The following is a 548,179-nucleotide window of genomic DNA, read 5'->3' on the forward strand; positions in this document are numbered from 1 at the left end:
ACGCTGTGTCACAGGCGCTCCGCTCTCGTAATGCCAGTCACTATCTCTGGAGGTCCAGAACTGGGGTTCTTGTGTGGGGTTTTTTGGCTTTTAAATGACCGACAATTGGCACTTTTTGCTCCCTCTCCCCCCTCCCCATTATTACTGTCGCTGGATACAACTTTGCGAGGGCTCGGACAAGAGGCGGCTCCGCGGCACGGCTGGCGTGTGTCTCACTGCTCTGCAGCTGCAGGTTCTTCCTCAGTCTCCTGCTTCTCTGGCTGAGATTCCGGAGGGATGAGGTACTGAACCTCCTCAGTGTTGATTGCCACTTTATCAGGTTGCAGCCATCGCTTTAGATGCTCTAGCGTGCTGAGGAAAAGCAAAGGCACAAAGTGAAACAAGCGAGCAACAAAGCCTCACAGCAATGTATGAGAGAGCGTCAGGAAAATCCTCCATGTGTGTTTCTTTGGCCTCCGAGGGTATTCCTGCTGCCACAGTCAAGGTCTATCACAAGAGTGATCTGTGTGCCAGAGGAGCAAGCAGAATCTTTCATTCTGCTGCAGTTGGGCTTGTTTGACTATGGTTAGAAAAGTTTTTACGCTCAGATTTTTCTCGATGAAAAGAATCCTGAGCAGGTACATAGACCTTTACGTTCTTGAAGTACTAGTCTGTCTCTGTAGCCCAAGACAACAATTCCATTTACGGCTTTCAGGGCTGGAAGTAAGGAAACTAGTGTTAAACCAACCAACCCCACAACTGCCTAATTGTGGTGATTAGGAAATATGGGGGGGAAGGGAGGGGAACTAAACCAAACCAGGAAGCACATATAAAAACGTGTCACCGTTAATAACTCCAAAAGATTAAAGAAGAAAAAGGCAGTATATGTACATTCTAGAATACTAACCACCCTAAGGATTCCATAGCGGTTTACAAATATAGAGCAGCATCATTCCTGTCTTACAGCCTATCATCTCACAATAACTGGTGTGACCAGAACAGACCTAGCCCTGTCTCTGAATGCTGGCTATAAACCTTAAAGTTTAATATTATAATTCTTAAATGTATGTGCATGCGTGTGTGCTCATCTTCTAGAAGTGTGATTCAAGTCATTCAATACCGCCACAGCAAAATTAACTTGCTCTTTCACGAGAGCAGAATTTCACTTGGTAATGTCCTTGAAATTATCCGTGCGCTCAGAAGTTAAGGCTTGTTTCATTACGCTGGTGGGTGAGAATCAAATACTTTGGCACCGTTCAGGAGTGACCTCTAGCTTCATAGTCAAATTCTAGGGAGGAAAATTCTTTCCTGGATAACATCTCCAGCCTTTAAAAACAGAGTAGAAAGAGCACGTACGTCTGCAAAAGCTTGTTTTTAAATATAAATCACATATTGAAGTTAACTGGTGAAAGAAAGACTCTAAAAACTCCTTATAAACATGGATTATTTTTCATACCTAAACGCCCAAACTAGCTAAAGTAGATTTTCTTCAAGGGAGAAAAATAATCTTTTCAGCTAGAAGCAATCATGAAAAATGTCAGCTCAGAAAGCACAAATATGGAGAGCATTGTAAGTGATTGGGAATGAGAGACTGAATTAAGATGAGAGTCCTTTTCTTTAGCATACATCATCTGTAAAAGGGTAATGGCTGAGAAAGCAGCAGCGCTGAGAGGCGCACGGAAGGGAGAGCCACTCGGGAAATCTAATCTCAGGACTGGTACCAACCCCATAAAGAACTTCAAATCCCACTTGTGTCTCAAGCCGTGCTTAACTGGGCCCTTACACAGGGGCAGGGAATGGCCTGGGCTTCCCTTTTAAAGTTAAGCCTTAAAAAAAAAAAAGAAAAAAAAAAGGCAATCTGAGACACATTACACATCCTTTCCTCTACTCCATTCCTTCCCTACCCCACAGGTGACAAGGGAAGTTACCAAGTAGGTTCTGGTTGTTTCCACGCTGCATCGCCCCAGTCTGAGGGACGCAAAAATCAGTGAATAGCACTGACAGTTGAAACCCTACGTGCTCTGCATGTTCCCCTCTAGTACGATGCCAAGGGACATTAAACCGTTTCAGAAAGCCTGTGACAGCCTTACCAAGTTCCAGTGAGGTGTTCTTTTTGTCATAATGCCCTATCACAAGTCCTGACAAAACCTTCTTTCCGTTTTTAACAAATAAAGTCAGTTTGCTAACATGGTAAGCGGTAATCCCTTCTCACTGACTTGCTTGTTACCTCTCATCAGAGTCGTGCCCCTCGATGTAAAATTCAGACTCAAACTTCTCCTGCAGGAACCTGTCCCAGCACTCCTTCTTGGCCTGGGACAGAGTGCGCAGCATATCCTTGGAGGTCACCTCTTGAGACAAGCCTTTAATTCTCATCAGTCTTCTCTCTGTGAAGAGGCAAAGGAGGGGTCTTTAATAATGGTTTTCTGAAAGGGAAGAAAAGAAATCTGGACTTCTGTATCAAAAAAGTTAAATTGACTTTTCAACACTAAGTCATATTGGAAAAAGTAATGTTGCCCCTGTATTTCAAGTCTGCATGACTGTATTTCTTGTACGTATACAGGATCTTTTTTTAGGTGATGCTTCTGAAGGAAATAAGGTTTATGTAATCAGTCAACTCTGCCTGTTTTTGAGTTTTCATAACTTTTGCACTTACCATCCAGCTTCCGTGAAATCACACAGGAGGGTACAGATTGCACTGGCATTAAGTTCCCACAGTTTCCATGCAAATGGAAATCTAACTGCATGAAATCTAACTACAATACGCAAAGCTGCAAGAAAGCAAATTTCATTAATTCCTCTGGTCACACAATCCCATTACAATTAAATTGGGTCAGGTATTGACTTGTGATCACACTTTTTATTGAAAAGCGTACGATCATTTGTTGAATCGGGCTAGTTCACAACACCGGCCCACCTATTGGGCTTTCTGGGGGTTGTCTTGTATCACAGAATTGAGCTGTCACTGAAAGTCTCTGGCCCTTTCAATTCAGAAGATCTGAATTATCGTAACCAGCTTTGTATTTCCAGTGACTTAGCCAGAATATACAAGAGAAACTTTGTGCTGGCGTTATGCTTTCATCCTGGCTGTGAGAAAACAGACACAGATCTGGTCTGAAGCCTGTTTGTACAAATCTATTGGCATTTTCTAAGCAAGTCGGAACTGCAGCAGTAATTAATACCAGAAGAGCCATTTCTGTCTTGTTGCTGTGGCACTCTTGATCTGATACTAAGAGCTCTACTTAGTGTACTGTGAAATAACAGTCTAAACCAGCAACTAAGACAAGATGGAAGCTCTAGCAGAAATAAAAGCTTAAAAAAAAGCCACTTCTGCCCCCATTCCTCCTGGACTGTTTCTGCATGCAGCCTCCTACGCAGGCCAAGGCAACTATGCATGTGGCTGCACTGCAAACCAGGTTACAAACTGACCCAAGATAAAAAAAACGCCACAGGAAGGAAAGGGGGGGAAAAAAGAGCCATAAAGATGGAATGTTTTGCCCCGACTGGAGGGACCAGCAGTCCAGCTGCTGGAGAGCAGGGGAACCCCAAAGCTTCCTCCTAACAGGCAATTGCAGCATCCATCCCGGGGTTCAACGCTGTTGTAGAAAGTCCTCTGAAGGGAGCAGGAAACACTTAAAACAGGGTGACTGATTCCATGGCTGCAGAGCTACAGACTGCAGCACTGAGCTGTGCTAGGGTGTTAGCCCTAGTACTGGTAACCTTATCGTCCCTCCTATCAGGTGTTTCTATCAGCTCTTACACTGTTCACAATCAATTTATGGCGTTATCGGTTATGCAGGAATTAAGAGAAGCGATTGTGCAAAGATGATCTGTGTGATCTACCACCTTAAAACACAGATTGTAGCAGGTGTGATTTGGGAAAGGATCAGAGCTTTCTTTCCCATACCTGGTCCCCTCCTCTCCAACCAGAAAACAGGTCACAGAAAGAAATTTCACTTTTCTCTTTCCACTCGGAAGCATCTCCCGAGTCTCCATAAAAAGAACGCGACAAATTCTGGTAACAAAAAACCCGCACAGGCTCTATAATGAATTCAGAATGCATTTCCCTTCCCCGAGTCAACTACAGTGGAACTAGATGCTCTTCAGAAAAAAACAGCGGTGTCCTTTCCCCACTTATTTTTGGGGAAAAAAGCCAAATTATTCGGTTTGTACTTGATTGTCCTTTCCGTGGCACAGCTGAAGAAGCTATGACCGTGCTTCTCATTTCCACTACCGCGCGTGCAGTAAATGAGTCAGAAGCTCTATTAAACAGTTGCAAGACATCTTTCCAACCAGAGCCGTGAGCACCGTCACCTCAGCCGCATCAACAGAGCCACAGCTGTCATCAGGCGCCTAAGCAAGTGGAGAAGTCGAAGCCTTACCAGCCACTCACCTAGGGATGCTAAATACACCTCTGAATCATTCAAGGGCGCCCAGGGCTTCAGATCGGTTTGGGAAGAGCCGTCTGATCCACCGCTCTGGCCTCCTCCCTCGGCGTAGGAATCCATGAAGGAGTCCGTAAAGGCATCGCTAGCGTCCTTCTGGTCGGGATGGGGCAGGCAGGAACAGATTTCAGCCCAGAGGTCTTCGCTGGACCTGGTGACCACGGAGTCAACGCTCTCAATCATTCTCATCGTGAGGTCCTGAGGTGGGGGGAATTAAGCGCTGAATACGAGCAGGGCACCCTCTCTCCCAGGCCTCCCTCTGCCCAAGTCCCATCACCAGACGTTTCGGGGACCTCTCGCCCCCCCACCCGGGGAAGAGTGGGCTCCCTCCAGAGAGCGATGACACGCTCTAGTGCGTCACATTTCTGCCCGGGGACCCAGCGAGCCCCTCCGGGCCCGAGGGACCCCGCGGGGAGGCAGGCCGCAATGCCCCTGCCGGCACGGCGCCCTCGCCGGCCCTTCCCACGGAGGCCCCTGTCACCACCGGTCCCCGGGACCGCCCGAGCCCCGGCCCGGCTGCCCTCTTCCCCGGGGACACGGAGGGGCCGCCCCGGTCCCCACACCCGCCTCGGCCACCGCAGCTGCCGCCAGCACCGTAAACACGGGAAGCCCTGACAGCTCCTCACCGCCCGTTGATTGGCACCGCGATCTGGCCAATCGCGGCGCTACCCCGGCGGCGAGAGGGCGTCTAATTAGCCCGCCGCCCAGCGGAGGGCGGGGAATCGGTGGGATGCGTGGGAGAGGCTGAATCCGCTGCGGCGCCATCTTGGTAAGGAGCGGAAGTTTTCCCGCGGAGGAGGCGAGCGAGTCGTTACGCCTGGTAACGGGCTGGGGGGGGCCTAGTGCGGCTGCGCGGTGAGGGCCGGGGCCGGGGCCGGAGGGGCTGGTGTGGCTCCGGGCCTGTTCCGGGGAGGGGGTGGCCTGGGGCCTGTTCCGGGCCGGCGGCCGTACCCTGTCGGCCCCGCTTTCCCCAGGAAGGCGGCGGCAGCCCGGTGCCGGCCGGGCCGGGGGGGGAAGCCGCTCACCGGCGGGGGGACGGACGGACGGACGGACACGGGGTTCTTGCAGCTCCGGTGCCCGGGGTGCGCTCCCGCCGCCGGCTTGGCTCCCTCCAGCTCTGCCGCGGCCTTTCCGAGGAGATGCCGCTCTCCTCCCCGCCGGGGCCCGGGGCGCGGCCGGTGTGACCGTGCCCCGCACGGCAGGTGCCATCGGCAGCCCGCCATAGAGCGCTCCTTCCCCGCCCGGCCCCGCCGGCTTCGGGGTTTTTCGAGGCCTCAGCGTGAAGCAGCGGCTTGAGGTGCGATTTGCTTTTGAAACGTGGAGCGCTGCAGCCGGCCGGTAGTTCGTTCTCGCAGCCCGTGCCTGTAGTGAGCGTAGCGGCTCTGACGGCCTGTCCTGCGTAGCGTGCAAACTCTGTCGTACGTCGCGTACTAAGCGCAAGGTAGCGTTACAGCGAGGCGGGATTCGGTTCCGGCGTGCCCACCGAAGAGTTGGGTTTAAATCCCTCCCTCCAGACAGGCCACTACCCGTCTGTGTGGGATGAACTGGCTGCTGCCCTGCACCGTGCTCACAGTCATGGGACTGCTCTTCGCCAGGACCATGGCCTGGACTTCCAGCGGGAAGACGCACCCGGAGCTAGTCAACAACCTCTACAGTGAGTACCGGCGTGGTTCCTCCTAAAGCCGCCGACAGAACCCGTTGGCGCTTCAGCGTGAGGATGTCTAGTGTTTTACAGTGACAGGGTGGGACGCTGTTCGTTCTGAAACGTTGCTGCCTGAATGTCAGCATTTCTCCCAGTGCGAACCTGTGCTATTTATAGTTGGAAACAAGGTGTTATGCCAGAAGTGGCAGGAAAGACTATCCACGTCCTTTCTTCCGCTCCTGGAGCCGTAAATACACAACGCCTTTTAAAATGTTGCACAAGGTGACATCGCTCTGAGGACCGGAGTAGTGCTCGGTGCCGCCGCTCCACTCTGGACAGTGGGCTGGAACGCCCTTAAAAAGAGCTTTGAGTTTCCCCTGCTGCTAAAGCAGATTTTTCCCCTCTAAGAGTTCCCTCGGAGATGAGGTGTTGAATGTTTCTGCAGTCGTCGCTCTTAGCTTTAGTTTAGTCACCGTGCCAGTGCTCCTGAAACCCGAACTGGAGTCTTCGCTTTCAGGAGTGAAAGTGTGGCTCTATTTATGTCTCGTCACGTTGGACAGCCCCAGAAACATCGTGGGTGTAAGTCACCATCCTCTGAGCGAGTCTGGGCTGATGGTTGGAACCGTAATGTGATTTCATTCAGCGTAGCAGAAACCTAGAAGGATGTATTTCCATCTGTGGTTTTGTTTTCTGTCCCTTCTCAGATGGCTTGTTAAGGTTGAACTCTCCCAGTTCCATCGCTAACTCCCTGAGCTATAATCCCCCCCTCCAAATCTCCTCTTGCTGCTGAGGATTTATGTCTTTTCTGTCTCTCTTTTCTTCTTCCTCCCAGAAAAAGGGATAATTAAATCCCAGCGAGTCTTTGATGTGCTCTTGGCTACTGACAGAGGTCACTACACCAAGTATTTCCCGTACATGGATTCTCCCCAATCTATCGGTGAGTAACTTAAGGCAGAGTATCGCCACTTCTACGGCGTGCGCATCGACTGCGCTCGCCATGCTGGCAGAGAGGCACGAGGTGGCTTGGCAGGTCCAAATTCTCCGCACCAGGTGCTCTCTCCCTAGAATGGTGGCTGAGTTTTATGATAGGTCAAGTAGAGCAAACCCCATCAGCATTTCAACCGCGGGATCCAGAGGGAAGAGCGAGACAGCTTTTCCACATTCAAAATGTTCCTTGGTCGCTCTGCGTCTCGCGTGGGGAGTGGAAGCGCAGCGCAGGCTGCGAGAGCTGCGGGGCGTTCTGATGGGCGAGCGGGGGGCTGCAGCGCTGTGCAGGCATCCTGCTCGTTGGTAACCCGCGGGAGGAGGTGGTAAGGCAACGAACCGCTTCCGTGCAGCAAGAGAGAAGAGCGTTTTCGTATTTTTAGGGGAAAGCGGGGGAGAATAAAGAACTGTCCGTGTTGGTAACTTTAGTTGTAATTTCTTTATCACATAAGTGTTGTCGCTCGTTTCCTTTTAGGATACAAGGCTACAATCAGCGCACCGCACATGGTAAAACGGAACTCTTCACTTGTAACAGAAATGGAGGAAACTGTTTGTTTGACATTTTTTTATTTTATTTTTTTCTTAAATACTAAAGTAGAAAGGTGAAACAGATCCAGCAGACATGATAATCATGCTTGTTTCTTGAGGCACTGTATATGCAAAGCTTTTTCTTTTTAAGAAGTTTGTCCCATACTCTTTTAAGTTGCTTTAAAAGCATGCTTAGATAGCCTCGCTTGCACAGAATTCCTAACTGTTAATGTTGTCCAGTTTTTGCATGAGACCTTTCTTCCTACTGCTTCACATCTTATTACTGAACCTCTTTCTAAATGCTGCTCTGCAAAGGGATGTCCCAGATCAAACCCTTGAATTTCACTCTGTCTCAGACAAAATGCCAGGTGTGCTTTGCTTAGAGCAGGTAATGCTTAGAACAAGAAAAAAGTTTTAGGAGAGGAAACTAAAATGGGATGTTTCACACCTTCTTGTACTCATTGTCCACATAGCATGCCCATGCACTGGAATTGCTGAAGGATCGGCTCGTGGAAGGTGGGAAAGCGCTGGATGTTGGATCGGGAAGTGGATATCTGACAGCTTGCTTTGCCAGGATGGTGAGCTCACAGGACTCTGTTTCTAGAACGTGTTTCTTGCGGGGAGAGAAGGGAGTGGGGCACAGAGCTAAATTCTTCCCAGTCCACCTTGTAGTAAACCCAAATACAGTCATTTTTGGAATCTGAGTGGATGCTGTATCTGCCATGAGATGTTTTGTATGTTCACCCGGTTCAGATCGAGAGGAGCGTGTTAATCTACCGTGTGAGTCCATTGTGGATTCTTTTTAGTTTGCTTCTAAGTAGTCACAGTCTGTTTCTTTGTTTTCTAAACTCCTAAAAGTATTTTCTGTGAAGTGCTAGAAGCTGCTCAGGTTACTCTTCTCAGGCGGTTAGTTAATCAATCAAGAATTGGCCCTGCCGTGGGAGCTGCTAATTTTACCAAGTAATTATTTCTTTGGAAATGAAGGGTCACTGGGAATCCCCATAGGCAGTGGCTGTGTATCCCTCAAGCAGCTAATATAACTGAGACTACTCAGCCTTCAAATCAAGGGGGCAGAGTATTTCCACCTCCTATTCAGAAACTCTGCTCTGAAGTTTCTTCTGGAAGTTCTCCAATCCCACAGTAACTTGCGCTGTAAAATACATCTCTCTGCCATTTGGGAGGAATTAGGCGTTTGTCTGCTGTTCTTCTTTTTAGATGGGCCCAACAGGGAAGGCCGTGGGCGTAGAGCACATTAAAGAGCTGGTACATGAATCCATCAGAAACGTCCAAGAAGATGATCCAACTTTGCTGAGCTCTGGCCGTGTAAAGCTTGTGGGTGAGCTCTCTGCGACCCTGCTGCTTGTTCCTCCCTGTGCGCACGCGTGAGCTCCGGCTGACTGCAGAGCTCTGCAGCTCAAAGCAGTTGTTCCAGGTTGTGTTGAAGCTTGCCGTGGTGTTGCCAGAAGCCACTGGCCAAGCAGGCCCCATGCCACGCTGACCTGAACCCTACGGTGTAAACAAGTAGTATTTAATGTTACAGGCAGTCTTGTCATATGCCTTACTTCCAAGTGTGTAGTGACTATCTTAATTCAGGAAGAGACGCTCCTCAGAGGAGAGTGGTGGTGCCACATCTGGGTTCTAGTTCGCTTGTGTGGGTCCGCACACACCGTGGTGTGGTTTTGGGAGGGTACCGAGTCAGTTCTTCCTGCGTCTGGAATCTCAGGCCCACACAAAGCCACTGTGTCATTGCAAGGCCCTCCTGGCTTTGGCTGTTCCCTTTTCTAGCGTGGCTCCGTACCAGAAATCTCTGCCCTTTCTTAAAAAGTAAACCAACGCTACATTTTGAGCAGACAGGTTAGTGCTCTGGTCTGGAAATTCAAATTTTGCCATCACAATCTTGTTACAAATTCCTTGTCATCCTGATTTCAGTTCAAAGCGTATAGGAAGAGTTATTTTTGTGTGGAGTTGTTATGGGAACAAAAGGCTTTTCTGCATGCTTTTTCCTCCTACAGTTGGAGATGGCAGGCAGGGGTACCCCGAAGAGGCTCCTTATGATGCCATTCATGTCGGAGCAGCAGCAGCAACTCTACCAAAGGAGGTGAGAGCGGTCACACTGGGTGTCTGCTGCTGCAGGCTGCCTGTGGTCGGTAGTTGTGAAAAAAACCTAATAATTATGGAACCTCTGGTAGCTTTTTCTGTTGATTTTATGTGGAGCTCTGAAGCTTGTGGTTTTTGAGGTGTCATGACCTTCACAGTGTGGCTTATTTCTGCTTAACTTTTTTTTTTTTTTTTTGGCACTCTGATTCTGGTTTCTCTGCTTGCCAGTTGCTGAACCAACTGAAGCCCGGAGGTCGGTTAATACTGCCTGTCGGTCCCGAAGGCGCAAACCAAGTTCTGATGCAGTACGACAAAACCAGCGACGGGCAGATCATCGAAACGCAACTGATGGGCGTGATCTACGTTCCTCTGACAGATAAGGAAAAGCAGTGGCCTCAGTAAAAACTTGTTCTCCCTTGAGGAGCGTTTCTTCCTCACTGCTGTCCCTGTGAGCTTGCTCTCCTTGACTTTACTGGCAGAGTCCTGGATTCCTAGCAGCTGCCATTTGTGAAACAGAGAAGAGGCTTGGCTGTGGTAAGGCACAGCGGGAGAGCAGGAGGTATTTGGTATTAGATAGGGCCTGCAGACTGAGGACTCGAGCTTTTTTTTTTTTTCCTTTTTTTTGGAGCCTGTGCACTTTCATAAACACCATAGCTGTGTTGATTCTGTCACTGAACCGAAGGCCACGAATGGTAACTGTTGGTTTTTCTTTGCCTCAGGGATGAATTCTGACATGGATGGATATCTTTAAAGTGACCTCAGAAAGCTCAGGAGTGGGACTTGTGACTGTAGATGGTCTGTATGGTTTCGCTTTACGAGCTCTAATTCTTGCGAAGGCAAGTTCTGCTTTAGCAGGGCCGGTTACGGAGGGAAGGAGAAACCAAAGGGGTGTTTCTCCAGGAGCAGGGGGAGGCTCTCGGAGGCCATGCCTGCTTCCAGAGGGAGGATCCAGGTAACGCCGGCCGTCTGATAAGCTGTAGGTAACACCTGTGCACAGAGAGTTCCAAAAGCAGACAGGAATACTTAAACCTTCACTAAAAATACTCTTTAATATGGACTACTCTGCCTAACGCTTGAAGAAAATAGGACGCGATTACTCTTTCAGAGCAGCGATCTACCCTGATTTGTCAAAGTTTACCTATGAGAGCATGTTGTCTGCCTGTCTTGCGTCAACTAATGTAATCTCTGGTTGCAACAGAGAACTTTGAGGTTTAAGAAAAATCCCGGTGTCTGTGCTTCTCCCTGACGCGCCCTTCCTTCTCCTGCCGGCGCTTGGCCGCACACGGGCGGCTTGAGAGCGGCGGGCGGGCCGCGGTGAGGCGGCGGGGTGTCCCGCGGGGCGGGCTCAGGGCTGCGCTCCCGTCCCGGGGAGGACGGGCCGGGCGGGCGTTCGGCTCCGCGCCGAGCCCTCACCTGAGGGGACGAGCTGCGGGGCGGGCGGCGGGGCGGGGCTGAGCGGCGATTGGCCGCGTCGCGGTGCGTCACGCCGTGCGTCGCGGTGCGTCACGCCAGGCGCCGGCGCGGTGTGGGCGCTCAGGCTGTGCTGGGTGGCGCGGAGCGGGGCCCGGCCGCCGCGGCCGCTCCTTCCCCGCGGCGGTGGCATGGCGGAGCCGGGCGGCGGGGAGGAGGAGGAGGAGGAGGCGGCGGCGGCGCCGGCCCCCAAGAAGCGTCGGTTGGCGGCCGGGGAGCGCTACGTGCCGCCGCCGCGGAAGCTGAGCACCGGGGTGAGCTTCGGAGCGGAGCACTTCGCCGAGACCTCCTACTACTTCGAGGGAGGGCTGCGCAAGGTTCGGCCCTACTACTTCGATTTCCGCACCTACTGCAAGGGCCGCTGGGTGGGCCGCAGCCTCCTGCACGTCTTCAGCACCGAGTTCCGCGCACAGCCCCTCGCCTACTACCGGGCCGCCGCCCGCGCAGGCCGCCTCCGCCTCAACGAGGAGCCCGTGGGCGACCTGGACATCGTGCTCAAGGTGGGCACCCTCCCCCCGGGGGGCCTGGGCCGGGTGGAGTAACCCCGTGGTGGTGCTAAGGTTTGAGGGGAACCGGGGGGTCCCAGGGAATCCTTACCTCAGCGGGGTCAGGAGCCCTGCGCAGAGCCGGCGTGCCCCGCGGCTTCCTGCTCGGCCCCCTGGGAACCGCTGGGAGATACCGCTCCGCTTCAAATTATTGGACTTGAACGTCGACGAGCAGAGTTGTTGCGCTAAGTCCCGGGTCCCAGGACAAAGGGCCTTTCATTCCCCCCCCCCCAGCCCCGATACCAAGCCAGACGGGGTTGTGCAGGCTGGATTCACGCTAGTTGTCTGTCTGTCTTGCAGAATAATGATTTTCTCAGGAACACAGTGCATCGCCACGAGCCGCCGGTCACTGCCCAGCCTATCCAGATCTTGGTGGAGAACGATGAGGTGGTGGTTGTGGACAAACCCTCCTCTTTGCCAGTACATCCCTGCGGCAGGTTTCGTCACAACACGGTCATCTTCATCCTAGGCAAAGAGCACGATCTGAAGGAGTTGCATACCATTCACCGACTCGATCGCATGACCTCAGGAGTACTTATGTTTGCCAAGACCGCAGAGGTATCCAAGAGGATCGATGAGCAGGTTCGGGAGAGACAGGTGAGAGCTAAGGGCTGCAGTAGGTTTTGGAGTCTCTGGCACGCCGTTTTCTTGAAACGGGTTAGGGCCGAACTCAGCCAAATTTTTGGTGTAAATGAGCACAAGTTCCCCAAATGGCTTGTGGTCACCTTACTATTCTGATTGTATTATGCATGAGAGGCGTCAAGAGAAGAAGAATTGAGTGAAAATGTCATTGATTTTGGTAATGTTAGATTGAAAGGGATCTCCTTCCCTAAGGGACTGTGCAGACTGGCTGGGATTGTGCAAACAAGTTAGCAGTTTTATTTATCAGTAGAAGTGTTAGTCATCTAGGACTTTTTCAGTTTTAGAAGTTTTTCTCACTTTTTCCAGTGGCTGTCGACCTGAACAGAACTGTAGCGGTAGGGCACTAGCTTCCAGGATTTGCATCAAGGTGGTGGAACGAAGGTTGCAACACAAAGCACTGAGAGCTGGCTCTTGAATTTAATATGAGGAAGACGGGCCAGACCCTTACTGTCCTGATTGCCCAACTAGTTGGAGAAAGCGTGAGAGAAACTTGGCTTCAAGTAGCTGATTTTCTAAATTTCTTTTCCCGTTCCTGTTGAGTTGTAATAATGTTTTGGGAGTATATTGCCTACAAATGCATTTCCTTGAAGATAAAGAGAGGAGTAGCTGGGATGAGACTCAGGTGTAATCAGGACAGAGACAGTTTTCTGAAAGTTACTCTTGTCTCCCTGCAGCTGGAAAAGGAGTACGTCTGTCGTGTGGTGGGGGAGTTCCCAGAGCACGAAGTCGTCTGTGAAGAGCCCATACTGGTGGTTTCTTACAAAGTGGGAGTGTGCCGCGTGGACCCCAAAGGGAAATTCTGCAAAACCATCTTCCAGAGACTCAGCTACAACGGCCAGACCAGCGTAGTCAAGTGTCTTCCATGCACCGGCCGCACGCACCAGATCCGGGTCCACTTGCAGTATTTGGGGCATCCTATTGTCAATGACCCCATCTATAACATGGAAGCCTGGGGCCCCGACAGGGGCAGAGGAGGCAAGATCGGTAAAACGGATGAAGAACTCCTTAAGGCGCTGGTAGAGGAGCATCGCTCCAAACAGAGCCTGGATATCTTGGGTATTTCGGAGGAGGACTTGAACTCCAATGCTGAAAATAAAGACTGCGGTAATCCAAGTGACTGCACAAAGTCTGCGCGGGCTGATTCTATAAACGAGAACTCCAGCCCTGCTGAGGACGGTAAGGATCATGAGAGAAATGATGTAACAGCTTGTCCGCTGAACTCTAATACTAACCTGGAAACGCTTGAAAAAAATAACGAACTTGGTTCGTGTGAGAATCAGGACGGGCAAACAGGAGAAGGGAGTTCAGAAGAGAAGGACCCTTTGTGCGTCGAGTGTAGAATGAGAAGGCGGGACCCGTCTCCCAAGGAGCTGGTGATGTACCTGCATGCCTTGCGCTATAAGGGAGCGGAGTTTGAGTATTGCTCCAAGATGCCCGAGTGGGCGATGGAAGACTGGGAGGAATGACAGAGGGCGTCTGATGCCTGTGGCCAGGGCAGCGTCCTGCAAAGACCGAAGGCTGACTCTTTCACTGTGGTTGAGGTGAACAAAGTGCCCGGGACTCGAGGTGGGGTGGGAAGGATTTGCCTTTTGCCACAACCTCTTCTGGGTCGGCTGTCGATTATCCATGCCGATAATTAAGTGCGTGCACTTAAAAGTCGGCAACTGGTTGTTCTTCCGGCCTGCTATGTTCCTGTACCTTACAATAAGAGCTGCTGGAATGTCTTTCAGTGTGCTGGATGTCATGTCATACGTAAAACTATTTTTACTGTATTTTATTGTCAGACTGATTTTAAAACTCACACATTATCACTGAGAGCGCTGTAAGGTGAAACCAGCACACTGTGAAGCTGATCCACTTTGTGCTTACTGTTTGCCAGCAAGGTAGACTTTGCTTTGAAATTGCTCTTTCAGTATTTGTTCAAATAATTACTTCAAGTTAGTAACTCTAGGGACCAATCTCTTTATATTGGGCCCATTTTTGGAGGTACTAGTTCCCAGATTTTGTCCTTATGAGATTTATAAGGAGACTGATTTACAAGGTGATTTTTTTTTTTTTTTGCCTTTCTGTTCTGCTGCCTCCCCAGTGACGTATCTCCTGCCTTCCCAAAAACATCTGGCTTCTCTTGTGAGAACCCATTGACCTCCATCCCTTATGACTCATTAGGAACTTTATACTTGAGGAAAAATCCAAAGTAGAGGTCAGGCTGCCAACTTCTATTTTTTTTTTTTTTTTAAAAAAAACATACTATAGGCAGGTTGTTTCTGATCAGTGTGGAATATTTTTAATATTGCTTCAGTGTGACAATCAGCTTTAAAGAAAAACAAAAGCTGTTTTATGAACCAGAAGGCTTGTTTTATTAATACATTTTCTATTAACATGTTTCCAGGATGACTAAGACCACTGTAGCCGCTTCTTGGCCTCTGGGAGGGTTATTATAATAATTCTGCTGTCTCAGGTTCTTTTTCCTCTTTTTTTTCTCTTTTCTGTATGTGCCCCCAGTGGTAATGAGCAGCTCCAGTGACTGCTGCAGACAATCAAAACAGTTACTCGGGAAGAGCCACGTTGTTCCAGGACTGTTGCAGACAGCAGCTTCTAGCCCTGTCGCTCCACAGCCGTTCCTACGCAGGGCGCGTGCGTAGCGTTCTATGCTTCTAAAATATTAAATAAGCCATTTTTAACGGTGAAGAAAGGAATCCAGGGAGCTGATACTATTCAGCAGTGTGGCAGCAGCCGTGCTGGAGTGCAGTCTGCTCTCAGGTGATGTCTCTGTGCCGTGCTCTAGGGAGCTCTAGCTGTTTCTCAGCCCTCCCCAGACTGGTTTTCCTGCAGATCTTTTATTACTGGTTTGCCCGTTTCACCCAGGTTTCTGGAGAACTCCCTGCTTCACCCATGCCCATGAGTGGGATGCTGGGGACGGAAGGTTGGCTGGGCCCGCAGGGACGGCAAGGCTTTGCTCTCCCCCATCCTGCCAAAGGTCTCTCAGGATTCTAATTTAACCACAGATACTATTATTTTTCCTGCCATCACGTATTAAGGTCAGGTCTAGTACTTAGCGACAGGCAGCTTGTTAAACAAAGGAGATAAAAGGTCTCCTGTGTTTGAGAGGTGACGCTAAAAACTAGGGTCATCCAGAGTTTTTATGCACTGAAATACATATTTCATGTAACTGTAAATGGAACTTGGCCACGTTCAGTGTATAAATAAGGATGTCTGCAGCTCTTCTAGCTTTAGATGCAAGGGAAAAGGAGTAGATTTGGGGGCAACAGCTTTAAATTAGACTTTGAGATGTCCCAAGTTGTATTGTCTGGGGTTTTTTTGGTTGGTTGGGGTTGGGTGTTTTTTTTTTCTTTCCCCTCTGTAAGAAATGAGCATGTGAAAGGGATTTTACTGACTTGTGCCGGTAGGTGCAGACGATGGCTGAAGGGCCTGATGCAGAACTGGAGCTCTGTGCTGGGTTCTCCCTGTTTTGCAGGTAGCATCCTTTAATTATCACACCTTGCTGGTCAGGAAACTCTGCGGCAGTGACAATTCGATGTTCCTTGTGAAGTCAGCCTTAAATTTAATTTTATTTCAGTTCAGAGCTGGTGTCCAGCCAATACGAATAGGCGTAAGAAGTCGCCGTTTGCCGTTTCGCTAACGGGGAAAGTTACTATTGGAGATGTGCTGTGATAAATTCCCATCTCAGAGTAGGTCTGAGGCAAATTCTGCGTCCTGGTTGTGGGCATCGTTAGCTGTGCCAGGTGCTGGGCCCGGAGGCAGCCCTTGCTCTGGGACAGGTTTATTTTGATGTATCTTTTCATGCTCCAGGAAAGGACGGGGAGAACGTGCATCTCGGCAGCAGCTAAAGCACTTACCTGAACAAATCAGCCCTGGTGGGACCTTCGCCGTGCCTCACCCCCCCGATGTGTAGGACTGACTCGGAATTCACCCTGCGACATGGCCAAGCTGCCCACCTTCCACACCACCGCGCTTTGTAACTGGTCCGTTACGGGAATGCAGAGTCCCGATCTGGCCGCTTTCTGCACAGGATTTAGTACGATCCAATTTCCACGAGGCTTTAAGCGTAGTTAAAACGGCCGCAGCGCGTGCCTGGAGGGCTGGCAGAGCTGTCCCAGCAAGTGATGTGCGCGGTGATGCGTTAACCCACGGAGCAGGGCACTCTCGTGGGAGCTCTGGGTTTCGTTAACTTCTACTTCCAGGCTTTTTAAACGTTAACTATCGATGGATTAGGCAGGGGGGGAAAGCTTTCCTGCATCTCTTCAATAATTTATGCTTTTTAAATCCTCATAGCTGCAAGAATTGTTTTTCTAAGGTGAACTTTGATGTAACTTCCAGCGAGGCGCCGGGATCGCTTTGGCTGCGGCTCCCTCAGCCCTTCATCTTGCAAATATTGGTTCAAAAATCTCCTCCCGAGGACGGAGGAAACGTCCAGCTGGAACGTGGCACTCTGTTGGGATTGCGGGAGAGATTCCAAGTAGATTCCGGGCTCGCCAGTGCGGCTGGGTTATTTTTTCCCTCCTGTGGGCAGCATCAGCCCGGGGGTCTGGAGCCGGAGGGGTGTCCCCGCGGGACGCGGGCCCGGCGTGGGGCTCACCCCCGAGGAGCTGCCCCCGCCTCCCCACGGAACGGGGCCCCCGGGCTGCCGCCGGAGGGCGGGCAGGAGCTCGCCGAGGCCGACGGGCCGGCCGTGAGCCAGAGGCAGCGAGCGCCTCGGTGTCCCGGGAGCTGAGGGGGGGTTAAAAAAAAAAAATGGAGGGGGAAAAGAAAAGAACTTTCTCGACGAGGATGGGATTCGAACCCACGCGTGCAGAGCACAATGGATTAGCAGTCCATCGCCTTAACCACTCGGCCACCTCGTCACGACAGCCTGCTTGCTCGCCCAGCCTATAAGAAAGTCCGCCGGCCGCTCCTGGTACCTCCCGCCCGCCGTTTCCTCTGTGAGATGGCGCCGGCCGCTCGGCCCGTCCTTGGCGCAACGCGGAGACAGAGCAGCGCTGCGCGGAGACAGAGCAGCCCTGCGCGGGACAGTCGCTGCCGCGCCGGCCTCATCGCTGCGGCTACGGGCGGTGCTGGCGAGGGGGAATACTGATACGGCAGGCACCTGGCTGATTCCGCTGGGAACGCCACGTTGTACGGGGCGCTGGGAGGCGCCATGCTGTACGGCGGCCGCCAGAGAACGCCAGTCCGCTGTCGTCACGACGGCGATTTGGCGCGGGGCGCAGGCGCGCCAGGCGGCGGTTGGATTTGAATAGCGAAGCGGCGGCGGCCCAGCCCTATGGGAGCCGGGGGGCCGGGGAGCAGCGGCGGAGCGGAGCGGGAACTGCCCGGAGGAGTGCCCCGGCGGCAGCGGTACGCGTGACGGCCCCGTCCGGAGCAGGAGGTGAGAGCGGCCGAGGACGGGCTCCGGCGGGGAGAAGGTGAAAAGAGGCCGGGCCGGGGGAGCGCGGGAGCGACTGAGGCGACGGCCGTTGCCTGTCGCTGGGGCGGATCCTGCGGGGTAACGACCGGGGAGGGGAGGGCTAACAAAGGGCGGGAGGAGAAGGTCGGTCCCGCCGGGAGGCCTCCCCCGCAGACCTGGGGGAGCGAGGTGGAAAGAGGGATGAGCGGCGTGGAGCCCCGGCCTGAGGAGATTTCGCCTGGGGTGGCTGGAGTCGGGGACGGCCTCGAAGCGTGAGAGGAATCGCCTGGTAAACTGACCGAGAAATGCAGTCCTGACCAGTGCGAAGTAATTCCCGTTTGGGAAAACATCGATATAAGCGATACTGAGGTGTAATTTAGCTTTTGGCGGTCGTTCTGGGCAGCGCTCCCAAGCTGTCAGCCCTGTCAGGGCGGTAAAGCAAACGCCATGGGGGAGCGTGAGGGAAACGGCTTGAGAACAAAAAGGAATCGCAAAGAGAGAACAAATAGATTCTTACTCTTAAAGAGGGGGAGGACTGAGGAGGGCTTGGGTTCATGAATGAACTGAAACAAATTCATGGAATGATTCTTGACGTTCACAGTGTGGAACTGGGAGATACTTCGTTACCAAGTATAAGAATAGAAAGAGATGCTTTTTCATAAATAGCATAACAAAGCGTTATGCCATATGCTTGTAGGTCAAAGATACGTAAATAAGTTCAAAGAAGGATTCCAGAATGACTACTGAGCGCGTTGATTGGGATGTGAATTCCAGACTAACAGACCTCCCAATACAGACTCCTAGCAGACTAAACGGGGCCGTCTACAGCCAATGTCTGTTCTTCCGCTCTTCTCTAGACACCTGCATGTGCCGTCTTCTTCTGTGTCACGTCTTGTTGTGTTTAGTCTGATGCAGTGCAGCAGTTCCTATGGTCCGAGTCTTCCAGCTGCCGGCCTGAAAGCAGTGTCTCGGTTTTGTTGCCTCAGAGCTGCAGGCCCTGAAAGCCAAGGCCTCTCCAGCTGCCTTTCTGACTGGTACTAATGTAAAACCGCTATGTTTTTGGTGAGAGGAATTACTCTGCAAAAATAAACCAAGAAATTAATAAAGTTCATTTCAGCAAATCAGCTTTTGTGTACAAGTACGATGTCATTCTGGAAAACTCCTCTGGCTCTTATTTGTTATACTTTCACATGTAGTGGTGTCTTTAAAATAGTGCTTTTTTTCTGTTTAAGCAAACAGGAATTTACTGGGGGAAAAAAGGTGACTGAAGTTATGAGGAATATTAACCTGGTGTTCAAAGCCCTGAATTTTTTGTGGTTTAGAAGAAATGTTAGGCAATATTAAGTCTGTGTTAGCACTGGCATGCTGACAGTGCGGGTTAATTCATTTTATCCCCTTTTGTAACTTTTGATAAGTGGTGTAGTTCTCTGTGCTAGTGGGAGCTATTTGCATTGCCATCAGATATTCTTGGAGTGGGGGGAGAATTGGTGATTGAAAAATTGTCTTGTGTATCAGAGCAAACTAGCAAACTTTGTATTGTATAGGGTTTGATCACATTTATCTCTAACACTTACCAGAATCTTAACTTCAAATAAAAGGACACCTACCCAGTAAGAGTCTTAGCACAGTTTTTTATAATATGATATGTAATAGAAGATGTGGACTTGAGAGGCCTTTTACACTTCAGCGTGTTCCTGGGAATAGAGAAAGATGGAGAGAAAAATTATAGTATCTAAGGCTAGTATCTAGTTGTGGTTGTATGCAATTTTCTTACTGAGGCTCATTACTATTTTTGGATTTCAGTACTGTATCCTTCAAAAATGGACAAGATTTACACAGACCCTAACTTGGAAAAGTAAGTGAAAACCTTCTAAGAATTTTATTGTGGTATAAATATTATCATTCAGAGGCAATTTAATCCCTGCATGCACTTCAGCATCTCTTGAATGAAATGTGTTTTCCATTGTGAAGAAGAACAGGAAATTTCTTTGGCTGTGTGTAGGAAAGCTCTGAGGAAATCTCACAGCAGTAGATTGTCTGGAGACTAACTGACCGTGGGGTTTGGAGGGCAACCTGCTGAATTTTCAAAATGTTTTTTTGGGAACTGGTGCTGGAATGATCTATTCCAAGCAAGCTTGTTTATTTTTTTAATTTCACACTCGTAAAAATAATGGAGAAATCAATTTATTAACCTTAAAAAGGTAGTAGTACTGTTCAAGAAATACATCTGGGTTCAAGTTTATGCCCTAATACCCATTTCCCTTTTTCCCCCTCCAGTGATAATACAGAGCACATCAGAGGGAAGCGACTGTCCTCTGTGAGTAACTTAAGGCATTTCTCAAAAGAAAACTGCGCGAATGAGGGAAGGAAAGAAAGGGGAGCTGTAAAGAGGAACTTGTTTTCTCATTGCAGTTGAAGAAAAGCATTCCAAAAGCACAGAAAGAGCCTATTGGATTGATATGACTGGCTGGGGCACTGGTGGCTCTTGCAAACTCACTCCAGCCAAGTCATCACTTCTTGTAGTTATCTTCTCAACTATTATATTTTCTTTTAGATTTTAAAGGCTCCGCGAAATCCTCTTGATGATCTGGGAAATGGGAATGAATTGACACAGGTAGGTCTACTAAGTCTTTTCTTGCCGATGCTCTTAACATCTTCAGTTTGCTCCTCAACTTGTTGCTGATTAAACTGTGTCACTAGAATAACACAGGTGCAAAAACTTGTAACAACTGCTCAGGAGGATAGTGTTTGGAGGACTACTTAATAAGAAATCCACGAGTTTTTCTTATACTTCTATTACATCAGAATATTTCTTCTATCAAGAAAAGAGGAATAAACAGAGATTAAGAGGCATAACTTGGTCCTGCTGTAGTCCCTTTGACTTGAAGTTTGATCCACCAGTCTACAAACTGGTATAGTCAGTAAGATGGTTTTACATCTGGAAAAAACCACCAGCCTGCCCATTAAAGAGGGTTGGTAAATATCTGTTGTACTTGTTGGACTCATAGATTATTATTTGGGGGGGGGGTGTGGGGTGTGTTTTGGGGGGGTTTTTTGTGTTGTGTGAAAAGCTATGCTTATTGTGGCTTATGGGATAAGAACAGTTCCCTGTATATCAAAGTGTTGTGTTCTTTATTGTCAGGATATCAATATAGAAAAACGTAGGAAAAACTCCCGCCGTGTCAGCTTTGCGAACACCATAAAGTAAGTTGGATCTGAAGGATGCAGATCTACATCTTTTATGTAAGCGTAAAATGCAGGCTATAGGTAATAATCTGGTATCCCCTAAAATTGCTGTTTGCATGTGTTTGTGAGTATCCCGTGACAGCAAAGTGGTGACTGTTGTTACATTGAGCTGATTTTGAGCCCCAAGAGAGCCATTTTTTCATTTTCTTTTCCTAGCCAGGAAAAAAAACCCAAACCCCAACCGTTTCAGTGAATTTAATATCATTAAATTTTTTAGTGTTTTCCATCTTAAGTATGATAATGGCATCTTCCTGCTGGAAAATATGGTTGGGTTCAGTAAGCTTCTGGCTTTTGGTATGTCATTTCAGAACATGCCATGTGGAAAAGATTGAAATTAGGGCTGATTTTTTTTTTTTTAACTTTGGTTTTTTTTTTTCTTTGCTTCAAAACAATGGTCTTGTGTTTTTCAAAAACTGGGTTGTTTACTGTTTGTTGTTTGGGTTTTTTTCCTTAGCTGCAGAGTCTTCCAGCGGGATCTTAAGAATAACACGGCAGAGACAGAAAGTACAGGTAAAACTCCATTCTCTTCTCCTGATAGGATTCGCAGACTATTAGCAACAAGATTTTAGCCTGAATTTAAGAAGTCAGGCCTGTCAGTCACGGGTAAGGAACAATATAGTCGGCTGTTTATCATGGACTGGCCGAAAACCCATTAGCTACTGGTATTGTGGACCTTGTAGCTCAGAAAAGGAGTTATTTTCTTAGAGAAAATGCACGTAGAACAACATCTGCCTTGGGGATTTAAATGAAAAGAAGGCTGGGCAGAATGTCATATTCACTCTGTCAAAGATTACCTAGGAAGAATGCTAATGCATTTCCAAGTACTTTGCTTCTCTGGGGTTTTGCCACGATAAGACGGCACATCAAGAGTCAGGACTTCAGAACATTCTTTTCTGTGCAGTTCACTTCTGTCTCTGAATGGTTTGATTATGCTTCTCACATTGTAATGTCTAATTTCCTTACAATTTTAGAGTGTGCAGCAGATACGAGGGATGATGTCCTGCTTAATCAGTAAGTTTGAAAAAAATTCCCATGATTATAGAGTTTTGTCCTGCAAATACATTTCTTCACATGACATACAACCATCAAAATACTACTCCTTGAAGAAATCTGGCATACGTATTTATCTAGATGTAAAATTGCTCAGTGCTTTTGATTGGTGAAAGAAGGGATACAAGCAAAGAAAGCATATAACCGTGGTGGTCGCTCACAAAAAATATAGCAGTTTCTGAAAAACTGAGCAATTATGGCTTGAAACTGCTCCCTTCCAAAGCTGATTGTTTGGGAATGCTTTCCAGGTGTCCTGGTTTTTAGCTGGGATAGTTAATTTTCACCAGAAGCTGGGAGGGTTTGCAGCCAGGAGTCTACCCTTGCGTTTTACCTTTTCCTTCTGATTTTCCTTCCCATCCCACGAGGGGTGGAGGGGCGAGCGAGGCCGTGTGGTGCTCAGCTGCCGGCTAGGGCTAAACCACGGCACCAGGAAAAACCTACCAGTTTCCATATCTGATAGACATAGCCTTTGATATTTATCACCAGGACTTTTTCCCTCAGAGGTAGGTAAAGTGTTAGTCTGGCCTCAAAGTTCTTTTATCTAGATAAAACACAATGATGGGATTTTAAAATTAAAGTAACCTGGTAAGGCAAATAACAGATTTAGACAATTTCTCTGTGTGAAGAGGAATTTCTTACCTTTAAAATACATAGCAAGGAAACAGCTTATGTACAATTGTAGTTAACTCATGCTTTTAAAGGTATCAACCCAACATAGTAACATATATACATGTGTGTGCGCGCGTGCACATATATATAAATAAAAATCAGTACTCTAGCTAAGGTTTCTTGGTCTTGAAAGAGCAATTGTCAAAACAGTGGAAAGCAGAAGGCATTAAAAATTAGACAGAAAACCACACAAGTTGGACGTTGTATCTGGCTTTTTGTTTTACAAAGAAATGATTTCATGCTTTAGGAACACAGCTTCAGTTTCCCAGAGAGAAAGGAATGACTAGAAGTGGAAGGTCTGAGTTAAAAATAAAGAATTAATCTTTTCTCTTCTTTTACTTGTCACTGAGGAATTACAATGCCATCTGTATGCTGAACAGTGGCTTTGTGGCATGCTAAGGTGAGAGAATCTCAAGGGAAACTAAGATTGCAACTCAGATTAGAATATATTGAAGACACATATGTAGTGTGTGGTATCTGCTGCCCAGTCCCGTATGAGCTATGCAACAGAATTCCCTGCCTTTTCGTTATATTGCTGAAGCCTTCTGTCTTGAAATCTTTTAACAAACTGCTTACCTCACCCACCTTTTGTAGAAATGAAGAACCTGAAGCTGTTACATGTGAGATCACTGGTGAGTTTGGAAACAGATTTAATAGCAAAATGACTATATTCAAAACTACTGATTCTGCTTGAGTAATTTTAACCTGCCTAGAACAATCTCCCTGACCGAGATGACTATTGCATGAAGGGGCTTTGTCCCATAAAGGTGTTTAAGGCATTGTATTGCAGAAGCATGGGTAGCTCTTCCACGTGCTGAAAGGAACATGGAAAATATTTTTCAGGACATGTTTGGTTTTAATTGTACTTACTTACTCAGTGGTATTTTTAAAATGAGTGTATAGATCTTCAGCTCAGTGGATAAAATAATAAGAAAATAGCACAACAAATGGATTATTTCCTTTTCTTTTGACAGGGATGAACACTTTGCTTCATGCCCCCATCCAGGCATTGGTGCAGCAGACTGAGGTATATGGCTTTTATTTTTTTGGTGCTGAAAATATCAGTGTCCAAAATATACTCCAATAATTTGTGTAGTAAAGATGAAAAATGTAACTCAAGTGCCTAAAAAATAAATTCTTGCATTCACATAAAGTTCTTCTGAAAGCTAATCTTCTACGTTTTGAAGTATTTTCCTAACCTTGTAGGCATTATACTGCAGTATTGATACCTCTTGCTTCTAAAATTGCTTGCTAATTTTTCAGTACCTGAGCTAGTTCCTCCATTCTTTTCAATTCTTATCTGAGAATATGCAAAGGAGCTTATGTTTCAGAGAGGTCTGGTTATGTATTTTTCCTCTGCTTGTGTATTTTTTCTTCTATGGGTTGAATGGATATGCAGATATGTACTCTTTGTTCCTGCTGTTAAAAAGCTTTAGACAAATTGCAATGATTAGCATAAAAAGGTAACTGAAATTCTTCAGCTGAATCAAGTGATAAAGCACAAAATTCTTAGCTAAGACCTTCACAGGCACAATTGCACAGAAATCCCGATCTGTGGCACATTTCAGTGATGAAGTTATGGCACTGTGGTGTTAAACAAATCCACTGTCAAAATGGTCTCCCTTACTGCAATGGCTTCCGACTCTTATGTCGAGTGTAAAGATAGGGCTTAAAAACATACATTAGCTCTTGTTAACAAATGTTTAAAAAAAAACCTAACAGCAAAAAAAGCAGTTAAAATCTAGTGTGGATGAGAAGATATATACCATGAGGCTATAAAGGTCAGGTCAAAACTCTGTCTCTCCTTGTTTTGGGTAACGTATATGGTTGTGCTTTTCCTAGTATATTTTGTTTCTTGCATTTATAAAATAGCATATGTAATTTGAAGTAAACATGAAGCTGTTCTTAATCAGTATATTCATTATATTGGATAAAATAGTGTTATATCTTGTTACTGGCCAATTTTTTCCCACAGCTTTAAAACTGTAAATCCTCTCTATTAAAGAGACTAAAATCTACCTAGTCAGTGCTGGAAAAATCTCTTAAAACTTCCAACTTATCCATAAGACTCTGTAATTGTTCCATGCTTACTAAGATATTCCTAGATGGGAAGTCTTTGCCCAACAGTAAAACTGAGACACATTCTTTCAAAAAAAGCCATTTAAATATGATACGCTCTAATATTTAAGTCATTGTGCTTTTCTTGAATGTGTTATTGCTTGTCAAGGAAGATTGAAAGCAATATTTAAAAAAAAAAAATAGTATGTAAAGATAGAGCTATAACCCTAGGACTGCTTTAGTTGACTTTTGTTTTAAATAGCAAAATCCATTGTATCATTTAAGTGTCAGTAACTGTAATTTCTTGCCCTTTTTTTTTTTTTAGTGGCATGATGCAGACAACGCTATTCAAAGAACACATAGGCATGACACCACCCTCATCTTTTCAGATGAAAATGAAATGGAGATGACAGCTAGTCACACTGCAGTGATTACACGTAACCTGAAAAACAATCAAGCTGACAGAACTGAGAAAATAGATATCACATCATTTCTGGCTGGGTTAAACTCTAACAATGAAAAGGCAGAAATGAGCAAAGAATTTCATTTTTTCTCTGACCCTACAAACATTTCGTGCCCATCTTTTGAACAGAAGGAAGATGCTACTACTGTAAAAAAAATAAATTTCAATGAATTTTTGATGAGCTTGAAGTCAAATGAAAAGGCACGCAATCCTACTGAGGGACCTGAAAAAGAGAATGTTTTTTTTGTCCCTTCGCAAGTCCCAGAAGACATGGCACAGTCCTCGGTGGAATTGGTATATTCCCATGAACCACTGGACACCTGCAATGTAACAAAAGTCTTTAGAGGGCAAGATGATGGAATGGAAATGACAAAATGCCAGGCATCTAATGTTAAAGCTATGTTTTCTGGTATTTGTGAAGCTCCACCGGAGCAATTACTGCGTGCGGATGTTACTGAGGCATTCATAGATGATGGAATGGATATGACAACTAGTCACACTGCAAAAATGTCTTTTCCCTTCGTTGGTGTCGAGAATCAAAGTCTAAACTTCAAAAAGGATTTTCCATCCACAGAGTTCGATAATTCTATATTAAAGAGAGCATCTAATCAGCACTTAATTGTTCAGCAGGACCCTCAACTTTGTACAGACAAAAAAATACTAAATGTTGAAGACAGACGAGATCCTACCATGGTGCGAACTGTTAAGCAAGAGGCCAGAACAATGTCTGCCATCCCAGGATCTGTTTCTTCTGAGACTGTCTTCCGAGGTGAAAAAACTGTTGTGTTTTCTAAATGTGATGACATGGAAATTACTGGGAATTATACAGACGTAATCTATAATGACAGTGCCAAAGAAATGAACAGTTCACACCATAAAACTTTTGGAAAGCCAGTTAATACAAACCCTTCACTAGCAGAAAAGAGACGTCCAGCACATGGTGAGAGGGACACTACGAAGAGTCTGATGTCTTTAGATAATCGAGCTTCATTGTCATATAAAAATAGCGCACTTGAACTATCTTTAGGCTCAGGTGAACGAACTGAAAAAGTGACTCAGGATCACGGGACTGCTTCAGTGAATGTTGGCTTTGAGTCCTGTACGAATTCAGTGTCCAGTGGTGTTTCTAAGGGTAGACTTCAGCACAGACAGGCAAACTCTCAACTTCTTGCTCTGCCAGGTGAGAAGACAGTAATATTCTCAGGAGAAGATATGGACTTGACTAAAGCCTGTGTTGTCAGGGATGATGGAAAGAATGTTGAAAATGAATCTCTTGGTGGAGTGTTCATCTCCGTCACCTGCAGACCTCATTCTCTTGATAACACATCTACATCTCCCAATTTAAATGAACAGGAAGAAATGGAAATAACCAAATGCCATGCTGCTGTTATTGATGATCAAAGCAATGGGATAATTGCAGAAGCAAAACAAATGCATTGTAAAATAATTCCAAGAAAGAACCAGAACAAAAATGTCAGTGAAGCTGCAAATTCTTTAGATACGGACAAGGAAAATCTTGAGGTGATCAGTATCAATGGGAATATTAAAAGAAGCCAGGCCATAGAAATTAATACTAAAGATCTTGAGATATTAATGGTTGATAAGCAGCTTGGAAACCCAAACTTTCAGGCACGTGGTCCAAGTTCCTGTGCAAAGAGCATGTGTTCATTACAAGAGCAAAAGAGAGAAGTCCCTGAGAATATTGTCACTGACACATGTGCGTTCATGTCTTTGCAAAGTCAAAAAGTTGTTGTATCTCAACCTTTGGGAAAAAACTTTCAAAATGCTTCAGTTTCCTGCACAAATGACAAACCAGGCATGTTTTCAGATGATCAAAGCATGGACATAACCAAAACACATCCTGCTGCCTTTGATGTTGCTCCTATTAATACAGTACAAGAATACGAGAATAATCGTAATCAAAATAATGTAATATCCAAGCAGCTGCAAACCCAGACCTTCCAGTCTTCTGGTAGTTCTGGTGTAGACATCACAAGTCAGACTGCAGTGATGGAACGTGGGGATTTGAAAATGAACACAAATAAGCAAGCTGTTACTCCTTTGGCTCCAAATGGCTCATTGATTTCCAGTAATGAGCCCGCTCCCTCTGGAATGAAAGGAAACAAACAACTTGGAACAATATTAGGAATAAATGCAGATTGCCCAAACGCTGACAGGCAAGAGAAACCCCGTACTATGAAGTTAGTAAACAAAATATTGCCAACTCAAGTAGATTCTGAGAGACACTTTTCAATTGGTAAAACAGTTTCTTCAGAAGTGGATTTTAAAAATCTTCTCTCAGCTGACAGCCTGCACTTGAGGGGTGCTGAAGAGCCGTCACTAGCCAATACGTCTGAACCACATCAGGGAGGTTCCCAATTGCCTGCGTTTTCAGAAAAGTCAGTTGTGTTTCCCTCTGGTGAAAACATGGACTTGACTGGAAACTGTGCGGTAATGGTTCCTAATCACAACGTCAATGCTGTCTTATCAGAGAGAAAAGCAGTACCTGGGTACCTTGTTCAAGATGAAAATAAAATAATATTCTTTAAAAAAGGGGTCATGATGACAAATAGTCAGGAGCAGCCTGCGTGTGATGCGTACTCCTTGGAATCTGGCAACAAAACATTAACCACGACTGGCTTAAAACATTTGCCTTTTGCAGGTGAGAAAACTACCATATTTTCAGAAGAGGCTGATATGGACATCACCAGAAGTCATACAGTTTCAGCAGACAAAATAATTTTGCAGTGTAAAAGTTCAAATGATGACATACCCTTGATTTCTGGAGATAAAACTTGTATTTTTACCTACAATGATGACATGGAAATAAGTAGACTCGATACTATTGCAGTTGACAAATCTGTGGAAAAGGCTGCATCTCAAGGGATGCTTAACATGGCTAAAAGGACTGGAAGGAAAAGCTTGAAGGGAACAACAGGGGAAAAGACTGTTTTATTTTCACTGAACGATGAGAATAACGACATGGAGATCACACAGAGCCATACGGCTGCAATAGGCCATGAAATTGCCTCGCAGAATGAGGGAGGGCTTCATTCTGTCTCTTCAGCTCATCCTGTTAAAACTGCTCTGCTCACAGGTAGCCAGGCTGACATGGACATTATGAAGTCTTGCTCTGCTGATAAAATGACCGTAAAAGTTGTATGTGATGATAAACTGAACTTGGGTAGGGAAGCTGGACAGCAAGCACTTTCAAATAGCAAAGCTACTGTGTTTGCTGTGGATGATATGGAGATCACTGAAACCCACAATGTAGCTTTGGAAGAAAATTCTCTGCAAGGTAGGCAACCCAATCAGCCTGTTCCTTTAACCTCCACGATAATGTTTACGAGTTACCAGGCTGACATGGAAATGACCGAGTCTCACTCTGTTGAGGGAAGTATCGAAGGAGGCTTTTGTGAGGACAGATTACACCTGGCTAGGCAGGTCCAACAGGAAGCTATTTCAGATAGCAAAACCGTCATTTTTACTACGGCTGAGGATATGGAGATCACAAAAACTCCTACAGCTGGTTTCAGTACTGAAATCAACGTACAGGACAGAGTGCCCATTCCAGCCACTTCTGCAGTTCCTGCTGACAAAACCATTGTGTTTACCCACAACCAAGATGATATGGAAATAACTGCATCTCATACTATTGCTGTTAATAACAATATTAATGGATTTGAGAACCAAGAAGTGTCACATGAAAGCACTCAGGGACCAGACTTGCGTAGTGAGTTGTTGTCATCTTGCAGAGATGAAATAGATTCCTCCCATACAAAAGACCTGCATGCTGAGTATCATACAAAACGTAAGGATAAGCCCAGCATTCCCCCTTCTGCTTCATCAGCCTCAGCATTTCCTCATGAGAAAGGAGCTGTCAAAGTCCACAGTGGCACAATGCCGCGTTCCGTTTATTCCGTCTCACTTCCAGAAGAGACTATGGATGTGCGGGCACCACAGGATCTTGACCTTCCCACGGATACTTCTGTCCCGGTAAACAGTGAGCAGGATCTCATACCCCCAGAAAACCCAAAATCAAAGAGAGTGTCTTTCAAGCTTCCAAGTAACAGGCCCACGGATTGCAGCGAAGAAAGTGGCGATTTGGTATCCCGTGTTTCCCTTCCCATCCAGCAACCAGATTCTTTGACGGGGTCTCCAGACACACACAGTACTCGGAGAAACCACACATTGCAAGCTGATTCATCTAGAAATGAAGATTCAGCTACAGATTTAAGCTTGGCCGGAGCAAACCTTGTTACAACTTCTAACGAGGAATCAAAGGAAAATAAGGGGCTGTCGGCTAAAGGGGAGACACCTCCAAAAGACTTTCAAATAAACTCTGAACAAACCAAGCAACTTCTGGTCAGTGACAGTCCAAGAGATCAAATAGATCCCACTCTTGCACCTGAATTATCAGGTATCTTAAATGTTTGTTCAAAACTGAATAATATTAGAAGGAAATCTGTAGCGCTCTCCATTTCTGAAACTGCTTTTTCTGACCAGCTGCCCAAATCATCAACTCAGCCAGAGAATACCTTGAAGTTAGGAAAAAATACTGTAAATGAACCAAATAATTCATTTAACACCAAAGAGCAGGAGAACACGTGTCTTGAACCTGGAGCTGCTCCCATGGATGCAAATTTGGGCATGACACTTAAGGGTAGATATCAAGGAATAAATATCCCTCTAGGTATCTTCCAGCCTAAATTACCAAACAGAAGGACTCCTTCTGTTTCTAGTGTACAAGACATAAATGCAAAATCTTCAGACAAAGGAGAAGCACCAGTTTCAGAAGTAAGTGTAAACGCTGGTGAAACCCCAGGTAACCAGAAGTCTAGTAGGCAGAATTTCAGCCCTTCTCAGTTTATAGCAGAAGAATTTCTTCCTGTCTGCCTAGAAGAAATGGATTCAAATGAATCTGTAAGCTCTGAATTCGTGGAAAATGCTTGCAACGAGATAAGCAAAAAACAAATCTCCCACAATGAACAGAATCAATATGAAGAGACAAAAACTTGCAACAACACAAAAAGAGCTTTGGGACTAGATGAGGAGGATCTTCAAAGTCCAAAGAAGCTCAAGAGGGATGAAAACTTGGATGGTGAGGCCTGCCAAGGCTTGCAGGTGAGCCTAATCGCTCATTATAAGGATACAGATGAACACTAACAGGGCTTCTGTTTAAATTTTGGGGTGTAAGCAGAGCCATTGGTAGGCTTTCTTGTTTCTCTTAACCACCAGTTTGCTGTCATTTTGCTATGTTGTCATCTGTATTTTTCATTGTTCTGCCAAAATAGAAGAATCAGGTTGATGCGCGTGACTTTCCTGAACCATGCAAACCAGACAGAATAAGGGATATGTCAATTTAAGTAATTGTCTCCATAGTATCCTTTTAATCCTTTCTCGACTAACTACTCTTAGTCCTCTGAACAAAACTATTGGCTTCTTGTTGCTTAGGTACAATGATAGAGTAATGCCTAAAGCAATTATTTAAAATCCAAACAGGGATGTTTAGTTTATATTAGGGTTTTTATAGACAGCACAAATTGCAGCTGAATCACAAAAATCTGTGCAGATATGGAACATTAATCTGACCTTAAAAATAGGTTTGTACATCATCAGTAGAAACTTTCTAGTTCCAAAAGCTGGAAGGGCGTGCTGTGGTGGCTACTGCTTTCTTTGAGAAATGAATGAAGGATTTTGCAGCTTTACTTCCTTTACGTCATTGTAGGAAATAGCTTAACTAGCCATACGCTGGTTTGTCATGCTGATTAGATATAAAATGTGCTGATACTAAAACCAAAACAATTCTGAATGCCAAGAAACAGCTACAATAAACTACTGATTGACTTACTCTTGGTTTGTTTCATAAAACTCTTTTAATTTTTTTTTTAAACTTGCTAATATTAGGTTACACTTGGCGCTGTGTCTCGCAGCCAAGTAGAAGTTCACGAAGGAGAAGATCCTCCAAATCTATCGGCTAAAAGCCCTGATTGTACTCACGCCAGCACCAGCTGCTCTCTGGATTCTGTTAAGGCTGACACAGAATTAACCAGTAAGACTTCCTTTGTGGTAATGCTCTCAAACACTGTTGTTCTTTATGCTTAATCAAGGAAGATCCCCAACCGTACCATGTATTTCATCTGGGAAGGGCCGTGAATGCCTGTTGGCACACCTTCCTACTCGGTGTGCTTTTACGTTCTGGCTAAGGGTCCACGCTGTTCAAGGAAACCTGAGATGGGAAGAAAAAGGAGCGGAATTTCAGTATAGCTTTGTTTTCAGGGGCAAGTTGGGCTGATGAGGCAGTTTAGTTACATTAGAGTGGAGCAAAGCCCCAACTCAAACTCTGCTGGCCCAAAGATGATTTTAAGCTGGTTCCGTGCAGAATGAGCCAGCGTGTCTTAGCACTGCGCTCTGGGAAAAAGACTCCTCAGGGACAGGCTCTAAGCAGGTTCAGCCCCCAGGTTTAATTAGCTCTTGCTAATTAGCTGTTACTTAACAATGAGGCAGAAATTTGCCAACCATCTGACAGGTGGTATTTTGCCTCAATTTACAAAACCAATTCCAATTTTGGCCTCCTGCAACTGGGAAAGCATATGCCTTATCCAGTAGAAGCTGGGCTCCTTCCTTTGAGTGAGAAACCAGCCCTTGTTGGCTCAGAACGCAAATGCCGTGTCTTTACCTTGGATGCTTGGTCTACATAGGATGCCCTCTATGAACTAGTTGGAGTCTCTTGGTTTTATTACTTCTTAGTATGTTACATATGGCTTCCCTCCCATAGAAAAGTGAGTTCTGTCATTTCATTACCACTCTGACACATATTTTGTTTTACATTAGATTTTTAATCTAGTCCTCATTATTTGTCCCAATTAGTTGTTTCCTCAGTTCCTTCATTCAGCACTGGAAACATACATAAAGGTCAAGCTCTATATTAAAATTGCTTTTTTTTTTTTCTAGAGCTTAGGTTCATATTTCCATAAGAATATTATTAACCCCAGCAATATCCTTTTTTTTTTTTTTTTTTTGGCTAGTTCAGCGAAGCAGTCAGATGGAGTCTCAGCTTCTCACAGACAGCATTTGTGAAGATAACTTACGGGAGGTATGTAAAGAGCTGAAAGATGCTAGCTTCTTGTCCTAACAGGAAAAATACTTGTGTCCTTATATACAAGTAAGCATTCTTGCTTGAAAAACGTACTGATCTGTATGTTTTTTCCTAATCTCTACAGAAATTTCAGAGTGGCGTTATCACGGTTGGGGAGTTTTTTACACTTCTTCAAGTCCATGTTCCAATTCAGAAGCCCCGGCATAGCCATCTTCCAGCCAATGTGAGTATCTGTCCTTTGATGTGCATAATATAATTGACCTTAAATTATAATCCTTTGTCTTTTTTTAATCAACTAACTGGTCTGTATTAAAGGCCTTTAAATGAGTTAAGACAGAAGTCAGTTCCACCTTGAAAAGTGTGTTAGACACCACGTGCTTCTTCTTGTCTCTTTGTCTGTTCACCTCTAAGTCTGATGCTTTTTTTACCTCAGTACTGAAAAACAGAATAGATTTCAATCTCTTCATGAAATACCATATATTCAGGATTATCTGTTCTTGGATAACTATGGTAATTCTTGCCTTTTTAACTTGTTTTAAGGATGATAAGTTTGAAAGTAAGAATTAGAAGCTCAGTCTAACCTTTTTCACTTTGTCTTTCTACTGTGTCCACCAGCCACTGAAATCAGAATCCTGAAATGCTGCTCTGCCTCCTCCTACCTGTTCTACTCTCTTCTTCATAAGTGCTTCACCATTACTATTCTTTATTTCTTCCCCTTAAGTCTGTTCTGCCTGAACTCAGTTTCAGTATCCTCACCCTGAAAGGTTTCTGTTGAGCTCTTGCAGATATGGGAACAACTTCTTTTTTGCCTGTAGACAGGTACCGCTCACCGGTAGGAACTTGATGCTGAACAAGGCAATAAGCTTACTTCACAATCGTCCTGAAAACAGGGTCTTGGCATTTGCTTTCAGTAAAAGCACCTTATTTTCATATACAAGCTTTCTTAAGACTAGTGTTTCAGACTTGCTTATTCATACACATTTGTGTAGCCAACTGAATTTCTAACTGTAGGCTGGGGCTGGTCTCTGTTACCTGTCTGGGTTTCACAAATCATCTTTATAAGGAATGGTACATAATGAAGTTGTGTGAATGAGCTGCTTAGTTTTCTGTCTGTAGGTATTATACCGACATGGAAAAGTTTTAAGTTTCATAAACAGAGATAGCTTGTTTGTAAGATTGCAATGTTTAGCATTTATTTAATGGAAGTATATGGGGATTTAGTTCAAATACTTTCATTTCTTGCTGCTTACTGCAGTTTCTACTGGCACAGTGAACAATGCAGTGAAGCAATGGAAGAGCCATCCTGGAAAGTGGAAAATCTTAGCAGTGTCTGCATAATTTTGACACTGGTTGGGGAGTTTCTTCTATGCCAGAGCTTATTCTCGAGTGCTGGAGAACTTTTCAGTAGTATGTTCAATGCTAAGTAAGTTCTAATGAGATGCAATCTTTCCCCTTTCAAATGGGTAGCAGGACACCTGTTTTGTTTTGGTAGGAATTGTTAGTATGTCTTTATGATAATAAGCGTAAGAGTGAAGTAGGTGCTCTGTATGAAAAGGTGCGGTCAAGACCGTATTCGTCACATGGAAAGTGGTATATTTGTGAAAGTTCTTTACTTGTGAAATTCATTCTAGTACCTCAGATCAGTTGAAAACTGGCTCCTGTACAACGAGGTCTTACTGCTGTAAGAAGTCTCATTGTCAGGGCAAATATGCCAGTAGAATATTCACATTAGAAATATAGATATGTTCCTGGAAATAAGGACTGCAACTGTGGGCCCTGCTTTGTTAGTTTGCAGAAAGCCAGTGCCCGCGGCTGGTTTGATATGCTTGTGGGGCACACATAGTGGTGTGGTCTTCTGCCTACCTTCATTGCATCACTGCTGACTGAACAAAATGTCTGTGTGTCGACTTCGCAAGAGCGAATGAAAAGTCTGTCCGTTTAAAGTTCTTTAAAGCAGTTATGATAAAAGAATGAAAACTTATTACAAAGAATCACAGCTAAATTAATATAATTTCTATTGATGAAATTGCATCCTTTATGACTTTTAAAATATCTTCCATTTTTATTAAAATGCTGTACTATCTTAGTTACAGTTTAGTTTACACTTCCAGTTTGCAAATTTATTCATCCTGAGCTGTCCCAAAATACTCATCAGGGTTACAAAGCTCTGATACCATTCATTAGTAACTGATCTCTGAGAAAAGACAAACATCATCCCCCAAAAGCCCCTCAAAGCTTTCTCCAAAGGGATGGAATTAATGTCAGTTATTTATGTGCTTCAATATATAGGTAGCTTGCTGAAATACCCCTGTCATATTTATTTGATGTGCTTAAGACTGTTGAAAATTGGGAACTTGGATTCTGAATCAAGCACAGCTATCTTGTTTTGTTCTAGAGCACTCTTGTTACCTAGATAATGTACATCCATTTTTCCAGTCTTCATCTAAAAGGAAGTTAACCTCTTCCCATCTTATTTATTTTTTTCTGGAGCTGTAGTGCTGGGGCATGTCTCCCAAAAGGAAGTCTGTGCTCAAAAGTGAGGAAACATGGGGCATGGAAGCAGCATGAGCTATCTAAGATTGTATCACTAACTTGTCTCAGAACAAAACAGGACAAGTCCAGAATGAAAACAATCATTTAAGTATGTCAGGCTGCCTCCATTAGGTGTTTTTTTTTTTTCTTTTCGTTCTGCAAAAATATTCTGGGCCTTTTGCTGGTTTCTGTACATTAATTGATTGGAAGTTACTGTTTCTGGAAAAATATGCGTCTTTCTTTTTCTTCACAATTCTCTCTGTTTTTCCCCAGTGTGCCGTCAGCGTACCGCCTACTCCAGAAGACCTCATTTACAGCCAATATGTTTATCGCCCGAAGCTGCGGATTTATGAAGAAGATTGCCAGGCCCTTTCTCAGATGATAGATGAGTAAGTGTTTTTTTCAGTCACTGAGTATATTAGTAATTTTATTTTTCAGCTCTGGTTGCATGCAAAGTGGCCTGAAGAAAGTTAATACATTGCATATGGGAAAAATAAAAAATGATAATCTTTTTTTATGCCGGTAGCCAGTTTATTACAGATTTAGACAGTATAGGGCTAACTGTTGGGGAGGACTTGTGGTTATGAAGATAATTAAAGTCTGATTTTCCTCAAGTAATCTATCTTTTACTAATACAGTGCTTCAGTTGCACATCAGAACAGTTAGAGTAAAACTTTTTAAATTGCATCAAAAATGATCAAACATAGAAAGCAGAATCATAAAAGGTTACGATCTGCTTGTTCCAATTTTCCAGTGTTTATTAGATTGGAATACAGTTATATGATTTATTTTCTTATCTGAAGGACACTTCTAGTCCGATTCATTATGCCTTTTACAATTTATGTGCAAAATCAGGTTTTATGATAAAATTAAAAATCAGTAGTTAGGCTTTCCCAGCCTCATTAGCACCACTTCCTACTTTGGCTCTCTAGCTCTCCACCTCCTGTCCAGACCTGCCCTCAATAAAAAGACTATGGGAAATGAATTTTGCATTACGTGCTAGAGTTTAACAAAGATGGCCCCCATTTAATCACGGCTTTAGAGGGTCCTGCCAAGGTGTAAGACCTGGCTTAATGAAAATACGTACATTTCCATGTTTTCATTGGAAAAGGGGAATGAATTGTATAAATACCAATGTGCAGCTTTATGTGCTTGGTGCAGTTGCAACAAGACTTTCTTTCAACCTTTTTTTCCACATTTCAGGTTAAAACAGTACGCAAATGTCCAAGATCAACTCCTGGTGAATGTGAATAAGAGTTTGTGGGAAGTAATGAGAACCTGCTCTGATGAAGAGGTAATACTACATGAAGAAATAATGTTGTTTCTTACATAATGAAGTGAGGTTAATTTATGTATTCAAATAAAACAAGAACCAGAACGGTCACAGAATAACAGTAGGCAGGTAGGTGATACAAGGCAAAATATTTTCTGAATATAAGAACTTCAGTATGTCAGAAGAATGCAAGAATATGTGCCCTGTAAAATATATTAAGGATAGGTCAAGAGATTCTGTTTTCCGTGGTTCTATTTGATAAAAGACAGTATTTTTCATAGTTCATAATTAGAATGATACAAGATATCACTAAGGCTAGGTTATTAACTAGATTCAGGAAGAATTATACTTACGACCAATGAAAGCACCTAAAACACTTAGTGAAGAATAACAAATTTGAAAGCTTATTAAGCAAATCTCTACACACTGCAATTAGAACGATACTAGTGGAAATAGGCGGATAGCAAACAGTGTAGGAAAAAAGCTTTTTGTACATTCCTCTGGGGCTTCTGGATTGACAGCTGTCAGAGAAAACATCAAACTGCATGATCTGTAGCTATGTTCTGTTAAAACTAGTTTTGGTTTACTTCTTGTGGTTTGGGTTCTGCCTGGGCTTCCGCGAGCATTTCAGTTAGCCTCCTTAGCACTACTGGGGCAAGTGTTCAAACACATCTCAAACAGCTGGGTGAGTCACATCTGATCTACTGACTGAAGGTGCTCTGGGCTTTGGGGAAAGCATCTCTTTAGCTACTTGGACAGCTCCTATTTGAGTAAAGCTCTCATTGGATCTTTGCGAAGAAAAACAGTTACTTGAGTAGGCAACTGTACTTGAATTAACAGGGATTGTCCAGTCTTAAATTTGATTGAATTTGTAAGTGTCATGTAATACTGCTAGTACAGAAATGGGATATTGGGAGGAGCAGAGAAGGCAGAAAGAGTCTAAAGGATCGATTGAACAATCTTTTATTGCACATTCCCACTCACTTTCTCTTCTGTATTTTCCATTCATGGCAGCTGAGGAGCTTTGGAGCAGAACTGAACAAAATGAAATCCTATTTCACCAAGGAGAGTAAAATCTTGGCTCACAACGAGAAGGTGACATTGTACAGCAAATTGCTGCAGAGTGCACAGGTAATGTGCCACAAGGCTGCAAAGATTTAGCTTTAAAAAAAGGAACTGCTACCATAGACATCTGTCAAGTTTAGGAGCCTAAGTATTGTATGTAAGCACACGTTCTCTTGAAAGTTTCCTTCTTATTAAACGTGCTTCCCTTTTATTTATATGCAAATGTAAAACATCCTGGGACAGTGACTTTCTTGCACTTACACTACAGGAATCTTCTGCCTGAGGGTTTTGGCAATTAAAGAGTGAAAAGCGGGAGTATTAAAGGAAATGTCATCAGAAATTAGCGCATTATACTGCAGTAACATCAGTATTAGTAACTAACAAGGAAATGCAGAACTAATGCATTGTGATAGGTATCAGAAATTTGTATGTATTAGAAGCTCTAGAAATGTATTTATTTCCATGTCCTATCTCATCCCTTCATAAGAAAAGTCATTAGGAAGAGACATTGTTAAGTACCTAGTACTTTCTTACGCATGGTCAGTCTGCTCCTTTGTTCTAATGACAGGTTATATCAGCTTCTTTAGTTTCTTAGCAAGCAAAGATCCACGTGGTGGTCCCAGAAGACGATTCCGCTTTTTAAAAAATGTCACTGACTCAAGTACAATTTTCCCATCTTAGGAACAACATGGAAAGCTACAGTCAAGAATAGAAAAGGTGGATGAACTGCTGAAGGAGGCAGAGAGCTGTCTTGTTGCTCTGGAGGAAGGTAGGTGTTTCCAAAGCTGTGACCAATATGCTGATTTCTGTGGTTATCTGCAGAGCTGCTGTTTAAATGGTCAGTTCACAATTCTGTGTTTGGTACTTGCTTGGAATTTTACAAACCTTTGTTACAAGTTAGCTAACTGCCTTCATTTGTGTCTGCAAACGTGTTAGTGGAAATCACTTACACATCATATCAAAACTTGGAGTGTATCTGCACTGAAACACAGAATTATAACCGCAGCCTATGAACGTGTAAGCAAGCTGGCTGAATCTGCTAGCGAGATCGGTCCAGGTGCTGGCCACACGCAGTTGAAAATGGCTGCAAAGCCTGCCAGCAGTCCTGCAGGTAGGCACGACTCAGCTTTGCACTCCAGGCCATACTGTTTTCAGCATCATAGCTGGGTGGTCTAAAACTTGTTGGGCTGCCTTCACACGAGCTGCAGTCAGTACTCGGCATTGCTGCATAACGATGCTCTGTGTGTTTTCACTTTTCTTCCAACGCCTTAAGTAGAAATCAAATTGCACAGTAGCAGCTTTGAAACAATGCAATAAGAGTAGTCTTCCTTGTTATCTGTTACTTTTTTGCGGGTTTTGGTAGATGCCTTCCCAGCTTTTTGTACATTTTTCTTAGTTAGCTTTGAAATACTAAGATTTATAGAACCCGTCGACAAATAAAATAGAATCTAAGTATTGAATCTGGGAGTTCTGCAGAGACCTGATACTTCTTTGCCGTAGATTCTGACTGGGCAGAACGGGAAGCAGACTGCAGTGATGAAATGGCAGCAGGGAAGAACCTAGAGGAAGGTAATGCTACCAGCTGGATGGCACTTTTGTTTTGTTTGTTACATTCTGGAGAGTGATATTCAACTCCCACCCTGAAATATTAATTCTGATATGGATGCAAACACTACTGCTTTCTTTTCTGCGTTGGATATAGCTAATTACACAGATGTTAAAGTATGAGAAGGACAGTTTTTCCCCAGACATCCAGTTGAGATCTTTCATATGTTTAAGAACGCTGACTGCAGAGCAAGTTAGGGCTTGCTGTGCTGCTGCTGCTCTCTTCTCTCATAGCTTCTTTCCCTTTCTCGTAGAGTTGGAAAGCCTCAAAGCCCAAGAAGAGGAACTTCAAAGGTAAGATCTCAAAGAGGATCTATAGACCTTCAACAACATGTGCACATTTAGGTTTGAGAGGGTCGGTGGTTTTTTAACCAGTGGGCTACATCTCATGTGCTTGGCTTACCTCTGCAGAGAACTGTCAGATCTGGAGACTCAGAATGAGCTAATGCTTGCTCAGATGAACGAGCTAAAGGAAAAAGAAAAAAGCTGCCAGGAACTCCTGGAGACATACAAGTAAGGAAAAGACTTTCAGGTTTTATTTTTATCAACTAGTTCTGGGGCCTTTGTTTTTTGTTTTTCTTGTTATTTGATTTGGGAAATCTTTGATGCCCATCTCCTCGCAGCCTAGGATAAGCAATAAAGCCTCAGTGAACTTGTGTGTGTGATGCATTGTTTTTTCTATCAACAACTTTGCAGTGATACTCTACATTCAGTCTTTCTAGATCCAACTCTCCTCCAATTCCACAATGAACATTTATGTAAAATGAATACTATTATGCTTGCATTCCCAACAGATTATTACATTCTGTTGGAAACCGAAAATTTCACTGGTATATTATGTGGTAAAAGCTGCAAGTGCACTTAATACTCTGATCTTCATCCTTCACACAATTGTATTGGTTGGTCGGTTGAAACTTAGGGTGATGGTGGTTTTCTTCCCCTCTTTTTAGCTTCACTGAGTGGGAGATTACTGAATGGAGTGAACAGCAAGCAGTCTTTAGTTTTCTTTATGATTCTATTGAACTCACAGTTGTGTTTGGACCCCCAATAGGTAAGTCACAAAATTGGTAGGTTTCTGTTTTATGAATTTGAAAGGTTAAATAGATAATAGAATCCTGAAGTTTCTATATTTGTGAAGATCTGCTAAAAGGAAATAGAAAACTTACCACAGTGGGAGCATGTAAGCTGAGAGAGGTGGCTTTGAATATGTTTACAAGTGCTTTCTATAAAAATTCAGAAAAGTACGTAACGAATGGCTGTTTCAGAAGAGGAAGAGCTGTAACTCCAGAACTAAGTATGGAAATAACTACTGTTTGGGTTTTTTTCCTTTGCTTCTCAGATGGTGATGTTTTTGGTGAAAATCCTTCCAGAAAGATAGCTAGCCTGGACTTTGAATCTCTCTTAGATGGTAAGATTTTTCAAGTAGCTTGAAAGTAGCTGCCCTGGTTATCTGTTCTTGGGAAGACATCTGTAAAATTGTGGTTTATCTGCTAATGCATTACTACGCGACTTTTAAAACATTTCTGGTAACATGTTTTTCTTTCATATTACAGAGGAGAAAGCTCCACCCTCCTCGTGTTTAGTCCAAAGACTCATCTTCCAGTTTATTGAAAGTCAGGGATGCTGGCAGGAAAAGTGTCCCACGCTGTGCTACTTGCCCCAGGTAATGTCCCAGGAAAGCCCCTGAGACTCCAGAAAAACACTAAATCTTTTCTGTCATAGAGAATAGGGCTGATACTGAGAACAAAAACATCTTAATGAAAGCTTCATCAATGCAAATCAAAATCTGCTTCACAAATATTCTGAATATCGGGTTTTTTCTGCTGGTAGAAATTACAGAATCAAGCTGAATGCCATTCTGCTTCCTAAAGGATGAATGGTTTAAATTGCCAAGCCAAACGTCGAGTTCCTGCATGTCTCTGTATTCCTGTTTACAAAGCTTAGGGCAAAGAACGTATTATTTGTTGTTATGCTTGTACAATTTCATTTTCACATCCAAACTGAGAGAGCAGTTACTACTTTTTTTTGGTATACTTTCTAGCATAAACTGCATTTTCAAGTGTCACATAGTTTACCAGCCTGAGCGCCAATGGGACTGCTTTTCTGATTGCCCACTTAGGTTCTTCGTGACGTCTCTTTGGTGGTGAGTCGTTGCAAGATCTTAGGAGAGGAGATTGAATTTCTGGAGAGATGGGGTGGAAAATTTAATCTTCTGAAGACAGATATCAGTGACACAAAGTGAGTAACTTCAGATGGAGTTCACACTGGTCTTTCAGAGAGCGTTTCTAGATAATCAGAAACACTGAAATATTTTCAATCTGGTTTTCTTGAAATTGAGATTTTATGCAACTATTTTTAACACCAATCTAATTTATTTTAATATGTTGCTCTGTAATACCCAAATGCATGGAAATTAAGCTGTTCTTGGATTCAGCCACCTCCTTACTATCATGTAATCTCTCCTTCCTTGCTGCTTTCCTGTTTGACTTGACTCTCTCACGTAAAACTTTAGGCCAGAGTGTAGCAATGCAAAGGAAACAGAGCCAAGAGTTTACCTGTAGCTTAGTGTTTGTTTCTTTTAATCTTCTGTTTGCTTCAGCCAAGCAGAATCAGTCGTTGAAGGACGAATGCACTTTAAGTTTATTTTCTTTAGTTTTCATTTTCTCATACTACTTCCCGATTTTTGTGGCATGTCCCAATGGAAGCAGATAAATACTACTTCACCTTATCCTTTTATTATTGATGTAGATCCTTAACTAAGAAGTGTTCTGCATGCCTTGATGCTGTTCCCATAGGTTATTCTAATTTTGTAGTACCCTTTGCAAGAGTGGTGGTCTACTACATGCCAAAAATCCCATAAAACCTATCTTTAGTTACGTCAACAAAACAGGTGCGGGGGCAGCCTGTGCTCAGGAAGTTGCAAACGGTGGGAGATTTACCTGGAAAATACTGGTATTGTGCTTGTTCTAGTTTATACTATCCCAAAGCATCTACTTCCTGGTCCTTGGTGATGGTCCTACCCGTATTTACAATAAAATTCCACCCACATTTTCACAGACAAGCGTACAGTGCTAGACAGAAGTCTGGCCTGCTTTACTTAGGGCTGGATTCATGAAACTCTTAGAATTACGGAATTGGAGGTAAATCAGCCCTACTTAAAACTTCAGCTACCTTGGAATATTTTGTTAATTAGAAAACATGTTTTTATTATTACTCTATATTCTCCCATAATTTTTGAAAGGTTCTGTGAATTGTGTGTATTAACTTTTTCTGTGAGGGAAGTTGGGGTTTTGTATTCTGTTAGAGTGCTGATAGGATTAGAGTGGAAAGGTTCTTTCAACCTCTTTTATGAAGTTACTGTTAGTATATGCTGGAACTCCTTAGAACTTACTGAGCTCCTTGCATCGATTACAACATTTGTTTTTACTAATTCAAAGGCGGTAGCTGGACATTTGTATTGATCTTTTTGTTTGTGTTTATTTCGCATACAGAGTGAAGCTTTTGTTCTCCGCTTCCACAGCTTTTGCCAAGTTTGAGTTGGCCCTGTCTCTATCTGCCGACTACCCGTCTGCCTCACTGCCTTTTACTGTCCAAAACCAAATTGGGAATATTGGGTGAGTTGATCAGAAAGAACCACCCTGTATGACCCAAGTGTCAAAGCTAGGGATGGGGAATTAAATGTTCTGTATCCTCTCAAACATATGTGATGATTTTGTCTTTCCCAGGGAGGAGGAAATTTCTGCTGTTCTCTCCAATGTACCAGTTGGTTACCACTATCTGCGGAGAATTGTCAGCTTGATTCATCAAAATTTGCTCCAGGACCCCAGATGATTCACTAGATCCATATGCAGGACTGAAGGAGTCAGACTTGGATATTCTTTGATTTTAGTCTTGTAAGAATTCAAGCTATCTCTCACCAGAATGAGAATGCTGTCAGCTGCTCAGCTCTTTAGTCATCTTGTCTAATAACTGGTTGATATCCAGGAGGATTGGTGTAGACCACAAGTTTTTATAAAAGCAGAGGTCTCTTAGGAGGAGAGGGAGGAACTTCTTACGTCCTTTACAAATTCAATTTCCCTTTTATCTTCTTTCAGTCACTGGTGGTGTTGGCCTCCTTGTATAGTCTTTCCTAGTATGGATATTCTTCTGACGTAGCATGTTAATTTTGTTCTGGGTTGATTTTCGGAGCTCTTGTATACAACAATGATGAGTACGTTCTAAATTAACTGGAATTTACTTTCACTATCATTACTTCACTCCTGCATGGCTTTTTACCATATCACATCACGTTTGATTGTTACCAGTTTCCTGCAACCCCTCCCAAAACATAGAAAATATAGTCCTGTTTCTGATTAAGCAAATACCTTTAATAATTAACCAGGTGGCCAAAGTCAGAAGTACTTTTGTCATGAAGACTAAAGATCCCCGTGCTTGACCATAGACTTTGCAGTGTAACAGACTCAAAGCCATCAGGTTCCATCTGTGAGATTCTCTCCAACTGCAAGTTCGATCTGATATTCAGTGTCTCTGTCCAGTACAACCCGTCTCTTGGTTCTGGTGCGTTGTCTGAGTTTGTAATGCGTTAGAATTTTAGTGAGGAGCCTGAGCTACTCAAATGTAGGAGGTATCTGTAGTATCGTTGGTGCGGTCCAGATTGCTTTTGTATATATTCTGTATATTATGTAGGTTGAGCTGTTGTAACCAGCTGTTAGCTGATCTAACCGAAATTGAGTTCATCGTGTAGAAGTGCCTACCGTATCTCAACTGTCCGGTCTGTAGGCAGCTGCAAATTTCTGTATCTCTGTAAAATATGTTGAACTTAACAATGTTTTCATATGTTTAAGTGTTTATATAATTTTGTCTTTTTACAATTTTTCCTTCTATTTGGAAGGTGGAAGTTCATTAAACATTTGAATTACTGCTCTTCCTTCTTCAAGTTGTGATTATTGGCTGTTCTGTTTAAACTTGTGACTGTAAATTTGCCTACTACTAGTGAAATAACTTTGTCAGCTATTTGGGAGGACTTTTCGTAGTATGAACTTGGGGTTTGGGTTTTATTTTCCCCTTGCATTTCCTACCATTAGCTTTCTATGGCCTGGCTTTTGCAGAAGGTTTTTCTTTTTTCTTTTTTTTTTAATTAGGGAAATAGCGCCTAAGTTGCAAATGACTTGGGTTTTGTACCTGGAATTACTTTTAAATTTCCTAAGGTCGTTGTATCAGCATCGTTAACCAGAAGAGGGTGCTGCAGCAGTACGTCATGAGCATTATCAGCTTGAGCTTTTTCCTTCGTCTGGTTTAGTTTTCTTTCAGCATATTTACAAGCTAAAGAATCTGATAGCTATGGAGACTGAAGTGAGTTTTTGGTAGAGTTTGTTATATTGCTCTGGATATTGAATCAATGCAGGAGATGAAACAAAGCAAAACAAAGCCATGCGTTTGCAGTAGAAAAAGGGGATTAGGCAGAAATTAAGCAGTTGCAGTTTTGTATTGAACTTGTATTTGTACTTGACACTTATTTAAACTCCTCTCAGGGCATTAGGACTTAAAGATCATAACATCTGTCATTTATGGGACTTGATGTGTTACTGTTAAAATCTTCATCAAGATAATGTATTTACAAAAACTTTATTATTTTGCAAGCCAAATTTTGATGAGAATGCCATTACTAAAGCTTCTCACACACAGTGCTTATTGTAACCATTGCTCAGTCATGAAGCTGGATGTATAATATTAGAGAACTCTTCTTTCCTTCAACAATCCACTGCGCTTCATGGACTAAAGCTCAGATTAGCTCTCGTTATGGCTGTACCACTTTTAAGGATGGGGGAAGAGGTAAGGGAGAAGAAATTAATTTCATTTCAAGAATTAATTTAAATTTCTAGGAAAAAAGCCTACAGATGATGATTCTTGTTTCATATTTGATAATACTAGCTGTGAAAGAATGAGCACTATCATGTTTTCACACTAATACAGCTGGAATGTTGTTTTGACTATGGCTTGCTTTATTATTGGTATCCATGAGTCAATCATTTTTTTTTTTTAGTGCCCATTGGTTTACTGCATTTAATTTAAAGCACCTGCCCTTGCTAATTTGGAGATCATCCATGAGCACTTAGGCCCTAGCGTTAAGTATGAATCCCAGGAGAATGTCAACCACATCCAAGTTTTAGTGTGTTACGGGGAAAGAACCTTCGATGGTCCTTCAACATTGCTAACCTAAGACTGGTATCTTTCTGCATATAGAAATGCAAACGCCTCTTGTGATCTCTGTTTTGTCTTCTTAAAGGCCTATGAAATTCTTCAGCTCACTGGCAAAAGGTTAAATAACGAGGATGCAAATTGTTGTGCATCGTTAGTAATACTCTGCTTTCATGTTCCCACCCTTAGTTTTCATGGGAAACATTCCAAAGTCTGGACAGAAGACAGGAGTGCTAGTGGAGAACGTATCCATTTGAACATATGGCAAGGCTTTGAGGAACGTCCACACGTAAAACGAGTGAGCGATCGGTTTTGCAATTTGGAGTAAGGTCAAAGGACAGTCTAGCGCTAAAGCACGGCTTTGGCTAACGCCGGAGCTGAGGTACAATTCGGGTATTGAACCAGCTTATTTACTGCACCCCTCTGTCTCCGAGTCTGCGGCATCTACCGCTTGTAAGCCAGGTTCCTCAAAGGGCATCATTGCTTTGCATTGTCAAATAGCTTCATGTTTCTAAACCTGAACTCTGCAGGATACCTCATAATTTCTCTCCTTGCAGCTCTAGTCCTGCTTCAGTTGCAGCAACGGAAGCTACTAACACGAGAGATGGAACTGCAGAATTGCTTGCTCAGAGGCTGTGATGATCTCCTTTGATTTGGAAACACTCAGCTATCACAGGCTGATACCACCTTCCTTAACCTGAAAAGCTCTGGATTTATCAGCTGCTCCACTACACCACCAAAGGAGTGAGTAAAAACAGCCTTTACTGGGAGAAGCCAACACGTTTTCCTACCTACTCGGTTTCCACACAGCTTCACCTCTTCTTACAGGTAGGCAGGATGTTGGTCCTGCGTGCAGGAATCGGTAATATTCAATGATAGAATAAGTGAGTCCTGAGCCAGAGTAGGCTTTTCGAATCATTTTCTTCAGTAATGGGGCAGCACTGTATCAGAGCCTGCTGTGTGTTCCTGGAGCAGTTACTCACCGTAACAGAGAAGCTACTGCTAACTCAGTTGACTTGCTCTCCGAAATCCTGTGCTCATTTAATCCTTGAGTTCTAAGGATCAATGGAAAACTCAAACAACTCACACCCTTGGACCGTGCGGGGTAGTGAGCTCCAGTAACGAGGCATTGTGTGCAATTAAGAGGTCACGCACTCGGACGGGCAGGAAATGGGCTCTTCTTGCCTGGGAACAATTAACGTTCAGACCTGATCTCTCTCCACTTGCTTGCCCACGTGGTGGAGGACAATTAATACAGTAATTCTGTGCACCGTGCTGTGCAGTGCCGTACACCCTCGGCGTGCAAAGGGACGAGAGGTCTTTTCTCTTAATTTTCTTTTCTGAGTTGTCAGGGCAGAGTGCACATAAGGTACGACGGTATGTTCAAAGTGACCCTGTCTTCCTACTTCTGTGCTGTTAGATTCCCAGCTCAGCTACTACGAGGCCCTTTTAAAACTACCTGTGTAAATATGCTCATCTGTTTAATGCTGGGCTGTACCTCTTTAAAATCTCATGTGCTTTATCTTTGCTTGCCAGCACTAAAATGGGTTTAATAAACATTTTAATGAAAAGCATAAAAACTCTGCAGCTATTTCTAACACGCCTGGCCCGGAGCTATTTTGATGATGATGCTTTGTCTAGTGTCAGAATAGTTTCCTGTCAGCGTCCGTGATAACGTGGTTCTGCTACGTTTCATCCCAATGCCTGGTACTAATAACCAACGCTGGGGGCAGGGGGAATTCCTCCTCAGTCGCGGTCCGCTGAAGAAACAAGAAGCGCTGGCGAAAAGCGGATTTTCCCGTTTGGCATGACCCTTGCTTGCCACACAGAAGTCCGTCCCGTCGGGTATTTTGCGGGTGATGGTGGGGGGGAAAGCTGCACGAAACGCTCCCTGGTGCGGAGGGGTGGGTGTCCCTGGGCTCCCCCAGCCTCCCCTCCCCTGCTACCTCCGCAGTGACGCCGCTACCTACAAAACGCTTTCGGTGTTGTAACGGATGCTTTTACCTACGGGAAGAGCCCAGCTGCTCAACCCGGATTTTTCTGTAGCTACTTTATTTTTAGGGAGGTGCATTTATACCCAGAGATGATGCAGACGTTGCTTCTCACCCAGGGCAGAAGCTCCTTCCTCTTCCTCCGCACTCCGCCACGTCTCCAGCTGTTCCCCCCGCGCCCCAATTTCATTCTCTTTCCTTTGTAAAAGCGAACGGAAGACGTCACGTGCAGGTACTGAGAAGGGGAGGCTCCGTCCTGGCCCAGCAAGGCTTCGAGGCAAATGGCCTTCCTCACCTTAATTAAGTCGAGGCTTAATTAGGGCCCCGCAGGAAGGTGCTTCCACCCCGGGACCCCATCACCTCCGGCCTTTGCTTCTGGGGGACCGCCCTAAGGTACGGCACAGCGGGAGAGGGGCTTAATGCGCTGTCACCCTTCCAACGGCGTCAGCGTGGTGAGCGGCGTCACCGCCTTACGCCGATTGTCAATAACAAAAAACCCCCAAACCCCCCCGAAAGGAGAGGAAGGCGCCAAGGCCCGGCCCCGCGGGCCCCTCTGCGTGCTGTGGAGGAGCCGCTGCTCACCCCGCCCCGAGGGCGCGCTCTGTCACGGCGGGGGGGGGTGCCCAGGCACACGCGCCTTCCCGAGCGGGCAGCGGCCCCTTTAAGGCACCGCCCAGTTCCGCTAGCGAGGTGCGCGCGCGCCGCCACGTGACGCTGTGGCGGGCTTCTCCGAACCGCCGGCGGCCGGTGGTGGTGGGAGCGTAACGGCCGGGAGCTGCGCCGGGCCCGGCCCCGCCGCGGGGTGAGTCGGCCGGGGCCAGCCGCCCCCCCTCCCTGCCTCCCCCCACCTTCCTCCGCTCCTCTCCGGTGCGGGGAGCGGGGCGGCTCGACACCACCGGCCCGCGGGCCGGGGACCGGCTGGGCCTGGCGAACTCCGAGGGAGGCCTGAGGGACGGGGAGGGGCGTCACCTGGGGCGGACTTGTGAGGGAAAGTAAAAAAAATAATAACAAAATTAGACGAGCTGAGAGCACCCGGTGTAGGAGAAACAAGGGAATTACAGAGCGGGGCGCGTCAGGGGGTCGATAAAGGCCGGGGAGAGCTGTGGGCGGTTTGGGGCCCGTGTGCTTGGGCCGGTCCCTGCCGCCTGCTCCGGGCCTTGGGCTGCGGGGGAGGTACCGGGCTGCTCTCACAGCGTGAGTGTCCCCTCTGCGGCTCTGCTTCACAGCAAACGGGCGCTTTGTGTCTGGGAGGGGCTGTCAGCCATGGCGGCGTCTGGGCCCTGGTAAAGTCCCCTGGGGAGCGTCGCTTCCAGAGAGCCTGTGAGGGTCCTTATTGCCTTCGGTTCCCTTCACCGGTGGTGCCTCCCACCGTGCTCAGCGTTCGGGAAGGTGGTGCAGGTGCTCTGCCGTGTTCGCAAGGGCCAGGCGGGCACTCTGAAGCCCCTCTCAGACCCCTACAAGGGACCAGTGGTTGTGGCTGTCGTGGGAGCGGTCTCTTAGGGACAACCAAGCCAGAACGTCAGGCGCTGATTTCTAGAAATGCATCTTCTAATGTGACCATGTAACTTATTGCTAAAACAAGATACTGCTAATAGCAAATTAATTTTGTTATATTATACTTGTAAATACCATGGAGCTCTCTATTAAGCCTCTCATTATTCCTTACCAGGTAGCACGAGACTTGTTTGGGTCTTTTTGTGTTTTAATGTTTAACACTACATAGGAAAGCACGCAAAAGGTATTTCTTACAGCACTCGCGTACCAGGAGCCAAGAGATACGGGAGGAGAGCAAACCATCACGTACTCCTTTGGACGGTCCGTTAAGATATTTTGAAACGCTTTGCACGTATGTCTGGTTTGAGTTGTGTACGTCGCATCACAGAGTTGTTTGGTTTTCTTCCAGTGGGGCCGTGCTGGATACTCGGTGCAATGGCTATGCAGGTGCAGTTCGAGGCAAACGCAGACACATCAGCAGAGGACGAGAGCTTTGGACCACAGCTCATATCTAGGTTAGAGGTAGGTGAGGAGTTAGCTCTAGAGTAACTTTTCAAGAAATCTGCTAGTCTTTTTCCTGAAACACAAGTTGTTTCTGAAAACTGTGTTGCTAAATTCTTACTTGCGTTTTGTCACAAAACCTCAAAACAAAACCCAAGACAAATAAACAGAACCCCAACACGTTAACAGTCATGTTCTATATTATGTTGCCTTGCTGCGTATCCTTTCCTAACGCGTACCGGTCCAGCATCTGTTAAACCAAACAGAGAATGGTATCTTCCGCCTGTTCTGTGCCATCTGTATAGCTGATAGCTTATGCAAACACTGCAGTGGCGAAAGGATTTTGTCGTTCATGGTTCTCTCTGTATAAGTGAGGAGGGAGGTAACATTCAGTATACTGCCTTGTACTAACAGGGCTTGATCTAAATCTGCTGAAGCCAATTGAAGGTATACAGTGGAGGTTAAAGTATTTGTGTCTTAGTGTGTCTTTTTTTTCTTCCCTCCCTTTCAGCAATGTGGTATAAATGCAAATGATGTGAAGAAATTAGAAGAAGCTGGATTTCACACAGTTGAGGCTGTTGCTTATGCACCAAAGAAGGAGCTACTAAATATTAAAGGCATCAGTGAAGCTAAAGCTGACAAAATCTTGGTAAGGGTGCTATGGAAAAGCTTTAACCCAAGGTATTCAAGAAGCTTTGTTTCTTCTGGCTTAAAGCGTTCTGGTGGTTTTGGAAGGTCTCCAGTAGCGATATACTGAGAAGGGGAGTAAAGGTGATTAGAGGTACGACACGGCTTTTTATGAGAGGAGACAAAACTCACTAGGACCAGCTTCAAGAAGAAGCGAAGAGAGAGGGACTGTTAGAAAGGTCTGTAAAAATTGTGGAAGGTACGGAGACGGCGTCCGAGGTGACTGTTATTGCTAGCTCAGTATTTCTTGTGATAGAAGGCTTATGATGAGCCTAATGCAAAGAAAGTACTTTTCTGTACAGATTGGAATTAAGTTATGGAACTCTTGTCCCAAGATGCAGTGGCCACCTGTGGCATAAATTGGTTTAAAAAGGGGCTAAGTGCAACATTTGTGGGGTATCATTCAGATCAAGCAGCTCGCTAACTGAACCCAGGAGGAACTACTAGATGGAGGGTTGGTCCCTTGTTCTCCGATTTGTTGCGCTCTTTCCCTAAGCATCCGCTCTGGGCAGTTGGCAAAGCAGAGAATGCTGCGTTACGACGACTGAACTGACCTTGTACAGCTGTTCCTCTGTAATATTTTTCTTAGGCGTGTTAATCGTGTACCATAGGTATTCACCGTGAGACCTGGGGTTTCCTCTTGGGGACTGAGAGCGAAGCCCGAGTTGTAATCTCACAGCATGTTCTAGTTCAGAACGTGGAGTTTCTGCCAAACTAGTTCTCGTTTATGGAAATCTGACCTAGCGCTATGTCTAACTCCGATACTTTTCTTACTTTGCTTATTTATTCGCTATTAGGAAGAGAGCATTCCTAGCAGGCTGTATGCCTGTCCTACGTATTTCACGTTTCACAGGGACAGATCTGAACTGAAAGAATGGGGGGAAGATTTCCATAAAATACCCAAAATGGATGTCGAAGCTTTTTCTTTGATCAGAATTTCAGTTCTTTTCAGAGATACCAACTAAGATATGGTCTATGGAATCAAATGTATGCATCAAATTATATAGGTGCTTCTCTATTTCACAAAACAGAAAATTACAGTATTAATTCCTAGAGGGGGTAAATGAATGGGATGAGCACTCCTTGCACTGCTTAGTTTGGTTTTCTTTAGGCTGAAGCAGCTAAACTGGTTCCGATGGGTTTCACCACAGCGACAGAATTCCACCAGCGAAGGTCAGAGATCATCCAGATCACCACTGGGTCCAAAGAACTTGATAAACTTCTTCAAGGTAATAATTTTATTTCTCTTTATTGAGAGAAGCCTTCATTGTCTGCTTTTTTTTTTTTTTCTATGAACGTGATCCTTGGACAAAACAACACAAGTTCTGGTTGAACGAAAAAGTTTTGCTCTCTTGTATCACAACTGATTTTCTTTTAAAAGCTGTAGGAGTAGTTTGAAAACCTTTCGGTCATGATGCAAAACCCAGAGCTGTTCATTTTGGTTGTTTCTAGTTTATTCTAGTCTATGACCTATTTCAAGAAAACAAAACTAGGTATCATCTTCTCCCCATTCCTACTTGTGATCAAAAAATCAAAACAAGCTGGTTCAGCTTTTCAGCATCTTCAAAACTACACTTACCTAAACTTCTTATCTGCAATGCGAACAAACCTCAGTATGAAAACCAGTTTTTCCTATTAGAGTTTAGGAACTTTTAAACAAAGTAAGTGTTTAACTGAGTCTCTGTAAATGTAATGCTTTATACGTGGTCTTTGTTTGATGTATGTGACCTTTTCAAAATTGTATTATTTTCCTTTCAGGAGGAATAGAAACAGGGTCCATAACAGAGTTATTTGGGGAGTTTCGTACTGGAAAAACACAGTTGTGTCATACCCTGGCAGTAACCTGTCAAGTGAGTAGTCCGCTTCATTAAAATCAAGTCTTCAGACAACACAGCTTTGGGATATTTGCTAATGTATGCACTTTTCTCAACCAATATAAATGCAATGCACACGAACAGCTGCAAAGAACGTGAGTATGTGCAGCACCCTTGGCTGTACTTGCAGCTTTCTAGGATCCTTTGTTTCATGCTTAATCTGCTTACTAGGATTTCTTTAGCAGCAATTAAGTTTGTGATGTTTTTTGCCTGCTTGATGTTTTCTGTAGCTCTTTTTTTTTTTTTTCTCTCTCTCCTCAGTATTCTGACAACAAAATTTAACACGTTAGCCTTGTAGCATCATTCTAGGTCTTCAGTGCAGAGAAGCACTTGATCTCTCTTCAGGTGCTCTAGACTGCAGAGAACCTTTCTTATTGCCAAGAGTGTTGAAAAGAAAGAAGAAACTGTGTTGGGTTCGAGTTTCTCTGACTAGCTGCTTTTTTCCCTAACATATCCTAAGCTTACTCGAGTTTACTTTTGTAAGAGCCTTCAGCTGGCTCCTGCTATCAAACAGTAGATCAGTTTGGAGTAATCTTTTCTCTAATCTTAGTTACAATAAACAACTAGTGTTTATTACTTTCCAGAGGTTGCTATTTCATAAGCTATTAGAGGCTTTGGGCTTAATTTGATCATTTAGTTAACACCCGTACGCGCCCAAGCTTACCAGCTCAAAGTTAAGCGCCTGTCCTCTTATGTAGGTATTGGAGGTTGAAAACAGGAACCTGTCTTCTCCCTTTTCCCAGATAGATGTGATTTTAATCGCGATAGCTTGGTATGCTATTGATTGTACGATACCAGTTGAGGGCATAAGGCAATAACGGGATTGTTTGTTGATGTTTGATTTCATGTTCGTTCATTTGCTCTTCCTTTAGCTTCCCATTGACCGAGGCGGCGGTGAAGGAAAAGCTATGTACATTGACACTGAAGGGACCTTCCGTCCAGAACGCCTTCTTGCTGTGGCTGAAAGGTCTGTACTCAAGGGCTAGAAGGAAACTGGCGTTTGTTGAAGAAAGGAATGCATTTACTCATGGGACAACTTAGTTAACAAGGATCACTGTGTAAATCAGCCTGTCTCCTTAAATTCACGGGACCGTTGCAGTAAGAACTGTCCCTGTGGCTCGATGCTGTGCCCCTGCAGGTGGTCCTGCCATTCCTTTTGCCCCACGGTGTTTGCACTGGTGGCTGTTGGGCTGAAGCAGAGCAGTTGCTGATGCGGTTCGCTGCAGGGCAGCGTAAATTGCTGGTGCTGGAGCAAAGGAGGGGACAGGAATGAGCAGCTGGAAGCAGAGGGTGAGGGGTAGGATTGCTGCTTTTTAGTAGCACCGCAGATGTATGAGGTAAGGCCGGCATTTATGGGCCTTTCCTGACTGTAGGTAGAAAAGTCAAATCAGATGTAATACCAAACCAATATGATGTGCTAGCCCACAGGAGACACTTCCTTTTCTTTATAGAGGGAGATGATGATCTAATGGCCATACCATCCTAAATGAATGAAGTAAGGTCAAGTTACTGAAAAGTAGTAAGCTGAAGATTTGGGTCAGTACTGGATTTGGATGGTTTGTTACTGAAAGGCATTGGAAGACATTTTGCACGGGCCCCGGAGGTTAATTTGACAGATGTTCACTTTGGAAACATCTGGTATTACTATCCCTCTCCTCTCTGCTGCTACTCTCTCCCCACAGCTATTGTGTAATTGTCCCTCTGCAGGAAGCCATTCCCTTCGTTTTCTTGCTACTGGGAGGGAATGTGTGCTTCCTAACCAGCCGGGGACAGTGCCAACTAAGTCCTGATAACTCCCTTTGGAGATGAGTTGGTCTAAGCCTGCCGGCTTTTCCTGCAGCAAGCAGAGGGGTACCCCCATGTTCCCATATCTGCTGCCAACAGATAGGTGGCAACAAACACCTCTTGGGCAGTGATGAGAGTGAAATAGTGTTTGCAGCGGTCATAGGCACGTCTGTGAGTGGGTATCTGCGTGGCCAAATAGAGTTCTTCTTCCAGTCAGTTCCAGCCCTCCATCCCTCAGTCTTTTTCTTCAGCTCAGCTAGGATGGAGGCTAACCGTCTTTCACCTCCTGTCTTTCTGCAGCCTGCCAATCTGCCAAGTGTTTGACCAGCGCCCTTGACTTTAATCTCGAATATGTAATATTTCAGTGTGGTCTTGCTTCAAAATGCTAGTCAGGATTGGCTGTCATTCACCTTCAAACGTAAGGTGCCACATTTCATTTCAGATCCAAGGAGATAATCAGTCAGTTCTCCACATTCTAAGGGATTTCTCAAAGTGCTATATAAATAATTTAAATGCAAGATGTTGAACGTAACTGTCTTTATTTGTTTTGGTAGTAAAACACTGTCAGAGGTATTGCAGGTGGAAGGCTGTTTATCACTGTATGTTATTAGCAATATACTGCTTTCAGAATATTCTGTTCCAGAACGGTAGCTTTCCTTGCCTGTGGCTTTATTTTGAGGAAAATGTCTGGTGTTCTACTTTACTATTGCTCCTAGGCAGGAAAACAGTCTTTAAAAATGGTTTCCAATCCCTCTGTTCTCTTCTCATCACCAAGTTGTGTTGCATTTTTTGCTGTCTGCATTTTTTTATCTCTTAAGACTCTCCCAGGAATGTGACTTTTTATTCTAGTATTTAGGTAAACCTATTGATGAAGTTGTCACTGACAGGTGTTTTATTTCTTATTTTCACCCGTTTCTCCAGGTATGGCTTGTCAGGCAGTGACGTCCTAGATAACGTGGCGTATGCTCGAGGGTTTAACACAGATCATCAGACCCAGCTCCTGTATCAGGCATCTGCTATGATGGCTGAGTCACGGTAATAAGGCTAATTGAGATGGAGTGATTTTTGTGCCAGTACGTATTCATAGTACAAAGCTACCTGTAGGTGATGAGCAAATGCAAGCGAAGTATGGATTACGGAATTGTGAAATGTCAAAGTCAATGTTTACTTCAGAAGTTCACTTTTTTGCAATATCCTTGCTTTCTTCAGTGCTTGGCTCCGTTAGATCAGGTTTTGTTATTCTCAAGCTGGATTATGCTTTGGCCTATCTGGATAGTAAGCGTGGTGTATGGACAGTGAGTTGTCAGCTAATACCGCTTGCTGTTGAAGTGTTGGATCACAGCAACTGACTTGAACTGTGACAACCGACGTTACTTTACAAAGAACAACTGCCAGCTTGAAAAATAGTTTGAAAGATCAGTTTATAATTGCTTTTAGTGACAGCGTGTTGATTTAGAGCATGCGAAGCACCAAAGAAACCTGTGCAGGCAACCGGAGTTTGAAACTAAGACTTACGGGCCTCCTTAGGGGGAAGGAGGTGGTGGTATGAGGTGTACAGGAGCCTGTCCGCGGAATGCCTGTGGTGTCCAAACGTTAACTTCTGGGCTAGTTTATCAGAGGACAATAAATCTAAGTTTTTAATCGTGCAGCAACTTCCTTTGGGTTTACTGGGGTTTATTGTATAGTTAGTAATCTGAATGCTGGAGGTTGTTAAAAATGGTAATCCTGCGAACTGTCAGGTTGTGCTTACCCCCCCATCTGTATGCAGCCTTACAATTTGCTGGGCGCTGTCACCCTCCGATGGTGCCGTCGTTCATCCTGGAAATGTTTAAACCTTGTACTTCTCCAGGTATGCGCTGCTGATAGTGGACAGTGCCACAGCCCTTTATCGGACAGATTACTCGGGAAGAGGGGAGCTGTCAGCTAGACAGATGCATCTGGCCCGATTTCTGCGTATGCTTCTCCGACTTGCCGATGAGGTAAACCATGAACGTTGCTTTATTCTCTGAAGGACTGGTGATCGCTTTTCTTTCTCTTGTAAAGCTTAGCAGTTTTGTACAAACGGCTTTCTGTCCGCTCAGTGTCTGCTTCCATTTTGTTTTGAGAGACGTGATAGAGTGGTTGTGGAGAGCAGAGAGGACAGCAGAAGCGCATATGTCTGTCTCGGGTTTTGGGGGTTTTCTTTCTTTTTTTCCTTTGTTCAGATTGTGGAAAACAAATGCATTTTGATTTGTTGCTTTTCTCCTCACAGTTTGGTGTGGCAGTTGTGATCACTAACCAAGTGGTAGCACAAGTAGATGGAGCAGCCATGTTTGCTGCAGATCCCAAAAAACCTATTGGAGGAAATATCATAGCTCATGCTTCCACCACGAGGTGAGAGAACAGATTATCACCTTCCTTTAGCCTTATTTTGGAAGATTTTATGAAACTAGCTAAGTACCTTTAAATTCTGGGTTTCTAGGTGGTCTGTCAATGGCAAGTCCAGCCTGCTTTTCAGCAAACGTGCCACTCTGAACACTCAGTAATCTGTGGTAAAACCAACACAACGTTTTCAGAGGTTCTTGCAGCTCCGCAGTGTGCTGTATTCACGTGCTAACACAATGTTTTCATGATTATGATTTATTGAATGTAGGCTATATCCCCTTACCTGTGTGGGTTTTTTTTCCTTCTCCCTATTAGACTGTATCTGCGAAAAGGCCGAGGTGAAACCAGAATATGTAAAATTTATGACTCTCCTTGCCTTCCTGAGGCTGAAGCGATGTTTGCTATTAACGCTGATGGAGTGGGAGATGCTAAAGACTGAAGGCTCCGTTTCATTTCCCGTGTAACCCGAGACTCGGTGTCGGTAAAAGACTCCTTTCTTTGTGGCACCTTACAGATGTTTCCCAACACAGCTGCTGTTCGCATGCTGGCAGAAGAATCTGCTGTGTTTTGGCACAGAAGTCCATCAGGTGAATACATTTTGAGACACGTCTAGAAGTGCTGCTTGGAAGAGATCTACCCTTTTGGGCTTTAGTCACAACTTACATTGACGTGGTTTCTTGAGAGCGTTCTCAGAGGACCATAACCTTTGTATTTTCCTCACAGCTGTGGCTCCAGCTGGATTCTACTGGTGGATGTAGTGCAGTAATCTAAGAGTACGTGGCCATAGTTCATAACTTGGTGAATTTGAAGTAGCATTGATGGGTTTGTCAAATAAGAAAAAGTGGTGACTTTAAATATTTAATAGATTGCTTTAATTACAAAGTAAAGCAGAATGGTATTCCGCAATAAGAATTGGAGAATATTGCTGGGATTGGTGATGATCACAATCGATCCTCTTTATGTTAATTTTGTTTTGGATGCTGCAACGTGCTGGTTTTTTGGGAACTGTTAATTTACATTTCAATTACCTTTTTTTTTTTTTGTATTTCATTAATACTCTGTGGAAATCTGCTTTGAATAAAAAGGACCATGAAAATATTGACGACATTACAGGTTTCTGGGCTTCAGCCAGGCATTAATTTAGACAGAGGCATTTTGTATCTGCAGGTAGGAAGAAGATGCGTAAATCTTCACTGAATCTCAGTCTGGAGTTTTCTTTTTCTGCTAATGCTAACAAAATGCATCACCTCCTTCTTGATTTGAGATGTGCAGTGCAACTGTGCTCTAAGTGCCCTGTAGATGTCTTTTAAGAGTTTTTGAGGTTAAAAACGTTCTTGTATATTATGCAATATTTTTATATAAGCTATGCTATTGTGAACTACTCTGAACTTGATTAAAGAGAATAATATCCTAGTGGTGGTTGGCAGCAAAAAATATTTTCCTCATTCTTTTTCTCTGGGACAATTTTTCTGGGACAGATCGTGAAGAATACGTACAGTGGGGTCCAACTGTCTCTTTACAGGCTAGCGGGTGTAAGCTACACTTACTCAGGGACATAAAGACTTGCGCTGTATGGACTACTATATCTCATGAGATGGCAAGTTGTCTGCTGGGTCCTGAGCACCTTTGTTGTTAAATTCAACGTAGCCACCGAACGTCTGCTCTTTCTATCGGAGGATGTTGCTGTCCCCATTGCCTGCAGCCGAGTTTCAAGTTCCAAAACTGACGCTAAACTGTTATCTAGGGATTAAAGTGGGGTTGAACTATCAGTAGGGAACTGAGACGTTCAGTCTTTTTTGCACCAGAGGTTCAGCACTTGTTACTCACGCTCGCCCTACGCAGGGGTGAAGGTGGCACAACGTGCTGTCTGTGATTGCTGTTGTCTGAGGTGACCACTGGTAAGATCTGGTATTGCGTAAGCTGTGCTAATATTAATCACGCTGGCTGAAACCTGGCGTGGCTGGGGAAAGCGGCTGTCCTCAGGAGCCGGGCAGAAGTCCAGAGGTCTGAGAGGTCCTAGCCTTTCTGGTTCGGAGAGTCCAGCCCCAAAGTTCGGCAGAAGCCGGTCTCCGGAATGAAATGTCTCGTGCTGTCCCTGTGGAAGGTTGCGTGCAGGTGACCTTATAGTCTGTTCTCATCCGCCCTGCGGCTTGGGAGACCTTGGCAGTTCTTCCTTTTTATATATACTGAAAAGGAATCGGACTGTAACGGCAGTGCCGGTTCTGTACAGGTGACGCAGGGGCTGTGGTGTTCCTGGAGGGCACTTGGTTCAGGCACATAAGGGGAAAACTGCTGGGAGGTTCCTTCTGGAATTCTTGGCCAAGAGAAACCTAGGACAGGCTGGGAAAACCGGCTGAGTCGTAGGAGCAAGTGAAGAGATGGAAAACAGATCAAAAACGTGGGGAGGGGGATGTGCTGGGCGAAGGGGCTGTAGAAGGGAGCGCGGCAGGGTGAGCTGAGGGCTGGGAAGGGAGCGGGCTGAGCGGCGGCTCCGCAGCTCCTACCCGGGGAGATCCCAACGCCCGCGTCTCCCCTGTGCCAGGTTTCCTTTACCCTAACGGCCTGCAACACGTTTTGGGTTGCCCCCCGTATAAAGTAGAACATTCAAATCCTATTTCACATTGCAGATGGAGTTTAAATGATCTGAATACCAACTTTTAACGTGCTTAAAAATTCCACGAGGATCCAAAGAATAAAAGGAGTGCTGCCTCCGTACCGTCCCTCAGCACGACGGCCCATGGGGTGAGCACCCCGGGAACGCGGGACGCTGCCGGGCGGCACAGCCGGCCGCTTCTCCCGAGTTTCACAAACATCATCCGTTATTTAATAGGAAGGCTTGAAAGTAGGCAGCCTGCCGCTTCGGGTGATTCCCAGCAATCAGCCGTGCTGGGCAGGGGGTGGTTGTGGTGTTCAAGTCTCACTTTGTGAAGATGGACGTACCGTGTGGTATCGTTTAGGTGTAAATGACGCTTTAGGGGACGAGGGAACAGTTTGTTTTATTGCTTTTGGCTACACTAAAATTCAAAACATCGTGTTTATTTTCTGCTCTGGTGCCTCCCTTCAGCGTTCTTTTCAGAGAGGGAGTTTTGCCATGCCTGTGTCACAGTTCTCTGCTGTTTGTATCTCCTTGAATTCTACAGCATTAACATACCATCTAATAGAACCTTTGATTATTTTTTTTTTTTTCCTCCTTTTCAAAGTCTGCTTAGGACTTTGAACAACTAAAACTGCATCTGAAGCCCCCTCCGTTCACGTAAAGCTCAGCACGGAACCCGATTTTCCTAACAGCCTGCAGTACTCAGCTAGCTGAAAGGTTTGTAACTGACTGGGAGAGCCAAGGGGAAGGAACCGGGAAATATTTGTGCCTCTTCTCGAAGCTCTTAGCAGCTTAGGCTCTGAACTCGGGGGGATTTTGGGGGTTTTGGTTTGTTTCTTTTAAACACAAGAACCTTTTTCGAAAGATCTTTCCCAAGTTATCTCATGACGTCCCCGTAGCAGCTGCACAGGCCAGTATTTCCAGAGAGGGTTTAAGTTGCTTATGACACCATGCTATGAAACGCTAATTAAATAAGCTTATTGTCAACATTGCTTTAACCTTGAGGAGGCATAATTAAGATTCCTTTAGTAAACATTTTCCCTGCTGTTGAAATACTTCTCTCAATGTTTCCCCAAAAGTTCCTCTCCAGGCAGTGGGATATGATTAGGAATCATATTCACTTTTCAATTCTGAAGTGTTTGTGTGTTTGCGCAACGGCCTGGCTCGCGTTCATCCAGCCCCTTCGCTGGGTTTCGACCCGCGTCTAGAGGGGAAGAGCAAATTATCGCGGAATTGAGATGGCCGCAGAACTGCGTGCGTTACTCTGAGCTACTAACGCTCTCGTTAGAGCGCGACGGCGAGCGGTGTGATTAATTAAAATGACATCGATAGAGTCTGCAATGTTTTGTTGCCATGAGAGTTGCGTTAGTCTCCTTACAGCTGTCGGCTTCGCTGCCGGCATCGGCCGCCGCTCCGGTGAGTTGCCGGTCCCGCCGGCTCTGCCCGTCCCCGCTGCATCCAGGAGAGCTGGTGCTGCCATCAGCCACGCAACTTGCATTTTGTGCACAAATTAAAACCCCCTCGTCACGGGAAAAGGCCAAGCGCGGAGACCGCAGGGAGCGAAGCGAGGCTCGCAGTTGGAAGGACGCGAGCGTAGCGTCGTGTTGAGAAATATCCCCGTGTTTTCTTTCGAACAGCCACGTCTCGTAACTGCGTGCGCCTCGCTCTGCGGGCAGATAGCTGGCTGGCTCTACAGCAGCGTGTGTGGTCACTGAAGTTCTCCCAACTACCCAGCTTTAGAAACAAATGCTAAATTTTTCCAGATGCAGCCGTGGTGGTGCAAGTGCGAAGTGCTGCTCCGTGTCTCCGGCGCTGCCCCTGATTTGTTCGCTTTGCCGATACACAAACTCGCTGCGCGACAGCAGCGCTGCCCCGGGGCGCGGTCTGGATTATGGGGAGGAACCTTTGTTAAAGGTCACAACCCGCACCCGAAACAGTGGGATCTTTGCATAGATTTGATGTTATCTCAGTTCAATACGCCCGGTGCCTCAGTTTCCCCACGTGATCCGAGGTTGCGGCACCAGCCTTACGCCGTGACCTCGTACAACGCGTGTTACTCTGGCCAGGGAGGAGAAAAATAACCGAAGGTGGATGTGCCCAAAGCCGAAGGTAACCGTTAGTTATTTTTCACTGCGTTACTTGAGATAATTAAACTACACCGACTTGTACGTGAGTTTATGGTTGCGCTGCTGCCCCTGGCCGGCAGCGCGTGTCAGCCTTGGCGGCGGCTGGCCTCTGTTCGTCCCGTCGTTAAATACGGGGCACAGCGGAGGTTTTAATTACTGTAACCTTGAGGCTTCAAACGAAAGAAGAAGAAAAGTAAGACAGAGGGAACGCCGCAGCTTGGAGTTACACCCAGCACACTCGGAGCATCTTACCAGAAACTGCAACAGCGCAGCCAACGATTTCATCACCACCCGGCACAAAGGGAGAGGTTTTATTCTTCCTGCGCAGCAACGGGCAGCACTGGCTGGTGTTTCAGTGTGGAACGGGCTTTGGGGAGGTGGGGGACAGAAAATAAACCTCGAGACTTCAGCTTTGCCTTCAAATCGTTCATTTTTATTAAACTAGCTGTATTCTACGGCTTCTTAAATTTATCCTGAGGAGTTTTAGTTTTCTTTGGCAGAAGCTTGCTTGTAAGATAACTTGCCTGTACTTGTTTCTACGTCCATACTTTATATAAAATATCATCCTTTAATTACTGATGGTCCATCGCCTGTTTTAAAAACATCTCACTCTGCTGGAAAAAGAGAAAAGTGCAGTTGTGTGCAAAGGTCCCCCAGGGAAAGGCTTCGCTGGAGTCAGAGCCCCCGCGGGCAGGGGAAGCGGCTCCAGCGCCCATCGAACCCCGGCTGTGGCGGCGGGGTCACATCCTGCGTTATGCCTTGGACGGAAAAGTGACATTAATGTCCTCGCTATTCGGTTAAACCGATCGGGGGACAGAAAGCACAAAGTCATCTTTGCGTGCTTTGCTCCGAGACCTGCTTCGGTAATGGGCGTACGGAAGAGAGGGAACGGCGGGGCAGCAAAGAGCGCCTGGGTGGCACGTGAGGGGGTTCGGGAGGTGGCCACAGTGAGCAGGGGATGGCCATGGTGAGCCGGGGATGGCCACGGTGAGCCGGGGGTGGCCCTGGTGAGCCGGGGATGGCCACGGTGAGCCGGGGGTGGCCCTGGTGAGCTGGGGATGGCCACGGTGAGCAGGGGATGGCCACGGTGAGCCAAGGATGGCCATGGTGAGCAGGAGATGGCCATGGTGAGCTGGGGATGGCCACGGTGAGCCAAAGATGGCCACGGTGAGCAGATGACCTGCCTCAGGGTCCGGGGAAGCCCAGCGCTGCCCGTGCGAGCAGACTCCTGCGAGAAAAGCCACCGCGGGGATGTTCAGGGTGAAGCCCGGGGGGGGGTGCCGGGACTTCCGAGGGGATGCACGAAGCAGGACGAGGAGCAGAGCAGTTTGTGTTTGCAGCTGCAATAAAAACCCGAGCGCGGAGCCGCTGCCAGAACCTCGTGCGTGTGAATTTATCAGAGAGCGGGCTGAAGGCGTGCGGGTGCTGCAGGAGTTGAGGGACTCCGTAGCTCCGGGGAGGTTGGGCGGCCGGCAAGGCCAACGAGCAAACGAAGCTGCCCGCAGAACAGAGCAGGTTCGGAGCATTTCTGTTCCACTCCTGGTCCTGGGTTTCCCCTCCCGCCCCACGTCTCCTCCAGCCTCGTGCGCGCTCCCCATCCCTCGGCGGGCAGGAACGGGTTAAAGGCGCCTTCCCCAAGGTGGGAGCTGGCTGGAGCAGCGCGGGGAAATCAATTCCGTGCTGGCTCCGGCTTCTCACGCATTGCCGTGTAACCCCGTCATCTATCTTGTCGCAGGCCAGCCCTCCCGTCGGCGTTAATCCGCGGCGTCGGTGGATTAATCTCTTCTCCCTCCCAGGGACGAGACCGCGGTGGGGGGAGCTGGTCCCTGGCCAGCAGCCCTGCCTGGCTCCCCCCGACGCAGCAGCCGGAGCGTGGGGATTATTTCCCATCGCACGCGTCGGAGGGGACTTGCTCATGGCGGCCCACCCCCCCCCATCGCTGGCAGGACACCCTCCCTCTCGCTGCCAGCACGCAAACACCCCTCCAACAGCTTCTGATTACGGGAAAAGAAAGGCTGTCAGCCCCTGCGCGGCATCGCTGGGCGCGCTGGTATCGGCTTCTCGAGCGGGACTTTCAGGACCGGTTCATTAAGTGAGAGAGAAGCAAATTATTTTCCCCGGAAGGCTGCGGGTGCTGTTGCACCCAGCCTTGCAGGAGACGTGCAGACCCTTGCGGGAGCATTTCAACACCCTCTGCAGAGTCCGAACCCAGCCGGGCCGTAAACGGCGGGATCCAAGGGACGAGCCCTCGCCAGCCTTCGCACGGTTACTCGGTTATCACAGCCCCCTCGGGGCCAGAGCTAAGCTTCCAGCTCTGCCTAAGATCTGTTTTTCCTCCCAGACAGAGCCCTCGGTTCACCACAACACCCCCTCAAAAAAATTGAATTCCTGCTTAGCAATGAGGGCAAGAGTCAAGCGAGACGGAGCCTTGCCCTTCCTGCCTATAAATCCAGCCGTGGCTCCATCTCCTGTTACCTCCGCCAGCCTGGAAGACCTGAAAGGTTCTGCCTTCTCCCGTGGGGCACGAGCGGCTGCAGAGCCACGCGCACCCCGATATCGCATCGCTCTTGCATCGTGCCGAAGCTCCAGCTGCATAAACCGGGGCGTTCCGGCTCTCCCTGCGTCCAGCACGGGCAGGTTTGTGGATTTACGTGCCAGCATTCAGCATTCGTGCCGCTAATGCGGCAAAAACATCCTCAGGGTGACCGGGACGGAGGGTAACGGTGCAGCCCGGACCTGCAGCGCCTGGGCCGTGAGACGTCTGCGGGGTCGTGCCCCCCCCAGCCCTCCCCTGGGGTTGGTTTTGAGGCTGAACGCGGGGCAGCAGAAACCCACGGTAACAACCCCCGCGCTCGGAAACACGGCTCCCTTTGCTCTGGTTCTTGGGCAGATCCCAAGTGAGCTCCCCCCATGTGTGTGTCCCCCCCCAGCAGCTTTTCCAGCCCCCAGGGCAATCCAGAGCTCCCCGGCTTCCTGCTGCTGGCGCGTTGCTCTTCCAAAACGCAACATTCTCCACCCCGACGTCGCATCAAACCACGTACGACGGGCCGACCCCGCAAACGTAAAGCCCTGGGCAGCGCCGAACGCAGCGCGGGCAATGTCGTGGCACCTAGCCGGGCTAGAAGCTTACCGACAGCTCGTTAATGAGCTCCACAGAGTAATTACCTGCAACTCCCCTTTGCCCAGCCCGCGCCCGATGCCTTCCCGAGCTTCTGCCAGCGTGTGCCCATCACCAGCTCGTCCCTCGCTTGCTCTCACCGGCTCCGAGACGCCGCTCTCAGCAGCCGCAGCTGCCGAAGCCTCCCGAGGAATGAATTCACCGCGCCTTCGAGATGACCTCACTGCTCCCCGAAGCCACCCGCGGGAAGCTCTAAGCAGGCCCTGCGGGTCCCCGGCACAACCCTCTGCCGAGGACTTTGGCACCAGCCGCCGGCACCGCGCGAGAGCGGCAGGAACAAACGCCCCCCCAAAGCAGCCGACCGGCCCCAAACCCACCCGCGAGGTGGGCACAGGCGGCACAGGCGTCTCGGCGAGGGGGGTAAGGTGAGGCCGCTGCCCTGGGGTCCTGCGTGACGCTCGTCCGCCGCGGCCGCAACTCCTGCGTTGTGCGCGTCCGCTTTGGGTGAAATTCTGGCTGCCTCGGGGTTAGCGAAAGGGCCTCCCGTTGCCTTTGGCGGGGAAGGAACGTCCCGCGTTGCTTTTTTAATGGATGTGTCAGGCCAAAGCGGCCTGAGTCCAGCGAGAGGGGAACGGACGGCTTTCGTTCCTTGCTGCTCCGGCTCTGCCCGAACCCGAGCCGCCTGGAAACAGCGCGGCGGCGTCTTGGCATCCAAATGCTCCTTCTGGTAAAGCTGGGCCGGCGGCAGGCTCCCGGAGGGATGCGGCGCTTTGACATCAGCGCTCCTCCCTCCGCTGCCTTTCCCAGGAGAGCGGGGAGGTTGTGGCATGGGCGGGCTGCGGTCAGCGCGGCGTTGGTTTAGGGCAGCTGTCAGGACCTCATCTTGAAGCAGGATCATTAATCTGTGGATTCACAAGTTGCAAAAAGCTCCTTTTTTTTTAAAGGGCTTTCCTTCAACCCGACCTGAGCCATCGGAGCTCCCAATTCCTCGGATGTCGGCTGCGCTTCGTGCTGCTGCTGGAGCAGAAAATCCGCACGAGACGGGGCCGGAGGACTCGGGGAATGTTATCGACCCAAGATGTGGGTCAGGTGGGACCCTGGCTGCTGGATGCGGGGAGGAGGGGAAAAAGATAAACCACCCCAAAAGTCGACACCGGAGACGCCAGGCACCACGGGAACAGGGCTCGGTGCCCCGTCTGCTCCCGCAGCTCCTCCGGGGCCGTTGGCAAAGCCGTGGCAGCCCCGTGACGGGGGGCAGGAGTCCAGCGTGAGCTCCCGGGGGGGTCAAACCGCCCGCCTGCCCCCCAGGAGCTTGCCCTGGGCAGAGCCACCCGCCCGCGTCCCTCCGGGCAAACCTCACCCCGTTTGCAGCCGAATCACCCGGAGGGAAGCGACGGCGAGAGCCGCGTCTCTGCCGGCATCCCCAGCTCGGCGGGGGGGGGGTCTCTTCCCGACCGGTGTCGCCCACAAAAGCACGCGGGGGGGACGTGCTGCCCGTTCACACCCAGATATCGCAGATGTGGTTACGCAAAGCAAATCATCTCCCGACAGCTCCGGGGGGGTTTGAGCATCCCTTTGCTCCTCCGGGCTTCGCGCCCAGCGGCACCGGCTGCTCTCCCAGCTCCCTTGTGCGTACGTTTAACGAGGGCTTCAGTGATTCCTGTCATTAGGATTTACAATAAGGAGAACTGGCATTTCTGCCCTCAATGGGTTTAGTAAATCTAAGTCCAATTCATTGCAGAGATTTACGCCGGGGAAGCAGAAAGGGGAACCGAGGGTCTGCAGTTTTGGGGAGTAAATGATGGAGAGGGGAAAGAAAGAAACCCGAAAAAAGCCTCTCCGCACTGTTTTACAGCCGGGCTGAGCCCCCCAGCCTTAGCAAGGTGACGTCGGTCGCGCGATGCGCCATTTATTTTGAAGTAAAGTTGAAACCCGTGAAAGCCAGCATGGACGGTGGGGGGGGGGGTGGATTGCAGGGATGCTCCGCACTCGCAGACCCCGCCGGGATGCTCGGAGAGGCCCCTCCTCCCGGAGCAGGTGGATTTTCCCGGTTATTCCACGTCGGGCTCAGGCACCGACAGGCTCTTCGTGACCACGCCGCGTGCAAAATCCCCTCGAATCAGCCCAGATACCGTGTAAGCCCATCAAGGAGAGACAATGAGATGTTACAACAGATTTACTTCTCCGAATGTGTTTTTAATTCAAAGCAGCAGCCCTCTGGTCCCATCTGCCGCGGGGTTTTTTTGAGGCGTTTAATTCATACGCGTTGACTTTGCTGGTCAGGGTTGGTAGGTGGCCATCAGCCCGTGGGCTCGGGTCGCTTCCGTGTTTGGGTCGGGGCTTGGGGGTTTTGGGGTTGTTTTTGTTTGTTTTTTTTCCCTTTGACTGATCTCCCAACTATCTCCTATATTCGTGTTTCTGTTCGTCTTGTCCTCGCTCCACAGCTCGCTGCTGGCAGCGGGAATCCGCAAAGCCCGACCTCGGTGTCGGCTCCGGCTTTTCGTGCCTGAGTTCTGGGTTTGTGAGAAATACGCTGAGGAAAATGCCGGTGCGTTGGTTTGCAGGCAGGGCGCTGCAGGAAGGACGCCCGGGAAGCACCAGGTCCCCTTAAAAAGAATTCTCTGACTGTGCTGGAAAGCAAATTTCAAATATATTTAGAGTGATACGGGACTATTGGTTAATTGGGATGAGTTTGTCAGTTGGATCCCTAGGGAAAAAAACATACATCAGCTCTTGTGTCCATTGACAATTCTAACCTAAAAAAAAAAAAAAAGTAAAATAAAAATTAAAATTAAACATTTGAAAAATCAAGATTGTTGGAGGTCATTATTATTATTATCCCTATTCACATATTAAGAAGTAATGAAATCGTTATCCTTACTCTCTTGCTTGTCGCCCCCGGGCCGTTCCAAGTGAGGAACATTTTCATTCCATGCCCAGCTTTTCCGGCCGGTTCCTGCTCTTGTTCAGCGTTGCTGGAGCCGAGCATCCCCCCCATCCTCCCTACAGATTTCCTGCACCCGCTCCGGCTCCGCATTTGCTGAAGGTGGGGGCGAAAAAAAAAACCAAAAACAAAAAAAAAAGACAAACCAACCCAAAAGCCACATCGGCGCTATTTTAATTTGCTGTCAGAGCCAGAAGATTTAAGGACTAACCGCAGGGTGTGCCGCCGCCGCGTCCCCCCGTGCCCCCACCCTTGACTCATCTCTTCACGTGTCTGTGCCCACAGTTCCGTACATATTTATGTATTTATGTAGTCACGCGTTTCTACATTTCTGTATAAATAATTGCGCAGGTGAGCAGAGACGCTGTGGTTAGAGCATCAAACCAACCTGCGGGGCTGGGCCAGGGACGGGAAAACCAGATATCTGTAGTTATACAGAGTTGTACCATAACCCTTGTCAGACTGGTCCCCATCCGCACAATGCTTTATCTCTCTCGAAAAAAAAATATATTAAAAATACATATATACAAGGACACATTTTAAAATACCTAAATACATAATAAAATAGAAGTTTTTCAAATAAAATGGGAGGCAGTAAGTTGGAGGAGCCCTAAAGGAGCCCCCAAACCCCTTTTTCATCCCTTTTTTCCCCAGGACAGCACTTTATTTTAACGCTGAGCAGCCCGACGTGTGCCCCAGGGGAGCGACCCGGAGCTGCTCCCCATCCCCGAAACTCCAAACGGGGAAAAGAACCCCCCCTCTGCGGGAGACTTTTTTTTTTTTCCCCCTTTTCATTACTAATAGCTTAATTATTAATGATCGATAGCTTAACGTCAATAGCTTAATTATTTCCGATGTTGTAAAGACTAGGCACTTACCGAAACCCAGAGTTTTCACCTTCGGCTGACTTAGACCGGGAATCCTGCTGGGAGAAGCCTTCCTGCTGCTGCCTTGAGCCTCCGGAGCTGGAAATTCCCATCTCCTCCTTCGCCTTCCTCTGCCCACCCAAAAAAAAAGAGGAATAACCCAAAAAAAAGGGGACGAAGGTGCCAAAACCACACAGCTGCATTAAGGAGCAATTCCCCATTTTCCCTCGGTGTGGGATTTTTTTTTTTTTTTTTCTTCTTAATTTTCTTTTCTACATGCCCATGATGCTACATCCCTCCCCCCGGGTCCGGGACGCACGTCAAGACCCCCGAGGTGAGGATGGGACTCCACGGGCAGATCCCGTGTCAGCCCCTCGCGTCGGCTTGACCCCCCCCCAGAGACGTGAACCCCCCCGATGCCGTCACCACCGGCACCCCGCTGCCTGCCGCTCCCCCCCCCCCGTGCCCCCCAGCACCAACACCTCCGCCACCGCTCACCCCTGGCCAAGCACCAGCCTTTGCGCCGTGCGGCCCATGGGGTTTTCCCTCTTGGGATGCTTGGAGGAAAATAAAGCAAAAAAAAAAAAACAACCAAAAAAACCCCAAAAGCACCCCCAAACTGCTGAATTGCCCTGGAAAAAGGCTGTTGGGGAGGGGTGCCATGGGCCCAACCCATCCCTGGGGTAGCCTGACGTGCTCGTGGCTCTGTAGAACCCGCGGTGGTGGTATCGCTGTGGCTGGTGCTGCCCGCGGGGGCCCGGACCCCTCCCGTGCCGCCCTGCTCCGCGCACCCTGCGCCGGCACCCCGCTGCCTGGAGCCGACGCCGAAGAGCCCGGTGGGAGCAACGCACGGCCCCGAGACGCTGGATTTTTGGGGGTGAGCAGCGTGGGAAACGGCCAAGAAAATTTCCCATCTCACGCTGTTCCTGCAGAATGACTTTCCCTTCACCCGAGCAAATCAGGATTCGCTGCTCCGCCGTGAGCGCCGTGCCCGCGTGGCGCCGGGACCTTCCCCGGAGCATCCAGGCGGAGCTGCCAGGAAACGTCCCCAGCCCCACCGCACGTGGGGCAGATCGCAAAACTCCCTAACTTCGGTGGTTTAATGAAAAGGGAACACCAACGGGAATTACAGCCTAGCCTCGCGCAACGCTGTACGCCGGAAAACAAAGGTTTGTGCTACAGGAGCCCAAAAATTGCAGCTTAATCTAATCAAGCTTTATTGGTTTGCACGCCTATAACTATGAGGAAGTAAATGATGGGTTTTTTTTCCCCCCGCTGGTCTTCCTCAGTCCAGCGGAAACCTTACGTGCTGTGAAGTTTAATTCCTGAAAAATGAGACTTGATAACAGGCGTGACGCCGGCTGTAACGTTACAACGTGTAAAACCGCACGTGAGCTCCACGGCTGAGCCGTGAATCTGGAGGCTGCGGGAAAGATGCCGGAGGGAAGGGGGGAGCACGCGCCTCTCCTCGCTCCGTGCCCAGCGCCGGCTCGGGATGCTCCGTCGTACACCTCGCCCCTACGCCGACACGCTTCAGCTGGCGTGGGCCTGAGATTTGATGTTTGCGTTGCTGTTCCCATGGGATCGCCAGGGAAATGCCTCTTCCCCAGCACGGAGCTCTCACACGCCCTACAGAAATCCCAATTTTTCACAGGAAAAACATGGCAATTACAAAAAAAAAAAATCCCTCTTGGAACGACGCACTCACGGCCGCATAATCCTGACGCCGCACTGAATGTCTCCAGGCTCCTGCCATGAGAAGCCCCGGGCATCACCCGCTGGCTTCGCTCCGCACGCGCAGGCACACTTCTTTTTATTCTCCGTCCGCCTCCGACAGCTCGGGGCCGTGGTTTTGGCGTCACGGGTCCCTCGGGGACACGAGCGCGTCACATCGAGTGACACCTCCGTGGCTAAACCCCGTGCGCCCCGCGGTGTTCACCCACCGCAGGACCCGCTGCACCAGGACTGTGACGGCGACGCCACCAACCCTGGGAACGCTGCTCCTCAGCCCCGCTCACCCTAATTTAGGTGGGGAGCAGCGGGTCTAACCCGCCCGGCGACCACGTAAATGCTACGGCCGTTTTACCAGACCACACACACACTCCGCTCTTTTTTTATTATTTATTTTTTATTATTCCCACCAACACCACATCCCTTTTATTAGAAGAAATCTGGTTTTTTCTTCTGGGGGCGTTGGCAGCACCCAGCTTCGCTCCATCCTACCTGCCCCGAGCGGCTGCGCCAGGGATGCTGCTCCCGACGCAGCGCATCTTCTGGAGGGGGGACGGGCAGGGGACAGCCGCTGGGCAGGATGGTGACACGTCCCTGACGCCACAGCAAGCGCAGAGATCCCTGCAGCACCGTGTTTATTCCCCTCCGGCTCGGCAGGACCTTCTTCTTCAGCATCCCGGGGGACACGGCTGAGCAGCATACGTGAAGGGGGACGCGCGAGAAAAACGCCACCTCTCCCGATCAAACCGGCGCTCTTTATCACGTCCCAGGCACTCTGTCAAGCTGCGGGGCAGCAGCGGGCGGGTGTGAGCGCTTCGCGGCCGGGTGCCAGGAGAAAAGACGACCGAGAGCTTTCAGCCTGCCCGGTAACGCAGCGAACCCGACACGTGGCCGCGCATCCCCGCATCCCACCCCGGCCGGTACCCGCAGCCTCACCTCCGGTACCCGGCTCCAGGCGATGCTCGGGACGAGGCGACGTTCAGGACCGAAGGCCGGTCAGGATCAGTCGACATCCAGCGCCGGATTCGCAAAAACCCGCCCAGAGCCCAAATTCCACCAAAAAGCCGCAGCGTGGGGCCAGGCTCTCCAAGCCCCGAGTGCCGAGGGGCCCTCCGCAGCCCCGGCCCGGGAAATGAAGAAGAGGGAAAGCGCTCGCTGGGGCCGCGGGACATGGCGCAGCGCCCGCTCCGTGCCCCGGGTGGGTTTGGGCAGGGTGGCGGGTCTGTGTTCCGCAGGAGAAGAGGTCAGCAGACAAATTCCTGCCCCCCGCCCCCCCGCGATTAATTCTGGCTGCCGCTTACCTCTCCACATTTCCACAGCGGCTCTCGCAGCTGGGCAGAAAGCCCAGCACCCCCCTCCTTTTCCACACACCGCCCCCCCCTTCTCGCCCGCCCCCCCCGCGGCTCTGCCCGGCTCCGTGCGCCCCGTCGGGGCCGCCCCCCCCCCCCGCAGCCCCGGGCGGGTCCTGCCCGTCCCCCTCCGGAGCTGGCGGCGGCCGGGGCCGCTCCGGGGGAGGGGAGAGGCTCGTCCCCCTCAGAGGCGGCTATAAAGCGGCTCCGAGCCGCGGCCCCAGGCAGAGCGGCCCCGGCCATGAGCGCTGCGGGGAGCCCCGACGGGGCGGCCGGGGGGCCGGTGCTGCTGCTCCTGCTCCTGCTCCTCCTGCTGCTCCTCCTGCTCGCCGCCCTCCTGCTGCTGGCCGGGGCCCGCCGCCGCACCGGCACCAAGCGCGGGGGTCCGGCCAGCCGGAGCCCCCCGGGCCCCTTCGCTTGGCCCTTGGTGGGCAACGTGCTGCAGCTGGGCCGCCTGCCCCACTTGGCTTTCGGCCGGATGGCGCGCCGCTACGGCGCCGTCTTCCAGCTGCGGCTGGGCCGCCGGCGGGTGGTGGTGCTCAACGGCGAGGCGGTCATCCGGCGGGCGTTGGTGGGCTTGGGCGCCCGTTTCGCCGGCCGCCCCGATTTCCCGTCCTTCGAGCTGGTGTCCGGAGGGCGCAGCGTGGCTTTCGGCTCCTGCTCGCCCCGTTGGAGGGCTCGCCGGCGCCTGGCCCACGCCGCCCTGCGCGCGCGCTCGACGGCGGCCGAGGTGGAGCGGCACGTGGTGGCCGAGGCCGGGGACCTCGTCCGGCTCTTTCTGCGGCGCAGCCAAGGCGGCGCCTACTTCGAGCCCTCCCCGCTCTTGGTGGTGGCCAACGCCAACGTCCTCTGCGCCCTCTGCTTCGGCCGCCGCTACGGCCACGCCGACGGCGAGTTCACGGCACTGCTGGACCGTAACGACCGCTTCGGGCAGACGGTGGGGGCGGGCAGCGTGGTGGACGTGCTGCCCTGGCTCCTGCACTTCCCCAACCCCGTGCGCCGCGTCTTCCGTGACTTCCAAGCCCTCAACCGGGAGCTGCACAGCTTCGTGCGCGCCAAGGTGGTGCAGCACCGCCAGACCTTTGACCCGCACGCCCTCCGCGATGTCAGCGACGTCATGATCGCTGCCGTGGAGCGCGGTGACAGGCCCCCCGAGGGACTGGGACCCGAGGACGTGGAGGGTGCCATGACCGACATCTTTGGTGCGGGGCAGGACACCACGTCCACGGCGCTCTCGTGGGTCCTGCTGCTGCTGCTGAAGCACCCGCGGCTCCAGCGGGACCTCCAGGCCGAGCTGGACCAGGTGGTGGGATGCTCCCGGTTGCCCACGGCCGAGGACCGGCCCCACCTGCCCCTCCTGGAGGCCTTCATCTACGAGACACTGCGCTACAGCAGCTTCGTGCCCATCACCATCCCACACGCTACCACAGACGACGTGGAGCTCGAGGGCTTCCACATCCCCAAGGGCACCGTGGTCTTCATCAACCAGTGGTCGGTCAACCACGACTGCGGCAAGTGGCCCGACCCGCAACGCTTCGACCCCACGCGCTTCTTGGACGCGCAGCAGCGCCTGGACCGCGACCGCGCCGGCAGCGTCATGATCTTCTCGGCCGGACAACGGCGTTGCATCGGCGACCAGCTCTCCAAGCTTCAGCTCTTCCTCTTCACCGCCATCCTCCTCCACCAGTGCTCCTTCCACGCCAACCCGGCGGAGCACCTCACCATGGACTGCATCCACGGGCTGGCGCTGAAGCCGCGGCCCTTCACCGTCACCGTGCGGCAGAGGCACCCGGCGCTCGCCCAGCCCTGAGCGTCTGCCGGGGGGCGGGGGGGTGTCCCGTCTGCGCTGCACCCCCTGGGTTTGGAGCTGGCAGTGCCGGGGCGCGGGGGACGGATCCTGCTTTGCCCTACCCGTTTGTAGGGTGACGGGCAGCCAGTCCCCGCAGCAATAAACGCCTTTGACATGGGACCTGGCTCCGCTCGTTTTCTCCTGGGGAGGGTGGTGGCTGGAAGCATCCTTCACGCCCGAGCCCCCGTCCTGCGCCCCCTGAGCTCTCCCACCCCAGGACAGGTCAAACCCCACCTCCCCACAGCGAGCTCCCTGCCAGGAGCAGAACCCCCCCCCCCGCTTTGCCCCCGGGGGTAGCAAAGAGAAATTTGCTTCGTCCCCCACAGCACAAGGCTGGGCAAGGCTATTTGGGGGGGGATGCCCTTCCCAGTGTCAAGGAAAGCCACGTGGGAGCCGGGGGGGTGGGGGGTGGGGGGTATCTTATTGATGGAGCTCAAGAAGCGTTTCAGGACCAGTTGCCAGGGTGGGAGGATGGCCCCATCACTTTGAAGCCATGAGCATCCCTGCTCTGGTTTGGGTGTGGAAGGAGTTTGGGGAAGGTTTTGGGGGGCCTTCTTCTCCTTCCCCCCGCCCCCCCAATCCCACTGGAGGGGCTTCTGGCATGCAGGGACATCTCCCTGGGCACAGAGTGACCCAGGGGAAGGTATTTCTCATTTACGTGCCTTTGCTTGAAGCAGAAGGAGGCTGTGGGCACCCAAAATTAGGCTCTGGCAGTGTGCACTGAGCTGCTTTGCTGAGATGGGACCTGGCCCACCTCCGAAATCAACCTTCCCCCCTCCACATTCAGCTCCTGAATGCCATCTGGCAGCATGACCTGCAGCTCTAAGGAAACGCTCTTTTCTCGAGCACAAGCCCCCCCACGCACGAAGTAACTCCATCCCTGCCGGGCAGCCGTAGTGCCTTGCACGCCGCCGGCACGCGGCCGTACCGCATCACCAAGTTGCTAAAGCAGACAAACCTTAGCAAGCTTTTTTTCTTTTTTTTTAAGGTCCAGCCAAAGCTGATAGAGTTGGCTTTATATCAGGGTGTCTTCAGCTCTGTGTGCTCCCCAGAAGGGAGGGCAGAAGCAGCCGCACAAGCTAAACCCGTGCTTATCTCAGTGGCCACCCCGAGGCGCTGCAGACGATGGCACAAAGCTCATCCTAACGACAATGATTTACCAGCAGCCAATTCCTCTCCTTCAGAGGCTTTACCAATCGGTAAGGCTGGATTTATGTATTTTTGGGGGGGAGAAGGTGGTCTGTGCTGGTGTTTGATCTCATCAGGAGAACGCTGGTCCTAAAAAAGTTAAAAAAAAAAAAATCCCGTTGGGCTTTCCCCTGATGCCCACGAGTCAGTTGTCCCGGTCGCAGCTTCCTTTCACCTCTTGACTCCATTTCCACTGGAGCCCTCGAAATGGTGCCCCAGCGACGTTCTGTGCTGCGGTGTATTTTAATACCCCCCCGCCAGCTCTTCGTGTGTTACCAACAGCGCAAACACACGACACAAATCCTCACACCCGCCACATGAACAGCACGAGCAGGATTTGCACCTCCTCCGAAGCACAGCGTGGAAATGAAGCCCTGGTCGTGCCCTGCTGAGCATCGTCCCACCGCGGCGTCCCCCGGGTGCCTCCGTGGGCTACGGAAATCACTGAGCACGAACGAGACAGCAACGGCTCCGTGGTTCCGAGGTGTGAAAGCAAGCGCAAGTTTTCTCCTCCTCTTTAGAGTCCCGTCTGCGAAAGCATCCCTTGAGATGTCGTAAACCAGAAACCAGCAGTTATCTCAGCATCGCACTCTGCCCACTCGGAGTTTTGCCACCGACGCTCACCTCCAGCTTTTGCGGTGCAGCCGGAGACCCTCTGCCCGCCAGCAGCACCCTCGGGAGATGCCGACACCGCGGGCGCCTGGGCCGGGGGCCACCCTTCCCGCCTGGGACCGCAGGGTGGTCACCTGCACTGTACGGGTACCCCAAAGCGGAGGGGTGGCTGCGGGAACAGCCCCAGCCCTCCTCTGTAACCCGTCCCGGCACATGAGGACGCTTTCCAGGCTGCCTCACCCCGCAGCGCTACCGGCGGCACCGGTACGACCGTGACGCCCGTGGTCAACAGAGGCAGCGCGCCCGCCATAACCCCCAGGGACCCGGCGCCAAGCGAAGGCGGCAGCGGCCGTTTGAGTCGAACCCTGCAGACCGGGGGCTGCGTGCGATCCCCCCCCCGCTGACAAACACCCCTTGCTTTGGCCTTGTCCCGCCGCGATTCCCTACTCGCCAGCAGCCGACACGGAGCCCAGCGCAGAAATGCGGCGTGCCGACCATCCTCTGCCGTTACAGCTAGGCATCCCCGTGTGCTCTGCACGAGGAGGAGGAGGAGGCAAAGGCGCTGGGCTGAACGAAGAGCACCGTGACTCGCACCCACGCTGCGGCAGAGCCCGCGGTGCTGCCAGGTCGGCACCCACCGCGGTCTACCGGCCGCACGAGCATCCCTCCCCGCGTCCCCGGCCAGTTTGCCTCTGCAGCTCCAGCTCCTCCCCTACCCGTACGGCGTTTAAACCCGGGGCTCTTTGCGCCCAGATCGTGAAGATTGAGGCGTACGCCTTTGCCACGGCACCGAAATGCTGCCGCGCAGGAGGTCACGGCCGTGGCGTGCAAAGCGCGTGGTTGCAGCTCTTCTTTCCACGGCGGGGGGAGGAATCTGCTTCCAGCACTTACTTGAACGATTTTGCAATACTTTGACCACCTCATTTCTCATGTTTAAGGAGAGACGCTGCCAGGAAATATGATTTTTTTTTTGTTTTGTTTAATATGGAAGCGGGATGCTGGGAAACGCCTTGTGTATTTACAGTCCCTCGCGTCCAAACTCATTCCCGCTCCTCGCCCGCGGTGAGAGCCGTCTTTGCACGCAGGCAGGTACCGCGCCGCTCCCACCACGGCTTTTCGGCCACCGAAACGCTGGAACACGCTCGCTATTATTAAGCAAAAGACACTCGAGAGACCTGGCTGCAGAACTAAGCCTGTTACTAAGAAGAAAAGCAATCGGCCCATCGTTAATCTCGCCTTCAAAACAATTCACTGCAGGTATGTAAGCAACCCAGCGCAGGGAGCCTGGACACATCTCCGAGCCTCTTTGCTTTTCATAAACAACTCAATTATTAAAACCTGATCCAAAAGGCCGTTAACTTCCATGTCGCGCTCAAGCTGACAACAGGCCAGTAAACGAGAAGCTGCCTTTATAACATTTGTAACAGGATGCATTTATAACGATGGGACTCTCCAGAGGACCATCCTGCCTTATCTTGTCGTCTTCAGGGTCTTCAGCCCTTCGCAGATTTTCTTTGGAGAAAGCACAAATGAAATACATCCTATGAGGAGAAGTAAAGCTCTGGCTACTGAAGTTGCCGAGATCACGTTCGCATGCCCGACACTGCCGCGGCCGCCGGCACGTGCAAAGCCCGGAGCGCGGCAGGTCTCCAGCAAGCTGGGATTGTGTTCAACCTTACCTCGCCTTCCCCCCCCGTCTTCGCCTCAATTGCCCTTCGCAGTGAAAACATTTCCCTAAGGACAGCTTCTCTGATTTTACTACGTGCTTTGCACACAATACTCAAATATGTACATTTTAATTCTATCGGTGTCTTCTGCTGAAAAAAACCCCAACAGTTTATTTATTATAATATTCAGAGACTTTGAGGCGGGCTCATGCTAAATAACGCAGAATAAACCGGCCACCGCTCCTTCGCGCCAGCCTGGAGGCTGCTCACGCAGCAGCAAGAATTGCTGTGGGAAGGCTGCTGCTGGCGCTCCTCCCGCTGCAGGTTCTCTCTCAAACCAAGCAGGGGCTGCGCAGGTCGGGTTTTGCCAGGGAATTTCCAAAGAATCACAAGTGTCATTGAACCAAAGAAATCTGGGTTTAGCAGAAAGAAGCCGGGGTGGGAGTTAGGATGACTGTCCCGTTCCTAGGAGGAAGCGATGTTGATGTTTCTATTCCAATACTGAGTCAGAAGTTTCCCAGCACATGGGAGAGGTGGTCACGGCTCTGGTATGCTTTTTATTGGAAACCAGCTATATAACCGAGTTTGTCTGCTTTTAAATCCCTTTTTCTGCACAGGCTACCCTGCCCCAAGCCATAGGGTCAACGCTGAGCTCCTCGCCCAGACGTTGAAGTTGCTTAAAACCATTTCCCAACCGCACTCAAGCCACCGCTCCCTGGATCGCTGGGTTAACACGAGAGCATGGCAAACCGTCCCTTTCAAAAGCCACTCCGAAACTTCCGATGGTCCGAGAGCCAGAGGTTTACGCCGGACCCAGGGCACCCTGCACGTCCATCCCCGACTCGGTGTCCTCAGTGCGTCCCACCTTGGCTAAGCCAAAGACGTGCCGGTGCCACAGGTCTCATCCTGCACAGCTCCGTTTCCTGCTTCTGGGGTGCTCCTCCCTCCAAAGCAGCGGACCTCGGCAGGACGCCCCTCGTATCGGCGCTGGCTCCTCTTAGGGAAATCAAAATTCTCTCTGAGGTGACCCAGTGCACTGCCGTGCAAGTGGCCATGCAGGTCCTCCAGCCCAACCAAAGCGACTCCCGCCCATCCCTTTCGGCAGCCTAAACCCCGTTTCCCGCTGTACGACCACTGCTGTATTCGAACTCCCGCCCTAAGAGGGTTCTGAGGAACGCTGAAGCGCAGTCGGTGTTCTCATTCACTCTCTCTGCAAAGTAACTTGAAATAAAACGAGCTAGAAATCAGGCACAGCGCCAGCCTGCAAGCCCCTTGGTCACAGCTTCTGGCCTGGGGAGGCTGACGTTGGCCTTTAGGATCAGGACGGTCGCAGAATACTCACACCGAGTCCCAACTCATTATCCACCTTTATTTAAAAACAACTTCACCTGGAGTACAGCGTCTGCCACCGAGCGTGGCTGTATTACTTTGGTGCATTTTAAAAACATCAGCAGTAGTTGTATCGACATACAAAACCTGCTACCGGTGTAACCCGCGTTATGACGTACACAAACAGCGCGACCTAAACAGTGAGCTCATCCCTTCCTCTCCCGCGATTTCCTATTGCCTTTGGCACGGCCGCCCTGCGTACAGGTACAATGACCTCAGGTAGATGCTCTCAAACTGGCTGTCGCGTTTCTTCACCTACACATCTATTGGCATAAAAAGCAAGAGAGCAACACAGGTAACTCAAGCAGGATCCCCTTCTCCCTATAAATAAAAGTACTTTATTTCAAACAGAACAGTGCAGCGAGGAGAAATCAGTTAAATAGCTTCAGTTCTTCTTTAACATCACAATTTAACCACAGGTAGGTACGTTTTAAAGTTAAGACAAGAATAGCTCCAGGGAATGATTCTCTCTCAGCCTGGGCTAAGTCCAGAAGAACTCACCTGGATGGGAACAGGACAGTCTCTCTACCAAAACTGTACCAGGGAAATTAGTTTCTTGTGGCCCTGGAACGCATACAGTGCGGGCAGCTGAGAAATTCACATTGTACGCTGGGATCAGTATACGAAATATGTGCAAAGTTTAAAAATCGGTCTCAATCTCCGTGTCGTCCGAAAGCTATTGAAGTGCATCTCGCCTTGCGAAGAGGAGGAACGGCTTCCCCTTCCCCGCGTGCGGCACAGCCGGAGCCTAACAGGAGGCTGCACGTTTTATTGCTAAAAAAATACCTCAATCCCAAGCACGGCTCGCTGGGAAGTGCTTTAGCTACACAGCCTTGCCTTATCTCCACATCGACCTGCAAGCTATGCTATTAGAGTTACATTACATTAATTAGTCTCATTCTTCTCATTCACAAGAAGCCAGGAAAAGGGAAAACCAAAGCAAAAAAAGTTCTTTTGATCATTATGTCATAACTCGCTGGAGATCAGACTGAAAACGGCAAAATACGGCTTTTATCTACACTTGAAAGGGTTTGTGAGCTCTGGCATCGCCTTTCATCGTCGTCTTAAGAGACGCATTAATTAGGTTCCAGCAGATACAGCAGACGAGAAAACCCAACGCGCTCAACGGAAGCCTCCACCCAGCTCTCCAGGCAGGAGCTGTGCCTCCGCAGGAAATCTTTCCTGTATCAAAACCAGAACAACAGACCTCTCCGCTCCGGATCCCCCGGGAAGGGCCAGACCACACACACAAAGGATACACGGGAGCGAAGCGCCAGACCCCGCTCTCTCAAGCCAAAACCAAAGTCTATTTAAAAAACCCAACACACCAGCACAAAAGTGAAGCAGGCAAACGCACGGAGAGCTTAAAGCGTTCACCGAAGGTCTGAAATAGAATAAATGAGAGTTGAAAGGCTGCACCCGTGTGAAGTCATCAGAGAATGACCACCAAGTGGGAAGAATTACCATCATTTAACTGCCACCTCCTCCTCCGGGGAAGCAGGTTTTTTACTCAAAGACAGCAGAGGTTCTGGCACAGCCCAACGCCCCGCACGACTGCACCAAACGCCTGCTCCCCCCCGAAGAAAATGACTTCAGGTTCTATCGGTAAGAAAACCAAGATCTTGGGTGCCAGTTCCCGACCACGCTGCTCAGCCCACAACCCAAAGCCGTGTTCTTGCAAGCCGGCATTTCTCCCCTCGAGCCTACAAGCCCTGGTTGGCTGGAGACAGAGACACACACACCCCCCAAAAAATTAAAAAACTTAATGGAGAATTTTGATCTGTGGAAACACAGCATGAAAATTATCTCCAGAAACCCCAAAACCTAAAGTCTCCTCTACACAGTTTACGCTTTGACACGTCAAACAACAGGTGAAGGCTTGAAGGAGTTTGCAAGTAAGCAAAGCTGTGGACTCTTGGTAGCGTAAATGTTTCCTTTTCACACTCTTCCCGTTCCATACGCTGAAACCTTTTAGTCTAGCGATGTTTAAACAACACACAGAACAGCAACCATCCCTGATTAATATCACTCCGGGACTTGCTGGCAGGGAAAGGCAATGCAAGTGCGGCTAACTATACGGCCGTTTGGAGAGCTATTATCATTCTTCTCCGGGAAAAAAACCCTGCAAATCTTCCCTGAAAGAATCAAGTTGCTGACCATCATCTTTTGGATATCACTGTTGTGGATTTCCCAGCCTGGCTTAAGCAATCTGAAAGAAAATAGCTGAAAAACCTTGTGCAAATATTTAAAGATTGGATGTTTAGAAGAAAAAATAAAAATGGTCCTCCACTGGGAATATTCAAAACAAGACAGACTCAGAGAAAGGAAAAAAGGCAGCGTCATCCTTCCCGCGAAGAGCCCAAGGAAGAGCACACACTAAATGTAACGCAAGGTCCCGCAGTTACAGATCAAGTGCCCGCTCATGGCAAGGGGAGCTCCCACAAAACACGGGATCGGCTGGAGCCTGCCAGGATTCAGTTCTCCGTTGTCGTTTCAAACAAAGCTAATCGCACACTTGCCTGGATCTCACGGGAGGAGCTCAGCATCAAAATGTTAGAGTTTAATTCAGACAAGCAAACAAAAAAAGCTAAGAAGTGCCCAGTCTATAAAATGGGAAGGTTTTAAGGTCGAGTTTGCTACACATTCCCCCTCCAGCGTTATTTTCGCAACGTAAAAAACCCCGTCAGTTTAACGTACGTGCGCAAGGGACTAAAAAAGGTGATTAAGAAGTTTTTTTGCTCTTGCGCTTTTTTACTCTACACTTCACAAACACTACACAACATGGCAAGATGCAACAAAATATTAAAAAAAAAAAAGCGTCCAGTTAGCTGCCAGCTGAAACTTGAGGGGGTATCAGGAAAGCCTTGCTAAATATTTGGGGAATTTCTGAAGGCAGTTTTTGCGGCAGCGTGCAGCGGTTTACCTCTCCTGCCTGCTACCCAGAAGCCGTCAGAGCAAACGTCAGTCAGGAGCTCCACCATTGCGGTGTCGCCCAAGGAGTCGAGAAGAACACCAAGCGCCAGCTTTGCCCCAGAATATCCTGTTCCCGTGACCAGTCTTGCGTTGATAAATAACGACTTTTCAAACTCAGTTATTACAGCTAAGCCCCAGCAGCGTAGTTTGGAGGGACACAAGTAGTTTTCAGTGCGAGCGAAGGGGGTAACGTCACCGGGAGGAAGTCCTAAAGTTAAAAACTTATCGCTCACTCCTCCGACGAAAGCAACGCAGCTCTTAAAAATGAAGCGTGTGTTGGGAAGGCAATCTCGTTGGTCCCCTGGCAATAACTCACTACAAGGAGCAGCGCTGGTTTCCCCCAGCAGAAAACCAGTAAGGTAGCTTAGGCACAGCCAGGGAGGACCAACAAGAGCGTGTTTCGGGCACCACCCCCAACGTGTTCACAGCAAGGAAGAAAGGGCCGACAAACTCGCTCTTTCTAAGTCGCTGCGGTCAGGTTTTGGGGTGAGTGGTCAGGTTTTTTTTACGGCAGCGAGAACGTCCCGCTGCCTCCAGTGCGTCACGCTGGTGACAATCAGCGGCACTCTGAGCTCGACGCTTTGTCTCACCTGAACGTCTGGGAAAGGCATGCCATCAGTTCTCGCAACTGATTCAACGACTACGTCTTAGTGAGGAAAGAGAAAACACCGAATCGGAAGAAAACGTTGGCTGACGACTTCCTCAGGAATCAGCTGAGAGAGCTCCCCAGCAGGCAGGCCTGGAGTTCAGGTTGTCACTGGGGAGTTTGTGATATAAAATATACATGTGTATCTATAAATACCTATATACTCGTGTATCTATATCACAAAGTATCTCTCTCACATATATCTATGATATATATAAAATCACAAATATTTTTATATCACAAATTCTACCTATCGCCCACCCACACCTGTTCTTTTAGGAGTTTAACATTTTTTAGGAATTTTAAAATCAAACATATGCAGTGCTGTAAGAAGGACAATGTTACAAAATTTTATCCATTTAAACCCCAACAAGATCTTTTCTGGATGTGCTGATGAGACTGCGGCGTGTTTTTTCCTGTAAACTCTTGTGGCTTATCCACGAAGTGCAATCGAAGTTGTCAGGATCACGAAACCCCCCGAACTGGAGTTTTACTGTCTGTGCAGTATCAAGTGGAATGAGCCTTTACATAGTTATTCTTGCCAGACCGACCGCATCTCTTCAAGTTCTCTCTCGCTTTCTGCATCCTGGAAATGCAATACAAGAAGAGATAAATATACAGCCCAATGGAAACCATTACAAAAGAGAATTTCCCTTTTCTTCTCCAGCCCCAGGCCAGGTTTGAAGTACCCCCCCAGCCTTACGGTTTCCCTCCTAACGCTGTTTTTCCCCTCCCCTGTACTTCCCTCTCGACGCTACTGTCTTTGAAGCCTATCTAAGTCTTCCAAGTATCAAAGAGTTTCTCTCACGTTTCCTTTTGCGAGACGAGAACTGACAACCAGAGCAGCAGAACTCAAACCCCTGCTCCCTCACCGACTTTCCTCGTCTGCACAAACGCTTTTGTTTTTCCTTCTCAACACGATGGAAGTCATTTGATTGACGACAAGAACTAACATTTGCCAAGACTCAACAAAGCCACTTAAGCACTGGCTTCCTTACTCGACTCCCACTTTTAATTTCAGAGCAGGAGAGAGAATTAACTGTTCATGACTTTTCTGCCCGCAGCGCTCTCCTGGTCTTTCCTAAAAATCTCCACGCTTTTCTGATTAAACTCCTATGCCTCCAACACATGTATTTCTCGTTCTTTTGGAAAAAATCCTTTCTATTTATCAGACATACCATTCTAACCCTGTCTAGAGAGATTTCCAACCAGCATACGGGGAGGAAGCTCCCCGTCAGGCAGAGCCGGGCTATTTCCTTCTGCAAGAAGGGAATTCATTCTGCTCCGCGCCCTGGTCTCCCCAGATTTGGCAGCGGCCAAGGGGTTCGTGCAATTCTGGACGGTGCCCTGCAGGTGGTAGCACAGGCAAGCCAGCTCCTTGCCAAATGGTTTGCCAACTCTCTCCCAAGCTCGTGGTTGGAATCTCAGCACAATACTTTCGCTACAGCAACCTAAAGGCTACTTACGGCCTTCAAAATGAGCGGCACGAAAATGCTGCGTATTTCTGTAATTCTGCCTGCCACCCAGAACGTTTATTCCGTCAGGCTGAGGCTGCGGCTGTAAGAGCCGGAGGACCTTGCTCACATTACTTGCGTTTTTCATGATGATGCAGGGAACATCAGAACAATATTAAAAGCTGATGTGTTTTTACTCAGTTTTTAACTGGCAGTAATTTGAGGGCACCTTCTATACGGTTTCTGCATAACAGGAAAAGCACAAAGGAAAAGGAAAGTGCAAGAGAGCTCCCAGCTGGGGAACACTGCCAGATGGCAGTTTCTAAAACGCAGGACAGTCTGCTCTCCAAACCCTGGAGAAGTAATAAAAGAGCTGAAATATCCGAGATATTAAAATTAAAAAATAAATAAATGCTGGGCAGCACACACAAACTTCTGAATGGCTCAGCACAATCCGCTCCAGCCTGGGGGGGGCTCAGGACTAACCTGGCACCCAGAGACTTAAACCTTGGCTGCTCCTCCAAAGCTACAGGGTGCTCAGAGGAGGCACCGCAGGGCTCCATCCAGCCCTAGGACGCGCAGAGGAGGCACCGCAGGGCTCCATCCAGCCCTAGGACGCGCAGAGGGGGCACCGCAGGGCTCCATCCAGCCCTAGGACGCGCAGAGGAGGCACCGCAGGGCTCCATCCAGCCCTAGGACGCGCAGAGGGGGCACCGCAGGGCTCCATCCAGCCCTAGGACGCGCAGAGGGGGCACCGCAGGGCTCCATCCAGCCCTAGGACGCGCAGAGGGGGCACCGCAGGGCTCCATCCAGCCCTAGGACGCGCAGAGGGGGCACCGCAGGGCTCCATCCAGCCCTAGGACGCGCAGAGGAGGCACCGCAGGGCTCCATCCAGCCCTAAGATGACTGCTCAGCCTGAGGGGCCCCATCTGCCCAGAGCTGGCCAGGCACGATAGCGCCCTGAGGAATAAACCTTCCCCAAAATGGGGTGCTGGGAAGTGCCGCAGTGGCTCGGCGGTTCTGCAGATGTTCCAGGTAACGGAGCTGCAGTGCTGGGCACGTGCAGGGCATCCAGATGTGCCTACAGCCTAACCCTGCAAGCAGCACAGCATCTGCATGGCGGCGTGCCCGACTTCTAAGCCCGCTGTCAGACATACTCTCAACTTCTTAATATTTTTCATTATTTTGCTGAGTTGCTTTAGGCATTTGGATAACAGGTCTCAAGAGAAGAAAAGAGTCCATGCTAAGGAACAAAATACTTTAAAACCTGGGCTTACAAGCTGGAACATCTTTTAGAAAACAATTTTATCTCTGTAACCATTTTATCTCTGCTCATCATCAATGAGCGCTTACTGAGACAGCTACCTCTTTTGTATTAACTGGCAGCTCCGAAGCGAGATTCATCCAGAGGTCAGCCGCAGAGTTGTTCCCCAGGTCCCTGTAACACTGTGAAGAAAAAATGACATTGTGAGAAGAGTTAAATGGGAACAAATAGGCAGCAAATGTAACTGAGCAATTATGGACCATGGCAACTGATAAAAAGAGCTATTTCCGCCTCTTAACCATTTGCACTGTAGAGTTTCAGGCTTCTGACATTTCCTGCAGTATTCTTCATTCACAAAGCATTATAATCACCATCAAATTATGGAATACTAGATTCCCCGGGGGAGTTTTTTGTTTGTTTTGGGCAAGGAGATTGGGTTTTGGTTGGAGATTTTAAGTTTTCCCTGTGATTTTCACCACTTTCCAAGCTTGTATTTTTATTTCCACTTACACGGCCACTATTCCTCACACCACTTTCATCATAAAACCCCTGAGAGCACATCATCTTATGAAGCTTTCGTTCCCTAGGCCGTTAAAAATGAGGTTCAACTGCAAGCACTGTAACAGCTAGTATTTACAGGTCCCTCAGGTCTCACAATAGGTGTGAGAGATTCTTCAGCGGGAACTCTTCTCCAACAGCAGAGAAACAGTCGTCCCTCTGTGTAACAGGAAGGGTTTTGGTGCCGAGTCACGGAGGCATTTGGGGACGACAAAATAAGCATGGTAAAAGGAAGCGGTTGCTAAAAAACCCCCAACCCTCAGCAACGCAGTCAGTCATTGTAATCGCCACAAAAAGCCAACATTCGGTTAGGATAAGGACAACAGTTAAACTCCTGCGGGGCTATTACTTCAGCCTCTGAAATGTCACTGCCTGGTATGCGCATGTGTGTATTTTGGTGATTTTCCTGTTCTGAAAGAGAACTGTCTGTTCTGCTGGGAGCGCTGTCAAATTTCTGCATCTGGTGAATTCAGAATAGACGGAGTGATGGACATCCGCGAAGCCTGCGTCCCTGCAGATCAGTCAAAAATGTCAGGAGATGACTAATAAAACACAACTCCTTTTTTTTCTTTGAAGCTTGACCCATCAGAGCACTAGCTCCTTCAAAATAATTAGATACCAATTGCACTTTTTAAATTTTGTGATTAAGGATGTGATCCAAAGTGACAGAGCCTGGGATTAGGAAAAAACCCCAAACAAACCAAAATCGAACAGATACAAGTAGTCCTATTGACGTCTATGCTAATTGGTGTTTGCGGCATCTGCCAGGCACGTGGTGAACTAGTAGCCCAATAAAAATGTATTAGCCTGTGTAGATTACACATAACGAAACCCAAATTTTAAAAATCAATTCTGAAAATCTATTCAGGTTAAGACTTGCAAGGATTCGCTGCTGCAACTTCACCGGAAATAAGCTCCAAGTCTTCCGTTCTTTACTCTGTACAAGACATCTAGGGGCAATTCTGAATTTCCATGAATGCTGGCTATTTACAAGAAAGCAAGTAAGACCACATTCATCATGGTACATAAGCAGCCAGAAACAAAATGCTAGCTGATTTACAAATACGTAGCTGCTTTTACCTAATAGACTCATGACTAAATACACACAGTGAGCCACAATATAACAAAAAGACAAATCCAGCTGGTGTGAAGGGTACTGCACCTCTTGCTGGGTTTTCCTCCTCTGCTGTCACCTTCATTTTCCTTTAACGAGATGCTTATTGTGAAATAAATTCTGCACCTAGGTTCCAGTAATAATGTACTCCAGACCAAGCAGATCCTGCGACTCGCACGCTACCCTGATAAAATTCACATTCTTTGGGACATTGGGAATTCAGGAATTTCACAGAGGATGACTAGAGCTACTCTTTGCTACGCCCACTCTGGCTAATATTCCTCAAGCTATTTGGGCTTCAAGTATTTCTAGACTCCAACTGGAGGTTGTAGGAATTGAGCAGCGATTTTAACATTTAAGAGTTCAATTTTGCCCTCAATGCAAACAAAAAGATCTCTGGAGCTCCGGGCACTCGTGGTGCATTTAATCATCACTCAAGACTCCCATCCGTATTGGTAAAATAGAGACAGACTTTCTCCTTTACTCTTCCCCACAATTCTCTTTCCGTATACACCACAGCAATCCACGGTGGTGGTGGGATTAAACCTCCAGCCTGTGGCTTATTAAGTTACCAGTGCCGCTTTATATAGAATTTGATCTGTTAAAAACCAAGAAGGATACTCCACTGGATGACTCAAAAGCAAAATCCTCCCTGAATTTGAATGCCACTGCACTGATGATTTAGCCTTTTTTAGAAATGTTACCACCTTATAAAATCTTGCTTCTGCATGGAGTAATTTACACGTGCTTAGCACTTTACAGCCAAAGATAATTTTTTAAATACAAATATTTCTTATCCTAGAAGCATATGACTGGACTAAAGAAAACAAGAAGTGACGGTTACCTTGGCAATGTATATTCTTCCTGCTTTGGAATATCCTGGGCTCAGTTCCTCAACCTACAAAGAACAGAGGGTGGGAGAGGCAGAGAAGAGCAGACATTAGGATATGCAGAGGACACAGTTAATGCCTGTATCAGGCTTACTGCATCTCTTTAAAAAAAAAAAAAATTAAAAAACCAAAGATGACTAAACTCTACTTTTGTAAATACATGGATCAGCGTAAGAATTTTTCACAGGCTTGCCTGGTTGGGTTAGTAAAGTCCTCAGGTTCTCAAAGTGCCTGGGACTCAAAGAACAACGTTCATACTCCCACCTAATCTAAGCGTCACGGAAGAACGGCGAGGCGGTGACATCAAGCACTCAGACGCTAAGGGGAACTCAGAACCAGCCTGACGATCTCCTCCTGCGCACGCACGATCTCTAACCTCCCTGCCCATTCAGCGTCCTCCCCAAGGTGCTGGTGGTGCCAAACTTCAGCAATCTTCCTCCAGTTCTGATGATCTCCTTCCCGGCTACTAATTCCCAGTTTCCTCGTTCCCCACGTCCCTCTGCCTTCCTCCGCCCACCGCCGTTACAGTCATCACTCTCCACGCAACTCTGTCCCAGGATGCTCCTATCACGAACCCTTGGCTCGACCCATATCCCAGCCGCATTCAAGCTCTGAGCCCAGACCTCAGCGGAAGCACGGAGAGCACAGCACGGACACCGTTCCTCCCCTTACCCGTTGTCTGGCCCCAGAGCTAGTTCCGCTTGTGCCTAACCCGGAGCTGCAACCTGCCGAAGATTTCCATGCTCTGAAGCATGCCAGCTGTGGCTGCACGTGCCCTCTGTGCCGAGCAGAGGGGACGGGCGCTCGTCCAGGGGATACCTAGCTTCCAGAGGGATGCTTCTGGGTCCTTTAAATCTCTCCCCGCATTTCACCAAAGAAAAATGCAAGTTCCCGTTTCAGACCACGGCGTCGCTCTAACTTACCAAAGTGACAAGCTGTGTTTCTCTCTAATGAAAAGAAACAAACACTTTGCCTCAAGCTTATCTCTGAAATGATTTAACCACTTTGGCTGAAGAGTATATTGCCCGGGGCAGATACCTATCACAAACTTCCCTCTCAAACAATGACATTCTGGCAAAATTATAAGAAATTGAAATAAGTATGATATTCCCTGACACTCTGCAGAAGTGCTGGCCCGGTCTGTGAGTTATAAAATGGTAGGGCAATTTGTTTCTGTAACACTTCATCAGAGGCACTTAAGAGCAGTTCTCACAGGCACGGCCAAAGACAGCCTGTTTAACTCATTCATCTTGTGCAGGGCCCTGCAACAAGAGCTATATGCTCAAAACCACAACTCAGGCCATGTCTTAAATCCATTTTCATCAACAGGAGGACAAAAAAAGCCATTCAGAGGGTAGGATTCTTATACCGTAGGGACTATTCCTAAGAATTTCTTTCTAGAAATACATAAGCAATGTGCCCCCAAAACCTTAAATTAGTTGTCTTCAAAAATTTGAAATGGAGAAGTCTGACCTAATCAGACAGCCTTTTAATAAAATACTCGGAGAGAAATTGAAATGACAGAATGCATCTACACAAGCATTCCCAGGGATGAGCTCAAACAGATCTCTCAGACCCTGAAAGAGTACAGGCCATACGCATTTCGTGTCAAGCAACGAATCCCTCCACTACGCGGCTTTTAAAAGGAAAACCAAACCCCTTAAAAACAATTCTGACCACTTTGGGTCTAGTTCTGACATCTTCAAAATCACATTCTTCTGTCTGGCTATTCTAGAACAGAGGCTCCACAAGTTTTTGCTTTCACCAGGTTTTCCTCCGCAGGTTCTAGTCCTTGGAGGTGTACCACGGAGCCCTGGGGGAGCGAGTACAAGTACTCCAATCCCACACTTGTGATTGCATTTCTCAGGCTGGCGATTCCCTCGCTTATCAGATTTCCTTACCCGTAAGAAGTTTTGCAGTGCGTCCTGCACGGTGGCTGTTGGAGGGGCTTCAAACAAAGCAGAAGCAGTCTTTTTTTCAAGCCATCCCAGGTGGGAAACCTGCCGAGACAGTAAGAGGAAACCCTCAATCCCACCAGAGACACAACATGTGCAAAGGTTTACAGACAAGGAACTGTCCACTTTCTTGTAGCTGGCTCGGACGCCTGAGAGAGAGCCGGAGATCTTGGTCGTGTCGGCAGACTCTGCATGAGTATCCAAGTCCGGCCACAGAATTAAACCCGATTTGCTTTTCCTTGTCCTGAGTCAGCTTTTGCAGCTCCATACATCAGCTGCCACATGCACGGTGCTCAAAGCAAAGGTTTATCTCTACACCCGACCATTACAGCCGTGCAACTGTGTGGGTGGTCCGAAATCCCAACCCGCCGTACGGCAAGCGCACCAGTTCTGCGGCTCCCACCTCTGCATCAGAGCAAACACACGGACGGAGCCCTCCCGTCTCCCATCCTGTACAAGACCGTGTTCTCGCCATACAAAGATCCCTCAAGAGAGGCAGGCTAAAGCCTTCCCACCAACAGATACTCACATTTTGAGAAATAGGTAGCTATTACAATTATTTAATGAAATCTTATTCTCCTGCCCCCAGCTCCTCTCTCTCTGATAAGAAACACTCTGAAATTTCAGTGGGTAAAAGGATGCATAGGACTGTAACTTCTGATAGTATCTTCTCAGTTTAATACTGTATGATTCTTATAATGCAGAATAGCAGAAGCACTAACATATTTCCACATACATCTGGTTTTGTTTCATAGCTTCAGCAGCTCCAAGAGCTTTGAGGCTGAGTAGAAAGTCCACAACAGCACAAAAAGCGAGGAGCTTCTGCTAGTTTAGCTCACTGCTCCTCTGTAATTACCGGTGTCAATTATCTCAGCTACAATCTCCGCAGTGTGACTTCATTTCTGACAGCAGCAAAGCACTTTCAAATTGTATAAACTGAAAAGTAGATAGTTACTGCAAACTCTTACTTCTTTTTATAGGCACTAAATCTAATTTATGGTATTTGACTCCAAGCTTTTTCCTGTCAAGAAATATAAAGCAGCCGGCACGCTTCTTCTAATACCTCCAATACTCTGTGTAGCAAGGGCAGAGGAAACACATGCAAAGGATTATACAGATATACTGGGTGCAGAAGCTCTTGCCAGCCCTGAAATGTCCTTGATCGCATCCATATGTGCTTAGCGGATTGAAGGCAGTTTGTTTTTACAGAGTAAAGCACGGGGAACAGTAAGCTGGTTCGCAGCTAGTGCTCCTCCTAATCCATCCTTTGCCATTTCACCTCCCGTGCCGCCTGCCGCAACTAGAAAACCAAGTCCAGAGCCCTGAACCCTTCGGAGTTCCAATTCAGAGCAGTTCAGAAATGACACTTTTAGCAAACAGCTTCCCTCTGGGAAAGAGGCAAAAAACAGGGGAAAAACGAAGAGGAGAATAGTGGCAATAAATAAACGAAACAGCAAAAGCCCAGCAGCTTTTACCCTGGCGCACAGAGGTGCACCAAGCACTTTTAAAGCCTTTTGTTGATTTGGGGACAAAAGTACGACAAAAGCAAGAGCAAATGACATTGCCAGTAGGAAACAGCGCTGTCCGTGCTTTTAAAAACTTCACTCTGTCTTCAGTACCACTAACCTTTCTCCACGTTCTGGCCTTCGATGGTTAGCACGGCGCTGGGAACAGGCTCAGCCAGCGCTTGTCCCGGTCACCAGCTCAATGCTTCTGTAGTCCCTCTCACTATGGGGGACCAGAACTTACACAAACTCTTATTAGAAACCTCTACCACTTATAATCTAGTGCTTCAGGAGGTAACATCAGTATGAAGGTACACATTCTAGGTTTAATAGGAGGCAGACGAAAGGGAGATGCACTGCCTGAGGTGTCTCGATTACACTTAAGAAAATGACTTAGATGGAAAGCGGAAGGACTCTGAACGACGCTGTGTCCTGGCAGACAATAGTGCTTTTCGAAAAGCACTCAGGTGCTACACGTACAAGAATATGAGCTTTTACATCAGAAGAGGTTTCAGAATTCAATGCATTTAGAGCATTCATCAGCGGAGTGTTCTTCTCAGCACTGTTTCAGAACTGAAACAAAGAGTTCCTACATCCCACACTGTGCAACTTTTAAACTCCTTCTTCCAGCAACTAGGATATTTTCACACCTCTGCTTTCCGACAGAATATCCAAGTTCAGCAACTAAAGAGAGCATCCTCAGTCCTTATGGCCGGTGGCTTGAATCCACCTGTCTTTCATTCGAACAGGGAATTAAATCCCAAGGAGGAAGAGAACAGCAATGAGTAGCAATAAAGTATTTTACCTGGTAACACCACCTGCCCAAAAGATAGTAGGACTTTGGATCCTCTGGTTTCAGTTCAATCGCTTTATCGATGTGTTCCTATGGAAAATCACCACCAATACACATTATATTTTTGTTATAAGCAAATACAATATCCACAAGAGCAGGTGAACAATGGGGAAAAAGGAAAGGAAGAAGAAGTCCGCAATTTAAGTGTCGGTGATGAGTAAAATTACAGCTACAAAGAGATTCCAAATTTTCTTAAAATGGTTTCAGTGGCACAGAAAACCAGCATTTTATCAGCCTCAGAGACAACAATTACTACACACAAAAAACTGCAGCTGCCCTTCATTTTATTCTACCACCTTTCCAGAGCTTTGACATAACTAAATCACTGGTCATGGTACTAATTACACACAGCCCGTTCTGTTCCAAGTGCATCCTCTTACCCAGTAACATCCCCACTGTGGATGAAAGGCAAGTAAAGGAATCTGAGGCAGATTAAATCCTCTCTGAAAAAGAACTGCCCTGCATTTACGGGAGGGTGCGAGCATGCTCACAGGCAGTTACTGCAGAGTTGGTGCTGTATCTTATTACCACCTGGTAATTTCACGTTTCAAGTTCTCAGTCTCATCACATACATACATTTCATTTGCAGGACTTTTCTTCTGCTTTTTTTCTGAGATTATAGTGTGCAAAGGTGCAGAGCCAGACCAGTCACCCTCAACATCATCACTGGAACTGCCTTCCTCACCTCAAACCACCCACTCATAGCATCTCTTCGAGACCTATCGCTTCCCTAATAAGAGCTGGAGCCAATTTTCCTAACTTACTACTAAAGAAATAAGTATTGTTCAATACTTACACAAAAACCAGCACGTCCTTTCCACTCACCTTAAAAACATAGCCAGTTTGGATGCGCTTCTGAATACTCTCATGTTCCGATAACTGCCCACAAAGAATCGCATACCTACACAGAGGAGACATGAAATCAAACCGTTACAAATATCCACTTACATCCTGCTGGTATCTTCAGAAGGAAGACGTCTACCCACGTTAAAGCTTCACAACTTACTGGGGAAGACAAGGAACACTGTATGCCTTTTACAGGGAAGAGATGTACGCAGTAAAAAATTAGCGCGGAGGAAGGTATTAGCTGGAAGGATGCTGGCACGTCAACAGGAGCGGCTCGAGGGGACGCAGACCTTCATTGCTCTGGCGGCTGGAAAGCCTTCCTTCCACATAAACACTTCTACACCCTACATTTCTTCACTCAGCAACAAAACTGTGTCAAAACACAGAGCAATGAGGAATAAACACTACTACAGCAAGAGCCAGAACTACGACAAGCTCTAACGAACTAAGGTGTTGCAGCGATCCTCCCTACGCACCACCCAAGCTATAGCACAGCGGCCGTCTACTCTGCAGGAACACATTGTGAAAACCTACCTCTATCCTGCAGCACCACTTGGCCCCCAGACTTGGAAAACAAAATAACGCCTTTTTAGTGTTGCAAGTACAAAGCCATTTCCTTTTGCCTAGTAAGAGACGGTAAATTCTGACCCTGAGAAGCACAGTATCTAGCAAAATTAGTTCTTTCATGAGCTGCAGAAGCAAAGCAAAGTTAATTACATGTGGATTTGCACCCTCCCATCTCACCTCCCTGCACCACAGCGGTTCAGACCCCCTCCCTCCCTGCAATGCCTCCCAAGAAACAACAGATCGTAGAGGCGTCGAGGGCACCGCTGCTAAACAGAATGCGCAAACTGAAGTTTCTGCCGCGCCGATTCGGTCTCCGACCTCTGCCATCCCGCCCAGGCGAGAGCTGGAGGAATTTAAGAGGCTTCCCCCTCTTCCCCGAGCGTGGCTCAAAAAACATGAGGTGGAACGGATGGACAAACGAGGAACGCAAGTCTCGTTCTTTCAAAAAAAAAATAAAGCTGAAAAGAAGAAAGATGCAAGTAAACCTCCCCTGAGATTTCTTTTACTACACCCAGATCCCGGTGTTGCTGGATACTCTGTCTCATCTTGCCACACAACTCCCCAAGGCATCCCTGGCGATGGTTAACCACAACAGATGTTCGTGCAGGAATTTGTTAGAAGACTTTTGAATCTCCAAGTACACTTTCTTCAGCGTCAGGAAAAAACCCACAAAACATTTCACACCTCATTGCTCTTGCCTGAATGAAATTTTCAACATGTGAGTTATAATACAAAGAAGTTGCGCCTCCTGAACATTTACAATTTTGTCATTAAATCTCATTCCTTTAAAATGTTCATTTTCTTGTGAAAAAAACCTCTAGTTCAGTTCTGAAATTTTTATTTTTCATGATAATGGAAAATATTACCAGACCACTGTCTCGATTGGTAAAGTTCTTTTCCCCAGCTGAACAAAGCTGACAGCTGCCCTGCCACAATCTGTCCCTTGCAGAGGATGAAGTGGGTTTATGATCTTCCCCAGCTTGTTTCACAACAAACATCAGCCTGCGCTAAATACCCCCAACCACAACATGGCCAGGCTTTAGAAATACAAGCCAATAAAAAGCTTCTTTTCTAGGATCACAAGATAAAGCATTGCTATACAATAAATCACGCAGTCTGTAGCCCTCACTAGCGCGTAGGAACGTGCCAGCATAAGCTCCTACAACCACGTTGTTTGGGCTCCCAAACACATGGGCAGGCATTAAATACAGTTACGTCAGGTTGAAGGATTTGCACCAAACTGGGGAAATACTGCGCCTTTTTTGGACGGAAAGGCTGCACGACCTCCCTTCACAGCACCCCGTCCTTCCCCGGGAGAGCCTAAGGAGCCCCGGCAATAAACCCGGTGGGACACTAAGCCGAGCCTGAGCCCCCCGCCAACAATCACCTGAACGTCAAGTGGTGCGATACGCAGCTGCCAAGGAACAGAAATGCCAGATGTATATAACAGCCCGGTGAAGTGTTACATAAAATAAGCAGTCAACAGCAGTCCTATCTTTGTGTCATGCAATAAACTAAACAAAACCAAAACTGGTAAGAAATGCCCGAACGTGTTTTTCAGTGCAGCCCCAGTAAAGATGACTCTACCGGACGCGGCTTTGCTGTCTCTGCCCTTTGCATGAACCATCCTTTCAGGCTGTGCTGGAGGTCCAGCCCCACCAGCCGGTTGGTGACCTTCACACGCGAGACACTGCGGTTCTGAGATTTCAGGCTCTGGAGGTCTTCAGATCCCGACTTCCCTTCCTCGCTCGGCAGCGCCAACCGGCTTTCTGCTTTTATCTCTTCCGCTTGTTTAGCTTGGCTTGTTGGAGCTATTTATTCTGGTTCATTTTGCAAAATGCCTCGGGATGAATGTCACGCGAGGCACTGCTGGGCTGCGGGAGGACCGACGAGCAGTAACAGGGTAGATTAGAAATAATGAGTTAGGGACGGGGATTTTCGTCTTCTGTAAACACTGTGTAACCTCTGAAGCACTGTTCAGATCGATGTCTCAGCAGTTACCGAAACCTTATATTATGATATCGCTCCAGTAATTATTAACCAGAACTACTCATTAAGCTGCTGACACTGGTCAAACTGCAAGTTCCCATCGGAATCTCGGCCCAGTAAGGATTTCCCCATTTATTAGAAAATAAACTCTGTGGAAGCAGATACTAGCAGACAAGAGACCGTCTGTTCTTCCGGCTTAAATCCCCGAGCTCAGAGCACGCAGCTTTGAAGACCCTTCACTTTTGATGCTGCACTCTGGCTGACTCCTATGGAAATGGGACTTCTGGCCCCCGAACACAAAACACGCAGCTCCGCGCAGCCCGGCACCTCCAGCTCCGCGGCCGGGGGGGGTTTGCCAACCCAAACACATCTCTTATCTCTCTGAACTGTTTCGGAGACTGGCTAGTTGAGCGTGCCGGCGCTCCCTTCTGCAGAAGACAATCGGTAAATTAAAAACAAAGAGTGAGGCAAAGGGGAATAAAAAGGAGAAGGGGAAAGAAGTGGGGAGAAGCAGCTATTTCGCAGCCAGCTCATAGAAACGAAAGGGAGTGTGTTTTATATCGCCGGAGATGAGTCAAACAGGAAAGTCTGACCACTGACAACAGCATGAAGAGATGAAAGTCCTGTTCCATTCATTAATTTCCTTTTATTTGCTTCAAATGTATTTAACTTATTTTTCATCGCGATGCCCAACAAACTGATGAGCTGGAATATATCCCTATTCAATCAGCATTAGCTCTGCACTGAATCTATCGAGGCTAGCCTGTTCAGCGCCATTCAAGCAGCATCGCTAGTAAATCAGGAGGGAGGTTTTATCGCATACAGACAAGGAGATAAAAAAAATCATCCTCGCAGCTCAACTTTCACTTACCAGAGTCAGATAAAAGCTAGAAAAAAAAAAACCCCTTTCTAATCAAGTGAATACTTTGGAGAAACAGAGCTCCAGAATATACAACTTGAGAAAGAATTTAGAAGTTTTCCCAATATTTTATGAGTATTACCAGTTATTCGCCTTCCTGAGCACTGAGTAGATATATGTTAGCCTCTTCGCTTGAGTAAGGGAAGGAGACAGATAATTAGCATGCAGGTATTCAGACAGCAATGAAACACATTGAAAATGAAAAGAATCATTCCTTTAGAAATTAGTACCTTGGGAGACACAGCAGAATTCCCAGTGACTTAACCTGAAATTAATGAACAGCTGGTCATAAAGAGCTCAGAAAAAAAGCTTTGGGTTTTCTAAGGGGAGACAAGATTGAAGGAAGGACCGAGGAAGGCAGAAGCACTCCTCTGCTGGGCATACATCTTCCTAGATACCGGTGAGAATTCATCAAGAGCCTTGCTAGCTTGACATGGGAGATAAAAGCCCAGTTTGAGGTCAAAAAAAGCCAAGATTTAGGCAAAGATAGCAAATCTGTATGTACAGACTAATTGAAAGGGGTCCTTGACAATGATGGCATGTATGCTAGAAATTTAAGCACAATAAATCATGTTCTGGATTAAAAAAATGCTAATTTTCCACTGTCACTGTCTCAATTTTCTATGGGAATTAAAGTTTCAGACATGTATTTTCACACTAAGGGATCACATCAAAAACTGAAGTGATGAACACTGCCTTCATCCCTGTTCTGACTCACAGAAGTACTTAGAGCTGCTCTTAAACTGTAAAAATAATAATCAAGTATGTATACAGGAACACTTTCCAGGGTGCTTTCCACCACCCCTTTCATAAAATTTCATTTAATAAATCCTGAAAATTGGCCACTGCCCAAAGAGTTTTGAGACATGAGATGTTTTACCTTTGAATGATCCACACGGGTTACCACATGCACGTTCTTCACAACTTTTTGAACAGCTCACAGGTAAAGATGAGGCCCTATATGTAACTATATAGCTTTGCTGTACAGGTTTGCTGTTTGTGCTAAGCAATGCTTCATCCACCAGGTTTTGCTTTGGCTCTCTGTTCCAGAAACCTGACATTTCCTCACAGAAGGAAATTCCTCTTTGCACATCTCTGTCCCAAACCTGTAAATACGGTGAGTTCTGCAGCATGGCAAGCTCCTTTTACACAAACACCTAAGCTCCCAACCTGGAGCAGGCGGCTAGCAACAGCATCCTCCGTGTCCCGTGCGCTGCTGGCGTTGCCAGCCTTGTGCTTGATAAGCCACGCTAGATTTTCTTGATAAACGTACCTGGAAGGTTGCTAGACCCAAGCCTGAACCCCTGTCCTAAAAGCAGAGGTCTTCTTGGGTAAGGCATTTTAAGGCTCTATCCTTAAAATTAAAAACCAAGTCCACGAATAAAAATAGCGTGTGACTTTGCAGGAGCTCCTCCTCTGAAGTCCTGCTGAGGACTGTGTCCTTTCAGGAAAAGAGGCTTCTGCTTCCTACCAAGCGGGACCAGACTTGGCCTTACTTTATAATTCAAGCTTTGACACACATCTGAGCTACGGGATTACATAGAAGAGGTGCCAACAGCAATATTCTAGAGGGCAGCCCTTAGTCTTGGCGGGCATCGCTCCAACCGAGGTCACTGAACGCCAAATCCAGACAGCTTGTTTGAACCGTCCGTGAGAAAGACGGTGAGTTATTCTAAAGAAAAGAAACCTGCCGGTCTTCCTAAAATAATATTTTTCCTGGCACACCATTTGATGAAGCCTGAAAATACGTTGCCGAGCGAGGGCAGCTATGCTGGATGAAACCAGAGCTCACCCTGGCCCGCTGTCCTGTTCCTGTACGCACTGCTGGAAGCAGCTTGAAACCAGGGGAGGAACGGAGCCATCGCCTGCTGGAAGCTGGGAGAGCAACCAGCTTTTATCAAGGTCTTAATGAGGAACCTGAAGGTCAGCTCACTTTCTTCCAAGCTGAAAAGTCCCAGTCTGTGTAATTGCTCCTCCGAGTTTCCTTTTACACCGTTAATCATTCTTATCACCTTCTCGATACTTTCTCTACCTCCTTCTCTAGTCCAAGAGGAAACTGCCACGTAGATACACTGGAGATGTGTGCAGCGAATCAAGATGCTTTCTTGGTTCTCCTCTTTCAACCCTTACTTTGCCTTTTGACTCCTGGGAGTGAACACTCTCAAATAACTGCTTAATTAAGATGCAATCTCTCTTGTTTTAAAAGACCATCATTGTACATGTGTAATTAGGAATGCTTTCCCCCCGTGACTGTTCCTTTGCCTCTACTGACAACATCTCCCATTTTTGCGTACTTATGTGATGCAATGACACCCTTCTGCAACTTTAGAAAGTCGGGTTTAGCTCAGGTTTTAGCTCTATTTGGGAATATGCTCAACAGTACACGTCCTGGTGCAGACTCGGACCTCCCCAGCTCTGAAAGCTGAGCACATCTTCCCTTGTTTCCCATTTGTAGCCCGTCATTAAGCCAACGCTGTTTACTCACGACAGCTTAGTCTCGCTCACAGACCTGCACGAGGGAATTTGCCCAGGACTTCCGAAGCCCCAAGAACACAGTATCAGCGGGCGAGCACCCTCACCCACACTGCGAGGCGCTTCCGTACAAGAGCTGCATGTTCTTGCGGAGGTAGCATATCCTATTAGTCTCCGGCTTATATTTAAAGTAGGTTTCAGTGACAGGGCAGGCAGGGAAGTTGGATAAGTTGCTAGTTTCCTCTCATTGCCCCCTGAAAATCAGCATTACATTCGCCACCTTTCACTGCTCTCACAGTGATGCAAATTTAAGCCATTAATTATGTATCACAGCTAATATTTCTCAGTTTCTGGTTTTAATGCCTCTGAAACATTCTAGCAGTGCTTTTAATTCAACTTGCTAAGAGTTTCCTCCTCCCTGTTCTACATTCCTCTGCTGTACAGGACATTGAAAGATGTCATCTTGTAGTTCTAACAGTCTCCTCTCCTGTTTAAAGGAAATTTTAGAAGAACCATGATTAAAGGCTTCTTTTATTATTATTCACCCTGAACCTCTCAAACCCTGCCTTTAAACAAGCTTTGAGTTATCTGCAAGCACTTTATTCCCATGGCAATTCCTGCACTCAAGCTTCCTCATAGCCATTCCATTTCTTTTGAAGTTATCATTACTCGCTGAAATCTTTCCCATGTTCAATCTTAGTATTCATGGTAATGACGATAAAGTGGGTTTGTTGTTACAACACCTTGAACCAGACCCTACTCATTGCTCAATGCCAAATCAAGACTTGTTTCTCTGCTTTTAACACTCCGAGACATTGGCATCGTCTTATCATCTAATTTATGGTGCTTGTAAAAAAACCAACAAAAATAATTGCTACAGTATGTTCCAACACGACACTTAGCGAGTCTTGGGGGAAAGCAAAAAAAAAAGAAACAGCCTTCTCGCATTATTGTGGATTCTGCCCTAAAAGATATTCTGAGCGCCGTGATTCTCTTTAGCCTGCCTGTCACTATCCAAGCCAACCAGTGTTATACATTTTCTATGTCAACATGGAATTTAAATTCATGGGGATTCTCTGGTATAGCTGTTGACATGTTTAACTTAGTTATGTTTTTTTAATGCGCAACACTCATCCCCCAGCACAACAATCCTGTAATAGAATTTGCATTCTGGCATTAAACCCAAACAAAGTAGGTATCTGGGTTTTACCCAGATTATTTCTTAGTCCTGTTCCTCACTATTTCCTATCTGAGTTTTTCTAGTTCTATCTTTCCAGTTTAAAAAAAAAAAAGTTATCCCTTCAGGTACATCAAATAATCCAAAATCCCACAGATTTTTAGAGATACGTTCATCATATTCCCACTTCACACAAGTGGTGAAACTCCCCTGTTTTCAAATGAAAAATTGCTCATCGCAGTCCAGCCTGAGCTGTAGGTGCAAAGATTTGTAAGACCAAATGGATTTGTATCCATAGATACTTATGTAAACAAGTTTTTAATCACTGGAGCATGACGCTGAGAGTACTTAAGCACTTACTGGTTTAGTTGCAGACCGCCAGCTCTGGTGAAACAACTAACCTGACCACTTCCTGCATGTTAATTCCCCTTACCAAGTGTTAAACCTGCACAACACTAAGTCACTTGATTGATAATGTGGCTTAAAAGAGAGACATACACATATACACTTTGTGAAGCCACAGATTTGTCTGTGCCCGTTGTTGGGTGGGTTTTTTTCACGAATATACTTGTTTTACTTGCATGTGTGAACCTTCTTCCGCAACACACCATAATTAAACTGTATATCTCCTAATCTAGAGGCTGGTATATTGATTTTAACCGCATGGCCACATCCAAATATATCCATGTATAACCTAAGCGAATCTACTACATAACTAAACATTTATTTTAATTACATAAACTACGTAATGGAACTTACCATTTATTTTAACATAAATGCCCTCAGCAGAAAGCAAAACAAGCTATTCTACGGCATACAAATAAGCAGAAGGATTTAAAGGATTTACTAAGTCCTACAGTAGTATTTTGTTCATAGAGAAAGCATGTATGTAGGTATGTACACATGTATGTACAGTGGGAAAGTGGGAAAACCCCTAATTTCTAAAATTCCCATGGAGCCGCTCCAAACCCTTTATCTTTCAGTAGCTGTCCTCCCATCCCATCCCATGCTTGCACAACTCAGTGGAAGAAGCAACGGAATACACAGTTCTAGCTGAAGCGATACGGCAACTGGGAGTAAAACTATGCACAAAGCTCTCCGTGGGCTCCCCGTGCCTGCTCGGGACGGCAGCCTGGGAAGGGCTGCAGCGGCACTTACACAACTGCAGGAGACCGCGCTGGAGTTTGACTCATTAGCAGAATCCACAAGAGCCACGGTTACAGCAGTACAAATGTTATCCCACTGCCAAGCCGTAAAATTCCCAAATGCCCAGATATTTGTATGAAGGTCTTCACTATTTTATACGACAACAACTTTAATTTTTTTAAAATTGAGACAATACTGTGTTTTTATTTTTGTCACGCACAGCCAAGACAGACCGGGGCTCATGTCTGCCAAGTAACAAACTTCACCGCTTTGCTGTAGCGGAACCAACAAGAACACAGCAATGGAACCAACTCACGACGACTCTCGTCCCGTGCAGAAGCCACAGCCTCTGCACAAGCAAAGCCTCACCCATTCCAGAGCCATCGGCTGCACCGAGGCTGTTTTATTTGACCAAGATGCATTAAGATGAAAGCAAGAGCCCAACACACACAAGTGAGTAATTCCTATACCACCTGAAGGGCTTGAGGCAGAATATCGCCTAAACCAGCATCACACTCAACTTGGAAGACAGACAAACACACACAAGCCCAGGAACCCCAGGATGAATTCAGACTCAAAAACCACTTCCAGGTACAGGTAGAAAGTCTGCTCAGGAGCATGGGGGTGTCTTTATTTCTGTGCTTTGCACAGCCACTATCAATGCATCGTTCTCAGTTAACGCAGACCCAATGGCTTGGCAACAGGCGCTCAAAAAAACCCCAAACCAGCAAAACCCCAGCCTTACTACGTACGGGATGCCGACGTTTCTAGCAACTTGAATTCCCAGTCTTGCCACTAAGAGAGACAAGACCAAAATATCAGTGATTTGAATCTCCTCCCCTGAGAGAAACGAACGAGGACGAGAGAGACGGACTGACGTCCAGGAAGTTTCAGGATCGCTAGCATCCTTTTTGTGAATTCCTGTAAGCAAGCAAAGGAAACCTGGCGTGGCCGGAGCCGGTGTAAAGCTGACCTGCAGTTCACCGCAGGGTGAATGTGGGAGGTTCATCGCTGGAGGTCTGTCTGATCTGTTTTGAAACGTACCCCTCGGAAAGAACATGACTTTGCTTTGGAGCGAATGAATTACCTGAGTCTCCTTCACCCTAATTTTTCCACGGTTCACTGTTCTTTCAAAGTTACTGTGAATGAATAGACACTGGAGTGGCAAAAACATCCCCTGAAAACAACACTGATGCTACTAAATAACTCCATGAATTTGGGTAATATAGCAGAGATTAAATTTAAATAGGCTGCAGACTAGCACACGCTAGAAAATTCATCAATTAATGGGGGGCGGCTGCAGAGAATCAAATTTAAAGATTACGGTAGATCATAAGCAGCCCAAGGCAATAATCTGATGCTGTACTAGCAAGCCTCAGCTAAAGCACTATATACAATTTTTGAGTAATAAATTAAAAAGAAAAAAGGACAAGCTGGAGAGAGTCGTAAGACACAATGAGGAGAAGAGGTTTACAGAACACCACCACACTAAGGGGTTGTGACCGGGAGGTCTGCTTTCTTTCAACGCACTGGATGAATACAACAACTATTGTGTTCTCTTACAAATAGTTCCTCATGTTAAACTTTTTTTCCATGTCTAGAGAGGACAGAAGTAAAACCAAAGCTTAGGCTGATATCAGGAAAAATCCATATAGTTATATATAAAAATTATATTAAATATATATAATATCCATATAATTAAGTTCACTACTTGCTAAAACAGGAGAAAGGGGAGAGAAGGGGAGAGGACAAGCTCCATCATGAGACATTTTTAGGGATCAGGGACAGTTTCCGTCTACCTGGCATGCACCATTGCAAGACTATGAGTGAGATGACTTTCTGGAGGTCCCTCTCAACTCCATGTTCTTCATTCCTTAAATACTAGACCCCAAACACTATTCTGGATCAATGCTCCGTTTCCTACTTAATTCACATTCCTATAACCAGGACAAGTATCTTCCCTTCCTTGGCTCCTGTCTGATGTTCCCACTCCCAGAGCCTCCGTGGCTGGGGACATGGAGGTGTTTCAGGTACCAACACCCCGATGAAGGGAGGGATGCTATCAGGCAGCTCTAGCTGCATATCATTTTCCCTCCTCTAAGTGCTGACATACCTTGTGATGCCTATTCCCACCTGCTATAGTTCCTTCTGCCCCGATCTATATTGTCAGTAACTTCCCTCTTTAATCCACCTGGGGAACAGGAAACGCTCAGCTCACAAATCCAGACGTAGCTCTACATTGGCCAGTAATCCACAAAGAGTTAAATCCTGAAATACTGCCAGTTGTTAAAATTAAAGCTGTCTTCAAGTCATATCCGGAATGCTGTCACTTTTCAAGAAAAATGATATCCACCCAGGGGACAGCCAGATGTACCAAGAGAATCCAAAAGGGCCGGTACACAATCCGGTGCCTGTCAAGTGTGCAAGATGCTCCACCAAAGTGCAAGACTCTTTAGAAGAGAGAGGGCACTTTGGAGGCTCATCCGACTCAAGAACGCATCCCCCTCCTGCTTCTCTATAACATACATAGTATCTCAAAGAGGGCCAAAGCTTATTACCTCTTCTGCAATGACAGCTTTCAGCAGTCAGCAAATAGCGTTTCATTTCCAATGTGAAATACTCAACTCAAACAAAAGCTGGTAATACAGCACCTGCAAAACGTTTCCAGATGGACCTCTGAAATCCCTCGCTGCTCTGGTTGTACTTCCAATATTTCTTTTAACAACAGGAGCAGAGGCCAAGGCAAACACACAGCTCATTATCCTTTCCTGATCCCTAAAGCTGCCGTTACGTGCCTGCAGTTGCGCTGGGAACAGCCACACCGAAACGGCCAGGGGATTCTAACGCAATTTTTCCTCTCACTTCGTTTGTGAGGATGTCACATTTGTGTCTAAGCAGCAAACCACATAGGTTTGTGCGACGATCAACGCCTCTTCCATCCATCCCTAAAGGCAAACAAGAACAGACTTACGGACTCGTTCTGTCGTCCTGTTCATGAAGTGCAATCAGCTAAGGGAGTAATCAGTTTAGTTGGACGTGGTATCTATCTGTTCGGAGATCTTTTACAATTAAAGCACAGACTGACTTTGATCTCTGTGTCAAAACTAAGAATCAGGTAATTATAAGACAGAGGCACTAAGAACACTTGGTATTATAAGCCGACAACGCACAGATCTATTGTGCAGGTACTAAATAAATACATCAGATGCCCAACACAACACTCAGACGTTTCTACATCCCTAAGCCAGAGACCAGGCTCGCTGCGTGCAAAGCCTGACTGGTCTGTGCAGCCCTGATCCAATCTCAGCTCTGTTCCGACCAGCTCTGCGGAGATGGCTCTCTAGGGACCAGCTGACTTCCAAAAGCGAGCGACTACAATAACAGCTTTGTACCAAATCTAATGTCAAGACAACCCAAGAGATCCATGAAAGGACTCTCCTTCATATTTGGGCAGATCCCAAGGCTAGTCCAGACAGTCCCAGACACTTACTGCTTTCTCTGTCATTCCTGAGAAACCACTTACCACCGCGCTACCAAAGCCCTCCAACCATCCAGCCACAAAACGCTGCGAGGCTGCAGGCAGTCACGCTCCACGCAGCGCTGCCTTCGCCAGCGCTCAGAAACCCCTTCTCCTTCACCAAGTTATTCTCTTTGTTTGTTGCTTTAAAATGTCAGTCATTACTGCAACGACTAGGAGGCTCGGAGAGGGGAAAAAAGTTTTACTTGCAATGATGACTGAATGCAAATTGTCTTCTGTCTTGCTTGACAAGCATCGCACCTTTAAAATCAATAAACCATGGAATGATTTGTGCAACAGAAGCAAATAATACAGCATAGAGAACAGTGAATAAGCACCGACAATCAGCACAACCGCATCTTAAGCGATCCATAAGCATTCAGTGGCAATTGATAAAATAGAAAAGGATGGTCAATGTGAAATAACACGCACAGGAAAAATGCAGCCGTGCACAATCACAGGCTTCACACTGCCTGTGCCACACACGAGAAACACTACAATCACTGGGAATATTTCTATTAAAATGTCCATTTAGTATGCTGTGAAAAGAGAAAAGACAATGCTGACCGCTGTCGGTGAGGTAAGAATGAGAAGGACCATCACATTAGCAGTACACAAATCCATGCTGCTCCCACCACTTGTGTTCTGCAGTGAATTCCGTTCTTTTCTCTAAAAAAAGATAGGGTAGAAAGAGAATAATACGGGAAAGACAACATGGGTGATGAGAGGTAATAAAATGATTCCCTATGAAAAGATAATAAAAGATTAGGATTCTTCAGCAAGGGAAACAGATACTAAAGAGAGAAGTACAACAGAATAAAACCATACTTTGCAAAGGAAGTGTGAATAGTCATTCTCTGTTCACTTCTCCGTAAAACAAGAGCTAGGGCATCAAACCAAAACCAAAACAGCTTTAAAACCTCTGCTGGCAATTTTAAACAAAGCAAGCAGGTGTTTTTCTACGCAGAGCACGTTCAATTATGGGGTCTGTCCCAGAGGATGGCATGGAAACGGAAGGAACCAGGTGGGTAAACCGAGATGACACGAGCTGATGGAAGATAGCTCCATCATGGGCTGGGAACTCAGCTCTGCTCCTCTCCCTGCCGCAGGGAGGGAAGGACAGCACACTGAAGGAAAGCCATCATTGTATTCTTCTTTTTTTTTTTTTTTTTTAAATATTTTCCTAAACATTGCCACCACAGACAGGATGGTGAACTAAACGTAATTCTGAGCAATGCACCCGTTACTTGAGGAAAGGGAAGACACTCTATAACGTCTTTTGGAATTGTGTTCTATGTTTTTTTTGTATATATGTCTCTTTTCCTGTATTAAGCATCATTTCACTAGGAATCATTTTTTTCTCAGGGTAATATTAATTAGAATAAAAAGAGACTGCAATTAAAACAGCTTGCAACCATCCCGTGATCCGCACAGAGCTGGAAAGGGAGTAATTTCCTGTTCTGTTCACGGCAGAAAATAATTATTCCTGCAACTGATAAAGGTAGTTACATATTCATTTCCAATAAATCCCATGCCTCCCACATGCTGCTATTTCCTTTCTCCAGCTGCCCTTTCTGCAGCTGCTCTCTAGAATGAAAAGCAAGACGTAGACGTGCGGAAGCCTTACCCTGTTTGGAAAAGCAACAGGCCCAACAGGACAAGAATTGCACGCCCCTTCACCAAACCGTTGTGGGAAGGGGTGGGCGCAGGCGCAAACAGAGCCACTGAGAAAGTCTCAGCTCAAAAAGCTTCAGATTTTCTCCTGGAGACCCACGACTAAACATCACATTACAGCCAGTGCTTTGGCTCACTATAAACTCGGAATGACAAAGCTAAGCTTTCAATATTACACCCTGAAGTAGAACCTTGCTTTGTAAAACAGCGAACGATCTAGTATCAAAGATGTTAAACCAGCAGACAAAGCCGAACACCATCATCTGCTAGAGATTACTCACATTGTCTTTCCCAGTATTTCTCCTTCATATCAAAGCTTTAATCAAGAACCACCATTCATTACTCAGAGCTAAAATACACGGTCTTTTCATGATGATAAAGGCATTTATTTAGATGCCAGTAGTCCAAACGGATCCTCCACATAGATGTACTCATCTCAGAAGAGCGCAGATCTCGTTTGGTAAAGATATCCAGCATCCTGCTTTCCCAATGATTTCCATTTAAAAAATCATTTCTCTTTTATTCCATTTTACATGTTGTCAGCCCTTCACAATAACTGCAGATAAACACTGTTCATCAAGGACCTCACCAGAATACCAGAAAAGCATATTCCCTTACCTCTACAATTATCTGTACCACTCTACAAACTCTCTTTCACTGTATTTTTACAAAAGGCGAGCATTCCTTTCGATCCCATGAGCTGCGACCAACGCCTGTTCATTCAGGCTGCTGAAGAGAGCCAGGTACCGTCCCCCTTGCCGACCTCCCCACTGAAATCCTAACCAGCTGCAGCACTTATGCAAACACAGAACACCTTGCTTGGCTAAACTGTGGATCGTCTAATCTTTTATTGTGGGGAAAAAAAAAAAAAGTAAAATATCTTTGTAAAAAAAAAAGCGCCATATGCTGCCGTCTCCATTCATTTCAAAGCCAGAGTGCTCTGCAGAGCGACAAGCAGCATCCGTGAGCCAGGATGCAACTGCACCCAGTGCCAGGCCTAAGACACTCTCCAGAAGACTATAAAAGGCTGTCTGAGAAGAATGATGTTTCTACTTACTCCAGAATTAAGATGAATGTAAGAACATTGGCACAGCACTAAGCCCACGCTCACAGGCCCAGCTGACTGAGGCAAACGCATCACCTCTTGACATAAAGCAAGCATCTCTGCGCAGCAGAGCATTTTCGAAATGTCAGTAACAGGGTAAAAACCAACAGTTAACCCAAGAATGTTGGGGGAACACAAAGGAAAAACCTCATTCATGTTTAATATGTAATTCTTAAGAGTTTGCCCCTGCAGCTGCGCAGCCGGCTGTGAGCTTGGCTTTGAAGGATATACATATTACTCTGTAGGGGGCTGACAAGGGGCCAAAGGAAACAGAGGACTCATGAAAGAAAATAAAGAGAGCCTCACCATATTGAGCTCTCAAACTCAGGAACCGGCCTTCTGCAAGTTATCTGTGTGAAACACGCTCTTTGGCAGCCCATCTGCACCCAGCACAGAACAGGGCGCTCCCGTACGCATTTTCCCAGGGTCTGCACGACCCCGAGCGCTGCCGACGGAGCTCAGCTCCTTCCTGTGCCGAGACCCTGCGGCATCCCGCCCAGGCACACGCACCCGCCCCAAAGCCAGCTGCTCCGCGAGCCGCCGCCTTCCCCTCCCTGGAAGGGAAACTGCACAATTCCCAGCAAAGCTCCTAAACGAGCTTTCCTTGACTTCACCTTTTCAAAATATACGCACTTAAGCTACGCCTAGCCCAAAGAACATGCAGTTTAGTCTGCTAAATTTAGCCTGGTGAACACCAAATGGAGCTCGTTGTACTCCTTCATCTCAAACTCATTTCTCCGAGCCTCATCTGGACGTTCATCCTTCACTACCACCACCAAAGCTCATCGACTTGTTAGGTGCAGACTCACAAAAGCTTTGATGCAATCTGTTCTTAGTATCCAGAGAAGTTCATAATTCTATTTGGGAGCTTTTGCTCAAGAACTCTTCTGGCCATCTCATCTCAGAGAGAAATTCATAATTAAATTGGCGTAAGAAAAGCAAAGTTTATTACTGTAATCACAACCCAACCTACCGTCTGTCAATGCCAATTTACCAGAGCTGTTACAAATGGCTTCTTACGGAAAATAACGTCAATGTAGTATACTCCAAGTAAGAGCAAATAAGATTATTATTATTTTTTTTAGTTTTTAAATGCAGCTCAGCTCACAACAATCTCCGAGTCCTCTTCCTGTGCTTCTTAAAAACAAGAAGTAAGAAGTTACATACCATTGATGGCACTCAGCACTTTGATCCCATTTCTGTAAGGCAACTTCTAACTCTTCTTTCCCTGCAAATAAGTGGGCAGAGGTAAGAAATTCAGCCGCTTTCTCTCTTCACTTCTTTCTCTGAGGCTGTTAGAGTACAACAATAGAACGACACAAAATTCATATATTTGTTATTTTTATAATACATTTGTCTTGAAAACGTCCCGTAAATAATTTCATGCTCTTGCAGTGACATGGAACATCCAAGACCACTCAAAGAGATCATGCAAATCTGCAGCAGAGGAGCAAATTGTGTTGACCTGTTTCATGGTTTCGCCTCATTTGGAAGTACGGTTACCTATAGTGAAACATCTTCCACACCATGTTAAGAAAAGTTCATTAGAGCTTACAGTGGTTCTGTTCCGATGCATTTCACAGCCTCAGATCTAGGACCTGCCCTACTTTCCCCTCTCCTCTGAGACCCTGCAGCTTCAAAAAGCTGAACACTAAGCACCTGCTGAAGCCTAAAAGGACTATCAAAATTAAACTTAAAATTTCATGTTTAAAACGGCTATGCTGATTTCCAGAAAAAAATAATTATAGATAGTTATACTATTAACTAACTCTAGTTATGTGCATAATGAACAGGACAGAAACTATTTAGAATAGTATCTGCTGTTGCATATCTTAACTGTAACAAAGATGATTGTTTCATTCTGACCCACCAACAATCTTGCAAACAAACCGCATTCAAGATAGTGAAGAATGAGGGAATGAAACCAAACTGATTCCTCTAAATAAACGCACATTTCAAAAAAAAAGATTACAAGGAAAAAACCATCCACCACAGTGTTTGCTGGCGTAGGGTTTATAACTCTGAAGTGCAACGTCAGCGTTGAACAGCCCCCTTGCTTTGCCTCAGACACACAGTTCCTTACCATCGGATGCGTACAATCTCTTCTCATCTGTGTCTTCTGTGGTTTCGCACATATCGCTATGTGCTCGGGCCAGGCGCCAAAGAAAGTCTTTCTGGTCCGCATACTGTGGGGAAAACAAAAATGTTGTACATCAAGACCCATTCTGCCACTGACAAAGAGCATCAGAAAGAAAAATCAAGTGGGGGCATGTAGTATAAGTTGCACAGATTTCTTCTGAAACCTTAAAAGGTCCCAACTCTACAAGAACTGAAGCAGAACCATAAAAGAGCAACCTGGATGAGCAAATTTATAATTAAGCTTACAATGCTACGCTACTGGTACGGGTCTAATCGTTGGTGCCTTCTAACAAGGAACCCCTCCATTCAAAGGCCATACTGGGGGCAGCTCTCCAGCAGTCTCTGCTGACCTCAAAACACTGGGGAAAAAAAGTCACCCTAAACCTCAGCGCTTCATTAAAATTCACAAATTGAATTTTACTTTTTTCGTGCTTCAGTCGGCATTAAACAGTTTCACATCCTGCCTCGTTCTTAAACCCGGGACAGTACTGTAGGTGTACTGCTACATTTGAAGCAGTGATGTTCTGACAAACTCAGACTTACTTTAAAAAAAAAAAAGAAGTAGAAAATTAAAACGTGACCACCTAACAGTCTGGTTTCTCTTGCGATAGTACTGTAAATAAAAGAAAGTGGGAGAATCACCAGAAAGAAGCATGCAAGAGAATTTCAGAAGCCAACAGGTCTGCCATTTCTTCCTGGTGGGAAGGAAACAAAACCCAATCCACTTGAAATTAGAACTGATCAAATTATCAGTTATTTCTTTCCTTCTATTCCTCTTGGAAATACAGGAGCCAAAAAGGTTTTGCTTTTTTAAAAGGCTGGTAACTCAAAACGTTTTCTTTGCTGGCTCTGCAGCACAACACAGCCGCAGCAGGCCACATTTCAACGCTGGGTGCATCCGCTGCGTGTGGCCAGACGTATAAGCTAGCTATCTGCAACAGCTCGAGTAAAACTGCCACAGTCCCTTGCTTGTTCCCACACCTCAACGGCAGCACCAACGTTCACTGAAGCAAGGGATCAATTCACAGAGAGACGCGTTCCTTAAGGTGGCAAGACGCCTGCACCATCCAGGGTTTAATCCCATTAACTAACGTATGCGTAAGTGTTGCCTAACCCTTCTGTTTGAATATGCAACTTATTTATTTCACGAACCACCGCACACGTCCACTGGGCAGTGCTCAGAAAGACCAAGTTTCCTGAACGTAGAGCTATTGCATATGCAACGAGGTAAATGTTCTCAAAACGTTTGCTGAGTTTACTGTATACCCGGAGTACTGTTACTTTACACATGTACAGTGTGCTCGCTCAGGGAAAGCGATGACATGATGAGGCACGGAGTTCCAAGACAGCAAGCGACTGGGAACCGGCTGCTGCTGCAGCCCGAAGAGCTTTGGCCTCCAGCCCGCTCCCAAGCTGCTCCTGGGGAAGGGGGCCACTGGAACCTGGCCCAGCTGTTGTGTAGGACCTGGATCCTGCAAAGATCTGCAATTTCCTCCTTCCCAGCTATTTAGCTGAAAACACAAATCATTGCTGGATAACAGAAAAAGGCAACCTTTACCGCCAGTTTATTATTCAGCAGCAGCTGGAATCCCTCTCTCTTCTCCTGCTCATCTCCGTTATGCAAGCGGTCAGCCTGCTGCAGTAGCTGACCCAGTCCTTCCTCCAGCGAGGAATCTAAGATTAAATGCGTTTCATCCTCGTTGACGAGATCCAGGGAATCCCGTCGCGCAGTTCGCACTGTTTCACAGCTCACTTCATCCTCCCCTTCTTCACTCTCTCTCTCAGACTCCCGGTCATAATCAGACTCAGCGTTGGCTGTAGTGTACCTGTAAAAAAAAACCCACAATGAAAAGTTGGTTTGAGGAGATGCTGTGCAGCCTATGACAGCTCTATATGTATGGTACAGAAAAAATAGAGGAAGAGGAGTATCTTAGTTTATCCTGGAGAACACTGTACAACCCAAGTGTCTCAAATACCACACCAATCGTTATTTCTCATGTCACATACACAACCTCAAAGAGCCGAAGAAGGAAGGCCCCCCAAAAGTTAAGTAGAACTCAGTCACAAGCAGCCACATCTCACCTGCACACCGTAACAGCTTCTCTCAGGCCTTCCAACTTCAATGCAGGAGAATTAAACAACAAAGAACAGAGCCAGGACAATTCAGTTAAACGCATGGATTATGAAAAAGAACGTCAACAAAAAATCTGACACGCTCACCCATGTGGAAAACATAACCTGAGGTTTTTAGCCTGTTCCAGGAAATTTCAGACACAATAGCTGTTTTGGCAATATCTAGTACCTCCATCATCCTGTCTGAGCGTGAAATGCAAAACAGCTTGTTCACAATGACAAGTGAAAAGGTGCAAAACAGTCGGAGAGTGATCAAAACTACGTCACACGAGCAAGAAGTCCAGCAAGGAGCCAGCAGATGAGGCACAAAAAGACACCACATGTACAAAAACCCAGGCCACGATTAGCTCCTAAATCAGTCAAACGAACCAGGATAAAGCTCAGATCCAAGTTTCTGAAAACAGCTAAAATTAACACACACCCCCCCATCATATACAGGCATCTAAGCTGGAAATTTAAAATAGCATTATATACGGACCGATACCATTGCAGTGGGGTGCCTACTTAAAGAGCTAATTTCTTTTTAAAGAAGACTCTCTATTTGCCCCCCTCACATTTAGCTGCAGGCTCTGAACTGAAGAATAAGCACAAGTCAGCCAGTAATTCAAGAATGTGCTCTTTTATATTTGGATTTTGATGATTTAGCTGAATAGAAAGCCCTCTTCCTGAAGCGAGCTACTTCAAATCCCATAAATGCTTAATTCTAGGGGATGTTTGTAATTGTTACCCAAGTGAATGGCGCCCAAGCCAACTTTACAAGTTCTGCTAGAATTAAGTCGTTGCAGGCCAGGGGCACAGGGTAACTACAGCCCTACTCCCTTTTCTCCCCTCCGAGGGAGGGCCTCGTGCTCTGTGTGCGAAGCTGCTTTGTCTGGAGACAAAGATACGTGAGCAAAGTCCGTATCTGAAGAAAGCAGTTACGGCACTTTGGCCACACACAGATAACAAGACACGTTTGGCTATCGAGGCTTCAACTTCCTGAGAACCATCAATTACAACCCCGCATTTCCCTCTCTGGCAGAGGGTAAACAAATGCCCTCACTCACCACGGCCTCCAACTCTCATCCGTGAGTTCAGAAACGCACCACTTTGTACTGAAACATTTTGAGACAAGCGACAGAGAGTCAGCCTTACCGCCGCAAAGCCGGGAGAGCAAGCACTACAAGACGACAAGCTGGAGATTGCGGAGGCAGCACTAAATTAACGGATAATGAAGTAGCACGGTGGTAGGTGACACTGGCACGGCTCTGTTTCAGATTAAGTTAAAAGCTTCATTTCTAGATATTTTCTTAAGATTAATGATATTACTAGTTCTCTAGACTACCTCATTTTTGGTAATTAAAACTCAAAACTCCTCAAATTCTCTTATTATTTCCCATCCTGACCCGCTGCGCAGCTGCGATACTGGCTCACTACAGCATTTTGCTGGCAGCTCCCAAGATTTCAGTACTTCAGCTGAAAAACACTTTCCACACTGAAGGCTCCTGAAACACGACACGGTCTTTAAAAGCAGGCAGCAAGGGATGACTCCTATCCACTTTTTTCCTCCACCGCAAAAATGTGTTTTCTCCAAGACAGCTCATACAAGATGCTGCCAGTTTAAAAAGACAAGCAGTATCGCATATAACTTCATAAACTCAGAGTTTTCAGAAAGATTAAGGAATTTAGATGTTATCAGCCTGTTTTCTCGAGTTTACGATGATGGAAAGTTCCTAAATGCTTTAGTATGTTGAGGCCTCTGGCTAGCACACATCCTGCAGGAAAATGAAAACATACTATCTGGAACGAAACAGCACACGGAAAGAGGAGGCGAAGAAGCCCACAAGACCAACGCAGTGCCAAGGCAATACAGAGAAATTAAGCAGCCCAAGACCCCTGGGCTCCTGAAAGCTCGTGATGATTTTTGTCAGTTGTATACGAAATCGGAGAAGATGCTTGTGTCCATGTGGTTTGCAAAATGAAGCTGAAACGTGGTTTTTCTTTCTGAATTTCATTAAAAGAATGCAATTGCTAGAAACAAATACACGGCTGAAATCTATCCATTGAGAATAGTCTCATTCTTCCTCCCAGCGGCTGCTAAAAAGATTAAATAGTCTTTTCCAAAAATTTACATTTCCTACCCTGATTTTCTACTAGGAAATGTTAGTATTTACACCTCCAAAAGTCAACATTGCATACTAAAGGCAGCTGGTCCTGAACAGACAAATATTGTACCTATTGATGTAGGACAAATACCAGAGTGAGAAACTATATACTATTGACTTTTTTTTTTTAAAATCAGATGAAAGCTGCTTACCCACTGATTCTCCACAGTGGTCATTAAGCGTAATTACAGATTTTTAAATAAAACGTGAGAACTCCCCCGACCAGCACTAGGTTCCCAATAAAGCGATGAGGCTTCGCAGTAAAATACATCCCTGCTCCACAGTTCTCTTGAGATCCCCTGAGGAGGGGGTCTTCTCTGAACCTCAGAATCGTCAGCCTCTATCGTGACTTAACATTTTCTAATGATCAGACGACACCTAGGGCTGGTACCTCCCGCCAAACACCATCCTTTTCGGCACCCTGCGCTACCAAGGGTCAGTTTGCTGCCTGGTCTTTCAGGTGCCATCAACCAGCCTGTCGTCTCCGAATTCCGCCTGCCTCGTTCTCCGTGCTATAATTAACTCCAAATCAGAGAATCATTTAGGTTGGGAAAGACCTTTAAGATCATTGAGTCCAAACCTCTCTCTTTAAATAAATTACATTTCGACTTCCCTTGGAAAACGTATACGGCCAGCGCTGCGTGTTTCAGAACACGCTTACATACCTCGAAAGCTATAGAATCTGTCCGATTAAGGCAGAGAAGTGTTTCATCAGAAAGGCGGCAGTCTCATCCACCGATGCAGCAGACCTCGCTTTCTATCTAGTACCACAATACTTGCGTCTATATTGTATTTTTTACTGTTGTTCTTAAACTACCCTGTGGTTTTCACCTGGTTTTAAGAATTCATGCAACATAAGTGATCAGTGTGACACACTGAGAAAAATCTGTAAGAAATACCCTAGCCAAAGACATGTTAGTTAACTGGAATATATTTTTAGTTTTCTCAAGTTTCCCAGACATTCCAAAATACCTTATTGTACAGAAATTTTATTTATAAACTCACTCAAGTCCCAGGCTGGACTTCCACTTCACTTCTTCCTGCAAAGTTCCCTAATCAAATCATTGCTTAAAAAAACTTCCAAAATGATTTTTTTTTTTTCTCCTTTCCCTCCTTTCTCTAAAAAGTCAGAATCATTGCACTTCTCTTGATCTGGCCCTGGCAGTAGTAGACTTACTGTAATAAAAGCAAATAAAAACAGGATGACAGACACATAGTGGGGGAAAAAACAAATCCATCCTTTATGTTACAAACTGCTCAGACGTAAGTAATTGGGCACCAACACCTGTAAAAGCCGCTTTAACCTGGTGCTCTGCTTACCCTCCTTCACTTTCTCCGTCGTCTGTATTGGCCGCTCCTGAGCTGGCTGTGAAATAAATTGAACTGGATCCCGTGGAATCGCTTCTTTCTCTAGGAAACGGGAACCGCCTCCGGCGAGTTACTTTCTGGGTTTCTTCCAGATGGGACCTTCGAGGAAGGCAAAGAGAGAAACAAATAAACATTTGATGGTGAAACATCTGCGATTCCACTTCCCTTCTCCTCTCCAGCAGATTCTATCCAGTTTGCTTTATATCCAAGGAATTCACAAGGTGACTTGCTCTTGCTTATACAAAGCTGCAATCCACGTACAAAGGGGTAATCGCGTCACACGCACTCCTCTGATTTCCTCGGTGAACAAGACAAGGGAATCTTGAAGCACCTTGCGGAATATAGGGCCTTTTATTCTTTTGTATCAAACGTTACCTAAGGTTGGCAGCAGAGAGAGAACAGCAGGAGCAAGAGACAAACATTTACACCACAAATAACCTTCCCAGTCTAGAATACGAAGCAAGTGTCACTACTTCGCACCCCATTAAAAAAACCAACCAAACCCACCCCTGGCTAAACATACAATTTTTTTTACATTAATCTCACTGGAGATCAAGACGTAATGCCAGGGGAAACGAGAGAGAGACTTTCTCCACTTTCGGATTTTAAATTTAACACACTTAATCATGGCTACGGAGTGAGTAAGTATGTGCAACAGGAGACAAAACCAGAAAGGGGAAGGGTCGATACCTGACTTCGCCAACGATTTCTGCAGCCAAATGCTGCAGGCTGTTTCGCAGCTCCTCCACTTCCTTTCTTAGCTCCGAAATGTTTCTCAAGACGAAGTCAAGGCGCTCCAGCACATCCACCTGCTCGTCCTGCGTGAGGAGAGGCGTGCACATAGCACCATCTCCCGCCTCTACAGGGACCGGCACTCCGGGCACCACTTAAAGAAAACAGGAGGAGCAAAAGTTGATGAGATGCAAATGGGAAAGGATTTCACATGGGAAATCTTAGTACAACGTTGTTTTCGGAAGATGAGGCTCGGTCTCGAGTATTGCTGCCGATCTGGCCCGAGGTTTGGGGTTCTTCAACTGGTTTACCGCTCCCTTCCCTGACACCAGCACATAGCCACAATTAACCATTTTGCAATGGCAGCTGGGGGTAAATAAAGCTCTTTTAACCACACCTCTGTACAAATCCCCTTGTAAGTTTTCTTTTAAAAGAGCAAAATCTGTACTGAGTCTTACAAAGACCACTGTAGATGAGGAAACTGCTGCTGTTTGGTTTTGGTAGTTTGTTGGGGTTTTTTTAAATCCTTACTTCAAATTAATTTAATTCTTATTCTATTAAGATCACACTGAAGATCTACGCTCTGCTCTTCTCCTGAACTGTGATCAACCCTGGAGACCATCGGCCAGGAAAGCAACCAGCTTACAAGATAACATGCGACAATGAAAGCAAATTTGGGGTAAAAGAGACCTATTCTTTCAACTAAACCAAAACCCAACCTCTATACATATTCAAGGAAAAAAGCCCCACAGAAACCCAAAGCTTTCAGACTTTAAGTAGCAGCTTAGCCATTAAAATGCGTCATTGCCTTCTACTGAGTATCCAGAACCTTCACCTGTCTGTCCAACCCTTAGATCTCCTTGCCGATACCGCCTGATCAAACAGCACGTAAGAACAGATTTACATCTGTGGAGTTTAAATGTTTTCTGGAAAGCTCATAAATATTACATATAAATATACTACCAGTTAAGTCAATTATTTAAGAAAGAACACTCTTTTTATATTAACAACAACAAAGAGAATCACTCTCCAAAAATCAGACTTGCAGAAACGAAGGGCTTATCTTCCAGGGTACCCTGCGTCAACACACCTAAACTCAGAGATAATAATCTACATTCTCTTAAACAAAGCAGCACTGCGATCTTCTCCCCACTCTCCTTTTGCTTCTCAGGAACGACGCTGCTTGCTGTGCTGCTTTCTCAAGGAGGGGCTGTACAGAACCTGTCTTGTTTTCAAGCGCCTGCCCTCCTCCAGCGGCATTTCTCGCTGCTCCCATTATCCCATCAGCAGAGGCCGGTACTTCCAGGCTCCCCAGTTCTGCTGTTTCAGGGCAAAGTCCCGTGAAACTGGATGAACCGATTCCTTCTAAGGGACAGGGTCGGCAACCTTTACCGCACCAACGGTTACCAGCCTATCGTACAGGCGTATTTGCTCTCCCGTTACTGCGTAGCACTCGTACAGTATATGCACACGCAGGAAAATCTTACGGTACGAGGGTCTGCAGCCTGGTTCTGCAACGTCACAGATTAACAGACTGTTCCCAAGCTACCCCCGCCCCGGCACAGTACCAACGACAGCCCCCCGTGAAGACATCCAAGTTAAAGTTTCCTCCTGTAAGTAGGTTTATTTCTACGTCCAGTCTGCTGAGCCACACGCATCACTGCGGGGAAACAGCCGGCACCGCGCTGCCGGCTTCGCTTCAAAACCTCAGCGACCGCTACCAAGAGGCGCGGTTCGGCCTTCTGCTCCCGCAGCTCTCCGCAGGCGCGGACGGACAAAAGCAAGCTCAGGTTCCTCAAGCTGCCTTTTTAAAAGGCAAAAACATCAACCCCCAGCGGCGCTCGGGGTTTACCAGAGCTCTTAAAAACACACCCCGACGGCGAGGCCGGAACAGGGCCTGCCAGCCGAGGCGGCCTTTCCACCGGCACTGCCCGGAGCAGCGCCCAGGGAGGCGGGCAGAGCCTGACGGCCCGGCCCGGCCCCGCAGGACGCGCTCACGGCCCTGGGTGCTCCCGCCTGGGGCTGAGCGGGGACCGACCGGCTGGCACCGGGGGGAGGGAGGGGGAAGGGAAGGGGAAGGAAGGGCGCAGCGCCCACCGCCCCGGCCCCGCGGTGCTCTCCTACCCCGGCTCCGGCGCCCCGCGGCCTCCGCCTCCCGGCCGCCGCCCCGCCGCCAGGGCCGCCCGCCGCGCCGCCGCAGCGCCCAGAGCAGGCCCAGGCCGGCGCCCGCCGCGGCGCCCAGCGCCAGCGCCAGCCCCAGCCCCAGCCGGCCGGGCCCGGGCCGCGCCATCACCGCCCCGAGCGGGGCCCCGCGCCGCCTCCGTCCTGCGCGGCGCACGGCAGTGACGCAAGCGGAGACGCGCCCTATGGCGGCGAGGGGCGTCATCACCGCGCGGCGGAGGGGGTGGGCGCGCCCCGTGTGACGTCAGGAGGACGCCAACGCGACGCCCGCAGGGCGCTTACACCTCATGGTCCCTACGGCTGCCCCCGCGCCGCCCCTCGCACCCAGCCCGGTCCCTACAGCTCCGCCCCAGCACCTCACACACCGCCCCACGTCACCCCCGCCCCACGTCACCCCTGCCCCACGTCACCCCCGGTACGGCTGCCGTGCCCGGTGCGGGAGCTGCGGGGTGTGGGACGGCCCCCCCCGGCGGGCCCTGTGCCTGCGGTGTTGGGCTCGATTCGGGCAGTGGGAGCCGTTGCTCCACAGATGGACCCGAACGGGGGGAATCCGTGACAGATATGGCCGTTAGGTCAGCAGCTCTGGAACGACCTCACGTGAAACAGCTCGGCCGGGGAGGAACAGGTGCGCAACGATGAGAAAGCTACGAGGCGATGCCAAGAGCAGCCTGGAGGGATGAGGCGTACGTGATGTCAGGGCTGAGCGTGAAGACCCCGCCGACCGCCCGGAGGTGCCAACAAACACGCGAAGGACGTTAGCGTGTGCTGATGAGTCCCCGGGAGATCCACGCCTGTGATAAGCACTACTCGGGAATGCAACGAACATGGCTGTTAACGTAGGAGAAACACTCGCTGGTTTTGTCTCTTGGGCGCGCACGTCCGGTGGGGTCATCCCCCGCACCCAGCGGGGCAGTCAGGAATGCTGCTTTCGAAAACTCCAAAATGAGCCTCGGAGAGTGAATTGTTTTGCCGCTTTCCGGTAGCATCCCCGTCCCGCCGAGCAGCAGGCATGGCGACACGGCTGCGGTGCCGAGCCCCGGGCGGGATGGCGCCCGGCAGCGCCAAGGCCTGCTGCGCCGATGTCAACGCTGGTATCGGAGCGACCCCGCGGCCCAGCCTGGCGGCTCTTCCCTGCCGCGCTTGGGCGAACGTCGTAACCCGGGGCGCGAAGGAAGTCACGGCCGCAGGGAGCAGGCGCTTGGCTCCTTCCCCCCGAGCCCTGCCCCACGCTGGGGCTGGTGGGGCTGAACCCCCGCCGGGGGTAAGGGAAACGGGCCCGGGCCGGTTCGACAGCTTCTCTGCTCTCTAACCGCTCGGCTTTTCCTACAGCGACCTTGTGGTTCGGTTTTACAGGGACACGCCGGGCCCGCTCGCCGCTGCAGGACTCCAGCGGACAGTGAGACGCTGGGAGCAGCGACGCGGGGGCTCGCACGATGCACGACGACGCAAGGAGCGAAAGGGGGTTGTGGAGTTGTTTTATCCTCAGCTCTCTGGGGGAAAGTCTTTATTTCCCCCCGTGCGGCAGCAAAGCGTGGCATGGAAACCACCGCTCCCTCATACAAACAAGCCCACGACCTCATCCCCCAAGGCAGGGGATGGAAAGAACGGCCGGTTCTTGGGTCGAGATCGCAGTATTTTAGGTGGAAATAGACTCTGTGTAAGGCGAAGAAGATGGGAATGGCCAAAGAACCAGCCCGAGCCTTTTGGGTCTGAATTTCTCCGTTGTACAGTAAGTGCAGTGAGCGGGGGGGGCAGTTACATCTCTGGTGCGATCCCCCAGACCCCCGGGCCGTGAGAACTTCCTTACACCGGGATTAGTGGAACTAGAAATGGCTTTTTCTGGAGCAGCCGACGGAAAACTCGCGATTCCTTTAACACCTTGCACAGCGTATTCATTACGAGCTAAAAAGATGGATTAAAGATACTCCGTTATTGCTGTGTCCCAAGCACAGCGCTGCTCAGCAGCAGCCTGCGATAACGAACACAACCATTTAATCAGCTTTATAACGCAGCCTCTTGGGGCTTTGTCCTCGCAACCAGACAGCGATCAGCAGTTTGCTCGTCTTCCACGGTGCCGTTCGCCTTCAAGAAGCAAACCCGCACCTCGGGGTCAGGGGGTGCTTGTCCCAAGGTGCTGCCCGCTGCCCAATTAGTAATATTCTGGGCAGGAAATTTAATTGGGTGCTGCAGAAGCAAGAGGGTGTTAATTAGAAAAAGTCGCTGCTGGCAGAAGAGGGAAAATAATAAAGCTCTTCATACGCCCCTTGCCTCTCGTAAGCGTGGGTAACGGGGCGATGATTTCTGGCAGAGCCAAATAACCTTTTGCTTTTCTTTTATCTGAATTATTGGGAGAGATCCAAGGCCGGCAGCTCCCTCTGGCCCCTGCTTCTCTCCACGTCCGACGAGGGCTGCGAGCAGACGGGTCGGAGCCAGCGCCAAAGGGTAATAAGTTGCTTTTGGATGATGAATGGTACCGCAGAGATACATCGCACCGTATTTTATAGCCGGTTCTCACGCCACCACAGGGCTGAGCGCTCGGGCTGTCTCTCAGATTTCGGTATCTCATCAGGAAATTCAATACTGAAATACTGTGTGCAGGCTCTGTTTTCATTTCCCTCTCTTATTCCCCCCGCCAAGGAGGAGCGGGGTACGAGCCAGACGGACCAGCGAGAGCGAGAGCTGGGCAGGCTGCCATGCGGTGACAACCCTGGCTATTTTCTTCCTTCATATTGGATAGACCGAAGGGTCTGGATTTCATATCTGTATTATTTTCTGCGGCCGGCGGGACGGCAACCGTGGGACCCCGCTCGCAGTGAGACCGCCCGGTTGAGGTCCGAAGGGGTGATGGGTTTGGGGACGCCTGACGGCATCAAACACAGCCCCGGTGAAACGGGCAGGAGGCAGCGTTTCCTTGTCGTTAATTGGGCAACAGAGGCGATAACGTGCTCGTTGGTCGCACTAGAAGCCGAGCGCAGGTTTACACTGGAAAATAGGAGTAAACATTCGGACTGTTCTGGCAGCGGGGATTCGGGGAAGACTCTCCTTAGGATGGAAATGATCTAAATGAGCTGATGTTTAACCCATGGAGCGAGGTATCCCACGTACAGCTCAAACTGAATACATTGGGATATCTGGGGCACATTTTGGGAAGACGATACCATCAACCTCCGTCGGTTATTTCCTTGTATCATGCTGATCCCAACAGACACATTAATAATAATGTTAACAGTAGCGGTTAGCAAGGGTTTGGCTTTGTCGGAGCGTTTCCCTTAGCCTGGCAAGCAGAAATGTTAATTTTCTCCCTGGCTCCCTGTTGGAGTTAATCACTAACCTGGGGCAGCGCAGAGAAACCATCCCCAGGTCACGCAGGAAGGACGCGGCGTAGCGCAGCCCAGGCTCTTTGGCACGGGGACATCCTCCTGCTTTCTTCTGCCGTCGTTTATTTCTGAAGATTATTAGGAAAATTAGGTATTGATTACAGCTTGTTAATGGTTTCTGGCGAGCTGCATGGAGAGGTTTCTGTTCAAGTTTTGAGGGTAGGGAACTATCATTTGCTATTTATGGAAATATTATTTACTTTAAATGCAGTTTTCAAACCGCTGGGGTGGGTGTTGAGGGGGGAATTACTCCACCAGCACCTACAGAGGAAGCACCTCTGTCCGTCCCGGTCTCAGGAAATGAGCTTCTCCTCAAATTTTGAAGGGATTTAAACCCCCGTGTTTCCAGGTGAAAGCTGAACAGCCCATAGGAAAAAGGACCTTTTTCCCAGCAGGCTGGTTATGCCAACCCCCCTGCTGCAGGGGAAGGTTTGGGAAGGGCCCCAGCCTGGTGCCTGGGATGCTCTGCGGGGCTCAGGGCTCCCCACCTGCCTGGCTCCTGCTCCATCACCTCCCAGTCCTCATTTCCCCGTCCATCAGTTCCCAGCCCTTTATTTCCCTGTTGTTCATTGCCCAGTCCTTCGTCTCCCTGTCCATCACCCCCTTCTCCATCACCCCCTTCTCCCTCACCCCCTTCTCCCTCACCCCCTTCTCCCTCACCCCCTTCTCCCTCACCTCCCTCTCCATCACCCCCTTCTCCCTCACCCCCTTCTCCCTCACCCCCTTCTCCATCACCCCCTTCTCCCTCACCTCCCTCTCCATCACCCCCTTCTCCCTCACCCCCCTGTCCATCACCCCCCTGTCCATCACCCCCCTCTCCATCACCCCCTTCTCCCTCACCCCCTTCTCCCTCACCCCCTTCTCCCTCACCTCCCCGCCCATCGCCTCCTGCCCACCGCCGCCTCCCGCCCGCTCTCCCTTGCCGGGGGGCCGAGCCCAGATCCCCGCGGCAGCTCCGCGGCCGGGGGTGCCTGACGGGGCCGCCCCCCACCCGCCCGGTCCCCGGCGCTGCGTTACCCCGCGCCGCACGGGGGGGTTAAACCCCCACCCACCCGCCAGGTCCCCGGGACCCTCCGGGGGTTCGCTCAGCCCCGGACCCCCCCGCGGACGGGGCGGGCGGGACCCGGGGGCGCGGCGGGGCGGGACGGAGCGGGACACTCGGGGCCGCCCCCGGGCACGGCCCCCCGCAGCGGCGGCGGCAGCGGCAGCGGGAGCGGGACCGGGACCATGCCGTACCTCCTCATCAGCACGCAGATCCGCATGGTGAGGCCCGGGGGGGACGGGCAGGGAGCAGCGGGACCCGTTCGGCCCCCGGGAGCAACGGGCGCGGGGGGGCTGCCGGGGGGTGCGGGGGTGCCCCGCAGATCTGGGGGACCCCCGGGCACGGCCACGCCGTTCCCCAAGCTGCGGGCGCCCGGTGCGACGTGTCCGGCGTGGGCTCGCTGCGCACCGCCGCCCCGCCCGGTCCTGCCCGGTCCCTGTTCGGTCCCTGCCCCGTCCTTGTCCCGGTCCTGCCCGGTGCCTGCCCGGTCCCTGCCCCGGTCCTGTCCGGTCCCTGCCCCGTCCTTGTCCTGCTCCTGCCCGGTCCTTGTCCCGGTCCTGTCCCATCCCTGCCCGGTCTCTACCCGGTCCCCGCACCGTCCCTTGTCCCGGTCCTGCCCGTCCCTGTCCCGTCCCTTGTCCCGATCCCTGCCCGTCCCCGCCCGGGGCAGCGGGGGGTCAGGCAGGAGCAGGGTACCGGGGTGCCGTACCCCCGCTCCTCTCCCCCGGAGAGGAGCTGTTCCTCCCCTCCGGAACAGCAAGGAACGTCACTCGGGACCCTCGTGGTAGGACCCCACGAACGTCAAAGAAACCAATGTCTGGCCGCCTGTCCTCGCTGTAGGTTTTCCCTCGTCCCCGAGCAGCCGTTTCAGGGTGGAAAACGCAGCCGCAGCCCAAGGGAAGGGCACGGCTGGCAGCGGCCCGAGCGGCGGCAGGGACGTCTGGCCGAGACCCGGGCTGAGCGCGCAGCCCGTTATTCCCACATAAAGACGTAAAGGAAACGTTATTTCCTAATGATTGCAGCATCTGCAGCCCAGAGCAGTTGCCGCGGGTGGGACTGCAGGAGCAGATAGACTTGTACGTGTCTGGGCTCGGTTTCTTTTCCCAACACAAAGGGGAACGATACCTCTGGAAGCCCAAATAGGACGGTGTGGTTTTGCAGGGGGAAGGGGGTGATGGTGAAAAAGGCCAGGAGCCTGGGGAAGACGCTGCTGCTGCCGTTGAAGATGTCCCGTTACGCAGGCATCTCAAACCAAGGGAGCGGTGAACCGAGGGTGAGGACGTGGGGATGCCGCGGCACCGAAGCATCTGTTGGCAGCGGTACTCGGCATCGTACGAGTTGATTAAGTGATTGTGGCCCGAGACACAGAAAGCGCCACACGGTTGGGGTTTATCACCCTTAGGGAAAGGCACGCAACAGCACGGACTGGATTATCAGAGCTTAGCCCGTTTCCCCGCCGGAGACTTTGGAATCGCTGCTCTTTAGCGGGACAAGGCAAACATTTCCAACCTGAAACTTGGCGTTGAGCCACGGCTGGAACCAGCCCGGCCTGGCCTGGCAGGGGCTCACCCACTTTCCTGCTTTTTCCCGGCAGCGGCCGGGGCAGGGACGAGTCGCTCCCTCCCGTGGCACGGTCCCCCCGGGCGGCGGCGAGCAGAGGGGGCTCTTGCTCTGCTTCGGTTTCTGTCTTCCGGCACTCCAGGCAGCGCAGCGTGCCGCACGTTTGCACAGCTCGCCGCTCAAATATTTAATTAGTGGCGCTGTGTAAGCGCTTCTGGTTGGGGTCCGATCGAGGCTTGTGATTTACACACAATTTGCCGGTGCCGTTTGTAGACGGATGCTGTCAGGGAGGGATTTCACCCCCCGCTGCATTCAGTCCTCCTCCAGCCCCTCTCCCCAAACCGGCTCATTGGTGCTGTCGTTATCTGCTGTGCCCTGAGACTTAGTTCCAGAAAACCTCCAGCCCAGGACTGCCTCCTAAAAGGACACTTTTGGAACGCCGTACAGGACTGTGCCCCCGTATGATGTGTGAGAAGCCCACCACGCTGGTGGTGGGACGGCTCGTGCCTCCTCCCCGCTCCTCCGCTCTCCTGTCGCTTCCAAGGGAGCGTGACTGGCCCTCGCCGTCCCGCGGGTGATCGTCTGCCCCGTCACCCTGCGGCGCCTCCTCACCCCGCTCCTCTCGCCCTTCCCAGTTAGCGGAGCCATGCCCAGAGCTGCCTCCCACCCACCAGCACAGCCAAACGGTCCCTCGCTGGCCTGGGGATGCTCGTGCCAGGGGAAAACGCAGCGATGTGCTGGTTTTGCACGACGAGGCCGTGCGTAGCACCTCGTTGCTGTCCTGCAGGCTTCCCGTGGTGGATCCCAGAGGATCAGAGAGCCACCGTGAGCTCTGCCAGCAGGTGGCCCTCCAGGAGCAAAGCCACCGAGGTCCTCTCCTGGGCCGGGCAGGTGGCTCTCGCTCGTTCCCTTCCCAGGAGAGCTCTTACTGGAGCTGTGCTGGGGAGCGGGGAGGGGGTGTCCACGCCGCCGCACGTCACTCACCCGCTCTGCTGCCTTTCCCTGCAGGAGGTTGGCCCCACCATGGTGGGAGATGAGCATTCGGATCCCAGCCTGATGAGCTTCCTGGGGGCCACGAAGAGGAACATGCTGGGGAACCACTTGTAAGTGCTCTTCTGCGACGTTTCAGGCTCTCCCCTCTCCTTGTTTTCCCAAGAAAATTTAGAGCATTTTCACTCCTCGCATTCACCATGGCACCTTCCAGCTGCACATTTAATCCCAGGACTAGTTTGATGCTGAAAGGGCAGGCACGTGTCCTTGTCCCTGCCTGTTAACGCTTTCCCAAGGAAATGCTGCCGATAGTTTTAGTTCATTCTTTTTCCTTGCTCTGACCCCGTTTCAGCACCCAGCCCACCTCCCCCCGCTCCATACCCCTTACAACCTGGGGATGCGCCTGGCCGTGACCCGACCCGCGCCCTGGCTGAAATAGAACCGGCCCAGGGAGCATTTGAGTCTGCCTGCATCGCTTTATTTGCCTTCACCCCACCCTTAATCCTGCAAGACGGACCTCCTCTGCCTTACTGCCCTTCCCAGCGCTGAGATGCTCAGAAGCAACCGGTGCCCGTCCCAGCCTTGCTCTGCTGTGGCCGTTTGGGTGCCGAGCCACCCCACGCGCTCATCTGCAGTCCGTCCCGTCCCGCTCTCTAGTGCGGCTTGGGGTTCCTCCCCGTTACCGAGCCTCCAAGCCGGCCCCTCTCGACGGCTCCCAAAGCTTTTCCTCAGAGTGCCGGGGCTGCTCCCCAGCGCCTGCCCCCACTCCAGCCCATTAGCTGCACGTTCCCAAGCCGTACGTCTCTGACGCTGCTCCACGTCCCTGCCCACGCCGAGCTCGACACCAGCCTTCATCAAAGCGTAATTTGGAGATGTTACCAGCACGTCCTCTACATCTTGGCCCGCTTTTTTTGTCCTTTTTCCCCACTTGATAGCTCACTACTTGTTTTTCTCGGGGGAGGGGGTAAAAACCCCACAAAACAAAACAAAACCCCAAATGCAGATTAAAAGAAGGGAGAGGAGCGGTTAGATTTCTGCTCAAGCTTGCCCACTCACGCCACGGCGCAGAGGAGGAGTGGGAGGAGAACCGGGTGTTAAACAGACGGGGCCTCCCGGTCCCCGTATGTTCCCAAACTTCCATCGGCGGAGCTGGGAAAACCCACCTACACGGTGCCAGCCTGGCAAACACCGAGGTCCGGGTCCTCAACTCCTGCAGCGTTAAAAACCTGAATGGGGTGGGAGAACGTAAAGAAAGAGGAGATAAACCCCCAAGTGCCGAAGGCCCTGTTACAAAGAAGCCCTTCCAAACACAAGCTCAGGTCAGGAGGGCCGACGGCCGACCCCTGCTCTCGCTCGTCTCCCTGCCGCGCAGCCCTGGCCGTGCCGAGCCGTCTCCACGCCGCTCTCGCCAAGGCTGTGGGTGGCCCGGAGATCGGCGGCAGTGCCAGCTCCGCGCGGCTGCCTGCCCTGCCCTAGGCAGGGAGTTCGGCAGCGGCAGAAGGGAGACCCGAGAGCCTCCGAAAAAGAAATAGGTGCTGCTGGCTCCTGAGATGGGGCAAGGATCCCTAGGATTGGGGTGGAAAAGACAGAGAAAGATAAAATGTCTCCGTGGCGTCTGCCCCAGACGTTACACGTTTTGCTTGTTCAGGAGAAGGGATCGGAGCTGTCTGGGGGATCTCCCTGCTGGACTCACCATCCTCCTTCCCTCCTTTGAGCTCCCTCTCACCCCACCTGCTTCTTGGTACGGCTGGTGTTATACCCAGGGTAACTCCGCTGCCTCCCTGCGGCACGTCTTCCCCGTTTGCGCTTGAGCAACACGGGGCGGAGAAAATAACCTGGCTGGAACGCGGCTGCCGACAGCCCGAGGGGCTCGGCGGGGTGCCAGCGGGGTCACCCCAGCCGCCTCTGCCAAAAACCCCAACGAGGGACGAGAGCTCCTGTGTTTGCGGCACAGCAGGACCCACCCAACGACCGCGAGGCTTCGCTAGCAGCAAGCCCAGCTCCAGGGAGCTGCAGAGCTTACCCTTCCCCCGGCTCCGTGAGCCCCAAAACCTTAAACGTGACCTTGGAGGGAGCCCGATAGAAAAGGTCTAAGCAGCACGGACCTGCTGGGGCACTGGAATGTGCAGATGAATGTACAGCTGAAGTGCTTAATTGCCTCTAATAAGGGGGAGCACTGGCCCTGTTAGGCAGCTCTGCACTACCTCCTGCACACGGCCCCTCATTAAGATCAATCTCGCTCCTATCTGATGTGCGGGGGCAGAACCCCGGCGCATCTGGGCTTTAGCAAGGGGGGAGCCGGGCTCTGCCCCAGCCTGCGCGGGGCCGACGATCGACAGCCTGAGCCTGCTGCAGAAAGGGCATCCTCCTGGGGCCGCCCAGGTGGCCGTGCGCGCGTGGGGGACTGCTGGGCACCGTCCCCTGCATCTCCTGTAATGACAAAGGCTATCAGCAGTTTGCTCTTAAATGAAAACCAATGCGCCCCTGCTAGATTTTGGGAGCTGAGGTCGGAGGCGCCAGCTAATACCTTCGTTTAGCTGCTCCCCAGGGCAGAGCCAAGCCCTGGAGGAAGCCGAGAGGACAGCGGGGCAGGTGGCACTAGGAGCTCCTCTGCTCCATCACTAAAGCTAGCTGCGTGGGGAAGACGCTCCTGCCCCAGCTCGGTCCCATCCCAGCCGGGCTCTCTGGTTCTGGCAGGTCGGGGAGGGTGGGCGCCTGGGCTCACGTACCTAACGACGCGCAAGCGCGGAACTCCGCTCTGGGGTGGCTTTTCTGTTCCTGCTGGCCTTTCCCCGCAGGAAAGGCTTTGCAAACGTTCCCAGCCGCTCCGTCCTGATTCAGACCCGCGGCCTGCGGAGGTGGCGGTGTAGCTGATACGCACCGCGTGCGGTCTTTCATTTCACTCGGTACGGAGTTGTGTTTGGAGCCCTGGGCAACCCAGCTTTCCTTCTGCTTTTAGCTCAGCTGCTCAGTTTTTTAGGTTCCTACAAACAACAAACAATCCCTGCCTCAGCTCCTTCCTCTGCATAATGGGAATAATATTTACCTACTCCAACATGTGAATCTGAAGGGTATGTGGCAAGCCTCTTAGAGAAAGCAGCAAGTTCAAAGGCACTTATAATAATACATATTATCTTTACACCACATCTATAATTACAGCAAAGTATAGTTTGTCTTGAGAAACTGGAAAAAAAAAAAAAAGCTTTCACATCTTGGTGTTATTTCACACTTTAAAAGCACTCACCACTCCATTAATGTTTTGCAATCTTAGCAAGAGCAACTTTGGAAATGCTTTTGGGTCTTTTTTTACAGTTATTAGTATGAAGATCAGGAGAGTCTTTGTTAAGGTGCCCAAACAAGATCACCAACGATCCTGTAGCCCATCATTATCAGCTTATCTGGCACAGTGAGTCACCCAGGAGCTAAACGACTATGAAGCTCTTCCCATCTGCTTGAATAAACGCTGCATCCCAGAGCAGCATGCGAAAGGACCAGGAAAGCTGCCAAACCCAGCACTGGAGGTTACCACTTGCCATTTCAGCTCTGCTCCTTGCCCACCTAGTTCAGCCCCGTTTGTCTGTACGGCGCTACTCTTCCACTCCGCAAGTGCCAGCTGTTTCCTTTGCGGCGGGAGCAGTCTCACAGCCCTCGAGTCTTGTGCGGAGACGCAGGCTGGGGGGCCGGGCAGAGGGAAGGAGAGCTTCTGCCTCAACCACAGAGCCAGCAGAACCTGGAGAGGGACGACGGGTGGACCCTGGACCCAGGGGTCAGTTCCCAGACAGCCACAGCACGCAGCTGCCCTGAGTTGCCGGGGCAGAGAGGAGCCCGTGTTCCACCTTACCTGGCAGCTCCGCCGAGGACTGACGGCTTCTGGTTTTCTCAAAGCCTTAGTACTTGGCTGAAGGCAGCAGCATCTTCCAATCCCCAAGTTTCAAGCGCAGGCTCCAAAAACCACCCAACTTACAGACATGCTCTGACATGGGCAAAACATTAGGTTTTCATTCCTTAGAAATGCCTGACTCATTCTTCCCTGCTTTGCAGGGATTACCCTCTTTTTCCATGAACTCCAGCAGGGACCCTCCCTGCAGTTTCAGCCCAGTTGACGGAGCAGCACGTGGCTTTGGAACCACACGTCCATTCAACATGACCCCTCTGTTTCGGCCAGGCTTCCTCCTTGGTTTGGTGGCTGCGGGTTTTGGCCTTCCCCATCTGGTTAACCAAGACATTGCGCCACGCAGACAGTGTGCCAGGTGCCTCACTGCAGCATCTTACATTGGTTTAGGGAATTCTTGTTGCTTCTTTCTCCACCTCATTTTATTTCTTCTCCTCTCTCCTGCTTGCAGCTGGGAGTACTACGTGAACGACGCGCCGCGGGTAGTCTTGAACAAGCTGGAGAGCTGCGGTTACCGGGTGGTGAGCATGACGGGCGTGGGCCAGACGCTGGTCTGGTGCCTCCACAAGGAATAGCGAGGAAGACTTCTGCGTTCCTCCCGGACACGGCCCTGCCGGGGACCATCTCACACAGGGCTGACAGCAAACGTTTCCCCTCAGATCCTTTCTGTCCCAGGCTCCAGGCGCTCGGGCACAGGGGGAGGAGTGGTGTGGAAGCAAAACTCGACCCAATGGAAACTTGCCCTCCCTGCCCATTCACGAGCCCGGCGGTGAGGAAGGTATGCCCTGTCCAGGAGAAATCACGCACGGAGAACAGATGGCTCTGCCTCTGCCTTCCTCCGAGGCAGCCTGGCAAATACCATCTTTTTACATTTTAATCATCTCCTATTTAGCATGCGTTGGGGAAGCTCGAATTACAGACTGGTCTGCCCGTTCCTCAGAGCTGCCCCGAGCGGGACGTGGAGCTGTGAGCCCAGGGCATACCTTTTTCCAGGCCATGGGGGTGGGAGGGGATGCCAAGCATGGCTGGCCTGCTGCCTCATCCCCGAAACACAAGCGGGAACTGCTAAACCTGCACGGTGCTCTTTGAGAATCTCTTCACTCGGCCGTGAGGCTGGTTTCTCTCCCACCTGGGACTGTGGCTGGCAGCAGCACCCGCCTTTCAGCCCCAAGAGCACCCTTCAAGCCTAACACATCGTTCCCGAAACAGCCTTAGAGCGGCACAGAAAGGTCCTGTGAACAGTTAAGGTGTGGGCTCTGTAATCTTAGCAGCAGCAGCTGCAATGCTGGATTGTTTGGGGCTGTGTATCAATCCTGCTGTAGGGGTAACGCCAATAAAACACGTCTCTAAAGAGACCAATAGTCTTCCCGTTGGTTCTTTTAAAGCTTTCTGTATCTACAGCTCCTGAACAAGCTTCCAAGAACTAAAAGCAGCACCAGGGTTTGGTGTTCCGATGACACCTCTCACACCCTACCCTCTGTGCTCGGGCAGCTGCTCCGAGTACACACCGACACGTTAATACACCCACTCTGACACTTACGCAGCCGTTTTTTCCCCTGCTCTGGAAAGCGATAAGGGCTACAGTCACTGAGAGCCTGTATTCCTACAACGATTTTAGAAAAGGGGGTTTATTGACTTAATTTAAGAAACAGCTTTAGAAAGGAAGAACGGTGGGGAGAATCCATACTCTCATGCTAGGTGTGAGACTCTTCCTCATCTTCTCGCTGGAGCTGTTCAATGAGCTGCTGCCTCTCTGCTGCTTGGCGCATCCGCATCATCACCAGGCTCTCGTAGTCCCGCTCTGACACCACGGATGCCTAGGGGCGGAAAACAAATGCAACCTGTCAAGGACAGTCCCTACCCCAGCCCCGCTCTCCATAAACGATGCTCACAGCGTGCAGGAAGGTGGTTCGTGGCAGCAGGACCCCAGGTGTGCAAGCTGCCTGGCCTGCAGGAACCGGCTGGCTTCCTAACGGTGTTACCGAGACCGAGCGGGACAGGCAGGGAGCCCGAATCACCCTCTTGCTGCTGGAGCTATTCCCTGCTCACAACGAGGGTGGACGGGGACGCACGGCTTGCCTCGCTGTGGCTACTTATTTTGGGTGACAAGCTTGCTCTGCAAGCACAACACCACTGCACAAAGTCTCACATACACTTCAACTGTTATAAAGGCTAATGCCATTAAAAAAAAAATAAATCAAACCTTCCTGCGGTTTAGTCACAGAAGTGGCTGCAGAAATAAAACCATCAGGTATGTTCCCAAACCTGGCACAAGAGCGTTTCAGTTCTCAAAAGCTCTTGGAGCCTTTCTGCTGTGTGTGGCAGCAACTGTCACGTCAACCAAGTGGTGACTGCAGACTCTACCTAATAAATGTAGGCAGCAGATGACAGCTGCTATCGCGGAACAAAGTGGTGGTTTTGGCACTCTGCTTTCAAAAGCCACTTAACATTAGTAGGTGGCCGTACTATTTCAGACGTATTCAGAGCTCTGCAATGCTTGGAAACATCCATCTCAGTTGCTTGACAGTTCAGGTAGAACTAAAAGCATCTTGACAGAAGGTGAATGAGAAAATAAAAATCTCACATTCACTTTTCTAGGAACTAGATTTAGTGGTGAGTTAAGGACATCTTAAATAGAAAATAAAGGGATGATCAGGCAATAGAATAGCTAAATAAGATTCTCCATGAAAATGGAGCAAGTGCAAATTTGTTATCACGTGCCAGTGAAGTGGTTCCACCCGCTGCAGTGTCTACCTGCAAGGACAAAATAGAAGCCCACAACAGATGAAAAACTTGGACGGGGAAATTAAGAGACTAATGCAGCATAATTGGTATTTTAGGAGCTGCATGAATGAAATAATCTGTCAGTGCTGCACAGCACAGAGATTCAGTGTCTGAGAAAGCACCAGATTGTATCAGCCTTCAGTGGCAGAACTAGGTTCTTCAAAGTTCCTGTCCACTAACCACAGATACTTACTCTCATTTGCTTGGCTGAATGAAATAGCCTACATGAGCCTCATGCAGATGAATCACCCGTACAAACCTGAATGACTACCTCACACTCTGGGTTTAAATTTAAAACAGACGAGATCATTTCCGGCCTCATTTGGGAGCCCTGCCGACACAAGAAGCCATCTGAAGTGGCAGAAGGGAGAGCGCCAAGAGAAGAAACAGTTTGATTCAAGATGGGCTCCAGGTCGACATTCCCATCGCCAGTTCTCAAGCGATCTGGGTGCCTCTGAGGGAGCTTGCTTTCTCCCCAGGCAGCGTGTGGGCCGATGCTTTGCCACTCTACACACCTACTTCCTGCAATCCTGGCAATTACCAATAGTGTAAAACCCAGTTTCTGACGTGGCTGACTCAGCAAGGGCTTGGCTCAAAACAAATACATACGCACAGGGAGCTGCAGCCTGGGAAGCACTGACAGGAGGCACATGAAGAGAAGGAGGCATTGGGGAGTTTTAGCGTTCCGGGTCCAACCTGGCTGAATCGTCCCTGGACTTGCTTCTTCCAACGTCCCAGCGTACCCGTGAACGTGGTGGTCACAGTTCTCCGAGTGCTTCAGCAGTTTCTTCTTGCCGCCCAACAGACTCAGGTGCTGCTCCGACACAGCGTAAGTCTCTTTTGCATTCAATTTTCCTAACGTTTGTCTTTCACATCTGCATTTTGTTGCTTTTTCAATTTCCAAATGACTGTATTTCTTTGGTTTCCTTCAGTGTGACTGAGTCACCGTCTCCCTTCCTACCCACCCACTGAGATTTTTATACTGTGCCCTTCACCACGAAGGTGGCTGGTTACCATGGTACCAGAGTGCCCTTCTGTTCTAGATGCTAGATTAAATCTGTTCTCATGGTGACTGTCTGCCTTTGCTATTCTTCACCAGCTTGTTTCTGCAGCACAGATTTAACAAGCTCAGACATCGCCATTCCTTCTCCACTGAAGAAGGAGACTCCTTTATATCTAAGACAGGCCGATTGCTCCTTAACACAGGGACGTAGCGTGAAGTTTGCATTTCCTGCAATACCAGCCTCTCTGTTTTCCTTCCAGCTACAGGAACGGGGAAGGAAGAGGTTGTTCCTGTTGTGCGGCTTGCTGCTGATCCTGCGACTTAAGTCCAACACCTGACTGCAAAGAGCCAGCAGCTTCCTTCTCCTCGTTGCCTTTCATCGGCATGGATACTTGGCGGAGAGGGTCCATTAAGTCCACAACGTTCTTCAGACGTTTCTCACTCAGGAGGCACAAAAAGCTGGGCAACCAAGTCATCATCTTGAATCAGAACAGCCACACTCTGGACAACGATGGACAGTGCCAGAAGAGGGAATGCTTGAGGGATCTGAAGGACAAGTCTGATTACCTGTCATGTCAGAGTGAGCAGAACCTGGCCAAGGCACAAGCACCTCCCAAGCCTCCCCGGCTGTACCTGGACAGTTCTAGCTGCCCTAACATCATTGATCACACAGATTCTCACTCTGACATCTCCTTTTCTGGTGCTACTCATCAATACCACAAAGCCACTCAAACTCAGTTCCACAAGGACCAGGCTACAGACTGCGGGACCTCAGAGGCAGGCTCCCAGAATGGCACCGCTCTTTCTGACCTGTCCGATCCCTTCCTGTCCTTCAAAGTGGATTTGGGGCTATCGCTTCTTGAGGATGTTCTGCAGACCCTCAGGAAACAGAATCCAAGAGATTACGCCATTTGAAGGTATTTATCATTTAACATATCACATTTACTTACTGCTGCCAGTTTCTCTAGTCCTAGCAGGAGGAAGGATACTGCAGCATTCCTGTTGTGTGTGGCCCGTTTTGTTGTTCTCGCCTTACCCACCACAGACTGTCCTTGTCCTTGCCAAGGAGTCCTTCAGAGCAGAGCTCGCAGGGTCCGTGCTCAGATGACAGCACTGTCTGCTGGAACCTCATGGGCAAGTTTCCACTCTCCACGCTGGGAATTTCCCACTCTTGACTGTGCGTCTCCTCCTCGTGGAAGAATGGCATTGTTTGGCAAAAGACTGGTTATTTTGGGGATATGGCTGCGACACTGCGGCACACGGACAGAAAGGGATGTGGCATACATCGTTGGTGGAAAAGCAGGCAGCTTGCAAGGAGACAATAGCATTGCATCTCAAAGCCATAGCTATGGCAAGGGTCAAGAGAGAGAAAATGGTGTTTCTTCTCCCACCATGTTTGGATGTAAAAAATCAAATACGTTCCTCCTTTTTTTCCTTGTGGGTTTCTTTTCCCCTAACTCAAGTGCAGTTGGCACTCCCAGCCTGGAAACAGGTAAGCATCCACGTAGGCTCGTAATACAGCAACAGCAGTTTGTTTATCTTACTAGCAGAAGAAATTTCTCTAGAAACTGCTGCTTGAAGCATGCACTGATCAGCTGTACAGATCTGGAAGAATAAATGTATCTGTGACTAGAAGCGTCTTGTTGCCTCATTTCATTGGTAGCAAGCCAGAAAAAGCCCAGGCCCCAAGAGCACAGGTCCCTGATCTGTAGTGACCAAGATCTATCCTCTCTGGCCCTACAGGTTTTTAAGAGGGTGGGGAAGCAGGGTGACTCTGCTTTTCTGGGCTGGGAGAAGGCTAGAGCTGCTGGTACTTTATCTTCCCCTGAGGAGGGTGCACAGAGTTCAGGTCAAGCCCCTTGAAGTGAGCAGATCTCTACCCCATGAGCAGGGCAGTGGGAAGGGCTCTCCCAGGCCCAGAACATTTTAGGCAGTATTGGGGCAAACTATTAAAAGGACACTGCAGAAACTACTGGGTCACCAAGTCTTAACTTTTTCATAGCTAGATTAGATACTAAAGCTCTTTTTAAAAAATAAAACCTCCATGCACACAAATAATCCTAAGCTTTGGAAGCCGGCTACAGCAAAGCACAGAGACACTTCAGAGAAGGCACAGACGGCTCTTAACCTGCCAGATTTACGTCAGGCTGTAAAGTCAGACAGTGTAAAACAAACTTTATGGAACCTCAAAAGAAGCTTAGAAAAGATGCAAGAGTGCTAGACAGAAGGCTTTTCTCAGCACTTTAATATGGCTGAGCGCATGGCCCAAAATGAGTGAGGAGCACCGGCAGGGAGATCCCACTACTAAAGGTGCAAGGAAGACCTTCCCAGAACCGAGTGCTTCATGCTGTTGTAGTGGCTCTTCACAGCACTGTACAGCTGGTGTGCGCTTTGAAGCACTTGGAGCTGCAGCAATCAAATAGTTATTGCTCTCAAACAGCCTGGAGTAACACTGGCCCAATCCACAGCTTTTGTAATTCCAGCAAAACTTGCCTGTTTGGCTCCAGCAGCTCTCCAGGAACTGCTGGACAACACGCACCCATTGCTGTAGAAGAAAACAAGCCAACCAAGACTGCGGAGGCACGTATCCTGCAACTCACTGCCTCCTCACAGCACGACTTTTCAACAGTCAGCCTTGCTTTCACCTGGGAGCTGCTTCCAAAGCTCCACTGGTCTAGTTAGTGTGTGGCTGTCCTTTATTTGAAGACTTTGGCGCACGGCTCCTGGCTGGCCACCCCAGGCAGGGTGCAGACACAGCTCTGAAGCGGATGAGTAGCGAGTGCGTTGCCATGAGAACGCTGCAGGGCTTCGGCTGTTCTCCGAAGCAGAGCAGGGAAGGAGCCGCATTTGCGGCGAGTGGGAGCAAACACAGGGGTGGATCTAAACAAAAATAGGAGCAACACAGAGGGAGCAGCAAATGGGAAGTGAGGGCAGCTTAAATCAGAATGAGATGAGAGCAGCTTGAAAGCAAGAACGTGGACCCTGATGGCTGGGAAGCCAGACTGGGTATGAAACAATGAGGCAAGGGAGTAGGCTGAGGCAGTGGCAAAAGATATCTGAAAGGGCTCATTTTGCGTGGTCTAGAGTTGAAGAGCTGAGGACAAAGAATAAGTCAGCTGGAAGCAGTACAGCCAAGGGAAGCTATTAGCACGTTACAGATTTTGGAAGCATCCTAGTGGAAGCAGCAGCAGGATTTGGGGAGGGTATGGAGTAGGAACTAGGAAAAGCAGGAACCAGAGCAGCTTGGAGATATTAGCACGGACAGCAAGCCTGCTATGTAATCAAAGAAATTGCAGCTGCTTCCACATAAAAGCAGTAGAAAGGACAGACAAGCATCAGCAGTGCAATTCTTGGGAAAGGATGCAAGTCACTGGCCATAACTCCTCACCATTTTGAGAGCTAATATGGGATAGACGAGGCTGTGCTGGGCACAAGTGAGTCACCACCTCCACACAGCATGAACACCATTTGCTGCTTCAGCCTGCTCTCCCTTGCTGCTCCACCAAGCTAATCCTTCACAGCAGGCAGACGCTGCAGTTCCACACTAGCAAGCTCTGGCCAGGGAAACAAGCCAAGATAAACTCAGTCAAAAGCCAGGGCTTTTGAACCCACAGTGGCAAGAATCCACCACTGAGCTCCACCTGCACCAGCAACCCCCTTAGGTATGAATGAGCTCTTCAGAGCCAGTTCTCACTCTCTACTAGCAAGAGATACTCGGATAAACTGGATTTGAGTCTGTTTTTCTCCCCAATTTGCCTTCTAACACTCTGGCCACCTCTGTGAATCTGCTGTGTCTGCAGGACTCTCACTGGCATGGAGATCTGCCCGGCTCCTACGATGCTATAACTGCCTTTGTCCGGGAAACTATGCTACCCAGGCCAGGCTGTTCAGACAAAGAACATGCATCCCAACTGAAAACATACCACCCTGAACAAAACTAGGATAATCTAAAAACCTTCTAGGAGACCCATTTCAACCAGTTATCAGCCAGAGGATTCCCAGAGTCAAAGCATATTAGAAAAAAATCCAGAAGAATGGCATGAGAGGCTTTGGGCTGAGTAAGGAACATCCTTGTTTTTCACTTGGAAGAGAGGGAGTGAGACTGTGTGAAGATCCAGTCATGCAAACAGCTTGTGTTCTCTGTGTGCTGCTACTCAAGCAAAATGTCCTTTAAAAAAGCCACTGCTTCAGCACAAAAAGGCTCATCAGAAAGCCAGGTCTTTCATTAAGAGCTTCTTTTTGGCTCTGCTGGGAATCAACACATCTTACCATCAACACAAAACACGCTGTTAAATTGGGCTTGCCTTAGAAACAGATTTATGTAACAGCAGCCTATGTCTCCTTACCTGTGAAGTCCTAGGCTGACTAGTGCTGTCAGAAAGGACACGGCTGGGATTGTGCCGGGGCTGGCCCTCCAGCCAGGAAATCTTTAGAGGATTGTTTAGCAGGCCAACTTCATTCTTCACAGCCATCTCCTAACAACGAAAACATTGTGCCATCACCACCTGCATATCAGACCCCACTCCCTCACAAGAGTTTTTCCATCTCAGCCTGGCATCGAGGCCAAGTAGGGCACAAACAGTGAAGATGTCACAGCTGCCCTACATGACAAGCACCCTTTAAGGTCCACGTCTGCATCGACAGAACGTGCCACCGCCAGTACTTTTGATAAACAGGTCCCAGACAATTCTGGGGGTTTTGATTGTTTGGATATATGAGGGGAAGAACAGGTGACAAGAAACAGACTCCGGTACAGCAGCAGTTTAAGTTGATGGAACTACTAACATTAAGGGTAACTGATGATTTCTGTTTCCACAGTCACATGAATTATTATAACTCATAGTGACTCAAGGCCTTTTGATTTCTTTTAAACTGCAAATGCCTGATATAACCTCTAAAACTCATTAAGCCCATCTCCACAATGGGTAATTCACCTTCAGTGAGAGCTGAGTAAATGGCTCAGAGCCTGCTTTTTAAAGCAGTGTCTCCTTCCTCAGCCTTTTACATGCACAGCCTGTTTGTTGATGTGCATGATCTGCTCTGGGTTTATGCCTCCAGCTTTGCCACTCCCTCTGTGCATCTGTACCTTTAGACTCTCATTACCCTTCTCCACTGCCTTAATGACAGGGCAGTGTCTCTGGGCCATCAGGCTGCTAACCCTCCCCTTCCACAACACTCCTTCTTGCCCACTCTCCACCACACACGTCTGTGGTCTCCACCAGACTTACAGCAGCCTTAACCGTAGCAAATTCCACAACTGCACTCCCAGTCTTCCTGCTTGAGATCAACAAATTGAGCACATCGCCATACTGTTAAGACAAAGAAAGAAAAACTTAATTACAGACCCAGAAGTCAAGTTTATCTATGGAATGAATGCAGAGAAAACATGTGTTTTCACAGACATGAGGCTTAAGCCATCACCCTGTCTTGCACGATGCTTCCACTGAGCCCAACCTGTCATAATTTCTGTCCCTCTGGGAAATAATTCTGGGGAGGCATGGAGCTACACACTTTGCTTCTAGCAAGCCCCAGTGCAAGAGGGCTGCTCAGCTCAGAGCCAGGGCTACGGGAGATACTTGCATGAAGGGAAAATAAAGACCACATGCTGGGATTAATCAGATCAAAGGCTTGTCTATTCCTGTCTCTGAACTTCCCACAGCAGCTAATGAATAGTGCTTTGAGCGAAGGCAAAAGTGCACCACAGCCACACAGCCAATCTAACTTTTATCCAGGGCATGAAGCATTCAGGAGGAAGAGTTTGCAGGTGCTCTGTTTCAGCAGGAGTCCCTGCTACGAACGAGACAGAGGTGCTAGCTGGGGAGCAGCTCACAGCTAATCGATCATGCTGCTGAACTCTGAAAACAGCAAGAGTGAGAAAGGTGAACAGAGAAAAAAAAAAAAAAAAAAAGTGAGCCACTCTGGTTTCTAAGTACCTTCCCAAAATTTACTACCCTTTCTTATACCATTGAGAGCAGGGGAAGATCAAGAAGTAGGAAAGTGTCAGACAGGACCTTTTGTAGGATCCGCAACAGAACGTCTTTTGAGTATCCCCCTCTTGTCTCATCTTCTTTCCTGCATTTCCATTTTAGCTGGGAAATAAACACGACGAGTTAATTTTGTCCATTTGAATACATGTTGCCACATTCAGTGCAGCTCCTGCCACCTGCACAATAATCAAGTCTGCTATTTACAGCTACACTCCCAGAATTGCCAAGACAGTGATTTCAACATCAGAATGCACAAAGGGAACAAATTATTTGGGGAACGGGGAGAAACACTGCTCACTGACATAAAAAATATAATACTTCAAAGCATACTAATGGCTATATCAGGGTAATAAGCAGATGTTTGCCTGTGCTAAAGCAGACACAACTCAATTTCAGGCTCAAAAACCTAGACCAGACAGCAGAGAAAAGTGCGAGAGAGGAAGGGTATCTTAAAGGCAGTGACAGGAGCTGTTCGTATGCGTGACACACATTAGATAGTGCAGTGGAGGTGAAGTTCCTCTAAAGGACATGCCAGTTCAGCAGAGTTGAAGTGTCCCTTCTGTTTTCCAAAGCTACATAATGTTCTATCAGTTTTCCCCCAATGCCTGGCTTTATAATGATGTCTTACCTTGAGTTTGGGAGTTATTTTGCCTTCTGCTCCATTTCTTTCTTGCTGGCCTGAAGAGGGGAAAGGAGAAGAAAAAAAAAAAAAGGACATGGGTGAAAACTCCTTGGCTAAAGAGCATTTAGCACAAAATTTGCCCTGAAAATGTACGTATGGCAATAGCAAACACTTCTGCATTTCCACTAGATCATTTCAGCCCCCAAAGTCTTGTGCAACACTATCAGCAGGAACTGCAGTACAGACTGAATGTTGGATGTCAGCACTCTTCCCTTCTACAATGCCCACACTTGCCATGATCAAGGCTAGAAACAGCTAAGTAAAAATACAAGCAGAAGACCAACAGGAGACAACAGGGGACCAGCAGGAGACACTATTTTTCCCTGCAAGAGGGTCGTACTGGTGGTAACAAGTGTGGAAAAATTAAGGTTAGACAAAAAAAAGATAGCATAGCCTAAGAATTTAATCTGGCCCTGCAACTAAATACTTCATAATGATGTGCTCTCGTTGCAAGGATCTCAAAGTGTTTTACACTAAGCAAGTGCTCAACATCCTCCCCAATTCCTGGCATGTGAAATTAAGAAAGGCTAGGGTGGGCTGAATGATTTATCTACAGTCCTACAGGAAAACCCTGGTGACCCCAAAAAGACTTTCTGCATCTGGACCTCTGGTGGTGGTGGTTTTGGATTATTTTTTTTTTAAAAACTCATTAGATGAATATTATTCCTGTGAGAGAGCAATAGATCTTATCCTATAGCCTCTGCCAGAACAAAAGGAGTAGGAAGCAATAGACAATAAATCCTCCCATTGAAGTGAAAACCTGAACAGCACTCTAATCAGTTTTGAAAAGAACAACAGAACTTTCTGACACTAAATACACATAAAACTGTATTTTAAGCCCACAGAGATACAGAATATTAAAAAGGACAATTCAATATAGAGATGCGTGGATGGGAGTGCGGTTCAGGATGAGGTTTTGGGCTTCTGGAAAAATCTCATCCCCTCCTGTATGAAGGGAACTAACTACAGCTACTGAACAGCCCACGAGAATTAGAGGGAGACAACTTCAAACACGATAACTACCTATTGCTGTAAGACAGCACAGATTGCAGCACGTTGCTCATTTCCTGACAGATTTGTTGCTGGTCTTTGTACCAACCTGGGACAAAGACTGCGTACACCCAAGGAACAGCAGAGAATCAAGTTCCGGAAAGTAAAGTCTCAGCAACCATAAGCTAAACAAAACGTTATTCTCTACACTGAGTCTCTTTGGGTGATAAGTACTGAGAACTTTCCGGGGGATACAGAAGTAGCAAGCCAATGCAGTTTTTGCAAACTTGACCCATTCCCTATTTTGAGTCTGCAACACTGACTGCTTTAATTGTGACAGATGAGCAGGACTTCAGGCTCCCTCCAGCTTAACTGTGGGCTCCACAGACTGTCTAGACTCAGTGCTTTGGAATATTTACTGAAAAGGAGCAGCAACAACGTATTAAAGAGCAGCACGCCACATGTAAGAGAGCAACCCCTCAGAAATACTAGGCTTTTGACTTATCCCTGAAAAGGGTGCTAAATAGGATCCTATATACAGCAATGTGACCAAGTCAGAACGCGGCATCTGCATGTGAGCTCTGCCTACAGAAAAGCTGAGTCCCATGTGCACATAGTTTGGCCAAGGGCTCCAATCTCATCTGTTCTCACCTTGGACGTGCTGCTCTCTTTCAAGCCGGATCTGTTCTTGAATGAGTCTCTGCTGCTCTTCAAGCTGGCGAGAGCCTTCTTCACGCAGGCGTATTATCTACAGCAGAGTTAAGACAGCACGGATACCTAAGGGCACAGTTCCACGGCTGGGTCATGGCAGCTAAAGACTGCCAAGGAGAGCTTTAGTCTTATACCCATCTCCCGGGGCAAGCCCCCTGCTAGCTCTCCTGTGACAGCTCCAGTGCCCATAAAATCAGACCCCTTATGTTCCTAGTGACACAGTTCCTATCAGCCAGCATATACCAATTAGCTGTTGGTATTGTCTGCTAGGCAAAAGGAAAAGGGCAGGCAAAAAATAAACCCAAGACTGACACATTTGCCAGACTGCTACAAGATCCCTTCTACATGTCTCTCTTTCACAGAGCCCATTAATCCAAAAGGCTGAAGGATCACTATACATAGATCTGCTGCTTCTCATCACGTGGTTTTCATGATGATTGTAAAGACTTTCAGCAATTTTTCTCAAAAGAAGCAGAGAGATTTAAGGATTTATCGTTACCTCTTGTTCTAATGATCTTGTTATCCTGATCTCTTCCTCTTCACTCTCACGGGTCTGGGCTTCTCGTTCTCTGGCTTCAAGATCTGCAGAGAAACAAATAAAATTAAAACAATCCAAAGAGAATTATCACTGCTGACCAGAGGTGGGTGGAAAGATCACAAACTTGGCGACACCTACACCAGCTTCAAAGCAGAGTACTGATAGCTCTGCTACCTCTCCCCTGCCCAGGCACATCAATATATCGGCAGTCTCAACGGTCATCCAGCCCCCCAACTCCTTCCCAGAGCAGGACCATCCCCAGCTGTGACAGTGGGAGATTTCAGATGGGTACTGTATCGTACTGGGCATAACGAAACCAGAGCCATGACAAATGCACAGCAGATTAATCAACAGTGAATTCCAGTGAAGTGCAAACACCCAGCTCATGAAGACTTCGAGCCAAGAGAAAATGAAATTTTTGTTTTATTACCAAGCTTTACTTTCTTTCGCTTCTCGTCAAGTTTCTGTGTCCTTTCCGCTGCTTGCTTCTTAGCCTTTCGCACTTTGTCATAAGCCGCCTGTCAAAGAACCAACACAATAATGTGAAACTACATAAAGCAGAAAAAGATAAAATGGAAAGCAGTGAATAAAGGCGAGATCAGATACTGAAACACTGTAAGCAGAGGTGAAGCATTTTCTGCCTCTTGCTAGCATTCCTCCTAAAAGCGTTGGAAGTTAACACAAATATCCTGAAAACATGAGAAGAGGGCCAAAGATCTCCAGATGGAGCCTGAAGGGTAAGAAAGTCCCGGAACAACTGCAAAATGTACTGGAGAGAAAGCCTGACCCATCTTCAGAGGTGGGAAGAATATTTTGGTTCCCTGAACATGCCAGAAGTAGCTTATGGGGCACTGGTACCAGATCAGGGTTGGAGCAAAGTTTTACAATTAAGAAAGTCTATTTTATACAAAAAGATTTATTCACAAGACATGTTTGACTCACATGAACGTATTAGATCAAAGAGCATCAAAATTCTTCAGCAGCAACACATCAGCATCCACTTAGCACTATAGAGACTTAAGAACTGGGGTAAACTGGCCATTTCCCTGGCATCTGTTTAAACTAGTTGCTAACGTGTTCATCAGCCTACACAGAACCTTTCTGTAGTAGGTAAAGCACAGATCAGCACAAATACTTGAATATTACTTGTAAAATTGTTCTACAGGAAGGCACTGCTCTTGTTCTATGAGCTAAAAAAGCTGATATTTTTCCTTCCTATGGAAAGGGTTCGCTATATACTTTTTCCTTTTTAAAATGTAGAAAACAAAAAGTTCTTGGATGCCAAAAGCATAATTGCCCCTTGGAGGGGAGATTATAAGCTTTGCCAGTGTTTGGAAAGAGGAGAATGATTTCATGTTTTAAACCTTATCACTTGAAATTTTAGTATGCCTTCTCTCCTGAGTTTATCCAGATAGAGTTACTTACTCATTTTTATTTCGTTTTCATTCTTTTCCTTCACACGTCCAGATTACTCTCAGGCCTTGAGCAGCAGGCACTCAGCTGCTTCCTCACAGCAAGAACAGAGTCCAAGCTACCTCTGGCAGCCCGCAAAGCTCTTGCGGCGAAAGGACAGAGATCGTGACTATGATTCAGCTTTTTTGTTTCCAAGTCTCTTGTGCCCCATGGTAAAAAAGGCTTTGAGCCTTAGCAATCACATCCAGATATTATTTGTTTGTCAGACCCTGACTTCAAGGGAACTGCAAATGCACCGTTGTCATGGAATTTAATGCGTCCTGAATCAGTGGTGGCTGTCGTTTATTTTTTTAAATCTGATATGTCCCCGTCTAACACATTATTAAAGATGGTATCTCAGCCTTGCAACAAATGAACAGAGCTACTCCCAGCACATCAAATCAGAAAAAGAACATTTGTCCAAGTTCTTATCTGGCACCTACTGTTTGATCTCACGGAGGACTACAGGGAATAACAGATGAGACTCGCATTCACGAAGTCACAATCGGAGAAGAGAGCAGGACAGACAGAAAGGGAGTTTCCAATACTTCTCCAGCATGCTTGCAGAGAGTAACACCACACAATCCCAACATCACCGAGGGATGGGCATCCTTACCCTTGCTGCTGCGTCTGTTAGCACAGCTAAGGCCTGAGACAGTTGGTGGAAGACTTCCGCTGGGAATTAGAAGAAAAAAGGGTAAGATGCAGAAAACCATGCCAGTGGCCTGGAGGCGAACCAGAAAAGACAATCCCTTATGGAAGAGACCTGCAGAACATCAGAAAGAAGAATAATCCTTCCAAAGCCTTCGTAAGCCAGTCTATAGCCAGGATCACCTCAACTCAGAGGACAGCTCTTATTACATAAACTTTAGTGTAAGAAACAAAAAACCAAAAACTGTGACCATTTCATTTTACTGGCAATCCTGCCAACATGAATTCAACAGAACCCATCTACAGAAATGGATTACTCAACTTGCAGTCAGTCTGAAATACACAGTTACAAAAAATTTCTCCCTTTCATACAAATAGTTTTTCAGCTTTGCATTTTACATCAATATTGCTGACCTCCTTCCTGGAAGGTTACACATATAAGCTGGAGGCCCCCTCATACACTTCAAATCACTCCTGCAGACATCAAAGCCCTCAGCTTGCCTCTCATTGCTGCTAAAATATTTTTTTTTGGTGGAAAAATTCTCTCTGTACTACAGTTATAAATTTTCAATGCATAAGGCTGTAGCCTATCTATCAAATTTGAAAATGCAAGATACAGAGCCAAGTTTATTTTGAGGTGTCTCGATGAACAGCATCCTTCTAGTTACCACTGCTGTTCACTGCTACCTGTAGCCACCAAATTTAAAGGGAGTAGCTGCAGAAGCCAGCCCTTGCTAACAGGTTAGGTATACTCAGTTCCAGAGACTCAGGGCCTTGTCTCTAAGACAAAAAATGGAAATTACCCATACATAATATGATTTATAAGCTGGCTATTGATGTTTTGACTGAGAGAGATATGAATTAAAACAGTGACCAGCCAGTAAACACTGGGGACAGCATGGTCAAAGGTCCAGGATTCATGTACTGGGTGGGAAGGTTTTGAGAGGTGCAAATAAAATTTCAGCACTGACATAACATTGATGTAAAACCAACATGTATTCATTCAACCTTAAAAAACAGAGCTCTGATAGTGATGAAAATAACTCTTAGTCCTTCATATGTATACTTCACATGACATATACTCAGGCATTCCCTTAATTACATGCAAAGACAGACCTGAAGTTAAGCAGAGCCACTTCCAGGAGTCTGCGCACATGAGAACAAACGTGAAGAGTTGTTTGTGTCTGCACAGCCCCATCCTACCTGCTCGGGGATTGTCCGGGTTCTTATCTGGGTGACAAGTCAGGGCCTTCTGCCGGTACGCTTTCTTAACCTGCAAGAGTCAGAGTTGAGATTTGCTCAATTCGGTTGATGCTGTTTGGTCTGTGTTGAGAAAAGCAACTTGGGGAAGAAAAAAACCCAAACCAACAAACCCAAAACCAAACCGCTGCAGAAGTGAAAAATTACTGTTCAGAGGGTTTCTTTTGTTGTTTTTGATTAATTTAAGCCACCTCCCTATCATAAGTAGAAGACTGTGGTTGAACCAACATCCATTTGCATGACTAGATGTCCCCCAGGCCCAACAGAAAATGAAGACCATGTCTGGAGTGCCAATAGCCCCATTACTCCTCATACTGAAAGGCAAAGCAGCCTACTCCAACAGCAAGACACCTCTGAAGAGCTCAGTTTTCAAACTCAACGCAGTGACTTGTCCTTTTTAATCACACTGTACTGCAAGGATAAGCATTTCAGCCCTGGACACTTAGCAGGCAGGCAGCCATATTTTGCACGAGTCTAAGCTTTTCAAAGCCCAAAGTTTTACTTCTAGGTGGATTGTATTACAACAGTCAAACCTCACAATCGTCAAAGCCAAGTCTAGTTCACAGAGGCAGTTTTCTAGCCAGAGGGATACCCTGTTCCTTGCAGCTGTAACTTTGCGACAGAGAAAGTACCATGTACTTTGCAACAATTGAGTTTGGCAAGGTGAGGACATTTTGACCAACGCCTGTTTAATCTCTTCTACACTTCAAAGACTGACAACTGTCTGAGCTGAGCCACTTCCAACAATCTGAGCTCCCCTTGTCAGGGAAGCATCTGCGTGCAAGGAAGGAAAGGAGGAAAAGCCGCAGGGTTCTGCTGCCAAGCTGTCCTCTGCTAGAATGAGTGGAACAAGTGGTGGCCCTGCACCACCTGGTGGACAAGGCTCTTGGAAGGGAAACATGCAGCTGAAACCTGACGGCCTAGTGCCATCTCCTGCCTAAGCAGGTCTCCAGCTGAGAGAGAGGTAAGTCTCCTCCCTGTGCATCAGTTACTACAATAAACCACTCTACGTGGCAAGTTCAGGTGAGGCTTCTCTAAACAGTGAGGTTAAATTACTTTAACAGCCTTGCTCCCCTTTGTTCGTGTCTTTTGGCCACGCTGCTCTGCAAAGGGTCTGTGGGTTGCTGCGAGTACTTTACATCAAGGATTAGCACTCCAAATTACACCTGTCAGGTTTTTAAGTTAAACCATAACATTCATTTTCTCATCTTTTTTCCCCAGTGACCAGGTCAGCAGTGAAGCTGAAGTCACCCAAAGTCTTATTTCATTTCATTCCATTCAATCCTGTGCGTTACACTCGGCTCATTCCCCCGTTTCGTGCTTCATGCAGGTGGAACTCCCAGGCAGCCTCAGACACAATTGCTGGTTGAGCCCAGACTGTAGCTTCCAGCTTTTACCCTGTTATACTGCTACTGCTCTTTATTGCCAAATAAAAAAAAAAAAAAACAAAAAAACAAAAAAACAACAAAAACAAGGAGAAAGCCTAAGGAGGAAAAATCAAAGATTTCCTCTCAAGTTTAAGTTCGCTCAGTTATGAGTAGTTTTACTCAGAGCCTTATTTCCCTTGGAAAGGTCACTTGCCCAGCTTCGTTGCTGAAATCTTGTGTTCAGTGTTGACCTTCCAATTAAATTACAGAAAAACATAAACATGTCATTCCAAACCCACAAAATTAACAAAGACGACGTATGGCATTCAGCACCTAAACCAGCCTCCAACACCGGGACTTTGGGTACGCGCAGGAGCAGCTTTCCTTCTGAGGGCACATCGACCAACGAGGCGAGAGAAGGAACACCGGAGTTTCACAGCTCTCTCCGACCGATTTCGCGCTCTTCCAAAGCCAGGCCTCGCCCCACAGGCTTACGAGGGGAGGAGGGAAGGGTCAGTGGAGGGCAGAAAGCCACCGTCGGAACAGACGCACTTTCCCACGTACCAACGGCTCCAGCCGACAGCGATACCACACTAAAACAGCGCGGGGAGCAACCGCTCCGCTAAACACCCGCACAGCGACAAGCGCGGCCGCCCGCAGCCCCCGGTCCTGAGGGAGAGGACGGGGCGGAAGGGCCGGGCCGGAGGCGGCGGGGGAGGGAAGAGAGAGGCCCCGGCCCGAGCCTCCCCGCAGCCCCGTCAGGATTCCCGGCCCGCGGCCCTCACCTCCTTCTCCGACGCCTTCTCGCCGACTCCCAACAGGCCGTAGAGGTCCAGCTGCAGCAGCTCCTTATCGACCGCCATCTCGCCGCTGACCGGCTCCCCCCTCCCTGCCGCCGGGCCCGCGCTGCCCGCCGGGAAACGCAGTCTCCGCTCACCACCCCCCGCACCGGCAGCGGCGGGCAGCCCGACTACATATACCAGGATGCACCGCGATTCCCGCCGCCGCGGCGCTCCCAGCGGGCATGGCGGGGCGCGGTGCTTGCCGGGCGATGTAGTTTTCCGGCGGTTGCTGTAGGCGGGGCGGGGCTGTCGGGGGACTACAACTCCCGTGGGGCCTTGCGCCGCCGCGCTTAGCTGGGGCCGAGGGCTGCGAGGCGTAGCGGCGTGAGGAAGCGGTTCGCCGCTGCCGTTGCGTCGGTGTCGGAGGAAAAGGCTCTAAAGCGGCCCGTCACGATACTGGTCCCGCCGTGTCCGACACAAGCCAGGATGCTGCTGGCCGCCTCGGCCGGGTGCTCCTCCACCGGGGCGTGCAGCCGCTCTGCCCCTGGCTGCAGCGCTGCCCGGGGTCGGTGTGAGCGCAGGGCAGGGCCCGGCCCTGAGCCCTGCTCACCCTCACACAGTCGCCTCGGCCCGCGGCCCTCTGCCTCGGCGGATCAGCGTTCCCGCCCAACGCGGTGGCATCTGCGAACGCGCTGACGGGCACCCCATCCCTTTTTCGTTAATAAAGCTATTAAAGAGAAGTGGCCCCAGCACCGAGCCCTGGGGAACACCACCTGTGACGGCCACCGGCTGGGCTTACCTCCCTTCAACGCAACCCTTTGGGCCCGGCCAGCCAGCCCGTTCCCTTCCCCAGCAAAGCGTGCGCCTGCCCGAGCCGTGAGCAGCCACTTTCTCCAGAATGCTGTGGGAAGCGGCGTCAAAGGCTTCACTTAAGTCCCCTGGCTCTGGCTGGCGCGGGCAGGAGGGCATGGACGGGGGCAGCAGGCTGTGTCGCCCGCAGGGACCCCCACAGCAGCCAGCACTGCCCTGCCCCTGCCCCAGGGACACCCTTGCCTGGTTCCCCCCCATCCACCACCTGCAGGCCCATCCCGCTCTGAGGTTGCCAACACTTCACAGCCACGGAGCAACTCTTGCAGTGGGGTAGAACTAGGCTTTAATGGGAGTCTAGGAGCGACGTGCCTCCCCAGGGTCTTGCGCTGCTCCTCTGGCACACACGTGGCCTCGGGGCTGCAGAAACACGTGGGTGCCCGGACTAAAGCTTGGGACAAACTGCTCCCGTTCCAAACCTCCGCAAGCCCCCGTGACTCTCCTCTTCCCCCCTCACAGTCTTGCGCTCGCTTCTTGACTGTGACTACGTGGAAGTTGTGGAATAAAAGCGGTGACCTTGTTCAGTTAATGAGGGAAGGCCCGAGTTGCGCTTCGTAGCCATTACCAGCGTATATGCCGACAAGCCGCCTCTCCAGTATGTCCTTGTCTGTCTTGTAGTGGGGAGCCCAGCACTGGACACGGGACACTTGCCAAATGAGGTTTTTTTCCTCCAGAGGCCAGGGTTTGTGTCTGCTGGGTGTGGTCCCCAAAAGCCCTGTGATGTCACCTGAGAGTCACTTAGACCCCTGTGACATCACTCCTTTTTAAGCAGGGGCAGCCCTGCCGGGCCTCAGTGCTGTCCTCGTGCACGGGGACAGGTGCCTGCAGGTGTGGGGACAGAGGACCCCCATCTCGTGGGCTACTTGCCGAGTGCGGAGAGAGGATCTGCCAGACGGGGACGCGAGCAGGGCCCGGGGCACCGGTCCTGACCTGCTGTGCCCCCACCCTCGCGCTGCCCTGGCCCAGAGGCCAGGAACCGCTTTCCTGCCTTCCCGATTCCTGCCTGCGCCTGTCGGAGGTACCGTCCTGCCCGGAGAGCCGGAGCACATACAGACGGCCCCGGTGTCACTTGTCTGCCCCGTCTGGCCTTGTGGCAGCACAAGCACAGACCCAAGGCCGAGCGCGCCTCTTCGCAGCTTTGCTGCTTCCTGCAGGTCGCATCTCCAGGGCAGGTTGTGAGCTTTGTGTCTCTTGCGTTTGCAGCGTAAGATGGAACCGGAGGAGGAATTGCCAGGAACCAGCGCCTCTTCCCCTGCTGCCAGCACCAGCCAGGTGCCCCCCATCCCAGTGCCGGAGTCCTCTGAGAGCTCAAAATGCCCAATTTGCTGGGAAACCATCAACAACGAGGCCTGTGTGAGCTGGTGCAGGCACAGTTTCTGTTTCCAGTGCATAAGGAAGTGGGCCCGCCAGAAAACCGTGTGCCCGCTCTGCCGGACATCTTTTCAGCACATCTTCCGCAAGCTGGGAGACAACGAATACGAGGTGCACACAGCCGTGCCCTGTGAGAACAGGAGGAGATCTCGAGGCCGCTCTGTAGAAAGGAGGCAGCATCATTTCTCAGGCCGTCGACGCCGCGGGTCTTCCAGCAGCGACCACAGGAGTGGCCGGGCCAGGGCCCCGGAGAGGGGCCAACGCTGGTCCCCAAGGCGGCACCAAGATGGCCACAGCAGGGCTCAGCAAGCCCAGGGCTACAGCTCCTCAGGAAGCAGGAGGGAGCAGCAGAGCCAGGCTCCGGACAGCAGTCACGATAACAGCCAAGCTCCAAGGCCCGAAAGGGGCACCCTGGTCTCCTCGGGGAGGAGCAACCGCCGCTGGTGGGCAAGCCGGGGTTCCTCCAGGGACCGGCGTGCGACAAGGAGCCGATCCCCGCGCAGGTCCCGCAGCACGCGAGCCCGAGCCGGCTGGGAGCCCTCACGGGGTCCCCACAGCAGCCGACGGCGGAGCGGGGACAGGGAGCGTCCCCGTGCCTGGGACAGGCAATGGAGGAGGTCCCGCAGGCGAGGCCAGGAAGGCCCCAGGGGGGGCTCAGGCACAGCGGCCTACAACTCCTCTGCAAGGCCGAGGTGGTGGAGGAGCAGGGATGGCGACGAGGGCCCAGCTCCAAGGCACCAGCAGGATGTCCCAGCCTCCTCGGGGAGGAGCAACCGCCGCTGGTGGGCAAGCCGGGGTTCCTCCAGGGACTGGCGTGCAACAAGGAGCCGATCCCCGCGCAGGTCCCGCAGCACGCGAGCCCGAGCCGGCTGGGAGCCCTCACGGGGTCCCCACAGCAGCCGATGGCGGAGCGGGGACAGGGAGCGTCCCCGTGCCTGGGACAGGCAATGGAGCAGGTCCCGCAGGCGAGGCCAGGAAGGCCCCAGGGGGGGCTCAGGCACAGCGGCCTACAACTCCTCTGCAAGGCAGAGGCGGTGGAGGAGCAGGGATGGTGACGAGGGCCCAGCTCCAAGGCCCCAGCGGGATGTCCCGGCCTCCTCGGGGAGGAGCCGGTCCCGGCGGAGGTCCCGCAGCACCAGGGGCCAAGCACGAGCTCGGTGGGAGCGGCAAAGGAGGAGGAGAGACTGGGACGAGGGGTGAGCTCTCAGCCCCAAACGAGACGTCCCGGCTTATTCCGGGAGAAGAGAACGCCGTCAGCGTGGAGGCCACAATCGCTCCAGAGAAGGGCAAGCAGCAAGCAGCCGATCCCGGCGGAGGTTGCGCAGCTCCGCCAGGCGCAGGGCCTGGTAGCGCAGCCAACCAACAAGGGAAATGGCGCCTCGGCCTCCGGAACCGCTCCGGACAACGCGTTCCTCTAAATAAAGAAGCTTTTTGTAAGCCTGAGGTAGAAGTTGCTGGCTTTCAGTTTGTGCCGTTTGATGTGTCTCAGGAGCCTTCGCATGTATTTTGATATAGCCTAGGCTCCTGGGGGTGCCTTGGGATGGCCCCATCGGCCCCATCGTTTTTGTCTGCGTGCTCCCCCTGGCCCTGTCAGGGACCTCTCTGGACCAGGCCAGGAGCTGCAGGGCTCCCCACATCATCCCCACCTCAGCTCTTCACCTCTCATTTCCTTAGGCTTCCGTGGCTGAAACCAGTTTATTGGAGCAGCTGGCACCCCTTGCATCTCACTTCTGCAGCAGAGCCATGGCTTGGCACAGCAGCAGTTTCTGCAGAAAAACTGAGGTGCTGGCTGACGCCGTTCCTCACTGGAGGCTGGGTGTGCCCAAGCCCTGCAGCATGGTCTGCAGGCCAAAAGTGCTCCTCCCTGCAGTCCCCGCTGTCCCCATGTCCCCTAGTCCCAGCTATCCCATATGCCCAAGGGGTAAAGCAGCAGCGGCACAGCCCTGTAAATCTCTGGGGGATTTACGCGTAGGGGACTGCAACGTTACCATGTACGTCCTGATCTCTTCCTGCCAGCAAAGCAGCGTTTCAGCCTCAACCGTTGGATGGGGCTGGAGGAAAAGAAGTGGTTTCACCCAAAGAGCGCAGCCGAGGAGCGGCAGCGCCTGTGCGCACAGGAGCTCTGCACGCCCCAACAGGACTGGCCTTTGCTCATCAGCATCGGCTCGTAAACTCAGCCCCAAGCCTTTGACACGGCTGAGGGCAGAGGGTTCTCGCTCCTTACTCCAAGTGCTCTGTGTAGGGGCAGAAATGCTGCAGGGCTTTTTTGCCTGGGGGACTGGCCGCCTGCGCGTGGGCTGGAGCTGCCCGCTGTGCAGTCCTGGAGTGAAAGGGAATCTCCGAGAGACTTTTAAGAGTTTCTTAAAGCCTTAAAGTTGACTTTAAGAAAGTCTTCAAGTCTGCTCGAGACTAAGGAAGTCTTAAAGTTGACTTCAGGAAAGCCTTAAGATGTAGTAAGGCTAAGAAAGTCTTAAAGTTGGCTTTAAGATAGCCTTAAAGTTGACTTTAAGAATACTAAATAAATATGTGTAAAAATATGTACACACACAATTTGCAAAGAAGTTTCTGTGGAAGTGTCTATGCCTCTTCCACATGGGTGTCAAGAGAAGGAGGGGAGCACGTCATCTTAGCACCTCCGCGTCCCAGAACCGCTTGCACAAGGCCAAGGGCATTGCTGTCCCGTCTGCTCGGAGGGAGCAGATATTCCTTTCCCTGTGTAGCCAGCAAAAATAAAACCTGACATAAAACCTGCTCTTTGGGTGCTCTTCCTAATTTGACCGATCAGTCTGGCCTGATCCAAGTTGCTGCCGAGAAATCTGGGAGCAACGAGCGTACAGCCTGAAAAAGCAGATTTCAAAGCGGGGCTATCCTCCCAGCCCAGTTCCCCTCCGCCCCAAAACAGCCTGGGGCACGACTCAGAAGCGGGAGGGCTTCAGCCATAGCTCGAAGCCCTGCTCATCAGCACCCTGCAGCAGCTGCTCGCGTCAGGGATGATGCTCAAAAAGGTTTAGCCCAGCGTCCTAACGCTTGGTCCTGCCTCAGACCAGGACAGGTCTGTGCTCTCTGATGCTCCCCATTGTTTTGGGGCTGCATTTGATTAGGATCAAAAAAAACCCTCAAAATGTGGCTCGAGGAGCTCCCCGAGAGGACAAGGAGCCTCACATTCCCTGGTGTCCCCCCCCTCCGCGGGCCCATCCCGCTCTGAGGTTGCCAACACTTCACAGACACGGAGCAACTCTTGCAGTGGGGTAGAACTAGGCTTTAATGGGAGTCTAGGAGCGACCGTCTGGCCCCTCTTCTTCCCTTTCGGCTTCCCAGCCACGTGCCCCTCTGAGCCTCTTCAAGGCCTCCTCACTGTGGCTGACGTGGTGGGCACCCACCGCCCCGCCGCCGTCTGTCGCTCCCCTTCCCCAGGTGCGACAGAGGGGAAAGAGGTGGTGTGGGGCCGGGGCTCTGCGGCACGTCTGGCCGGCTCCGGCTCCGGCCCATGTCCTGAAAGCCGGACTCCAGCGCCTGCAGGATCTTCCTCCTGCTCCAGCGCAGCGTCTGGAGGGAGACTGGCGGGGAGCTGCCCGGGCCCAGGGAGGTGCTGGGTGCCTTGGCGGCTCTGCGGGGTGTGCCAGGCAGGGTGCTGTCCTGCAGGGCCGCCCGGCCGCCCTCCTCCCCGGGCACTGCTCGCTCTGATGGCCCCTCTGTGCCAAGCGGGGCCCTGCAGCGCTGCAGCTTCCTGGCGTGGACGTGCCTCCCCAGGGTCTTGCGCTGCTCCTCTGGCACACACGTGGCCTCGGGGCTGCAGAAACACGTGGGTGCCCGGCAGGAAGGCAGTGTTGTAGAGGGCACCGGGCAGACGAGGGATGCCTCGGGCTGCTTCCATGCAACCTGGTCTGGCTGGAAGAGGCGCTGCGGTTTCAGGAACTGGATGTTGGCATGGTGTGTCTGTGGGGAGCCAGGGCCAGTCAACAGGCGTTGGGGCAGTGACTGATGCCACATTTCTATGGACTGCTGCACTGCCATGGGGAGCTTTTGCAGCTTAATCTCCAGGCATCGCCTTGCCGTGTGCACCCAGAGTTTGCTGCGCATCTCCTGGCTCAATTCCAGCTTTGAGGTATCAGTGGGCGCTGCGTAATTAGGTCGGCTCATGTCTGCAAGGTCGGCCTCACACCTGCCTCGGGTGGTAGCGATGTTGGTATGAAGACCAGCATCTTCCTTTGGCGGGACCAAAGCTGCTGCTGGGCCTTTTGCTGGTCCCGCTGCCTTCTTGTCCCGGCTGGGAAGGGCTGGCTGGGCCAAGGATAAACCAAGAGGCCACAGGAGCTCTTTCCTCTGTGGTAGTCTCCCATCAGGGCAAAGGATGCTCTCACGTACAATGTTCCCCTGCGCTGGTGGTTGGATGGAGGAGCAGACGCCCCTCTTGGCACACAGGGGAGCATCCAGGTGCTGGTTGCTTGCAGAGAGGTCCGGGGGAGACGTCTGCTTGGCGGCTGTCCTTGTGCACAGGGGCGCAGGAGTAAGCACGGACTCCTCAGAGCCGTGCCGGCTGCACGGCTCCTGCTTTCCCTTCGCAAGGTGCCGCACTGCGCTGGCCTGTCCCAGGGCCCGGGACCACCACACGCCGTGCTCCTGAGGGAGCTGTGGGTCCAGAGGAGCGAGCAGCAACGGGGGGCACGGCACCAGCAGAGCCAGGGACTCCTCGTTTGGTTTGGGTTCACCCCACAGCCTTCGGACTTCCTTCGCTTTGATGATGTGTGCGATGGCATCCACCTTCCCCTGCAGAGAGGGGCACAGCCCTCGCAGCGGCAAGGGCTGTCTCTGTCCCGGCCAGATGAGCTTCGGCAGGACACGACGTCCCTGCTGCTGTGCCGCTCGCTGCTGGGACAGCTGCACTGGCACAGGCAGGGCCCCCAGCTGCACTTCCAGGCCTTTCCTTGCCACGTGCATCTTGAGGGCTGACCACGCTCTGCCACCACGCACGGGTCCGAGGGAGCAGGTGGGCCCCAGCTTTACGGGGGCTGCTCTGTCTGGGATCAGGTTGATGTTTTTCAGGCTTGCAGCGAGGCTGAAGCTCTCAGAGGAAATGGAGGAGTTGCAGCTGTGGCTGGGCAGGCAGCCCTGGAGGCAGAGAAAACGCTTCAAAGGCGGTGGGTTCTACAGCCGTATGTAGACCGGGCGGAAGAGGTAAAGAGGAGATGGGTTGTGGGGAAGAAGTAAGGTACCATGGAACCAGTACCTTTACCGAGGATTGTGGAGGCTTATTAAAGCATGCAGGACAAGTCTTGAATTTTCAACCCAGGTCATTCTTAAGTTTCCTCCGAGACAGCTTTGCTGCTGTTACAATCCATAGCCATCTTTTGAAAGTCTTTCTCCTGAAGACCCGCTAAAGTCTCGGCGGTCAGTAGGGAAGATGGAGGTGGACTAAAGCTTGGGACAAACTGCTCCCGTTCCAAACCTCCGCAAGCCCCCGTGACTCTCCTCTTCCCCCCTCACAGTCTTGCGCTCGCTTCTTGACTGTGACTACGTGGAAGTTGTGGAATAAAAGCGGTGACCTTGTTCAGTTAATGAGGGAAGGCCCGAGTTGCGCTTCGTAGCCATTACCAGCGTATATGCCGACAAGCCGCCTCTCCAGTATGTCCTTGTCTGTCTTGTAGTGGGGAGCCCAGCACTGGACACGGGACACTTGCCAAATGAGGTTTTTTTCCTCCAGAGGCCAGGGTTTGTGTCTGCTGGGTGTGGTCCCCAAAAGCCCTGTGATGTCACCTGAGAGTCACTTAGACCCCTGTGACATCACTCCTTTTTAAGCAGGGGCAGCCCTGCCGGGCCTCAGTGCTGTCCTCGTGCACGGGGACAGGTGCCTGCAGGTGTGGGGACAGAGGACCCCCATCTCGTGGGCTACTTGCCGAGTGCGGAGAGAGGATCTGCCAGACGGGGACGCGAGCAGGGCCCGGGGCACCGGTCCTGACCTGCTGTGCCCCCACCCTCGCGCTGCCCTGGCCCAGAGGCCAGGAACCGCTTTCCTGCCTTCCCGATTCCTGCCTGCGCCTGTCGGAGGTACCGTCCTGCCCGGAGAGCCGGAGCACATACAGACGGCCCCGGTGTCACTTGTCTGCCCCGTCTGGCCTTGTGGCAGCACAAGCACAGACCCAAGGCCGAGCGCGCCTCTTCGCAGCTTTGCTGCTTCCTGCAGGTCGCATCTCCAGGGCAGGTTGTGAGCTTTGTGTCTCTTGCGTTTGCAGCGTAAGATGGAACCGGAGGAGGAATTGCCAGGAACCAGCGCCTCTTCCCCTGCTGCCAGCACCAGCCAGGTGCCCCCCATCCCAGTGCCGGAGTCCTCTGAGAGCTCAAAATGCCCAATTTGCTGGGAAACCATCAACAACGAGGCCTGTGTGAGCTGGTGCAGGCACAGTTTCTGTTTCCAGTGCATAAGGAAGTGGGCCCGCCAGAAAACCGTGTGCCCGCTCTGCCGGACATCTTTTCAGCACATCTTCCGCAAGCTGGGAGACAACGAATACGAGGTGCACACAGCCGTGCCCTGTGAGAACAGGAGGAGATCTCGAGGCCGCTCTGTAGAAAGGAGGCAGCATCATTTCTCAGGCCGTCGACGCCGCGGGTCTTCCAGCAGCGACCACAGGAGTGGCCGGGCCAGGGCCCCGGGGAGGGGCCAACGCTGGTCCCCAAGGCGGCACCAAGATGGCCACAGCAGGGCTCAGCAAGCCCAGGGCTACAGCTCCTCAGGAAGCAGGAGGGAGCAGCAGAGCCAGGCTCCGGACAGCAGTCATGATAACAGCCAAGCTCCAAGGCCCGAAAGGGGCACCCTGGTCTCCTCGGGGAGGAGCAACCGCCGCTGGTGGGCAAGCCGGGGTTCCTCCAGGGACCGGCGTGCGACAAGGAGCCGATCCCCGCGCAGGTCCCGCAGCACGCGAGCCCAAGCCGGCTGGGAGCCCTCACGGGGTCCCCACAGCAGCCGACGGCGGAGCGGGGACAGGGAGCGTCCCCGTGCCTGGGACAGGCAATGGAGCAGGTCCCGCAGGCGAGGCCAGGAAGGCCCCAGGGGGGGCCCAGGCACAGCGGCCTACAACTCCTCTGCAAGGCAGAGGTGGTGGAGGAGCAGGGATGGCGACGAGGGCCCAGCTCCAAGGCACCAGCAGGATGTCCCAGCCTCCTCGGGGAGGAGCAACCGCCGCTGGTGGGCAAGCCGGGGTTCCTCCAGGGACCGGCGTGCAACAAGGAGCCGATCCCCGCGCAGGTCCCGCAGCACGCGAGCCCGAGCCGGCTGGGAGCCCTCACGGGGTCCCCACAGCAGCCGACGGCGGAGCGGGGACAGGGAGCGTCCCCGTGCCTGGGACAGGCAATGGAGCAGGTCCCGCAGGCGAGGCCAGGAAGGCCCCAGGGGGGGCTCAGGCACAGCGGCCTACAACTCCTCTGCAAGGCAGAGGCGGTGGAGGAGCAGGGATGGTGACGAGGGCCCAGCTCCAAGGCCCCAGCGGGATGTCCCGGCCTCCTCGGGGAGGAGCCGGTCCCGGCGGAGGTCCCGCAGCACCAGGGGCCAAGCACGAGCTCGGTGGGAGCGGCAAAGGAGGAGGAGAGACTGGGACGAGGGGTGAGCTCTCAGCCCCAAACGAGACGTCCCGGCTTATTCCGGGAGAAGAGAACGCCGTCAGCGTGGAGGCCACAATCGCTCCAGAGAAGGGCAAGCAGCAAGCAGCCGATCCCGGCGGAGGTTGCGCAGCTCCGCCAGGCGCAGGGCCTGGTAGCGCAGCCAACCAACAAGGGAAATGGCGCCTCGGCCTCCGGAACCGCTCCGGACAACGCGTTCCTCTAAATAAAGAAGCTTTTTGTAAGCCTGAGGTAGAAGTTGCTGGCTTTCAGTTTGTGCCGTTTGATGTGTCTCAGGAGCCTTCGCATGTATTTTGATATAGCCTAGGCTCCTGGGGGTGCCTTGGGATGGCCCCATCGGCCCCATCGTTTTTGTCTGCGTGCTCCCCCTGGCCCTGTCAGGGACCTCTCTGGACCAGGCCAGGAGCTGCAGGGCTCCCCACATCATCCCCACCTCAGCTCTTCACCTCTCATTTCCTTAGGCTTCCGTGGCTGAAACCAGTTTATTGGAGCAGCTGGCACCCCTTGCATCTCACTTCTGCAGCAGAGCCATGGCTTGGCACAGCAGCAGTTTCTGCAGAAAAACTGAGGTGCTGGCTGACGCCGTTCCTCACTGGAGGCTGGGTGTGCCCAAGCCCTGCAGCATGGTCTGCAGGCCAAAAGTGCTCCTCCCTGCAGTCCCCGCTGTCCCCATGTCCCCTAGTCCCAGCTATCCCATATGCCCAAGGGGTAAAGCAGCAGCGGCACAGCCCTGTAAATCTCTGGGGGATTTACGCGTAGGGGACTGCAACGTTACCGTGTACGTCCTGATCTCTTCCTGCCAGCAAAGCAGCGTTTCAGCCTCAACCGTTGGATGGGGCTGGAGGAAAAGAAGTGGTTTCACCCAAAGAGCGCAGCCGAGGAGCGGCAGCGCCTGTGCGCACAGGAGCTCTGCACGCCCCAACAGGACTGGCCTTTGCTCATCAGCATCGGCTCGTAAACTCAGCCCCAAGCCTTTGACACGGCTGAGGGCAGAGGGTTCTCGCTCCTTACTCCAAGTGCTTTGTGTAGGGGCAGAAATGCTGCAGGGCTTTTTTGCCTGGGGGACTGGCCGCCTGCGCGTGGGCTGGAGCTGCCCGCTGTGCAGTCCTGGAGTGAAAGGGAATCTCCGAGAGACTTTTAAGAGTTTCTTAAAGCCTTAAAGTTGACTTTAAGAAAGTCTTCAAGTCTGCTCGAGACTAAGGAAGTCTTAAAGTTGACTTCAGGAAAGCCTTAAGATGTAGTAAGGCTAAGAAAGTCTTAAAGTTGGCTTTAAGATAGCCTTAAAGTTGACTTTAAGAATACTAAATAAATATGTGTAAAAATATGTACACACACAATTTGCAAAGAAGTTTCTGTGGAAGTGTCTATGCCTCTTCCACATGGGTGTCAAGAGAAGGAGGGGAGCACGTCATCTTAGCACCTCCGCGTCCCAGAACCGCTTGCACAAGGCCAAGGGCATTGCTGTCCCGTCTGCTCGGAGGGAGCAGATATTCCTTTCCCTGTGTAGCCAGCAAAAATAAAACCTGACATAAAACCTGCTTTTTGGGTGCTCTTCCTAATTTGACAGGTCAGTCTGGCCTGATCCAAGTTGCTGCCGAGAAATCTGGGAGCAACGAGCGTACAGCCTGAAAAAGCAGATTTCAAAGCGGGGCTATCCTCCCAGCCCAGTTCCCCCCCGCCCCAAAACAGCCTGGGGCACGACTCAGAAGCGGGAGGGCTTCAGCCATAGCACGAAGCCCTGCTCATCAGCACCCTGCAGCAGCTGCTCGCGTCAGGGATGATGCTCAAAAAGGTTTAGCCCAGCGTCCTAACGCTTGGTCCTGCCTCAGACCAGGACAGGTCTGTGCTCTCTGATGCTCCCCATTGTTTTGGGGCTGCATTTGATTAGGATCAAAAAAAACCCTCAAAATGTGGCTCGAGGAGCTCCCCGAGAGGACAAGGAGCCTCACATTCCCTGGTGTCCCCCCCCTCCGCGGGCCCATCCCGCTCTGAGGTTGCCAACACTTCACAGACACGGAGCAACTCTTGCAGTGGGGTAGAACTAGGCTTTAATGGGAGTCTAGGAGCGACCGTCTGGCCCCTCTTCTTCCCTTTCGGCTTCCCAGCCACGTGCCCCTCTGAGCCTCTTCAAGGCCTCCTCACTGTGGCTGACGTGGTGGGCACCCACCGCCCCGCCGCCGTCTGTCGCTCCCCTTCCCCAGGTGCGACAGAGGGGAAAGAGGTGGTGTGGGGCCGGGGCTCTGCGGCACGTCTGGCCGGCTCCGGCTCCGGCCCATGTCCTGAAAGCCGGACTCCAGCGCCTGCAGGATCTTCCTCCTGCTCCAGCGCAGCGTCTGGAGGGAGACTGGCGGGGAGCTGCCCGGGCCCAGGGAGGTGCTGGGTGCCTTGGCGGCTCTGCGGGGTGTGCCAGGCAGGGTGCTGTCCTGCAGGGCCGCCCGGCCGCCCTCCTCCCCGGGCACTGCTCGCTCTGATGGCCCCTCTGTGCCAAGCGGGGCCCTGCAGCGCTGCAGCTTCCTGGCGTGGACGTGCCTCCCCAGGGTCTTGCGCTGCTCCTCTGGCACACACGTGGCCTCGGGGCTGCAGAAACACGTGGGTGCCCGGACTAAAGCTTGGGACAAACTGCTCCCGTTCCAAACCTCCGCAAGCCCCCGTGACTCTCCTCTTCCCCCCTCACAGTCTTGCGCTCGCTTCTTGACTGTGACTACGTGGAAGTTGTGGAATAAAAGCGGTGACCTTGTTCAGTTAATGAGGGAAGGCCCGAGTTGCGCTTCGTAGCCATTACCAGCGTATATGCCGACAAGCCGCCTCTCCAGTATGTCCTTGTCTGTCTTGTAGTGGGGAGCCCAGCACTGGACACGGGACACTTGCCAAATGAGGTTTTTTTCCTCCAGAGGCCAGGGTTTGTGTCTGCTGGGTGTGGTCCCCAAAAGCCCTGTGATGTCACCTGAGAGTCACTTAGACCCCTGTGACATCACTCCTTTTTAAGCAGGGGCAGCCCTGCCGGGCCTCAGTGCTGTCCTCGTGCACGGGGACAGGTGCCTGCAGGTGTGGGGACAGAGGACCCCCATCTCGTGGGCTACTTGCCGAGTGCGGAGAGAGGATCTGCCAGACGGGGACGCGAGCAGGGCCCGGGGCACCGGTCCTGACCTGCTGTGCCCCCACCCTCGCGCTGCCCTGGCCCAGAGGCCAGGAACCGCTTTCCTGCCTTCCCGATTCCTGCCTGCGCCTGTCGGAGGTACCGTCCTGCCCGGAGAGCCGGAGCACATACAGACGGCCCCGGTGTCACTTGTCTGCCCCGTCTGGCCTTGTGGCAGCACAAGCACAGACCCAAGGCCGAGCGCGCCTCTTCGCAGCTTTGCTGCTTCCTGCAGGTCGCATCTCCAGGGCAGGTTGTGAGCTTTGTGTCTCTTGCGTTTGCAGCGTAAGATGGAACCGGAGGAGGAATTGCCAGGAACCAGCGCCTCTTCCCCTGCTGCCAGCACCAGCCAGGTGCCCCCCATCCCAGTGCCGGAGTCCTCTGAGAGCTCAAAATGCCCAATTTGCTGGGAAACCATCAACAACGAGGCCTGTGTGAGCTGGTGCAGGCACAGTTTCTGTTTCCAGTGCATAAGGAAGTGGGCCCGCCAGAAAACCGTGTGCCCGCTCTGCCGGACATCTTTTCAGCACATCTTCCGCAAGCTGGGAGACAACGAATACGAGGTGCACACAGCCGTGCCCTGTGAGAACAGGAGGAGATCTCGAGGCCGCTCTGTAGAAAGGAGGCAGCATCATTTCTCAGGCCGTCGACGCCGCGGGTCTTCCAGCAGCGACCACAGGAGTGGCCGGGCCAGGGCCCCGGGGAGGGGCCAACGCTGGTCCCCAAGGCGGCACCAAGATGGCCACAGCAGGGCTCAGCAAGCCCAGGGCTACAGCTCCTCAGGAAGCAGGAGGGAGCAGCAGAGCCAGGCTCCGGACAGCAGTCATGATAACAGCCAAGCTCCAAGGCCCGAAAGGGGCACCCTGGTCTCCTCGGGGAGGAGCAACCGCCGCTGGTGGGCAAGCCGGGGTTCCTCCAGGGACCGGCGTGCGACAAGGAGCCGATCCCCGCGCAGGTCCCGCAGCACGCGAGCCCGAGCCGGCTGGGAGCCCTCACGGGGTCCCCACAGCAGCCGACGGCGGAGCGGGGACAGGGAGCGTCCCCGTGCCTGGGACAGGCAATGGAGCAGGTCCCGCAGGCGAGGCCAGGAAGGCCCCAGGGGGGGCCCAGGCACAGCGGCCTACAACTCCGCTGCAAGGCAGAGGTGGTGGAGGAGCAGGGATGGCGACGAGGGCCCAGCTCCAAGGCACCAGCAGGATGTCCCAGCCTCCTCGGGGAGGAGCAACCGCCGCTGGTGGGCAAGCCGGGGTTCCTCCAGGGACTGGCGTGCAACAAGGAGCCGATCCCCGCGCAGGTCCCGCAGCACGCGAGCCCGAGCCGGCTGGGAGCCCTCACGGGGTCCCCACAGCAGCCGACGGCGGAGCGGGGACAGGGAGCGTCCCCGTGCCTGGGACAGGCAATGGAGCAGGTCCCGCAGGCGAGGCCAGGAAGGCCCCAGGGGGGGCTCAGGCACAGCGGCCTACAACTCCTCTGCAAGGCAGAGGCGGTGGAGGAGCAGGGATGGTGACGAGGGCCCAGCTCCAAGGCCCCAGCGGGATGTCCCGGCCTCCTCGGGGAGGAGCCGGTCCCGGCGGAGGTCCCGCAGCACCAGGGGCCAAGCACGAGCTCGGTGGGAGCGGCAAAGGAGGAGGAGAGACTGGGACGAGGGGTGAGCTCTCAGCCCCAAACGAGACGTCCCGGCTTATTCCGGGAGAAGAGAACGCCGTCAGCGTGGAGGCCACAATCGCTCCAGAGAAGGGCAAGCAGCAAGCAGCCGATCCCGGCGGAGGTTGCGCAGCTCCGCCAGGCGCAGGGCCTGGTAGCGCAGCCAACCAACAAGGGAAATGGCGCCTCGGCCTCCGGAACCGCTCCGGACAACGCGTTCCTCTAAATAAAGAAGCTTTTTGTAAGCCTGAGGTAGAAGTTGCTGGCTTTCAGTTTGTGCCGTTTGATGTGTCTCAGGAGCCTTCGCATGTATTTTGATATAGCCTAGGCTCCTGGGGGTGCCTTGGGATGGCCCCATCGGCCCCATCGTTTTTGTCTGCGTGCTCCCCCTGGCCCTGTCAGGGACCTCTCTGGACCAGGCCAGGAGCTGCAGGGCTCCCCACATCATCCCCACCTCAGCTCTTCACCTCTCATTTCCTTAGGCTTCCGTGGCTGAAACCAGTTTATTGGAGCAGCTGGCACCCCTTGCATCTCACTTCTGCAGCAGAGCCATGGCTTGGCACAGCAGCAGTTTCTGCAGAAAAACTGAGGTGCTGGCTGACGCCGTTCCTCACTGGAGGCTGGGTGTGCCCAAGCCCTGCAGCATGGTCTGCAGGCCAAAAGTGCTCCTCCCTGCAGTCCCCGCTGTCCCCATGTCCCCTAGTCCCAGCTATCCCATATGCCCAAGGGGTAAAGCAGCAGCGGCACAGCCCTCTCGGGGGGATTTACGCGTAGGGGACTGCAACGTTACCGTGTACGTCCTGATCTCTTCCTGCCAGCAAAGCAGCGTTTCAGCCTCAACCGTTGGATGGGGCTGGAGGAAAAGAAGTGGTTTCACCCAAAGAGCGCAGCCGAGGAGCGGCAGCGCCTGTGCGCACAGGAGCTCTGCACGCCCCAACAGGACTGGCCTTTGCTCATCAGCATCGGCTCGTAAACTCAGCCCCAAGCCTTTGACACGGCTGAGGGCAGAGGGTTCTCGCTCCTTACTCCAAGTGCTCTGTGTAGGGGCAGAAATGCTGCAGGGCTTTTTTGCCTGGGGGACTGGCCGCCTGCGCGTGGGCTGGAGCTGCCCGCTGTGCAGTCCTGGAGTGAAAGGGAATCTCCGAGAGACTTTTAAGAGTTTCTTAAAGCCTTAAAGTTGACTTTAAGAAAGTCTTCAAGTCTGCTCGAGACTAAGGAAGTCTTAAAGTTGACTTCAGGAAAGCCTTAAGATGTAGTAAGGCTAAGAAAGTCTTAAAGTTGGCTTTAAGATAGCCTTAAAGTTGACTTTAAGAATACTAAATAAATATGTGTAAAAATATGTACACACACAATTTGCAAAGAAGTTTCTGTGGAAGTGTCTATGCCTCTTCCACATGGGTGTCAAGAGAAGGAGGGGAGCACGTCATCTTAGCACCTCCGCGTCCCAGAACCGCTTGCACAAGGCCAAGGGCATTGCTGTCCCGTCTGCTCGGAGGGAGCAGATATTCCTTTCCCTGTGTAGCCAGCAAAAATAAAACCTGACATAAAACCTGCTTTTTGGGTGCTCTTCCTAATTTGACAGGTCAGTCTGGCCTGATCCAAGTTGCTGCCGAGAAATCTGGGAGCAACGAGCGTACAGCCTGAAAAAGCAGATTTCAAAGCGGGGCTATCCTCCCAGCCCAGTTCCCCCCCGCCCCAAAACAGCCTGGGGCACGACTCAGAAGCGGGAGGGCTTCAGCCATAGCACGAAGCCCTGCTCATCAGCACCCTGCAGCAGCTGCTCGCGTCAGGGATGATGCTCAAAAAGGTTTAGCCCAGCGTCCTAACGCTTGGTCCTGCCTCAGACCAGGACAGGTCTGTGCTCTCTGATGCTCCCCATTGTTTTGGGGCTGCATTTGATTAGGATCAAAAAAAACCCTCAAAATGTGGCTCGAGGAGCTCCCCGAGAGGACAAGGAGCCTCACATTCCCTGGTGTCCCCCCCCTCCGCGGGCCCATCCCGCTCTGAGGTTGCCAACACTTCACAGACACGGAGCAACTCTTGCAGTGGGGTAGAACTAGGCTTTAATGGGAGTCTAGGAGCGACCGTCTGGCCCCTCTTCTTCCCTTTCGGCTTCCCAGCCACGTGCCCCTCTGAGCCTCTTCAAGGCCTCCTCACTGTGGCTGACGTGGTGGGCACCCACCGCCCCGCCGCCGTCTGTCGCTCCCCTTCCCCAGGTGCGACAGAGGGGAAAGAGGTGGTGTGGGGCCGGGGCTCTGCGGCACGTCTGGCCGGCTCCGGCTCCGGCCCATGTCCTGAAAGCCGGACTCCAGCGCCTGCAGGATCTTCCTCCTGCTCCAGCGCAGCGTCTGGAGGGAGACTGGCGGGGAGCTGCCCGGGCCCAGGGAGGTGCTGGGTGCCTTGGCGGCTCTGCGGGGTGTGCCAGGCAGGGTGCTGTCCTGCAGGGCCGCCCGGCCGCCCTCCTCCCCGGGCACTGCTCGCTCTGATGGCCCCTCTGTGCCAAGCAGGGCCCTGCAGCGCTGCAGCTTCCTGGCGTGGACGTGCCTCCCCAGGGTCTTGCGCTGCTCCTCTGGCACACACGTGGCCTCGGGGCTGCAGAAACACGTGGGTGCCCGGACTAAAGCTTGGGACAAACTGCTCCCGTTCCAAACCTCCGCAAGCCCCCGTGACTCTCCTCTTCCCCCCTCACAGTCTTGCGCTCGCTTCTTGACTGTGACTACGTGGAAGTTGTGGAATAAAAGCGGTGACCTTGTTCAGTTAATGAGGGAAGGCCCGAGTTGCGCTTCGTAGCCATTACCAGCGTATATGCCGACAAGCCGCCTCTCCAGTATGTCCTTGTCTGTCTTGTAGTGGGGAGCCCAGCACTGGACACGGGACACTTGCCAAATGAGGTTTTTTTCCTCCAGAGGCCAGGGTTTGTGTCTGCTGGGTGTGGTCCCCAAAAGCCCTGTGATGTCACCTGAGAGTCACTTAGACCCCTGTGACATCACTCCTTTTTAAGCAGGGGCAGCCCTGCCGGGCCTCAGTGCTGTCCTCGTGCACGGGGACAGGTGCCTGCAGGTGTGGGGACAGAGGACCCCCATCTCGTGGGCTACTTGCCGAGTGCGGAGAGAGGATCTGCCAGACGGGGACGCGAGCAGGGCCCGGGGCACCGGTCCTGACCTGCTGTGCCCCCACCCTCGCGCTGCCCTGGCCCAGAGGCCAGGAACCGCTTTCCTGCCTTCCCGATTCCTGCCTGCGCCTGTCGGAGGTACCGTCCTGCCCGGAGAGCCGGAGCACATACAGACGGCCCCGGTGTCACTTGTCTGCCCCGTCTGGCCTTGTGGCAGCACAAGCACAGACCCAAGGCCGAGCGCGCCTCTTCGCAGCTTTGCTGCTTCCTGCAGGTCGCATCTCCAGGGCAGGTTGTGAGCTTTGTGTCTCTTGCGTTTGCAGCGTAAGATGGAACCGGAGGAGGAATTGCCAGGAACCAGCGCCTCTTCCCCTGCTGCCAGCACCAGCCAGGTGCCCCCCATCCCAGTGCCGGAGTCCTCTGAGAGCTCAAAATGCCCAATTTGCTGGGAAACCATCAACAACGAGGCCTGTGTGAGCTGGTGCAGGCACAGTTTCTGTTTCCAGTGCATAAGGAAGTGGGCCCGCCAGAAAACCGTGTGCCCGCTCTGCCGGACATCTTTTCAGCACATCTTCCGCAAGCTGGGAGACAACGAATACGAGGTGCACACAGCCGTGCCCTGTGAGAACAGGAGGAGATCTCGAGGCCGCTCTGTAGAAAGGAGGCAGCATCATTTCTCAGGCCGTCGACGCCGCGGGTCTTCCAGCAGCGACCACAGGAGTGGCCGGGCCAGGGCCCCGGGGAGGGGCCAACGCTGGTCCCCAAGGCGGCACCAAGATGGCCACAGCAGGGCTCAGCAAGCCCAGGGCTACAGCTCCTCAGGAAGCAGGAGGGAGCAGCAGAGCCAGGCTCCGGACAGCAGTCATGATAACAGCCAAGCTCCAAGGCCCGAAAGGGGCACCCTGGTCTCCTCGGGGAGGAGCAACCGCCGCTGGTGGGCAAGCCGGGGTTCCTCCAGGGACCGGCGTGCGACAAGGAGCCGATCCCCGCGCAGGTCCCGCAGCACGCGAGCCCGAGCCGGCTGGGAGCCCTCACGGGGTCCCCACAGCAGCCGACGGCGGAGCGGGGACAGGGAGCGTCCCCGTGCCTGGGACAGGCAATGGAGCAGGTCCCGCAGGCGAGGCCAGGAAGGCCCCAGGGGGGGCCCAGGCACAGCGGCCTACAACTCCGCTGCAAGGCAGAGGTGGTGGAGGAGCAGGGATGGCGACGAGGGCCCAGCTCCAAGGCACCAGCAGGATGTCCCAGCCTCCTCGGGGAGGAGCAACCGCCGCTGGTGGGCAAGCCGGGGTTCCTCCAGGGACTGGCGTGCAACAAGGAGCCGATCCCCGCGCAGGTCCCGCAGCACGCGAGCCCGAGCCGGCTGGGAGCCCTCACGGGGTCCCCACAGCAGCCGACGGCGGAGCGGGGACAGGGAGCGTCCCCGTGCCTGGGACAGGCAATGGAGCAGGTCCCGCAGGCGAGGCCAGGAAGGCCCCAGGGGGGGCTCAGGCACAGCGGCCTACAACTCCTCTGCAAGGCAGAGGCGGTGGAGGAGCAGGGATGGTGACGAGGGCCCAGCTCCAAGGCCCCAGCGGGATGTCCCGGCCTCCTCGGGGAGGAGCCGGTCCCGGCGGAGGTCCCGCAGCACCAGGGGCCAAGCACGAGCTCGGTGGGAGCGGCAAAGGAGGAGGAGAGACTGGGACGAGGGGTGAGCTCTCAGCCCCAAACGAGACGTCCCGGCTTATTCCGGGAGAAGAGAACGCCGTCAGCGTGGAGGCCACAATCGCTCCAGAGAAGGGCAAGCAGCAAGCAGCCGATCCCGGCGGAGGTTGCGCAGCTCCGCCAGGCGCAGGGCCTGGTAGCGCAGCCAACCAACAAGGGAAATGGCGCCTCGGCCTCCGGAACCGCTCCGGACAACGCGTTCCTCTAAATAAAGAAGCTTTTTGTAAGCCTGAGGTAGAAGTTGCTGGCTTTCAGTTTGTGCCGTTTGATGTGTCTCAGGAGCCTTCGCATGTATTTTGATATAGCCTAGGCTCCTGGGGGTGCCTTGGGATGGCCCCATCGGCCCCATCGTTTTTGTCTGCGTGCTCCCCCTGGCCCTGTCAGGGACCTCTCTGGACCAGGCCAGGAGCTGCAGGGCTCCCCACATCATCCCCACCTCAGCTCTTCACCTCTCATTTCCTTAGGCTTCCGTGGCTGAAACCAGTTTATTGGAGCAGCTGGCACCCCTTGCATCTCACTTCTGCAGCAGAGCCATGGCTTGGCACAGCAGCAGTTTCTGCAGAAAAACTGAGGTGCTGGCTGACGCCGTTCCTCACTGGAGGCTGGGTGTGCCCAAGCCCTGCAGCATGGTCTGCAGGCCAAAAGTGCTCCTCCCTGCAGTCCCCGCTGTCCCCATGTCCCCTAGTCCCAGCTATCCCATATGCCCAAGGGGTAAAGCAGCAGCGGCACAGCCCTCTCGGGGGGATTTACGCGTAGGGGACTGCAACGTTACCGTGTACGTCCTGATCTCTTCCTGCCAGCAAAGCAGCGTTTCAGCCTCAACCGTTGGATGGGGCTGGAGGAAAAGAAGTGGTTTCACCCAAAGAGCGCAGCCGAGGAGCGGCAGCGCCTGTGCGCACAGGAGCTCTGCACGCCCCAACAGGACTGGCCTTTGCTCATCAGCATCGGCTCGTAAACTCAGCCCCAAGCCTTTGACACGGCTGAGGGCAGAGGGTTCTCGCTCCTTACTCCAAGTGCTCTGTGTAGGGGCAGAAATGCTGCAGGGCTTTTTTGCCTGGGGGACTGGCCGCCTGCGCGTGGGCTGGAGCTGCCCGCTGTGCAGTCCTGGAGTGAAAGGGAATCTCCGAGAGACTTTTAAGAGTTTCTTAAAGCCTTAAAGTTGACTTTAAGAAAGTCTTCAAGTCTGCTCGAGACTAAGGAAGTCTTAAAGTTGACTTCAGGAAAGCCTTAAGATGTAGTAAGGCTAAGAAAGTCTTAAAGTTGGCTTTAAGATAGCCTTAAAGTTGACTTTAAGAATACTAAATAAATATGTGTAAAAATATGTACACACACAATTTGCAAAGAAGTTTCTGTGGAAGTGTCTATGCCTCTTCCACATGGGTGTCAAGAGAAGGAGGGGAGCACGTCATCTTAGCACCTCCGCGTCCCAGAACCGCTTGCACAAGGCCAAGGGCATTGCTGTCCCGTCTGCTCGGAGGGAGCAGATATTCCTTTCCCTGTGTAGCCAGCAAAAATAAAACCTGACATAAAACCTGCTTTTTGGGTGCTCTTCCTAATTTGACAGGTCAGTCTGGCCTGATCCAAGTTGCTGCCGAGAAATCTGGGAGCAACGAGCGTACAGCCTGAAAAAGCAGATTTCAAAGCGGGGCTATCCTCCCAGCCCAGTTCCCCCCCGCCCCAAAACAGCCTGGGGCACGACTCAGAAGCGGGAGGGCTTCAGCCATAGCACGAAGCCCTGCTCATCAGCACCCTGCAGCAGCTGCTCGCGTCAGGGATGATGCTCAAAAAGGTTTAGCCCAGCGTCCTAACGCTTGGTCCTGCCTCAGACCAGGACAGGTCTGTGCTCTCTGATGCTCCCCATTGTTTTGGGGCTGCATTTGATTAGGATCAAAAAAAACCCTCAAAATGTGGCTCGAGGAGCTCCCCGAGAGGACAAGGAGCCTCACATTCCCTGGTGTCCCCCCCCTCCGCGGGCCCATCCCGCTCTGAGGTTGCCAACACTTCACAGACACGGAGCAACTCTTGCAGTGGGGTAGAACTAGGCTTTAATGGGAGTCTAGGAGCGACCGTCTGGCCCCTCTTCTTCCCTTTCGGCTTCCCAGCCACGTGCCCCTCTGAGCCTCTTCAAGGCCTCCTCACTGTGGCTGACGTGGTGGGCACCCACCGCCCCGCCGCCGTCTGTCGCTCCCCTTCCCCAGGTGCGACAGAGGGGAAAGAGGTGGTGTGGGGCCGGGGCTCTGCGGCACGTCTGGCCGGCTCCGGCTCCGGCCCATGTCCTGAAAGCCGGACTCCAGCGCCTGCAGGATCTTCCTCCTGCTCCAGCGCAGCGTCTGGAGGGAGACTGGCGGGGAGCTGCCCGGGCCCAGGGAGGTGCTGGGTGCCTTGGCGGCTCTGCGGGGTGTGCCAGGCAGGGTGCTGTCCTGCAGGGCCGCCCGGCCGCCCTCCTCCCCGGGCACTGCTCGCTCTGATGGCCCCTCTGTGCCAAGCGGGGCCCTGCAGCGCTGCAGCTTCCTGGCGTGGACGTGCCTCCCCAGGGTCTTGCGCTGCTCCTCTGGCACACACGTGGCCTCGGGGCTGCAGAAACACGTGGGTGCCCGGACTAAAGCTTGGGACAAACTGCTCCCGTTCCAAACCTCCGCAAGCCCCCGTGACTCTCCTCTTCCCCCCTCACAGTCTTGCGCTCGCTTCTTGACTGTGACTACGTGGAAGTTGTGGAATAAAAGCGGTGACCTTGTTCAGTTAATGAGGGAAGGCCCGAGTTGCGCTTCGTAGCCATTACCAGCGTATATGCCGACAAGCCGCCTCTCCAGTATGTCCTTGTCTGTCTTGTAGTGGGGAGCCCAGCACTGGACACGGGACACTTGCCAAATGAGGTTTTTTTCCTCCAGAGGCCAGGGTTTGTGTCTGCTGGGTGTGGTCCCCAAAAGCCCTGTGATGTCACCTGAGAGTCACTTAGACCCCTGTGACATCACTCCTTTTTAAGCAGGGGCAGCCCTGCCGGGCCTCAGTGCTGTCCTCGTGCACGGGGACAGGTGCCTGCAGGTGTGGGGACAGAGGACCCCCATCTCGTGGGCTACTTGCCGAGTGCGGAGAGAGGATCTGCCAGACGGGGACGCGAGCAGGGCCCGGGGCACCGGTCCTGACCTGCTGTGCCCCCACCCTCGCGCTGCCCTGGCCCAGAGGCCAGGAACCGCTTTCCTGCCTTCCCGATTCCTGCCTGCGCCTGTCGGAGGTACCGTCCTGCCCGGAGAGCCGGAGCACATACAGACGGCCCCGGTGTCACTTGTCTGCCCCGTCTGGCCTTGTGGCAGCACAAGCACAGACCCAAGGCCGAGCGCGCCTCTTCGCAGCTTTGCTGCTTCCTGCAGGTCGCATCTCCAGGGCAGGTTGTGAGCTTTGTGTCTCTTGCGTTTGCAGCGTAAGATGGAACCGGAGGAGGAATTGCCAGGAACCAGCGCCTCTTCCCCTGCTGCCAGCACCAGCCAGGTGCCCCCCATCCCAGTGCCGGAGTCCTCTGAGAGCTCAAAATGCCCAATTTGCTGGGAAACCATCAACAACGAGGCCTGTGTGAGCTGGTGCAGGCACAGTTTCTGTTTCCAGTGCATAAGGAAGTGGGCCCGCCAGAAAACCGTGTGCCCGCTCTGCCGGACATCTTTTCAGCACATCTTCCGCAAGCTGGGAGACAACGAATACGAGGTGCACACAGCCGTGCCCTGTGAGAACAGGAGGAGATCTCGAGGCCGCTCTGTAGAAAGGAGGCAGCATCATTTCTCAGGCCGTCGACGCCGCGGGTCTTCCAGCAGCGACCACAGGAGTGGCCGGGCCAGGGCCCCGGGGAGGGGCCAACGCTGGTCCCCAAGGCGGCACCAAGATGGCCACAGCAGGGCTCAGCAAGCCCAGGGCTACAGCTCCTCAGGAAGCAGGAGGGAGCAGCAGAGCCAGGCTCCGGACAGCAGTCATGATAACAGCCAAGCTCCAAGGCCCGAAAGGGGCACCCTGGTCTCCTCGGGGAGGAGCAACCGCCGCTGGTGGGCAAGCCGGGGTTCCTCCAGGGACCGGCGTGCGACAAGGAGCCGATCCCCGCGCAGGTCCCGCAGCACGCGAGCCCGAGCCGGCTGGGAGCCCTCACGGGGTCCCCACAGCAGCCGACGGCGGAGCGGGGACAGGGAGCGTCCCCGTGCCTGGGACAGGCAATGGAGCAGGTCCCGCAGGCGAGGCCAGGAAGGCCCCAGGGGGGGCCCAGGCACAGCGGCCTACAACTCCGCTGCAAGGCAGAGGTGGTGGAGGAGCAGGGATGGCGACGAGGGCCCAGCTCCAAGGCACCAGCAGGATGTCCCAGCCTCCTCGGGGAGGAGCAACCGCCGCTGGTGGGCAAGCCGGGGTTCCTCCAGGGACTGGCGTGCAACAAGGAGCCGATCCCCGCGCAGGTCCCGCAGCACGCGAGCCCGAGCCGGCTGGGAGCCCTCACGGGGTCCCCACAGCAGCCGACGGCGGAGCGGGGACAGGGAGCGTCCCCGTGCCTGGGACAGGCAATGGAGCAGGTCCCGCAGGCGAGGCCAGGAAGGCCCCAGGGGGGGCTCAGGCACAGCGGCCTACAACTCCTCTGCAAGGCAGAGGCGGTGGAGGAGCAGGGATGGTGACGAGGGCCCAGCTCCAAGGCCCCAGCGGGATGTCCCGGCCTCCTCGGGGAGGAGCCGGTCCCGGCGGAGGTCCCGCAGCACCAGGGGCCAAGCACGAGCTCGGTGGGAGCGGCAAAGGAGGAGGAGAGACTGGGACGAGGGGTGAGCTCTCAGCCCCAAACGAGACGTCCCGGCTTATTCCGGGAGAAGAGAACGCCGTCAGCGTGGAGGCCACAATCGCTCCAGAGAAGGGCAAGCAGCAAGCAGCCGATCCCGGCGGAGGTTGCGCAGCTCCGCCAGGCGCAGGGCCTGGTAGCGCAGCCAACCAACAAGGGAAATGGCGCCTCGGCCTCCGGAACCGCTCCGGACAACGCGTTCCTCTAAATAAAGAAGCTTTTTGTAAGCCTGAGGTAGAAGTTGCTGGCTTTCAGTTTGTGCCGTTTGATGTGTCTCAGGAGCCTTCGCATGTATTTTGATATAGCCTAGGCTCCTGGGGGTGCCTTGGGATGGCCCCATCGGCCCCATCGTTTTTGTCTGCGTGCTCCCCCTGGCCCTGTCAGGGACCTCTCTGGACCAGGCCAGGAGCTGCAGGGCTCCCCACATCATCCCCACCTCAGCTCTTCACCTCTCATTTCCTTAGGCTTCCGTGGCTGAAACCAGTTTATTGGAGCAGCTGGCACCCCTTGCATCTCACTTCTGCAGCAGAGCCATGGCTTGGCACAGCAGCAGTTTCTGCAGAAAAACTGAGGTGCTGGCTGACGCCGTTCCTCACTGGAGGCTGGGTGTGCCCAAGCCCTGCAGCATGGTCTGCAGGCCAAAAGTGCTCCTCCCTGCAGTCCCCGCTGTCCCCATGTCCCCTAGTCCCAGCTATCCCATATGCCCAAGGGGTAAAGCAGCAGCGGCACAGCCCTGTAAATCTCTGGGGGATTTACGCGTAGGGGACTGCAACGTTACCGTGTACGTCCTGATCTCTTCCTGCCAGCAAAGCAGCGTTTCAGCCTCAACCGTTGGATGGGGCTGGAGGAAAAGAAGTGGTTTCACCCAAAGAGCGCAGCCGAGGAGCGGCAGCGCCTGTGCGCACAGGAGCTCTGCACGCCCCAACAGGACTGGCCTTTGCTCATCAGCATCGGCTCGTAAACTCAGCCCCAAGCCTTTGACACGGCTGAGGGCAGAGGGTTCTCGCTCCTTACTCCAAGTGCTTTGTGTAGGGGCAGAAATGCTGCAGGGCTTTTTTGCCTGGGGGACTGGCCGCCTGCGCGTGGGCTGGAGCTGCCCGCTGTGCAGTCCTGGAGTGAAAGGGAATCTCCGAGAGACTTTTAAGAGTTTCTTAAAGCCTTAAAGTTGACTTTAAGAAAGTCTTCAAGTCTGCTCGAGACTAAGGAAGTCTTAAAGTTGACTTCAGGAAAGCCTTAAGATGTAGTAAGGCTAAGAAAGTCTTAAAGTTGGCTTTAAGATAGCCTTAAAGTTGACTTTAAGAATACTAAATAAATATGTGTAAAAATATGTACACACACAATTTGCAAAGAAGTTTCTGTGGAAGTGTCTATGCCTCTTCCACATGGGTGTCAAGAGAAGGAGGGGAGCACGTCATCTTAGCACCTCCGCGTCCCAGAACCGCTTGCACAAGGCCAAGGGCATTGCTGTCCCGTCTGCTCGGAGGGAGCAGATATTCCTTTCCCTGTGTAGCCAGCAAAAATAAAACCTGACATAAAACCTGCTTTTTGGGTGCTCTTCCTAATTTGACAGGTCAGTCTGGCCTGATCCAAGTTGCTGCCGAGAAATCTGGGAGCAACGAGCGTACAGCCTGAAAAAGCAGATTTCAAAGCGGGGCTATCCTCCCAGCCCAGTTCCCCCCCGCCCCAAAACAGCCTGGGGCACGACTCAGAAGCGGGAGGGCTTCAGCCATAGCACGAAGCCCTGCTCATCAGCACCCTGCAGCAGCTGCTCGCGTCAGGGATGATGCTCAAAAAGGTTTAGCCCAGCGTCCTAACGCTTGGTCCTGCCTCAGACCAGGACAGGTCTGTGCTCTCTGATGCTCCCCATTGTTTTGGGGCTGCATTTGATTAGGATCAAAAAAAACCCTCAAAATGTGGCTCGAGGAGCTCCCCGAGAGGACAAGGAGCCTCACATTCCCTGGTGTCCCCCCCCTCCGCGGGCCCATCCCGCTCTGAGGTTGCCAACACTTCACAGACACGGAGCAACTCTTGCAGTGGGGTAGAACTAGGCTTTAATGGGAGTCTAGGAGCGACCGTCTGGCCCCTCTTCTTCCCTTTCGGCTTCCCAGCCACGTGCCCCTCTGAGCCTCTTCAAGGCCTCCTCACTGTGGCTGACGTGGTGGGCACCCACCGCCCCGCCGCCGTCTGTCGCTCCCCTTCCCCAGGTGCGACAGAGGGGAAAGAGGTGGTGTGGGGCCGGGGCTCTGCGGCACGTCTGGCCGGCTCCGGCTCCGGCCCATGTCCTGAAAGCCGGACTCCAGCGCCTGCAGGATCTTCCTCCTGCTCCAGCGCAGCGTCTGGAGGGAGACTGGCGGGGAGCTGCCCGGGCCCAGGGAGGTGCTGGGTGCCTTGGCGGCTCTGCGGGGTGTGCCAGGCAGGGTGCTGTCCTGCAGGGCCGCCCGGCCGCCCTCCTCCCCGGGCACTGCTCGCTCTGATGGCCCCTCTGTGCCAAGCGGGGCCCTGCAGCGCTGCAGCTTCCTGGCGTGGACGTGCCTCCCCAGGGTCTTGCGCTGCTCCTCTGGCACACACGTGGCCTCGGGGCTGCAGAAACACGTGGGTGCCCGGACTAAAGCTTGGGACAAACTGCTCCCGTTCCAAACCTCCGCAAGCCCCCGTGACTCTCCTCTTCCCCCCTCACAGTCTTGCGCTCGCTTCTTGACTGTGACTACGTGGAAGTTGTGGAATAAAAGCGGTGACCTTGTTCAGTTAATGAGGGAAGGCCCGAGTTGCGCTTCGTAGCCATTACCAGCGTATATGCCGACAAGCCGCCTCTCCAGTATGTCCTTGTCTGTCTTGTAGTGGGGAGCCCAGCACTGGACACGGGACACTTGCCAAATGAGGTTTTTTTCCTCCAGAGGCCAGGGTTTGTGTCTGCTGGGTGTGGTCCCCAAAAGCCCTGTGATGTCACCTGAGAGTCACTTAGACCCCTGTGACATCACTCCTTTTTAAGCAGGGGCAGCCCTGCCGGGCCTCAGTGCTGTCCTCGTGCACGGGGACAGGTGCCTGCAGGTGTGGGGACAGAGGACCCCCATCTCGTGGGCTACTTGCCGAGTGCGGAGAGAGGATCTGCCAGACGGGGACGCGAGCAGGGCCCGGGGCACCGGTCCTGACCTGCTGTGCCCCCACCCTCGCGCTGCCCTGGCCCAGAGGCCAGGAACCGCTTTCCTGCCTTCCCGATTCCTGCCTGCGCCTGTCGGAGGTACCGTCCTGCCCGGAGAGCCGGAGCACATACAGACGGCCCCGGTGTCACTTGTCTGCCCCGTCTGGCCTTGTGGCAGCACAAGCACAGACCCAAGGCCGAGCGCGCCTCTTCGCAGCTTTGCTGCTTCCTGCAGGTCGCATCTCCAGGGCAGGTTGTGAGCTTTGTGTCTCTTGCGTTTGCAGCGTAAGATGGAACCGGAGGAGGAATTGCCAGGAACCAGCGCCTCTTCCCCTGCTGCCAGCACCAGCCAGGTGCCCCCCATCCCAGTGCCGGAGTCCTCTGAGAGCTCAAAATGCCCAATTTGCTGGGAAACCATCAACAACGAGGCCTGTGTGAGCTGGTGCAGGCACAGTTTCTGTTTCCAGTGCATAAGGAAGTGGGCCCGCCAGAAAACCGTGTGCCCGCTCTGCCGGACATCTTTTCAGCACATCTTCCGCAAGCTGGGAGACAACAAATACGAGGTGCACACAGCCGTGCCCTGTGAGAACAGGAGGAGATCTCGAGGCCGCTCTGTAGAAAGGAGGCAGCATCATTTCTCAGGCCGTCGACGCCGCAGGTCTTCCAGCAGCGACCACAGGAGTGGCCGGGCCAGGGCCCCGGAGAGGGGCCAACGCTGGTCCCCAAGGCGGCACCAAGATGGCCACAGCAGGGCTCAGCAAGCCCAGGGCTACAGCTCCTCAAGAAGCAGGAGGGAGCAGCAGAGCCAGGCTCCGGACAGCAGTCACGATAACAGCCAAGCTCCAAGGCCCGAAAGGGGCACCCTGGTCTCCTCGGGGAGGAGCAACCGCCGCTGGTGGGCAAGCCGGGGTTCCTCCAGGGACCGGCGTGCGACAAGGAGCCGATCCCCGCGCAGGTCCCGCAGCACGCGAGCCCGAGCCGGCTGGGAGCCCTCACGGGGTCCCCACAGCAGCCGATGGCGGAGCGGGGACAGGGAGCGTCCCCGTGCCTGGGACAGGCAATGGAGGAGGTCCCGCAGGCGAGGCCAGGAAGGCCCCAGGGGGGGCCCAGGCACAGCGGCCTACAACTCCGCTGCAAGGCAGAGGTGGTGGAGGAGCAGGGATGGCGACGAGGGCCCAGCTCCAAGGCGCCAGCAGGATGTCACAGCCTCCTCGGGAAGGAGCAACCGCCGCTGGTGGGCAAGCCGGGGTTCCTCCAGGGACCGGCGTGCGACAAGGAGCCGATCCCCGCGCAGGTCCCGCAGCACGCGAGCCCGAGCCGGCTGGGAGCCCTCACGGGGTCCCCACAGCAGCCGACGGCGGAGCGGGGACAGGGAGCGTCCCCGTGCCTGGGACAGGCAATGGAGCAGGTCCCGCAGGCGAGGCCAGGAAGGCCCCAGGGGGGGCTCAGGCACAGCGGCCTACAACTCCTCTGCAAGGCAGAGGCGGTGGAGGAGCAGGGATGGTGACGAGGGCCCAGCTCCAAGGCCCCAGCGGGATGTCCCGGCCTCCTCGGGGAGGAGCCGGTCCCGGCGGAGGTCCCGCAGCACCAGGGGCCAAGCACGAGCTCGGTGGGAGCGGCAAAGGAGGAGGAGAGACTGGGACGAGGGGTGAGCTCTCAGCCCCAAACGAGACGTCCCGGCTTATTCCGGGAGAAGAGAACGCCGTCAGCGTGGAGGCCACAATCGCTCCAGAGAAGGGCAAGCAGCAAGCAGCCGATCCCGGCGGAGGTTGCGCAGCTCCGCCAGGCGCAGGGCCTGGTAGCGCAGCCAACCAACAAGGGAAATGGCGCCTCGGCCTCCGGAACCGCTCCGGACAACGTGTTCCTCTAAATAAAGAAGCTTTTTGTAAGCCTGAGGTAGAAGTTGCTGGCTTTCAGTTTGTGCCGTTTGATGTGTCTCAGGAGCCTTCGCATGTATTTTGATATAGCCTAGGCTCCTGGGGGTGCCTTGGGATGGCCCCATCGGCCCCATCGTTTTTGTCTGCGTGCTCCCCCTGGCCCTGTCAGGGACCTCTCTGGACCAGGCCAGGAGCTGCAGGGCTCCCCACATCATCCCCACCTTAAAGTTGGCTTTAAGATAGCCTTAAAGTTGACTTTAAGAATACTAAATAAATATGTGTAAAAATATGTACACACACAATTTGCAAAGAAGTTTCTGTGGAAGTGTCTATGCCTCTTCCACATGGGTGTCAAGAGAAGGAGGGGAGCACGTCATCTTAGCACCTCCGCGTCCCAGAACCGCTTGCACAAGGCCAAGGGCATTGCTGTCCCGTCTGCTCGGAGGGAGCAGATATTCCTTTCCCTGTGTAGCCAGCAAAAATAAAACCTGACATAAAACCTGCTTTTTGGGTGCTCTTCCTAATTTGACAGGTCAGTCTGGCCTGATCCAAGTTGCTGCCGAGAAATCTGGGAGCAACGAGCGTACAGCCTGAAAAAGCAGATTTCAAAGCGGGGCTATCCTCCCAGCCCAGTTCCCCCCCGCCCCAAAACAGCCTGGGGCACGACTCAGAAGCGGGAGGGCTTCAGCCATAGCTCGAAGCCCTGCTCATCAGCACCCTGCAGCAGCTGCTCGCGTCAGGGATGATGCTCAAAAAGGTTTAGCCCAGCGTCCTAACGCTTGGTCCTGCCTCAGACCAGGACAGGTCTGTGCTCTCTGATGCTCCCCATTGTTTTGGGGCTGCATTTGATTAGGATCAAAAAAAACCCTCAAAATGTGGCTCGAGGAGCTCCCCGAGAGGACAAGGAGCCTCACATTCCCTGGTGTCCCCCCCCTCCGCGGGCCCATCCCGCTCTGAGGTTGCCAACACTTCACAGACACGGAGCAACTCTTGCAGTGGGGTAGAACTAGGCTTTAATGGGAGTCTAGGAGCGACTGTCTGGCCCCTCTTCTTCCCTTTCGGCTTCCCAGCCACGTGCCCCTCTGAGCCTCTTCAAGGCCTCCTCACTGTGGCTGACGTGGTGGGCACCCACCGCCCCGCCGCCGTCTGTCGCTCCCCTTCCCCAGGTGCGACAGAGGGGAAAGAGGTGGTGTGGGGCCGGGGCTCTGCGGCACGTCTGGCCGGCTCCGGCTCCGGCCCATGTCCTGAAAGCCGGACTCCAGCGCCTGCAGGATCTTCCTCCTGCTCCAGCGCAGCGTCTGGAGGGAGACTGGCGGGGAGCTGCCCGGGCCCAGGGAGGTGCTGGGTGCCTTGGCGGCTCTGCGGGGTGTGCCAGGCAGGGTGCTGTCCTGCAGGGCCGCCCGGCCGCCCTCCTCCCCGGGCACTGCTCGCTCTGATGGCCCCTCTGTGCCAAGCGGGGCCCTGCAGCGCTGCAGCTTCCTGGCGTGGACGTGCCTCCCCAGGGTCTTGCGCTGCTCCTCTGGCACACACGTGGCCTCGGGGCTGCAGAAACACGTGGGTGCCCGGACTAAAGCTTGGGACAAACTGCTCCCGTTCCAAACCTCCGCAAGCCCCCGTGACTCTCCTCTTCCCCCCTCACAGTCTTGCGCTCGCTTCTTGACTGTGACTACGTGGAAGTTGTGGAATAAAAGCGGTGACCTTGTTCAGTTAATGAGGGAAGGCCCGAGTTGCGCTTCGTAGCCATTACCAGCGTATATGCCGACAAGCCGCCTCTCCAGTATGTCCTTGTCTGTCTTGTAGTGGGGAGCCCAGCACTGGACACGGGACACTTGCCAAATGAGGTTTTTTTCCTCCAGAGGCCAGGGTTTGTGTCTGCTGGGTGTGGTCCCCAAAAGCCCTGTGATGTCACCTGAGAGTCACTTAGACCCCTGTGACATCACTCCTTTTTAAGCAGGGGCAGCCCTGCCGGGCCTCAGTGCTGTCCTCGTGCACGGGGACAGGTGCCTGCAGGTGTGGGGACAGAGGACCCCCATCTCGTGGGCTACTTGCCGAGTGCGGAGAGAGGATCTGCCAGACGGGGACGCGAGCAGGGCCCGGGGCACCGGTCCTGACCTGCTGTGCCCCCACCCTCGCGCTGCCCTGGCCCAGAGGCCAGGAACCGCTTTCCTGCCTTCCCGATTCCTGCCTGCGCCTGTCGGAGGTACCGTCCTGCCCGGAGAGCCGGAGCACATACAGACGGCCCCGGTGTCACTTGTCTGCCCCGTCTGGCCTTGTGGCAGCACAAGCACAGACCCAAGGCCGAGCGCGCCTCTTCGCAGCTTTGCTGCTTCCTGCAGGTCGCATCTCCAGGGCAGGTTGTGAGCTTTGTGTCTCTTGCGTTTGCAGCGTAAGATGGAACCGGAGGAGGAATTGCCAGGAACCAGCGCCTCTTCCCCTGCTGCCAGCACCAGCCAGGTGCCCCCCATCCCAGTGCCGGAGTCCTCTGAGAGCTCAAAATGCCCAATTTGCTGGGAAACCATCAACAACGAGGCCTGTGTGAGCTGGTGCAGGCACAGTTTCTGTTTCCAGTGCATAAGGAAGTGGGCCCGCCAGAAAACCGTGTGCCCGCTCTGCCGGACATCTTTTCAGCACATCTTCCGCAAGCTGGGAGACAACAAATACGAGGTGCACACAGCCGTGCCCTGTGAGAACAGGAGGAGATCTCGAGGCCGCTCTGTAGAAAGGAGGCAGCATCATTTCTCAGGCCGTCGACGCCGCAGGGTCTTCCAGCAGCGACCACAGGAGTGGCCGGGCCAGGGCCCCGGAGAGGGGCCAACGCTGGTCCCCAAGGCGGCACCAAGATGGCCACAGCAGGGCTCAGCAAGCCCAGGGCTACAGCTCCTCAAGAAGCAGGAGGGAGCAGCAGAGCCAGGCTCCGGACAGCAGTCACGATAACAGCCAAGCTCCAAGGCCCGAAAGGGGCACCCTGGTCTCCTCGGGGAGGAGCAACCGCCGCTGGTGGGCAAGCCGGGGTTCCTCCAGGGACCGGCGTGCGACAAGGAGCCGATCCCCGCGCAGGTCCCGCAGCACGCGAGCCCGAGCCGGCTGGGAGCCCTCACGGGGTCCCCACAGCAGCCGATGGCGGAGCGGGGACAGGGAGCGTCCCCGTGCCTGGGACAGGCAATGGAGGAGGTCCCGCAGGCGAGGCCAGGAAGGCCCCAGGGGGGGCCCAGGCACAGCGGCCTACAACTCCGCTGCAAGGCAGAGGTGGTGGAGGAGCAGGGATGGCGACGAGGGCCCAGCTCCAAGGCGCCAGCAGGATGTCACAGCCTCCTCGGGAAGGAGCAACCGCCGCTGGTGGGCAAGCCGGGGTTCCTCCAGGGACCGGCGTGCGACAAGGAGCCGATCCCCGCGCAGGTCCCGCAGCACGCGAGCCCGAGCCGGCTGGGAGCCCTCACGGGGTCCCCACAGCAGCCGACGGCGGAGCGGGGACAGGGAGCGTCCCCGTGCCTGGGACAGGCAATGGAGCAGGTCCCGCAGGCGAGGCCAGGAAGGCCCCAGGGGGGGCTCAGGCACAGCGGCCTACAACTCCTCTGCAAGGCAGAGGCGGTGGAGGAGCAGGGATGGTGACGAGGGCCCAGCTCCAAGGCCCCAGCGGGATGTCCCGGCCTCCTCGGGGAGGAGCCGGTCCCGGCGGAGGTCCCGCAGCACCAGGGGCCAAGCACGAGCTCGGTGGGAGCGGCAAAGGAGGAGGAGAGACTGGGACGAGGGGTGAGCTCTCAGCCCCAAACGAGACGTCCCGGCTTATTCCGGGAGAAGAGAACGCCGTCAGCGTGGAGGCCACAATCGCTCCAGAGAAGGGCAAGCAGCAAGCAGCCGATCCCGGCGGAGGTTGCGCAGCTCCGCCAGGCGCAGGGCCTGGTAGCGCAGCCAACCAACAAGGGAAATGGCGCCTCGGCCTCCGGAACCGCTCCGGACAACGTGTTCCTCTAAATAAAGAAGCTTTTTGTAAGCCTGAGGTAGAAGTTGCTGGCTTTCAGTTTGTGCCGTTTGATGTGTCTCAGGAGCCTTCGCATGTATTTTGATATAGCCTAGGCTCCTGGGGGTGCCTTGGGATGGCCCCATCGGCCCCATCGTTTTTGTCTGCGTGCTCCCCCTGGCCCTGTCAGGGACCTCTCTGGACCAGGCCAGGAGCTGCAGGGCTCCCCACATCATCCCCACCTTAAAGTTGGCTTTAAGATAGCCTTAAAGTTGACTTTAAGAATACTAAATAAATATGTGTAAAAATATGTACACACACAATTTGCAAAGAAGTTTCTGTGGAAGTGTCTATGCCTCTTCCACATGGGTGTCAAGAGAAGGAGGGGAGCACGTCATCTTAGCACCTCCGCGTCCCAGAACCGCTTGCACAAGGCCAAGGGCATTGCTGTCCCGTCTGCTCGGAGGGAGCAGATATTCCTTTCCCTGTGTAGCCAGCAAAAATAAAACCTGACATAAAACCTGCTTTTTGGGTGCTCTTCCTAATTTGACAGGTCAGTCTGGCCTGATCCAAGTTGCTGCCGAGAAATCTGGGAGCAACGAGCGTACAGCCTGAAAAAGCAGATTTCAAAGCGGGGCTATCCTCCCAGCCCAGTTCCCCCCCGGCCCAAAACAGCCTGGGGCACGACTCAGAAGCGGGAGGGCTTCAGCCATAGCTCGAAGCCCTGCTCATCAGCACCCTGCAGCAGCTGCTCGCGTCAGGGATGATGCTCAAAAAGGTTTAGCCCAGCGTCCTAACGCTTGGTCCTGCCTCAGACCAGGACAGGTCTGTGCTCTCTGATGCTCCCCATTGTTTTGGGGCTGCATTTGATTAGGATCAAAAAAAACCCTCAAAATGTGGCTCGAGGAGCTCCCCGAGAGGACAAGGAGCCTCACATTCCCTGGTGTCCCCCCCCTCCGCGGGCCCATCCCGCTCTGAGGTTGCCAACACTTCACAGACACGGAGCAACTCTTGCAGTGGGGTAGAACTAGGCTTTAATGGGAGTCTAGGAGCGACTGTCTGGCCCCTCTTCTTCCCTTTCGGCTTCCCAGCCACGTGCCCCTCTGAGCCTCTTCAAGGCCTCCTCACTGTGGCTGACGTGGTGGGCACCCACCGCCCCGCCGCCGTCTGTCGCTCCCCTTCCCCAGGTGCGACAGAGGGGAAAGAGGTGGTGTGGGGCCGGGGCTCTGCGGCACGTCTGGCCGGCTCCGGCTCCGGCCCATGTCCTGAAAGCCGGACTCCAGCGCCTGCAGGATCTTCCTCCTGCTCCAGCGCAGCGTCTGGAGGGAGACTGGCGGGGAGCTGCCCGGGCCCAGGGAGGTGCTGGGTGCCTTGGCGGCTCTGCGGGGTGTGCCAGGCAGGGTGCTGTCCTGCAGGGCCGCCCGGCCGCCCTCCTCCCCGGGCACTGCTCGCTCTGATGGCCCCTCTGTGCCAAGCGGGGCCCTGCAGCGCTGCAGCTTCCTGGCGTGGACGTGCCTCCCCAGGGTCTTGCGCTGCTCCTCTGGCACACACGTGGCCTCGGGGCTGCAGAAACACGTGGGTGCCCGGACTAAAGCTTGGGACAAACTGCTCCCGTTCCAAACCTCCGCAAGCCCCCGTGACTCTCCTCTTCCCCCCTCACAGTCTTGCGCTCGCTTCTTGACTGTGACTACGTGGAAGTTGTGGAATAAAAGCGGTGACCTTGTTCAGTTAATGAGGGAAGGCCCGAGTTGCGCTTCGTAGCCATTACCAGCGTATATGCCGACAAGCCGCCTCTCCAGTATGTCCTTGTCTGTCTTGTAGTGGGGAGCCCAGCACTGGACACGGGACACTTGCCAAATGAGGTTTTTTTCCTCCAGAGGCCAGGGTTTGTGTCTGCTGGGTGTGGTCCCCAAAAGCCCTGTGATGTCACCTGAGAGTCACTTAGACCCCTGTGACATCACTCCTTTTTAAGCAGGGGCAGCCCTGCCGGGCCTCAGTGCTGTCCTCGTGCACGGGGACAGGTGCCTGCAGGTGTGGGGACAGAGGACCCCCATCTCGTGGGCTACTTGCCGAGTGCGGAGAGAGGATCTGCCAGACGGGGACGCGAGCAGGGCCCGGGGCACCGGTCCTGACCTGCTGTGCCCCCACCCTCGCGCTGCCCTGGCCCAGAGGCCAGGAACCGCTTTCCTGCCTTCCCGATTCCTGCCTGCGCCTGTCGGAGGTACCGTCCTGCCCGGAGAGCCGGAGCACATACAGACGGCCCCGGTGTCACTTGTCTGCCCCGTCTGGCCTTGTGGCAGCACAAGCACAGACCCAAGGCCGAGCGCGCCTCTTCGCAGCTTTGCTGCTTCCTGCAGGTCGCATCTCCAGGGCAGGTTGTGAGCTTTGTGTCTCTTGCGTTTGCAGCGTAAGATGGAACCGGAGGAGGAATTGCCAGGAACCAGCGCCTCTTCCCCTGCTGCCAGCACCAGCCAGGTGCCCCCCATCCCAGTGCCGGAGTCCTCTGAGAGCTCAAAATGCCCAATTTGCTGGGAAACCATCAACAACGAGGCCTGTGTGAGCTGGTGCAGGCACAGTTTCTGTTTCCAGTGCATAAGGAAGTGGGCCCGCCAGAAAACCGTGTGCCCGCTCTGCCGGACATCTTTTCAGCACATCTTCCGCAAGCTGGGAGACAACGAATACGAGGTGCACACAGCCGTGCCCTGTGAGAACAGGAGGAGATCTCGAGGCCGCTCTGTAGAAAGGAGGCAGCATCATTTCTCAGGCCGTCGACGCCGCGGGTCTTCCAGCAGCGACCACAGGAGTGGCCGGGCCAGGGCCCCGGGGAGGGGCCAACGCTGGTCCCCAAGGCGGCACCAAGATGGCCACAGCAGGGCTCAGCAAGCCCAGGGCTACAGCTCCTCAGGAAGCAGGAGGGAGCAGCAGAGCCAGGCTCCGGACAGCAGTCATGATAACAGCCAAGCTCCAAGGCCCGAAAGGGGCACCCTGGTCTCCTCGGGGAGGAGCAACCGCCGCTGGTGGGCAAGCCGGGGTTCCTCCAGGGACCGGCGTGCGACAAGGAGCCGATCCCCGCGCAGGTCCCGCAGCACGCGAGCCCGAGCCGGCTGGGAGCCCTCACGGGGTCCCCACAGCAGCCGACGGCGGAGCGGGGACAGGGAGCGTCCCCGTGCCTGGGACAGGCAATGGAGCAGGTCCCGCAGGCGAGGCCAGGAAGGCCCCAGGGGGGGCCCAGGCACAGCGGCCTACAACTCCGCTGCAAGGCAGAGGTGGTGGAGGAGCAGGGATGGCGACGAGGGCCCAGCTCCAAGGCACCAGCAGGATGTCCCAGCCTCCTCGGGGAGGAGCAAACCGCCGCTGGTGGGCAAGCCGGGGTTCCTCCAGGGACTGGCGTGCAACAAGGAGCCGATCCCCGCGCAGGTCCCGCAGCACGCGAGCCCGAGCCGGCTGGGAGCCCTCACGGGGTCCCCACAGCAGCCGACGGCGGAGCGGGGACAGGGAGCGTCCCCGTGCCTGGGACAGGCAATGGAGCAGGTCCCGCAGGCGAGGCCAGGAAGGCCCCAGGGGGGGCTCAGGCACAGCGGCCTACAACTCCTCTGCAAGGCAGAGGCGGTGGAGGAGCAGGGATGGTGACGAGGGCCCAGCTCCAAGGCCCCAGCGGGATGTCCCGGCCTCCTCGGGGAGGAGCCGGTCCCGGCGGAGGTCCCGCAGCACCAGGGGCCAAGCACGAGCTCGGTGGGAGCGGCAAAGGAGGAGGAGAGACTGGGACGAGGGGTGAGCTCTCAGCCCCAAACGAGACGTCCCGGCTTATTCCGGGAGAAGAGAACGCCGTCAGCGTGGAGGCCACAATCGCTCCAGAGAAGGGCAAGCAGCAAGCAGCCGATCCCGGCGGAGGTTGCGCAGCTCCGCCAGGCGCAGGGCCTGGTAGCGCAGCCAACCAACAAGGGAAATGGCGCCTCGGCCTCCGGAACCGCTCCGGACAACGCGTTCCTCTAAATAAAGAAGCTTTTTGTAAGCCTGAGGTAGAAGTTGCTGGCTTTCAGTTTGTGCCGTTTGATGTGTCTCAGGAGCCTTCGCATGTATTTTGATATAGCCTAGGCTCCTGGGGGTGCCTTGGGATGGCCCCATCGGCCCCATCGTTTTTGTCTGCGTGCTCCCCCTGGCCCTGTCAGGGACCTCTCTGGACCAGGCCAGGAGCTGCAGGGCTCCCCACATCATCCCCACCTCAGCTCTTCACCTCTCATTTCCTTAGGCTTCCGTGGCTGAAACCAGTTTATTGGAGCAGCTGGCACCCCTTGCATCTCACTTCTGCAGCAGAGCCATGGCTTGGCACAGCAGCAGTTTCTGCAGAAAAACTGAGGTGCTGGCTGACGCCGTTCCTCACTGGAGGCTGGGTGTGCCCAAGCCCTGCAGCATGGTCTGCAGGCCAAAAGTGCTCCTCCCTGCAGTCCCCGCTGTCCCCATGTCCCCTAGTCCCAGCTATCCCATATGCCCAAGGGGTAAAGCAGCAGCGGCACAGCCCTCTCGGGGGGATTTACGCGTAGGGGACTGCAACGTTACCGTGTACGTCCTGATCTCTTCCTGCCAGCAAAGCAGCGTTTCAGCCTCAACCGTTGGATGGGGCTGGAGGAAAAGAAGTGGTTTCACCCAAAGAGCGCAGCCGAGGAGCGGCAGCGCCTGTGCGCACAGGAGCTCTGCACGCCCCAACAGGACTGGCCTTTGCTCATCAGCATCGGCTCGTAAACTCAGCCCCAAGCCTTTGACACGGCTGAGGGCAGAGGGTTCTCGCTCCTTACTCCAAGTGCTCTGTGTAGGGGCAGAAATGCTGCAGGGCTTTTTTGCCTGGGGGACTGGCCGCCTGCGCGTGGGCTGGAGCTGCCCGCTGTGCAGTCCTGGAGTGAAAGGGAATCTCCGAGAGACTTTTAAGAGTTTCTTAAAGCCTTAAAGTTGACTTTAAGAAAGTCTTCAAGTCTGCTCGAGACTAAGGAAGTCTTAAAGTTGACTTCAGGAAAGCCTTAAGATGTAGTAAGGCTAAGAAAGTCTTAAAGTTGGCTTTAAGATAGCCTTAAAGTTGACTTTAAGAATACTAAATAAATATGTGTAAAAATATGTACACACACAATTTGCAAAGAAGTTTCTGTGGAAGTGTCTATGCCTCTTCCACATGGGTGTCAAGAGAAGGAGGGGAGCACGTCATCTTAGCACCTCCGCGTCCCAGAACCGCTTGCACAAGGCCAAGGGCATTGCTGTCCCGTCTGCTCGGAGGGAGCAGATATTCCTTTCCCTGTGTAGCCAGCAAAAATAAAACCTGACATAAAACCTGCTTTTTGGGTGCTCTTCCTAATTTGACAGGTCAGTCTGGCCTGATCCAAGTTGCTGCCGAGAAATCTGGGAGCAACGAGCGTACAGCCTGAAAAAGCAGATTTCAAAGCGGGGCTATCCTCCCAGCCCAGTTCCCCCCCGCCCCAAAACAGCCTGGGGCACGACTCAGAAGCGGGAGGGCTTCAGCCATAGCACGAAGCCCTGCTCATCAGCACCCTGCAGCAGCTGCTCGCGTCAGGGATGATGCTCAAAAAGGTTTAGCCCAGCGTCCTAACGCTTGGTCCTGCCTCAGACCAGGACAGGTCTGTGCTCTCTGATGCTCCCCATTGTTTTGGGGCTGCATTTGATTAGGATCAAAAAAAACCCTCAAAATGTGGCTCGAGGAGCTCCCCGAGAGGACAAGGAGCCTCACATTCCCTGGTGTCCCCCCCCTCCGCGGGCCCATCCCGCTCTGAGGTTGCCAACACTTCACAGACACGGAGCAACTCTTGCAGTGGGGTAGAACTAGGCTTTAATGGGAGTCTAGGAGCGACCGTCTGGCCCCTCTTCTTCCCTTTCGGCTTCCCAGCCACGTGCCCCTCTGAGCCTCTTCAAGGCCTCCTCACTGTGGCTGACGTGGTGGGCACCCACCGCCCCGCCGCCGTCTGTCGCTCCCCTTCCCCAGGTGCGACAGAGGGGAAAGAGGTGGTGTGGGGCCGGGGCTCTGCGGCACGTCTGGCCGGCTCCGGCTCCGGCCCATGTCCTGAAAGCCGGACTCCAGCGCCTGCAGGATCTTCCTCCTGCTCCAGCGCAGCGTCTGGAGGGAGACTGGCGGGGAGCTGCCCGGGCCCAGGGAGGTGCTGGGTGCCTTGGCGGCTCTGCGGGGTGTGCCAGGCAGGGTGCTGTCCTGCAGGGCCGCCCGGCCGCCCTCCTCCCCGGGCACTGCTCGCTCTGATGGCCCCTCTGTGCCAAGCGGGGCCCTGCAGCGCTGCAGCTTCCTGGCGTGGACGTGCCTCCCCAGGGTCTTGCGCTGCTCCTCTGGCACACACGTGGCCTCGGGGCTGCAGAAACACGTGGGTGCCCGGACTAAAGCTTGGGACAAACTGCTCCCGTTCCAAACCTCCGCAAGCCCCCGTGACTCTCCTCTTCCCCCCTCACAGTCTTGCGCTCGCTTCTTGACTGTGACTACGTGGAAGTTGTGGAATAAAAGCGGTGACCTTGTTCAGTTAATGAGGGAAGGCCCGAGTTGCGCTTCGTAGCCATTACCAGCGTATATGCCGACAAGCCGCCTCTCCAGTATGTCCTTGTCTGTCTTGTAGTGGGGAGCCCAGCACTGGACACGGGACACTTGCCAAATGAGGTTTTTTTCCTCCAGAGGCCAGGGTTTGTGTCTGCTGGGTGTGGTCCCCAAAAGCCCTGTGATGTCACCTGAGAGTCACTTAGACCCCTGTGACATCACTCCTTTTTAAGCAGGGGCAGCCCTGCCGGGCCTCAGTGCTGTCCTCGTGCACGGGGACAGGTGCCTGCAGGTGTGGGGACAGAGGACCCCCATCTCGTGGGCTACTTGCCGAGTGCGGAGAGAGGATCTGCCAGACGGGGACGCGAGCAGGGCCCGGGGCACCGGTCCTGACCTGCTGTGCCCCCACCCTCGCGCTGCCCTGGCCCAGAGGCCAGGAACCGCTTTCCTGCCTTCCCGATTCCTGCCTGCGCCTGTCGGAGGTACCGTCCTGCCCGGAGAGCCGGAGCACATACAGACGGCCCCGGTGTCACTTGTCTGCCCCGTCTGGCCTTGTGGCAGCACAAGCACAGACCCAAGGCCGAGCGCGCCTCTTCGCAGCTTTGCTGCTTCCTGCAGGTCGCATCTCCAGGGCAGGTTGTGAGCTTTGTGTCTCTTGCGTTTGCAGCGTAAGATGGAACCGGAGGAGGAATTGCCAGGAACCAGCGCCTCTTCCCCTGCTGCCAGCACCAGCCAGGTGCCCCCCATCCCAGTGCCGGAGTCCTCTGAGAGCTCAAAATGCCCAATTTGCTGGGAAACCATCAACAACGAGGCCTGTGTGAGCTGGTGCAGGCACAGTTTCTGTTTCCAGTGCATAAGGAAGTGGGCCCGCCAGAAAACCGTGTGCCCGCTCTGCCGGACATCTTTTCAGCACATCTTCCGCAAGCTGGGAGACAACGAATACGAGGTGCACACAGCCGTGCCCTGTGAGAACAGGAGGAGATCTCGAGGCCGCTCTGTAGAAAGGAGGCAGCATCATTTCTCAGGCCGTCGACGCCGCGGGTCTTCCAGCAGCGACCACAGGAGTGGCCGGGCCAGGGCCCCGGGGAGGGGCCAACGCTGGTCCCCAAGGCGGCACCAAGATGGCCACAGCAGGGCTCAGCAAGCCCAGGGCTACAGCTCCTCAGGAAGCAGGAGGGAGCAGCAGAGCCAGGCTCCGGACAGCAGTCATGATAACAGCCAAGCTCCAAGGCCCGAAAGGGGCACCCTGGTCTCCTCGGGGAGGAGCAACCGCCGCTGGTGGGCAAGCCGGGGTTCCTCCAGGGACCGGCGTGCGACAAGGAGCCGATCCCCGCGCAGGTCCCGCAGCACGCGAGCCCGAGCCGGCTGGGAGCCCTCACGGGGTCCCCACAGCAGCCGACGGCGGAGCGGGGACAGGGAGCGTCCCCGTGCCTGGGACAGGCAATGGAGCAGGTCCCGCAGGCGAGGCCAGGAAGGCCCCAGGGGGGGCCCAGGCACAGCGGCCTACAACTCCGCTGCAAGGCAGAGGTGGTGGAGGAGCAGGGATGGCGACGAGGGCCCAGCTCCAAGGCACCAGCAGGATGTCCCAGCCTCCTCGGGGAGGAGCAACCGCCGCTGGTGGGCAAGCCGGGGTTCCTCCAGGGACTGGCGTGCAACAAGGAGCCGATCCCCGCGCAGGTCCCGCAGCACGCGAGCCCGAGCCGGCTGGGAGCCCTCACGGGGTCCCCACAGCAGCCGACGGCGGAGCGGGGACAGGGAGCGTCCCCGTGCCTGGGACAGGCAATGGAGCAGGTCCCGCAGGCGAGGCCAGGAAGGCCCCAGGGGGGGCTCAGGCACAGCGGCCTACAACTCCTCTGCAAGGCAGAGGCGGTGGAGGAGCAGGGATGGTGACGAGGGCCCAGCTCCAAGGCCCCAGCGGGATGTCCCGGCCTCCTCGGGGAGGAGCCGGTCCCGGCGGAGGTCCCGCAGCACCAGGGGCCAAGCACGAGCTCGGTGGGAGCGGCAAAGGAGGAGGAGAGACTGGGACGAGGGGTGAGCTCTCAGCCCCAAACGAGACGTCCCGGCTTATTCCGGGAGAAGAGAACGCCGTCAGCGTGGAGGCCACAATCGCTCCAGAGAAGGGCAAGCAGCAAGCAGCCGATCCCGGCGGAGGTTGCGCAGCTCCGCCAGGCGCAGGGCCTGGTAGCGCAGCCAACCAACAAGGGAAATGGCGCCTCGGCCTCCGGAACCGCTCCGGACAACGCGTTCCTCTAAATAAAGAAGCTTTTTGTAAGCCTGAGGTAGAAGTTGCTGGCTTTCAGTTTGTGCCGTTTGATGTGTCTCAGGAGCCTTCGCATGTATTTTGATATAGCCTAGGCTCCTGGGGGTGCCTTGGGATGGCCCCATCGGCCCCATCGTTTTTGTCTGCGTGCTCCCCCTGGCCCTGTCAGGGACCTCTCTGGACCAGGCCAGGAGCTGCAGGGCTCCCCACATCATCCCCACCTCAGCTCTTCACCTCTCATTTCCTTAGGCTTCCGTGGCTGAAACCAGTTTATTGGAGCAGCTGGCACCCCTTGCATCTCACTTCTGCAGCAGAGCCATGGCTTGGCACAGCAGCAGTTTCTGCAGAAAAACTGAGGTGCTGGCTGACGCCGTTCCTCACTGGAGGCTGGGTGTGCCCAAGCCCTGCAGCATGGTCTGCAGGCCAAAAGTGCTCCTCCCTGCAGTCCCCGCTGTCCCCATGTCCCCTAGTCCCAGCTATCCCATATGCCCAAGGGGTAAAGCAGCAGCGGCACAGCCCTCTCGGGGGGATTTACGCGTAGGGGACTGCAACGTTACCGTGTACGTCCTGATCTCTTCCTGCCAGCAAAGCAGCGTTTCAGCCTCAACCGTTGGATGGGGCTGGAGGAAAAGAAGTGGTTTCACCCAAAGAGCGCAGCCGAGGAGCGGCAGCGCCTGTGCGCACAGGAGCTCTGCACGCCCCAACAGGACTGGCCTTTGCTCATCAGCATCGGCTCGTAAACTCAGCCCCAAGCCTTTGACACGGCTGAGGGCAGAGGGTTCTCGCTCCTTACTCCAAGTGCTCTGTGTAGGGGCAGAAATGCTGCAGGGCTTTTTTGCCTGGGGGACTGGCCGCCTGCGCGTGGGCTGGAGCTGCCCGCTGTGCAGTCCTGGAGTGAAAGGGAATCTCCGAGAGACTTTTAAGAGTTTCTTAAAGCCTTAAAGTTGACTTTAAGAAAGTCTTCAAGTCTGCTCGAGACTAAGGAAGTCTTAAAGTTGACTTCAGGAAAGCCTTAAGATGTAGTAAGGCTAAGAAAGTCTTAAAGTTGGCTTTAAGATAGCCTTAAAGTTGACTTTAAGAATACTAAATAAATATGTGTAAAAATATGTACACACACAATTTGCAAAGAAGTTTCTGTGGAAGTGTCTATGCCTCTTCCACATGGGTGTCAAGAGAAGGAGGGGAGCACGTCATCTTAGCACCTCCGCGTCCCAGAACCGCTTGCACAAGGCCAAGGGCATTGCTGTCCCGTCTGCTCGGAGGGAGCAGATATTCCTTTCCCTGTGTAGCCAGCAAAAATAAAACCTGACATAAAACCTGCTTTTTGGGTGCTCTTCCTAATTTGACAGGTCAGTCTGGCCTGATCCAAGTTGCTGCCGAGAAATCTGGGAGCAACGAGCGTACAGCCTGAAAAAGCAGATTTCAAAGCGGGGCTATCCTCCCAGCCCAGTTCCCCCCCGGCCCAAAACAGCCTGGGGCACGACTCAGAAGCGGGAGGGCTTCAGCCATAGCTCGAAGCCCTGCTCATCAGCACCCTGCAGCAGCTGCTCGCGTCAGGGATGATGCTCAAAAAGGTTTAGCCCAGCGTCCTAACGCTTGGTCCTGCCTCAGACCAGGACAGGTCTGTGCTCTCTGATGCTCCCCATTGTTTTGGGGCTGCATTTGATTAGGATCAAAAAAAAACCCTCAAAATGTGGCTCGAGGAGCTCCCCGAGAGGACAAGGAGCCTCACATTCCCTGGTGTCCCCCCCCTCCGCGGGCCCATCCCGCTCTGAGGTTGCCAACACTTCACAGACACGGAGCAACTCTTGCAGTGGGGTAGAACTAGGCTTTAATGGGAGTCTAGGAGCGACCGTCTGGCCCCTCTTCTTCCCTTTCGGCTTCCCAGCCACGTGCCCCTCTGAGCCTCTTCAAGGCCTCCTCACTGTGGCTGACGTGGTGGGCACCCACCGCCCCGCCGCCGTCTGTCGCTCCCCTTCCCCAGGTGCGACAGAGGGGAAAGAGGTGGTGTGGGGCCGGGGCTCTGCGGCACGTCTGGCCGGCTCCGGCTCCGGCCCATGTCCTGAAAGCCGGACTCCAGCGCCTGCAGGATCTTCCTCCTGCTCCAGCGCAGCGTCTGGAGGGAGACTGGCGGGGAGCTGCCCGGGCCCAGGGAGGTGCTGGGTGCCTTGGCGGCTCTGCGGGGTGTGCCAGGCAGGGTGCTGTCCTGCAGGGCCGCCCGGCCGCCCTCCTCCCCGGGCACTGCTCGCTCTGATGGCCCCTCTGTGCCAAGCGGGGCCCTGCAGCGCTGCAGCTTCCTGGCGTGGACGTGCCTCCCCAGGGTCTTGCGCTGCTCCTCTGGCACACACGTGGCCTCGGGGCTGCAGAAACACGTGGGTGCCCGGACTAAAGCTTGGGACAAACTGCTCCCGTTCCAAACCTCCGCAAGCCCCCGTGACTCTCCTCTTCCCCCCTCACAGTCTTGCGCTCGCTTCTTGACTGTGACTACGTGGAAGTTGTGGAATAAAAGCGGTGACCTTGTTCAGTTAATGAGGGAAGGCCCGAGTTGCGCTTCGTAGCCATTACCAGCGTATATGCCGACAAGCCGCCTCTCCAGTATGTCCTTGTCTGTCTTGTAGTGGGGAGCCCAGCACTGGACACGGGACACTTGCCAAATGAGGTTTTTTTCCTCCAGAGGCCAGGGTTTGTGTCTGCTGGGTGTGGTCCCCAAAAGCCCTGTGATGTCACCTGAGAGTCACTTAGACCCCTGTGACATCACTCCTTTTTAAGCAGGGGCAGCCCTGCCGGGCCTCAGTGCTGTCCTCGTGCACGGGGACAGGTGCCTGCAGGTGTGGGGACAGAGGACCCCCATCTCGTGGGCTACTTGCCGAGTGCGGAGAGAGGATCTGCCAGACGGGGACGCGAGCAGGGCCCGGGGCACCGGTCCTGACCTGCTGTGCCCCCACCCTCGCGCTGCCCTGGCCCAGAGGCCAGGAACCGCTTTCCTGCCTTCCCGATTCCTGCCTGCGCCTGTCGGAGGTACCGTCCTGCCCGGAGAGCCGGAGCACATACAGACGGCCCCGGTGTCACTTGTCTGCCCCGTCTGGCCTTGTGGCAGCACAAGCACAGACCCAAGGCCGAGCGCGCCTCTTCGCAGCTTTGCTGCTTCCTGCAGGTCGCATCTCCAGGGCAGGTTGTGAGCTTTGTGTCTCTTGCGTTTGCAGCGTAAGATGGAACCGGAGGAGGAATTGCCAGGAACCAGCGCCTCTTCCCCTGCTGCCAGCACCAGCCAGGTGCCCCCCATCCCAGTGCCGGAGTCCTCTGAGAGCTCAAAATGCCCAATTTGCTGGGAAACCATCAACAACGAGGCCTGTGTGAGCTGGTGCAGGCACAGTTTCTGTTTCCAGTGCATAAGGAAGTGGGCCCGCCAGAAAACCGTGTGCCCGCTCTGCCGGACATCTTTTCAGCACATCTTCCGCAAGCTGGGAGACAACGAATACGAGGTGCACACAGCCGTGCCCTGTGAGAACAGGAGGAGATCTCGAGGCCGCTCTGTAGAAAGGAGGCAGCATCATTTCTCAGGCCGTCGACGCCGCGGGTCTTCCAGCAGCGACCACAGGAGTGGCCGGGCCAGGGCCCCGGGGAGGGGCCAACGCTGGTCCCCAAGGCGGCACCAAGATGGCCACAGCAGGGCTCAGCAAGCCCAGGGCTACAGCTCCTCAGGAAGCAGGAGGGAGCAGCAGAGCCAGGCTCCGGACAGCAGTCATGATAACAGCCAAGCTCCAAGGCCCGAAAGGGGCACCCTGGTCTCCTCGGGGAGGAGCAACCGCCGCTGGTGGGCAAGCCGGGGTTCCTCCAGGGACCGGCGTGCGACAAGGAGCCGATCCCCGCGCAGGTCCCGCAGCACGCGAGCCCGAGCCGGCTGGGAGCCCTCACGGGGTCCCCACAGCAGCCGACGGCGGAGCGGGGACAGGGAGCGTCCCCGTGCCTGGGACAGGCAATGGAGCAGGTCCCGCAGGCGAGGCCAGGAAGGCCCCAGGGGGGGCCCAGGCACAGCGGCCTACAACTCCGCTGCAAGGCAGAGGTGGTGGAGGAGCAGGGATGGCGACGAGGGCCCAGCTCCAAGGCACCAGCAGGATGTCCCAGCCTCCTCGGGGAGGAGCAACCGCCGCTGGTGGGCAAGCCGGGGTTCCTCCAGGGACTGGCGTGCAACAAGGAGCCGATCCCCGCGCAGGTCCCGCAGCACGCGAGCCCGAGCCGGCTGGGAGCCCTCACGGGGTCCCCACAGCAGCCGACGGCGGAGCGGGGACAGGGAGCGTCCCCGTGCCTGGGACAGGCAATGGAGCAGGTCCCGCAGGCGAGGCCAGGAAGGCCCCAGGGGGGGCTCAGGCACAGCGGCCTACAACTCCTCTGCAAGGCAGAGGCGGTGGAGGAGCAGGGATGGTGACGAGGGCCCAGCTCCAAGGCCCCAGCGGGATGTCCCGGCCTCCTCGGGGAGGAGCCGGTCCCGGCGGAGGTCCCGCAGCACCAGGGGCCAAGCACGAGCTCGGTGGGAGCGGCAAAGGAGGAGGAGAGACTGGGACGAGGGGTGAGCTCTCAGCCCCAAACGAGACGTCCCGGCTTATTCCGGGAGAAGAGAACGCCGTCAGCGTGGAGGCCACAATCGCTCCAGAGAAGGGCAAGCAGCAAGCAGCCGATCCCGGCGGAGGTTGCGCAGCTCCGCCAGGCGCAGGGCCTGGTAGCGCAGCCAACCAACAAGGGAAATGGCGCCTCGGCCTCCGGAACCGCTCCGGACAACGCGTTCCTCTAAATAAAGAAGCTTTTTGTAAGCCTGAGGTAGAAGTTGCTGGCTTTCAGTTTGTGCCGTTTGATGTGTCTCAGGAGCCTTCGCATGTATTTTGATATAGCCTAGGCTCCTGGGGGTGCCTTGGGATGGCCCCATCGGCCCCATCGTTTTTGTCTGCGTGCTCCCCCTGGCCCTGTCAGGGACCTCTCTGGACCAGGCCAGGAGCTGCAGGGCTCCCCACATCATCCCCACCTCAGCTCTTCACCTCTCATTTCCTTAGGCTTCCGTGGCTGAAACCAGTTTATTGGAGCAGCTGGCACCCCTTGCATCTCACTTCTGCAGCAGAGCCATGGCTTGGCACAGCAGCAGTTTCTGCAGAAAAACTGAGGTGCTGGCTGACGCCGTTCCTCACTGGAGGCTGGGTGTGCCCAAGCCCTGCAGCATGGTCTGCAGGCCAAAAGTGCTCCTCCCTGCAGTCCCCGCTGTCCCCATGTCCCCTAGTCCCAGCTATCCCATATGCCCAAGGGGTAAAGCAGCAGCGGCACAGCCCTGTAAATCTCGGGGGGATTTACGCGTAGGGGACTGCAACGTTACCGTGTACGTCCTGATCTCTTCCTGCCAGCAAAGCAGCGTTTCAGCCTCAACCGTTGGATGGGGCTGGAGGAAAAGAAGTGGTTTCACCCAAAGAGCGCAGCCGAGGAGCGGCAGCGCCTGTGCGCACAGGAGCTCTGCACGCCCCAACAGGACTGGCCTTTGCTCATCAGCATCGGCTCGTAAACTCAGCCCCAAGCCTTTGACACGGCTGAGGGCAGAGGGTTCTCGCTCCTTACTCCAAGTGCTCTGTGTAGGGGCAGAAATGCTGCAGGGCTTTTTTGCCTGGGGGACTGGCCGCCTGCGCGTGGGCTGGAGCTGCCCGCTGTGCAGTCCTGGAGTGAAAGGGAATCTCCGAGAGACTTTTAAAAGTTTCTTAAAGCCTTAAAGTTGACTTTAAGAAAGTCTTCAAGTCTGCTCGAGACTAAGGAAGTCTTAAAGTTGACTTCAGGAAAGCCTTAAGATGTAGTAAGGCTAAGAAAGTCTTAAAGTTGGCTTTAAGATAGCCTTAAAGTTGACTTTAAGAATACTAAATAAATATGTGTAAAAATATGTACACACACAATTTGCAAAGAAGTTTCTGTGGAAGTGTCTATGCCTCTTCCACATGGGTGTCAAGAGAAGGAGGGGAGCACGTCATCTTAGCACCTCCGCGTCCCAGAACCGCTTGCACAAGGCCAAGGGCATTGCTGTCCCGTCTGCTCGGAGGGAGCAGATATTCCTTTCCCTGTGTAGCCAGCAAAAATAAAACCTGACATAAAACCTGCTTTTTGGGTGCTCTTCCTAATTTGACAGGTCAGTCTGGCCTGATCCAAGTTGCTGCCGAGAAATCTGGGAGCAACGAGCGTACAGCCTGAAAAAGCAGATTTCAAAGCGGGGCTATCCTCCCAGCCCAGTTCCCCCCCGCCCCAAAACAGCCTGGGGCACGACTCAGAAGCGGGAGGGCTTCAGCCATAGCACGAAGCCCTGCTCATCAGCACCCTGCAGCAGCTGCTCGCGTCAGGGATGATGCTCAAAAAGGTTTAGCCCAGCGTCCTAACGCTTGGTCCTGCCTCAGACCAGGACAGGTCTGTGCTCTCTGATGCTCCCCATTGTTTTGGGGCTGCATTTGATTAGGATCAAAAAAAACCCTCAAAATGTGGCTCGAGGAGCTCCCCGAGAGGACAAGGAGCCTCACATTCCCTGGTGTCCCCCCCCTCCGCGGGCCCATCCCGCTCTGAGGTTGCCAACACTTCACAGACACGGAGCAACTCTTGCAGTGGGGTAGAACTAGGCTTTAATGGGAGTCTAGGAGCGACCGTCTGGCCCCTCTTCTTCCCTTTCGGCTTCCCAGCCACGTGCCCCTCTGAGCCTCTTCAAGGCCTCCTCACTGTGGCTGACGTGGTGGGCACCCACCGCCCCGCCGCCGTCTGTCGCTCCCCTTCCCCAGGTGCGACAGAGGGGAAAGAGGTGGTGTGGGGCCGGGGCTCTGCGGCACGTCTGGCCGGCTCCGGCTCCGGACCATGTCCTGAAAGCCGGACTCCAGCGCCTGCAGGATCTTCCTCCTGCTCCAGCGCAGCGTCTGGAGGGAGACTGGCGGGGAGCTGCCCGGGCCCAGGGAGGTGCTGGGTGCCTTGGCGGCTCTGCGGGGTGTGCCAGGCAGGGTGCTGTCCTGCAGGGCCGCCCGGCCGCCCTCCTCCCCGGGCACTGCTCGCTCTGATGGCCCCTCTGTGCCAAGCGGGGCCCTGCAGCGCTGCAGCTTCCTGGCGTGGACGTGCCTCCCCAGGGTCTTGCGCTGCTCCTCTGGCACACACGTGGCCTCGGGGCTGCAGAAACACGTGGGTGCCCGGACTAAAGCTTGGGACAAACTGCTCCCGTTCCAAACCTCCGCAAGCCCCCGTGACTCTCCTCTTCCCCCCTCACAGTCTTGCGCTCGCTTCTTGACTGTGACTACGTGGAAGTTGTGGAATAAAAGCGGTGACCTTGTTCAGTTAATGAGGGAAGGCCCGAGTTGCGCTTCGTAGCCATTACCAGCGTATATGCCGACAAGCCGCCTCTCCAGTATGTCCTTGTCTGTCTTGTAGTGGGGAGCCCAGCACTGGACACGGGACACTTGCCAAATGAGGTTTTTTTCCTCCAGAGGCCAGGGTTTGTGTCTGCTGGGTGTGGTCCCCAAAAGCCCTGTGATGTCACCTGAGAGTCACTTAGACCCCTGTGACATCACTCCTTTTTAAGCAGGGGCAGCCCTGCCGGGCCTCAGTGCTGTCCTCGTGCACGGGGACAGGTGCCTGCAGGTGTGGGGACAGAGGACCCCCATCTCGTGGGCTACTTGCCGAGTGCGGAGAGAGGATCTGCCAGACGGGGACGCGAGCAGGGCCCGGGGCACCGGTCCTGACCTGCTGTGCCCCCACCCTCGCGCTGCCCTGGCCCAGAGGCCAGGAACCGCTTTCCTGCCTTCCCGATTCCTGCCTGCGCCTGTCGGAGGTACCGTCCTGCCCGGAGAGCCGGAGCACATACAGACGGCCCCGGTGTCACTTGTCTGCCCCGTCTGGCCTTGTGGCAGCACAAGCACAGACCCAAGGCCGAGCGCGCCTCTTCGCAGCTTTGCTGCTTCCTGCAGGTCGCATCTCCAGGGCAGGTTGTGAGCTTTGTGTCTCTTGCGTTTGCAGCGTAAGATGGAACCGGAGGAGGAATTGCCAGGAACCAGCGCCTCTTCCCCTGCTGCCAGCACCAGCCAGGTGCCCCCCATCCCAGTGCCGGAGTCCTCTGAGAGCTCAAAATGCCCAATTTGCTGGGAAACCATCAACAACGAGGCCTGTGTGAGCTGGTGCAGGCACAGTTTCTGTTTCCAGTGCATAAGGAAGTGGGCCCGCCAGAAAACCGTGTGCCCGCTCTGCCGGACATCTTTTCAGCACATCTTCCGCAAGCTGGGAGACAACGAATACGAGGTGCACACAGCCGTGCCCTGTGAGAACAGGAGGAGATCTCGAGGCCGCTCTGTAGAAAGGAGGCAGCATCATTTCTCAGGCCGTCGACGCCGCGGGTCTTCCAGCAGCGACCACAGGAGTGGCCGGGCCAGGGCCCCGGGGAGGGGCCAACGCTGGTCCCCAAGGCGGCACCAAGATGGCCACAGCAGGGCTCAGCAAGCCCAGGGCTACAGCTCCTCAGGAAGCAGGAGGGAGCAGCAGAGCCAGGCTCCGGACAGCAGTCATGATAACAGCCAAGCTCCAAGGCCCGAAAGGGGCACCCTGGTCTCCTCGGGGAGGAGCAACCGCCGCTGGTGGGCAAGCCGGGGTTCCTCCAGGGACCGGCGTGCGACAAGGAGCCGATCCCCGCGCAGGTCCCGCAGCACGCGAGCCCGAGCCGGCTGGGAGCCCTCACGGGGTCCCCACAGCAGCCGACGGCGGAGCGGGGACAGGGAGCGTCCCCGTGCCTGGGACAGGCAATGGAGCAGGTCCCGCAGGCGAGGCCAGGAAGGCCCCAGGGGGGGCCCAGGCACAGCGGCCTACAACTCCGCTGCAAGGCAGAGGTGGTGGAGGAGCAGGGATGGCGACGAGGGCCCAGCTCCAAGGCACCAGCAGGATGTCCCAGCCTCCTCGGGGAGGAGCAACCGCCGCTGGTGGGCAAGCCGGGGTTCCTCCAGGGACTGGCGTGCAACAAGGAGCCGATCCCCGCGCAGGTCCCGCAGCACGCGAGCCCGAGCCGGCTGGGAGCCCTCACGGGGTCCCCACAGCAGCCGACGGCGGAGCGGGGACAGGGAGCGTCCCCGTGCCTGGGACAGGCAATGGAGCAGGTCCCGCAGGCGAGGCCAGGAAGGCCCCAGGGGGGGCTCAGGCACAGCGGCCTACAACTCCTCTGCAAGGCAGAGGCGGTGGAGGAGCAGGGATGGTGACGAGGGCCCAGCTCCAAGGCCCCAGCGGGATGTCCCGGCCTCCTCGGGGAGGAGCCGGTCCCGGCGGAGGTCCCGCAGCACCAGGGGCCAAGCACGAGCTCGGTGGGAGCGGCAAAGGAGGAGGAGAGACTGGGACGAGGGGTGAGCTCTCAGCCCCAAACGAGACGTCCCGGCTTATTCCGGGAGAAGAGAACGCCGTCAGCGTGGAGGCCACAATCGCTCCAGAGAAGGGCAAGCAGCAAGCAGCCGATCCCGGTGGAGGTTGCGCAGCTCCGCCAGGCGCAGGGCCTGGTAGCGCAGCCAACCAACAAGGGAAATGGCGCCTCGGCCTCCGGAACCGCTCCGGACAACGCGTTCCTCTAAATAAAGAAGCTTTTTGTAAGCCTGAGGTAGAAGTTGCTGGCTTTCAGTTTGTGCCGTTTGATGTGTCTCAGGAGCCTTCGCATGTATTTTGATATAGCCTAGGCTCCTGGGGGTGCCTTGGGATGGCCCCATCGGCCCCATCGTTTTTGTCTGCGTGCTCCCCCTGGCCCTGTCAGGGACCTCTCTGGACCAGGCCAGGAGCTGCAGGGCTCCCCACATCATCCCCACCTCAGCTCTTCACCTCTCATTTCCTTAGGCTTCCGTGGCTGAAACCAGTTTATTGGAGCAGCTGGCACCCCTTGCATCTCACTTCTGCAGCAGAGCCATGGCTTGGCACAGCAGCAGTTTCTGCAGAAAAACTGAGGTGCTGGCTGACGCCGTTCCTCACTGGAGGCTGGGTGTGCCCAAGCCCTGCAGCATGGTCTGCAGGCCAAAAGTGCTCCTCCCTGCAGTCCCCGCTGTCCCCATGTCCCCTAGTCCCAGCTATCCCATATGCCCAAGGGGTAAAGCAGCAGCGGCACAGCCCTCTCGGGGGGATTTACGCGTAGGGGACTGCAACGTTACCGTGTACGTCCTGATCTCTTCCTGCCAGCAAAGCAGCGTTTCAGCCTCAACCGTTGGATGGGGCTGGAGGAAAAGAAGTGGTTTCACCCAAAGAGCGCAGCCGAGGAGCGGCAGCGCCTGTGCGCACAGGAGCTCTGCACGCCCCAACAGGACTGGCCTTTGCTCATCAGCATCGGCTCGTAAACTCAGCCCCAAGCCTTTGACACGGCTGAGGGCAGAGGGTTCTCGCTCCTTACTCCAAGTGCTCTGTGTAGGGGCAGAAATGCTGCAGGGCTTTTCTGCCTGGGGGACTGGCCGCCTGCGCGTGGGCTGGAGCTGCCCGCTGTGCAGTCCTGGAGTGAAAGGGAATCTCCGAGAGACTTTTAAGAGTTTCTTAAAGCCTTAAAGTTGACTTTAAGAAAGTCTTCAAGTCTGCTCGAGACTAAGGAAGTCTTAAAGTTGACTTCAGGAAAGCCTTAAGATGTAGTAAGGCTAAGAAAGTCTTAAAGTTGGCTTTAAGATAGCCTTAAAGTTGACTTTAAGAATACTAAATAAATATGTGTAAAAATATGTACACACACAATTTGCAAAGAAGTTTCTGTGGAAGTGTCTATGCCTCTTCCACATGGGTGTCAAGAGAAGGAGGGGAGCACGTCATCTTAGCACCTCCGCGTCCCAGAACCGCTTGCACAAGGCCAAGGGCATTGCTGTCCCGTCTGCTCGGAGGGAGCAGATATTCCTTTCCCTGTGTAGCCAGCAAAAATAAAACCTGACATAAAACCTGCTTTTTGGGTGCTCTTCCTAATTTGACAGGTCAGTCTGGCCTGATCCAAGTTGCTGCCGAGAAATCTGGGAGCAACGAGCGTACAGCCTGAAAAAGCAGATTTCAAAGCGGGGCTATCCTCCCAGCCCAGTTCCCCCCCGCCCCAAAACAGCCTGGGGCACGACTCAGAAGCGGGAGGGCTTCAGCCATAGCACGAAGCCCTGCTCATCAGCACCCTGCAGCAGCTGCTCGCGTCAGGGATGATGCTCAAAAAGGTTTAGCCCAGCGTCCTAACGCTTGGTCCTGCCTCAGACCAGGACAGGTCTGTGCTCTCTGATGCTCCCCATTGTTTTGGGGCTGCATTTGATTAGGATCAAAAAAAAACCCTCAAAATGTGGCTCGAGGAGCTCCCCGAGAGGACAAGGAGCCTCACATTCCCTGGTGTCCCCCCCCTCCGCGGGCCCATCCCGCTCTGAGGTTGCCAACACTTCACAGACACGGAGCAACTCTTGCAGTGGGGTAGAACTAGGCTTTAATGGGAGTCTAGGAGCGACCGTCTGGCCCCTCTTCTTCCCTTTCGGCTTCCCAGCCACGTGCCCCTCTGAGCCTCTTCAAGGCCTCCTCACTGTGGCTGACGTGGTGGGCACCCACCGCCCCGCCGCCGTCTGTCGCTCCCCTTCCCCAGGTGCGACAGAGGGGAAAGAGGTGGTGTGGGGCCGGGGCTCTGCGGCACGTCTGGCCGGCTCCGGCTCCGGACCATGTCCTGAAAGCCGGACTCCAGCGCCTGCAGGATCTTCCTCCTGCTCCAGCGCAGCGTCTGGAGGGAGACTGGCGGGGAGCTGCCCGGGCCCAGGGAGGTGCTGGGTGCCTTGGCGGCTCTGCGGGGTGTGCCAGGCAGGGTGCTGTCCTGCAGGGCCGCCCGGCCGCCCTCCTCCCCGGGCACTGCTCGCTCTGATGGCCCCTCTGTGCCAAGCGGGGGCCCTGCAGCGCTGCAGCTTCCTGGCGTGGACGTGCCTCCCCAGGGTCTTGCGCTGCTCCTCTGGCACACACGTGGCCTCGGGGCTGCAGAAACACGTGGGTGCCCGGACTAAAGCTTGGGACAAACTGCTCCCGTTCCAAACCTCCGCAAGCCCCCGTGACTCTCCTCTTCCCCCCTCACAGTCTTGCGCTCGCTTCTTGACTGTGACTACGTGGAAGTTGTGGAATAAAAGCGGTGACCTTGTTCAGTTAATGAGGGAAGGCCCGAGTTGCGCTTCGTAGCCATTACCAGCGTATATGCCGACAAGCCGCCTCTCCAGTATGTCCTTGTCTGTCTTGTAGTGGGGAGCCCAGCACTGGACACGGGACACTTGCCAAATGAGGTTTTTTTCCTCCAGAGGCCAGGGTTTGTGTCTGCTGGGTGTGGTCCCCAAAAGCCCTGTGATGTCACCTGAGAGTCACTTAGACCCCTGTGACATCACTCCTTTTTAAGCAGGGGCAGCCCTGCCGGGCCTCAGTGCTGTCCTCGTGCACGGGGACAGGTGCCTGCAGGTGTGGGGACAGAGGACCCCCATCTCGTGGGCTACTTGCCGAGTGCAGAGAGAGGATCTGCCAGACGGGGACGCGAGCAGGGCCCGGGGCACCGGTCCTGACCTGCTGTGCCCCCACCCTCGCGCTGCCCTGGCCCAGAGGCCAGGAACCGCTTTCCTGCCTTCCCGATTCCTGCCTGCGCCTGTCGGAGGTACCGTCCTGCCCGGAGAGCCGGAGCACATACAGACGGCCCCGGTGTCACTTGTCTGCCCCGTCTGGCCTTGTGGCAGCACAAGCACAGACCCAAGGCCGAGCGCGCCTCTTCGCAGCTTTGCTGCTTCCTGCAGGTCGCATCTCCAGGGCAGGTTGTGAGCTTTGTGTCTCTTGCGTTTGCAGCGTAAGATGGAACCGGAGGAGGAATTGCCAGGAACCAGCGCCTCTTCCCCTGCTGCCAGCACCAGCCAGGTGCCCCCCATCCCAGTGCCGGAGTCCTCTGAGAGCTCAAAATGCCCAATTTGCTGGGAAACCATCAACAACGAGGCCTGTGTGAGCTGGTGCAGGCACAGTTTCTGTTTCCAGTGCATAAGGAAGTGGGCCCGCCAGAAAACCGTGTGCCCGCTCTGCCGGACATCTTTTCAGCACATCTTCCGCAAGCTGGGAGACAACAAATACGAGGTGCACACAGCCGTGCCCTGTGAGAACAGGAGGAGATCTCGAGGCCGCTCTGTAGAAAGGAGGCAGCATCATTTCTCAGGCCGTCGACGCCGCAGGTCTTCCAGCAGCGACCACAGGAGTGGCCGGGCCAGGGCCCCGGAGAGGGGCCAACGCTGGTCCCCAAGGCGGCACCAAGATGGCCACAGCAGGGCTCAGCAAGCCCAGGGCTACAGCTCCTCAAGAAGCAGGAGGGAGCAGCAGAGCCAGGCTCCGGACAGCAGTCACGATAACAGCCAAGCTCCAAGGCCCGAAAGGGGCACCCTGGTCTCCTCGGGGAGGAGCAACCGCCGCTGGTGGGCAAGCCGGGGTTCCTCCAGGGACCGGCGTGCGACAAGGAGCCGATCCCCACGCAGGTCCCGCAGCACGCGAGCCCGAGCCGGCTGGGAGCCCTCACGGGGTCCCCACAGCAGCCGATGGCGGAGCGGGGACAGGGAGCGTCCCCGTGCCTGGGACAGGCAATGGAGCAGGTCCTGCAGGCGAGGCCAGGAAGGCCCCAGGGGGGGCTCAGGCACAGCGGCCTACAACTCCTCTGCAAGGCAGAGGCGGTGGAGGAGCAGGGATGGTGACGAGGGCCCAGCTCCAAGGCCCCAGCGGGATGTCCTGGCCTCCTCGGGGAGGAGCCAGTCCCGGCGGAGGTCCCGCAGCACCAGGGGCCAAGCACGAGCTCGGTGGGAGCGGCAAAGGAGGAGGAGAGACTGGGACGAGGGGTGAGCTCTCAGCCCCAAACGAGACGTCCCGGCTTATTCCGGGAGAAGAGAACGCCGTCAGCGTGGAGGCCACAATCGCTCCAGAGAAGGGCAAGCAGCAAGCAGCCGATCCCGGTGGAGGTTGCGCAGCTCCGCCAGGCGCAGGGCCTGGTAGCGCAGCCAACCAACAAGGGAAATGGCGCCTCGGCCTCCGGAACCGCTCCGGACAACGCGTTCCTCTAAATAAAGAAGCTTTTTGTAAGCCTGAGGTAGAAGTTGCTGGCTTTCAGTTTGTGCCGTTTGATGTGTCTCAGGAGCCTTCGCATGTATTTTGATATAGCCTAGGCTCCTGGGGGTGCCTTGGGATGGCCCCATCGGCCCCATCGTTTTTGTCTGCGTGCTCCCCCTGGCCCTGTCAGGGACCTCTCTGGACCAGGCCAGGAGCTGCAGGGCTCCCCACATCATCCCCACCTTAAAGTTGGCTTTAAGATAGCCTTAAAGTTGACTTTAAGAATACTAAATAAATATGTGTAAAATATGTACACACACAATTTGCAAAGAAGTTTCTGTGGAAGTGTCTATGCCTCTTCCACATGGGTGTCAAGAGAAGGAGGGGAGCACGTCATCTTAGCACCTCCGCGTCCCAGAACCGCTTGCACAAGGCCAAGGGCATTGCTGTCCCGTCTGCTCGGAGGGAGCAGATATTCCTTTCCCTGTGTAGCCAGCAAAAATAAAACCTGACATAAAACCTGCTTTTTGGGTGCTCTTCCTAATTTGACAGGTCAGTCTGGCCTGATCCAAGTTGCTGCCGAGAAATCTGGGAGCAACGAGCGTACAGCCTGAAAAAGCAGATTTCAAAGCGGGGCTATCCTCCCAGCCCAGTTCCCCCCCGCCCCAAAACAGCCTGGGGCACGACTCAGAAGCGGGAGGGCTTCAGCCATAGCACGAAGCCCTGCTCATCAGCACCCTGCAGCAGCTGCTCGCGTCAGGGATGATGCTCAAAAAGGTTTAGCCCAGCGTCCTAACGCTTGGTCCTGCCTCAGACCAGGACAGGTCTGTGCTCTCTGATGCTCCCCATTGTTTTGGGGCTGCATTTGATTAGGATCAAAAAAAACCCTCAAAATGTGGCTCGAGGAGCTCCCCGAGAGGACAAGGAGCCTCACATTCCCTGGTGTCCCCCCCCTCCGCGGGCCCATCCCGCTCTGAGGTTGCCAACACTTCACAGACACGGAGCAACTCTTGCAGTGGGGTAGAACTAGGCTTTAATGGGAGTCTAGGAGCGACCGTCTGGCCCCTCTTCTTCCCTTTCGGCTTCCCAGCCACGTGCCCCTCTGAGCCTCTTCAAGGCCTCCTCACTGTGGCTGACGTGGTGGGCACCCACCGCCCCGCCGCCGTCTGTCGCTCCCCTTCCCCAGGTGCGACAGAGGGGAAAGAGGTGGTGTGGGGCCGGGGCTCTGCGGCACGTCTGGCCAGCTCCGGCTCCGGACCATGTCCTGAAAGCCGGACTCCAGCGCCTGCAGGATCTTCCTCCTGCTCCAGCGCAGCGTCTGGAGGGAGACTGGCGGGGAGCTGCCCGGGCCCAGGGAGGTGCTGGGTGCCTTGGCGGCTCTGCGGGGTGTGCCAGGCAGGGTGCTGTCCTGCAGGGCCGCCCGGCCGCCCTCCTCCCCGGGCACTGCTCGCTCTGATGGCCCCTCTGTGCCAAGCGGGGCCCTGCAGCGCTGCAGCTTCCTGGCGTGGACGTGCCTCCCCAGGGTCTTGCGCTGCTCCTCTGGCACACACGTGGCCTCGGGGCTGCAGAAACACGTGGGTGCCCGGACTAAAGCTTGGGACAAACTGCTCCCGTTCCAAACCTCCGCAAGCCCCCGTGACTCTCCTCTTCCCCCCTCACAGTCTTGCGCTCGCTTCTTGACTGTGACTACGTGGAAGTTGTGGAATAAAAGCGGTGACCTTGTTCAGTTAATGAGGGAAGGCCCGAGTTGCGCTTCGTAGCCATTACCAGCGTATATGCTGACAAGCCGCCTCTCCAGTATGTCCTTGCTGTCTTGTAGTGGGGAGCCCAGCACTGGACACGGGACACTTGCCAAATGAGGTTTTTTTCCTCCAGAGGCCAGGGTTTGTGTCTGCTGGGTGTGGTCCCCAAAAGCCCTGTGATGTCACCTGAGAGTCACTTAGACCCCTGTGACATCACTCCTTTTTAAGCAGGGGCAGCCCTGCCGGGCCTCAGTGCTGTCCTCGTGCACGGGGACAGGTGCCTGCAGGTGTGGGGACAGAGGACCCCCATCTCGTGGGCTACTTGCCGAGTGCGGAGAGAGGATCTGCCAGACGGGGACGCGAGCAGGGCCCGGGGCACCGGTCCTGACCTGCTGTGCCCCCACCCTCGCGCTGCCCTGGCCCAGAGGCCAGGAACCGCTTTCCTGCCTTCCCGATTCCTGCCTGCGCCTGTCGGAGGTACCGTCCTGCCCGGAGAGCCGGAGCACATACAGACGGCCCCGGTGTCACTTGTCTGCCCCGTCTGGCCTTGTGGCAGCACAAGCACAGACCCAAGGCCGAGCGCGCCTCTTCGCAGCTTTGCTGCTTCCTGCAGGTCGCATCTCCAGGGCAGGTTGTGAGCTTTGTGTCTCTTGCGTTTGCAGCGTAAGATGGAACCGGAGGAGGAATTGCCAGGAACCAGCGCCTCTTCCCCTGCTGCCAGCACCAGCCAGGTGCCCCCCATCCCAGTGCCGGAGTCCTCTGAGAGCTCAAAATGCCCAATTTGCTGGGAAACCATCAACAACGAGGCCTGTGTGAGCTGGTGCAGGCACAGTTTCTGTTTCCAGTGCATAAGGAAGTGGGCCCGCCAGAAAACCGTGTGCCCGCTCTGCCGGACATCTTTTCAGCACATCTTCCGCAAGCTGGGAGACAACAAATACGAGGTGCACACAGCCGTGCCCTGTGAGAACAGGAGGAGATCTCGAGGCCGCTCTGTAGAAAGGAGGCAGCATCATTTCTCAGGCCGTCGACGCCGCAGGTCTTCCAGCAGCGACCACAGGAGTGGCCGGGCCAGGGCCCCGGAGAGGGGCCAACGCTGGTCCCCAAGGCGGCACCAAGATGGCCACAGCAGGGCTCAGCAAGCCCAGGGCTACAGCTCCTCAAGAAGCAGGAGGGAGCAGCAGAGCCAGGCTCCGGACAGCAGTCACGATAACAGCCAAGCTCCAAGGCCCGAAAGGGGCACCCTGGTCTCCTCGGGGAGGAGCAACCGCCGCTGGTGGGCAAGCCGGGGTTCCTCCAGGGACCGGCGTGCGACAAGGAGCCGATCCCCGCGCAGGTCCCGCAGCACGCGAGCCCGAGCCGGCTGGGAGCCCTCACGGGGTCCCCACAGCAGCCGACGGCGGAGCGGGGACAGGGAGCGTCCCCGTGCCTGGGACAGGCAATGGAGCAGGTCCCGCAGGCGAGGCCAGGAAGGCCCCAGGGGGGGCCCAGGCACAGCGGCCTACAACTCTGCTGCAAGGCAGAGGTGGTGGAGGAGCAGGGATGGCGACGAGGGCCCAGCTCCAAGGCACCAGCAGGATGTCCCAGCCTCCTCGGGGAGGAGCAACCGCCGCTGGTGGGCAAGCCGGGGTTCCTACAGGGACTGGCGTGCAACAAGGAGCCGATCCCCGCGCAGGTCCCGCAGCACGCGAGCCCGAGCCGGCTGGGAGCCCTCACGGGGTCCCCACAGCAGCCGATGGCGGAGCGGGGACAGGGAGCGTCCCCGTGCCTGGGACAGGCAATGGAGCAGGTCCCGCAGGCGAGGCCAGGAAGGCCCCAGGGGGGGCTCAGGCACAGCAGCCTACAACTCCTCTGCAAGGCAGAGGCGGTGGAGGAGCAGGGATGGTGACGAGGGCCCAGCTCCAAGGCCCCAGCGGGATGTCCCGGCCTCCTCGGGGAGGAGCCAGTCCCGGCGGAGGTCCCGCAGCACCAGGGGCCAAGCACGAGCTCGGTGGGAGCGGCAAAGGAGGAGGAGAGACTGGGACGAGGGGTGAGCTCTCAGCCCCAAACGAGACGTCCCGGCTTATTCCGGGAGAAGAGAACGCCGTCAGCGTGGAGGCCACAATCGCTCCAGAGAAGGGCAAGCAGCAAGCAGCCGATCCCGGCGGAGGTTGCGCAGCTCCGCCAGGCGCAGGGCCTGGTAGCGCAGCCAACCAACAAGGGAAATGGCGCCTCGGCCTCCGGAACCGCTCCGGACAACGCGTTCCTCTAAATAAAGAAGCTTTTTGTAAGCCTGAGGTAGAAGTTGCTGGCTTTCAGTTTGTGCCGTTTGATGTGTCTCAGGAGCCTTCGCATGTATTTTGATATAGCCTAGGCTCCTGGGGGTGCCTTGGGATGGCCCCATCGGCCCCATCGTTTTTGTCTGCGTGCTCCCCCTGGCCCTGTCAGGGACCTCTCTGGACCAGGCCAGGAGCTGCAGGGCTCCCCACATCATCCCCACCTCAGCTCTTCACCTCTCATTTCCTTAGGCTTCCGTGGCTGAAACCAGTTTATTGGAGCAGCTGGCACCCCTTGCATCTCACTTCTGCAGCAGAGCCATGGCTTGGCACAGCAGCAGTTTCTGCAGAAAAACTGAGGTGCTGGCTGACGCCGTTCCTCACTGGAGGCTGGGTGTGCCCAAGCCCTGCAGCATGGTCTGCAGGCCAAAAGTGCTCCTCCCTGCAGTCCCCGCTGTCCCCATGTCCCCTAGTCCCAGCTATCCCATATGCCCAAGGGGTAAAGCAGCAGCGGCACAGCCCTCTCGGGGGGATTTACGCGTAGGGGACTGCAACGTTACCGTGTACGTCCTGATCTCTTCCTGCCAGCAAAGCAGCGTTTCAGCCTCAACCGTTGGATGGGGCTGGAGGAAAAGAAGTGGTTTCACCCAAAGAGCGCAGCCGAGGAGCGGCAGCGCCTGTGCGCACAGGAGCTCTGCACGCCCCAACAGGACTGGCCTTTGCTCATCAGCATCGGCTCGTAAACTCAGCCCCAAGCCTTTGACACGGCTGAGGGCAGAGGGTTCTCGCTCCTTACTCCAAGTGCTCTGTGTAGGGGCAGAAATGCTGCAGGGCTTTTTTGCCTGGGGGACTGGCCGCCTGCGCGTGGGCTGGAGCTGCCCGCTGTGCAGTCCTGGAGTGAAAGGGAATCTCCGAGAGACTTTTAAGAGTTTCTTAAAGCCTTAAAGTTGACTTTAAGAAAGTCTTCAAGTCTGCTCGAGACTAAGGAAGTCTTAAAGTTGACTTCAGGAAAGCCTTAAGATGTAGTAAGGCTAAGAAAGTCTTAAAGTTGGCTTTAAGATAGCCTTAAAGTTGACTTTAAGAATACTAAATAAATATGTGTAAAAATATGTACACACACAATTTGCAAAGAAGTTTCTGTGGAAGTGTCTATGCCTCTTCCACATGGGTGTCAAGAGAAGGAGGGGAGCACGTCATCTTAGCACCTCCGCGTCCCAGAACCGCTTGCACAAGGCCAAGGGCATTGCTGTCCCGTCTGCTCGGAGGGAGCAGATATTCCTTTCCCTGTGTAGCCAGCAAAAATAAAACCTGACATAAAACCTGCTTTTTGGGTGCTCTTCCTAATTTGACAGGTCAGTCTGGCCTGATCCAAGTTGCTGCCGAGAAATCTGGGAGCAACGAGCGTACAGCCTGAAAAAGCAGATTTCAAAGCGGGGCTATCCTCCCAGCCCAGTTCCCCCCCGCCCCAAAACAGCCTGGGGCACGACTCAGAAGCGGGAGGGCTTCAGCCATAGCACGAAGCCCTGCTCATCAGCACCCTGCAGCAGCTGCTCGCGTCAGGGATGATGCTCAAAAAGGTTTAGCCCAGCGTCCTAACGCTTGGTCCTGCCTCAGACCAGGACAGGTCTGTGCTCTCTGATGCTCCCCATTGTTTTGGGGCTGCATTTGATTAGGATCAAAAAAAACCCTCAAAATGTGGCTCGAGGAGCTCCCCGAGAGGACAAGGAGCCTCACATTCCCTGGTGTGTCCCCCCTCCGCGGGCCCATCCCGCTCTGAGGTTGCCAACACTTCACAGACACGGAGCAACTCTTGCAGTGGGGTAGAACTAGGCTTTAATGGGAGTCTAGGAGCGACTGTCTGGCCCCTCTTCTTCCCTTTCGGCTTCCCAGCCACGTGCCCCTCTGAGCCTCTTCAAGGCCTCCTCACTGTGGCTGACGTGGTGGGCACCCACCGCCCCGCCGCCGTCTGTCGCTCCCCTTCCCCAGGTGCGACAGAGGGGAAAGAGGTGGTGTGGGGCCGGGGCTCTGCGGCACGTCTGGCTGGCTCCGGCTCCGGACCATGTCCTGAAAGCCGGACTCCAGCGCCTGCAGGATCTTCCTCCTGCTCCAGCGCAGCGTCTGGAGGGAGACTGGCGGGGAGCTGCCCGGGCCCAGGGAGGTGCTGGGTGCCTTGGCGGCTCTGCGGGGTGTGCCAGGCAGGGTGCTGTCCTGCAGGGCCGCCCGGCCGCCCTCCTCCCCGGGCACTGCTCGCTCTGATGGCCCCTCTGTGCCAAGCGGGGCCCTGCAGCGCTGCAGCTTCCTGGCGTGGACGTGCCTCCCCAGGGTCTTGCGCTGCTCCTCTGGCACACACGTGGCCTCGGGGCTGCAGAAACACGTGGGTGCCCGGACTAAAGCTTGGGACAAACTGCTCCCGTTCCAAACCTCCGCAAGCCCCCGTGACTCTCCTCTTCCCCCCTCACAGTCTTGCGCTCGCTTCTTGACTGTGACTACGTGGAAGTTGTGGAATAAAAGCGGTGACCTTGTTCAGTTAATGAGGGAAGGCCCGAGTTGCGCTTCGTAGCCATTACCAGCGTATATGCCGACAAGCCGCCTCTCCAGTATGTCCTTGTCTGTCTTGTAGTGGGGAGCCCAGCACTGGACACGGGACACTTGCCAAATGAGGTTTTTTTCCTCCAGAGGCCAGGGTTTGTGTCTGCTGGGTGTGGTCCCCAAAAGCCCTGTGATGTCACCTGAGAGTCACTTAGACCCCTGTGACATCACTCCTTTTTAAGCAGGGGCAGCCCTGCCGGGCCTCAGTGCTGTCCTCGTGCACGGGGACAGGTGCCTGCAGGTGTGGGGACAGAGGACCCCCATCTCGTGGGCTACTTGCCGAGTGCAGAGAGAGGATCTGCCAGACGGGGACGCGAGCAGGGCCCGGGGCACCGGTCCTGACCTGCTGTGCCCCCACCCTCGCGCTGCCCTGGCCCAGAGGCCAGGAACCGCTTTCCTGCCTTCCCGATTCCTGCCTGCGCCTGTCGGAGGTACCGTCCTGCCCGGAGAGCCGGAGCACATACAGACGGCCCCGGTGTCACTTGTCTGCCCCGTCTGGCCTTGTGGCAGCACAAGCACAGACCCAAGGCCGAGCGCGCCTCTTCGCAGCTTTGCTGCTTCCTGCAGGTCGCATCTCCAGGGCAGGTTGTGAGCTTTGTGTCTCTTGCGTTTGCAGCGTAAGATGGAACCGGAGGAGGAATTGCCAGGAACCAGCGCCTCTTCCCCTGCTGCCAGCACCAGCCAGGTGCCCCCCATCCCAGTGCCGGAGTCCTCTGAGAGCTCAAAATGCCCAATTTGCTGGGAAACCATCAACAACGAGGCCTGTGTGAGCTGGTGCAGGCACAGTTTCTGTTTCCAGTGCATAAGGAAGTGGGCCCGCCAGAAAACCGTGTGCCCGCTCTGCCGGACATCTTTTCAGCACATCTTCCGCAAGCTGGGAGACAACAAATACGAGGTGCACACAGCCGTGCCCTGTGAGAACAGGAGGAGATCTCGAGGCCGCTCTGTAGAAAGGAGGCAGCATCATTTCTCAGGCCGTCGACGCCGCAGGTCTTCCAGCAGCGACCACAGGAGTGGCCGGGCCAGGGCCCCGGAGAGGGGCCAACGCTGGTCCCCAAGGCGGCACCAAGATGGCCACAGCAGGGCTCAGCAAGCCCAGGGCTACAGCTCCTCAAGAAGCAGGAGGGAGCAGCAGAGCCAGGCTCCGGACAGCAGTCACGATAACAGCCAAGCTCCAAGGCCCGAAAGGGGCACCCTGGTCTCCTCGGGGAGGAGCAACCGCCGCTGGTGGGCAAGCCGGGGTTCCTCCAGGGACCGGCGTGCGACAAGGAGCCGATCCCCGCGCAGGTCCCGCAGCACGCGAGCCCGAGCCGGCTGGGAGCCCTCACGGGGTCCCCACAGCAGCCGACGGCGGAGCGGGGACAGGGAGCGTCCCCGTGCCTGGGACAGGCAATGGAGCAGGTCCCGCAGGCGAGGCCAGGAAGGCCCCAGGGGGGGCCCAGGCACAGCGGCCTACAACTCTGCTGCAAGGCAGAGGTGGTGGAGGAGCAGGGATGGCGACGAGGGCCCAGCTCCAAGGCGCCAGCAGGATGTCCCAGCCTCCTCGGGAAGGAGCAACCGCCGCTGGTGGGCAAGCCGGGGTTCCTCCAGGGACCGGCGTGCGACAAGGAGCCGATCCCCACGCAGGTCCCGCAGCATGCGAGCCCGAGCCGGCTGGGAGCCCTCACGGGGTCCCCACAGCAGCCGATGGCGGAGCGGGGACAGGGAGCGTCCCCGTGCCTGGGACAGGCAATGGAGCAGGTCCCGCAGGCGAGGCCAGGAAGGCCCCAGGGGGGGCCCAGGCACAGCGGCCTACAACTCTGCAAGGCAGAGGCGGTGGAGGAGCAGGGATGGTGACGAGGGCCCAGCTCCAAGGCCCCAGCGGGATGTCCCGGCCTCCTCGGGGAGGAGCCAGTCCCGGCGGAGGTCCCGCAGCACCAGGGGCCAAGCACGAGCTCGGCGGGAGCGGCAAAGGAGGAGGAGAGACTGGGACGAGGGGTGAGCTCTCAGCCCCAAACGAGACGTCCCGGCTTATTCCGGGAGAAGAGAACGCCGTCAGCGTGGAGGCCACAATCGCTCCAGAGAAGGGCAAGCAGCAAGCAGCCGATCCCGGCGGAGGTTGCGCAGCTCCGCCAGGCGCAGGGCCTGGTAGCGCAGCCAACCAACAAGGGAAATGGCGCCTCGGCCTCCGGAACCGCTCCGGACAACGCGTTCCTCTAAATAAAGAAGCTTTTTGTAAGCCTGAGGTAGAAGTTGCTGGCTTTCAGTTTGTGCCGTTTGATGTGTCTCAGGAGCCTTCGCATGTATTTTGATATAGCCTAGGCTCCTGGGGGTGCCTTGGGATGGCCCCATCGGCCCCATCGTTTTTGTCTGCGTGCTCCCCCTGGCCCTGTCAGGGACCTCTCTGGACCAGGCCAGGAGCTGCAGGGCTCCCCACATCATCCCCACCTCAGCTCTTCACCTCTCATTTCCTTAGGCTTCCGTGGCTGAAACCAGTTTATTGGAGCAGCTGGCACCCCTTGCATCTCACTTCTGCAGCAGAGCCATGGCTTGGCACAGCAGCAGTTCCTGCAGAAAAACTGAGGTGCTGGCTGACGCCGTTCCTCACTGGAGGCTGGGTGTGCCCAAGCCCTGCAGCATGGTCTGCAGGCCAAAAGTGCTCCTCCCTGCAGTCCCCGCTGTCCCCATGTCCCCTAGTCCCAGCTATCCCATATGCCCAAGGGGTAAAGCAGCAGCGGCACAGCCCTCTCGGGGGGATTTACGCGTAGGGGACTGCAACGTTACCGTGTACGTCCTGATCTCTTCCTGCCAGCAAAGCAGCGTTTCAGCCTCAACCGTTGGATGGGGCTGGAGGAAAAGAAGTGGTTTCACCCAAAGAGCGCAGCCGAGGAGCGGCAGCGCCTGTGCGCACAGGAGCTCTGCACGCCCCAACAGGACTGGCCTTTGCTCATCAGCATCGGCTCGTAAACTCAGCCCCAAGCCTTTGACACGGCTGAGGGCAGAGGGTTCTCGCTCCTTACTCCAAGTGCTCTGTGTAGGGGCAGAAATGCTGCAGGGCTTTTTTGCCTGGGGGACTGGCCGCCTGCGCGTGGGCTGGAGCTGCCCGCTGTGCAGTCCTGGAGTGAAAGGGAATCTCCGAGAGACTTTTAAGAGTTTCTTAAAGCCTTAAAGTTGACTTTAAGAAAGTCTTCAAGTCTGCTCGAGACTAAGGAAGTCTTAAAGTTGACTTCAGGAAAGCCTTAAGATGTAGTAAGGCTAAGAAAGTCTTAAAGTTGGCTTTAAGATAGCCTTAAAGTTGACTTTAAGAATACTAAATAAATATGTGTAAAAATATGTACACACACAATTTGCAAAGAAGTTTCTGTGGAAGTGTCTATGCCTCTTCCACATGGGTGTCAAGAGAAGGAGGGGAGCACGTCATCTTAGCACCTCCGCGTCCCAGAACCGCTTGCACAAGGCCAAGGGCATTGCTGTCCCGTCTGCTCGGAGGGAGCAGATATTCCTTTCCCTGTGTAGCCAGCAAAAATAAAACCTGACATAAAACCTGCTTTTTGGGTGCTCTTCCTAATTTGACAGGTCAGTCTGGCCTGATCCAAGTTGCTGCCGAGAAATCTGGGAGCAACGAGCGTACAGCCTGAAAAAGCAGATTTCAAAGCGGGGCTATCCTCCCAGCCCAGTTCCCCCCCGCCCCAAAACAGCCTGGGGCACGACTCAGAAGCGGGAGGGCTTCAGCCATAGCACGAAGCCCTGCTCATCAGCACCCTGCAGCAGCTGCTCGCGTCAGGGATGATGCTCAAAAAGGTTTAGCCCAGCGTCCTAACGCTTGGTCCTGCCTCAGACCAGGACAGGTCTGTGCTCTCTGATGCTCCCCATTGTTTTGGGGCTGCATTTGATTAGGATCAAAAAAAACCCTCAAAATGTGGCTCGAGGAGCTCCCCGAGAGGACAAGGAGCCTCACATTCCCTGGTGTGTCCCCCCTCCGCGGGCCCATCCCGCTCTGAGGTTGCCAACACTTCACAGACACGGAGCAACTCTTGCAGTGGGGTAGAACTAGGCTTTAATGGGAGTCTAGGAGCGACTGTCTGGCCCCTCTTCTTCCCTTTCGGCTTCCCAGCCACGTGCCCCTCTGAGCCTCTTCAAGGCCTCCTCACTGTGGCTGACGTGGTGGGCACCCACCGCCCCGCCGCCGTCTGTCGCTCCCCTTCCCCAGGTGCGACAGAGGGGAAAGAGGTGGTGTGGGGCCGGGGCTCTGCGGCACGTCTGGCCGGCTCCGGCTCCGGACCATGTCCTGAAAGCCGGACTCCAGCGCCTGCAGGATCTTCCTCCTGCTCCAGCGCAGCGTCTGGAGGGAGACTGGCGGGGAGCTGCCCGGGCCCAGGGAGGTGCTGGGTGCCTTGGCGGCTCTGCGGGGTGTGCCAGGCAGGGTGCTGTCCTGCAGGGCCGCCCGGCCGCCCTCCTCCCCGGGCACTGCTCGCTCTGATGGCCCCTCTGTGCCAAGCGGGGCCCTGCAGCGCTGCAGCTTCCTGGCGTGGACGTGCCTCCCCAGGGTCTTGCGCTGCTCCTCTGGCACACACGTGGCCTCGGGGCTGCAGAAACACGTGGGTGCCCGGACTAAAGCTTGGGACAAACTGCTCCCGTTCCAAACCTCCGCAAGCCCCCGTGACTCTCCTCTTCCCCCCTCACAGTCTTGCGCTCGCTTCTTGACTGTGACTACGTGGAAGTTGTGGAATAAAAGCGGTGACCTTGTTCAGTTAATGAGGGAAGGCCCGAGTTGCGCTTCGTAGCCATTACCAGCGTATATGCCGACAAGCCGCCTCTCCAGTATGTCCTTGTCTGTCTTGTAGTGGGGAGCCCAGCACTGGACACGGGACACTTGCCAAATGAGGTTTTTTTCCTCCAGAGGCCAGGGTTTGTGTCTGCTGGGTGTGGTCCCCAAAAGCCCTGTGATGTCACCTGAGAGTCACTTAGACCCCTGTGACATCACTCCTTTTTAAGCAGGGGCAGCCCTGCCGGGCCTCAGTGCTGTCCTCGTGCACGGGGACAGGTGCCTGCAGGTGTGGGGACAGAGGACCCCCATCTCGTGGGCTACTTGCCGAGTGCAGAGAGAGGATCTGCCAGACGGGGACGCGAGCAGGGCCCGGGGCACCGGTCCTGACCTGCTGTGCCCCCACCCTCGCGCTGCCCTGGCCCAGAGGCCAGGAACCGCTTTCCTGCCTTCCCGATTCCTGCCTGCGCCTGTCGGAGGTACCGTCCTGCCCGGAGAGCCGGAGCACATACAGACGGCCCCGGTGTCACTTGTCTGCCCCGTCTGGCCTTGTGGCAGCACAAGCACAGACCCAAGGCCGAGCGCGCCTCTTCGCAGCTTTGCTGCTTCCTGCAGGTCGCATCTCCAGGGCAGGTTGTGAGCTTTGTGTCTCTTGCGTTTGCAGCGTAAGATGGAACCGGAGGAGGAATTGCCAGGAACCAGCGCCTCTTCCCCTGCTGCCAGCACCAGCCAGGTGCCCCCCATCCCAGTGCCGGAGTCCTCTGAGAGCTCAAAATGCCCAATTTGCTGGGAAACCATCAACAACGAGGCCTGTGTGAGCTGGTGCAGGCACAGTTTCTGTTTCCAGTGCATAAGGAAGTGGGCCCGCCAGAAAACCGTGTGCCCGCTCTGCCGGACATCTTTTCAGCACATCTTCCGCAAGCTGGGAGACAACAAATACGAGGTGCACACAGCCGTGCCCTGTGAGAACAGGAGGAGATCTCGAGGCCGCTCTGTAGAAAGGAGGCAGCATCATTTCTCAGGCCGTCGACGCCGCAGGTCTTCCAGCAGCGACCACAGGAGTGGCCGGGCCAGGGCCCCGGAGAGGGGCCAACGCTGGTCCCCAAGGCGGCACCAAGATGGCCACAGCAGGGCTCAGCAAGCCCAGGGCTACAGCTCCTCAAGAAGCAGGAGGGAGCAGCAGAGCCAGGCTCCGGACAGCAGTCACGATAACAGCCAAGCTCCAAGGCCCGAAAGGGGCACCCTGGTCTCCTCGGGGAGGAGCAACCGCCGCTGGTGGGCAAGCCGGGGTTCCTCCAGGGACCGGCGTGCGACAAGGAGCCGATCCCCGCGCAGGTCCCGCAGCACGCGAGCCCGAGCCGGCTGGGAGCCCTCACGGGGTCCCCACAGCAGCCGACGGCGGAGCGGGGACAGGGAGCGTCCCCGTGCCTGGGACAGGCAATGGAGCAGGTCCCGCAGGCGAGGCCAGGAAGGCCCCAGGGGGGGCCCAGGCACAGCGGCCTACAACTCCGCTGCAAGGCAGAGGTGGTGGAGGAGCAGGGATGGCGACGAGGGCCCAGCTCCAAGGCGCCAGCAGGATGTCCCAGCCTCCTCGGGAAGGAGCAACCGCCGCTGGTGGGCAAGCCGGGGTTCCTCCAGGGACCGGCGTGCGACAAGGAGCCGATCCCCACGCAGGTCCCGCAGCATGCGAGCCCGAGCCGGCTGGGAGCCCTCACGGGGTCCCCACAGCAGCCGATGGCGGAGCGGGGACAGGGAGCGTCCCCGTGCCTGGGACAGGCAATGGAGCAGGTCCCGCAGGCGAGGCCAGGAAGGCCCCAGGGGGGGCCCAGGCACAGCGGCCTACAACTCTGCAAGGCAGAGGCGGTGGAGGAGCAGGGATGGTGACGAGGGCCCAGCTCCAAGGCCCCAGCGGGATGTCCCGGCCTCCTCGGGGAGGAGCCAGTCCCGGCGGAGGTCCCGCAGCACCAGGGGCCAAGCACGAGCTCGGCGGGAGCGGCAAAGGAGGAGGAGAGACTGGGACGAGGGGTGAGCTCTCAGCCCCAAACGAGACGTCCCGGCTTATTCCGGGAGAAGAGAACGCCGTCAGCGTGGAGGCCACAATCGCTCCAGAGAAGGGCAAGCAGCAAGCAGCCGATCCCGGCGGAGGTTGCGCAGCTCCGCCAGGCGCAGGGCCTGGTAGCGCAGCCAACCAACAAGGGAAATGGCGCCTCGGCCTCCGGAACCGCTCCGGACAACGCGTTCCTCTAAATAAAGAAGCTTTTTGTAAGCCTGAGGTAGAAGTTGCTGGCTTTCAGTTTGTGCCGTTTGATGTGTCTCAGGAGCCTTCGCATGTATTTTGATATAGCCTAGGCTCCTGGGGTGCCTTGGGATGGCCCCATCGGCCCCATCGTTTTTGTCTGCGTGCTCCCCCTGGCCCTGTCAGGGACCTCTCTGGACCAGGCCAGGAGCTGCAGGGCTCCCCACATCATCCCCACCTCAGCTCTTCACCTCTCATTTCCTTAGGCTTCCGTGGCTGAAACCAGTTTATTGGAGCAGCTGGCACCCCTTGCATCTCACTTCTGCAGCAGAGCCATGGCTTGGCACAGCAGCAGTTCCTGCAGAAAAACTGAGGTGCTGGCTGACGCCGTTCCTCACTGGAGGCTGGGTGTGCCCAAGCCCTGCAGCATGGTCTGCAGGCCAAAAGTGCTCCTCCCTGCAGTCCCCGCTGTCCCCATGTCCCCTAGTCCCAGCTATCCCATATGCCCAAGGGGTAAAGCAGCAGCGGCACAGCCCTCTCGGGGGGATTTACGCGTAGGGGACTGCAACGTTACCGTGTACGTCCTGATCTCTTCCTGCCAGCAAAGCAGCGTTTCAGCCTCAACCGTTGGATGGGGCTGGAGGAAAAGAAGTGGTTTCACCCAAAGAGCGCAGCCGAGGAGCGGCAGCGCCTGTGCGCACAGGAGCTCTGCACGCCCCAACAGGACTGGCCTTTGCTCATCAGCATCGGCTCGTAAACTCAGCCCCAAGCCTTTGACACGGCTGAGGGCAGAGGGTTCTCGCTCCTTACTCCAAGTGCTCTGTGTAGGGGCAGAAATGCTGCAGGGCTTTTTTGCCTGGGGGACTGGCCGCCTGCGCGTGGGCTGGAGCTGCCCGCTGTGCAGTCCTGGAGTGAAAGGGAATCTCCGAGAGACTTTTAAGAGTTTCTTAAAGCCTTAAAGTTGACTTTAAGAAAGTCTTCAAGTCTGCTCGAGACTAAGGAAGTCTTAAAGTTGACTTCAGGAAAGCCTTAAGATGTAGTAAGGCTAAGAAAGTCTTAAAGTTGGCTTTAAGATAGCCTTAAAGTTGACTTTAAGAATACTAAATAAATATGTGTAAAAATATGTACACACACAATTTGCAAAGAAGTTTCTGCCCTTCCAATGGGAGTTGGTGGCCTGGCGCACTTCTTCACGTATCCGCATTCTCCATTGCTGCCGTTCAGGGTTCCTGCTCAGGCAGGAGAGGTCTGGACCCATGAATCAGGAGGCGACTTTGCCCCAGTCACCCCTCCGGGGACACAGCGGCTCCCACCCCAAGGGCACACGGAGCTCGCCCCGGGGCGGCGCAATACTAGTGGCCAAAAACCTTGCCCCAACTTGCCGGGCCATTTCTCACTTTTTTTGCCTACCTCGTTTGCTCTTCGGCAGCGGGCAGGCACAGCCGAGGAAGTTTGGGCATCGCTGCTCCAGGCAGAGCCCCTGTGGCCACACACCAAGGCGCCGGTGGGTACCAGCACCAGGACGCAAAGGCCCTTCGGTGGTCTCTGCTGCAGCCGAGTTTGCGCTGCCAGGAGCGGTGGGGGACCCTCCAGCTCAGCTCTCCGGCAGATCTGCCCCTGCGCTCCTGCTGCTCCATTCCCACGCTCAGCACGCTGTGCCACAGGAGCGACAGAGGAGATGGAGCCAACCGGGTTTTTCCTCCTCTGATTAAAAAGAGAAAAAGCAGCAAAGCATGAAGATGGACTTCAAAACAGCCAAAGTGCCACTGGGATTTCAGAAAACTCTGTACCTGTTCAGGCATTTTTGCCACCCCCACACATGCAGACATGCAGGCTGCCAAAGGTCGGTGAGCCCAGCTGTCAGCTGTCTAAACGGCTAAAAATCTGTGGCAGGGGAAAGTGTCTTTTAATCTATCGAGCAATAAGAATGCATCATCCATAAACATTGCAAAAATCTCTTCCTTACAAGAAAACCTGCCCAAACCACTAATTCCTGCTCCACCAGTCTGGGAGATGGAGAAACACACCTGGGAAACATGCAGACACACACATCCGTTGCATAGTAAACACAAATAGCACAGGGGGTAGATAAAAATAACATGCTTAAATTAAAATAACAATTAGAAGAGCTTGTGCTGGTTGGGGTTTTTTGTTTGTTTGTTGTTTTTTTTTTTACTATGCTTTCATGGTTTGTCAAAATTGCAAGCATTTATGAGTTCACAGTCACAGAGCTCCCGTTTCAGGGCATTACTTAAGCATGCGTTGAAATCCCATCTGCTTCTGTAGATCTCAAACTTATGTGTAAGTCATTTTTTCTCACCTCAAAAAAATAATGAAGAATAGTTTAAAACAATGGGGAGGGCCCAATAAAATTACATGCAAGGTTCTTAACCGCTTTTTCCTGGCAACATGCATAAACCTGCTCCAATTATTCCTTTCCTGGAGCTGCTTTACCAAGGGCACGTGTCTATGGCTCTTCCACATGGGTGTCAAGAGAAGGAGGGGAGCACGTCATCTTAGCACACGTAGACACCGAAAAGGGGGGAAATCTTTTAAATCAAGTCTACGTTAGTAAACACCTCATTAACATTTTGATGACTACAAATAGTCTTTAAGTTCCAACTGGGCACATGCGAGAAAATGCATTAAGAGCGTGGGTTTAGCTGGCAGTAACGCGGCCAGAAATGGTTCAGTGACACTGACATAAGCCCCAACGCAGCCAGAAACTCAAATTAAAGCAAATTTACTGTACAAGTTAGATGTATCCTATTAACAGACACAGAAGTTGCTGGAGGATCTTTACATCATGTGGTGTTATTTATTATTGTTTTTTTAAAGATGCACTAGGAATGGACTTGGGTTTGTTTGTTTGTTTTAAATCTTCAGCCAGTCATTAAACCTGGGTTAAAGTTAGTGACTTTTCCAGAAGCCAAGAATAGCAAAAACTGATCCTGTCATCAGTTGGACTTCAGGGGGGATGTGGAAGGCAACGCCAGCACCGTGATTCCATCTCTCCGCGCAGGGTCACACGCTCCATCTCCTCTGTGTCCAGCCGCAGGCAGCAGAATTTGGGGGTTTCCTCTAAATCAAGATCCAGCTCATCGGGATTCGTTTCAGGCCAAGGGAGCGAATCAAAGCAGAGCCTTTGGTTCCCCAAGGCGTGTGATTTATCCACTGAGACAAACCTCGAATGCCAGCCTTTGGAATCGCCCGTTAACGTCCCATTCACCCATAACTTGGGTTGTCCCAGTAGCTGATACAACCTCCCTAAACGCGTATTCAGCACGCGGGACGTCTGCCTTGCCTGTGGGTATGGTTTTGGCTGGATGGAGGAAGAGTGGTCACACCGGAGCCTGCTCGCACTGCAAGAAGTGGTTAAAAAAAAATAAATCAAGAAATGGTGAAAAGCACTGGCTGGGGCATGCTGGAGTTTGGGTGTGGGATGCTGAGCTCTGGAGTTGTTATTCCAAGGTGGGCAAGCATCCTGCCTGTCCACGTCAGGCTCTGGTAGAGCCACTTTGTTTGATCGTGGTGTTTTTCTTCCACAGAAACCCACTTCCAATAGACCTGGAATTCACCCAGTTTTCCAATTATCCTCAAAGTTGGTCTCTCGCCACCAAAGCCGCTCCTGGGGAGCATACACACAGCATGAGAGAGAAGCAGGTAGCACTTAGCACATGTGACGTCCATGCACATGAACGGAGCTGTCGTACATTTAGGTTTCCATCTACAGAGTTTTTTCTTTAAATGCATAAAATCTCATCCTAGTAGAAACTGATGTTCATTTGTCTCCTATTCTGGAGAATCCACTCTCTGGACAAGGCAGCGTCTTTGAGCAGCGTGTCGGGGATCTGGAGATGCTGGATGTACGACCTACGCACACACACACAAACGTTTCACTGGGAAAACCCTGGAAAGATGCAGGTCAACATTCTGCGTGGATGCGTATTTGTACCGAAGCTGCATTTCCTCTATTTTAGAATAACAGCAAATGATAGGAGATTCAAACAGTTTCTGCTGAAACAATAATAATAAAAAAGAGTTCTTGGAAAAGTGCAAACAGGCTGAAATAGTCTCAAGGAGGAGCGAGCACATTTGGCCAGCGCTGCTCTGAAGGACATCAACTGTCCAAAAGTTGCGGCAGTCTGAATTTAGGAGGTTTTTACAAAAACCGGCACCTCTGCAAGGCTGGCAGAGTAATTCCTGAGGACGGTGCCTCCGTCAAAGACGCGGGCAGTGTTGGTGTCCATCCACAGGTGCCCTTCTCCAGGCAGGTAGATATCTCTCCACGTTTGCCCTTTTTCTGTTATTGGAGCAACCAGGACCTGCAGTGAAAAAAAGAAAGAAAAAAAAGAAATTTCACAGATGGAGGATTAGCCAGGACGTACCGCTAGCTGTCCCCAGCAAGCCAGGAGGCTGAAGGGACAACAAGCCACCGCAGAGCGGATCAGGAATTCTGGCTCACGGCTGCAAACGAGAGCAGCAGAGGCCAAAGCAGGTGAGCACAAGGCTTCCTGAATCGCAGTGAGAAAAGACGATGCCATGGCCTTCGTCTGACCGGGCCTGGGCTCACCCCTGCCTGCAGTAGCCCCTAGAGTCCATCCAGCTCATATTTTGGAAGACGTGAACAAAAGAAAACCGTCAGAAATCCGCGTTTCCTGCAAACCAAGCTCGTGCTTGGAGGTCGAGCGGGACAGAGCGGAGGCAGGCAGAGCCGGGGCACAGGCTGCCCAGTAAATCCCGGGCGCTGCGGGCGAGTTCGGGCTCACGCGAAGCAGCTTCCGAGGAGGTTTTACAGGATTGCAGTGGGAATTGTGGCACAGAGTCAGGGCAAGAGCCATCCCTGTGACACGTAGGGGATTTGTGGCAGAGTTGGGAATTTCCCTTTCCCCCCCCCCGCTCCTTTGCTTGGGAGGATCTTGTTCAGGCAGACCCTTTGATACAACTTAACGAAGTCAAATATAATCTGGTACGAAACCCAGTAGAAACTTGTATTCCAGTCAGAAATGAACACGTTATAGGGGTGGGAGAAAAGCTTTAGCTCCGGGCTGCTAGAAAGGAGGGCTTCAAAATTCCTCTGCCCAGGCTGCTCTCCGGGCAACTTAACCCTCCCTTCCCAGCTTTCCTTCCTGCCTCTCCTCTTGCAGCCTCTCAGACTAATGAAGTCTTGCAGGTTACATAAATGCTAGGAAAAAACTGACCTTCAAAATATACAACGTGATATAAACTGTCTCAAGCAACAACCACATTTGATTTATCTTTCTATGGACTCAAGGCTCCTTTGAGATTCAAGGGATTTAGCTGCCCAATGCCCTCAACCGTTCATGAAAATCTCAGCCGGGGGCCTTGGCGTATGGGTAACTGCATTAAAAAAAATGTATAAAGATAAAAGCATAAAAAATTTGCTTTTGGGTCACAAATCAACAAGTCCCATTCGGACATGAGGCATAAGAAGCGTGCTCTGCTCGCTCCTGCCCAATGACTTAGTGAAGGTAATCCAAAGCACTTCAGAGATTTTTTTTTTTTTCTCTCCTTGCTTTATGGGAAAAGCAGTTTCCAACATTCTGAGAATATTTATTCTTGATAAATTATTTCACTTCAGAAACTGAAGGAGGTTTTCAGCACCCTAAATAAGAGTTTTGCAAGAAAAGCAAAACTTTTTTGAAAAGAGAAAAACCCAAACCCAGACAAAATCAGCTGCTTTGGCTTCAATTTAAATCTGTTTGAACACCGAGGCTTTGATTTGTATTTGTGCAGAACTGGCTTCACATGATGATGAAGAAATAAGGGATGATAGGAAAAAAATTGAAACTCTAGAAAGGCCATTAAAGGAGGGAAAAAAAAAGGCTAAATAGTGAAAACTGGATATGAAATTTATGGATCAGTCCCTCTTAAATCCCATTTTTTGAGGTCCTGGTCAACAGCAAAGAGCAAGTGCTGGGCACTCATCCCTGCACCCCTTAGCGATGCTCCGTGAGCTGCATGGCAGCAGCGTCCCAGGGAGAACCCGGGGCGTTTGGCACAATTTGGGGGACACTTTCAGACCCTCCTCGCCTTTATAAACATCTTTGGCAGCAAGACCTGGCTTCTCTGCCTCTTGCAGGAGCCACTTTCGCCAGGCAGATGGCACTGACAAGCGGCGACGCTGCGTCACAGCCACCAAACAGCACACGGCAATCTTTTTTTTTTTTTTGGCCAAATCAGTGGAACTTGTCTCTCTGCTGTTACATTTCAACACGCTTTGCTGGAAGGATTCGATAGCGGTCAGCTCCAGTTCCCTTCCCCAGTTGGGGAAGTTTGCTCGTGAGCAGTGCTGGATTATGGCCGTGCAGCGTTAAATCCAGTTTCAAGACCTCTAGTCCAGGATCAACCCCCCCCGACCACTGCAGTCCCACACCTCCGCGTCCCAGAACCGCTTGCACAAGGCCAAGGGCATTGCTGTCCCGTCTGCTCGGAGGGAGCAGATATTCCTTTCCCTGTGTAGCCAGCAAAAATAAAACCTGACATAAAACCTGCTCTTTGGGTGCTCTTCCTAATTTGACCGATCAGTCTGGCCTGATCCAAGTTGCTGCCGAGAAATCTGGGAGCAACGAGCGTACAGCCTGAAAAAGCAGATTTCAAAGCGGGGCTATCCTCCCAGCCCAGTTCCCCCCCGCCCCAAAACAGCCTGGGGCACGACTCAGAAGCGGGAGGGCTTCAGCCATAGCACGAAGCCCTGCTCATCAGCACCCTGCAGCAGCTGCTCGCGTCAGGGATGATGCTCAAAAAGGTTTAGCCCAGCGTCCTAACGCTTGGTCCTGCCTCAGACCAGGACAGGTCTGTGCTCTCTGATGCTCCCCATTGTTTTGGGGCTGCATTTGATTAGGATCAAAAAAAAACCCTCAAAATGTGGCTTGAGGAGCTCCCCGAGAGCCACAACGTGTGGCTCCTTGGTGATTGCGGGCTGTAGCGCCACGTAATGGGATTAACATCCCAAAGAGAGGGGGAAAAGGAGCAATGCTGTCCATCAGGAGGTATCCTCCAGCAGAAAGGACTGAAAAATGCCCTGATATTAAAAAACAAAAGAAAAAAGTCTTCTTGACTCTTCATTTTGAATAAATTGCAAACCCGAAGGAGCCAACGGGGTCCCGTCAGCCCTTTGGTTTCACGCAACCTCTGCTCGAGCCCTGTACTCGGGTAGGATGCAGAGGGGCGGATGGGCAAGTGCAGGGGGCACCTTCTTTGCTCCCAGTTGCCCTTCGAGGGCATTCAGCCCCCGCATTCCCTACCTCATCTCCGATGAGAAACTCATCCTCTATGGTAAAAGCCGTTGGATCTGTGGGACTGAGCCACCATGCCGGCCGGAAGATGGGGTACCCCAAACGTAGCCATTCCTCGCTGTATTTGACGATGAGTGGCACAACAAAGTCCCGGTGCCTCTGTATGCATTGCTGGGTAAGATTCAGCACCTGTGAGGCAGGGGAAGAAAAAGAAACCCGTGACAAGTCCTTCATCCAATAAACAGTGAAGCAAGCAGAAAAAAAATAAATTAAAAAAATAAAATACGTTCCCTTGGGAAGGGAGATTACCAAACTGCAATGTTCTGATAAGTTCTGGCAGCTAACAGGGTGCGCACGGGGATGATACAGTGGATTGATGCCCATTTAGATGCGAACGCTGGGGACAGCGGCTGGCAGGTGATACCCATGTCGATGTCTCTAACCAAAGCAATGAACTTTCTCGCTGCTGGCAAAGAGATTTAATGACATTTCCCCCTGTGCCCTCAATTTTATGAATCACTCTCCCCGTTTATTGCCCTAAAGGTAACATCCCTGGGAAAACGCCTCCAACTGTTTAATGAGGTCTCGAATGTGAGTCTGCAGGCTTTGCTCTACTGTCGATATTAACTATTTGATCAAACTATAATTAAACGATTCCAGCAGCAAAAGGGAGAGAGAGGCACGTGACAATTGCTGTCATCCCTGCAGGCGTTGCGCATACCGGCCCCGTGCTGCACGTAGCCGTGAAGTATAAAGCCACAAAAACTCACTTTAACTTTGCAGCAAAAATCCCGCTGAGAGCGTACAGCGATGGGGCTGCTGGGGCAGAGCACGGGACCCTGCGGGTAGCAAGAACGGGCCGGGGAGTTTTAGCCTCAGCTTTCCCCGGCGGGGACCTTGATGGCTCTGGGGGGTGTTTGTCATACAAGGCACCGTTTGGGGTTTGCCTAGCAAGGGTTTGGTAGCAGAGGGGCTACAGGGGTGGCTTCTGCGAGAAGCTGCCAGAAACTTCCCCCGTGTCTGATGGAGCCAATGCCAGCCGGCTCCAAGACGACCCGCCGCTGGCCAAGGCCAAGTCCATCAGTGATGGCGGTAGCACCTCTGGGGTAACAGAGTTCGGAAGGGGAAAAAAAAATGGGCGGCAGCTTTTGCAGCCGGAGAGAGGAGTGAGGAGATGTAAGAACATCTGCAGACACCCAGGTCAGTGCAGAAGGAGGGGCAGGAGGTGCTCCAGGCGCCGGAGCAGAGATCCCCCTGCAGCCCGTGGTGAAGACCATGGTGAAGCAGGCTGTCCCCCTGCAGCCCATGGAGGGAGGATGAGGGGGTGTAGAGATTCCACCTGCAGCCTGTGGAGGACCCCACGCCGGAGCAGGTGGAGGCACCTGAAGGAGGCTGTGGCCCCGTGGGAAGCCCACGCTGGAGCAAGCTCCTGGCAGGACCTGTGGATCCGTGGAGAGAGGAGCCCACGCCAGAGCAGGTTTGCTGACAGGACTTGTGACCCCGTGGGGGACCCATGCTGGAGCAGTTCGTGAAGGACTGTAGCCCGTGGGAAGGACTCATGTTGGAGAAGCTGATGGAGGACTGTCTCCCGTGAGAGGGACAATCCCTCCCTGCCCTTATCTCCACTCACCAGCCTCTCGGTGTGTTTTCTCTCCCCTGCCCAGCTGAGGACGGGGGTGATGGAGCAGCTTTGGGGGGCACCAGGGCCAACCCACCACAGGGACACCGTGTCCTCCTCTGCGGGGCGCGGGGGTACGTACCCAGGGTTCACAGCAGAGCCAGGGCGGCGTGCTGAAGGCCATCACGGGGAGGAACGTCACGATCTGCAGCCACCTCACGTACAGCTCCGGGTCCCCTGGGGCATCACCAGCCAGGCTCCCTCCTGCCAGGGACGAGGAGCTGAGTGAAGCTGCTTGGGGTCACCTCATCGTGGGGTGAGTCCCAAACGACCTGCTCTCCACGCGGGCAGGACATCTTACCCCACTGCAAAAGGGGCCAAAACCTCCCCACCCGTGTTTTCCTGCCTCGATCACCATCAGCAAATATCAGACATCCATCTCCAGGCAGTTTAGGACCAGACATGCTGGACATGAGGTCTCAGGAGTTTCTAGATTTTAGCAGAACATCGTAAAAAGGGATTTCTCTCCTGCAAAGAAAAGCATTGGGAAGGCGTCGTACTCCCCTGCCAATTTGTGCAGAGATGACGGGTCACGGGAAAATCCTCCTGTAATTTGGATCCTTTCCAATTCATAGTGAAAAAAAACGCTGGAGAAGCGGAGTATTGCTAACTAATTAATCAGAAACACCTCGTGGGAGGAGGTCCCATTCCCCTCCGAAACACCGGAGAGGGGCTTGGGAAGGATGGGACAGGACACCCGTGGGCTGGAGCATCATCCCTGGGAGCCAGCATCGCCCTGAAAACCCAGCAGAAAACACCGCGATGCCGAGGGCTCACCCGAACCACCCACAGCCCCACTTCCCCCCCCAGGGGCCTTTCCCATCCCCAGTGGCCCCCGCGCACTATCGTGGTGAAACAGCCCCAGGCACCGTACGCCCCAGCAGCCCACCCCCTCCGTGCAGGGGGGCTGCTCTCGTCCAGCATGGCTGGAATAAGCCAACGGGTTCGACATCTCTCCGAGGAAGGAGCTGGCACACGGTGATTGCCTGAGCCTTGTTTTCTAAGAAAAACAGGCTAAAAATAGAGGCCGAATTGAAAAATTGCTCAACGCCCCCCCCCACCCCCTTTTTCAGGGCTGTCTCTGCAGCTCTCTGGGTCTGACCCTCCACGTGCAGCCTCTGCGTGACTGGGGCACGTTTCAAACGCAAACCACCCCCTCACCTCCAAGGAGAGGGGGAAAACGAGCTGCTTGGCCCCGATTAAAGGATTGTTTCTCGACTTTTGTAATGGTTTCGTTCAAGGATTTCTCAAGCCATTGTGCTCTGGAGCAGAAACGCAAACTTGGAGCAGGGCTGCTGGTGTTTCAGGAACATCCCTTTCCCAGCCAGGAGCCCGGGCGTGCAGTTTCCCGGCTGTGGGCTCCCTCCTCCTCCTCCTCGTCTTCCTCCTGGTTGGGTTTTAACCCGAGCAAAGCTGCGAGGGGCAGCGGGCTGCCCTCCGCCTGCGGGCAAGGAGCTCCACGAAGGGCACCCCCAGAGCCCCGGCTGCTTCTGGGGCTGCCTATTAACATTTACAGTATTGGGGTTTTGTTTTCAATTCCTCAGTCGATGCCCTAGTAACAACACAACCCAATCGAGTCACTGCAGAAAATTGGGTGCCGGGAACACCACGCTTCGAGCCTTCATCTTGCACACCCAGGCCAGCCGGTGCAGACATACCTCCCACCTGAACGACTGCTGCAAAAAGTCTCTGCACACAAGCCAGAAATAGGGGGGGAAAGCAGAAAAGAAGCTATTACCTACTGCATCGGGGATGAAGAAGTTGTAGCCCAGGAGGCTGTAGTGCAGCACGGAGGGAATAACCCCCTTCAGACCAGCGTGGCTCCAGTCCGAGCGCAGCGGGCTCATCTGGACGAAGAGCGGTAGATGACTGGATCTGGGGAAAGCAGCACAAAGCCAACGGTTTGGATGGCTCTCAGGAGCCAAAACTCACCGATGCCTGGCTGTCTTGGCAGTCGCTCTGGTCGGACACAGGTTTCTCCAACCACTTGGCATCTCCGTTGGAGGGAAATCGGTGCTCCCCAATACCGCTCCCACCCACTGCGCCTGTCCTGCCGAGTCTGGCAACCCCAATCCTCCTCCTTCTCCCCAAATCCCCTAACTCAAAGCTTTCCTTCTCCTGGCTTGTGATCTCCTGAGGACCACCATTTGGTGGCCCACCTTCTTGGCAGCACAGCCACGCTCTGGGTCGTGGCCATCATCTTCCTACTTCTCATACAGCAACACCAACCCCAGTGGGGAAATGCTCACGGAAATCATACCCGTGACACCGGCTGGGGTACCCCAACAGCACCCTCAGCCCCGGACGGTTCCCCAAACCCAAAGCACCGCCCTCCTTGCAATGCGGATGGCCCCGAGGGCACGTCCTGCAGGGAGGATTTCTCCTCCTGGCTTTCATTTGTGCTCATCTGTTTCACATTGAGTGGCTGTCGTTCCTGACAGCGGTCTTGTCTGGCAGAATAAAACATCATTTTCCCAATGTTTTTTCTAATTTTGTTTCCCAGTAGCGTTTCTATGCCTGGGGTTTACTTGGCGAGGTGGGGGGTCATGTCATCAGGCAGCCCAGCGCAGGAGATAGCATTTCTGATGGCCAGAAAGGGTCAGATCTGGACCTTCACGATGAGCTTGGGCTTGAAAAATGGTCTGGAGCTCCTCTAACCAAGGGGCTTTTGGTCTGAGTCTGCTCCCTCCTAGAGCTTGGTTTCCTCCTTGACCTTGCGCCCATTTGCTGACTCCCCGAAGGTCTCCTGGGGACACTCTTTCATCCTAGCAGGTGGTAAGGCTGATGCGATGGTTTATGAAACATTTCTGGTGTGGAAACTGCCCACCAGGAAAGGTACGGTCCCCAACAGGCTGAAAAATGGTTAGAAAAGGGGCTCTTTGAACGCTCGGGTTGTGCAGATGACTAAGAGCCATCCACATCGGCTGCCAGCTCGTCACCACCTTGGCATGTGAAACTTGGCTCTTCCTTTGAAAACGAACTATTTTGAAGTTGCCTTCTCAGGCAGTTTACCATCAATGCCTCATGCGAAACAAAAAATAAGTAATTTTGCAACAGCCTGCATATCCCTTCCCATGTGCCAAACATAAAAATAGTGGGGAAAAAGAAAAGTAATAGCTTTTGGTGCCTTTAACTAAAGGGTCTATGAGGCACATTAGAACTACTAATTAATAAATTGTCCCTGCTGTGGGCTATGCAAGCATGAAAGGTCAGAAAACTGCAGACGTTTGGCACCGCAAGCAATTACCAACACAGGGATTTGGCCAAGAATCCAGGGCTCATCCTCTCCCTCCTGCAGGAGCGCCCTGAAGCTTGAACAGCCATAAATGACAAGATGCATTTTTATGGCATCTGGCATTAACGCATTTAAGCATTTTTATGCTCAGAGATGTTTAAAAAAGTTATTAAAATGCTGCAAAAGAGAGAGGAAGAGGAGAGATGAGAGTGACCCCTCCACATACACGTTTCCTAGACCACCTCCATGCTCCTTCCCTGGGTGCTCCAGCATCCCAAGGGTGTATTTAAAGCATCCCCTCGACCGTCTCCCAAGCAGCTCACGCAGCCATCGGCTCCACCAAAGCACCTTCTCCTCGGTACCCACCTGGCACCGGCGCTGATGACGGTGGCATTTCCCAGCGTTGCCAGCGCCGCTGCCAGCGCCGCGGTGTATCGGTCGCCCGCCAGCTCGGCGGGAGGTGGGACAGCTTGCTCCAGGAAGGCATTGCCCTCGACGCCCTCGAAGACCACGTACGCGGCCCCCAGCACCTGCTGCAGCCCTCGGGCGCGCGCCAGGTACCAGCTCAGCGCCGCCTCGCTGGTGACGTTCAGGCGGGCGCAAAGCCGTCCCTTCCACGTGGTCAGCAGCGGGACCTGCGGCAGAGGATGAAAATAGCCGTCGGTGTAACACTTTGGGGTGTAAACCCCCGCCCCCCCCCCCCCCAAAAAATCCCCGAGTTGATGGCAAATTGGCATATCGTTAACATGACTGCAAAAAAGGGAATTGGGGGGATTTTTCTGAACACTGGCAACTTTTAAAAAAAAGTATCTTTTGGGAGTGGAAATTTGAAAGCTGCTTCCTTAAGCAGGAGGAGAAAAGCTGCTCCCCCAGGCGTTGATTTGCACCCGCGGGGTTTGCCCCCAGCAGGGGAGGATCGCGGGGGCCCCCTCTGCGGGTATTTACTCAGCTTTAACGTTCATTTTAGGTCGAGCAGCAGGTTGAGGGGTTGGAGGAGGGTCTCGTACCGAGCAGCCCCCGAATCGGGGCTGCAGGCTCAGCCAGTAGCTCGCCGCCTGGCCGTCCCGCAGCGAGCGCAGGAAGAGCGGGGAGGCGATGCTGGCGTACGGGGACAGCGTGACGGAGAGCCGCAGCGGTTCGATCAGGGAAGGGTCCCAGGTACGGACAGAGCCCTGCCGCTTCCTCCGCGCCGAGGGCACCTGGTCCTGCGGGGAGGGAAAGGCAGAAAAAGGTGTTTTGTGGGAGCGGCGAAGCCACCGAGCACCGGCTGTGCGGGGTGCAACTCCGAAGCGAGCATCCCTGCTCGGGGGGGATGCTTACAGCCCCCACCCCACAGAAGGGGTGCGGCTGCATTTTACACATTGGATTTAGCAGTGCCGAGAGCAGGGCCGATGGCAGCTCTCCATTTGCCTTTTGAGCCCGAAGGCCGGCAGGACGGGACGTACCGCGGCGGCGAGGACGGCAGTGCAGTGCTCCCCCAGGGCCAGGATCCCCTCCTGAAGGCGATGCCGCTTCAATCTCTTGCCCAGCGCCCGCAAACCTCGTTTTATTTTGGCGGCCGAACCCGTGGGGCCGTAATATCGCCAGATGGGAGACCTGCGTGATGCAAAGAGCTGGGGGGGGGTTTGCACTTTGTGCTACCCGAGATGCTCGGGGCAGTGACCGGGACAAGGGCTTGGGACGCAGCCCCGCAGCCGGGAGGGAAGGAGCATCTCACCCCAGGAGCGCTGTATCCGGCAGCGCCCGTGCCGGCCCCGTGAGCTGGCTGCCCACGTGCCGATGGGCGGCCACGACGTCCGGGCTGACGCAGAGGAGGTAGCGCAGGGGCACCGCGGCTCTGCCCGCCGGCGTTCCCAGGCAGAAGTGCCTGTTGCTCTCCAGTGAGAGGAAGAGGGGCACGTCGGGTGCCACTGTCACCGTCACTCCTTTGGGGATGGGAGAGGAAAACGGCGTCGCAGCAAGCTCCCGGCTCCTCTCGGTCCTCGCGCCGGGGGCCGCAGGGACAGGGGTGCACAGGGCAGAGCCTGACTGGTACCAGGACCTCCCGCACTGATCCTGGCCGTGTGAGCAAATCCCGGCTCTCTGCTTCCCCTATTTGCTTTTAGCCTCCAAAATGCCTTTCAAGGGCTGGATTTGCTCCGTTTCGTGCCTCTTTGCTCTGCGTTCAGCTGCGGCAGCGGCTTCAGCTTCACTAATGCAGGGCAGTCGGCAGATCAATTGATTAATTTGGGGGAATACCTGAGGTTTGGCATTCTACAAGATAATCCAAATATCCCCCCAAAAATGACAACGGCAACTAAACCCTTGCCCGCATCCAGCATCCCTTCGGAGTGGCGGGGACCCGGGAGCGCAGGGTGAAGACGCTCGAGTGGAGCTGGAGGATGCGGCCACAGACACAGATCTCTGCTTAAAAAAAAAACCAAACCCCAAACCCAAACAAACCCTACAAAAACATGCATCCAGAGCATGGGATTCCCCTGGGGTGACTTGGGCCACCCCCGTCCTCTCAGGCGCTGACTTGTAAGTGCAGCTGAGGTGCGATATCACGGCCTCTCCCACGGGGACGGGGCAGCGTGGGACCCGTCCCTTGCGCCTGCTGCCGCTGCCATTACATTTGTAGAGTATTTTAATCCCAGAGACACCCGCCCCGCTCTTAAACTAGTTGCTTTCTAGACAGGGAGAGGGATGGAGAAGCACGGGGGTTAAAGCACGGGGAAGGATGCGATTACCTGTCGAGCTTAGGAAGTATCTCTCCACGACGGGCCCGTAGCCGGCGGGGTTTTTGCCGAAGTCGCCGCTAACGAAGGGCTGCGCGGGGCTCTCGGCGCCGTTGAGCGGCCAGCGCTGGGCACGGATGCTCGCCCCTCCGTACCAGGAGACGTTGGCCATGGAGAAGCAATCCTGCGGCCAAGAGAGCATCATCAGCTGGCGAGAAACGCCTCGGGGCGAGGGCAGACGCGCAAATAGTCGCCTTTGGAGAGGCAAAACCCCCGCGTGTTATTCTGGTGTTGTCGGAGCAGTCACGGGATGGGGCTTTTCCCAGGAGGAAAAATCCCATCCCGATGAGATTCGGGTGGTTTATGCAAAAAGCAGCGGGTGCTCGCTCTTTGCTTTCCACATCCAACCCGGTAGAAGATACTCGGGTGTAAGATTTTCCTCTGCAGACACAAGAGCCGGGCTCCCAGGCACAAAACCAGCGCTGCAATTCTGTCTAACCACCCGATTCCTCAGCCTGCAGTCTGTTAAAGTTACCAAATGCTGTAAGAGTTGGAAGAGAAAAAAAAATTGTAGCAAGAGTCAGTCATGCAAGTTATGTGCTTTGTTTCCCCTCGAAGAACAAAAGGAGTCTTAACTTGCTAATTAAAGCCAAAGACAATTTTTCTCCTTCTCCCCTTACACGGCTCCTCCGTGCAGCCGGGTGGAGGAGCAGGAAAATCCCACCACGGGAATAAAGGCTCTCTGCCTTAAAACCTATGGTTTCCTTTAAAATAAAAACCCACGAGAAATCTCCCCCCAGGCCTGTCAGTTTTTGCTAGGTGAACTTAAATAAGATAAAATTGCCGTGAAGCAGCGGGGTGACCCGGAGGTAACCCCCACGCACGACACCCCGCGCCTCGGAGAGCCCACCTGGGTGCATCCCTGCGCCCACCCCCAGCGATCAAAATGAACGGGGTTTCGAGCTGCTGGTGAACAGATGCTGAAAACTGTTTAAGCGAGGAGGTTTCGCGGGTGATGTGAGGGCGGAGGTGGAAAATCCAAGGCAGCGGCTTCAAAACACAGTGACGGCACTTTTGCGGACCCAGCTTGGAAAAAAGCTACGTTGTTTTAAAAAAAACCAAAACCAAACAAACAAAGCCCAAACCCAAACCAAATCTCTCCCAGCTACTTTCTGCCGTGTTTCTGGTGTGAATTTCCAACCCGAGTTTGCGTGCAGGGTGACGTTTAACCTGCCATGGGAGCCCGTCCCGGAGCACCGCAGCATCCCTGGGGAAACTGGGGGTTTCCCCGCTCTCTGCCACGGCAGAGCCCCCCGTTCCTGAGGGCTGATGGCAAGAAGTACCTAAACCCGTGGGGCGTTTGGGGCACTGAGCCGTCCCCAAGAGCCGCTGGTCCCAGGGCACATCCCCATCCTTGGCCCCCCCCTCCTTTCAGAAACCATCCGGTTTTGCTTCCAAGCCTCTAAAACAAAACAAAAAAACCCGACAACTTTCCCCTTTCTGCCAAAGCGGGGGATCAGCAGGACTTAGCCTCCCGCGTGACTTCACGCGCGGGGACAGGCTTCCCCGAAAACCCGGGGAGCTGGAGGGGGGGGAGAGCCTGGGACGGGCAGAGGGGACCCAAGGACCTCCCGACCCGGCACGGGGCACTCGTGTCCCCCCCGACCCGACCGCGCGGTGCCGGGGCCCTCGGCTCCTTTCTGCCGCGGGGGCAGAGAGGGGTTAAGTGTCTCTGCGGGGTGGGGAGAGGAGGAGATGTGAATTATTAACGTGGAAACCCTGGAGGCTCAGAATAGCTGTGCCAGGTGTCAGCTGAGCCAGTTACACGGGTGGGAAACGGGGGGGAAGGCCAGTTCCTAACTCTTAAATTCCGCTGGGTCATGTTTTCCAACAGTTTGGGGTGGGGTTTTTAAAAGTGGGGAAAAAACCCCTATTCTAGCTTGCTCGTGCTCCCAACCGCCCCAAGCTGATGCCAGCAAAGGAAAACCAGCCCCACACGCAGCGGTTGCGTTCAGGCAACACCTTCCCCCAGCCCAAAACGATGTCACCAGGCTATTTACGATGTCACCAGGCGATGATTTACAGCTAACGGGGAGAGCTCCCCATCCCCGCAGGACCCCGTCCCGAGGGCTCCCCCCAGCCGGGCACCACACTCTGACGGGGTTTTTCCTTCCCCTCCCCGAAGCTCCTTCTCGGAGTCTGCTTTTATTTAACTGAGGGAGAAAACTGGGAAGGATACAAAAGAAAAAAAAAAAAGCCCCCATAAATTTTTGGGGCGGCAGCCATGGATTAATCCCATCCCGAGAGAGCTGCCACATCGCGTCTGTGGTTGGAGGAGACCTTTCCGAGCTGCTCGCCTTCCTCGCCAACATTGTTATCTGAAGCGCTTGTTTGTCTGGTCTCTATACAAACACGCTTCTCCCACCCGGGGGTTACCGACGCGGCGGCCCCTCAGCGTTTTGGGGGCTCAGCATCAGGGCACGAGGCTTCCAAAGGGGCTTTTCCCCTCCGGGACCCTCCAGCTACCGGAGGCTCTGGAAGATGGGGTGCCCCTGACCACGGTGTGACCCCATCACCGCGCCGGGAAATTGTGCATTTGGGCCAGCGCCTCCCCGTTTTGGCTCATTTCACCCCAAACGCGACGGTTCAGAGAAGGGTACGGGGTCCCCATTACCTTCAGCATCACGTCGGGGCGCAGCGGGGTCCAGCGGACGCCGTAGCACTCGGTGGCGGGGGCTGGCGGGGGCTCGAGGGAGAGCCGGAGCTCGGCATCCTCCTCCCAGGCGTAGCAGAACTGCCCGCCGTCGTGCCAGCAGCGGTCCCGTGGTGGAGGGGGCTCAGCAGCCGGCACGCCACCCACCGCGATCACCGCCACCGTCCGCCCCGCCGGCAGCGCCCGCAGGAGCAGGGCACCCCGCCGGCGCTCCCACAGCATCCCGCTAGCACGGCCCCGCAGCACCCACTCCTCCGGCGACTGCTCCAGCGCCTGCCAGGAGATGATGCCGATGGTCATGGCGAAGAAGACGGCCACGCCGAGGCAGCCGACGGCACCTTTCCAGGGCTCCGTCATCTCCCTGAAGCCCGATGTCCAAGCGGCGTCGGGGATTTGGCCGGTGGGGCGGGCGAGCGGCATGGTGCGATCTCAGGGGGACGCTCCGGCTCCTCTTTCCCTCCCCTCCTGCAGCAGCACGAGAAAGCAAGCGCTCTTCTTGGATTGCTCCAAAAGAATATTAAAAAAAAGAGTTTATAAAAAATGAAGCCCCAACTCTTTTCTCTCTGTCATGATCCAAAGGTGAGAGAAATCTTTTGCAGCCCCCTCCTGCTCGCTGCTGCACAGCAAATCCCGCTGCCGGGCTCGGGGCCGGCTGCCACGGCAGCTCAGCCGCCAAACCCCGTCCCGGTTGTCAGCTCAACCCCTTGGCACGGCAGCGAAGTACACGCGTGGCCGAAAGCCACGGGAGGGGCGAGGGGGCAGCGCTCGAGCCTCTGCACATCTTTGGGTTCTCGCTTTGTGAAGCGGTGCAGCTTTACCGCTGCTTTGCGAACCGAGGAGCCGATAGCCGAGGGGTGCAGAAAAAAGATACTGCCGGGCTGGTTAGAGAAAAGCGGGGGGGAACGCCACACCGGTTTTCCATGCCCCATCCCTCATGCCTGTGAGGGCACCCGATGACTGCACCGAGCAGGGAGACACGTTACCTGCGGGCACGGTCCGGCGGCACCGGCCAAGCCCTCGCTGGAGGCAACGGCCACCGGGACCACCCGGTGCTCCAACCCGCGGGACCACCTGTGGGACCATCCGGTGCTCCAACCCGCGGGACCACCTGCGGGGTGGGACCAGCACCCCCCTGCGCCCCAGGCCCCCCCACCCTGCCCCGCTGCCTTCACGCAGGGGCCGGGTGCTGCCTCCCCCCAGCCAGGGGTGCCCACCCGTCGCATCCCCCCAGCACAGGCGCAGCTGCGGTTCGGTTACCGAAAGGCAGGGTGACGGACGCTTTCGCGGCCCCCGAAGGTGGTTGTCGACATCAGCACACAAGCCCCAGCTATTTTTCCACTGCGGGGCCGGGCAGCGGGTTGTTCTCCTTTCCCCGGGACGGCTTTTCCTCCCGGCCGCGGCAGAGACCTTTATAGCCCAGCAACTTGATCCAGATGAACCCGGCACGTTATCCAAGATGAGACACGGTGCACTCCCTGCCCCCCGCCCGCATCCTCAGGGAGTTACGCTAGAGGCAGGTCGTTTTAAAAATATTTTTAAAAAGCATTTATAATAATTTTAAAGGGAATTTTTTTTTTTTTTTGCAAAGTTTGATACAGCTCCAGTTGAGCCCTCACTGCACACCTGCGAATCCACACACGAGAAAGCCGCGGCAGCGCTAAGCCTCCCCATTCTGCTGCTTCGGCTTTTTTGTTATTAGCAGTATTATGACTATTATTATATTTTGGAGGATTTTCTCCCTGTTTCTACCTCACACTAAACAAGCTGCTGGGGCTCCCCTTGGGTCACCCCCAGGGCCGCAGAAATGGGTGCTGCAGGGAAGGGTGCTGCTTGCACCCGAAAGCAGAGCACGCTTGCAGAGGCAAGCGGTCGCCCGGGACCATTGCAATCCCCACCAGTGCCGAAAACTCTGGAAATCTGGGATTTCCATCCCCTTTTCCACAGACCTGGATTTTACAAGCAATTTTACAGACCTGCTGGCTGCCAAGCTATAAAAAAAAAAATAAATTAAAAATTGAGATTTCAAAGAGTTTCCCCATTCTGCATCCAGGCGAAACCCCAACAACCCCAAGCCCCAAACCCAAAGACAAAAGCATTACTCACCCCAGGAGATGCTGCTCTTTGGGAGGGTCTCAGGACTGCAGAATCCACTGGGAACATCCTTGGCTGTGGCCCAAATAAGCCCCTGGAGGGGCCTTTCCCACAGGCACCTCCAAGATTAATTTTTCATTTCGGCTGGGGCAACATCCAGCGCGGGATGGAGGGGAAAATGGGTCGATCACACCGGGACAAGCATCTCCGTCCGCTGGCAGCAGCTCCAGAGCGGGGAGAAAAGGTCGGATCCAGGATGAGGAGGAAGGACGAGGAAGGCTTCACCGAAAGCTTGAAGGTGAGATGGGGACAACGACATCCATCCAAAAAGGGACTGGGGACCCCCAGGGAAAACCCTCTCTCCAGCTGCCAGGTTAGAGGAGATTACAGCAGAGCTACAGGTGATGGAGATGGGGTTGGGGTGAAGAGCTAAAGAAAGAGGTCATGACTCTCACGGGACCCCCCAAAAAGCTATCAGGGTTATGGACCAAAAACTAGTTAAAATAAAATGGAAAAATATTTAAAAAGGAGAAGGGGTGGACCAAAGAAGTTATGGGCAAGGTCACAGGACTGGTGCTGCTCAACGCACCCCACAACCGGGAACAAGGCGGCGAGTAGAAGTTAATAAACCCCCACGGTGATTCCAAGCTGCTCAGCTACAGCATCAACCCGAGCCGGCCAAATTATTGGGGTGCGGTTTGCCACTCTTTTCACAAGGCTTTATACATCCCTCTGCCCCAGCGAGAGCACGGTTTGGCTAAAAACCACACAGAAACGGGGCGGAGGAGACCAGCAAAGTGATCTTTGGGATGGGGCTGTGGTCCCCGGTGCACCAGGAGGGTTTAACCCTCCGGTCCAGGGTAGGGACAGATGGACGGGGATGTGGCGGTAGCCCTGAAAACTCAGAAAAGCTGCAGAGAGAGCGGCGATTCCCTGTTCCTCTCCCCAAAATGGGCTGGGTGTGCCAACCGATGGCGTTGTCTGGCAGCAGCATCTCAAGGCAGAGCTCTGTGGCACGATGAAATCGGGGCTGCGGGATGGCAGAGGGGGCACGAATCGCTTCAGGACGGGGTTAGAGGAACCCAGGGACGGCGAGTCCGGCGGGTGCTGTTAGCACGGCGGTGCCGATGCGACGGGGACGCAGGTTAAAAGCTTTTCTTAAAGAGCAGCTCCAACCTCTTCCCTGCACCTCAGGGGAAAATCCTGCCGGAGGTTTCAGCAGCTCAGTATTTTGCCAGATTAGGGCCCCCCCCGCCAGCTCTGTCAGTAGGCAGCTGCGCGGGGGATTTGGGGCTGAACCCTCTCCCCACCCTCTCATCGATGTTCGTTGGGGTGGAGGAATGGTTTTACCAATTTTCCTGCCCATCACAAATCACAGCACGACCCAGCTCCCACAAACAACTTGAGGCCCCGCTTCGCCTCCGTTAGTCTTCCTCAAACTGCCAAGAAAAAGCACTTCTTCTCGACCGCCCACACACAAAAAAAAACATTTGGGGGCAGTTCACCTTGTTTCCAGCAAGCTGACCTGCCCCTCTTCTTGCAGAGGACTTTTTGACCATTTTAAGTCATCTCCTCTGCAAGACGGAGCATCTTTCCCCCCCTTTTGCCCTTGCAGATCTGAAAAGAGCTTGAGTTTCCCGTTTGACACCCGCCGGGGCTTTCCAAGCACCACGGACGCCGAGGGACACGCGCCATCTCCCAAGGACTTTGATGTACGAACCCCCGAGGGCTTTTGCTGGGGTGGGGGGATGCAGCTCCTACGGGCTCTCCTCTTGTTACCTTTCAGGCTGGCTGGAAAACCAGAGAGCACGGACAGCCACGGGGATTTTCCATCTGCCTGAGCAGAGGTGGGCAGCTCAGGGTTGCGCTTTGAGAGGACCAGCCCTTACCATCAATATTTTCCTACGGCCTCCAAGTGCCAGCAATTACAGCCGCAGCTTCCCAGCAGCACACCCTGCCTACGCTGGGGATGCTTGGATTTTTTCTGATATTAGTTAAAAAAAAAAAAAAAAAAATAAAAAGAGAGAGATGTGCGGGTTGGCCAAGAACAAAAGAAAACTGGTGGGAGCAGCAAAGCTTTGCCTCCGGGACTTGGCGTCTCTCCTCGATTTTCCCTAGGGGGGAGCAGCCTCATCCCTCGGGCTCTGGCCAAGCTCTCACTGTGGGGATTGATCCTACGGCACCGTAAAAGCCTACGGCCAACCCCCCCACTTTCCCACGCGATATTCAAGCCAGGAGATACGGTGATGAGCCAGGACAGCACGGGCGTAGCTGTCCTCCTGCCCTCGCCTCCGCTGCGGTACTACCCGTGGTTTCCCCGCTGCTGCCTGTCCTGCAGGACATGCCTTAAAAATCGAAGCCAGGAACAAGGCGGCCGATGTGCTGCGGCGGGCGTTTTGCTTTTCTCCCCGTTGCAGTTCCCAGCCTTTCCTTTCAGGGCCAGCAAAAGCCTTTGGCTGTGCTGAAATCCTCCGCGCCTTATGCTCGTTACTAGAGCCGAGCTATTCAACAGTTTAAAAGATAAAAAGAACAAAAAAAGGGTGATATAGGTCCTGAAAACCCTAAACCTCAGCCCCAGATTTCCCCCTGGAAAGCAATCCCGAGTTGCCATGAAGTCCCAGCTATTTGCGGCAGGACCCACGCTGAGAACGCGGGCGTATAAATAGCACCAGCGGTTGGAAAGGACCGCTCGGGACTATTGTCTCCTTCCTCACCGCGTCCGCTGGAACCAGGAGCGCCCAGACACGAGAAGCCGTTTGCGTCTCTCCGCAGCCCGTCCGAGCTTTGAGCGCGGGCTCACACGGAGCAGCGGTGTTTCGGGCAGAGGGTGGGCCGGGGGCAGCGCCGAGCACCCCGCAGGTATTCAGCTTCCCAAAATTACCCGCGGATGCGTCACAGCTGGAAAGTCGCAGGCTCCGGCTGCCGACACCGGTCGGTGCCAATGGGATGGAAACGGCCCCCGTGTACCCCTTGTCCCCCCTCGCACCCCAGGCAAAGCCCCATATTTAGGGGACACCCAGGGTGGCAGGGACCGAGCCCACGCGCCCCCCCCGCTCCTGGCACAGGAGTCACCTAAAAACCACTGATTTGGGAGAGAGGAGCCTGCTGCGCCGAGGAAAATCACCTTTACCGGGCACTTGCCGTCCTGCACCCCCAGACCCAGAAGCCCCAGGTTGGGCACCTTAAAGCCAGGAAACATCGCAACACCCAAACTCAATGTTTCTGCTCCGAGCTTAAATCAAAGCAATTCATTCGAGGAGAGGTTGCACTTATTTTGGGTGCCCAAAAGCAGCCCCTGCTTGGAAGATGCCACTAGCGGCTCTGCTCTCCCCTGCGCCCCACGAACTGGGTTGGGGCTGCGGCAAGGCCAGATCCACGCACTGCTCCTCCAGGTAAAGCCTTCAAAAAGACCAAACCCTCTATTTTTAATTCAAAATAAGATACCAAAAAAAGGCACAAAATTGATGACAAAGGTTGCAGCTGCAAAGAGAAGGCAGCTCCATCCCACCTCGTGGGCTTATTCCGGTCCCCTTGCTAAGGGGGATCGGACCTCCCCATCCCCACCCACGCGTGGTTTTACCTTTCTGAGCAAGGCTCTGGCTGCTGGAGTTGAGCCCCAGCCCCCCAAAACTGGCTTAATTTGTGAGGAAGCTCCCCAAAGCCCCATGGCCCGTGGCAGCGGAGGAGCAGGTACCACAAGGACTCGAGCATCGGCGCTAATTGCTCCTGCCCCGTCTCGCGTAGGAGGGCTCAGCCTGAGCGCGACGTAGGGAAAAAGCGTCACACGCACGGAAAAAGCGTCACACGCACGGAAAAAGCGTCACACGCACGGAAAAAGCGTCACACGCAGGGGTCTCAGCCCACGTGGCACACGCACGCGGTGCTCCTGTTTGCAGACGGGGGTAAGCGGAGACACTCGGGAGGCTGGGCACGCCGGGGAGCTGCTGGGGGTGACCAGCAGGCCAGGGAGCTTTCGGGAAGGAGGTTTCTGTTTCACTTGCCTCTTCCAAGCTTCCCAGAAGTCCGTAAGCAGATTTGCAGCGTGCATGTTCACCAAATTAAATCACTGCCCTGGAGATGCCTTTCGGACGATGAGACCAAAACTCTTCAACTTCTCTCCGTGGAGCTGAGCCGGCACAGCCCAGACATCGGGCTCGAAGGACCGATGGCCCCCAGGTGCTGCACGACCCTCTGGACACCCACATGTCCCCAGAGGGGTGGCATTTCCAAGCACACATGGGAACACGTGCCCTGAGGGTCAGCATGGGATACCCCAGCTCCATCAGTCTCCCTTTCCTGCGTGGGTTATTAAGCAGCCCCAAAGCCTGGTCCCCCACAAGGGTGGGTTTGGTTAGTTGTTTTTTTTGGAGGTCTCCAAGGCACACCAAACCCCAGCCCTCCCTCCACACACTCCCAGCTCCCACCCCAAAAATCCCCTTGAACGTTACTTTAATGGCATTACCCTTCTCAGCAGGGAGGGGGCTGCAGATCTTGCATCCCCCCAGCACCAAGCACCTCCGAGGGGCTGCGAAACGCAGGTCTGGGCTCCTCCTCCCCGGGGACCCGGGTCTAACCCAGCTCCCCCAGCCGCTGAAGCTGCAGGCTCTGCTCGGAGGAAGGCAGAGACCTCCTCCTCCTCCTCCTCCTCCTCTCTTGCCCGAGTCCTGCAGAGCCCCCACCATAGAGATTTGGGATTTTTTGGGGATTTATGGGCCTACCCCCCCAAAGCCTTTTCCCACCCAGGATGGATGTGGCACCCTCAAGACTTTATACCTGAGAGGGGAAACTCCCCCAGGAGACCCACTAAAGGCTTTCAGTAATTACCAATTAGCAGCCCTGACGAGCTCCCCCTGGCCTCTCTGAAAGCAGCTGAGCCCGATACTAATGAGGTTTCTTGCTAATTATAGCAGGCGAGCAAGGCCAAGCTGCCTCCCGGCCTCGGCGAGGGGGCTGCGGGCTGAAAGCCGGGCAGAGACCACACTGAGCTTTTGGCTGCAAACCTTTCTGAATGCCTCGCGCTGTCAGAAAAAAAAAACAAACCAAAAACAAAACAAAAGCGCTGGGGTTAGTTCAGGACAGTGATCCCCGCCGTGCCGAGCGCTCCACTGTTCCCAGAGAGCAGGAGCGCTGAAGGATGCTGTTCCCGGCGGCTGGCTGTGCTCTCTGCTCGCAAGCTGGTCCTCTCTTGTTCACCGTTTGCAATAATTGGTGCTGAGCAACGTGGGTTTCTGCCGTGCCCGGCGTTGCACCGACCTGCACCTCGAGCCAGCAGGGAAATGCAATCCCCTGGACGAGCCCTGGGGACGTCAGGGACTTCAGCGATGTGCTCAAATTCACCCAAAACTTGTGTGGCACAGTGAAAGGCTCGAGCCTGCGTTCAGCACCCCTATGATTTTTGATCCCCCGTGAGCTGGACTGTTAACGCGGCCCCGAGCTGCCGGGTTTGGGGTGGGCGAGCGAGGCTGAAGGCTGCGTCCTTGTAGCTACCGGGCTCTTCTCTCCCCGTCCCGGCGGGCTCGCGGTCGCGCTGGCTCTCGGCTGACCCGTGTCCCCGGTGCGCGGCAGCCGGCTCAGCGCCTCCCGAAAGCGGCTCTTTTCCAGCCAGCCCCGAGCGGCCGGGCTGCAAGCACCCACTCCGGCTGCCAGACCACAAAACCCCAAGCCTAGCTCGCAGCCTTCAGCTCGCTTGGGAATGCCATAAAAAAACCCTAAAATTTAAACAAACAAAAAAAAAACCCCAGCCCTCGCTTCCCCTTAGCCAGCTCCCCAGGGCTTTAAAGCCCCCAGTTTTGCTCTCGCCATACGCAGAGCCACGAGCAAACCAGCAGCATTTCCCACCGCTGGCATTCAGGATTTTAATTAGGACGCTGGAAAGGAGCAGTCCCAAATTGCTTTCTTGGCCGGGCCCCTCGGCGGGGTTCGTTTTCACCCCACGGGAGGGATGCGGGTATATCAACAAGGGTGGGATTTAACGAAACGACGGCGAGCGAGCCCTTGGCTAGACACAAGCAGCCCCAGGAGACATCTCTGGGAGCTGTCGGAGGGGAAGGGGCGTCCGTGCGGGTTTCATAGCAGGGAGGGGAGGTGGGCTCAGTGCTTTCCCCAGGCTGGGAAGCTCCGGAGGAAGCCCCGCTGGATCTGCCCCCCCCAGGGCACGCATCTCGCTTTCCCCATTGCTGAGCTGGAGGGAGGCAGGAAGGCGCGTGGGGCTGGGAGGTAAAGGCGATGCCCGGCCCTAATTTAAGGGCTGTATTCCCCACCGTGCACCCCTCTGCTAGCATCTCCCCGAACGGGAAACAGCGTGCTAAACCCACCCCGTCCCCGCGCTCGCAGGCACCAGAGCATCGCAGGCGGTTGCTAACTCGGCTTTTATTGTCACAGAACGCAGCGACAGACAAGGCGACGGGGGGGGACACACACAGGGGTGTTACACTGCGGGTCTTCCAGCGCATTCACCTCGAACGGCAACCCAGCGCTCTGCGTCAGGCGGGAGGGAGAGAAACGATGCCGCGGGGAGAAGGTGCCGCTAGCCGCAAGCCCTGCTCCTTTCCCTGCCTTTGCTGCCCCATCTCTGCGCCGCAAAAAGACAAATTCTCGGGCCACGGCGATTTTCCCTGTGGGGACGGGGCAATTAATAAGGAGACAAGGGGGGTTCCTGCAAGGAGCATCATTTGCGCCTCCCGGTATCGGCTCCGTTGCATCCGTTCTTCAAATCGCCCCCTTGGCTTTGCTCTGGCTGCGCTCAGCTGAGTCGCAGGGCAAAGGCATTAACAGAGAAGCTGCCTCAGGAAACGATTCCTCCAGGATGGGGAAGGGTGACGGTAGCCTAAGGTTTCAGCGTGCACCAGAAGCGCAGTCTGTTCGAGTTGCCTCCCCTTGGAGACGAGCTGCCCCGAGTGAGATGGAGACCTAAAATCGGGGGCAGGCTCGGCGAAGGCAGAAGCCTCGGCGAAGCACCGAGCGCGTGGTGCCTCCAGCCCGAGATGGAGCAGCAACTTCTGCCGCCTTCGCTGCCCTGCGCCCGGGGGTTTATCTACACTGCTGTTAAAGGAGAGCGCGCCAAGGAGCCCGAAACATTAAAAAATGGTTTTTAGAAAAGCCAGGGATTAACAGGCTTCCCCCCCCCCCACCCAGTACACAGATCTCTGTTTTGGTTTTAAACGTGCCCTTGGTGCCAGCCCACGAGCAGCCAGGGAGGACGAAGGGCTCCGGCAGAGCTGGGACCCCGCAGCTTCTCTGCAGGCAGGGGACGAGGGGGTCTGCCCCTCCGCAGGCGGGGGACGAGGGGGTCTGCCTCTCTGCAGGCGGGGGACGAGGGGGTCTGCCCCTCCGCAGCCCCAGGGAAAACCAGGATGGAAACGCAGCCCCGGGCTCCGATGGCCGGCTGCTGGCAGCTGCGGATGGGCACACCGGCTGTCCGGGCTCTTCAGGGAGGGCCACGGTGAAGGCGGGGGGGGATGCAGCCCCCCACAGACCCCCGTGGCAGGTGGGTCCAGGGGTGCCCAGGGATGGCTGTGGGCAGCGACCACCACCCCAGAGCAGCCGGCCAGGCTGGACGGGTTTTGAGCAGCCGGGGGATTTTACCCACCAGCAACACCGAGCGGCAGAAGCGACGGCCGTTTTCCCCAGGACAGGGACGGCTGGCGACAGCCCAGGAGCCAGACGTGTCTGTGCTGGGTCTGATCCCCACCAAAACACCTCTGAGCCCGCAAGGGTTGGCCCAACACCACTGAAGTCACCACGAGCCGCCTTCACTACTGACTTCGGCCACGCAGGAGGAGGAAGAGGGAGCAAAGGGGCCAGGCAGACGAAGAACATCTTCCCTGCCGAGGCAAAGCCTGTTTGTAAAAACCTACGGGCTGTAAAAGGCTGTCGGAGCCCAATCCCACCCTCCCCACCTCTTAACCTTCCCCTGCCGGGAGCCAGCACAGCCCCCCCAGCTGCCCCCCAACCCTGGGGCTGAAGCAGCGGGCTCCCTCGCCGCAGGGTAACCTGTCCCTCCGTCCTGGCTCGGCTGTCGCTCCCGCCTCCACACCGGAGATGCTCACTCGGGGATGTAGTCCCTGAAGGAGTTAAAGCTGAGGCTCCTGCCTGCTGAGTTCAAGGTGGAGCTGGCTTGCATCTTGGGGATCTTCTCCATCAGCTTCGACACTGTCCTCCTCTTGAAGGAGCCCGGGGAGAAGTGCCCCTGTCTCATGAGCTCCTGGTAGAGGGTGTTGAACACCACCACGGTCTCTTCGTAGCTGTCCCGGGTGGAGATCTCGTAGAAAGGAAGCTTCAAGGCTTTGGAGAGGTTTTCGCCGTCCTCCGTGGACACCATCCTGTCGAACTGCAAGTCCTTCTTGTTGCCCACGATGACCACGGGGGGCTGCTCGCTCCCGCTGCTCCGCTTGGGGCTCGAGTGGATGTGGTTGATGAGGAAACACAGCCGCATGACCTCATCAAAGCTGCACCTGTCCGTCACCGAGTAGACCACAGCGAAGCCGTCGCCCCATTTGATCTTCTCCTCGATCTGCAGGGAGTCCTCCTCCTGCCGGGGCAGACAAGCTCCCATTAACACCAGAAGCCCCGACATCTCCTAAGTACCAGCACTGCTGGTTGCAACCAAGAAAACCTCCTGGGGGGGCCGTCACCATCGCCCTGAAGGGTTTTGGCCCTGGGCTTGCACGCAGCGGTGACGTGCAAAGCAACGCAGCTAGCCCAGGGCAGGAATTTGATGGGTCGGGCAACGTGAGGGATGGAGACAGCAATCAGCCCCATCCTGATGCGGATCAGGGCAGCATTAGTGCCGTTAAAGCGGGTACGCAAAGGCAGGGCTGTTGCTAGAAGGGAAGCCGGCACAGGGCTCTCCATCGCCAGCAGTCCCGGTGCTTGGCGCATCCTTCCCAGCACCTCCTGCTCCCTCGAGCTGCCTCCCTGCCCTCAGGATGCTCCGCCGACGCGGGGAGCAGAGCTGCGCTGCACACCGGTAAGGCTACGGGGAAACGGTGAGCTGAAGCCACGCTGAAATTGATATTAGAGAGACATAAACTCTCCGAAACATCCTTTTTCTGAGATGAACACGTCTTGATCAATATTTCGGATACTACAGATGAAAGCTGGCGGAAGAGCGGGGATTGCCTTCGTAGGGGGGTCGCACTTCCCCGATGGTATTTTCAGGGCCAGCCAGCTATGAGACGGCGCGAGCTCACCTGTCCTGCTGTATCGAGGATCTCGAAGTGCACCACCTCCCCGTCGATGACAGCCATGTGTCTGTAAATCATTTCTGGAGGAGGACAGGCAGAAAAGCGCGTGTGAGAGAAGCCCCCGGGTAGCAAAGGACAACCCGGGTGGCCTCGATGCGAGCTGAGCTGGAGAAGTCGATTTTCACCCACTGCAACCTACAGCCCACGTGGCCTCCGTTTCGAGTCCACATCTTGAACTGGTCCTCAGCCTGTCTCCCCGCGCCTGGGAAGGGCAGCCCTGCGCCCGTGGCACCGAGCCCAGCCTCTCCGACGGGCAGCAGAGACCCCCAGCCAGCACCCGGCTTTCTCCTTGCTGGAAATAAAAGGGTGAGCAAAAAGGAGTGATGGAGCGATGCTTCTGCAAAGGCAGAGGGGCTCAGCAGGAGGGCAGGAAAAGCCGGGTTTTGTTTTGAGACCCTGCTCAGGCTCCTAAGCCAGCCCTTTGCCCAGCCGGCGCTGAGCCCCTACTCGGAAGCAGCGGGAGAGCAGCTCCTGTCTAAGCAAGCAGTAAAAGTGGCTGCGAGGCGTGCGTCTGGGCAGCTCTTCCAGCACAAAAACCGCTTCGAGCTTCACTAATATTGTCAGGCAATAAAACCAGCCAGCACTCCGCTTAGCAACTGCTCCGTGCGCAGCGTGCTCGGCGGGATGGAGCGCCTCGGTCACACCGGGGTTCGTGCGCCACCGCGCAACGGGGCAGAAACCCGCTTGGCTTGGCCGTCCGCGGGATAAACAGGCACCTTCCCCCTCCTGCGACACGGGGAAGCACCAGGTACGCTCACCGTACGCTCACCTGAGCAGGGTCTCTGTATTTTGTAACGTCACACGGAACCAGCCCAACAGGAGGAAGAAGCGGCAGGCAGAGAGGAAAAACAAATTTCACTTTGCGGGGAAAAAGCATCGCTCACCGTAACAGGCGAGGAGCAGGGATGCAAAGGACGGGCAACGGCGGGGTTGTTTTTCAAACCAAGCCTTTCCCTCGGGTCCCCCGTGAACCAGCTGCGTTAGAGCAACACAGACACTTCCCAAATCCCCCAGCCCGGCGGGTGACAGCAGGGGTTAGGCAGAAGGACGCGCAGCCAGCGACCGGTCATTTCTGGGATCCTTCGGCAGGGATGTGATTTCAGTGCCCAAAAAACCCTCAAACCCAAATGCAAAAAAAACCCCTAGAAAACAGGAAAGACTAGCCACAGCTCCAGCGGCTTCGATACCTCCTTCCCCTTAAAAGCCACCTCCCTGCCAATTGCTGGAGGATGACTAAGCACGCTGCGCCTCCTCCTGCGGTGCCCGAGTCTCGCCCCCAACAGATTTTGCCTGAAGAAAACACAGAAAAGGAAAAAGGGATGCAAGAGCCAGGGAGGTGCCACGATGGCTGGTGGCTGGAGGCCAGTCTGGTCGAGGAGGAAGAGGAAGGAATCCGGTGAGCTGGGAGCAGATCGGCTCTGCCGGGAGCGGTGCTGGGCGAGCAGAGCCTCCGGGCTGAGCCAGCGGCAGCAGGGAAAGCAGCAAGGAAAAGGACTTTACCTACCTAGGGTTGGGTCGTAGTCTCCAATGAATCTCCTGGTGATGAATCTCACTGTCATTGCTGCAAAAAAACCACAACAAACCCAGTTACGGCCGTCAGATCAAAGTGCAGAGCAACACGGGCCGATTGAGGCAGGGGGGATGGAGCAAAGACCTGCCCCAGCCCGTGTGGGCACCAGGAGCAGACATCCCAGCAGCGACGCTGCAAATCGGAGGGTTGGGCAAAGTGTCTTCCGAGGGGCGCAGACAGGCTGGGTCACCGCCGCGTGCTGGCTGGGCTTGCCCTGCGGTGACCGGGGAAGCCTGCGGTGAAGCAGCAACTTGCCAGCTCTTGGCGACAAAAGGTGAGGGTGAAGCAGACCGGGGAAGGACCACGGACGCCCTCGGACCGAGACCGTTACCAGCCCACTTCTCTCCCCGCAAAGTCCTCGGGTGACGGCACAGGCTGTCCTCTGCCGCGCAGTACCCCGTGTACAACGTGGGACAAGCGCGTCGGGACGCGCCCGGGCTGACAGCTCACGCCTCGCCTCTCCTACGCAGCCCAGCGCGCGTCCGGAGCTCGCAGACATTGGGCTTTTCCAAACAACCCCCTCGCGGCCCCGGGAAAAGGCCGGATGGGTTTTGCACGTTCTTTGCAAATGTTTCCGTCGAGGCCCGAAACCCACCGCGTGATGGGATGCCCCAGGCGGAGGGAGAGGTCTCTGCCCCGCTCCCGGGGCGACGCGCCAGGCACCTCTGCCCAAAGCGCCCGTCACGTCAGCGGCAACGGAAACGGCCGCTGGGCCGGCCGACCCAACCCCTCGCCTTGCCAGGGGCTCGGCACACGGCAGCGGCACAGCAGCGGCGCCCCGGGGACGCACCCAGACGTGCGGGCGAAAGGCGGCTCCTCGCACACAGGATTCACTTTCCCGCACGGTCGGGATCGATAAACTGCATTTTCTGGCCTTGGTCCTGCAAAGGTTTATGCGCGTGCTTTAAGTGTTACGCCGGGTGAGCGATCCCCTCGGTGACCTCCACCCAAACCCAACACGGGGGCAAACGGGTGCCCAGCCAGGCTCTCCCTCTCCGTCACCGGCGCTGCCGGCGCGACTGCCCGGCCAGGTCCCGCAAATTGCAGCGCCGCTCGTTTAACCCGGCCCAGGCACCCGGCGCGCAGAAAGGAAGGCCCTTGGCACCGCACCTCGTGACATCCATCAAAAGGCAAAAGGAGCAACGCAGGGCACGGCGAAGCCGGAGGTCCTCCTTACGCCAGCCGCGTCTTGCGGCAAACCCAGCCCTGGAACGGCGTTCGGCAGCGTTAGGAGCTGGGGGGGACACAGAGCTGAGCGTGTGCCCCAAGGAGCAGCCCACCCTGGGGGGGACGCATCCCCCCCGCCCCGTGCCTGGAGCTCACGCCCCCAGCCCGGGGCAGCTGGGCACCCGCGGGCACCGCTGACCGAAGGAGTCCTGCTCCCCAAAGGAGTCCTGCTCCCCAAAGGAGTCCTGCTCCCCGGCAGCTCCCCGGCACGCGGGGGGGACGAAGCAACCCCCCGCCGCGAAAACACCGCTGCCCCTGCCGTCTGCTGGCACGGCATCAACACGGAGAGCGAATCGTTTGGGCCAATTTTTCCTCCTTGCGAGGGCAAGGAAAGGCAGGAACAGCCGCAGCGCGGGCAATTAAACCCCTCTTATCCAATTACCACATCTCCCTGCACCAGAGACCGGGAGATGCGAAGCCCAAATTACGCTCTAATGCCAGGCTGGGTGGAGGTCTGCTGGTGCTGGAGGCTTGCCCGATAGCTCCAGCGAACATGGCAAGGGCTTTCTCCTCGCTGGGGAAAAGCGCTGCCTCTCATCATCGCTCTCCAGCCAGCCAGGCTGCAGGAGACAGACCTGGGCTCCAGAGCAAGGGTTTGGTCGAGGTGGGCAAGCTCTCTGGGGACTGCAAAACAAAAAAAAAAAATTCAAAAGACACTCATTATATTTTTCCGTAAGGGGCAGCACAAGCTTTGCCATGGTGCAAGGTCTCTAGAGGGGCATTTCCAGCGGTGGGGACCGCAGGGCTGAGGCTCAGCTGGCCAACGGCCAGGGACGGGAAATGGGGAAAAAGCGAAGGCTTTCAAAGTAACGAAGCAATCTGGAGGTGCTGAAAATCCTGCCAGTCTGAACAGGGTGGGGAGGCAGCCAGAGCATCCCTGTCACTGCTGCTGTCACAGCATCGAGCTTTGCTAGCTGTCCCCGGCGCGGCCAAGGGGCCACAGAAACGCATCTGTCCCTGCCCCAATAGGCGCTGGCTTTCAGCAGCCTCCTGCTCCAGCGCCGGCACGCACACGGGGAACCCCCCCGGCACACGGGGAACCCCCCCGGCACTGCAGAACCCCACGGCAGGACCATCGCGGTCCCCACGCTGGCACCCTGGATGGCACAGGGAGGTGGCAGCAGGAGACTGGCGCTCGTGGAAACGGGCAGAAGCAGGAGAGATGCCACCAAGCCGTCGGTGAGATGCCACCAAGCCGTCAGTGAGATGCCACCAAGCCGGGTTCACTCCAGGAAGAGCACGGCGAGGCCAGCAGCATCCCAAGGGCAGATGCAGGAACACGGCGCTGGCCGGAGATGTGTTTGTGCTTTGAAGCAAAGCTGACACACGTTTTACTTGACTCCTCACACCTGCAGCCTCAAGCACCCCATAAAACACTCCGGGAGAGCTGCGAGGAGGCCGTGATGCTCCAGCTGAAGGGGAGATACCGGAGAGGTGAGGAGGAGCGGGTGATGCTCGGCCGCCATCAACTTACCGGCAGCGGAGAACTCGCCTCCAAGGCCACGCCAGGGGCTCATGGCAAGAGCATCCTTCGCCCGGCAAGGGACCCCGCTGGCTCGGAGCCCGGGCTGCTGCTCGCCGACACGGGCCGTCTCATCCAGGACGGGATAATCACCCCGGGAGGGAGGGGGGTGTGTGATCTGGCAGGGACCGGCAGCCGTGCGGAGGGGCCGGGTGGGGATGTGGCTGCACGCCACGGCTGCCGCTCGCAGCTCGGCTCGCACCGAGGAGAAACTCCGCGGCTCCGGCTGCCGGGGGGTAATTCAGGAGCAGCCCCGCAACGGCAGCGCTACGGGAACCCGGCTCTGGGTCACGCAGCTGAAAAAGCGACCGAGCAGACGCAACGGGAGGTTCAACCCAGGATCCGGTGCTGCCCCGGTGAAACTCCCCGGCGCCGGAGGGTCCTTCGCCCAGCGGGAGGAGTGACCAGTCCTGAAAGGAGATCACCGCAGGGGACCAGCTGCATCTCCTGAGACCCCTTCTGCTGGCGAGGGACCCCCTGGCCGAGCCCAGAGGCTTATTTTTCTATTCGCCTCAACCTCCATCCCCCCCTTCGGGCTATCTTCCTGCAGGGAATTCCCTTTAGGGTGCAACAGGGTGGACTTGGGAAGCACCGGCATCTCCGAGAGCAGCTCTGCCCCCTCGCAGAGCAAGCGAGCTTTCCTCTCGCCCGCGGACCTTCCCTACGGAGCCGCGTTTCACGGAGAGAAGCCGGCAGCAGCGCAACCGCCCTCTCCGACGTTGTTTCAGAACCGTCTTGCTCTTTGCCTCTGGAAGGAGTGAGGCAGCGCAGCTCATCTTCACGCTCGGTCCTCCAGGTCTGAGCTGATTCAACCAACCCTCCGGGCCGGCTGGGTGCTCAGGACCCGACCCGCGCGCCTGATGCCGCACACACGCCGGTTCAAAGCAAAACCCTCCCCGCAGCCTTTTGTACGTAACCACCTTTCCAACCCGGCTGCTTCGAAAATGCGCCACTGACGCCTGGGTGCGATTTTCTGGCGTAGACAGAGAGACCCGAGGCGGAGGGGAGCACAGGAGCACAGGAGCACGGCTAATGGAAGCTGGGCTTAAGCCCTTCAAGGCGTTAATGATGGTAACGGGGATGGGAGTGAAGGGCGGCGGAGAGGCTGAGAGCTGGCGTGGAAAGGCAACGGGAGCAGAGTGAAATCGGTGGGAAATGAGCGGGAACAGGGAAAAAAATCCCAGCGAGAGCAAGGCGGGAGCGCAGAGCCCAGGAGGGACAGGACGGAGAAGCTGCGCCCCAGGCGTCAGCGCAGCAGGAGGAAGGAAACGGAGCAGGAGTGCGAGGGGAGAATAAACCTCACCAAAGCCAGGACCCGGTACGACACCCCCTCAAAGCCACAAGACCTTGCTGAAAAGCTAACACCAAGCAGGACCGATGCACTCCTGCACCGACCTTGCTCTCCCCATGCAAATTTGGGGGCAGTTTGTCATTTCGCCATTGGCAAATGTTCTTCACGTCGTGCTCCTGCACACCCATGCCGCACCAGTCAGGATCTGTCCACTCCCACCCGAGTCGGGCTTTCTGCTTCTTCAGCCCCAGCATCTCTGCCCCAAACGGCTTCTCCTGCCCTCCCACCCCTGCCCGCCTCCTGCTTGGGGCATTCACCACCCTCTCATCTTCCAAGCCCCCTCTGAGTTTCAAACCCTGCCCAACAGAGAAGGGATTTGATGGGACGAGCACGTAATTTATCAGAACTGCTCTGCGGAGATAACCGAGGATCCCGCAGGAGGCACGTATCAGCATCTTCAAAGAGGCGACCAAATTATCAGAGGGAGAGCGAGACAAGTCAGGCTCGATTTCTAGAAAGCACCTGATTCTGTGTCATATGTTAGGCAGCCACCCAAAGCCGGAGCGCATGGTGTTGGATGAGAAGAGGAGCCAATTAAATTGATTAAAAATTGGCCGGAGCGCAAGAACACGAGCGAAGCTGCCAATGGGAAGAAGCGGATGCAGGCGGAGAGGCGTCAGCACATCCACGCAGCCTTATAAGGAAGTTTGGTTTTTCCCGTCTCGAACATAAGTAACCTCGGAAAGGGCTCTCCGAGGAGAGCCCCGGGCTGAAAGGGTTAACCTTAGATTCAGCCTGGTCTCTAGGAACGACTATGGGATGGTTCGATGCGCGATTACCCGGCTGGTTACCTCCGGGACCGCACCGAGCCCCGCGCGCCCACGTGCTGCTCTGTTTATGCTGCTGCATAACACATCCCTCTTGCGAGCGTAAGGGCTTACAGCATCAATTCATCTTCCGTTCGTGTTTTGTAAGCAGAGCTTTTCTCTGAAGTATGGCAAAGTTTACACTGGCTAGCATCAACAGCAGAAGACAGCAGATAACGCAGGCTCTGGCCGGGCTGGATTTACAGCCTCCCGCAGGTGATTTACACAGCCCAGGCCAAATCGTTAAACTACCGACGGGGTTCAGCCACGGGGCTGCACCCACACCCGTCCCTGCCCAGAGGGGCCTCGGATCGCCAGACCTTGAAGATTTCCAAACTGCTCCAAAGAATCAAACCCTTTTGCTGAGAATTGAGAGTTTTGGGGGTTTTTCCCCCCCCCCTTTTGCAGCTGCCTGGACTTGCGCTGCCCTTTGGATCGTTCACACACCTCGACCCCCTCGGCTCTCCCAGCCTGGCTGCCGCTTCCCAAAGGGGCGGATGCCAACAGCTCACCCGTGCGATGCTGCGCCGTGGGGTCCGCTCGTGGTCCTCCCATCCCACCAGGGCTTGGTGGCTCAGGGCTGGGTTGGGATGAAACTCGCCTTCACCCTCTCCTGCTTCCCCTCCCCGAAACAGGGGGTCCCCCCGCATCGCACCAGCTCAGGCAGCACCATCTCTCCCCCGCCTCGGGGACCAGCACCCCGCCGCCTCCCGCAGCCCGTCCTCCCCGGCCTCTCGAGCGACGATGCTGACGCTTTCCGCTCCCTCCTCGCACGTCGCGCGCGGGTCCCTCAGGCCAGATGCTCCCGGTCCATGGCGCAGGGCGGTCACCGCCCCACTGGGCAGGGGAAAGCACGTAGAGGTTTCCCTGGCCCCGGCTCCGTCTGGCGCAGGGGCTCGCAGGCAGCAGGACCCGGCAGCTCGGGCACAGCACCCCGTGAAGATGAGACGCTGTCCTTGGGCAGGAACGGACATGCAGAACAGCACCCGAGGGGACGGGAACAGGGAGAACTCTGCGTCAGGGCGGCTGCCAGCCCGCGGGGGATCGCGTGCCGTTCCCGGGGGGCTGCTCCCGGTTCCTGGCACGCTCCCGCTCTCCTCTGCACACGCCAGGTATCGATTACCTCCCTCTGCCCTGATTTCACGTCCTGCGTCTCTGTCACAGCTCAGGGGATCGGCACGGAAGCCCTGCTGAAGGGCCGCGGGCACCCACGCAGCTGCGGACCCCGCACAGCACCCAGCCGTGCCACGGCAGCCACCGAGGGGGGTGCCGGGACCAAACCCGGCTGGAGGAACCTTTAAACACCCTCGGCTTGATCCGACCCTATGGGGGGGCACAACGGCCTCTTGCTCGCTGCAGGAGGGGCCCAAAGCTCCCAGGCACCCGCTCCGCACCGGGTGGGATTAACGCCGGCGGGGGAAGCGCGTATGTTCAGGCCAGGGTGGGGGACGAGCCAAAGCGCTTCGCACGCTTTGTACAACCATCACGCGCGGCTCCATCTGCTCGCAGGGACTTTGAGGCCAAACACTACGCGTGGCCCCCCCCGGGGCTCTGGGTACACCCGGTGCTGAGCCCCGTTCCTGTGCTCCCGCTCCCCGGTGCTGGGCCGCTCCCTGAGATCGGGGAGTTGCCTCCTTTAATTCATCCAGGGAAATCACGATTTTTCACTACCGCTGGGCAAGAGGAACTCGCCGGCCAGCGAGGCGAGAGGCTCACCGGTGACTGTATATGGAAACGCAACTTCAACGGCACCACCAGCCGAAGCTGCTGGCCGTGAGCCAGGCGGAGGTGCCACCGCCGCAGCGGCGTACGTAAAGGTTATGTCTTTTCCGGAGCGGCGAGCCAGCGGGACGTTGCGCTGGCTCCCCCAGGCTCTGCCCGGATCACTGCTCCCCTGCCCTGCTGCGATAAAACCAACGCAGACCCGTCAGACACGCACCTTTCCTTGCCGGCGACCGGCCCCTCTGGACCCCGGTCCTGGCACGCTGGATGCCGCGCAGAAAGGGAGCGGAGGCCGCCTGGGCCCACGGGCGCTCGCAGCCCAGGACAGAGAAGCGGGAAGGGGTGGAGGGATCGCGATCCCTGGGCAGGAGCGGGGTGAAGGAGAGAGCGCAGGTGCTCCGCTCAGCATCCCAAATCCCCACCCCGGCAGCCGCAGAGCACCGAGCAAAGTGCAGGGAAAGGGAGTTTTCCTAAAGGAAAACTGAACGGCAGCGCCGTAACGCGGGGCTCTGCGAACCCCGCTCCCTTTGCTAAAGACAAGCAGCAAAACTCCGAGCGCCCGGTGAAGCACAAACCTGAGCTCGGCTTTCGGTCCGGCAAACTCCCAGGGTGAGCAAGGTCCCACCCCGAGCCGCTGCCCCGGGCTCGCTGCGCGGCCACGGACCGTTTTGGCCCAGGAACCCCCGTGGGACGAACCCCCGTGGGACGAGCCCCTCGCTGCCCAGACTCGAGGGGGGGAACGCGGTGCCCGCAGACAGGAGGGGGTCGGGGTCCGCCTGGGCAACGCCGCAGCCCCCCGAGAAACTCATTCCCCATCCCGGCTTTCCGGAACAGCCCCCGCCCGCTGCCCCGGCCCGGCTGGACCCGGGGGCTCGACCCCTCTTCCCGGGAAGGAGACCCGGGGCGGCGGGGAGGGATGCGGGGGGATGGATTCGGGGGGGGATGGATTCGGGGGGGGATGCCGGCAATGCCGGGGGGGGGATGCCGGGGGGGCCCCGTCCTACCTGTCTTGCCCACGGCGCTCTGCCCCAGCACGACGAGGCGCAGGGTTCGGGCCGGGCTGAGGCTCACGGAGCGGCGCAGGGGCCGCGGGAAGCTCATCCCGGGGCCGGGGCTCGGGGCCGGGGCTCCGCCGAGATCCGCGCTCCCCGCTCCGCCGGCTCCGCCCCGAGGGCCGGGCCGGGCTCAGCCCCCGGGCTCGGGGCAGGCGGTCCCCAGCTGATGCCCACCCCCTCCTCCTCCTCCTCCTCCTCCTCCCCCCCAGCGGGGCCGGGCAGCAGCGGTGCCCCCAGCCCGGTCCCGGAGCCCCGGGCGCTTCGGGCATCGTGCCTCAGTTTCCCCGCTCGCAAGCAGCTCTCGGCCACTCCTGTGCACAGGAGCAAGTTCATAGAGACAAGTTAATAAAGAGAGGACAAGTTGGCCTAGCCCCCCGCCTTGCCCCCCGCCCCACCTCTCAGGTGCGGTCTGGACCCCCCCAAACGCGGCCGGGCAGACCCAGGTTGGGTGCCAGCACAGCACCCGGCCCTGCCGCCACCACAACCAAGGTGAGGAGCGAATCCCGGCTCCACACACATCAGCGACTAAGCCCCCATCGATCTCAAAGAGCTAAGACTTCACATCAGGCCTGGAGCCAAGCTTTGCACGCGCTTTGGTGCGGCAGCGTTGCGAGGCTGTTAAAGACCAGCGTAGGGTGTACCCGAGAGCAAGGGATGACACGTACCTGTGCGTTTACAAACGTGGGCACGGGAAACACGTAACCGCTCGGAGCAGCGGATGGAAGGGGCAGGGGGGTGTGTTGTGGGGGCACAGAGTGCTGGGAAGAAGGGAAGAGACCTGCAACACCTCGACCATCTTCAGCGAACTCCAGGACGCAGCTTGCCCACGGGTGCACGGATGACACCAGCGCTGCAGGCTCCAGGAGAAGAGACCCGACCAAGGGTGCGGAGCAGCCAAACGCCTGCACTAGGGATCCGGAATCCTTCCCAAAGGCTGCAGTCACTTCTCTGGCACGGGGATCTCTTTGCCTGACCATCTCGGGTGACTTTGCTTCCAGCGGAGCACAGACCATCCGCGCCGCCTTGGACGGCGCTCAAGGTAACACGAAACCCGCCCGATATTTATAGACCGTATCATGTGTCGAAAGTAAACATCGCTGATGCCCACAGAAGACATTAGCACACAACCAGCGCCTAAGCGGGCATCTCGCCTCGAACGGGGAGAAGCGTTATCTAAAGCATTGCTGCCGCCAACGGGAGATGCCAACGGGAGAGTTAACGCGGCCGGGGTGAGCTCCGGCTGGAGAGAGCGAAACAGGGACAGGCCTGGGGGAGCCCAGAGGGCTCTCCTTGCAGAGCAAGCAGCCCTCACCCAGAAATTCATCTTGCCATCGCAAGCTGAATTGTGCTTCCCCGCGTGTGTCTGTCTGCGCATCAGCCGCCCGCCGCAACCGTGTTCCTGCACCGCTTCCCCGGAGCTGATGAGAGACACGTTCACGGCTTGACTACATCTGGAGCCCAGAAGACAACAGCAAGAGCAGTAAACCTCAGATTTCAGGACAAAAGCAGATTCCCAGCTGGGGAAACGGCGGGGGGGTGGGGTGTGTGTCAAGAAAAAGAAGCCTCCGCTATGTTCCTTTCCTATTTTTAGCCCAATTTCCTAAGGAAATGAGATGTCTGCAATCAAGTCCTCTGTCTTGCCTGTCCCTTGTCAATACCATTTTTGAATACATTGCCCGATTTCAGCCAAATCTGACAGCGAGGGAGAAGCCGCAGAGAAAATTCCTTTCCTGCAAGTTTCGTGACCAAAAAATGGTCCCATTGCCTGGAAAAAATCAACCCTTGCACTTTGGAGGGCTGGAACTGGCCGGCAGGTTCCTGGCTGGAGGGATCCAGAATAACGATTTCCACTGCTCGCAGGGCTGTTCAGATTCCTCGGTCGCAGAGTCTCTCTCCCCTTGGTAGAGCAGTTAGCACAGCAGCCTCGCTGTGCCACGCTGGCAGCCGGGCAGTTCCGACCTACACACCTCTACCGGCCTTAATTCTGATTGCGTTGAAAGGGCGCGGATGAGCAGGGGTGCGGGAACAAGGGTACAAGAAGGAAGGACTTAGAAGCGAAGCACGGCATCAGCGTAGCTGCGTTCGCGTGCCAGCCCTGCCGCAGATTTCTAGTATCACCTCGGGAAAACTCTTCCCCTCCCCTGTTGTTCTGCAAACCCGAACCCTCGCCACGGCAGCGCGTCCGTTCCCACGCACACCTCCGTCGGGAGGGAGAGGGATGCACGTGCCTCAGCGCGCGGTTGTTTCTAGTCGCACGTGTTCAGAACATCCCAAAGCCCCAAGCCCCCAGCCTTTCCCCTTGCAGGGCTGTTCCAGCAATGGCAGAGAAAATGATGCCGGTTTGCCTTTTTCTTCCGGCGCCAAGGAAAAAGACAGAAGATCCACCCTGAAGGAAAATCCAGGTGGCCCTGCTACGATGTCTAACAAGCGATGAGATCCCAGGTTGGACTCTGGGACTCTTTCAAGGGGTCTTTTAGACCGGTCTCTGAGCAGTTGGCGAGCGAGCGTCCTCCTTTGCCCATCCAGGTCCTCTCTCTGGCTGCTTCGCTCAGCCGGGGCACGGTGACGCCTTTCAAAGAAGCGACACAGCCCAGCGAGGCTTCACGGAAGAGGGCTGAAGGGAGAGAAGGCTCAGCCTTACCCTGCGCAGGGGAAACCACACAGGAGATTCACAGTAGATGCTCTCAGCATGGAGAAGGCATCTTTCAGCTCTGGGGTGATCACGTGTGAAGTCCATCAACCTCAAGAAACAGACCCCTGGGCAACAACTGATCTTCTGTCCTTTGACCCTCACTGACCCCCTTCTATAAACCTCCACAGGCTCTTGCTGGAGAACACAAGGACGTGCCTAGACGCTTGCCCACACATCCAGGGGCAGCTCTCACCAAACCAGCTCTGCGACGTAGAAGTGTTTCCGTAACAGAGTGCTGTTCTTGCAGCGGAGCCCACGGAGGAGGCGTGGGAGAGGAGGTGTTTCCATTAAGGTAATCTCCTACACGTCTTTAGCCATCAGGACAGAGTACAAGCATTCAGCAGAGTCCATCCAAAACCCTTTCTGGTGGTAAGTGTTTAAATCCAGCCAAGCGTCGAGTGAGGATGTGCTGAGATAGCCCCCGGCAGAGCTTTGAAGGAGAAACACCTCTGGCCAGCTTGCATCCAACTTCCTTCTCTCCCTCCAAACCGCTGTGTTGTTTCACATCAAAACCAGGGACAGGAGTAGACTGACCTAGACCAGAACTTGTGCAAATTTATTTAATCTTTGATTTAAGTCACCACACCTAAGGGTGCCGCAATTCACAGTGTCACGCTCACCTCCAGCCGGTGAAGCGCTGGCCTTGGGGATGCCGAGATAACCATGGACTGCTGCAGACCCTCCTGCCGAGGTGAGGACCCAAAAACACTGCTTGGAGAGAAAACAGCTCTAGACCCTTCAAAGCCTTCTCCCACGACCAGGCTGGATCAGACTGCTGTGACCCTCCGATGCAACACCAACTGCTTCAGAGACAACGCAGAAAACTACATCCTTGACTTCTTCAGGAAAAGGTTGGCTTGGGCCCCGGACCTGGTGGGTTTCTATCCCTGACCGCACATCAGGGGACTACATGTCCCCCTGGGACCAGGAAGACCACACGGGTCTTCCCACACGTGCGTTCGGCACCGGCGCCTACGCGGTCCCACGCTTGCTGGGGACCTTTCAGCTGGACGCGATGGAAACACGACTTCATCATCTGCAATCGCTGAATAAGCCACCTCCAGCGTAACAAAGCATCTGCGGCGGGGCCAGATGAGAGTAGGTGGAGTAGATATTGTTTTCTGTTGAAATATTTGTGGTCAGGCTATTCCATACTCGCAGTTTTTTTAAAGGTGTGGAGTCTGCACCGGGAAAGAGGCCAAAGGCACCCATGAATCACGTCCCTGCAAAGAAAAATCCAGCAGAAATAAAAAGTTGTCCTAAAGCAAAGAACCAAATCACCTCACGCCGTAGCCTTGGACCGGGGGAGTCCCCAGCCGTGGTCCAAACTACATCCCCGCCGGCTCATCGGCTACTTTGGGACCTCCCCAAAACACTGAACTTTGCTGCTTCTGCAAGACAGAGAACTGATATGTTTGGGTTTTGTGTGGGAAAGGAAGATAAAACAAAAGCCGGTCCCTTTTCTCTCCATTAGATGACCTGAAGACGCAGAATGCTAGAAGGTCTGTGCAGAGACCAACGCAATTTCAAGCCGACTTTGGAGCCTGCGCCCTGTTTTCAAAACCAACCAAGGTATTCCAAAGCACCCGCTCGAAGGGCTCGAACCCCACGTTTCCCACTCACGTATCACATCTAACTGTCATCGTTAATGACCGCACAAACATTGCTCCTACTGAGACAATACCGTATGCAGCAAGCTTCGCTGCCAGCACGCTTCTTGAGAGTTAATGTCGGACGGGGCCGTCAGGGAACGCTCTCCAAGAACATAACCGAAGCCATGCCGCCCTGTCAATAAACATATTTTTGGTTGCTATAGCAAAGCCGGTGTGCAATTAAGGAGTGCTCTCAGGCTTCAGGGCCCTCTCCTTTCTCAGCGGCTTTGCAGACTCGCTCCGTTCCTACCGAAATCAAGCCCTGACTTTGCTCCGGCCGCGCGAACGCTGCGCTAGCGGCCAGGCAGAGACGCGGCAGGAGCGGGGCCGTGGATCCCAATCGTTCTCCCGTGTTCTATAAATAGGGAGTGAGAAAAGAGATGAAAGGCACCGAGCTCCGGCGCTCGCTCATGCCCAGGCTTGCTGGCCGCTCTCCGATGTCTCCGTACGGGCTTGGCACCAGCCTGGACCCGGTGGTGAAGCGTTCCCTTTCTCGTCTTAACGAAGGGGCTATTTCTTTGGTCATGAGAGACAAAACCTCCAGCGTGAGAGGAATCAAACCAAGGTGGTTTCCTGGTGTTACATTCAGTCTGTTGCTGATTTCTAACCGCTAAAGCGGATTTCGACGCGCAGCCAAAACGTGGCCGGATCACGCTGAGAAAATAAATCCTGCTCCACGTAAGAGTTCAAAGATGCCTTTGCAAAGCTGACGGGGGGGGGGGGGGGGGGGAACCAAAACCCCACCAAAGGGGCACGTTCGCAGCATTTCCCTTCCACCCCGGCAGCCCGAACGACACGTCCTAAGAACTTTTCAAGCCGCCTTGCCACTTGAACAGGATAAACGCCTGCCGCCCGCGACACGGTGGAGGACGTGAACGTTAAGCAGACCCAAATATCGTAACCCAGTTGCTAAATCCCTTTGCTGGCCCTTGGGTCCCAAGGAGAGGGTTCCGTGCGCTTTGGTCTTTCTGCAGAAGCCGGCCGCCGGGAAGGACGGACACCGGCGCTTACCACGTCTATCGCGCTTCATGAGGCTGCACAAATAATGGATGCTCACGACGGGAAGCCTTCACGCTGCGAGAAACGGCTTTGCTTGTGAAGCTTATTTTAGAACACAGAACAACTTGCCAAGGGAAGGAAGAGGAACCCCATCACGGAGGTAATTTAAAACTCGTCCAGACAGAGCTCTGGAGATACGCCGCAGAAAGCTGTCCTGTAGGATGACTACCACGGGCCGTTTCCCCCTCGATCACGACAATCATCTTATTGTTACCGGGATGCGAACCCCAAATCCGAGCACCTCGAAGCTGCAGACTTTGCACCCGAGCAGCCGTGCCCATTGCGTCCCGTCGGAGGGTTCCGGAGAACGGCATTAGCCTTCTAAAGGATTGAAACCTCGCTGCAAACCGACTCCTGAAAGCGTCTGTCTCTGAGGGGGAGGGAAAAAACCGCAGCCACAAACGAACGAAGGTGCCACGGTCCGTCGCTCTTAAAAGGGCGAAGGATGAGGTCGTGGCTGGGCTGACGTTCGGCCAGGCCAGCAGTCATCGATCTCTTGTGCAACAGCGCGTACCGCTTGCACGCCTGGTTAGGGCTCGGCCGAACACCCTCCGGAGAGGTAACGGAAAGGGGCAGCGAGGGGCGGCCCGGGGGGACCGCAGGGTCCATCCGGGATGCGAGAGCAGCAGAGCCGGGAATCCCGCAGCCACGCTCACAGCCGGGCTGGCGGAGAAGCGACGGCACCTCCCGCCCGCTGTTCCGAGCAAACCTCTCGGCAGCCCGGCCGGCGAGCAAACAACGCTTCCTTATTGTGGAAAAACGTCAGCGTGGCAAAGGCTGTTGTCCTTCTGCCGGGGAACGGAGCGCAGTCCCACCGACATTCTTCGAAAGCACGAGAGAGAAAGCAGAACAGCCGGCGGCTTTGTGGGCAGCGGGCAGGGAGCAGGCGCTGGAATTCGGGTCTGACTCAGAGCAGAGGGTGCCCTCCGCTCCGGCTCTCCAGCCTCCTCCGGGCAGCGGGTCCTTATTTACACAAAGAGCACCGAGGGGAGATCGGGGGGGGGACAACGCCACGGCTTTGCTTTAGGGGCTGGAGGGCAGGAGCTCAGGCCTGGTTCTCGTCTAACCCACGTGGATGCCTGATCTGCAGAGGCTCTGGGCAAAGCATCTCTCAAATTCCACCCCGAGCTGACGTGCTGTCCAACAAGATGTTTTGTCCCAACAGATAAATTTCCACTATGAATCAGTGCTGGGGGGGGGGGGGAGAAGAAAAGAAAAAAAGCCTGCTTTGTTGAGAAATTTCTGCTCTTACACTACGTAAGCGCGGCAAGCCACATTTACCAGCCAGAAAGAGGATCACAAATGGCCACCCCCCAACATGCGAAGCCAAACGGAGCCTTGGGACTTCACTCTGGAGAAGAGCTGGGGATTTCTGCTTCCCCTTAGAACAGCAAAAAACTTTTTCTTTAAATTCACTTGAAGAAAGTGTCAAAAACAATCCCCTTTTGACTCAGTCTGAATGCATCATTTCAATAAAACCTGAATCCTTTGCTCTAATTTCATATTATAAAATTTTAAAAACAAACCTCAGGACTTCCTGATACTGGTTGAATTTTCCCTTCCTGCATTCTTCTCCCCCAAAATACTGTGAAGCCACCCTAATTTCGTACAGTATCTCCCTTGGATTACATTGCCAAGGACTTTTTTGGGGGTACCAGTTTTACAGATCAACTTAGGACATTTGCTTTTCCTTTGGAATCAACACCGGGCTCTTCCTTCCACGTTTCCGAGCCTTGAAGCCTCTCTCGTTCTTTTCGAGTGTTTCTCCACAGCCGGGAAGGACAGAACCCCCCCATCCCCACGGAGCCAAGGGTGCAGGCTGCTGCTTAGCCCCAAGCACCCACATGCCTCGAGAGACACGGAGGAACATGAGGTTTCCAGTAAAACTGCTTCAGCTGGCAGCGCCGCTTCCGCCGGGGACCAGGAACACTCTGTCACTGCGGGAGCCTTCGCGCCAGCCCGCGGCACGGCGCGACTCACGGCTCCTGCTGGGATCTGTGGTCCCAGCGCTGAACCAGGGCCGCCTTTGGCAGGGGGGAGAGGGGGGAGATGATTTTTGGAGGAGAGGTCCCCCCACTGCCTTCCACGTACAGGAGCTTGGAAACCAGGACGCAAAGATCAAAGCTGGTCACAGAGAGGTTTTTAAAGTCTAGGTGTCCAGCCTCCTTGTACCGTCAGGAGAGAAGGAACAGCATCTCCCAAGGGCTGCTCGTGCCAGACGATGCTAACGGGGAAGAGATGAGTCAGCCTCTGCAGATGACCATCTCTCCAGCAACTAGAGAACTAGCTTAACCCAAGCACGCCCGGATCTTTCTCTAGCTGAAGTCAGGCGAGATGAAACGCAGCCTGAGCCATCAAGCTTGCCGTTTATGGCACCTAAAGTTTATAAGGTTTATACGGACTTGTGAGATGTGAAAGACAGGACAAGACCCAGATGTGGGCACGTTCAAAACTAGCATTTCCTTCAGGACAGCATCATAGGAGCAAGGTTCCCACAACCGAGTCACAGGGGGTGCGCAAGGACACCCATAAGCGGACGTTCCTCCCGACGCATTTGAGGCAATGTACGCCCTAGAGAGGTGACAAGGTGAGCGCTTAGCACTTCTCAGGGTAGCTGCAGGGGATGCGATAGCTACCCCCAGAGCCTGCTGACAGCGCTAGGAAACGCTTCCCGGTTGTTATTACAGTCCACAAAGACAGGCAGACCTTGGCTGAACAAACCTGCTGAATCTGGCTGTCCACGTGCTGCTCAGTGATGGTGCGCGACTTACAGAGTGGAGAGAGGATACTGAGATCCGGGCATGAAAACATACTCGGTAGGTCAAGCACCAAATCTGTCAAACAGGCATGAAATCACTCTTGAGCCACCTGCACCTGCTATTTTGATAGTATTATACACACAGACGACTTATTGCTATACAATAGACTCTCTGGCTCACCTTCAGGAGGGTAATTCCTCAGTGCATCTCCCGTTGCTACTCTTTAAGAAGGATTTTCACCACGCAGCGTGATCTGGGAGTAGATTTGGGATCCTGCAGTCATCTGGTTTCACTGCTCTCTCCAGCCCCACGTTTGCTGTGGGACCGTACCCCAGGATATTCCCTGAAGCCATCCAGTGCCAGGAATTACACGAACAGAGCAGCAAGTCTTTTGTCAGGAGAAAAGGGCGGGTGGCAAAACTACACTTAACACGCTTTAAAAAGCGCCTCACCTATTTAGAGCGATGTAAGTGCAGGCTGGAGAGCAATGAGTGTTTCCAGAGGGACGTGAGCTCAGCCACACGCCTGCCTCTCTGCTAGCCATCAGTGCACTTGCACTCCCAGGGAAGGGAAACGTGCAAGGACACAATTAACTAAGCACCGCAACGGGGTCTTTACATGGACTAATTACACACGTAGGTTCTGCCTTCCAGGCTCCGAGCCTCACCTCTGGGACTGGGACGGCCGATGGCCCTTCCCCTCCACAACCCATGCAGCCCAAGGTATTTTAAACACAGCTGAGAGCCTGAATTCCTGAAGTGCAGAGAGGGGTGTGCAGGCAAAGGCAGACCCAGCTGGCATGAAACAGCTCGACAGCTAGCGATGGATCCTGGGCTGCTTAAAACTCCTGACAAATAAACACCATCGAGGCTGGAATAATAATTTAAAAAAATATTTCATTTTGTTTTTTTTTTTTTTTAAAAAGAAAGTACATATAGATTTCCATTTCTGACAACAGCAATAAGTCCAGAACTTTCCAATGACAAGGCAGTTTTATTTCCATAATTGCCTAAAGCAATAATAAACCTCAGCCACACAACATCTGATCAATCAATCATGACAAACAGGGGAAAATTTCTATGGTGTTTATCCGGAGGACAGTCTGTGGGTTCACGATGACTGAAAAAGAATGAAAAGAGGAAAAGAAAGATCAGATGACAGCACAGAACTGTTGCGTACCTTTGAAGGCTCCTGCTAGCTCAGCTACATTGGTGTGAGGCACACCAAGGCGTGGAGGGGGTGTGCGGGCAGACGCTGCCACGCTGGCAGGACAGCTGCGTACCGTCGGTGTGGCACGGACACGAGGCGCAGCCAGAGCTCCCGTGGGACTGTGTCAGGCTGCTCACGGTTTTAGCATCCGGTCCATAAAAAAAACAGTCATAATTTTTCTCTCAGTCGTATCCAAGAAGGAGCAGGCATTTGGTAACCAAAAAGCCTGCCACAGGATACTGTTAAGACTTGCTAATATCTGTGATTGCATATCCAATAGTTAAGGGTTTGGAAAGAGAGCAAGCTTGCTTTTCTGCCCAGGAAATTTGTTTCCAGCAAGGTCTTTTGCAAGGCTATCTAACAAAGGGTGCTGGACCAAGGGAATATGAAGTCACCAGGCACTCCTGGGGCAGCGGGCTGGGAGAGGGGTGCTGTGCCACGAGGGGTCCTGGGGAGACTGTGAACGAGCCTCCTTCCGCCCCTGTGTCACGATACCCCCCTCCCAGATCCCCCAACCAAACAGCAGGGGAGGAAGCTCTGTATTCTTTTCATCTTACTTTTCTTCCTTTGATAGTTGTGCCTCTTCCAAAAGCGCATGTTAATTTTTGGCCAGGACTCAGTCTTTTCAATCACAGTAGCCTCCACACGGACGAGATCTTTCCTTAAAAATAAATTTTAAAAGCATCACTTTTTAATTATTTACATTCTCCTCCTATCGGTGAGCAGGTTTCTGGGGAAAAGCAACACACAGATAACAGATCCTGCCTTACAGAGCCCACATGCACAGGAACTACAAAGTCACCACAGAAGGAGGGAAATCCGTCGAGTTGTTGGCTTCGTGGTGTAAAACCAAACCCCTGAAGGTGCTGTACGTGGATCAGCCCAGTGATGTGATAGTTTGCAGGGCAGCACCACTGACCTCTGTCACGTGAGGGATCAGATCAGAAACAGCCAAGGAGACAGGAGTAAGACAAACCTACAGGAACGTGTAGGACTACAGTAAGATAAATTCCCCTGGCACATTCACATGATCTTATGCGTCCTACTTTGCTTATCGTACAGGTTAAGCCCACCCATGGCCCTCCTCCTGTGCTGGTCAACACAGAAGTCCTTCCTCCCTCTACAAAGCACCAGAGACAGCTGGAAGAGTCTTCTCACCTTGCTCGGCTCAGTGAAAAGAGAGCTGGCCCACCATTTCCAGCAGGAAGCACAGCTAATTGGCTGCTGGAGCAAGTCACTTCTCCTCCCACGTGCCTCTTCTGCCTCCCGCTCCTGGTCTGTCCTGCTTGTTTACCCCAAACTGGCAGAGAAGGCAGGGACTCACTGAGGATCTCAGGTACTGCTCCCCACCCCGCAGCTGGGGGAGCTCACTGTGAGTGGCGAGACCACTCAGACTCAGGTTATTTCTAAACCTCACTTCTACACATGGAAATTCTCAGCAAGTAAACATCCTCCCTCACCCAGGACAGAGATGAAGAGAGGAATGTGGCCCGCACTTCCTTCCCAGGTGAGTAAAATCACGATGTGACTCCTCCCTCCACATTACCTTACCAACACACACACAAACACGCCTCCTGCCCACCCAGGGACTCTGCGGAGCTCCGAGTGGAGAAGTCCCGCTGAAGTTCGAAAAAAGAGTGCTGGGATCAATAGCTGTTATCTGAAAAACACCAGAGCTGGAAAACAAGGTGGTCTGAAGCACGCGCCGGAAGACCAGCTACCTGTCTGCACAACAACTCCGCTCCGGGAAGATAAGTGCCTCCAGACAAGAACCAGACTAAAGCTTTGGAAAGTGTGGTTTTAATCAAGAGCCACAATGGAGGAGGAAGAGACACTCTTTCATGCAGCATCACTGCAGAATACCATTAAAAACTCATTAGCATGCTCACTTCGCCGCCAGAAGACATTTAAAGAACATTTTCCTGACAAACGACTCCGTCTGCGCATAAGGGGGGCGGAGGGGGGCAGCCCATCCAGCCTAACTGTTCCAGCAAGGTCACCAGGAGGCCAAAGGCTCCGAGACATTTACCATCTCTCTTCACATTTACCCTCTGGGGTGTAATATATATCAGAGATTGAATCCTTGAGGGAGGAGGGAAAGACAGCCAGAGGAGAAAACTGATATATCTGTATTTAGTGACTAGCCCAGAAGAAAACAGACATCAGATAATCTAGATTTTAAGAGACCACTGGGTGACCCCGACATCGCAGCTAAAGGATGTTATCCAGATTCAGCCCAGCGATAGGACCCACAGCACTACTGAACTACGGAGCAAGCTCTGCAGCGCTAGGAAAGAAACCAAGAGATGAACTGCGCCCAGGGGCTGGCCACATTTCACCACTATAATTAGGGAGCTATACTTTCTGGGTCTAACTCCTGCCCACTGAAGGCAAAGGGAAAGCTGAACTCCCACTGCCTTCTCACAGGCTTGGACTGTAATGGCATGTCAGAAAGTCACTACTGACGGTCACGTGGGAAGACTGGACAGCGGCCAGGCCAGATAAAGCAACCCGGTCACCGAGATCTCTGTGCTGCTCTCAGGAGAGCCAGGGTTTGCAGTAGCACAGCCAAGCTACCCCTGATGCAGCTCTCACCACGGGACCGCGCTGGCTGTCCGAGGGCTGGTGCGGTATCTGGCCAAAGGGAGAAGCGTTGGCACGGATCTGTAGAGAAGCGTCCCCCCACGTTGCTCATAGATGTTGACATGCTTTCAAGCAAATCTTTAAGGGGATTATTGAGACAGTTGAGTACCCAAACAACTCTGCAAGTCAAACTTCAAGGACAAGGGGCCCCGGCGAGTCCTCCTCTGCTGGACAATGCGTTAGGACCTGCTGGTCAAAAGGCTGAAGCACAGCAGAAGCCAACTTGCTGGTGGAATGCATATGAACAGAAAAGTTCTCAGCAAAATAGAGCCCAAGAGAAAAAAACCAACAAAACTTTATCAAGTGTTTTAGGTATGACTGGAATGTCCATAAAAATAAGAAGGGGGTCACACATTTCCCAGAGTCTGACACACACAGTCAGCCCTGCTGCTTTCAGCAGCAAAATGTTTCGTGACAAAGCACATCTATCAGATTTTTGCAGAAGGCAAGAGAAATTCACGCTGAAATCTCATAGATCTAAGTTGGGCTGAAAGCTATTGTCATTAAGTAGTGGAAAAGATCCAGGCAACCTATAACCAACCCCAAAGGATCATAACTCTTAGAGGTAATAATTTCAACTGACAAGCTCGCTCACTCCCTGCAGAAGGTAACTAAATCCCAGCCTGGCTGTCCGGGAGAAGAACGGGTCCAAGGCCCTGCGTCATTTCCACTGAAGCCACTGCAAAAACGGGCAGGTAGCAGGAAAGAGCAGAGTTCATCTAGAGGAAAAAATTCCCATCAGCTGTACTTTGTCTGGAAATAAGCTAAACTTTCTCATATAAGCACCATTCATTTCCCTCAGGTCTAAAATAGCTGAGGGCACTCAGCTGATGGCCTGAAATGCAAACCTGCCCGAGGCTATGCTCACTTCTAATCACAGCTTTGGAAGGGCACAACGTTTTCAGCATTCTACAGCTAAACAAAAGTACAACTGCGTACTGCTTGATACCCTTGTGCCAATCGACCGGACAGCAAGTTACTTGAACAAACACAAAACCCAACAGATTCCAGAGCAGAAGCCAGCTATAAGTTCCCAGAATAGCCTCTGCCACACAGATCTGTTTTGTTGCACTGTTGTTTTTAAGGCTTCAGAGGAGTGTCATCTTGGGAGGCATCTGACTGCTACAGAAAATTAAAACATGACCATCTGTCCAAAACAGGACAAGTTCCTACCCGCCTCCAAGTTTGAACAGGGAGTGCAGCTGTAATGAACTGTCTTAACAGAGACACTGGTGCAAGCATTCACTGATGTGTTTATTTTTAAAACTACAGAAAACCAAACCCGCCTTTGTTTGCATCCAACCTCTCATCCCCCCCCCCCCCCCAAAACATCTGTGGTTTAGGCACAACTGGGAAACTACACAAAAGAACTGCACTCCATGTTGCCTGTGACACGCTGGGTTCTGCTTTCCTTTCTTCAGCCCGTACGGGAGAGCTGGGGACCGGGGAGGTTCCCCTACAGCTCGCAGGGAGGATGGCACCTCCCCACCTGCCTCTGGTTCTGCCTGGGCAGCCTCCTCCTCCTCCTCCACCGCCGCAGTCACTGGAGTTCAAGCCAACACTGGCAGATGTGCAGTTTGATCTGCTTCAAGCAACTCACAACGCCTTCTGCACACTCAGAGCGCTCGCAGGAACCAAACAGACGGTTTTCTTCCTGTCCCAGAGCTCCTGGGCCGCGGGCCACGTGCCAACTTCAGCACACAAACTCAGACTCGCACAGAACCACCCCAGGGCCACTGGGGAGGGATGGTGTCCTAAGCTGCCTGACACGGCATAGCTTTGCCTGCAGAACTTGGGCTCTTAGCGGAATTTCTGCAAGATGACATTTCTAGTCCTGATAATGAGATTCCCCTTCCTAAGATCTTCCACAAGTGCAGTATCTAGCAATAACTCAAAGACTCCCAAGGATCTGCTGTTCCAGATTATTCACAGTACTGATAAAAGGACTGGCAGCCCTCAAAATCCTGTCTAACACAGGGAACCCAAGGCAGTTACCACCGGCACAGCTGAAGTCTGCTATCAGCCACGCAAGCGTGTTACAACTAACTCTTAAATACCAACAGCCCCCCCCTCCCCGGTACCACAGGAACACTCAGGAGTGAAACCAATCTGAAACCATCTGGCATTTCTGACCTGAATCTACAAGCCACCAAGAAATAATTCTCAGATGTACAAGTTCCATCCTCTACCAAGGTCGCTGCAGTTCAAGTTAACACCTAAATGTGTGGTTTAGCCTGCACCCAGACCACAACAAGGGCTTCCAGATATAAGACCACTTGCAACCCACCTCATCTAGACTTGCGTTTTACCACTAAAACCTCTTGTCCTGGGGAAAACAGCAGTTCATGACTTTGCTTCTGGCTGGTGCCAAGAGCTGAGCGGTAACACCCGGTCCACACACCACTTCCTTTGGGTAAAGAAAAGGCTGAAGAACCAGGTGTTCTGCCAGTTTGTACAGCAAGTCCTACAGTGTTGGGATAGAGATGGTGCCCAGGGGGTAAACTCCTTCCCCCCTAGTTTGGTGATCGTTGGACTGTGTGACTAGAAGGAAGGGAAAACGAGGAACTCTAAAATTAAGATTAAGGTCTGCTGGGTTAAGACAAGGGCTAAAGGAAATGTGTTCAAAAATCCCAGTCAAATTAAAGGGATAGGAAAGGATTTCTGGGTTATTCTAAAATGACTATCACCGAAATTGGGGTAAGGGAGTAAAGATGTTGGAAGAGCAAGATTTACTGCTAGCTTGTGCAAGGCCTATAACCATGAGAAAGAGGTCCAGCCCAACAGAGGTGAATACCCTACAGTTACCTTCGGAACGGGTACTGCTGCTCTGTCCTGGCACTGGTAATGCTTAGAGTCAGCAGAGGCTGATGAGCTTGTTTTATTGGTAGTTCTTTCAAAAGCCACAGGGCTGGGAAAAGAGCTAGTGCTGATAAATCCAGGTTTCTCTTCAGTTTCAGGGACCGTAGCAGCTCTGAAGCTAAAATTAAGTACAAGAATTGTCTTGAAGATAATTCTTGTATGAGACATCTTACCCCAGGAGCGGCCTTCCAATAAGCGTGAAGTCGTCAGCACCAACCAGCAAAACCTAGGGAAAATAAATCAGGCATATATCACTGGTTCATTTCCCAATAGAAACACAAACAATATCTTCCAAATTTTACAGTCACCATAAAGGAGTCAAACTGCTTAAAAATAGGCTGTCATACATTTCAAACCTGACACTGTTACTAGAGAGGGATGGTGGGGAAAGGCAGCTAACAGGCAAGAAAGAGATTCATTAAACAGACAGCCTTCCAGGAGAGCTTACCCTACTAAACATACTTTAGAAGTATCTTCCACGCTGATCAGAACACACTGAACCTTTCTGTTCTGGCACACCAACAGTTGTAAAAGATACGAAAAGCAATACAGGGAAGAAGAATAATGTGCCTTGTGTGGGATCTGAATGAACGGCAGCTCCTAAAACCATTGGGTTTTTATAGCAATCGCTATGTATCCCAGTAGAGAAACACTTGCCTCATTCTCCTCCCTGAGGCCTCCAGATGGGCAATAAAGGAACGAATATCTGGGGGGACTCACCACCCCAGGGACAACCCTTTTGTTTCAGGGCATTGCACCCACCTGCCTGCCTAAAGGCCATGGCGAGAAGAGGCAGCATTTCTTACAGACTGCCTCCTTCCCCACACTGGTTGTATGGCAGCAGGTAAAATGGTCACAAGACGTTCCAGGTTTTGGTTTAGACAGAGACTTGCCAGTAAAATCCCCAAAGGATTATGGTGGTTGGGCAAGTTTTTCACCTTCTTCACTTCCATCTAGACCTTTGCATTCCTAGCTGGCTACTCCACGCAAATCCCTTGTGTCTCTGTGCAGAACTGAGCTGAAGGCATGCCTGAAGAGCTGCCTCAAAACTGGGCTTCAAAGCAGTGGAAGAGTAGAGAAACTGCCCGGCTCTCCTTAGCTGCTTGCTTGGCTCTAACAACCAACATTAAGATTAAGCCAACAGAATCCCATTTCATAACCTTTAAGATTTGGATTAATGAGCCTCTACAAGTTCCTGCTAGTTAACCAAGGGTAAGGATAAAGATATTCAATTGCATCTTGGCAATTCTCCCCTGCGTGCACCATCCCTCTCCCTCCACCCAACGTGCTCAGGGCGATAAGGATCTTGCAAAGCCTCGAGCAGCGACAGTCCCTCTGGGAGTATCGCAAGTATTTTGGGTGTTGGAGTCTCAAGGTAAACACAGTCTTTAGCTGCCGTCTCTAGAAACAACAACTGTAATTTTCTTTTTTTGGATGAAGTTAGTACAACAAAAATCTGTCTCCTAACAGAGCCTGGCACGACTCGTTCCAACCCTGTGCAACAGAAAATCACAATAATATCACTAACAGAGTAACTGAAATTGCAACAAGACTAAGGCAAAGCAAATAGCTGGAGTGAGACCTGGAAAAGCAACAGGAGCTCTTCAGGACTTGTTTTTAAAATCTGGCTATGGGTTTTGCCTCAAGGAATGCTCACAGGCAATTTTCTCGGGCCCCATGACAGCATGGCACTACAGAAGCACGGCACATCACCTTTTCCATCCGGATTCGGTCTCCGCATTCAGCCTCCAGTACATTGTCCATCATAATCAAGTCTTCACTGGTTATTTTCCACTGCTTGCTGGCAAAGTGGACCACAGCAAAGAGCCTTCCATACTGCCCTGTGGCGATCATCTTGTTCACCTTCTGTACCACTTCTGTTGGCAAACAGCAGGGGAGAAATCAGTGTAGAAAACCCAGCGAGGTGTGAAGAGCTGTTCAAAACTAATTCCATCACACTGCTCTCCCACCAAAACTCTTAACTTCTGGGAATCTTTCAGCAAGGATCAACAGCAATGTTGTTGTTTCCTACAGGGTGTGAGCCTCCCTTTCGTAAACTTAATGACCTATTTGTATTTTAGTTGCTGGCAAACCCATGCATTGGTAAACACCCAATATAGACACTGGGCAGCTAATCTAGGACTTGACTTCTCAGCCTACTTCTTAGGCATCCCGAAATGCATTGCATTCAGATATAAAGTGTTCCAGAAAACAGTGCTTGGCTGTGCACCCTACACTTGGAGGGGGGCTCCCCTCAGTTTCCAGGTAAGCTGCAGAGGGCCCAGGGCACTGAATACTGTGTAAGGCTCGCAGGAACATCAGGGAGTTTGGCAAAGTACATGGGGAAAAGGGCTCCAGCGTACTAAAACGCCTGGCTTGAGAACTGGTACCTGCAGCAAAGCCAAGAGAGACCTTTCCCTTGCTCTTTCCAGAAAATCTCTTCCCATACGCACGCACCCGCAGAGCGGGTGCCAGGAGAAGTACAAGTCCCAGGGACAAGGTCCTGCACATGAACAAACTCGGTTTTCTGTGATCGGCTTCCTGAGCAACGAAGCCAAATGCAATTTTTATGGAAACAGCAAAAGGTATTGCTTAATGAGTGCCATTCCACTGCCAAATAGTAGCTTTCCACCCTCTTGAGCTGTTCAGAAAAAGAGTAACTTTTCTGTAACTGCAAAAATAGATTTTCTTCATTGTCCTCAAAAGTGGCTGAATCATTTTTTTCTTGGAACATAAACAAAACAACATCCATTTGGGACAGACAAAAATTTAACAGCCAGTCAAACCAAACCCAGCCCTTACAGGAACATTCTGAAAGCGTCCAAGTTTCAACCCAGCAGACACAAACTATTAAAGACAGAGGTAAGAAGAGAAATTATTTGCTGCAGTTCCCACTGTGATGAAGAGTTTAACTTCTGTGTTGCTGGAATTGCTGTCCCAGAAGAAAAATCCACTGTGTTCTCTTTTCTCCGATTCACAGTGGACCACTACAAGAAGTCCAGAGAAAACACACAAGCCCCTTCTCTTTGTTATGCCCTCAATGGCACACCGGGTACAATAAATTTCTTCCAGCTCTAAGCTGTAGATCTAGCTTTATCAGGAGTCCTGAGGTCAACGTTTGAAAAGCAAAGCTTCAAAATGCTGGCTTACAATTTTCTCTTAGCAAAATCATGCAGAGTCATGCCCTAGCAAGGGTTATTTCCTTGTCAAATTTCAACTTTCTACCCACAGGGCTTTCTCATCTGTTGGTAACCAAAACAGGTACATTTTCTTCACTGTACTCGGGCCCTGAAGTTGTTGATAACTCTTCCAAACACCTCTAGTGACAGGACACATCAAGTGATGCTACCATTTGATTGCTAGTATCTCAGCACCATGTGGAGCAACCATTCCTAAAATATCCACTGCTGCTTGCACAGCCAGCAGGAAAACAGAAGGCGGAACTCAAATGCTGTCACTGTTGTTTGCTTTGGATAAGCACAGCCAGGAGATAATGATGCAAGCTCATAAACAGCAGAGGTTACAAGGCACAGAAAGCACAGCAGCCCCGAGGATCCCATGGGAATCAGTCAGGGAACATGGGACCCTGCTCACCACAGGGCTTCAGCAAATCACACCAGCACTTTGTGGTTCACTACTGGGTCAAATCATGCTCAGGGACAGGACACTCATCCATCACTTCAGCAATCCCAGGAGCACAACGGAGATAAAAAGCAGGATGAAACTCAGCCAGACTGAGACCTGGAGCAGGAGGCTCTCTCCAAAGCTCATCACTCACATAGTTATCAACACACTTCAGCCAGATGATAGGAGACTATCTGCAAAAAGGTGGACACAACTTGGCTTTCCTCCTCTCATCCCTCCTTCCCAGGTCTCTCCCGCCCAAAGCAGAGCAGTCAGGTGCCCTTCACTGATTTCCCAGAGGCTAACGCAAGGAGACAGTAAGGCTGCCTGTTAATAAGGAGCTCATTGCCTGCACGAAGCACACAACCGCTAATTGCCACCACCACGGCAACCGTAAAAGAACTTTGCCCGCTGGGACTCGTTACTGCCTAGTTCTGCAAACTGTACACTGTTGGCTCCGCTCTACCGTCCCTAGCAGGGTCTGGATGACAACAGCCCCAACCGGGCAACGTGAAGCTAGACACGAGCACCTTCTCTGTACTCGATTTCCACATCCCCACCTACCAGGGGAACCTGTGTCTGGTTACAAGTGGAAGCCTGACGTGTTCTAGAAAGGCTGAGCAATGAGGATGGTTGCTGAACAGCTATGGGCACTTCACTCGCTGACCCGTGAGGCTGACCACTGTGCAGTCCACGTGCTCCTTTCAGGACGACCACAACTGGCTGCATTCAACGGTCCTGACTAGATGTGGGGACAAGAATGTGTTCACTAACATTATGTCACTTCCCAGCTGCTCGCTGCCTTATGTCACACCTCTGCAGCTCTGCCGTGTGCCCACCATCCACCTGCTTACGCTGGCTCTCGTGTTCTGGTTTATGCACTAAAATACACCAGCTCTCTGATGTGCCCACCATCCAACTGCTTACGCTGGCTTTAGCTTTTCGATTTATCCATTACAAGAAAAATAATTGCTTTCTCCTGTCCAACAGGCTTGTTTCATGCTTTAGAAAGCAACACACCCCATCAGGTAAGATTCCTCCAGGAGTGTTATAAGCTGTTAGAAACTAAGGAGACTTCGTATTCTACCCAAATCTCAGCAGTGGCAAATACCAGCAGTGGAGCACAACTCCAGTGACACTGACACATGCGAGAAACCAGACAAAAATGCAAAGAACCAAAACTAGCTCCCATCACTGAAGACATTTATGCTCAATCCGGCCACCAAAGGCAATACTGGAGTGCTAGTCTTCATTTGGAGACTTGAGGTCTTTACCTGCATGGTACTTTGCTTCTTCTACTGGATCTGGAAGTTTCACTTCAGGCCACGGGGGTGAAGTCAGAGATGTTTTGGCAACAAGTCTGTGAATGATAAGGTAAGATTTACTTGTAGCAAACAGATATTGTCAAGAGATGTAAAACATGAGGAAAGGAAAAAAGGTAAAAGAAGCTGGAGATGGAGTAGAAAGTGGTTTTCCACTGCGGGAACAGAAGTTGTACAGGAGACTTAATGATTTGTCAGTATGAAACACTCGACCCAAAGGCCGCTTTGGCCAGGAGGCAATTTCCCACCGATCAGGTTTCACTTCGTAGCAGCTCATGAGCAAGGTGAGGTCTTCTATTGCGGTCTTAAGAGTTACGGACAGAGAGCGGTAGGCAAGGCAAAAGCCATGTTACCTCCCTGGGACTTAATCCAATGGTCCCCAGACCCTCCTCCCAACACCTGGCAAAAGCCCCCCAGCAGGACAAGAAATGCCGCAGAAGCGCTGAAGCTGCAGCCTGTATCAGAAGGCTGTTCAAAAACATGCGGAAAACACTTGGTCTCATTTCTGAGTTCAGCCTGCAAATGCTCTACCAAACACAGTCACTGCTCCCAGGGCTTAACGTCATTTAGGTCAATCGTGACTTGCAGCAGGCTTTAAGAAAAGGGGATAAATATCTCAGTGGTCAGCTTGCTTTACTCCCATCCTATTATAAAATTCAGTATGGGGACATGGGTTTCTTTTCTTTTTTTACTTCACAATGTTATCTGAAATAGTTTCAAACAAAGGAAGAGTGCATAAATAAACAGATCGAAAACGAAGTGAAAATTCACCCAGGTGAGGTTATCGATTGTTCCTGATGTTGAGCTCTGCAGCTGGATGTGCTAGCGGTGATCAAGCTCAGCGACCACCGGTGACTTTCCACCACCTTGTTTTTATGGACTGGAATTTTGTCACCAACTCCAATGGAAACAGACCTACCAAAACCTTGCTCACTCTAAAACCTGAGTTTGAGAGACAAGGCTCTTGCTAAGCTTTCCCAGGTACACATTCAGGTTACCTCCACCACAGCTGAGAGCTGAGCACGTTGATGCTCCTCAACCCACTTCAGCACCAAGTACAAAGCCCCAAAGTTATCCGATAGCGGGCAGCATCCGGGAGGAGGCAACGAGCCTTTGATGGGGAAGAAGGGCTAATGAGCGTTCTTAAACAAGCCTCCAGCGCTACACATGAATGACTCACACACATCCTTTTTTCCTCTATTTTTTGAAGCTCTTCTCTGTTAAATAGATAGTTTAGAGAGGGCCTTAAGACCACAGCTGGGTTCTTTACAGGAGCGTTATGAGGCTGCTCTGCTTTTGTCACTTACAGCTGCATTCCCTGAATGGATATAATAACGGCTTCTCCCACCCCCAGTGCAATTCAGCATTTAACACAACAAACATTTAGCCCAAAAGCCTCTTCTGGGCCATTACCATCTCTGTCTACAATCCACAATACCACACTGGGGAGGGTCTAGCAGCAGCATCTCACACAACTTCTGGGACCTGGGCCTATCTTGGTTCAGGCCGAACACAGAAGAGAGCGGGAGCGCGCACCGTCCCACACCCGTCCAGCCAAGCACAAGCATCGTTCCTCACGATGACTTTGAGCACCAAGATATTTTGCTAAAAGGTGCACATTAAATCCTTATTCTTCATGAAAGGGTGGTTTCCACTGCTGTGGTTGAAATAAAAGAAGTTATTGGAGCGATTCTCCAACACTCTGCAGCTGAGACAAGAGCCTCTCTGCTTCAAGACATCGCATCAGTCCCTGAAGACCTTCCTGCCGACCACCACTGAGTGTCACAGACATGTCCCTTTAGAATCATCCAGCACCGATACAAGCGCAGGAGCAACCACAGCTCAAACTGCACCAGCACCTGAATGACAAATTCTGTGCAAAAGACACCTTACCTGAGGCCTGCTCTACTTTTTATCCTTAGATGTTGCTCTCTTACTTACTGAAAATGGTGTATGGCTGGCTCAACACGTGACACCTTCAGTTTAGAGAACACAGCGGGGGCCTGAAGGCAAGCAGGCTACAGTACTGATACAGAACAGAAGACTGAGAACTACCGGGGGCGTCTCAGCTAGCAGCCAGCTACATGTTCTCTCATCATGGTAGATTCTTCCTGTTTTTTTCAAGATTATCACTGGGAGGGATCCTCTGCCTCAAAACCGAACAAATTCCTGTCGGCCTCGAGCCCTGGACGCTCAGTACCGCAGGTATTTGCACGCACACGCTGCCTTTCTTGACAGTGGCGCAGACAGCACTAAATCACAAGAACCCCTTTAAAACATCAGAGCTGAACAACAATTAACGCTGATCAAGTGTGCCACAGGGTGTTAATTCAAAAATTAAACACTACGCGAAATTCACAGTGTGAATCTGAGTGGAAAAAATGCAAATGGTACTTGTTTATAATTAGTTCTTTTTCAAGATCTCTAGGACAAGGAACATCAAGAAGGAGGACCAGAGGCAGCTGTTTACATCTCTGCATAAGAGCCAGTTACAAAAATACTGATTTGTTCCCAAAGAACCAGAGAAAGAAGCAGCACTCTAACCAGGGGCAGGACTCTGCACACACAGTGCTTTCATCAGAACTGCGGTACCTGCCTCAGGGGGCAGGGAAAGGAGGCGCAAGTCCATCCTGAGCACTCAGGGACTGTCCCAAGAGGTGCCAAATGCTTTATTCAGAAAGAGACACACGCCCAAAAGGCATCAGATTCCTTATTAGGCAGGAATCTACAATACCACAAAGACAATCTTAGACTTAAAGAGGAGGGAGAGTCACCCTGGATCTGATTCTGAAATCTGAGGAGGAAGGTGCTGCTCAGCAAGTACCATCTCCATCACAAATGGGAAGTTCAGAATTTCCTGTGCGCTGAGATCCACACTTTCTATAAATAACACAGGATGTGCAAACTGCATAAAATATTCAGGGAAAAAAACATTAGATGCTAGTGAAAGAAGGCAAAATTAACACAACAGCAGTTGGGTTGATCAGTTTACTCTGTAACGCCCAGCGAGGCCTGCCAAAGGGCTTTAGTTTAACAGAAACCCCAAGCACTTGCAAGCAAGTACAGAACGACAAGCACCGGGGCTCAGTAATAACATTGGGCGCTGTGTCACACACAGAGGCAGAGACCCAAACCGTGTTCCCACGCGCTTGAGGGCCGGCGGGAAGAGGCCACCCCCCTGCACCCTTCAGCAGCGCAGAGGGAACGAGCAAATCCTGCCACTTCCCCCGCTGCTGCTCACGGAGTTCTCTGTTTCTGCAGTGTCCCCTCCCGGCTAGCGCAAGCAGCAGCACCGCTGCCCTGCTGAGGTCCCAGCAGAGCAAACGCTATAAAGACACAAGTGAGCGGCTCTCAAAGTTCTGAGCCAAACGAAGCCTGCAGCTTCCTGGCTCGGCGTCCTGCAGCGCTTGGGCTGTCAGCGGCGTTTTATGAAGGCTGCACATGCAAGTTCAGGGTTTATCTGATAATCAGAGACTCCAGGCAGGAGATAAACCCTGCCTGAGGAGCAGGCTGTCTGTACCGAGGAAGGTGAGGGCTGGCTGAAGCCCCTTCTGCAACTGAGGAGTTTGCAGTGTCCTGACTTGAGTGGCCTCTTTGCTGTCTACTACGGGCTGAGCCCACACTGTGGCCCTTTTCTCAGTGGAGGGTCTAATTATTTAATTATCTGTCTTCAGACTCAGCTGCTTCATTTCACAAATCACCTTCTGGCAAAGGTGACTGAAGGCAGGCAGAGTCCAAAACTTACTGGGAAGCAATAGGGTGACACAGGGGTCAGACGAGGCTCCTTTCCACAGGAAAAACAAGCTGCCCTCCCCGCCACGGAAGGTCAACATTTCGAGGGGCAAAAAGCAAAGCAGAAAGTCATTTGACATTACCCTTGCTGCTGTGACGGGCTCTGGGAACTCTGGTGCCGAACCGCAGGTGAAAGCAAGAAGGCTAAAAGGGAGAGAGGGAAAAAGAATTAAAAATAAGCAGCAACTGCTGGGCTTTTAGTCCCTGGTGAGGCAGCATTACAGCTTAAGTGTCACAGCACTGGTCAGGTTTGTGGTTCCATTTTTCTGCCTGTAAAAGCTTTGTTCAGCTTTATCGTGACAGGCAAAGACAGAGGGGGAAGCAGAAGATACACGCTATGAGAAAGGGCCCATCAGTTGCGTGCAGCATTGCAAGAGAGCACGAGAAAGGCCTCCCACTGCAAACACCCTTACTCCAAGGGACGTCTCCAGCTAGAGACGACAATTTAATACAGATACGCTCGGAGCATCCCACCTCTTTTGGAAAACAATGTGACCGAAAGGCAGAGAGGAGGAACAAGGTGGTCTGAAGAATCTCAGGGATAACAGTACGCTTTCTGGAACAATTTGTTTAATTAAACGACAGACCACGCACAGCTTCTTTGCGAGAACATTATCCTTTCACCTAGCAGCCAAAGCACGACCGATACAAGGGACTGGAAAGACCTCTTAAGCCCAGATGCACTTAACCACCTCACTTGCTGAGCTGCGGCTCACCAAGGTCACACTGGCCCGGCACAGAAAGCAAAGCCCGATGCGAAGCCGGGCCCCCCTGAGCCCCCCAGCCTGCCCCCACCACAAACACCCTGCCAGCTTCCCAGCCCCGGGGAGGAAGGAGGCCGATGGAGCCCCTATGCGCTCCCCATCCCCTGGCTGTGCTGAAAGGCTCCTGCCAGACTAGAAAACAGCGCGTAACGCTGACTCTCCTCTTTATCAACGCTCCTTCCCCGCTGCCCCCGAGCGTTCCGCCTGCTCCCAGGCCCACGCTGGTGAAGGCCCGGGTCACTCCTCTGGCCCCTGCAGCTCTCCCCCAGGGGCAGAGCCCCGCGGCGGGGGGAAACCAGGGCCACGAGCCGGCCGGGGGCTGCAGCACCGGCCCTGCGTGAGGAGGCTGCGGGGCTCGCTGGGCCCGCGGAGGGGACGGGGACCCCGGCCCAGCCCCGCGGGGAGGCCGCGGGGGGGCCGGGCCGGGCCGCGCAAACTGCCGGCGGTGGAGACTCTGCCCCCCCGCCTCCCTCCCCCGGCCGGAGCGGAGTGGAGTGGAGTCGAGTCGAGTCCAGCCCCGTTCCGTTCCGTCCCGTCCCGCCTCACCTGCCGCCCGCCGCCGGGCCGCCGCCACCACCGCCGCCGCCGCCATGAGGGTGACCCCGGCCCGGAAGCGGAAGTAGGCTGCGGGGCGAGGGGCGGGGCCATGGCGGCGGAGGCGGCGGAGCGGCAGCTGGAGCTGCTGCGGGAGGAGCGGGAGGCCGAGCTCGCCGAGAGCAGGTACCGGGCCGGCCGCGGGGCACCCGCGCTGCCTTCTCCCTACAGAGCCTGCCCTGACGCGCCGATCCTGGCGGGGCCTGCTGTCCCCCGTGGGAAGCGCTGGCGGCCGTGGCTCTCGGGCCTGCTGGCACCTGTGAGAGACGCTGCCGGCTCAGGCCAAAGCGCCTCCTGGAAACGCCGCTGTACTCCCTCCTGTACAACCAGCACTTCCCAATAGGAAACCCAGCCTAAGGGCCTGCTCTAAGCTGTGGGAAACCTGCTGGTTTCCGCTAGAGGACCAGCTCATCCCTGTAGGAATCCCTCCTAGACTCACCCGTCAGGGCTTGCTGTCGCCTGTAGTGTCCGAGCTCACGTCAGCCACACGCTGGGGCTCCCCTTCTCCTGCCCCAGGCCCCAGGGGGGTGCTGGGACCCTGCAGCCCCCCAGCTCAGCCTTCCTGCCCCGGGGCCGGAGCTGAAACCAAATCCCACCCGACTCGGAGGAGTGGTGGTGCCAGGGAGGGTGGGGGGTCACCAGGTCCCCCCCCATTCCCTGGGGCCATGTCAGGGGTGCAGGCACCCCCCCTTCTGCTGCCAGTAAGGCCTGGCCTCACCCAGCCCCGAGGACAGAGGGTGCTGGGGGGGCAGGACAAGGTCGTTCCACAGCTGCCTGGAGTTCCCTGGCACTTCATCTGGGAGCAAGACAAACTGGGGGACTGAGGAGAATAAACCTGGGGGATTATTTTTTTTTGTTTTCATCTACACAGTCTCCACCCCCCACCAGGTGAGACCGTGGAGCAAACACAGCTTCTGCGGCAGGCTGGCCCCCAAGGACAGCAGTCTGCAAGGCTACGCCTGCGTTTTGTGCCATAGCCGCTTGTAGCCTGCGAGTCTGTGCCAGCACCCGCTGCTCTCCCCCGTGCAGCCACCTACATGGTGTTTGTTGGAGGTTAGCACAACTTCAAGTAAAAAAATGGCAAATCTTCCATTTTAGCACTTAAATGTGAGAAGAGAAAGTTCAGGCTATTCTCTCCTGGGTTGTGGGATGTGGCTAATGGGGCAAGTCCTTCCTTTTCACACCCATGGAGGAGAGGGAAAAATACACATAAACAGATGTTAGCTCTCCTCCAGGCTCTGTGAGCATCGCCCTGTTTCCCAAGATAAGCCTGTGGAAGCCAGTCTAGTTACATCACTGCAAAGTGATCACGTAAGCCAATACTTCAACAAGCTGATGTCTCTTTTGCCATCGTCCTTCCCCTTCTTTTCCGTCTCCTCCCCCTGTCTTTTTTGGTTTTGTCATCTGAAGCTTTGAATCTCAGCTTCAGTCCAGCAAACGGTTTTCACGCCTGTGTGTGGTTTCCAGGACATGGCAGGAAAGCATCTCCCTGAAGGAACTGCAGCGCAGAGGTGTCTGCTTGCTAAAACTCCAAGCTGCCAACCAGAGAACCGGCCTCTACGGACGGCTGCTCGTGACGTTTCAGCCAAGAAAATACGATTCAGACGCTGAGCTGCCCTATAACAGTTTTGGGCCCGGTAAGTGATATTCCTGTCGGTGTGAAGCAGGTGAAGTAAGAGACGACTGATGTCTTCTTCCTAACATCTTTCTAATGTGATGTTTATAAAGACTGAGAAACTGATGGAAAAAAGGAAAGGAGAAAATATTATGCCTACAGGATGGATCTAGAGAAAAACAGCCTCTTTTTCCCTCGGCTTGTTATGGACACGTATGTTGCACCAGGAAATAGTGGCAGTGATTAAAGAGCTGGCTTTCCTCCTTCCGAGTCCACAAAAGCAAAGCCTCCGTCCCTTGCCATTAAAGATGCCCTGGCATTCTTTGTCCAAGCCAAAGTGTTCATGCTTATGTCTAGTCGTAGGGAAGGAGCTTTTGTCACTTACACTTTAATTGCAAAATGGAAAATGGATTTTCTTTTCCTTCCCGAGCTGCCATATTTCCGCCCTTCCCTGTATTATTTTTGGCGAGGGTGAGGTGAAGTATGTACCGTTATTAGCTGACACACCTGAATTCCTGTTGGAAATAAAGGTCCTAGAGAAATACAGCCTCACCAGCACATCAGCCAGCACCCTTTTCACTCGTGTGTCACCCTCTGCCAGCACTTCCAGGGAAACACAACCAGGAGCGAGCTGTTGTCTCCATTGGTACCTGAGGAAGGTGAGGACGCTGCCTGCCGTGCTGTGACCAGCTGTGCAGGCTTACCCCTCGGAAGAACTTGGGTTTGACTGCGAAGTGGCTCCAAGTGAGTCTGCAGTACGCTCTCTCTTTTATCCCTGCAGAGACCTTTCCCCTTTCCTTAGGCAATGAGGGCATTGCCCTGAACTCTCCAAAGGTTGTCCACGAGAGAGAAGCTGCACCAGATAATTTTCTGGGTTGGTTTAGTAATTTTCTTGGTTTGGTCTGCTAGGTCACCGGGCTTGCTAAGCAGGTGCATCAGGGGACGCAGACTGTTTCTGACCCCAGTCGCATGGTGGTACTATTTCAAAATGCATCAAAGTTCAGTTTGTTGATGCATTCGTTGTCACCCCAGCCTCCAAGCTGCTGACCTTTGAAATGACAATAACTCATTGCAGATTGGTGTCTCAGCCTTGAGAGCATCTGCCAGTGCTCTTCAAAGAGAAACAACATTGCCGTAGCAGCAAATTATTCCTGCGCCACAGGCATTGTAATGTAAGAGCTGGTGGACCTTACAGAGGAGAGCTTCACATAGTTAGTAAATCTGAAATCTAATCCTCAATGAATGTGAGCCCTGGCTAAGTTACAAACTTAAACATCCTGCTCAAAACCCCTATTTCATCATTACACTAAGTCCGCTCTTTCATCACCTCACAGTGACTATGAAAAGCTGTAGCAAGTCCTTAAAAATCTCTGGTCTTTCTTACTTCTGCTGACTGGCATATAGCAGTCATCTGGGAGGCAGACATTGTCTTGCAGACTCCTTAGCTATTATTAAAAAACAAAGTGGATGTAAAGTGGTTTGTCTGAGAGTTCAGAGAAGTCAGGTTCTCCCAAGGTCTGTGTGAAAGCATGTTGCCTTTCGGAGTGGCTCTGGCTGCGGGGAGCACTGCTGGTCTCCACCCCAAGGCCTGGAGGCAGCTGGTTAGTTGCTGTCGGGTGTCTTCTCGCTGCTAATTGTCCTTATGCTCCCTCCTGCTGTGGGCTGCCTGTCAACTAAGAGAAGGATGTTCTCCTTCGTTTATGGGCTTGACACAAGTTGTGACCTTGGCAGGAAACACCGTGCTAGAGCTGTGGCTGGTGTAGGTGGTCCTGCTGTCTGCACAGCACCGTGCTTGGTGGCTGGTCTCCCCAAAAGAGCTTCTTTTCCAGATGTTTGCCCCACTTCATGCTCTCTTCAAACTTGTCTTTGCAGGGGACATTGTGGGCCTTTACGATTCAGCTGGCCAGGGTGATCCACTCTCCACCGGCATCGTAACACGAGTCACCTCCAAAGCAGTGACTGTTGCCTTTGAGGAATCTCGAGATGGCATGCTGAGCTTGGACCGAGAGAGCTCTTATCGCCTGCTGAAATTAGCCAACGACGTCACCTACAACAGGCTGAAAAAGTAAGGGCCACAGGGTACAGTTCACTTACGGTCACTCTGCTCAGGAGTACAAAAGCATACTAGGAATTGCCATGTTTACTCTGGAAAAGCTCTTCTGAGCCAGATCTCAATTTAATTCACTGAGCTTGGTTTCTCTCCTTTCCTGTCTTATCCCTCTGTGTCAGCGACCAGCTGGAGTGCATGGAGCTCCACCTGGGGATGGGCAAGGAGCCACCAAGAGCTCAAGGAGACAAGGGGGAACGTCCTGATGCTGAAGGAGAGAGCTTGAGATGAGATCTGAGGCAGAAATTCTTCCCTGTGAGGGTGCTGAGGCCCTGGCACAGGGTGCCCAGAGAAGCTGTGGCTGCCCCTGGCTCCCTGGCAGTGTTCAAGGCCAGGCTGGATGGGGCTTTGGGCAACCTGGGCTAGTGGAGGGTGTCCCTGCCCATGGCAGGGGGTGGAACTGGATGGGCTGTGAGGTCCCTTCCAACCCAAACCAGTCTGGGATTTACCCCTATATCAGCTCCACTGAGGGGTACCACTGAGGTACCCACCCTTTGACGTGCCTTCCTTTTTCTGCTCACTGCTGAGGGAACCCCTACCGAGAGAACTCAGTTGGGTACGTTATGCTACCGTGTCACAACAGCCTGAATTGATCTACCTGCTGGCTGGTATGGTCCTGCTCCTCCCTCCTCCTCTCCCACCCCTCATCCCCCACTCAGCTACATGTTTTGGTCCTGTGTTACATCACCTCTGGTGCTCACTGGAGTCTGCGTAGAACCTTTTCCATCCCAGCAGGAGAAGCAAGTAGCTCTTTGCTGAATTAATGTGCTGAAAAGGCTCGGCACAGGGTCTGACTGAATCAAACGGGAGCCATAGTTCAAAGTGGAAGTCTGGGCAGTGTAAGGGGGTGTGTGTGAGGGTTGGGGAATGCAGCAGTTAGATAGGATTAGTCTGTTGTGGAGTACCATTTTTCAGCTTTGGAAGAGTTGAATCTGTGCCCTGAATCTTGTCACTGCCCTAAGGCGTGCGGGGGTCTTTGAAGGAATTCACGCTGTGCATCTAACCTGGCTATTTTCTTCTTTGACAGGGCTTTAAATGCACTGAAGCAGCATCACAGTGGTCCAGCCTCTGATCTGATCGATGTCCTCTTCTTTTCTTCTGATCCAAGCGCATTAAGTGAAACAAGTAAGGATGCTTCCTTTATAAGACTGTAAGATGGCAGATGCTGGATTGATCTTTCTAGAGAAATTTGCTCACCTTTAGGGTTAGAGCCCCTGAACCTTCACAGCCAAAGTACATACACCAAGACTGCTGCTGGTTTTAGTGTGCCTTAGCATGTGAAGCTGAGAGTTACGCAGGTGGAGAGCTCTTTTGGATGGACCGGTGAGAGCAGATGCTGATGCTGCTGCTCTCATGCAGGTTTTAAGCAAAGATACAGAAAATTATTGTGGGGAAGGAGGTGGGGAATCTTCACTCTCCAGAGCAATCAGCGAAGCCTGAAGTTCCCCACCCACAGGATAAGGACTCTGCACTCTGCCCCTGCCCAGTTAGGAGGATGCTCACCACTTCTGATGTCACAGCTGACAAAGCTGAGCCCCCAGCCATGAGTGTGCAGGCATTTCCCACACTGTCCTGCCGTCGCTCCTCCACCAGTCCTCTGAGTCCTGCCTGGGGCTGACCGGCCAAGGGCATGCCTGTGGTGTCTCAGCTCAAGACCTGTTCTTTGAAATTGCCCATTGGAACACAAATAACTGATCTTTGTGAAGTTGTTATCCACCCCAAACATGCAGTTTGCTTTGCTCCAGGAAAGACCCAAGTATTGAATTGAGTAATAAGTGGTGTTGCAACCGGCAGCACTGAACACTTTTCATACTGGTTTATGGGTCACTGGACACACTTTGCTCACGTAAAGACCCTTCTCATCACTGGAAGAGAGACTATTCAGCTAGCTAATGCTCACTTTTCTCAGAATGTGCCAAGTAAAGCTGAATTCTGGCATAAACCAGGCAGGATTTGTGTTGGGGGAATTTGTTTGCACACATTCACACAATTTAGTTTATGAGGCTTTTCTTATTTGCTTCCTGCCCCAATCCCATCCATAAACTTCAAAGATCAGAAACTGCCAGCGCTGCTTCTGTATTGAAAATCCAATAAGTCTGCTTTCATGGGAATTAAGTGACTGTGGAACTACTGCACTTCGAAACAGCATGGGAACACTTGTATTTTTATTTTTACAGCCTTCTGATTGTGTTCAGTCAAGTTGGAGATGTGCAGGCTGCTTTGGTTTCATCAAATACTTAAAACCAGACAGCTTGGTTTTACCAACAGCTGTCAAAAAAATTGCATATAAGTAGAATCCCCTTTTACTCAGATCTTTTTTGATGTGAGTCTTTGGAAAAATGAAAGATGAAATTACACGGCTTACCCTTTCAGAGAAACCAGAGGGAAACCAAAGCCTCTGATCAGCAGAATATCTGAGTGCTCGGCAACTACTAATGGATATTATCCCTTGACAGAAGGGAAATATCATGTGGGCTGCAGAAATTGGGGAGTGAAGGCAGAGGGTGGTTAAGGTGCCTAGCAGGATCAGGTAGCAGTCACTCTCAGCCATGTAGAGAGCTCAGTCTCTCCTCTCGGCTGAGCAGCACGCTGGGGTGACACCATCCATCCCTGCCTGGTTCCTTGCCAGCCAGGGTCCTCCCCACCGCGGCTCCTTGTGCTCGGTGCTTGCTCTTGCAGCTTTTCTCTTACTTTGGTTCCCGTCTTTGGTTGTCCCCAGTGGTTTGCCTCTTCCACGTGCACTCCTGTTCCCCTGCAGCGTACCTTCAGGCTAGGCTTCCGATAACAGTATGCTAAGGATGAAGAATTAACGTTAGTGAGGCATATGACTGTAGTTCTAAGTGCTGAGCTTAGTCCCAATCAAACCTCTTAGCCTTCTGGCTACCTAGGGACCTTGGTGTACACAGGTTTTTAATATTAGATAAAATAATTAAATTTTAATGAACTAACTTTCTTAGCAGCTTCAACTCTGCTTTTTCCTTGTGATAGCAGAACTGCATCTAATGAAGAAAAATTCCTTTTCACCAAATTGCTCAGGTGTGCCAAACTAAGCAGAGATGAATTTTACATCTCCCCAGCGCTGAGAATATTGATTGATAGAAACATTCAGCCCCAGTAGAAAGAGGAGATGCAATATGAGAAGGCAGCATATCACCTGAGAACAGCAAAATGCTCTGGTAGGGAGGAAAGGCCTTCCATTTACCTCCTCAATGCATAGCTTCTTTCTCCCCAACTAGAAAGATGTTATACTAGCCAGGAATTAAATAATAATGACTTTAACTTTAAATAGGTCCTGCAAGGTGCCTTGAACTGCCAGCCTCCATGAGGTGAAGAGGAGGGCACTCAGCAGCTGCCTGGGTAAATCCCGTCTCATACTTACACGATGGGACATGCAGTTCCCAGGTGTCCCGTACACTTTAGGACACAGGGGTGTGTCTCTGCAAATAGTATAGAAACTCGCAGTCGTGCGGACTGTCTGCAGAAGGCAGCAAGTATTTCCCAGGTGCGTGCTCCAACACAGAGGAATGGAAAAACCTCACAGTATTTCGAACTGTATCTCCTTTCATGGCCAAGCATCTTTTAGTCTGGTTTCTCAGGGAGATGTTTTCCTGTATCTGTCTCATCCCATCCATTATCTGATTTCAAGCAAACTCATCAGGAGTCTCAGGGTTAGTAAATTCTGTACATATCAAAACCGGCTCTCTGGACACACATCTATATTAACAACGCCCTCCCAGGATGCAATAAGCTCCACTTCAGTCAGAAGCCCAGAAAGCCAGGGCTAGGAGTGAGACCATATAAACACCTGCCCAGAGAAAGAACTAGCACTGACACTTGTGCAGGAAGAGGAGTGGAAGGCCCAGAGCAGATGAGATCCATACCTACAGGGGGAGCATTTGTCGCTGTTCTGTACAAATGACGGGGAAGAACCAAATTACAAGGAGATCGAGAAGTAGAAGAGTCAGTGGAAATCATAAGCACCAGCTCTATGCCTGGATGTTCACGGGTGTTCTCCCAAGGCCAACATAGGCTCCAGGAAGCGATATGTGCAGCAGCAGAATCCTAAATCCAGCTTTCTAAGTATGAGGAAAAAATTAGAAGCCTCATTTTTCAAGCACGGGAGTCTTGAGGCTTTTAGTTGGGTTCTGATACCACTGTGCGTTTTCATAAAGCACGTAGGGGCTTGATATCAAATTGGTTAGAAAGTGGTCAGCAGGTTGAAGCGTTATGGGGGTGTGAACTGGAAGGGCAGCAGGTAGACAGTGAGTCTGTGTGAGCCTCATGCCCTCCGGGAAAGCGGGCGGTAGGGTACCCAGGCTATAGCACACAGTGCAGAGCTGGAACGCAGAACACTCACTGGTACCACCAAAAGATGTGAGATGCAGTTCTCTCCGGCAGCAAAGCTAGTTGAGTCTCGATGCCATTCTCTGCTCCGCTGGTGCTTTCTGCTGGTGGCTGTTTCCCAACATGGAGCCTTGTAACCTGGAGGGAAAAGGGAAAAGCATCTGGGTTCGATTATTTTTTTTTCCCCAAAAGACTGGTTATACTGGCTCTCTGTAGGGTGTACCCAAATAGAGCTGCATTAGCTTTGTGGCCTGTCTGGTAAACAGCTTTTAGTTGTTTATTTTTTGCTGTGCTGCATTGTGATCTTCTCATGACTGGATCGCAGCTGCCTGGGTTATCTCGGGAGAGCAGGCTGCCAAGTGTTGTGCCTGGAGGATCTATGTTAAAGTCTGTGTCATCCCAGGAGGGTGCCTGAATCCAGTCACCGAGTGATTAGGTTGACAAGGAGTCTGAGAAAGCCAACAGAAACATGGTTTTGAAGTGGTTAGTGGCTGCTGGTGTCTGACCAGTGCACAATATTGGCTTACTAAAAACCGTCAGTATGCACAGAAAGGTAATAATGACAAAAACAATTTAGTGCAACAATTTTTTACCTGACTTCTGATGACTTCACAGAGTTGCTGCTACAGTGCTGATTTGGACACAGCTCTTTCCCACAGTGTCAGGAAATCCTGCTCACTACTCAGGGGATGAATCCCTCCCAGTAGTAACAAGTACAGGCATAACTCCTGCTGGAACAACATCCTGGAGCACATTTTTGGGAGTGGGCTTGCATAAGATGGTTGTCAGTAACTAGGGAAAAAAAAAAAACATCAGGCTTTTGACCCTGAGAAACCTGAAGTTCGTTTGTACCAGCAGCCTCATCCCATGGTCTCTACAGGCAAGAGGAAATCTCACAGCTAGCAGGTTCTCACACCGTTGCTCCTGCAAGATGCTGGGGTTTCCATCCTACACGGAGGGCAGAGCTGAAGTGCTACTGGAGAGCACAAAAAGTCAGTGCGCTCTCACACCCCCCTTGCACGGCCAGAAGGATTGTATTCTCTGAAGTCGTGCACTGAATCTGTGCTTTTCATCTCCTGAGCTGCTGGGATTGCACATAGGTTGAGGCGTTACCTATAGCACTGCACAAAGCCCAAGTCCTTTCAAGACACTTAAAAACGCAACTCAGAATAAATATCCTTCGCGTAACACAAAAGCACTAGACAGGCTGTGGGAAGAATAACCTATGGACTGGTTGAAAGGAGCACACGAAGGTATCATGAGTGGGCAGATGGGATCTGTAGCTACCAGTGGAACTAAGGGCATTTCCAACCCTTGCCTTGCTGCCTCCAGAAAGGTACCAAGTGGGAGGATAGGCCTTCTAAAGGCAAACACTGAACTGAATGGGATTTCTGCTCTCGTCAGACTCTCTGGGAAGCAAACCCCAGAAGCCCATCCATAGGAAGTGCTCTGCTTGGCTCCCTTCCATTTTAACCTGCACTCATGGCCCAGAAGCATTCAGAGCTTTCACACCAGAAATGTCCTAGAAGAAACCCTTCCCTGCTGACAGCATATATGCAGGGACCTCTGCATCCATACATTGTGGTGGATGTATAGAGGCTTTGCTTGCCAGCAGAGGCCAGCATTGCTCTGCTTGCTGGATGGACACGTTCCCTTTTCTGTCAGAAATAAGGTTGTGCCTTGCTGTAGGCATAATTCTGTGAGACCACTAGTAGCCACCAGCTCTCTCCTGTAGCCCTGGTCTAGAAAAAGCAAGGGGGTGTTCATCTCTGTGCCCAGACACTGGCTGGCTCACGTGGAGCACAAAAGGCATGCCTTATGTCCAATTATGCCTATTAAGAAAGAAAAAGACTCGGCTTCTTGGCACAAACCCAGCACATGTAACAAGTCACTTGCAAAAATCTTAAATGCTCCTTCTCTTTCTGACTCTTCTCATCACAGAGGCCACGAAGAGGCCCTTGAGATCTAGGGGGAAAATTAGGCAGCCAGGACAACTCAGCTGCCAAACACTTCACAGGGAGAGCAGGGAAAGTTCCTTGTTTCAGCTGAATTACCCACCAGGATTTTGTCCAGCAGTGTTCAGCTGCAGTTAGGTTGTACTCTAGAGGAGCTGGCCATGGGGTTTGGTTTGCTCTTGGTGCCCGTACACACTGATGGTGGGGAATATACTTTGGACACGAGACCTCCAGCTCTGTATAATCTGAGCTCTTCCTCCCAGGAGGGACTGCTCCCCTCTGTTTGGTGCAGAGACCCCTTTCCTGGCCTTGAGTATCACCCTCCAACCTGCTTCACCTCTGCACAGTACCAGCAGCTCAGAAGTGCCTCAGTTCCTGGAAACGTTGTTGGAGGACCAACCATGATGGCCAAGGTGATTTATTTTTCCAGTGCTACACTCCTAAATCAAGCTGTACATCAGGGGCTGAATTACCTGACCACCAGCGAGAGCCATCCCTGCCAGGCCCAAGGACGCCGATTTACACTCGTCCTCTCCACGGTCTGCGTCGGGGGCTGAGATGGACAATCTCAGGCAGAGCAGCAGGCAGCAACACAGAGGTGGTGCCACAGGGCCAGAGCTGGGTTAATGGGCATCTTCTGGGAGCACCTGGGCTAGTTCTACACTGATTGCCTGTGAAGAGCTCTTGGGCCCGCCCTGCCGAGCAGGTACGCTGCACTTCTTCAGGCAAGCCTACTTGGAGCCCAGCCGGTGGCTGGAGCAGAGTTCGGAGGAGCCGCAGCATCCCTCCAAAGGCTCTGTGCTCCTCCTCACCACCGTGCCCAGCCAGAGGCACATTTCCCAGCCTGCCCACACAGCAACTTTTGGCAGCATGCGATTATAAGGGAAGAGGGGGTGCGTGTGTGTGGAGAAGCCTGTTTCTGATCTCATTCCTTGAGCAAGGAAATATCAATGACTCCTACGTCCCGGCTGTTCCTCATTGTGGGAAATGCCTTTCAGCTTTTAAGCTATTCTTTCTTTTTCCCCAGCCCATGGGATGCTTCCTAGCCTTCTCTTAGTCATTAGCACACTAACTCCAAAATTGTGTATAAAGTGAGAGGCAGGTCAACAGGAAAAAGTACCGCTAGTCCTGTTTCTCTCTTCCTCGCCAAGCATCTTTAACAAATGTCATTTGTTTAACCCCGACACCCCATTTAGCTGTGCTGCTTCAGAAGTCAGTGCCAGAGGTTACCTGGGAGTTGCACACAAGTTAACCTGCCTAAAACCAGAAGAAACTTCCATGCTTTTAATCAAAGCCTTAATGCAAAGGTAGAGATAAAACACACGATGCCCCACAGGGAACAATGCCCAGCAATTTATCTTACATAAGCTTTCACGGGAACATTATTTTCAGTAAACCTCAGTGTAATGAGTCATCATCTCTGCTGTAATTAACTTCCATAATGAACAAGAAGATTAGCAGCAGGATTATGGGGGATGAGAATAAATATGGGTTTAAATTGGATAAATCTGGGAAGTAAAAAGCAGCTTGTGAGCATTCAGTCTTCTGCAGTGAAACCAATTCTCTTGTAATGCAATTTGCATATCCTTTTCCCTTTTTTCCTTTCTGATCATTAAAGCCCAAACTAATTTTAGTTTTCATCATTTATATTGCCAGTTTGTATCATTTTCCTGCCTTCCTTTTCAGTCATTGTTGAACAATACAGGACTGCTCTTTTCTCCCCACAGACGCTGTAGGTTTTTCCGCTGCTTTTCTGCTAGCGCTGTATTGCGTTTGTTAACTGGAATGGGAGCGATTTGTTTGCAAGATCAACTACTTCCTCCCCCCTTTTTATTGAAGGTTTACTAAATATGCTGGCTGACCTTCAAAATAAGCCCAGAGCCCCTTCCACACCCAGGAGATTGTACATGTTTAATATTATAGCAAGTAAACGGCTGTAAATGCTGGAGGGTTCCGATGCACACTAGCTGTGTTCACAACTGAATGCTTGCTTCTTCTGCAAAATAGCGGGGTAGGAGAAAGAAGGGGGAAGACACAGCTGCAGGGTGGGCAGCCTGTTCAATTTGAAAGCATAACAAGCCTTACTTTTACCAGTCTGGGCTCTTTTAGCCACCAAGGTGGTACACAGTATACCTGCCTCCCCAGGAAGGTTGTTCTCATTATCAGTTTAATTTGGGTCAGCTACTGAGACCTTCTTATTTGTGTTCATGCATTTGTGCTTCTCAGCAAGCACCCACATTAGCCCTGAGCTCCAAGTGAATCTCCTGCTGTCTCCCCAGCACCTCTAAAGCTTTACAACAACTCACTGGATGCTTCGCAGAAGGAGGCCGTCTCCTTCTCACTGGCACAGAGGGAGCTTGCCATTGTCCATGGACCACCTGGCACAGGGAAGACCACAACTCTAGTGGAGATCATCTTGCAAGCTGTACAGCAAGGCCTGAAAGTGAGTACAAGTGGCAGGACTGGAGTGACAGTGCTCACTTTGGTTTATTTTGCAAACTCACTGGGCTTCGTGGCAGCTGGAGCAGATTCGGCAGCAGCTGTGCTACAGCAGAGTGAGAGTTGCCCTGCAAGGACCAGGGAGTTTCCCCTACCAGCCGAAACTGGGTGCAAATAGAAGCTTTAATGCTCAGGTTTGCTATTTATTGAAGATCCTGCCCTAGTGCTTCAAAGCAAGGGGAGAATTGCCTTTGGTGTCTGGAGGCTGGGGACATGTCAGTGGTTTCTTCCCAATAGATGTGTTGGTCTCCCTCTCCCTGCTGAGCATCTTCCTGCTCGGACACTGTTGCTCCAGTGTTCTGCTGTCCTCAGCAGTAACAAGCACTTGGTTTCTCCCTTGCAGGTCCTGTGCTGCGCCCCTTCCAACGTTGCAGTGGATAACCTGGTGGAAAGGCTGGCTGGCTACAAAGCCCGCATCCTGCGGCTCGGGCACCCTGCTCGCCTGCTGGAGCCCATCCAGCAGCATTCCTTGGATGCAGTCTTGGCCCGTGGTGACAGCGCCCAGATAGTGGCAGATATCAGGAAGGACATCGACCAGGCCTTTGTATGTATCCCTGCAACACGCCTCACGTATGGTACCCGAATGCCAGCTCTCTAGGTTAGCCATATCTGATCTGCTAGCCAGGCAAGCTACTCTGTCCCTAAAACTAAAGAACAACTCTGCCACTTCTTGCATGTTCTTAGGAGATAGCCAGGTGCTCTGGGCTGCCCCAAAATCAGTGGGTAGAGGCAAGTCACAGTGACTAGTCCCAACGTGAGCCACGGCTGAACCTAGCGTTTGTGGGTTCAGGGCACCGCGAGCCCACAGCAATGCTCCCAGTCTGGATCTCACCGTGTACAGGCAGGGGTGAAACACTGCTGGGTGTGAGCCTCTCTGGTCAGTCAGCAGCAGAAAGGCCACTTCAGGGGAGAGGAAAGGTAAAAACAGCATAGTGCCGTGGAGTGACAGTAGGAGATGCATATGGCCTGGATTCATCCCACTTACTCCAACTGGGAGGAATTTGCCTGGCCTTGGAAGGGAGGAACTGGGGTGCAGGCCTGCCAGTTTTAGAGGTGAGGAAGGCTTCCAGGCCAAAAAGAGCGCCTCTTCACCAGGGCCTGAGCCCCCTTGCTGACCTGCCACACCAGTGCTCCTCTTCATCTGCTGCAGGTGCTGAGGGCAAACTCCTCCTACCCAAATTCCTCATTGAGGTGGCAAAATCAGTTATTACTGCTGCATGGGGAGATGCTGCAGTGCCCTGCTCTCCAGATTATCTGTCTGACATTGTTGATGCAGTCCTCTTCACCAGAGAGTGAGGAAATGAATTAATGATATGAATGTTTCTCTAACGAGATGTCTGACTGTCCTGACACTCCCTCCCACTCTCAGCCACCTCAAGTAGAAAGCAGAGTACACTATAAAAATGCATCCTTAAGTTCTTCTTTCACAACCTAATTTTCCTAAACTTAATTTACAAAGTAGCTCTTACTTGAGATGATAGGTTTTGATACTAATTAGGTTTTTTCCTCCCCTTTCTGGTGGCATTATTGTCCAGGAGTCTTTTTGCAGATGTATCCAGCTCAACAGAGATCCTGTCTTGATCAGAGGCAGGGGGGCATCTTCATACCCCTGCACACGTACTGTGTCTCAGTTGCCCAAGTCCGTTGCCCTGCCCTTTGTAAAGCACTGCACGTTTACTTTTTTAAATTATGCAGACCAGACATGGCTGCTTTCAGCTCCATGAGCTGCAGCCACCACTATGGCAGCAGCTCATTCCCCCAAAGAGGGTCATGCATCACCCAGTGTTTGTTGCTGAGCAGCTGGGGAGGTCATTTGGCAGGCAAGTTGTTGCACATGATGTAAAGGAAGGAGAGGGCACCTGAGGGCTGGGTAAAGCCCTTGTAGCTGAGTTCACAAAAGGGGATGTACTGATCTGCTGGGATGGAGGCCTGGTTGTACTCACAGCTCTACACTGAGTCTTTTTTACTTCTTAATTCATTTTGCCTCTTTGTCACCAGTGGTTAATTTTCCCTTTCCTATTCTTGGGAGGCATTTTGAAAAGCAAGAGCAGGTTTTATTTCACTGTTGATTTTCCATAGCAAAAGGGAAGTTAGGGAGAAAGCAAAGCTTCAGCACTAAGGTCTCCATCTGCTTCCTCCCTAGAGGAGGGAGTAGCCAGCGATGGGAGGTAGGAACTGGCCACCAAGGCTTGTTCTGCCCTGACATACCAAACAAGTCCCAGGAGCTAACATACTGCTGCAGTTCAGCCTGCATAGCAATACTTTGGGCTGCCCCAATCGGGTCTGTCACAGAAGGTGCTTCTGACTCATCAGCATCTCTTCCTCTCTGGGCTGCAGAGCTCACCTCTGAGGTCCTGGCCCACCTTTCCCTCAGCTTGCCCCAGTTTCTCCCCTGCTTGCCTTGTAATAATTTCTTCCTTTGTCCACTCCACATTTTGGTTCTTCTCACTGCTTTCCTTCACCACTCTCCCCACCCACGGAAGAACTAGCAATATAAATGAAAACCCACACTCTCTTTGCAAACTTTCTACCCCTTTGTGTCTCCTTCCCTCACCTGTTCAGACTTCCAGCTTTCCAGGCCATCAGCTTCTGGGTGCTCTTTTGCAGCAACAAGGGTGCAGCCCCACAGCAGGAAAGGCAGCTCAGGTCCAGCGATGCAGAGCAGGGTCAGCCAGCAGTCCAGAGCACCAGACAGGTCTGGAGCAGGGAGGAAGAGGCAATCAACCCAGGGAGAAAGCCAGACCCAGGACACAAAGCATATAGCTCAAGGCAGGAGCAAGGTCTGGCCCTTAAATGCAGCTCCCAGACCAATGAGTGGGTGGGTGGGGCCCAAAGGAGGCAGGCCAGGACAATTAGAGCCTGCTGGCACCCCCAGAGCCCTAACGAGGAGTTGGGGATCCAGGCTCACGGTGTGCCAGGCACCGGCCCTGTGGCTGCCTCGACCTGTGCTCTTACCCTGACCGGGCTCTGCTCCCTCAGCTGCTTTCAGAGCCCAGAGTCAGTCGGGTGTTTGGATCTTAACGTCACCAGCCGACGTCAGGGAACAGTTGCTGTTGTTAATGTACTAACTAGATCTTTTTAGCAGAACAGACATTAAACTTTGCCCTACCGGCACCATCAGTTTTGCTCTCTAATCTTCCTCTGTTTCTCGCAGAGAGGAAGTGGATGCTGATCTGCTTTGTCCCTTCAGCTCAATGAGTATCAGGCCTGGCACCCACCCTGGCCTTTTAGATCGAGCTGGGAAAAGACTCCTGTGTGATCACGATATCTGCGTATCTGCCTGTGATCCCTCCCCTGTAACTTCTGAGCCCGTCAGCCAATTTTGGCTGTACTTGACAGACATGTAGAGGTCTCACAGGTATTAAATACCTACAAGTTTAACCAAAACAGGAGGCTGAGTAGAGGAGTGAGGCACGTGAATGTCGTTCCTAGGGGAAAGGCTGCACTATGAGCTGAACCATGGTACACACTGGAGAATCCATCTGTACAGAGGCTGATTATAGGAACCATCAGGTCTTATTGGTTTGGCTGCTTATCAAAGCTTCTGTCTGCAGCTTTTTCAGCTTTCTCAAGTCATCAGCCTTGCCTCCAAGGCAATAATCCAAATTCCCATCTGAGAGTGTGGGTAGCTTTCCCAGGGTGACTTGCAGTGAACGATAGCTCGGCTGTTGTCTCATAGCTGCTGGGCTGTAGCTGGGGAAGCGCTAGCAACCAGTGGCAATGATTTGATGTGTCAGATATATTTAATAGGCATTGCTAAAAAAAGCCATGAGCTGTCTAGATATTGCTCTGACTCACTTACAGCAACTCAGAGACACCTTTGTAAAAATGCAAAGCTGCTGCTTTGGCTGGACATGGTGCAGTGAACTTGGGGAGCCCTCCTGCTTCAAGGTCACTTGGAGCCAGAGGGTGCCTGCTTCCCCCGAGCAACGGAGCAGAATGAGATAGGAAGTCCCAGTTCCTCACCCAGCAAAGGCACAAGACCTTCTTCCCATTAAACCTAATCACCATTACATATTACTCCCTGCTCTGCACCCAGATGCTTTGGCTGGTGCATGGTCTCGCCCGTCGGATGGACTGAAGCCTCTGACCTTCTCCCTGCTGATCTTTGGGGCACTGGGAAAGCGCAGGGCAGAGCAGGAAGGGCTGAACAGAGGATTTAAGGACAGGGAGTTACTCTTCAACACTTTATGCTTACAATTCAAGACTATCAAAATGTGCAGCCAGAGGAGTTTAAACATGGACCAGCTAAGTCTGAGACATCGCTGTCTGGACCCTGAGTGATGGTGTTACTCCTGATGCTCCCTCATGGTCTGATGGGCAGCGATATTCTTGTTTTGCTGCTTCATGCTCAGAGCTTGGGGTTTTATTGATATAGTTCATCTTTTGCATAGACAAAAATACTCTCTATGCTTCAAGCAACACTGATGGTGGAAGGGGCTTTCTGGCAGGGAGAGGGAGGAGACACCAGGGTTTCGTGGGGCTGATTGTGATGAGTCAATATATCACGGTGGACATACAGAAGCCGTGCTGTATCGAGGTTCTTTGGTTATTTGAGAAGCTGAACATATCCCTAGGACTAGAAACAGTTTGTTCTATCTTGATTTTTCTATTTTATAGGCAAAAACTAAAAAGGCTCAAGACAAGGGAGAGCGGAGCCATTTTCTCAGTGAGATTAAGGCACTGAGAAAGGAGCTGAAGGAACGAGAAGAAACTGCCATGGCTGCAGCCCTTACCCATGCCAGTGTTATCCTTGCTACGAATACAGGTGCGAGATCCTCTTTTTCTTTGCGGTATTCTACCTCACTTGCCAGGACTCACGTAAACCACATGCCCTGCAATGCAGCATCCTGCCGGGATAAGAAGGAGGGTTAGTCTTTCTGCTCTAAGCTCCTGGGAGTTCAGGCAGGTTTGCCGCAAGCTCTCAAACTCCTCCGCAGTGGGATTCTCCTGCTTACACTCTGGCACGTGAGGTTGTTGTTTTCCAAAGAATACGGGTCTAGAAGGGCCTTTGGTGTGAGCCAGCCTGGCCCATCTTTGTTAGTTCTGAGTAGGAGCTGAGCTTTCAGTGAGTAAACAAGTTCTATTGGAGGTGTGCAATCTGCTTATTGATTTCATCAGTCACATGGAATCGCTTTCCAGCTTGGATAATTTCCATGACTGATGGAATACAGCACATGTTTCCATAGCCTGGGCTCAGCCTGCATGTATTTGGTTAGCTCTGTAAGTCACCCAAGCAGTGTAAACAGCTTGGGATTTAGGGAACAGTTCCGGGTGCGGGTCAGGCAGTGCGTGCAGGCACATCCACCTCTACAGGCAGGACAGTAACACCCTTGTGATCGAAGGGGAACATCAGCGCTTAAAGGTTAATACGTGTTAAAGTGCTTTTCCAGATCAGATGGATAATACTCCAAGGCCCACGTGTAATCTTCAGATTTGGCTGCTCAGGGATTATTTGCTGAAGGGAAACATCAATAATTTTAGGTCACAAAAAAGAGCCTTATGGGGCATTCATAGATTACTAGTGTGAAGGTTAAAGGAAAGAAAAATCATTCTGGTGCATTATTTGCTGGGAATTGGCCTCTCACTTCTTTTAACTTTGCCTGAAAAAACAGGAAGAGGTTTCCTTTTGTCAGTAAAAGTGATATTTTGTGCTCACTATGGTGTTGATCAGATGTGATTTTCTCCTGGGACACGGGGCTTGCCAGCTTGTGCGGAGATCTGTGCAATTCTGCTTCAGCGAAAGGTGGTGGACCGACAAGGGGGTTGGATTTTGTGTTTTCCTCAGTTAAACGGTCTTGGTATTTGTCTGAAACCACATAGTTTGATGGGAAGAATTATTTATGCAAGCCAAACTGCTCTGTTGCTAGGTTCAGCAGAGAGAGAATTTAATCATGGCAACACACAGGGACACCAGTGACCTTTAGTTAATGGGAGTTCGATAAATTCAAGTCAAGCTGCAAGGCTGTAAGGGAGGAAAACCATCTGCACAGCTGCATGCCATGCTGGTACAGTCTTTTTTAGATAGAGAGAACCTTTCTGCTTGTTTCTTTTCCTTCCACCGTCAGCATGGCAAAATTGCCAAAGTCAAGCTCAAGCTATATGCCTCTTGTTCCAGAGTTGATTCATATAGGCTGGAAAAATTTTAAAGGAAAACACGGTGCCTCGGTTGACAAGCTGTAAGATGCGAACTGAAGTAAAGCTGTAGAGGCAGCAGGATTTAGAGCGGCAAAGCAAAATCACCCCTAATCAGAGCTGCTTTCAGAGCTGTGCTGCAATAGCACAGGAGCTTTTGAAAACCACTTCTGTGAACACTGTGAATAGCAATCTCCTTGTCTGGCATGCTGACTTCTTCATCCTCCTCTCCTCCTTTTGCATCCCTTTTTCTTATGAATCGCAATGGTATTTTTGATGCCTCTGAAATTCACAGTTCTGATCAATGTGTGGATCAGTATGGGTTCATGTCTGGATTGTAGCAGGACCTGTGTAAGGGTTATTTGGCTGATGTTACATGTAAAAAAAACAGCCCTCGCCGTGGCTGTCCGATTCGAGTCTCCTGTGCTTTCCCTTCTCCTGCTGCCACGAGGAAGGGGAGATTAGCACAGCTGGGTCAGCAGGGCAGAGGAGTCGGGCCTCAACTGACCCTTCCCTCTGGGGTGTGCCTCGGTGTATCAGGCAAGGCGACTCTCAAGCCCGTCATCCTTTCCGTTTTGGTTGGTGAGAAGTTTTGTTTGCGTTTGAGGGCAGAAGGGAAGTGCGTGTTCATTAGCGCTTTTGCTCTGCTCCTGCTCTGGGTGAAGTATTCGAGCATATTGTTCTGTTTGTCATCTGGGTTTCACTGTAGTTTTCAAAGATACTTGGAAGCTTTTGGGCCCAGCTGCCAGGGCAAAAAAGGACAAACAGAAATTGGCAAAAACAATTCTGCCATGTATGTATAAATGTGTAAGTATTTGGCATGGACTACAGAGCTGAATTTCTAAATCTCTGCAAAGAAGCATTCTTTTACCTGCCTCCCTCAGTCACAATTAAAGCATGTGTGGTTTGTTTTAATAACAGGTTGCTTGCTCTTCTGTGCTTCCCTGCTAAGCTGTGCACTTCTCCCTTGATTAGGTGCTTCCTCTGATGGCCCACTGAAGCTGCTTCCCGAAAACCACTTTGATCTGGTGGTGATAGATGAGTGTGCTCAGGCCCTGGAAGCCAGCTGCTGGATACCTCTGCTGAAGGCTCGGAAGTGCATCCTGGCCGGGGATCACAAACAGCTCCCCCCCACCATCATCTCTCACAAGTAAGGAGCGGTTCGCGGTGTTGGGTCCTCTTGTTGTTTATGCAGCCAAGTGCTTCTGAATGCCTCAAGTGTCAAGACATTTCATGGATGTGGGTTGTTTGTTGGTATACCCCAAGAGCTGGGTTTGTCACACTGCCAGAATTAGGTCAGAGCTGTTTTACTGATAGCCACTGCTTAAAGTGTAACATGGCTCCACCTGAGCAGGCTTTCTTATTGCATGAGGACGTGACGGTTGGTCATTTCACCTGCCACTGACCATGCCACATGACAGCAAAGCGCGTGTGGTCAGCATGGCGCTGGAGTCGCCTTCTGTGCTGATGAGTGCTGCTGGGCAACTGCTCCGGGCTTGCAAGGGTTTTGAGTTTGCAAACGGGGAGAACGGTCTGCCAGGCAGCCTTCGGCCCTGCTCTGGAGTTGCCGGGAATTCTCAAAGGCACGTGTACCTTGCCTGTGAGGCTCTCATCCGTGTGGGAGCAGAGACGTGGCCTGCAGGAGCCCGTGCATTGGATCGAGTTTTGTAGGAACAACCTTAGGTGGGTTACCTGGTAGAGCTGCTAAAGCAAACCTCAGAAACAGAAGGTGATTCTGTCCCAGACCATGGCTGTTTGCAGTGGGAATACTTGCTCAGTGACAGGGAGCTGCCTGCCTCTGAAACACTGCTGTGCTCATTTCACAGAGGTCCTTTAAGCTGCATCAGGGACACGATCCAGCAGCTGGAGTCCCAGACTCCCTCGAGATTGCCTTTTGCCCTTGTCGCACATTTACTTGGGAGCTGCGTGCCCACAGTGGAGAGGATCCTCTGCAGAAAAAGCAGGGCAGACAGGGAGGGTGAGCGCAGCGAGGCAGGAAGAACAGGCAGAAACTCTTGCCGAACGGTGTTTCAGGGAGATCTATCGCACTGGGAACGTCAGAGGTAGCACTGCAGCATCAAGAAACAGGTCTGCTTGTAAAGCCTTTGTAACGATGTGGGGACCTTCCACTCGCTGCTGACATAAACGGCAGAAGAGCAGCGTGAAACCAGAGGGTACTGCCCTGGGTGGTACTGCTGTGGGACTGAGGGTTGCTTTCTGCATGCTTGTCTGCACCCTTCCCCCAGTCACCTAAAACACGCCCCAGCTCCAAAGAATTCAATGTGTTGAGCTTGCGTTGTTTGCTTTGGCTTTTCTCTTTAGTGAGGAGGAGTACTTAAGCTGTGCACTACTATTGGCTTACTCAAAATGGCGTACATTTTGAAAAATGTTCTTCCTGAGAGACGTGTCATCAGCAGAGATGGTTTTTTGATTCTGCTTGCTTACCAGCACTGTGTTTGAATTCTTTGTTTTCTCTGTTACGCAAAGTCATTTTCAGAGTGGTTAGAAAAGTTGTCCAAAAACCAGTTTGAAACAATCACATCGGCCATTCACACTACTACAATGGTAAGCAAACAGAAGGTGAACAAAACAGAGATACAAATTCAGGTTTCACTGACCAGCATTTGAATATAAACTTTAAAATGTTTGTTTGTAAGAAAGATGATCTGTTTTTCTACATGAGGTTTCCTTGCGCCTGGCAAGAAGGGTGGCCTGCTTTACCTTTACTCTTTGCTGACTGCAGGTTCTGTAGAACGAATTCAGGCTCATCCCCAGTTTAATCCAAGTCTTCTCTTCCCTTTATTAGATTCTGCTTCTGTGGTTATTCATTTAACAGATTAATATGGGAGTTGGCCCACCACGATGCTGTGTTATCACACATGCCACAGCGATTGTAAAACCTCACGATACCTACAACATGTGTAATAAGAACAATTAGTTTGTGGAGAAGATCTGTGGCTACTGTAAATTGCCTGTGCTTCGAGGGGGATTCTCCAAATAGTACTGGGGAGCCTTCGAGTAGTTTAAAATGTAGACATGTGTGTGTTTATCTAGCTCTGGATCTGGAATTACTGAACTGTCATTGTGCAGAAGCAGAGAAATAGGGCTGACTTCATAAACTTTCTCTCCTGCTTCCAAAACAAAATGAGCAAGATACATATCTATAATCTCACTTGAATTTTGCACAAGGGAAATGAAAAATCCAAGGGAGGCAGCGGCTCCCAGCAGGTGGCTAAGAGGTGATGCAAGTAATGTTAAGGCACTGTGTCATCTTCTCATTTTACCGTTATCAGAGGCACAAATGCTTCTTGTTTTGCTGATCTTGGCAGGTGATAGGCACACTCCTCCACTGTCTGGCGGAGGTATCTGGGCTGGTGAACCACAAAAAGCCCATCCAGAACCCCCCTCCCCTTCTTGTCTCGCCGTTTATTTACTGTGAGTTTGCAGGCTGTGTCTCTGTGCCTGCAAACTGGGAATAAATCATTTCACCTCCACGCAGAAGCCAAATGGCTAGCCAAGGCTGGGGAGAGGCTGTAACCTGTGCTGGGCCGACAGATGTTACTGGCCTAGGGTGGGAAGGAGCAGTCAGGGGCTAGTTGGGGGCTAGAGCCTCACTTGGTTATGTTAGTAGGGAGTTGGCTTAATCTGGAGTCAGATAGCAAAGCTATTCCCAGTAGAGAAGAGCTCCTTGCCTGATCTGCAGGGTACTTTTTTGGAGTAAGTATCTGGTTACTAGCAAGAAGAAATTTGCAGTTTGGCCCTTCTAATTTCAAGGTTATCATTCTTTTCTTTAAGTGATGCGTAAGGCTCGTCTTCTCCACCAGAGAAACTGTGTGGTAGCTGCACGATGCCCCAGTCTTTGTGCTGCCCTTGGCCAGCAGGATTCATCTTGACTGCCAGCCTGAGCACTGGCTCTGGTTTGAGACCTTCACCCCTCTCTGCTTGTGCCAGTAAGTTGTTCCGAATTACGAATAAACGGAGAAGAGGGAGTTGGATGCCCTTCCTCTGCTTGTCCTGCTGCTTGTGGAAGTGCGCTTGTTCTTATCTCAGGCTCCTGCCACAGCAATGCTGATTTACATGATCAGAAGCTTTAGGTGGAGGAAAACGCTCACCAGTCACTGTGCTCCCAAGACAGCAGCTACGTGCTTGCGAGGCAGACAGGGCTGCCCAGCCCCAGGAACAGAGCCTAAAGACTTATTTTTCCCAAGACCGTCAGATTAAGGGCAAAGCATAGTAGAAATACCAACTCTGTTACTCTGGGTGAACAGGCGAAACGCTTAACTGATGGCAGTTTTGGCCTCTCTTTGAAATGAAGCAGATTTTCTTCAGAAGTGCTCCAAAAGTGTTACGCCACCTGCCCAGCTGCTTTCTTCTGCTCTGTCACGATGACTGATGCCAGGAGCCTTGCTGGTGCTGCATCGTGGAGTCAACAGCAAAAAGCTCCTCACTGGTAGGCCCCATCTGCTGGGGATCTCCTGGATCTCTTCAGGGCCCTGCTTGAGGAGTTGTGCTTTTCTGTGCCTGTTTTGAGTTCATTTGGCTTTGCAGTGGAAAGCTGCCACTAGTTTGCATCTCTCCTGTGGTCACGGGTGATCATAATGTCCTCTGTGTCCAGCAGAAACACTGGCTTGCTCCTTAGATCCTATGGGTATGACCTGGACCAAGCTCTTTGTCCTTGCTGTTCCCATTGTTTTTCTTTAAAAGGAGCTTGACAGTTTTCTTGTGCATTTTGCATGTTTTCTTTCCATGTTTTTAAAATCCCAGCTGCACACAGAACTGGCCTTTGTAAAATGAAGAGAGAGTGTGGGCAGAAGTCAGATCTTCTGGCTCTTCAACCGTGGCAGGGTCACCAACTGTGCAGGGAAGTCAGTTTTAGGTCAGCTCCCATCTCTTGTGGGGTAGTCACTCTTGGATGAGAAACCTTAGGGATGTTTAAACACTGTGTCACTCTGTGCCCTTCCTAAAGTTCAATAGATTTAAAATAGAGCAGAGAGGATGTGTGTCTGAATCAATAGTGTTAACAGATCTATATCTTAGCCTGGCTTACCAGTAAATTATGATTTGAAAAACTTGCTACATGAAACAGAATTATTGCCCAAGGCATCAGCAGGTCCATGACCCAGGTGCTGGTCAGACAAGGCACCAGTCACCTGAGCTCAGCCTCACAGACACTTGCCTTTTGGAAGATAAAGTGCAAAGAGCCAAGCTGACTTCAGCTTACTTGGAAGCATTAGGGGCTGTGCTCTCAAATGCTGCCGCTCTCCAGGCAAGTCTCTCTGGTTTAAAGGCAGAGCTGCTACGATGCTGCTGCTGTGCCAGCCGGTCCTCTCTCAGTTCCCCGAGTAAGTCTCGACACCTATTAGCTGACGTGAAGCAAATCCGTCAAAGTGTGAAAGTCTGGGAAGGCTTCAGCTCCATAAAAATAGGTAACAAAGCGGGACCTGAGTTTGCTCTTGCACTCAGGGGAAAGCCATCATATGAGCTCAGAGTCGTGGCCACACAGGAGGCAACTGGAGAAAACCCAGCTTTCTGGCTTTATTATTGAAGTATGTTAGTTTAGCGCTGGAAGATTCCAGCTAATAGCCTGTTGTATCTAATGAGAGACAGTCCCTGTTGTGATGTGAATAAAGAGCATGAAGGAGGAGGAAGGATTACTCTCCTCATTTCATTCCACATCATACAGGAAACCTTTGGGGGCTTCTAGGACTGAGCAAGATGTCTTGAACCCCAGCCGGGTGTTTGCCTGAGAGTCCGTCTTTCCTATCTTTCCCCTCACTTCTAAAGGCGGACATCTTGTTAAGTAAAATTATTCAAAATTGGGTATTTTCAAGCTTTGCCCATTGCTCAGGTGGCCGACTGCTGGAAGACTGAGAATGCAGGAGAACAAGTGGAAAATGAAGCTCATTGAGCTATTTACGGCTTTACCTTTCATCTCAGTGGGAGCCCTTAGTAGCAGCCCCCCGGTGTTAACTGCAGATGGGCACACTGGTAGGTATTGGCTGCACGTACAGAAATTCGAGTGGGTGCTCATCAGGCAGGCACGGATCTGGAGTCTTCCTCTCTAGTCCTCGCCTCTGGGAATAGCAAAATTTCCCACTCCTCTTTCCAGATTACCAGCGTGTCCCTCAACTCTGCTGGCTCTGTAGAGCAGAGGGCTCTTGGGCACACCAGTCGAATATGCAAAGGGTTTAAATAGCACAGTGCAGGGTGTTTGTTCCATAGAAACAACCTGGGATAAAACGTGTTATCCTGGTAGAAAGCAAAACTGCCTAGTGCTGCAAGAAAAGAGTTTCTGTCTTCCAAGCTCTGCTGTTGTCTAGTGAACCCCCAGCCAGCTTGCGATGGAGATGATGTGCAGTGAGGTCCAGCTGCAGCCTCCTAACGAAATGCAAAAGCTAATGAATTTTGATCAATTAGAACAACTTATTTTGAGAAATCCAATTACTTTTCAGATAAATGCTGTAAAAAATTACTAGCTCTTTTCCTTACAGATCTGAACTCTGGCCTTGTTTTTAATTGCTGCCCCAGTAAAAGCATTTGCTTTATCGAACGGGGCATATAATGCAACTTTGCTCTTTAGAGCACCGTCCCCCTGCATGATACAAATAGAGCAGACGCTGGAGAGCACTGCTTTGCACTTTTCACAGTCCCTCAGGCTGTGAGATGCAGCACAAAGGCAGATTCCTTCTATCTCCATCTTGTTAGGTACTTCCAGAGATCTAGTTAAGGCACCGAATCGCCTGCCAGCTCCTCTGCGGTTAATGGAAAACGCTAAGCTATTTCCAGGGATGATTCATGCAGAGGACTCAAACCCTTCCACCCACCTTCCCCTTCTCCTCCATTGATGACAGCAGACCTGAAGTGTGTGGACCCCTATTTTTGGGACCTCAGTGAAGGGTCTAAAGTTAGCCGGGATGAATCTGGGCTGACAGAAGGGTCGTCTGTTACTACAGTATGTGAAGTCAGTCCTGCTTTAGCAGGGAGCCTCTGTTAAACGGGAATACTTTGGTCCTTTGTAGGAGCCGTACGGCCAGTGCCATCAGACAGCCAGGCTTCCACACAGCTTGTGCTCAACTCGAGGAGCCGGGCCCTGTCTGGTATAACTACCTTCTTGGGATCTGCTTTTTCCTCCATGGATTCAGCCTTTATCACTTGTTGTCATCAGGCTTTTTTCCACTTGAGGCCAAGGGAGTTTTGGTGGGGAGTCTGAAGGGTGCTCCTCTTTCTGGCTTTTTGACATACCCGAGTTATCTCAGGATGCAGAGGGCACCCACACAGGCACCTTACTCTACACACTCACCTAGCTCCTGTCCATCGGGGCACATTTCTCTGAAAGACCTCCCAGTGACGGCCAATGCCAGTCCCAGCTGTTCCCCTCTCGGCAGCCCGCTCCAAAGCCCGTGGACATCAGCTTGAAGCCTCCTGCTGGGTTTTGGCCCATCCCAGGGGCATCTCAATGCCAGAAAACTTTCTACTGTCCAACAGGAACAGTTGTTTTCCTTGTTTTCATTTTAGTCCTCATTCCATCCTTTTCTGACATCCTAATTATTTGTCTCCATGTCAGGGCTTTGATTTATTAATTTGTTTTTACACTCTTCAGATACTTATCAGACCTCTTGCTCTCAACTGGTTTCTTAGACAAGCGTAGGAATATTTTGCTGTCTTGTTTGTTAGCGGTCAGTCTGGATCTCTCCATCATCCCAAATCCATGTGCTCGTCCTCTGCGCTCAGTAATTTGCTGATTCGCACATCAGGTCCAAATGGATTTGCTTTCACGTTGTCACTGAAGAGCAAGTATCAGGCCTTGGGTTTCTTTGGCATCCTCCACAGCTGGCAAGAACAAGCTACCCTCCTCCATCATATTTGCAAGGATTAAAAAAATCCAGAGTGTCTGGAGAAAGGAGGACTTCTGCACAGCCTCACTTACTACAACTTTACCTATTTGTGAAAGCTCTCAAACCTCTACCAGGATAGAAGAGCCCAGGGCACAAAGCAAAAGACAGCTAATGCTTGCACATTTAGAACAGCCTCAGCCTGGTTTTGCCATCCAGGAGTTTAACGCAGAGTTCCTGAGGTAGGGAAACACAGTGGCATCCTCCTCCAGACTTTGCTGTGCAAATTGGGTGGTGTGCGGCGGAGATCAGTGTCACACCAACGTCTCCTGCCTATCCAGAGGATGAGTAAGAAAAGATACAACGTGAGTGAGGGCACAGCTCTGTCCTTCCATGGGAAACACTTCCCTTTTGTTCCCCCTAGTAACGATCACTCTTGATGTCTATGTGGCAGGGTGACTCCTCATGCCCTGCCCATAAAGAATATTTTGCACCGCAGTGGGCACAAAAGCCCCTGAAACGTTTGGTTCCACTCGGCTACAGCTATCACCGTTAACGTGTGGCATCTCTTCCGCGAGCTGGAGGAGGAAGCCTTAGCTGTGAAGAGCTGCAAGGCCTCACCTTCCCTCCTTGGGACCCATCCTGGTACCCCTCTCCCTCCCCGGGAAGGTGCGTTCGAGCAAAGTACAGCCTTTTCCTGCATGTGCAGCAAGGTGAAACCAGGTTAGCAGCAAGTGCTGGCTGCTGTGGGCTTATTTCAGTAATTTTAGCTTTCCTAGCTTTACTTTAGGTACATTAAAGTAGATACCCTGGAGCATCAGATGCGTGATTCTGTCTGTCCAACCTCCTATCCCAATTTAATTTCCCTAAAGCAATTGATTCTTAAAAAACTTTTTGCTCAGTGCTGTTATGATTTTGTTGGCATAGAAATCAACCATTGTAGGAATTAATTGAGCAGTAAAATAATAGGAAATTTATTAACAGGTGAAATATTCGCAAGCAGTTTAATATCCTCATCATTAATTCAACATATAACCTCATGTAGATCCCTGTGGTGGAAATTGTGCTGTTAGTGTATAGAAGAGCGCTATTTCTAAGGCGTGCTGGGAGGTTTAATGCCTCCCCCATGCTTTATTGTATATCATTACAAGAAACACTTAGAATGTTTGTTGTTAAAAAATACCAGGGTTTTCCTGCCAATTCTGCCTGAAATCAGTTTCAGGCTTGCTCTTAGATGTGCAGGAACTTGTGAGCCCAGGGAAGGGAGTGAAGGACAAAAGCAAAGGGAGGAACCTTTGGTGGGTACGGCTGCTAAGCCTGCTGCATCCCTTTAAGACTCTGAGAGCATCTGCTTTCGGTATCCCTCGCTTCTCCCCGGAGTTACCTGATGTGACTTACACAGCCAGTGTCCGGCAGCAGCAAAGACCATCACGACGAGGACGCAGTCCCGTGGGGCCTGAGCACAGCGAGCGGTGCCGAGGGCTGGCGATGGGGTCCACCAGCAGCTCCAGCAAGCTATGGACCAGGTCTAGGGTCCATCCTGGGGGGTCTCACCAGGAGGTGGGCTAGAAGCAAAGCCATGATGTGGGTCTGGGATCCGTCCAGAAGATACAGCTAAAGACAGGGTCACAGTGGCCTGCAACACAGATCCAAGGTCCATAGCTGTCTCCATCCAGGAGACAGAGCTGGGACATAACTGGGGCAGAGACTGAGGGGCCAGTGCTGAGCTTAAACGGGGCCCATGGCAGAGGGTCTGGGTCCCAGGTGAGGCTGCTCAGGGTGATTGAAGCCTCATGGTGCCCTCTTGGCCCTGAGAGCCAGAGCACCTATGGGTGACCCAGCACGTACCCAGCTTTCCATTAGCCTGTCGGGAGACGGCGGGTGGAGGGAACCAGAAACAGTTTTATCTCGGTGACAGTGGTCCCGCTCCAGGCAAGGAGTGCCTAAGAGGTGGCTCTGCCCCCCCATTCCCTGGCCACGCAGGGCTGTTCCTGAGATGTGGTGTGTCACCTTGGCAGTGCTGGGTTAATGGTTGGACTTGATGGTCTTAAGGGTCCTTTCCAACCTGAACGATTCTGTGATTCTGATATTCTACCTCTGTGCCATACCAGCAACGCTGGGGCTGGGGAGCTGTAAAGGCTTCACGGCCAACCTCAGTGCGGTTCGTGCTCAGCAGCAAAACACGCGGCACAGCTGGAAACCTCTGCTGTGTAAAGCACAATATCCTTATTGCAAACCTGCCAACCCTCCTCCTGCACCTCTGTGTGGTGTTCAGTGCTCGTTAACGTTACAGCAACCTTTGAAAAGGTAGCGCCGTCTCCAAAGTCCTGCAGTTCCATCTGTTCAGAGTTTATGACCCTTTTTTCCCCCCCCGTGTGCTGCATTCTGTGATTTAGCAAGAAGGAGGGCTAATGAGACTTGACTTCTCGGAAAGATCTACCCTCAATTTTCTCTTCTGCAGTTTTAATGAATTTGCAGTCTCTTGTAATATTTACCAAATGCCCTGTGGTTAACGTGACAGGGCCGGCCAGTACAGCAAACAAGATGCTCCCTGTGGTGCCACGTAGTAATGTAATGCTCCCCACGGCGGTAATTGGATGCGTGCTGTGCCCCTTAGCCCTGACAGAAATAATTTTCCCGAACTGTTCTCTATCATCATTTCATCATCATTGTGCTTGTTCATTGCGTTCTGGTAGCGACCAGAACACCTCACCAGGAACCGGAGTCTTGTGCAAGGTGCGGGACCCACAGTATGAAGAAACTCTGTGCTCTGAAATGCTCAAAATACAAAATCGAAGTACAGCGATTCTTGTCCTTCTTCCTCAGACGGTACCATTAGTTGGTGCTTCTAACAAACCCTTTCTGTATGGCAAAGAGAAAGCAATTAGGCTCCTGAAAGCCTTGTTTCATTAGAAGCATTATTAATTTGTGTCACAGATACAAGCACAGGACCTTTGCCAGAAGTGATGGAGTGTTGGTTTTCTTAATGGCTAATAAAGCAATAAACGCTGAAATGCATTAGTCTGAGGTGAGCGGCCAAGGACTAATGAGGATGCTTGAGTGGCAAGCGTCTCGAGAAAACATTAGCAAGGTCTGGCTGCGTTGACACCAAGCAGTTCAACATTTGGGGTCGCGCTCTGGTACGAGTGCTCTAGGTGATTCTGATGCCGTAACGTGAGCGTATCGTTACCCTGACAGATGCCGTATCTTGAGCTTGTTATGAGCAGTGTGACTGAGGATGTTGGTGGGATGAGCTTACAGGTTAAGAGGGTTTTGTGCTGGAGCTGTTTCCCCAAGGAGAGATGTTGGGCATCCTCCCTCGTCTTACTCCAACCACACTGAGCAGACCTGGATCTGAGAAGCGATGGCTGCAGGCAGGGGTAGCCGATGCCACTTGCATCTCTTGCATTACAGTGGGAACACCCCCAGGTGTTGCCCTATGGCAAAGGGAAGCAGGCATCTCTCCACCCGGACGTGTTCAAGTCGATCTGATCTCCGTGCAAGGCACAGGTCTGTCCCCGAGGGTCTTCCCATTGTTGGAGAGCTTATGCTGACAGCACTCAGGCCCTGCAGCCTTCTCCTGCTCCCTTTCCACCGCCCGTAGTACCCAAGAGAAATGGAGTGGGAAGGGCAGGGAGGTAACGCCATCCCAGCAGAGCCGCACAAGGGTGCTTAGCAAGGTCCAGAGTAGGTATCGCAGGTGCTCCAACACATTGCAGCCGAACCCCGTTAGCATGGATCCACATCCAGACTCCACTTTGACTCGCTTTTCCCACGCAGAGCTGCTGCCAAGGGCCTTTCACTCAGCTTGATGGAGCGTCTCATCGAGAGGTACGGGGAGAAGATTGTGAAGATGCTGACGGTGCAGTACCGGATGCACCAGGCCATCATGCAGTGGGCTTCCTTGGAGATGTACAGTGGCCAGCTCACTGCTCACCCATCAGTAGCCCAGCATTTGCTCAAGTAAGTGACTTGCTTCTCACTGGCATATGAGCAGAGATATCATACCATCGCACACAGTGTTTGTCCCTTCCCTGTGATGAAGTTTTCCATTCCTCCTGGCCCTGCAATAGCGTTTCTGTTTCATCCTTTACTTCATCGAGGACACATTAACTGGGGGGAAGGGTTGACCTTTTTCCTGTGTAACAAGAAGCCACGCAGTTACCTTCTCTTTCTTCCTTTGGTATGATAAGCAATGAAATAAAATCCCCTTGCACCTGGTGAGGATATATGAAGGCCTGCCCTGCAGTGGGCATACCCCAAGCAGTGTTTCTCTCACAAGCTGTCCTCGGGGGTAGGAGCAGCCACCAGTTTTTACTGTGCTTCTGCACGTCTGTGCAATTACGAGGGCCAGTGTGTGTCCCGTCTTTGGTCCGAACGTTGACATCAGAAAGATCAGAAAGCAAGATTCCCTTTCCGGCTTGGTAGTTTTACTGTCAGGACAGCACCCGAGGCAGGTCTGATGGCATCGGATCCATTCCTCGTCTGCAGCAGTTTCTCTTTTCTTTGATAATTTAAAGGAAGTGACTAGCGTTTCATTTCCATTGCACGCTGGGACAGGCAGTTGTTTGCCAACACACGCTGTGACTGTCAATAATTGCTGCTTTTTAAAATTGCAGTCAGTGCAGTTCTGGGAGGTGGATGGGAAAACATTAATTCTCTCTGTTGGACTTGGAGAAGCATAAAATATCACAGTGCTTCTCTGTGTGGTGCTCTTGTATTTTTATAAATACTTGGTTTTAAATGCAAATATTTAGGAGTTGAAAAAAGTAAAATTCCCCTAGAATCTCTCCATTTCATCATAGATCCAGTTTTGGACAGAGATAGCTGGAGAAGCCATTTTATCCTACTTGTTTCAAAATAACCTTACTTGTGAACAGCATGAACAATGCTACCTGGATGGGAAGAGCAAGCTGTGTGTTGGAGGCAGCCCCGGCGCCCTCATCTACGTCTGCTGCAGCCAGCACAGGGACTTCTGCTTGGGTCAGCATGCTCTGAATTAAGGCTTCAGGGCTGTCAAGGCTTCAGCTCAACTTACAGCAGTGAAGCTATGCTGACTATCTTGGTTTATATACATTTGTGTGTACGGATGCAATTTTATGGGCGAGTGCGGTGGGTTCTATAGGTAGGAGCCAGGAAGGCTGGTTCCTCAGTGCCAGCAGGACCTCAGCTGAGATGGACAGGACTCATTCAGCAATGTTTTAGCTGTACGGATCTAATTCCCAGATCGGTGCTGTACAAACGCCTCTTCTTGATTGTTCTTGTTCCTTGCCATGTTTTTCTTACCATTTAACTTTGCAAATTAAAAATAGCAACTAGTGAAGAACCCCAGGCAAAATGGTTTGAAACCATTTAAAAAGGAAATCAATTGAAAAGTTGAAGTTATGTGACTTTGTTATTCTGGTGAGCTGGTTTATTTTTCTAGCTGATGAAGGACCAAATGTTTTTCTTTCCAGTCCCCTGCTTTGGGCTTTTTCTTGCAGACACTGGTGTCTAAACCCGTAATTAAATCTGCCAATCCACAGCCCTCCTGTCATATCGCATGAGGATGGCAATCCTCAGTTCAGGCACTGGACCGTGTAAAGTTCCTGTGCGTCTGCAGAAGACCAGGTAATGCAGGGGCTTGATATTGGACCGGGATCTTCTCATGTTTAGGCTGATAGTACAAATTCCTTCATGCTATTTGTGAGCATCCCATGTCTTTTGTTGGCTTAGGCCAAATGATTTGCTTAATCCCTTACCTGTGCAAGAAGTAAGTTAGCTTTGGTCTCTGATAGCTGTAGGAAAAGCTCTCTTACAGGCAGAAGCACCCCAGGGAAGTGGGAGGCTGGCGAGTGCCCGCAGGAGTTACCTGCTCGCGCTGGAAAGTGGCCAAAGCCTGGGCATTTGACAAACTGTGGGTCTGCAGCTTTTTGTTACCTCCTTCCTAAGGGCTGGTGGGCGACAAATCGGAAGAGTCCCAGAGCACAGCGCGAGGAGGGGGATCTCCGTCTCTGCTGAAAGTGTTCTGATGTCTTTGAAGAAAGATCTGCCTGGAGTGATCCAGACCGTCACCCGCCACACCTCTGGCATTGGCAAAGCCAGCCCACGCGACTCAACTCTAGCCTTGAATTTACAACGGCCTCGGTGCCGTTTGGAGAGGTGAAGCGCGAAAAAAAACCGTGTGCCAGTCTTGAAACATACAGCTGGAGGAGGTCAAGGCGCAAACACCTCATGCTACAAATTGTGACAGGGAGTTTTTGGTGCAGCTGAACTTGTAAAGCCTGATACCTGTGGGCTTTCTTCAGAACGACTCCCCAGGATGCAATCCCCACCCAATGTCTGACAGCATGGCTGGACTCCCACCATGGCCTTTCCCTGAGCAGCGTTGTTGATCCAAGTCTCATCTCCTCTACCTGAAGCACAAAGACTGGTCCTTGGAAGAAGTGCATTTCTGTCCAGATGACTTCACATTTCCGTACCGACTTTTGTTCTGACATTGGAGCACTCAGGAACGCTTGGTCTGTGATATGTTAGTGATTCCTGCAGCACCATCTTTTCTCTAAAAAAAGGAGTCTTCGGTTTTCTGCAGTATCTTTTCAGGGGCAGAGTATTTCCAAGGGAGCAAAACCTTCTTCCCAATGATGTTCAGCCATCCCCAGGAAAGCAGGGCTCTGTCACGTGTAATGGTGACTTGGGAAGACAAACGCCATCACTCTGAACATCCCCCGCTTCCTCTTCCCCCACCTGTACATGCTGAGCATGACGTCATATGGTACGGAATATCTCTTTGGTCATTGGGGTCAGCTGTCCCAGCTGTGCCCCCCCCCCAGCTCTTTGTGCACCCCCAGCTACTCGCTGGTGGAGGGTGCGAGGAGCAGAAAGCCCTTGGCTCTGTGTAAGCACTGCTCAGCAGGAACAGTAACACCCCTGTGTTATCAGCACTGTTTGCAGCACAAACCCAAAACCCAGCCCCACACCAACTACTCTGAAGAAAATTAACTCTACGCCAGCCAAGCCCAGCACAGATGTACAGCAACGTGTCGCTGTTTCAGAGCTCTCCTGCCACCTCCAGGCTTTCCATTCCTGCCGTCTATCGCCCATCCTCTTCCTAGGCTGTGGATTCAGCTAGCAATTTCCCTGAGTATTAAAATATGGTTTATTAATTTATTTTTTTTTTAATGCAGCAGCTTTAGATGTAGAAATGACGTGAAACCCCAATTCCTCTGTGGTTCCTTGTGCTGCGCTTTCTTCTCTTGCCCAACAGCACTGCTGTCAAATCTCTGGTAATCCTTCAGGCACTCCTCCCTCTCAACACCGTAAAAAACAAGAAGCAGCTCCCACCTTTCCCTGGGTCTGCATATCCTTCCTGCTTGAGACCATTTAAGCGAGACACTAACACCCCCACGCTGTACCCTTGCCTGGCAGTACCTGGGCTGTGTAGCACAGCTGGTGAGAAAGCTCCCAGTGCTGCTGGCTGGCCCCTCTGGGACTCTCCGGGGCCCTCAGCTCTTCGTTTGCCTTTTGGGAGAGCATTTAAGTGGCAATCCCATGGTGCAGAGCAATAATGGCTTTTCAGCTACAGCTTTCTGGCGTTGCCAAACTCCCCCCGGGCCTCTCGGGACTTGCTGTGCCGCTGGTTGTGGCTGCCATCCTGGCGCTGAACCCCAGAAGCCGGAGCTGAAAGCCGGAGGCCCCCGCCAGAGCTACAGGGCCCTGAGTTACTGCTCCACGTGACGTGCTCTTCAGTAGCATCACTGCAGATGCACAGAGGGCCAAAGCTTGGTGGAGCAGAACGGGGAACCTCAGTTCTCAGTTTCTGCCATTCTTCCCTCCGTCCAGAGCCAGCCCTCCTGCTGTCAGCCTGTCGCCTTGTCCCTCGGAAGCAATAGCCAGCTTTGTTTTCCCTCTGTCCTTGCAGTGTTGTTGGGAGGAGTAAGCAACAACGCAACTGCTCATCCGTTTGGTGTAATTTCGGTGTTGTTAACTGTCCCTTTCCCAAACACCTTGTACAGGGACCTGCCGGGCGTCACCTCTACAGAAGAGACCACGATTCCCTTATTGCTTATAGACACTGCTGGCTGTGGCCTGTTTGAGCTGGAAGTGGAAGATGAACAGTCTAAGGGGAATCCAGGTACCGTTGTTCAGAAAAAAATCTTGGCCAGAATTGATTGTCGGAAGTCCTCAGCCTCCCGTGGGCTTGGCCACTGCGCCAGCTGAGCTGCGTCCCAGAGATGTGCCCCCACCAGAGCAGGTAGCAGGGGGAAGGTGGGTTCCCCAGTGAGCCGTGTCTACTTGAGAGATCATTTCCTCTGTAAATCCTCAAGCCCAGAGGGCTCTGAGCCAGAGCGGAGTGGCCACAGGGCCGTGATGACGGTGTGCGGCTTGTGGGTGGCCACGCTGGCTGCCTTGGTCCCTTGCAGAGATGTTTCTCCATGCTGTGGACAAGGACAGGTTGGAGGATCCCTGTGATAGATGCTTTTCACGAGTTGACAGTGCAAACAATACCAGACAGAGCGCAAGCCTGCTTTACAGAGGCTGTAGACGTGGCTCAGAATTGCCTCCCAGTCCTCTGCTCCTTTCACGAAGTCCTGTGTGGCTCTTCTCCATGAATTTTCTTAAGACATTGAGTTTAAAAAATAGATGATTATTATTTATTATTTAAAAAATAGATTTCATTACGGAGATTGAATATAAAGTCAGGCGCCATAGCCATTCTAATAAAGTGGGAGACCTTAGAAAATGGTGATAGACTCCTTTCTGTCCTTGCTTCCGCAGCAGGGTGGGTGGTGGTGATTTGCTGTTGAAGGATGCTGCTCGTGCTCCTCTAGATTGAGTGTGGCACCTCCACACCTGCTAGCTGGCTCATAGCAGGCTCAAGAGGGCCTTTGCCAGGGCACGTGGCATATGGGCTGTCCAAAATCTGGTGCTTCGTCTGACGAGCCACAGATCCCAGCCCTGTTATGGAGATAGCTCTGCTCAAAGCGTTAGGGAGAGCTTTTAGCCCAGAGAGCCGTTGACAAAAGGATTGCTGGGAGGGCACAGTGAGCCTTGGCTTTGGGGAAGGTGAGGTTTTTCCTTCACGACAAAATCTTCCCCTAGACTGTAAATTCCCTGCCCAGATTGGCTCTGCAGTGCCCGGAGGGGACCAATCTCCCTGTGCGATGCCTGCACCCTGCCACCTCACCCGCAGTTGCCCCTGCCTGCCTGCCTGCCTGCTGCCTGCACTTTTCCTGGTGGCCAAGCCACAGGCTTTTCTAGCCCTTCGCTCTCACGTGGCCAAAGAGCTTGTTTGCCAACGTGGTTGCCTGCTTCAGGGATTCATTTGTTTTCCTCTCTGCTCACCAGTGCAGATCTCATGCCAGCAACAGATTTCTGAGGCTTCAAGTCCCTCTCTGGTAAGGCAGGGAAAACAGACCGTAAAATACAAGGACAGTTCTTACCAGTTTAAATATCTTTTGCCTTCTTTTGTTTGAAAACCCACCAGCATTTACGTGGCTCTCATTTTTCTATGCACCAGTCCCTGTGGCCCTGCTGAACAGAGAAAGGCTCTTGTCCCCACATGGAGAGCCAGAAAGACTTGTCCGAGATAATCCCCTACTCAAAATCCCTGAGTTAGGTGCACATCTCCCAGAATTTGGGAGGCAGCCTTTTGGAGCAGCATACCACAGATTCTGGATTTTTATACCTGTGTTTTGCTGGAAAACAGAGGGGAAAGTCAGTCCAGCCAGCAGACCAGTGAAATAGTTCACATTTGTATTTAACTTGTCCTCATTAGATCTCTGTGAGCCAGCCACCATCCCGAATAGCCAGTTGTTTGCGGCAGGCTGCCTGCAGTCTCCGGAAGGTCTGAGCGCACGGATCCGAGCATGAGGCTTGCTTATTTGGTCATGGCGGTTTGGAAATGGGGGGCTTGAAAAAGCAGAATAGAAAGGAAAGGTGGAGGTTTTTTTCAGTTGCAGAATAATCTGTTGCCTGGGTTATCATCGATCTCTTGGATTGATATGGGAAGGCCAGAGGAAGCCAAGTTCTGTCCCATCACTGCCCCTTCTGCTCTCTGCCCTAGGGGAGGTGGAGCTGGCCGGTTTGCACATCCAAGCCTTGGTGGAAGCTGGTGTGAAGGCACAAGACATCGCTGTCGTAGCCCCCTACAACCTCCAGGTGAGATGACGCTCTCCTCGCACCTCCTCTCTCTTTCCGCACGCACGCAGAGCAAATGCACAGAGGTGGATCCGAACCTTGACATCTTCAAGGAGTGATACCAGACCGTCCTCAGAGAGACGAAGGTGGAAGTCAGCAGAGCCATACTGTACAATCAGCATTTGTGGCCAACTTCCCCACATTGAAGGAGCTTGAGGCCATGGAGGGAAGAGATGTTAGATGGGTATTTTCCGCTCCCAGCCTCAGGAGTCAGGGCTTGACCTTCGGGGGATGTGAGCGCTCATCCTTGTGGGTTTGCGAGGAAGGGACTTTACCAAAACAGTGCCATTTTCATCCTTTTCACCTTGCGCTTTTCTTTAAAAGGTATCTATTGCCTGTTTTTTCAGGTGGACATGCTAAGAGAGCACCTTTGCCACAGGTACCCAGAACTGGAAATTAAATCAGTTGATGGTTTCCAAGGAAGAGAGAAAGAGGCGGTGATCCTGTCATTTGTGAGGTCCAACAGGAAAGGTGAGAGTTTGCTGCTGAAGAGTCACTCCCTGGGGAACGGGGAAGAAATGGGAACTGTGCGAGTCCTCCAGGGTCGCTCGTCATGCTGCCAAGGGCTGTGGTTTAATTGCAGTTCTGACAGCCTCTAGCACTTTGCTCTGAATGAATTTACTGGCAAGAACCTTCTTTTTCGGCCTTTTTTTTTTTTTTTTTTTAATGAACAAATATATTTGCTGTCACGGTTGCAGAGGAAGGCTCCAACGCAAGGCAGCAGGTAAAAAGGAAGCCAGGACTGCTTCGTTTGAGGGTTTCCTGGCTATTGAGGGCTCAGAAATTATTTAAACAGGGGTCCTAAGAATGGCACGTGTCATGTTAGCACCACATTTACTGAAAGCCAAGCACTTCCGACGAAAGGTCGAAATCGGGGGGGGGGGGGGGGGGGGGGGGGGGGCTTATTTCCTCAGTTTGGAGCCTATTTTGGGTCACTTCCCCAAAAAAAAGCAATCAGGAGCTGGCATGACAAGTCATGCACAGAAAATGCTTCTTTTGGGAGCAAAATCTAGAGCGGAAAATTGAGTTCTTTCCTATCAGCAGCTGCAGCGAAAGTTGATAGCTGGAAAAAAGCTGCTGCCCTGGAGCCATGAGGCTCCTTCAGCAGAGCCATCGGCCCGTGCTGAAGGGTTTTGTAGCAGCCAGCTCGAGCAGAGGGCACGAGTGGGACCACTCCGCGAACCACCTCTCTGCTGCGCGTGGATCGCTGCCCTTTTCAAACCCGCGGTGAGACACGTCCCTTGCTGCACTGCCTTTGCTGCTAGTGCTGCTGACGGTGAGACGCTGTGCATGTGCTGGGAGTGCTGATGTCTGGAAGGGGAAAAAGGGGGAAGGATGCATGGAAGGAGGAGTCTTTTTTTTTTTTTTTTTAAGAAAGCCTAGAGCAGGAAAAGCAGCGTTGGGGGAGAATGGAGGTGGGGGACGGGACTAAGAATAGTCCTTATTCATGAGTGACTCACCTTGCCTTTGCTCAGTGGGAGCTGGTGTCCTCCATAAGGCGTGCGTCCCCCGGCCCCCTTCCCGTGCACAGCTAGCAGCCAGAGCTCAGGCACGGTGCAGGAGTCGCTCGCTTTCCAGGGGGGCACGAGGCAGCTTCCCACAGTGTCTGGGCACAGCTCTGGTCTGCGTGGGGCACAAGAGACGTTGTTAGGGCTCTCTGAGACTCTTGGGAGCAATCCATACCCGTTTTGCAGCTGCATTTCTGGCTCAGAGGAAGCCAGGGACCTTGACAAGCAGTGCCTGTCTCTCTGCAGCCATTCCCCATCCAGCAGGAGACCCTCTTGCCGGATCAGAAGAGTTGGAGTTGCCCCCGCAGTCAGGCAAAACCACATCAGAGAAACTGGCAATCATTCTCTAAGCTGCAGAGCACAGAGAGGGGATCACCCTGTTCCTCAAAGGCAGCACAAACTAGACTGCTCAGCCACAGCAAGGCAAGGCAGACACAGAGCCAGGCTGGTCACCGCACTGGCAGAGACATTAATTTCTTCCCGACTGGCCTCCTCTTTATCCCCAGGAGCTGGAAACTCAAGAGCCGCCCACGCTACCCTTCTTGCTAGCTGATCCTCACTGAGTCATCTTGGCATTTGCTAGCTCTTACTGCTTTTCTTTGAGAAAATAGCCAGAGAGCAGAAGCAAACCTTGCAGAGTTGCCCAAATGGCTGGTACTTTAAACCCGGCAAGAGTTTGGGGGCAGGCGGGGGGAGTCGTACAGGGCTGGGTGTATTTCTTTACCGGCGGTTCCTCTTCTGTCGCAACGCGAGCCTGTTCCACATTGCTCCGTATTGCGTTTGCTCCCCGGCCCCGGCCCCAGCCCAATCTTGTGTCGTGAGCCACCCAGGAAAATATTTCTCCTCTCCACGTGCCATCCGTCCTCCTCTCGATGCAGGGAGCCCTAGCTCTGGCTTGCGGGTGGTGAAAGATGAAGGTAACAGCGTGAGTCAGGGACCAGAGCCCAGTAAACGCTGACTCCGACCCTTCAGCCAAGCAACCCTTCAGTCATTTGGGCCAAATCTAGACCTGGAGCCACCGCTGCGCCCACTGCCAGTCCTGAGCCCCTTGGTTTCTTTCTCACAGGTGAGGTGGGCTTTCTTGCAGAAGACCGGCGGATAAACGTAGCGGTGACCCGTGCCCGGCGCCATGTGGCTGTCATCTGCGACACCCGCACCGTCAGCAACCAAGCCTTTCTGAAGCGGCTGGTGGATTATTTCAGCCAGCACGGGGAGGTGCGCACAGCCTTCGAGTACCTCGACAACCTCGTGCCCGAAAACTACACACAGGAGGGCCGCAGCGAGCGACAAGGTGCAAAGCTCCCCGCAGCACCTGGCCCCAAACCGCAGCTGCCTCCGGGGAGGAAACTCAAAGCAGCAGCGACCAAACCAGCGTGTCCGAAGCCAGAAGCGTGTTTCTCCCCAAACACAAGCAGACCTGGGGGACAGAGCCCGGGGACAAAAGATGGTGCCGACAGATTCAAGGCCATGCTGGTGGCCTTCCTGGAGAGCAGTGAGCTGCAGTTGGATTTCCCCCCGTCCCTCAGTTCCCACGATCGGATGCTGGTTCACCTAATGGCAGAGGAACACGGGCTGCAGCACGTGAGCACCGGGGAAGGGAGGAACCGGTACATCAGCGTTCGCAAGAAAGAGCCTGCTGAGCCTTCGCTACCCGCAGCCGCCCCCCCTAACAAGGAGCTCCCCCTTCCTCAGCCGCAACGTCCCAGCAGGGAAACTCCTGTCCCTGCTGAGCCAGGAGGAAGCAGCAAGGGCTCAGGGAAAGTGGACCTGAAAACCCTGCACCTGGAGAGAGTTCAGAGGGAGAAAGCCAGACGGGAGGAGGCCAGTGCCGGCCCTCAGGGCAGCAGCAGGAAAAAAGACAAAAGCGAAGCCAAAGGTAGGTCACTGTCGTCATAACCAGCACAATTAATGGTCTTCCTTGAATGGACCGTGCTATTTAATCCCCGTGGTTTTGCCTCCAGGCCTTGGGATTTGTCTGCATGCACGGAGCACGGGATGTGGCTCTTGGGAAGCTCTCTGATGCTTGTCACTGCAGAGATGTGAGAACTGGCAGGAGCGTGCATCAGTTGGCTGCAGCATCTGGGGAGAGGGGTTGTGGATGCCTGGAGGCACATTTCTTAAGTTGAAAGAAAACCACTGGGGACCCTTTCCCAGGAAGAGAGACTCGGGAGTTAGATTGGAGGCTCCCAAGTGTAGGAAGAGGAACAAAGAGGAGTACCTGGCCCACACTGAAGGACGTGGCCGCCTCCTAGATGCAGAGCCAGGGGAAAACAGAGCTGGGAGCTGCCGTCTTCCCTGCCAGACGTGGTCCTTTCCTCTGCCCCAGCCCCCTTTTAGCAGAGGGAGGCACCCAGGCACGCTGCAGGGGAGGAGCTTGAGCTCCTAACTAGCACCTTGGAACACAGGCCAGGGTTTACCGGCACGATGGGTCTCATGGCGGCTGAAATCCCAGTCGCTGCAAACAGTAACTCCCCAGCCCCGTGCTGCTCGGGTTTGTTCTGAAGTGGTTAAATGGCTGGGTCTCTTCCCTTGTCTTCTCCTCAGGAAAGCCAGCAGTTAAGAGCGGAGCAGGCAAGGCAGCAGAAGAAGATATCGACGCTCTGATTTCTGCTGCCATTAAAGCTGACAACACCTGCGGCTTCCCTCGCTGCAAAGCCAGCGTTAGAACCCTGGGACAGCTTTGCCTCCACTGCAACAGGCAGTACTGCCTCAGCCATCACATCCCGGAGGTACTTGTGGGGCTGGGCAGCCTGCCCAGGGGTTTGAGCACTCAGGGGGCTGCAGAGGAGTAGGATGTGCCAAGCAGCGTGGGTTTAACATGGGAATTTTCCCTGTCGAGCTCCCCAGGCAGGATTTCCTTGCAAGGAATTTAAAGCAGAACCCTCTCTGTCAGAGCTTTTGCTCAAGCTGCTGGTAGAAAGGGCTGCCAGGTGTTAACACGTGGGCTCTGCACGCCTCCTGAGAGCTTTTTCTTTTCCTGCCTGCCTTTGTGCCCTTTTTTTCCATTCTCTGGCGTTTAAACTCCTGGGTCGTGCAGACAAAGCAAGGCAGAGAGGAGAAGTGAAGAGGCTTGGGCTTAAGGCAGTGACTTGAGGGAGCCTGGACACTCGATTCCCAGCTCTCTGCAGATTCCCTCTGCAGCCAGGGGACAGGTCGAGGGTTGATCCTGCATGGAGCGGTGCTGCATGCCTGGTTGGCAGCTGGGCATTTCCTTATGTGTGTGCCTTGTGTGGCTTGGAGCTGAGATGCTCCACGCTGTGCAGCCTCAGCTTTAGTTCCCATCCCTACCTGAGTGACGGCCGTCCCTCAGCCAAATCTGCTCTGCTTTCTTGCACTGGAGGACTCTTGAGCAGGCATCTCAGCAGCGCTGTAACGTCCTGCACCTCCCTGGGAGTGGTAGTGTGACGGCCGCTGAACCCACACAGCTTCTCCCTTGCTGCTGTTCTGCAGCTGCTCAGCAGCCCTGTCCTCCCCAGATCTGGGAAGGAAGGAAACAAAGGTTAAACTGTGTCAAGCTTCATCAGTCTGATCGGGTGCAGAGGCAGGCAGGTGAGTTTAAGCCTCCAGGGTTGGCAGCGTGATGCTTCATGGAGAGCTGGCCTCAGGGTTTGAGTCCTGCGGGCAGAGCTGACCTGGCTGGGTGGTGGCTGTGACGAGTACGCGGGCTGAGAAGTGACGATTTTCCGTTTAGCCGCAGCCTTCTGTGCCCATTGTCCCTCAGCCCAGCCATAGCTCTGTGCCACGCGGAGCCTCCCAGAGCTTAGCAGTGTTTAGCGAGCTGACCTATAAATCCTCAGCATAGATTTTCCCCTTGTCAAGTATTATCTGTTTCCATGGCAAAGAATAGTTGTATTTATGGTCATTCACAATCCAGTTGGGATATAAATTTATTTCCTGCAGAATCACCTCTCCCTGCTGAATTGTAATGAGAACTCCAATGAGAAACAATCAGAAGGATAAAATCCACGTCAACAAGTTTTTCTTGCTCTTTAAAGTTGAACCCTTTCTCCAGACGTGGTGGAATAGCCTGGGACCTCTACTCCTGCCTGGCCCTAAGAGGGGCAGCACGTACCTGGAGCCCCTCAGAGGGGCTGGAGCCTCTGCGTGGGGAAGGTCCCCGTTCAGGAAGAGCAGCCCCCAGCTGCTGAACCCCGCTGAACGGTGTTCAACCTGCGCTCAGCACCTGCTGACACGGGAGTTACTGCCCGCTTTCAAGTTGGTCGGGAGGGTCTGTTAGCTATGGCTGGTTTAGAGCGGGCTCAGAAATCCCAGTCCTGGCTGGGAGCCGTGTGCCAGGTGCTGTGCACAGCTATTCCTGGCCATTGGCAACCTGCTCCAGCAGTGCTAGCGGGGATGAGAAGGCTTGGCACGGCGCTGAAAGAACAGGCGGGATCCTCGGATCGGCTTGCGTTCGTGAAAACATCAAATGACGTTAGGATGGACCAGGCAGACGCGGTAAACTTTTAGGATCTTTCATTTAGACCTGGTGGAAATGATTCAAGATAGTGTTAAACTTGGCTTAATGCACTCTAACCACGGCCTGGGCTTCAGCGCAGACTGGTTTTGGAAAGGGTTTGCCTGCACAGAATTAGCATTACGAAGCTTGCTTTTATTCCAATGCAGAAGGCAGATCTAATTACACTAAAGAGGCAGAGATGTGGCTGAAAAGGTCTCTCCTTATTTCCCAAGTCACCTTTCCTGTTTCACTCCTTTTTCCCCCCAAGTCACGCTGTATTGGCAGAAAACATTAGGAATTGGGAGCTCAGTTTTATTTCTAGCTCGCCTGTGAGAGCTGTAAGAGATCCAGCTGTTCACATGACGTGTGTGAGTTTCCCCCAGACCTTTAAAGTTTTGGAATGAGAGAGATAAACTGTCCAAAAGGATGATGCACCTGCTGTGCACATTTCCAGAGCAGAGAAATTATCTTTATCTTTTGTTTCCTGTTAGAGGGCCTATAAATAAATGGGAGATTGTTTTAGGGGGGGTGCCAAGCAGGCGGAGAAGGAATTCCAGGCTCCAGGAATAAAATCACCCGATTCCCACGTACGCGATCGCTGCCCTGGTTCCTGCCTGCCACCGGTGTCCGTTCTCTCTCCACCAGGTTCACGGCTGCGGGGAGAAGGCCAGGGCCCACGCGCGGCAGAGGATCAGCAGAGAAGGGGTTCTCTATCCCGGGAGCGGCTCCAAAGACAAGTCCCTGGACCCGGCCAAGAGAGCCCATCTCCAGCGGTGCCTCGACAAGAAGCTCAGCGAACTGACCAGCCAGAGAAAGAGCAAAAAGAAAGACAAGGAGAAATGAAGGACCTGAATGCTTCTTTAACCTTGAAGTCACAGGTCAGACTACCTAAACCAAAGATGCTATTAAAGCTACGGGGCCGTGCTGGGCCCGAGAGGAAAACGGGAGCTCTCATTTTGGGTGGTAGACAGCTTGGAGCCAGTGTGCCTGAGTAAATAGTTGCTGAGCCTCCTAAACCGCAGAGCTGAGACAGAGGAAGGAGAGCAGCTCGATTTGTCCCATTATTGACAAAGTAATGGGTGTACACAGAGAGGCTGGAGAATGCCAATAAAGACGGATATTGAAACACCTAAAGCCATCAGCTGTCCCTGTGACATTTCTCCCTGCTACAGTAAAAAGATAAATGTCTGTGAGCAGGAACGTGGGTGGAAGCAAAAGCCCCGGTGACCCTCTCCTCCAGGGAGGATGACTAGGAAAATGGGTGCCTCCAGCTCCGTTCTCCCAGTCCGGCAATCCTCCCAGCTCAGCTCGGAGTCGGAGCAGACCGGTGCGTGCACACAGCAGCCGGCGAGACCCAAAGCCCCAGGCTGCCCTTTGGGAGCAGGCCGAGCCAGGCTGCGTCCCCTCCCCATGGCGCAGGGGGGCTCCAGGTGCCGGGGAGGGAGAGGCATCAAGCCTTACCTCGCGGCACCGCGACGAGCTGCTCCAAAACGCCCAGCCCTGATGGCTGCTCCAGGAGAGCCGCCGTCCACTGCCTTCGCTCACGTCCCGCTGGGTGGCTCTGGCGAGGTCTCTCCCTCTCCACGGTGTGCTGTTCCCTTCCGCGGTGCTTCCCAGACCTGCCAGGACACGCTTTGCTTTTCCCTGTCCCTCCATTCCTGCAGAGCTCCTTGGGGGTTGATGTCCACTGGAAGGTCCACAGTGACAACAGCAGAGTCCAGCCCTGCCAGCTTTGTGCAGCCTGCCTGGGAGGGAGGGAGCCCCACGGTCAGCATCGCCCGTCCCTCCCGGACCCCTTCCCTGCTCCTGTACCCCCCCAGAACTGATCCATCACCCACCTTGCTTTCTGCCTGCTGATCCTCATCTCCAAGGCATCTCCCCATCCACCCACAGCCCCTGCCCTATCCCCTCTCCTTGAGGGCTCCCAGCGGGTGCTGATGCACAGGGTCCACCACCCCCTGAGGAATAAATAGCTCAAGAAGCCACTTTTTGTCCCCAGGACAAAGGAAAAGGTGCTGAGATGCCTCCACAGAGGAATGGCTGGAGAGGGGCACAATAAAAGCCCCAAACCACACATGGCCCATCATTTTGTGGCTGAGTGTCACATATCTCACCCACCGGTGATTTCCTCCCCAGCGGAAGGCACTCATCTCCTCCTGACCAAAGGCTCAGCAGCTTGCAGGGGCTGCAAGATAGCCAAGCATTTCTGTCTCTCTCCCCAAGTGCCAGATGAGGTAGCTAATCAGAGAATTTTCCCCCAAATCTCAGCGCCTGTTAGTACAGGCTGGGAAAGCCTTCCAAAAAAACCCTTCTTCATCCTTCGGTAAACCTCATCATTCAAAAAAACCCCTCCATTTGCAGCCCTGGGCAAACCCGGCCTGCCCGCACCTACCTCGGCTCCGAGCATCGCCTTGGCTCGTGCCTCGGTCCCCGGGGCCGGCCGTGCGTCAGCCCGCGGAGGGATGGCACCGGCTCGCGGCAGCAGATGGGACATCGGGGCTCCTGGAGGGAAAGGTGGGGAGGAGGAAGAGACGAAGCGTGGGAGAAGAAAATCTGTGCATCGGCGAGCAGTGCCGGGCGCGTACAGGGAGAAGAGCCAGAGCGATGCCCGCGAGGGGCTGCGGAGGGGGAGGACGCAACAGAGACATCGCGGCCTCGTCCCAAAACGAAGGTCAGGCAGACAAGATGGGTGAGCAGAGAGGAAAATTGCTGCCAGCCCTGGGTACCACCACAGTGTTATCTTTAATCAGGTATAAACAGCTCATTCACACTTTTTTCTCTGCTCAAATCATTCGAGCAACCACGTCCCTGACGGTGCTCGCCCCACGGCACTGCCTTGCTGGCACACAGCCCCAGCCACCCCCAGATTTCCCTGCCTGCCCATCCGCCAGCATTCTGCAGGCAGAGGAAAGCCGAGGCTCCGGTGCGAGCGAGGGATGCGTCCGCAGGACATCCTCTGCCCACCAGCCCCTGCCACCGGGGAGCTCCAGCAGAGCCCCCCCATCCGTCCCCCTCCAGAAAACAGTGGGCATCACCTTCCCCCAACAAACCCCAACCCTCACCCAGGGGCTGGTCCTTGCTTGGGCCAGGAGCCCACGAGCACACAGGATTGAAAGAGCTTTTTCCTCTCCCCCTTGAAACAGGAGTTGGGCTTAAAAATGATGAAATCAGGGCTCTCGTATCTGCCCTCGGTCACGGGGCCAAGACGTTCCCATCTGCACCCAGATTTCAGAAAAAAAGGAGCGAGCTTTGAGATGAGCAAGTCAAAGCGTGACTCCAGGGGCTGTAAAAGACCACCCGCCGTCGCAAGCTTTGGGCTAAGGGCGCAGGAATTTGCCGTGCGGTTGTGAGCAGCCCTGAGGGTGAGCGTGGCTGGGAAAAGGGGCCAGCGGGGGAACAGCAGACCCCGATGGCGTTGGAGCTTTGGGGACACTCAGCCTGGATCTGACCTCCAAACCTCAGAGGCTGAGAAACCGCTCCTCAGGTCCAGACACCCCTCCACGGCCAGCACAGAGACGGGCAGAGATTTACTCTGCTTGGAAAAGATGGAAGGAAAATCCATATATAATAACAATTTCTCTTTCTGCTGTTATTTCTCCCTTGCTCTGTTCTCGTTGGAAACATTTCAGCCCCGGTGCAGCACACCAAAATCTCTCTGAAACCCAACAGAAAAACCACACAGGCCGAGAGAAACCACGCCGTGCCGGCACTTTATCAGCCCCCTCTCCATCTCCCCCCCGTTTGACCAAAAACCGCCTTCCAAAGAAACTCGCCCCCTCCCCGGGAGCCCTCGGGGTCCTCGTTCGAGGGCACCACCGATTTCAGGGGGCCGCCGGGGAGCATGCGGGATGCTCGGGAGCCCGGCTGGTTGCCAGGCAGCGGTTTGGGGAGGTTGGTGCTGGGTTTGGTCCATTTGTAGGGAGGGCTCCTTTCTCGGTGGGTCCGTTCGCAGCCCCCAGCGCATGCGAGGGCGACCCGGGCGGGGAGGGACGCAGCCGGGAGTTACGCCGTCCTCCGAATATTTCGGCAGCAAGATGCTCTGGCCAAGGGGCGCCAGCGGCTCTGCCTTTTCGGCGCTGCCAAGTCTCGCTCAGCCCCTGCCTGGCTGCAGACGCCGTGTCGCCGAGGCTCTCGGCCAAGCCGCCGGCCATCCCCGGGGCAGAGCCGGTGCCGGGGTGCAGGACCCGGGGCTCCCCCCGCCAGCAGCTTAGTTTCGCCGGAGCGGGTGCCACATGGAGACGGGCTTCCTCAGCGTGGCCAGCATCTGGTTCCAGTGCGTGATGCCCATCCCGCTGGCCGCCGGGCCGATGAGGACGTGGCCCGTGTTATCGGCGCGGCCGTCCTCGCCGCACTCGGCCACCGTCACCCGCAGGGAGAGGTCCTGCGGGGAGCACGAGCCCGTCACGACGGCCCAGCGCAGCGCGGTCGCTGCACCGACACCCCCCCCCGTACAGACCCCTCCCCACCAGACAGGCACACGAACGTACCCCCAGCGCTAACCCCTGCCCGTCCCCGCGTCCCCCACCGCAAACACCCACCCGCCAGAACAGCTACGCCGCGTGCCTGCACAGCCCCCCCACTCGTACCCACCCCCCGTTCTGGCAAACTCTACGTTTATCGCCACATGCAGCCCCACCCCGTATATGCGCATCCTCCTCCGCCCCCCCAGACTTACCCATCCCCCTGCTTCCCCCCCCGACACACCCAGACCCTCTGGAGACGAATCCCCCGTGTCCCCCAACCCACACGTACACGTAACCCCCCAACCGCCGTATCCCCCACGCCTCCACATCCCCCCTACACCCCCTGCCCCAGGCACACACCCCCCCAAACCGTGTATGCACAGATACGGCCCCCAGCCCCACGATGCTCCCAGAACCCCCCCCAGCCCAGGGGGTCCTCACTAGCGCAGAGATTTGGGGAGCTGGAGGAGCGATGGGATGTGCCCCCCCAGGCTGGGACGTGCCCCCTGAGCCGGGACACACCTGGAGCACGATGGCCGGCACCGAGAAAATCATGGCCTCGTTGAACACGGGGTTGGTGTCGTCCCTCTTCACCGCCGTCTTCTTCTTGCTGATCTTCCTCCCGTCCTGCAGCAGGTACACCTTGACGAAGGGATCTGCTCGGGGCGGGGGGAGAGAAAAGCCCCGGGGTCAGTCACACGTTTCCCCCGCGATATGGAGAAAGCAGGGGGAAGCCATCTCCGGTGGACCTTCCTCGTAGGGTCTGTCCTCAACGGGAGCCACTCCAACAAACACCCGCGCAGTGGAGTAGGACAAACGAGGACGAAAGCCCACCTCCAGCTTGCGGAACACCAAGGGGCCCCCGCGCCCACCCGGCATCCCCCGCTCACCTGCGGTCACCTTGCCGTTGGTCCACATGAGGTTCTTGGCTTTGACCACCACCACCGTCAGGCGCTCGGCCGTGGGCAGGTAGCTCAGGGAGAGCAGGATCTCCCCCACCGTGTCCACCGCCTGCGGGACGCGACGTGCCGTCACCCATCGACCCCAGCCCCCAGGGAGAAGAAACCCCCCAAAAACCTTGGGGGGGGAGATGGAGCACACCACCCCCCCGCTCACCTTGTTCATGTCCTGCAGGTAGAGCCAGGCGTTGAAGGGACGCGTGGCCAGGTCCAGGTCGGAGAGCTTGAGCTCGGCCACGCCGGTGCTGACGTTCCGCTCGTCCTCGTCGATGCCAAAGACGGAGAAGCGCAGGCTGTTCTCCTCCAGCGCCGCCGGGTCCAGCGGGATGGAGAAGCGCTCGTCGAAGGCCACGGCGTAGGCGCTCCGCTGAATCTGCCGTGGGGAAGGGGGGGAAACGGCCTCGATACCCGCCAGGTCTCGTGGGGACGGCCAGGAGCGCACGGCGTTGGGGCGGCGCAGGCAGAGCATCCCCAGCCCAGAGGAGCTGGGGGGTCCCAGCCTCGGTGGGGACAACGGTTATTTCCCACCCGACCGCAGCAGCTGCTCAGCGACTGGGGTAGAGGACAGGGGCCACGACCTGCCCCCGTTGCCCATTAATTGTTTTAATTAAAAATTTAAGGTTGGTGTGGTGCTCTCAGATGCCAGAGCCGGGCACCCCTGCGCCGGGAGCTCGGGCGCGCGGCTGGCTCGGCCACTCCAGGCTCCGGCCGAGGGCTGAAAGCCCCGACCCCTCTCCAACCGGAGCCGAGGGGCTTCACGAGCCCTAAAGAGGGGATGATGCTTTTTGCCAGATGTCACCTCTACGTCACGTCATTCACTCGGAGAGAACGCGGCAGCAACTCCGCGGGGCCCCATCCTGCAGGGTGCTGGTCACTACCCGGTGCCAAAGCGGTGCGGGGGAACTGCTCGGAAATCACGGCTCTGCAGACTGTTTCCGCCCTACTCCAGCCCTGTTCCTTTGGGCACCCACGGTACCGCCACCCATCAGGGGTCATCCCGAGAGGACGCCCGGTGCTCCCCCGCGATGGGAAGCCGCAGCCGCGGATGGCGCGGAGCAAAGCGGAGCCACCGGCTCCCTGCCACCCGCCCCAAGCCGGGCGCTGCCGTGGAAAAGGGATCCCGCTGCGGAACAGGGGGCTCAGCCTGAACCCACCGGGCTTCATCACCCCAAGAGCCACCCGCACTCCCCAGCGGCGGCGGGGAGATGGTTCCTCTTATCCCACGGACTTCCTCCCGCCCGTCTGCCCTCTCCCAGACACGCTCCATCCCTGGGACGAAGGACACGAAGCCGCTCACGAGGCGGTACCTTCCATCACCCCCTCCTCGGCGCAGCGGTCCCACGCCCCCCCTCGGGTACCGCCGAGCTCCAGCGTCCCGGGGGCCGACATCAGCTTCTGGGATCTCGGGGTGAGGGGTACAACAGAGATGCTAGCTGCTAGTTTAAACAAAAAACCACCAAAAAAAAGCGTAAGTACTGCAAAGCATTAAAGGAAAAGAACTGGCCGTGTCTTTATGGCTTGTCTCAGGACAGTAAAAGAGGGTAAATAGCGCTGGTGAATTATAAATAACGATGCTAAATAATGAATATCTCCAGAGTATAAATAAAGAGCCTGATCTTTGGATGGAAAAATGGTCTTAAAAGGGCGCTGTGGAAATATTTTAAAAGCAGTGGGTTTGTGCTCACTGGAAAGGTACCTCCACCCCCGCGGAAAGGTTTCTTTAGCGGGATGAAGCTTTCTGCTCCTTTCTGGAATATCTCGATTAAATCACGTTGGCTGACCCCGAGCTCTGCAACAAGCAGCCGCTGAAAGAAAACTGAGGCTCCTGCTTTCTGACAGCAGCTTTTGGGGCACTTCGAAAGGGAGGTTTCACCCCCAAACCACCCCGGGTTCTGGCCCTGCCGGTGCCGCCACCCAGAGCTCCAGCCGCTGCGTCCCGCGCGGGGAGGGAAAGCGTCGCGGCTGCCGCAGAAAGGAGAGGCGGCTGCGGGGCACCGCGCTCGGGCTTCCTCGGGGCCAATCGAGCGTGCGGGGACGCGGCACGACGCCGGCAGCACGTGCCCAAAACGCCGCTCCCCCCAGGTGGCTTCTTCCTCCACCTTCCGCAGCATCCCTGGCCCCCGGCGCGGGGGAAGCCGAGCGGGAGAACTTACCGCAAGCCACGATCAGAGATGACAAAGTCATTGCACGTCCCCGTCAAGAGGGAGAAATTTCTGCCTCTGCTGGGTCTCTGACGCACAAACAACGCCGCCGGGCCCCCCCTACACGGCTGGATCCCCCGAGCATCCAGCACTGCCGTGCCAACCGCACCCAGCCCCGGCGTGCCCGCACCTCCCTGCTCCCGCGGTCCCGTCGAGCTCGGCCGGGGGACGCCGCCACCCAAAAGCCAAGGCTGCGGCGAGCGACGTCACGTACACATACACGTACACGCGGGGTTCTCGTGCCGAGCGGCTCACCCGGGAGATGCCGACGATCTGCTCGGCCGGGAGCAGGCTGATGCGCATGAAGCAGGACTCGAAGCGAGCGTCCTCCTTCTCCAGCAGGTCCTTGCCCTGCAGCAGCGTCACGTGCAAGGTGGCCGCCTTCCCGTCGTACTCCATGGAGACCTCCACCTGCCCCACCGTGAAATCCTGCCCAAAGTTGTTCCCGATGGAGGAGATGGAGCTGAGGGAGTCGGCCGAGATGGATTTCTTCAAGGGGCCGTAGGGCGCCAAGCCCAGGTCTTTGCTCATCAGCTCCAGGCTCCCCAGCTCGTTAATGCTCTCGAAGGTGTCGTCCGCCCGCAGGCTGCTCTTGCGGGTGGGTGAGGTCTTCTCCAGCGCCCTCTGCGAGCCGGGGGCCAGCCCTCGCTGCGAACAGGGGAAGGAAACGCCAGGCGCTGCAGCCCCGTCCCTCGGTACACACCGGGGCCTTTTCGGACGCCTCACAGCCCCCGCCTGGCCTCGAGCTGCCGCGGCACCGAACCCGGCACCTCCTGCGGCTCCCGAGCCCCGTTCGCAGCAACACGCCGATCCCCCAAAGCCTCCGGCAGCACCAGGTTGCCGCCGACGGCTTTCGCGGGCGCAGGAGACGCCTTTTCCCCTCCGGCGGCTCACGCGTCGCAAAGGGAAAGGCGACGCGCCGGACTCCCCACCTTCTCACCTTGTGCTTGACGTCCGAGTACGCCGCCCCGTACTTTTGCTCCAGGTAGCGGTAGTCGTAGTTGGGGAAGGGGGAAGGTGCCGGGTAGCTGCCGGAGCGCCAGAGCTTCCAGAGGTTGACGGCGGCGATCCCCAGCAGCGCCAAGGCGCCGGCGGCGTAGATGCCGATCTCCCAGCGAGGGGGGCTCGTGGCGGCTGCGGGGGGACGAGAGGCACCGTGAGCCGGCCGCGACCCCCGCGCAGAGGCTTCATCCTCTGCTGCTCCCATACCAGCAGCTCAGCTCTAAGCTTTATCCCGGGCGAGGGGGGGATAAACACAGCGTCCCACTTGGGCGGGCTGCAAATGGTGTCAGGCAGCAGCTTTGCAAGCAAAAAAAAAAAACCCAAACCCACCAAACCCACCAAACCCCCCGACAGCCCTCGCCGTGCTTTCCGGGGAGGTGAAGTGCCCATGTGTTTCAGCCCTGCTCCCCAGCAAACGAGGAAAATCAGTGCCTCGCCGCAGCCTTTGCGGCGTTCCGCACGTGGAGGACCCGCAACCGCTGGGTCCCTTCGCCAGCTCCGGATCCGGCCCGCTCAGCGCACAGGGTCTGCATCGCCCCTCCGCCACTGCTGCCTGCTTCCCCACGGGTGGGGGGTGCCAAGAAAATCCAGAAATAGGGAAAAAAAAAAAACCCCAAACAAACGAACGAGTGGCTTTTGGAAACAGGGGGAAACCCCGCAGCTGCTGCGATCCGGGGAGGAGGAAGGCGGACGCGCGGCTGCGAAGCGGGGAGGACGCGGCAGCCCCGCGATGGCACGCTGAGCAGTCGCTGCTGCATTGCACCAGCCTCCATCGCACCAGCGACCCAACCAGCACCAATCGCTCAGCCTAACATGGAAAAAAGGGGGGGGAAAGGGATTTCTCATTACAGAGCGCTGCCGGGGAGTCCTCCCGCGTCACGCCGCCGCGCTCCCTCCTTCAGCAGCGGCTTCGGAGCCAGAAAAAGCCCGAGGCAGGCTTACTCCCACAGCGGAGCCGAGCGGAGGGACAACCCGCGGCTTCCCCCCCGCCCCAAACCTCCTCCGGCAGCAGCCCGCAAAGGGACGCGTCAGAAGGGACCAACTGTTCGCACCCAAAGCGCCTAATTCTGATCCCTGCAGAGGGTCCCCAGCAGCCCAGAGGGGTCTCGCAGGTTGAAGCCCCGGGGTAGGAGCCAGGTCCCGCTGCCCCCACCAAACCCAAAGCCTGGGATCTATCCCCCGCGTCCCGGCCGAGGGTGCTGGGGAAGCGCCGCAGCTTTCCAGGGCGCTCCCCCGCACGGAGGTTTTCACACGCTCCTGCTACGGCAGGGGGGCAAAACTGGGGGGAAATAACCCTTTGCTGGCTCCTACTTCTGAGTAACTCCAGGTACAAATCCCAGCGGTGCTGGAAACCCGCTTCCTATCGTTCCTGCCCGTTTTCTAGGGCTCAGCACCTAATGACAGAAGCCACGGGGGTTTTAGGGTTTGACCCACGTACGAGGAAACTAAACCCCGCGCAGCTAAGGGTTCCTCCTGCAGAACGCAGCGAGGCTCAGCAATCCCCCCGAGAGCAGCTCGGCGTGCGAGCCCCGGCCAGCTCTGCCCCCCGGCCCCTTCCCGGGGCTCGCTCACACCTACTCACCGCTCGGGCGGTATCTGCTGACGTGCCCGTTGTCCATGGCGAATCCCCCCGCTAGCAGGACGGCCTGCAACGTGTGAGACAGTGAGTTAGGGTAAAGGGAAAAAATTAAAATACAGCTGCCTTGGATTTTGAGCAGGGATGCTAAACAGCTGCTCCCCCTCCGTCGCTCCTCACCTCGGCTCCTCTTCCCGCCCGAAGCATCTCGGCCACTAACAGAGGAGCTAAAGAAGGGACCGAAACCCCCACGGGAGCCAGGAGAGCGGCCACGCCGAGATGCAGAGCCGCGTGATTTACCTCGGGAGTATTTAACGGGTGACATTTTCAATCGCTCTTTGCACGGGCGTCTCCCTCCAGGAGCCCTTTAAGCCCTTTACCGCTTTTCCAACGGCACCTTGCCTTCGCCTTCCGCGGCTCTCCTCAGCCTCACCCGAGGGGCTGCTCGGCACCCGCGGCGCTGCCGTGGCCACGTGCGAGAGGAGCGGCCCGATTTCTGGGTCGCTGCAGGGTTTAGGTGATGCCGTTCCCCAGGAATCGATTCCTGCAGCGGGGAAGCTCGATCGCCTTCCTCCCCGAAGGGGTTTTCCCAGGTGAGTCGCACGCGAGATCCATCCTAATCCTAAGGAGGCTGCTTGGAAGGAGGGATCCTGGCAAAGGCATCGTGCGATGCCGGAGGGGATTTATCCAAGCCAGGTATCTCCCGCTATATAAGTGGGGTTCAGCGGTTCAGGGCCCCCCCTGCAAACTCCCAACAAGCAAATCCCACGCGAACTGGGCCCGCACCCCCCTGGCTACCCGGCATCGGTGCCGGGAATCACGGAGCACGGTCCGCTGGTGCGATCCCACAGCCTGCAGTCCCCAAGCCCAGGGACACATCTTCAGCACCACCCTTAAAACCTCCCAGCCGCCCCCATCGGAGCCCCCCAACCCTCTGCGAAGCTCACCCAGCCCCACAGCCCACTCGCCACGCGGGAGGAAGAGCTGGATTTGCCTCGGATGGACGGTCACCCAACATTCGGGTACCCTCTTCCAGCTCCCCCCAGGTGCTCACGGACTCAGGCACTATGGGGGTGATCAGCCCCCCCCAAAACCATCCAGGCTTTAATAGGCAAAGGTGGAAACTGCAGTGCGTTCTAGCGTAAAATATCAGCCACGCTGGCCTGATGCGGCTGGGGAACCCCCCCTGCAAGGGCCACCTGCTCCGCCCTTGGGATAACAGCAGGAGGAGGGTTTCCTCCAAACGTACTCGAGTCACTCACCCAAAACGGGAGCAAGGCTGGGACATGCCCCCCTCGCCCCCAACCTCCTTCCGCAGACATAGACCTCCGTGCGCAATGGACAAACAGCCAGTCAAATCTTGGCTGAGAACGTACTAAACTCGTGTCATGGGTGGACTGAGCTCACCTTAAGGGACCCTTTGCTGTTTAGCGCTGGAAATCCACACTGACAACTTAGCAGTGCACCATTATGGAGATTTACCCAAAACAGCCTCTTTTTATGTCCCGAAAAACCAGCGTGCCTAATTAAGAGGCTCCATTTCTTTCAACCTTTCCTTTTTTTAATACAAAAATACAGAAGTTTTCAGGACCAACTTTCTCTGCAAAAGAGCAATCGTCCCTCTTAAGAACCCTCCATTTCTTTCCAATTTCCTTCAGAAAGAATTTCCAGTTTTCTATTTCTTTCAAAGCTTTTTCCCCAAAACATCCTTTTCTCATGAGCTCTAGCCAGCAACTTAAGCAGATTTCCAAGGCATCGCCCAGAGCGACAGGAACTGACTGCAGCGTTCAGCGCAGGAATTAAATTAGGTGGGATTTTCCTATTAGCAGAACAGCATCAGCCTTTCCCGAGCGAGGAGATGAAGGTGCGAGCCGCTCGGGGAAGGCATTTATTGTATTTTATGTTAACTAAGCTCTTCCCTGCGGCTGTTTCACTGAGATGCTGCTGTCCCCGACCCGCCTTTCAAATCCCTTCGTGGGAAATCAAACCTGAGGGCTCAGGAGGGGACCAGCGGCACAGGGACGGCTGGTTTGTCCCCAGCTCAGAAGGCACAGAGCCTCCTCCGCCCCTGCAGCATCCCGGGGCAGCTCCGCTTTCCTTGCGAGCTGCTGCAGAGCTCGGGATACCTTTTCCTGCTTGGGGGGACGATGAAACGGTTCTGTGCGGGGAGAGAAACGGCAACGAAGCCGCGCGACCCCTCTGGACGAGGGGGACCTACCCCCAGGCTTAGGGGGGGTTGACACCTCGCTGCTCGTTGGGCATCGTGACCGTCCAAGGCCTGAAACATCTCGCCCAGAAACCCCGGTTGCTGGTCCCAGAGCACCTGGACCAACACAGGTACGGCCCCGCACCGTGCGGACACCCTCCAGAGCGTGCTGCAATCCCAGAATTTCACAGTCCAAGTTAGAAACCGCAGCAGCGATCTCCGCCTTCATCCCGTCCTTCTTGCCCTAACCCAAGCGCCAATGCCCGGTTTTGCCGCGTGCCTGAGACCGGGCTAAACTCTTCTCACGGGTGAGCCTGGCCCTCCAGCAATCCCCCTCCTCGCCTCCCCTCCAGCACAGCCCCTGCTGCTCCCACGCACCCGTCCGTCCGTCCGTCCGTCCATCCCGGGCTCCGGGCACGGCTCCTCCAGCCCTCTCCCGCCGGAGGGGCAGAGCCCAGCCTGGCCTCCATCCGCAAGGCAGGACAGCGGGAGCAAGTTCGCCGCTGGCACGTTTGTCAGAACAGGCGCACAGCCAAAAACTCGACACGACACAAAGGTTTGGGCCCTGCCCCTCGGTCACGCGTGACCCCATTGTGTCCCCCCCCCCCCCCATCCTACCACCGGAGCCGCCGCAGCCCCCCCACCTCGGGCGAGGAGCGGTGCACCGATCCCACCCGATTTACACCCAAAGGCGACGGACCCCGCACCATCCTGCACCTCCCAGGGCAGCAAGGCTCCTTCCCAGCGCCTCTCGCTGTGTTTTACCTGAGCAGGTAAAAACCTCCGCGGGCAGGAAAACAACAATCTTTGGGGCTCCGCGTAGAAGAGCGGGGTCCCCCCCTCGCCGCCTCCGGCATCAGCCGAGCGGCGGCACCGTGGGGGCTCCGCGGCCGTGCCCGAGCGGGGAGCGAAATGCAGCAATTCCCGAGCTAACCCGGGCGGGGAAGCAGCAGTGACTGTGCAGCGGCGAGTCTCGGGGTGCCGGCGCTGAGTGAATCTCGGGGTGCCCGGCCCCTCCCTACGGATTTGGAGTTCGGCGGGGACGGCTCCTGGAGCCCAACAGCCCCCCCCCCCCGCCCCGCTCCGCCGGGGGACAGGCCGGGATGCTCCGCCGCAGGAGATCCGTGACTCGGGATCGGCTCCAGGCTCTTCGCCGCCTTCTCCTCCGAGCGCCGGCTGCACCTCCCGCTCACCAGTGCGATGAGTTGGGCGGTCTCTGCACCCTCCGGGGAGAGGAGGCGCTCCTCTCCGAGCTGGCCAGACCCTCCCGAAGGATTTTGCTCCAACCCAGCGCAAACCCCCGGCAAAGCAGGCCAGGAGAAGCAACACACACACACCCCCCCCCCCGGCTCCCCCCCCCCCCGCCGGGGCGAGCGCTGCTCCGGGAAGCGTTCCCACCGGGGGTCTGCCGCTCGGGGCGAACGGAGGGACACAAGGGCCGCTGCCCCGGCTGCCAGGCGGCCGTACGGGCCGCGATGGGCCACGGCCGGGGGCTGCAGAGGCGGGGGAGGAACCCGGGGCCGGTGAGCGATGGGTCCGCACCCCCCCACCGCCGGGCCGGGGCTCGGGGGGGGGGGCAGAGGGCTCTGGCTCTGGTTTGGCTCCCGGGCTCTCGGCAAGCAGCTCTGCAGGCTGGCAACCTTCCTTAGGAAGTTGCTGTAAAAAAAACTGCCGCAAAACCACACTCAAACCTCCCAACCAGCGAGGAGGGACGCTGCCAGCCCCCCCCCCCCCCCCCCCCCCCGAGCTTCTTCTCAAAGTGCCAAGCGGCATTTGCACGGGATTGGGCCCAAAAAGCCCTTTCAGCAGTTTGGAGCCCAAAAGCTGGGTGCCTGCTGGCAGGTGCCTTCTGTGACAGAGATCAGCAGTGACACCTCTCCCACGTGCGCTCTACGAGACAGGGATGGAGACCTGTCTTTTTCTTACCCTGGCTTCATAACCATGTTTTCAGCCACCTTACCTCAAATGCCAGGCCACCGCAATTTCAAACAGCAAGAGATTCATTTTGCTTGGAGAAAACAGAATAACCACGATTTTGTGGAGGGAAAAAAACCCAACACGCGCCCCAGGCAAAGACGGTCTCAGCTGGCCCCGAGCAGCGCGACACGCCAGAGGACCCCTATTCCCGGGAAATCCCACCCCAGCTAACAGCCATGTCGCTTCACCCACCTGCCGCCCGGCTCGTGTGCCGGGTCCGTCCAGGGAGCACCAGGTCCATCCGGGTCCATCCGTTGTGGGAGACGCTCCCACAGCTTTCCCAGCAGGGAATTCATTTTCCAGGAGAAAACAGACCAAGTTTTGACTGTAACCCAAAAACGCTGCACGGGTGGGAGGAGAGCCTCATCCTGCAGTCAAGGGTCCTTTCCACGAGCATTGGGCTTCCCGGCCCAGCCAGGACTCCGGCTTTCCCAGAACGCAGCCCTTCCTCTGGCTGCGTAAAATCCGGGTGGAAAGGAGCAAGCCATGCCTTCCTGCCCCAGCTCCCAAACCTCCCCTACTAGAGACTAGAAGTCGCATTCCCGAGGGACGTGGCAGGCTACCCCTCTCCACGGCACAGCTGGGCACCAGCACCCTCTCGGGGCCACCTCAGGGCTCCCCACGGCCTCAGCCACGGCAAAGGCAGCCGCGGCCGACCTGGGGAGCTGTTTCGAATGGGACTGGGCTTGGCTGAGCGGCGGTAATCTCCGAAAGCCCCCGTTTGGCATCGGACGATGTATCCAGCCTCACACAGATGCCAACTGATCTATTAAACACCAGTTTCATATTGCTAACAGATGGCACGAGTTTGTGATCACCCCTGTGCTTAGGCCAGGCCTGATAAGTGTGAGGATAATTAAATAAGGGCAGCTCGATGATGCAGACTGAGAAACAAACCTTTCCAATGACCGACACACGAGCAGTTCCGCTGGTGCCAAGGTGGCCACGCACCCCTCGCGGGGCTGGCGGTCGGTCGGTGGTTTTGTTTTGGTTTTTTACCACCATGAGGTACCTCAGCTGGTTCCTACTTCTCGTGGCGTGTTCAGCCAGCCCACTGTGCAGGGAAAAAGCTATTTATTCTTGGTCAAAATACTCCTGGAAAAGCTCCCCGAGAGCAGCCAGCTGATACCTGGCGTTTTGCAGATGGTTAAACCATGTCTCCCACGCTGGTTCTTACACTCACCTCTGGCGGGGTCTCACCTGGCATCTAACGGCAGGCAGCTTTGCACATGCTTCCAGCCACAGGCGATCTACCTGAATTACTTTCCCCTGCCCGTCTGAATTCCCATAGGAAACACCCTCTACAGCAGTGCTCTGCAACCTTTTAAGTCTAAAATTAATAAGAAAGACCCCTTATCTTTTTAGGAAAAAAAAAATAAAACCAAAAACCACAAACCAAAACCATAAAAACCCAAAGGAAGAGGCTTGGAGCTAAAGGACAAACTGTGCGGGGCTGACGAGCAGAAGGCAGGAGATGTTCGGGTAACCCAGCCGGCTGTCGTGTCTGCAGGAACGTTGCTGCTGCTCCGTCACCTGGCATTTGCAGGCAGGTGAGCAAGGGCCATTGCCTAGTCCTTTGCTAGGCACACTTAGCAAGTCCAGCTAAAAAAAAAAAAAAATAAAGAGCAGAATACTTGTGTCAGAAGCTGATGATGCCAAAAACATCACACAGGCCCTTTAAGGCCAGCAATAGGACCAAAAATTCACAAGGGGAAGGAAGAAAAAAAAAAAAAAGCAAATCCTTCTGCAGCGCTGGCCGCTGTTGCTGCCCCTCCCAGCAGGACAGGCAGGCGGAACAGCGGCGGGGGGCAGGATGGACCCCCAGATCGGTGGTGATCGGGGCTTTGGGCTGCAGGGTACAGGCCGCTTGCATGGAGCTGTCGTCCGACCGCCCGTTAGCAGACTTCACTGCAAGTCCAGTTGCCTGGAACAATTAAGTAAAGCTAATTGCGGACTACCTCCTGCTGCCTCCGCAGGGGCAGCTCCCCAAGGATTAACAGCTCAAACCCACCACCCACCATCCCACCTTAACCACGACGACAGTCTGCACGAGTGGGCTGGGGGGCCTTGAACCTACAGACCTCAAAGCAGCGTCGCATCCCCCGCCAGCCTGCCTCCAACGCAGAGAAACCGCTTGCAAGGAAGAGTCACCCACACCAGCACAGCAGGGTCTCGCCCGTTCCCCTGCGCTTTTCCTTTTTAAAGCCAATGGCTTACTTTTGGTAAGTCTCACTGCACGTATTGGGGCATAACCACACGAGGAAGGTATCTTCTCTGTTTCCTGACACAGAAGGCAAGCTAAGAAAATGCGCAGGGAGACAGAGATGTGTACAGCAGCGGGAGCCTGCTGCCTCTCTTCTCCACGGGGACGGTCTCATGTTATTTACATCAGGCTTCTCAGCCGTCCTTTCATCTTCTCCACATGAGGATGCTTTTGAGTACTCCTCTGAGAGATGACCACAAAAGGATTCCCAGGACCAGGCCAGATCGCAATGACTGGAGCCCACCTGCAACGCCAGACATTAGTCCCTAAGGGAAGCACCGAGACCACAAAGTTACTCACCACGCTGCGCATTGCCCACCTCCACAGCGGAAAGATCACCCTTCTGAGTGCACTGCAAGAAGCGTTGCTGAATTACAGCAGTGACCAAGGGCTTGTAACATCCATTCTCTAGAAACGCGGACAAATTCTGTGCCTTACGGCGCAGCACCAATGCGCCGGTAGCCTTCTTCCAGGAGGGGATTCACACCAAGCCCCCTGAGCCCCCCAGTTCCACTTGCGAGGAGGCGAGAGAGAAACCACGAGCACGCACACCTTGTACCAAAGAACACACCAGCAAACATGGCTTTATTACACTGGTTCCGTTATCCAGACTAACCATAAAAGCTGTTTAGACGGATGTAGACAAACAAGTCAGTGTTTATGTCACGTATTAGGTCAAAGCTCCAGAATCGTTACCAGGGAACACGTATTCTTCACCAGTCGTTTCAAGTGTACGTATGTGGGCGTTGGCGGGGAGGGAGGGGAGGTACAGGGACAGACCCTCCCCGCGTGTGCCCGCGACCACCCGAATCACGAGACGGACCAGGAGGTCGTATTGCGAAGCCAGGGTAGGGGGGCACAGTGTTAACCAGCACAGACGGGACGGAGATACACTGACCTGAGCCTTGCTCAGCTGGGACTACACAAGCACAACACACTGGTACGAGCTACCAAACGATCGGTTAACAGTTCATAAGACTGGTCTAAAGCTGGAACTAGAACGACTCCGGGTGGAAAGGCATAGAAATAAATACTTGCTCAACTCGGCGCTCTGCCCCTTTACAAAAACTTGTCAGCGTCTAGTTACACAGCCGTAATATTCTTCACTACTTCACAGCAGCAAAACACTACCGTTTAAGAGCGGCCGTTGAGCGTCTATCCACAGTACATTGTACATACCCGATGAAGAAGCCTATTGCTACCTCTTGTACCTGGTCACCCTCCTCCGCGTCTGCTGAGCAACCGGGGCAGCGCCCCAGCCCAAAACCTCCGCTTCATGTGTCCAGCTGGTTCAGATGCAACCGAGCTGCTGGATTCACCAAAGACTGCCCCACTGCTAAGCGCCCACTGTACGCGGGTCACTCTGTAAACACGGGAGAAATGCAGATTTTGGTTGTCGTTCAGGTACAAGACCAAAACGGATCAAAAACGCGGCTGTTTGCTGGTCAGCAGCTCTGCAAGTCTCCTGCCACTTCAAAAGTTTGGGGTTGCACTCTTGAAATTTTACTGGTGGCGTTTGTGTCATTTTCTTCTGGATAAACACTTCCCTGAAAAATACCCTTTACCAGCCAGATTAGATCACAGCATTTAAAAAGTGATACGGTTACAGTTACGTCAGTGCCTTAGACGCCAATGCAAAGGCTTAGAGCAGAGGTTACGAAATTGATGCTTAGTGTAGCACTTACGTTTTGGAATAATGACCTGGAAAAAAAAAACCAATACGGCCCAGGTTTCCAATTTCTTTTCCTAGATGCTGAGTCACCAGTAAAAGTGCCGTCCAGCTTGGCCTGCGGACCTCCGCTGCTACAGAGTGCTCGGGGAAGAACGATGCACTTTGCCTCAGCCGGTTCTTTTGGCAGGGACGGCGGCACGTTAACAGCTATTTTGTGCGTGACTGCAGGGAACTCCGGTTCCAGCTGGACTTGGGAGACTGCTCAGTCGGAGTTACCCTGGGAGGAATGGGGCAGCTCTGAAGGATGGCAGAACCGGACGTGCCCCATACGGCAGACACCAAGAATGAAACGCTCTTGGTAAGCAAACTAAAAGAGCTGAGAGTAAGGCAAATAACTTAAGACTGATAGAGTAACTCCCACTTTTCTGCTTGTAATATATTATTCTCCATGAAGCGAAGGAAAGGCAGGTTGGCCTTTCTTATTTAACCTTCCCTTATATTTAAGAGATGACCAAGACTAAAATAATAAAATAAAAAAAAGAACTAAGGAGAAGTAGTCTGTCTCCCTAGAGCTGTGATACAACATAAAACTACTGCAGGCTAATCCTGTTCCAGGATGTTGAAAGTCAGTTTAGAGAAAGGCAATAACCCCCGTATCGCAGGGGCTGTAACAGTAGTGTACTGTATTACATTTTGTGCAAGTTACGCAACTTGTTCACAAGCTTCAGTTTATCTATGTTTGTCTCGCTGCAGCTCTGTTAATTGGTGGCCGAACATTTTACATAATCTTACTCCACAGCTCAAGGTAGTTGCAGCAGAAAACAACCAATTCATTTCCTGTGTCTGGTATCTGTACACTCCAAAACAAGTGTTCCTAATGCCCAAACGTCAACATCGACATCTCACAGTTTACTGGAAATAGATCAGCTAGATTCCCTTTGCGCTTTGTTTTAAAGCCCCTTGTCTCCAAACCTTGTTTTCAAGGAAGACATACAACACACTTGAATGACGATCCCATCTCGTTGCAACGGTGTTGGTTCTGACTTCCCTCTACACAGACTTTCTCCAACTCTGACTAGGTGTACACGAGGAGAACGGGTGTGTATGTCAAAGTGACATCTTTTCCCCGAGAGGATTTTCACACATCGGAAAGCTAACAATGAGAATTACAAGTTAGGTAGGGTAAGGTTGAAACTGTCCACCGGGCCAACTTGAGCACTACGAGTTCCTTTTAGCCCTTTGTCTGCTGCTCAAAGTTTCCTCTCCCTTAGTTTGTTCCCATTCTGTTCATCCAGTATTGATGAGTGTCCATCACCATTGCTCAAGCATTTGTCCTTTTCATATTTGTGCTCTTGCTTCTGTCGCCTTATCTCCTTATACCGCAAAGTGATGTCGCTACAAAGAAAAACAAACAGATGTGAACTATGATGTGAATAAACAGTTTCGCTATAAATAAAAACAGTAACGCAAGTCTGTTCTGGATGCAAGTACCCTTGGGATAACAACCCACTCGAGTCTTCTGGCTGTTAATTTCTGAAATTGCCAATGGCACTGATTCACTTGAAATTTGTGTCTCTTGCTAGTAGTCGGGCTATTGCCACCTCTTTCAGAAGTGTAACACAACAGCACGCTCACCAAGAGCAACCACTGCTGTTGCACGGGGTCTCCTCTGTAGCTCAGTGTAATTCCTTCAGCCTTGTGCAGCAGCTTTTCGTTTCCTTGCGGCAAGCAGCATCCAACCCAAACATGTTTAACCTGGCTCCCTGACACTGGGACAGCTCAGACAACTGCAACACAGCACTGTTCTTGCAATGAAGCTGCAAAACATCTTAATCTTGTCTAACCTGGAGCACAGGAAAAACAGAACACTGATCTTGCCTGTCACCCTCACTTACGGAGGAAGACCAGGCACAGTCAGGCCCTTAACTGTCCACCTGCTTCTACAGCAACACTAACACAAGTAGTCCCACAAAGACCAAAGCTACCAGAGGCTTGATCAGAAAAAGAACTGCCAGGATCACGCACAGAAAATTCCCTGTTTATTTAATAATTCTTACACAAAACCACCAGAGCCCTAGCCCTCCAGAGGAGTTGTAATCTCTCTTCAGGAGGCACGGACGGCTAATGACAGCGTACATTTGAAGACGCACTGTCGAACGATGTCCAGAACAAGCCACCCCATAAAAGCCAGGCTAGGCCTGAACGCAGCACATCAAACGCTGCTCACCGGATGAAGAAGCGCCAGGCTGTCCAGGTGAGCACAAGTATAATTCCCAAGGTCCAGCACTGGGTAATGTAGAAAGGAAGTGAAAGCGTGAGCGTGTAGGGATCATACTTCACAACAATCAGAAACTCCGTGGCAGTAATAGCAGCCACCAGCCATGCCTGCTGACCCAATTTCTTATGGAACTTCCTGCAAAACAAATACACAGATAAAACCAATTGCTATCAAATTAACCATTCAGAGAAATAATCGTTAAAAGGCAGGGGGGTAATAATTTCGTTCAGCTTTGCACAATTCTAAGTCTAGTTTGTATTACACCTGTACTAAGCCTATGCAGGCCAATGACTTCCATGTTGCTGTTACTTAAGTTTCCCCTCAGAGGCTCTGAAAACACATGAAAAGTTAAACTTCATCATCACGTGATGTAAGGAAGTATCCCCATTTCCAGGGTATTGGTAAATCCACATAAAAAAGTTACCCAACCAGCTTGAGATCAGCTGAGGTTCAGCATATAGTAGGAAATGGGAGCTCTACTCCTGGATTTCCTCTGCAAATGCCAAGTCACCCTGCTGGAACCATATTTAACCCCTGTACAACTGCATTCTGAAACTTACTCTTCCCAAAAAGGTATTCAATGAGCTGTCACTAATGATCTCTGAACGGATTTTAAAAGAACAAAGCTTAATAACAAACAGGCAAGATACTGGAAGACACAAGGACAGCATTTCACTTCTAGGACAAGACAACCTTGGGGCAAATACGTGATTAATATCTAATCTGCAGGGTTTGTTTTTAAGCAGTACCAGACCAGCCAATGAGAAGCTGCAGTGCTGTGTACCAGTGAAGGACTCGTCAATCAGCAATGCTAGAAATTAATGCAGCGGAATCAAGACATCTATTCAGACGCTCTACTGGCAGGAGGAGAGATTGGAAATACACCATCTTTCGGGTCACCTATTCCTTCATGGGAAATACAGAAACCCAAAATACCTATGCTGCCTCTCACGAAACCTCGTTATGCTTGATCTGAACCAGCTAGATCCTCCACTCCTTCACTTTGTCTACCCACGTCCTTTCTAGACTTGACATTTTTACAGCTTGCTGACCTGATGGACCAGATGATTCATACAGCAATAATCCAATGGGGCTCTGTTTGGGCAACAGAACAAGCCCTTTTTTTTAGGCGTTGGATCGCACTGAAATCCTGCTCGCTGCAGCACCACTGGTGCGTGCAGATGTGATATCCAGCAGCACAGAGTCAAGCACATCACTTCCTGCTTGGTAGACTAAGTTTTTGTTGTTCCATCACCCATCTTCTGCATTTAAAATGGGATTTTATTCCTATTATGGGAAAGAAGCAAGAGAGAGCTACTAGAAATTGCATGTATTTTTCCCCTTTTTTTTCCAGAGGCATGATTTAATTGTTTCCTGAAATCCAACTGATATCAATCAGGGAAGACTGAACCTGAGAAAAGCAATACCCTCAACCACCATAATCACCAACTGTTTCACTAGCAAGCACACACAACTAACTTTTCTCAACAGCCTGTGGATTGTATCTTTTACTCAAAAACCACACCAAGAAACATTTTGGCGCACTCTCCTGTTAGCCCTAAGCCTACCACCTTAACTGATTATTACATCTCTAAGGATGCCTGAGATAAACCACGCAAATAGAAGCGCCACCAATTAAATGTACAGTGGCTGTTCTTTTTGCCTTCTATTGCTCCTTATTCTGCATTTGTTCTACACATCTCTGCTGTAATCACAAGGAGCATCTATTCATCAGAGGGCCTTGCCCTCTCACTTAACCACAGGGTATTCTGAAGTACATTTTCCTACCAGGTCCTTTCCCTTTTGTCCAGCTTACTGCATTATTCCATTCCTGCCACAGCAGAATGCAATGTGAAACACATCCAGGAAGAATTCATTGTAAAGCAACAGAACTACTGGGGCACGACAGAGGAGATGGGGAGCAAAGCGATGTAACAAACCTGCAGAGGGCTGGGGAGAGAGGGTTGGACGTGTTAAGCTGACCTCTGCAGTACTGCTAGGGCATTGCAGCAACGGGGAACTGACTGCTGTGATGTACAGCCGCCTGTTGGGCTGAGGCACCGACTTAGTAAACGCTCTGAGAGTCAGCAGCCAAGTAAACCCTTTGGGCCATTTTTTCTTGCTGGTTTTGCCGTGCAGTGGATGAAGAGAAGCCACCTAAAAAATCCCTGATCAGGATTTCCTGGAGGGTGGCTGCTCTGCTAACGCTTCCCTCTGCTAAGCAGAGAAACAAGCCTGCCCGACACCCTGCCGCCTCCAGCCAGTACGCTGCTTCGCACAAATTACAGCAGGCCCCAAGCATCTCCAAAACGCTGGGGCAGAGGGAGCTGCAACTGCACATTTGCTCCCAGTGTCTCTTCCTCTCTTCTCATCAGGTGCCAGCAGCTGCACTGGGGAGAGCATCCTTCCTTTAGCAGGCATCTTCCTGTTGCTCAGACATAACTGCTCCACTGCATCCCCTTGGACTCGCAGTATCTGGGAAGGGATCTAGGCATGGAGAGCAAGAAAGAGCTTCTCTTTCCTCTCCTAAATCCAGGGGAGTCATTGCATGTCAAGTACACAAAATGCACAGTTTCTTAAACGTGAGGTCTGAAAGTAGTAGTTGACACCAATGCGTAAGTTCAAACTACAAAAAAATCTTTTAAATACACTGGAACAAAAGATGATGCAGTAAATCAAGTGTAGGTTATTGCTGATGCAGATGGGATGAGTGCATTCCGTTTTAAGAAGTATGCTGCCTAGACCAAGTCAGATGAAAGGACTTCAGAAACTGCTCCGAGTGGTTCATCTGGTATGACAGATTACACGGGCAGAAACTAGCCTTAGCACACGGATGGAGAGAAAAACCAAACCAGCAAATCTCTCACTGTGAACTCAAGCTGTGCAGATGACTAGCTCAGCTTTCAGCTTTGCTGATCTGCTTCCTCATTTGCCATCGTTTTCTTTCACTAGTTTATGACAGCATACTGACAAAAAAGAATTAAAGGTAATCCCAACAGAAGAGCTGTGCAGAACCTAAAGCTGCCAAGGAAGAGAGTTGGTTTCCTCCCCTTCTACTCATGAAAGATTTTAAAGAAAAGTCCTTTTCTTATTTGATGAGTGAGATTAAAATTTGTGGCCTCAATGCAGACTCCTTGGAAGAGACTTGAAGACTAGAATCCAGGAAGATGTGACAAGGTCAAACACTACAGACGCTTGCATCAAGGTATTTCTGTCAGGAACGTTTCACATAGCCAGTCCTCAAGAACTCAAGCAGCATGCCAATCACAGTAGGAGCTGGAGAACAGCTTCAAGAACTGCCCCTCTTCTTGGACTATTTCAATTCTAGATACTTTATTGTCACCACGCTCAGACCACGTACCTGAAAGCAAAGCCCTAGAACCGTCTGCAGATACTAAGAATCCTGAATGAGAAAAACAGGTCTTCATATTTGCACTTCACTGCTTTCTAGACTAAGTATTGCAAGGTTAGCTGAAGAGACCTAATCAGTCTGTGTCAGGCAATCCTGTCGCTACCAGACGAGGCAACAAGCTGTGTTTCTGACAAGGAAGGTCAATGGAATATTCCAACCTTTGTCCATTAAGAAGCTGAGTGAGTTACCAAAAGAAAAGATCAGGAAGGTTTCTCATGTGCTGTTAGCCTCTGGTACAGCCTGCTCTTCCCCAGCAGCTTCTCCCTACAACACAACAGGAAGAATCCAAAATGGTTCCTTGGTTCAAAGTGATGTGCAAGTGAAAATACACCTGCTTAAGTTGGTAAAACGGGGCAGATTATCTCTGCTTGGATGACCTGAAATGCACAAAGGAAAAAAATCCAGTTACAAAAGCCTTCACAGAGAAGATATCAGGCAAGACCAGGTGCTAGGTGCTGCCATTGTGCACGAACAATCTGATGAGGTCAGCTCTGTGGTGCATCAAGCAGAGCCATGAACCTCAGAAGCGAGTGGGCTAGTCACCTTACCCACCAAGAGAAACAGAACAGTAGGTGGTGGTGGCGATGATGAAGACATGCAGTTCAGGATGAGCCTCTGCTTGCTGGACGAACTTCTCCAGCTCATTGAGAGAATGGCAAACTGAACCAGCAATGCGGCACCGGTGAGTGATGATTCTCCTAAATTTCAATGTCATGCCATGTGGTTTCCAACCCAAACACAAGGACCAGAAGATTGCGAATGGTGCTAAGGAGAGGAGCTCACCAATGAGAGGCAGAGACCTCTTCTTACCTTTGAGTTGAAGGCACGTCCCAAACCAGTAGGTCCAACACCAAAGGCAGGGGCAGCCTGCCACTGCAGAATGTCCTGAAATCCGACTAAGCAATGTGGGTTGACCCTTCTTCCCAGTTCTAGGAGTCAAAGCCTTGCAAGGGAAACTGATCTTCAGAGAATGTTGGAACCCTGAATTCTGAACACAGACACTTTTTGCGTTGATCAGCGACAGACAATTTGAAGCCAGACGTCTCAGACTTAAGATGTGGGCTCAGGCAATTTGTGACATTACTACTAAAACTTAAAAGAAAACGTGACTTTGAGAACAAAGCTTTCTTAAGTCTTACATGGCCTGCAGAAACAAAAGCAGCAAGGACAAATATGATGCTTAAGGAGGAACAGTCTGAAAGTACATGCACTGTTGCATATGGGTGCACTTTGCTACAAAGGGTCCTCTGATCTGCAAGAGGGTGCCATGAAAGCTCCAGAGGACCAGGGACCAGTTGGAAGATAGCTCAAGAAAAGAAGCGCCTTTAAGAAACACTATTTTTTTTTTTTTTTTTTTTTTTTAAGTTTGGGCCCTATTGTCCTCAGAAGGCACATCTAAGGACTGTAGTTCCTGGCTATCAATCTGAAGGTGGAGTTCAGTAGACCTCTGCCCACGAGCCAGTGGTACTCCAGCTAATTTATGCATTACATTCTCAAAAGAGTGATCATTTATTAAAAACTGAGGTTAAAACAGTGCACATAGAATGCCCTTAACAACAGCTGTTCTCTAACCAGATGTAGTCAGCATTTTACCTCCAAAACAAAAGAGCATAAAGCAGATGCTTTGGGATTAGGTCTTCTTGTCCCCGACAAGCTGAACTACTGCCCTGCTATGGATGCCAACAAGCTGGAGCAAATTCAAAATAAAGCACGTGAAGCTTGACATGGTATATACACAAGAGGACTGGCTTACGGGTCATCCATGAAGTCGTAGATCTCCCTCATAGCCACACCTCCCACATTGACAAAAAAGACAAGTCGTAACAGGACCAAGTAGTGTTCTGGTGGCATCCAAAGGACAAACTTCAAGTAAAATGTGTTCAGCTCTGCCAATAAAAACTGAGAAAAAGGACATTTTAATTACATTCAGGAGACTTCACTGAATGAAGCCTGGAATCTCCCTCTTACCCTGCATGGCTCCCCCCCCCATTTCTCTAACGCCACAAAGTCCTACTCAGTATTACTGAGCGCACCATCATCAGTTGCAATAATGACCAAGAATTTTCCGTGCGTTGGAAGAGGTATTAAAAAAACACAACAGAAACCTGGACAAGCACTGCCTCTAATTATGAGCAAGTTTATCGGGAGTTTGAAGTGCCTGCAGAACTACCGATAATAAATCCTAAAAGCAACAATTTGTCTTTTCACTATATGTAAAACCTGAGGGAACACCTATAAGCAGTACATCCCAGGGGTACTGTTTGGTCCCTTTTTTTTTTGTTTTAAACACAGTTATGCAAACATCACTACCAAAGCTAGCTTAGGAGAATTGGTTATACGTTTATAGCAAAATGTTCTCAAGTGAGCTGCTCTGGCAGTGTGATTAAGTGAGCAAGTAGACACAAGTCTCTCACTTCAAAAGAAACGATAACAAACTGTATAAAGTGTCATTTAATCCAAAAGAGTGAGTCAATACCTGAAGCTGCTTATAAACTGTCAGCTGAAGCTAGGATTTGTTAAAAGAAACATTATTCTACCAAAAACTAGTATAAATTCAATGGAAGCTCTCAGCTGCAAAGTCTGCTCCAGCACCTAAAACCCAGGTTCTTCAGGGTGCAAGAAGCTGGGAGTACAGTAACCATTCGGAGAAACATGTATTTCATTTACACAGGCACATTTACTTTACTTCTCCCAAAAATACGGGATCCTCAGCAAGTCCGTTGTGCGATGTGAACTTGGCAAATGTTTTATGTAGCGGAAATCAGATGATGCGAACTTGTATTCAACTGACTGAGTTTGCAAACTGCCTGGCAGGCAGTGCTGTACGCTGCTTGCTCACTCACAGACAGCACATTGTTCCTCAGCACACTCAGGTCTGCAATTTGACATCGGCACAAACCCAACATTACTGGGGGGGGGGGTTGCCAAGCTGACTAATGTGTCCCACTCAGCAAACCCTAACAGGGAACTTCACTGGACAGACCCCAAAATAAACCACCACCAGATTTCATATTCCACAAATTTCAAGATGTTTAAAGGTATGCTGTTCCAGCAACTGTTCAATACACAGAGTTATATCCTGTACCATCGCAGTAACACAGAAACAGGTTAATGCCCATTGTCTCTGGAATCACTAGAAGCATCACAAGGGTTTTTTAGTCAAACTTCACAGCTGCTGAACTGAAATAAGTTTGAATTGTTCAGAACAGAGCCAAGTGACATCCCATGGATAGCACAAACGCCAAAGTCCCCCAGCTGACAAGAGGCAGGAGTGGAGAAAAAGCACTTAAACTGCCAAGTTTATCCTCCATATCAGTGTCATGTGCGCGATACCTGTGACTGCGAAATGCAAGTTATGAATTCCAGATGATGCATTCCCACAACACAAGTTCAGCCACTCAGACGGCCAGGTGAAGCAGCAGACTGCCAATTTGGGGTGACTGCTGGAGAAGCCAACTTTCTCTTTTGTCTAAATGGGGGAGTTACTTTACCTGAACTGGTCAAGCTGAACACTGTTAACACCATCACGTGCCACGTGTTCAGTGAAACAAAAAAACCCAAACATCTAGGATAATTGAATTATTTAAGTCTGTATAAAAATATTATCTGAGGCAAAGCTCTGCACTTCAGGAGTCGTGCTGATCAGAACTAACACGTAGAAGCCTGAGGTCCTCTCCAGCTCTAATGTGATACACGTCTGCTCAGGACTGAGAGAAACAAGCCACTTTCATCCAAAACCAGTGGTTTTGGTAGCTGCAGTTACCTGCTGAAATATGTGTAGATCATAGTTTATATTGCTTGCATTGCCAATCAACATTGTTCAGCAAGCAAGGACAAATATTTATGCAATGAATCTGTAAACTGTACCAGAGACACGGAAACAGACACCTTTTCGGCAGGATTCAGAAGTGATCTCTTCCAGCCTCAGCTAAAGAAACATCACTGTGTCAGAGTTCCAGCCTAAGGTACCGTTTGTACCCCTTGAGTGTTACAAAACATTAAATCAAATGATAGAAAAAAAAGACAGAAGTTTCCTTACTACAAAGATTATGCCACAAACTGCTAGCCATCTGCGCAAGCTGGATGCTGGCTTCCACTCAAATTTGACCCAGCTGTATGGGGTGAACTGGAAGACAATTCTCTTCATTTTACCTCTGAAGAAAAAAGCAGAACACATTCTTGCAACTTTAAGAAACAGCCCATAAGCAACATCTACTAACATTTCCATTTGAGACACCGATTCACATACGCAAAATGCCTCCATTCACTCCATAAAAATTGCTACTTAAATGAGATTAACATTCTGAGTTAGAGAGAAGCCTGTTATTTGGACTGTCATTTTGAACTTTAATATACTACACCCATTGCAGTAAGCAGTTCCTCAGTTCTGCCTTGCTCAGCAAAGACACACTACAGAAAAGGGTAGTTCATTACTGGTACAAGACTACAAGGGATTTATTGAATTTTAAGTCTCAGTGTCCCAATTACTATGACATACTGATTACTAGGGAACGCGCTATTTGCACAAGGACCAAATGGATCCTTGCCGTGAATGAAAGGGCATGAGCCCAACTTGGATTCCTACATCTCCTTTAACAATTCCATTAAATAAGCTCATTTCCACCAGATGCTCTCATTCCTAGAAATCAAGCAATGCTCATGACAGACAGGTGTATTTTCAACAATTTCATTCGCGAGTTAAATAAAACTCTCATAAACATGCCTCCATGCAGCAGTAAGTTACTAGATACCTGAGTCACCTAAACACACGTGAATTCTTCAGTTCACATTAAACCTACAGAACAACCCTTCAGCAACCAAGATGGGTCCAAACTTTGTGCTGTACTACTGCTTGTGGAGTTACTTTCTACACCAACTTACTTGTACGTAGGAATGTTCCAAAGTCCTTGCCATTTGTATGTTTTCAAAGAAAGCCAAGACAGAGTCTTCATCCCACAGTAAATTCCTAATCCATTACACAAGATCACATCCATTATCCACTGAAAGGAGAAAACCACAGTGATGCTTCAGAAGAAACACTAAGCTCGTAAAGGAAGATACTATAGGTACGCAAACATGCGGACACACTCTCAGTCACAAGGACTGAATATCCTCAGAGAAGAGAGGTGCATGAACTGTCAGGAGAAAATCTCAGCTGCCCAGGTCTACTCAAATAAAGCAAAAGTGTTCCACAGATGATGGCTGTGGATTCCCTTCTGCTGTATTAATTTGCTACAGAACAGACCTCTTCCCACTTACTATCAGCTCAACTCCACTCTGTTAAGTGAGACCTCTAGAAACACATACACAAAAAAAAGTGAACGTGTTCCTACGGACTGGATTTTACTATGCCAAATAACTCAACATTCTCTTTAAGCTCCAGGTTGCCTTCTAAAGAGATGGCTTCTTGACTTCTCTCCAGGCCCAAGATGTGAAATTAAACAAGGGGTTTCTCCCCAGACTCTTACTGCCAAGCATTAATTCTGGAGATGGAGCTCTTGAGCTGGAAAAAACAAACTGTCTGTCCTCCACGTTCAAAGAAGCAGAGCAGAGAGTGTTAATTTCATAACAAGTTTTTTTGGAGGCAAAATAGCTTTGCTTGATGTCTTCATACATAATGCATTTGCTTTTATAAATACAACCATGTAGCAAATCATTACAAGCCTGGGAAAGAGCTTGTACTGTAAGAATAAAACCAAGCCAAAATAACATAAGAACCATAGCTGTGTGCCCTGAAAGTAGATAATTGCGATCGCTCTGGTAACCAATTTACATTTCATAGCAAAATAAATTTAAAAAAACAAAAAACAAAAAACAAGTGTGTCACTTGAAGCTATAGAGCTTGGTTTTTATCCAGAGAAACTAGATCACAGTAGCCCCTCTGGCTTGACAAAATACACACAAGCAGTATTTTAGGAGAAGAATGTCACAGTTACAGACTGTCACATGCAAAGATGATACAGCTTTTCAGTAAGGCCAAACCTTAATCTTTTAAAACCTTTTTATAAACCACAGCAGAAATTCTAAACACAGTAATATTACTGTTTCCAGAAAACAGCGAAGACTGGTTTGCAGAGAAGGAAGAGCTGGACACAAATTGCACTGAGTCTGGTTGGGGTTTTTTTAACAGGCAAGGAAAACCACCACCTGAAACTTTATACACAAAGTTTTACCCTTCTCTTAATTTCAGATTTTACAGTTTGTACCACCACCAAATATTTGAAAACATTCAGGTAAAGCTTTAGATTCTTTCTCTAGTGTGAAACGAACCAAAACAAATATTTAAACATGTGCAACAGTTTGAAAACCCACAAAATTATACAAACAGCAACACAGATATTACAAACTCAACAAGAAGCACCAACACTCCCAAGCTGCAGTAGTCACACATACATCTTTGGCCACACACACGATATAATTTAGTTCTCACCATTTCCTGCCCCCTCCCTTTAAAATAATATTTGTCTAAATACAAGTATATATGCAGTACATACGTGATCCCACCAACATTCGCTGAAGTTTGGAAGCTGGTGTTCCAGGCTGTACTCCAGAAATTCAAACATTACACTGATGATCATACACATCCACCAGTCTCGAATCATCAATGTCTACATAAAGGGAGAAAATAAATCTTTCATCTGCCTTTTTGAAAAGGAAAAACAAAACAACAGTTCCAGCTTATTATTAAAATGGCCTGAGCTTTTTCAGTTTATTATATACATGGTGGTCTTGTAGGTAAAAAAACAAACGAAATATACAGGGCAAAATAAAGTTAGCTAGTAAGTTGGCTCAGGTTAAAAAAAGCTAATATTTAGAGCAAAATAATCAGAAAAACATGCATTGAATGTGCTCTGCCACAGACAAGCACAACAGGAATTCCTTCCACTGTTGGTATTGACTAAGAAGTCACAAGAAAGCAAGCACCCCCCATTAATGATTTAAAATCCTGATTTGGATGCCACTGGGAAAAGCCTGCCTTGGAACAGTAGTAGTATGTCATCAGGCCCCTATGTTTGGGTAACTAGATTTTTGCTGCCTTCTCTGAACACTGTCTTCCCCATACTCTACATTTAAAGGTCATTCAAGCATTTATCTGGCTACAGGAGTAAAGGTTTTTACTTTCATTGACCTGGCCTCAGAATGAGTTATGGTGGAGGAGGGAGCTTGTCAATGTAACATTACTTTGGAGAGAAACGAGGGGACCTAATGTGGTCAGGAGAGGGGAAAAAAAAAAAAAGTCTTTCATGTATTACAAACACTTAGTCCAGTTCACAGATGACTGCCTAATATAATTGATCGCGAGGACTGGCATCACGAAAAGAGAAGCAGTCAGGCTTTAAAAGTAGAATAGTACTGTAACAGAAATGTAACAGAAGACCCATTCTTACTTTCAGGTACCAGCCAAAAAAGTGAGCAGGAACAAATCCATCCAGTTTGTCCTATAAACCAAGAAGAGAGCATACGTCACTTTGCACTACAAACAATAACCTATTCGTAAGGCTTACCCTTTTCCCCCCCAGAAAAATACAGCGATAAACTTCAGTTGTTTCCCATATAAATACTAGATACATTTTGTGAGTTTCTTTGTTCTCAAGCACAATGAACAAACAAACTATCTTCGAAGCAAAGTAAGAGATTGCAAGGGGCAGAAACTGGAATTAGGATTGCGTTGATAAAACGGAGACTGCCTTTTTAACACTAAACACCACATTCATTGCCTTCCAAGGGGACAGAAGCAGAGCAGGTCCAAGGCAGAGCAAGAACATGTGTTTCTTCATCAACCCCCTCCTTGTAGCTGGCAGAACTCCTTAAATCTTATCAGCCCTGCTGCTGTAAGTCCCTGGGCAAAGAGCGCCTTGCCTCCTCCTAGTTTTGGTGCTGGACTAGGTCCTGATCCACTGAAGACTTACACGGTAGACCCAAAGGATTCAGTGCTCCTCACTACACAAGCACTAACAGCTCCATGCAGTTGGGGAGTTGTAAGTAATCCTAATTCCTTCAAGTCTCCTGTTTGCCAGTGAGAAACAATAACCTGACAGGTTCTGTGTGCTGTTCAGAAAAGCGCAACTTACGGATTGCTTGGCAACATGCAACTTTTGAACTTTGTGCCTCAAGGGGGCTGCGAGTAGAAGACTGGTTAAGCACACAAATAAACCCAGACTCCTAAGGGAAAAGGTTTACATCAGTAGTCTGGGAAACAAGGATTGTTAAATGGTTCACTCCTCTCCTGGGCAATGTAATTGGGGTACAAAGAGACGTCTCCATCTGATCAACAGGACAGGTCCAAAGAAGAGAAATAAGAAAGCTAGAGTCAGTCATGACCTCATTCACTGCTCAAAGACCCATGACAGCACTGTGAAGAGTTCAATTAAGCAACTTTTACTGAAAAATAGTCAGACTCATTAGCAAGTAACTGTATTTGTTTCTCACCCAGATGTTGTGAAATGGATCTGTTTCATTGCCAGGATCATAAATAAGGCAGTTGCCACCGTAGTCTCTTTCTGGCAAAGGAACACCTAAATGCGGATCAATGTACTTCATAAACTGTCTGCCATCTTGTACAGTCTGCAAAAGGAACACAAACCCCATGTTTCCCTCTCTTAAGAAGTATTAATGCACAGAAAAGTACAAAGATAACTAAGATCAACATGGTATCTTCAAACGGGTGTGGATTTGTTGTAATTTTTTTGGTTTTGTGGGGTTTTTTTGTTTGGGGTTTTTTTTGTGGGTTTGGTTTTTTTTTGTCCAAATGTGTTGCAGAACAATTCTTGAAATGTATCCAGACCTTGAAGCATCACACAGCATATATACTTGAGACTCTGGGCCTCTAATGCTAAATATTAAGGAAAAAAAAAGACTACAGAATGAACTTAAAATTTCTTAAAGATGAAAAATCAGAGCTCTTGAACTCGGTTTCCTAAGCCACTCCTCTATGCCCCCTCCTTCCCAAATGCTCAGCACTCGAACCGGCACACACTTCATCCTTCCCACTGACCCCTGTGCCCTTCCTCTCTCCATCTCGAGCTTGGCGAGAGTAAAGAAAAAGCAGGCAGTAACTCAGGAAAGGCTCGTTTAATGCCTGCATCTCCTGTGTTAGGGCCCTTCTCGCTTCCTAGAATGGGAAAGATCCAGCAGCACCTTAAACATGCAGCTGGAATGAAATACCGTGCACGCAAACTCCCTCAGACTGCGCACACCGATGGCGCACTGTGAGCAGGGTCAGTCACGCGTGTGTGCTGAGCTGCCTTCGAAAGCCAAGAACAGGCTGACATTTATAGAATCACAGAATGGTTTGGGTTGGAAGGGGCCTCAAAGATCATCTAGTTCCAACCCCCCTGCTGCGGGCAGGGACACCCTCCACTAGACCACATTGCCCAAAGCCTCAACACAGCAGAGAAAAATAAATCAGTGCAACTCATTGAATAAACAGTCATTTCAAATAAGGTCCTACTAGCAGCATGGCTAATAAACTTGAAGCAAACAGCAAGGAAGAAATTATCAAAATATTAGTTATCAACAGTGAGCAAGACTTGAACTAATTTCCTAGTAACTCACACGCACACATTTGCTGACTATTTCCCAATGAAATTGCTCACTGCTGTGGTCAATGTTTTACAACAGAAGTAACGTAACATCTATGACAGACTAGCAGACAGTAAAAGCGGGGCAAGACCAAAATTAGTTAATAGCAATAATAATAATATTACAGAATAAACCCACTAAAGTAACGTTAACTGTAAGACAAGTTTCAACTACGAGCGAGCTTGTATTTGCTTTTAAGGAAGTTTAGTGGCATACAGAATCAGCATAATATTAACCTTATTTAAACCCGTGCAAGTAATAATGTATTTTTAGTAAAGAGCTGAGCAACAGCTAGTGCATGTCCTTAACAACTAAATGGCTGGTAACGTGACATGCCACCAGAGGAAAGCAAAGCAGTTCCAGGCTTTTCTATTAGAATTCAGAACTACAACAGTACTAGCAAATAAAAATGAAACCTATTATTCAGTCTGACTGCAGCTAGTCAGGAGTATCATTCACAAGGATGCCTGGAAAAAAACCCAGGGTGACATGAAACAGTAAGAACATAAGAGTAAACTGGAACTGAGTAAGTATTCCTCAGTGGGGAGGAATAACAACAGAAAAGGCAAGGCAGACCTGTTCAGGCCTGCGAAAGGGTCAGAACTCCACTCCCTCCAAGCAGGACAGGCAGCCTGAAAGAAACCCCAATGAGACATTAGGGCCCTGCGTAAGGGTTTACGCTGAGCCCCCAAGTTATGGCAACGGGACAAACTCACATCGTTGTTTACTGATTGACTGCAGACACGTTCTGGCTGCCCACTGAAACAATGAGTCAGGCAAAAAAAGAAAAAAAAGGACAGTTTTGTGTTCTTAAGAGAGCTTGGCACTGACTTTTGGGGAGGCTCCAGGAAAGCCAAGCAGAACAAGAAATGCTGGAAGCAAAGGAAATCTTTGATTAGCTGGAACGGGTCTGATCAATATTAAAAACTTGTTTGCAAAGCAACTGCCTTACTCCAACAGATGACAGACCCTGACATCCCTGAATTCCAGCCCTGCTTCTGCCTCTAGAGGCAAAACATTTTTTTCAAAACCATGTTTCTCATCCTTCTCTCATCAAACGTGATTTTTTTTAAAGCTACCTGATGAGTATGGGATGGTACTTGCACAACCCTTTTAAAATACAAGCACCAAGCATTACTAAGATATCAGCAAGAAGGACCTATCTGAAAGTGAAGGACTGGGGACTTTAATTGGAACCTAGACCTGAAGAGTAGCCAGCTGTCTGACAGAACAGGGCAGTCACCCCTCATGGTTTAATCTCTCTGCATTTGCTTTTGGTTTCAAATCAGGCTGTAGCCCAAGGAGATAACTGCACCGATAACTGGACTGAGTAACTGAGGAAAGGATTAGTCTCCTTCAAAATCTCGAGCTCTTTCTCAGCACTCGAACCTGATTTACAGTGGTCTAAGGATACGTATAGGAACATGATGGCTTTGTTAATAGCGCCAGGTTTACTGCTCTTGCTTATCTCAAAACATTTGACTTCAACTGCTGCATTTCTGAGAAGGCACAGCATTGTAAAAGCCATGGGAAAATTCCCAGTTTACTAAAGGACAGGAACATGATAAAAAAATAACGTGCTTTATTTGGAAGTACCAATAGCATGTGTTTCTAGAAAAAACATCATCCTCAGTTTGCTGCCACTATGCAAAGTTGTATATGAAGTTTATTGCCAAAAAATGAAATGTTCAAAGTACCTATCATTCAAGGTAAAAAGTATGTCAAAAGGTTGAACAAGAGGAATTCTCCCCACAATCTGTAGGCTCTAAGAAACTAACAGCTGGTACACAACTTCAGCAAGTCACATCAAGTCTGGCAGAGCAGAGAGTAAACACGAGAAGTACCAACTCCTGATCGTTTGATCTGAGCAAGAACTCTTGACTTCTTATCAACTCATTTAAGAACACTTCACTGTAGCATCTAACCTGAGACTAAATGGAGGTTATACAAGGTGAAATATTTTTATATTATTATAATTTTTCCCCAACCTACAAGTCTCATTAAATAGCACAATGATTCGATTTCACAAAAATGAAGAGCATCTCCTGTAGTCAGCGAGAATCGTAAAGAACACCACCAAGGATTTTATATCCACATTGAACTGACATTTAGCAACTAGAAGTCTAAGTTACTTACCTGAAAGAGTATAAAGATGAGGAAGAGCTCATACACAACGCTGACACACAGCCAAAACCTCCAGTAAGCTACAGAAACAGACAAAAGGGATGTTAGCAAGTTTTCCAGCAAAACAGCAATTATTCATTTACTGTAATATAACTAACCAGTTCAGGAAGAGATGCTCCCACCAAGAAATCAGCCCAGCATTCAAGTGAAGCATTCTCAGCCTTCCTAAAGAGGACACCCAGAAAGGCGCTCTAACTACCAGCCAGGCTGCTACGCGAATTTGCCAGAACTGCTCAGGAAGCTACCTGGATCTGTGAGAATGGACCAGGATCCATAAGAACACTCCTACCCAGTGAGCTAAATATTTCAGAATTAGAATGAATGATACATGCCACTCGCAGTGCTTTCTAGCAGTCCTTGGAAGAGAACTATATCCTCCCTGCACCAATCTAATTTTTCTCCACCATCTCACACAACCTGACCTGTCCACCTTGGGTTTTCCCAGCCCTATCACAGATCGCGCTTTGCCAACTTCTGCCTAGGCACTACTACAAGACTAAGACCAGCAGGAGGAACTACTTGCTTTTACTTTTGTAAGCCCATCTTTTTTCCCCTGAAGACAAGGTTGCAGAAATGCAGAAAGCATTTCAAAATACCAAAGATCTTTTCACTTTTACTAGGAATTAAAAAAAAAAAGTACCAAAGTTTTAGCAGGTGCTAGATGCAAGACCTATGAGATCATCTGAAACAGTTCTGAGTAAGAGAAGCATCATGCTAAACTCAGCTGCTTCAGAGTCTGCGGTCACTTTTCACTCTCCCAAGATGTGCAAGTACAGATCTTCTCACGCTGAAGCAACACCTGAATCTAAAGGGGACACAAACTGAAGTATTTGTACACCTCCAGCTCCATCATTATACACTCATTTCTTCTGAGAGACTCAGGCAACAGGCTGACTGTCCCAGGCACAAGCTGTGTGCCCCACGGGCTGCATTCATGCCCCTAATTCATCCTGCTCCACCCAGAGACTGGTTTGGCCTTCGTTCCATGGAGAGAGTTGTGGGCTCTGAAATCTCATTCAGCGCTGTTGTAAATTCCTGTACGAGAGGAAGCGGGTTAACGCAGAGCCAGTACGTGTACTGACAAGAGTGCTCCAGCATTTTTTCCTCACCACATCCAAAAATTTACACAAGGTAATTCAGCACAATTTGACTCATTCCAAGTGGATATTTAAATCTCTCAGTAACATCACATACTAATCACTCTGGAATGACTTTAATAGACTTTCCTTCAGGTGTTTCCTGTTTATAAAGCAGAGGTCTCCTTCCACGGTTATGTCTAGGTGATAGTTAGCTTTCGATCGGGGCAAAGAGGAATTGGGACAGTCTTTCATATGGATGAGTGGAGACGGCAAACTATTCCACCTGCGTGAACATGGTTAGCTGGTAAGTCAAAAACCTAAGAACCTTCAGACCTGATTTGGGCATTTACCTCTGTTTAAACTCCAAGGCAAGGTAGGTATGCTAATGCTTAAAAGCAGGACCATGACATAAATAATGCAAGAACTAAACAAACTCCAGGCTTGCAAACATACTTGGTTATGGTCTCAGAACCTGAAACCAACAAAAAAAAGTAAAATCCACATTTTTAAAAGAAGTCTCTAACAGCCTGCTTCTGACACCATCATTAAAATAGACTGAAATGTGAGAAAGTGTATTTGCTTTTTTCAGCAAAACTGCTAAATTAATTTCATCAAAATGGCCTACTTTACACTTCCAGGGGGAAAAAAAAAAAAAAAAAGGAAAAAGAAAAAAAACCAGATGTGGCCCGGGTAGCAGGAAGTTCTGTAACAGCTTTCACTGGAAATTTGGAACTTTTAAGGTTTTTACTTAAAGTCTACAAACATAATTGTCATTTCTTAATTATGCAATACGATGAAGTGTCTTCTTAGGGGTCAGTCATTAAAAAACCCAAACCAACCTCTAAACACACCTTACGAGGTGGTTTAGCCCCTTGGTCTCCCCAAGGGCAGGAAAAGCAGAGTTCAGCCCACCTTCTCCTTGGGGAGGCAATAACCAGTGCTTCTCGTGCAGCTGTCCTTACACAAACCTGGGAGAAACCATTACTTGAGACTTCTGCCCTTCCTTCAGGTTTGATTAATTTTCAAATCCACGGGCAAATTTCACTTGGAAGGACTGACCGAGAGCGTGCATGCTCTCTCTTGCCTTTCTAGAACGCAGCTTAGGGAAAAACAAAACAAGCAAAAATCTCTCCATTGGTCAAAGGATTATTTGGAAGAGAGGAACCTCTCCCCAAACCAGCACCACCACGCTCCTGAAAAATACTTCAGCCTTTTGACTGGGAGTCTGCAGGACAGAAACACTGTGGTGGCCTTTTTTTTTTTTTTTTTTTTTTAAAAGTGATTAAAAACAGCAGTTTGTGTTTGATAAGGTATTTTCTATCCCGTCCTATAATGACTGCATACCTTGAAAAGTAAACATTATGTTGAAGCCAGAAGTAAGAATTAACCTTTTATTAACACACTTCTCCCACAAGAACCGTGCACTGTTTCCTTCAAGCATCACCTTCAGACTAGGAGCCTTATAAATGTTGAGTTTTTTCTGACCTACAAAGCCTTGTTGACAGATTTTACACTACTCAGACATAAATGTGGCAGACTAGTTCTAAAACTGATGTACATACAGTTCAGAAAGCAGGAAAAATCTAAATCCTTATCTGAGCTTTTCTCCTCCTATATATGTAGGGTTGTGGCAAGAGATGATCTGCAGCGGCAGAATATGCTCAGCACTACTTCACAACAACAACAAAAAAAAAGATCTGGTTATAATTTAGCATGCTTTCTCCCCGGCTGATACAAGTACTCAAGAGGTTTTGAAGACTACTTTCCATCTGTACACGAACACCAGAAACAAGATGTTTTCAAAGCTGTGCAAACATTGTGTTCTCTCTCTTCCTGGACTGACCTCAGCTTTAGCTATAGTTATTTTTGGCATACCTCTAATACTTGTTTGCCTTAAATGCACTTGTCACCATGATCCTTCCTCAAATTAGGACTATCTTCCCGATTAAGTAGGTTTCAACTAATCATTTACATACCTGATAGTTTAGTGATTACTACGCTCAAACACTAAACTCATGAACCCAAGACAAACACTTAACAAGAGCCCTGCCTGGCTGAGTGCACAACCAACCACTCACCCCCATTTATCGACAGAGGTTTGAGTTTGACCTATGCCACCTGAAAGGTTAAATGAGTAAAGAAAAAAAATTCTAAGCCTTTTGCCCAAGCAAGGCACTTATCTTAGAGCTGCTAAATGGGTGGAAGCTACGAAGTGCTGATCAGAAGTCACACAGGATGTGAGCAGGGAGAACTGTCTGGTCTGAGCAGCCGCAGGAGCCTGGGCCAGCACACGCCTGCTCAAATTACTGCTCCAGAGTACGAGGTTTTCCATAGCACACTCAGGTTCAAAAGTGCCACCTCTGAGTTGCAAGGACTAGGAGGTGGGACAACAGAGAGCAGCAGAGGCAGGCGAGCCCTTCAGGCTGGTCCTAGCTCTGATTGGGCAATTTTGTATTTCTAAATGTGATGCCTGAACACATTAAATGCTATGTTAAGGTAGAAAAATATGAGTTAAAAGCTCAGCTCATCCAAGCCGCTAAATAAAGAGTCGTTTATTCCACCCAGTCAGTGAAAAAAAGCAGCCAGTTAGTATCACTATCCCAACAGTCTGATACATTTACGCAAAACCAGTGGTGAGTACCCAGACTGCTGAATTGTTAAAGGAGTTGTCAGAAAGGCACAGATCACACGCTATTCCCTGGATAAAGTTCTGATGAAAGGATTTCTTCTTTGCAGAATTGCAAGACAACCAGCTGCTCCACCCAGCTTCACCAGTGGCCTGTTCTGCCCGCGCCTTCTACCCAGGGACCAGCAGAGAAGAGCTCCAGCTCCTGCCTGCTCCTTTCTAGCCACTTCAGCCCTCCGACCTAGGGGCTAGTTAAGAACTTCAGTTTGCTCTCCAGATGGCTTGTGCTGTCACGCATGGTGCATTAGGTCAAAGTAACTGTTGGCAATGGTTGGGAATATTAAAAGCTATTTCTTAGGGCATTAATAACTGTCACGGACAATTTCGTTTAAATTACAACGTGGGCATGTTATCTTGACAAAGACAATAAAGCATCATTGAACTCTTACAACACCAGGCTACTGGCACATTCAAGGCTCCATAAAAGGAGCTGACAAGAACAATGAAGAACAGCTTTTATTTGCAAATACTAAAAAGTCAACATACTGATGCTGACTTACCCATGATTAATTTTATCATTAAATGCATTATGGTCCCCAAATTTGGGTGCTTACCCACCAATAAATGGACCCTCAAGCAGAGCTTAAGATTTGTTCCCTGTAAAATAATGTTCCTTGGGGTTAAGGCAGTGTTCCTCCTTTGCTAGGAGGTTTGGATGGAACCAAAGGAAGGCCTTGAAGCCAGTCCTTTACAGGAAGGAAACAGAAAATGGAATAAAAAGCAGGGTAAGTTTGTACAGAAGTCTTGCCTAAACAGTCATACATACTTATTTTCATGACAGTTCTGAAGTACAGTAAGGCAACTGGCATTGGTCCATGTAGGAAATTATCAGCTAAACTGGAGAAAATAGGGGAGCTGTGACATCAGCAGAAAAATAGTAATGCTGGATGAGGCATTGGCTAAAGCTGACGTTCACGGTAATACCAAAAGGACGGAAAAAACCCCCACAAACCAAAACCAAAAAAAACCCCCACCATCCTGGATGGATACCGCTTCCGTGGTGGCTAAGATCAGTTTCGTTAATGGTCTTAGTGAAAAGTAGGTTAATAACACAAAGCAGGGAAGGCAGGGACAGCAAAGAGAAATCAGATGATCTCAAAGCACTAGAGTAACAGAAGAGCTCCTAAGAGAGTTTCACGCTTAGGAACCAGTAAGGTTTCGTGTTAGCTCATCAGCTGAAACAGAAGGATTCAGCGTTATCTGCCAGTCACTCAGCCATCACTGTCAGACAGCCATGAAAAAAAGCACATGCAATATAGAGACGGCTGTTGAGGTACTACCAGAGAGATTGCGGCAAACATTAACACTATCACAAAACCCATAAATGCTCTCACATCTGCAATATCCTCCAGAGTTCTGGATGGCCATTTTAAAGAAGAAAACTCAGAATAAGACACACAAAGAGAAAGACTACCAAAACGTTATGGGGAAAGCAGACTTATATTGAGGGGGGAGACTAAAAGCAAAACTTGTTGCTTTAGCAAAATTTGTTTGCTTTGCAAAACCAATGGTGAGTTGGCACACACGAACTGTGTATAAATAAATCAAGTGGAGAAACACCAAATAAGAAGAGCCATTTAAATGGAATGACAACATGAGCCACAAGCAGCAAACCAAAATATAAAACAGCTCTGAGCTGGTCATAAATAGGTACACGTATACTGAATATCAGGGCTCCAAAATCACCCACAGAAGCAGGGCATGACGCCTAGCTACTTTTAAGATACAACTTGAAGAGTTCATGTAACAGATCCGATGTGGCTGCATGTGACCGTAGAGACCTGACAGACCCAAAGGCTTCCTTCTGCCCTATAAATGGAAGCAGCGCACACCAGCGCCCTGCACTGCCAGTTCCTTTGAGATGAGATCTTTCTCCCAGAACAGCAGCACGAAGCTAAGGTCAGAGACCTGACTGCCTGACGGGAACTTCCCAGTACACCCCTCTAACTGGAGAGCTGGCGCAGAATCTCACGGGGTGCAGTGCCATGCCCTCTGCTGCCTGCGGGGCCTTCCCACAGGAGGGGTATGGAGAAGGACAGCCGTTCTCCTTTAAATGGGCACACAAGGTTTTGCCCTGACTGTGGAAGTATCGCTATCCTAGTGAACTGCTACAGTCCCTGAAAACCACTCTTCAGAAGATCATCCCATCAAACGAGCTAGAGGAAAGGTGAAGTTTAGACAAAAGATGACATGAATACACCCAGTATTTGGAATGACTGAATACACAGGAGTTTCTTCAATCACCCTGTTGATGGACAATTTGATTCTGCAGAAAGATACCTAGCTTCAGCCCAGTAACTGCTGTTTCCAAGACAGGAGCACACAGAGGTGGCAGATGTCGGCTCAGTCTACGCTAGAAGTTTGCTGCAGAGAGCTCTGACCTCTGGCCCTTCCCCATCCAACTTGTACCACTTTCTTCTGGGGAATAAAAACGACTTCCGTCCCAGGCAAAACCACTGGATGTTCTGAAACTGAAAGTACTCAAATATCACTGGTGTCCTTAAAAGGAGTAATTTATCTTATAGGAGGAATCAGAATTAACTGTAACAGAAAGACTAAAAACTGCTATTTAATAAGATCTCAGAAACGCAAACTTCTGAAAAAAAACCTTAAGTTTGCAGAGGTGTGCTGTGGGCATTGCTCTAGAACAACGTCTGCTTTGATCAAGGTTTTTAACATGTCTGCTGCCTCTCATATAGAATAGCATTCCTAAACTGGAAGGTTAAGTTTTTGGCATAGGAAATACTTATAGCTTTACTTAACTGTAGGAGACCCTAATGCTTTCAGGAGTGTTATGTAAGCCTATATAAATTCCCTTAATTCTTTCTCAATGATTCACATCTAAAGATAGGCAAAAGATCAAAGATATTAAAATATTTTCCTACCGCCCGATGTAACACTACATGGAAGAGGTTTTGTGCTGTGCTTTCAAATGCTTTCAAGACTTAGTCTTACTAGAAATCTTAAGTCATAATCAAGGGCTTCATATCTACCAGTTATTGTGGATAACAGACATACAGCAAAGGGAGCATGGTGCTCCAGCAACTAGATATATGGTCAGAAGTACAGTCCCATTACAGAAAAGAGGTTTAAAAAAAAAGGGATAAACAAAGCAAGTTAAGGTTTCAAGAATCTGGCAGTTCACACAAAGCTTTTTCCTAACAACAGGAAGCCAAAACAGGGATATAAAAAATAAAAAACTCTATGCTACATACAGATTGAAAGCACAGAAAGACCACTATGCTGTTTGGAGGCTGGGTAGAAGCTGGGAGGCTACATGATAGATGTGCAGTGTTAATAAACCTTTATTATTATTTAAATTACAACTTACCTTCTCTGCAAGTTACACAAATATTTACATTCACCATAAACTATGCAATTTATCAGAAATATGCGAGTGACTTAAGCAACGTAAATTACCTGGATGAGGTCTTGAAAATGGTCCATCTTTAGCTTGTGTAACTCCAAAACATAAGAAAACCAAAATACTGGCAACGATACCTCTGAAAGTGAAACACAGAACAAACTGTTTATATTGCTTCATCTTCCTAATCAGATTGTAAATTGTATTCTTTGATGTAAAAAAATGTCTGGTCTTTGTTTCTTAACTACTAAAGATGTCCATCATGAATGGATGCCTTTTGGAGATTATATTTCAGGAAAGCAGGTATAAATTCCTGTACTTTTATAGCATGGTTTCCTGACAGACTGTCTCAAACCCCAAAGTTCACCCATCCATCCTTCTCCCTCCCCACTAACTGTACGCTTCCATTCTTTCCATTTTGCTGTCATTTACTAGTGTCTGGCCAGCCAGGCGAGCAGCCTCACCTGGCTGAGAACTCATCCAGCAGAAGCCAAACACAAAGAGTAGTTCCTTGGTCCACATGATGAGCCTTAGCCTGCAGATCACCACGAGATGCACAGTAAGTCAAACGCTTCCCTATGTCTTTGAGAAGCTTTTATGCCCACTTTGTCACACAGACACTTAAAGTTTAGCAGTGAGAAAGCTCTCGGGTTAGAGAGCTTCTCACTGCTCCAGTAAAATGTCAGCAAAATTTAGAAATGAACTACTGAACTTGTCACCACTCCAAAACATTTGCTTAGTCAACTAAAGACAAGGAGGAGCTTCTAAGACCAAGTCAGCACTGCTGCTATTTCACAAGCTGGAACTATAATATAACAGAGACAGAACAGAACAGAGATGTTAAAGAAAACATTAAAGAAAACAAAACAATTATCAGACCATGAGCCCAAGTATACTGAAGACCCACAACCTCATGGCAATACCCTAAGCCCAGACCTGCCGAGTTTTCTCGCCCTCAGCAAGGAAGGACCTACCTAAGGACGGCCACAGCCCTGTGCCTGCCTCCTTCCAGGACATTATCAGACTGAGATGGTGCAAGGACTGATCCAGCTGAAAGCTAACCCAGGGAAAAAACAGCTCGAATTCAGTTGGCTCAGCTCACCGCTCTCACAAGGAAGGAGTGCAGCAGCCCCTGTTAAGGCTAAGCCATCAGCTTAAGCCAACACAGAACTGAAGCCTTAAGGGCAGTTAGAGGCTCCAGGAAGAGATCCCTACTGATCAACAGCAAACTAAGCAAGCAACATTCAAGATCCAGGATTTGAAACACGCTAATTACATGCAGTACGTTTTTCAATAAAGCTTTGGTTTGTAAGTGAAAGAAAAATGAGAAGCAGCAAACACTCATGTCCGAATGCCTGACCCTTTCCGCCAGGAACACCACTGCTTCAGGATGCAGAGTGTGAGATGAGGATGGGTGAGGTCTGGCATTTGGATTCAAAGTACCTAACACCAACTTGAAATTCTCCTGAGATTTTAAGTAATTGAGACTTTAAACCCCTCACATGCACAGAGCAGCCTTTCTTTCTCAGGGGACACCACTTGTTTTTCATGGAGACAAGGCCCCATGGTCTATACTTGGGCATGTTCCTTTAATCGATGAAATGGTATGAAGCAATCCAAAAATGCTCTTTTTTCTACATCCAAACTCCCAATAGAACTGTCATGCTTTCTCATATTACTGGCTTAAGAGCTGGCTGAAGAGATAGATAATTGAGAAACACCTCACTATACTGCAGGATAAGTGTAGGCCGCGTTTGCAGTAAATGATGCAACTCTTGACTGTAAATAAAATGGCTGTCTGCAGGAGCCAGAGAAATTATCTCAGGATTTTGCTTTTATTGAGAAAATGTTACATACCAGAAGCAACAGTAGACTATTTGTGCTTTAAACATTTCAAAATAGAAAACAAAAGGATTTATGAAAACTATTTTGTGACATTCACCTCTGAGTATAAAAAGTTTGTGCTTCTTGAAAATAAAAATGGGTTTTACTTAACAGACGTAACTCAGTTGTTTTGCTTGCTTTATGACACTGGGAAGCACAAGAGAATTAGCTACTGAGTGAAATAGCAAATAGATAGTTCCATCATGATTTTCAAAGATGATGATGCTAAAAAAGTTTTCAGCTGATCTCAAGTAAGGACAATATTCTGCATTTTGAGTCACTAGTCTCAATTTGGAAATACCAGGACTACAAATTTACATTTCCACAGAATAGTCTGCATTCTGTATCATGTAACACTACACATCTTTGTTCGCTACCATTATGCTCAGCCATGAACCAAGATGTCCAAGATTATAATTTCAGGCCTCGCGAGGGTAATTTTCCCAAAGCTGGAGATGACCTGAATCTAAATCACCACAGGAACTTACAGTTATGTTCCCTTTTCTAAAATGCACTCTCAGCCAAACAGCAGGTGCAGCAGTGCTGAAATAAGCCAGAGTTTCAGCTAGATTATTTCACTTCAAGTTCACCGTGGGAAGTTTTGAAGAAAATCACAAATCTACATAATAACCACGCCGGCTCCATTATCTTTTTCCCCCCAAGGTAACTCAGTCTCTCCCCTAACATCATCATACTGCCTCTTTACGAAGCTTTCAAAGCCTATCCAGCAGCTTGGCTGGATTACCTGCTGGCTTACCACGGTTTGCGGGAAGGACTTCTCCAGGATTGCAGAGGGGTTTACTTCAAACTACCCCTGCAGGCAGCCTGGAGGGACACTGCTAATGATTTTCTTGAGTTAATGTATTTTATTTTCTTGATTTTAAGATCAGGAAGACACTAAATAGTAAAGCGTGCCTACAAAAAAATAATTTTAGCACTTAACCAAATAAGAAAGGGCAACAGCTTCATTAGCACAAACAAGCTATTGTTTGTGTTGTTTAAAGAGTCGATTCAGAGACACAAGACAATGAAACTTGTCTATGAGTATCTATATGTCGTCCTTTGTTCTAGGCTTTTAAGGAGACAGCTCCCGCTCCCTGTCCCTTCTCCGGCTGTACCTACAGTAGGACGACTGGTACAGTCCCCGCAGTAATGTCACAGGCTGAAGAACTGGTAGGCTGGCAGATGGAGCTCTACCCTCCTTGTTACCTTGTTTTCTCTGTGGGTGTTCAGCGACAGGAGTTGAAGATCACCAACTTGCAAATACATGTGCACCTAGATTTGTTACACAGGCCGAGCAGTGATCACTTATTGCCAAAAACTAGTGTAGAAGGGCATCTTAGGAGAGAGACTGTTTCATGGCTTGAAATCCAGTGTGCAACCCTGATGCATACAGTATTTTTTAAACCTGAATGTGTTTTTTCTATCGAAAAAAATATTAGCTCCCCCCGCCAAGAACTCCAGATCAGCATTCAAAGTATTTGGGAGATGGGGATTTCTTCCACTGCCATTGGATGCAAAGGAGGTTCCTGAATATTTATTTAGCTACCCTGAGAGCTGGAGCTCAGTCTGTCAGCTCCCCCTGGGTGCTTAACAGAAGAGGGGAAGCTGACAGTTGTCAGATGGGACAGACTATTGCGCTTTGAATGCTGCAAGAACCAGGTGAATAAAAAGTCCCATCAATCAGACAGGCTTTGCAGTGCAACACCTCTGGCTAACAAAGTAAATTTTTAACTGTCTTTACAACAGAGGCGGTCTGATCACACATATCACACGATCACACCAACATCTGTCTGTATGATCCTAATGAACTTTGACTAGATTTACATATAAAGCATTTCTATAAATCTTACCTTAAAAAATAAATAAATCCTCCTTTAATTGCCCTAACACGTTGCAGGAAGGAAAACAGCACTCAAATGTCAGCACATAAACAGATGCAAATATAAATCTTAGCTATAGATACCACACCCCATGATCTCATAGGTTCATGCTCTCATTTGGTTTTTGTCCATCATTTCTCCTGATGACTTACTCCATGAATCCAGCCACTCACCCTGCCCTGAGCTGCTGCTGTAAGTGCCTGGATGAAGCACGTTTATAAGGGAGCAGATGGGAGCCTGGGCTGACTTCCCATTGCTTTAGCTAGTCCAGGAACCACAGCAACAGCACCTAGCACAGCAACTGGCATACTTTGCTTCAACTGAATGTTCTGCTCTGAGCACTGAACGCAGCTCACAGGCACTCTGGCACCTCTCAGCAAGAGCCTGAAAACAAAGGAGGTTTAAGTGTTTGCAAGCGTGTATTCAGACTTTGCACCTAAGCACCAAAACACTGCTCCACTGTCATTGTGCAGTAGTTGGAAATAAAAAAGCATGACAGCTCGAGACACTGCTCATTGGTAATAAAACTATTTCTGTTCATTAAGCAGGCAAGTGTTCCCATGAAACGTTTGCACACAGTGACAGCCTTGTGCAGGCCAAACTTCAAGATCGAAACACACGACAGCTCTACATTAAGACTGAAAAAGATCTCAGGGTAGGATAAGATATTTTAAGTTATGGAAGCAAAAAAAAAAAAGTTGTGAAAATCAGGGATACATATATACTTATGCATGCTGTGACCATCTTACTCCTGCTCTGAAATGCCTCTTTTTATTCAAATATACACTTAAAGAGCCACATAAAATTGGTGAGGAACAGTGAGATATAAGGAGCAGCAGGCACACGGACACTAAAGGAGGTAACAACAACAGCTGGGGCATGAATTGAGCTGGATTCCTTCATGCTTAATGGTGCTAAACTTGGCATAGCACTTACCTCAAAGACCTTAGACAAGAGATTTAATTGAGACCAGACAGGAGTTCACTGCTGATTGACTCAGCATAAGGAGCATGCTGAACAACACAGACACTTCTGTCCGTTCTGTAAATAGGGGCCAAGACATCAGAGGTAAAGCTTAGGAAAGGCCCACAGGACTCCTGTATTTTGTCTGTGTTGATCTTTAGCTTGGAAAAAGTAATGATTTGGCCACACTAACTACCTTCTCAGAATTCAGCATGCAGCTTGAATGACTACGGCAATAGCATAACGGTGCAACATGAGTGGAAACAGAGCTGTATCCTTCAAAACCAGTAAAAATGCAGTATTGGGAAGCCTGTATACAATTCTCAGGATGCCGCTTTTCAAGTATTTTTGCATCTCGATATTGCAGGCAGTATTCCACAATCAGAGATGCAGAAGTGATCAGAGAGCATTTGCTACTCTATTGCCTGGTATGATGCTGTTAAATTGACTTTAACAACTGGACACATTGTTCCCTGCACTGAATATGCAGAAAGTAACTTCTATTTCATGAAAGAAAGGTTAATCTGCTGATTAATCTTCTCTGGTTTTGTTGTTATTGAAGCAGTAAAGGCTCTAATCTCAATAATAAGATATTCCACTGAGTCACCTTCTATCTGTATTACTCCCTAATGATGTGTCATCACTTCTCTTTCAGCTTTTCCCCTTCTTTATTTTGAACTGCCATTCCAGAGAACGCCATGCCTCCATCCGTTCCCTAGACTCACTCATCACGACTGGAATAAAGTGGCATTTGTTCACACCAAAGCCTTGCAGAAGTTCCCCCAGCTCCAGACAGGGCACTGTGTTCCAACTGGTTCCATCTCACCCCCACGCATAAAGACACAGACCTGAGCTGGGCACACCTCTGAGCGGGAACGGCATTGTTACAGCTATTGTGTAACTCACAGAATAACAACCCAGATTATCTCAGGAAATCCCCTAATTCCTGTATCTCCATGACAATGAATACTATATCCTGAGTCACTGTAAAAAATGTAAAAAAAATAGGAAGAAACCCTTTAATAGCAAGGGGAAAAAAAATCGTGTTATAGTTAAGAAATCACACTGGTAGAAAACAGAACAATTTTCATGCTTACAGAAAGGATGCTTTGCAGATTGTAAGCACCCCCTTAATTTTTAAAATATACTTAGATTTTTAAAAGACTGCTTTTCTTCCCTCTTTTTGTTCCCTCTCTTTAAAAAGAGGAGAAATTCAACTACATTTAATCAGTTTAATTTATGGTAGAAATGGGCCACACATGTAAGACTCATTCTTATTTTCCAAGAATTTCCCTTTGGGCTACAAGTTTTCATGTTAATTTTCAACAACAAATAATGATTTGTATTGAAATCTTAAACATAATTTTACAAAAAGCACTTACATCAGAAAAATTCAGTCGCAGCTCACATAAGCTAGGAAGTTATTTTAAGAAAAAGAGACAGAATCATTGCCAAAGAAACACTTTGCCAGTACTTTGAGGCTTTAGAAAGAGTTTCATGTTTTGTTTTAAATCACACACGCACAGCAGCCACCAGGTATGACAGTGAGTGACACTAAACTGATTAGAAATTAAATTCAACAACCAGCAAAGGAGCTTATAGACTTATGCTTGGTTTTGTCACTTTCTAAGGGTCCAGGCATTTAAACAAGTGAACGCAAAGGTCATTTGAGGTAGTTTAACCACAAGGTAAAAGCATGTGCGGTAACTTTTTCATACAGCTACGCTTACAGAAATGCTTTCTCATGTATTTACCTCTTTGTATTGTAGGCTGTATCTTGTGGTGTTTCTTCAAGCAAGGTTACGTAGCCCAGCGCACATGTGAGGATGAACAAGACTGTTAAGGTATGAGCTCTCCTAAAATTTAGAAGAGAGAAAACTGATGTCAGAAAGCAGAAAAACTTACATCTTCACCTCTCAGTGAAGCCTCAGCAAGCCTGATGCATAGGCAGCGGTCAAGAATACTAAAGTTTTGTGTATTGTGTAGCACAGAAAACAGCATTTACATTGGCACTGAATTTAGTTATGGGTCCACTGTGCACTAGCACGGACAGAAGCCTACCATGAGAACGGGTCTTGCTCATTTTCCCCCCAGTGCTTCGAGTTAAGGAAAATTTGGACAAGCACTTGCCAAGTGAACAACAGCAACTTGAACACTCCCCCCCACCCCCCCAAAAAACCCCCACCTAGCACCAACTGTGCTAACACCTAGATCTAAAACCCTCCAGATTTCTCTCCTGGTTTGTCAGGTACATACTTGATGGTGCTGATGCACAGCTCTGTTTCAAAGCCTATTAATAAAAACTGCAGCAGACTGAACAGACTCTTAAGATTAAACAGAAGGGAATTCACTCCAGACATGGGAACTACACATTACAAGAAAAACTAGTCATTAAAAAAATAAATCTCAGAATGAGAACAGTTGCAATTGTAAGAATGACTATGCTGCCTCTAGACACCTTATGTCCAGTAATTCTTAGTTTCATTTCATCTTAGATCTGAAGAGCAGGCACAGACTGACTAGAGGTTTGTGCCCGCAGAACTGTGCGCAGCCATCTCTACGCAAGGGGTTTCTGCTGGAACAACTGTGTTAAAGCTCCGCAGTAAAGCTCGGTCGTTGTTCTACACTGTTAAAATGCGCAGCCTCGCTGGTGTGACACACTGGTCGCCGCAGAGCACTCACTGCCAGTGCACACAGAGTCACAAGTTCTCACTCCCCCATCCACAAGAGTCCGATTGCTTATTCCGGTTGTGGTGAAGCGCTGGAGCCAAGTACATGCAGCCAGACCCAGGAGTTAAGAGGAGAACTTACTGCAGCTTGTTGACATGCATACATGCACACCTACTGATTATGACATATATAATATTCTTACATTACACTGTCTCATTTTTTTAAATTTAAAGTTGAAAATTCCTTCCCTAATGAGAAGCCATGTATTGTTTTCAGTGGAAAACTTATTTGACCTCAGCTCGGAAGCACGGGAATTCTGGCTGTTTAAGATCAAATCACAAAGATGAGTTCTGTTTTAGGGAACTACATAACATCTCTTAATACAAACAATTAACATAAAATAGGCATAAAGCATCAAGCTTAGACAACAGAAAAAATGTGAATGAAAATGACTGTATGTGAAAGTAGTTGTACATACTGGCTCTTTTTACATTTTTCTTTTTATACTACATTGTAATACAAGCTAGCATTACATTTCCATTTTATGCCAGAAGACCAAAGTTTGTATATATTCAAGGTGTACAGCGTAACATAAGCCAGGAGATCACCAAGGATTTCCAAGAAGTCTGCTGACCTACCTTTAAATATGAAACCCAGTAATCTACCTAAAATTGCTCTGAAAGTTAAGGTAAGCATTATTTTGAACTACAATTTCATCCTAATCCAAACCACAGCCACTTCTCACAGCATCCTTTTAATCCCGCTGGAAAACACATGCAATACCTCATAAGCAGATGCAATCCTCTTCTGCCACTGCTAAAAAGGTGTTTGGCATTTAACACTATCCTTCCTTGCAGTCCAGAGGACACAGACTAACCAGCTCCAGCGGCCAGGGAGGGAAAAAAATTTAAAAAAAAAAGAAGAGAAGGATCCACGAGTATTTTCAAAATTAGCAAGGAATCAAAATGTCAAAAAAAACCCACGCAAAGGCTTCGCAGCAACAAGCTTCCTGCTCCACAGATGCATTTTCCCTTTGACTTGGCTCCCAGGATGCCAAATAACAGGTGATTCAGACATCACATACTTAACGTTCATTTAACAGCCACGTGACTCTGTGTCTATTTTGTAACCTACACGAGTTTAAAAAACTAAATGCAGCCGTCTCAAAGGAGGCAGTACAGCAGGGGACTGAATCAAATGCTCTCATTCACTTAAATCAGACCATGGTCTCGTTCACCGCATTTATACATGTATACAATTACTACAAAACCAACTTATCTTTTGATCACAGAAAAAGGTTACATTAACTGCAACACTCTGCATTACATTTTATGCCTTGTTTTATTGTTTACTTTTTTGAAACCACTATCTAAGAGGCTACTAGAACAAATCTAGAAATGCTGTCTTCCATCTTACCATTTCATCACCTGAACGCCTACAGGAAGTCAATTACTTTTTTAACACGTTGAGTGTCACATAAATTGCCAAACGTTCTCATTTAGATTAAGACATCTGGAAACTCTTTTACTAGAACAAGGAAGGTCTAGTTTCACTCATCCCTGCAAAAAAGTTTGTAGCAAGCAAACAATCAGTGTTTGAGAGCTTCATGCACCCTGCTTTCGGTTTATTTTTGGTGCCACAACCATCAACTTGAAATTCAACAAGCTCCCCTGTTTAATGAGAAACAAGAGGCTACATATCTCATCATTTCCCTTTTAGCTCAGTTTTCGTTTCCAACTGAAGCCAGATCCTCTTGAAGCAAGGTTTCAAGGTGGTTAGTCATGTAAATGTATTTCTGGTCTAGCACGAAATCCAGAAACCAGGATGAAAGACTTTCCAGATTGGTTTGTCTTCTGGAAAGAGCAAGCTGGCAGCTCTAACCAGAAAATTACAAGTAGTGACAGAGTGATGACAGCTGCTAGAGGTAGCAGAGCATCATGAAACCTACCTGGCAGAGCAAAAAAAATTAAGCAAGCAAGCATAGATACACACTGTATCTTTCCACGGCTTGAGAGTTAAAAAAATAAAATAGAAATCCACAAAGATTTAACAAAACAAAATGTGAAGCATTTACAGTAGCCAGAAGAAGGAACAGCATACAGAAGCACTCATACGAGTGAAGTCAGTCAGGATGAATTAAACTGCATAAAGAGGGATTATTTTAGTCTCCACATACACTTTAAAATAACACAGCAAGAGGAAGACAACACAGCTAAGAACATCCCCAGCAAGGTAAGCAAGACAGGAATTATGCAGAAAGGCTTAAGTTCTCCTAGCCCAGAGTCTGCGGAGACTGAGAAGAGCCAAGCTAAGCAGATGAGGTATCTTCCCTTGGAACTACACAAGGGTTTGGGCAATACACCAGAAGCAAGGGGGGTACAGACTATAGCCAGTTCCAGGAGGTTTTATGTCAAAAAATCTGAGAAAGCAGTGCCTCAAGTATATGCATACAAATGTATGTAAGGCCAGGAAGGTCAAAGAGAATTCACAACAAATACCAAACTACTAAAAAGCTGGAACATTAAGTAGCTTATTCTTCTGCACTAGCATTTTTCTGTCTTTCTAATCTTACATCTAGCTCTTTCCCCACTTAAACACTGGAGCATTTAAGTGAAATAATTCAAGTTTTATTTTTATAAAAATACTTGCCTTGCTAATTTAGTTAAATGCCAAGTGAGAGCAAAATTAGTCCAACAGGCAGCATCAGCCACGACACCTCTCCCACACTGCTGTGTACAAAGCAGCACGGGCTTTTCCAGTGAATGGGATTGAGATCGATCCGAACTTCTCTTTCATGGTAATTTCATCTTCTATCACATTTAGCAACTGCAGATTTTTCAAGGAAATTACTAGCAGAGCTTTTATTTTCCAAATAAAGTCTATAACAAAAATGACCTAAGGAAATTTTTTTAAGCATCTCTTTTTGGGGGGGAGACGGGGCCAGATCAGGTCCCTGGACAGAAAGGAGGGAGCAATACCCCCGCAGAGCGGGCAGTCGATGACCTCATTCAATCTCCAGCACAAACTAAAATCAGCCGAAGTGCATGGGACCACACCCTAATTATCCATTGCTTCGCATTATTCTTGTCATAAATGATGCAATAACTACATTAAAAACAATCATTGAGAACACCATGCAAATCCTTTATTTATTAATCTATTTGTCAGCTTGCTAAGTGAAACAAAATTCCAGAGAAGGCCAGTAAAGTTTGCCTCTTTGGTTTAAAAAGTTACATTAATAGCTACTGCCAGAGAAAGAATCTGTCAATAAAAAACAACTAGTCCCATCTTAGCCTATCATCAACTTTTTCACAAAGAAATATTTTCTTTCTCGATTCCAAATAATGGTAAAGTCATAAAAGCATTTCTAAAAGAAATTTTAGAAGATGAACGAATGCCAACACTCTCTACCCTCCCTATCACAGCACATCATCTGACACACACTGGGAATTCTAAGAAAATATGACAAATAGACAGTACAACAAATCTATTACTTCAACAACAGTACAGTGCTTAAGTTCTTGTGAAGAATAAGGTACAGGAAAATACAACAAAAATTAATAACAATTTAAAACTAACCAATATTCTGACATTCAAAATCGTAATTAACAGGGAAACAATCCTGTTTGGATACAGAGCTTTTAGAAACCTTCAACAAAAATTCAGCCTTGGTCATAACCTTGATAATACACCCCAAATTATAGACATGAAACCAAGATGTTCATGTTGCACAGGGCCAAAGCAAGTGCTCAGGCCTCAAGATTTCAAAAGTAAGAGCTTAACTGCCAGTTTGTGAAATGAGATCTCTCTCATCCACCTAGATCGCAAAAAATAATCGCAAACCGAAGTACCTACTTTGTGCGTTACACTGCCTGGAAGCTCCAAGTTTCTACGCGTGTAATGCAGCAGAAATGCGGCTGTTGGTTTTAAGCTGTAGGCTGCATTTTAAAATCTGTTTAAACTCTCAGAGATAATAAAAAAGTACCTATTCTTAGACCGGTAACAAGTCTTCAGCACATCTATAAAGGTACACAACGCTGATTAAATTTCTGTACATACTTGTGACGCTCCAAAATAGTAACATTCATTTTCCTCGCCACAAGTTGGTGCCTCATAAAACGATCGCTCAGTACAAGAAGTACAATGACGCATACCTCCATAGAGAAACCAGAACAAAGGACTAAAAAGCAAAGTTTCAGCGAATTAGTCATGTTCCTTTGAATGAGAAGAGAGAAAAGACATAGTCTCCATTCATCAGTTCTACTGTCTTCACAAGTTAATCAAAGTTCCCAAAGTGATCTGTTTTAAATATTACATATTTTTATATGTTTAAACCTATTGAAATCTTTGTTTCAGGTTGTAGTTTGAAACAGTTCCGCTGAGACAGCGTGACTTTGCATTACAGACAACACGCACTTTAAGCGGATCTTTTAAAACAACGGCAATAAACGGGAACGGGAGGAAGGTGCCCTTTTCCCAGGTTTAACCACATAAAAGTGTGGAGCTGATCTTTCAGGCTGATGATTTGTTTTGTAAACTGCTGAAGAACACCAGTCATATGACAGCGCTCTGATGAGCCAGAGTTCAAATATCAGCATGGAAGAAGCTGAACACAGAGAGCTCCTACCATCCCCGTGCGCACTCACAAACACAAACTCCTTCCGTGCACAGGACACACCATTACAAGGAAAGTGATTTCCCCAGGGTGAAACTAATCCTGCGTGCTCCTGGCACGCTGAACCTTTGATTTCACCAGATCCCGAACACTCACTTGTATTGCTTGTGGTACCAGGGGCCTGTCTTGGCACTCCCCTCTGAAAAGCAGCCCTAGGCAGCCCAGGCTGACTCCCACCATGTTTTCCCCCATTCTCCTTAAAACATCTGGAGCATGCTTACAAAAAAAAAAAAAGATACAGAGAATTAATACTAGGCCTAAAGGCCAGGTGAGGCATTAAACTCTCACAAGGTCTCTGCATAAAGATGTTTCTTCTACGCTTCTAGCTTACTTGAAGGAACTATGCAATCCTTCCTTTCAGGAAAGGGTAACGAGATTCTAACGCAATTCTCAGGAGAGAGCTACCCTCATCTGCGACAAGAGTTAACACACCCAGCCGACTAACGAGGCTTAGCGGGATTGCACAACTGCCTCCTGGACGATGAGCAACTGGACACTGCCAGGGCATACCTAAACACTAAAAAAGCACAGGCTGGGTGACGCATCCGTAGCCTGATGCAAGATTTCTCTGCTCAAGTTAAGCAACATGCTTAAACTTGTTCAATTCTGACCAGGTAGAGAATCAGAAGAGCGGATCAGCAAATACAGAACCTCACCAGGGCCCACTTTAAAGTGGCAAGCCTTTACAGTATGAAAAAAACCCAAAATGGCAAATGTTAAGTTTCCAACACACTCGAGGAATGTTGCCTTGGAAGTGCTGCAGCCCATCGGCACAAGAGGGTACAGAAAAAAGTGCCTACCAATTTGCAGATCTTCTATCTCCCTAATCTCTCTTTCAGATAAATCATCATCTCTCCCGCCAGCCAGCCTTTCAGAAAATCTCATGCTGCTGTAAGGTTAGCTTTTCAGAGATAAGAACAGCGTGCAAGGAGTGATTAAGTAATACTTCGTTTTGAACACCGATCCCATATTTCCAAAAACGGCTGGTTTGCACACACATATCCTCATTTCCAAGGAGATCTCCCTGCGCCAGCCATCAGGAAAGATTTCTCACAATACAGAACAGAACGAGAGAAACATCCAGGCAGAGGCACCTACAGGCTACCTTTTCCTTTGCTGCAATTTCTGTGCTTTTTGCACCAAACAGGCTGAATTAATTCCTGCGAAAGCTGTATTAGCCCACTGAGTCTTTTACCAACTATTTCCCTCTTTTTTTCTTCTTTAAACTTCCTGAGCTCCACATATCTGCTGCCACACTATGACCTTAGTAACTTAACATCATATCCACAGGATGGCAATATAGAATTATTTAGTGTGAGAGACAAAAACACATCAATAGCCAACAGAGGACATTAGAGCTAATTAAATTCAAATTAAAGTATGGCTTAGAAAAAGCAATTAACCCATAAAGTCACAATGTAACGTGGTGGCAAAGATATCTCTCGCACCTCCCAACATCTTCAAATCAAGACTGGATGCCTTCCTGGAAGGTATGGTTAAATACAAGCTACAAAATATGTACAGAAATCAGGGGTAACTCTGAAATTTTAGGAGAAAATCATACACAATATCTAACTAGATGATCCCAAACTGGTAATCCAAGACTAGGCTGGGCTGGCATGAAAACACTCAACACCACACCACCTTCTGCTGCCCTTCACTGGCTACTAGGAGGAACGTTTCCTTTTCTCTTCAAAACTCTACACTTATCATTTATGTAGTGGAGATAAATCAATTCTACTGTTACACTAAGCTTTTTTGCTCCTCCCACAGAAAAACACCCATCCCCTCTTTTTCCAGCTTCAAGTATCTTTAGCCATCTGTCACGGTTACTGCTCACAGGTAACAAAAACCCAACTTCTATTGGATGCACCGTTTTGCACGCAGAACAACGTCCCACCAGCAAAAGCCTGTAAGACACATCAGCACTCACTCTTCTGCGGGCTACAGGAACAAAGCCACAGAGATGTTATGGAAAGCTCTGTGTGGGGATATGTAGAGAAACAAACAAACCCGGCAGTTTTTCCATGCTAGCTCAGTAAAAATATCAGATTCGCTGTGCTTCACACTATACAAAAAAATAAAAGTCAAAATCTCAGGCACAAAGAGGTCCTTTGTTTGTATTCAGAAAGCTAATTCTGTAAGCAGACAGGCAAGAAACAATCAAAGGTACTGGAAACAACAATGAACGTGTTTGCCTAGAACAACGGCTTCCCAGGCAGGCCTGGCAATTCCCAGCGCTCCGCGAGTAGCAATAGGTGTTTTGAAATAAGCTCAGGGATAAAGGACGCAGAGACCGCCAATCTGTTTCCTAAAGCTTCTTCCCCTTTCCTTTCCTTGACATTTCCCAATGACAAAAAGAGCTGCCAAGGTACTCACTGACCAGGCTCCCACGACGTAATTGAAATATAGCATTTTCCAGCCTCGAGTTACTGAGACTGTGTAAGAACAGGAGTATTATACAGCACGTAACTTGGTTTTCAAAGTTTTTAAAAGATGTAGCTGTCTGCCTGCTCTTTGTACAAAGTACAACCCATCCCAAGGATCACATTTATAGTGGTAAAGTTACCTTTGCAAATTGAACTACTTTACTTCTAGAACGATTTCTGACTCTGTCTACAAGTCCCAAATTCTTGAATATTTCCAAACCAAGTAGGCCAAGTGGGTAACCTTATCCCCTCACTCCTGAACTTCAAGGAGAAAAGGACCTTTCCTCTTTTCCACGTGATCAAAGACAGAGGGCACCTGCTCTCTTAAATTTCCATTTTCTGTGACCACCTCCATAACAGACAGCACTAGAAGAATACCAAGGGTCACAGGAAGAAAACTGTGCCTCTGTATAATCTTTATTCTTGGCCGCTCTAAGAACTGAGTCATTACCAAAGGATACGCTAATACGCTCAACCCTGTCGTGCGCAGGTCAAAAGTAACAGTAGGAAAAACCTTGAAACTTTTACAAGCATTTAAACTCCCGGCTGTCAGCACAAGGGACGTACACTACTAGGGAAAATAAAATTAAATAAATAAGTTAAGGAACAATTCAACACCACGCTCGTCCACACTGCCCTCCCGGAAGGGACTAGCCGACAGAGGGGAAGCGCCTCAGAGAACGGTGGCACATTCAGACTGTCAAAAGAACAATTCACCCGGACAAATTAACTGCAGTTACAGCCTTACTGTGGGATGACAATCCTGTGCCAGTGGCCGACTGCATGCTGGCTCCACACCAGGAAAACGGTGCAACAAGGCGAGGTTAGACAATAAAAACAGCAATAGGTATTTTTAAGGCATCACAAAACACCTGGCAAGAGCCACCTTAACTAGACAGTAAGAAAATGACAGTTTTACCCATTTTCCATTTATAAGATGGCACTTCTCCGCAGACCTTGGCAGGATCGAGTTACTCAATCGCTCGCTCAGCCTACATGTGGCAACGCTAATATGCTCTCCAAGAAAGTACCTCTTGCCCTCAGGATGACGATGCGACATCAGGCTTCCGCAGAGACCACCCTGCGATCAATCCAGCAGCATCTGAGTGTCTCTTTGCAGTTTGTACTGGCAGAAATACCACCTAGAATCAGCGGCTTCATCAAGATCAACACCCCCCCCACTCCAGTGCTGCCCAGATTGGCAGGGTGAGAGCCAAGCGCCCTCCCTCTTCTACTCCTTAATGTCAAACTCGAGCCAAATCATATCACCCTCGGCTCATATTCCAAACAAGGGACTTCAGTGTCAGCTTGGTTTCCTTAATCAAAAAGGACGTGCATTTAACAGACAGAGAAAAACTCTAGACGTACACACGTGTGCGCTGAAGTGGATTTCTGGAACAATTCCAACAAAGATGGGATTTAGAAGCATTTTCCCAGGTACAAACACATTTCTTCCTGCAAGGACCGAATTTAACAAAAAACTGACTTGCCCCACTGGCCTACACAGACCGTCATGGTTTTCTGCACTGATTGTCTGGGCTGAGCACGCCACAAAACCACACGAAACACCTGACCAGCAGAACTTTGGCATTACCACTCCAGCTTTCTCTCAGGATTACAGGAAAGAGCATGGACAGAAAAGGCTTCTTCCAAGGCTAAGGGAGGGAGAAGTAGCAGCTGGAGTTCGTATAAACGATGCTGATAAAACAACCCGAATCACGCACAAAAGTTTGCCCAGGGACGGTGGGCTCCTGAGTGCCAGAGAACACCTCCCAGGAGCTCGCCTGGTGAGACCAGCCGTCTTGGTTAGCAGTAAGGGTGAGAAAAAGAGGCGCCACTGCCAGAAGTCTGCTTTAAATCACTGCGAAATTGCCAGGAAACAATAATTAACAGTACCACAACAGCAGGAAAAACATCTTTAGACCCGGCCCACGGTTTCTCAACTCTGGCACCGCTACCTGGCGGCGAAGCAAGAGCAGGGCGAGCTGCAGATAACGCGCAGGAGCTTTCCCCGGCCCCCGGCCCCACAAGCCCCCGACCCGATCGCTCCCTGCGGGGCTGCCGCCCGGCCTGACGAGCGGCGCGCCTCGCCGAAGGCGGCGGAGGAGTTGAAGGCTGCGGCCGCCGCGGGCAGACCAACGCCGAGCCAGGGGGGGGAGCGGGAGGCTGGAGGAACCGGGGGATGCTGGGGGGAACCGGGAACGGCGGCTCGGCGCGCAGGCCCGCTCCCACAGAGCGCCGGCGGGGCCAGACAGGCGGGGAAGGGCCCCGACCGGGCCTCGGCGTGAGGAGGCGGCTCTCACCAGAAGAACGTGTTGGTGCCGTCGTCGTAGACCTCGGACTCGGTGCTGCGGCGCAGGCCGGGGCTGTCCCTCTCGGCGCCGGGCGGCGGGGGCCGCTCTGCCGCCGCGGCGGGGGCGCCGCCGTTGGGCTGCGGGGGCTGCGGCGGGGGCTGCTGCTCCTCCAGAGCGGCCTTGCCCAGGGCCCCGCCGTGGCCCCGCCGCTCGCCGCGCCTCATGGCGGCACCGGCCGCGTAACGGCCGCGCACGCGGAGAGGGGCGGAGAGGGCACGCGAGGCGGCCCCACGCTCGCGCCGCTCCGCAGGACTCGTGGCGGGCGGGGGGGGGGGGGGGGGGGTGTGTGTGCGAGGGGGGCGGGACACGCCCCCGACGCGACCCCACGTAGGCGCGGAGCGCGCACGGCCTCGCGCACCCGGCGCAAGCGCAGAGCGCTCCGAGGGACGGGCGGGAAGGAGGCAGGGCGTCTCCCGTTGCCGTGGCAACCAACCGCCCGCCCGCCACGGCTCCCCTCAGCCTCCCGCGGGGGCCGGCTGCCGTGCTCCTGTCCCCACGGAGGGAACCCCGCCGTGCTCCCGTCCCCACGGAGGGAACCCCGCCGTGCTCCCGTCCCCATGGAGGGAACCCCGCCGTGCTCCCGTCCCCACGGAGGGAACCCCACTGTGCTCCTGTCCCCACGGAGGGAACCCCGCCGTGCTCCCGTCCCCACGGAGGGAACCCCACTGTGCTCCCGTCCCCACGGAGGGAACCCCACTGTGCTCCTGTCCCCACGGAGGGAACCTCGCCGTGCTCCCGTCCCCACGGAGGGAACCCCACTGTGCTCCCGTCCCCACGGAGGGAACCCCACTGTGCTCCTGTCCCCATGGAGGGAACCCCGCCGTGCTCCCGTCCCCACGGAGGGAACCCCACTGTGCTCCTGTCCCCACGGAGGGAGTCCGGCTGTGCTCCCGTCCCCACGGAGGGAACCCCACTGTGCTCCTGTCCCCATGGAGGGAACCCCGCCGTGCTCCCGTCCCCACGGAGGGAACCCCGCCGTGCTCCCGTCCCCACGGAGGGAACCCCACTGTGCTCCTGTCCCCACGGAGGGAACCCCGCCGTGCTCCCGTCCCCACGGAGGGAACCCCACTGTGCTCCTGTCCCCACGGAGGGAACCCCGCCGTGCTCCCGTCCCCACGGAGGGAACCCCGCTGTGCTCCCGTCCCCACGGAGGGAACCCCGCCGTGCTCCTGTCCCCACGGAGGGAACCCCGCCGTGCTCCTGTCCCCACGGAGGGAACCCAGCCGTGCTCCCGTCCCCACGGAGGGAACCCCACTGTGCTCCCGTCCCCACGGAGGGAACCCCACTGTGCTCCTGTCCCCACGGAGGGAACCCCACTGTGCTCCTGTCCCCATGGAGGGAACCCCGCCGTGCTCCCGTCCCCACGGAGGGAACCCCACTGTGCTCCTGTCCCCACGGAGGGAGTCCGGCTGTGCTCCCGTCCCCACGGAGGGAACCCCACTGTGCTCCTGTCCCCATGGAGGGAACCCCGCCGTGCTCCCGTCCCCACGGAGGGAACCCCGCCGTGCTCCCGTCCCCACGGAGGGAACCCCGCCGTGCTCCTGTCCCCACGGAGGGAACCCCACTGTGCTCCTGTCCCCACGGGAGGGAACCCCGCCGTGCTCCCGTCCCCACGGAGGGAACCCCGCCGTGCTCCTGTCCCCACGGAGGGAGCCCGGCTGTGCTCCCGTCCCCACGGAGGGAACCCCGCCGTGCTCCTGTCCCCACGGAGGGAGTCCGGCTGTGCTCCCGTCCCCACGGAGGGAACCCCGCCGTGCTCCTGTCCCCACGGAAGGGAACCTCGCCGTGCTCCCGTCCCCACGGGAGGGAACCCCACTGTGCTCCCGTCCCCACGGAGGGAACCCCGCCGTGCTCCCGTCCCCACGGAGGGAACCCCGCCGTGCTCCTGTCCCCACGGAGGGAACCCCGCTGTGCTCCTGTCCCCATGGAGGGAACCCCGCCGTGCTCCCGTCCCCACGGAGGGAACCCCGCCGTGCTCCTGTCCCCACGGAGGGAACCCCACTGTGCTCCTGTCCCCACGGAGGGAACCCCGCCGTGCTCCCGTCCCCACGGAGGGAACCCCACTGTGCTCCTGTCCCCACGGAGGGAACCCCGCCGTGCTCCCGTCCCCACGGAGGGAACCCCGCTGTGCTCCCGTCCCCACGGAGGGAACCCCGCCGTGCTCCTGTCCCCACGGAGGGAACCCCGCCGTGCTCCTGTCCCCACGGAGGGAACCCCGCCGTGCTCCCGTCCCCATGGAGGGAACCCCGCCGTGCTCCCGTCCCCACGGAGGGAACCCCGCCGTGCTCCCGTCCCCACGGAGGGAACCCCACTGTGCTCCTGTCCCCACGGAGGGAACCCCGCCGTGCTCCCGTCCCCACGGAGGGAACCCCACTGTGCTCCTGTCCCCACGGAGGGAACCCCGCCGTGCTCCTGTCCCCACGGAGGGAACCCCGCCGTGCTCCTGTCCCCACGGAGGGAACCCAGCCGTGCTCCCGTCCCCACGGAGGGAACCCCACTGTGCTCCCGTCCCCACGGGAGGGAACCCCACTGTGCTCCTGTCCCCACGGAGGGAACCCCACTGTGCTCCTGTCCCCATGGAGGGAACCCCGCCGTGCTCCCGTCCCCACGGAGGGAACCCCACTGTGCTCCTGTCCCCACGGAGGGAGTCCGGCTGTGCTCCCGTCCCCACGGAGGGAACCCCACTGTGCTCCTGTCCCCATGGAGGGAACCCCGCCGTGCTCCCGTCCCCACGGAGGGAACCCCGCCGTGCTCCCGTCCCCACGGAGGGAACCCCGCCGTGCTCCTGTCCCCACGGAGGGAACCCCACTGTGCTCCTGTCCCCACGGGAGGGAACCCCGCCGTGCTCCCGTCCCCACGGAGGGAACCCCGCCGTGCTCCTGTCCCCACGGAGGGAGCCCGGCTGTGCTCCCGTCCCCACGGAGGGAACCCCGCCGTGCTCCTGTCCCCACGGAGGGAGTCCGGCTGTGCTCCCGTCCCCACGGAGGGAACCCCGCCGTGCTCCTGTCCCCACGGAAGGGAACCTCGCCGTGCTCCCGTCCCCACGGGAGGGAACCCCACTGTGCTCCCGTCCCCACGGAGGGAACCCCGCCGTGCTCCCGTCCCCACGGAGGGAACCCCGCTGTGCTCCTGTCCCCATGGAGGGAACCCCGCCGTGCTCCCGTCCCCACGGAGGGAACCCCGCCGTGCTCCTGTCCCCACGGAGGGAACCCCGCCGTGCTCCTGTCCCCACGGAGGGAACCCCACTGTGCTCCTGTCCCCACGGGAGGGAACCCCGCCGTGCTCCCGTCCCCACGGAGGGAACCCCGCCGTGCTCCTGTCCCCACGGAGGGAGTCCGGCTGTGCTCCCGTCCCCACGGAGGGAACCCCGCCGTGCTCCTGTCCCCACGGAAGGGAACCTCGCCGTGCTCCTGTCCCCACGGAGGGAACCCAGCCGTGCTCCCGTCCCCACGGGAGGGAACCCCACTGTGCTCCCGTCCCCACGGAGGGAACCCAGCCGTGCTCCCGTCCCCACGGAGGGAACCCCACTGTGCTCCCGTCCCCACGGGAGGGAACCCCGCCGTGCTCCTGTCCCCACGGAGGGAGCCCAGCCGCCCCCCGCCGTCCCCATGTCCCCCTCGGTGATGGGAGCCCCACCGCCTGCCATATCCCCCTCCCCGAGACGCGGCCCCCTCCCTCGCAGGCCTCTGCCCCGCCACAGAGCCGTGTCCTCCCCTGGCCTGGCCCTGCTCACAGCCACCGCGAAGAAACCCCTCGTGGGGCTGCAGCAGGTAAAAGCCGGGGCCGAAGCAGAGGCCCCAGCCCCGAGGAGGAGGCCCCACGGCATCGCTGCTCCCCACGGGGCCAGGAGCCAGCCCTGGTGGGTGCCCACGGCGGGGGGAAGGCTGCTGCTCAGGCGGGCGCTGAGCGGGGAGACGCATCGACGCCCTTTCCCGACTCGTTCTCCTCAAGAGCCCCATGGCCGAAAGGCCGGCAGTCCCCCAGGCGCGAGTTCAAGCGGTGCTTTGACGACACAAACCAGCGCTGCAGGCTGGGAGGAGGGCAGCAGGGCTGACTGAGAGCGCAGCGGGAATTCAGGCGCGTTGGCTCTGATGTTTGAGGTGGCTGTTTCACCGCAGCCCGGGAAGAAACGTCCCCAACGCTGGTGAACGTCATCCCTGGTGAACGTGCCCTGAGCTCGTGACACCTGGAAATACCTGTGCTGGAGGTGGCAGGCATTGGCTTCGTCTGAGGAAGAAAAGCAGAGAAGAGTGCTGTTCTCTCTCTCCAAGAAAATATGAAGGAAAGGGGAAAAACGACTCAAGAAAAGAGTCCTTCCAGCTGTGTCAGGGCAGTGTTATGCTATGAGTACGCAAACTTGGCATTTGCCACCTGTAACACTACTGTAGCAATATTCAATGCTAAAATTCTGTATCTTTTGGCAAAAGTAACCAATGAATGCTAATGCAAGAAAATGGCTTAATTCTACACGCATTCCTTGCATCATTCAGGGACAAGTGCTCTTTGCAGCTTTCAAGGCCCCCGGATTGTGCCTTCCAGTCAGTCCCATCCCTGACGCCGTGGCTGTCCCAGCTCCCGCCTCCTCCTGCGCCGAAGCGCTGACCATTCTGCGTTTGCAGAAATGAGAGCGTCTTTGTGCCCAGCCGGGGGGTCTGCCCAGGGCTGCAGGCCCCTGCTCCTTCCTCGGGCGCACGCGGGGCTGTACCCCGAGACGGAGCGCAGGCGGGGTGCGCGTGCTCCTGCGACCCGGAGCCTGCCGTGTTCTTAGGAGTCCTCAACCCCCTCCCGGGATCTCAGGCCTGCAGCAGAGCTTTCCAAATTATTCTTTGAAATCAAGGAAAGGTCACGTTGGCCCTTTAAGTCAGGTTCGTTAGCCCGGAGTGCAATGAGCCAGTCCTACACACAGAGATGAGATATTGTTTATTCCATATTTGTGCAAAGATGGGTGCTAGGCAGTTTCCCACAAAGCTAGCACGCCGGTTACGGTTATGTCGTATATTTACACAGGCCAGGGTGTTCGTTCTGCCTACTATTCACACCTTCTAAACTACAATTAGTTTACTCCTTGCTCGCTTCGATTTAAAGGCAGAGTACCTTCTGAATTCACTACGTGTGTTCAGTGAGTAGGGGTCTGTATCTGGGAGGGGGTGGTTTTCACATTATAACGAGACAGTTCACTCTAAGGACACCAATTAGAGGACTTTTGCTGACTTTTGGCTCTCAGGGACGCGCATCTCCCTGTCTGTAACAAGCGTTCCTCTGTTCGCGATTCCTTTGCTACACCTCATCTGCGTATACCTCATCCTAATTAAATATATTTGAAGGTTCCGAGGACAGTCCTCCTGCTCACAAATCCCTACTTATTCTCAAGCGACAAACTCTAACGAGTGCACAGCTCAGAAAACACAGCCTAAACGTTAACTCCTCCTTTCATATTTCGGATAAGAGTCGGGCTCTTCAAGCGGAGCAAATCCAGCACGGTGCTCAGGCCGCGAACTGCTGGAGCCGGGCCGGTGCTGGCTGCACGGAGGAGGGAGGAAGCGCTGCGGGACGGAGCACCGCACCCGAGAAGAAAGAGGGGACCGGGGACGCGGGTGCAGAGCAGCGGGCTGGCCGCACGATGGGAGGGGACAGCCCGGGCTTGGGGGGTCCCTGCCCGGCACCACCCGCCCCCGCCGCCGGCTCTGGACCAGCGGAGCATCCGTGCGTGAAAGGAGCTTTGCTGTGCGGGGAAAGCCACGCTTCTGCCTGTGTTCTCTCTCGATTAGCAAAGACACGTTAAGTTGTGTGGTAGCCACGTGTGAGGGAGGAGGATTTAACCAAATTCCCTGAGAAGGCGGAGTACTCCTGCCCTTTGAGAGAGAAAAACCCCGAGCCCAAGCCAGCACAGTTCTGCAGGTACGTCAGGAGACTGCTGGGTGCTGCACAATCCCCTCCCACCCGAAAGGCTCCCTCCTGGCCACCCCGCTACGGGCTACCGAGACCTGGAGGCACCTGGCTTGTTCCGAGCGACGCCACCTCCTGCTGCAAAAGCAAAGGCTGAGGTCACACAGCTTTGTCACAGCGGGACCACCCGCCACTTCGCCAAGGAAATATGAATAAACTCTTTCGGGTGTGTCTGATTCACCCGCTTTGAGCTGGAGGTCGGACTAGAGCCGTCCCGGGGCCCCTTCCCGCAGCACTTCTGTTTCCGTGGCTTAGGGGGTGAAGCGAAGCCCCCCAGCACTTTTACCAGAGCAGCACCGCATCGCGCGGCCAGAGACAGGCTACGCCACGCTGCTCTCCCCCCCAGCGCCTCCGCAGCACGCTGCCTGCTCCTCCGCCTGCCTCAGCCTCAAATTTCAAAACCACTTTTGGCCAAGAAAGTGGGAATTTTCCCTGGCAGCCCCCCTGCTGCTGAACTATCCCCCAGCGCAGCCGGTGGTGCCAGCCGACAGCAGCTCGGGTGTGCAGAGCCAACGGACGCTGGCTCTCCGTTCCTGGCCAGCTTGCTCATTAGTGCTGCTTTTGAGTAGGATTTTTACTACCTGCTGAGAAATACACTCACTAGAACCAATCCTAAAGCCTAACGGGCTCAACAAGTATTCGTCAGGCTTCACACGCTGGTTCAGCATCGCTGCCTTCTGTAGGAGCTTGTCTTCCCTCTCCTTTTCCAACAGCAGGTAGGATTCAAGCCTTACAGTAATTTTCTTCAGCCCATTTCATTTAGCAGTTTTTCCTGGACACTTGTATCTGCCTTTCACAGATATCTTCAAAATCAAGATAGAAAGAAAAAGTCCTAAAATTCTTTTCTTTTTTTTCTTTATTTATTTCCCCTACCCGTTTTGTGCCACTCATTCCACAAACTGAATTGCAATTCCTTGGAGTACCTAAGGATATCCGTGGTGCCGGGCTCTCACAGGGATGAGCAGCCAGCTGCTTCGCTGGAGGAACGACCTACCGGGGCAGGATGCAGAACCTCTGCTTCAACTCAGCTCAGGAGTGGCACAGAGGTGCTGCAGGGAAACGCAGCCCCGCTAACCAGAAAGTTGCAGTTTGGTGCTGAAAACCACCTAAACAGCCTCTTCGGAAGGATCTCTCTTCGTTTATGTCCTTCTAGCCAGATACACAGGAAGACAATACCCTTCAAAAGACCCTGGGGGGAAAAAAAAAAAAAAAATCCAAGGCCCTGGGGGCTGAAAAGAGCAAATAAATATTTTGGCACCATCCTAGAGCGGGGATGCTCGCGTGCAGGGCAGCCTCTGCGCCCCCAGAAGAGGAGCTCCCTGTCCGGAAGCATCGTTGTCAGGCGGGGTGCGGGCAGCACCCTCCGTCTAGCCGAAGTGGCTTCCCGCGGGAAAGCCCGCAGCGGTTCGTTACCGCTTCTCAGGTGGAAACGACCGTCTCCGCGTCCAGCCGGGATTTACACCAGGTCAAGGGAGCGCTCCTCGAGAGCTTCCACGCCAGCTCGCCCGGTGCGCGTCAAACCGCCGCCCGAAGCGGTTGGAGTCTGTCCGGCCGATGCGATGCCACGGTGGATTAGGATGGGAATCACAGCAGCAATAAACAGCGGAGGGTGACAATACCTGAAATAATTCCAGCTGCTTACAGAGGGTTCGTGCGGGTGCAATACCTCGGCACACGCGCGAGCCGGAGCTCCGCGACGCTTCATGTCTTACGCAGATTTTTCACCAGTAGACTGGAGGGTACATCACCTCCCTCCCAATTTTTGTTTTGCCCGCTGCCATCCTCGGCACCCGTCCCCCAAGAGCAATAAATGCCGAGACGGTGCGTCGCAGGGTGCGTTGGGAAGGCAGGCGCCGAAAGAGGAACACCGTGGAGTCGGTCGCCTGCCTTGCTGCCAGAGGAGCTAACTCGTGCCGAGGCAAAGCCGAGGTCCTCCACGACAGAAAGGAAAAAGCGCACTGTCCTCTCCGAGTGCCGTGAGAGGTGCTGGGGGGCCGGATAGCTTGGCCGAAGCCAAGCCGCAGGCACAGACTCACCTTCCCCGCTGGCTAGTAAAGCCCCCGAGTTTTCGGGACCGCTGCCGGATGCTCGCATTCACTTAGCTGGCCTATCCGGACAGCAAAGTCCTCCCAGTCCTACTCGGCCAAGTTTGCAGGAGGAAGAAACGGGCGTGCAGGTGGAGTGACACGACTGTCCCACCTACCCGTAACCACGTTTCCGTTCAACCCAGCAGTGCTCGTGTTGGCAAAGATCTTCGGTCTTCTGTCGGGAGCTGTGGAAAGCACCACCGATCCTATCTCACCGGGCTTCGCTCTCTCCAGGTAAACACGCCCACGTCCCCCCACACCCACGGAGAGCTGGTGGTGCTAAAGGCAGGTCTCCCCTCCTGGCCAGCCCTGCAGGCTGCCTCCGGGAGGCTAAAGGTCCGCTCCTGCCCCGGCTCTGCTCTCGATTTCACACACAGCAGGACATTTGGAAGATGACTTTTTTTTTTTTTCCCCCTTTAAATTTGCAGGGCTGATTCGGAGGCTGTTCAAGGCACTTGGCAAAGCCGCAGCGTGATGCTGCTGGCCTGGGAACGCCACTCTGGAAGGGCTGGCTGCCTTTCCTGCCGGGATGCAGCCGGGTTACTCCCCAGGACTGACTTTATTTAAGAGCGACCCACAGCAATGCTTGGTGGAGAGCAGACGGGAATCCAGACCCTTCTGCTACGCCCAGGGAAAGGCAGCTCTTTTCTTGGACAGCAAAGCAATGAAACCCCCAGAAAACAGACACAAGGAGAGCTGTCAGCCCCGGCTTACAGATACCAACCTTTTCACTCGCCCTTTCTGCAAAGGGAGCTATACCCTGCTCCAAGCCCTAGGTCCAGACGGATCAAGCCCGTGTGAACAAAAAAAGCCCTCGGTGGTTCGGTTACCCCTTCCAGCGGGCCACGGCTGAGCGGCCTGACACAAACGCCAGCAGGAAAGCAGAGGCTGGAGCAGGCGTGCTCTGGTAAAGCGCCTCTACTTAGACCTGAGAAGGTTTTGAGGAGCAGGGAGGCAGGAGGGCTCCGTGGTTTGGAGGAACATTCAGAGCACACTTCGATGGGTTCCTCTTCAGCAGGAGGGGGGATGCTTGTTCTGAAGGGCTGTAAAATACTTACGGATGTTCCCGTAATCGTCGATGCCAAACCCTGACGCCCCTCGTGCAACAGCCCTATTGCACATGGGGAGAAAAGCACACGACGCCCAGAGCTGCTCTGCCAGGCAGCGAGGTGTGAGGAAAGGACTTCTCCATCTCTGCTCAGCCCTTCCAGGGCACCAGTTTTTCTCTGCGCCTCACAGGGAAACCAAAGCGGTGGAGAGCAGAGCAGGCCACCGTCCAAGGCAGGGAGCAAGAGGGCTGCGTTCAAGAGGAAAACACCGTGGAGCAGAGTCTGCTCCCTGGTCTGCAGAGCTCACGCTTTGCCTCTTTTCCCTGCCCTGGCTGTTAAACTCAGCCCTGGCTGTTAAACTCAGCCCTGGCCCTGGCCCACCCGCCCTGCTCCCATCCCCTGCCTCTCAGAGCCAGCCCCCCCCCGCGGAGCTTCCCCCGGGAACCGGGTAGGTTATGCACAGCCCAGCCTCATTTTCCCTTTTTGGGTTTCGTGTTCTTTGCCCTCCTTGTAAGAACTACTTTAGCGCTTTCTAGAGCTCCTGCCAATACCTCCTTCCTCCTTTCGGTCCCCGTCCGTGACCCCTCGTTGGGGCTGGCCACAGGACGCAGCAGCAGCGTTGGCGCGAGAGGGGCAGAGGAGGAGGAGGAGGGTGGCGGGGCAGAGGAGGAAGAGGAGGGTGGCGGGGCAGAGGAGCCGGCGAGGGGAACTCGGCAGGGTTACCTGCCCGTGCTGCGGGGCGGTGCTGGGCTTGCCGCTCCTTGGAGCGAGGGTGAAGGGCAGCTTCCTCGCCGCCTCCTTGCCGTCTGCCCGCTGCCAGGCAGAGGCAGCTCCCTCCCAAGGCAGGCGAGACTCCCACACGGAAGTCAAGTCTCACATGAGACCTCGGGCGCCGGAGCTGGGGAAGGGAACCCCCCCGTGAGAAAGCCCAGGAGCCTCGCAGCTCGTCCCGCCTGCGGCCTCGGCTTCCCCCGCTGCCCCACGGACGGCTCCGGCATCTGCCCGCAGGAGGAGAGCGGGGGAAGAGGAAGGCTCTCCACTTCGCCATGCAGGTAGGAAACAGAAACTGCTCGGCTATTTCCAAGAGCCACCTGCAGCTCGGAGACACGGGACGCTCTAAGCTCCGATCTCTACCACTCGTGTGCTTTCAGCCTTTAAACTACTCAAAACGTGCTACAAAACTCCGGTTCCCCCTTGCAGCGAGCAATCTCATTCCTAGCGTGAACGCGCGAGGGGGAGAGCGGTGGGTGCTGCCGGCTCCGCAGGTCCCCGCAGCCGGGGAGCGAGGAGAGCGCAGCCCCACGCACCCCCCGAGGAGCCGCGGGCTCCGGCCGGGGGGTCACGCAGGGCCCCAGATGCCGGTACCGGAGCGCAGAGGTGCCGCAGCACGGATCGGAGAAGGACGGCTTGCTTTGGAGCGAGAGCAGATCTTTCGCTTGTATAAGCCCGGAAAAGGCGCTGCTTGCAGCAGCAAGGGGACGGCCCCGGGCGCTTCAGGAGCACCTGAAATAAAGCAAGGGGAGGCGGGGAGCTGCGAGGTTTTGTTTCTCTCGCCGTTTTTCTACTATTCCAAAAGCCAGGCAAACTCCCAAAGATCGGGACAGCCTGCAAACGTACAGGTGAACCATCCGCCTGTTCAATTAGAGGTTCTCACACTTCTTAGGAAACTGTGAGGCAAGTGGAAGGGCTCCAGGGGAAGCGTTTATAAGAAACATCCCTGAGATAAAAGCAATTTGATTATCTTGGTGTGGGTGATAGGAACCACCCAAACCCTTGCCGATCCGTGATTAGAAAGGAAAACAAGGATGCCAGATGCTATCCGGGTGCTGTGCCCGAGTTACTCACAGCGGTGACTGCACCCCAGCCCGAGCGGCCTCTCACCATTTCTCTGAAGGACCCAGAAGCCTCGCACAGGGCACCGGGTTACGCGGCCTCTGACAAGGAGCCAGGCACGCAACTTCAGGGCACACAACCCCCTTTTAACCTGGAAATTACGCTTCTCCTTGCACTTCTCCTACAGCTTTGCACAGCGTGCCTCCAACTCTGCTCCAGCTGCGGGGCAGAAAAGAGCTCAACCAGCACCGTCCTCCGTGATAGCAGGGATTAGAGTCCAGGGTTTGTACCACGGCTTCTGAGCCGAGGTCCCTTGCCTGCACGTGGGGCCGATCTGACTGCCTTGTGCTGCCAGAGCAAAGCCGCCGTGATCAGACAGCGTCGCTAGTCCTCCAGGACCAAAAAACAACAAAAAAAAACAGGTGTGGGAGTACTAGTGATGGAAAGTCCCTGCCTTCTGCAGCTGTGTCCCTGCGCACGAGCCACATCTGGCCCCAAAAGCAGGCTGGGCTCCTGCCCAGCGGTCCCAGCGGCCAAGGCTTAAAGCAGCCGCTGCCTCGCGAGGATGCCAGCAGCCACCGCCACGAGTTAAACCTGCTGAAACGCCGCTCTTCCCTCATCACAGGCTGGCGAATCCCCCTCTGCAGCGGAACGCAATCTTTATCCCTCACTGCTCCCGAGGTGGGCACTGCGCGTGGCCTGTGCTAACCTGCAAATAATTCACAAATTCCTCCCCGTTTTTCAGCCCTCGGCAGAGGCGCTCGCGCTGCCTGCAGAGCGGGTACCAGGCGGTAAATCCCGCTGCTATCGGAACAGAGAGAGAAAAGCCAGACCCCGCCACCACGACATCCCTATTGCCTAGAGCGCCGTACCGCACGGGTGCCTCAGGAGCGGCCCCACCGATTCTTAGGGCTTGACCGGGGAATTAGAAATCAGCGCTCGCCGTTTCAGGCACACGGAGAAGCAGGGGCAGGATCTGGCGCATCCGGCCTGAGACCAGCAGCGTTACGGCTGGGAGCGCTGGGGGAGGGAGGATGCTCTGCCGCAGCTCTGCGGGCTCAGCCCCAAGCTCTCCCCGGGGCAGGCTCTGAGGCACGGGCAGGGATCTGGGGCTGCCGATACGCCAGCTCCCAGCCTGGCTACCCGGCCCAAGCCCCACGGCTGGATACGTCCCGGTCGTGAGCGTACCTTGGTCATCCCATCAGCCTCTTCCCCAGGAAACGACGGGCTGGGCAGGATGCTCCGACCGCTGGGCAGGGGACCGTGCCTGCAGAGAGCGGCGCTGGGAGCCGCCTGGGAACAGCAGCTGCGGCACTCACGGCTCCGTTCTCCTCCTCCTGAGCTCGTTGGGGTCCACAGCAGCAGGACCGCCGTGTAGGGGTGCTGACCCCCAGACCCGTGCCAGTATCAGAGCACCAGCAGAGGGGCAGAGCCCCAGCGGGACTCCTGCTCCCACCCTGTGCCCAGAGAGGGGCTCTTGGCCAGGGATGGGGAGAGCTGCTGCACCAGCGAGGTGCTTACCCACCCAGGACACCCACCCGAGCCAAACCCCAGCTCTCCCAGCCCAAAGCCTGCTCGGGGCTTCAGCGAGCAGAGGACAGCACCGCAACCCCCCTCTGCGACTTGGCCTACGCTGGGGCACCTTTTAGTGGTGGGAAGCGCTGGTCCTTACTGCAACAGCATCTCTGGGAGAGAACGTCCCTCTGCTCGAGGCTTCTCACTTTGGCTTTCTGGTGGTCAGCCTCCCCACGGGCCTTTAGCTGCAGGGGAAGCCAGGACCCCAGCTCCGTGCGAGAGGATCTGGCAGAGCGTTCAGCCCTTCCCTCATCCCGGTCCCTCCTGCTCCCATGGCCTCATTCTTCAGTGAAAGCTTGGGATCCAGGTCTTACATCAGGGCATGGTTGCACCACCACCACCGCTCTGCTCCCGAGATTACAGCTGGATGAACTTGTCTGGCTGGCCACTGTTTCAGGTCACAACGCCTTGGGTGGCAATGCCGACTGACGATGTCCCCATCCCCTGGCAGCTCCTTCCCGCTCCTGTGCCGCGGCGCCGTGCCCTCGGGAACAGCGGTATAACTGCTTGCGGGGCTGCACCACGAGTCGCATCAGAGAACTGCAAAAAAACCCCGAAAATGCTGGTTTTAAAACAGGACCCACTCCCCGCCCCTGTGACGGCATGGCTGGCAGAGCGTGTCTTTATTCAAGCCATCGCGTTCCCCGGGATCTGAGGCCCGGCACGCTCTCGCCAACCCCCTGAGAGACGGGTTGGGCTCATCCCCTCTTGCCTAAGAGGGAGCTACGGCTGCGGAACCGGGCTGAGGTCACGTCAGCGAAGCCAGGCGCGGAGGACAGGGACAAAGCGGTTTGAAGCTGATGCGCTCCTGCTCTGAGCGCCCACCCAAGGGTGCTCGCTACGGCACCCTTCGGCGGAGGGGCACCCCGGGCTGGGAAATCACGCCGGGCAGAGGGCAGCTGCTGCCGCAGGGACGCCTCGTTTGCTTCGTGCCCCCCCGGCGCTGCACCACTTGGGTGTCTGAGCAGAGTTAGGCTTAAAGAGCGAAGGTGAGCCACGGCGCTCGCCCCTGCGCAGCCTCTCCCCGGAGCCCACCGGGCGCAAACCAGGCAGAAGCCAAGCGCCAGCAGCTCACCATCCCCTCTCTGCTCCTGGCCGCAGACCGAGGCATCCAAGGTGTTTTCCAGGAACTCACCTGTCGCCTGCTTTGCTGCAGTCCGCAGGGTTGCACAAGCCTCCGGTTGTCCGTGTCCACTCTTCCCTTCGCCGGGGTTTAAAAGCCCCTTCCCCGCCCTCGCCAAAAAGCTGACAGTGCTCTATCCGACAGGCACGACTAAAGAGGCGAAAAGGTCGATTAAAGATTGTAAAAACCACTGTAGCAGGGAGAGAGTTAAGTGTTGACACTTCCAGTACAAGTGTCAGGGCATCAGGTGAAGCCGGGAGCAAAGTCCGGAGCAGGGGGAGGTTTGTGGGTTTTCCCCTCCTGTCTGCAACCCCCGGGTGCCATAAACGTTGGGCGTTACGCGAGCTCGAGAGGACGCTGCCCGTGCTCGGGGAGCAGCAGTCCCTCCAGCATCCCTGACCACAAAGCCATCCCGGCTCAGGAAGACCCGAACTGGAGAGCAGGAGCGTATGGGAGAAGGTTTCAGACCAGCCCGCTCGTGCCCCGTCCCTGGGCATCCCTTCGGGGCTGCTGGGGCAGCAGAGCCTGCCCGGGTGGATCTTGATCCTGTGTCGTAACGCAATTCTATCGGCACGGGCTCCGTCTGTCGGGATGCGCTGCAGGTACGACCGACGGCACGGCGCCGAGCGCCCGGCCGCGAGCGGGCTCTGCTGAGGGGCAGGCTCTGTGAAGCGCAGGCAGGGCGCCGCTCACCTGCTCTCACCACCCGGAGCAGGGCAGCTTGGTCCCCACACCCCTCCGCTCCGGGGCATCGCCGTGCCGTCCAAACGGGTGCGGGGAGAGGCTCGCTCCGTGCCCGGACGCGGGATCTCCCGGGGAGCCCGCTGAAGCCTTCGCTGGTTTTCTCTTCCGCAGGATGAAATTCTGTTGACTCCCTGGAGGGATTTCCCTGGGGAAGATGCGGAGCTACGTGCCCCCCAGGTAAGCTTCGCTCCCCTAGCGCGCACAGCGAGTTCAGCACAGCCCGAAGAGGGGAGCGGGACAGTGTCAAGGCAGCAGCTGCCTCAGTTTCCCCATCCCCATTCTCCTGCTTACCCCCAGTTACAGGGGCCCTCTGCACGGCCGTGAGGAAGGTCCAGACCTCAGAGAGGCTGGAGCCGAGAGGGAGAGCTCTCGGCTTGCCACCCCCACGAATCCCCTGGTGTTTGCCCTGGGCAGGTTGAAGAGAAATGGGATTTCGTCCTGGTAAGCGACATCCATGAAGTGGGCAGCGAGAAGGAGATCAAGAGGAAGAAGTTCCTGGATGAGCTGAGCAAGAAGGGGTTCACCATCAAGGTGAGGGGCTGTGGCGGAAAAGGCAGCGGATGCTTGGGTACCCCGTGGTACCCGGGATCCAAGCCCGGTTTGGGCTCCTGCAGCCCGGGAGATGGTGGGGACCTGACCCACCGAGCTGGTCACCCTGCCAGTGCTCCAAAACAAACCACTTGCTCAAGCGGGGCAGAGCCCGGCCCCAGGACTCGCCCAGCCCCTGGCCCCTGCGGCTCGGCCCCTTTCCCTGCCCCTCTGGCTCTGCCAGCACGGCTCTAACAGCCCGTCTCTTCCACCCGCCAGAAAATTGAGGACAAGAAGCTATTTTATGGAGTCCGTGCGCCAAAACAGATCTTCCAGAAATACCAGTGGCTCCAGCGGAACCCCGACAGCAGGCCGCAGAACCCCAACAACGATCACAACATACCAGTGACCACCAGGTGAGCACCTTGCGCTCCCCTCTCTCCGCAGCAGCACCCATTTTCCAGCCCAGCTCACAGTTGCGCCAGGCTTTTCATTCTCCACCTACCACGTGCAAAGCTGGCAGCTCCCCATTTCTTCCCCGGGTTTTGGTGCGCAGCTTCTCCCTTCCCTCCCCTGCTTTCCAGAGCCACACAACACGAGTCTGTATCCCCAGAGCAGCCTTTAACCCCGGTTTCTCCTTGCTCAGGATACGGATCGTGAACTTCATCCTGCAGAACACGGTGACGCCCGACCTCGGTAAGGGCACGGGGCCAGGAGGGGCGATGCTCAGCCTGGATCTGCAGCAAGGCTCCTGCCCCACGGCGGGCACGGGCATCCCCGGCTGCCTCGCTGCCCCCGGGGAGGATGCTGAAGGGGGGAGAAAGCCAGGGTGCAGCTCAGGCGAGTAAAATTTGCTGCTGCACGCAGCGGCGGGGAGGTTTGGACCGCAGGAAGCAGCAGCCCTCTACTCCCTCTCCCCAAACCCCCGAGCCTGGCTGCCCACCGCCGCTCTCCTGCGTCCCCAGAAGAGCTCATCCCTCGGTGGTGCCGCAGGAGGAGCTGGGCAGCGCAGGGTGCTGGCTTTCCAGCTCTCTGGAACGACCTGCCCGCCTGGCTCGCTCCCAGAGCCAGCCCCGACGCAGCCTGCGGCAGCCGGGCAGAGCAACCACGAGGATCAGTGCTGATCCCTTCTGAACAGCTCAGCCTCTCCCAGGCAGAGGTTCCCCCCGCCAAAGGCTCCGGAAAAGGTTTGGGGTGATCCTGCCCCGCAGGGAGCAGACGGGGCGAGAGCAAAGCTTCACTAATCCTCTCCGTTCTGCTCCGCTACCAGAGAAGCTGCACGACCTGATGAAGAAGAAGGTCTTTGAGACGATGTTTCCCCTGCACGAGGTGAGACCGAGCACACGGGTGCCGGGAGGTGGAGGAGCCCCGTGGGTGGCCGGGGCTGCACCGGGACCGCTCCGGGCACGGCCGAGCTCCGACGGCAGCCGGGGCGCTGGGCTGGGGTCGGGGTTGCCCCCGTAGCCCGTGTCCCACCCACCTCTCTGCTCTCCAGAAAGAAGACTTAAGGGAATTCCTAGAGGAGAACTGGGCTCGCTGGAGAGACATATTTCGCAAACAGCCGATTGAGAAGATCAGGTAACGCAGGCAGCAGAGGCACGGCAGATCCTTCTAACCGAGGGGTCCCTCCCGAAACCCAGAGAGCTTTCTGCCTTTTGCCAGGCTCCTGTGCTTTCTTTTAAATCATTAGTTTGAACCCGGCTCTTCTCGCAGGTATTGGGCTTCTTCTGAAGCCTGTGAAGTTCTTAGCCTCAGGGCCATCCCTGTGGCACCGAGCTCCATCTGCTCATTTTGCAGCAGGAAACAGCCCCCACGCCTGCACGGGTTCTAATGAGCCCGTTTCGTTTTCAAGCACGTACCCCCAGGTTGAAGGGGAAGGCGAGATGGGAACGGCATCCTGCAGCACGCCCAGCCCGAGGCGTTAAAGGCAACAAGGGCTCCCACAACCGCATTAAAGCTGGGGGAAGAGCACGGCTCTTACTTTAAAAGGGGAAGAAAACCAACTCGCCGTGGTCGGGGAAGGAGGGCAAAAAGACCACGCTGCCCCGCGGAGCTGTCAGCGGGCTCAGGCAGGGAGCTGGAGCGTTAAGCCGGAGACGTGCTCTGCTTCCTCAAGGGTTTACGGTGCTTTACAAGTCTAGCAGAGGCACCAGGGACGCCCGATGCCTCCGCGGTGCACGAGGTCAGACAGCTCTTCGCTGCCGAGGTTAACGCATCACGACTCCTTGCTACCACGGACGGGTTCAGGGGCCGAGGATGAAACTGGGCACGGGGAGGAGTGTCGGGGTTTTGGGTTGTTTTAAACAAAGACCAGGGAGCACATCACCACCTTTGGCTGCTGGTAGAAGTTAATTCCTCCGGAACAAGGAGGGGAGGCGGCTCCATCGCTCAGCGGTTACCATCATTTCTGAGCCGTGCCTCCAACCCTCTTCCCCACGCCAGACCAACTGGGACACCGCCACCAGAAAGCTCTGCAGGGAGATAGCTGAGCGCAGAAGGGGAAACGGCTCTGGTTTGGGAGACACCGCACCCCCCTCACCTTCAAGCCCGGCATTTCTAAACTTGCTCTGTAGACACCGCCCGCAGCTCGGGCTCTCAACCGTTGCCACCCCTCTAAGCCGGCACACGTCAGTCTGGCCACGTGCAGGCGTCTCCCCTCGAGTTCTAGACCCTCGGGGCTCCCTCCACGGAAAGGCAGAAGCAGCGCTTGTGGGACCACGGCTGTTCATATGGAAGCATCGGCAAGATTGGCTCTCCCTCTGGCGTATTAACCACGGGGGGGAAGGAAAAAAAAAAAAGAAAAAAGAAATTAAAATCTCACTCCTTAGTTCACATGAGTCACCAGGTTGACTAAGAACAGGACTAACACAGGCTCCTCTGAACCCGCAGGACCACGAGCCCTACACCACACGATGCCGACCAAGCCAGCTCCCCCCCAGCCCCGTTGCTCTCCGTCCCGCGCCCACCCCTCGCCCCGAGCTGCTCTCGGCACGCCTTTGCCGTGCAGCCCCAGAGCGATGCCCGCGCCGCACATCGCCGCGCCGCCGTGCAGTCAGAGCACGAGGAGAGCCAGCGCTCTCCCCAGCACATGGTGCTGCTGCTGCAATCCCCGGGAAACGCTGCACGCTTCTGGTTCCTCCCGCTCCTCCGCTCGGTCAGGCTGACCCTCCCAGCCCCAAGTCCCAGACGCGCAGAGAGCACTGCTCCTCTCGGACCCGCTATCCCTTTGGGGTGGAAAAACATTTTCTAGTGACCCCTAACGATGCGGCCTCTTCCACTGACCCCAAACCACCTCTCACCTTTCCTTCCAGGTGCTACTTCGGTGAGAAGGTGGCCCTGTACTTTGCCTGGCTGGGCTGGTACACCTACCTGCTGGGATTCGCTGCGCTGGCCGGAGTGGCGGTCTTCGTGGCTGGGATTACCGTCTTCAATTCCAGCCAGGTGAGGTAAGGCAGTTGGGAATGCCGAACGCGCGTCCCGTTCACGAGCCTTTGCTATGCGCGTGGCTTTGAGCCGCTGTTACTCCCCTTTGCTTCCCTCTACGCCTTTCTCTCTAGCAAGGAGATCTGCGAAGCCAATAACACCATCATGTGCCCGCTCTGCGACCAGAAGTGCCCGTTCTGGCTGCTCTCCGACACCTGCACCTATGCCAAGGTGGGCAGCCCCTTCCCAAGACAGGCTCAAGGCAAAGGACGGGGACAGGCTCCCAGCTTGTGCTGTTCCCGCAGCACTGGACAGAAAAGCCACCCCAGCAACCTGGCTACGACACGCAGGAAACCTCCGCTAAGCCGTGCAATACGGAGGAGGTGTAGCCAGGTCACCGTCTCCATCGCCACCACGGAAGACTTTACCGCTAACAAGCCCCAGCGCCCGTCCCCTTCCCACACTTTGCCCTCCTGCAGCATCTTTACCTGTCTCGGGGGGGACCAGGGTGGCAAGAGGACCGCTGAGCCTCTCCCCAGCCCCCCGGGGGCCGCAGCCCCTGCACCCCACTGCCCCCATCACGCTCTTCCTTGGTCTTCTCCAGGTCACTCACATGATTGACAACGAGGGGACAGTTGTGTTTGCCATGCTCATGGCGATCTGGGGTAGGTGTCAACGTCTGGGTGCCAAGCACACGCACCTCGGAAGAGGGAGCAGCCCACCGCGGCTTAGGGGGAGAGCAGGTGGAGGAAAATGGGACACCAACGCAGCTTCACCGTTCAGGGGCTCTTTAGTCCTTACCTCCTCCTCTTCCAGAGCCATCAGCTCCCCTTCCAGGCAAGGAAGGGACAAACTCACCCCAGCTGTTTCCTTCAGCTCCCCAAACACTCCTGACCTGTCCTGCCTGAGAGCTTGCACTCCTTCACCCACCCCGACCCCCTGCAGAGCACCCACCAGCCGCTCCGGCCGGGCTTTTCTAGCAGCTGCGGGAAGGAGGGACCGCCAGATCCCTCACTGACCTTCCCAGGTTGCTGCACGATCTCCTAGCCGCTGGGGAATAAGCACGGCAGACCACCGGGCTCTGAGCTGATGTGACCCCGTCACCGTATTGTCTACCCGTCCCTTTTGCCTTTACTCCAGCCCATTCAATTACAAAGACCACCGTGGGTGCGGGCCGGGCAATTCGCCTGCGGGACCGTGGTCTGAGCAGGACACGGACATGGTCTTGCGTGTCGCCGTGGGCTGGTTTGCACGGGGACAAGCTCAGGAAGGTCAATGGGATTACCAGGAGAGGTGGTTGTAAATGGATTTGCAGAGGTGCAGCCACGCTGGGGTGCGGTGCAGGACACCTATTCCGCTTGAAAGGCGTATTTTTCATCAACCCAGAACCAAGTGTCACGCCAGTGCCACGTAGACGTGCCCACCACAGCAGAACGGCCCCGGTGCTTATCCCCTACCGACACGAGAGCTGGCCTGCCCGCCAGCGGCAGCCCACCCGCACCCCTCCACCCCGTCCCCACGTGGGGCCGAGCGCTCGCTGCGGCACGGCCAGGGCCACTCACACGGCTGCGGGTCCGTCACGGGGCCGAGGGCAGCCTGGGCTGGTTCGGACACGACTGTCCATCCCGCTCCGTGGGACGGAGGGGTGACTTCGTCTCCAGAGCCATCCCCGAGTGCCTCAGCGCTCCCTCCTTCCCCCCACAGCCACCGTGTTCCTGGAGCTGTGGAAGAGGCAGAGAGCCACCGTGGTCACCGACTGGGACCTGTACAGGTGGGATGAGGAAGAGGTGAGGACGGCATCTTTCCTGCTTCGTGCTTCCCTTTTCAGGGCAGTAGTCAGCTGGACCTACAGAAAAGACACGTCACAGGGACCCCCTCGCCCAGCTTGGCTCTCTGTAGATGTAAACATCTAATGGAGACACCTAAACAAACAGCAAAGCCACCACCTGTCAGTCCTGGGAGAGTCCTGGCAGAGACAGAGCCCTCCAGAGAGTCAAGCAGATGCTAGCCACCTCTCTGCATTGCTGGTCACCTCTCCCTGCACAAGGCCTTGAACTCAATTGGGATTAGCCACGCTGTGGTGGGTCGGGTTGGGTGCTCATCCCCTATGTCCATTAACACAACGACCCCTGGACTTTCCACTACCTGGGCGCAGCAATGCCGAATCCTTTCTTTCCCATTTTCTGACTTTTTTTTTCTTTTTTTTTTTTTAAGGAGGAGCTGGCTATGGAGCTGATCAACAATTTGCAGCACGAACCCCAGCGGTACCAGCACTCCTACTTACGCAGCACCATCGTACTCCTCTTGGTTCTGTTGATGGTACGTGCCAGGGTGACCATAGGAAGATCTGGTTTAAGGGCTTTCCTCCTTCCCTCCCTACTCTGCCACAAGACCAGCACCTCGGCGTGTCCTACTGCAGGAGCAAAGGCAGAAACCAGGTTGTTAGGGCAGGTCCGTGCCCATCACAAGGATCCAGGGCCTCCCTACGCTCACACCTTGCTGTGCCGATGGGAGAGGCCAACCACCCTCTGGGGATCTGGGCTGAAGGCTCTGCTCCCGCAGTGGAAGGCAGTGAGGATAAAAGCAGTAACGCAGAGGGCAGGAAGAGGCAAACCCTTGATGCCCTCATTTCTCCCCGGGAGCCAATGGAGAGAGTCTAGATGAGTAGTTCAGGTGGAGACATCCACCTTATGAACCTGTCAACCTTAACTGAAGAGCACTGGCTTGCATGTGAGGCCACGTCCAGATTGAGCTCTGGTGAAGGGAGCCAGGGTTTGAAGGGCTGGTGGTCCTCAGGTGGAACGGAGCACATGACCTCCATGCACGGCTTCTCACCACCCCATTGCCCTCCTCCGCAGATTGCCGTGCTGATCGGCATCGCCCACGCGCTCGTCATTTACCGGGTGATAGCAATGGCTCTGTTCACCCAGAGCAACCTGGAGTTCCTCCGTGAGCAGGCCAACACGATGGCGGTGATAACAGGGGCCGTGCTGCACTACATCACCATTGTCATCATGACCAAGGTGCGGAGCGTGACACGGGGCGGGCAGCAGCTCTTCTCCTTGCTTTTCCACCATCAACCCTCCTCTCTCGTTTATGCCTCTCTCCTGCAGGTCAACAGGCACGTGGCCCTCTACCTCTGTGACCTGGGTAAGAGAAACTGTGCCCGCACCCCGCAGCGCCGAGCTGTACCCAGGGACTGCAGGGCAGCACCCCCTCGGTCCCCAAACGCAGCCGGGCTCCTGGCCCCTTCCCTTCCTCCACCATCACCGGGCAGCTCTTGCCACGCAGGTCCCCACGGGAGGCCAGCAGCCTTCCCACACACAAGCTCATCTGTGACCCCCAGCCACATTACGCTTTGGAGGGGCGGTCACCCTGCGGGGCTGAGACCCGGCACGAGCGGGAGGCCACCACAGCTGCCGGAGAGCTCACAACACGGTTTCCTCCCCGAGCTGAAGGGCCCCTTTTCCCCCAGCTCATGGCTCTGAGGGACCTCCCTGCTTAGCTGGGCCCAGCTCCATCAAAGGGCTCAGGGGAAGGCTCCACGAGGGGCAGAGACACCCTTCCAACCTTCAAAGAGCTGCTGTGGCATCCAAGGGGGAGCAGGGCAAGGTCCCACCACTCTGTGACCAAGCCCCTGGGCCTTGCTCCCTTCCCCAGAGAAACCACGGACCTTCTCCCATCGTGAGAACAACTTCACTGTGAAGATCTTCACCTTCCAGTTCTTCACACACTTCTCTTCACTCATCTACATCGCCTTTTTCCTGGGACGGTGAGTGGTGGCTGGAGGCCTGGGGGAGCACAGGGGACCCTGGGCTTGGGGCATACATCCCCAACTCTCCCCAAGGTCCTGGGACAGCCCAGTCCCTCCACCCTCCCCACCGGGCACAGAGACCTCAGTTGGGACCTCAGGAGCACCGTGACTTTTCCCCGTGGGCATGGCGGGTGGGGAAAACCCCTTGCCTCTCCACCGGTGCCCGGAGGATGATGCCCTCCATCCTGCACCTGGATGATCATCCAACGGGGGTGAGCAGTGGGGCCCAACAGATAACGCTCTTGTTGCTTCCTTGCTCAGGATCAACGGCCACCCAGGGAACTACGTGCGCATTGCCGGCAAGTGGAGGCTGGAGGAGGTGAGGGACTTGCCATGAAGCTCTCTGGCCCCACACCACATCTCCTACTCTTCCTTTCCCTACTGCCCAGCAAGGCTCTGGGAACCTCAGCTTCCCCCCCGCGAAGTGCCTGCCTCGACCACGCAGCCCCCGAGGCCGGGCCACCCCGATTGCAAGGCACAACTCCTCTCCTCTCGTCCCTTCGCAGTGCCACCCCAGCGGCTGCATCACTGACCTCTGCATCCAGATGGCCATCATCATGCTGCTCAAGCAGACCATCAGCAACGTGATAGAGTATCTCATCCCGTAAGCTTTCCTCCAGCCCGAGGAGCAGCTCCCTGGTGCTCCTGCGCATTCAGGACAGTTTCCCAGCTCTTACAGACCCTGGTCTTTGGGCCGAGATTTCCTCCTTTTCCTTCCCGAGGTCTCCAGGGCTGTCACTGGCAGCAGTTCAGCCTCGCTGCCCTCTGTGGGCAACCGTACAAATTGCTCCCTCCCCTTGCAGCTGGATAACCCACAAGCGACGCAAGAAGCAGCACCACCCCAAGAAGAGAAGCATGATGGTATGGGAGGAGGAGGAGGTTGAGGACCCCTGCAAAAGACAGTGGCTGAGCAACTATCATCTCAACGAGGTCAACGTCTTCAGCTTGTTTGACGAGTTCCTGGAGATGGGTACGTAAGGAAGCGGGACAAGTGAGGAGGGACGCTGGGTGCAGAGCCACGCGTCCTCCTCGGCTGGAGAGAGCCTGCTGCTGAGGAGCCCACATGTAGGCGAGAGAGAGCTCTGAGACCCAGCTCCAAGAGCTGCGGCACACCAAGGAGGTTGTTCCCAAACAAGGGAGAGCAGGCAGCTGTGTTGGCCCTGGGCCTTGCTCTCCTCCCAGGAGTGTCACGGTGACGGCTGCAACCCCAGGGTGGTCCCTCTGCCTGGCTGGCTCAACCAGCACCCTGTGGGACCCCACAGACCCCCCTCCGAGCGCCCTGTGAGTGGTGGGTGCCTCCTGTGGGGTCTATCTCCCCCTTTCACCCCGCGAGACCCCTCTGACACAAGCCACAAAGCAGGACAAACCCAGGCAGTGGTCAGGACCCCGTGGGATGTCCCCTCTGCGGTGGCTTCACACCAGCACCGGGCACTGTCCTCCTCCACAGTGATCCAGTACAGCTTCACCACCATTTTTGTCGCTGCCTTCCCCCTCGCCCCGCTGCTGGCCTTCTGCAACAACCTCTTTGAGATCCGCCTGGATGCCATCAAGATGATGCGGCTGCGCCGGCGCATGGTGCCCAGGAAGGCCAACGATATCGGTGAGCTGGGGCCCAAGGAGCACCCTCCTTCCAGCACTGCTGCTTGTGCGAACGGTGCTGGCGTTAAGCCCCCTCCCCAGCGTGAAGCCCTCGAGCAGCCCCTTGCCGGGGGCTGGTATCCCTTCACCACGGAGGCAGGAGAGCACAGGGAGAACTGCGGGTTGGGAACGAGAAGCAATTTCAGGCCCTGCAGAGGCTGAGGGGCAGCTTGGAGGTCTCCTCCTTGACCTCTTCTGGCCATGCCAAACTTGTCCGTGGGCTGGGGCTCGGCCTGCAACCCTTGCACAGCAGCAGCGAGCTGTCAGAGGGGCCTCACCGACCGCTGCTCTCCCGCAGGAATCTGGCTGCAGGTCCTGGAGGCCATCGGCATCCTGGCTGTCATCGGGAACGGACTGGTGATCGCCATCACATCCGACTTCATTCCCATGCTGGTCTACAAGCACACGTACAGCCCCTGCGTGACGGAAAACATCACCGGCGTGGAGTGAGTGCCGCCAGCCGGCTGCTTGCAGCCCTGCCCGCAGCGTCCCTGCCCGCCTCGGTGCCACCGGTGCGAAGCGCGAGGCAGCCGAGCGATCCCCCACGGTGGCTGGGGGAAAGGGGAGCAGGGGAGGCTTTTCCCGATGGCACCATCTTCAGCATTCCAGCCAGCCTCCCACTCACACCACCCCGGGAAGAGCACCGTGAAACGTTGCAGAGCTGCAGGGCTGCCCGGGTGCCTGCTCGTGCTCTCTCCTGCCCCCTCCTTTTCCTCCAAGCCCTGGCTCACTGGCCAAGTTCGGTCAAACTGGACAGAAGTCCCAGAGACATTCATTTCCCCCAGGTTCTGTGAAAACGGGTAGCTAGGGAGGGGAGGGAGAGCCCCAGGTGGGTGCTGGCTTCCCGAAAATGGGAGACTACAGCCTGTGCTCAACCATACTGCTAATCCCCTGGGAATCCACACACCAGGGAAACCTTAGAAACAAAAGCTGCAGGCAGACAGGCTCGTAACAATCGGAGGACTTTGCGTCCTCCAGAAAGACACAGGAGCTGCAGCTTTCGGTCAGGACATGCCACAAGCCCCCAGCGTGGCCAGGAACCAGGCGCACCCCCTTCACCAACCTGCGCAGACACGATCTTTCCCCCCGCAGCTGCTCGACCGGGTACATCAACCACAGCCTCTCCGTCTTCCGCATCCAGGACTTCGAGCCGTACACAAAGGTGTCCGAAACGCTGCTGGACTTTGTCACGGATGAGATCAAGGAGTGCAGGTAACAGCAGCCCATGGCCGTTGCTCAGTAGCATTCCCCCGTTCCGAGCCCCTCACCATGACATCCGGCCTGCAGCCGGGGAACGGGCAGGTGGGAGAGCCGGGCTTGGAGGCAGCTCTGTGGAGGAAGGCGCCGGGGCTGCTCTCGGACCCCCAGGGACGGGGCCAAGGCAGGGCGCGATGCCTGGCCTGGGGGAAGCCCGGGCTGGCACCAACGGGGCTGTGCCGCAGGTACCAGGATTACAGGAACGCCGACGACTACAGCTACACCGTCCAGTTCTGGCACATCTTCGCGACCCGGCTTGCCTTCCTCATCCTCTTTGAGGTGAGCGCCCGGGGAGGCAGGAGGCTGGGGCAATCGGGGGGCACGGCGGCAAGGGGAAACGGGCTGGGTCCGTGCCACTCGCACGGGCCAGGTTAACCGGCCGGGGAGCTCCTCACTGCCCGCGGCGGCTCCCTTTGCTCTCTGCAGCACGTGGCGCTCTGCGTCAAACTGATTGCAGCCTGGTACGTCCCTGATGTCCCCCAGTCGGTTATGAATCAATTCCTGGACAGAAAACACAGCAACCTTCGTAAAGAACTGAGGTGGGTGATGCTCCAGGGCCCGGCTGCGGGAGCCAGCCGCTCCAGAGCCCGATGGGGCTAACTCTTGCCACCGCAGGCACGGAGGAGGTGGGGCTGTGAGCTCCTGCCCTTAGGGCAGCCCCTCCATCACCCCTTTCAGGGTAGCTTCTCCCCCAGCTTTCAGCCCGGCCTCTTCTGCCTGGGACCTACCTGGGCAGAAAAACGTTCTTTTTAAGACGAGCCGCATTACCCGTAAATGAGGATCCACCTCCCTCCCTCCCCCCGTACCTGGCTCTTAGGCACTCAAGGCCACTGAAATGAGTCCAGCCCAGGCAATTCAATACTAGAGCTCACCAGAGGAAGGGTCTGCTTGGCTTTGGCTTCTCCTTCAGAAAAACTCCAAGTAAAAAACAAGGAGCAATTTTGCCCAAATTTTCCACTTAAACTTTGTTTAAAAAAAAAATTAAAAATCAAGTATTTCAGCTGGAAACAGAACAGATGTAGCTGAGAGCCATAAGCTGGGCCACCCTGGTGCGGCCGTCCTTCGTGGACCGAGCCCCACTTTGGAGGAGGGCTCAGCCTGCCCTTCTTCTTGGCCACCTTGTCCCAGCTGCCACCCCAAAATCCAGGTGAGAACAGAGGCGAGCGGGGCTCAGGAAGCACCACGCTGCCACAATTCAGCTTTCAGGCCCTGGCTTTCCCAGTGACGGAGGGGTTTCCCACAAACAGGGACTGTCCACAAACCACATCATTCTTTCTCCATTTATTTTTGGCAAAAGGCCCCATTCCCACTCTGAATATTTTTCCGCACCTCCCCATTGCTTCCTGATTCAGACATTTCCCTCCCATGACACCCCTCTCCTTTCTCCCCCAGCATGATGGAGTACTCTACCGAGGTGTAGCCACCGCTCACCGAGGCGAAGGAGAAACACAGACTCGAGCCCCCCTCCCCAGCCTGGTAGTGCCGCGGGTGCAGGAGGAACCACCGCAGCACCGCGCACGGAGACGGGCCACGTGCCCCGGCTGTGACCGAGCTTGGACTTGAACTGGGAAGCGACAACGTGACAGTGGCTTCGCAGGAGCAGGATGCTTTCCGACTTGCACGGCTGTGAGGAGGAAGGAAGCCGTGGCAGAGCTGGGGATGGTGCCTTCCCAGCCCGCCGAGGAGCTGAGGAAACGCTTTGGCACTATGGACAAACCACGGTGCAGCATCCAGCCGCCATCGGGCGAGCGTGACGTTGGTCTGCAGATGACCTGGCTTCCTCATCAGTCGTGGCCTGGCATCACAGGAAAAGCCAGTTCCCTCGTTCCAGGTTCCCTCTCCAGCTCTTTTTTTGCACTTTGGCCTTTTTTCTCCTTTGCCTTCAGTGGCCTCCTTGCTCTTGCACCACCGAGAAACTTGAGTCCTTCCTCCTTCACCACAGCCAGCACAATCCTCCTCTCGGCACGACTGCCGCGCGGCTGCAGCTCCAACCCGCTCTTTTCACGGACATTGGGGAAATGCAGTTGTTAGCCTGCCTGTGTTTTGCTCCAGGCTCAGCTGAGCCTCTGCGTCTGCCCTAAGCTCCCTGACACTTGCGCCTGGCTCAACTGCCAGAAGCGAAATGGTAAATAACCCCGTAAATAAACATAACACCTGCGCGGACACCAGCGGCCAGATCTTCAGCTGCCAATGAGTGCCTGTATTCACACCGGTATCGTTCCTGCCTCCCTTCTCTGCCATCCACATCACCCAAAGAAATTGTCCCCCCAAACCCTTTTCTGTCTTAACGTGGATAATGAAAAAAGGCTGGAGCTGAAGTGCCTGTGCATAGCTCGGAGCTAGGGCTGATGTGGGTCCTGGCTGGCGAGACACCTAAAAGAAGTTGGCACTTTGACCGTGCACGGTGGGAAACACCCTGTTAGATGTGCAGGGTAACAGAAATACTGAGCTGCTCGGAAAATCCTGAGCAGTAGGGCTAGCAGAGCTAGCTCTTGCTCCAAAACATGACCTGTGAGCCTAAACCCCAGCCTCGCCAGCCCGGTATTTCTCCACCTTTTCCCTTTCAGCCCCACAGCCTGGCTGAGCCCCCCTCCTCCCTACCACTGCAGACAGAGGGGGCTTGTCTCAGCAGAGAGCAGGGCTCACATCCCACGGCACGTCACAGCCAACGCTGCGGCTTTTCCAATATATGCACATTCCCAGCCCGTTGGCTTTGCCCTCTGCTGGGGCTACCTTCAGCCGTTCGTTTACTGACTCGAGGCAGTTACCTGTGCTCAGGGAACAAAGTCTTTGTTCATTGCTGCCCAGGAACGATAACGTGCCCTCAAAGACCTGAATCTTCACCATCATCGAGGGCAGAAACAGCCCTTTAATGCCCCGTGAGATTCCCTCCACCTTACGTCAGAGCCACACAGAGCTGGGTCTGCAAATGTACGGGGAAAAAGCTTTACTCTTAGTTTTTCCCAATTCCAGTTAATGAGGAAGGCCGTAGCAGGGACAGGTGAGCACAGCTTGGCTTCCAGCTTTCTTATGGTCCTTGGTAATTCCAGGGCAAATCCACTAGAGCATTTCAAAGCTTGAGAGTCTTTTTTCTTTATAAGAACTGGAAACTTTTAGCCGGCTTGTAAGTTTAACCTTGAGCTCCACCCTTTCATGCCCTCCTCTGTAAAATGGCAATAGGTGCCTCCCTGTGTTGGAGGTGAATGGTGGGGACAAACTGAATGAAACGTGGGAGCTACAAGGGTGCCACAGCGTGAAAGCGCGTGTGCGCACATGTAACGGCTGTGATAGCCACCCTGCGAACTCAGACACAGATAAGCAAACACAAGCACCACAGGTCAGGAACAAGTATTTCATTAGGGCTGATTTGTCTTGTTCTGTTAATTAAAAGTCAGACTGGTGCGAGCCCCTGCTGTGGCTAGAGCCATACCGCTGTACCGAAGTCTGCGCAGTGACGCTTCTTCCCATAATTAAATCGGTTCTCGCTGTACAAAGCGCCGTGAGCGCTGCACGTGTCACAAGGGACCACACTGCTTTCAGCTCACTTGAAGGGTCAGAGCAGCCCCGGTTTAAGAGCAGAAAGCCAGCGCCCACTGTGCCTCCTCAGAGAGGAACAGTGATTGTGATTAAAGGTCTCTCAGTAGGTGGCACCTCATCCTGTAGCAACATCCTTGTCTCTGGGACTTGGAAGCAAACCCTGGTTTCATATAGTATCGATGGCTCTGGAACACAGTCGCCTGGCAGCTCTACGTAGCTTAAATCTAATTAGGTTCAAGCTGTTAAACACATCAAGAATTGGCTATCAGCAAGCTTGCGCTACACAGTAATTTTCACTCACCTGCTAGTTCGCAGGGAACCACTCATGCCCCAGCAGCACACACTCACCTCAGGCTGGGATGCAGCAGCAGGCAGGACGGGGTCCCAAGCGCTGGCGTGGCGCAGGGTCTGAAGGCCACAGCCTCAGCTCCAGAGGATTTTGACGGGGTATTCAGCTGCGGAGCTGCAGGACAGCCCAGGCATGCCAACCCCAGCCGCTGCCTGCCTGGCAGGACACAACTCTATCGAAGCACAGGGCAGGGTCACAGCTGCTCCGCTGCACAACCCGTAACGCTGTCTGCATCCCCCGAGGGTCCCACCACAGGCTCCTCCAGGAGGTGGTGGGTCCATGGGGGCCGTGCCCCGTGGCTGAGGCCGGCGGTGACAGCAGGTGACTGTCCTGGAGGTGACATGCCCGAGTCAGTACTGCAGAGAAAGGTGCCAGGGTTAACTCAGCCTCACAACTCCACGTGGAAAGCCACAAACTGTCCAGCACGGAACTGAAACTAGCTGCGCTCTCAGCCCTCCAGCTTTTGTCCTTTTGCCACTGTGACCGAGACCCCCTCCACTGCTCCTTGCTACCCACGGGGATAACTCTGATGAACAAGAGAGGTTTTATCAGCTCCCCGTTTGTTACCAAGCCATCCCCAGGATCTGGGCTTGATCCCCGAGATCCTTTATCATCCCACCAAGCCAACTGGTCTACACTGGCTTTCGCCGCCCAGGCATCAACGTGACCGCGGCGTTGTGGACAACGCAGGAGCCCTCCCCAAAAGAGCTGCTTAAAAAGCCGCTGCCCCGAACACGCAGGCAGCGCCTCGCCGAGGGCTCAGGCCTGCGGGGCCGTTCCCAGAGCGCCAGCCCCCCAACAGGCCTCCCTCTACCCCCCTCCCCCAGCACAACAGCACCAGTATTTTACAGAATAACCAAGCAGGACCCGGAGCGGAGGATGTTTCTCCGCCTGAACGGGCCCACAGGCCTACCCGTGACCTGTGTCTGCGTGCGCACCCGCGCAGGGAGAGAAAAACACCCGCACACGCTTCACCCGGGGACAGGAGCCCTGTGGAGAGGAGCACAGCCGAACGGAGCCCAAGCTCGCTGGTCTCTTTCGCCCCCCAGCCTCTTCTCCCCCCGCCCCGGGGCCGCGCTGGCCCCACGACCGGCGTTATGTACCCCCCGGCAGCTCCCTCTGGGTGCCGCCATCTTCGCGCCGCGCGGGGCATGCTGGGAGCGGTAGTGCCGCGGGCGCAGGCGCGGAGGGGCCGGCGGCGGGGAGGGACTACAGTACCCGGCGTGCACCGCGGCGGGCGGTTGCTATGGAAACAGCGGGGCGCCGGCCCGAGGGGCCGGGCGGGAGCGGAGCGGGGGCCCAGGCCCAGGCCCAGGCCCGGGTGCGAGGGGGCCGCTAACAAAAGTTACGGGAAATGAACCATCGGAAGCGAAAACACGCCGGGCAGGGCAGCGGGGGGGAGGCGAAGGCCGGGCGTTGAGGCTGGGGGCGCCTTGGCCTGTCTTGCCCCGTCCCCGCGGCACATCGCTGTGTTTGCCCCCCGCCCTACGGCACCGCTGCCCTGCGGGGCGGTTATTCCTTTCTGTTTCCAAGGAAAGGCAGAGCCATTCTTTTTCCGAGTCGAGGATTGTGGAAAGCTGAAGGAGCCCTTCCTGCCTGGCAGTTCGCCCGCCCCAGGCCACGCTGAGGAGGCACGAGGAGCCTTGCAAAGGCACCGAGGCCCCGCACCATCCCCGAGCCCCTAATGCTGCTTCAGCCGGGGCCTTGCAGGAGGCAAACGGCCTCTTTTCTTCCCGTTTTGGCCCCCAAGCACGCGCTGGCCGATGTTTTGGCTGCCCGGCGGCTGCGGGTCAGGTGGGTGTTTCTCCTACGCCGGCCTAGGCCGGTTGCGTGGCACGCTATGAATGCAGCCCGTGCCTGGGGCGTGCCAGGGCTCTAATCGCCTCCTCGCTAATTAGTACAAAACATCACCTGCTGTTCACTAGCGGCCACGGCTGGGCCCGGTTCCCCATGGCCAGCGCCGGCCCGAGGAGCCACCCTGCGGTGCTGGTTTTGACTTCCAAAGAGGCTTTTAAAATCATGGAGGAGAAGGAAACAGATGGGAGACCCCAAGACGCCCGCGGGCATAGCTGCCGGCTGCCCGGCCTGCCCCATCGCTAACTCACCTTAGCAGAGCCCAAGAGTATCGAGTTTGCCGGTGCTCAGCCAGCCGTGGCCCCAGAAGGCAGGCTCTTGCCCTGGGCTGTCCCCACGGTGTTGCACCGAGCAGACACCCCAAACCCCCTGGCACACTCCAGTGCAAGCCCCCAGCTGCCGCTGGCCCAGGGAGCTGGCATTACCGGTGGCGGCGGGCGCTGGGTGCAGGTTTCATCTTGCTCCGACACCTCCATGGGCTTTTCCAGCCATGGAGAGCCGGGGGGTTTCCTTGTGCAACCTGGGTGGGGTGCCTTCCCTCTCCTTTTCTCTCTCTGTTTTTTTCTTTTCCCCTCCCCTAAAGCCAGAGTTATTTTTTTTTTTTTCCCCCACAGGTTCAGGTGGAGATGGAGGTGGAGCAGCGGGAAGGAGGGACGGCCAACCCCTCCTGCAGGCCTGGCGCCCGGCGATTGGGGCGGCGAGAGAGCTCGGCGAAGGGCAGGGGCTGAGCCGGGGAGGGGGGAAATAAATAAACTATTTTCTAAAAAAAAAAAAAAAAAAGAAAAACCAAGCACTGATCTGGCAAGACCAGTCGGCTGGAGCGGCGCTCGAGGGAGGCGGCTGGCAGGAAGCCTGCAGCCGGGGCACCGGGGAAGCTCCGAAGGTAAACGCAGCTCTTCTCTGCTTCCCTTCCTGCGTCGATGCCGTCTCGGTGGGGTCACAGGGTTTCACCCCCTCCCCGCCAGCCCTGAGCTCTCCTCCAGCTCTGCAGCCCCACGGCCCCCCACCGCCGTGTCTCCCTGCCCACCTGGCTTTGCCGTGGCCGTGCTCCGGGGGATGCCGCAGCCCAGCCATCGCCTACCACCGTGCGGTCCCCTGCCGTGCTTGGAGCACTGCAAACTGGGGTGTCCCCAGCCCCAAGACGTAGGGAAGGGAGCGTGCTGCTGCCCGTTAACCTCTGCTCCTCCCTCCATCCCTCCCTCGCAGGCCGCAGCCCTGACACCCGGCTGCCCTTTGGGCATCCCTGGCCATTTCACGCCCCAGAGCGAAGGGGCCCGGGCTGGCCATGCCTCTCCACGGGGCCAGGAAGGCGTTCAGGGCCTCCCCGAGCTCCCTGGCCAGTCTGCATCTTGTCGGGGCTTCCCCAGTTCCAGCTATCAGAGTGAAGAGACTTACGAGTGGCCCGTCCAGGCAGGACCAAGCAGAGCCGGAGCGTCCCCACCGAACAGAGCAAGCCCCACGCCATCCTGGTGTGGCATCTGCCATCCCCTTCCCCTGCAAAAGCTGGGTGGGCTGGCTCACTGCCATCCCTTGCTCTTCCGTCCCTGGCTGCGGGGACAACCCAGTTAATGCTTTAGTTATAAATCGCTTTCCAGCTGCTCGAGCTGAACACGTTCTAACGTCCCTCGCGTACCTTGACCCCCTCCTTCACCCCACGCCTGGCAGCAGGGCTGCTCTGCCGAGGAGGAGCGACGTGCCCCCACGGCTGTTCACGGCAGAGCAGCGCTGCAGACCCCCCCGTCCCGTTTCACACCAGCAGCAGAGACGCGGTGTCCCCGGGGACGAGCCCAGCCTCGGCAGCCCTGCTGTTACCCAAAACCGGTTTGCAACCAAGAGCAATGAAACTCTGGGGCAAAGAGGCAGCCGAGAGAGAATTTCATCCCTCTTGGCCCCAGCAGTTGCCCTGGATGTGTTTATGGTCGCGCTGCCTCGCAGAAACACTGGCAGCCTGGTGTCCTTGTTATTCCCCCATCAGCCCAGCGGACGCACCGCCCGCACCGGGGCTCTGCGGGCGTTTGGGGACGGAGGACCCCGACCCCGCTGCCGGGCTCTGCCTCGCCGTTTGCTCCCGGTGCCCCTTTGCACCACTGCGATTTATCAGCGGGGTGCGGGGTGTCCTCCCCGGTGCCCCTCTTCCCTGCGGGGCTATTGCAGCGTCGCTGCAGCCGACTGCGCGACGCCAGCCGGGGGACGGTCCCCGTGCACCATCCTCACGCTCCCTGCTTGCCCGCACGCGCGGCACATCCTGCGGCTACGCCTCTCCCCGGGCACAGCTGGCAGGGTAGCAACACGCCGAGCCTCCCGCTGCGAGGGGAGCGCTGCGCCCGCTTGGCTGAGCTCAACACCGTCACGCCCCAGGAGATAGGAAGCCCGCGTCGCTGTAAATAAACTGCCCCCCTGTTTAATTAGCAATTTCAATGGGCACAGCAGGCTGGAAGCAGCACTGCAGCCAAGACGGGGTGTTGGTAGCATGAGGGGCGTCCCACTGAGCCCCCCCAAACGCAGCCGCGGGGGCAGCTCGCCGTGGTTTCACGGGGAGGTGCTGCATCCCCCACAGTTGAGTTACGACTTGTTTCCTCTCGCTAGACTCTGCTTTGAGCCAAAGCCACATTTTTAACGTCCTGCAGCCCCCGGTCAGTCATTAATCGCCTCCTGTCCATAAATTCACGGTCGGGAGAGCCAGGCTGCGAATCGGTGCTGCGTGGGGAGGGCAGGTGACACGGTAGCCACCAAGCCGTGGCCGGGACACGACTTTGGCTTCATCCCAGAGCAGCACCCGCCGCCCCCCCAACCCGAATCTCCGTGGGGAGCGACGGGGACGGCCGGGGCGCTCCCTGTGCCAGCCTGGCCCGGAGCAGCCAGTGCTCACGGAGCGTTTCTGATCTATCCCAGGCCCAGCCCGCCCTGCAGCGGTGGCAGGTGGACTTTGCCCCCCGGAAGACGCCGCGCCACGGGGCCCTCCTGTCGCAGGTGGCCCGCTGGTGATGCCGGCAGCTGCCCCGCACGTCGCCTGAGCACGCCATGGCAGGTAGGCTGCGAAATCGAAACTTTCCTCGGTTTTCAGCTGGGAAGGGGGTCCTGCTCGCTGCTCTGGCTTCACCTCGTAGGGCGGGCGAGGGTCCATCCCAGCCCCGAAAACCAGCTCAGCCTGTTGCAAAACAGCCGCAAGCGCCGTTTGCTGCCAGACCCCTGCGGCAGAGCTTGTTTTTCCGGGGTAGCCGGGATGGCTACGAGAGTTGCCTTCCCAGCCGGGAGCTGGGACAGCTTTTCCATCTGAAACCCCCTTCCCGCTGTGCCCCCAGACCTTTGCAGCGTGCCCCCCGAAATCCTGGTCCCGGCTGCCAACGAGACACTGGATCTGGCGCTGGGGAGCCAGATAGCGCTGAACTGCACCGTGCGCTGGGCAGCCACCGAGCACTGCGAGCCCGTCCCCGCCTGGACCAAAGACGGGCAGTGGCTGGGCAGCGAGAGCAGCCAGGACACCGCCTGGTAAGGAGCCTGCCCTGACATATGTCCATCCGTCTGTGTGTCGGCGTGGGTCACCGCACCATCCAACCCACGGGGGCCCCATGTCTCCTCCCAGGTTTGGCCAAAATGCCTCGGAGCGGCTCCTCGCCAGCGTCCTGCAGCTCAACCTCACGCGTGATGCTGACTTTGGGGTGTTTGCCTGCTGGCTCAGCAACGCCACGGCCACCTTCACCCTGCGGCGAGCGGGTAGGGGCGTGCTGGGGCCAGAGAAGGGGACCTCCAAGGAGGGCCCACGTGCCCAGGGCAGGAACAGCAGCTCCCTGGGGATCACCAAAGCGGGCGTTAGGGGCACTGCTGCCTCTCCCAGGGCAGCGCGTCGGGGTGCACACCTACACCAAACCCAGAGAACCTGGGCCAGGGACCACCAGCCACGCTCACATGCCTTTGCTGTCCTTGCAGAGGCGGCAGGGCACGTGCCCGCGGTGCTGGCAGCCCTCCTGGTCCTGGCGCTCCTGGTGCTTCTGGCCGGGCTCTACATCCGATGCCGCCTGAGCGTGCTCCTCTGGTACCGCGACCGCTACGGCGAGCTGGAGATCAACGGTGAGCCACCAGAGAAGGGCACAGAGGTGGTGCTGCCCCTGGGGAAAGCCTTCTCCGAGCCAGGGGCTCACCAACACGCAGAGCCCTTCCTGGCATTACACCCCCCCTTTCCCCGTGGCTCTCCCCAGACGGGAAGCTGTACGACGCCTACATCTCCCACGCCACCGCCCCAGATGACCGAAAGTTTGTCCACTTCATCGTGAAGCCGCAGCTGGAGAACCGCTATGGCTACAAGCTCTTCCTGGACGAGCAAACCATCCTGCCCAACTCAGGTAGGCACCGGAGCAGCGCGGGGCCGGGCAGAGGGGCGACACCAGCGCCTGGGGGCTTGAAATCCCTTTGCCTGCAGAGCCCTCGGCCGACCTGATCATGAACGTGAGCCGGTGCCGGCGTCTCATCGTGGTCCTCTCTGTCGCGTACCTGGAGCAAGACTGGTGCAACAGCAGCTTCAGGTAGGAGCAGCTCCTGCCAGGTCCCGGGGAGAGGAGCCGGGGTCCTTCACCCCCCTGCCATGCGTCTGTCTCGCAGGGAAGGGCTCTGGAGGCTGCTGGAGCTTTCCAAGAAACCCATCTTCATCGTCTTTGAGAGCCAGTACCGGGAGATCGCCCACCCCGCCATTAGCCTGCTGAAGCAGCACCGGAGCGCAGTGACCTTGCTGGTGTGGCGAGCCAGCTCCATGGTGAGAGCTGAGCAGGACCCCGTCCCGCCGGCACCCCCATTTCCATCCCCAGCTCCCCGTGATGCTCCAGGGCTCCTCCCTGTGCTTCGGTGCTCCTAAAAAGCAGGTCGGAGCATTCGTCTTTCAGAAGCAGTTTTAAAAAAATCAGGAACAGCCCCAGATCTGGGTGCTGGCTCCCCAGACTTGCGCGATCAGGACCCCCGTGCCTCTCCGGGGTCTCCCCAGCCAAGGTGCCAGCGTGAAGCCTCAGGTCGCAGAGCAAAGCTTTGGCCTGTGGCTGCTCCAGCCATTTCAGGGCCAGGCCGGGAGCTGGGGCCCTCGGGAGCGTTTCAGCAGGTCGGGCCGGTTTCTCCACCGGTGCGCGGGCGCGCTGCCACGCCGGGAGCACAGCCTTCACCTTGGCTGAGCTCTCAGCACCGGGAAGAGCGAGCCGAGCGCCACAAAGCCTTCCCCAGCCCCGTGCGGGGCCGGGCTTGGCTACATGGTGGTCCTGACGCAGCTCATCTCCCCCCTGCCCCACGCAGACCCCGTCATCGGACTTCTGGAAGGAGCTGTGCCTGGCCCTGCCCCGCAAGGTGTCCTTCCAGGGGACCGTGGGGGACCCACAGACCCAGCTGCAGGAGGACAAGGACCCCATGCTGATCCTGCACAGCAGCTACCTGGACAGCGGTGGAGACCTCCACCCAGACGGGGACCTCGGTACAGGTCCTTGTCTCCTGCTGCTTCTCCTGGGGGGGACAGATGTGCACCCGAGGTCACCTTTGGGCTCTGCTTCACCCTCCCGTGCCAGGTGGGCTGGGTCTAGCCCCCTCCCCACCGCCTAAAACCCACCTCCCCACTCCTTCCAGGCCTCCGAGGGTGCATTTTCAGAAGCCCCCCGCCTCCCCGCATCGGTGGCCCTGGCGCTCCCATGGCTTCAGCTGCCGGCACGACAGAGGACACACAGCCGAGGAACGGCCAGAGACCTGAGCTCGACGTCTCAGACCTGGGATTGCGCAACTACGGTGCCCGCACGGACTTCTACTGCCTGGTGACGGAGGATGACATCTGAGTGGGGCCGGGGGCCAGCAAAGGCGGCATCCCCCTTCCCTGCAGGGCCGCACGGACCCAGATCACGGCCAGAGGAGCTTGGGCTTTATGATGGGACCAAAGCCAAGGTCTTGGTGGGAAAGACAGAAGCTGGCTCCTTCTGGCAGCGTGCTCCATGGTGGAAAACCAGCATCAGTGGACACCCCTGCCCGTGGTGCCTGGGCGCCCGTGGGTGCAGGGCCCCCCTCCCTCACCGTGGGCGGCAGGGACATTTTTCCTGTGTGATGGACAAGTGCTGGGATAGGAGATGCTCTCTGAGGAGCAACATGCCCCAGTCCCAGTGGCTGAAAATATCCAACGGGAGCAGCTGTGGCACCCTCTCTCCCACAGAAACCCCCGTGGCAATAAAATGCTGCTGCTCCAAGTGGGTCTCATCCCTCTGCGGGGACGCGGGTGCCACCGGCAGGTCTCTCGCCTTACCAGGCAGCAGGACAGGCAGCACTGTGCTGTGTCCCATCCCTGTGCCGCATCCCATCCCGGTGCCAGCGTCCCCACCACGCTGACTCGGAGCAACGCCTGGACATGGCGAGCGGGGTGGCACCGCGGGGCGAGCTCTCCCACATGCCGGCATCCCGCGGGGTGCTTCCCCCCCCCCTCCTGCCCGCCGAGCACGGGGGCAAGCGGGCATCATTCAAGGCCTTTATTTCGGGGATACACAGGGCTCAGGGAGTTTGTACACGGAGAGCTGGGGAGACAGATGCACCGCGACACCCCAGCCCGGACCGCACCGGGTGCTGGCACGCCGGAGGGGCTGCACCAGCCCTGGCAGCAGCCCCTCCTGGCAGCACCACCCGGTCTCCCCCACCCTCCCACCCCCTGTACCTACTCTACCTCATTTCCCAAACAGGGTGCGCAACACACCCCAAGCGCAGGGTCTCCCCCCCAGCCCCAAACCCGCCGGCAGACCGAAGCCACCCCGCAGCCCACCCGCACGCCTCGGCCCGGCCGCCGCCGCGGCAAGGAGAGCTTTGGCCCTGCTGCCCCACCTGCGCCAGCCGCGCCGGGCACCGAGGGCATCTCCCCACCCTGCGGGGAGACGCCGCCCAGCAAACACAAGCCGGCTGGCCCTGCCCGAATCCTGCTTACGCAGCACCGGCCAGGCCCAGCCCTGAGCAGAGCAGCTGGCAAGGAGTGGCAGCAGCTGCTCTGCCTGCTCGGGGACAGTCCCCGCGGGGTGTACGGATGGGGACATCACAGCTCGGAGATCCCCAGCTTCTTGCACGGGCAGCCTCAATCACAGGCCCCTACCTCCCCGGCAAAGGGGGCACTCAGCACCGTGTTGCCAACGCGGCTTCCCAGCTCCCCGCAGCCGCGGTGCCACCACATAAACATTTGGGAAGCCGCCCCGGACTTCCCACGAAGCCCTGAGCCACACGAAGCCCCATCCCCACCCAGCCGGGGCAGAGCACGTGCAGCCCACGGCACACCCCGCACCAGCGTGGCAGCACCGGCACCCTCCCGGCCCCCGGTGCGCCGCGATGCGGGGAGCTGGGATGGGGTGCCCCCAGCAGCCCCCCCCTTTGCCCCAGCATTGCTTTGCAGGAGCCCCCCAAGCCCCCCCGCCGAGCCCCAAGACAAGCTGCGCTTTGCAGCCGGCTCCCCAGGAGCGGGCAGGGTCCCCAGGCCTGAGGACCCTTGGGTGCCATGGGGGGGTCCCCAACTAACGGGGGACCCAGCGGGGCCCCGCAGCGGAGCCAAAAGCAGTCACTGGGTTTAAAGCTGTGGCAGGAGGGAGGACAAGCGTCCCCCCCGCCTGGGGAAGGGGGACTTGGCGGAGGGAGGAGGCAGGAGGGAGGCGGCAGGGACTACGCTATGGAGCGGGGTCTGGCGGCCAGCAGCCTCCCCAGGGCACGGCCGGCAGCGGGGAGCATCCCGGCGGGGAGAGTCAGGGCTGGGCAGTCTGGCTCCCGGGGGTTGTCCTCACAGGCCGAGGAAGTCCTCCTTCCGGTACCCCTTCTGCAAGGAGACAGGCCACCCGTCACACGGGGGGACACCAGCACGGCCACCTTTCCCGCCTGAGGACACCCTTGTCCACACCTCGCTGGGCGGTGGGAACGCAAACACAAACCCGCTTTGCTCCGGCACCGACGGGGCCACACTGTCCCCACCGCGCTGGTGCAGGTGCCACCGCAGGGACGATGCTCTGGGGACATCCCCACCCCTTCAGGAGGGGGAGGCGTGGAGTTGGGACCTGTTGTATGCCTGGAAGCATTTGGGTGGTGTGGCTTTCCAGGGTGAAGCCCCTGGCCTTGACTCCCTTAGGATCAACCCTTGGGATCCACCCCGGGATCCCACCGGCTGGAGAAGGCACCGGAGGGTGGTACGTACCATCTTGAAGTCCCGGTGGAGCTTGGTGTATTGCCACATGTTGCCCAGGAGGCTGGCTGCTGCTCTGGAGGACTTCTCGTTGTCCGAGCTGGGACAAGGACAGGATGCAATGAGCTTTGGGTACCGCTGGGCACAGGATGGTGCCCGCCAGCCCAAGGATACCACCCCAGAGGGCCCGGAGGGGCTGAGGACTTAGCGCTGGTGGGAAGAGGCAGAAGACTAAAGGCTGGAGCCCACCACAACGGCCAGGGTGGCAAGCGCTTCTGCCAGGGGAGGTGCAAAGCACCCAGATGGGAAGAAGGCGGCTGCACTGATGGGCAGCCCTGTGATGGGGTGTCCTGAGGAGGTGGCAAAGGGCTAGAAGGTGGCCATGAGGCCACTCCGAGCTGATCTGGGGACTCCCAACACCAAGCCTCGGGAAGGGAGACTGGCTGTGACCCTCTTCTACCTTGCTAGACCAGGGGAGGAAAGGGAGAGCAGGACTGGACCCCAGGTCTGAGCTGGGACAGCAGCGCAGACAGGGAGCTCCCACCTGTCCCTTCTCTTCTTGATGTAGAAGAGCTTCCTGAGGCCATCAAAGTAGACAATGTCACGGGCAGCCATGGGGCTCTCCACCACCAGGTTGTTGAGGACCGCGATGATGTTCACGATGACATCGGCGGGCGGTGCCTTGTCCCCGACGCTCCCCGGCAGCTTCTCAATCAAGTGGCTAACCACCTTGGTCGCTGGTGAGCAAAGGCATCGCGTCAGGGCCGGTGCCCAGACCCAGGGGGATGCACAGCAGCCTAGGGATGAACCTTGCAGCCTCCCTGGGGCAACGAGGGGACAGAGGGTCCAGCCAAGGAGCTGCAGGGCAGCACCAGGGTCATCTTCAAGCCCTTTGCTCTCTAGAGTCTCTGCTGAGACTCCTTGGCACCTGGGAGAGGCGTTGGGGGATGAGGACAAAGCCAAATGAGATGGTGGGGTTGGAGGCAGAGCACAACGTGTGGGGGGGTGTTCGGTTACAGGGGATGGGGGATGGACCGGCCACCGCACGCTCAGCTGTGAGCAGGGATGCAGCAGGCAGGAAGGTGCTGAGACGTGGCTGGAGGTAACTGGAGGCCACACCAAGGAGGAAGAGGGTGGAGGGCATCTGACGGGCTCCTCCCGCAGCCCCAGCCTTGCCCGTCCCTCCCTGGCACTCACACATCTCATCCTTATTGCGGGCGTGGCGGGACAGGTTGCGGATGAGCCCGGTCAGGGAGCGCAGCTGGTGGTGGTCGGCGGTGCGGACGCGGTCCAGCACAGGGTTCAGGATGCGCTCCTGCTCCAGGGCCAGCCGGCTCAGCACGCCCGCCCACTGCCGAGGCAAATACCCGCTTGGAGACACCCACCAGGGACCTGCTGGCTGCCTCCTCCTCCCACCCCATCCTCCTCCTCCTCCTCTTGCTCAACGGGGCTGGGAGGGGTGGCCCATGCCCAAGCGGTGAGTAGCATGATGGCCACATTCCCCACCCAGGAAAGGCCGGTACCAGCCCGCAGGGAGGTGCATCCCCTCCCCAGGCAGAGCTGGGACCCACCAGGTGCTGGGACAACCAGGCAAGACGAGGCAAGCCCCAGGGGACGCTCCCCTCCCGTGCCCTCACCCTGCGGTCCCCGGCAGTGATGTTCTGCAGGGCGCCCGAGGCCGCCTCGGTGGTGTGCTTGTTGAGCTCGCAGCGCTGCAGCAGCCGGTTGTAGATGCCCACGATCTGCGGGTTCCAGAGCCACTCCATGCCCTTGGGGTCCTTGGAGACCTCCGTGAAGGTGACGATGTCCGCATTCAGGTACTGCTGCAAGGATGGGGATGGCACTGTCAGACTCATAGGGGATGTCCCCTCTGCAGCATCCCTCGCTGCTGTCCTCTTTTCCCCGCAGCTCCAGGCTGGCAGTGACCCAGCAGGTCACCCCGGCTGTGTCATGTCCCGTGGCACGGCAGAACGGGGGTTCAGCACCCTGATTCACCCCACATACCTGATTCACCCTCCGCTGAGCTCACCCAAGCGTCCCACCCATCAGCCAAAGCCGGCGTCCACCTCCGCCCCAGCGTCACCTCTGCTGCCAGCTGCTCCCCAGTGCCAACCCCGCCCCAGGTGACACGGCCGTCACGGTGCCCACCACGTCCCAGCCGCTGACCTCTCGTGCTTTCTTGCTCTGGGGGCTGAAGCAGCCCACCAGCTCCCCCGTCACCATGCCGCTGTTGTTCCTCCTGTGGCCTTCCAGGCGCTGGAGGGAGGACGGGGGCATTTCGTCGTACAGGCGGTAGGAGAGGTTGCGCAGGACGCAGACGGCGTTCTCCACGCTCTGGGGGGAGATGGGCATGAGAGCGTCAGTCCTTGTGCCACCTGCCAGGCATCTCCAGCTTGCGCGTCCCCTGGGGCGTGATCCGTGAGGCTCTGTGGCCAGTCACCCCAATGACACCAGTGGTGTCCCACTGCACCCAGTAAGCCTGGACAGAGCCGGGCTGGTTTTCCCACCGTCACATCAAGCCATGCCTTTGCACCGTGATGGCCAAGTGGCTGCCAGGAGGGAGGGAGCAGCACCCCGTCCGAGGGCACCCAAACCCTCCCAGCACCCAGCTCCCAGGGCTCACCTTGTCCTCTGACTTGCCCACTTCCAGGGAGCTGTTCACGTAGTGGATCATGGAGTCCACCAGCCCGTGGCACTCACGCATCTTCTGTCGGGTCTGCTGGCTGGCAGAGCTGAGATTCCTGTGCGGGGAACGCGGGTCCATCACAGCAAGAAAGGGTTTCCCCACAGCCACCCCCTCCTGCCACTGGGCAGCACCATGGGGAGGGCAGCTAATACATCTCCCATGGGGCTGACCAGGCTTCACCTTGATGTACAAGCACTGCAAGGGATGGACACCCCAGAAACGAGCCCTGGGGATCTTGTTCCCTTGCTGCCAGCCCAGAGCAGGTACCTGAGGAAGCCTGTGGAGTTGTAGAAGATCTCTGCCTCCGAGGGGTTCTGCTGGATGACACCCGAGCCCCCCAGCCCAGAGAGGGGGACCAGCACCAGGTCTGTGAGCTGCTCCAGCGTGTCCCGGGCCAGGCGATCCTTCAAGTTGTCACTGGAGGAGAGATTCCACAGGATCCCTGCGCGGAGGGGGATCCTCAGTCCCGGGGATGGCTGGAGAGCACGTCCACCCCAACCCACCTCCCCAGGGGGCTTGTGCTGACCACCCGCAGCTGGGAGCAGCCGTGGAACAGGGTGTGTAACAGCGATGCAAAGACATCATCCCCGTGAAGTGCCACCCCAGCTTTACTCATGGGGACCCCCAGGGGAGGAGGACCCCTGCCCACCCTGCCACCATCCCCAACCTGTGACGTTCTTGCGGAGCTCGTCGTCAGGCTCCCGCAGCGTCCGCATGAGCTCGTAGATGCCGTTCTCCTCCACCAGCGCCAGCTTGTTCTCAGCATTGTCGTAGATGAGGTTGCGCATGGCGCCCGTGGCATGGCGCTGCACCTCCTGGTTGGGGCTGTTGAACAGCTTCACCAGCTTGGGCATGGCCTGGAGGCTGCGGGCCTGGGAGGGGAGAACCCAGCCGGGTTGAGACACCCGGCCGGTCTCCCGTTCAGCTAGGGGCTGGGCTCCCTCCATCTCCTCTGCCCGCCCGGGGTGCCCCACCGCGGCAGAGGGGCTGAGGACAGCCCCTTCCCCTGTGGCTCCTGGGTGCTCACCTGCTTCTTGGCGTTGCTGTCGCTGTAGCATTTGTGCTGGAGGTAGGCAGCGCCCAGGACCTGCAGGTTGGGGTCGCTGGCTATCAGGTATTTCACTGCAGAGGGCAGGTCAATGTCGTCAAACCTGGAAGCCACAGGCAGGTGATGAAGGGCCCAGGCAGAGCATCCCACGGGGTCCTCCACCTCTGCACCCCACCATGTCCTGCATCTCAGAGGAGACCCATCAACCCATCTCCTTCCCCACCACACTCTGGGGGTGCGGGACTCCAGACCCGGCTGAATGAGCATCTTCCTACCCTCATGTCTCGGGACGTGTCCATGAGAGGAGCTAAGGCCACGTGCAGGATGCACTTGGAGGTCAACCCATGCTGTGATCCATTGCTACGGGGCCAAATTGTGCCCATGATCCCACCACCCTCCTGCATTCCTTGCAGCAAGGCAACGCCAGGCAAGAGATGGAGGGCTTTGCCCTCAACCAGCCAAGTGACTAAGATGGAGACAAGGACTGAGGGGGAGCCAGACCGGTCCCGTTGGCACTCACCCCCCCGACTGGTGGCTGAGCAGCGTGCTGTGCCCGTTGTACATCTCCATGGCGCGCTGGTCCTGCAGGTGGTGGCTGGACTCGGCCAGGCTGCGCACGGAAGGTGCACGGGAGCTGTGCTCCACCATCCCCATGTAGGAGCTCCCGACGCCCGCCTGCGAGGCCGCCTGGATGCTGCTGAAGGAGCCGGTGCTGAGCCGCGAGCGGTTGTTGCTCTGGAAGCGCTGGAGCGTGCGCATGGCGGGCGCCCGGATGGTACGGCTCTGGGTCACCTCGCCGCCCTCCAGCCAGTCGGAGGCGGCCTTGGCGGCAGAGCCGGTGCTCATCTGCCTCTCGAAGGTGTAGGAGCGGGCGAAGCCGCCGTTGCCTTGGCTTTTGTAGAGGGAACGGTGGCCCACGGGGTCCAGCTGCTCCGAGATGACGCTATAGCGGTCGTCTGCGACGGCGGTGGGCTGGAGCGGCCCGTCGGCCAGCCGCAGGGAGTGCAGCGAGAGGGTGTCAAAGTTCTGCCGGGACCGGTAGTTGCGCTCGTGGAAGGAGCTGGGCCGCGGCGAGGTGTTGGCGGCCTGCGACATGGCGTAGGCAGTGCCGTAGCCCCGGCCCTTCGCCAGGCCCCCGTTGCTGATGGTCGCCATCCGCTTGTGCGGGGTCAGGTCCACCGCCGAGCGCGAGGACCAGCCGCTGCCCTTCAGCGTGCCGAAATCCTTCTTGGCCAGCGGCTGATACAGCTGCGGGGGGAAAGCGAGCGCTTAGGGGTGCCCGCGAGCCTGTCCCCCCGTCCCCGCCCCAGGCAGAGGAAAGGACGGAGCCAAGAGCCTCCCTTGGCACAATCAAGGCTACAGCCAGCGGCTGGGTCTCGGCTGGCATCCCCAGCTGCCACGGTGGTGAGCGCCGGCACGGGGTGGGGGACGATCCCCCCAGTACGTACCGAGGCTTTGGGGTCCAAGCCATTGGTCTGGGAGCGCGAGCTGAAGGAGGAGCGCAGGGTCATGCCGTACTGACCACCTGCGGGACAGAGATGGAGAGATCAACATGAGCACCGGGCAGCCAAAGGGGTGGTCTTGGGGACCAAAGGTCCCCCCAACTCATCCCGGGGGTCCTGCTTTGGAAGCTGCGGCAGTGCCAGCAGTGCTGAGGGGGAGGAGGGAGCGGGAGGACGCAGCCTTCGCCTGCCTGCCGGCATCGGGGAGCAGAAGAAGCAACGGCACCGAGCAGCGGCCTCCCTGCCTTTCATTGTGCCCTGATGGCGAGGGGAGCAATCGCCGCCTTGGCAGGGACGGGGCGGCCCAGCCCGGTCCCCTCTGCCATAGCCAGATCGGCAGCCCAGGTGTCCCCCCAAAGCCGGTCTCGGCTCCGCCACCCTGGGTCAGGAGCCCGGCAGGGACCCGGCCGCCTCACCGCACCCTGCGCCACCTTCCCGCCTTGCCACCGCCCCGGGGCCGCCAGGGAGGACGCCCAGCCCCGGCCGACGGGAGCGTGACTCACGCCCGGTGCCCGCAGCAAGCCCTCAGGGCGCCGAGAGATGGGGGGGGGTGTCTCCCCAGCGCTGGGGTCCCCCGGCACCTCAGATCAGGGGGGCTCAGGTGAAACCCCGCGCTGTTGCCGGGCAAAGCAGCAGGGCGGAGGCCGCCAGCGCAGACGTTAAATGGAGGAGCTTGGAGCCCGGCCAGCGGAACCGCTCAAAGGCTGAGGGGGACGGGGGGATCTGCCAAGGCGAGAAAAACCTCCCCCCCCAGCCCAAAACAGGGTGCAGGGACCCCCTCAGTGCAAATTCCCCCAGGAGGCAGGTGGGGAAACTGAGGCACGACCCCTGAGTGGGGTGAAACGAGCCCACGCTGGGGCCGTGCCGCCCCCATCCCCGGTGCTGGGGGTGCGGCGGGGTGCCTGGGGGGCTCGGCTGGGGTAGGGGGCACCCCCCAGCCTGGGCACGAGCCAAAGCCCGGTGCCAGCTGAGGGGCTCCTGCCGCCCATTTCGATACACATTCCTGGGGGGACGCGGGGGATCTCCCACCTCTGCTGCCATCGACGTGGTCGGGTGCCTCGGGGCGGGCGGCTGCTTGTCCCCGCAGCATCATGCGGATGCGGACCTGCTCCTGGACGCGGGCGCTGCGCAGCCGCTGGGCCTCGGCCGTCTCCCGGCTCCGGCCATCCAGCTGCCGGTCCGAGGGCAAGGCCAGGGAGCAGACGCCGGCCTCGGGCTGCAGGGCCGACAGCAAGAAGGTGTTAGTCTCCTGCATGGCGGTGGTGGCGGAGGCCGAAGCGAGCGAGGCCGCCTTGCGCAGGTGAGCGCGGCGGCAGCTTCCCTGAGCCGTAGGGAGGCACCCGGCCCGCCCCGCCGCTGCCACGCCTTGGCCGCCGGCGGGAAGGAGGGGGCCGCACCGGGTCCCCGCCGCCACCGTCACTGGGGCGACCTCGCGGGGACGAGGGTGCGAGGGAGGTGGATGCCGTGGTGGGTCCGGGGTGGTTGTACCTGTGACCCCTGCGGTGAGAGCCAGACCCCCGCAGGCAGCCTTCCCGCTGACCCCCCAGATTCCTGGGCAGCCCCACCAGCGAGCCCCAGACCTACGCGTGGCTGCCCTGGAGAACTCTGCGCCCCCACACGGCCCCACCAGCGAGCCCCAGACCCCCACGTTGTCCCTCTGGTGAGACCCAGACCCCCCACATGGCCTCCTGGGAGAGCCCCGGCCCCCCGGGCAGCCTCCCCGCTGATCCCCAGAGACCCGCATGGCACTGAGCCCCAGACCCCCGCGATGTCCCTCCACTGAGCCTGAGACCCTTGGGCAACCTCCCTGGAGAGCCCTGGCCCCCCACATGGTTCCCAGGAGACCCCCGGACCCCTGGGCAAGTTCCTCAGCCAGCCCCGGACCCCCACCTGGCCCCACCAACAAGCCCCGGGCAGCCACCCCAGGGAGCCCCCGACCCCCGAGCCACCTCCTAGGAGAGCCCTGGACCCCCGTGCACCCCACCACTGACGCCAGCCCCCCGGGCAGCCCACCACCCCGGGCAGCAAACCCCTCCGGTGGGGGGGGGGGGGGGGCGACCCACCGAAGGGCCAGAGCGGGGGTTAATTGGCAGTAATTACTGGCCGGGCCCTCCCTGCTTTGCTTTTCAAATCAGCCGGGGAATTAAAAAGCAACAATAACAATAAAAAAAAAAAAGGGGGGGGCGGCTCAGCGCCAGCAGGCCCGGCAGTAATGAACGCAGGGTGACTCAGCCGCTGCCACCACACAGGTACTAATTAGGCTCGCCCCACCCGCCGAGCCGCCCCGGCCAACCCCGGCATGGCCGGGATGGGGGACCCCCCCCGTACCCCCCAGTGCTCGGGAACGGCTCCCAAAATCCCCACGGTGCTGTTTCACACCACTCTCCCTCGGCCCCCGGCTCGCTAAGTGAGCTGCTCACTCCTGAACCGAGTTGTGCCTTTCTGAGCCGCGCCCGGGCGCTCGGGCTCCGTCCCGGCTCGTGGGCACGGGGCGTTTGGCCCGTGGGGTCCGGCACAGCGCATCGGCCGGAGAAGCCGGCGCCGGCTTTGGTTGTTTGAAGGTGAGCGTGGCGACGCGGCCTCGGCTCCGCAGCGAGCCGTGGCTCAGCGCTTCGCGTCACCGCTCCCAACCCGTCCGGCAGAAGCGTTACGGGCTTCGCCGGCCGGTGAGCTGGCCGGGGCTTACAACACCCGGTGATGACAATGCCGGGACGTTGACGACAACACCAGGATGGATTTTGTGCTTCGTTAGGAGGGTGAAAAGGGTGGCTGTCCCCGAGGAATGTGCCGCCGTCAGCAGGAGCAGCGGCTGATGGCGGGGCGGGGTGGCAGGAGCTGCGGCGAGCGTTTCAAGGTGACGGTCCCTACGTCGATGGGCTCCCCAAACCCCAGTGGGCTGCAAACCCCGGTGCCACCATCGCATCGTGACCAGGGACCGATGCGGGGGGGAACCCACCTCCCCAGCTCTGGGGGTGTCTGGGGACTTTGTGGGTTTACCGGGAGCCCCTTCCTTGCTTGGGGGTCACACCTGACCCTTTCGGGGTACAGCACCCAAGGGCCCCCCCTCTTCTCCCACCTTGGCGCCACCCACACAGGGAGCGTCGGCGGGTGCACCGAGTTTGGCAGAGCTCAGCGGGGCGCTCCCAACCCTCCGAGCCCGTATGAATCACGGGTTCCCCCCGGGAGCAGGCGGGGAGGGCGGTTCGCTCCCCGTGCAAGCTGCTGCTTGCCCACCTTCCCCGTGCCAGGCACCGAGGGGCTTGGGGACGGCCCCGGGAGCCCCTCTGTCTGCAGGGCTGTCCCCAAGCCCCCTGGCAGCCCCATTGCCCAGGCTCTGCCTCCCCCCCAGTCCCCGTCCCCCTGCCATGACAATGCCCTGCAGCTTAAAGATGGAAACTGGGGGGGTCTTCGGGGGATTGGTAGGGGGGTGGGGGGGGAGCTGAGGCAGGTTTGAAGGTGAAACCAGCAGCACCCACCTCGTAAAGTGGCTCGTTAATAGGGGAAAGGCTCGGATGGGAGCGGGGATGTGCTGGGATGCTTAAAAAGCAGTAAATCAGCACAAAACCTCCCACATCTGGAGCAAAATTGGGGGATTCCCGAGGGATCTGGCCACGGTCAGGCTGATGCAGGGTTAAACAAACAGGTCCGGGGGTCCCTAAAGGGGTCCCTGACCCCCCAGCATGGAGGCACCCGTATCCCTTCCTCTGTGGGGTGACAGACCCACGTCCCCAGGGAGATCCCAGCTCCTGGGTGCGCGTTGCCCTCTCCCACCCCCTGAGCACCACTGAGTGCCTGTCCCCAAAACCGGGTCCCCAGGGAAGCCCGTGGCTGCCGGTGCCATCGGCGTTTCAAGCAGGGAGTGGCTGACGCGGCACCACGCAGCCTGGCCACAGCGCACATGTGCCAAGAGCCACGCTGGGGAAACTGAGGCACGAGGAGAGGAGAAAAAAAGCCTCTTGGCCAGAGCTGGGCAGGAGCAGGCAGCTGCCAGACCCAGCATCCGTGCTGTCCCTTTCCTCCACCCGGTGCATGGGGGCTGGTGGCAGGACGGGTGCCACCACCTTTCCCCGGGGAACCGCGCTGGGGACAGCCACACCGATGGCTGCAGGACCGGCCGGCACGTACCTTGTTGGGTGGCCCCGGAGGACCGTTGCCCTGCAGCATCCTCTCAGGCAGGCGGGTGCACCCCTGGGTGCTACACGGGTGCCGGGCGCCCCGGCACGGGGTGGGCGATGCCGTCTGTGGCGGGGCCGGTGCGGCAGGCGTGGGGCCACGGCGCGGGCCCGCCCCGGGAGCTTACCCAACCAGTCTCTTTGCCGTTGTTTTGCATGTGCGCTCGAAACCCGCTTGCCTCGCAGCCAAGTTCGAGCTTTTGGGGCTTGTGGCGGCTCCACAAAAAGCTTTGGCACGGCCGAGGTGCCGGCAGGGTGCCCGGGGGTCCCGGCTGCCCCATCCCGGGCAGCAGAGCCGCGTCTCGGCCGCCTTTGCGATCCTCCAAAAAAAATCCCCATCGGTCCCCACCACCGCAGCCATGGTCCGACAGGTCCTTTCCACATCACCTCGAACCCCCCCCCAGCACGGGACACCCATGGGTGCAACAAAGAGGGGTTTGGGGCTGCCAAAAGAGGGGAGGCAGAGCTGGGAGGGGGGCATGGGTTTTGGGGGGGGGGGGCTCCCCCAGGCCCCGGGGATTCACAGGGAGCGTTTTTGTATGCGTGGGATGGAGCAGGAGCCCTTTGAAGCCAGATAAGCCAAGAGGGAGCGTATGAAACGGGCCAAACCAGTTTGGGGGCCATCGCTTCCACCGGCACCGCAGCCCAGGCTCCACGCCGCACCCGGCGCTCGCTGGGGCTGCCAAGAGGTGACCCCCCAGCAAAGCCGGCAGGAGGCTGCACAGGCCCCTCCATCCGGCCACTGCTGTCACGCTTGGCCCGTTCTCAGCCCGGGGGCATCGGGAGACTCCCATCCTCGCCCTCCACCGACCCCTCGCTCAGCCCCATGGCTGGGGCAGCCCCACAGCGCCTATAGCCCTATTCGCCTCCTCCGCCCCAAACGCGACCCAACGCCTTCGTGGCATCCCCCGGGGCAGGGCGAGCCGCCCGGCCACCGCCTCGCCCCAGCACCGGGGTTGCTCTTCTAAAAGCGGGGACCTGCCTGCACCCCGCTGGCACTTGGGGCTCCAGCGCCCGGCGGGGGAGAGGCTCCTCGTGGTCCCCGTCACCACAGCTCAGCCACTGCCAAAGAAACAAAACCCTCTGGCGTGGTGCTGCCGGCGCTGCCCCGAGCGCTCACCATCGGCCGGCTCCAAACTGCCCCCGGGGGGGCTGGACTAGTGTCCCCAGTGGGGATGGTGCCGGTGGCCACGGCTCCACCAGTCCCGGCCAGCGTCAGCGGTGGCTCCGGCTGTGGCCGAGCCCGGTGGCCGCCCCAAGGCCGGCGGCTTTGTGAGCTCTCCCGGCTGGGAAGCTGCTGGAAAAGTTGTGCCTAAGGACAGGCGGTTTTAGGGATCCCAGTGCCGGCCCCGGGGGGCCGTGGGGCCGCCAGCCCTACCCGGGACTTCTCAGCCCACGGGCCAACTCCCAGCGCAGCGGGCAGAGCCCTCACCCACAACAAAGCTTCCAGCTTCCAAAGTGCTGGAAAAAACAGGCGGCAAGGAAAGTAAAACCCGCTGCCTGCCCGACTGCCCCTTCCCGGCAAATCCCAGGGCCAGAAGTTCCCGATTTGGGGTAATAAGCCCCCGGAGCTCCAGGTTGTGGCTGTCTGCGGATGGCAAGCAGGTTGCTGAGCCCGCATCCCATCCTCACCCCAAAACTCAGCGGAGGCTCAAACAGAGCCCGGCGGGTTCAGATGGGGAATAAAACCCCGGGGCTCTTTCAGCTCTCCCAGGGGCGCTGACGGTTGGGACGCTCACGGCGGAGGGCGGCAAGGACGCGGCGGTCGCAGCCCAGGGGATCTGCAGGGACAGGGGGACCTGGCTGAGAGGCAGAAACCCGCGGCCGGGCCCGAGGCCAGGCGGGTTTGCCAGAGCCCACGAGGTGCTGCGTGCAGCCGGGCACGTCCACGTGCAAGGGGAAAAGGCGAGCGAAGAGCTCGGGCACGGGTGGGCACGGGCGGGCACGGCCGTCCTGCGAACAAGGGCGCGCGGGAACCAGCGGAGCAGCTCGTGGCTCTCCCCACGGCCCACCAGCCCCGGGGACACCAGGGTGACCCCCCCGCAGAGTGTGGGGTGCAGGCAGCTGCCCGGGTGGAGCCCAGGTGTGGGGCGGAGGCTCGGCAACCTCCCTGCAAGCCCAGGCGTGCGTCTGGGCACCAAAACCGCTGCTGCCGCCACCTCCTCCTCCTCGCTGCACGAAACAGCAACGGGGCCCCTTGCAACGCTGCTGCTGCCCGCTCCCCCCGACGAGAGCGGATCCTTGCCCCGTTCCCGTCCTTTTCCTCCCGCTCGGTGTCCCCGGGAGCACGGGGAGCGCTGCCTGGGGCTCCCGACCTCTCCCGCAGCGCCAGCCCAAGGCTTCCCCCGGCGCGCTGCCCGCCAGCCCAGGACAAGGCTGCTCTGCCCTCCAGGGCACGCCGCGGGGCCAGGCCTGCCCGAGCCCTCCGGGGTCTTACGGACGGCAGCGGTGATTTCGAGCGGGCACGAGCATCCTCCCAGCCCGCACCCCCCGCCACCACGAGGGATGGAGGCCAGCCCGGCTTTTCGCACCCTAGGCCTGGCCGGGGACCGCGTCCCTGCCAAGGCACGGCGGGGAAGGAAATCCCAGCCAAGACATTGATTTTATTTTTTAAGAATAAAAAAAAACCCAAAACAGACAAAACTTCCTGAAAACAGCTTCCTACCTCATAATTTCACAGAAATTAGCTTGGAAACGTCATTTGCTCTCCCCCCTGCTCCCGTAGCTGCTCCGGGCTCGGCCTTCCCCCCCCCCCCCGCCCCGACCCAGCCCCTGGCGCAGGCAACGCCAGCCCGTGGTGCCAAGGGGCTCTGCCCCCACCCCGTACGGCCGCAGCGGCGTGTCCCCGTGCGGCAGGCCAGAGCCAAACCCCTTCTCCCCTCTGCGGGTCCCGGGGAGGGGAGCAGGAGGGTGCGGGCAGCCCCAGGGGGCTCGTACCCCCCGTTCACTCCCATGGGTATCGGTAGCCCCCCCAAAAAGCTCAGCTCTCCAGCCTGGCACAGGGACAAGGTCCTGGGCGTGTTGGGGGGGGGGCGACCCAGCAAAGGGGCTGCAGAGCGAGCGCCGGCTGTGAGCCTGGGTACTGCTTTTCCACCTCCGGCATCACCGGCCCCGCACAGCCCCCAGGGACCCACCGGCTCCAGGGATCAGCCCGGAGGCTTTACCCTCCCCGACAGCAGGACGCCCGTTGTCCCGGCGCTAATGAGTTAATAAATTCATTTCTGACTAAGAAATTAGACCCTTAAGAAAAAAATCACCACCCGCTTTCGCCCTCCCCGCTCCCCCCCTCCCCAAAATAACCGCGGTTCGTTTACGGGTGCCCTCCGTGCCAGCACCGAGGCGCGTCGGCCGAGGTCGGGGACAACCGGGCGCCGGCGGGGGCCTGCCTCCGGCAGGCGCGGGGGGGGCGGTGGCTGCGGGCCGGGCTCAGGGCGCTAGTCCTTGGGTGCCTTCTTGCTGCGGGCGTTCCACATGCCGCGCTTGGAGTGGTAGTAATGGTAAAAGTTCCTGAGACGCAAGCGCTCCACCTCCAGCCCGCTCTGAAGGACCCTGCAGCCGGACGGAGGGACGGCCGCTCAGGGCACGGAAGGGACGGATGCGGCCCCCCCAAAGGGAAGCTCTGCCCCTTTGCCGCCGCATCGCCCCAGCCTTTAGCCAGCTCGATGGAGGGGGCAGCGGGTTTCCCAGGGGGTGTGCCCAAATCCGCGCGGCCGGCCCTGCCCCGGGGGGGTCGGGGGGCTGCCAGGACCGCCAGCCTCACCTGTCCAGGAGCTCCCAGTCCTCCCCGCCCCAGCGGTCTCTGAACTCCTCCGTGTTCATCCCTCCCACGCGGTCAAAGTCCGACTTGTAGATGCCGAAGAGGCCGAAGCCGTTCACCTCCCAGTAGCCTGGCGGGGATGAGAGCGATGAGGCAAGGGGTACAGGGGGACCCCAAATCCCCAGGGCATCACCTCTGCGCTCTCCCCACTACCTGGGAGCCACAGAACGCCCCGTCCCAGCCCTTCTTCCCACCACAAGTCCATCCCCATCACGGCCACCTCCCATCGGGGTGCACCGGGCGACACCCCGGGGTGCTGGGGGAGACATGGCACCCGGCACGCGTCGAGCACGAATCCCGTCTCGCCAGAGTGAAACAAACCCCCCCCCATCACTGTAACCCAACCCAGCACTGCAGCTCTCCGCGGGCAGGCGGGGGGACGTTTTCCAGCCAGAAAGGTGTCCGAGCGGGGGTCCCTGCTTACCGTTGGGCTCCCGCGGGGAGCTGCCGCAGCTCAGCCTCATGACGATGGGCGCGTAGGCCAGCTTCCCCTCCACGCAGTGCTTCCGGATGCTGTCCAGGATGTTGGGGGGGAAATGGATGTGCAGGTCACAGAGGAACACGATGCTGTGCCCATCCTACGGGAGGGGACAGACACAAGCGGGAGGATCAGGGCGAAACAGCTCCGGGAGAGAAGCCAAGGCGAAAGCTGGTTCCTCTCCCCCGGCTCACCTCCACCGTGTCCACGCCAGCCTGCAGCCCAGCCGAGCGCTCAAAGTTCCCCGTGCGCCGCAGGTACTGGTAGCTGAGGAGAGAGGGCAGGGCAGTTAGTACTGGTGACCGAAAGGGACGCGGCCAAGAGGGGGACAGGGACCGTCAGTGAGGAGAGGGGACCTTCTCAGGAAGGGGCTCGGGTGCCTACAACTCATGCCGAGGGTCCCCGCACGGCAGCGGAGGAGGTTTCTGCATCCCCATCTCCTCTGCATGGGAAATAAGTTTAAAGCCCCAAAAAGGAGGCGGCGGCGAGCGGCAGGGAGGCAGAGACCCGTGCCGGGCTGGAGGAGGAGCGCCAGGTTGTGTGAGCACTACCAGGATGGCCTGTCCCACCCCGAGGAGCCCGCAGACCCCCCTCAGCAGACTTGGGGAGCAGGGTGGGACCCGGAGCTCGTGCAGGGTGGGTTACCGGGGCAGTCGGGCATCCCGCAGGGCTTTCTCCACATCCATGTCGTCGCTGTCAAAGTCCACCAGGATGACATTGAAGTTGGCGTCCTTCGTAGCCCCGTACAGGCTGGCCATGTCCGAGATGAACTGCTGGACCCAGCGGGCTTGGTTCTTCACTGCCAGACACAGCCACAAACGTCCCTCAGGCTCGCCACGAGGGTCCCAAGAGCACCCCTTCCCAACCCAACCAACGCCCCTTCTGGTGAGAAGCGATACCCTCGTCCCCCTCGGGCCAGCCCGGAGGGTGCAAGCAGGGAGCAGAGGGGTTGCCTTCCTCCTGCCAGAGGATGCCGAGGGCAGAGGGAGCAGCAGAGACCCTGGAGGGACGCATCCTGCTGTCACCTACCGGGTACCACAAAGTGCACCATGACGTCCTGCTTCCAGCTGAGCCGCAGGGGCCGGCACAGGACGGGTTTTCCGTAGAGGATGCTCCAGGTGCTCGGCTGGGGCTCGGTGGCCCTCAGGGCCGGCCCCTCGGGGTTGGCCTCGGCACTGTCGTCCTGCTTGCCCTGGTGCAAGAGGACGTAGACATACTCGGAGAGCCGCACCGTGCGCTGGCCCCGCTCCGCCAGCTCCAGCTCCAGCAGGTAGCGGTTCCCCCGGGCCGTGTCCCGACGCTTCTCCACATTGACGATCCTCAGGAGGGTGTAGATGCTACGGGAAAAGGAGCAGCACTTGAAAGCACCATCACCACGAGCCCTGCTCCCTGCAGCTCCCTTGCTCGAGGGGTTGGCCTGAACCCAGCACCCAGCCCACCCACCCCCAAGAGCCGAGCGGGGCGAAGAGACATCCCCTCAGCCTCCCGCCTGCGCCCCCTCCCTCCCTACCCTCCGTTCTTCTCGTTGAGCTTCTCCATGTACTGTGCCACCACGTCGACGACCTCGCTCTCGCTCAGCTGCAGGTTGCCCGACACATTGCAGCGCAGGTCGTTCCAGTCGGAGCGCAGGAGTTCAAAGTCCACCGAGCTGACGCTAAACGTCCTCTGCCAGTTGATGGAGTCCTCCAGCCAGCTCTGCTGCAGCTCCCCGGTCTCGTAGCTGTAGTCTGACACCTCTTCTTCCTCCTCCTCCTCTTCCTCCTGGCCCTTTCCTTCCTCCTGCTGGGACGCTGTCGTTTCCGACATCTTCAGAAAGGATGTCACCCGCGGCCCCTCCGAGCGCGTCGCCTCGGAGGAGTTGTAATCGGTGGTGGCCGCTGTCCTGCCCGCAGCAGGGGTCGTGTCCTCGTGGGTCTCCCTACTGAAGAGCCCCTCGGTCCCCAGGGCGAGGAGGCTGGGCAGCGCCCGCTGCTCGGTCCCCGGCTTGGCCAGCCGTTCCCACCTCCTGCCACCCGTGCGGGCGCTCTTCCGCCTGGCAGGGTCCCTCTCCTTGGAGATGTTGCTCAGGAGCCAGGGGGTCCGGTGGCCAGGGACGGCACGGAGCTTGCTGGAGGCGACTGGATGCTTCTGAGGGGTCCTGGAGCGAAGGTGGACTTTCTTCAGAGGCTTTGGGTAAAGGAAGATACTGGGGAAGGCCGGCTCCTGAGCCGGGGCTTTGCGCTTCCCCGGCTGCAGCCTGGTCACGTAGACCTTCTCCTGGGCTTTCCGGGGCTTTTTGTCCGCCCTGGGTGCTGCAGGCTTGCTGGGACCCGGCGTTTTGGCTTTGCCACCAAAGATGGGAACAGAGAGGTGGGGTTGAAGGCTCAGAGCCCCAGCACGCTTCGAGGACGCCAGCAGCCCCAGTTCATCCTCCTCGCCCTCGCCGGGATCCCGGGGTAACCAACTGAGCATCCGCCCACGGACCCGCTCCGGCCCGGGGCCCGCGTCCTCCTCGCCGCGGAGGTCCTCGGGGACGGCTGCCGGGCTGGCGCTGGCCTGGCGGGACGTGCTCCATCTTCCCGGCTGCCCTGGCGTGCTCACCTCGCCCCGGGCCTGACCCTGCCTGCGGCGAAAGCTGTAATAGTCCAGGTCGTCTTCGTAATCCCCAATGACCGGCGGGGTCTCTCTCCCTTTGGCTCCGGGTAACAGCCCAAAGCTCTTCTCCTTGGCTTCAGGAGGCGGGTCTGTGGGCTCAGGGCTGTCCACTCCTTCCTCCTCCTCCTCCTCATCCTCTAGGAAATCTAGGGAGTAAAGCCAGAGATAAATACCCCGAGGGTCCTGACCGACACCCCCCCCGCAGCGTGCTGGCCGGAGACAAGGAGGCAAAGCTTGTCTCCAGCAAGAGATTAACCCGCAAGCGGCGCTGGGCGAGGGAGAGTGAGAGCCGTCGGGCAGTAAGCAGCTCGCCAGGGCTGGTGGCTCCGGGCTCTGCCCGTTAACCCCTCCGAACCGCGGCCGCAGCTTGGCGCCATGCGTATTTCATCCGGGAGCAAACCCAGCCTGCCGGCGCTCTGCCAAGCTGCGAACCGACGGGCTCTGAACAACCCGGCTCCTGCGGATCCCCGTGTGCGTCCCCAGACCCCGCACCGGGTCCGGTCGTATCCCGCCGCCCACTCGCTGATGATGTGGGTACACGGCTTCAAGAAGCAGGGAGGGCGAATCCCAACCCGAGCATCCCACTTCCCGCAGCGCTTTGGGGCTCAGCCGAGCGGGACGTGCGACCACGGAGCGCGTGGGACTGCCCGGAGGGAGGCTGCTCCGCACAGCCCTGCCCTCCTCGAGCCCCCCGCATCGCCGGGGGCATCCCGATGAGTCGCATCTCCGAGCGGACGGGCTGGCGGGCGAGGATGCCGGGTGCTCAGCGCCGTGCCAAGCTGCTGAGAGGTGCCCAGAAAGGTGCCGGCGGGGAGCGGTGACTCACTGTCTGGGCTGAGGAAGAGAAACGCTCGCTGGCGCGGATCCTCCTCCTCTTCATCCATCTTCATGTACTTATAAAAACCAAACCTGAGAGACAGAGAGGAAAGACGAGGTCCCGGAGATAAGGGAGGGGCGTATGCGCTAAGGGACGTGCTCGCACACACGCGAGCCCGTGCAGCGAGGAACATCCCCGGCTGCGGCGCAGGTGCCGGGGCCTCCGAAGGGAACTGGGATTCCCAAACTCCAGGAGCGCTGCCCAGTCTCATGCTGCTACGTGCCCGAGAGATGGGGAAAGAGCCGGCCTGGCGGTGGCCCTTCCACGGGGGACGGAGCCTGGGGACACACGGCTGAGGACGCACCATCTCAGCGCCGTTTCTCCAGCACCTTCTCTTTGAGCACCCTGTTGACGCCAGCCCCTTCCTCCCCGCCGCATACCACCCCAAATACCAGCCCCCCCCCAGCACTTACTTCTCCAGGTAGAGGGGGGACTCCCTGTAGAAGCACTTGTTCTCCGTCTCCATGTGAGTGAGGCGCGTGAAGTCATTGGGGTACACGAACGAGAGGTAGACCTGGGGGGATGACCACGTTGCCGTCACCCCGGCGCAGAGCGGGCTTGCTCTGAGGAAGCGGGGGCTGGCAGGGCTAGGAGCCGGCGACCCGAGGCCACCAGCACGGCCCCCCAAAAGCAAGGTGACCCCCAGCATCTCAAACACGCCGCAGGGCTTTTAACCCACCCCCCTTCAGGTCAAGATGGGGAAGGTCAGCCTGATCCGCCAGCGAGGGACATTTGCTCCTGGATTTTAACCGGGTGGAAACACCCCTGCCCCGGGGTGGGGGCAAAGCCTTCTGCTTCGCCACGTCTCCCACGTGCGCGCGGCCCCGTCGCGGGGAGAGGAGACACTTACGAATTGCAGGCCCTGGTAGCGGGCAATGGGGAAGTCTTTCACCACGTAGGTGGGGCTGTAGGCACAGGGCACCAGCACGTTCTCCACTCGGGAGGCCTCGATCGCCGGGGCTGAGGAGAAGCAGCCACTGCTCACAGCCCCAAGCCGTGCCCTACCACCCCCGTAGCCCACCCCATGTCATAGCTTGCAGCCCACCCCGTCCCAGCTTGCCCCCCCGAAGTCCCCGGCAGAGATGCCCTCCACCCACGAGACGGGCAGAAGGTAGGAGGGATGCTCTGGGTGCCTGCGGCAGCCAGCTCCTGCCTTCGTCCTCCCCCAAAAACCCCACAGAGACGTGCGAGGGTCCAGTCCCAGCCACTTACTGAGGAAGAAGGTGTCCCTGGGGTCAGACTTCAGCATGTCAGCCCCGTGCTCATCTTGCTGTGCCTCCCAGAGGTAGCTCCCGCTGTGGCTGGCCAAGGTCTGCGGGATGTGCTCCACGTGGTTCATCTTCAGGGACGATTCATCTGAAGAAGGCGAGGACAGGGGCTGAGCCCCACGGGCACACGCAGACGGAGCGTTGTCCCAGGAGCACCCCCCAAGGTGGCACTTCCCAACCTCTCCATCCCCCCACCAAGAGGGCTCGGAGGAATGCGGATTCCTCCTGCTCCCAGGGGAACAAGGGGAGCCGACGTGTTTGCACGAGGGCAAACCTGGCTCCTCCAGCCCTCTCACGCTCTCAGACCCGGTGACTAATCAGCCTAATGATTATTGCTATCAACTAATGAGCACCGAGAGGACAAGGGTACAACTGATCTCAGCCAGGCAGCCCAGCTCCGGCTCCAGGCTCAAAGAGAAGGGGTGGGAAGGCTCCGGAGCGTTAGCTCCCAAGGACACAGGAAGGGAACCGGGAATGTTCTTCCCGTAGAAGGGCAGGTAAGTGCACCGTCAGCTGTTCAGGGGTGAGAGTGGCACGTTGTCCTTGGCTATCGGCCAGTCCCCGGACCTCCCCGAGGAGGTCACCTTGCTCCGGTCACCTTGGCCATGCTCAGAGCCGCCTGCCCCGAGCACCCAAGGGTGCTCCCTTTCCAGGCAGCCCTGCCTGCTGCAGGGAAGCAGGAGCAGGACCCCTTTCCCGAGCCCCAAATTCTTCTGCTTGCGGCAGGGAAAGGCTCCCCAAACGCCTCCGTGCAGCTGGCTGAGGTTGGGCTGCAACCCCTGGAGAAGCCCGGGGAAAGGGAAAGAAGGAGGATGCTCTGTGCGCTGCGCATCCCCCACGCCACGGGGATGGGCCCCCCATGAGCAACGTGGCTTCACCCCGGGATGCTGCCGGGGTCTGAGGGAGCCGGGAAGCAGGAAAGAGAAGCGGAAAGAGCCGGCACCAACGGATAGTGGTCGGGGATGCGGGAATTTATCTGCACGTCACCCATCTCACGGGCACCTGCATCAATACCCGCCGTACCCCTCCATCCCTCTTCTCCCCATTGATCCCGCCTGTGGCCTGTCCCCTCCTGCCCCATCGACACCTCCCAGGGCGTGCGCCTCGTCCTCCAGCGTACTGAGCGCCGGGACAGGACCCATCTATCAAGTCCTTTCTTGCTGCCAGGGAAGGGGCAGGAAGCAGAAGATCTATAGATTTAATTAAACCTCGCGCCATCCATCCCTGCTTACGCGACAGTTCCTCATAACTCAGGGCCGGGCCGAGCAGCCAGCCCTCCGCCGTCTCATTAGCGGGGACAGCCTGGAGCACCAGGAGAGCTGCGTTTCCGTGGCGTCACCTCCGCATCCCATTTTTAGGAAGGCTGCAGCACACTCCCAGCATCACCTCAACCCACCGCAGTCCCTCGCCTCCTTCCTCGCACCCAGCAGAAGCTCTGGGGGTTCGAGAGCCCGAGTTCTTCCCCCAGGACCCGGGTCCCTTCCCGGGCTCCGGCGCCGTCTCTCCCTGGCTGCACCCCCCGGCACAGCCCCCCGAGAGCTCGCTGGTGGACACGCGCGGCCCTTACCTGTGTACAGAGAGATGTAGGAGGAGTCGACCACTTCGAACTTCAAGCTGGGGAGGAAAACTCGCCACTAGGGAAAAATAAAAGGAGATGGAGAATGAGCGGGAGGGATGGGGATGCAGCTGCCCAAGGATGGGTCCTCCCCTGCCCTCAGCTCCCAGGAACCTGCTGTGCTGATCCCAGTCCCGACCCTGCAGGAGAGGAACAAGGGAGGGGACTGATCCTGCCCCAGCACAGACCCAGGCCCGTCTCCTGCCTTTACCCCAGGGGATTTGGGGTTAGCGGGCGTCCCTCGCGTGGTCAGAGAGGGGAAGGTGCGCGGAGGTGGGACGCGGGCTCGTGGTGCTCCCCTCTCGGGACTGCCCGTGCTCCTTCTGGGCCAGATCCAGCCCCGCATCAGCAGCGGCAGCAATAACATCACGGGAGGCAGCACAGCCCGCGTCCTGCCTCACAGGGGAGGGACGATGCCGGGGCGTGGGGCAGCTTCTCCGCGCACCCCCCTTCATCCTCAGGGATGGGAGCAGGGAGCCCACGGCACCCATCGAGGGCCGGGGCCAAAGCTGACACACACGGAGCCCTACACCACCTCCTCTCCTCCCCGTGCCCTGCTGTGTGACCGCACATTAACAGCAGAGTTCGCATCAAGAGGGTCTTCACAGCTGCCTGCGCAGATTTAACTCCGTGCGCTTTAAACGCATTTCTGGAGCCTTTGTCTGGACAAGCCCTTCAATACCCATAGGGAGAGACGCGTCAGGGTCCTGCTTTTTGTTGTTGCTGTTTCTTTCTGAACATCTGAAAGGCTTCCCTCCCTCCAGCAAAAAGTCTCCCCCATCTATTTGTTTTTCTCAGCAGAATTGCAGATCTTATCGGGATGGAGCGAGATGGAGCCCCGGGAGGGGAGGTTGGATGATGGGGAGGGGAGAGGCAGCGAGGAAGGGGTGTTGTCAGCCTCTCTGATGCTTTGCTGGCACAAGCTTGACTCCAGTGATTAATGACTGCTTGGGAGAAAGGAAACCTTTGCTAACGAGCCAACATCTTCCCCTCCCAAAGACATCCTGAGCTCCCAACACACGTGCTCCGGGCTTTGCCAGGGATGTGCAGCCAAGGCAGACAAGTTCAGATTTGAAATTCATGGTATCTCTGAGGGGGGGAAGACAACAAGGACCCGCTCCATCACCTCGGCCATCTCTCCCACCGCTGACCCGGGACCCAAGCCGGCAAGGTGGGCTGCCACTCGCGGGTGGGGTCCTGGGACCCGCCTGCTCTGGGCTTACACGGTCTGGGCTCTCCTTGCCCACGGCAATGGGCTCCTCCAAGGAGAAGCCCACAGGGCACCTTCCCCCCTCTGCCAGCCCTTCTGCAGAAGGAGAAAGGAGAAGGGATGGGACCAGCCATGCAGAGCTGGGTGTCGCAGCGCCGCAGGGGCCCGGAGCGGAGGGGCTGCTCCATTGGCATCCCTTACGGGAGCGCGTCGGCAAGGCGGGAGCACGAGTGAGGGACGGCAGGGTCCTGGCTCCCAAAAGGCCATCGGCACCAAAGGATCGGGTGAGCACGGAGAAAAGCAGCCCGTGGCAGGGGTCCTGCATGGGAATAGCCCGGGGAGACGAGCCCCAGCTCCGTCGGAGTGACGCTGTCTCGACCCCTCTGCGGACGGAGCCGCCGGCAGCCGTGGGAGAGGGGAAATCGCAGCTTGGCTCCAGGACAAAGGGAAAAGCCCCGGCGCCGGCTCTTGACAGGACGAGCCCTGAAAGGAGCACGGCGTGCGGGCAGTTACTCACGCCCACTTCCACGTGGTCTGAACCGCGGTCGTCTTGCTTGTGGAGCAGCTCGAAGTAGTAGCGCCTGGAGGACATGAGGCTGCGCGAGAGGGGAAGCAGCTGGTCAGAAACGATTGCTGAGCTGACCGCCACCGCGGCCACGGCGCTGGGAGCTCCCCGGCCAGAGGGGCCACCTCAGGAAACCCTTTCTGTCTTGTTCACATGTGGCTAAACCTTCCTGGGGCAAGGAGACAGGCAGCACGACGTGGGTATCTGCTCCCCATCCCACTGCTGAGAAGCTTCATGAGATCAGGGGGATCCCCCGTCCCCATCTCATCATCTGCAGAGCTGGCTGCGGCTCCCAGGACCCTCAAGCCATGGACCTGGGGGCACAGCTGGTGGAGCTCCTGTCCAGCCTAGACCCCACGGGCCTTTTGGGAAGAGACCATGGCCAGGGTCTCCTCCCAGGGAGGAGGAACCGTTCAGAGTCAGCGTGGAGCCAGCAGCTCCATCTCCCCAACTCCATCCACCCAGGATGGATGGCGGGAGCGAGGACACGCTTACCGTAGAGGCTTGGAGACTTGCGAGCTGAATTTGGTGAACTCTCCCGGCGCTGTCCACTCGGTGCCCAGCTGGGAGAAGGAAGAAGGAGCGTGTGAGAGCACCGGGGACACCACAGCCCAAACCCACCAGGCAGCGAGAATCTCTGCTCCACCTCCATCAGGGACTAGGCCACGCTGCAGATCAGCTCTTCAGGCAGGACAGCCCAGGAGCTCCAGCCCAGGGCCCAGTTGTCCCCAGCTGGTGGCACTCCTGCCACAGGAACTCATCCCCGGCCAACACCACCAAGATTCCCCAAATGTGTAGGTGCGATGACAGACCACGGGGTTTCCAGTTATAGGAGTAAATGCCAAGAAAATGCAGGAGCAAATATTAAATCTCCTATTCTGGGACATGAGCTGGTCTTTGGTAGCTACAACTAGGATGGGGCCAAGGGGCAGATGGTCCTTCAGAAGCCAAACCAGGTCTGGCCAGGGCAGAGACGGGACCAGGCTGAAATAGCCTGGCAGATCCCAGGGGGGTGAAGAAGCAGGAGAGCCGCCTCCGGCAAAGTCACGCACGGACCCTGCGCACGCCCTTCCAGAGCTGCTGCAGCAGAGGGAGAATGCGCGGCGGCTGAAGAGCGCCCGCGGGTTTGAAAGGTGGTTAACCGAGTGCTGGGGATCCCCAGAAGGCGCTCGGGATGGTTATCAGCATGTTAGGAGCGAGGCACCCCCAGAGAGGAGACGCTCTCGGTGGGAGCTCGAGCATCCCTGGTGCGGGGAAAGGCAGAAGGTCGAGGACGACGGCGCGTACCTTGCCCACGAACGCAGTCAGCCGGGAGTTGGATGGACTCTCGTCGGAGCTGAGCCAGAACTCCGAATTGTCATCCGATGCCACAGAAAACTGGAAATCCCCTGCGGAGAGCAAAGGAGAAGGTCACCGCAGAGGGATACAGCAGCCCTGGGATGGAGGGACGTAGGTGACGGGGCCGCCCCAGGCCCCACGTCGTGGCTCTGTCCTGGATGGGTTTGGGGCTTCGCCTCTGTGCAAAGCAAGCAGGGAAAAGGGTCTTTGCTCCAGAAGGACCCTCCTGCCTGGGAGCCAGGGGGTTGGGGACTGTCTCCAAGAGCCCTTCTGTCCTTGCATGGCCCACGAAGGGGGAAGGAGGCAGCTTCTCCACATTGCTGCAGGGGAGAAGAGGCCGAGCTCCATCGCTTACCATCCTTGAAGGGGTGGATGTAGCCAAAAATCCTCATCCCGTAGTTCTTCCACTTGGGCGACACAGCCAGCTTCTTCACCGTGGTGCGGGTCTGGGGAGGAGGGACAGGGACATGAAAGCATGGCCAGTTCGTGCCCAGGCTCATGCCTTGCACCAACATCACCCAGCCCACCTCCTCTTTGTTATCCCGGGGTCCCATGCCCCTGGCGTTTAGGGGATGTGGAGGTCCCATCATCACCCACCTCTCCCTCCGTCCCTGTTCTGCTGGGAATTACCTGCCCTGAACCAAACCAAAAAGCTGGCAAGCGAAGGTCTTGAGGACCAAGCCCACAGCCAGTGGAGATCCAGCAGCACCCAGCGAGGGACGAGCGGACCCTCCCTCCGACCCGCCGCCATCGGGCCTGGGACTCACGTGGGGAAAGAGCGGAAAATGGAGGTTCTTCCTCAGGTGCCTCACAGCCCCTCCGCACCAGTCTTCGAAGACGTGCAAGTTTGCCTTCCCTTTGTACTGCGGGACGAGAGGGAGATGAGCGGGGTGTCCTCCTCACGTCCCCCCTCGCCTCCCGAGGACAGCCTTAGGGCAGGCTGAAACGCGGCCACCGAGCCCTGGGGAGGTCACCTGCCTGGCCTCAGCTCTTCTGCAGGGACTCTGAGGAAGGGCTGAGCTCCCATCCCTCTGCCAGCCCCAGGGTCACGACACCAACCCCCAGGAGACAACGCTCGTCCTCGTGGGCACCACGTCGGCCAGGCAGAGCCCCTGGGCCGGGCGATGAGGAGGACGGCTGGAGATGGCCTTGGAGCCTGGCACACCGGGGAGGCCCGGGCTGTGGGCTCCCCAGCGAGGGGCTGGCTGGACCTGGACCTCCTCCTCCTCCTCTCTGCTGCTCCCTGCCCACCCACCTGCTCGTTCCAGGGCAAAGCCTGCTTGGTCAGGTTGAGTTTGGGGTGCGCGGTGGCTCGGTCGGACCGTTGGCCTCTGGAAAACCAGCCGTCCAAGTCCTGCCCGTCGCTCTGCCGAGGAAGCAGGAGGGAAGAGATGAGAGATGGGGGGGATCGGGGCCAGCCCGGCCATGCTGGCAGGAGGTCTCCCCGGATCTAAACGTCTTATTTTGGATGTCAACCATTGCCAAACCAAGGCAAAAGCTTTCCAGGCTAACGGCAAAGGAAAGCAGGGGCAGGAGGAGGCAGAAAAATATTGGCCAGGTCTCCCAGGGAGCAGAGTTTCAAAATGTTCCAGCTAAACTCGTTTCCCTTCCTCTGCCAAGGAGAGACACTCCTCCCAAACAGTGAGTTTTCTGTTCATCCAAAATATCTGCCTGGTCTGAGGGGTTACTGGAAACGGAGTATTTTGGGCTCCGTCTCCAAAAGAGCTCCAATCTCCAATCTCTACATCCACTCCCGGGCAGAGGAAGCAGGATGCTTCTCCGCTCCCCCTCTTCCTTTAAAGGGGATTAGGTTAAGCCGATCGCTCGTGTCTTGTAATTTAGAGGGATTAGGTGAGCATTCACCTGCCCCCAGCTCGCCGAAAAGGTGAGGGGTGGCAAGGAACAGCGGGGGCGCCTCCGGAGCCTGCCCGGAGCATCCTCCTCTTCCCAGCCCTCTGCCATCACACCCCAGGCAGCGCAGGCGGAGGAGGGACGAGCTAGCACGTGGGGGAGGAAGAGCCACCAACCCTCTCCAAAGCGACCGCTGACCCGCCACCGCGTCCCTTGCTCGGGGTGACGGGAAGCTGAGCCTGTCACGCGGGCACCTGGCTAGTGCCACAGCCCATCGGCACGCTGGTGACGCCCGCACTCAGCACCAGTCCTCTCCGGGGACGGGACCGGGGGGCACATGGACGTCCCTGCCACCTGTGCCAGGAGGACTCACAGTCATCATCCCCTGTGGCCTCAGCCAGGCCAGGAGGGACCGTGCCACCCCCGAAGAGCAGAGCCGACCCTCTCCGAGAGCAGAGCCCGGCTCCGTGCCCAGGTGAGGATCACAGCACCGACGAAGCACAGCCTGCTAGGACGCACAGCGCCAAGGAAATAATTAGCAAACTTTGCCTAAATGAACTCATTAACATCCCAGAGGAGGGGAGCGGTGCCCTTAGAAGACGTTATTAAGGAGGCGGCGTAATTGGAAGGATTCACCCTCTCCCGGGGAAAGCCGAGATGCAATTCCCGCTGTCCCCTCCGTCCTCACCCAGCGCCAGCCCGTGCTTTCTCCGGGCACCTCGCTCTCCTCCTTTGTCCGTCTGTCCCTTATTTACGAGGAGCTGGGAGAGATCAGAGCAGGGGTCGCCCCCTTCTCGCCCATCCCCTCCAGCCAGCCAGGCACAATCAGCCTCTTCCCCATCCGTATTTCTCGCCGCCGAATTACTGCCTCCCCTGAAGCAGGCTCTCCTTACCCGCACACAGCTCTCCACCCCCGGCGCCTGGGAAAACCTCTCCATCCCTCTACGGAGAGGGACCAATATCCATCCCTGGGGTGAGACGGCTGGCGAGGACAAGCCACCAGCATCCCTGCCCTGCCACAGAGATAAAGAACCAGCTGTGCCGACGGCGAGATCGTGGTTTGGAACGTGCCGGGAGGAAAGTTTTCCATCTCCTTTTTTTGAAGCAGCATTTTTTCGCTCCAGTTTGCGGAGTCCTTTCGAGCCGGGCTGTTTGCTTTTTTTTTTTTTTTGGAGGGAACTTTTCCCCCCGGCTGCCCCACAGAGGGGACCATTCACAGCCCAGCTCCCCGCAGCTGGAAACGGGGGGTGGGCTATTTGCTGAAGGTGGGCTGGGCTTTTAACCACAGAGCACGGCAGGGCTAGGCATCAAGAGATGGGCACCGAGAGGGCTCCGGGCGCGGGGACGACGCTTTCCCCTCCCTCCAGACACAAAACACTCGCCCGTGCTCAAAGTACCGTGGCTTGGGGATAGCCCAGGCAGCGCCCACCCCGACGGCAACTCGCTGTCACGGGCGCTTGCAGCAGTCCCGCGGTGACCCGCTGTCGGGACTGGGCAGGGGACACCACGTAGCTTCCCCTTCTGCCATCCCGCCCTGCTCTGCAGCCTCTCGGTGACAGCAGCTCGGCAGGGCACAGCAGGGTGTTGCACGAGGGCTGGGTGACAAGCTGAGCAGGGGACAGCAGGGTGTCCTCGTGGCTACGCCGCCAAGTGCCTCCTGGGCTGACAGCAAGGAGCGATGCTCTGCTCGGAGAGCCTGGATACCTGGGGCATGCGGGGTCCGTTTTGGGGCTCCCCAGTCCAAGACAGACGAGGGAGGTTAGCAAGATGGAGCAGAGGACCCAGGAGATGGTGGCTTTGCCCAGCAAAGCAGGACTTTATTGCCGTTGGCAGCTCTGCAAGAGGGAGGTGCAGCGAAGATGGTGCTGTACCCTTCTCAGAGGAGCACGGCGACACGGCAAGAGGCACACGGTGCACCACTAAAAGTTTCAACGGGGTATTAGGGATTTTTTTTAGCCACCACGAGGGTTGCTGAGCAGAACCAGAGGGGCTGTGCCCTCCCCACCCTTGAACCTCCTCAGCCGGACAAGGCTTGGGGCACCCTGCTCTAGCTGGCCGCGTGTCGGGTATTGGACTTGGACCGGTGACCTCCACAGGTCCCTTCCCACCCGACCCCGCTCCGGCTTTCCGATTACCATCAGCTCCTCCTCGCGGCTCTCGCTGGAGTCCTCGGCTTTCCTCCGCCGTGCCGAAGCCTGGGCTGCCACCGGCCGCCTGCCGGGATCGGTCACCTCCCCCAGCCTCTCGCCATCTGCCAGGGGAGCAGAAGAAGGAGTGAGACCTCAGCCGCCTCCCACGTCCTCCCATCCCAACACTGCTCCTCTCTTGGGGACACCCCCTTGCCCCGGCACAGGGAAGGGCAGGCGCTGCCATCGCTGCTGCTCCCAGCGGGGAGGGATGGGGGGGGGACAGCGGGGGGCTCTGGCTGCGGTTCCCCTCATTACATTTGTACTAAGCAGCTTGCAGCAGCTCATCAGCATCAGGTTTAATTATGCCCCCCGCAGCCCAGCTCACGGCCCTTGACGTAAGAAACGGCCGGGATAAGTTCCCGCAGGATCTCATTCCTCGCCCATCCCCGGGGATGCATCCCTGCCCCTCAGCTCCCGGCTCTCCCGCAGCATCCCATGGCTCTGCCCGGAGCACGCCGGCTCCAAGCCCCCCCAGAAATATTCTCCCCAAACCCACCTTCCCACCCCCCAACACCACACCAGAGGCCCCATCGCAAAGACCTCGCTAACAGCCCCGGCACAGACGACTTCGTTACCGTGTGCCGCATTAATTATTCCCAACGTACAGACTCCCCTCTGCAGCTCGCACCCATCTTCCTCGGGCTGCAAAGGGGGGAGGGTGATATTTTAAACCGCCCTGGCTTCCCAGCATTAAAACAACTGGCTTCCCCCAAAATGATGGCGCAGACTTGGAAAATGTATTAGTGATTGTGGGGGGCACATCCCCTTTCTCTGCCACAGCAGACGGGCATCTCCAAATTTTCCGGACAGGCACCCCGAACCCAGGGTCAGATGGAGGGAGGCGACACGGCGGCTCCTCCGCTGCCGCGGTTCGACCGTTGCTTCTGGCATCCGCGTTTCAAACCACGTGGCAATAAGGGGGAGCCCCCGACGTCGCAAGCACCGGCGCCACGGGCATCGTGGCAAGGGGGTCACCAACACCCTCCCAAGGGGACGGCAAGATGCCCCCCCCATCCCTCCACACCCTCCTTCCCCCCAGCAGCACGTCTTGGGGGGCTCCTACCCCCCCAAAGTGAAACAGCCGCAGCAGCTGCCAGGGTGGGAGCTGCTGGGGGGCCTTCGGGCCCCACAGCCCGGCCAAGGAGGGGTGCGGGGTGCCCCCGGAGCCCCCCCGCCTCCCACGCCATTAGTATTCCAGTGGCGGCGCAGCCGGCGTCTCCTTGGAGATGGCAGCACAAATCCCATCCCCACCGCGGGGACAGGAAATTAAGCTCTAAAGCCCCTTCTTCTGCTCTCAGCCATTCTTCAGCCCCTGGCAGCTCCCTGCCTCCCCCCAGCCGCCCCCCTCCCCTCACCCATCCTCACCCCCACCCCGCTCCTCCCGCGGAGGGTGATGGGGAGCACGGCGGGGACCAGAGCCAGCACTCTCCTTTTATCCTCCGCTCTCCAGAACCCCCCCACCGCTCCTAGGGATGCTCCCGCCAGCGCGGGCGGCGGGAATAAAGCCGATCCCCGCTGCGCCGAGGCCGCGGATGTCGCTGCTCCGGGACAATAACGGGACAGCGTTATCGCCCCCGCGCTGATCTGCGGATTAATCCCGGCCGCGAGGAGTGGTTCGACGGTCCCGAGGGACCTGCCGAGGGCCGGGATGCAGCGGCCGCTCTGCGGTACCCGCGCAGGGTATCCCTCCCGGCCTCAGAGGAGATGAGCCTGTCTCCCACGGGATTTGCGGGCTCAGCACCCGTTTACGATGCAGGCCGGGGGTGCCACGCTGCAAGTCCTGTTCCCAGGATGGACACCCCCCGCCATGGACACCCACATCCCGGGAGGAGCGAAAGCGCCAGCAAAGCCCCTGAAAAAGGCTGCCAGGCTTCTGCGCCGATGTTTATTCCCCTGCAATTTAAATATTGGATAGGGAAGTGAAGGGCAGCCTTGGCCAAACACCCAAATGCTCATCAGCCTCTGGGGGAACGGGAAATAAATGCCCCCTTGGTAAGGGGAGGGAAAGGCAAAGGCCAGCACCTTGTACCAACCAGCATCACTTCGCTGCCCCCAAAACACTCGAGACCTTTGGTCCGAACCTCGCCCGGCGAGAGAGGAGCGGGTCAGGGGCTGCAAGAGGAGGAGGAGGAGGAGGGAGAAAGCAGCGCCGGGAGGGAGGATTGTTTCGGTTTCCCCCCAGCTCGGTTTCCTCCTCCGCATCCTCCCACCGCCCTCCAGGACCACCCGTGCCCAGCTGCTCCCCCGGCATCCCCCCCGGGACACACAGCCAGCACCGCCACCCGGCTTCACCCTGCCAGCCTGCCTCTTGCTCTTTCCAAGGACCAGAAAGAGCCGCGTAAAGGCGGGCGAGGGGATGGGGGAAGGTCTGGGGGACGAGCGAGGGACCCGCTCGCTCGGGGGACGGCGTTACCCGGGGGGGCCGCTCGGCAGGGATGCGTTAAGAGCTCTTCCCCCGGCGAGCACAGGAGCGAAGCTAATGGTTTCAGAGCAGCGCAAGGAGGGGGCAGGAGATGCGCACGCCATCGCACGAACCAGCTCTGAGTCACGCCAGCCTCCAGCCGACGAGCCGGGGCCAGGAGCAGTCCTCAGGATGAGACCACGGGCGCGAGGGACCAAGCACCACCCCCGTCGCACGGCGCAGAGACCGGGGCGACGCTGCCTCCCCAGGGGAGACGAGTCCCCCCGTTATCATGGTCATATAAATCCCCCCCCGTGCCGCCTCCCCCCTCCGCCGGGAAGCACAGAGGGCCTTTCACGCAGCAAACCCCTGCCTCCCGCCTCCCTCGTCTTCCCCTCCTGCTCGGCTGACGGCACGCAGCTCGCTCGCCCCGAACACAGCCCCTTTCTTCGCTCGGGTTTCGGAGCCGGGATTCCTCCTGCAGCTTTCTGGACCCTTTCCAAACCTTCCGACGTGGCTAGAGATGCCCTTGGCTCACGCTTCCTCCCGCCTCTCCTAGCTGCTTCCCACGAGTCTCCGCTCCGCAGTCACTTGCTGCGAGGCTGCTCCGCTCACCCACCACGTACGCAGAGTGGTTCCCCCAGGGATAAACCCTCGGCACGGACCAGGGAGTCCACAGGAGCATCCGCAAAAGGATCAGGGCGGGGATTCCCGAAATCCCCCCCTCCTGCCCTCCAGCTGGACGCTTGGCCCCGGCAAGATCCGGCTGCTCAACAGGAAGGGTCCCACAGGGAGACGTTGGGTGGGATGCTGGTCCCACCATCGGGCAACCACGTACGGAACAGACGGAGCCACTGGAAACCGCTGGGATGGGACGGCGGTCAGGGAACACCTCGGTGCACTCTGCTACGGCCGCGGCTCCGCTCCCTGTCCCAGACGTGCCCACACGAGGATGAAGCCCCCTGAGCAGCAGAGAAGGACGAAGAGCATCGGCTCGGCAGCGGGTACGGGGCGGCAGCACCGCCCAGGACCTCTCAGCATCCTCCCATCTGAGGCAGCTGCACAGGCAGGGTCCGACCCTGCTCTGCTCCAGGCTGAGCGTCCTGGTGAACGATGCTGAGCCCCTGGGGCGCCAGGGCCGAGACTTCTTCCTTTGGGAGAAGCCTCCGGCAGCAGCTGCAGACCCTCGGGACTCTTCTCTCTTGTTCCCCCCAAAACAAACCCCAACGGGCAGCAAGCGCCTGGGTTCAGCCAGCGAGAGGAGGAACCACGCACCCCAGCCCGAGTTCCCAAGCACATCGGCTGCGTGGGATCCCGGGCACGGTCCCTGTATTATTTCCAACCTCTCTCCCAGCAAGCCGATGCTCCAGAGCGGACGTGTGGAGCGATTTTTCCATCGCCAGGAGCCGTGTCCTGCTGTAATACAGCCCGCTGCGGGGCTCCGCGTCCCCTCAGCCCCCCCGTGCCTGTCCCCTGCCTGCCCTGCACCCCCCCATCCAAGCCTGGCTGCCTGCAAAGCTCCCAGCCCCTGCAAAGCCCCAATAAGGATGCAGGCAAGCTGGCTGGGACTGGAGAGGACTGGAAAAATTATGATATTCCAGCAAAACATTGCATCTGAGCTCAACCCCCAAAAATATTGTGGGGGAAAAAAAAAAAGCATTTAAGCTGCAATTAGGAGGTTCCCCGTGGGGCCTCCCGGGAGCTGTGGTTTGGTTTCCCAGGCCCCGTGTCTCCTGCAAGGGTCTGACATCCCGACCAGCCTCCCCCTCGGTGGGACACGGCGGGTGAGGGCAGCCCGGCCGCGGGAGGAGACCCCCGCGCCTGCCAGGAAGCCTCCGTGCTGCTGCACACGGGACCCTCCGTTCCCCATCAGCCGCCCCGACGAGCGAACTGTGACCGGAGCGATGGAAAAGGAGATGGATGGATGGATTTAGCTCAGTGCTCCAAGAAACATCCCCTGGGGGTGACCATCTGCTCTCCTGCCTTCCCATTCCTGCAGCAAAATCCGTGCTGGATGGGAGATGCCAAAGCCTCCCAAGCCGGAGCTGCCTCCAGCCCAGCCGCGAGCAGCCTCGCCACCGTCCATCCCTGAAATGCCGGTGGACTGGGCTGCAGCAGGTTGCCAAAACCATCTCGGCGTGTTCAGAGCTGCATCTTAACCTGGATCCCTGCCTCCCAGTTAAAAGATGAGCTGGGAAGCAGCACCATCCCTCACGCACAGGAGATGGGGAAAGGCAAGGAGAAACCCGAGAGCCGGAGCTCGGAGCATCCCCACCGACACCAAGACCAGAGGTCTAAACCGGAGCTGGGTTTCACTACCCACGGAACCGCGAGCCCGGGATTTGCTGCTCTCCCCGGCATCCCAGAGCTGCTCCCCAGCGCACCCCAAGCTGAGGGATGGGTGATGGGGTGAGATGCAGGAGAAACGCTGGTCCCGGGCTGCCCACTCCAAGGGATAACTTCATCCCATGTTGCACTTCCCAGCAACACGGGGCTGCTCCCCGTTTTTGGCTTGGTGAAGGAGCACGCCAGAGCTGCCAGCTCCAACGCTCAAAAGTCAGACAAAGCCTTTGGAGGCCGGAAAACACGAGGGCCTGGGTTAATTCCCTTAATTCCCACTGCCAGCTGCTGCAGGAGACCTTGGGACCAACACAGGCGATTGCCAAGGGACCTTCACCGGCACATGCCACTCCTCACCTTCCTCGGAGGACACAAATACAAGAGGAAAGGCCAGGGAGGCGCTGGGATGGGATGGACGCCCTGCATCTCCCTGCCACGAGGAAGCGCTGCTCAGGAACGTGCTGGAAACGCCGGGACAACACCGTGAAGGTCAGGATGCTGAGGACCAGGTCTCAGGTGTGCTGAGTACGCCAAGGCTGAGCTGACATCTTTTGAGATCCACCACCCAAGCGAGGTCTGGCTGCTGCTGCTCTCTGAACTTCTGCGGGACACTTCTGAGCTCTCCAAATCCAGAGGGACAGGAGAGGGACAAAGCTTCTCCAGCTCCCAGCCCGGCCGCCCTGTCTGCACAGCTAGGAAACACGGCAAGGCTTCCACGAAGAAACGGGTGAGCAGCTCAGGGAGGAGCATCGGGGAACGGCAAAGGAGGGCAGCCCAACTCCATCGCCTTCCCAGGGCGAGGAAGGGGCAGCTCGGGGAGCGGGGCTCTGCCCGACAGCTCCTTACCAGCGAGGAGAGACACCAGATCCGCAGCTGCAGAAGGGACGGGGTTAAACCGGGTTTACACCCCGGGGAATCCAGGCTGATCTCTCCCACCTTCACGCAGGCACAGGAGCTCGGCGGCCAGTAATAAATGAGTCCCAAACCACGTCAGGGCCGGCGGCAGAGCGATGCCCGGGGGTGCCCAGCTCCGCAGGAGCCAGCGGAAAGGAGAAATGCCCTCCCCAGGGCGCCCATCCCCGCACCCCGGACTGCTGCCAACGCTCCCGTTTTCCCCTGCCGCGTGAACGGTGCCATCCCTCTGCCCACGCAGGACCGCTCCACGCCCCGGCACATCCTCCCAGGATGCTGCCGCGGGGCAGAAAACCGAGCCCGTCCCTCGGGCACCGTGCCGTGGCGGGGCTCGGGGGGGGAGCAGAAGGAGCGGCGACGTGAAGCGAGGTGACATTTAAACCCAGACACAGCTGCAGTGAAGGTGGCAGCATCGGCGTTGTTATTAAACCCGCCGGTTTAATAAATAGCCCCGTGCTCTCCAGCACAGACACAGCCTCCGAGCCAGCCACCAGAGAAGAGAAGCGCGAGCATCCCTCCACCGATCCTCCTAACGAGCTGTTAAGCAATTATAATTAGACAGCGAGGAGTCAATATTGCAAACCCCCTTCCACCGCCGCAAAAACACGGCGCTGCCCGCCAGGAAAAAAAACCCGCAGCGCTGCCCGCTCCACGGCGCCCGGGGGCAAACCCAGGCGGCGGGGGCTCCCACGGGCCGGGTGACAGCCAGGGGACAGGAGGTGACATTGACGGGGTCAGGGAGCACGGGGCTCGCGACCATCATGGGGATGCAGGCAGGGGTGCAGGACCAGTCCCCGCACGGCGTCGATGGCACTTTTACCCGCCGCTGGCTGAGAAAAGGGTTTTGTTTTGGTCCCTGGGTCACCACCACAAGGCACAGACGCCTTGCCGAGGGAACCAGAGGAGCAAGGGGGCTTTTTTCCTGCCCCCTCCCCCCAAACCAATTTGTTTCGTGCTGTTTACCCACTCCGTGACATCCCGCTCAGCCGGCACAATAGAAATCGATGCCGAATCGCTCGGGGCTGGCGACGGAGCTGCCACGAGACCTCTCAGACTGACAGGCACCCACCGGGAGAGGCAGCCCCGACATTTCCACACTCAGCTCAGGGTCCCGAACCCCTCCTGTGCGGGCAGCACCCAGCTCTCCCCCACTTCCCCCGGCTCACCGTGCATCCCGTTGCCCTCCACCCCCCTCCCAGCATCGTCTCATTTTGCACCAGCTCCGACGCGAGCCGGAGCGGCTCCGGCCGCAGCGAGCACCCTTCCCTTCGAACAGGGATGACGCTCCCTCACAGCCCTCGACACGAAGGCTTCGCTTCCCGGGACGCAGCCTCCAGAGGAGGTTACTCATAGCCTGTGACGTGCTGGGAATTATTGGGCAGAATTCATTTCAGCCTCAAAACATTTCAGCCTCCGACCTCGGCGCTGCCCTGCAGCCAGCCCCTGGGGTTCGCCATTTCTCCCGCCAGCTTTCCAACCTGTTTCAGCAGCGTCTGGTTTATCTCCACCAGCCCCGGGCGCTTTTAACCTTTTCCTCAGCTTTCATGCGACAGTGAATTCGGCTGAGCTCTACTCCTCTGCGGGGACCACTCGCTCCCGCTCAGCCTCCCCCCCCCAGAATCTTCCTGTGCATCCCACCTCTGTGGCCCCCGCCGGCTCCCACCCGGCCGAAATCCCTCGGTCCTGCCATTGCCAAGGCAACCAGCCACGGATACCCCGGGGCGGCTGCTCGTCCCCTCCGCAGAACGGCTCCGAGAGGTCCGGCCGCTGCACGGCGCAGGGACGGGATGGGGGGAGATGCAAGGCGGTGCTGGGAAGGGCGAAGGTCCCCAAACACCAACGCAAAGAGCTCCCGGTGCTTGGGAAAAGCCCGTACCGTGGGGCGTAGAGAGCGTTTCCCTGAGCACCGCCGGATGTATAGCGGCTATGCCTTCGGAGCAGAGCGTTTCCCTAATAAAAAGCCAACGTCCCTGCCGCAGCCGTCACCTCCGGGCCAGGGGAGGCCCAACGCGATGGCAGCGGCCAAGAGACATGTCACCCACTGAGACGCCCTTAGGCGTAACCCGGCAGCACCTCCCAGCACAGCCACGGCCACCCCAGCACCCGCCGGCGCCCGGCACCATCACGGGCTCCGAGGACATCGAGCCGGCCGGCTGCGGGACGGGGCTCCTCCGCATCACGCCGCCACAAACGGTCCCGGCACGCCAGGACCCACCTGCTCCTCGCCCGCCCCGCTGCCGCGCTCCCCCAGTCGCCTCGTTGGTGCCAAACCCGGCGGCACGGAGGGGGCTGTGACTGTGACCGTGGCCGCAGCCCGGCTGGGGACCCCCTGGCCTCCCGCAGCCAGGGATACGGGCTGCGAGCACAGATCCCGGCCATGCCGGATCCCCGGGATGCCGCGGGGGATGAGCAGAGCTACGGGTCCTTCGATGTCCTCGCCGGGACGCTCCGAAAGCTGCTCAACTCCATCACGGCACGGCAAGGCCGGAGGAGAAGTGCCGTGCGGCTGACGGACCCGCCGCCCCAGCGCTTGGCCAGCCCGGCTTTCCGGAGGCCCCTTCCGTACGGATCCGCCTTTTTCCAAACACAGAGGAGGCAACCGGTGACCCCGGCTCGCTGCAGAGCACCAACAGCTCTGCAGTTAAAGCAGACTTCAAAAGCAGCCCCGAGAGGAGGAAAACAGCGCAGGAAATGAAGTGACAGCAAATGCCCACATTAAAGGGGATGGAGAGTATCTTTCATCAGGGTGTTTTATGTCTTTTTTTTTTTTAATGTTTTTAAAAGGACTTAAGCTGCAAGGTCTTGGAAGAGCCTCCACGGCTGAGGAGCGATGAGGGGACGGCGCTTTGCTCTCTTCTGCCCTTACCGAGGTCCAGCGGGGCCCGCTGACCCGTCCCGCACGGACACGGACACACCAGACCCATCCCCTCCGCCCCGGGTCTGGGGCTCCCGCGGGGACCGGAGCGACAAAGGTGCCCACAACATCCCTCCCCTGGGAAGGGAGCACCCAGCTCCCGGGAGGGCACGGCCAAGGAGAAGCGTCCCTGCCAGGAGCAGGGACAGGATGAGGCCCAGGCACCCTGCCCCATCCCCCCGGCCCTTAGCCCCCGCACCAGCGGCAGGAGGGCAGAGCTAAGGACAAATTACCCCGGCGTAACGCATTTGGGTTTGCTTCACTATCAAGCCCTGCCATTCCCCACCTCCCCTGGCTTCGAGGGACTTTTTGGGGGACCCCCCAGGGGACCGGGTCGCAGCCAGGCTGGGGAGAGGTGCTGCCGTGGGGCGGTTCAAAGCCAGTCATGCCTTTGAACAGCCACGTTTTTGCCTTTGAACAACCCAAAATAGGCACGCGCCAGTTTTTTCCCCATACTTCTCCCCCGTCACCTGCCAAAAAGCCCCGAGATGCTCACGGCTGCCCCCACCTCCCCCCCCCCCCCCAAAGGACAGGGCTCGCTTGTCCGGCCGGCCGTCCATCCATCCATCCGCCTCCTTTTCCATCCGGCTGGCTCTCGGCAGGGCCGGCACAGTGACAAAGAGCCGATTCAGGGCAGCGGGGCACCTCGGAGGAGCAGGGCAAGGAGCCCGGGGCAAACGGGGCCACAGCCCGGACAAACCGTCCCGCTGACACCAAAACCAGCCCACCCCCCGGCTCCAGACCTCCCTTTTCGGCACGCGGGATGGGACCAGCTCTCCCCTGCACCGGGACCCCGCGCCGAGGGGCTGTCCGTCCAGGGAAAAGAGCCTTTTCGAGCAGGGAGAGGAGCGCGGGGCGACGCCAAGAGCAAGAAAAGCAGCACCCAGCCTCCTCGCGAATCCTGCTGCCCTTCCTCTTCAAAGGGCTCTTTCTCATCCTCTTCCCTGCCTGCTCCCGGCATTCCTGACAAAAGGAATAAAGCCCGCCGCGGTTCGCAGCATTTCAGCCTCCCAATTAAAAATCCAACAGATACATCGCGACGGCTCTGTCCAAAAGAGATGCGTTATCCCCTGCGGCTCGGGGGAACGCTGCTGCCCCCCATCCCAAACCCTCCCCCTGCACGCCAGACCCCAGGGACGGGTCCCCGGGGAGGGACAGGCAGGACAAGGCTCTGCGGCGGGCCGAGCCAAACAAAGAGCATCCAGAACGTCCCTGCCTCTGGCTCCGAGCACCCTCTGGACCACGGCAGAGGGGCGTCCCCCGCGCACCAGCCGCTCTTCTTCCAGACGAACCTGACAAGGACGGGCGCATCCGGACCCGGGCAGCGCCGCGTCCCGTGGCCGTTGGGAAGCCCGGACGGGTTTTTCCTCCCCAGAGGGCCCCGCTTTAGCCGTGAACTGGCTTTAGCATCCCCCGGCACGCATCCTGCGCTCCGCCGGGTGCAAAACCACCCCAAAATCTGGCTCCCGGCACCGGCAATACCCCCATGTGCTAAAGCACTGCGAGCCGGCTGCCGGGGGAGCAGGACCAGCCCCGCGCCCCTGCTAAGAGCTGGTTTAGATTGTTACTGTCTTTTTTTCCCCCCTTCTTTCTTTTTTTCTTCTTTTTTTTCCCTTTCCACCTGGCACGCCAGCATTTCCACCCCATTGACTCGGAGCGGTTTCCAGCCGGGAGAACTCAGTAATGGCCTCATTATTTCAGATGAGGAATCTGTGTGTTCAATTAGGCAGAGAAGGGTAATTATCTACTTGTAGAAGATAAGAAAACGGGGGTTATTTTATCAGGGACGTAGCACCAGCACAGTTCCCAGCCAAGGCCCCGGATGCTCCAGCTCCACGTGTGACCACCGGCCGAGCCGAGGGGACGTGGGTACCCCCCAGATAATCCCCCCACGCCTTCGCTGCGCTCCCCGACACGCGCAGACCCCACTGCCACTCCTCCCCACCTTACACCCCCCCAAGCTACCAAAAAGCCTCGTGCCCTGCACCTTCAGCCTCCAGAAAGTACCTCTGCTGGGCGACGCTCCATTTCATGAGTAATTAACCCTTTTTTCATACCTCCTCTGCCAGCTGATGCAAGCCGGGCAGCATCCTCGGCAGCAGGCAGACAGGTTCTGGCTCAGGGTGGCCAAAAAAACCAAACAAGCATCACCTCCAACTCCCAGACGCCTTTTGGTGCACAGACCCTTGCGGCGATGCTGAAGAGCCCTGCATCCTCCCCAGCCACCTCTCCCCCTCCGGGGACCGAGCATCCCCCCATCCCTGAGGGATCTGGGGCCAGGACACACCAGAGCTCCCCGCAGATCCCACGGATCGGGGAGGAGAACGGAGAGAGGCGAGCCGGGAGGGCACGGTAATCCCCTCCCTGCCCCGGCTTGCTCGCCCCAGCCCAGGGACACCCGCTAAGCCCCGGGGAATACGGGGAATGTCGGGTACCGGCTGCTTTCCATCGGGAATGCACTGCACACCGACGGCTGTGCTCCACCGCCGGCTACAGGGATGTCTCCTGCGAAGGCTGGAGATGGAGAAGAGCAAGCCCCATCCCCACCGCAGCGGGACTCCTGCGGCCACGGGAAGCGAGCACAGGGCGAAGGCGGCCTCGACGCGTGCGAGGGGGAAAAACATCTCTGGGCTGCCCCGGAGCCCTCCTCCGGCACAGCTCTGCCTCTCAGCTCTCCCCACGGCTCAGCCCCAAACCCTTCCCTCTTCCCCCAAGCTCTCACACCAAGCTTTTCCCTGGATTTTTTTCCCCCCTCAGATATAATTTTTTATTCCTTTTTCTTTCCCCCCCCCCAACTAAAACAGCTCCCTGGCTCTCCCACTCCGGCTCTGCCGGGTTGCAGCAGCAGGACGAGGGTCCATCTACGTGCGACGGAATCCCTTCCCCAGCCTCCGCCCGACCCCTCTCCATCACCACGCTTCCAAAAAGGCTCCGCGGGACCTAAACTCCGGCTTTGCCACACGTTCGCCCAGGACTTAGGCACCAATTGGAAAATCCCAGTGCAAGGAGCAGCATCTCCCTGGAGTCTGGTCCCAGACAGCGGAGAGGGGCACGACCCAGCCCAGGAGAGGTCCGGCTTCCCCTGGAGAAGCACCCACCTCGCCGCACCCCAGCCGGAGAGGATGCCCTTGCTCCCCGTGGCACGGGGCGAATCCGAACCCCCTCACCGGGACCAACAGAAAACACTGCCGGAGCGCAGCCCTCGCCCGGCACCTCCCACGCCGCGATCCCATCTCTTCCCCCACCTCCTGCGCACCCCCTGCTCCCCCAAAGCCGTGCGCCCATCTCCCCCCGGCTCGCAGCCGTTCAGCTGTGCCGCAGCCGCAGGGTTTCCCTGCTGCACGCCAGAGCAGGGCCGGGCATCTCCTCGCTGCTACGGCAAACCCCTCGGAGCCCCCCCGAGGCGCGGGCAGAGATGCAGGGCACCTAGGGAGGAGGTGGGGGAGAGCAAGAATAGGCACCCACGGGGTTCGGCACCCAAAAACACACCCAGGGAAGGCGCCGGCACGCAGGCATCGCTCTGTGCATCCTCCCCGGATGAAGCCGCGGAGGAAAACCTCGTCCCACCCTTGCGCCGCTGCATCCCGACACCCGGAGGGACCCCGACCCGCGGTTCTCACAGCCCAGCGGCCGCAGGGCCGGCGATCCCACACCATCTTCCCCCTGGCCCAGGCTGCCGGTCCCAGGAGAGGGGGGATTTGGCCCTCCTTAGCACCAGGATAATCGCAGAGATACGGGGCAGCTGCTCACGGTTAGACGTCTGTAACTCGTGGCTTCTCCATTAGGCACAACCCTGCAGCGGAGGAAAGAAAACCAGCGGCGCAGCCCCCCCCCAACCCCTCCTCTGAGGCGATGCACGAGCAGCCTCATTTCCTGCTTCTCTTATTAGCGTTATCCCGATTTAACCATCAGGCCCAAAAATTTGCAGGATCATGCTGCTGCTACGGTCAGAAACTTTGGGTTTGCCGGCTGAGAGGTTTCGCCGGCCTCCAGAACTGCTCCGAGCCACTCGGGAAAGCCATTTCTGGCCTAAATAAGCGCTAGCTCTCGTTTCTTCCTAATATTTTTAGGACACAAACCGCTAGGCAAGTTCAGTCCAACCAGAAACGTTACAGCTCAAGTTTCACCCGCCGATATTCCGTGTGGTTTTATGCCACCCAAGCAGCCCAACGAGCTCTGCAAGGGTAAAGCCGGGAGCAAATAACCACGAAGCCGAACCGTAGGGCAAGCGCCGGCACCTGCCCCTCCGGAGCATCCCAGGTCGCGTCCCCGGGAGCCGGCCGGAGGAGGAAGGATGTTTTCCTGACGGAGAAGCTGAGAAGTGTCGGGAAGGGATGGGAGGGTTGGGTTTGCCCCTTCCAGGCAGCGAGGAGAAGCTATAAATGGCCTTCTTTGTCAGCGCAGCCAAAGCGGCGGGCGGAAAAATGAGGACAGAGCCGCTCAAGGGGGGGGAACGTAAAACCCCCGAGCGGTTTGGGGGGGGCCTCACCCCTGGGTCTCCCCCCGGGCCCTGGAGGCGTAACGCTGGGGCGCGATGCCGAGGTGCCCGCGGTGGGGTCCCGCTCTCCCCAACCCCACCCGGGCGATGCAGGACGGAAAGCCGGCCCTGGGGCGGGGGGTCACACCCCCGCGGGTGCTGGGGGGCAGCGGAGCCGGGGGGGGGGGGGATGCTCTGGAAGCCCTACGGGGGAGGGCACCCATCCCCTTGGGGGCGGGACCCCAAACCCCACCGAGGCCTCGCACCCAGGGGGGATGGGGATGGGGGTGGGGGGTCCCGGTGCTGCCCCCGGTTGGAGGGGGGGTCGCCCACCTCCCCCCCCCCGGTACCTCTGCCGTAGGCGAAGGGGAGGCGCAGGGCGCGGCCCTGGCGCACCAGGCTGATGTGGAGGTAGGTGAACCAGACGGCGAAGGTGAGCAGCACCAGCAGCAGCAGCAGCTTCAGCTGCTTCCGGAGCTTCTTCACCGGGAGCCGCGGCATCCTGCCGCCCGCATCGCCCCCCCCCCCCGCCCCGCCGCCGGCCTTAGCCCCGGCCCATCGGGCCCCCCGCCCTGCCCTAGCCCAGCCCGCTCGTTACGGGCCGGCTGCGAGGGCAGCGGGGCGGCGGCGCGGACTCGGCGCGGTGACCCCCGGCCGCCCGGTGCATCATCGCCGCCGCCCCGTCGCGCCGGCACCCGCGGGTGGGGGAATGAATGAGCGGGGCTGGGGGAGCTGCGGCACGGCCCCGCCCCGCCGCCGCCGCCGCCACGCCCCTCTCAGCCCGAGCGACGGCGCCGCCCGCCAATCGCGGGACGCCCAGCGGGGGCTCACGGCCAATGGGAGCCCCGCGAGGGAGGAGCCGGCGGAGGCGCCGCGCGTCTCCACGCCAACGGGCCGGCATCCCCGCGAGGCGCCGCGGGCTAGGCCATGCGGGGCGCCGGGGGGGGGGAGAGGGGGGGGTGGCCGCGTCCCGGTTCCTGTCCCCGTCCCTGTCCGTGCGCGCCGGGAGGGGCGGCGGGGCGGGAGACAACGGGCTCTCCGTGCGGCGGGGCCCGGCGGGGCCGGCGGGACGGGTGACGCGGGCCTCGGCGGCGCCTCCCCCTGAGCCCTCCCCCCCCCCCCCCCCCCGCGGCGGGGATGGTACGTTCCCACGCCCGCGGCAGGGGGCTGCGGGGCCCGGCCCGGTGTGCGGGGGGGAAAGCCAGCCCCCGCGGTGGGTGCAGGGAGCCCGCGGGGACGGGCGTGGGATCCCCGGGGTGCACCCTCCTGGGTGCAGGGACCCCCTGGGGATGGGTGCAGGGATCCCCAGGATCCCCCCTCGTTGGGTGCAGGGACCCCCTGGGGATGGGTGCAGGGATCCCCCCTCGCTGGGTGCAGGGACCCCATGGGGATGGGTGCAGGGATCCCCCCTCGCTGGGTGCAGGGATCCCATGGCAGCCAGGATCCCTGGGATCCCCCTTGTTGGGTGCAGGGACCCCATGGGGGCCGGGATCCCCCTCGCTGGGTGCAGGGACCCCCTGGGGATGGGTGCAGGGATCCCCCCTTGCTGGGTGCAGGGATCCCATGGCAGCCAGGATCCCTGGAATCCCCCTTGTTGGGTGCAGGGATCCCATGGGTGCCGGGATCCCCCTCGCTGGGTGCAGGGACCCCGTGGGGATGGGTGCAGGGATCCCCCTGATCCCCCTCGCTGGGTGCAGGGACCCCGTGGGGATGGGTGCAGGGATCCCCCCTCGCTGGGTGCAGGGACCCCATGGGTGTGGGGATCCCTGGGATCCCCCTCAGTGGGTGCAGGGACCCCCTTGGCCGTGAGGCAGCCTCTGCCGGCGGGGCCATCTGGAAGCGTGAAGGCTGTAGCTTGCCCTGTGCAAAGCCTAGCAGTAATTAACAATAAGATTTAATTATGCCGCCAGAGGGTTACGGACTGCACCGCCTTGAAGGAGCTGCTTGGCAGGGCCCTGCCCCCCCGGGCCACCTGCGCTCAGCCAGGCTGAGACCGGCCACAACTCACTTCACCGCTGCACCGGCTGCTTTCTCCCTCCGTAGTGCGGTGGCGAAAACATCAGATTTTTTTTTTTTTAAATTTTTTTTTTTTTCCCCCCCTCACTCCACAGGTTGAGGCAGCAGCTCCTCCTTGCTGCAGCTCGGGGCTGGCACGAAAACACGTGAGAAATCCGTTATTAGAGGAAAAAAAGACATTCACAGCTGGGAAAACTAGAGGGCACCAGTGCTCTGGTTTGCCTTTCCCTGGGCTCAGCTCCCTTACGGATGCGGAAGCTTAATTAGCTGATAATTAAGCCCCAGTTAGACAAACAGGAAGCTCGGTGCTCGTTAGGAAGCAAACCCGCGCTGGGCCCTGCGGCGGCCGGGGGCTTGCAGGGCTGCCCAGGAGGAGGAGGAGGAGGCCGGGATGAAGGGGATCTCTGCAAAGGCTCCCCCAACAGACCCTGAAGATGTGCGTCCGGAGGAATTAAGCTGTTTAATTCCCCCGGTTTTTTGCAGCTGCCCGGCACAGGGAGCGGGAGGCCGCGGGTCGGGGCACGGCTGTTTGCACAGCCTTGGGCCGGGGGACCGAAGTTCAGCCTCGTCCCGCCCCGCCAGCGGCCCTCTGGGGGCCGGGGAGGTTTGGGAACACGGTGGGACAGCCCAAAAAATTCCTGACTGGCCTGTCCCAACCGAAGACAGACTCTGGGACGCAAAAGTACAGAATTACAAGAGCAAATATTCACGCGCGTGCGGCGTCCCAGCGCCGCGGGGGCACCTGGAATGTCCCTTTACACGGGGTTCTTACACCCTTCGATCGTTCAGGTACAAGGCGACTTGACTAACGGCCAGCACCCGCGCTACCGATTCCGAATCACGGCCAGCCTTTGCGAAGCAGCTCCTCGCTCTGCAGCATTCTTGCTGCGTGTCTATCGATCCAGGCGTCCCTGGAGCCAGCCTTGCTTGAGTTACTGCTCCGTGATGCCGGACGATGCCGGGAGGGTTTCAAAGACGTGTCAGAGGGGCTGAGGATGCGGGCGTTACCTTGGGTGGCCCAGGGTATCCTTTGTCGTTCGTGGACAGCTCTAAGTTTCCCGGAAGCAAAGTTCTTCTTTCCAGGGCCGGGCCGTCCTTCAGTTTGTTTTATTTAAGCACAAACAATCCCAGAGCTGCCAGTAAAATTTTATTACTTCCTTATATTACAGTGTATAATGTGAATTAGAATGTATTAACAAAGTTAATATACTGTCGTACTGTAAGGACCGGTTGGTGCAATAGGGACGGGAATTTTCCAAGGGGGATGGTGCCCTCGCGGACCGCAGGGAGCCGGCACGGGGCTTTTCACGGGTCCCAAACGATGACCCCAACAAGTGGCACCTTCCGGCCTCACCCCGTGTTTGTGGGGTTTGGAGTCAGAGCCGGGCTCTGCAAGAGCGGGGTTTGCTCCTGGCTGCTTGGGGGGGACGGAGGCGGAGGGGACGAGCTCGCAGCCAGCCACAGCCCGTGCCAGAGCCGCCCGAAGCTGTTTCCACCCCCCCAGGAGCGGTATTTTGGGGATTTCACAGGCAGCCACAAGCCCGAGCCCTCCGCACGACATCCCGCCTCGTCCCCGTGCCAGCCATGCGCTCGGCCCTGCCTCGATGAGGTTTCTGGGAAGACACCTCCTCCGAAAAACGAAAGGAGCGGTGATCTGCGCCGTGCCAAAGGGACGATAATCCCGGCCAGGGCTGCTTCTGCCAAAAAATCTCTCTCCTCCATGGAACAAGAAACTACGGGCTGCAAAGTCGCGTCCCGTCAGCCTTGACTGCTTGCGCGCACCGAAAACCGAAAGTGCCGACAGCGGGGAGGGAAGGGGCGTTCCCGGTGCCAGGTGGAGGGGACCTTATCTAGGGTGTCTTCACCGAGCACCCCGAAACGCTCACGGTTCACCCCAGACGACACAACACAAAGAAGGGGACAGAGAAAGGGACAAGGAAAGAAGGGGGCGAAGAAAGAAAGGGGAAAGGGGGCGAAGAAGGGAGCAAAATAAAAGAAGGGGGCAAAGAAGCGGGCGCGGAAAGGACGGGACAAAGAAAGAAGCGGGGAAAGAAGGGGACAGGCGGGGGACTTCCCGCAGGGGAGGGCGGGGGGCTTCTCCTCCCCGGCCAGGGATGCCCGGACGGGGCGGCCCCGAACCGCCCCATCCTCCGCTCGGGGAAACGAAACCAGCGCCGGGCGGCCGCCACCCCCGGCGCCGCCCCCCCCCGCCCGCCGCAGCCCCGAGCCCGCCGCGATGGAGCGGTCCCGTCCGCTGGGGCCGGCGCTGCCACCCTACGAGCCGCTGGCGGAGGGGCTGGACATGGAGGGGCTGCCCCGGAGCACCGTGGTGTCGGTGGAGCCGCCGCCGGTGCCCCCTCCCCGCGACCACCTGGCCTGGTCCCTCTGCACGACGCTGTACGCCAACGTCTGCTGCCTGGGCTTCATGGCGCTCGTCTTCTCCGTGAAGGTGGGGGGGGCCCGGGGGCGGCGGGGGGAGCCTGCGGGGGGGGGGGGGGGCAGCCCCGGGGACCCCAGAGAGCCCCCGTGGAGCCCACAGAGCCTCCAACCCCAGGGAGGCCCGGGGACCCCAGAGAGCCCCAACCCTGGGGTGCCCCATGGACCCCAGAGAGCCCCCGTGGAGCCCACAGAGCCTCCAACCCCAGGGAGGCCCGGGGACCCCAGAGAGCCCCAACCCTGGGGTGCCCCATGGACCCCAGAGAGCCCCCACGGAGCCCACAGAGCCTCCAACCCCAGGGAGACCCGGGGACCCCAGAGAGCCCCAACCCCGGAGTGCCCCGGGGACCCCAGAGAGCCCCAACCCTGGGGTGCCCCATGGACCCCAGAGAGCCCCCACGGAGCCCACAGAGCCTCCAACCCCAGGGAGACCCGGGGACCCCAGAGAGCCCCAACCCCGGAGTGCCCCGGGGACCCCAGAGAGCCCCAACCCCGGGGTGCCCCATGGACCCCAGAGAGCCCCCGTGGAGCCCACAGAGCCTCCAACCCCAGGGAGGCCCGGGGACCCCAGAGAGCCCCAACCCTGGGGTGCCCCATGGACCCCAGAGAGCCCCAACCCTGGGGTGCTCCACGGACCCCAGAGAGCCCCACCCCAGGGTGCCCCATGGACCCCAGAGAGCCCCCGTGGAGCCCACAGAGCCTCCAACCCCAGGGAGACCCGGGGACCCCACAGACCCCCAACCCTGGGGTCCCCAAAGCACCCCACAGAGCCCCAAAGCCAGGAGCCCCATGGACCCCCAGAGCCCCCAACCCCAGGTAGCCCCATGGACCTGCCAGAGCCCCAAACCCAAGGGTGCCCAGTGGACCCCACCAAGCCCCCAGTCCATGGACCCCTGGCCCCACAGAGCCCTGGCTGGAAGCTCTGGAGCAGGCAGGCGTTTGGGGCACTTGGCAGCCCAGGGTACTCCCGGTGTTACGGGGGGAGCTCAGCCCAGCGTGGCAGCTCAGGCTTCCAGGGCCCCTCCAGCACCACCTGGCTGCAGCCTGGAGCCCCCTTGGGGCGTCCCCCTCCACTGGCTCCCCCCAACCCCACTGACTCTCCCCTCCGCCTCCCCCCAGTCCAGGGACCGCAAAGTTCTCGGTGACTACAGCGGGGCGCTCAGCTACGGCTCCACCGCCAAGTACCTGAACATCACCGCCCTGCTGCTCAACATCTTCCTCATCATCCTCATCGTTGCCCTGATCGCTAGCGGCACCATCATTGTGGCGAACTTCTTCAACCACAACCAGGAGTATCAACCCTTCCTCAACCCCACTTAGCCCTTCCCTTGCTCCGCAGGCAGCACCCTCCCCTCTGTCTGCTCGGAGCCCCCGTCACCCCGTGGGGCAGGGGGGGATGTCTTCTGTGCAGACCCCAGATCCTGCTGGGGTCGGTCCTGTACCGCTTTCCTCGCTGCTCAAGCCCCTGCGGAGCCCTTTCTGATGGCCACCCTCCTTGGCCTCCCTGGAAGTGCCTGGAGACACCTCTCCTCTGGCAGGAGCTGAGCACCCAAAAACTGGCTGTAGCATAGGGAAGAGCGTGCTTTTCTGCTTGCCGCTTCGCTCCAATTTTGTAGCCCCAAGTGCCTCTAAGAATAATCCGAAGAAGTGCCTGGTTCAGAGAAAACCTGGTTCAAATAAAAGTTTCTTTCACTTTTGCCCCTGGCTCGGTTTCATTTTGGCAGGGGGTTGGTTCAGGGTCCTCTCACCCCAGCTTGGCCGGCTGAGAAATAGCATCTGCCCTTGGGACACGCCTGGAGAGGGAAATTGGGCATCACAGAGATGATGCTCAACGGGGTGCCAGGCTCCGTGAACCCGGGTACTTGTGGGGAAGAGGCATCCACACGGGACGCAAAGCACTTGCAAGGCTCACCCCAAGGATGCAAGTAGCACCTCATCTTTGCCGGGGCGTCACCAGGAGCACCCCCACCCTCACCGACCTGCGGGAGGGGGGTACGAGCAAGCAGAGCTGAGAGTAAGCTTGATTTGGGGGGGGGGGTGCGAAGGGCTTGAGCAAGAGGAGCTCGAACATGACTGCAGCCACGCGCAGGGCAGCGGGGCCGGGAGAGGCTTCCAGAGGGAAGGGGAAGCTGTGAGCCGTGTGGCTCCATCCCAAATCGCTTTGCTGCAGGAGAGAGCTGCACGAGAGACGGGGCAGCTCTGGGATCGCCGGGTGATGGCAACGCCAGCCGGGCAGGGCTGCTTTCGGGGTGAAGCGAGACGGCGGCCCCCCCCCCCCCCCCCCCGCAGCCTTTTCAGCATCAAGACCTCACGCCAGCCATCCCCGTCGCCTCGACGGAAGGGCTGGCTGGGAAGCGGGCAGCAATTCCCGCGCTTCCGGGGCTGCCAGCACGTGGCACTGAGCTGCCCGGCTTCGGCAGTGACCGAAGTGGCCCGGGCACAACCCTGCAGAAACGTCTGGCTGAAGCGCACCTGGCAGAGCTTCAAGCATGCACTTGGCCCGGCTTCTCCTTTCCCCAGCTCACGCGAAGCCTCTGCACTCCTCGCCCTCGGCAGGCTCAGGTCCTTGGGGCTGGGGCCCCGCAAGGATGGGAAAAAAAGCAAAAAAGCCTTTTTTTTTTTTTTTTTTTCCTCTCTCCTAGAACATCAGGCTCCTGCCAAGAAGCTGCGCTCATGAGTAAGATGTCAGAAATCCCGCCTGCAAAACACAACGGTTATTTGTTGCAGGATCTCTGGCACCAGCCTCCTGGTGAATCATTTATTCCTCCGCTTCTTCCCGTAAGAGCAAACAAGCGTGTGCTCCCGGGTGAAACGGGGCTGCTCGCTGCCCGCCCGGCTCGCTGGCCACCGACATGCCTGCCGGCGGGATACCCGCTCAAACGGTCCCATCCAGCTGGGGGGGGGGGTCGAGAAGCCTTTTAAGAGGACAGCAAATTCTTGCTCGAAAACATCGCCCCGAACTTTCAGGCTCTTGGCAGCGCCGTTCGGTTACAGCGCTGGCAGCAGCCGCGTCATATTATACAAGGGGTTGGCGGCGTGCCGGCAGGGTGTGCTGGATTGCGCCCGCTCCTGCACGATCCTTCCTCTTCCTGCTTTCTCCCAGACCGCAGCAGGAGCCGGATCCAGCCTTATTCTGCCCAAATCCCTCAGGGCACATCACTGCCCCGGGAGGTTTTGATACCCCGGCTGGCACAGGGGGGTGGGTTCACCGTGTACCCCCGGGAGCTCTTCCCCCCTCCTCAGTCAGCCAGCACACGGAAAAAGTCCTGGGGCACGTCTTCCCAAGGATGCTCCGCAGCCAAAAACCCACCAGGACGGTCCCAGCCCAATATCCCTGTCGGGAGCAGGATGGAGTTGGAGAGGGAGAAGCGGCCCCTCGCCCCCCCGCACGGCCCCAAGACCCTCCCGCATCTCCCAGAGGGCAACCGGGCGTTTTCGGCACGGGGATGCTCCTCGGCACCGGGTTCTGAGGGGTGCGGGGAGGGAGCCAGGTGGGACGGTGGGCACGGGGGGGGCTTTGAAAGCAGGGAGATCAAAGCCCTTTTCCTGGGGTAAATCCACCCGATTCGGGGGCTGCCACCCCGCAGCAGGGAGGGGCAGGGCACGGGCGCACCAAGGACGCAAACAGCCTGTTTGTGCTCTGAACAGCAATTGCTTCAGGCTGTTGGCAAGTGGCCACCAAGCCCTTGAAGTCCCGGTCACGCTGCCAGAAGCGAGCTCTGAGCGAGCGGTGGGACCCATGCCGGCCCTCGGCGAGCCGCGTAACCCAGCGAGCCGCTCTCAACCCAGCCGGACAAGCCCCCCCCGCAAAGCTAACGGTCCCACGTTCACCTTGCAGACCCTTCCTTCTGGGTGTGCGAAAGCCACCCGCCACCCCAGCGCTTCGCTGTCCTGCACCCTCCCTCCAGCGCTTGCCCCAAAAGCCGTCACCCACCGCATCCCCTCAACTCTGCGCGGCCCCGCTCACGAGCATCCCCGGGGACCGAGCCGCCTCCCCGGGGGCTGGGGGTGCGGGTGGGAGCGGGGCTGGGCGAAGGCACCCGGCCAGCAGCAGCAGCAACGCGGGGTGAACTTTGTCTCTCTGCTTTCCAGCACCTCGTTTGATCAGGTACAAGGGCAAATAAAATAAAAAGCTGGAAATGCTGGCGGGGAGGTGGGAATTTCATTGGGAGATTGGCAGCCAGCTCGGGTCGGTGGGACACCAGCTGCAACCCCGCTTGTGCCACGGGTTCGTGGGAAACGGGATCCCTAAATGGATGCTCGGAAACGACGGACGAGGAACGAACCGGCTGCGCTCGGTCCTTGTGGCTGCCGGTTGCCCCCAGCCGGCACCCCGACGCCGCAGATCTTTTTGCCTCCGCACAAGCCAGAGAAGCAGGCGGTGCCCCACGCAGGGACCCCGACACCCCAAAATGCAAGCAGCTTTTTTCGGCAGCGCCGTACGTCAGGCGTTGGGGCTGGAGTGCCAACACCCCCTTGAAATCTGCACCGAGCCCGAGCCCTCCTCCATCCATCCCCTTGCCCATCCCCGCCAGCCTCCCCGCTTCCTGCAGCGATTCCTTGATTATATCACGACCCAGTGCCACCAGGATGTAGCTGAGGAAAAGAAAAAATAACAATAATGTTTAATTTCCTGTGGATTCAGTTCAAGTGACCTCAGGGGCCAGGGCTTTCAGATCCGCACCCAGAGTACCGGGATGGCCAGAAAACCTGCGGTGCGGCGAGCGCCGCTGACCCACAGCTTTGCCGTCCTCCTGGCACAAACCCTCCGCATTTCCTGAGTGGGGAAAACCCCATTTCTCAGAAAAATATCAGGCATGGGTTTCCCTTCATCATCCTCTCCCTCAGCCTCCAGGAGCCGGCCACCGAGCAGGAAGGATGTTGGCATTTCCAAAACCCACATAGTTTGTAGCTCTGGGCCCTGGTGCTTTTTTGATTCAGATGTTTTTTACCTCCCTGCTGATTTCTTCAAGCTTTCTTCTTTCTTTTTCCACCCTTCAACCCCTTTTCTGGCAGCCACAAAAACCTCACCACGGCGGCAAGACCTTGTCATAGATGTGGAAACAAAAGGGAGGAGAAAGCTCTCAAAACCCAACGTGCAGACCCAGCGGTTGGGAAGGGGGTTTTGGGGGGGCCGGGCGCTGCCCCCGCACCGCTGGCATGTCCCCGCTGTGACCGAGTAACCCCGGCAGCACGGCTCTGCCCCGACCTGCCCGGGGCAGAAATTGCCCGAGATGGCAAAAAGCAAAGCTGAGCAGTCGAGGTGCCCGCCCCATGGCATCGCCTGCCCCATGGCATCGCCCGCCCCATGGCATCGCCTGCCCCATGGCATCGCCTGCCCCATGGCATCGCCCGCCCCATGGGCATCCCCCTCCGCCTGCCCCCAGACCGTGCCCGGGGCTGCGGCTCTCCCCCCGCCTGGCCCTGAGCCCCCAGCCCGCCGGGGAGCCCACCCCACCCCGTGGCCCATCCCGAGAGGCCCCGTGCGCCCGCCCCGGTGCGCTGCGTGGTGTCAGGCGGGTGGCCCCACCCCGGCAAACCCTTCCTCTCGCCTATAACTAGCCAGGGTGCCCGTGCCCTGCTCCTTGCCGGTGCCGGGCTGCCATGGAGAACTTCCCCCAGTCCGTCAGCATCAACATGCAGCCCTACGGCCGGAACGGGGCAGGTTCCCCAGCCACCGCCTTCGGCCCCACCATCACCTCTTTTGTTCGGCCGGAGCCCGTCCCCAGCCCCCCGGACTTTGTGCTCTGGTCCTTCTTCAACGCCATGTTCTGCAACCCCTTCTGCCTGGGCTTCATCGCGCTCATCTTCTCCGTTAAGGTGAGGGAAAAGTCACCCCCACCCCACCCACCCCCCTGCCCGGCTCAGGGGTCCCACCTTCTGCCTGCCCCCATGCCAGGGTTCCCTAATCCCATCTCACCCTGTCCCATCTTGTCCCACCCCACCGAATCCCACCCTGTCCCATCCTGCCCTACCCCGCCCCGGCTCGCCCCAAACCGCCCCATCCCCACCTCGCTCCGCACCCTGCGTCCCCGGCAAAGCCACCGTTCGAGGGCCACCCGTCCTCCTTCGGTGCTTCGGGAAAGGGGGACCGGGGCAGCACGGCGGGTCCGGCTCTCCTCCCACGGACCCGAGCGAGCCCCGAACCATCTCCCGCCGGGGGGATAAGGTGGGCAGCCGGCTCCCGGCTCCCTCCCACGGCGCTCCTGAAACCACCGCGCAGCTTTGCCCCTACCTGAGATAAGAAACAACCGATCCCTGCGTGTTTTTCCTTCGTTACCTTGGCAGCGAATCATTTTTATTGGGCGCCCTGATAACCGCAGAGACGCACATGTCAGCGTCTGCCGGCACCGCAGGAAGTGCCGTGTGGGCGCTCCCGACCGGACCCCCCCTTCTGCCCCGCTCTCCCCCTCCTGCGCTGCTGCCCCAGCCCCCCCAGAGGACTGGGCAGCGCGTTGCTAAGCATAATGGCTTTTAATAAGCCATTAAGAAAGTGCTTTCAGGCTGCCGTGAGCTCCCTTTCCGCCGCATCGGGGTGGGTTTCATGGGCTTGCGGCAGAGCCCGGTGGATCCCGGTGCCAGGCTTTGACGAGGTCGGCTGCTTGATGGTGAGGGAGACCGGGATGTCCCCTCAGCCCATCGCCACCGCCTCCGGCTCGTGCCGTTTCGCTACCCATCTCCCTCTCCTGATCCGCAGGCCAGGGATCGCAAAATCGCCCAGGACCCGGCAGCTGCTGGCAGCTACGGGAGGACGGCCAAGCACCTGAACGTGGCAGCGCTCTGCCTGGGCATCGTGTTTACCATCATCTGCATCGTGCTGCTGGCCTTGTTCTACAACAACGCGCGGACCGGCGGACACTTCTAACCCCGTCCCACCGAGGAGCAGCGGCACCAGGGCCTTGTTTTTCCCTCCCCTCCATCCTGCTCGTCCGAAACCCACCCGCCTCGCTCCGGGGGGTAGACGTGCAGCTCCTGCAGGACTTTTCTCCCCACTCCCACCAGACAAGGGGGTGTCCTTAGGCGCCCTCCTGATGCACCCTGACTGAGACAACCCTCTTCAGCATGAACCCATGGGGTGAGCTCACAGCAAATAAAGCTCCTTCCCCACCCTTCTCCTTGGAAACATCATGCTTTTGGGCTTTGGGAGGTGTTATTCCCCCCCCCAGGCACCTCCACCTCGGGGGGCTGGGGGTACCCCATAACTCAGATGAGTGGGGAGGCAGGGCTGAACAAGGAAGAGCAGCAGGGAAGGGGCTTGGAAAGGGGGTGCGACGTTGGTGCTGTCTATAAACACGCACACCCTCCCGGGCGCGGTTAGAGATACCCCGCGCCCTTCCCAGACCGATTTCTGTGCTTCCTCCTGCCCACCCTACGCAGCACCCCAGGCAGAGATGGCCTCCGCAGGGACGGGGGCTGCCAGGCTCTGCAGCCCTGGCCGAGGAACCCGGGGCTCAGCGGGGGAGCTGGGGGGTCCCACCTGTCTCCGCACCCGCCTGCCCCTTGTTTCGGCACCCTGAAACCATCCGCCAAGTCCACAGCCCTCCCTGCCCCGCCTCGGTGTCCCACCTCGTCTCCCCACCCTTCGCTGCCAAGGTGATACCTGTGAATATTGAAATATTAAGATCAATTCAAGCAATTAGAGCCGTTCCTCAATCGATGTAACCAAACAAAAGGGAAACCATTGTCACTTAGAAAATAATTAGTTGTAAGATAAGCAGTTCTGGAACAATCTCATTTTAAACAGCTCGGCCTTGGAAGAACAGATGCGCAAAGATCAGAGAGTTACAAGGGGATCCCAAAACCAGCCTGGGGGGATAAGGTAGCGGTGATGCCAGGGCTGAGCCTGAAGACCCCCGAGGACCACCCGGAGGTGCCAACAAACACGGGCGAGAGACACTAGCATATGCGAACGAGTTCCTTGAAAATCCATGCCTGTGATAAGCACCACTCGGAGATATACTGCCTATGTCTATGAACAAAGTATAGACACTCGCTGGTTTTGTCTCTTGGGTGCGCGCGTCCGGTGGGGTCATCCCCCGCACCCAGCGGGGCAGTCAGGAACGCTGCTTTCGAAAACTCCAAAATGAGCCTCGGAGAGTGAATTGTTTTGCCGCTTTCCGGTAACAAAGGGACCGGCTCCCCCGAGGGGAGAACTTGGCTTTGAGTCCCCACAGCCCCCTGGGGTCCCCCCCGAGTCCCCAGAGCTGCCCCACACCCGCCAGCTTTCGCCGGGTGGGGGTAGGGGACCGGGGCGCCCGTGTCCCGGCTGGCAGTGCCACCCACCGAGGAGGGGGGCCCCGGGGTGGGGTGGGGGGGGATGTGGGGGGGCTGCCCGGCCGCTCCGCCCGCGCTGGGGGGGCCCGGGCCGGCGCTGGGGGCGGTGCGGGGCCGATCCCCGTCCCCGGGCAGGCTCGGTTTCGTTTCCGCAGCGCTCCCTCCCCCGGCTCCCGGCTCGACCCGCCCGGCCATGAAGCCCCGGCAGACGGAGGTCTCCATCCCGCTGCAGCCCCCCGAGCGCGGGGCCGCCCCCGCCGCCGGCCCCGACGGGCAGCCCCGGGACTACGTGGTCTGGTCCCTCTTCAACGTCCTGCTGGGCTACGGGCTCACCTACCTGGGCTGCCTCTGCTTCCCCGCGCTCGTCTTCTCCATCAAGGTGAGAGGGGGGCGGTTTGGGGACCCCCGGCCGCCGCCCCCGGTCCAGCCCGGCTCGGTCCGGTCGAAGCGGCCAAGCCGTCCCGGGACCCCCGGCCCGACCCCCACCCCCCCCGCCAGCTCCTCCCGGGCCCCCCCGAGCCAGCCCAGCCCGGTCCCCAGGGACCCCCGACCCGCCCCCCGACCCAGCGCCCCCCGACGCCACCTCTGCGCTGAGATTCCGCCGCCCCCCCCCCCATCCGGTCCCCTCGAACCAGCCCCACTCGGCTCTGCCCCCCACCTCGGGACCCCTCCGTCCGGTCCCCCCCAGACCACTCTCCCGATCCGGACCCCCAGACCCGGGACCCCCAGATCCGGTCTCCCCCATCCCAGGTTCCCCTGATGCCACCCTGCCCTGGGACGCCCCCCCCCGATGCGGTCTCCCCCATCCTAGACCCCCGATCCCCCTCCCCACCCCCCCCGAGAGCCGGGACTGCGGTCAGTGCCCGGTGGCTTCACCCCCCGCCCCGGGGCGATGTGTCCCTGAGGTCCCAGCACCACCCTGAGGCCACCCTGGATCCGGCCAGGCCCCCGACCCGCCCCCCCCCCCCCCCCAGCTGAGCCCCCCGTTTGCCCCCACAGGCCCGCGACTGCAAGGTGCTGGGGGACCTGGAGGGTGCCCGGCGGCATGCTGCCCGTGCCAAGGTGTTGAACATCATCTGTTCCGTGCTGATGGTTCTCTCTGTGGTCATCTTCATCATCATCATCATCACCGCGTTCACCACCTGACGGCTGCATGGCCGCCAACCTGCTTGCTGCCGCCCTGCGGGGTGCTCCTCCTCCTCCCGCAATCTCCCTGCTTTGGGCAGGTGGTGCAGGGGGAAAGGGAGCGACGCCCCGTCCCCTCGCTGCCTGCACCCCTGGGTGTCCCAGCACGGCCACGGCATGGAAGGGGATGGGTGGGCCGGACTGGGACGCAGGGGACAGCCCCCCTTTCTTCGCTTGTGCGCCTTGGCGGGGAGCTGCTGGGCTTCCTGGTGTTTAACCGAGCTACGACATGTATATAGAGCACTTGCCACAAATAAAGCTCGTCCTGCCAAAGCCTCTTTCCTGTCGCCTTATTCACAGCACGGAGGGAGAGGAGCATCCTCGGGACAGCCTCCTCCTCCTCCCGCTGCCGCCAGCACGTGCTGCCCACCAGCTCCGCAGCTCCGCCGCCATCCCCACTGCCGTGCAGAGCGCTTCCAGCCCAGACCACAGATAAGCGTCTCTAAAGGTTTAGGCATAGCAGAAGGAAACAAAAACCATCTCTGTGCTTCTCTGGCCGTCCACACCCCCTCCTGTGACACAGCTCCAACTCCTGCCGCTTCCAGGGCACCCTGTAGAGCTTTGCTAGAAGTAGCTCTTCCACGTTTTAGGATTAAGTTCCCATTTAATGCATCCGGCGGCCCAAACGTGCTGCAAATGAAGGGTCTTCCCAGCCGAGATCACCTGGAGGGATCGGGCTGACGGTAGCGGGGCGAGCTGGCGCAGCGAGAGATCCTGGCACCGAGGGTCTGTCTCGTATCGGCCCCTCGGGGTGACGGCCACTTGGTTTCAAAGTCATCCCGCGGCTCCATCCCGACAGTCCTCCCCGAGAGCTCGGCCTCTCCCTCGGTCACGCTGGAGCCGTCTGTGCTCCTCATCGCGGGAGGAAGGCTGGATATAAAAAGCCTGTAGGCTCGCAAAACCAAGTTTGTTTCTCCTAGCTCCCGGCCAAGCATGTCTGATGACCACAGCCCGGGGAGGGCTGTAATTTCTCGGTTTATATATAGAGGAGACGAGGCCGTGCTGGAGACGAGGACTATATAAAGGGGCTGCCCTGCCCCGCTCCCCCAGCCAGGCTGGTGGAGCAGGAGAGCCGCGGGGTGCCCCTCTCCGTGGCCATGGACACCTCCTACCCACGGGAGGACTACCTGCCCACGCCGTCCCACAAGCGGGAGCCGTCTCCCACCGTTCTCGCTGTCGGCGCCTCCCCGCCGCCCCGTGACCACCTCATCTGGTCCGTCTTCAACACCATCTACATGAACTTCTGCTGCCTCGGCTTCGTGGCGCTCGCCTTCTCCGTCAAGGTACGTGTGCCGAGCGGGGACGGGAGACTGGACGTTTGGGGTCAGCTGGGAGCCCTCCCCGCGCTGATGCCGAGGGATGGGCTTCCCCAGGAGACACGGAGCTTCTGAAATAACCACCTGGGAGGGCGGGGGACGAGACCCCAACACTCAAGGGACTGGTTGCAGGTGACACCATCGCCTGATAAAGCCCCCCCGCTATTAACGAGGCTGTGAGACTCCCTAGGCACCCACAGCCTCCTGCCAGCGCCGGAGGAGCAGCCGCTTCTCCCTAGAAGGTGCCGGGGGGCCGCGATGCCCCCAGCCCCTCCGCCCGCCCCCTGGCAGGAGCAGCTCCAGCTCCACTGGACCAGGGTGGAAAGATGGGGGCGAGCGGGGGCCGGAGCCAGCGAGGCTCTAGAAGAAGCAGGAGGGAAAAACCCAGCGGCAAAGAAAGCGGGGCCAGAGGGGAGCAGGAGCGCGCGGAGCCGGCGGGCAGCCCGGGATGGACGGGCAGCCACGCTCTCGGCACTGCCCGGGGGACTAAAGTGCGGGCTGCAAGGGGACCAAAGCCACGTAGCGAGGCTGGGAGGAGGGGGGCGAGGGGGAGGGAGCTGCGTGCAGCCCAGGCGCTGCTGCCCCGTCTCTCGGCTGTTGCAGGCGCGGGACCGGAAAGTGGCCGGGGACGTGGAAGCTGCTCGGCACTTCAGCTCCAAGGCCAGGTGCTACAACGCCCTGGCCACGGCGGGGAGCGTGGTGCTGCCGCTGCTGCTCACCGCCCTGGTCATCACGGGCGTCATCCACCTCTCCAAGCTCGCCCAGGAGTCCGTCGGCTTCTTCACCTACCAGTTCAGCGGGAGCGACGACGAGGACAAGTGACCGGCGGGCGAAGGGCTTGTAGAAACTCCTTCGCGTCACTGCTGGCCCCCCCAAAAAGACCACTGGTCCAGCATAACCCAGCCGCCACCCCGGGCCACGTCCACAAGCTTTAACACCCACCGGGCAGCGTGCGGCCGGGGGGGAGGCAGCCCCACAAGCTTCTCCCACGCTGCTGCATCCCCCCGCACCCTCCCCTGCCTGGTCCAGCACCCCCAGCCCTGCGGTGCCCATCCCAGCTCCCGGCCACGCTTTTTAGGGCAGCTCGATTATTTTTGTTTACCCTGGTTTGGTTTTTTAACTCCCTTTATCCTGCGTGGAGCACAGCATCCCTCCAGCCTCAGCAATCACTATTTAAATCATTAAAAGTTTCACACATTGCGAGTCTCCTGTGTGTGTAGTGCGGGGGGGGGGGGGGGTGGGTGCTAAAGGGACAACACAAATACAACTTTTTTGCTCTGATCGTGTTCTTTGCAGTCAGGAGAAGTGATAACCTCCGTGACCCTTAGAGCCACCCAGGCAGGGGAAAGCAGACGAGATGTCACCCCCTCCGAGGGGAGCGGAGACTTGCCAACTCACTGCAGCAAAGTGACGAGCACAGGACACAACCCCACTGCTCGGTGCTACCCCTCCTCATTGCCCTCCCCTGGCTAGAGCTGGCTCGTTTTGGCAAAGGATCCCTTGGTTTTGGGGGGGGGGGGGGGAACCCCTGAGACCCCAGCCCCATCAAAATCCAAACGCAGGTGCAGCCCACGGGGCTGTTATCAGGGTGAGGGGACGGCGGGGTCCCTTTGTCCTGCCCTGCCGCCAAGAATTCCTGCTAATTAGGGCCTGGGTGACTTCTGACGAGGCCCGATGGAGCGCCAGCATAATTATAAGGCGAGGGAGTCGCTTCGCCTCCTTCCCTAAGCGTTCCCACATGCTGCCTGCGGCAGGGAGCAGCCACAGGGCTTTTTATAAACTCCGCGGGATTCAGCGAGATTCCTGGGGCTTGTTCAGAGAGGACAGAGCGCGGCGGGGCAGGGAACACCTTCTTTGACCCGTGTCTGCTCTAGCAAAGGCGGGGGGCTGGGAAACGAGCCGCCCCCCCCGAAGGGGGATGCAGGAGGGGAGGATGGTGCGAGGCGCAGAGCCGGGGGTTGGGGGTATCGTGCCCCCCGTTTGCGTGCGCACACAGGCACAGCCTTTCCCCTTCCCTCCCTCGGGGCTCTCTAACACCAGAAATGCCTTCAGCAAACACACTGCACGTCGTTGCTCGCGTGGAGGGTCCTCAGCTGGAGGAGGACTCTGCTCAGACCCCAGAAAAACGCCGCACTTGCCCCCTGAAGTAATGTTAACGATAACCAATGCCTGCCTTGAAGTTAGAAGGGCTTTAACTTCAAAACTGCTCAAAAAAGAGAGATGATAAGCCCTTATCTACGTTAAAAACACGATAGGGATGTTATACGCTGAATAACTCAAAGGCAAAGGAGCTGGGTGCTGCCCAAAGGGCGTTAAATGCTTTTGGTTGTGTATTTCGTGACTACTATCAGTGCCAAAACAGCGCTCACCTCCAGCCTTACTTCTGTCCACCCTGCCACGCTGCGTATCACCCCACGCTGCCCTTGCGGCGTTTCTCTCATTACGGGGTTCAGCAGGATTCGGGGGGTCCCGGCTGCCCGGCGTATCGAAACCCCAGAGAAGGCTGTGCGCGGGGGCCGAGGGCTCCTCCTCTTTTTGCTCGCTGGCAGGGGCAGTGGCGTGGCGAAGCAGCGGTGGCTGAGCCTCCACAGCCCTCGGAGCCCCCGGAGCAACGCCGGCGAGCGGCCGAAGGCGAGGACCAAGCCAGGACGTGCTGGAGGAGCTGGGAGTCGGCACACGTAGGGGCCGGACTAGATACGGATCCATCGGGCTGGGGGCATCCTTGTGAGTGCGGATGTTGGAAGCATAAACAAGTCGTGGGTGTTTAGGAAACTCATTTAAAACGGTCGCTTTGAGGTTTGTCTCCTCTGCTAAGCGAGGGATGCTGAAGGCGTGGGAAGGGGAGCGGGGGCCCAGTGCCCCCAGCAGAGACAGGGATGCTCAGCGTCGCTCAGGGAGCTGCCACCACCCCAGCCCTGGGGACAGCTCCGAGCCCACCACCCCTCCCCGGGGCCACAAAGACAAACGGCACGCACAGTCCCACGGGGGCAAAGGGTTTATGGCACAGCCTGGCACCCCACCTTCCACCTTGACCTTCCCCCTCCAACGACATCCGCTCTTCAACTTGTTCCTGCTGCTTCGGTGGGCAAAACCCGGATCAGCCGGCGTTTAAAACGTCTCGGTGGACGACCTCTGAATCCAGCCGGCCGCCGTGGGGAAAGAGACGCTCTGCCCTACAACAACCACCACCCCGGGTGAGACATGGGAACGGCTTCTCCCCAGATTGCCTTTACTTTGGGAAGCAGACCCAGGCGATGACACCGTACCTTCACGCAGGGGAAACCGCTGCCCCGACTCCTGCAGCACAGCTTCCAGGGGAGATGCCGGAGGGCCCCGGGGAGACTCGGTCACTTTGATCCTGATCTCTTCTTTGGTGACGGTGAACTTCAGTTTATGGCCAAAGTAGGAGACGCCGGTGACTTTCAACTCGTTGACGTCAGCAGGAAAGGCAGGGTCGAAGCAGAGGCTGGACCTGGTGATCCTGGGAAGGCAGGAGCACGTCAGCGGCGGGAACAAGGGGAAGCAGCTTTGGGGGTCAGCCGCCTCCCCAGACAGCACAGAGGACCCTCCCGTTACTCCGTGCATTTGATTTCTCAGCCCAGCACCCCAAGGCATTCCTGTCCCCCTTCTAGGTCCTCAGCTGGGGTCTGTGGTTTCCATTAGCTTGGAATTTTTTTTTTTTTATTTTTTTTTTTTGAACAAAAGAGAGCACAAAACCGTTATTTTTTTCTTCCAGGGCAGCTCAGTTCCCCACTGCAGCTCAGAGTTTGGCTTCAGCAGCAGCTACGCCAGCAAAACTTCAGGCAAGCCCTGCTCTGCGACGGGGAGGGGGACGGGCACAGGAACAAGCAGAGGTGGCCACGGACCCCAAGCAGGAATCACCACTGAGTTCTGGTCACACAAACCTACGGGCACAGGCTCTGGGCCACGGACTGGAACCGAACCCCAGCCCCGTGAGCAGCTCGGGGGATGGCTGTGCCGGGATTTTTAGGATACGAGTTCAGCTTCAGCCGAAATACCTAGCAGCAAGTGTCTGTTCTCACCTGCCATTGCTCCGAAGCCGTAGGACATCGGTGAGGAGATGGTGGGACCTCACCTCACACCCGGTGGAGACGCTCCTGGAAGCGTGGCTCAATTAAATCACGAGACACGCCTGACCGCTAGCACTGCCCCTCTCTGTAATTTCCCATCTCAACAGAGACGCCTCCGCACAGCTCGGTTCTCACTTTCCCTCCAGGCTGTGACCAGAGCGGGCTGGCAAAGTGACCTTCAGAAACCCACATCAGCTCCCACTCCCGCCAGCTGGAAGGGCTTTAAACTCAGCACCGCTACACGTGCTCCTTCACCGAAAGATTAAAAATAAAAAAAAAAAAAAATCAAGCAAACAGCTTGAACCCTTTCTCCAAGCCCTTACCCAAAGTCAAACGGAGCCCTTTTGGAGGAGAAAAAAACGGTCACTGTTATCTCCTACTCAAATCTTGATACGTGAGAGCTCTTGACCACCAGCTCCAATCTGTTGAGAGGGCTCAACGGACTGGAGAGGATTCAAGAGAGGCTCAAGGGACTGGAGAGCCTCAGTGGCAGGCCAACGTGCCAGCCAGGGTCCACAGCTTACAACGGGCGAGGCAAGAGCACGGCGTTGAGGGCTGCATAAATGTCATCTCAGCATCTGTGAACATTTGGCTGGAGCCCCAAAGCCCGTGGCTTGAGCCTGTGCCAAAAGGGGCCCAACCTGATACACACAGAGCATCTGAAGACCTTCGAGCTTCGCAAAACCTGAGATTAAGGTTTTCAGCTGGGAATACGGTAGCTCACACCCATCTCCACCAAGAAACTCGTGGGTTTCTCAGCAGCTTCTGGCCACACACAGAGAGTATAAACACATAGTTAGTGCTAGAAGGTTTCACTGGAAATCAAAAGGCTTGCCAGTTTGATCCATCCTCAGTTAAGCTAAGAATATGCTCGAGAGACTGTTGCTTTAGGGTTGAAACCACCAGGCTGCTTTGGATACGAGACACAGCTTTGAAATTATATGAACAGCTTAATGTTTTCTCTAAGATATTTTAATGCTGTGGCGATGCCAGCCGAGCACTTTCCTCCACGGAGGCTTGCAGAGCCACGTGTGTGCAGATGGCAGTTTGCTTCAGAGGGGCTGCAGAAGGTCTTTCCGCACCACATCCAAAGGAGATAGGATGATGTTATAGCTAAGCCAGAGGACAGACTTGGGGAATGACATTTAGCTTCCCAAACGTGCAACTAACTCATCGAGTGACCTGGAGAGAGTCTCTTACCCGTTCTGAATCTGTTTCCAGTCTTTAAAGCGGGAATAGGCCTAAGGCAGCTCAGTGTGGTGGTACAGGACTGGGGTCTCCGTTTACAAAGGTCCCCTTAGAAAGGCCACAAGGTGTAATAAGCAGCAGTCTTGTATTTGCCTGCAAGGTGGTGGTTGTATGGACTTTCTCTTCAATTACTTAACCAAAAGGCCAATGCAATTGGTGGATCGTAGTCTTTAAGTTTCATCCACGCTTACTGGAGAAACCAAAGCTACAACCACCTATGGAGTGGGCAGGTCTGGATGCACAGACATCAAAACGATACAGGCCAGCCACAATCCTGAGATCATACAGAGATGTCCCTCTTCGCTGAGAGTGTCAGCTGGTGCTGAAGAGCTCGGGTTTGGCCTAATGTTGACCCCTTTTGAAGCCAATGGACCAAAGCTTATCACTTCTGATAACTCCACCCTGTTCTCCAAGAGTGACTAACTGTCCCCAGTATCCACCGTTCATCTGGGAACATTAATGTTCCTGTTTGTTTGTTACCTACTGGGAAGGTATTCCGGACGCTGCAGGTTCCTTTTTCACGAGTAAAACCACATTGCTCCAGCTAAACAGCAAGGTTTCAAGTGACATGTAGTTGCTTAGAAATTAAATGCGACGTAACGTAGCTCTCACCTGAACCCTGTGTAGCCAAAGAGGACAGCTTGCAAGAATCCACCCATCCCTGTCAAGAAGTTCACAGCTCCTGACCCATCTGAGTTCTCCACCCAGATCTGCTCCAGCAAGAGAAAGAAATGACTCAACAGTTGCATCGGGACTCTTCATACAGTTTTGTGGGTTTGAATACGCTTATCATCATCACTGTCACGTATCTGGGGTGTTGCAACAACCATGCCCTGCTGCCCATCCTGGTGTGAGGCGGTGGGTGGGCTCTGACGCCTCTCTGAATACCACCATCTCCATTCCCTTCCCTATTCCTGGCGGGCAGGAGGAAGCCTGGGGGGAGCACGATACTGACCCGTGGCTTTGGATTGCGGGTGGGAAGCAGATGCCTCCTTACGGCTCTTCAGAAGCACGCAGAGAAGAGACAGAGCGTGCAACCACCTAGCTCAGTATAACAATAACCTAGTGACCCCAAGTGCAGTTGGCACGGGCTCCAGTCCACGTGATGTTTCTCAGTGTGATGTGACCTACTCGGGAACCAGCAAGATAGAAGCAAGACCCGTTTGTCAGAGGAAGCAGTCACGCCATGCAGCTAACCTTGAAGGGCTCCGTGATGTTGCTGAAACACTTGCTCAGTTGGCTCTGGGCTCTCTGCACCTCCTTTAGCTCCAGCCAGCCCACTGCAAACATGCTCTGCAGGAGAGAAACCCGGCCTTTCGCCAGCTGCTGTCTCCCCCAGGTGTGAGAAACCAGCAAAAGCTTCAGAGTGACACCACAACTGGCACCCCTCCGACCCAGAGCGGACATCTTCAGCGCGCATCTCTAGCTCTGCGCTGTCCACGCTCCCCGAGAGTTTAACGCGGGTCTGGCAGATCGTGCCCGCCGATGGGGCTGGCAGCGACTAACTCAGATGGAAACAACCCCCCCCGTGCACGAATCCCACCTTGGGCTTTGCCCCGCTCCTTACCCAGGTCATGGCTGGCCCATCCAGCTCAGTGACGGGTTCATACATCTCCAGGTCATTTCTTCGGACTTCAGAGCTCATGGGGTGCATCAGCGGGAATCCAAGCAAGACAACATCAGCTTGTTTCACAGGCTCACCTGGGGAAAGGCATCGGTCAGACCACGTACGTCAGCTGGGAATAACCACCAGACTGATTGTCTGTTTACTCACACGGAGAACAAACCTGACTCACGCAGAATCATAAACTTAGAACAACAAACACCTGAGGAACAGGGGGAAGGCAGTGGAACTGCACGAGGACAACTCATTGCTGCCTTGCTAAAGGAAGACCAGAGCTTGTGGTTTGTCCTTGGTGTTGTGTCAAGGCGGGACACCGGCACAGCCCCGACGCAATGGCACCCAGACTGATGTCACCTATACTTTGGGTGCAAAGGAATAGCTCCCGCCATCCCGTGCACCCCGCCCCTAACTCTGAGAAAGGGGGCACTGAACTGGGTGTGCATTGCCACTGGAACCGGCCCTTTCACTTCCAGAGGGCCAGGGGTGGCTGGAAGGGCAACGCATGGCGCTTGACCTTGGAAAGACAGACCTGTCAGCAATGGGTTCATAGCAAACATCTCACCTGCAGCCCAGTACTAAAAGTCTCTTCCTACTCTCCGTGTTCCCAAATTTCCTGATTTTATGAGCCCGCTAATGAGAAGCGATCCACCAAGAGGCAGAAGAAACATCTACAAGCCAGGCTCTGCACACCAGCAACCCAAACGCTGCCCTTGGAGACCAACACTGGAGATTTTTACTTCAGCCAACCATTCAGCTGCTGCTCCCGTCTTTGAACCGGAGTCCCCGCTTCTCGCAGGCTTACAAAGAAAGAGCAGTCTGCTGCTGCCTCTCCCCTCACCTGGGCGGTAACCGTCGTACTCGGGATGATATTTCCTCTCCGCATCAAAGGGCACTTTGATTTTCTTGGCACAGTCCACCCACTCCTCTGGCACGGGGATCAAGAAGTCCCGAGCAACGTCAGCTGCAAAATTTAAGCTGAAAAGAAGCGAGGAACAATGCCTTGTCAGGCATGGGTGCCTGTGACCCTCTCAGAGACGGAAAGAGAAGAAAAGGAACAGAAAGAATTAATTGAGCCATAACTGCAAAGAAACAGCTACTCTGAAAGAACATGGGTCGAAGTTCAAGCTTGGGGTAACAGCTTTCATTGCAGGAGCTGGGAGTCTGTTCCACTAGCTTGAGGTGTCTCCAGCTGGCTAACTGTATAGACATCTCATAAAACGCAGGGCGAGAAACCCTCCCGTGCAGGGAAACCCCTCAGCCTCACGTGGACACCTGAAGCGGGTCAGATGAACCACCACGGGACCACCTACTGCAGGAGGAGCCCAGCTCAGAGGGATGCGAGGAGAGGAAAGGTGCATCCCACGCGGGAGCCCTGCCGCCTCCAACCCCTGCCAGACCGCGGGGCAGAAGAGAAGACAGACGGGCCAGTGCTCCAAGGCATGCGGTTACCTCCGCTGGGCCACGGCGTTGGTGTAAACAGAGTTATCAACCCGGTGATGGTACTCATCGGGGGGCATGACACCTGGGGGAAGAGGAAGGGACACTTCACACCGCAGCACACCCGAGGTTTGGCACGGCTTTGTGCCCTTCCTCAGGGAAGCGGCACGAGAAAGGGAAGCCCTCCCGACGCGGCGATGCCTGCCCACACGGCGAGGTGTCGCCTCTCTGCTTCTGGCAGGATCCCACAGCGATCTCGGTGCAACGCTCAACAGCGGTGCTTGTTGCAAAGGAGCTCCTGGCTGACAGCTTTGGCTGATGGACAGCAGATACCTCAACCTAAGGGCACCTCCCTCGCTTCGCAGGCAAGGTCATTAATTCTTTCAAGTCATTCAAGTTGATAAAGTCATTAAATCTTTCCCTAAATATAGGCTCAGCCCCTTCCTTTGCTGCTTTCGTGCAGATTGTCCCCAGGAGGAGAGATGGCCACTTCCCAAGAGAAACATGAAAACAGACATTGAATCTGTGACTCCTTTGGGGCTGTCCCCAAGGATCTTCACACCGAGAGCCAGCCTGCAGCAACCCCAGGGGCTCTTCTAGCTCTGTTCAGCACAGTTTCATCAAGACCCCTTTGTTCTAACCCATCCTTCTCCTCCAGACCCTCCTCCCACAAACACCCCTCCTTCGCTTCTCCTTTTCTTCCTCAGTGTCCCCTCCCAGAAGCAGCCCATCAGTGGTAACTCGTGCTCGCTTCAGCAGGATTGCTGCCTGCAGAGAGACCCTTTGCCTTGCCAGACACATCGGCCATTGTACTCGTTTGGCACCAACAGCACCAGACGTCCTCCAAGGGATTAAAATTCTGCAGGCTCCTAGGGAATTTAAACTCAGATCCCTCAGGAAAGTCCTTCCTCTCAAAAACCCTTGCACTCTGTTTTCTCTAAGCGCCACCAGCCACAGCGCAGACCTGAGGGCACCCACGCTTGTGGCATCAGCTTGTACCATCACGGAAGGGGACATTTAGAGGTGTCCTATGAGTGGCAAGGGGCTGAGAGAAAAAGCAACAGATACCGTAGCATTGGAAGAGAGCTGCGCATCTTGTCCCGTGTTTGCATGGACACAAACATTATCCTGAGATATTCCAGAGGGCAGGGGTCTGAAGTGCCTGTGCACTCCGACCAGGTCTGGCTGAAGGGGCTCCGAGCCTCTGCTTGCAAACCCCTTCCCTACAAACAGGCCTGGCAGTTGCAGAAGTACCTTTGATGTGGTAGCATTGCTCTTCCTCGCTCCACACCATCCTGCTGCACCAGTACTGAGCCACGGCACCCACCACCTTCCAGCCTCCATCCTCCCTGAACAGCTTCTGGTCCTGGAGGGAGCCAAAGCCAGAGAAAGACAGGGTGATGAGAGACGCTCAGCCAGACCCACACTCAGGAGGAGGACAGGAGCTCTCAGGAGATGGACATAGCAGGAGAAAAGGTCAGAAAACTGGCCTGGATTGAGCCAACAGGATGCTGAGCTGCCCACGAGGAGCAAGGACAGAGGAGGCAGAGCTGAAGAAGGAACCCTGGGGTGCTACCGGCAATTCTGACGGGAGCAGACAACAGCAGAGTTTCTCTCCTGGGAAGGGACAGTGACAGTCACCAGATGCCCTGTAGGCCTGGCCACCGGGCCATCCGGGTGGCACACGCTCCCTTTACCTGCGTGGTGCAATAATACTGCTCAAAGGCCATCAAAACGTCCCCGGTGACATGGATTTCTTGGTCTCCATAGATCTCCTCAGGGCAGACTTCCCGGCCAGTGGCTGCACTCTCCCATGGGAACTTAGCACCCTGCCAGGAGAAGACATCCACGAGGAGCTGAGCACAACGTCCTGAGATGCCCCAGTCCATCACCTGCAGGCAATGCCCTGCTCACAGCTCCGGGCTAAAACTAGAGCCGGAGAGGAAGAGCAGAGCCCAACTGTCCTCCTGCGTGACAGTGACTGGGTTGCACTGCCCTCAGCCCGACACCTCCGTCCCCACCTCGTAGCCTTGCTCCTGCGCGTTGCGTAAGGCTCCTTCCAGCATGCGAATCCGGTACTCCAGGATGGCTCGGGCAGCTTCAGGATAAAACAGCAGAATGTTCGGGAACATCCAGGTGTCCTGGAAACATCCGAGCAAGGCAAGATGGTGGGACTGGCTGGTGGGGCACCCAAATGCTCCCACCAGTTTCACCCTTCACATCCGCCCTCATCCCAAATGCTCTGACTGTGATTTTGCTACTACTTAAAGGTGCTGTCTCGTGGGCTCGTTAAAAGGGATAAATCCACAAGGGACTGTTTCTGCCACGCCTGCCGCTCCCTGGTATCTCACCGGGATGGTCTCCACAGGACCTCACACCACGCAGGAGAAGGGAGGCAGGGGTCCTCCAAAGCCAGAGGCTCTGTAGAAGGGCAAAACTACAAGCATTGCCAGGAAGAAAGCACACAAGGTCCGCAGGACCAAAAAGCCCTTGCCCACTGAAAGACCAGACTAGGTTTAGCACAGGAGGCTCAAGACCATCCAGCAGCATCTCCTGCTCACGCCATGGAATCGTTATCAGCTGCAGAGCTGTGCACCCACTTGGTGTGGCTGCTCCGAGAGCAGACCTCAGCCTCTGGCTGAGGCAAAGCCACCCCGCTCAGCCAGCTTATTGAGTACACACCAAACCTACGTTTAAAAGCTGAATGTGCCCATCCCAGAAAACACTTCTGTTTTTTCAGTGGTTCAGGCAGAACGGGGCTCGCCGATACCACTGAAGCTGGGAGGACGAGGGCAGGTTTCAACCTGCCTTGTTTTAAACAGCTAAAGTTGGTGGCTGTGCTCTAAGGCAGTCACTGACGCTCCCTTGGGCGAGCAACCTGAACTATCTTAGCCCCAGACTTCAGCCTGGGGAAGGGGGCTGCTCTGCGGCGGGGTCTCTCCCGGCCCCTCGCCCCCACTGGCCACACAGCAGCCCCCGGCACCCAGCTTCAATTTAGGCACTTTGAGGTGGAGGACAACCCAGATGAGTAACTCCAGGGACCAAGCTGGGTCTGGGTAGCTGTTACGAAAGGTGCAGGAGGATGCTCTCCAAGGAGAGGCTGGTGCGGAGGTACCCCTACCCGGGGGCGAGGAGGAGACCTCCCAGCAGCCTCCTGCTGAGTCTTCACACTGTGCAAAGCCCCCAGGTCACCTGCTAGCACTCCTTCCACCCACCTGGTCCCAGAAGACGTGTCCCCAGTAGTCCTCGCCCCGAGTGCCGTTGGACAAACCACCAGGGCTGATGCCGTGGAAGAGGAAGCCCGGGTTCCCCCCGGGCGGGATGGCGCTCAGCAGGTAGTAGAGGCACCCGTAGACGGCCTGCCTCAAAGGCAGAGGTCCATCCAGGTCTATGCAGCTGTCTCGCCACACCATGGCCCACGCGTGGGCGTGGGAGGAGTGCAGGGAGCCAGCAGCGATGAGGGCCAGCCCTTCGCTGTAGCTCCTCTTCACCTCCTCTTCGCTCTCGGCCACGGCCGTCAGGAACTCCCAGGATCGCTCCCGCTCCTCCCCGCGCAACGTCAAGGCTTGTGGCACGGGAGTCCAGAGCATGTGCACGGTGGGACGGGGTCCCCCCTCCACCTCGGGAACCAGCGTCCTCCCGTAGACATAGCTGTGGGAGACAGCAAGCAATGGCGAAAGGGAGAGCGGAGCAGGTGGGACTCCATGCACGCCCACCCACGCAGAGGGGACCTCCCCCAGCAGCTGAGCATCAGGCTCCCGTTCCCACCTAGGACGGGAGCTCCCTTGTCCCCACGCTTCAGCTCGGCTCTCCTCCCACCCCCAAAGTGCAGGAGACTGAAATTCATTACGACTGGTCGGCAGTCGGTCCCCAATCCCGGCAAGCCATTTTGAGAGGTCATCTCCTCCAAACTCACCACCTTCCCCAAACTCATTTCTTTGTAATCACATCTAGTCCTTTTGGTCTTTGCTGCTCTTTTACATGTCAACGTAAACAGTAACTCCGGAGTTGCAAGTAATAAAATTGTTTCTATACTTAATTTTGGGATTAGGTGTGGGTTGGTTTTTTTTACATACCCGCCAGGAAGAAGCAGGTTTGCACAAGCCTCCGCGCTACTCACCACTTCAGTCTAGCTCTAGCCTTATTTTTGCAATTTACTCCCTAATGGTGAGCAGGGCAGCATGCAACAGCCCGTGAAAGATGTATCCAGGGCACGGTCACCCCGTGACCCAAACTCACTGTGCTCCCTGGAAGTCTGGTCCTCGGCTCAGGTCCAAGTCCTGGCTCTTTGGCACAAAAGGAGTCTGGAGCTGGACCGTGATGGGCTGGGTGGTGTGAGCTGATCGCTGGATGGTGATGCTGAAGGCCATCAAGTGGACAAGGGAACGGTGAGCGTAGATCTGATGGGCGGCCGCATACTCACTTGACTGGAGCACATGGCTGAAGGTTCCTGTAAGCACAACGAGAGCCATCAGCCTTTTGAACCACCAGGTCCTGATGTTCTGCCCCAGACTCCCACTTCTGCCCTACCTACTGGTTCCCACCAGCAAAGGAACCGCCTTTCCCAGGTCCAGATCCAAACACAGCTTTTGACTGGACAACACTGTTAACACACTGAATCTGGCCAAGCCACTGAGAAATTATTTGTGCTATAAGACATCCTCTCAGGCTTCGTGATTAAACAGTGTTTGCTGAGCCTGGCTCCAGCAGGCATTGAGATATAGCCTGAAAATCACTCTTATTCTCACGAGAAAGGGGAATTTTCCACTTGCTCCACACAACTTCAGAAGAACAATGCCCTGTAGGCGAACTGAGAGCAAGGAGAAGAAAAATGTGACCTTGTGGAAGAGGCATCATGAGCAAAGAGACTTTTAACTTCTGGAAGAAGGTCACCAGCAGTTAGGGGGAGAGAGCAATGGGTGCCCAAGATGAAGATCTGTCAGGAGGCAGCAGGACAGGGAGACTCAGCCCGTGCTTTGCTGTTTACCCGTCCGGGTGTTCAAGGTGAAGGTCTCGGCCAGGCTCTCTGCACCAGGCACCATCATCCTAACGTTGACGGGGCTAGGGACATCGGCACGGTGCGTGTCTCCCACCGCCCCGTTGTACACGCCGTTAACGTGGAGGATGTCGCGGTACACACGGGTGCCCAGGTAAGCGTTGGTCACCGTAGCCAGCAGCCGCGGGTCCGAGGGCAGTGATGCGGAGGTGAACACAGCGGGGTCCTCTTTGCCATCAGCCATTCTTACCAACCCGAGCTGCAGAACAGCAGCAGCAGCGTCAGGTACAAGGGTTCAACAGACAAAGTCGGGGCAGGATGAGCGCGGCCACGTTAGGCGGCTTGCAGCCCCCGCGTTCGGCCGACATCCGTCTCTGTAACCTTCCCGTAACGCCCCGGGGACGGTGGAGCCGGCTGCTCGCCTGCCTCCGGCCTCGTTGCGTTCCCAGGGTCCCCGTTCCTTTTAGTCTCCTCTCAGATCACCGCCTGCGCCTCTACCAGCGGTTGTTCCCCCCCCACCAAGCCCATTTCCCCCCTCTGCTCCGGCATCTCCCAGCCAAGCCAGGCGGCTCCTCCCGCTCCCCCAAACCTCACCGGCTCATGGGTTTTGTCACTTCTCTAATTCCCCACCCTCTTCCTCTTCTGCTGCCCTCTCTGTGACGCGATCTCACCGGTTTCTCCCCATACAACACAGCCATCTTCCTCCTCTTTCCTCCTCTTCCTCCCTATTGAATACTCTCCTGTGGCCCCAGTGCGTCCCCATCTCCCGGCTCACTGCACCCCTGCGCTCCCCCTCCCGCTTGCATCGCCAGCTCAGCTTCAGTTACTGGCTTCTGGCGTAGGAGCTTTTTATTTCATTTATATACGAGTATATGAAAAGGTATATTTATGTATAAATAGATATTGGAGACAGGTATAAGCAGCACCTTACAAAAGGGAGCTGTAGCTGGCGCCTGGCAATACTAAGCACTAGAATAATACAGAAACGATAAAAATGAGGCGCTGAGAGACCCCGAGCGGAGCCGGAAAGCCAGCCGGGGCAGTGGGAGAGCAGCGAGCGCACGCCCGGCCCTGGCAGCCCCCAAAATCCCTCCCCGATAGCAGCTGGCTGCCGGGGGGGGGATCGGCTCGGTTTGCTCACGCCAGGCAGCGCCTGAGATTGAATTGCGAGAAAAATCCTCCTCCTGCCTGCAGGAAAGTTAAAAAAACCCCAACAAAACCAAAAGGGGCGCAGAGACGCAGAGGTCGGCCCTTGCCTTCGGCCTGGGGCTGAGCGCTGGCTGTGCAGGCAGAGCCTGCTGCCGCGGGGCGAAGGACGGAAGTTACCCAACTGAGAAAGAAGGAAGGAAATCACTTTTTTTTTTTTCCCCCTCCTTAAAATAAATAAGTGCAATAAAAAAAACCCAAAACCCTTGACATGCAGGTGTTTGCCCAGCTGAGCTCCTTGCCCCCCGTAGGGAGCACAGGGGTCCCGGGGCTGCTCCGGGGAAGGAGTTAAGATAAAATACAGTCTCCGACGATTTGTCACGTAAAAGCTGCCTGAGAAACGCGGCGGCGGCCTCGGCAGAGAGCTGCGGCTGCTCTGCGGGGGAGCGGCACAGACCTCCGCGGCCGGAGCTACGTGTGACGGCCGCCCTTTGTTCCCAGCCACGCTCCATCCCTTTTCCTTGCCTGCTTCCCAAGGGAACGGATCCGGACTCCAGCTCCGGCACGCCTTTCCCGGCTTCCTTCCTGTGACCCCACCACCGCACGCTTTTCCGGGCACGGCCCCGGTGCCAGCGAGCACCCTGCCCCGAGATCCCGCACCCCGCGGCTCCCAGCCCCTAATGTCCCCCGCCACCTCTAACGTCCGGTCACCGTCGGAGCGGCGTTTCCCCCAGGAGGGCCGGGTCACCTGCCGTTACACCAGAAAACGCCTGTCCCTCCCCAGGCTGAGCTCCACCAGGGCCGCACCGTCCTGGATGCGGCACCTGCCCCAGCAGGTCCTTCGCCCGGGCATGACGGTGCCCTGGCCCTCGCCTTGCTGCAACGCGGATCTCCGAAGAGATCCGTGACCGAGTTTGACCGGTGTGAGTCCTCGAGGCAGCCGGCAGCCATGGTGCCGCACGCGTGTCCTCTGACCGCGGCAAAGGCTCAAGCTATCTTGCCTTGTGTGGCAGGCAAGCCAAAAAGCAGATCCCGTAACGGCTGAATGCAGCGGCCAAAATTCACCCATCGCATCCTTCGGCAAAGGGACGTGGCAGCCCCTCCGCGGCCGCTTTCAGTCCCCATCAAACACGAGGGCAGGACAGCACAGAACGATTCGTTACAAACCCACGTTTCGGGGTGTGAGGGGGAGCAAAAAAAAAACACCCAAAAAAAGAGCAAATTACTGTGGATCTAAATGGATATTCCCCCTGGATCCCAGACGTGCTTCCGGCTCACTCGTCAACGCTCACTAGAGGATGGAGCCTCCCAGACCCGCCTCTTACTTGGTGCTATGTCTCTCCTACCCCAAAGCCCTTCCTGCTCCCTTCCCCACGCTACGAGCCACCCCCGAGCTCAGCCCCAGCTCGCACCCTCCAGGAGCATCTTTGCGGTTCCCCGCTCCGCCGCCCGCGTCCCCAGCGCCTCAGAGGGGCGTCACGTCAGCGGTTTATCCTGCCCCGCGCAGCATGTTCGCTCCTTGCGGGAACAAACCCCTCTCAGCAGGAAGATCCGCGGTCCTGTCCTGCATCAGGGGAGACACGGAGAGCGCTGCGGCCAGATGCTGTGAATCTCTGACCGACCCGCTGCCTCTGCCCTGGTGCTCGGAGAGGAGGATTATCTTACTGAGCAACCCAGCGTTTACAGGATAAATATTACACAGCTGTTCTCCTCTCTGTAAATCCACAGAAAAGCCAATGTCCGACTCGAACAAAGCTGCCATCAGCGTTAGGGAAGCAAAAATGTGTTTCCTCGGTCCAGAAGCAGCGAGACGTCACGTCTCTCTGCTGGCTGCTGCTTGGGGAAGGTGAAAGCTCCTCACCACTTCCAAGCGAGCAAGGTGGGACGAGTCCCTCCAGATTCAGCCTCGAGCCCACCACTGCCAGCCCCAGAGAGACACAGAGCCCGCGACCGAGGGGGAACATGGGGTCACAGACCGCGCTGGGAACACGGCAGGAGCCTGCAGGGAAGGGTCTGGGGACACAGATAAAGGTGGTGCTGATCGCCCCTACCTCCGGCTCCAGCCACGCTAAACAGCGCCAAAGGGAGGGCTTTCCATGGGCACACGTGGTAACGTGGCCTGGAGCGGCCTTCCTGCCGGAAAACACCCAGGGGAGAAGCTGAGGAAGAGGAGGAGCAGCAGCAAGAGTGTCCGGGTTAAGAAAAGCAGCTGCTGCACGCTTTCTTTACCAAAACCAGAGCCCAACCATTAATATTGCTCCCAGCTCTACTCCTTTCGTATTCAAGGATCTAACTGGGACCTTACCCCAGCAAGCTCAATTTAGTCTTTAATCTTCACGACCAGCTGGCCCAGGCAAGGGCTGAGTCCACGGCAGAGGCAGGCGGCCCCCCCGCACGCTTGGGAGCGGAGACCCCACCACGGCTCCGGGGAGCGAGACCCTGCGGCAGCCGCCAGCACAGAGCCTCTCACTCCCCCGGCCGAGCCCGCAGGCAGGCACTCTGCTCCCTCTGCTTTATTAACGGAGTACTGAAAGACTCTTTTTTTCAGAAAAGCCCTCTCACAGCAGGCCACAGCCTCCTCAAACTCTGCCGCAGCTTTTTCAAAGGAGCTGATCTCGCTGTGACCCGAACGGAGGGTTTCTGAAGGCTTTCCCCCCCCATTCACCTGCACAGTACGCTTTTTCTCCCAGATAAGTCGGGGCACAGACAAGCATCTCAAAGAATTTCAGGGGAAATCTGTTAACCACATCTGTCCTTCACCACCAGCTGTTCCTCCAGCTTCTCAAAGATTTTAATTGGTCCTTTCCTTTAGCTCCTGTTCAAAATGAAATTTGCAAGGCTTTACTCCTCAACAACAAGATTATTCTCTTACTATTCATAGAAAACACAACCGAGCCTCTCACAGCTGCCCCGGGTCAGCGTGGCCGCCCTCGCTCCCACCCCTGTCGATCCCAGCAACGCTCCTCAACACGAGCTTTTGCCACGGACGAGCAGCTCGATCCACCGGAGCAAAAGAAGGTTTCTAGGCAGGTTTTCAGGGAAGGGCCGAGGCACAGGAACGCTCCCCGCTCCTTCACACCCAAAACGCTGAAGATAGGAGGGTTGGGAGCAAAAGGGGACTCGAGCTGCCTGCAAACGACGGACGGATGCCACGGTGCCCGCGGGCACTGCGGTTGTTGAGCAGCTCCCGGAGCAGACGGGTCCTGCTTTATCCTTGAGCCTGGACTAACTGAAACCGAGCTGGAACTGCCCAGAGCCCACAGGCAGTTGGGGCAGGACAGGGAGAGAGATGGTTGCTGCCCAGATGTTTCTTCCTGACAAGGAGGAGAGCGAGCAGCTGGTCCCAGCAACACACCGGTCTGTATTTTTATCTCTAAAAGCAGGATGAAGACGCACAACGGAACACGGGCTTGCTCTAGAAAAATCTTTACTGTCGGAGGCTCTGCCGCCCCGCAGCTCCGTGTCTGCTGCACAGAGAGATTACTGACTGTCAGCTGGGTGGAAAAGGCTCTGACGAGCAGGGACTCAAGGGGAAATCTTTTGGAAAGCCAGCTGCAAGCAGCAGATAGAAGGTAAGAGGATTCTGTTACTGCTTTTCAATTTCAGCAGTCATCTTTCATCAACAAACGGGTGCTTGACCAGTCACGGTCCATGCAGCCCATCGTGCCGTTTTTAAGGTAAAAAACCTGCATCTTCCCCGGTCAGTTGTGCTGGGAAAAGAGCTCTGACCTGCTTCCAAAGACAAGACCCGATTTCATCCCACAGAACAGCCTGCTGTGACCGCAGAGCCCCAGGAGCTGCCAGGAGGGTCAGGGAGAGGAAGGAAGCATTCCCGACTCTGGGAAGGAGAATTCTGAGCAGGTCCGTACAAACCCTGGCAAAATTCCCACAGAGCTGTTTTTAAGGGAGAAAAGGGCAAAGCTGGGTTATTCGGCGAAGCGGACACGTGTGGAAGCTGAAAGGGCACAGTTCCTCCTGCTGACAAACATCCAGCGTCAGAGGAACGCGACCCGGGCTCAAGGCTTTCAGCCACTTCTGCTCCCAGTCAGAGCAAGCTGGAAGTTGCCGTTGCAAACTCCAGCCCAACTTTATGAAACACCGCAACAGATCCGGCTGGCGCCTGAGGCGGTCCGTGGCTGACGGGTTGCTGGACAGACCCCCCACGTGAGGAGCAGCCTGTGCGCAGGCGGTTTGGAGCCCGTGCAAACACCGAGCCGCAAAGGAAGATGGAGAAGCCATTGCCACGGACGGAACAAGCGAGGTCCTGCTCGCTGCAGTCAGAGAAGATCAGGCATCGCATTTGCAACCGCTTGGAAAAAAAAAAAAAAAGTACATTGTGTTTTGAGTGTTACACATGTTAAAAAGCCCGAGTGAAGAAGATGTCTGCTCTCCAGCAGAGCATCACAGAGGTCCCACCTTGCTGGCCGGGGACAATGGTTCTTGACCTCAGAGGCGTGGGGAGTTAAGTGCTGACAAGGAAAAAAAATAGTAACACTTACGGGAAGAAAAAAAAATTAAGTAGTGAGCAACTTGGGAAAATCTTGCCGTTTAAGGGTTTTCTGCTGCCATGCCCTCGGGAGAGCAGCGGGCCCGTGCCGAGAGGTGGCAGTGGGGGCGGTGGCAGCGGTGACAGGCTGGGCAGCTGCAGCCCGGCCGCAGTGAGAAGAGCGGCACGCTCGCCCTGCCACCGCCATGTGGGGCGTTCAGCGGGGCTCCCGCCTGCTGGCCACTGTGCTGCGGACCCCCCGGGTCCCCCGGGCGCAGATCGCCTCCAAGCCACCCGAACATCCGCTCTCTGTTGCTGTGAGTAGCTTGTGGGGGGCTGAAAAGGGAGGGGGGGACCCACCTGCTCCCAGGGGACGCCCTGGTCGGAGGGGCGCAAACCCCCCCTCTGCATTATAGCCAAATTAGTTTTGTTGGGAGTGAAAGCAAAAGGAGAGGGGGAGAAAAGGGAAAAGGTGCCCCCAGAGCAGTGCAAGCTCCAGCCTGCACCCCCCCAGGGGCTGCACGCCCTGCTCCCCCCTTCCAGCTCTCTCTTCAATTTTATTTCATCCTCTCAGCCCCTTTTTTAACCTTTGGGGTTTAGGGCACCCGCTGAGGGTCCCCTGCCATCCAGGGTTCCCCCCCGAACGCTAAGCAGCCCGAGGGGAGGGAGCGGCAGCACCGGCTGTCCCTCAATGCACCCTGCCAGCGCAGGGACAGACCCGGGCCCCGTCCCCCCTTCCACGGGACACTCACCCCCAAGCAGGCATCCCCCGGGCAGGGACGGGGTCTGCTGCCATCGCAGAGCCAGGGCACAGGTTTACCCTGCTGCCTTCCAAGGTCTGCCACAAAGTGCTTCACGAGTCTGGAGACTCTTTTTCTAGCCAAATTAAAAAAAAAAAGAGAGAAAGGTGACAGTGCAAGGGGTTAAGTGCCACCCTGGCGCAGCAGAAATACGAGAAGCAGCTGCTGGTTGCAATTCACACCTCAAAGTCATGTGAAAGTCAGGCATGGCTGCTTTTGGAAACACCGAGCGAGCCTGGCTGCTGACTGAAGGTCACAAGTTGCTCTGATTTCCCAGTGAGTATCACGACAGAGAAACACAGAGCGACGGAAACAAACCCAGAGAGCAACCGGCTCAGCCCACTGTTGGTGGAAACCGCTGTGCTTACCCAAATCCCCCTCCCACCACCCCAAGGCGCGTCCACCTGACGGCCACGGGGCTGCAAAGAGCAAGGCGCGCTCGATCCATTGCACTAGATGCAGTACCAGCGTGCAACCGACCCGGGAACCCCCACACAGCGCGGCTAATTCTTCCGTTTCTTCCCCCGCGGGCAGGAGCAAGCCATCGCGTTTTCCGTGATGACCACGTGCTTCCTGGCACCAGCGGCCTGGATCCTGGCCCACGTGGAGCACTACAAGAGCAGGTCGGATTAGGACGTGGCAAGAACCACCTGCACCCTGCTGAGAGGAGGAGTACGAGAGAAGATCAGGCCATAGAACAGATCTGCACCAGGAAGGAGCCCTCCGAGTTTGTTCATTAAAATTCACATTAGCATTCAGCGTAACGGCTTGTCGGTTTTGCTTCAGCCATGGCTGGTTCCTAAGGGAACGGCCGGGCACCCTGCTCTGCGGGACAGCACGCTGTCCTGCCGGCGACATCCCTCTAAGTCTGCAGCCGAGAGGCTCATTTATTTCCAGGAGCTTCTACCCGGTGCAGTCACAGCAAAGCATAGGGCAGATACCAAGGAACCACTCACAGCAAAGCATAGGGCAGATACCAAGGAACCACTCACAGCACTAGCAAGGAAGCAAAATCAAGTTAAATTCCTGGGAAGAATACCCGCAGAGGCTGTAAGTGATGTTTACAGTGGTCTGCAGCCTGGGAGCTGCCCCCCGACTTCTCTTCCTGCATGAAGAGCCTCTCCGCCCCCCAAACACACGCCAAGTTTCCTAAGTATTTCTGTTAGGGAAGCCAGCACTCGCTCCCACACGGGAAGGTTTGGGTAGCAAAGAACGCTTCCCGATATCTCAGAAAAACCTCTGAAACAGCCACCATAAATCACCCTGCCTGCAGACCTTCACGCTCACTTCAGTGAGCTGCTCAAAAGCTCGCGTACGCGCGAGCACTCCCCGCCATACAGGACGGTTGTCAAAACATGCTCAGGAGAAGACTTTAGTGCCGTTTCAACAGTAATGCTTCAGGTTTTTACGTCAAGCGATAGCAGCCCTACGACGCGTTGGCTTTGCCGCACGGTTGGCATTTCCTTTACTCCTAACATGTAGTGACATGACGCTACCAAGGAGACCGTCCCTTTTGAAGCCCTTTTCCTGTCCTTAGCTACAAAACAAACATTTTCCTGATCAGAACGCTCATCTCCCCCACACGCTCTTCTGAAGTCAGTAAAAGCGACATCAGAAATGAGCCTTGGAAGACGAGATGATGCATGAACCGGGGAAGTCAAACTGCACAACACAGGGGGAGAAAACCATGCGGTTTGACACACACTCCAACAGCTGAACGAACACGGGCAAAGTGACAGACGAGATGGGCTGGACAAGGGAAAGGCAGGCATTCAGAGGTGAACAACTCCAGACCAGGAAGAAATTTAGGCCAGAGATGATTAGGGAGGCAGGAAGTGGAGGGTGACCAAGGTCTGACAATTTGATTTTTGCTGTTCTTAAAAAGCTGAAGCCTCCCTTGCCTGAGACACTTTTGCACCTGCACAGCAGTGTGGTGTCTGCCACGTGCTTCCTCCTTTCCGTTGCTGGCATTAAACCCTCAGTCAAGACCGCAAACTAGAAAAATCTCACCAAGTATAAAAAAAATGCAGTAGTACTGTTGGTTAGACACCGGAGATCACACCGATAACTAGAGCTCTCGAACCACAGCAACAACCAGACTGATACTGCCAAGCCAGAACTGACCACAGACGTGTTGGCGGCAGCACTGAAAAACTCCACTTACATCCCAAGGAATTCAGCCAGGTACGCGAGGATGGCTCTGTGCAATCTAAAGGTACTGCCACAAACCTCAGCAGCTGGCCACTACTGCCTTGTAATTCCAAGTACGGTGCATCCAAATGGATGCTGGGAGGAGGCCCCCAGTTCAGATCTGCATTTCTTTCAGATTCTCCATGCGCAATTATCTCCCATCCCCATAAAGACATCACAGCAGCACAGGGCAAAGCCATTACATCAACAGAAAGCTTTTAAAGCAGCAGTTGTTGAGACTGAAAAGCAGAACAAAAACTTGTTGTCTCAGGCCTCGTTAAGGTAGTAATGCTTCCTCAACTCGAGAAAAGGCATCAGGACTACAGCTTCCCTCCAAAAAAGGAACTTGACCATAGAGTACATACCAAGGTACTACATGTTAAGTAAATTACATACTAATCACACGGCAACTAACAGACTGTTTAAATCTCTATTGTTCTTGGACAAAGGGGTTTTGTAACATGAAGCTTCAGAAGAAGCCTATTTGTAAACCGATCAGAGGCTCAACTGCAAGTTACCAAGACGACAAACACAGAACTACAGAAAAGGGAAGGCAGAGAAGTTTATTCCAGCAATACTGCTGCACCTCACTTTAGCACAAAGTGTTCGTAAAAGACAACCACCCCCAAAAGCATATAAAACCACATCCACTAAACGGTAATCCTGGAAAAAACCCTTTGATGGAGTAAACACTCCCTCTACTGCAGATGAGAAGGGGTTGTGGAGGAGGCGGCAAAGGGAGACGGATGGTTTCAGTAACGCTGCCTGGGGCTGCTGCAGGGGCAGAGAGGCTGGGGGAAGGTCACACCCTCCTAAGGCCAATGCCACCAAGTAATCCCATGTGTCGGTCAGGCACCTCTCTAGCACGTTCTCAGGAAGGAGCTTCTGCTGCCCCTTTACCGGCAAATACCCTGCGCTCCTGTAACAACCAGCATGACATCCTCCCGCAAGTTTGATAACAAGGCTGATAAATCAACCACGGCGGAGCCTTCGTCCTCCCTTCACGAGCGCAGGATGGCAGCTCCCACAGTCAGTGCCACTAATGTTAGCGCATAGGGAAATCTTGACTCCAAGCACCAAAGGGTTACACAGCAAAAGGCCACTTACTCCTCCGAACAAGCGTCAAAAAGCTGCTCCCCCCTCTGCCCACCCACCCCCCTTCAACATAATTCAGTACAGTCAGTGGTCTGAGTGCTGCTCGTGTCGGCAGCAGAAATTACTCTCCCGGGGTAGTGCAAGGTCCTCTAGGTTAGGATGTCGTGAGCTTGGTGCTCCACCAACATCTCCATGCTCCTCACGTCTGTGCACCAGAACTCCAGGCGGTCCTTCATCCCTTTGATCTGCAAGGCAAGCCCACGATAACTTTAAGGCCTCAGCTACTCGAAATACAATATTCACCTTTAAGGACAAGCGCTTGAGATGCCAAACAACTTCTCAAAACTCCATACCTCTAAAAAGATGCTACTTAACATCTTGCACCATGAAAACAGCAACGTTTAAAGTTAAATTGAAATGCACAAAAGGAATTGTTTGCAGCTAGCATTCCATGTACTTTTTTTTTTTTTAAAGGTAAAAGGCATCCTGTATGGTCTCCTAAAAACATTAGGAGGATGAACTCGAGAAGCTCAGCACCTTCGTCTTTATCACCCTGAACTTCTCTCTTCAAGACAAGCGTGTCACCTACAACCCAGAAACTCCAAGATGTTGCTTCACGCATTCAGGCCTGAAGCAGCCACACAGATGTCTGCATCCTTCTGGAAAACACAGTCATCGCATCGGTGGTTTGTGTGGCTTTTGGAAGAGAAGCGTCACTAATCCCCTATTCTATCTCCTGACGGGTTTCTAACTACTTCCTGCAAAACACCAATACCTTGGGCATGCAGTGTATTTTGTAAGAGCTAAAGGCAGCAGTGTGAAACGGAACGAGGAAAAGCTGATCTACCTCCTCGCTCCCTGAGCCCCTCCAAGAAGTGCTGAGGAGACTAATTCTCTGACAGTGACCCTTCGCAGTTCTTTAATTTCCAGGTCACCTCGCACAAGAAAACAAGTTAGCACTGCCTTAATATTCAAGCTGGTCATTACCTGTTGCAAGTCCAACACACGTGGCTGTACCCATGTCATGTGCACCTTCTTATCGACTTCATCAATACTGCCCTTCACCAAGCCTACTGAGAGCGCCTTCATCACCAGCAGTTCCACCTAAAAATACAAAAATAATTCAAGGAAAAAAACTGAGAATCTCCCCGTTTCCCTTCAAATGGCACTAGCTTGGGGGAGTCCCTTTACTGCACACAACAAAATCAAGAGCAGCTGCAGCCTCTCACACCTTGTAATACTGCCTTGAGACTCAACACCTAAATACACAGGAGAGATTTCTTTTCCCTAACAGCAGACTTCTTTTCTCTGAAATCTCAGGAAGAACAAGGTAATTGGATAAAGTCAACATGGATTTACCACAGGTAAGATGTGCTCAATCAACATGATTGCCTTTTAAAATTAAATAATTGTTCAGCGGTCAAAGAGAGCGCTGTAGGTGCCCTGTACCTTTCTTTTAGCAAAGTGCTCAACAAGACCTTCCACCACATCCTTCCTGACAAGCTCGTAAGCTACAGAACGGACAGAAGATGAGTGGAAAACCTGCTAAAGTACCACGCTCAAACAGTAGCGGTTAGTGGCTTGAAGTCAAACAGGCAGCTGATCATGAGTAGCGCTCCTCAGGGATTGATACCGACTCCGATACTATTTAATTATCTTCAGTTATGTTTAAGCTAGCTGGATGACAATTCCACAGATGACACCAAGCTGGTAGGGAGAGGTAGATGCGCTGGAAATAAGAGCTACCATGAACAGAGACCTGGACAGACAGAGTTAATGCGAGTCACATGAAGTACAGTGAAGATAAGCACGGAGTCCTGCACTGCGACACAGGAGTCGGACGGGCTGCGGTATACTCTGGATGTGCTCAGCAGAGTAGGCTCTGACAGAAAGGAGCAGAGTCTGGGGTGGGGGGGGCGGACAGCAAACGGTGCAAGAGCCAGGGGTGTGCCCCTGCGGCAAAGGGGAAGCACGTCCTGGTCAGCACCAGCAAGAACACAGCCGGCAGACAGAAGGATGCGGTCATTCCACCCGGCACTTGTTGGAGCGTACCTGCAACACCATGTCTGGTTTTGCATCACCCCCTTTCAGTTTAAGGAGGGGGCACCGCAAAACTGGAGAGACCCTAGCAAAGGGCCACCAAGGTTAGGAGGCTGAGAAGCTGATACTATGAAGAAATGTTATTTGCTCAGCCTAGCTAAGCGGCAGCTCAGGGACATCTCATCACAGCCTTCCTGCACCTAAACAGCAGTAGCATGGAAGGTGAGAGGTACTACTTTCGCAAGGATGGACACTGAAAGGACACAAGACCACAGGCAGGATTGGCTTCAGCAGGGCTTCCATCTGGATAACAGAAGAAAATTCTTCACCGTGAGAAAAATTAAACATTAGTGACATTTCCCCTCACTGGAAATACTCAAGACAGCTTGGCAGGGCCCTGCGGAACCTAATCCAAGGGCCTGCTTTCAAGAGCAGGTGGGAACAGATGACCTCAGAGCTCTCTTCCAACTTAAGGATATGACTAAGAATCTTCAAACATGTGTTTACCAATAAACAGGAGGAACAAGCAGTTAATTCCTTCTTAAAAAAGAAAAACATTCTCCAAATGCACAAGAACAGGGGCGAACATTTCTACTTGGAGTTCACCTACGGGAGCAGGTCTATCCAGACACTTTTAGATCTTCAGAACTTAGACATGGGTAAGTTTGTCTAAGCCTGAACTCACCTCATTCACAGTGACTTTGGCACTCTTAGCAATCTCTTCGAAAGTGAGCTGTCTGTGATTGGCCGGTCGGGTGAAAGTCATCTGAATTCAAGTAAACAAAAGAAAAAAAATAAATCCCACACAGTTCTATTTTTTTCCCCAACAGCATGCACAGCTTCCCTTGTACTGCCCTGCTGAGCTCTCCATCTGCAGTAGCAACTGCATTTCTCATATTGAATCAAAACACTTCAATGAAAAATGCATTTACGTCAGCGGAAAGGAGTAGTACTGCTCCCTGTCCACACACACTTTGCTGCTCCAAGCAGCAGATTTCCTAGGCAACAACATAATCTCCAAATAAAGCAGATCAATCCATGCTGAAACGTCTCATATCAAACCTCTGAGAGAACACAGTACCTATAGGTGGTAGAACTCATTCACAGTAAAACACTAGAAGCAGAATGCATATGTGCATTAACACTAGAAGTGGAATGCATATGCACAACACATACACACATATTGGTATGTGGGTATGTATAAACATAAATATTGAGTGATCTGAAGCGTAATGTATGTTTTTGAAAAAGATCCAGGGCCAGGGAGGTTTATACACCAGTATTATTTGGTAACAGAGCCAAAGCCTTCAAGTGACAGGAAAGAAACTGTTTAACATTTAGGGTTACCTGCCAGGGAAAGGATTTTCAGTCCTTAGGAAACTGAGATTTTAACTGTGCTGTAGGAATTTTTGTTACGCTAGAACATACTTAGTTTGTATGTTACCATTCCAGATACCAAGCTTGCTCTTTTCTTCCCCAGCGCCATATCCTGCCTGAAAGGGCTCTCCCTGGAAACTACAGCCAAGGAGTATACCCCAAGGCTTTTTCCTAGCAGTCCTTTCCTTTTGGCACCACCTAGAGGCAAAATTTGCAGGCAACTAGTTACACCCACGAGTATTCTTGGAGGAGTGCATGAATGCACCCAGCAGAGAAGGGAGTATTTCACAGTGCTACCCCCACCAAAAGGCAGCTGGAGCAGTCCCCTTCCATTTCCCACATTTAACACCCCACAAGTCTCTGCTCACCTCCATTAGACATAACAGTTGAATCTTTTGCAGCAGAAGTGCTTCGTTTGCAGCCAGATCTGGCTGTAAGAGGATAAAACGGCACAAATAAGTTCATTATTACTTTTTTCCCCACCCCACCAGGGAGAACAGCATGCTACATGCAGGAGTAAGCCACTTGGGGACCCACTACCTTCGTTCACGAGGGAGGAGGCCATTACAACCCACCCACCACCTGGTAATGGTTCTGTAAAACTAATCTAAGAACTGCACAGTTAAATGCAGCGCTTCACAAGGCAGGCAACCTCTTACCAGAGGTCACAGCCTTGCACAAGTCAACCTGTAAATTACTGCTATCTCAATAATTTCTGGTATAGCCAGTGTAGTTAACATCCAACACAACTGTTTTCCTCAAACCTCCTAGAACACAAGGGCAAACCACTGTTTTACCCTGGAAGCAGTTTAATACTGGGAGTGAACGGCATTATGGAAATTAAATTAGATGTTATCTCCCCGTGCAGGACTGTGTGATGCTTTTGTTCACTTTCCCCTTGGACAACAGATTTTTTTTTTACTTCTTTCAAATCAACCAGACACAGAGAGAAGCCAAAAGAAAACCACTGGTATGTATCAAGATGAAAGATATTACTATGCTATGATTAAAATTATACCAATGCACCAGAGAGGAATTCTTAAGGTAAAGGTCCACAGAATCTAAGTGTCCTCTGTAAATATCGAGCCCAGGCCTTAATCAACATAGCACCTCGTTCACTCACCTGCTGACCCCACGCCGACTTCAAAGCCTGAAATGTCTCTACGTTACCACTGTTGAAGGCATAAAGCGTGTCAATCAGCCACTGCCGATCCGTGTTTCTCAGGGACTCCAGAACAGGGTGCATGAGCTGCAGAAACCAGGCAGGACAGCGTGAAGAGGGCAAAATCAATTCCTGATACTGAGCAAGTGAAGCAGTGAAGCATCGACTTACCAGCTCCCCAAAGTTATAAACACCTTCTCCCAAGAGCCCTGCCAGTCCCAGGGTAAAGGCTCTCTCCTGCTGCTCCGATACTGAAAAAAAAAACCAGACCAAACAACAAAACCAGTTTGGATGAAGCAGCAGTCTGAGCCCATCAACCCCTCCCTCACCCTCCTCTCAGTGCCTGTGTTAAATCCTTCCCAGCCCTCCTCCTCATCCTCTCCCAAGCCTGAAATTCAGAAGCATGCAGTAATCATAGCAGTAGCACAAAAAGGCCACTTTTTGAATCTATAGTGAGGATTTTGGGGAACTAGAACAAATTATCCTTTCTGGCGTGGGCACTCCCTCTCATCACCTCAAGACAGCTTAGGAGCAGAATCCTACTCGGCCGTTCTTGTGGGTTCCTCCTCTTTCTAGCTAGAAAACTACGACAGACTCCAAATAACGTTGAGAAAACCTGTTCTCTGCCAGCACGTTTATTTAGCTTGAAGTGAAGAAACAGAGAATGAAAACTGGGACTCTCTATGATTGGGAACAGAGGAGTTACCCGGCAGATCTTTAACATCAATGCACCCCAGAAACCGCAGAGCATCCTTATAGTAAGAGGCATGGTTCCCAATCGTCTGGTAGTACTTGCTGGAGAGATCATAGAAGCGGCTGTGAACTGACGTCACCCCAGGGAGATTGTTCAGCATCTCCTCAACCTCCTCAATGGTCTCCTAGAGGAGAGTGAAAACCTGTTTGTTACAGGACAAGGTACACCTCGTGCACACGCGTGCTCCGAGCCTTCCAGCTCTCCACTGTACGGGTTACAGCACTTGAGTGGTCCAGGAGTAACATCCACTCAGTAGTAAAGTAGATGAGACCACAGCCAAAGCTACTATCGCTGTAATTAAAATAAAGCAACAGTATTCTCCCTTTACATAGTAGTTAAAAAAACTCAAAACCCCCCAAAACCAAGCCTGCAGCTATACTTATATACATATATACACACACGCTTTATATAGACTTATACCCATCAAACTTTGTACTTGCTCTAAGAGACACAAAGCTGCACTGCATAAAAAAAACTCATCTTAGCTTTAAGAGACAGTTCTAAAGAAAGCCAAGACATGAAAACACCAACGTGCTTGGCACAGGAACCGATACACTAATTCGGTCACCGTCAGCAGCTCGCCAACAAGCGGCATACACACTGTTGAATTCGTGAGACCCTCTAAGCTGCAAACTAGAACACAGCAAGGTATTTTTCCCTCTCTTCTGAGCTGCGCACACCAACAGCCGCAGCGATCAGCTGCAGGCCACCAACAAGCCACAGCACCTCCAGGGCTATGCGCATCAGAAGCTTACTGAAACTTCACACATTTGGTCGTTAAGTACTATACGCACATTTTTACGGCCTATAGGATGTAAAGCAGAACCACAGGTCTTCCTGGAAACCCCAGGAGCTGCAAATTTATCACCTGCTCATTCCAAACCGACGCACAGCCACAGGCACATCCATGCTGCAGTAATTGCTGAAGCGTGTCACAGTACCCCAAATACCCGAACGCTTGAATTACTCGGGTCATCACCTCACCTTGGTGACCTGCAGGTCTCCAATGTTCAGCTTGAGCGCCCCAATGGCTGTTTTACACAAAATGACAGCTTCGTCACTGCTTTTTACCTGCCGTAACACAAAGACGTGTGTTTAGAGAGCGTTACCCTTGCAGCCAGGTAGACTGTGTTGGTTGCATTTCATTTGTTAACATGCTCCTGCATTAATACACAGAGCTGTTCACTGAGGAAAGGAGAAGGTATTCTCCAGCACAGGTGTCACACACATATCTGCCTCTCCAGCTATACCACATATGCTCATGTGCAAAACGATTCCTGTACGTGGATTGCCAGAAAGAGCAATTTCAAAAATACCTTTTCTCGAGTCTTTTCCAGAAAAGTAAGGGCCACATTGGGATCTGGAGGGGAACAACAAAAAAACAAAGAAAAAAAAAAAGTGGCAATATCAGGAATTCCCACGGAACTAAATCTCAACCTAGAAATATATCCTTTTACTGGATTCATAAAGACCAGAGTGTATTTTTTCTATAGTGTACCGCTTAACCATCAAAAGGTGCCACCATGGTAGGCAGGCTTTCTGCTCGTCAGCCATTTCTCTAGCAAAGCGGTAGACTTGCGACTCTACGTAGCAGCAATTATTTAAGCTTTTTGAGTTAGTGCCTTCCCTTTTCAGTACACCAGGAAGACAAGAGCTCAGCGTTGAAGATTTAGCTGTTAGTATTAAAACTAGTCAAATTTCACAGGCATCAGTTGCTAAAAATTCTGTAAGTAACAGGTAAGGACACTTACCTGTCATCTGTCTGACCACATGAAGAATGATCTCCACCAGGGACAAGGGGTTCACCCTAGAACAAAAAAAACTCACTGTCAGAACAGGCACAGTCAACAGTAGGTTACCTAAACACTTCTGGGCAAACACACTCACCTGTGTTCAAACTCGCTGATGAAGTTCTCATACAGCTGTAGGAACAAAGATATCGACAGTCAGGGCAAACGGGTATTTCGTTTCAGCTACAACACGCGCCTCTCACTGCATTCCAGTTCATTTTTCCAACAAAGTAGTGGGCATCCAATACAGAAATGTCTCCACCGTACAGAATCCAGGAGCCAAAAATCGCTCATTTTAGATAATTCTATCTCTGCAGTCTCCTTCCAACTGCAAGGAGCGATTCAAGAAAGTCACAAGCTAGCAGGTACCACAGCACACTGCCTCCCTGCTACGGGCTGTCTTCAGCCGTCACTGTACGACAGGCACAGGCCTAAAGCTTTCAAACTTCTCTTTGCACTCCTTCAGAAAAGAGACTGTCTCCAGAAACCCACGCCTCTCTAACATAGAAATAGCTATCTCCTGGGAAACTGAATTTTAACCTAAAAACACCAAGGAGAGCAAAAGTACACGATTACTTGTGGCACATAGAGAATATGTGACTCTGGACTGGGCACGCCGTTATCTTCACAAACGGAAGCAGCTCCCAGACAGCGGGTGAATAAGCTACTCAATACCTTGAAGTGTTTGTGAATGCCTGACAATCCCTCCTACGCTTGCAGTTGTAACCCCCTCAGTACAAAAAGGAAAGAAAAAGGCTCCCCCTGCACCTCTATCCCCCCCCCTCAAAATCTTAAGTGAATTAAATTAAAGAATGACTTTGAAGCTTCTAAAACTGACACATTTCATTTCAGCAGAGTCTTCCTACACGAACCAAATCCCACACACTCACATCTAACACGTAAACCCCAGAAAGCTGAATTCACCTAGCTCATTAATTCTCCAGAGACGAGTCAGAGATTGGCATTTTCATACTAGTGAAAAATAAGCATCGCTCATCTTTGCTACGGAAAGATCAAACACTTGGGAACAATCGAGCACTTCACCTTGATGAGTCCATCTCCTTGGGCAAAGCAAGGGTCCTGAACAAAGTCCAAAACTTGCAGAGTCAGCTGGTGCCAGAGTCTTAAGAAGAAGAAGGTCACTCAGTGAGTTCACGCCCTACACCAGCTCCCCAACTCGTGCCGGGCCCGGTACGTCCCCCTCGGAGCCCGTCTGCATGACGGAGACAAGCCAGAAACGAAGACGGGCGGCACAGCTCCCCCCGCCCCGAGCAGTAAATAAAGTAACCCCAGGGAAAGGAACGCGGAAATCAGCTCCCCGGTTTCCCGCAGCTACGTACGTGCTGGTTAAACGATCACCGAGTTGCAACGGGCCGGAGGGAGCAGCCCATGCCCACCCCGGGAGGGCCCTGCGGCCCGGCCCTCCGTCGCGGGAGCTGGGCGCCCCGGGACAGGGCCGCGGAACCCGCTCTCCGCCGGACGGGCCAGGACAGCATTCGCTCGGCCCTGGGCGGGGGCGCGGAGGGGCACGGCCCCACAGCAGCGGCCCCAGAGAGCCGGCCGGGAGCCGGGCGGGCCCCGCCGAGGGCAGCGGCCCTCTCCCCGGGACAGGGTCCCCCACGGCAGCGGCCCCCCCCCCCAACTCACTTCTTGTTGTAGAGCTCCTCCAGGCGGTGCCAGACGGCGGCCTGCCCCGGCCCCGAGCTCTGGCTCTGCTGCAGGAAGCCGGGCACGTCCTTCATGGCGGCGGCCGGGGGGAAGGAGCGGGCGGCAGGAGGCAGCGACACCGACACCGACACCCGGCCGCCCCCGCGCTCGCGGCCGCCGGAAATGCACACTCACTTCCGGCGCCGCGCGGGGCACGCTGGGTACCGTAGGGCTCCGCGGCGATCGCCCCCCCCCCGCCCCGCCGTAGCCATGGCAACGCGCGTCTGCCGGCCTTCCCCCGCCCTCCCCGACCGAACACCCCAAAAATCCCCGAACCGGCCCAAAACGGAGGGCAGACGGGGGAAGGGGGAGGCCGGGCCGCTGCCAGGGAGCCGGGCGCGCCTACTCGGGGCATTGCGGTAGCGGCGCGGCGGGTGCCCGGCGGGGAGCGCGGCCGTTGCCCCGGCCATGGAGCGGGGGGCGCGGCGCGGCGGCGGGCTGCTGGCGGCGGGTGAGGCCCGGGGGCCGGGGAAGGGCCCTGAGGGCGGGGGACAGCTCCGCCACCACCCGCGCGTTGCTGCTGCCTCCGGTTCCCCGCCACGCACCCCTTCACGGCTCCGGGCTTTCTTGCAGCGTGGAGGAGCCTGCGGGAGCGCGGCCCCACGGATGGCGGCGGCGGCGGCGGCGGCCCGGGGGGGCTGGCCCGGCTCTCCCTGGGCTCCGGGCACAGCCGGGGGGCGGCTGGCTCCGGAGGACCGAGGTAGGGCTGTCCGGCTTCGCGCCTCCGGCCTCGGTGCCGCCGCCTCGCCCCGGGAGGGAACCGGTAGCGCTGCGGTGAAAGCACGGGGTGCGGGGCATCGCCCCTCCCGTCTAAACGGGCAGGCGGGTCACCGTCTCCGCAAGCCAGAGCTGGCCTGGGAGCTCAAGGAGTAGAGGGGTTTACTAGAGAAAGAGAATTTAGCCCCCCGGGAACCCGGTCTGACAGGCAGCGCCACGTCCTTGTGAGGATGGCGTTGACCACGCTGAGGCCGCAGCCGGCACTCGCAGCTCAGCAGCGGCCGCTTGCCCAGAGCCAGCAGCGCTCGCTCAGCTCTCGCCATTCCCACGCCTTCTCTGGGCTGCTCCGAGCACCCCGCACCAGCGAGCGCTAACTGGGGAGAACCTGCTCCTCGAGATGATAATGGCTGGTCTCAGCCCCATCCGCACGTAGCGCTGACCCGCGGTTCCTTTAGGCGTTTGCATTTACGCCAGGGCCGAGCCCTCAGCGGGAGATAGAGACCTGGCGAAACATCTGTGCTGACCCGGGCAGCGTTGTCCCAGGGTGACCGCGCCACCCTGTTAGAAACTTCCTGAAACTTGGGACGTAAAAAGTCTTCCTTAAGCAGGGGCGGTGTAAATCGACTATGAGACTTGGGGGTCCCAGCAGTACGGTTCCCACAGCCCTGTCCCAAGACCCCTCTCACAGGGGTACCAGGGATTTGGCATTTTTAGATCTGTGTAAGAAAGTGCAACGGCAGGTGCCTACCCCGGGGTATGGGTTAGACAAACAGTTAAGCTTTCTCCTTGTTAAGTACTGGCACGCAGTCCTGCCGATTGAAGAGTTTTCTGCAAAATTCTTGGGGTGGTTTTCCCCCCCGAGCAGTTTTGAGCTGAAGTCGCTGTCAGTACGCGACCTGCTGCGCGTTCTCTCTGTTCCGAGCAGGATCCGGGGGAGCAGGCCCCTCTCTCTGTCCGCGGCTGCCGGGGCTGTCTGGGCAGCGGGCAGGTGGGGAGGCGGCGGTGGGAAGCAGCAGCTCACCCTGCACGACGTGGCAGAGCTCATTCAGAACAAGGAGTGTCGCCGAGTGGTGGTGATGGCTGGTGCAGGGATCAGCACCCCCAGCGGCATCCCCGATTTTAGGTAATGCCTCCGCCGTTTCATTTGCCCTTTTTCAGTGCTGGGAGGGCCCAGAGCTTCAGCCTTGATAACACTGGTGCCTGCTACTCCTCTCACCCCTCTGCTTTGTTTATTGGCTAGAGCAGATAAACTCTTTGTCCTCAGGCTAGAGTAGGCTACTCATCCTCCTCCTCCAGCCAAAGGCAGGCTGGCATCACCAGGCGGACTTTGGGCCGTTCCTTGGCCCAGCTCTTCAGGATGGTGAAGTCACGCCTGTTGCTACTCTGTGGCCACGCTCACCACACCACCTTGGCCACCAGAGAAGAGCCAACGTGGCCGTGGCGCGGGCTCGACATGCTCCAGCTAGGAGAGCACACGGCCCTCGCAGCGTGCCGTCTGGCCCTTCCCTCTCTGCGACTGCACCGCTGCAGCCAGGAGGTGGGGGGGCAGCGGAGCAGGGCCGCGAGGCCGGTTCTCCGTCTGTGCAGAGACAGCTTCAGCTGCTCTCCTGACACACAACGGACGGCACAAAGCAGCCAGAGAGAACCCGAGGTCGTGGTCTGGCTCTGTGGTGGGTGGCATCCTTCCCTGCATCCTGACTGCCAGCCCCGCTCTTCCCGTTTGCAGGTCCCCAGGGAGCGGCCTCTACAGTAACCTCGAGCAGTACAACATCCCTTACCCAGAAGCCATCTTCCAGCTGACGTATTTCTTTGCCAACCCCAAGCCCTTCTTCACTTTGGCCAAGGAGCTCTACCCTGGCAACTACAGGCCCAACTACGCCCACTATTTCCTGAGGCTCCTGCACGACAAAGGGCTCCTCCTGCGCCTCTACACCCAGAACATTGACGGGCTGGAGAGAGGTGAGTCGTCTCTTCCCCATCTCTCAGCAGCCAGGAAGAGATGAGGGTGAGAGGCGGAATAGGACGCAGGACTGGAGAAATGCCCAGTGACCGTGGAGTTCCTGGTTCAGTCACCTTGCGCTGAGCTGGTCCTCTCCACACGCTGTGTTCCAGTTGCTGGGATCCCTCCTGATAGACTGGTGGAAGCCCATGGCACCTTTGCCACTGCCACTTGCATGGTGTGTCGAAGGAAGTTCCCAGGAGAGGACTTCAGGGTGAGTGGTCATGGCTGGGCGTCGACACATCAATTAATACGAAGGGGAGAACCTGTTGCAGGCCTGTTGTTCTGCCAAGAGGTTTTATTGGAGGGCATCAGATGTGGGGCTGGACGTTGCTGTGAGGATGCGTTGTGGTTCTCACCCTGCTTGTGCAGGTACGCGCTGCCCCGTAACGAGTGGTGTTGGCTGCTCTCGCTTCAGGGGGATGTCATGGCAGACAAGATCCCTCACTGTCCTGTCTGCACTGGAATCATCAAGCCCGACATAGTGTTCTTCGGTGAGGAGCTCCCGCAGCGCTTCTTCCTGCACATGACAGACTTCCCCATGGCAGACCTGCTTTTCGTCATCGGAACGTCCCTGGAGGTCTGGGACTAGGGGAAACCCCCACTCACCAGGGGGAAGAGGGGACTCTGGAGGAGAGAGAGGGTTTAGAGGAGACGGCGAGGAGCTGGATTATCGAGGTACAACGTGAGGTGGCAGGGTAAGAAATAGGGTGCATGTGCTCAGAGACCCTCTGAAAACCTTGCGTGCTCCTGGTAAAGGTGGGCGCCCGGAGAGCAAGAGCTACCTGAGGAAAGGCCACCAGGTAACTGGTGAGACCCGTGACCTGTTCAAAGCTGGGGTAGCTTACCCCACGGTGGGAGAATGGTTAAACACGGCGGTTACGAGCTCAGCGTGCAGCGAATTCAGGCTCGCGGTGCCCCTCGCCGGGGTGACTGTCTCTCTCCGCTCCTTTGGGTTGCCTCCCTTTAGGTGGAACCCTTCGCCAGCCTGGCCGGAGCTGTTCGAGGCTCCATTCCCCGAGTCCTGATCAACCGAGATCTCGTAGGACCCTTCGCCTGGCAGCAACGCTACAACGACATAGCCCAGCTGGGGGACGTGGTCAGCGGGGTCGAGAAGCTGGTGGAGCTGCTGAACTGGACTGAAGAGATGCGAACACTAATTCAGAAGGAAAAAGAAAAGGTGGGAAGGGGCTGTGAGCCCCAGCTCCCTCCCTCAGTTCCTTGTGCTGGAGTTATTCGGGGGGAGTAGGTTTGTGCTTGCACCACAGGCAGTGCCTGTCGTCTGCATTCGGAGAAAAGGACCACAGAAAAGTGCAAAAAGGTTAAAAAAAGCAAACCTCAGTGCTATTTCACAGTGGAGGTGCCACAGAGCAGAGTTCTGTGTTGCTGAAGGGGAGGATGTAGATCTGCCAGCCTCAGCTGGAGTAGGAAGGGTAGGGAAAGGCCAGGCTTTGGGTTGAGTGAGAGCGCTTTAGTGCTGCTTCAAGCAGTGACCCACTCAGCTACTGAAAAGCTTTCTGTTGATTTCATCTGGCTTTCTGATTCGTTCCCAAACACACTGAAAATGCCCTGTACATGAAGGTACAGTTTCCTGGAGCTGGAGGCGACCAACCAGAAAATCCTGTCGTCTGTATCAGATTAATCCCATACGATCTTGTAAGTCAGCAGAGGACTCGGCTCTGCACCTCAGCACCACAAACCAGGGGCGCTCTCCTTCAGCCGTGCTTCTCTCAGACGTGAGGGGAGGCCGGAAGACTCCGCTGAGTGAGCGGACACGCAGTGGGGCACCCGCTTGGGTGAGAAGCTGCCGGATTAACGCTGCTTTTTGCCTGGCTGAGAGCCTGTGACGCTGTTAATGGCACATTAACATGAATAATTGCTGAACTAAACCAAGGAGCAGAGCCAAGCATCACCTTGGTGGAGCTTTCATCTTTCTGTTCATGCATTCAATTGCTTTGGTTTCATTTCTAGGGGGTTTTCTGGTCATTGTGAGAAATAAGTGACAGTAGTAACAAAAGGGAGGCCCTAATTGCGCTCTGAGCTCGAACAAGGTGCTGCAGCAGCCGGCCGTGCCACGAAGAGCAAGCAGCAGGCAGGAGTGAGGGTACTCGCTCCACCTGACAGCGCTGAATTGTTAACTAAAGACTTACTTCTCCCTCACTGTGCTGCTGTTCTTGTGTCTGTCATCTTCTGAGATCTTCAGAAGTGAGAAACTGTAGGAGAGCAAGTTCTTCCTTACTTCGAGTTTAGGGCTAATGTTAATTATTACATTACTTTAGACCTGCTGGGAAGGTTTGCTGGGCCGACTCTCCCACTTGTGTGGACGGGCTCAGCTCCGTTGTCTGCAGTAGGGCTCTGCCAACTCGCCGTACTAAGGAGCCAGCTGTATTTAACAGATACACGCTGTCCGTACGTGACTTCTGACCCAAGAGAAAACCTGGCTTCAAAATTCTGATTTTAACACTCAGGTTGCTCTTACTTCCATCGGATTATGGGATAGGAATGAATAGGAATTATTGGTCCTTTGGTCAGGTTTTTGATTTTTTCACTACAAGCCAATTTGCATTTTAATGGGTTAATGCTTGTGCTGCTCTAAATCACTGATGGATAAAGCTGATGCAAATGTGGTAAGGCACGAAAACCAAATTCCTCCTTGCTCTGGGACTTTGGTGCTAGGAAGCGTTGCTGGTGAGCTGACGGGGTGGAAGGTCTGAAAACACCCTGCAAACGCTCTGTGGTGTCTCTATTTTTAGCTGGATGCAAAAGACAAATAGGACAGCTGGCGCCGTGCTGCTGGAGAGCGATGTGCACCTTGAAAAGCAGATGTCACGCCCAGCACGGCCAGAGAAAGATCACGGCAGGGAGCCGGGGAAGAGGCCGTCCGGCTCTGCAGAAACCCACGCAGGACTTGGAGGAGGGGACGCTCGTGGCTCCGGCCAGCCTGGAAGCAGAGGCCCTCGCCCGTGGAGGAGGGGAGGCTGAAGGGAGCGCTGCCCAAATGCCAAGCTGCAAACTGGTTCTGCGCATGAAGGCTTTCCTACCTGAGGCTTCAGAACAGTTGATGTAGCCGCTGAGCGCTGTTCCCTCCTCCCAGCACCCTCTAGGAGAGGCTTTCCTCTTCCACAGCTCTGGCTGTCGCCCCATCAGCACACCACAACCACATCCAGCCGTGAGAGCTTCACCAGTAAGCGGCTGGGAGCTCATGGGCTCGTGCCAGCATGTTGGACGAGCTGCACATATCCAGCTTGCCGTCTGGGTCTCCTTCCTCCTGAGCCGTCCGACCTCAGAGACCCTCGGAGCACCTGGTTTTCACGGAGCAGGAGTAGAAAATGCCACGAAGGTCAGGCCTTGGGGCAGGATGGTCCAGAGCGAGGTTTCCAGCTCCTCGCACCAGACTGAGCATCTCCCAGCTCCTTCCAGAGCTCCTCCTCAGATACTCTTCTCTTGGTCACAATCCTCCAGCTGCTGCAGACTCGTAGTGTTTATTCTTCAGATGAAATCTCTGCTAATCAGGGGACAAATGCTGTCATGGGGGCCTGCCCCCATTCCTGTTCAGGAACACCAGCTCAAGCTGCTGGAAGAGTTTTGAATCTGTGTGGTGTTAATTATGTAATAATAAAGAGACTTTTAATTCTTTTGCTGATGTCACCTAAGGGGTTTTCTATAAGCTTCAGACCTTCCCTAGTGTTCAAACACATGCTGTCCATGTCTCCCCCCCTCCTTTAGTCTGCTTTTTTATTACTCTTTTTTTTCTTTCTACCCTTACAGGAGTGCCTTTCCTGCCTGGGGACGCTGTCCCAGGGAGAGGCAGTCTGTCAGAGCACTGCAGCCATGGCCTGCCCTTCCCCAGATGTACATTGCATATCACAGGCGTAGCAGAGTCTCTTCCCTGCAACAGGGCGTGAATTCTGGCACCCCAGCACCCGAACTGGGCTGCGGGGATGGGAGTTGCAGCGACTGTTCCAGAGGCAATCCCGGATCAGTGCCGGCTCCAACCAACCACAGCAGAATGCAAAGCATTTTGTGCCCTCATTTTGTTACGGTTAATGCTAAACCACGGAAAACCCAAGCGAAGGGAGCAAAAGCTGAAAGGAGCAGAGTGGGGCGCTTGGTATCCTAGCCGCTTCCTTGAAGGAAGCTTTGAACAAGTTCCCACTCAGACGAGCAGACTTGTTTATCCAAATAATCTGCGTGTTCCTTCTCACAGCCGGGACCAGGCCAGCGGTTGTGCTGGAATGTGCAGCCTCAGGAAAAGCAGACGGCTTGTTCTGACTTCACAGCGCTCCAGAAGCCTCGTGGCACATTGCTTCACACGGAAAACAATGTCGACACGTTGGTTTCAATCCGTACACCGTTACAAACCCTTACTGCAGGAGCTCCCCGTGCCTAGTTCAGCCCCTGTGCCGGGGCTGCTCAAAGCAGCGCCTCAGGCACGACAGAGAATTACAAATCAGCAACCTTGGAAGCATTGCGTTCAAGAATCACTCCCGCTTCTCCTCTTGCACGGCAAGAGATCAGAGGTCTGCGCTCTCACACGGAAGGTTTGGGGTGGGGATTTTGGCTAGTTACTTGAAAAAAAGGAGAGATGCAGTTGGCCTAAAAACCCCAGCTGCGATGCACCGAAGCTGTTCTCATGACAGAAGCCAATCCGTGACTCTTAGTGGGTCAGTTTTACATAAATATTTTATACCCCAGGAGAGCCTGGAACTTTAGCTCTTCGGTGATTAAGAAGTGATTAAACTAAATGAAGTGTACCTTCAGCTTTTCGCCTCGCACAGACCATCTTCAGACAAGCAGTGCCAACTCCTGAAAACGCACCGGCAGAAGACTTGCAAACCCTCTGCTCGCCCCCGCAGCCCACCCAGACCTGGATTTCCTGGATGTCCGAGTCGGTGCCGGCAGAGCCCCGGCCCTGCTGCCTCGCGGGGAGTCGGGAACCTGCGCAGCCCACGCGATGATCCGGGCAGGCCGGCGCCTGCAGAAGCCGAGTGGCACGTCCCTACTGCAAGGACAGAAACCAGAGCTGGTGAGCACAACTGCCAACACCACGGAGCGCGTGTAAAGGAGATGAGGAACAGCCTGTGAACAACGGCATGTTGTGAGGCCCAAGGGGTTGAGCCAAGATTGTTTTGCAGTCCTCAAGCCTCAGTGCTTGCTTTAACTTTGGGATGCTCCACTCTGTTATGCTTGGGGGTCGTGGTGCAGGGAAAGTTTCGGCTGAGCCCCAGTTTAACACTACAGAGTTTTACCTCCCAAATAAAACTGTGAAGTTCAGGGTGATGGGAGTAGAACCACGAGCTACTTGGAAAAAAACCAAAGATATTTCCTTGCTCAGAGCTATCACGTTCGATGAATCACTGCCATGCACCCATTCGTCAGGTTTTCTTTATTCTAGCATCACTTTTGCATTCCTACTTGTGATAGTAAGTTTTGGAACTCTGGTACATAAGACAAACTGGAAGATTTTCTTTAAAACAATTTTCTTTAAAAAGAAAAAAAACAAAAACAGGAAAAAAAAGACAGATCTAAGCCATGGTGAAGGACAGGACAAACACCAGCCCCTGGGTGCAAACAGCAGCGGAGCTGTGGGAAAGCCGAGGAGGCAGCAGACAAAGCACAGATCTTGGCCTTTAATTTGGGAAGCTGGAGATGGGGAAGGGCTAGCGCCACAACTAAATTCCTTGGTAGCAGGAGCACCAGGCACTGAACATCAGAGCTCCTGGCAGCTGCCCGCGTGGTTCTCTCCTGCGGGCGATGGCAACGCTGGGAGCTTCACACAAAGGCTTTGCTCGCCTCCCCGCAGCGCGTGCACCACTGCTCCCCTCTGCGCTCACGTACGCACTCCTAAGTCCACACGCTCCTGGTTTTGCACAGACACCGCCATGCTCACAGCCATACAGAGCACACACGCGTACAGCTACCTGCTGATGTGCCAAGACGCCCCGCGGATGCCGCTCCCCGAGAACTGCTGTGGACAACCGCTCCCAACCCCTCTCCTGCAGTCCCACCTTCCCACCTGCGTTCCTGGGGAGCAGCTCCCCACGTACAGCACCAGCCACACGTGGCCACACACACACTGACACGCGGCTGCACGAGCGTCGGCACATATGCAAGATTCTCCACAGATCGCTGAACCCTGATGGTGTGACAGAAAGATCCTCCCCCACCCTTCTTCCCAAACATCATGTATTTTAAAAAAATCCTACTGGAAAGTCCTGGAAGCAATTTGGAGTGTGAAATCCTCAAGGCTGCTGATAGGCGAAACCAAGGTGGAGCCAGGCCACGAAGACCCTCTGGACAGAGCAGTGGTTATGGAGCTGGGAAGAGGCAGGAGGTGTTCCTTGGCGTGGACTGTGAGGGGCCCAGGCTGGATCCAGATCCCGCAGGGAGAGTCCTGGCCCAGTACGAGCCTCTGGGTGCAGCACCAGTTCTGGAGGGAGAGCGGATGGAGGCTGCCCAGCTCTGAGGCTGGGGTGAGAGGTCTGGATCAGTCCAGCCCCAGGTCCGAGTCGGATGACGACCTCTCGTCGGCCATATCGCGGATGGCGTTCTCCATGGGGGCCAGGTTGCCGCTTGGCGTGATGCCCATGGGCTGGATGACTTGCTCTCTGCAGCCAGGGAGGAGAGGAAAAGGTAACACTAATCAGCAGCAGACACCACGGGAACAGACGAATACTACAGCAGAAATACGGGGCTTGTGGAAACCGCCCCAAGGCAGCCCAGGACCCCAGGCCACCACCAAGAATCCCTCTTTAGAAGTGGGGGACAGTTCCAGCCATAATGCCGCCAGCGTGGTGAGGCGATGGCTGGAAGCACAACCCACAAGCAGTGCTCTTCTCAGGCTCCCTGGAACAGGCTCAGTTTTAGGGTCCTGTTCTGTGCAGCACAGGATTGCCAGAGGAAAACTAGCACTGGCATCGGTGTTCCTCTCCCTCTACACACGATGGAAACACACGCAGTAAATGCGCTGCCCTTTTCTCTCCCCCTCATGGGGGGGTGGCCTGAACTCCGCTGGCAGACTCTGGGTTTCTCTGTGGCACCTATTAATGAGGGATGAAAGACAACTGGAGAAAGCACTGCTGCAGGGAAACAGGTTGGTGGCCCTGGCTGCCATCTGTCCCCAAAACGCTGTGTCCTACTGAGCAGCCTTGCCAGGCCAAACCTGGTGAGGCAGCAGGTGCCTGAAACACAGCGCAGGCATGCAGAGGAATTGCACGGTATGCCACCACGCCCGAGAGGTGTGCGGAGCTTGCAGCCCCTTCCCTGCACGTCGGGGCCCAGCTTAAGGAAATCTTTCCTCATGTAGCTCCCCTACTCTCTTATATCCCTTCCGTTAGCAGTGCCCTTGGGAAGACATTCAAAGAAAGGTCTGTGATAAACGTAAATCACAGACACGCAGGTGCTAATGCGGGGACACACACACACACAGTTTTCTAGTACCTGGACAATTTGTCAAACATGTTGACTAACTTCATGGCTTCATATTCCTTCTGCTCTTCAGTCATCCCTTCCATGGGGTTGGGTAGTTTCTCTTCGACACGTCCCGTCACAGGGTTAATGCTGCAAGGAGAACGGTGAGGCCAGGGCAAAGGAGGGAGGTAAAGCAGAGGAGTGAGAAAAGGGCTGTTTAAAAACCTTCTTTGCCTCTACGGAGCAGAGAAACACAACCCCAGGGCTGTCATCACTGCTGGTCATTTCGTTAGCCCCAAGCGCTACCGCAGTGCAACGTGGTGCTTTCACCCTCTTTCTGTGTGTCCTACGCAGAGCTGTCCCCCCTTACAAATCCCTTTCTCCGGTGTGAGCAACATGCCCATCCTGCCAATTCCACAGTGCAGTTTTAAACCAGGTGCACAAGGGCAGGCAACACTTCTTCCCTCTCCTGAAGTCAGGAGGCAAAAAGCTAACAGAAAAAAACCCGAAAACCCCAACCTGTAGACCACATTGAACAGGATGTTAGAAAGTACGGGACCCACAGCTGCACAGTCCTGCAGCTCTCCCTGCACACCCCTCATCCTCAAGTTACCAGCACCCACTAGCAGGCAAAAAAAAAAAAAAAATCCCCCAAACCCAGGTCACTCTAGCAGCACGGGGCTCTGGAGATGGAGAGGAGGAGCTGGCACCTCCAAGCCTGCTCAAGGAAGGAACCACCCTTGTCCCAGGAAAAGCCTGTACCGAGTGTGCAGATGCCAAAAGAGGGTATAAGGTAGGGATTAGGGCGAGATACACTGCCACGTGCACACCACGATCAGGTCTGGTGCTGATGGGCTCTGGCTGAAGAACCCACTGTGCTCCACAGCCTGCGCCCAGCTGCAGGGACCCACGTACGCACCGGTGACCACCCACACCACGAGCCGCTCGGCCAGAGGTGTTTCACCCAAGAAGCAGGTAGAGAGGGTGGGACGGGACATCAAAGCTAAGGGCGAAACTTAAGTAATGTGGAAGGAGATGTGCATGTGAAAGAGCAGGACAAAGAAGATGGCAGGGAGGCAGATGAAGGAAGGGCCAGAGCAGGAGCGGGAGGAAGGCGCAGGAAGAGGGGTGCTGTAGAGGGGGAGCAGGCTTCTTACTTGGGCTTTGCCTCTTTGTACTCCTCAGTGTCTGTGTCTTCATCTTCTGAGTACTCTCCCTCTTCCCGACCACCAGCCATGAGGCCTCGTGCTGCCAGGAGCCCAGCTGCATTCCCGTAGCCCGTGTACTTCACAAACCGCGACACTGCGGGAGAAGGGGAGAGAGACCGCCCTGTGCTTCCCCTCCCGCCTCTCCAGCCCTCTCTGCTCCTTCCCACGGAGCACTTGGATGCTCTCTGCTTTTCCCTACCCAGCGTATCTGGCCCAAGGGAAGGCAGAAGTTCCTGTCGGCTGCAGAGGGTCACCCGTCCCACGCTCTCTGGCTTGCCAAGCTCCAGGACTCCCTGTCACCAAAGCCCACAACAAGCCCCCGCAACTCACCGCTCTCCTTGCAGAGCACGAAGAGGAACTCTGCCGCACAGTGCTTCACGTCGGTGTCTATGTGGGTCATCAATCGCACCAGCTTGTTCCGCAGCGCGTTCCCCACCTCTGGCCGATTCTTCACGTCCCGGAGTGGAGGCAGCACCTACGAGGCCACAGTGAGGCATGATCAGCAGAGCTGGAACAGCAACGACAGGTCACACGGGAAAACATATGTGCGTTCTACAAATCAGCTACAACTAATACATCCACAGAGCATGGGAGATGTGGAAAAAAGACTGTGGGTGCCAAAGGCCTCAGCCACCCATACATCAGAACCTAGTAGAGAGACAGAAGGTCTGTTTGGAGGATGGCAATAATCGGGCAGTTTGCTATTCTCCTCTCCTCGCTGCAGCATCGTTCAACTTTGGCTGACCTACAGCATACCTTCCCCTTCAGGAACTTCCTCGTCTGACGGTGGACTCGGGCACTCTCAGTCAGCAGGTTCAGCACAGGGGTCAAACTCTCCTTCAGCTTGTGTCCCTGCAGAAGCATCCACAAAACAAACATATTAGTCACACTGAGCTCAACTTGCCTGGCCTGTGGGGGAGAACATGAGTACAGACCACCAGGGAAACAGAAGGACACCGAAGCTTTCCAGCCTCTGCTACAGGCGTTTCAGTGCTTCATCACTCCCCAAGCAGCCCAGCTTTCCAAGCCCTGCTCTGTGGCACGGCAGCGCGAGGAATACTTGTGTAGGGCATCCAGAGCAGAGAAGTGCAGTGGTAAAATTTGGAGGCCCTTTGGAATAACTCCAGAGACGGAAAACCACAGCCAGCTTGAAAATAATGCAAATTCAGGCTTCCAGAAGCTGCCCACCGGATCACTACTGAATGGTACTTTGATCACCCAGCTAATCATCTACTGTTCAGCCAATCTCACTACCCACAGTCCATAAAGTAATGACACAGTCACCTTCCCAGTAGACAGATGTTGGTTTAGTCCTAACAACAACAACAGTTTTGCCTCTGCTAAAAACTGTCCCTTCTCTAAAGGGATATCTCCAAACTAACCATGCCTTGCTGGTGCTCCTGCGGCATTGGCGCTGGGCTTTTCAAGGCTAAACGTAGGCTGAAGGAAAGGAGCCCTGCAGTGAGCACTGACGAAATCACACGGCAGCCTCACGACTTACCCTGTCGAGGCGTCGCTCTAGGAAATCCAGCAGGATGCTGACCGCATCCATGTTGACACCCATGTACTCAAGCGAGCCTGGCCGGACTTTCGGGGTCAGGAGAACATCCAGACATTTCAGGGGCAGGTTGCCCAAAAGGTTAACCGTATGACTAAACATATAAAAGAGAAGTGAACATAGAGTCATGGAGCTTTGTTCACAGAAGTGCTCCAGCTACCCAGAAATGAAGGTTCATTACTAACTTCCAGGAGCGTGAGGACTCCGAGATCCAAGCTGTCTTTGGACTGCATCCCAAGCTCCTCACACCACTAAAAGGGACCAAACTGCTGTTCAGGTAGTTGGACTGTTTGCTGAGAGTCCAGAGAGACTTCAGTGACAACTGAGAAGCCACGGATCTTGACACAGAGGCCAAGTAGGACCAACCTGGGTGGTCAAAGGTCTTTCTCTAGGGTCTCCCGTGGCATCACTCCACTCCTTGCTGGTCAATGCAATGCATTGCTTAGGATCCCTCTGACAACAGTTTTCTTGGGGACAGGATGGTGTCACCTGCTCAAAGCTGACACCCCTGGACCAGTAACGCTCAGCAGTGACACAGGCAATTTCTCAGCATGGCTCAAGAGACAGACAGTTAATTAAGGCCACCCCATAGACTCTCTAATTAAGGTACCAAACATCTGCTCCGGCAAGGAGCCCACTGAAGCAGGCAGCACCATTGACAAGGCCTGACGTGGGATACTGGATGTGGCCCTTGGGGTCAGGCAGGCTTGGAGACAACACCTCCTGCCGTAGGCCGGGGGGCTGTGCGTTAGCACACAAAATTAGACTGTAGGAAGGGCTGTTTCTGAGTTCTAGCAGCACGAGGAACCTGCAGGCCAAACCAAAGATGCCTGCTTGTCAGCAGTGACCTTAGCAGTCACCAAACAAGCAGAGGATGTTAATGCCAAGGCCGGGCAGGACCTGTTTCTAGCGAAGATCATGACCTATTTAGCTAACAAAGACCTGTGGAACTCCTCTGTCCGGTCCTCTCCATCAGCAGAGATCATGAGGCAGTGGCGCAGGAGGGCACCCAAGTGCCGGTACAAAGCAGCATCTTCCTGGCCCCAAAACAGAAAATGAAAACCTTGATCAGGAAAGGGGATTCTCCACAGCCCAGAGCCTGCTGCCCCTGCAGCCCACAGCCCCATCCCATCCCTCCCTCCAGCAGCCTGACAACTGACAGCAGGGTGTTGAAGTGGAAGTGGCCTCCCAATTCTCCTTTTGAGGTCAACACAGTCTTCCTGCTGCCCAGTAACTTTCCCCTCACTCTACAACACCGAGCCAAGGGCTGGAAGAGGCCCCAAGACAGGCCCACGGATTAGCCAGAGATGTTCTCCATCACACCTTCCTTTGACTTTGTTCAGAAGGTGGAAGAGTACCAGGCCACACTCAGCAGCAAGTTATCTGGGGGCTCCACCCTCCCACTTGCACAACAAATCATGTCATTAAGAAGGAAAAATACCCAAGTTTTAAATTGTAATGCTCTAGAAGTCTTAAGGGTTAATAATGCATTGGAGAGAGGCAGTGCTCTAGGGAGGAATGTCCAGACACACAAGTCTCTTGCTACCCTACATGTACCCGGGGGCTGCACGAGGGCCGGTACGTAATAGGAAACGCAAGTGGAGGAGAAAACCAGTAGTCAAACCGCAGCCCAGAGACACACGAATGCGGTGGGGGGGACAGCTAAGGAGCTTACCTCGTCCACCTCCCTCTTGCTGGAATCAAAGGTGATATTGAAGAGCACTTTCAGGATTTCCATGGCTCGCTCTGTCTCCTGCCGAGGCAAAGGTGGGAGAAGTCCCTCCTCGGTGGCAACTTCGTAGGGGTCCATCCACTTTACACCAAGGGTCAGCTCCAGGGTGTCTGTCATCAGGCTGATGCCCCGGAGCTCTTGGGCTAGCTGCTGCCGGATGTCCACACGCAGCGCCGTCAGCAGGAACAGGAGACGCAGGTCAAAGAACTTGACCTCATGAGGAAGACTCCTCTCATTGTAGAGTTTGATGCGCTTGGCCAGCCCCACCACCAGCCGGGCTTCAGCTGTCAGCTCCTGCGCCCTAGGGCTGCTGAAGACAATGTTGCAGAGACATTTGAGGGCTTCCAGGATTACATCCAAGTCTGGGACCTCCCGGATGAGCTCCTCCGAGTAATCAATGCCAGCATGCCTGGAGAGGGTCTTCAGGCCTTCCTTGGTGGTGAAGGGGTCAAGGCAGTACTTGTCCCGGGACAGGATGCGGATGCTTTCCAAACACGTCACCTGGCAGGATGGCTGCAGCTCTCTTTCCAGGAACTTGATCAGCAGCTGGGCCATTTTCTGTGCAGTTGGAAACAAGTAATACGTCATGCACTAACATCTCACAGTGCTCCACCGCCACCCAGTACTGCTCTGCCCTGGAAGACGCGAGCGTCATCTAGAGATGGGCTTTCAGGCCTGCATTTGGGAAGCATTTGGCTCCAGCTTCAAATCCTGGCCAGTCAAAGCAAGGGCACCCAGCAAGAAACAAAGAACAGCTGGGAGAGGGTATCAGATGTAATGGGGGAGCATGAACGGGCAACTGCCACTACTGCCTCTTGTAGCTTCACCCGTGCTTGGGTGGTTCAGGCTAACACTGTTTACTTGAGAGCTGCTTTAAGCAAAGAGAGGGCAGGGCAAAAACATCCCTTATGGCTCTACCGAGGAGCAACAACCAACTCAGCAGTTCTCTACTCCCATGCAGAGCCTTAAGATTAGGGGGGCATCTGCTTTGGGTGCTCCACAAACAGACTGAAAAGGTTGAGAGATGTATCAGAAAAATCACCAAGGGAGGGTCAAAGGACCTAAGCGAGGTGAGAAGAGCACGTGATGCCCTAGGAAAGGGGGTGAAAAGCCCTCATGAGATTCAAGTAAGTAGTATCTCCCTAAACCTCAGTGCTGTCTGGAGACCTACTAGCCCAGATCCTCAGTAGGTACAGACTGGCAGAGCTCCACTAACACCAATTCACCAGAGCTGAAAAATCTAACCCTTGTGGGTAACAGCACCATATGCGATGGCACGCAATGAAGAGTACAAGAGCAAAGGTAATGCTTCACACAACCAAGCACAGCTTGATTTGAGCCATGTGCAGCAACACCTCACATTGCACTAGTAATCCACTGCACAGACGTTCACACCGTGGTGAGGGAAGATCTCACTAGATCTAACCTAATCCCACATCAAAGCACATCTCTTTCCACACATACTACAAGAGCGAAGGAGTCCAAGGTTGCAAGGCTTGCTATCACTCAGTGTAACTGGCTTAACACAGCCTCATCAGTTATACTTTGTAATAATAAAAGGACTGAGGGAAGGAATGAAGAAAAAATGAATTTTAGTCCATAACGTGCAGCTGGCAGAACTGAACAAGCTTTAGCTCATGAAGTACACCCCACAATCACACCCCTGAGAAGTGAGGCAGTACAGTCATTGCTCTTCTGCTTCCACACGAGGAGACAGATACAGTCCTAAGGAACCAAAGCCTCTGGCTGACTCAGATTAAAGAGATCTCAGAGCGTATGACCAGGGCTAAACCTTCGGAAGAACGGAGCACCAAGGACTAGATGGTGATGCTCGATTCACATTTCATGACACACACCCCAGAAGTGGAGCACCCCAAGGCTGTGCCTGAATTCACAGCCTGTGTGATGGTCCCAGCTCAAAGGGCAAGCCAGTCCAAGGCAAAGAGCTCACATCCTGTGAGATCTGGTCCTACACATCATGCTGTACCTGGAAAAACTTCATGCTAGCATTAGCTGGCACTGGCACAGACAAAAGAGGTCCCATTCTCTACCCTGGTTGCCTGATCCATGCTTGCTGTGCTAACACAGGCATTAGCACAATCAACCAATGCACTGGACCACAAAACTGATCCAAGCTGGAAAATAATCCAGGGGGAAAACAAAAAAAAGACAAAAAAAGTTATTCTTTAGGCAGATCAGCCCACTAACCACACGCAGCCACGCAAAGGTCTGCCCTGGCACGAAAGAACTGCAAGAGATGAACAGGCAGGAGTGTTTCTTTCCACTGAGCACCAGATTATGCCAGCTTAAAGTATCTGTAATATACAGCCTGGGTCAAATCTGGCAGCCGGCTCACAGCAAAAACACTCACCTTCTAGAAGCTTGCACATTGCTGTGATCTTTGCCTACCAGGCTCCTGCCACAAACACCAGAAATCACACTTTTTATACACCCATGGTTGAGACTATATGCATCACGGAACCCAAATGGCTTGCTAATGCTGGAGGATGCTGACCTTCATCCTAAACCACCAAATACTGATGGAAAAACTGGAGCCAGATGCTCTGAGCACACCGTTCCCTAACCAAGTAATGAAAAACCACTCAATTCTTTCCCCGTAAGAGCTGCCACCACCAAGCCACGCTGGACAGGAGTACAAAGCAGCAGCAAATCTATGCATCCAACTAGAGGAAGAAAGCAAAGAGCGTGCCTACCTTCCTCTCTTCCCGCTCCTCATCGTCAAAGGTGAAGCACTGAGACTTCTGTGGGGGCAGAACAAAAACAAAGTAATAGGTTGAAAATCCACAGAACTGTTTCCCCCAACCAGGGGAGGTCCATTCAGCTGGAAAGCGGCAGGTCTAAAAACATACTGTAAAAGCAAGCACATCTGGTCAACAACAGTGCCTGCCAGCCCAGAGGCAGGAATCAGCACGACAAGGAGCACCACGGCACTTAAGAGGTCTACAGTATTTGTGGGGTTTGCAACAAGCAGCGCAAGCTCCTGAAGAGCAAGACAAAGAAAAGCTTCCCTCCCACTGAGGTTTTCACTTCAGTCCTGCCTTTTCTTTCCAAGACTGTTCCTACCTCGGCAACTCCAACTTTGTGCTTCACAACTAGGGGGAACGAACCTGGTTTGAAAAGCACAGAGATGGACCATGGCACCAGGTCTGAAGTGCTTTCCTTGACTGAGGTCCCCGCTATTCTGCGGGTCCCTGTTTCTCTTTCATCCTTGAAAAACATCTGTGATGAATATCACCCATTGCCCTCTTCTGCTGGCTCTGTGGTGGAGGCTGAATGCCACAGGCAAAGCTCTGCCCATCTGACAGATGGAATTATTTTTAAATGCTGCAGCAATAAAGTGGGGATTCATCGCAATCCAAATATCCCATAAGATCCAGTAATTCCTCTGCTCAGTGCCACCACCGAGCTGTGCCTACACGTTTCTCCCCTTGATATTTATTGTTCCTTTTCCTGACCAAACCAAAGCACTGTCTCCTTGTTACTTGCAGACAGATGGGAAACATTTCTGTGCTGCTCGTTATTCTGGCTGTTCCTCGATGGACAGTCTCATTGTGGCTACATCTGCTTCCAATGAACTGGGGAGCACAGGAGATCACAGGTGGCCTGGTGAGAAGCAGCACTTCCCAGTGAATGACACAATCCTCATTTACACCAGGAGAGCATTTGGTCCAAGTTTGGTGAAAATGTTTAAAATCTATAAAACACTAATTAGGTATTTATAGATACAGCTAGATCTATATAGAGAGATTTAATTGTATTAGAGTTCTCCCATCATTTTCCTAGCGCTCTCTGTCACCTTTTACTGAGTTACACTGCTCACACTTACAGAGCTGCTCACTAACAGTAATCGACCTTACCACAATCAACCATTCTTATACCTTGGACGTATTCTTCTTGTGCATGATGGCAATTCATGGATATCCCACGTATAGGTCTCCTGCTGTATTCATAACCTCACGACTCATCCAGTTCCCTAACTCTACCCAATTCCCTGCCTGGCAAAACTCAGGACTGACCGCACTGAGGTTTTGGAGATCGCAGGCGTTCCCCAACTCGCTCGCTCTGCAAACACAGTCTCCCCAGCCGTTCACTGCCTCCTTCACGTGCTGCCAATCCCTGTCTGCCTAAAAGCAGAAGACACAGTTTGCAGATTAACTGTGTCACAGTCACCAAGATCCCAGGGATGGCTTTGGTCTTTCTAGCCAAGACCAAGCCGTGACAGACAAAGCAATGCTGACACGCCGCTTGAGACACCTCAGGCGCGGCGGCAGGACGGCTGTACTCCTGCAGTGCTGTGCCAGGGGCTGCCCTCTCGTGCTTCAGCACCGCAACTCGACCCACACACAGGCTGTTGCACCACGTTATGAGGAACTGGTGGCTCGGTCCTGGAACAGACGTGCTCTGCAGACCACCATGCCACTTGTTCTTTTCCCATCGCATCCTCTTTGTGGGCTCCTGTAATCTCCTTCGTGGATATTTTTGCCATACTTGTGGTTTTGCTTTAGCTGTAGGTTATTCCTGGCAATCAAAAATTGACTGCATATGCAATAGTGAATTACAATATATGCCCAGAAAAAGGATACGGTACCATCAATTTTTACAGTAAAAAATGATGCAAGGAAGTTGCTTGGTTTATCTGCAGTTTCATAATCCTCTGATTGCTCCATTTCTTCTAGACAGGCTAGCAAACCCACTGACATTCTCACAAGTTTCCTACACTTGATACACTGACAAAGGATCCAGCTGGAGGAATTTGACAGAAAACATTGTGGTTTGCTGCCTCAGGCTGGTTACACATCCAGTTCCGTTTGCACTCCTCATTTCTCCAGCACTGCAGTTGCTGTAGGTGATGTTAATCCTGCTGACTGTCTTTAACAGGGACCCGCTCCTTCTCAGCTAACACCTCCCCCGTTTCAAAACCAGCTCCTGGAAACAGTTGCACGCTCTCCCTCTTGCACACTCGTGCAAAATATTCACAGGTTTTCCCCGCTGGCTTCCCACCTACTCAAGAATGGTGCAGAATGAGTCACGAGGATCTGCAGGGCCAGCCCTACCCTGGTGGAAACCCTCTGGAGGAAATTTCCCTGACAACCAGAGTCTATTTCAAAAGGGATTTATCCCCACAGACAATCTTTTGCCACTGTAAGGCTAGAAACACCTCCATCTCTGCTCCCCGACCAGTCTTTTTCTTACATTCTATATTCATTATTTACTTCTTATTGTCAGCTTTCAGATCAGGCACCTGTGTCAGACTCCAGCAGCCCGCCCCATCCACCCCTAATGATCTTTTACTTGCAAATCACAACAACCATTTCACCTGCAGCTCCTCCCCAGGCCTCGGGTTTAATACCTCCAAACCTCATCCTAACATAAAAACTCCTCCTGCTCGGTCTTCACACTGTTTATTTCCCCATTAGGTTTTATTTGGGATCTGGATAATAATAGCAATTAAAAAAAAAAATCCCTTCTACATGCTTTACTCCAGCGTACAAAGGAACCAAGATAAAGAAAGGCTGCTCAGCTGCTTCTAGCAAAACATCAAGCAATAAAACATCTGCAAGTAAAAGAGGAAGCAGCCTGTACCATTTTTATGGCAGTAACACACAGATGCGATCAGAGACAGACTGGGGAGAGCTGGATGGCACAGAAACCCCACAACGTGGCCAACCTGCTTCCAGGCTCATGAACAGCAGCAGCTGACCTCAGGCAGGTTGGATGCTCACTCACCTCCTGGTTGTAGATCTGAAGCACCTTGAGAACCGTGTCTTGCTCCCCGCTTTCCACGGTGGCTACCACAGTCTTGAGCTCCATTATCTCAACAGCTCAGCTACAGCAGGAGTGAAACCGGGAGGAAGGGGAGCGAGGGGGCTTCCGGGGCTGCTGGATAACAGCGAAGGACCTTGATACACAGATATCTGAGAAGGAGAGAGAAAGGGGTGGGGAAAGGAAGGAGGGGAAGAACCAAAACACAAAACCCCCAAGTGAGATTGCTCACGCTGTTGCACCCATAAAAGCAGAGCAGATGGATAACCCGAGTAAAACCAGCAGCCAGCTTCTCTCTCCCGCTAATCCTCTCCTTCCTCTCTTTGCTTTTCAATGTTTAATATATGCCCTCCCAGTAAAGCACTCGGGGAAAACGTTCCCCCCACCCAGCCAGGGGATTAACACAGAGCAGATAACAGCAGCTCCCTGAAATAGCTCTCTGCCTCCTCCTCCCCTGGCTGGCCTGATTTCTGTTACTGCACAGGAGGGGGGGCGAAAAAATCCAGAAACATTCCTGTGGAGTAAAAAGGGATGGAGAGGAAAGCCAGGCAGACAGGAAAGCATCCTCCTGGCTTAAGGCGGAGCTACCGTTTAAGGTTGTGAGAAGAAGGAGACCATTTATGCTGTTGCTGCTCCATGCGATCAGTGCCCCAGACTACGGCAGATCCACTGCACATATAGTAAAAACACATGTACGGGGGATGGCCGGCCTCCACGGCTCAAATCTTTATACCATTACAGAAGATAATGCGCCTCATGATAGTAATGTAAATGAGCAGATGCACGTAAAGACGTGGAGGATGAGATTATCATATACACAGGCACAAGTTTAACAGCCCGTAGAGCCACACAAGTCCACGCTGTCGAAAAGCGACTGCCCATGGTGGAAAACCCAACAAATGTGAGTACGCGTGTGAGCTCTGCTACACCTGTTTTGACTCCGTGTAGCTACGGACCAGTGTTCGGCAGCGCCCGGGCTCTGGTCATCCCTAACCACAAGCAGCCGTGCTGGGGCCCTGTGCCGAGAGCCCCGGGGGTGCCCGGCCTGCCCCCCACCCCGCCCCGCACACCCGCAGGGCTCGGGGCCGCGGGCGGGTGCTGCCGCCGGGAGGCCGGAGCTGGGAGCAGGCGGCGCTGCGGGGGGGAAGGCGAGACGTGCTCCCCCCAGCTCCCTCCTCACGCCGGTACCGCCTTCCCCACCGCTGCCTGCGCCTTTCAGAACCCCCTCAAGCCCCTTTTTCTGGCCCAAAACAGCCGGGCAAAGCGCTGGCGGTACCTGCGGCACGTAATCCCTCGCAGACGGCCGAAGCGGGCCGGGGCCGCGGGGCTGGGGCGGGGGCAGTGCCCGACCCCGGTCCGCCTCGGCGGGGGCGCTCCGGGCGTCCGGCCGCCGCCCTTCCAGCCCCGGCAGCGGGGCGGCCGCCTCGGCCCTGCGGTGAGGGCCGGCCCGGGGAGGGGGAGGCGGCCAGGCCCGGCCGCCAGCGGGGGAGAGGGGCTGCCGGCGAGCTGGGGCGGGGAGGGAAGCGCCGCTACCTTCCTCTCCGCCGCCCCAGCTTCCTGCCTCATTTCCTGGCCGCGGCCCTCCCCCGGCGGTGCTCCGCGGGCCTTGCGCCCGGGGCCGGCAGCGGGGAACGGGCCCGCCGGGATAGGCCTGAGGGGAGCCGGTGCCAGCGGGGAGAGCGGCGGCCGCCCCCCGCCAGCGACCGAGGAGCCCCGCCGCGGGGGGGGGGAGCGGGCAGGAGGGCGGTGGACGCTTTGTGGAGGCGGGGGCCGGCGCGGCTCCGCCCGGCGAGGCGGGGCCGGTGGCCGCCATGGCGGAGTGGGGCCGAGGTGAGGGGCCGGGGGGCGGCGGGGCCGGGTTGGGGGATCTGTCCGCTGTTGCCGTTTGGGGGACGGACGGACGGGGGTCCCGCCGCCGCTCCGGGGCGGTGAGGGGGAAGGGGGCGCCCCCGCCGCCCTGTGGGAGCCGCCTCAGGCCCGCGGCCCGGCCCGGGGAGGGGGCGGCAGAGCCAGGAGAGCCCCGAAACGCCCGAGGGGGCGAAATGCCCCGGATTTGCTCGGTTTCACCCAAATCCCGTAGTGGGGCACGAAGCCCCTGTGCTGCTTCGGGCGCGTGTCGGGGTTGCTAACCCACTCCGTTTGGGGAAGGTTTGGTGTGTTTTCGTCAAAAAGAGTTTGGGAGCGTTTCACGGTGCAGACCCCACGAGGCCGTAGATGCGAGGCGGTGGCCGTAACGGCCTTCGTGGCAAGCCGGAAACCGGTCGGGCAACGAGCTCGCTCTGCCTGGCCCACCACTGTGGGTGAGCAAATACACCCGTACTTGCATCTGGCCAGATAAAACTCATTCTCCTCTTTTTTTCCCCCCCAGGTCAGAGTCCAAGCGCCGTGGAGGATATGCTGGACGTAGAGAACAAGCGTATGGCAGACAGCCTGGCCAGCAAGGTCACCAGGCTGAAGTCGGTGAGTGGCTGAGTTTGCATCGGGTGCTGCGGAGCATCGGTTACCTGGTTGTTCTTGCAGGGTCTTGTGTGAGATGCGAGCCTGTGGCCAATACAGAGGGCTTCCTATGGGCTAGTGGCTCTTAGTTGTTGGTAATACAATGGTTAGTTGTCCGTGGTGAAACGGCTTTATGGATTTCCAGTTTCCTTTTGAGGTTTAGTAACATCATCTCAAGGGAATGACGTGGTTTTCGCGGCACTCAGAAGGAGTTTTAGGCGCAGAGAGAAACACAAAAGCTGCACAGAGGGGTATTGCTAAGTGAACCTCCTCGTGACAAAAGTCACAGTAAAAAGGCAGGTAAATTAGTTTTGAAAAATACACGTGTCTGTATGTGAGTGGTGTTCTTAAAGCTAGTTTGCTCCTGCTAACATCAAATACTTTGATTTAGAGTTTAACAGAAGTCAGTGACTCACCTTGTAAAAGGGAAGACTGAATTCCTGCTGTTGTGTCCCAGTGCTTAAACACTCCTGTCCTATATCTGAGTGTCAGACAGGCGGGCTTTATTTTCAGCGCTTGAGAGCTGGAAACAACAACTTGAAACCAAAATGAGAATCTTGTTTTGTTCCTCTGCTGAACCAGTCTCTGTCTACATAGGAGACGGGGAAGCAGTGGCTAGCTTTTCTAATGCGCGTTTCAAATTCTACAGCAGTAGGTGCCTAGAGGTTCTCTCTACATTAGAAGTCCAGTAATAACCGTTTCCTCCCTTATCCTTGTAGCTGGCCCTGGATATTGACAAAGATGCTGATGAACAAAACCGTTACCTGGATGGCATGGTAAGGGACCAGTGAAATGTCAAAAGCATGATTTTTTTTGTGCTGGCTCTCAACAGTTACATTAACTGTGGATGTTTAATAGCAGTTCAAAGTGAACAGACAAAGCTAGATCCCAGTAGTCAGTTTGGCAAACCAGGGAATGTAACCAAACCCGTTTCCAGTGGACTTCTTGATATATAAACATCAGATGCTTAGCAGCTGCTAGGATCGCTTTGTCCGAATGGGCGACACGGTTGGCATCTAGCATCTGGAAAGACGGATGTAGGACAGCACACTTCAGAAATACTGATGGAGATTACCTCCCTACGGGGGTTAAAGAGTTGCCTCCCGTGGCTGCTGCTGGAGATGGGCCTGTTCCTCAGCTGCTCCCGTGATTTTGGTCTTGTTGTATAAATCTGTCAGGGTTATTACTGCAAGACACAGACTACCTGTCAGGACTTTGTAGTTCACTGGCGTCTTTGGAAGGAGCAGAGCTGATGCTCTGGGTCCGCTCTGGTTGTTTGGTGTCCTGTCATCTTTCTGACACACAACACCTGATAAACCCAAAATGGCTTTCCAGAGTAATCTGCCTCTTAAGCTTTGGTTACCGATGGAAAACCACAGTGTGCTGGGGAAAGGCAGGAACAGCACATTCCTGTAGCAGAGGTGTCACCTGCTGAGGCTTTGTAGGAGAAAGGGAATTTGTTATCTGAATAGTGAGAGGAAGGGAATCGAGCCCAGGGATTTGAGACGGAGATTAGCACCATAACACCGGTGCTTGGAGAGCCTTTTCAGCATGCACTGGGTGTTGGAGAGCTGGTGCATGGAAGTGAGAGACAAGATAATTGTAGTGTTGAAACTGGTTGAGTCAAAGGTGTAAGCTCAGCTTGGAAGCTTAATAACGGTGTGTGCTGACAGCTTTGGAGTGTCTGAAATGGATACTTGATCAGCCCGAAAATTAGGAGAATGGAGGATCAGAATAAAAGCTGTGATGGCACCTTGAGGAGAAGCCCTCAATCAATTCAGCATGGAATTGTGCTTCTGTTACAGAGAAGGTTTTGAAGCATTTCAGGAGCAACATGAGCAGAAGCTCCGAGTAGTTTGTGGATAAGGAAAACAGAAGTCACAAAGAAAATGCCTGAACTACACTGATTTGAGAATTGTTTGCCACGCTCTGGCAGCATTGCACGTGCATGCCGTCCCGTGCAGAAGGAAAAGCAGAACTAATGGCAAGAAACAGCACCTTTCTCTGGGCTTGTGAGCCTGCCCCGCTGTACGTCAGTGGCACTAGCTTCACGCAGGGACTCTTCCTTGGGACGAAGCCTTTACTTGTAGGGTAGCGGTTATGAAGCTGTTCCAGGCAGAATACGCTGCGTGGGTATCATTGAACAGTCCAGCAGCAGGCAGTTTGAGCCTGGTTTAGAAAAGGAGAGGCAGTTTGGTTTGCATTTGGAACAGACCTTCCCCTGTCTCTTTTGCTCCCCTGTTCTGAGCGCGGTGGGAATGGTGCTGCGCCTGGAGCCTGAGCACAGGAGGGGAAGGACCTTCTGAGAGAGACGTGATGGGTGCAGAGAGAAGGGCAGCTCCTGCACAGCTCCCTGCGCAAATGTTTTTTAGCTAGGAAGTTGAGACATTCTTCAGGGATATTTTCAGCTGTTTATAATGCCTCCATCTTAATTTTCTTTCTCATCCAGGATTCAGATTTTATGAGCGTGACTGGTCTGCTAACTGGCAGCGTGAAGCGTTTCTCCACCATGACACGGTCCGGGAGGGATAATCGCAAGTTGCTCTGTTCTGTTTCAGCGGGACTGATTGTTGTTTTCTTCATCCTCTACTATCTTGTGTCCAAAGCAGGGACTTGAGCTTGTTGTTCTGCCAGCTTTACAGAACAAAGCCCATGACGATCGACAGACTTGTTCAACGCCTTTCTCAGTCTCCCTGCGGTGGGGTCTTTGAGATGTTCCAGACAGACCTTCCAAACAACTTTTCTTTCCACCAGCTTCTTGTCACTGTTCTGGCTGGTCTCAGGCATCTCTTTATAAAATTAGTATGTTTGATTCTAAACGGATTTTCATGTATAACACGATTTTGATGATGTTAAATGCTTACGCCTTTATCTCTTGCTTTGTTGTCCATGTCTTGCAGCCTGGTTTTAAGGGCCACTTTTGTGTTACCTCCCTTACTGATAGCTGGTACTAGACTTGTGAGAAGATGTGGCTGACAAATCCAGAGATTTGTTGATGCTCAAAAGTTTAATAAACCAGCTGAGCTTTGGAAGCCGTAGAGTTTAGGATGCTGATTTATGAGATTTGGAAGTATGAAAGTATGATTTACATTCCAGCGTGGCCGCTCAGCTGATACTGGTCTCAGTTTCCCCTTGACTTGGAGACCCGTTGATATCTTTGGTGTCCCCGAGTTGAAATGAAATCTGTACTGCTTCGAAATGAAAGTAGCAGTAGATCTGAACCCTGATGCTCTCTAATTGTTGCAGTGAAGAGTTGCAGAGGAGCAAGACATTATTTGAATGCTAGCTTGGTCGTCTTTATCATCCTTCAGGGTAAAGCTGGGGATGCACCTTGCAGGAAAGAAGGGCCAAAGTCCATAAGCCACCTTGATTTACACACGTACGGTACCCTCCCCTGGTGTTACAGCCTCTCCTCTCCAGCCAGCCTCCGTTCTCCGATGGCTGGATGTTTCCCTTGGCCTTCCCCTGTAGCCCTCAGGAATTCCGTGGTCCTCGGACTGACCCAGGTCAGTAAATGGACCGTGCTGTCCTTTGTCCCAGCTGTACCAAACTGCTAACAGAACACTAACCCGAACTGCATTAGGTGTCTTTTTTTGCCACGTTTGGGGGACAAATGTGCAGGGGAGGCAAGTAGAAAGGAGGCGGCAATGATTTTCCAGAGAAAGTTGTTCTTCCTGCTTCTCTGGTAAGATGCGGCAGCTCCGAACTCTTGCTGTTCAGAAGAGTGATGGGTGAATTGATGGACTTTGTCTTGATTTTCTGAAGCAGATGACTTCTGATGAAGGGCCACCCGAACAGCCTGGTCTTCATAATGGTGGTGGCTTTGGGTTGCTTTTACTGTTGTAAATAAAGCTCTGGTTTTAGAATTTTTTGCTCAAGTGTTTTTTTTTCCCCCCTTGTGCTTATGTGTTAGCAGGGCTAAATACCAAGACCAAATCACTCAGTTGTTCTGGTAACTTTGGCCTTTCTTTGTAAAGGAAACTTTTTCCTATTTTTAACGCTTTGTCTCTGATTCTTTGAATTCCTCTGGAGCTCAGTAAGTATATACGTTTTACAGCCTCTTTATTAACCTCAGGAGTTTTAAACGGGCTGGAGCAACGGCTTCAAACGCAAAGGAAGCTGCGTAAGCATTGCCAGGCAATGGATTCCATCGGGAGGATTTATCTGCGTAGGGAGTCTCGTTTCAGGAACCGTTTTCAGCCCCGTGTAACCGTGCTCAACCCTCTGAAGCATAGAGCTGCAACGTTAGGAGGTTCTTGGGAAAACCGAGCGAGGACCTGTAACCCGTAGGCGCGGCGCAGAAGAATCCTGCGCAGCAGGGAACGCGCTGGAATGCGAACAGAGAATACGTGTTGATCCCAACGGTAGCAACGCGCTAGCTGACGGCACCACGAGCCGAGGGTGCGGGACCGAATACGGAACAGCAGCAGCACCGGGACGTTCTCTCCTGGACGTGCCCCCCCAGCCAGCCCTCCCACGTTTCCACCCGCGGCCGTTTGAGCCGCCCGGGGGCCTGCTGTTACAACGAGGCTAAACACGAGCGAGAGCGGATCTTCCTCCCACCGCCCAGCTCCGGTGAACCGGTCGGGGGGGGCCCGCGGGGCCAGGGACGGGGTCCCCCGCCGGCTGCTCACCGCTCGGGCTCGCTCCTTCCACCGCCCCCCGTCCCCGCGGGGGTCCTTGTCCCCGGAGGGAGCCTCCCCGGGCGCGGCAGGACGAAGGCCGCCGCGGCCCCGCCACCAGCCGCCGGGCCGTGACCGCCATGACAGCGGGGCGGCCGGTTGCCGCGGCGACGGGGGGGAACGGCCGGCGCGGCGGAAGTGACGTTCGGGGGAAGGGCCGGAAGTGCCGGACGGGACGGGAAGGGCCGGCGCGATGGCGGAGGTGGAGGCGGCGGGGGCCGGGGCCGGCGGTAGCCCCGAGGCCGGCGGCGGCACCGGCACCGGCGGCGGCTGGCGGCGTCCCCACGGGCCGCTCCAGCGGTACTACGGACCGCCCGCGGCGGAGACGGCGGAGGCGGCCCCGGACCCCGCCGACATCAACGGGCCCCACTTCGACCCGGAAGTTTTCCTTACGAAGGTGACCTTTGACCCCACAGCGACCTCTCCCCCGGAGCCCCCGAGGTCGCTGCGCAGCCCCCGGCCGCAGGCAGCCCCTGGCAGGGAGCTCCGGGGACCCCCGGGCCGGCCCCAGCCGGGACCCCCCGAAGGGCGCCGTGACACCCCCGTGGGGCCCTTAGAAAGGGCCCTGCACCCCCTGAGGGTCCCCGAAGGACCCCCGGACACCCCAGGGCACCCCGGAAAGGGGCTCTGCGGGGCACCCTATAGATCCAGTTCCATAGGCGCGCTTTAGGACACGGTACCTTTCCCTGTGGTGACGGTACTGAAGCGCAGGGGAGGCAGTTGGGGAGCAATTAGCACTCCTTGGGGGGGCAGTTAGGGCCCCTGGGGGCAGCTGAGGGCCCCAGGCAGGCCCCGGAGGGCAGGGGGATGCTCTTGGCAGTCATTTCCAGCTCCCGGGGGGGGCATTGAGGGCTCCCCAGTGGTACTTAGGGCTCTGAGGGGGACAGTTGGTGACCCTGGCGGGGGGCAGTTTGGGGCTTGGGGGCAGCTGAGGATCTCAGAAGCTCTATGGAGGGCAGTTAGGGCCCCAGGGGGCAATTGGGGGGTAAACTGGGGGACTGCAGGGGACAGTGGGGTTGGGGGGCAGTTGTGCAACCGTTGCCCCCCTCCAGGTGCGCAGCGAGTGTCCCCTGGGGCAGTTGTTGGCCCGTGAGGCCGCGCTGGGGCGGGAGATCCGCGCCCTCGACAGCGACATGCAGACGCTGCTCTACGAGAACTACAACAAGTTCATTTCCGCCACTGGTGAGCACCCAGCGGGGGGGACCGGGGGGTCCTGAGCAGCCCAGGGACCCCGGCGCCTGATTCCTTCTCCCCAGACACCATCCGAAAGATGAAGGTCGACTTCCGGCGCATGGAGGCAGAGATGGACGATTTGGCTGCCAACATGGCTGCCATCAGCACCTCCAGTGCCCGCGTCAGCGCCGCGCTGCAGGACCGGCACCGCCGCGGCGCCCAGCTTGCCGGTACGGGGAGGGGGGGACCCCAGGGGGCAGATCTGGGATGTTGGGGGGCAGATCTTGAGTTGGGGGGCGGCCTTGGGGGTTAGATCTTGGGGCTTGGGGGCAGATCTGGAGGTTGAGGGGACCCTGGGGGGCAGATCTTGTAGGTGGGGGTAGATCGATGGGGGGTGGGCAGACCCTGAGGGACAGGTCTGGGGATTTTGGGGCAGAGCTGGGGGTTGGAGGGCAGATAATGGGGGGGGACGAGGGGCAGATCCAGGGGGTGAGGAGACCCTAAGGGGGGCAGATAATGGGGGGGGGGGCAGATCGGGGGGGGGTGGACCCCGGGGGGGCAGATCCAGCTCCTGGCCCCGCCCACACTTGCTCCCCACCCCCCCGTGCCCGCCCCTGACGCCCCCGGCCCCCCCAGGGGTACAGGCGCTGCTGCGGAAGCTGCAGTCCCTGGTGGAGGTGCCGGGGCGGCTGCGGCGGTGGGCAGCGCCGGGGGCGGAGCCTGCACGGGCCCTGCGCTGCCACGCCCGCGCCCGCGCCGTGCTCCGCCACTACCGCCACCTGCCCTCCTTCCGCGCCATCGAGGACGAGAGCCACGCCATCATGGCCGACCTGGCCCAGCGCCTCCGCGCGCGCCTCCGGTGCGTTCGCTCTGGAGCCTGCTGACGGCAGCTCTGGGAAATGGGGGTTTGGGGGTGTTCACTCTGGAGCCTGCTGATGACAGCTCTGGGAAATGGGGGTTTGGGGTGTTCACTCTGGAGCCTGCTGATGACAGCTCTGGGAAATGGGGGTTTGGGGGTGTTCACTCTGGAGCCTGCTGACGGCAGCTCTGGGAAATAGGGGTTTGGGGTGTTCACTCTGGAGCCTGCTGATGACAGCTCTGGGAAATGGGGGTTTGGGGGTGTTCACTCTGGAGCCTGCTGACGGCAGCTCTGGGAAATAGGGGTTTGGGGTGTTCACTCTGGAGCCTGCTGATGACAGCTCTGGGAAATGGGGGTTTGGGGTGTTCACTCTGGAGCCTGCTGATGACAGCTCTGGGAAATGGGGGTTTGGGGTGTTCACTCTGGAGCCTGCTGACGGCAGCTCTGGGGAGCAGCCTGTGGGGAGATGGGTTTTCACTCTGGAGACTAACAATAGCCATTCCAGTAAACAGCCTTCTGCGGGGGGTGATGGTGATTGTGGTGCGTTAACTCTGAAACCTGCTGATAACAGCTGCAGGAGACAGCTTTTCAAGGGCTCGGGGGTGTTAAATCTGGAGCCTAAGGATAGCAGTCCCCAAGAAACATCCTAGGGAGGGGGGCATTTACCCTGGAGCGTATTGATGGCAGCCCCAGAACCATCCCTTGTGCAGAACGTTGATGGAGTAAGGGGGATAATTGTGACGACTGCCGAGAGCTTTTAAAAGGTTACGTTATCTGGGGGTTTCTCGTGCGTGTGTCATAAAGGGATGATTCTGCAACCTGCTCTGAGGACTTGTAGTGATTTTTTTTCTCTCTTACTGTAAACTCTAGAACCTACTGATGATCTTAAGTTAGCTTTTTATTACTATAACCACTGTTATCTTTGGAATGTGCTGATGCTATTAATTATTTTTTTCCTCTTTGTTGTTTGAATAATTACTATTTACTCTGAAGCCTGCTGATGACTTTTATTGCTTATTCTCTGTTTTCTTGCTGTGCCGCTGTTAACCCGGAACCTCCCGCCATCCCCAAGTAACCCCCGCGTTTCCCCCACGCCCAGGGATGACACCTTGGACCCCAAGGAGCTCACCGAGTGCGTGGAGATGCTGTTGCAGCTGGAAGAGCCACCTGAGGAGCTGTGCGAGGAGTTCCTGAGCCACGCCGGCGCCCGCCTCGAGGCCGAGCTGGCCGCGCTGGAGGCCGAGCTGCCCCCGGCCGACCCCTCCGGCACCGCCGCCACGCCGCCCCCCGCCTCCGACATCCTCGACTTCGTCGACCGCGGCAGCTCGGCCTTCGTGGGCACCCTGTGCCTCCTCGCCGCCTCGTACCGCAGCCTCTTCGAGGGGCGCCCGGGGGCTGGGGATGGCCGCCTGGAAGCCTTCGCCGCCACCCTCACCGCCCGCTACTTCGAGCTGCTGGAGCGGCGCCTGGCGCTGGAGCGGGGCCTGGGCGACACCTCGCTGCTGGTGCGGGCGCTCGACCGCTTCCACCGTCGCCTCCGCGCCCTCCTCGAGCTGCTGCCCGCGGCCGGGGCCGAGGCGGGCGCCGCGCTGGTGGCCCGGGCGGCGCGCGAGCGGGTGGATCGCTACCTGCGGGCGCTGCAGACCTTCTTCCTGGGGTGCCTGGGCGATGTGCGCCAGGCGCTGGCCGCCCCCCGGCCCCCCGGCAAGGAGGGTCCCGGCCTGCCCGACCTCCTGGCCACGCTCACCTCCTCCGTCCTCGGCCAGCTCAAGGCCGTCCTGGCCTACGTGCAGCTCTTCACCGCCAAGGACGTCGCCTTCGCCAGCCTGCCCTACTTCAAGGTGGGCTGTGGGGCGGCACGGGGCGGCCCGGGGCGGTTTGGGGGGTCACCGGGGCAATCTGGGGTTGGTGCAGAGAAGTTTGGGGGTTGCACAGGGCAGACTGGGGGGGTCGTGGGCAGTTTGGAGGTTGCGCAAAGCAGTTTAGGGGTCGCTGGGGCGGCATGGAGCTTGTATGGTGTGGCGTGTGGGGTTTTGGGGCCGCAGGGTGGCATTTTTGGAGCGTAACCCCCCTTTTTGATTGCAGGGGGAGTTCTGCGTGGAGGCGGTGCGCGAAGGGCTGGTGGTGGCCTTCGTGCGCTGGCTCTGCCGCACTGCCCGGGGCTTCGCCGACGGCCCGGCTGAGCGGGGAGCCCCTGCGGCCCCCCCGGCCCTGCTGCTGCTCCTCGCCCGCCTCTGCCTTGACTATGAGGCCACCACCATCAGCTACATCCTCACTCTCACCGACGAGCAGTTCCCCCCCCAGGTGAGCCCCCAAAACTGTATTCCCAGGCCACAGGGCCGGTGGGGACAGTGCTGCGCGCAGAGGTGTGGGGGTGTTTCGACGTGTCTCCACGTGTCCCCGTGTCCCTTGCACCCCCAGGACACAGGCCCGGCGGTGACACCGGGGCCGGCACTGTGTGCAGAGGCGCGGGGGGCGGCGCAGCGGCTGCTCGACCACTACGTGCAGGTCCAGGGCGCCGCGGTGGCGCAGATGCTCAGGAAGAGTGTGGAGACACGAGACTGGCTGGGCACTGTCGAGCCCCGCAACGTTCGTGCCGTCATGAAGCGCGTGGTTGAGGACATCACTGCCATCGACGTCCAGGTTGGGGCAACACCAGGAGCCCACAGGGGTTGGGGGGGTCTGAAGTCCACCTGGGGGTCCCAGAGGCCCCCAGAAGGGCCCAGAGGGAATCCCTGAGGTCACCATAAGGTCCTTGAGGACCGCAGAGGGTCCCTGTGGGTGTCCCTGAAGTCCCCTGTGGGGTCCCAGACGGTCCTGTGGGGATGGGGCTAAAGTCCCTGAAGGGTCAAGAGAGGGGATGCCTGAGGTCCCCATGTGGTTCTTGAGGATCCCAGAAGGTCCCCATGAGGTTCTTGGGGGGTCCCAGAAGGGTTTGGGAGGGTCGCAGGGGATTTGAGGGATCCCAGGTGGTTTTGGGCGGTGCCAGAGGGTGGATTCCAGGGTACCAGCACTGAGAGGGTGCACCGCCACAGGTGGGACAGCTCTTCGAGGAGGGGGTGCGGCGGGCGCAGAGCAGTGACTCCAGCCGGCGCGCCTTCTCCGTCTACAGCAGCTCGCGGGCAACCGGGCGCTACGCCCCCAGCTACACCCCCAGGTCAGCCCTGTCACTCGGCACCTCTCAGCCACCCCGGGCCTTCCCTCGTCACCCCCAGGGCTGTCCTGTCACCCCTGTGCTCCCTCTGTCACCTTTTGGCAACCACTACATCTTCCCTGTGACCCTCTTTGTGTCCCCAAAGCGTCCCCCCTGCCATCTCCACATCCCTTGGCTGTCCCCAGCTGTCCCAGTGTCCCCTGATACTCCCCACGTGTCATGTCCCACGACTGTCTCATCCCTCCGTGTCCTGTGCCTATCCCCACGTTCCCTGACTGTCCCCACATCCACCGCCCATCCTCATGTTCCCCTGTCTTTGTGTCCCCAAACCATCCCTCCATCCTCTGCCCATCTCTGCGTCCCCGTCCCCATGCCTCCTGACAGCCCCTGTGTCCCTGTCCCCTGGCTTTCTCTAACACTTGACCGTCCCCGTGTCCCTGACTGTCCTGGTGTCACCATCCCCAGTGCCCCCATGGACACCCACCTGCTCAGCAACATCCAGAAGCTCTTCTCCGAGCGCATTGACATCTTCAGCCCCGTCGAGTTCAACAAGGTGAGGCCCCCCCCCGTGTCCCCAGGGTCCCTAAACTGCCCACCTTCCCGGCTGTCACGTGTCCCTGGTGTCCCCATGGCCCAGGGGGTCCCCAGGAGCTGATGAGCGGGACAAGGCTGTTCCCACTGTCCCCTGATCTCCCCTGTCCCAGGTGACAGGACTCGGGGGGGGGGGCCTGCGGCTGACGACCAGGGTGAGGGTGTCCCCGTGTCCCTACGCTGACTTGGCTCGGGGCCTCCCTGCGCTCCCAACAGCCGGGCCAAGGGTGTCCCCGTCCCCCTGTGCCACGTGTCCCCGTGCTGTTGGGACTTGGGGCCTCCCTGCACCGGGAGAATCCAGACCAAAGGAGCCCCCATTCCCCCGTGCCACGTGTCCCCCGTGTCCCCACATCCCATGTGTCAGGACTCGGGGGATCTCTGGGGACTGGTGACCGGGATGAGAGTATCCGAGGAGCTGGTGGGCTGGAGAGGGGTGTCTCCAGTGTCCCCATGCAGATGTGACTCGGGGCCTTCCTGCCCTGGGGGCATCCCTGTGCCACGTGTCCCTGCTGTCCCCACGTCCCAGGTGTCGGTGCTGACAGGGATCATCAAGATCAGCCTCAAGACGCTGCTGGAGTGCGTGCGGCTGCGGACGCTGGGGCGCTTCGGGCTGCAGCAGGTGCAGGTGGACGGCCACTACCTGCAGCTCTACCTCTGGCGCTTCGCCGCTGACGAGCGGGTGGTACAGGGGCTGCTGGACGAGGTGGCCGCCAGCGCCGCCCACCGCTGCCTCGACCCCGTCCCCATGGAGCACAGCGTCGTCGAGCTCATCTGCGAGCGTGGGTAGGACGTGGGGACGCGCAGGGGTGTGGGTTGGTGTGTGGCATCACGTAGCGGGGGATGCAGGGACATCCCCAGCCAAGTGGGGACATCAACGGGAGGGGGACATGCCTTCGGTCCTGTTATGTATCTGGGGACAGACCTGTACCCTGCGAGTCCCCGCACATACCTGGGGACACTCCATCCTACCCCCCGTGGCAACACACAAGGATGTCCCCTGTCCCCACACCCAGCAACATGCAGGGATGCCCCCCGTCCCCACACCCACACCGGGTCACCCCACGTTGTCACCTCTCAGCCCTGGTAACACCCCACATCGTCCCCCCACCCCGGTGACACCCTCAATGTCTGCTGACACCCCGTGTTGTCCCTGCGGCCCCGGTGACGCGCCGTGTCACCCCCACACTGTGGTGACATCCCCTCGTGCCTGGGGACCCCCTGGGCACAGCCCCTTTGTCGCAGTTGGGGCCAATAAATAAAGTGTGTGTGAGCTGTGCCTTGTGTCCTCTGCCTGGGCTGGGGACGGGGCACGGCGGGGACGGACGCCTGGCGGTGTGGGGGTGAAGGGGGTCGCCTAGATTAAGAGAGAAAGAAGAGCTGGCGCCTGCTGCGGGTCCGGAAAGCGGCACATGCTGCTGTGTGTCGCTCCCGTCACCGAACCTGGCCCTGTCGTTGAACGAGGAGCGGCGCTGCCCATCGGACCCACGTGGAGCTGGGTCAGCCTCGCCGCCCGTTGTGCTCCTGGCGAGTTCCGAGTCGTCGAGGATTCGCTAGCCGGGGGCAGCTCTGCGCTCCGGGGTGTGTAGTGGCAGTTGGAAATTGTTCTGCTACGGGTCTTTGCACCTCTGTGGAGTCCTGGGGGTGGGCAGGCAAAAGCGTGCGGCGTGGGTGTGAGGTGGAAGAGCGGGGCGACGGGGGAACACCTTTCTGGCTCACTTTCCTGTAGCCTGTACTCAAGGTTACAAAGCAGTTTGTTCCAGAAAAAGGACGTTACCCTTCCCTCAGCCCCCGCTGGGTCAGCCTGTCTGGTGTGAAGCCGAGGAGAAGGTGGGGAAGCACCGCACAGGGGGGTGGGCAGGGGCCAATTCCTCAGGTGCTCAGGAGGGACACTGTCCCTTCTGGGTCTTTCGGTCCCATCCGCAGAGGAGCAGCGAGAGCTCTGGGCTGCGGTGCGGCCGTGTGGTCTGCCCAGGTTTCCCGTGGGACTCGCTGGGCACCCGGCTCGCGGCCGGGGCTGTGCTGTGGGCAGTGCTGACACCCAGATAGCCCTTCTGCTCCGGGTCGCTCTGTCTGCGCTGCCGGGGGATGCTCGGAGGACCGTGGTCCAAAGCGAACTGACTGCTCAGCTCACGCTCAGCGAGTTTTGGGTCCGTTGCTGTCAGAATTACTGCACTGATCTTGAAAAATGGTCAGCACTTGGAAAAAGCAGCTTTGGGGGAGGACGTGATTCCCTCGGGGCGTTCAGAGTTAAAGTGCCGGCCTGCGCGTACGTGGGTGTCTGTGCGCTGTGGGTGAGTCTGTACGTAATAACGCTGCCGTTTAGGCTGGATCAAGACAAACAGCGTATTTTCCTAACAGCAAGAAGGAGAAAAGACGACCTTTATAAATAAAGACAGATGACAGAAATATTTTTAAAACATCATCTGAATTTTATTTAGAAGGTAGATGTTATCTCCAAAGAAGTAAGATCCGAAATAGACTGGAAGGTGACGGGGTGTAGTACTCTGCACGCAGAGTTTAGAAAAACAGCTGCCAGCATCCCGGGTTTCTCCGTTTCTTACATTTGTGGTTTTCTCAGAGGCTTTGGGTATGAGAAGCTGGAAGTCATCGAGAAGCGTTGCCAGCAGCTGGGGCAAATACTTTGTCGATTTAAGCCTCTGTCCGAACACGTTTCTGAAAGAGAAAGTAAGAGCGGTGAACGCAGCGTGCCAAAACGCCCAGCTGCGGAGAAAAGCCGGGCTCACCTACGGCACCTGAACTACGTTCTGAAGTTGTAAGCTCTGGCAGCACCTGCGTGAGGACGAAGGCTTAGCGTCTCACCCGCAGGTGCCGCCGTGGAACGCCAACAAGGAGCAAGTGTGGCAGACACCGCGGTCTCTCTTGCCTTGCCCAGAAGCTCGCTTTCATCTCTGCTCCGTTCCTAAAAACGCACCTGCAAGAAGCAAGTGCTTCCTCCGCGGGGGGGGAGTCAGCGTTTCCATAAACTCGAGGCAATAAGGGAAATCATGGTGTTTGGAGACGTCCTTCTGCCTAACGATCTCTCAAGGCACTGGGGAGTGTGTGAGCACCCCAGCCTGAGGCCAAGGGATGCTCAAGGTAAAGTATTTGGGTGCTCTTTGTCCAGAACCTGGTTCACGGCTGCGCGGGCACAGGGATTTATGACAATAACAAAATTTATGACTTACCAGCAGGTTGACGAGGGCCTTTACGTGCTCGGGAGAAAGCCCATCAATACATCCCTTTAATGCCGTCAAAGCAGCTCTGGTCAAGTCATCGACTTTATATTGAGAAACCGGCCCGGCGTACAGCTGCTCGGCAGAGCCTTCAAGAAGTGTCTGAAGAAAGCTGGGCACCATCTCGTGAGCGGAGCCGGCGCCTGGAGTACGAACGACAAAGTGCAACGGCCAAACCTTTCCTCCCTCAGACCCTTTAAGCCTCCATCCCAATAACGACCCACAAACCACACCAAGTGTTTTGCTGAGGTGTTCTCAGCTCTGCCGGGGGTTTTAAAGCTTTCCGAGAAATGGGATGCTCTGTCGCACAGGTCCCTCGGTGGAATCCCACCGTTCGTGGATGAGCTTCACCCTGCCCGGTCCTCAGCCTGCTCTCTGCTCGTCGTTATTCCCTGTTCTCTAACCAGGTATCAAAACTGATTCAGCTCCCTGCTCTGAATACGTTCGTCTATTCATCACCCAGGTTGTCTGTAATATTCAGCAATTACTTTTTTCCTCCCGTCTCTGGCATTGTCAGCATTTTAGACGAAAGTAAACTGAAAATGTTCCTGTTCTCGTAATCTCTTTTCGTCAAGTCCAACTCTCGTCGCCTTCTGATGTCGCTGCCTACGCAACCACCCACGGAGGCTGATTTTGAGTTTACACTTGGCGTGCTGCTCTTCCAAACCTGGCTAGGTTCCCCAGGGCTGCTCGTGCACTCTGGCCTCCTTTGAACTGACTGTATTCGCTGAGCCTCGACTGTAAAAAATTAACGATAATCATCTGTCTGCTAAGTTCTGTCCCTTCTAGTAAAATTCTGGGGGGGGTTTCTCCTTCTTTTATTGACATCCCTCTCCTTAATTGACGAGCTGTAATGTGGGAGTCACATATTGATTAAAATCCATACCCTTTTCCTGCTTTTATAAGATCATCAGGTTCTTCAGCTGATGAGATAATTAAGACTGTCTTATCGGCGTGCAGCACGTTCCCGAGCGCCCTGCCGTTTCTGGGAGGCTAACGGCACGTAACTGCGTTCTCGGTCAGTGACCCCAGGGCTGCGCCTTCGCCCCCTCAACACGCTGCTTTCCTGGGCGTGAAACCTTCCGACCTCACGTCTTTCCCCGTATTCGTTTTTGCTGGTTTCCGACACTTTGGCGCCCACGATGCCCCAGGTTCGGCACCTTTGTGGGCTCGAGGAGCCGTCGCATCGCAGAGACCAAATTTAGTCAGACGAACCCTACTGTAAGCGTCCGAGCGAAAAAAAAATCTCAGAGACCGTACGCGAGCTGCGGTGATCAGTAGTTTCTTGGAGGGCGGAACCTAAATGTCGCCGTCCTCACCAGAAGCGTTCAGCGGGACGCACGGGAGCATCGCTCCTGCCTGCGGGCTTCTCTGCAAACTCGGAACGAGACACCACGGTGCCTTTCGGCTGCTTTCTAGAATAGTTTCCACCAGGTGCTTCAACGGTACTCTGAATAGTTTGAGTACTCTGTGCAGAAGTTTAATGAGCTAAAGGTTATTTTGAAAAAAATTAAAATCCTATTTTTTTAATTGGCAAAACTTACCAAGGGAGCTGCAGAGCACCATGGCGATGAGCAGAGCACCGGTCAGCGTCGTGGCGGAGCGCACCATCGCCTGCGCGGTGTGTGTCGAGCTGCGACGGCCGGGGAGCGTCCTTTGGAACCGAACCCGCGAGACGCGGGCGGGATTTATACGTGGGGAATTGCGCAACGTGACGGAAGGAATGGGCCCGGCAGGTCGTGGGGCTGCACGAAAACGGGACCCGGGTCACACCTGGTTGTGAAGTGGACATGAAATACGAGGGTGACCTCCGCGGTCATCACCTGCGGTCACCGGACCTGGAGCAACGAACAGGCTGCTCCGGTAGCGAGAGTTCGCCCTGACATGCCGCGCGGGATGGATGGGGTTTGCAGCTCAGCACCAGCAGCGCGTCGCTCTGTCCCCATAAGGCGCAGAACTGCAAAATCAGCGGCCAATAAACGGCACCGAGCCATTTTATCCGAGGCACTTTCAAGCTCATTTGTTCCAGGCTTCTGATGTGATTTCATGCAGAACCGCTGCCACTTCTCTTGCATAATTGTTCTTCTATTGTTTTCCTGCTTCTCTTCTGTAATTCCAATTCTGCAGGGACTAACGTGTCTTTATAAGCATCATCAGCTGTGAGCCAGAAATATATAAATGTAAAGAGTAGGCTGATGCTTGAATGAAAATACCCACACATTAGGGAAGGACATCTTTAATAGCGTCTTCTATACGGCTTTTCAGCTGCTCTTAGCCAAGCGTGCACTGCGGAGGCGTGGAGAAACTGCCTCCGTAAACTCCGACCTGGCAGCTGTCAGATACCTTGATAATCTTGGGAATAATACCACAGGTCACGCCTGAACTTAAAAAAAGTGAAGTGTGTTTCCAAGGTCAAAATTAACGGACTGTTGGCCAGCTGAAGCAACGTTCAGCACAGATGAGCTACTAAAATCTACCTGCTGAAACCCGAAATCACCCTGGCAGCAGGGAAGCGGTAACAGCAGCGTGTGCCTGGGAGCAAGACGAGGCAGGAGAAAGGAAGGGTCCTTCCCTGGACGGGGGGATCCTCCCTTCTGGCCCCTTCTCTAGGAAAGAGGGGAGCGCGAGAGCCTCCCCTGCGAACGCCAGGAGCCACAGTCTGCAAAAGAAAGTGCTCTGCATGAGGAACACGGGGGGAGCACGGCAGGATCGGCGCTTCCCGTGGTCAGCGTTCCGTTCGATGGCTCTCGGACAAGAAGAAATGCTGCACGCTCAGCACGTCCCCGCGGTGGGAACGAAAGAGAGAGGCAGTAGATTTTACAGGGCCACACCTTCAGCTGAAATGATAGTGGATTGCAGTAAATAAAATGGGGGGGGGGGTGGGGGTGGTGGTGGTGGCTTTTTCGAATGATTCAGCTACCACACGTACAAGCTACGGCCGTAAAACAACACGGCGATGGTATTGCAAAGACTAAAAATTTTCCCATCTTCTTCTCTCCCCCATCTTCTCCCCCCGCCCGCAGCATCAGCAAAGCACGCTTTGTCTCCGAGAGCTTCCGTGCGCGACCAACGGCATTTCAAAGAAACGCTTGTTTTCCTACTTGAGCCCCATGGAGGGGCCAGGAAAGCTCCTGCGCCAGCGCCGAGGACGCCCACAGCAGCGAGCGCGCAAAGCGCGGTACAGGCTCCACGCCGCGGGTGCTGGGTAATACGCGAAAGCGTTTCCCTGCGGCACGAGCGGAAGCCACGCAGCCCTCGAGGTGGTTTTATCTGTTGTATGCGTGGAATTTCTGGGCAGAGAATTCCAGGGAAGGGGAAAGGGAGTTTATTTTCCCGTTTGCTTAGAAGACGGATTCTGTTTAGCTAGGAGCAAGCCGTAGCGTGCAGCGAGCAGAGCCTGGCAGCCACCATCAGACGGCGTACGGCAGGACCGCAGGAGAGACCGGCGCTGGGAGCCCCAAGGGAGCCGATCAGCCGCTTGGCTTCAGTTTTCTTCCTTATTCCTCATGCTTTAAAAGGAAGAAGTGTTTGACTGTTGACAAACTACACGTGTTCTCAGCCGTGCCCCCGAGCCGTTGGCTTTGCTCCCCTCGCAGCATCGCTGCCGCAGGCGACAGTCCCGCGCCCGGCCCCCACCTCGTTCCCCCGAGGGCTCTGGCCACCCGAGAGCGAAGCAGCAAAAGAGCGGTGCTGGATTCCCGGGACACAGGCTCAGCCCGTGCTTTGCCGTCGGGCCGTTCAGTTTCTGAACACAAGTTCCAGGAATTCGCTTGGAAAAGCTGCGGGGAGGTTTTACCAGCAGCTGCCCTGGCAGGGGCTTGTCCTCATCTCGGCATCCCTGGAGCTGATCCCACTGGGAGTGACCGCGGGTGCCCTTGAAAATGAGGGGCTTTGGTTCATGTTCTGCTGCTTTGAACAAAGAACACATGCCGTTCTCTTCTAAAAGAGTGCGAATTTCAGATCTGCCTCAATTAGTGACAAGTCGCTCAACAAGGGCCATGATGAGTGGGAGGGGAGCACGTCCTTCCGCGTACGCATCCTGTGATTATCTTCACGCTGGAACTCCAACACCAAGTACCCCCACCCCCAAACGGGGACCCCCAGTGCCAAGGGCCGATGCAGCACCGCGCTCCGCCGCCCCGTTTCCTTGCTTGGAGTACGTTCTGGTTCTGAGCATGGGCGGCTCTGGCTCCTGCGCTGCCAACGATGCGCTCTCACCCTACAAACGGGCTAAGACAAGAGCGTGCTTTGTGTTCGCTTTGTAAAAACCCACCAGGTTTTCCTTCGAGAAGGATCCCTGTTTTCTCTTCCTGGAGCATCACTGAGAACAACCGGACGACGAGTGCAGCGGTACTGCGCTGGGTCACCTGGACACTGTAGATGTTAATGTATATAAGTTTCAGCAACTGCTTGTCTCGCATGGCTTAGCTCGTAAGGATGATCTCAGAACAAGTTATTAAATCCTACATTTTAATGAGATTCATGAACAAGGGCAGTTATTTATTTTAGTGTAACGAGAAACAAATTATTTGGAAATAGAGCACCTG

The 548,179-nt window shown here is 54.5% G+C and overlaps 30 protein-coding genes, 3 long non-coding RNA genes, 1 other non-coding gene and 1 pseudogene across 62 annotated transcripts; 18 read left to right on the plus strand and 17 right to left on the minus strand.

The window, feature by feature from the left end:
- Positions 1 to 212: 212 nt before the first annotated feature.
- On the minus strand, positions 213 to 4,484 carry CCDC32 (coiled-coil domain containing 32). The gene is made up of 3 exons (XM_010306730.2): positions 4,370 to 4,484; positions 2,207 to 2,363; positions 213 to 351 (listed from the first exon to the last, which is right to left on the minus strand). Exons 1-3 carry the CDS (start codon positions 4,482 to 4,484, stop codon positions 213 to 215), a joined length of 411 nt encoding a protein of 136 aa, XP_010305032.2.
- On the plus strand, positions 4,385 to 10,893 carry LOC104631089 (protein-L-isoaspartate(D-aspartate) O-methyltransferase). 3 transcript variants are annotated; one of them, XM_075755650.1, is made up of 9 exons: positions 4,385 to 4,624; positions 5,936 to 6,075; positions 6,896 to 7,000; positions 7,523 to 7,554; positions 8,049 to 8,153; positions 8,791 to 8,911; positions 9,588 to 9,673; positions 9,901 to 10,070; positions 10,392 to 10,893. In XM_075755650.1, the coding sequence occupies exons 1-9, from the start codon at positions 4,527 to 4,529 to the stop codon at positions 10,402 to 10,404; spliced, it is 870 nt and encodes a 289-aa protein (XP_075611765.1). In that variant the 5' UTR covers positions 4,385 to 4,526; the 3' UTR covers positions 10,405 to 10,893. The 3 variants fall into 3 exon arrangements, with proteins under 3 accessions (XP_075611765.1, XP_075611766.1, XP_075611767.1); XM_075755651.1 differs by lacking the exon at positions 4,385 to 4,624 and adding an exon at positions 5,142 to 5,241; XM_075755652.1 differs by lacking the exon at positions 4,385 to 4,624 and adding an exon at positions 5,593 to 5,718.
- Positions 10,894 to 11,141: 248 nt separating this feature from the next.
- Positions 11,142 to 13,926, plus strand: RPUSD2 (RNA pseudouridine synthase domain containing 2). The gene is made up of 3 exons (XM_075755649.1): positions 11,142 to 11,642; positions 11,988 to 12,284; positions 13,004 to 13,926. The coding sequence occupies exons 1-3, from the start codon at positions 11,274 to 11,276 to the stop codon at positions 13,793 to 13,795; spliced, it is 1,458 nt and encodes a 485-aa protein (XP_075611764.1). The 5' UTR covers positions 11,142 to 11,273; the 3' UTR covers positions 13,796 to 13,926.
- Positions 13,927 to 17,109: 3,183 nt separating this feature from the next.
- Positions 17,110 to 17,191, minus strand: TRNAS-GCU (transfer RNA serine (anticodon GCU)). Its single transcript has one exon. It is a non-coding gene; the product is annotated as a tRNA-Ser (tRNA).
- Positions 17,192 to 19,520: 2,329 nt separating this feature from the next.
- On the plus strand, positions 19,521 to 43,713 carry KNL1 (kinetochore scaffold 1). Its single transcript, XM_075755648.1, has 25 exons — positions 19,521 to 19,585; positions 20,008 to 20,047; positions 20,285 to 20,344; positions 20,873 to 20,934; positions 21,431 to 21,486; positions 21,948 to 21,987; positions 23,290 to 23,327; positions 23,670 to 23,722; positions 25,079 to 30,340; positions 31,124 to 31,268; positions 32,245 to 32,312; positions 32,440 to 32,538; positions 35,121 to 35,236; positions 36,051 to 36,141; positions 37,135 to 37,251; positions 37,867 to 37,954; positions 38,686 to 38,754; positions 39,045 to 39,084; positions 39,202 to 39,303; positions 39,741 to 39,841; positions 40,130 to 40,198; positions 40,344 to 40,453; positions 40,910 to 41,028; positions 42,282 to 42,404; positions 42,516 to 43,713. Exons 1-25 carry the CDS (start codon positions 19,551 to 19,553, stop codon positions 42,619 to 42,621), a joined length of 7,209 nt encoding a protein of 2,402 aa, XP_075611763.1. The 5' UTR covers positions 19,521 to 19,550; the 3' UTR covers positions 42,622 to 43,713.
- Positions 43,714 to 47,671: 3,958 nt separating this feature from the next.
- Positions 47,672 to 56,791, plus strand: RAD51 (RAD51 recombinase). Its single transcript, XM_075755654.1, has 10 exons — positions 47,672 to 47,781; positions 48,883 to 48,995; positions 49,486 to 49,623; positions 50,773 to 50,890; positions 51,420 to 51,511; positions 52,408 to 52,502; positions 54,242 to 54,355; positions 55,170 to 55,299; positions 55,572 to 55,693; positions 56,000 to 56,791. The coding sequence occupies exons 2-10, from the start codon at positions 48,909 to 48,911 to the stop codon at positions 56,121 to 56,123; spliced, it is 1,020 nt and encodes a 339-aa protein (XP_075611769.1). The 5' UTR covers positions 47,672 to 47,781; positions 48,883 to 48,908; the 3' UTR covers positions 56,124 to 56,791.
- A 13,864-nt stretch (positions 56,792 to 70,655) lies between these two features.
- Positions 70,656 to 72,376, plus strand: LOC142601949 (cytochrome P450 1B1 pseudogene; annotated as a pseudogene).
- A 4,709-nt stretch (positions 72,377 to 77,085) lies between these two features.
- On the minus strand, positions 77,086 to 116,600 carry RMDN3 (regulator of microtubule dynamics 3). Of its 2 annotated transcripts, none has more exons than XM_075755660.1 (12): positions 116,384 to 116,600; positions 114,218 to 114,413; positions 113,480 to 113,626; positions 109,441 to 109,708; positions 107,827 to 107,929; positions 106,911 to 106,971; positions 91,157 to 91,232; positions 90,284 to 90,361; positions 87,920 to 88,018; positions 85,973 to 86,026; positions 83,558 to 83,638; positions 77,086 to 77,382 (listed from the first exon to the last, which is right to left on the minus strand). In XM_075755660.1, exons 1-12 carry the CDS (start codon positions 116,547 to 116,549, stop codon positions 77,371 to 77,373), a joined length of 1,341 nt encoding a protein of 446 aa, XP_075611775.1. In that variant the 5' UTR covers positions 116,550 to 116,600; the 3' UTR covers positions 77,086 to 77,370. The 2 variants fall into 2 exon arrangements, with proteins under 2 accessions (XP_075611775.1, XP_075611774.1); XM_075755659.1 differs by having other exon boundaries at positions 77,086 to 81,324.
- A 4,372-nt stretch (positions 116,601 to 120,972) lies between these two features.
- On the plus strand, positions 120,973 to 128,656 carry GCHFR (GTP cyclohydrolase I feedback regulator). The gene is made up of 3 exons (XM_075755668.1): positions 120,973 to 121,080; positions 123,428 to 123,522; positions 127,753 to 128,656. Exons 1-3 carry the CDS (start codon positions 121,045 to 121,047, stop codon positions 127,874 to 127,876), a joined length of 255 nt encoding a protein of 84 aa, XP_075611783.1. The 5' UTR covers positions 120,973 to 121,044; the 3' UTR covers positions 127,877 to 128,656.
- A 255-nt stretch (positions 128,657 to 128,911) lies between these two features.
- Positions 128,912 to 145,699, minus strand: DNAJC17 (DnaJ heat shock protein family (Hsp40) member C17). Its single transcript, XM_075755661.1, has 11 exons — positions 145,512 to 145,699; positions 143,303 to 143,372; positions 142,065 to 142,123; positions 140,427 to 140,514; positions 139,958 to 140,040; positions 139,399 to 139,495; positions 137,704 to 137,753; positions 137,100 to 137,177; positions 136,317 to 136,397; positions 135,435 to 135,563; positions 128,912 to 129,118 (listed from the first exon to the last, which is right to left on the minus strand). The coding sequence occupies exons 1-11, from the start codon at positions 145,587 to 145,589 to the stop codon at positions 128,996 to 128,998; spliced, it is 936 nt and encodes a 311-aa protein (XP_075611776.1). The 5' UTR covers positions 145,590 to 145,699; the 3' UTR covers positions 128,912 to 128,995.
- On the plus strand, positions 130,312 to 132,790 carry C5H15orf62 (chromosome 5 C15orf62 homolog). The gene is made up of 2 exons (XM_075755667.1): positions 130,312 to 130,914; positions 131,349 to 132,790. Exon 2 carries the CDS (start codon positions 131,473 to 131,475, stop codon positions 132,001 to 132,003), a length of 531 nt encoding a protein of 176 aa, XP_075611782.1. The 5' UTR covers positions 130,312 to 130,914; positions 131,349 to 131,472; the 3' UTR covers positions 132,004 to 132,790.
- Positions 145,700 to 218,117: 72,418 nt separating the features above from the next.
- Positions 218,118 to 233,376, minus strand: LOC142602196 (SITS-binding protein-like). Of its 2 annotated transcripts, XM_075755656.1 has the most exons (10): positions 232,675 to 233,376; positions 230,013 to 230,184; positions 229,001 to 229,208; positions 228,729 to 228,879; positions 228,291 to 228,488; positions 227,650 to 227,918; positions 225,787 to 225,923; positions 224,131 to 224,252; positions 222,380 to 222,559; positions 218,118 to 219,436 (listed from the first exon to the last, which is right to left on the minus strand). In XM_075755656.1, the coding sequence occupies exons 1-10, from the start codon at positions 233,131 to 233,133 to the stop codon at positions 219,263 to 219,265; spliced, it is 2,070 nt and encodes a 689-aa protein (XP_075611771.1). In that variant the 5' UTR covers positions 233,134 to 233,376; the 3' UTR covers positions 218,118 to 219,262. The 2 variants fall into 2 exon arrangements, with proteins under 2 accessions (XP_075611771.1, XP_075611773.1); XM_075755658.1 differs by lacking the exon at positions 228,291 to 228,488.
- Positions 233,377 to 241,160: 7,784 nt separating this feature from the next.
- LOC104630792 (ras-related and estrogen-regulated growth inhibitor) lies at positions 241,161 to 263,206 on the minus strand. 2 transcript variants are annotated; one of them, XM_075755663.1, is made up of 4 exons: positions 262,644 to 263,206; positions 245,554 to 245,610; positions 243,996 to 244,069; positions 241,161 to 243,334 (listed from the first exon to the last, which is right to left on the minus strand). In XM_075755663.1, the coding sequence occupies exons 2-4, from the start codon at positions 245,606 to 245,608 to the stop codon at positions 242,849 to 242,851; spliced, it is 615 nt and encodes a 204-aa protein (XP_075611778.1). In that variant the 5' UTR covers positions 245,609 to 245,610; positions 262,644 to 263,206; the 3' UTR covers positions 241,161 to 242,848. The 2 variants fall into 2 exon arrangements, with proteins under 2 accessions (XP_075611778.1, XP_075611777.1); XM_075755662.1 differs by lacking the exon at positions 262,644 to 263,206 and adding an exon at positions 253,252 to 253,420.
- Positions 262,438 to 278,306, minus strand: MRPL21 (mitochondrial ribosomal protein L21). Of its 2 annotated transcripts, XM_075755664.1 has the most exons (7): positions 278,224 to 278,306; positions 276,997 to 277,057; positions 273,074 to 273,159; positions 269,889 to 270,052; positions 268,349 to 268,401; positions 263,231 to 263,334; positions 262,438 to 262,583 (listed from the first exon to the last, which is right to left on the minus strand). In XM_075755664.1, exons 1-7 carry the CDS (start codon positions 278,267 to 278,269, stop codon positions 262,519 to 262,521), a joined length of 579 nt encoding a protein of 192 aa, XP_075611779.1. In that variant the 5' UTR covers positions 278,270 to 278,306; the 3' UTR covers positions 262,438 to 262,518. The 2 variants fall into 2 exon arrangements, with proteins under 2 accessions (XP_075611779.1, XP_075611780.1); XM_075755665.1 differs by lacking the exon at positions 276,997 to 277,057 and having other exon boundaries at positions 278,224 to 278,280.
- Positions 278,306 to 322,035, plus strand: IGHMBP2 (immunoglobulin mu DNA binding protein 2). Its single transcript, XM_075755655.1, has 15 exons — positions 278,306 to 278,397; positions 279,739 to 279,908; positions 281,759 to 281,951; positions 283,021 to 283,118; positions 290,572 to 290,735; positions 291,135 to 291,335; positions 295,412 to 295,559; positions 297,902 to 298,076; positions 308,539 to 308,721; positions 312,753 to 312,871; positions 314,804 to 314,898; positions 315,285 to 315,408; positions 317,512 to 318,321; positions 318,990 to 319,174; positions 321,547 to 322,035. The coding sequence occupies exons 1-15, from the start codon at positions 278,324 to 278,326 to the stop codon at positions 321,742 to 321,744; spliced, it is 2,937 nt and encodes a 978-aa protein (XP_075611770.1). The 5' UTR covers positions 278,306 to 278,323; the 3' UTR covers positions 321,745 to 322,035.
- Positions 322,036 to 324,585: 2,550 nt separating this feature from the next.
- On the minus strand, positions 324,586 to 334,369 carry SYT12 (synaptotagmin 12). 3 transcript variants are annotated; one of them, XM_075755669.1, is made up of 8 exons: positions 334,243 to 334,369; positions 331,109 to 331,172; positions 329,465 to 329,658; positions 328,780 to 329,172; positions 326,481 to 326,696; positions 326,255 to 326,375; positions 325,887 to 326,020; positions 324,586 to 325,282 (listed from the first exon to the last, which is right to left on the minus strand). In XM_075755669.1, the coding sequence occupies exons 2-8, from the start codon at positions 331,143 to 331,145 to the stop codon at positions 325,109 to 325,111; spliced, it is 1,269 nt and encodes a 422-aa protein (XP_075611784.1). In that variant the 5' UTR covers positions 331,146 to 331,172; positions 334,243 to 334,369; the 3' UTR covers positions 324,586 to 325,108. The 3 variants fall into 3 exon arrangements, with proteins under 3 accessions (XP_075611784.1, XP_075611786.1, XP_075611785.1); XM_075755671.1 differs by lacking the exons at positions 331,109 to 331,172; positions 334,243 to 334,369 and adding an exon at positions 330,376 to 330,470; XM_075755670.1 differs by lacking the exons at positions 331,109 to 331,172; positions 334,243 to 334,369 and adding an exon at positions 330,139 to 330,236.
- Positions 334,370 to 338,101: 3,732 nt separating this feature from the next.
- PTDSS2 (phosphatidylserine synthase 2) lies at positions 338,102 to 380,929 on the minus strand. 5 transcript variants are annotated; one of them, XR_012835885.1, is made up of 13 exons: positions 380,613 to 380,929; positions 370,290 to 370,391; positions 363,862 to 363,944; positions 356,629 to 356,696; positions 353,341 to 353,475; positions 352,299 to 352,349; positions 351,405 to 351,518; positions 349,792 to 349,910; positions 348,950 to 349,064; positions 346,664 to 346,809; positions 345,721 to 346,002; positions 345,069 to 345,174; positions 341,499 to 341,633 (listed from the first exon to the last, which is right to left on the minus strand). XR_012835885.1 is itself a non-coding variant. In XM_075755672.1 (12 exons), exons 1-12 carry the CDS (start codon positions 380,825 to 380,827, stop codon positions 340,471 to 340,473), a joined length of 1,479 nt encoding a protein of 492 aa, XP_075611787.1. In that variant the 5' UTR covers positions 380,828 to 380,929; the 3' UTR covers positions 338,102 to 340,470. The 5 variants fall into 5 exon arrangements, 3 of the variants coding, with proteins under 3 accessions (XP_075611787.1, XP_010311966.2, XP_075611788.1); XM_075755672.1 differs by lacking the exons at positions 345,069 to 345,174; positions 345,721 to 346,002 and adding an exon at positions 338,102 to 340,615 and having other exon boundaries at positions 341,448 to 341,633; XM_010313664.2 differs by lacking the exons at positions 345,069 to 345,174; positions 345,721 to 346,002; positions 380,613 to 380,929 and adding exons at positions 338,102 to 340,615; positions 379,229 to 379,412 and having other exon boundaries at positions 341,448 to 341,633.
- A 9,758-nt stretch (positions 380,930 to 390,687) lies between these two features.
- On the plus strand, positions 390,688 to 406,349 carry ANO9 (anoctamin 9). The gene is made up of 23 exons (XM_075755675.1): positions 390,688 to 390,797; positions 395,132 to 395,197; positions 395,435 to 395,551; positions 395,828 to 395,964; positions 396,195 to 396,244; positions 396,819 to 396,877; positions 397,044 to 397,126; positions 398,860 to 398,994; positions 399,106 to 399,202; positions 399,576 to 399,636; positions 400,676 to 400,758; positions 401,186 to 401,290; positions 401,830 to 401,994; positions 402,085 to 402,121; positions 402,632 to 402,743; positions 403,047 to 403,104; positions 403,292 to 403,389; positions 403,589 to 403,755; positions 404,233 to 404,385; positions 404,722 to 404,869; positions 405,516 to 405,635; positions 405,866 to 405,959; positions 406,107 to 406,349. Exons 1-23 carry the CDS (start codon positions 390,792 to 390,794, stop codon positions 406,278 to 406,280), a joined length of 2,325 nt encoding a protein of 774 aa, XP_075611790.1. The 5' UTR covers positions 390,688 to 390,791; the 3' UTR covers positions 406,281 to 406,349.
- LOC142602200 (uncharacterized) lies at positions 391,428 to 392,509 on the minus strand. Its single transcript, XR_012835890.1, has 2 exons — positions 391,627 to 392,509; positions 391,428 to 391,462 (listed from the first exon to the last, which is right to left on the minus strand). It is a non-coding gene; the product is annotated as an uncharacterized LOC142602200 (long non-coding RNA).
- Positions 397,655 to 410,596, minus strand: LOC142602199 (uncharacterized). Of its 4 annotated transcripts, XR_012835889.1 has the most exons (8): positions 410,542 to 410,596; positions 409,566 to 409,922; positions 408,449 to 408,603; positions 405,487 to 406,181; positions 401,256 to 404,839; positions 400,534 to 400,817; positions 398,918 to 399,114; positions 397,655 to 398,307 (listed from the first exon to the last, which is right to left on the minus strand). It is a non-coding gene; the product is annotated as an uncharacterized LOC142602199 (long non-coding RNA). The 4 variants fall into 4 exon arrangements; XR_012835887.1 differs by lacking the exons at positions 397,655 to 398,307; positions 398,918 to 399,114; positions 400,534 to 400,817; positions 401,256 to 404,839; positions 405,487 to 406,181 and adding an exon at positions 406,511 to 407,677; XR_012835888.1 differs by lacking the exons at positions 397,655 to 398,307; positions 398,918 to 399,114; positions 400,534 to 400,817; positions 401,256 to 404,839; positions 405,487 to 406,181 and having other exon boundaries at positions 406,489 to 408,603; positions 409,566 to 409,896.
- A 317-nt stretch (positions 410,597 to 410,913) lies between these two features.
- SIGIRR (single Ig and TIR domain containing) lies at positions 410,914 to 417,620 on the plus strand. Its single transcript, XM_075755674.1, has 11 exons — positions 410,914 to 411,360; positions 412,035 to 412,303; positions 414,313 to 414,448; positions 414,723 to 414,909; positions 415,004 to 415,134; positions 415,348 to 415,488; positions 415,617 to 415,760; positions 415,838 to 415,940; positions 416,017 to 416,167; positions 416,692 to 416,866; positions 417,016 to 417,620. The coding sequence occupies exons 3-11, from the start codon at positions 414,442 to 414,444 to the stop codon at positions 417,216 to 417,218; spliced, it is 1,242 nt and encodes a 413-aa protein (XP_075611789.1). The 5' UTR covers positions 410,914 to 411,360; positions 412,035 to 412,303; positions 414,313 to 414,441; the 3' UTR covers positions 417,219 to 417,620.
- A 1,199-nt stretch (positions 417,621 to 418,819) lies between these two features.
- On the minus strand, positions 418,820 to 426,264 carry PKP3 (plakophilin 3). Its single transcript, XM_075753102.1, has 13 exons — positions 425,838 to 426,264; positions 424,755 to 424,831; positions 423,827 to 424,554; positions 423,286 to 423,409; positions 422,926 to 423,130; positions 422,526 to 422,700; positions 422,196 to 422,313; positions 421,739 to 421,906; positions 421,210 to 421,395; positions 420,770 to 420,923; positions 420,117 to 420,309; positions 419,585 to 419,672; positions 418,820 to 419,212 (listed from the first exon to the last, which is right to left on the minus strand). Exons 1-13 carry the CDS (start codon positions 426,061 to 426,063, stop codon positions 419,177 to 419,179), a joined length of 2,478 nt encoding a protein of 825 aa, XP_075609217.1. The 5' UTR covers positions 426,064 to 426,264; the 3' UTR covers positions 418,820 to 419,176.
- A 5,507-nt stretch (positions 426,265 to 431,771) lies between these two features.
- B4GALNT4 (beta-1,4-N-acetyl-galactosaminyltransferase 4) lies at positions 431,772 to 460,508 on the minus strand. The gene is made up of 20 exons (XM_075755677.1): positions 460,217 to 460,508; positions 446,769 to 446,884; positions 444,038 to 444,148; positions 443,550 to 443,645; positions 443,138 to 443,228; positions 442,732 to 442,832; positions 441,940 to 442,007; positions 441,397 to 441,475; positions 439,622 to 439,688; positions 437,999 to 438,142; positions 437,637 to 437,746; positions 437,200 to 437,300; positions 436,736 to 436,818; positions 434,786 to 436,055; positions 434,305 to 434,612; positions 433,921 to 434,074; positions 433,470 to 433,542; positions 433,222 to 433,375; positions 432,741 to 432,867; positions 431,772 to 432,529 (listed from the first exon to the last, which is right to left on the minus strand). Exons 1-20 carry the CDS (start codon positions 460,365 to 460,367, stop codon positions 432,415 to 432,417), a joined length of 3,519 nt encoding a protein of 1,172 aa, XP_075611792.1. The 5' UTR covers positions 460,368 to 460,508; the 3' UTR covers positions 431,772 to 432,414.
- A 3,557-nt stretch (positions 460,509 to 464,065) lies between these two features.
- On the plus strand, positions 464,066 to 466,016 carry LOC142602202 (dispanin subfamily A member 2b-like). The gene is made up of 2 exons (XM_075755678.1): positions 464,066 to 464,331; positions 465,438 to 466,016. Exons 1-2 carry the CDS (start codon positions 464,119 to 464,121, stop codon positions 465,636 to 465,638), a joined length of 414 nt encoding a protein of 137 aa, XP_075611793.1. The 5' UTR covers positions 464,066 to 464,118; the 3' UTR covers positions 465,639 to 466,016.
- Positions 466,017 to 469,863: 3,847 nt separating this feature from the next.
- Positions 469,864 to 471,430, plus strand: LOC142601950 (interferon-induced transmembrane protein 1-like). The gene is made up of 2 exons (XM_075753103.1): positions 469,864 to 470,138; positions 471,016 to 471,430. Exons 1-2 carry the CDS (start codon positions 469,923 to 469,925, stop codon positions 471,181 to 471,183), a joined length of 384 nt encoding a protein of 127 aa, XP_075609218.1. The 5' UTR covers positions 469,864 to 469,922; the 3' UTR covers positions 471,184 to 471,430.
- Positions 471,431 to 472,682: 1,252 nt separating this feature from the next.
- LOC142602203 (dispanin subfamily A member 2b-like) lies at positions 472,683 to 474,050 on the plus strand. Its single transcript, XM_075755692.1, has 2 exons — positions 472,683 to 472,971; positions 473,592 to 474,050. The coding sequence occupies exons 1-2, from the start codon at positions 472,786 to 472,788 to the stop codon at positions 473,736 to 473,738; spliced, it is 333 nt and encodes a 110-aa protein (XP_075611807.1). The 5' UTR covers positions 472,683 to 472,785; the 3' UTR covers positions 473,739 to 474,050.
- A 122-nt stretch (positions 474,051 to 474,172) lies between these two features.
- On the plus strand, positions 474,173 to 476,299 carry LOC104643645 (interferon-induced transmembrane protein 5-like). The gene is made up of 2 exons (XM_075755691.1): positions 474,173 to 475,060; positions 475,697 to 476,299. The coding sequence occupies exons 1-2, from the start codon at positions 474,875 to 474,877 to the stop codon at positions 475,913 to 475,915; spliced, it is 405 nt and encodes a 134-aa protein (XP_075611806.1). The 5' UTR covers positions 474,173 to 474,874; the 3' UTR covers positions 475,916 to 476,299.
- Positions 476,300 to 478,073: 1,774 nt separating this feature from the next.
- Positions 478,074 to 494,014, minus strand: PGGHG (protein-glucosylgalactosylhydroxylysine glucosidase). Of its 13 annotated transcripts, XM_075755680.1 has the most exons (16): positions 492,576 to 494,014; positions 492,301 to 492,450; positions 488,481 to 488,748; positions 487,733 to 487,943; positions 486,709 to 487,144; positions 485,515 to 485,634; positions 485,191 to 485,322; positions 484,748 to 484,859; positions 483,506 to 483,578; positions 482,895 to 483,031; positions 482,000 to 482,133; positions 481,630 to 481,725; positions 481,045 to 481,142; positions 479,137 to 479,211; positions 478,360 to 478,574; positions 478,074 to 478,266 (listed from the first exon to the last, which is right to left on the minus strand). In XM_075755680.1, exons 3-16 carry the CDS (start codon positions 488,731 to 488,733, stop codon positions 478,202 to 478,204), a joined length of 2,157 nt encoding a protein of 718 aa, XP_075611795.1. In that variant the 5' UTR covers positions 488,734 to 488,748; positions 492,301 to 492,450; positions 492,576 to 494,014; the 3' UTR covers positions 478,074 to 478,201. The 13 variants fall into 13 exon arrangements, 11 of the variants coding, with proteins under 11 accessions (XP_075611795.1, XP_075611801.1, XP_075611802.1 ...); XM_075755686.1 differs by lacking the exon at positions 488,481 to 488,748; XM_075755687.1 differs by lacking the exon at positions 488,481 to 488,748 and having other exon boundaries at positions 492,640 to 492,779.
- A 257-nt stretch (positions 494,015 to 494,271) lies between these two features.
- Positions 494,272 to 495,685, plus strand: LOC142602204 (uncharacterized). The gene is made up of 2 exons (XR_012835893.1): positions 494,272 to 494,438; positions 495,456 to 495,685. It is a non-coding gene; the product is annotated as an uncharacterized LOC142602204 (long non-coding RNA).
- A 1,964-nt stretch (positions 495,686 to 497,649) lies between these two features.
- On the minus strand, positions 497,650 to 507,176 carry PSMD13 (proteasome 26S subunit, non-ATPase 13). The gene is made up of 13 exons (XM_075755695.1): positions 506,977 to 507,176; positions 506,374 to 506,452; positions 505,427 to 505,461; positions 505,291 to 505,346; positions 504,856 to 504,899; positions 504,524 to 504,610; positions 503,492 to 503,663; positions 502,957 to 503,036; positions 502,747 to 502,872; positions 501,992 to 502,054; positions 500,932 to 501,012; positions 499,194 to 499,310; positions 497,650 to 498,451 (listed from the first exon to the last, which is right to left on the minus strand). The coding sequence occupies exons 1-13, from the start codon at positions 507,069 to 507,071 to the stop codon at positions 498,356 to 498,358; spliced, it is 1,131 nt and encodes a 376-aa protein (XP_075611810.1). The 5' UTR covers positions 507,072 to 507,176; the 3' UTR covers positions 497,650 to 498,355.
- A 160-nt stretch (positions 507,177 to 507,336) lies between these two features.
- Positions 507,337 to 513,388, plus strand: SIRT3 (sirtuin 3). 2 transcript variants are annotated; one of them, XM_075755693.1, is made up of 8 exons: positions 507,337 to 507,487; positions 507,610 to 507,736; positions 508,679 to 508,876; positions 509,480 to 509,712; positions 509,866 to 509,966; positions 510,171 to 510,332; positions 510,723 to 510,932; positions 512,506 to 513,388. In XM_075755693.1, exons 1-8 carry the CDS (start codon positions 507,445 to 507,447, stop codon positions 512,524 to 512,526), a joined length of 1,095 nt encoding a protein of 364 aa, XP_075611808.1. In that variant the 5' UTR covers positions 507,337 to 507,444; the 3' UTR covers positions 512,527 to 513,388. The 2 variants fall into 2 exon arrangements, with proteins under 2 accessions (XP_075611808.1, XP_010297122.2); XM_010298820.2 differs by lacking the exons at positions 507,337 to 507,487; positions 507,610 to 507,736 and having other exon boundaries at positions 508,232 to 508,876.
- Positions 513,389 to 515,119: 1,731 nt separating this feature from the next.
- On the minus strand, positions 515,120 to 528,861 carry RIC8A (RIC8 guanine nucleotide exchange factor A). Its single transcript, XM_075755697.1, has 11 exons — positions 528,721 to 528,861; positions 527,409 to 527,596; positions 524,375 to 524,422; positions 521,604 to 522,218; positions 520,871 to 520,965; positions 519,872 to 520,022; positions 519,127 to 519,222; positions 518,701 to 518,845; positions 518,320 to 518,464; positions 517,193 to 517,312; positions 515,120 to 516,360 (listed from the first exon to the last, which is right to left on the minus strand). Exons 2-11 carry the CDS (start codon positions 527,490 to 527,492, stop codon positions 516,240 to 516,242), a joined length of 1,620 nt encoding a protein of 539 aa, XP_075611812.1. The 5' UTR covers positions 527,493 to 527,596; positions 528,721 to 528,861; the 3' UTR covers positions 515,120 to 516,239.
- A 245-nt stretch (positions 528,862 to 529,106) lies between these two features.
- BET1L (Bet1 golgi vesicular membrane trafficking protein like) lies at positions 529,107 to 533,806 on the plus strand. Its single transcript, XM_075755698.1, has 4 exons — positions 529,107 to 529,274; positions 529,813 to 529,904; positions 530,660 to 530,716; positions 532,390 to 533,806. Exons 1-4 carry the CDS (start codon positions 529,256 to 529,258, stop codon positions 532,555 to 532,557), a joined length of 336 nt encoding a protein of 111 aa, XP_075611813.1. The 5' UTR covers positions 529,107 to 529,255; the 3' UTR covers positions 532,558 to 533,806.
- Positions 533,807 to 534,765: 959 nt separating this feature from the next.
- On the plus strand, positions 534,766 to 541,674 carry VPS51 (VPS51 subunit of GARP complex). The gene is made up of 10 exons (XM_075755696.1): positions 534,766 to 535,019; positions 535,675 to 535,804; positions 535,879 to 536,025; positions 536,432 to 536,654; positions 537,754 to 538,495; positions 538,740 to 538,958; positions 539,076 to 539,297; positions 539,690 to 539,811; positions 540,274 to 540,361; positions 540,926 to 541,674. Exons 1-10 carry the CDS (start codon positions 534,816 to 534,818, stop codon positions 541,184 to 541,186), a joined length of 2,358 nt encoding a protein of 785 aa, XP_075611811.1. The 5' UTR covers positions 534,766 to 534,815; the 3' UTR covers positions 541,187 to 541,674.
- Positions 541,675 to 542,964: 1,290 nt separating this feature from the next.
- Positions 542,965 to 543,789, minus strand: SCGB1C1 (secretoglobin family 1C member 1). Its single transcript, XM_010301162.2, has 2 exons — positions 543,585 to 543,789; positions 542,965 to 543,072 (listed from the first exon to the last, which is right to left on the minus strand). The coding sequence occupies exons 1-2, from the start codon at positions 543,753 to 543,755 to the stop codon at positions 543,049 to 543,051; spliced, it is 195 nt and encodes a 64-aa protein (XP_010299464.2). The 5' UTR covers positions 543,756 to 543,789; the 3' UTR covers positions 542,965 to 543,048.
- Between the last annotated feature and the right edge of the window lie 4,390 nt (positions 543,790 to 548,179).

The sequence above is a fragment of the Balearica regulorum genome, chromosome 5, assembly GCF_011004875.1.
Source record: "Balearica regulorum gibbericeps isolate bBalReg1 chromosome 5, bBalReg1.pri, whole genome shotgun sequence".
Taxonomy (NCBI): Eukaryota; Metazoa; Chordata; class Aves; order Gruiformes; family Gruidae; genus Balearica; species Balearica regulorum.

Bases quoted from the DNA above. Each gene is read 5' to 3' on its own strand.
- SCGB1C1 (XM_010301162.2), bottom strand. From the start codon at position 543,755: ATGGTGCCCAGCTTTCTTCAGACACTTCTTGAAGGCTCTGCCGAGCAG. The intron at 543,073-543,584 runs GTAAGTCATAAA...TTTCTCTTTCAG, and splicing joins AGGCCCTCGTCAACCTGCTG to AAACGTGTTCGGACAGAGGC.
- LOC104643645 (XM_075755691.1), top strand. From the start codon at position 474,875: ATGGACACCTCCTACCCACGGGAGGACTACCTGCCCACGCCGTCCCAC. The intron at 475,061-475,696 runs GTACGTGTGCCG...CGGCTGTTGCAG, and splicing joins CGCTCGCCTTCTCCGTCAAG to GCGCGGGACCGGAAAGTGGC.
- KNL1 (XM_075755648.1), top strand. From the start codon at position 19,551: ATGGACAAGATTTACACAGACCCTAACTTGGAAAA. The intron at 20,048-20,284 runs GTGAGTAACTTA...ATTTTCTTTTAG, and splicing joins GAGGGAAGCGACTGTCCTCT to ATTTTAAAGGCTCCGCGAAA. The intron at 32,313-32,439 runs GTATGTAAAGAG...TAATCTCTACAG, and splicing joins GTGAAGATAACTTACGGGAG to AAATTTCAGAGTGGCGTTAT.
- RPUSD2 (XM_075755649.1), top strand. From the start codon at position 11,274: ATGGCGGAGCCGGGCGGCGGGGAGGAGGAGGAGGAGGAGGCGGCGGCG. The intron at 11,643-11,987 runs GTGGGCACCCTC...TCTGTCTTGCAG, and splicing joins ACCTGGACATCGTGCTCAAG to AATAATGATTTTCTCAGGAA. The intron at 12,285-13,003 runs GTGAGAGCTAAG...GTCTCCCTGCAG, and splicing joins AGCAGGTTCGGGAGAGACAG to CTGGAAAAGGAGTACGTCTG.
- PTDSS2 (XM_075755672.1), bottom strand. From the start codon at position 380,827: ATGAGGCGCGGCGAGCGGCGGGGCCACGGCGGGGCCCTGGGCAAGGCC. The intron at 363,945-370,289 runs GTAAATACATGA...TTTCACTTTCAG, and splicing joins ACAGCCTACAATACAAAGAG to AGGTATCGTTGCCAGTATTT. The intron at 340,616-341,447 runs GTGAGCAGCGTT...TTTTCTTTGTAG, and splicing joins GCCTGGCGCTTCTTCATCCG to CGACATCACTTTGCGGTATA.
- SYT12 (XM_075755669.1), bottom strand. From the start codon at position 331,145: ATGGACAACGGGCACGTCAGCAGATACCGCCCGAGCG. The intron at 329,173-329,464 runs GTGAGAAGGTGG...CCCTGTTCGCAG, and splicing joins ACTCGGACGTCAAGCACAAG to CGAGGGCTGGCCCCCGGCTC. The intron at 326,376-326,480 runs GTGAGCGGGGGG...CGCGTCCCGCAG, and splicing joins ACCTGCAGGACATGAACAAG to GCGGTGGACACGGTGGGGGA.
- SIGIRR (XM_075755674.1), top strand. The intron at 415,941-416,016 runs GTAGGAGCAGCT...TCTGTCTCGCAG, and splicing joins TGGTGCAACAGCAGCTTCAG to GGAAGGGCTCTGGAGGCTGC. The intron at 416,867-417,015 runs GTACAGGTCCTT...CACTCCTTCCAG, and splicing joins CCACCCAGACGGGGACCTCG to GCCTCCGAGGGTGCATTTTC.
- B4GALNT4 (XM_075755677.1), bottom strand. From the start codon at position 460,367: ATGCCGCGGCTCCCGGTGAAGAAGCTCCGGAAGCAGCTGAAGCTGCTG. The intron at 446,885-460,216 runs GTACCGGGGGGG...CTCCCCTGGCAG, and splicing joins CCCCTTCGCCTACGGCAGAG to ATGGCGAGAGGCTGGGGGAG. The intron at 432,868-433,221 runs GTAAGCAGGGAC...CATCCCCGCCAG, and splicing joins CTCCCCGCGGGAGCCCAACG to GCTACTGGGAGGTGAACGGC.
- RAD51 (XM_075755654.1), top strand. From the start codon at position 48,909: ATGGCTATGCAGGTGCAGTTCGAGGCAAACGCAGACACATCAGCAGAG. The intron at 49,624-50,772 runs GTAAGGGTGCTA...GGTTTTCTTTAG, and splicing joins CTAAAGCTGACAAAATCTTG to GCTGAAGCAGCTAAACTGGT. The intron at 50,891-51,419 runs GTAATAATTTTA...TTTTCCTTTCAG, and splicing joins ACTTGATAAACTTCTTCAAG to GAGGAATAGAAACAGGGTCC.
- SIRT3 (XM_010298820.2), top strand. From the start codon at position 508,380: ATGAGACTTGGGGGTCCCAGCAGTACGGTTCCCACAGCCCTGTCCCAA. The intron at 509,713-509,865 runs GTGAGTCGTCTC...GCTGTGTTCCAG, and splicing joins CATTGACGGGCTGGAGAGAG to TTGCTGGGATCCCTCCTGAT. The intron at 510,333-510,722 runs GTCTGGGACTAG...GCCTCCCTTTAG, and splicing joins TCATCGGAACGTCCCTGGAG to GTGGAACCCTTCGCCAGCCT.
- LOC142602196 (XM_075755656.1), bottom strand. From the start codon at position 233,133: ATGCCGCTCGCCCGCCCCACCGGCCAAATCCCCGACGCCGCTTGGACA. The intron at 225,924-227,649 runs GTGGGTACCGAG...TGCTTTCCCCAG, and splicing joins GTCATCAGCGCCGGTGCCAG to ATCCAGTCATCTACCGCTCT. The intron at 219,437-222,379 runs GTAGGGAATGCG...TTTTCACTGCAG, and splicing joins AGTTTCTCATCGGAGATGAG to GTCCTGGTTGCTCCAATAAC.
- BET1L (XM_075755698.1), top strand. The intron at 529,905-530,659 runs GTGAGTGGCTGA...TTATCCTTGTAG, and splicing joins AGGTCACCAGGCTGAAGTCG to CTGGCCCTGGATATTGACAA. The intron at 530,717-532,389 runs GTAAGGGACCAG...TTTCTCATCCAG, and splicing joins ACCGTTACCTGGATGGCATG to GATTCAGATTTTATGAGCGT.
- RIC8A (XM_075755697.1), bottom strand. From the start codon at position 527,492: ATGGAGCTCAAGACTGTGGTAGCCACCGTGGAAAGCGGGGAGCAAGAC. The intron at 520,023-520,870 runs GTCTTTGTTAGC...TTATATGTTTAG, and splicing joins CGGACAGAGGAGTTCCACAG to TCATACGGTTAACCTTTTGG. The intron at 516,361-517,192 runs GTACTAGAAAAC...CCCTGGCTGCAG, and splicing joins ATGTTTGACAAATTGTCCAG to AGAGCAAGTCATCCAGCCCA.
- PGGHG (XM_075755680.1), bottom strand. From the start codon at position 488,733: ATGGCTGATGGCAAAGAGGACCCCGCTGTGTTCACCTCCGCATCACTG. The intron at 487,944-488,480 runs GTAAACAGCAAA...TTGTGCTTACAG, and splicing joins CACCTTGAACACCCGGACGG to GAACCTTCAGCCATGTGCTC. The intron at 481,726-481,999 runs GTAAGGAGCGGG...TCTCTCCTGCAG, and splicing joins ATGGGCCAGCCATGACCTGG to AGCATGTTTGCAGTGGGCTG.
- GCHFR (XM_075755668.1), top strand. From the start codon at position 121,045: ATGCCGTACCTCCTCATCAGCACGCAGATCCGCATG. The intron at 121,081-123,427 runs GTGAGGCCCGGG...CTTTCCCTGCAG, and splicing joins TCAGCACGCAGATCCGCATG to GAGGTTGGCCCCACCATGGT. The intron at 123,523-127,752 runs GTAAGTGCTCTT...TCCTGCTTGCAG, and splicing joins AACATGCTGGGGAACCACTT to CTGGGAGTACTACGTGAACG.
- LOC142602203 (XM_075755692.1), top strand. From the start codon at position 472,786: ATGAAGCCCCGGCAGACGGAGGTCTCCATCCCGCTGCAGCCCCCCGAG. The intron at 472,972-473,591 runs GTGAGAGGGGGG...TTGCCCCCACAG, and splicing joins CGCTCGTCTTCTCCATCAAG to GCCCGCGACTGCAAGGTGCT.
- LOC142602202 (XM_075755678.1), top strand. From the start codon at position 464,119: ATGGAGCGGTCCCGTCCGCTGGGGCCGGCGCTGCCACCCTACGAGCCG. The intron at 464,332-465,437 runs GTGGGGGGGGCC...GCCTCCCCCCAG, and splicing joins CGCTCGTCTTCTCCGTGAAG to TCCAGGGACCGCAAAGTTCT.
- LOC104630792 (XM_075755662.1), bottom strand. From the start codon at position 253,348: ATGAGCTTCCCGCGGCCCCTGCGCCGCTCCGTGAGCCTCAGCCCGGCC. The intron at 244,070-245,553 runs GTAGGTAAAGTC...GTCCTCCTCCAG, and splicing joins AGACTACGACCCAACCCTAG to AAATGATTTACAGACACATG. The intron at 243,335-243,995 runs GTGAGCTCGCGC...CTGCCCCGGCAG, and splicing joins TCCTCGATACAGCAGGACAG to GAGGAGGACTCCCTGCAGAT.
- MRPL21 (XM_075755664.1), bottom strand. From the start codon at position 278,269: ATGGCGGCGGCGGCGGTGGTGGCGGCGGCCCGGCGGCGGGCGGCAG. The intron at 273,160-276,996 runs GTAATGTCAAAT...TATCATTCACAG, and splicing joins AGCCCGTCACAGCAGCAAGG to ACTTGTTGCCAAAACATCTC. The intron at 262,584-263,230 runs GTAAGATGAAAA...ATTCTTTTTCAG, and splicing joins CAACTATCAAAGGAAGAAAA to TCATCGTGAACCCACAGACT.
- PKP3 (XM_075753102.1), bottom strand. From the start codon at position 426,063: ATGCAGGAGACTAACACCTTCTTGCTGTCGGCCCTGCAGCCCGAGGCC. The intron at 423,131-423,285 runs GTGAGCACCCAG...CTCCCCTCCCAG, and splicing joins ACAGCAACGCCAAGAAGCAG to GCCCGCAGCCTCCAGGCCAT. The intron at 422,314-422,525 runs GTACCTGCTCTG...TTCCCCGCACAG, and splicing joins AACTCCACAGGCTTCCTCAG to GAATCTCAGCTCTGCCAGCC.
- ANO9 (XM_075755675.1), top strand. The intron at 398,995-399,105 runs GTAAGGCAGTTG...CTTTCTCTCTAG, and splicing joins TTCAATTCCAGCCAGGTGAG to CAAGGAGATCTGCGAAGCCA. The intron at 401,995-402,084 runs GTGCGGAGCGTG...TCTCTCCTGCAG, and splicing joins CCATTGTCATCATGACCAAG to GTCAACAGGCACGTGGCCCT.
- C5H15orf62 (XM_075755667.1), top strand. From the start codon at position 131,473: ATGGATACTTGGCGGAGAGGGTCCATTAAGTCCACAACGTTCTTCAGA.
- PSMD13 (XM_075755695.1), bottom strand. From the start codon at position 507,071: ATGAAGGACGTGCCCGGCTTCCTGCAGCAGAGCCAGAGCTCGGGGCCG. The intron at 504,900-505,290 runs GTAAGTGTCCTT...GTTCCCCTCCAG, and splicing joins TGTGGTCAGACAGATGACAG to ATCCCAATGTGGCCCTTACT. The intron at 502,055-502,746 runs GTGAGTGAACGA...ATCCTCTTACAG, and splicing joins AGTCGGCGTGGGGTCAGCAG to CCAGATCTGGCTGCAAACGA.
- RMDN3 (XM_075755659.1), bottom strand. From the start codon at position 116,549: ATGGCGCGGCCCGGGCCCGGCCGGCTGGGGCTGGGGCTGGCGCTGGCG. The intron at 86,027-87,919 runs GTAAGGAAATCT...TGTTCTTTGTAG, and splicing joins CACTGCAAAACTTCTTACGG to GTTGAGGAACTGAGCCCAGG. The intron at 83,639-85,972 runs GTAACCGTCACT...TTTTCTTCACAG, and splicing joins GAAGAATATACATTGCCAAG to TGTTACAGGGACCTGGGGAA.
- IGHMBP2 (XM_075755655.1), top strand. From the start codon at position 278,324: ATGGCGGCGGAGGCGGCGGAGCGGCAGCTGGAGCTGCTGCGGGAGGAG. The intron at 278,398-279,738 runs GTACCGGGCCGG...TGTGGTTTCCAG, and splicing joins GCCGAGCTCGCCGAGAGCAG to GACATGGCAGGAAAGCATCT. The intron at 290,736-291,134 runs GTGAGTACAAGT...TCTCCCTTGCAG, and splicing joins CTGTACAGCAAGGCCTGAAA to GTCCTGTGCTGCGCCCCTTC.
- VPS51 (XM_075755696.1), top strand. From the start codon at position 534,816: ATGGCGGAGGTGGAGGCGGCGGGGGCCGGGGCCGGCGGTAGCCCCGAG. The intron at 535,805-535,878 runs GTGAGCACCCAG...CCTTCTCCCCAG, and splicing joins CAAGTTCATTTCCGCCACTG to ACACCATCCGAAAGATGAAG. The intron at 539,812-540,273 runs GTCAGCCCTGTC...CACCATCCCCAG, and splicing joins GCCCCCAGCTACACCCCCAG to TGCCCCCATGGACACCCACC.
- CCDC32 (XM_010306730.2), bottom strand. From the start codon at position 4,484: ATGGATTCCTACGCCGAGGGAGGAGGCCAGAGCGGTGGATCAGACGGC. The intron at 2,364-4,369 runs GTGAGTGGCTGG...GCCTCTTCACAG, and splicing joins GGTGTATTTAGCATCCCTAG to AGAGAAGACTGATGAGAATT. The intron at 352-2,206 runs GTAACAAGCAAG...GCTTTTCCTCAG, and splicing joins GGGCACGACTCTGATGAGAG to CACGCTAGAGCATCTAAAGC.
- DNAJC17 (XM_075755661.1), bottom strand. From the start codon at position 145,589: ATGGCGGTCGATAAGGAGCTGCTGCAGCTGGACCTCTACGGCCTGTTG. The intron at 135,564-136,316 runs GTAAGTCTGGTG...TTTCGTTGTTAG, and splicing joins TTGCTACGGTTAAGGCTGCT to GAGATGGCTGTGAAGAATGA. The intron at 129,119-135,434 runs GTAAGGAGACAT...TTCCGCCCCTAG, and splicing joins GTCAGCCTAGGACTTCACAG to GCATCCGTGGTGTCAGAGCG.
- LOC104631089 (XM_075755650.1), top strand. From the start codon at position 4,527: ATGGGGCAGGCAGGAACAGATTTCAGCCCAGAGGTCTTCGCTGGACCT. The intron at 8,154-8,790 runs GTGAGCTCACAG...TCTTCTTTTTAG, and splicing joins CAGCTTGCTTTGCCAGGATG to ATGGGCCCAACAGGGAAGGC. The intron at 8,912-9,587 runs GTGAGCTCTCTG...TTCCTCCTACAG, and splicing joins TGGCCGTGTAAAGCTTGTGG to TTGGAGATGGCAGGCAGGGG.
- LOC142601950 (XM_075753103.1), top strand. From the start codon at position 469,923: ATGGAGAACTTCCCCCAGTCCGTCAGCATCAACATGCAGCCCTACGGC. The intron at 470,139-471,015 runs GTGAGGGAAAAG...CCTGATCCGCAG, and splicing joins CGCTCATCTTCTCCGTTAAG to GCCAGGGATCGCAAAATCGC.